This window comes from Hippoglossus hippoglossus, chromosome 23 (assembly GCF_009819705.1).
Source record: "Hippoglossus hippoglossus isolate fHipHip1 chromosome 23, fHipHip1.pri, whole genome shotgun sequence".
NCBI lineage: Eukaryota > Metazoa > Chordata > Actinopteri > Pleuronectiformes > Pleuronectidae > Hippoglossus > Hippoglossus hippoglossus.
This window is the reverse complement of record NC_047173.1, coordinates 4,410,076-4,986,791: the sequence shown is the minus strand read 5'-3', so window position 1 is coordinate 4,986,791 and position 576,716 is coordinate 4,410,076. Positions and strand designations below refer to the sequence as shown.

The following is a 576,716-nucleotide window of genomic DNA, read 5'->3' as shown; positions in this document are numbered from 1 at the left end:
TCACTATTGGCAAGTGTGCAATGCATCATTGAACACTACTGGCACTACTTCACACTGCAATTTTGCTTTTTTTTTTGTGTCATTTATATGGTCTAAGTCTTTCAGGTCTTTAAAGAACCTAAACGTGTGAGTATAGTTCGGTTTTCTCTCTGCTAAATGTGATTTCCTGCCTAGAGGGGGGTGGTGGTGATGGTGACTCACCAAGAGCTTAAGCTATCATTGCATTTACAAGACAGCTCTACATCTTCAGGGTAAAGCGGATGCTACAGTGATGCAAAAGTCATCGGAAAGTAACAAGTTTTGCCGGCCAGGTTTGGTTCGAATGCTAAATTTTGTAGAGCAAAACAAGAGTAAACATGGGTCTTGCTTTCCACTGCTGAAGACAGCTCTTGATTAGTAAAGTTGGCATTCACTGAAAGTTTTGAGCCTGTTTTTGACCTTAATTTCAGCTTTGTAATGCTTCATTTGTAATGCAGTGTACAGGGGGAAGCCAGGAGCAATCAGATGCTCCTGCCCGGCTGTTGGGTTCAGTCAGATGACTTTCTGACAACCGTCTTCAGGCACAATTGAGATATTGTCATGTGTCCCAAACTCAACACAGTGCCTCACATGGACAAAGAACATGGAGGCCAGGCTCCTCAAGCTTTGGCAACAACATATATGTACCTGCCTGTTCGATATTTCCTCCTCCTCCTTGTGGCAAAGCAAATCTGCAGCAGGACTTCAACTTAGGACTTGAACTGTGAACTTTGACTGGCAATGTCACAGCCATAACTGTGTTTTTTTTTTTAATAGTGAGCCAAGGTGGAGGAGACCCGGATATTACCTGTGTCGAACCAACCAGTACTTTGCGATGTGAGACTTGACATTTTTTGTAATTGCCCCACAACAGAGAGGCTGCCTGGCTGGCAGCGAGCTGGGAGACCGACAATGAACGCAAGTAAATGGAATGTGTTTCGATAACAACCACTACGATTAAGGACCACACAACCTATTTCTGTGTGCGTCAGATGCAGCACTGCCCACATTCAGCAAGCAATGTAAGTACGTAATTCACAGCGTCTGGCAATAATCAATTCCCTGCATTTGCATATGCGTGACTATCCCCTACGTCGTCAGCTTTGGCTTTCCATCGCAGTTGATTTTCTCATATCTTGCGAGACGGAATTTACCAACAGTTTTTATTATAAAAACCCAAAGAGTATTCACAGCTTAGGGGACGGAAAGTTCATTGCTTACATGTATCTCACGTAACACTGGCTATGTAGCAATAGGAAACATATATTCTGAAATATCTTCAAGTAGTGTATTGGAATATGAATGTCTGTAGCTCTTTTCTTTAAAAAGGCTCCCCTAAACAAGGCAAGGGGGAAGATTATAATGAGCACTGACACTATGACTGAGCAGACAAAAGAAAGGAATTTCAATTAATTCGGCTCACTGGACAATGAGTGTCACCTACAAACTTAAATTCGATAGAACACTAAAAGAGAAGCACCTGACTGCACTGCCTACACTGTGACTGACAGATGATCTCTGATACGTAGACGGTACAGAAACAGCACCTTGTAAATAAATTAAACCTTTGGATTAGACGGTAGCACACGTTCCACATGTCTTAAATTTCCCATTGTATCCATTCAGCTTTCTTTCTCATCTACAGAGGGCTATATAACATTTCCTTATCACCAGAGTACTGCAGGGAGACTAAATATTCCTCCGATCTTTTAGGTTAATGAAGTGGGGAAAGCACTTGTAAGAACTTAATGACTACAGATGAAAAAAGATTTTCTCCATTAGTGCTGCTCATGTCTTTGGATAAAAGTCTCTTCTGGCTACTGCTGTGTCTGTTTGGCAGATTTATGCCTGTGTGATGGCAGCTTCTCTGTATCGGATCTGGGTAACATTTCCCAGGGAATACTGCACAGCACGGGTCCTCCAGTCCAGCTCCAATTAAGAATAATAATTTTCTTACTCAAGCCTCGTGTCTAATTTAAATCAGTTCTTTTCCCTAAACGACAAAAAATAAATAAATTCAGGAGCTGACAATGACTTTGTTTCCTATGTGAGTTTATTTTGGCTTTATTCAGTAGGATTGGAAAAGGTTTAAAGTGCTTTTGAGCAGATTATTTCTGCGTATCCCAAAAAAAACAAAGCCTCCTGTCCTTTAATTTGAGTGAAACCATTTAAAGTACCAAACTGTATTTATGCACCAACAAGAAAAGCCTTTAAAAAATATCCCATCATAAGGATTAATTTACTCATTACTAATCAAATTTTCAATTACATTTGCTTCCGTTTTTCCCAAAAGAATTTGAACCTCTCTAGACACATCTCGTGGGGCAAGTTAAGCCATCAGTATCTACACCACTCTCACCACGATTCCTATAGTGGAGAAACGGCGCTCTCAGGTGGACACATGAGGTATTACTGCTCAGTCACAGCTCATTTTACTGTGTATTCATGCTGCATAAACATATCCTCATGTGTGGTTTCTCTTAATATACAAATTTAACCAGCAGTTTACTTTTTAATTCCAAGAAGAGTATCTGAACTTCCTGAATTCCCAAATCAAATTATTGCCTTGTTAAATTATTAGGAAATTACAGAAACATTTATACATTTAGCAAATCCCACTCATTTCCTTTTCTAATGAGAGTTCATTTAGAAGATTAAAACCATCCTCGTGTCTGACGAATAAATATGAAGCTACATCTGATAGCGGATTAGCATAAAGCATAAAGATTTGCAACAGGGGGAAATTAAAGCTAGCCTGATACCAATCATTCTCAACTGACTCAGATAACTGAGCAGTGAAGATCAAATTAAAATAAAAAACGAGTAAAGCTTTAGTTCTTTTATTAGTTTTTTGGCCCATTTTCAACACTGTGATCATTCTACGTAACAAAGCAATAAAAAACTTAAAACCAGTTTTAGTTTAACCAATTTTGGCAAAATTATTTAGCACAAACCAGTGAAATAACTGTTAAAGGTGGAGAAACTAATACATTAGATGAAATGTAAAACAAAAAGTATGATTAAGTGTACTAATGTTATTGCAAGGCCACGTGATAAAGAACGTGCTTTCAAGTGGCAGTAAATGTATGAAATCTGTTTAAACTTGAATACTGAGAAATCCTTCAACATGCACAGTGTTCCTGCATGTTTGCTCACCCTGCCTGGTATTGTGCAACAGTTTGAAACTTTTTTTCCGTGTGTCCTTGCACTGAGTACCTTTTTTAACCTCAACATCAGCATCTATTATCTACATGTATTATCTGTTTGATCAGCATATATGAGTAATAACTGTCTGGCTCATAGACATAGAATATTTACGAGATTGGCTCACTACTTTAAAGTAAAAACCTTTCAAACCTGCCTGAACCGGAATGTTTATTAAAAGACATAACTGTTACATGAACAAATTTAAAACATCAGAGGGAAATCACTTGTGTTGCAGAAGTAGATATATTCATTTGAGTTTTAAAAAATGTGTTACAGCAATTAAATAGAAGCGTCCTAGGTAGCAGCAGCAGTCAAGAGAAATACTGTGATCGCTCTGAGAACAGCAGCAAGATCAAACCTGGGCTTGATATAATCTTATATCCTGACAGGAAATAGTACTGCAGTAGTCAGAGTCAAACACTTCAGAGAGTAAATGCATTTGTGTGTAATTCAGTAGTGACAGCACATGCACTTCACTTGTGCCTGGAAGTGATTGAAGTGAAGAGTTTGACTGGTGTTTGACAAGTGTACTGAATTACTTTCAAATATTCTGAGAGGAGATCTTTTTTTTTTAATAAAACTTGATGTGTGATCGGTCTTCCCATGTTCACTCAGTGTAGCTACACTCGTTTTGTGTTGTTGTAGCTGTATGTTCTGTATACATAGGTGTGGGTTTTAAGCCTGTTTTTCAGGGGTCATTTTCCTTCTCAACCATGTTGACACACGTGTGCTCGCAGTGACAACTGTGGGAGGTGAAATGGTTGATCCATGTCATACATCATGCCATCATCACAATGTGAGCCTATGGACAACCCCCCCTTGAGAGACGCACACACACTTCCCTCTTTTAGCCTTTACCCAGCAGTCAAGAGGGAAAGGAGTAGCATACTGGAGGTTAGCGAATTCACATTCCAGGTTGATAACGCAAGCTTCTGTCCTTGAGAGAAATTCAAAGTTAAACTTTTTCAATTGTTTTAACAGATTTTACTTTAGATGTTTTTCTGCAAAATTGTTTCTTTATGAACTGCAGGTTTTTCCCCTATCGATTCCATTCAGTCAATAGGATTGCCTTCGCTTGTTGTCAGTTTTTAATGTCAAAGGGTCGAATCCAAAAATATAATGGCAACAGGAAAGTGGTGGGCCCCATGCGGGTGGCGGGCATGTGGCAGACAAAGCGTTGGCCTCACACCCAGCAGATCCTCCCTTACTCTTTAAGAAGCGTGTCATCTGCAGCTCCGCAAACAATAACATTCTCACTGAGGGACTTCACGTGGTCCCCTCAACCCCCCCTTGACCACACAGACAAAAGCCCAAGGAGAAGGAGGAGGGGGGGAAACAGATTACCCTTGATAAGGCACGGCGCTTAGAAACTTCCGAAGGCCCTGTCCATTTGTTCAGCTGCCTGATGGAAAAGTACAGAGCTTGGCACACCACCCACACGCTCGCCTGTGTGGTTGCATCTCATCCTCCTGAGCTGCGCAGCCCTGTGTGTAGAATTAGAGCAACTCAATTTGTGGAAACAACTGGCGCATGACGTTCCATCAGACCGATCCCTGTTTGTCCAAACAATCTCACAGGGGACATTCTCATCATGAGTAGTGACAAGAGAGGAAGGACACGGAAATATCACAGCAAAGAGACAAGTGACAGAGACAATTCAAGTGCTTTGAGAAATATTTTTTTCCCCAATCACATTTTATTTATAACTGATGAGAAATACATGCTAACACACAACCTTCTGTGAAAAGGTAGAAGTGTTGCAGGGTGGGTGGAACTGTCAAAGAATTCTGGTCAGACCACACCCACACAATCCAGATGAGTGGATTTTTCGAGTTTTTAACTTTTAAATCAAGTTTTCAGAGACTTTGAAAGATTAGTTCAGCACTTGGGAAATATTTCACTTTCTTGCCGAGAGTTAAAGTTTGGGTTGGTAAAAGCTAGCAAGGGCCGGGTAGATTTTGAATAAAATGCAACCGATACTTCCCACCCCCTCTCCCATTGGCCCTCTCGTCAAAGCTACACTCCCAGAACACATGAGCGTGCCCTGCCTGACAACAGAAGCAGAGTTTTCCGTGACTCGCCCGCTTACTTCTCACTATGTTCTCGGCTTCAGTGCTGTGTGTCTCTCCGGTTCACATGCAGGCAGGCATGTTAGTTAGTGACAGACAGGTATGCCAGGCACTGTAAAAAAAACATGACCAATAGTTTCACTCAGACCAAATTAAATGATTGGTCGTGTTTTGACAGTCCTGTGAGAGCCGGCATTTTTCCCAGACAATTATTGCTGGCTATTGGGACGTGAAGAGAGTTTCAGAAACAACTTACCAACCAATATGAAGTGGGCCAGCAGCTGATTAGCTTGGCATCGCATAACAACTGTGGTACACAACTAGCTCGTTCTGTCCAAAAGTAACTAAATCCACCAGCAACGATAAAGTTCACTGATTAACATGTTATATTTTGTGTGAATGTTAAAAAAGAGAACAGTTTGTTCTTTTAAGGTGTCGGAAAACTGTTATTGTCATTTGTACATTTTGTTGTATAGATTATAAAAAAGATATAGCATGGTAAGTAGGGGGCATCTAGAGGCACTAGTAGATATAGTTTGTGACTGTAACAGATCCAGGCTAGGTGTTTACAACTGTTTCTAGTCATTACTCTAAGCTAACACACAAGCATGGTAATAATCTTCTCATTCAAGCAAGTGCATAGCATTACCCAAAACCCTAACACTCAAACAATATCTTTAAAGCATAACAAACAACAAATTCACACCAACATTCCTTTCCATTCAGCAGCAGTGTCTCTCCATACCAAGTTTGATGGACAGGAAATGGCTGCATTGTGACAGCATATCTGGAGCCAGAGTGGCCTTGAATACTTTCTCACACAAAGGATTTGACGCATTTCTTTGTCTCCTTCCCAAACATGTGTCATTTTCAACAGACGCAGCGTTGAATCACTGAACTGATACTGCAAGAATTTATGCTGCCAGATCCTCTCATTAATGAAAGAAAAACACCCACACTGCTTATGTGTCTTTGAGGAAGATGTTGGTTCTGACCCCAGGAGAGGGGGAGACACCGCAGGTATATACATGGTTGGTGACTAATCATGTGACCATAAACAGCTATAGGCTAACTTTGTCAGTCACATGGGGACGAAGATGGCTACTGGTTATTTTGGGGTGTGCTTGTTGGGTCTGTGTCCGAGACTTGGATTGCAATATAGTATTTTTAAATATGAATGGTTATATTGAGGATGGTGTACTCTAAGGGTTATGTTAATGCAGGTGCTAAAGTATTATGGTTATTAGCTATTTGAGATTGGAAAAAACAGTATCAGGTTAGAAATGATCAGAGTTAAGTTACAGATTTTGCAGTTTAGATTTTCAGTAGGTTAAACTTGTATGGACAGTGAGATGGACGGCCACTGGGATTTTAGCTACATGACACTGATTACCTCTCATGTTGTCCCCCAGCTGCCCTGACCTCGAAAGGAAGGGGGGGGGGGGGGGTATAATGGGGATCGCCATATTTATCACAGGTTGGGAAAAGCAGATTAAGTTAATTTCCTTAAAGCAAACCCCAAAAGAGGTTTAGGAAAAGATGCAGTGACATGTGTAACTAGGCTAACAACTAAAAACACAAGCTGAGCCTCTCTCAACAGTGTGGCTCAATTCAAGTGCTTCGCTTAATGTTTATTTTCAATAAAACCTACATGTAGCGGCATACACACCATGGTTTGACACAATATAACTAACAATGAGCAAGTCAGGAGCTTGCAACTGATTCAGATGGGCCTGTAATAACATTACAGAGCTCCAGACTAAATGTTTACATTGGTTGTACCGGTGCACCTAACGTTTTCATTTAGGTGCATCAGCACATAATTTAGGTTCACCGACATTCTTTCCCTGTGCCTTTTGGCATCGCAATGATACACCAATATATATTTCTTAGGACTGGGTATCCCTTTCCCTCAGGATTAATAAAGTATGAATCTATCTATCGCCACTGATTTCCAAAATCGATTTGATTCCTATTCAGAAAGTCTAGATTTGATGCGATCTCCAATTTCATTCAATATTGATTAATTTAAGGATATTTCATGTAGAATGCCAATATTGCTCAGATATGAAAGACATTTTCAGAGGAATAAAGCTGTAAATTGTGAAAGAAAACCTCTAACTCTGCGCATTTCTAAAAATATTAAGGTAGGACTGTCACAATAACAAATCTTGTTGGACAATATTTTGTCCCAGAAATGATTGTGATAAACGACATTATTTTCATCATTGTGAAACCACTAGTATTATGATAATATTATAGCATAATCATGCAAGTACACCCCTTCAAAGAGCAACTAACTTAATTATAAAGAATATTCAGTCTGAGATTTTAATTAAAATTTAAAATATTCAAATTGCCTGAATAAAGAAACCATAAATAAAATAAAGCACACACAACCAAAACAATAGACAATATGGACTTTGTCTCTGTTAACAAAAATTGCCCTTGAATAAATATTAAACATTTGGCACAGAATACATGTAACCAGCTCAGTAAGCTGGATGAGATAGATATGATTTACATGAGCTTTTATGTCATAAACTCTGGAGCGAAGGTAAATCTCAGGACTGTTCAGGTCCTGATATCTTGCGATCAGCGTTGGTGTTTATTTTTAAAGTGTAGAGTCATCGCAGGTCAGCAGGAGTGTGGAGGGAGGACAGCAGCACAAATGACTCTTCCAGCTCCAACAACAGACAGATAGTTAGCAACTAGCTGGTGAACACAGAGGAGCATTTATCTGCTAAACAACCTGATACTTCCCCCAGGTGTTGTTGGAGAGCAAACCAAAGCAAACACAAAGAGTAAATGAGGAAGTTTTTTAAGTGAAGCAAATATATACTATATACTATGCAAACAGCAGCAGATTAGTTACAGAATCATGTTAGCTAGTGAAGACTGTTCAAAATTGGGCTAAAGAGCAAATCAAGTTGTTGTTGAGACCAAAACAGAGTAAAAAAGGAGAATATTGAGTAGTGTCAAAAAATAAAACTGTGTAACTTTATTTTGTAAATGGGCTATTGCTTGTTAATACAGTCACAGCACAATTAATTTAGGTTTAGAATACCTGTGGCATCTTCTGTTAAATGTTTCTAGAAATCAATCAAAGCAATAAAAACATATATAAAAACTTTGGTGTTTCAATTTTCCTCTTGGATTACTGTAACACTGTGAAGATGGCTGTGATCTGTTTCACGAAGGTAATCTTTCAAAGACAAAACAGACAAACAATGCAAATCCAGATTTGAAATATGTTTAACCAGATGGCATGAGAATCATTACTTTCTCTGCCTTTTGTAATGCACGCAACAACAAAGCAGATAATATTGAGAAACAGGATGTTCAAGCTGTGCAGTAACTGACAAACTGCACGTGTCCCCTGTTTTCTCCAAAACTTTAGGGACACGTGTGCATAGTCGCAGTGGTCCCTCCAACCCAGCCGACCGTTGGCTTGTTTGGGTTTGTCGCAGACGGACCCCAACAGCAGGAGAGGAGCAGGGGGGGCTCCTTTCATGCGCATGTGAATGTCAACAGCAGTCTCAGCCACGGAAAACCTGCCCCCAGACCCATTAGAGAGCAGGGTGCAGACAAATAGGGGCCAGCAAAACACATTGCATAATACCTTATACAACAAGCCTCAGAAATTAATAACTGGAGCAGAGAAGCAGAAGAATTGGGAAATTATGTTGAGGCCTTGCGGTATTGTGTTGTGGCCCTGGCATGAGGGGCACACAGGAGGGCTCAGAGGATTCACAAAGGAGAACGCCACGCACACTGACTGGACACTTTTGAGAAGAACATTGATGCAGAACTGAACAAATGTGTACAAATGAATGGATTTTTTTTAATGATATACGTCACAAGATAATGTTTGACTTCCTCCAAGGTTGTACTTTTTTAAGATAAAGCAGTAAAGATCACAAAAAATGTGTCTAATAGGTGAAATTACTTCAGCCCGAGTTAATAAATCAAAAATAAAGTAGTTGGAAAGCGCATAAAATACATTATACAAGGTCTTTTAGATATGAGATCTGTGTCTAGTGTTTGCAAACACATTTCAACTAGAGGAAAACTTCTTAGAGATAAGAAGGAACCTGTCAGTTTCTTCGCCTTGGTTTTCACAATGTTAAAGGGTAATGACATTTCTGCACTCTGAGGGACGTAAATGATAATTACTGATAACGAAGCTACAATTTCACTTTCATGTCGTGCAGCACGTGCATGCTCATGTGCGACAGCAACACAGTTATTTTATTAGTTTTGATATTTCGGGTCAACTCAAAGAGGAGTGCCTGCTGCTTTGGCAACAAAGAAAACCCAAACCCGAGAATCTTGACAATATGGTTGCAACTGCATCTACAAAATTTAATTTTAGTAAACTTCATCCAGGAGAGCGTTTCGGCTTTGTATCAGAAGTAATCTCGATTCATACTGACACACCTGTTACGTTTATCACATGACCATTCACGTGTACTTGGTATGTGCATGCCACTGACAGGAAGCGTATTGATTTATTTTTTTTAAATCAGAGAAATTATTGAGAAAATACTATGAACAAGGAACAGCGATAGTAAAGTCGAGAGCAGGGATTTCTTTCCCTGCACAGATGAAGAGGTGGAACGGCTACAGACAGTGTGTGTTAGCGAGGCTTGCATTGATTGTTGGTAGTTGAGTCGTGACTGATATGAGTCACTAAGTGAATACAGGAAACTCCATCATTGTTTCCAATTTTCAAACATCTCCCTTTCTTCCCCTCTATTCTACAGCGCAGTCCCAGTAGGTAAAAGAACCTGGCCCCATGAGCTGGCCCCGCTTTAGTTTTTGCAACGCAAGAATGATGAGTCATTTTTTTGGATCAAGCACAAAAGAAAAAAGTAAAAACTTCATCTTCTTTGTAAATTAAATTGATGACTGTGTATTTCAAAGCAAAGTTACTGGAACAACATAGACGTTAGATTAAAAAGACTCAAATTAAATTGCCTGACCATCTGACCTACATGGAGGGATATACCAAAGCTTTCCATCTCCATTTTCTTCCTTAAATTCCCTCATAAAATCTGCTGCACGGTGTTGCACAACCCGCTTCTCAATACTTAAATCACTAAAGACAGAAAAAAAACTTCAAGGATGTTTTAAAGATGTCAATCATGTTTGTGAAAGAATGCACGCTACAGGCTGGCACATTAAAATATATAAATTACAGCAAGTTTCAGCAATAATTTCTGATACTTAACATAACATACAGCTGTGGCTGATGGGAATGCAATTACTTTTGCACTAATTTGGTCATAAACTAAAGTACTGGACACATACAAAATTGGACCAGATGGTGGCCCAAGAGGAAAAGTTAGGGAATTACCAAAGATATTAAGATATCATCCTCTGGGAAATATGAATATCTGTATAAGATTTCAGCACGATCCACCCAAAAAGTGTGTAATTGTTTAAGTCTTAAACAAACATAGACCAACATTGTCACAGACACTCCTGCCATGACTAAAAAGGCAGTTTACCATTTTTTGCAACTCTGCATTATGAGGAAACATCCACTCTGTCACTATTCACTAACCAAAAGTACACAAGCCAACATGTAGAGTGTAAACTGCACAGTGAGTTAAGTATTTTATTTATGTACAGCAAAGCCTCACATGGAGCTACTCACTGGATCCACTTGTGACAAATAAAGTGCCTAGAGCTTTTGTTATTGAAATGATTAAACTTAATTTTGTCTTGAGGTAAATTCCTGCATTTATTAGTGTGTTAGGGACTTGAGACTATTCTTAGACTGTTATTGCTCTCATGGTCAAAATAACATCTGGACAAACATCCATTTCTTCGAGGTGAGGGGTCTTTGTCGGGGTCTGTGGTCTTTGCCTCTTACAGATGAGAACTTCTTTAATACGAAATCAGGCAGACAGATGTTGGAGTTCACAAAAACACGCTCACCGGGTCCGAGCATTTTCCTCTCTGTGTCTTTGTCCATCCAACTGCGATAAACACAGATGTGGATACTATCCAGGAAACAGTGGGCGATAACACCATGTTCTCCTCTCAGAGAATTAGTAGGACGCTGCCAGAGTTAGAGGTTTGAATGCCTTTGCAACTTTTACATTTCACTCTTGGTCCCCGTTTGTCACAGTTCAAATGCAGTACAGTTTAGTTGGTCCAGTCATCATTTTGACACTAGTAGTTTTTTGGCATTTCTGTGCCAGTTGCGTAACGAGCGCTTTTGTTTGACTGGTTTGCTCAATGGGAGTCACAGGTATGTTCCAGTCTGAGGTTTATGTAATGTCTGTTTGTCAGTATTATGCTCAAGTTCAAACTGTTGAGTTCAACAGTGTTTGAACAGAGTGGACAGGGTGGCTGCTGAGGGTTCAGTTGCACGCCGCTGTTCAAATTTACAGGGATTAAAGAAAGAAAAGGCAGATGGGGGTTGATTACACTATATACACTTATACTCACTGCTGCAGGCTACATTTGCATTACTCTAGAATGTGAACGCACATTAACTAACTTGGTTGTTGGTGACCTGTGAGTCCCAGAACGCAGCACAGACAGTCCATCGGCCCCCAAGGACACATCCAGGTTAGGTTACAGAGAAGTGTGGCACAACTGCTGCAAATACACACTGTCCAGCATTGCATTGTCCGCAACTATGACCCATGTTCAGCCCTAATAGATATTGTGCACAAATAAATGGCACTCAGTATACCTCCACCAAGGCCCAACAGTCCCTTTAAATTCAATCTCACTCAAAAAAATTATTTAGCCATAAAGATCCATGAATTATTCCCTGGAAAAGCAGTGAAAATGTAAACGAAAAAATCATCTCGCAAGATTAAAGAAAGTGAAAAAAAATGTGTCTTGATGTCTACATCTTGCCATGTCCCATCTTTCTACCAAGTTGCATCAAAATCGTCTCTACAAAAACACTGATAAGATTCCCAACATTCAGTTTCAGTGGCCTACTGCTTAACTAACCGGATCCTCAGCATATAGCAGACAGTGGACTCTTCTGGATCCATGTGCTTTGGGGTTACTCTTGTGCAGTCAGGTATTTTCAAGACCCACACCTGAGAACTGCCGAATTTAAAACATGCTCATCTCCTCTTTGACGGTGACTCACCTTTACCATCGGATATGAAACTAAGGATCAATTCAAATCCATAACTGTGATCATCAAATCTAGAGGCATTAAACAGTCACATGGCTGGAATCCATTGCTTCTCTTACCCCGTTGGTCAAATGTAATTTCAGTAAAGAGCTAATGTGAGTTGACGGATACCACTATCTTTATTGCAAGTGGTTAAAAGTTCCGAGAGTCAAGGATTCTTAAAGAAATGCACAGTCATGCACGTGAGGTCAGTCATATACTTCCTTTAGGTCATCAGGTTATTTTAGTGCAAAGGCAAACTGTATAATTTTTGTTAAAATTGATAATATTTCGCAATCCGTACTACTTTCTTTTGATCATTAGTAAAATTCTACAGATAATTTTGTAATACACCAATAAATATAAGTACAAATACTGTATATGTAACTATAGACTTATTTTTAATAAAAAATAAAACCATTTGGAGTGTGCTGAAAAAGAAAGAACCGACTGGTGCACTGAGCAACACACATCGAACAGGTCGGTCAATGACAACAGCAGCTGTTGATGACAGAAACAATGTGAAGACTGTGAAGAAAAACCCCAGAACAACTGCCAGTAACATCACCACCAACCTCCACAGGGCAGAGGGGAAAGTATCACAATCCACTGTTTAAAGAGCACAAATGTAGAGGCCAGACCACAACATGCAAACCTCTCATCAGCAGAAAGAATCTGAGGGCCAGGGTGGAATTTCCAAAAAGAACTACAGACATGAGCCATAAAAACTCTGGAACAAAGTTTTATGGAAAGAAAAGATCTGCTCGTGATCCAGCGGATACAAACTCATCTGTGAAGCAGGCAGGAGGTGGTGTTGTGGTTGGGGCCTTCATGGCCACTTCTGGAATGTTCTCAGTAATCTTCATTGATGATTTACCGGCAGCAGTAGAATTAATTCAGAAGTCTACAGGAATTTTTTGTCTGCAAGTTTACCAAGAAATAAATCCAAACTTCACCATGCAGCAAAACAATCAACCAAAACCCACCGCCAACACCAAACAGGACTTCATCAGGAGGGAAGGTTAAAGGCACTGGACTCGGCCGTGTGAGTGACTGGACATAAAACCTATAGAGCAGCACTTGGATGGATGAAAGATGACGTCAGTGGGTCAGAGGTGTGATGCAGTTATTGCAAGCAAGGGTTATGAAACCAAATATGAAAATGTATTAACACCTAAACCCTTCAATTCTTTACTGTTGCTCATCTAAAAACGGGAGCGGTAATGTTGTAGTCTCATATTCTTTTAATCTTAAACCCCAATGTCTAAATGTTTGATTTTGCTGTACACGTCAAAGTCAACCTGCACAGAACTCTCCATCGTAAAAACATCATCAGGGAGCAACATCTCTCACATTGAGCAATCATTTTGTGTATTAATATAAAAACATTGATTAGTAGAGGATTCCATAGCGTAAGTATTACATTTATCTCATTTCTAAACATCTAAACAAATGCCAAAGTACGTCATCATCATATAATTTACACTCAAACTTAAAATTCAACTTATTCATGTCGTGGAAATTTATCATGAGATTTGAAATAATGAGTTTCTCAGACCGGAGTTGTCTTTAGAGTTTTGATTATTAGCTCCGCAGAGGTTTACACAGTCAGCAACATGGCTCAGAGTGCAACCACAAGAGAATTAAAAAGGAGGGTTTTTATACAATGTGATGAATGGGATACAGAACAGACAGCAGACACAAACCGTCTGCTGTCTGGCACTGTTATAGAAAGAGGAATCAAATCCAGCACACAGTTGCACAAATATAGTTCAACAGCAGGTGGAAGACATTGATGTTGTATCAGCTAAGTGCACAGAAAATAGTCAAAACAGTAATAAGACATTGATCAGTGGAATTTTCCAATACATTCACTTCAGCTTTTCTACCCAATTTATTTGCGGAGTATCAGCATTTCCCCCCCTAGCCATAGCTCATCCTAAAAGCAATGACACTGAGCAACATATTGTGTAATACCACAGTGTCAGACACAACTTAAATACTCGCACCTCTTTTCAACCCCACAAGTGAAATGCACTTTCTATTTCCGTTAAATAGGTCAGCCCGGTTTTGTGAACCAGGTTTGTCACAGTTCGGACGAGATGTTCAGTATCTCAGTCTACAAATGCTCTGACCGACTCAGACTTGCCTCCTGCGTAAGCAGCTGTCGTGTAATAATAGTCTGCAATATTTATTTGTTGCTTGACAAGAACTGAACATACTGAACCTCTGATGACATCAAAAGAAAACAATGCCACATGGTCAGCTGATGTCATTACATAAAACATAATTGGTAGGAAAAGATGACCCGTCAGTATTATTGATTATTGATACACCTTCTCATGACCTTGAATGGTCTCAAGACCTAATTACTGTACCTGTGGATTGAAACTAAACCTGATTACTGTCGCCGTTGGAGTGTTTAATGACTGTCAGCTGAAGGAGACTCATGTGAGATGCTTTACTCAGTATCTGTGCTGTGATTCAGAACATGATTCAACTCATGTCACCAAGTATCAAAGCATGAGCTGCTGCAGAGACAGCAACCCTGTAATGTGCTACATGAGCATTTTGGTTTGTAATAATGCCATTTCATAATGACATCATCATGATGTCTTTTATACCATAAGATGACAGATGATTGGTTATTCTAAACAAGCTGTAGATACATGTAACTAATCTTATAGGAATAATGTTGACATTATTCCTACAATAAGATCATTCATTATTTTTTATCAATATTAGCTTTAGGCTTATAACTATATATGTAAATCCATTATTAAACAATGCATGTCATCATTTCTGCCTTCATTGAAACTTCTTCATGTCGTCACTATATATATATATATATATGCTTGGGAATCATTTTCAGAGATTTGGATTGGCTACTATTTGAGTAAATATCATGGAATATTTGATTTTATGACCATATTCTTGTTGACCTTTGAACAATCACCCACAAACGTCAATAATCTGGAGATACACTCCCAGGTAATATTCTCACCAAGTTTGTTGGAAATCTGTTAAGGCATTTTTAATATATTTTGCATGCGCACACACACACAAATAATACCATTCTTCTAACACAGGGTAACAAAACAACGTCAAAACTGCATAATACAATATTTAGGTTCTACTAGTAAAGGTGCTGCTAAGATCTAAATATGTGAAATAAGCATTCTCTTCCTATTAAAACAACAGACACTGTGTCCAATCAACAACGGGTACCTTCCTTTTCCGTTTTCTGTTTTGTTGTTAAATTTGGTTATTTCAAGTTATTTCACTTGAGTTAGAATCGGCTGGGGCTGACGCCTACAAGTTAGAAATCTTTGAGCGTGGAGTTAGAAAGAAGTGATCTTACAAGAACTCTGCAGCCTGCTCTTTACCACTGAGGGAGGCAGGAGGCTACATTAGCCACTACTAGCATACACACCTACATCTTCAAGCAAAAACTAAAAGCTTCAACAGGTGTAGCAGCGGTCACAGACAGGGGCGGGCTTAGCAAACTGTTAACCGATTTTCTATACAATGTCTTTTCAACTAAGTAATAAAATCCACATGAAGGTAGAGCAGTTATTTTCAGACACTGGTGGTGGTTAAGTGGGACCTTGTGAGATTAATTAGGAAACTGAAGGGACTGGAATAGCTTTCATGGGACCACTAGTGTTTCCCATCAATTACCCAGACTGTGGCTGCCTGCCACGGTCTAATTTGTCCAACCAGTTTTATAATGATCCAGAAAAATGTTTACTCATAATAAAATAACTTAGTATTTTTGAGCTGGCCCAACCACCCGAGACTCTAATTATTAGAGAAACACTGGGACCAAATAAAAGAAAAAGTCCCACAGTAAAAAACATGTCGATTTAGTGAAGTGAATGGTGAACAGAAGAAGGTGTGAATGTGCCTGTGACTGATTGTTGACCTGTGCCTTACCTCTCACCCAGTGCATGATGGGATGGGCTTCTTCTCCCCATGACCTGCATAAATAATGGGTGAATATATGGCAATTAAACATTGCATTGAGTACCATTAAATTTCATGTCCTAAAGGTAATTATTTCCATCTCAGGCTAATGTCTGCTGGCATTGAGAGACGTGAAAAGCTTCCTCTTTCCACCCTGGACACAGAGGGAGGAGGGAGCACAGAGTGTGAGATAAAAAGTAAGAATCTATTAGGCATGTATTAACTCACCGTATGTCAGTCTGGAAGAAAAAAAGATTATTGTGTTTTCTGTTGTCAGATAAAAACAACAATAGACTTTTTTTAAATGCTGAAAAAATAAAGACAAAGCTGACTCTTTACATATGAAATATTTAAGCCTGGAGAAAGCCTGCGATTGTTGCAAAATAAGTTTCAACTGCTGGTTTAAAGGTGTATGGATATAAAACTATCTTTCTTTGTGTTTTATATTCAAGTTTCTACTTGTGTTACTCAAAGATACAGTATACGGTTTGATCCAAACAGGGGTCTCAGTCTATTAGAAAACTGTATATTATTTTGATGCTTGACATACAGTGAAGTTTTATTTTTGTAAGGCACAAAATGAAGAATTGCTCCATTAATCGCTGTATTGCAAACAGAGTTTTCAAGGGCGAGGCAGCCATTGTGTGAGGGTTGTTAAGGTGGGACATGAGCATCAAACAAGTTCCAGACTCAATCCATAACATGCCAGATAATAATGCATGCCATGCATCTCTATCGTTTCTTCACCACCATATGCAAATAACTGAGTATTGAGTTCACAATGTACACGGCAGCACCACACCCTTCATTCCAAGATACTACAGTCATCAGCATTCACTTACCATTCATTGTATTGACAACTACAGACTTGTCTGAGGGCTCAGACTTTTCTCAGACTATAAAAATACAATTAGGTTTTTAAAAGTTCTGATGCTGCTCACCTGTGTAAGGTTATCTTCATCCTCCCTGATTGAGGTTGATGCCTGCAGCCATTTCCATTCCTAAACAAGCAGAACGAAACTTTACCCCCAAAAAATACAGCTTAAAATTATGTAAATGAACAACAACATAGCAATAACGCATTACACTCTTATAAAATTTATGAGAAATTGTATAGAAAAACTCAGGTGCCGTGTAACTTGTCATGTGGAAACATCACTCATCCACATCAACAAGGTGGAACCTCATGTAGAGTTATCCAAGTGCTAAACACAGGTCAAATGGACTTGGTTGAGTTTATTGAAGACGTTTCACCTCTCATCCAAGAGGCTTCTTCAGTTCTAACTGACTGATGGGAGTCGCAGGTATTTAACTTGCAGGGTCGTTAGGAGTCGTTGAGGTTACCTCCGCATTTTGGCCGGGGAAGACAGATGGTTTGAAAGAGGAGTGAAGGAAGCCATCTTTGTCAAACTAGATGCATAAGCTCTGAAGAGAGGAGGAGTATCCTATCATCCTACTATCAGCCACATACAATACAGTCTTGACTTCCATCCCCAGGAAGTTTCACTACAATTCACACCTTAAGACACGTGACTCACAGGGGGTCAACGACCCACAATGACTCCCAACGAAACCAACAGCACGGTGGGTCCAGCTTCTCAGGTAACCTCAGTTGACCTGTTTTTAGCACTTGGATATACCATGACCTGGAGTTATTGTGTGTAAAGTAAGCAAAGATGCTTTTACTGGATATGTTCAGCTTCCACACATCCTCACCTCATTTCTTGTTAAAATTGGCATTCATGATATGATAGGAAGTGGTGGTGGACGTTCCAGTTGACGAGCAGAGGCTCAGTATTCTGTGAATGAAGAAAGCCCAAACGCTCATCAGGGAAACAGTTCAGTTTATAATTTGTTTTTCAGTAGTTATTGTAGTGCAAGTGGTGTTATTTTCAGACAATACCATGACGACCTGTAATCAACAAATGATTTGTCTGAAAGGTGTGTGGTCAACATGACACACATGTGGAAGGCATAAGGCAAGGTAACAGTGGCTCGACTCAAAGACAACCTTAGACTATGGAGCTGATGTAACCCCCTGTGGTAGATATGCTTAATGTACATCTGGAACAGCAGGGGATACACACAGGTTAACTCACCTTAAAGGATGGCCTGTTAGTCCACTAATTTTCTTTTATCAAGAAGATGTCAAATCCTATGTTATTGCTTCGGTTATTTGATTCTTGCTTTAAGTTCATTATTTGTAAAATTAAAGTTTATGGCACGATGGAACAAACAATAATGTTTGAAGGCTTCTGTCATTTTGAAGCAAGTTTTGAGGGCCACAAATTTCATGTCAAATCTGGTACTGCAAACAAATACATAAACACAGCACCAGTTAGCAGGATAACCAATTAAAATGGAGTAACGCTGCTATCTATCAAGCAAATATTGGAAAAGAGCAAAGAGACATTATAGACATAAATTGTACGAGGTCACCTAATAAGACTTAAGCCTGTTATCTAGCTCTGGTAATGCTGTGTAGCTTATGTCAGCTAACATTGGCTTGTGTTGATGAGGAAGCTAGCTAACTCGCTAACTAGCTCATTTCACTTTATGTTCACTAGCTAAATGTTAGCTAACATGTCACACAACAAGACAAAGTGATAAAACATGTTTCTACATAACTAACATGTTAACTAACATGTTAAATGACAGTTTCATACCGTGTGGCTGTAGTGACATGTCAGCAGGTGAGTGTTCACGTGTCTTTAACGAACTGCAGCTGTTTACTTTATCCGGACCTGGTGGGCTGGTCAAATGGCTGCGATCGGCTGTGATTGGCTGAGTGACGCATCAATCAATCCGACTCGACCAATAGCCTTTCATGTGTACGGAAACGCAGCCCTGGAGTGACGACTGAACAGACAAAGAAAGAACCACCCACATGTTTGATTGGTGGGTAAAAGAGACAATTAGAAGAGACACAATTTGGATTTAGTTTTTAGTTATTGTGGTGATAATTGCCAGTTTCTAAAGCAATCATCACCAAGTCTTAGTATAGTTTACAGAAATAAATATAGTAAAAAACAAATTCCCCATATTAGTATTATATTACCATATAGGAAAATTACTGGGCCTGTTATCTTTCACTTCAAGTAATGATTATTTTATTATCAATGTGTCATTTACTTTTAATTTAGCTGATAAATGAATCAATAAAATGTCAAAAAAAACGTAGGCGAGGGTGCATCTGTCTGACCAACAGCAAAGCAGCCATCTTTAAATCATAGAAGCTGCACTAAAAAAATATTTTTCTACAACATGACTTGAATATCTCTTTGATTATTTAAACACTTGCAAAACTTCTCTCTTGATCCACTGATTGTAGCTCCTTAATAAACCAGTCAAATTCTGCCACTTAATACACTATAAAGTAGTTTATTCATCTTTGAAAATGGCAGCTTTTTAACTCATCACACGGTTTCTGGGTAATATAAAAATACAATCAATGCAGTTGAATATTTTTCTCTGGCAGTGGTGGACAGACCCTATTGGGAGCAGCGGGACATCTCCCCGAGTGTCCTTTGTTCCTGCACCGCCATGACATCACTCATACCTGGCACCAGGCGTGATGGTTGCCTCCACGAGCAGCTGCCCTGTCTTTCTACATTGAGTTTGCTTGTGATAATGGTCATCTATTATAATAAAAATCAACTGATGAGTGATGAGTGGTTGGAAAAGTGAACAGGAAGCAGTTACAGGATCTTTGTGTTCCCTCATTCAGAGAGAGAGAGAGAGAGAGAGAGAGATCGAATGTCACCTACGTTCATTTATTGACATAATCATATCCGACAGTGGCTCTCTGTAATGACTGTATTGTAAACATGTAGCCTCCTCTTTATGTTGTAATAATATTTAACTGCTAAATTGTTTTTTAAAATATAATTATAATGACCTCTGCCATGGATGTTGTGTTTTCACCCGAGTGTTTACTCGTCTGTTTGTTTGTTGGTTTTATTTGTTGGCAGAATTCTTAGAAAACTATTTAACAAATTTCCACCCAACTTGTTGAAGGGATGAGGCCTGGGCTTGGGACAAATATATTGAATTATGGTGAAAATGCAGATGTAGCTTCCATTTTTCTGGGGTAAAATAATACAACTGTTAAAATAGTTTTTTAAATCTATTTTATAATTACCTCCACCAGGGGAAGTCATGCTTAAACCTGTGTCTATTTGGGTTTTTTTACTTTCTTTACCTGTTTTTTAGAGAAATAAATATTTTAGGTTTTATTATCAGGCCATTTCTACTATAAGAACTACCACTTCCTTTTTCTTTTATATTTCTACCATGAGAACATCTGGGGGATTGTCGAGCCTTCTATTGAACGCAACATATTTTTTGATATCAACTGTTATATTGAGTGCTCGAGCACTTATACCCACCATACACATAAAAGACACTTTCCCTTTAATATCATCAGTGAATGGGGAGTGTGCGGCGCTGCTTTCCCACCAGATGTAAACAAAGCGTGTCCCGTCAGTAAACGCACCACACTCATTACACAAACCTTTCATTTAATCTCACTAAACCATTGCGCAAGCTCCACACTTGAGCCAGTACAAATATAGCCAGTATAAATATGCACGTTGATTGTCATATCTGGAGATAACAATGGGGCCGTGTGAGATGTGGGCTCAAGTGAGGGGATAAGTGAGGCTCGGGTCTTTTCACCTGGAAAGAAAGGAGACAGGAGGGGGGGAGGGATCTGGAGAGAGCAGTGAAGGAGCCCCCCAGCAGAGCGGTGTAACACGACGCCCCGAGAGTTGCCATCATCACATGGCAGATGGAAAATTCCACTCGGACTCCTCGCTTGTTAAATGGGAAGGGTCTCCAACTCCCGTTTTCACCAGTCCGCCTCCTCCTCCTCCTCCAGGCTGCACGCAGCTGTCTGTCCGCCGGAGCAGTAGGTAAGACCCCCCAACATTTACACATCCAGCCTTTACTTTTGTTTGCAGTAGTAGCAACCACTTATTATTATTACTCTTATCATTTAAATCCCCCTCCCCCCCCTGCATGTGGCTCGCTGGTTAATTTGGCCACCATGCTTGATGGGACTCGGGAGCGCGCATTTTAATTCTGATTATTTCTAAGGAGCGGCTGCAGCCAGAGGGTATACAAATAAAAGAGGGATTATTGGTGCATGGGTTTTACTGACTTTTCATAGTTTTGTTCTGTATACTTGCATCCGTGTTATGAATCAAACGCGTGCATTTAAGTTAAAGAGCAACAGTAGCTGTGTGTGTGTGTGAGTTTGTGTTGGTTTGTGTGCGTGTGTGTGTGTGTGTGTGGAGCTTCCTGCAGGGCGTCACTGGAAGCGCGAACCTTTGTTTTCTTTTTCTTACACCAACAACAGAATTCGCTTTTTACTCTTGGTTTCATAGACTTTTAAACTTCAGCCACTGCACGCACCAGTTCATCCTGTGGTCTTGAAGCTACATTTTGCATAGAAGCTGTTGCGAATTTGCCTGTTTGCTGTGCTCCCCCTTTCTTTTTTTCGCGTTTACTTCGGGACAAAAACACAATGGAGACTATTATTGTTCCCACTTTGTAACTTACAGCCTCCACTGCCAAACCAGAAGCTCGCATCTTATGGATATAAGTTGGAATGGTTATTATTGAAGGGGTTAATAATGTGTAATAAACAGGGGCTATGAACAAAGTAAAAAATATGGATCATGGCATTATGTAACAGCAGACAGTAGCATGCTGAGTGTGGCCTGCAGGGCTCACTGAGGACTAATACATATGTTATGACTGCGATCGCAGGCTCAGACTGTTGTCATGCTTATCTGAAAAATATTGTACAAAATTGCAGAGTTAATTTTAACTCGATTTGATCTCCAAAAACTTGGCAGCCAAGCCCACACGGCTCGGTTGTGATTCTCCGATCCCTGCAAACTGCAAAGGATCACCATAGATAATCCTATATAGTTGTCCATTTTTGTAAATAATTGACATTTACTGATGTTTGATTTAGGCCTTCCTCTCTTTTATTCTGTAAGTGCAATCTGATGCAGTTGACAATTTCATTCAGCTCTCAAGGTTTTTTTTCCCCTTGATGTGCCTTCTCTGGGGACCTTTTCAGACATGTGATCATTCTCACTTTCTCTCCTGTAGCCAATATGTTATGTTCGTGCATTTTAAGCCATAAGCATCTGCAGCGACGCACCACGACCTCAGAGTGGCAACTGGGAACAAAGACCAGACTCAGCCCGTCGAGAACATTTTAGCTGAGGTATGTTTAAGCAGTGAGTCTAGTTTCTGTCCCCTCTCAATGCTAAAAATACATGGTTGCCACACAGTGATTGTGCACGTTCACTCTCACACCCAGTCTGTTCTCTGTGCACCTTACTTACATAACAGGAAGAAGTGATCTAGTCATTTCTTCCCCTAATGGGGCCCCACTTGTCTCTTTGACAGATGGATTTTTAAGTGTTTCCAGTTGTTATAATATGCAACTGGTAGTGTTTTTTGGGCGATGTGGGGATTTTTAAGATTTCAGGTTCATACCCTGTGCTTCTAAGGTTTTAGTAAAGACTGCAAAGAAATTGGTTTGAATTGGAATGAAAAACGGGAAATAAGACATAGCACAAATGTGAGAAAACCTATCGTCCTGCTTGGCACCGACCTGCTGCTTAAAAAGTGTAAAAGATAGTACAAGCCCACCACTGCCACAGATGACATGACACAGCTGTCTACACAGGCTGAGGAGAAGGCCTAAAATCAATGTTGCACACTGGAACATTTTGTTCAAAACCCATCACAGTAACTCCTCAGGAACTATAGGTGCTGCAGGTTGAGGGTAGAAATAAAAGTGCAGGTTTGAACACCTGTCAGCCGGGTGACGCTTGGTCGTGGATCCTGGATGACACATGTAGGTCACGCCCCGACGCTGCGACTTGGGGGGTTGCAGCGCTGCTGGAGCCGGCTGATGTAACTTGTACCATGAATGAGCCTCAAACCTCCGACGCCGAGTCAGTTTCAAAAGGAGTGGTTATCGCCGACACAAAGACACAGCGAGGTATTGCCACAAAGCGGAGAATCATCTGGCACTTTTCCAAAACACGGTCAACACATTCAATGAAAACCTGTGAACATGGGGCACAATGCAAAGAGCTGTCTAATTTTTACCTGCAGGATTACAATTCAGTTCATCTGTAACTCAGAAACCTACAATGTGCAAGACGCCACATCACTGGAAGTGCCAGTTTGATTCATCTTAATCACTCAATAGTTGAAATCTTCCTAACATAAATCACTTTCTGCAGCAACTTTTGAAATTTGCCTTCTTGCCAAGAGTTACATAAAATAACACCATTGCTATTATCTGGTCTGCTTGATAAATATATATTTTTTTTTTTCTTCAGCCCGGTAGCTTAGCCTAAAGACTGGTGGCAGAGGGGGACAGCTACTCCGTTTACAAAACCGTAGCATATGTTTAGACTAACTCACCGGATGCAGATTGTGGGTAAAAGAGTTCTACTAGCTACGAATTTCACTTACATTCTCCTCGCCTTCCACTATCTGCATGCTACCATTTTGACAATCCTTTTTGCTACTGTCAACCACAACAACAACCTCCGAAACTAGCAACCTAGATACTGGAAATGGTTTTGGTTTGATTTGGGTGGTGCAGTAAGACAGGCTTGCTTTGTTCTTTCACTGAATAGTTGTTGTTGGATCGGTTAAATATAAGCAAACTAATTTTCTGTGGCTTTAATGCTTGCGGAAATTATGTTAAATCTTTTTTATTGGTTTAATTCATATCACAGCCGGCGTAAGTCTTTTATGAAGTTTCTTTTATTTGCTGTGAATTGGCTGTTTTATTGCTCTTTACCCTGTGTGCAAATATTCCACAAGAACAAGCTCCACCCCTGGTATTATCCTGAGTGTAGTGGCAAGATGATTGTGTTTGGTTTGAAGAAACACAAAACCTATAGCATAAGGATAACTGACCGGTGCTGTCTATAGATATAAGTCCTTTCTCTTACAAATAAAAGGCCTCGTGTTTCATTTGATATTACAACTGTACCTGCCAATATTGAGCCTGTATACTCACCATTGTGCTTCTGTTATGCTTTGTTTTAGCGTTCACAGTTATCCTGTAGTTCACGGTAAATTGTAGATAGTTTTTCTTTAAATAGCATTTTTAATGCCCCATGTGGATAGGATAGACCCATTGCTCCAGAAACAGCTAATGCTAGTGTTTCCAGTTGAACTTAAAATGTTTATTACAGGAAACATGAAACGTTTGCATGAGAAGACCAACAAATTACTTTTACAGCTTTTTACAGAGATAAAAATTAGCTAAAAATATAGCTCGTCTTTGCTTTTATTACATTTTCTCAAAATTCGGAACCAGAAATACGAGTGGATCAGTGCCAATAATAAATCAGAAATGATATCCTAGCAAGTGATCAGGGAGGGGGAGGTTGTCATTACAGTCTCAGTTTTCACTCTTCCAACCTGTTGGCATGTCAGACCTAACCAGAGCCCAGATGTCCCACAGCCGGCCTCTGAATAATCAGAGTACAGCAGGTTCATGGTTACTGATGCAGCAGAAAAGTCTCATACCCAGGGAAGAGGTCTGCCAAGGAACCCACAAAGAGAATGAAAAGGTGCCTTGTCTGACCCATGTTACACAATCAAGTTGACGTAAATTATACAATTACTCTTACACAACGTTAAAAGACACCTTTTCCTGGCACATGAATTGCTGTGACAAAGTTTGAGTTTTCTGTAACTCTTTAGGCTCAAAACTATATATGCTTTCATTACATTGTATTTTTTTTAAAAGAACTGGGGGGGACAGGGCTTACTGACAGTCATCTGATATCTTAAAAATAAACGGTGTGTTAGCCTTTTTGTGCTTCACTAATGAACTCGAAAATGTGCAATTTTCTGTACAGACTGTTTGTCATGGTCTGTTTGGGTTTGTCAGGGCTCAGCATGTCGCAAACCGGAGAAACAAGAAAATAAGCAGATTATTCTGGAGATGTGGTGTCCTGCTGAATGAGCCGTCTGTTCCCAATGTGTGGAGGCCAATGGCATCTTTGTACAGGTGACCTAAGGAGTTCAGATGTTCAGACACATGTTTGCCCTCATGCGCTCTCAAATTACACTTAGAGGGTGTTTTTGTAATGGAAAAATGGTGGAAAATACCACACACTTAACTTTCTTAGTCTCTTAGCTCTGTCGTCGTCAACCAGAAACTGAGGTTATCTAAATCAGTGCTTTTGGAACGACAGGAAAAAAATCCTCTTCGGACTAGTAGACTGTTTGGAGTCCTTCTCAAGGTCATACCCTTTAGCTTGTTGCACATTGTGGCAAAGCAAGATGCCAGCGTCACGATTTGCACATCAGCTAGAAGATCGATATCAACTGCTAACATGAACAGACCGAGTGTTTGCAATGGTGGATCACAAACAAAGTTGGGACGCACCAGGTTGATGCACAAGAGGTCAATATGATGTTTGCCAATGGTCAACTGACCTTTAATGGCACGACACACGTCAGCATTTTTTGTCAATATGTTTTTTTGTTTTTGGCAGTCTGGCGGCAGTGTAATTTGTTCGAGGTCAGTCGTAGTTTTCCAGCCGCTCTTTGAGCTGTCAGTGTCCATTGATTCGAAATTCAGACGATTTTCTGCCGGGTTTCTGAGTATTCCACAAAGACTTTGCCGCGTGCAAACATTCGTTGCAGTTTTCCACACACTGTAGTTTCAGTCAGTGGTGAGAAACAAAGATTAGTGTTGTTAGCCTGCACTTAGCTTCCTTTTTTTTATTGTACTTAAACCAGCCTGCTCTGCTGTTTCAGTTGATGCATGGCCCTTGATATGGAGGCGCCAACTACGATAGTGAGCAAATGCTTAGAACAGACAGATGGCACTTTCTCTGGAAATTCCGTGTTTGCACTAGCGTATTTCAAGAGGTCAGACGACAGATATGTGAGAGAAAAGAAAAAACTCTTGCAGGTCCAGCACAGCGGTTTCTCATGGGAACGTTACTTCTGCTCATATATCATATAACCATAAATTGTAGCTGTCTGTGCTCAGCCAGAAGGCATGTGCTGGAGTGTTGAGCTCCTTCTATGTTTCTCACACATAAGATATTGGTATCTTGCTGAAATCACCACAGTACCAGGTAGCGCTCTATCTGGTCAAGGAAAGAGCCCTCAGCCTGAGCGTAGGATAAAAAGAACACAAAGTGCAGTAAAAGCAGTGGTAAAACATTGGTAACGCACAACCACAGAGGAGGACAGATTCTTTACAGTTAAGCACCGGTTGTAAACCATGAAAGCCATGGAAGGGCAAGTGAAAGGCATGAATGTGTGTAAAGTGAGCGCACGGTCAGGTGCTGGTCCGACACACGCCTCCTGTACCTGTCTGGTGATAAATCATGATCCTGTCTGAAACACTTCCACACACACCACCTGTGCGGGGCCAAGTGATCACCTGGTGAATCAGACGTAACTCAATACTCCAGAGTATAACCGAGTGTTCAAGCGTTGGTATTTTTTATCATGGTTGTTTTCATCTTTGTTTTTAAGATAGCGTAGTCTTTTCTCAAAATCAAATCTGGTGTTTTTAGATATCAAGTTTAGAGTACTCTTTTCTTGGAGCCAAGGGTTGATAATGAGACGTAGCCTGCCCTGACTGTCCATCTGTCTCCAACATGTAGAATGTATGACCGCAGTGTGACAGGCGGACGAAGGGGGGGGGGGGGCAGGGAGTCGTTTCAACATGCCACATACAGAAGATAGATGAATTCCTCCTACATGGAAGCTCTTTCAGACAATGGGTGGAAGGCGTGAACTCAGTTCAACGCAGATGTCAGTCGCACACAACTCCGTATGTTGTGGTTGTTTTATTTTTATGAGACAACACAGTAGACTACTCTGACTGTATCCAGCATCTGTAAATCTGCCCTACATGACACGCTCAACTAGCTGTGATTTGTTGGGTTGAACCACTTACATCGGCCTTATCACACTCACACACTGCGAGCATTGTAATCTTTCGTGGTTCGTTTTTTATACTGTACTGTATATAGCTACAGGGAGGATTAGCACACTGTTCAGCTAAGTGGCTGTTTGCTATAGAGTCATTTTTAGCAGCTATAAGAAGCTGAACATCAAATTAGCTTATTTCCCAAAATGTTTAACTATTCGATTCAATTACAGTCAGACCAAATGCAATGAATAAATCTAAAGGTCCAGATATGACCCACAATGGACCACACGCAATTCGGTTTATACTACCCTGGGCGTGTGTATACGCTGACATGTTCACGCATTAGTTGGTGCGTAACATCTGAGCGATCCATGTGAGGATGTGGGCAGATGTAGTAACAGTGCGGATCCTCACAGCCACATAACTCACCCTTCAAAGTTCATGAGTCTAAATCTTCTTCCATGATAGATTTGGAGACAACTAGAATGTTCAGACCTCATATTAACACATGTCTCGAGAGATGTGATCACAAGTAGTTCACATCTGGCATTAGAATGTGTCCCCATATGTGTTGTCAGTGATCAGTTGTGTTGAGATCTCACTTCCCGGCTCTATATGCAAATAAAACATTCGTCATTTCTGTTTGTGACTAAAAGACGTTTTTTTGTACCCAGTGTTTACAGATTGGGTCAATGTGTTTAAGTTTGTGCGTGCATGTGTGTGTCTCGATGTGAGAAACATTGTGCTGCTGGCAGCTTTATAATGAAATAATAACAGTGTTAATATTGTGGTGGTGGCCACAAGTGATTCAGTGTATGTGAAACACTGAAAAGCATTAAAAAAACTTGGTTTACTAACTGTGGCAGGTCAGAGGTCAGCTGAGTCGGCGTTTCATCATATGTGGCCTTCGTGATCAGATGAGGACCAGCAGGGCCCTAGATGGAATCTGATGGCCCCTGAGGTGCCCCTGTACTGTCAGAACTACTCACTAACAATACAACACTTCTGTTATTTTCTTTATTAAAGCACACGATGTGCTTGAACAAGGAACCATTTTTACAATATATTCAATGATGTGTGGATTTGTTTAACGCTACAGAGCTAACAGTAAACAAGGAACTGGCTCCTTAATGAGGAATTGTGCATGGTCCTAGATCCAACACGCTTTGGATTGATGTTTATACCCGGTCTGAGCTGGGCCTCTAATGGAGGACAAATAAGCGTTAGACTTTTTTTTTACACGTTTCCAGTAATAATAATGACCTCAGTGTTACATCATGTATTATACAGCAGTCACCTACTTGAAAAAGGGTACATAGAGGTGATAGTTGGAGACGCAGGGGACAGAAATATCTCGCTTTGACCTTTGAATTTCTTAAAGAGGCCAAATCATTAGTTGACTACATGTGTCTTTAATATTATTCAAATAAAGACATACATGTATTAAGCTTTCACCACATAAAAGCCCTGTTAGCTCATCTGAGGGAAATTTGTGTTTCATTTGATATTTAGTCAGATGTTGGACGTCATCTGGCCAGTGATTTACCAGCAGTCTGTGGTATTTGCAGGCAGTCACATGGCATAAGGAGGTATAGGCTTTATTTATAGAGTCGCAATGATCCCTGAGTATGCTGCTGGGGCTGCGCAACAAACGTACACATTAGCATGGGTTCGGATACTGTGTGTCTGTGTGTTTGTCTGTGTTTGCTGAAATGATTCATCCAATCAGGGGCACACGTTATAGTGTCGTGTTAGACATGTTATGGTCAAATCTGGAGGTTAATGACCCATTAATCCATGACGGCAACATCCCCAGGGCCTCTTGTTTACAGATGTCTACACTGTGTATTATTCTCCGGCACGCTACAAAAATTTGTTTTTATGAGGTGTTATGCTCTGGAGTTTAATCAAATACATGCAGAGGTCAAAATTCTGCCGGGAAACCAGCGACTTCAAAGATCAGCAGCTGTGAAGTGAACGAGTGAAATACCTCAATTCTCATTTGAGCAATCCCTTTACAAGCCTGTGTCAAAACCTCCTCGTCACATAGACGATTTCCTTCCCCCCCGAAAGACAAGGTTTTGCCTCTTTTAAAAGTTTTACAAAACTCCAGGGCTGTGTTGTGGTCTGGACGGGCAGAAACAGAGATAATTGGAAACGATGCCATAGACACTCTCAAACGAGTGCAGATTTTTCGGTCAGGACGTAGCCTTCGCTGATTCGTCAAGCTCCTATCACATGATCCACCACCCGGAAGAAAACAAAACAGTACCGACGACTACCAGTGTAGAACGCAGCATAGATATCATCAGGGTTATTTTGTCACACAATGACATTATGCAACAGTCGTGCTCCTTGCATATCGCACGCTGGTCTTAACGGGTTAAACCAGTGGACCCTTTGTGTTTTCATGTGTTTGTGTGTGAGATTTTCTCGAGCTCAGTCACTTCTATAGTTGGCTGCTGCTGCTCTCTGAAGTTTGTGACCCCCAAGCTAACGCCATCCCTGTTTGGTATGTCACAGGATTGGTTCAGGGATTGCTTTCTAGTCATAGGTGATGGGCTGCGTGAGGCCCCCAACATAAACACTCCAAGGGGCCTTTTAAGGAATATCCCGGCAGCTATAGTGGATCATGTTGAGGAGTTCACTGTTTTTTAGGGATCTAGCTTCCATGTTGCTGTGTTGTTCTTTGTACTGAAGGTTTTATAAAATAATTTGGGGCTTACTTTTACTTATTTTCCTTAGATTCTGATGCTTGTTTGAAGAAATCCAAAGAAAAGCTCCATTTCTCCTTTGGGGGGATGGGCTGTAAGTCAGTCTGAGCAACCTACTCCTCCACACCGGCAACAGCCGTGGCTGGAGCCATCGTGTTTTTCGGGTTGTCCCCTATTCTACTGAATGAGATATGTGAGGAATGCCTCAAGGGAATTTCGACAAATTTGCCACAAATATTCACTTGGGTGAACTGATAAGTTTATGTTAAAGGTCAAGGTCACTGTGACATCATAACGCTCTGCAAAAACACTTTTCTGGCCAATATTTAACACTTTAACACAGGAACAGAAGCAGGTAATGACCACTTAACTGATTGGCTTAGGCGCACAGCAGTTAGATCTTGATCTTGAGTTATAGCTTAGGTGTTAACTTTTCCTCGCCTTAAAGAAAATGAAACGTCACACTCTTCTCTGAAAATGAAAAGTTGAAGCCCTCGCTCAGTTCAGTACAGTCCGTCCTTATCTTTTTCTGGTCTTTGTCTATTTTGTGTAACCCAGAGTAAATAGACGTTACTGAGAGATAGACATCACTTGGTGTTTTCACTCCTCTCCATTCGTGCCAATGTTACAGTAGGTTTTAGCTTATAATTGTGGATGTAAAAGTTACAAAGTCTCTCTGTTAGAGTCAATTACATGGAATTAACACACTTCTGAGCTTATTTCAACTTTCCAGCTTCCTAAACTGAAAACTTAATTGTTCTGCCTTTTAAAGATCATGTTGCTATTCTGTAGAAATCTTTCACATTTAAATATCACCTATAACCATATCTTAAATATTGTCACATAGGGCTGGGCACTAAAACAATATCAATAATTATGGCAGTATAGTTTTAATCAATAGAAATATAAGAAAAGTATTTATGGGGAAGGTATAACACATAATTGATCTACCTCAGTTAAGTGTTTGTCATTCTCTTTCCAGGAAGAGTTTAAAACCACAACCTTCACTCAAGAGAAAAAAATCTGTCTTTAAATGTGACATTTATCATGATAATTATCGTTATCAGCTGCGAGTGAAAGTGAGAACCCTTGTGACAAAAGTGCTACTTTTTGTTTTAACTGCTTACTCTACAAAATCTTTAATCAGCTAATTCGAAGAAAATCTTGCAGTTTGTTCCCCACGTGTGTGTGTGTGTGTGTGTGTGTGTGTGTGTTTGTTCCTTCATTTGAACTACGCTGTCCAACAAAGTGGACAAGAGATAAAAAACCCATCCCTGACACAAACATGGCCTTGGGCACAGTGACATGCCGACAACGATGTCTCCTGATTCCCTGATTGGCCGGTCGACAACACAGCCTACCCCCAAAATCCACCGATGATCGCCCACAGTGCCGCTGGATAACTGCGTGTGTGTGTGTGTGTGTGTGTGTGTGTGCGTGTGTGCAGCTGCATGTGCAAACAGTTTGTCTCGCTGTGCTCACAAGAGGCGGTGCAGTGACGACAGCATCAGTCGCTTTGAGCGTCGATCGTCGTCGTCGTCAGTTCACACAAGGTGTGGGCCAGTATAAAACTGTACTGACGGTCATGGTCATGTGATATGTCATGTGATTTAAGGTTGAAGCGACAGTGGGTATTTAACAGCGTTGGTGGGCCGCAGTATCTTCAGTCTGATGGCGGTTGATGTTCTCGCAATGTTCCATCTATCTATCTATCTATCTATAAATCTATCTATCTATCTATCTATCTATCTATCTATCTATCTATAAATCTATAAATCTATCTATCTATCTATCTATCTATCTATCTATCTATCTATCCATCTATCTATCTATAAATCTATCTCTCTATCTCTCGTTGGGGCCCCTGCTGTGGCCCTCTTGTTCTTCTCTGAGGAGGCAGACATGTTTATGTGCATGTGTGTATTGTGGGGGTTACGGCCGTGCTCAAAGGCGGGGCCTGTGTGAACAGTGTGTGTCCTCATTGGTCGACAGAGGCCCTCCCTCCTCCGTTTTAAAAGCCTGTATTTTCACCTGAGTTACAAAAGAGCTGCTGCTCCTCACCCATCCACTGTTGTCTATCTTTCTTCTTAAAAAACACATTTCTTATCGAAAAACAAGAAAAGGAACTCTCAGAACCTCATTAAGGAAACTTTCAGTGAGTGAGTATTTTTGCTTGAAAGTCTTGGTCTGTACTATGCATGAAAATAAGGCTATATAAACAAATCAGATAGATTTACCGAGCACCATGGTACAAGACTTGTTGTCAAGGAGTTTCTTCTGCAAACTGTTTCTTCTGCATGTTGGAGCAAAAAAACGTTTCTTTTTCTTCACCCTTTTTTCTTGATTTCTGTGGTATCCCTTGACCCTGCAGAGGCAATAGCCACCTCCTCAGAGCTAGTGGCTGATGCAAGAGTTTGTTTGGGTGGAGGATACATGAGATCGTTGCAGTGTTTTCACAGTGGAGACTTGAGGTTTTTAAATCATCTGTGGACACTTATTTCTTCCTAAATGTGTCGCAAAGAATTATTTTATTTTGAAAGTATGTGCAAAGGTTTTAAGAGTCGGTGTCTTTAGGATGTGAGGTTTTCTGTTTCAACGCTTGCTGCCCTTTAAGGTCTATGTTATTAGGTGAGACTGGTATCAGCAGGAAGTTTGACTACTGGTTTTTCTTGCATTTCTTTGTTTTCGAATTTCACCATGTGAGCATTTGCACGGATGTTAGCGTCTTTAAAACCAGTGACAAGACATTTGACCCGTATAACTTAAAAGTTTTCCTGTGAGACGAATGAAGAAAAGTAATCATGCAAAAGCTATAAAACAATATTGCTGTTTGTGTTTCTGTGCAGACAGCACGTGCATCTTTCCTCTCGTCTGTCTGTCACCATTGATTCCAGCTGTTTTAGTATCATGTCAGGCTTTTTATCCAGAATGCGAATGGCATCAGCGCTTGTTTTTCACATCTGTGTGGCCAAGTGCAAACGTGTTTCTTCTCTGTTTGGGCAGTTCGAATGAAAGCGCAAGCAGGGCAGCAAATTCCAGCAACAAGTGGTCACTCCTCGAGATGTATTTCACACATGTTATGTTAATGGAAGGTGGGGGGCTGCAGTCAGTCCAGCTATGCGAGGCTGATACTACACCAGAGACAGTGTGTCGCATGGCCAAACAAGTGATTCTTTAATGCTGTACCTGTAACAACAGTGGCATTAAATAGTGACATACAAAGTTAACCCAGTCGGACAGGTTAATCCTTTTTGGCAATAAGAAGTGTGAAACGTTCCCCCTTTCTCTCTCGCCACACAACAGAGAGCGACACTGAGAGATTGGGTGTACTGGCTTGTGTGATGCGGTTGTTAACGGTAATGTAGCCGCTTAATCTCTGTTGGCTCCCAGATATGGGCTGTTTTAAAGCGGCATACTTCCGAAGAGCAAGATCGCAGCGGGGACAAAAGCATGATTTGGAAGAATCCCGTAGGTCAAAACAGTTTCAGCCAGGTGGGGTCATGCTGGAGAGTCTGAACACCAATGACGTAATTTGCATAGCATGTCCTTTACAAGATGGAAAGTTTTCTGTGGAGGCATAGTGGCCTGTGTGCTGTAGACGCTTGGGTAATGCTTTGTGACGCAAAGATCCTGCTGCCCATCAACTTCCTTTCAGTGACTGTCGCTTAACAGAAAATCAAAAGGTACTTTGTTACAGATGATTTTTAAAGTACTGACCCCATGTGCATTTACTCAAATACAGTACTTACACGCACTTGTACTTTATTCATCTCCACCTATGCATGTTCTTTTCAATACTCCTGAAAGAAAGGACCTTTTTTACTTGTTTGTGTAATGACTCTGCCTCTGTGTGGAACTTTTTGGAAACATTTTGCAATTGGACCTTTATGGGAGACTTTGTGCAATCGTGACCTTAAGTCTCAAAACGTGAAAGCAGTATGAAGTACTAACTGGCTGTTTTTACATACATAAGTGTTTGCAAAGTGATAGATATAAAAAAATATATATTTAATTGCATGACTACCTACTACACCGACATGCTGCCAAATCCTGTCAAAATGTACTGTTATGAAATAGCATACGATTTTTAAGCGTAACTTTTATTTTTCAGTCCAATGTTGTGGTTCATTCTCAACACTGTATTATTTCCAACAAAAAGTGATGCAAAAATGAAAAAAACTAATTTGAAAAAGGATTTGTTGTGGTTGCGAACGCGTCTTGTGCAGGGAACCTCCCGCTGTGTTGTGCATGTGTGAAAGGCAAACCGCAGGTAAACTCTGCAGCCAATTCTCTGGATTTTACCCACAGGTCATGTCTGGAAACGGCTTAAAGCTGTTTTCAAACATGAACTAAGGAGAATATTTGCACAATTTGCTTGCAGTGAATCGTGTGGATGATCTCCTGCTGTGTTCTCACACGGGCTCATTCGGACAATATCCAGAGTTCTTACCAAGGGGACTGGCCAGAGAAAGTACGGAGCCTCTCACTTGGATATATTTGTTCTCATATGCAGCTCCTCCGGAGAATGTCAGGAGATTATCCTGAGTTCAATGCATGTCCGAAAGCAGGTTAGGTGTTGGCTAAAGCATGGAATTGTAACTTTGAGTTTGCACGTAACCATCAAATTGTGCCACAGGGCTGACACCAACTTATTATTGCGGCAAAAACAAAATAGAATTCAAAGAAACCAATTTCTCACGTGTTCTTCTTCGTAAGTAACACATCTCGGTTTGCAATTCTGTTTTGGTCGCCACGGTTAGTTGTTTGTCGTGTTGCCAATCCCAGTCGTTTGGTGAGTAACCCCCTTTTATTGAGCTCTTTGTGTGAGTTACCATAAATAATGTAGCTTTCAGTAGCATTCATGATCTCACAGGCATCATTCACTCACTAGTCTCTGTTCTATTCCTCACGTAGCGTAATAATGAAGGCTACTTTGTTTGCTCTTTTTTCAATGGTCATGGGTGATACTGAGTAAACTGGTTAATACATGAACAAGACGGTCTGTTGATGGTGGCCTCATGTACCCATTGTATCTTTAACCTGGTTTCAGGGTTTGTTGACTTAACACCAGCAAGCAATCTCCATGTACGTCAGCAATGGCTTGTCATTTCTTCCTTAAAGTTAGGATATACAGTGAGACACGACTTTGTATTTTTTCTTTAATGTATTTTATCTGACATTATAAACACAAGATACTTCTAATCAAGCAGTTTTTTAATGGATATAGCAATGAATCTAAAGGGATCTGTGTTGTTAAAGCTGTACATGGTTGCATCATACCGCAGCTTTCCTCCTCAAGGTAACATAACAAACAGCCTCTCACTTCCAGGAAATGAGATGGTGGTTTGCATGGTAGGGGGGCCCAAGTTCTTTATTGAGGCAGACAATAGTCCTGCGTGCAGGCCTGTAATCAGTCACAAATTGTTGTTCCTGTGGTGATATCTCCAGGATTCGTGGATTTTTTGCCTAAACAAAAATCAGAAATCTTCAAAAACATTTGAATCACTGACACCTCCCTCTCTTTATTTTTGTCCTTATAGGTATAAAAGTCTAGCAGAGATTGAGGAAGAAACCTATATCACACCCTTGTGAAGCCCTGAGATCTTGAAAACGGAACATTTCTCCACCCCCTCATCTCGCTCTGCGCCACTATGCCAGGAGTCGTAGATCGTATGGAGCTAAGGAAAGTCTCCACGGAGGCTGATGACGACAGCACCGACAGCCTGGACGACCGCTACACAGAGCCCATTGACTCGGAGAAGGCCACCATCGACAGGTGAGCAGCCACGATGTCAAGGTTTCTGTTTCCCTTCTTCCAAGTGAGCTGACACTGGAAAATGGCTTTATTTGACATTGCAGCTCCAGTAGTGACATGTTCATTTAGGCCTTCTGAACATTTCTTACTGTATAAACTACAAAATCATCTCTGTGTTTGGATCTTAATGGGAAATTCAATCAATCCAGTTTATTTTGTAATAAACTGGAGTCTGAACATCAAATTTAATTACTGACCTGGGTTTAACTGTAATCAGATTACTATATTAACACGTTCTCTGAGCTCCTTCCCTAAACTACGCCTCTTTCACACCTAAATAAGCAGTTAAACGCAAGTTAATCCGATGAAAAGGGCAAGTGACTCATTTTCAATTGCTATTACAGGAGCCGGCCTGTGTTTTCTTCCTCTTGTGCGTCATGTTCGATGTCACAAACGTACTGAAAACCGAGGTGTTCTCTCACCTCGCTGTGCTGCCAATGTAGCGCGTTCCCCCGGGGTGTAACTTTTCCATCGCTGCACAGAGGGTTCGGAGCCGATTTAAAACTTGTGTTTACTGCAGAGTCATTTGATTGAATCCATTCCCATTGCAGACAAAAGCCAGATGTCAGTGGGTGTTATTGGGTTTTTTGACCAGTGGAAAAGTGGCTCTCGTAACCTGCTGTTTTTTTTGTGGCTGTAAATTGTGCTTTTAAATGAATTAATCAATTAGTTTACTTCAGGTCAGAATCTCAGTCATTAATTAAGTTATTAAAGCTTGTACAAAACGAAGCTGGCAGCAGTTTTGAACTGTTTGAAGTGGTAAGCTGGAATGTTTCCCCCACGTTCTTAATTAATTAAAGGTCTTCCACACCCAGCTGACCTTGAATAACCAGCACAGACAGGTGACAGCCAATCATAATCTGTTACAATGTTTCTCAAGAACAACACAAAGATTACAGTTCATGGTGAGAGAACTGCTGGGATATTTTCATTTTTTGTCACATATTGTAACATAGACAGTTCGTATAAACTGTTAGTGCACGTGATAATGGTTTTTTTTTTGTTCCTTTTCTTGGTCCTTGCAGTCAGTTTATGGATGACAACGACGATGCAGAAAGCCAGAAGTTCCTGTCGAATGGGCTGATGAAGAAGAAGAAGTATGAAGAATACCATGAAGAATATGTAAGAGGATTCACAAGTCAAAATGTAGTCGGCCTGTGTCTGTGTTTCCTACCATCGAGTAAAATACAATTACTTTAAGGATGATTTGCTTTTAGAAGGACTACTGACAGTAGTCCTGACACTGTTTCTGCGCCTCTTGAAAAAAACATTTATCATTTTAGTCATATTCCATTTGGGTATATATTGTATGTTTCTTTTACACATGGAAGAATGGTCTAATCTCTGCAATGTGATGTCATGTTCATGTAATTCAAGCAGCTCCGTTTGAGTAAATAATCTGAGTGTGGCAGATTTTGGTGTCAGGATCTAAAGCCGGCTTTATGCTCTATCTGTTCTGGTAAATGTTGGCCGCTGCGAGCTGAATTAGTAGTGAGGGAGAAAAGGATCAGTCAGTAAATCTGAAAAACTACTGGAAATGTGCTAAATTATTGGTAAATAACATTGTAATAGAACACAAGGGTGTATTTTGCGTTGAATTGCATCTCTTAGGTGCTCATAGTTTTTAAGTCTTGTGTGGTTTTCTGCACACGCTCCTTATTCTTGTTGTCAACTGCACTTCTGAGTTATGTTTTAAATATGTAAGAGAGAGTTATTTCATTTCAAAGACCGACTTGATGTGTTTTTTTTAGCTCTGTTCCCCTGTTTTCCCTCATTAAGATTTCCCTTCTCTCTTTCTTTTGTGTCTGAGCAGCATCCTGGCCACACCTCCTTCGGGATGTCCGTCTTCAACCTGAGCAACGCCATCATGGGCAGCGGCATCCTGGGCCTGTCCTTCGCCATGGCAAACACTGGCATCATTCTCTTTATGTAAGTTGTGCAGCCGCAGATAAGTAAACACACAGCGTGCTTGGAAGGGTGTGTACAAGAAATGGTGCGACGGGTCACATGGGCAGTAAGAAAAACTATTATTTGATTAAATTGAAGAGGAAATGCTGATACAATAATGAAGCATTTCTGTGGTGTTCAAAAAATCGGAAAAGACCGGTTCCCACACAGGTTAAAGCACTGCGTTGGCACGTGGCCCCTTAAGTCAACACTTTGCAAAGTCTGTGAAAATGTTGACACGTGACTTATGGAGTTGTCAATGTCATATATACAAAAAATGGTGGACACATTTAAATGTTAGAAGCTATTGATTAATCTGCAAATTATAACAAATAATATTTAGAATATATATATATTTTTGCTAACATTACCTATAGTAGTTAACCTAGAGTAGTTACTTATTAGAATAAATAATTGATTAATAATATTAAATTAGGTAAAACTATATTTTACTGTTGTTTAAATGCTCGGGGCCACAAAAACAAATCTGTTAGCAGCAAGTATTTTTTTTCCACATTTCAACTTGGAGGAAGAACAATTCGTTGCACGTGATAGCAGCAAAAATTATTTCAACCTTGTTAAAATTATAATATTTTGTGTAGATCGCAATTCAGAAATAATCATTGTTAGGTTTGATTAGGTTTTGATAGTCACATTCTGACCTGGAAGACAAACTCCTGTACCCTGTGACCCTCTGCCACTCTGCCATCTTTTATCCTCATCTCAGTCTGTCCCGTGCATCTGCATTATCAGCATTCATGGGTGACATGCAACATTTGACACCCGCTGTCACCCTACACCCATAAATCCTACCCACTCTCTTGGCTATCCATGCCCCTGCTGCGTGGTCGCCTCACGGTGGGCGTTACATGGAATATTACAGCTAAAACATAGAGGGTGTCTCCTCTCTGAAACCCAGTCTGATTGGAGATTGGAAATATCGGTGTCGCCGCTGATAGCAGGAAGGGAATAATAATTTACTCGCATCATCTTCTGCCGGTTAAGATAGCATCTCTGCTAAAACGCCACCCGCACCAAAAGCTGCCCCGTCCTGTTTCTAAAAACCACCTGGTGAAGGCCATTAAAGTAAAGCTGACATACAGGACGCCCTCTGAAGAATGCAGCAGATGGACTTATTGACGTAGCATTGACATTACACTGCGCGGGTCATGCTAGAACCATGTTAAAGTTATGTTGAAGCCGCACGGCGTCACCTGAGACCTGCCCCGCACATCACCCGAACAACGAAACAACAAACACATCTGAGCAGCTGCAGTATGTCGCAGCTACTTTGATGTTTGACCTGTTCAAGGAGGACAAAAACGAAAACAGCGCCCACCTGCCAGGACTAAACCAAAGCAAATAAATCAGTTTTATAGACTTAAACCTTCTCTCCTGTCCTTCCTCTGCTCTTATTCACCTTTCGTTACTTAGATCGAAGATACAAAAGTTGAAGCCCACACACAGAACTCTTTGTCGTGTCACTGTCTTGCACCGACCTTCAATTTCCTTCTCTTTGCAGACTCCTCCTCTTCGCCGTGGCCATCCTCTCCTTGTATTCTGTTCACCTGCTCCTCATGACGGCAAAAGAAGGAGGTCGGTATTTCACCGTTCTCGCTCAGCTGTAGAATTTAAAACTGTGGTTCCCGACCTGAAGGTCAGGACCCGCACAAGTGGTCCGCCTGAGTAGAGAAGTAGAAAAAGTAGAGCTGAAGAAGCCTCTGGGATGAGAGGTGAAACCAGTACAACACCTCGAAACTCGGCTGCACAACATCATGTTTATTTTTCATCCCTTTCTCGAGTCTGAGCTTCTTGTTTGTGAAACACCAGGCACCACTTTTAGCTCGTCTAACTCTAAATAGTGTTCACATGTATACATCTAAGAAGGGAAAATGCCCTGTTGGCTGAATTTCTCACTATTCAAAGACATTCAACCATAAAGGGGTCAGAGGAAGATGTTTCTTCATAATAAAGAGTCGCTCATGAAACAAAAGGATGGGAACCACTGCTCCAGCACCGTTTACAGGTTCATCCACCAGGTTATTGATACGAGAAATATGGAAGAAATTAGAGATACACTGAAAAATAGAAAACTGTTAAAAACAACTTCAAAAATACTATGTTTGTTTAAATTAAAGTTAAGAAGTTATACTTGCACGATTGACCATTTTGATGTGAGAAAAATTGTGTGTTACCAATTGAAGTAGTTTCTTTAGACATATATCAGGAATAAAAGGTTATGTAAAAGTGGGTGCACATATAAAGGCTTTAATGGTTTAGTGTGTAGAATTGAGTGACATCTAGTGGTGAAGTTGCATTTTGCAGCTGAATACCCCTCACCTCACTCTCCCCTTTGAATCATGAAGGAGGACCTGTGGTAGCCTTCACTTGTGTTTGTAAAAAACATGCCGGCCTCCATAGAAAGGGGCCCACACCCAATTTAAATATTACGTTTTTTAATATAAAAGGGCCCAATTTCTGCCAATAGATCCCCTTCACCTAAATCTTACACACTGAACCTTGAGTTTAATTTCACACGCATCTTTTGGGGTATCATAAGAAAGGCAGAGAAACATGAAATGTTAATTTCTTTTCTTTAAACTCCTTCATTTTAACTATTCATTCCTTGTCTTAGCTTGTGCTGTGAAGCCTCGGTTGTTTTCCATGTCTAATTCTCCATCATCTTGTTTGTTCGGACAGGATCTCTCATCTATGAAAAGCTCGGGGAGAGAGCATTCGGTTGGCCCGGCAAAATAGCAGCATTTATATCGATAACTATGCAGAACATTGGAGGTAAATCAGTAAATCACTGGTCCTGTAAATACAGATGAAGGACAAATACAATTTATATTCTGAATTTATAAACAACACCTTACTAAGAAGCTTTACGTTGGGTTCTCCTTTCTGTTGTCATCCATTTATATTCAAGATTTTTAGAAGAAGAAATTGTAATAGTCATCAAAAGTGTACATGTCTGAATGTATGTAGAAAAGCACAGTGTTTCTAATCTCAGAGATATTTCCCTTGTCGTCCCCCTGCAGCCATGTCCAGCTACCTCTTTATCGTGAAGTATGAGCTGCCCGAGGTGATCCGAGCCTTCTTGGGCTTAGAAGAAATATCTGGGTAAGTGTGTGTGTGTGTGTGTGCGTGTGTGTGTGTGTGTGTGTGTGTGTGTGTGTGTGTGTGTGTGTGTGTTCAACTTACACTACTGTACATATGCCATTTCCTCAGATTTTAACCTGTGTGCCATATTTTCAGTGAATGGTACATGAATGGAAACTACCTGGTGGTGTTTGTGTCCATCGGAATCATTCTGCCTTTGTCTCTCCTGAAAAATCTGGGTAAGGACTTAATTAATGTGTGTGTGTACGTCTATTTATACACGGTATCACCATCAAACTGTATATTGTTCAGTTATTTCACTCCCTGCTCTGGGAGTATATCTTATATCTACGGTTCACTTCCTGCCAAGTGAAGCCAAACATCTCAGTGTGTCCGTGCCCTTGCAGCTGTCTGTGATCAGCTCCACAGAGCCACGAGTAACACTAGTCGAGTCCCTGAGTCAGCTCGGTGACAAATAGGAGTTACAGAAACGTAACACGGCCGGTAACCCTGGAGTCAGCGCCGTCGCTCCCATGTAATTTATGAACGGAATCCTCAGGTCGGTCTCCGCTCCGAGAGCTTCAACAGGCTGGGCCCCAACAATAAGATAATATGATCATCAAGACGACTGGACATACAAGTGAATAGCATGGAGGCTGTATGGCTGATCTGGTTTAACTTTAATAAAGTCGGCTCACAAGCATTCGATTTTGGGTCATATCTGATGTCTGCTGGTTAACTTTTGGATACGGGTGACAACCCAGAATGGGACGTGACCCCCCATTCTAAAATAGACGGCTGATTTGACAGCTACAGAGATAGAACAGAGCAGCGGAGGTGGAGAGTTCGAACTGTAAAAATATAGCATGACGTATGCATCTGCTGCAGTTGTCCTTACTGAGTTTTGTTCTCCTCTTTAGGATACCTGGGCTACACCAGTGGGTTTTCGCTCACCTGCATGGTCTTCTTCCTGTGCGTGGTAAGTTCAGCCTCTATAACACCATTGCATTATGAACCATAGAGATACGTTTAATGATGGAATCACACCAGCCGCTACACCAGCCGACTCAGTTATCAGTAATACTAGTTCAATATTAGCTTGGTGTTGCTGCCTCTTGCACTGTAGTGACGCTATGACAAGATCCCCAGGGAATTATCACCCAGTTATCACCTCTATGGAGTATATTAGCTTCTTTCAGCTTGTTGTCATAGTGGTACAACCCACAGCATATTGTTTCAGTTCACTCTCATACACCAGATATATAGGAAACAAAAAAATAAAAAGAGAAATTGCTAAATGTTAGGATTGGATAACTGCTAAACTGTCATTCAAGCAGGGAGTTTGGTTGTGAGATTTCCTAATTTGTTGCTCCCTTATGTCATTTATTGTTATCTTCATGTCATGAACATAACTTTATGTTGTTATTTCCCAGATGATCTACAAGAAGACCCAGCTGCCCTGCCCTCTTCCTTTCTTCTACCAGCAATCGGCCAACCTCAGCATGAACGCCTCGGACGCGTCGGGGCTGTTCTCGCTGCCGAACCGCTCGGTGCAAATGGATTTCTCTCGAGCCGACGTGTCGCCGGCGGTCCTGGGCAGCCACGACGCCCACCACTCCAGCGGAGTCCACGTTGAGCCCCACCCTGACGACGAGGAGATGTGCACGCCCAAGTACTTTGTGTTCAACTCGCAGGTACGGTGCGGTTGGTGGGGGTTTAAGAACAGTCGATTGGCTCTCAGTTGTGTGCAAACGTGTGTCAAGCTCGTAAAGTTCAGCATTATGTGTAAATATAACCTGGTTTCAAGGCAGACAGGTGAAGGTTGAAAGGGCGCAACACCTGAAAGTGCAGATCAACTAGTGGGTTTCGTGGAGGTGTGTCGCATACATTGGTTCACAAGATTGTAAAAACAATATTCATCCATGTGAATTAATTTACTCTTTTTGTTTGTACAAGACAATACAAGGCTTATACAGAGGAATGACTTCACAACAGGAGCAGAATATACAGAGTATGTGCAAAGACACGTTTGGTGAAGGTGGGGTTTTTTAGGGTGTGTTTTGGCTTTTGTGTGTCGCGAATCGCGATAACAATTTGACGCGCGGCTTTGTGTTAACACCCGGACACGGTCGAAGTGGAAAAGTTTTAGCTGAAGGTTCCGAAGTGAATGAAAAAAGTGAAGCATCTAAGGCGACACTGTGTAACACCTGCAGACACTGAGACACTGAATTCAGCCTCATTTGTTAACATATTTGAAGATCTGACATCAGGTCAGACAGGATTTTGTCGCCCTAGTCCATAAATCATAAATAAATCAAGTGTGAGTAAAGAGCAGAGTCTGTTGGGACATGTACGACAGTCCTAAAACCAACAAACCAGCAGTGGTGGAGCTGAACCTGTGGGTGATGGTAGACCAAGATGTCCCAACACGTTTCATTTTCAGCTCCAGTGTGAAAGGCTTTTCTGTCTCTTTATTTTAGAATAACATTACATCAATTTAATAAAATGATTTTTCGGGCGTTACATAATTACATGGCTTAGTAGAGTTTTATGTCGATTAATTGCACAGTGACTCTGTGTGAGTGAATTTTGTGCGTCTGTTCCCCTGGTTTCCCTCAGACGGCGTACACCGTGCCAATCCTGGCCTTCGCCTTCGTGTGCCACCCTGAGGTCCTGCCCATCTACAGTGAGCTGAAAGAGTAAGTGCACCGATGTCTGCTCCTGAGACCAACTCTGTCAGTTCAAATCTCACTATCAAGACGGTCTGCTGCAGTACGTAGTAGTTTGTAGTATTACTCAAATTACAGAAGAGTTACAGTTAAAAGGTCAGCAGCAGGGTTTATTTCCAGAGTCAATGTGCTGGTTCCCCCTTCACTCTTAATCAACGTTTCACTTCGTAATCTCATAACCAAGCCTATTAAAGTATCAGTGTGCAGTATTAAGGGGATATATTGGCAGACAATGTTTGCATTACTATATGATGTATAATACTATATAATAATAAAGATTCTTTAGGCTTGAAGCTTTTATTTGACAGGACATATCTAAGGGGAGGTTGGAACTGAACTTACGGCCACTGGGTCTAGAGAGGCGGTTTTAGGTTTTTATGTCACCTGAAGGCCACTGTAGGTTCTGCTACAAGTTTAGAAAGCCAGGGGTGATGGGAGGGGAACATTAAAATTCATTCGTTTCAGAAGAAATACCTCAATCTGCATTCATTTATCCAAATGCTGTAACTTGCGTGTGACCCTAACTGTTCTTAAAGTGAATATTTGTGTGTACGTGTTGTTTCTTCAGTCGCAGCCGGAAGAAGATGCAGAACGTTTCCAACCTGTCCATCTTGGCCATGCTCGTCATGTACATGTTATCGGCGCTGTTTGGCTACCTCACCTTCTACGGTAAGAAGCGAAGCCTATCGTTTAATTAGCCCCCTCCTGAGGGTCAAAAGATGAAAGTCTGAGCAGTGGAGAGATGATTAATGTGAGAGGAGAAGGGAAATCTTATTTGAGCCTAAAACAGTTCAGTAATTGAAACCTCCTGAAAACTAAATTGGAGATTATCTCACTGGTGGAACTGAAAAAAACATGTGACACGTAACAAGGGACCACAACGAAACAGTTTTTTGTTGATTACCTCCACCAAGGAGGAAGTAATTGGGTTGAAGGATGCGGTATGAGTCAGGGAAAAACCCATTTAGCGTCAGGGAGTGTTTTATTTGTACATTCTCACTGATTTCCCAGGGAATAATTATTGAATCTTGATTTAAAAAATCTGTTTGTAAATGTGTGTAATGTGGTGCAGCCATATTGAAATTTAAGGGAGAATGTGCTCTAATAGTGCAACTGGCTTTTTCCCCAGAATCCATGTATAGAAACCCAGTACAATACTGAGTACTCGAGTACAATACAATAGTTAATGTACTTAGTGAGTTTTTCACCTGGTCTGTTCTCCTTTGTCGGCCTCAGTGACGTTTTCATCGTTCTCCGTTTTTTTTTTTTTTGCTCCTCCATCACAGGGAACGTGGAGGCAGAGTTGCTCCACACCTTCACCAAGGTTTACAAGTTCGACACCATGTTGCTGCTGGTGCGCTTGGCCGTTCTCACCGCCGTCACCCTGACTGTGCCCATCGTGCTCTTCCCTGTAAGTACATCACACAAAAACACAGTCTTGTCTCTGTTGAATCCAGTGTTTTTCCCCCTCTCCTCCATGTGTAAGGAGGGGACACACGTAGTTGTTTCCTAAATATCTTTTACGCTGATGATCATTCAGGCGCTGTTGTCTATTTTCTACAGCATCATTAAATGGAATCTTATTTAAGCACGGATATAATTGGATTTACGTCAGAGCGCGCAAACACGTTCCTCAAGTCAACACAAACACACACCGCCCTTGTAATTTAGATTATCTGGCCGCTGCCTTTCACACACCGCCAACCAGCTGCTTGTAAAACCGTGTCCATTCATTCGTTGGAACACTGCGGCCCCTGCGTGTCGTTCTGCACACAGACTGGGTTTTGTGTTCGCTGCAGAGTCAGCTCTTTTTAGTGTCACTTTCTCGATGCAGCTGATTTTTTTTTTTCTTTCCTGGCGCTTTGGTGAAAGAGAACACGCTGTGTACTTTGTCCCTTTCCTTTCGTCGTCATCTCAAATCCTAAAGCACGCAGGCTGAGGGTGTAAACGGCCGCACCTCTTAATTACACACACACACACCAACACACACTCCTTTAGGTCTGAACGGTGACACCAGTCTTACTTTCTGTGTCTGTTTCCCCGTTTTCTCTCAAGATGGAGCCAAAGTCTTTGTTAGACTGTGTGTGTGTAGTGTCCATTCACCAAAACTAATCTTCTCACTGACATTCGTTCACACACTCTTCTCACTTCCCACACCTTATATGGACAAGGGCTAATTTTAGCATGGCCCTTATCTGACACCAGGGGAACAAAAATGGCTGGTGGCCGCCCACACACACACACACACACACACACACATGCACACACCATCTCACACTCTCACACGAACTTGGTTTAATGTGTAACCGCGAGCAGCTGCTAATTCTTGAGCTGTGTGTGAAGTGGTTGTAGTTACAGTAGGCTGCCACCAGAGAGAAGCAGTGTCTTGGTATTTAGTTACAGGACAATGCTGACAGACAATGATGCAGCAATGTCTGGACACCATGGTAACACCGATAGATATGGCGCACACACAAACACACACACACACATTTTACTGCCTTATCTGTATTTATATATATCCACTGACTCATATATGCACACATCATCACCACATATTAGCAATTCAGCTTATGCCTGCATCCTCATGCATCCTCAAACATAAAGCGAGAGCGAGAGAGAGAGAGAGAGAGAGAGAGAGAGAGAGAGAGAGAGAGAGAGAGAGAGAGACCCCATCCTTTAGCAGACGCTGCTGTTTTTTTTCTGGCGCAGGGAATGTGAGAGAGGATCCCCCTCTCTCTGCAGTGGAAGTTTACAGCCTCGGAGAGGACAGTGGAAAAACCCTCACCCTGACTGCCACCTTCAGGGAGACAGAGGGGCAGAGCCTGCCACAGAGGGAGGGGGAGACAGACACACAAACCTCTGCCAGGGGACACAGTCCTCTAAACGCGTTGTGTTAGTCATAGATTATGTTTAGAAATGTGCATCAGGATCTATCAAAGATAGAGAGAAGGAATCTCATGATTGGCTGATCTGGGCCATGAGAGAATACATGAATATATTAGGATTTTTGATAAGGTGTGCAACTCCATTTTAATTTTATTTCAGTCTGGTGGCTGCCACACTTATAGCAGGTTGCCAAAAGCCCAAATCGGTCAGTAGACGCTGGTGTTTTTTTTCCACATGATGCAGATTATGGAAAACCAGAGGACAAACTCGGACATCCTTGTGATTTGTGATCATGTGTGGTCGGGTTAACTGCAAACATGCAGTTACTGTGCGGTATATTCACGTGTGTGTGTGTGTGTGTGTGTGTGTGTATGTGTGTGTGTGTGTGTGAGTGTTTGTGTATATTTTCCTTCTTTGTTGTCTGGCACAAACCTGCATTTTTTTCTCCAATCGATATATAACCCTTAAACTGACTCTATCTGCAGCCCGTTGATTTTGAATGATACTCACATTAAACACATTTTAATAATAATAGAAATAGAGGAGGATAAGTGGAGTGAAAGTTAGAGAGAGAGAGAGAGAGAGAGGGAGGAGGACTTTGATAACGAAGGAGATAAAAATTTGATAAGGATTGAACACGAGCCTGAAATGTGATGCAGCAAAAAAAAAGCTGTAGTGAAGCGCAGCTTAGTGAAAAGAGCAAGGGAGAGTTTGGGGTTCAAATCCAAATGCAGCACAAACCTTTGTGCTCTTGGTCCTTTATTCAGTTTTGAAATATGTCAAGCTAATGCATGTTGTGTTAGAAACTGGTTGTGACCTGTATTTATCTGCATGGACACCCATGGGATGGTGTGAGTCATATCCTGTTTTACATCAGTCAGGTTTAGTGATAAGATCGGGATCCTGAGAGACGGCAGTTTGATTGAAATGGCGGAATTAGCTGGTGCTGTCCGGGGGAATTTGATTTGATCAGTGTAGGATTTTCGGTGCAGAGCCGGGAATGTTTCATTCAACCGACCATCGCAACCGGCCTTTCTCGAAAGATTGACGAACTTGGACACATGTGAGGCATCGGATGAAAAGAAATACTTAGTCCCACCGTCGTTCTGCCAAGTTTCCATTTGACATTTAAGAATCTTGCCTTGAAAATGCCGCCGACCTTCAGCCAGAGATTAACATTATAGCTTTGTCTGTGGCAGTCCTTGGCTCCGGGTGGGAAGTGCTACAAAAGAGACTGTGTGTGGGTGTAGTGTGCGTTTGGAGGGAGATACGTTTTTAGGTGTGGAAGTGTACATGAGTGTGTGTAGGGGTTGTGTGTGTGTGTGTGTGTGTGTGTGTGTGTGTGTGTGTGTGTGTGTGTGTGTGTGTGTGTGTGTGTGTGTGTGCGTGCAGTCACGTGAAGGATAGATGCTAACAGAGGGCTTTGGCTGGATCCAGTACATAATGAAAGGGCTTTATGTGCAGTCAAACCCCCAGTTCTCATGCTCGGGCTGGAGATTGTAACCATGGGAGAAGGGGCTGCAAAGGAGCTGATTATAACGGCTCCAACGTAACCTCTACATGCTACCGTCATGTAGTCAGATTTCAGTCTTAATCCCCAGCTTAGGTTTTGTGGTGCTACCTACGCTGCTCGTCTCGTACGGCTCGTAACAGAGTTTCTGTTTTGGTAAATTAGGCAAGGTAAAAACTTAACACCCATTTAACCAAACAAAGAGAAGCTTAGCAAGTATTAACCTCCACCAGGGAGGTTTTGTTTTAACCCCTGTCCATTTATTTGTTGGTTGGTTTGCATATTTTAGCTCTTTTACATTAAATCAGCGTGTTAATTCCTTTCCCATTGTTCAGGAATTTGTATGTTTTTCACCTGCTGATCATGTTCAATGTGACGAACACACAGACAACTGTAGCGCTCTCCTGCCTCTTTGTCTTTCCAAATTACTGCATTCATGTTTCCATCACTGCCCAATAATACCTGTGTCCACTGCACAGTCATTTGACACTGGAGCAAATGCTGATGAAATCCATTCCCATTGCATACATAATGGGTGTTGGTGGAGTTTTTTGACCAGTGGAAAACAGGCTTTTGTTTGTTTGTGTAACAAGATTACACAAAACACACTTTAACATATTTCCACAAAACTTGGTGGAAGGATGCTGTATGAATCGAGGACAGACCCATTCGATTTTGGTGGGAATCTGGATCAGGAATACTTTTTCAATCTTTAACAATGCGTTTTTCAACATTTTCACCATTTTCCCCAGTAAGAAATGCATTGATTTTGATGAAAGAAAAACCATGCACATTCAGGGAACTGATATCTATGACTCTCTGAAATTTGGTGCAGCTTGATAGTTTAAGGAGACTGTTGGGCATTTGCAGTGTGGTATGCTCTCTGGGTTTATCTCGTTTTACTTGAAATGGGACTTCCTGTGCTGCACGAAGCCTCAGTTCACACCATAGACTGTAAACGCTGTGCAGTCAGCAGCCGCGCAAATTCAAATGTGTGGCTGCCACCTCTGCACAAATGTTAGATATAGTTGCACTTTCATGTGTGCACAACACCTCGACTTAAAGAAAACACGACGATAGTTTGCAGTAACTGGGCTCAAGTGCACGAGGTTTGAATTCGTCTGTGTGTTTCTGTTTTGCAGGACTGTAACTCACATTGCGTAAATCCCAGATTGGCCTGCCTAAAACTAGTCTGTCCACATACTCTGCTTGTGTGTGCGTGTATAAGAAGTGTGCAAATATCACACAGTGAACTCCAAAGCCTTTGCGCTAGGTAACAGCCAAGTGTCGAATAGTTTGGAGCCTTGAAGAGAAATACCGCGTCCAGGCTCCAGTTTTCGGCCCTAATTATGCATCTGCTGTGGGTGGGGGGGGTTGGTGTGGTTGTATAGTTTCAGGAGGGAAGCACTAAAATTATTATTATCCCCCAAGTTTTTGGCGGCTGATATTAAAGGCCAGGCGTCATCCCGGTGCCTCCCGACAATCGTGATGGAGGCTACTCGGACAGCGCAGAAAATCCAGTTAATGTGATTTTTTTTTTCTTTCTCCGCTGTGCACCACCTTAACTGGATGTAAATCTTGTAGTCAAGTCAGATACAAAGAAGGAATGTGGTGGTCTACCAGCAGTGGCTCTCAAGAAGGGAAACATTGCACATGCCCTGTCCTTTTCAGGTGAACTAAATAAAGAGGTTACCTCCTCTGACTCTTGTATAAAAGATTGTTTAAAGTGTCTGCCACAGCTCTAATTAAATGTATCGCCATGGTGACTGGTGACCCTCATCTGTCTTAACGTAGTAAGTAAAAGAGAAGATGGCAGACAGGCTGGCAGAGGGGAGGAAAAAAAGGACGGTGCAAGTGATAATAGAAGAAAGACACACCTCCCCCCTGCCAGCAAGTCCTTCCTCCTCTCACTACCGGCTGATGCAATCCCATGGTTCCATTGCTCTGCGGGAGATAATCCCCTGCCTTTTTGAATGGGTGCCTCAAGCCCCGCCCCCTTCTAACCCTACCCCATGTGGCCAGGCAGCTCTCGGTGCCTCGGGTTTCACCTGATACCCACAACCTTTCACCCACTTGAGGCTTGAGCAGGCAGTCTGTGGCTCAGCAGCACCAGCCGTCTTAGCTGGGATCTACTGGTTCTTTCACATACACACAGGCAGTCAAACACACACACGCACACGCACACACACACACACACACACACACACACTCTCTAGCCTTGCAGCACTTGACACACTTCACTCAGTGGCCAAGTGTGGGAATCAGTCTCAGGCACAGGCCGGCAGACACGCAGACTAGACTGTTGTTGTCGCTGGTAATGATTTGTTTCTTCAACAGAGACAGACAGTGTGTGCAGAAAACACTGCCACGTGTTTCATGATACTGTGAAGTCAGTTGGACTCAGTGCTGGCTCTGAATGTAACTCTTCTATGCACTTACTAGTGCCCGTTCATGTCTATTAGGAGCTGGCTGTGAGTGCTCGGGAGCTACTTGATTGTTGCTTGTCCTTAGTGAGTGCTCCTCAAACAGTATGCTGGACATTGTGTACAGAGCCTTTTATAAACAGATTATGGTGCAAAGTGAAGTTAGAAATCTTTGTGTTCCTCCCACCTGGTTTATCTGTAGTAATCGACACACAGTCTTCAGTCACAACTTTTCAAAATAAAACCTCTGCAATGCATCCTATTTTAAAGCCTGACAGCAACAAAACAACTGATTACCAATCAGGAAGTGATTCAATGAATGTTGTTGTCATGACAGAGATCAGCTCCCGTGCATGTCTGTATCAGTCAGATATGTTGAAATAAAAATAATGAAATCGTCAAAATGATCTGGCGGGTTCACAAGATATTCATTCCACATTGTGGAATTAGTTCGTAGAATTTAACCAAATTTTGTGGTCAAGAGTTGTCAAAAGTTATTTTTGTGAATTTAATATACGACTTGACCAAGACTGTAATGTCCATTACTTTGTGTTTCTTCCCAGATCCGCTCCTCCATCACCACATTGTTATTCAGCGGCCGAGAGTTCAGCTGGATGCGGCACATGCTAATCGCCGCCGCAATTCTGGCCTTCAACAACGTGCTGGTGATCTTCGTCCCGACCATCAGAGACATCTTCGGCTTCATCGGTGAGTCCTGGCAAACACAGAACTCATAGTGTTGCTGATTTGGCTTACAGGGCATATAAATGCGGAACATGTAAAACACCTGTGTAAACATGAGAAACATGAGTTAATAAAACTGGGAGCGAGGCAGTCAGGATGTGATTAGCACCTTCAGTTCAGGGGTCCTTTTGTTGAGTAATGGAAATACAGAAGCTTAAAGTGCCGGCTTGTGTCAGCTGTGCAGTCGCGTGAGCTGTTTATGACCACTGGACCCACACACTCACAATCTGGACGACAACACACACAAAGACAGAAAGTGCTAATACATTTAGGGAGGTGGCCAGTCAAATAGTTCAGTTGCAGCCTGTCTGTGAAACTGCAACTCAGCAGGCGAAAACTGAAATGGATAATACAAAATATCTAAGTGCTGAATTTTCTCAAGGCCTTTTTCACGCCTGAAAGTCTGAAGCAAGGTTCATGTCTTTGCTACAATGTTTAGATTTGATCCAGTTATTTGTGATATATTATTTACATAAGCCAAACCACTGCACCGTGGGAAATACTGCAAATCTGGTCACAGCGCAGGTTTTCACTTGAATCAGGTGATGGTTCATCACTATCAGGTCTACTCTGTGGTTGAAAGTTAACAACCTCACACTCTATCCAAGCAGTAATTCGTTACCCTGTTGAAAGTGTAGGAAACAAGATAAATATTTTATGTTCAAATGGTTTCAAATGCTGTCATCTGATTGGTTGAATCCCCCGTCGCTTTTTGTTACAGGTTCTTCTGCAGCGACTATGCTCATCTTTATCCTACCTGCTGCCTTTTACATCCGCCTGGTAAAATCAGTGCCATTCCGCTCCCCGCAGAAGATCGGGGTAAGTGTGCAGGAACACACACACTCACACACACCAAGCAGCTTTCTCACTGTATCACTTTTCTCACTGCAGACCCCTGCTGTGCATCATCACACATTTAATCCCTCCTCTGCCTCCTCTCCTGTCTCTCTCTCTTCAGGCGACCGTCTTCCTGATCGTGGGAATCATCTTCATGATTGGCAGCTTGACACTCATCGTCCTCGACTGGATCCACAACCCCCCAGGCTCCAACAGCGGTCACTAAGCCCCTCTTCCTCCCTCCTCAGATCCACGTGTGCAGCAATGCCCCGAGCAGCACCACCACCACCACAACCCAAATGAAGTTCTCCCACAGCCTCAGCTGCTCCTACATCTGGGGATGGGGTTCTTGAGAGGTTCCCATTCATCAGATCTTTAACATCAATCTTAGAACCTCAACATAAAGACAAAGATTTGCTGCACTGGGTTAAGACATCTTCAGTTTTTGCTCCAGAGAATATCACTGGAGTGACGGTTTTTTTTTAGCTCGGTTTATTGTTTTTTGTCTTGTAGGTTTTTTTTTCTTTGTTGCTGTAAAGTTCTGGATGTGACACGATCAAGAGAATCAAAACTCGAGGGAGGGAGGAACAGACTGTATAATCATTAAGTAAGCCTGAAATCATCATCTTCATCATCATGACCATCATCATCATCATCATCATTACTTCCAGCTATGAAGAGACAGAACAAACACACATTGTGTAGCAATCACCTACAGATCTGTGAACTGCAATTTGCATGGCTGGAAAGACAATGCGAGTCCCTCAGTGCTCTGTGCACCTGAAGGTGAAGTGTGTTGTCCTCCATGAAACAAGGAGCACTTAGCGCTAGCATTACACTTCACTTCGTGTGTAGAGCTAACACACATTTGCGCACGCATATGCACATATGTAAACATATTGAAACACTACAGCTGTTATTCATGCAAAAAAAAAAAATCTCAAAGCAACGGTTAATCTGTGACTTCATTCAGTCATGTAGAACTTTTATTCTGCAAATCTTGGTTTAATTTGCTAACAATCAGAAGCTTTGCCAAAGTCTACATGCACATACAGCTTTAGTTGATCGGGCTCACACTAGAGTTTCCCGTCTCCACAGCTTCCTCGCCAGCTGTTGTCATCCCGGCTGCCCACACAAAGCGCGAGGAGGCTGTCGCTATTACTGTCACATCTGAACACGCTAAGTATGAATGTACATAAGTTAGGTTATCTACTGGAAATAAAATAGTGTTGTACATAATATCTTACTTGACCTCATACGGCTCTTTGCCTTTCACGTTTTATGAAGTTGAATTAGCCTTTTGAACTCACATACACACCCACTGGAATAATTTATGAGGCACTTGACAGTGCTGTACAAGTATATATATGTATAAAATCAATTTTAAAGTTTGCAGTTTAGATAAGTACAATTGGGGATTTAAAAAATGAATTAAAATCAACCAGCAGAGCCAAACTGGAAGGCTAATTTTAAAATCACATGTCAATTCAAGATGCCAAGACTGTCAGCGAAAGCGAAATATTTCAACTTGTGTCATACCATACTAGTCACATGCTAGTCACAAATGTCATTCAATAATATAATGTAAGGCCTTACTTTCTTTTGTAACGTCATTATGTGCCTATTAAGCTAAAAATATTTTAATATTTAGGAAAATGCAGTTATTGGTTTTTCTTCTTTACCAAAGTCAGAAGAGAAGACTGAGCACTCTCACTTCTGTAATCGAAATATCGAACAAAGCAATTAGCTTAGCATAAGAAATCGGTAGTGTGGGAAAATGTCAGTCTAACTACCAATAAAACCACAATTTTAACATTTCGGTTTTCATACAAATTAGATTCAAATTTCATCTTTCAATGTCTAAGCTCTAGAGGTCATGCTTGGTGGATTAACCGATCCATGCTGACTGCTTTCCCCGCGCTTTCACCCTTGATGCTAGGTTTAGCTCACTGTCTCCAAATTTCACATACAGACATGAGAGTGACTTAAATGTTCTTATCTACATCTTGTCAACAAGTTGAAAAAGTTTTCTATCCCCCGCACAATGTCCAAGTTTTCTTCCTAGGAGTCGTGACTTGGTCAACGATATCACACACTTCAAGACACTTGTTGTAACGGAGGCGCTAGCTACAGTACTGATACCTACTGTTCATGCAGAGGATGTGACCAATGTATGCAAGACAGTAAACCAAGCTCAAAACTATGCTTATTTTCTAACGTCGGACACAAATTATGAAATTTGTGTCTCTAACTGGTCGTGTTGCCCTTTATCAGGGAAAAGGTTTTTGTTAGTGTTACTGTTCCAGTAAAGTGAGACATGTTTTTGAGCACTTGAAGCAGAGCACACAGGTCACTTTGTCTGTCTTGTTCACAAGAAGGACGCTCAGTCATTAAGCTCATTGGAATGAAAATCAGGTAGTTGCATTATTTCAGTATTCACTCTGCCGTTGCACACATTTTTTAGATTAACTGACATATTTTATCAAAACTTTTAATCAGATTAAAGGATAATTCTCTTTTTATTTATCCATTTCTTTAACTGGGGCCTTTGGTAGAATCAATGACAGTGACATCAACAGCCCAGATTTGTTCATTTCACTTTTCCTCCTGTGCCGTTATGTGTCATGAACACATCCAGCCAAAGTGGACAACATTTATAGATCCTTTGCGGATCTATGTACATGAAACAAATAGATATTTCAAATGAAATAGTGTATTACGTGCATGTTTTTGGATTACAAACATGGTCTTTTTGGACAATTGTATATGCTCTGTAAATAATCTTTATTTTATGGTACACTTACACTCATTGTGAGTAGGTTGTTGGGGGATTCTGCCTTACAAGTCTTCTGCAATCCAGTGTTTTTTTTAGTATATATATAAATATATATAACTTGTATTAGATGTTTTTCTTGCTGTATAACTGTAGTTTTTTCCCCCCTTTTTTGAAGCTTGTATATTTGTAGAAAATTTTGGTCTCTCAATATATCCATTGTTATGTTTAAAGGTTAACTTGTCATATAAGGATGAATCGATCAATCAACCGCCGGCTTCATAACAGTTAATAACTTGGTTTTCTCAGAAATCTCGGAAACATGGCAACAAGTTTCTGTCGCTTACTGGCCCCTGCTAAGCACCAATGTGTTTGAAGCTAAGCCACAAGCAACAAGTGTTGATGTTTTGCCCACACGTCAGGAAGGTTCTTACTGTATACAACATTTTGAAGAGTTTAAGGTTTTTCTGTTATTTATCAAATGACACGTAATAGCATGCACGCTCATATGTAGTCATACACCGATGCTAACGTGTAGCTGTATATCATAGGGCGGAATAACAGAACTAACAAGAACCTTCTTTTTGCCAGCTCTGAAACTCAGTCGTAGTTCTTACATTACTGTGGCTTACAATCTTTATCACTACTGTTAAAAACATCCACTCTTGGTGAGGTGTTATTTATAACATCATATTTTGTGATGTTACCGGAACTGAATCGTTTCACGGAATCATAAAGTCCGCTTTCAGTATCTGCTATGAATGTTCAACAATGGATTGTACTCAGTTTGAAAGCCCAGTGTACTCGTTCTGATTTAATTTGACGAATGTTTGCCTGCGACTTCATTCACCTCCTGCTGTCAGTGGCTTATTCTGCTCGCCGGCAGTCTGTGTTGGAGATGTGTGTCTTCCTCAAGTTTGGGTTTCATCTTTTCAAAAGGCTGGAACTCTTGCAAAGAAAGAGAGGCAGCATGTTTTCAGCAGAATGCTCCCGGCACTACACCTCTACCCCCTTTAGTATCTCAGGTATTCAGTCTTGATGAATTCTTTCATCTTACTTTTGGATAGATTAAAGTCTCTTCACCTCTTTTGCATGATTGAGCCAATACGTACAATGCTGTTGTATATTGAGCTGGGCCGAGAAGAGAAGTTGTCATGTGGATTTGTAAATGTTAGACAAGTTCCCAGCTAATGTTGACAGCGTTTCGAGACGAGTTGTACAGAACCACCTGCCTTATTTTTCTATGGACCCTCAGCCGTGGACAAGCACTGGCTCATTGTTTCTGCTGTTGTGTGTCTGCTTCCTGTGGATCAGGCCCGAACATTCAGATGTGTAATTTTACCCAAACAAGGGGGGTGTTCGTTTTTTATCAGTGATGCTGTTTCATTATTGATGACCAATAAAAAAATGTGAAATGAAAAATATTTCTTTCTTGTTTTTTTACTTTCAAGTCCATTTAAACTAACCAATAGTAGAAATGCACCCATGAAATGCACTCAAATTTCACTAAAGATATACAAACAAAATAGAGTGCATGTACAACTTACAACAACAGTATAGGAGTTCTGCAAGTGTGACATGTTTACCACCTTTATGATTTTTGTAGCCTAAATACAACGGTTCAGTGTCAAAATTGTTTAGAAGCGCATGAGTATAAATACATTCTGTGAAGGCGGACTAGTGATTTTCATGTCTCACTTAGCCACTTGTTAGCAATTGATGCATTTTATGTCGTAGAATAAAATGCGGAAATGTCTTTTATTAATCCCATGAGAAGTGGAGCAGAGGTCTCGCCCTTATTGGCCACAACTGGTACTACATATTAAATGTATTAAAGACCATTTTGAATGTGTGTTTTCAAAATATTTTCCCTTTTGGTCACACCAGAGCTTACATAACCAGTCTAGACCAGCATCTACCAAAACCATCTGGCATAACGTTCAGATGATATTAGGCCTCTACAAATCAAATAGATCCTCCTGTTCTTGTCCAGCTAGCATCCAGTGCTGACATGTAACGCCAGCTTGCAATGTTCCCAGACTATTAAAAAAACGAGGGGTGGGTAAAAAAAGAATTCGGTAACCATCGCAACACTTTCCAAAAACATACGGTATCTTCAGGTCAAAAATCAACCTGGACGCGATAAGCTGTGGGAGAGTGTGTGTAAGTAGATCCTACATGTGGCTTTTTCATCTGCATTGAATTTGATTTATAAAATAAAATGTCCAACCTCTTCCCGCACCGAAAACCTTTTGATAGCCCAGAGAACACTTACAAAAATATAATAATCATTTAACAGAGCAGAAACTAAACCAGATTGATTAAACCCTGTAGATTAAGGAAAACTGATCAAAAAGAAAGACCATCCAAAGTTTAGAAAGAAGTTAAATCTTTCTTTCCCTTGTCCTGTTAGGGAAGTAAAATTGATCATTTTCCAACATCTTAAGGATGCGTGGTAGCTTCTTGCAGATTATAGCGAGTAATTCTATTAAAATCAATTTGTACAGCGTCAAATCACAACACGTCAACAACCTTCTCACATACAGTATGTTCCTGTACAACAGAGGTTAGAGGGATGTGCTTGTGTGGCGGAGGATGCAGGTGTGAGTGTGTTAATGATTTCTGTGTTGAATTAGAGAGGGACGTGGGGAGTCAGAGAGAGAGAGAGAGAGAGAGAGAGAGAGAGAGAGAGAGAGAGAGAGAGAGAGAGCGCTCAGCATCATCACATCATGACGAAGGTCACATTCCGCCACGTGGTTTTGTTGATAATCTGGTTACACAACACCTTGATCTTCAACCTCTGGATGATAACCTGCTGTATCCTGCCTTCACCTCTGTGTCGTAAGGGCTCTCCTCTGCGGTCCGAACATCTCCAGCACGTTTCCATTCAATACATTCAACCTTTGTTTTTCTGTCTCCTTTATTCAGCCTCACTACATGCACCTGTCTATCTGTGTGCATCTATGTGTATTTTCCATCTAAACATACATACAAATGAGATCCTCAGAGATCACGAGCTGTTCTAAATGCATATTTCTGTCATTTCCAAGGAATCTTATCCTGTTTGCAAAAAAAAATATAAAGCAAATATTAACACAGGACGTGTTATAATGTGCAACTCAGCTGTGACTCAGCTTAAACCAACAAAGAACGTACCGGAAGCATTATGAGTGCAGCTATTAAATTAATCATCAGTACACAAATAATAAAAGGCTTTCTTACACTGTGTCAGAGGTAGTAGAGCCGGTTTTGTGTTTCTGAATAATAATTAAAACTTATTCAGATGCAGATTGAATTCAATTATTTAAACTCGACTGGCAGGCAGCATACCACCGACAATCTCACCCTAATGCCTTAAAAAAACATTTAGAAAATTCAGGGTTTTCTTCCTTGAGTCATGTCCAACCCCTCCACAAAATCTCATGGAAATTGGTTGAGTAGTTTTTGTGTAATCTCACAAAATAACAAAACGTAGATGAAAACATAAAACTCCTGGGCGAATAATTAAGAAATTCACAACACATTCAACTAAGGCCCATTGCCTGTGTGAGTTTGGTTGAAAAAGACATGAATTGAATCTCCTCAACTTTCCTCTTTACCTCTAACTCTGCCCCCCCCCCACAACACCCACTCTCTCGCTTGTTCCCTAATCCCCGGTTCTCCCTGCGTTTTCAACCCTCTATCTTCTTTTTTCTATCAGGATTAACTGTGCTGCTCTGTAGATTGGGGTAAATTCCAGGAATATGGTCAGTTAATAACCTACTATCTGTGTGGGGGAAAAAGCTGCAGCAATCAAATCAGCTTTAGAGTCAGACTGCCACCACAGACAGTGTTGGTCAAAAAACCCTTAAAGTGGGCTTGGCTTAGTGTGATAAGAATTTTCAAACACACAGAGTTGACAAAAGGAGAAACAAAACACAAACCACCGGAACTCATTTCGGTGTTAGTTTGATAGGTAGCTAGTGTACAGTGGGTTAATCATTACCTTTTTTTTTGCTGTAAATAGCTGCCTGCTGCTGGAAACGCTGACGAGAGCTAAAGGACTGAATCAAAACATTAAAGCTGCAGGCGTTCGAAATAAAACAACCAGAAAAAATAATGCTGAAATGCTAAAGGACAACTGCAATGTTCAGTTTTACCCATTGTCAACTGCTTTAAAAATATTGATCGCAACATCCATGCAAAATTCCTGTTTCTATAATGTGCCCATTTAAGTCATTCCTTGTTTACTGTTAGTTCGTTAGCTTTAAGCAAAGACACACACATCTTTGAGTATATTTGGACAATTCTTCCTCTTTCAAGCGCATTGTGTACTTCCAAAAAGCTTAGCAAATACACAATCCTTAATAGATTGTCATACAGTATCTATTGTTAGCATTGTTGAAAGACTGTTGGCAGGACAGGGGCACTTCAGGGACCAGTGTCCCCTGGGCCCAACTCCTGGATCCGCACCTGGATATATTAAAAATACCTGCAGTATGAAGCATCTTTGAGTCATACTGATCTGGTGCCTGGCCGCCTTCAGTTGACTTCTGAGCTGCTTCCAAATATCTGATCTCTCCATCATGTCTCTAAGTCCAGGTACTAATTCAGCCGCTTGTGGTTTAGAACCTTCCTTTGGGCACTAACCAAACACAGATGACTGATCTGTCCTGCAGAAGGAACTCACACTCAAGATCTACAGGAAAAATAGACAAAAGGTGATAAAGCAGACACGTAATCCTGAGTTCAATAAATTGAATATTGTCTAGTGGATGTCCTTGTGAAAGTCATGACAGTGTAGGTGAAGAAGGACGTCCTTTCACATCGGTGGATTCCAGCACACACCACAGTGAATGTGTGTAGGTGTAGGACTGTGGTTGTGTAACAGAGATTCAATCTCCATTACAGCTGAGAGGAGTCAGAACCAGCCCTGCTCTCTGTGAATAAGAGCATCAGCTATAAATGACTATAACTGTCACTTCCACACAGGCTTAATTTGGATTTACAGTCTGTGTGTGTGTGTGTGTGTGTGTGTGTGTGTGTGTGTGTGTGTGTGTGTGTGTGTGTGTGTGTGTGTTTGAAATGTGTCTGCCTCAGCCTTACATAAGCTCAGGCTGCTGGTTGGAGAATACTGGGTCCACTGGGAACAGCATCCTGCATGCATTGACACAACAAAAGCATCACGTGTGGTGGACGTCAAATGTGCAGTCACACACGCCCATGAGGCACACCCTAACACAACTGCACACGCGTTCAGCGAACACAGACACATACAATACACACACTGTTGTCACGGTAAACACAGGTTCTCATGATCCCACAAGGACAGGGTGTGTGTGTGTGATGTTGTGAGCATGTGACTTCCAGGATTACATCATCTTTCCATCTACCAGCAATTTCTAGTTTGTTTTATAACCAACTGATTAGAATTTCTTTTCATTTTTATATCTATTTATTTGCCTTTAATTACATTTTTGTTTCAGTTATCTATGTTGTATACATCTTATATAGACATCCAAAATGATCTGAGTAAGCATATTACTTTTGATTGTGTTGCTTCTTTTATTTACTGATAAGGACCATGTGATGAACATTTTTACAATGTACACATTTGTCTCTTTGCCTTTTTATGCTGACACTGTTACTACCGTGATCAACATTTCTGTTGCCACCATGGTGAGTAGAACGTGGGATTGAGGTCACCTCCTCTCAGGTGAATAGCAGCTCCTGTGGCCCTCGGAGTGTCAGAGATCAGAGCTGGCTGTTTGATTTGGTGTGTTTTACTGGAAGGTGCTGCCTGACACACCAGCAGTGGCAAAGATGGCAACACGGTGATAGAAACCGCATTCTGGTGCGAGAGGGCTACAGTGGCAGCCTTAGAGGCACACAGAGAGGTCGGTCTTGGTTCTGACCTCTCAGTAGCCTTCGGGATAACTCAGCAGATGATATAAGAGTGTAATAGTGCAGCAGGTCAGAGACGTGTGAAACAAACCTACTACATTCCTTAGGTGCAGACTTGTATCTCAGAAGAAGCTCTGGCCAGGAATAGAAACATCCTCTATGGATAGAGGGGCATTGTAAAATGTTTTAGAAAGCAAACCAGATATATGCAGGAAAATAATATTTGGACAATGAATTTCCATTTTCTCTGAATGCTATAATGCTAACATTAACATAAGTGTTTGCACAATGAGGTAGATCTTTGTCTTATTCAGAGATGATGTTGCATTCAAGTCCCCCAGCCTGTGAATGTATGTGAAGCAGACAAACTGGGCCGGGTTCGAATCCAAACAAGGACCTTCTCTGCTTTCATCATATCTGTGTTCTCCCACTGTGTTAGAAAATAAATCATTTTAATTTGCAGGGGGGGGAAATGTGGGAAGAAAAATGGGAAAAAAAGTAGAAGGCAAAGCTGTGACACCGAACTTCATGTATCTCGTTGGACATCTCCCACTCACCTCGCTGCTCCTCACATCACACCCTTTCAAAGAAAATGCAGAACTTTTGCTATTTCTGCAAACACCGAGCTCCATCCCCCCCAGCTTCATATGTCCGTGTGAAACATACTGAACTTACAGTAAGGTGAGATTCGCTTTGTGTTCACAGGAACGAGCGGTAGTTATTTTGAAACCCTCGATGGTCTTGAAGATGAAAAGTAAACTGACAAATCCGTGTCAACAAAGTTTTAAAGTTATCTTTTTAAATGCATAAAGACAGTTAAAATAAGGTTTTTGAGCAGTTAGATATCCTGTCAAACTGGACGGCTTGATTTCTACATTAACAAACCCCACTTGAGGTGTACCTCAAGGGTTAATGTCGGGCTCAATTCTGTTCTCCAATCACATGCATTTCAGTGATCACATGTAATAAGTGAAATAATATATTTGTTTGTTTCTATGCGGATGATACATGATAATATTCAACTGTCAACCCCTTTATACAAGTTTGATTACTTACTATTACACATGAGTTTTCTCACAGTTCCTGTATGTTAAGTTGCTGTCAATAGCATTTGTGTATTTGCTTTTATGGTACCCAAACTATGGACTTAAGTACTGTTCACAGTCCAGTTCTCTTAAACATGAGCTAAAACCCCAATTTAAGCTGAATTTTTACAAATCAAATAGTCAGTTTGACTTTTTATTGTAATTAAATAGTATATTGTAATAATATACAGTAAATATTTTATATTGGCTTGCCATTTTCGGTGTTTATGTACCTTGTTGTTAAAGAACATAAAGCTTGTAATAAGTATTTCTACCACAAATAAGACCATTGCTGTGAAATAATTCCTTGTTGATTCAAGCCTGCACTATTACTGCCAACTCTGTACTTTTTTTTTGCAATGGTTTATTATAACATCCACTTCATGCAATACCAAACACACATGAAGCCTTTTTATGGTGCTGACTGTTACCTAAATGTTAGATGTTAGAATACTGGAATCACCATAATTACTTCCTCTGATAAGATAAGATCCCACATTGTCAAAATATTTGTGACTCACTGTGTTTGTGATAGAAACTTAACATTCCATGGGGACAGCCAAACAATGATAAGTCACCTTTGTTCTGGAAATGATCCCTGTTGGAACATATTGTCCAGTTCAAAGGTAACAGCTGGGGGAAATTTGACTTGCTCCAAATAATACGAGGAAATGCCAGAACTCATGTGCAGAAACGTAGTGAGATAAGTTGCCAACACTGAATTATACAGTTCTGAGTCATTGACACATCCTTTGTTTCGGTTAGTCTTTGACCAGATTCCAGCTTCGAGGTCCATTTCTGTCTTGATGTCCTTGAATAGATGTTTTTAAATCTTGCTTCTGTTATGAATGAACGCCAAAACACAGAATTTTGGAATGTACAAGAATACGATTTTCAGTAAAAACTCACAACTTTCCTGGCTGCAGGCCACCGACATGTAGAGACATGAAATACAGGATGAAGGGGAATGTGATCTGGTTCAAGTTTAATTTCCATGCTCTGTTTCAACTGTTTCTACCTGGGCAGTGTTTTTTTCAAGTCATGCAAGTCTTGCAAGTCATGCAATCTTTCAGTTTTCACAGATGTGTAGAAAGGTTGGAATTTAGCAGGTGCAGACAGTGTCTGGAACATTTCTAACATAATTCAAAGTCAGATTTCCCTTCCTGATTGGCTTTATTACTTAGTTCCTTTTATTTAATTCAATTATTTCTTAATTGTACAAACTTTGTAATGACAAGGATTTCTCTTTTACATTGTATAAAGAAAAGATTTTTCAAAGCCATAGTTCCCATGTACATATTTTTGTTATCACTTAAAAAAAGAATTTTTTTGATAACCGATATATTATCAGTATTGAGAAGTAGTTTAACTTAACTTGCTGCAGTGATGTCGACATTTACGTCATATGTGGTCAGAGGTGCAACACACAGAGTAATGTTAAATGTTATGTGTATGGCTGAAGTTATGTCATACAATTATTTCCTAAAATGTACATTTGCTCAAATGTATCACACAATAATAAACAGTCTGTAAACAGTAGAACAGAAAGTTCAAGTTTTTGGGGACACCATGTTTGGTTTAGGTATTAAAACATCCTGCAAATATTTACTTGATTTGCTTTTTAACTGAATCGCCCAAGTAATCTATTTGAGCCATGTTTGAGTTTATATGGTCTTATGAGACTCCTCCGGACATGGCTGGATAACTTTAAAATGTGCGGCGGCAGGACAACAGACCTTAAACCCTTTTGATGCAAAACCAATATCTTTGAAAATTCCAAAAAAGGAGGGGATTTTGCTAAGTTTGTCATTTAGAGAGGATTATGTCGTGTTATGTCGATGAAAGAAACGGTAACAGCCACGAGAAAATATCTTAGGTATTGTACAGTGGTCTCAGACAGTATGGAATTCCTAATGTAAATCCACACAGCGACCGACCCTCGGAGGATCCTTTATTAAAACAACAAGGACCCCTGGCACCACAAAGGGGTACACAGCTTATGTTCTGAATGACTGCAGAGTCAATAAAAGAGAATTGTGTAGTTGTGTTTGTTCAGCTGGAGCTGCTGTCTCCTCTGCTCTCACCCTCCATGTGCTTTTGGATGTTCCTGCTCAGGTGCTGTGTTTCCCTCAGGTGATTTAATCCTCTCGTAACCTGGCATGACTGAGCAGAATTTGCTGGAGCTGATGTGAGCGACTGTGTGAGAAAAGGATGACTGAACACATGAACCGGAGAACAATGGACAGTGCTGTATTCCTATTTTGTAATGCCTCCATAAGAAAAGAAAAAAACACACTTGTTTATTTTGGAGATACATTTGGAGCCAAGTGTGCTTTACTGTTTCTTTGCTGCACTTCCAAGAGATCACGTCTCAGTTGAACTGCCATGGTGGTCAGCTCATCTTCTGTTTATTCCAAAATATGGAACACGACACACGGCATGATACATCACTTCCTCCTCAGCAGAGGATTTTACCAGAAATGCATGCGACACAAAGTGCACGTTTTGCACGTGCACAGCTTTGGTTTAAAGGTAAACAGACGACAAAGAACAGAAAAGTCTTTCTTTGCCGGAAAAATGTTGAATCATCCGACTTTGCTATCAGAGGGTGACAAAAGCACAAAGCTTTTCTACATCTTTGCCTGTTGGTGGAATTCTGCTGCATCACCGTGCTTTATCAACCTACAGGGTTGTGCAATGTCAACATCCGGCGTGCGATAGTGGTGTAGAAATGAACACAAGCTGCCGCCATAAAATGTCACATGGCCACATTGTTTTTTTCCAGGTATTTGCATACTGATGGTCCCCAGCCGCTGCAGGTACATATTGAACTTGACGGAGAGCAGCGACTCAACCCGTAAAGGATGTAAAGGACCGACAGCACTCCACTGTGTGCTCATGACCTGACAAGATCTCACAGACAAACAGGCCACATGATGAGATGATACATGTTATATGTTATATGTGTGAGATGCAACATGCCATTAAAAATACATTTTTAAAAGAAGTGTTTGTTTTCTATATGTTAGCTTGTGCAACCTCTGTGTGGGGAAAACACGGTTTACTCCACTGTTGTCACTCATTCACTCAGGTGTAATCTTATCTAAACTGTACAATACAGTCGTTTGTGCAAACTCAAGATCTATCAATCTGGAATCGTGTTTACATTTTGGGTATTTTCGGGCTCAAATCTCCCACTAATGTCAGACATTGAGTTTTATTGACGACGTTCAATTCAGGGGCCACGTCCTTCGGAGGCTGCAACAAGACTGTGCAAATTCAAAGAATCCTGCAAATGCAGCCAACAAATGCGTCCTTCCACCCCTGAGCTACGCAGGCTCCACCAGGTGCATCCTCCCCGGCCCAACATGTCCCATGATTCATTGCGCTTCTTTGACAAACAGCTTTTCAAAGAGTGTGTTAGTGTGTTAGTAGTAGTAAATATTAGTATTGTTAGAAAGGGATCTCTTTGCAGAAATTGAATATAAAATAATACTAATGATGCTACTGATGTTCTCACCAGTGCTAAATCCTCTTAATTGTACAAACTGTTGTTTTCTATACCCTAGAATCTGCCCTAACCCTAACCCACTGTATTTCCTGAATATAGGACTGGCTTAATGGGGTGGCACAGTGGTGTGGTGATTAGCACTGCGATGAGAACATTGTTCGAATCCCGGTTCGGCCGAGGTCGCTCTGTGGGGAGTTTGCATGTTCTCCCTGTGTCTGTGTGTGTTTTTTTTAACTCCTGCTTCCTCCCAAAGTCCAAAAACATGCAGATTGAGGTTTGGTTAAACAGAGACTCTAAATTGACCAAAGGTGTGAATGTGAATGGTGGTTTCACTCTGTTTGTCTAGGGTGTTCCACGCCTTTGTCCAATGTCAATTAGGACTGGCTACCACCGCACCAGCATCTTCTGCAAGATTAAAACTAAAAGACAAGACATGGGTACAGAAGAGGAAGAAGAAGAAATAAACTTTATTCCCCCTGAGTCCGGCTGCTCTCCTTGGCTAAACCAGGACTCCCAAGTAATTAATCTGGGTCTAACCAGCTAAATGTGGGAGGCACGAGTGGCATTTGTTGGCCTCGCCTTGTTTGGTGTGGCTGTGCGCCAGCAATTTGCACTCAGACGGCACTATCCTCCACACTTTTAAACCGAATCAGATGGTTTTCTCAGACTTGTCTTGGAGTAAGAAAGAACTGTTTGGGTGCAAATAGTAGATTTCCGTACACTTTGTTCATTGTGCAAGTGGAGTTATATTCTCAGATGATCCATCAATAAAAAATAAAATGCTCCGATTAAAAAAACTGAAAACTTGTATTCTACGTGTGCTGCTCTTTTAGGTGCAATACATCAGGAAGTCAGGAGAGATTCATGACACCTCATATGTCTTCCAGGAAAAATAGTGTGTTTATATTTTCTCTGTGAGATTAATATACTGCGAGCTTAATCAGCAGTCAGCCTCACATTAGTGTTTTGCCAAAGCAAGGTCGTTCTAACTTGAACGCAATACAGATAATAGAGGACGTGGTTGGAGTTGAGTTGAAGTTGAAGACGAGTAAAGTCAATAAACGTATGTTTCAATCAGTTGGGGGACTAATTTGTCTCATATTTCGCTTCACTGTGTGACTGTAGATTACATAAACACGTACGGGACCAGACGGATTTACTGCTGCTGCCATGTGACTGTTGTCTGCACGTTGAAGAGAAGATTATAAAGCAACAAATCAGTCTCGAGGTGTAGAACGATGCAACATCTGGACCAAACTATCACTTCACATCAATAAGATTAAACCGACATTTGAGTCATTGCCGGCCTTCATCTTGTCTTTGCTAAACGTAACAACAATAAATCACTTAACACTTGAGCTTCTTCTTTGCACAGTTGTAAAAACTGAAAGCGCCACAATGTGCAGCTGAGTGAACTAAATGAAAATAACCAGGACGAAAGAAATATGTTGACTAATGACAATAATCCTAATGATATTAAACATATGTGGAAAGAATATGTACCGTCCAACCGTAATGCGTGATTAGTGGGCGTGGTCCAGTGCTGCCTGACAGACGCAGGAAGTGACGTGTTTATCCTTCCCGCGATGCACAAAACGCACGCAACACAGAGACGTTTCGCCCGGTCCAAGTTCACCCTTCCCCATGGTCGCATCAGGTCCTGAGATCGCAAGTGCTCGGGCCCGCACAGTGCTGGCCCTATTAAATATTTTGATTTCTATTAAATGCACAACCTATGTATTTCAGTTACTTTGTGTTAGATTCCCTATGACTTGGCCCTCCTGCACTGCATGTTGCATAACTGTGCCACAGACCGTAAAACTCCTCAGAGCCTGGTGCAGCGACTTTACTTTCTCACTTCCCCAGAGACTCAAATCCACACCTCCTCTCGTACAACCTCTTGAAACTTCACATTCCATTCAACAACAGAGAGAGTGAAGCTATGAGGAAGTCTGCAACAGGCAGTGTATTATTTTGTACAACACGGATGGAGAAGTTAATGTTACGGTAAAAGATCATGCAGGCTACACTTGCATGACCTATGAGATTTGCAGCAGGTGTTGGTAGTGATACCAGGTTGTGTTTTTTTTTTTTTTTTTCCACCATTGGAAAACAACTGCAGGGAAAACATTATAAAACACACAGTCACAATGACTCTGCCACACAGAGCACAATTATCAGCAGCTTTTGGCAACAGTTTGATATGTAGCACATCTGCTGTCACGCTGACAAAGCATTTATAACTTTGTCTAAGAAACGTCTCGGCTTGTGTGAATAGATTTTTAGTGTGGAAATACTTCAGTTTATGTTGGGATCAAGGATTGTACTTTCCTGTAATGACATTTAAGAAACGTTTTCACATCTCTTTTCTACTTTTTCACATCTCTTCACACATTATGCTTTTGAAACACACATCTGAGCACATCAGTGAACCACTACAACCACTGAAACACTTCCCATGTCGCCAAAAGGTGTCTCAAGCTGCTGTAAACAAGACTCTGTCACTCAGTGTACAATGAAACAAAAGATTCTTCCTCTTCCTCTTCCTCAATGTCTATCTCTTCCTCTTCCTCCTGCTGCATTCATCTTCCTCGCCAGAGCTAAAGGAGGCAAACGCCATCCAAACATGGCTCCTTTTGTACCTGTGGTATCGAGGCACAGACAGAAAACACCTGTGTAGGATGTTAGCTGAGATGACAGCCAGGTGTGTCAGCAGCTACACCTGTGAGAGTGAGAAAGTCTCAACTATATTTTCTCTATAAATATACACATATACACATTTCAATGCATATATGAAACCAGGTCAGATCAGATGAGTGAGGATGAACTGGAACCTCATGAAATGTATTTAAGAATTTGTGTAACTGCTGGTCTGAGTGACAACTGATTAGATATATAATAAATGGTCTGTATTTATATAGCACTTCTAGTCCTGAAGACCACTCAACGCACTTTACAGAACAGTTTTACATTCATTACATTCATCACATTCAAACAGTGCATCTATGTGCAGCACTTTTCTCTGTGAGAAGGGGCAGTTTTGGGGCTCAGTATCTTGCCCAAGGAGTTTGGCATGCGGAACACTGGGATCGAACCGACGACCTTCTGGTCAGAGGATGACCTGCTCAGCTTTCCCAGAGATCAGCCATCAGATATCATAACTGTGACAATATCGTCCTGAAATTTCATTTTTTTTCGGCGTGCAACAATATAACCTGCGATCAAACTGTTTGTGTGGCTGCGTTTACTGTGGGAACTCAAATACAGGGAATGTGTTCTTCCAATATGGAAAAAAACATGGACAGCGACATTTAAGTCTTTGTTTAGCTGTGAATGAGCAGCAGAGCTTGTAATTGCAGGTTCAAACAGCTAGCGTTCATTTGATCTGTATGCTAGTGGATTTATTCCGTCTTAAGAAGCATGTGATAAAAGTGATATTTGTTGTGGGGCTGAACATGTTCATTTGATGTCCCTAAAAAAAACTCTCCCAACCTCCCAAGTTGAATTCTTTGATACATTTTTTTTTCAGAGTATATTGGGGGGGAATCCCGACTTTGTCTCAACCCCGACTCTGGTCAACATAACAGGCCATTAGATGGAAGAGCACAGGTTAGCATACACACTAGAAATCAATCAGTCACATGTACTGTGTTGCACTGACCTGCTAAATACCTGCACTCACAGTAACACACATCCACAACAAAGTGTGGTGACTCACTGCAGTTAGAAAGTTATTTAAAAACCAAACTGATGTCTTTGTGGCGCAGTAACGTCTCGAGACATCATTCATCTGTTTTTAAACTGAATTCGTATGTTGGTCTGGTTCAGTCCAAACTGTCATGACTCTGGACTCTGACTCTTAAATGAAGAGTATTTTTTACTTTTCACTAAGTCATTATCTGGATTTGCCTCCTGATTAAGGAGAGTTCCAGTTTTGATTATAGATTCCTTGTTTGATTTCCTGTGTTTATGAATGTGTTTGGATTTATCTTTTCTCCCCGAGTTCTGTTTCCTGTTTTATTTTGTAGTTTTGGCTCCTTGTGTGTTTCTGCCTTTACTTCCTGTCTTTGTCCTGTTTCCCGCCCTTGTGATTGTCTGCGCTTGTTCCTCATGTGTTTCACAAGTGTCGGCCACCCCTGCCTCCCCGGTGTATATAATTCTCTGTGCTTCCCTTTGTCTTTTTAGTGCGTCGTCTTACGTGGTCCTTGCACCACCCACGGTCATTGTCGCCTTCACCATCCCTCGCCTGTGACTCTGCTCTTGTTGCCAGAGGTTTGATTTGCACCTTAGTGCTTTTACTTTGATGGACCTTTTCCTTTTTGACAGAATCTTGCCTAATTAAAAGGACACTTTTTGTTACACAATTGGTTCTGGATCTTTGTGTCCTCCTGCTTCCACTAAACATGACATAAACATTAAAAATTTATTTAGAAAATCTATAAAAATATATTAATTAATAATAAATTTGACACCAAAGCTCCACTGGCAACATCACAGTGACAGCTAGCACACGGGTAAGGTAGTTAGCTCCTCATAAAAAACACAAATTTTACATTTAACCAAACAAATGTGGTCATTATTGAGCTTTGGATCTTTAGGGAATGAAATGTGTTTCCTTTGGCCAGAGCTGTGATTTTCACGTGATCTTCTTGACAACACATAGACACTGTCCTCAGCTCCTATCACCACAAACTCTCTTGATGTCTTCGTCAGTGTCTTCTCCGTGTGTCACCGGGAAATATTTGTTTTCTTTTAGTTTTTTACATTTTTGCGTCTGTCGCGTGTTAGAAACATCATCAACCCCCCCACACACTCATTGTGCATTGTGAATCCCCCACTGTGCTCTCACATCGGATTCTCCTGCCTATACTAGGGGGCCGGGCGGAGGAAGTCCGCAGATAATCCGGAGGCTCTCACTTGGACATTTGCGCTCACACCTCCTCCAGAGAAAGTGTGGAGAATCTCAGGAGTTCAGTTCATGTCTGAAAACAGCTATAGAGATGCACAGACTTCAGAGTGGTACACACCTTCTCCTCTTGTTCTTTGCAAGAAGGTAAACCAGTGTATTTCCCAAATTATTGTTAAAACTGTTTAAACAAGTTTTACCATTGGTGTAAATCATGTTTTGGGTATTTTAGTGTAGCTTAGTCATTTTGTTCACTGAAGGACTTCTTCATGTTCATCTTCCTTCCCCTCTGCTCGCCTTTTGCACTCAACATCACAGGCCCCTCATGTTAAACCGCTGTCTCAATAACTCTTAATCATTGCATCATTATTTTTCTGTAAAGCTCTGGTATTTCTTGAAACTTTATGAGTGGTCTGTGGGAGTAGCATGTCTAATCCTGTTTATAGAAATGTTTCATCAACCTCTCTTGAAATTCCTCTCTAACATTCTTTTGGCTGCTTTTACAGGGACTGTGATTATCAAAGACCCAAAACAATCTGTATTATAAAAGCTGCCCAGACACTACCCTCAGTAAAAGAAAAACATCAGACAGCAGTAGTCCAAAAGTTAGAGTTTGCTATTTTAATTCCCACATTTGTTGAATTTGTTTTTTTTTGGTCACATTTTTATCTTTTACCTTTATATGGAGCTTCTGAACATTGTTTTCCTGTAGCTGACACTTGGCATCATGGGCGACACCGCTTACTGGCATCCGGGCCCTGTTTGTGTCTCCTCACTTACAGCTGCAGACAGGAAACCGTCACAGATGGAGTATTTCATAAAGCTTCCTGTTTGAAAGGACATTACCATACTGAGACAAGCAGAGACACACAGACCAGAGGGGAAATCAGAGGTTATGTATTCTTTACTCAACGGCTAATTTATGTCTAAATTATAACATTTTCATTTTAGGGCCAAAAAAATACACTTTGGACACTTAAATCTCTTCTTTCTCTCATCGACACTGACCTGCTTGAACCAGCATTTATGAAGATTTTTTTTTTATAATAATATGATAATTACAAAATCCATATTTCCATCTGCCACATTAGCTGAATTAACACTTGTTGGATTACATGTGGGTTACATCCTGGCATAACTGTGGACATATGAATGAAACTAAATGAAGGCTAACGGCAGTCACAAGTCTGTCAGGGTGTGTGTGTGTGTGTGTGTGTGTGTGTGTGTGTGTGTGTGTGTGTGTGTGTGTGTGTGTGTGTGTGCGTGCGTGCGTGTGTGCATGCGCTTAGATGGATGTCAATGCTACAGAATCTTGCTTTTCAGGAACAAACCTCACTCTAAAGAGAAGTTGTGTACTTTGTGTGTGTGTGTGTGGATAGCCTCCTAATCTGCTGCAGCACCACTAATTCCATTGCCCTAACTTTACCCTGCACTGTGAACCGAATTACCTGTATATGCCCTTTTTTCTTTTTTTCCTGCCCACTGGTAGCATGAGACATTCAGACTCAATTCATGTTTTAAGAGCTACACTATCATGTACAAATACACAAACACACTCATATCGCCCCACAAAGCAAACAGCTTGAGTCGTGTGAGCAGTGAAACTGAAATAACTATCCGCACAGTTTCACCTCTTTGGCCAAAAGCAGTCATTATGGAGAAGGAAAAAACTGAACAAAAAAATGTATAGTGTTACATCACTGACAACACAATGTGTGCTGGTTAAAAGCGAGCAGCATTTGTGGAAATTCATTTAAGAGAAAAGGAAACATTGGGAAATTTGGAAAAAAACCAAGAAATCATTCGATATATGACAAAAAATGTTAAATACTTGGCTACAGTGGAAAACTTGATGTGGTAGTAAATGCAAAATGTGACTAGGTGCAGTGGAAACAGACAGAGAGCATGACGTCTCAAACTTATACATCTAACTGCACACAACTGGAGAGTTTACATTTCATTGAGAATTTATCTCTGTGTGCATTATCTGAAGCATATGACACAAGTGTATTTCATGTGTCCAAATCCACTTTTAGTAGTTAAATGGTGGTAAAGCGGTTGCAGCTTCAAGCGCATGGTTCAAGAGTTTTGTAAGTCGTCAACTCGCCGGGTGCACTTGCAGTTTGGCGACCGCATCTCTGCAGAGGAAAAAGTTTCACTTGGCACATGAGCAAAACCTCTTTGCACCGGCCCATGTAGGTGCTCATTACTGCCTTGATAATAACAGTGAAATACTGTGCCACTGATTTCAGACTTAGTTCTTGTTGGTCAAAAGTGCAATCGCTTTCTATTGCCTCAAGATACGTGCCAACAATGTGCCGGACCACACAAAACGCCCATTGCCTTTTAAACAATGTGGACACTGAATGGGAAAATGACAACTGTGTCGGTCTAGCAAAGACAAAAGGCGCCCGGTGTACGATAGGAGCATAATATTGAATCTTCATAATAGCTGAAATTAACATTCAATCACATTTCTTTTTGCAGATTTTCAGAGTTCTTGTGTAAGTGAAGACGAGTGTAACTAATTTACTAACGAGTCTAAGTGATGATAATAACCACAAGTGACATGCTTCAATTCCAATAATGTGGAAATTGCATGAAACTGACAAACAGAGAAATAAGTCTGATAGTAAGAATTGTACTTGCATGACCTCCGACACATTTCTCCTGCCTTTGTCTGTGTTTCATTCTCACTGTGAGAAAGCGCACATCCCGCAGCAGCCCGGCAGAGGTGGTCAGGGAGTCAGCGGGTTCACAGGGCCGACCGAGGTCCATCCTGGGTGGAAAGTTTTTGGAGAGGGAGACCAGCGGTCTGCCCCCCCTCCTCCGGGGCCCCTAAGGCTAACGTGATCCCCCCATTTGTGCTCCTGTCATAAAGAATGCGCCCGCTAAACCACTTTCCCACCAGTAAGAGGATTACTAAGGTAATGCTGCCAAATCAAGAGATGCTCCAGCACATCTAGACATTGGAAAGCTGAATTTAATAACTCATGTAGAAAGCTGGAGAGAGATTCTACCCTGTGGATCAAACTGGGCACCCTACTCTGATATTTGGCGTGGAGATGCTAGCTCAGCATCAAGGCCAATTCTATTTAAAAGGAAGAGAGGTAAACATTTTACCTGAAATGCAGTTTTCCGGGACCTAACATTGATCTTTACTTTCTACAACCAACGCAGGATAGTTGTGGCATGAAGTCTTCAGTGCAGCAAAAAAGTGTTTTGCAGTTTTGCTCCTTTTATAAAAAAAGTTTCTCTTACTTTTACATTTTTGTCAACAATTATTTGAGCATTTGTCCGCTTTGTACTTCTCTTGTGTTGACTATTTGGTTAAACCCAAACTCTTCCATTAGCCAGCCAAAAAAAACAAGACACAAGGAAGTTAATTTTTCCATGTGACAGTCAACTCTTTTAACTTGCCAAGAATCCAACCAGGAAATGTTCTAGGTACTTTACATGAGTTCCCAAAGAATCTAGCTCTGCAGTGTCTGTGTCATAAGTACAATTTATCAGGCCGCAGTGACAAACAAGCAGGTAAACAGAGTTCTTCAGGTTCTTCAGAAGTTGTGAAAAGTGAAGTACAGACTTCCCCAAAGTCTGCCATGTTGAACCACTGTGTTTCTACAACAGACAAACATTGGCTCTGGAGAGGACCTTTCATTTTTCATTAAAAACATAAAAAGGGAGGGGTGAGCAGTGAGGGGAGGGGTATTCAGTCGGCTGAAATCCTCAAACTCACTGCTAGATGACACTAAAGTCAACACACTGGTCCTTTAAAACAGCAACGGTAAATGGGACCTCTAGTTCAGGACATAATTCTTGTCAAATGTTTGTCAGGATATTAAAATACTATGTGATTGCGCCAGTGTTGTTGAATTAAGTTTCTACATATAACAAGAGATGATGGTAAAATGTTGGCTATAAAAACTGAAGAGTAAAACCCTAACTTTTTTCTTCCCAGTGTGAATTATGCGCACTAATATCGACGCGAACATTTTGATGTGAGGGGATTCACATGGGAACCTGTAGGGAAAATCAAACTGTGATTTTGGCATTTAAGGCAAATCCACTGGAGCGCAGTCCGACCTGTGAAGACACTCCAGTGATGGTTGTTGGGTTCTGTGGGTTTTCCCACTGTGTTAGGAGGTCGTGTTTAGCTAAGGAGTGTTTACGTAGTGACCCTGATCCTGTCACAGGCCTCACGTCCGATCAGGATCAACCATGCATCTGTGTGAGTGTGCGTCTGTGTGTGAGCGACATGACAAGGTTTCCAAAAGATAACTCACTTCCTCTTTGGCGACTTGTTTGCTTTTCAGTCTGATGGCCACTAGCCTCTTTTGTATCACCAAAGTAAAATGGCGGCTGCATTCACGCACCCGATGCCTGTCAAACAAAAAGGCCACAACCACAACATGTATAAACATGAAATGATGTCTAAAAACCCTAACCCAGTGACCCCTCACACATTTGACCCCTGCAGATCTTTGCATTGACTTTTTGTTCACACCAAGAGCGGGTGGAGAAAAACCCAACAACCTTTATTTTCCGTATAAAGCATAACTGATCATGAGATCTCCTCCTGGGGGAAAAATGAAAGATAAAGTTGTCCGTCTTTATTGTAATACGGATCCTCCTTAGAGGTTAACTGTTCCAGGAATACGCACAGTGGGGACGGGGTGAGTAAGTTTGAGAAGCAAGAAAATCCATGGTCTAAAGTCAGGGAAAATGAAAAGTTAATAGGAATAGCCAGGAGTGGAGGGACTAGACACAGGAGGGGGGCTCAGTGGGAGACTGGCACAGTTAAACCTGATGTTCTGGGAGGTATTCAGTCGGCCAGTGGACAGTGGACTTACATAAGAAGTGGACAGGAGGTTGTAAAGTGTGGGGTCGTCAGATCCCATCCACGTCTACTCCCGTGAGAAAACTGGCACAGAGTTAATTTAAGTAAACTTCTCCTGCATCCACAAGAAGCCAGAAAGATGGAAAGTTTAAAATGTGGATAACATGAGGATAACAGTTGACTCTTTACATGTGTTAATCGTGTGTTTTGTGTATAGTTCAAAATTCCCTCAGCTTTTAGCTCTGGTTTGGCCTTCACCAAAACGCCAATTAAAGATGCCCTCACTGGTTGTTAGCTGGTAACCTTGATTGTTCTCTTAATGTTTGGTGCTTGGCAGGTTACTTACAGAGGGTTAGAGCCGTTTGGCTCGAATCAACTGGCAGCTCAAGAGGGAAAGGAGGTCTATGAGAGCATTGAGGCTGAACCCAACATTAAAGGTGTCAGAAGTAAAACGTAAATAAGGAGCTCAAAGCTGCTAAAGCTTTCCATAGAGCTGAGTTGAACAGCAGGATTGGAGGATTATTCTCTGGTCCTGCTCATACTTGGCTTCAGGGGCCTTGCAACGCGGTTGGCAAAGCAGACGTGGGGCCCCTGAGCACAGTGAAGACCAAGTGGTTGCGTTTGACCAATATTTTTTGAGAACCCCTTAAAATCTTATGATCGACTAACTGGAGACTTCAACGAAAGCAAAGTCTGAAACCCCCTAACGAAGCCATGTGCCACTAACTTTCTACCAAAAGATTCATAATTGTAGAGGTTTGGGTTGAAGACTAGAATGACTAAATATGTGTATGATAAACCTGGGATGGTAGTGGGGGGTTGCACTAAATTATTTAAATGTTACTCTTATTTGTGTCTACACAGTATGCACTGTTATAATTTAATAATAAAAGAATCTTTAAGGATTGTTATGATGTGGCTTGGTATCATGAGTTTATTTGAGGGGGTTGGGTTTACTTCTGGGCCCCCAAAGTCCCATTAAACACTCCTGCCTGGTATCAACATGTGATCTTTGGTGATCTTATCACAAGTTCCATCTACTGCTCTCATTAGCATTAGCATTCATCACTCAACTTGTTTTCTTTCACATGGGAAAACCTAAGGAAATCATTTCATGTATGTCAATCAGCCATAAGCACTAAAATGTCCATCTCTGGTAAAATGTCTTATCTCCTTCTTCCCCTTTGATATGTTTAAAAACACAAGTTAATGAAGATGTCGTAATAATTTAACAACAGTATCTAGAAGTAATGAAAGTGGTGTCCTCTAGACGATTAGACTTCTGCTCAGGTGGAATGAGGGCAGAGCTAAGAACTCCAAGTACCAATTCAAAACATGAAGGTGTAAGTAGTCCCACCTTCAAGGGTAAGAAGAGAGTGAAATGTCAATCAAGTACTGAATGGACACACACACACACACACACACACACACACACACACACACACACACACACACACACACACACACACACACACACACACACATCTAAAGGGAAACGCGAAACAACCTTTCATCCGAAAGCGCATAGAGAAAGCACCAGTGTCCGCATATGTGGGCCATGCCGTGCTCTACATAGGCAAAAATGGAAATAAGCAAAAAGTTCACCCCGTTTTTGGAACAGGCACGACTGGGCATTGTGGTTTATTCAAAATATAAGAAAGTAAATATAAAATGCAAATATAATATGAGGATAAATGTGTATGCAATTGCTGTATGACAGAGAATCATAGCCCCAACCAGGAAGTTTAAAAGAAGAGGATTTGTAAACAAACCAAGTCACTGATCAGGTCTAACCAGCCGGAGGTCACACGTATACATGTACATGTTGCTGATCCTGTTCTGGGATCCCAAACGTCTATCATGACACGGTCAATTCATCTATGACTTGTGAATTACAGGGTTCCACAGTAACACTACAGCCATAAGTACAGTTTGGTTTCTTTGGTTTGAAAACTGAGGGTAAATCAGAGTCAAATCGGACTTTATATTGTTTTACTAGTCTTTAAGTGAATACTTAAAGGAACTTAAGTACGTTTTTTGGGGGGAATGCTTTTATTTGAAATAATTAGATATGAGGATTGAAACCATTCTCATGTCTGTGCGCTGAGTGAAACAATAGAGCCAGCAGTTAATTAAGTAAAAGTTATTTTTGTGATGGATCTAATCTTCCTGTTTCTCATGAAAGCTGTGGTTTTCTTCAGTGGCAGTGGCCCAGGGTGGCTCTTATTTGCTGCATTTCCCCTAGTGATGACAAAACAGCTAGAATCTTCTTACAGCTACAAAGAAAACAAAAATACCGCAGAAAAGGTTCACACATTGACACTTTGACTATAACAGTGATCTCTCCATAGGTGAGTGCAGACACTTCCCCATTTTAAACCAAGCCTCGACACACACACAGACACGCACACACACCCAGACAAGTTTGCTGTGTGGCATTGTTGTGGGGCTGCAGACAGAGGCAGCTCATGTATGCGTTACACAGTACAGAGCCTCAGTGAAATCGCTTAGATCCAGACTCTGATACAGTGAACGCCTTGTTTCTTAAACTTCTCAGAATTGGCTCTCAGTGTGACAGCTGCCCCATGACAAAGTCAGCATTATTCAAGCAGCAGCAGTTGGAGTCGCGGTAGCAGTATTACTGCACCAGGGGTCAGCCGATATAGGAACAGCAGAGTTGTAATAACAGAAAGATTGTAATTATAATGGCCCTAATGGGAGGAGTAGTTTTGGTGTTAGCCAACTTCAGCTTCCTGTTTCCACCTGTGCACCTGTCTGACCACACCCTCACTTGCAGGTCTGGCCATGGACTGCCCCCTGGACCCGAGACCAGATCTTCCTCTCGTGGGTTCCCTCACAATATATACTACACAAATGTTGTATATATTGATTTTGTGTGTGTGTATTTGTGGATGGGGGGTAACGGGGCATCAGTGCTCACACCACGTCCCCTCTTGCACCATTTGCCCCCGCTCCAGTTTCCTGATCCGTCTTGGATCTGCTGGATCGAGCTAAAGCCCCAAACAAAGGCTCGTACATAGAGAGAGAGACACACAAACTACTCATGTGTGACTGAGGGCAGCGGAATGCACAATGTGTGTGTGTGTGTGTGTGTGTGTGTGTGTGTGTGTGTGTGTGTGTGTGTGTGTGTGTGTGTGTGTGTGTGTGTGTGTGTGTGTGTGTGTGTGTGTGTGTGTGTGTGTGTGACACAGAGATTATGAGGAACAGGAAGTGAGAAAATGAGCAAATTTGTGTTTATGAATGTGTCGCATTATTCATTTATCTAGGTGTGTGGTTATCTGTTTTTAATTTTACTTTTCGGTGACTGCCACCTTGCCCAATCAGATTAAAAAATTGAACGCAATGAAATGTTTGTGCATCTTTAAAGAACAAAGGGAAAGAAAATCGAAGTGCTGTGTTTGCTACATAGAATATGTATAAAACTCCCTTGGAGAAATCAGTTTTTCCTATTTTATTTAGTTTCTTCCTTAATGAATGAAAAGGAGGAATGAACTGTGTTTACAGTTAAAAGCCTGCATAGCATTACAAATATATTTTCTTCAATATAGTACAACAACAGTACAGGTTTATGGATCTGTCTATATCCTCAAAAATTTCCCCCGTCGTCATTGGAAAGCTGCTCGGCAGTGGAATGTGTGTAGTTGACACAATGTGTCACAAGATCACAAAGCCAAAATGAATGTGAGGCCAACATGTGGTGGGGCAGTTCAGGTTGTAAAGACATTACGATATTGCATAATGTGTCAGAGAAGAAAGATTCCTTTATTTTCAACCACCGACACTTCACATCCAGATTTCTCATTTCTCAGTAGAGAGAGAGAAAGTGAACATATAGAAACACCTTCCAGCGGGTATTGGTAGCTACAGGGAGTAGTGATAGTGGTGGTACTTGTGGTATTCGTAGGAAAATGTAGTTGTTGTAGTGCGATGGAGTACAGAGGATCAACAAAGAAGACTAAATGTAGTAGAAGTACTAGTAATGGTATTAGTGCTAGTACTAATAGTAGCAGTCTAGGGAACAGAAGTGGTATTAGTAGAAGCAGAGTTAGTAGAGTAACAGTAATACAGGTAAGAGAGGTGTAGTGCAAACAGTAGTAGTATAGTAATAGTCACAGTGGCCATTGTGGTTGTAAGATAGTGATAGTTATCATTATCAGGATTTTATAGTAGCAGTACTAAGTTGTAGTATTGGCAGCAGTTGCATCAGAAGGACAGTCTATGTACATATAAACTCTTTGAATTCAAAGGTTATAAACCAGTCAAATAATTAACAGAGATCACAGCCCTGAGTCTTCCCGGCATTAATAATAAACTGGAAACCTGAGCTGTGGAATATTTCCCTCCCACACACACACGCACACACGCACACACACCTGACCCAACGAGATGAGCCAACACTATGAATGAGGATCAGGATGGCCACTGTCACATGACAGCGTTTGTGCGTAATCTCCTTCAGACAAGGAGGTCTGCTTTGAAGCTGCGTTCCAACCCTGATCTGCACTGACAGGCGTCCAGGCCACTTTACGTCCACTTACCCGTCAAAGAAAATAACAAATCTCAGGCTGACCTGCAGAGTATCTGTGGAGCGAGGGAACCACTGACCTTTTTTCTACTCTAAAAAGTAAAGGGCAACGGCTGGAAACAAATAGGCCTACACATTACACAAATCTGTAAACTATTTAGCAAGCTGGCAAAATGTAGCAATTAGCCAAAGGTTTTTCATAAAAAATATTAAATATAAGAAATGGATATGCTATTGTAATAATTAACTAGAAATAAAGAATGTTGCTAAATGGTTCAAACAGATAGAGTGGTCGGTTGTACTTTTAAAGTACTGTAAAAACATTATGTTAGCTAAACGAAACGGATAAAGGTAAATAACAGTTAGGTTAAAGTAACTAAAATAGCTAAACATAGTGGTTAAATTGTTGAAACAATGAAAAAGTCTTGGGAAAACATATAGTTAGCTAATAGTAGGTGATAAATGCATGAAACGGTAGCAGTGAAACTGACCAGAATCTTGGTCACTTTACATAATTAATTAAAAAAGCATCCAGATTCAAACGAATTCAAACAGCCACTGTTTGGGACTTGATGGGCACCTGACCACATTGCACTCATCTGTGTTACATGGGACCAGCAGACCTTCACAACACAAAGGGCTGCTGGTGCTCTGCAGGGAGTTAATGTCAACATGCTGTAATAACTCTGTGGGATGAGTTGATATCTGAGGTATTCAGTGTGTGTGTGTGTGTGTGATGAGGCGATGACAGCCTCTAGTTCTCGGGGGATCTCTTAGGGTGAAATTGCAGCGGAGCACCTGTTGTAGAACGTACTACAGGATCCCAGTCTCTGGGTCACTGCTGTGTTTGTATACAAAACCACGGCTCCGAGGTGCGTAAGAGGAAAAAAAAAAAAAAAAAGGCCTCCTCCTCCGGATAACTCCTCCTCCTCCTCACCCACCCTATCCTTTCTCCCTCAGTCTGAGCTGATGCAATGCTCATCTTTAAAAAGGCTGAGTCCCCACCCCTCCTCCAGCAGAACACGGTCTTGTTTCTGAGCGCACCGCATCTCTGGGAATTTGGTTTGAACTCGAGTAAATAAATCTAAATCGTTTTGCCTTTTACGCGTCGGTCAGGTTTATTCTGAGACGCCCTTTTCGTTTATTACTTGAACCTGTCGTGTTTTGTTTCTTAATCAGACCCTGTCTGGTTACAGGCCTGTATCCATTCATTTGTGTTCTTATTTCGGTTCTCATTTAACACAAACACACACAAGGATCAGCAGGTTTTTTTAATTCTCTGAAGAAATCGTCCGGACATTGGCTGTCTCTGGTTCTTTTTCTCGCACTGGAAGGATTTCGCAGGCCTCCTGCCACATCTGAAAGGTAAGAATGCCGGTGTCTCTTCATCATGTACAGACGCTCAGTAATTACGGGGTGGACGCGGCACAGGCGCTGAAACACCAATGTGAGCTCCAGGAAGGAAGGATTTTAAATTTTACTTTATTATCCTCATCACCTCCCTTTGTTTTGTGTTGTGAATCTTACGAAATGAACAGAGATGCTGCTGATTGTTGTCTAGGCTGGTTAGTGAGCATTAAATCCATATGCTGACATGTTGGGTGTGTGGATTTTTTTTTTTTTTTTATAAACAGAAATAGTTTTTTGGCCTGAGGCGTTATTTCTAACCAGGTCAGTCCTGGTCCAGATTAATAAATAACGAGGTTGGTGTGACAGTGGTGCTGCAGTGCTGGACTCATGTCTGGAGGTGGCTGTCACTGTCACACTGACCGGCTGACAAAAGACATGACAAAGAAAAGGAGCATGTGGTTGTTTTTTTTTCATGTCTTGTCTGTGTGTGTGTGTTTTAATCTGAAATAATCTTAACCTGAGCATGGATCTGTGCGCTCTCAAGCCTCTGCGCAAAATGGAGAGAGCCATGCCCATAAAGACACAACACGTGCCATTGTTTCCATCGGAGCTGGCCATGGATATAATGTCGTTAAACTGATCCAGGTCTGCTCCTTTTGGGCTCTGTGTGGATGGACATGTGCGCAATTCACAGCCAAACACAAACTATTATTGTCATTACTATTATTGAATGTAAGATAACAATAAAACGTGCCACTTCATTCCCCTTCATTAAAAGAAGCTTAGGGGTGTTTTGTGTGAGGGGAAATAACATTTCATTTCACACATCCCCACTGGTTCCACTGGGAATCGCGCGCAAATTCTGCGGTACTTTACTGCGTCTTTTTGTCATTCCGCGTCTGGTGTGAGGCTGAGGTGGTGTCGGGTGGACGAGGATGCCGGTCTGGTATTTTTCCACTGCTGGTGCGTCACCCCCCTCCCCCCTCCTCCTTCCAAAAGAGAAGTCACATGACCCAAGGCGCGCGCATGCATGCTCGCCATAATATTGATTATTCTAAGGGGGAGCGTGAACGCGCACAGCCAGGCACAAGCGGGCTGGGGTGGGAGCGCACTGACGCACTGGAGCAGAAATGAGTAAAAGATGAATAATGAATAATAAATAAATATTGTGTTTTTGTTCCTTCTCTTCTGCTCTGATACTCACAGCATGAAAAACATCACTGCCAGAACTGAGATGGATTATCTGAACCATGAGGAGGACAACAGCAGCACCAACAGCACTGAGTGCACTTACCAGGACTGTTCCAAGAAGGTCCAACTGGGCAGGTGAGGGGCAGGCTGCAGAGAAACATCTGAAAAACAGAACGAAAAAAAGCTTTTCATTTACATTGTATTCATGTCTTTAAATCCTTTTCTATTTCCTTTCAAAGCCAATGCCCTGACTTAGACGCAGAGAGTCAAAAGTTCCTCCCTGAAATGAACACGGGGAAGAAGAAGTATGAGACTGAATATGTAAGAGCTCCTCTTATCCACTTAATTTTCTTTTTTAAACACCTTTTCACTTTTTTTAAGACTGTTAAATCTTAAATTTTTTTCCACAGCACCAGGGCAACGCCTCCTTCGGCATGTCCGTTTTCAACCTGGGCAATGCCATCATGGGCAGTGGCATCCTGGGTCTGTCCTACGCTATGGCCAACACTGGCATTGCTCTATTTGTGTAAGTTTTTATTCTATGATATATAAAGTGGTATTTGAGGTTTTTAAGGTATTTCTACATTTCAAAAACAGGGCTTTAGAGGCGAAAATAAAGAATTTAATTTAGAAAGCATAAAAAAATTCAGATCTTGTACTAATCATGCAGGTATAGAAATCTAACACTTTCCACGGATGCACTTTCGTTTCATAATAAACCTCAGTGGAGGCAAGCACAGGCAGGTTCTACCGGTCAGGGTTGTGGGTAACGATGTGCTATACGACAGGATGTGTTTTCCCGCCTGCAGCGTGTGTGTGTGTGTGTGCGTGTGTGTGTCTGTTCTGCAGCTGCTTAACCCTGAGCCGTAGATTAGATATTCGAAAAGGCTACAAATGATCACCTGCACAGTCTTAGAAGTCACTATCAGGTTTGTTGTACATAAAACTGTAGAGAGAGGATAATGGGAGACGTTTGCTACTGGGAAAATGCTGTGTTTTTATGAGAGCTCCCTCTATTGGTTGTCTATTGCAATTAGGGATCATAATTGTGCCAGTTCAAATTGTCTGGAGCCTAATATCATGGGGAAGAATACAACTTCTTCTTCAACCACACACACGCAATCTACAGTCGCCCTTGGTTTTACCACCACTCAGGCTGCTCCTCACAGCACTGATCCCCAATCAGCTTACTCTCTCTGACATCCAATCTGAAGCACTCAGGAGCCAGAGTTCAGCCTGAGAAACACCCCCAAAGAAACAGAAAAAATGACCAAAGAGTAGTAGACAAACAAGATACTTCCGGTGCCAACCAGATTGGCAGTAGTGTGTCAGTTAGTAAACAGGGGGTGGCAGGAGAAGCAGCTTAGCCGAGTTAATCCTGCTGCAGTCGGGCCAGAGTTACGTAAAGGGAGCTCTCACTTACGCTCGCAGGAGCTCATTAATGGAGCAGAGTCTGGTTCCCTGTCAGACAGCAGCTGACCAATCCGGGCCCAACATCCGCAGGAAGTGAGCGGATTACAAAAACCAAACAGCTACCACATTTCTAAATCCGATCCGTATAAAGCTTCGTCACAAGTAAAGAGAGAAAGTCGTCTGTTTGCATTTCGAAACAATGTTTGTTGCTCTTCGTATCTGCAATTACGTCTGCAAAAAAAACGGGCCTCTCGCAGAACAAACTCACTCCTGAGATAGGTCATCCAAAGTATATATTTGTGGAGTCGCAATGTATAAAGTGATAAGATATGAATGATCGTGAGGTCAGTGGCAGGCAGGTGGAGGCAAGCCGAGGGCTCCGAGCAGCTGGATGGTCTTATGCCGAGAGGAAGCGCTGTGTCTTTACCCCCCAGGTCTCAAATGACCTGGAGATTATTTTCACCTGGACTATTAATACCCCGGGGACACAGTGCTTGCGCTGCAGCATCCCAAGGGTGCTAAGAGGATCCCTTACCGGTAGACGTTTTGTCCTTTGCAACCCCGCCCACGATGCTCGTGACGGACAACGTGCAAAGCGGTGCTGCCCTCAAGGTCTTTGTTGATCAGGCCGATGAAATTAGACAAAGTTCCAGATTTCACCGTGGCGGATGACTTGCGAAATGATCTCCTCTTCATGGTAGATTCTTCCAAAAGAGATAAGATTTGAGTCATTACATGAGAAGATGGTATCAGACATCTTCTACAGCTGCAGCAGTAGGGTGCGACCTTCTCAACACATTGGCTAAATGTCAATGTGTTTGTTTACCGCAGTCAGGAAAATACATTTGTCTTCTAAATGGCCTTGTTCATTCTAAAGATTAGCACATTAAACAACGCAGCACTTCAGCATCGATCTGTTTCCTCATCGTTTGCATCTTCTCTGTTTACAGGATTCTCCTCGTGGCTGTGGCCATCTTCTCCTTGTATTCTGTCCACTTGCTGCTGAAGACGGCCAATGAAGGAGGTGCGTCTCTTTCCTGCGTATAATCGTCCCAATGGCTTCTTTAGGTTTTCAAAATGCTAAATCTCAATTTCTCTCCTCCTCAAAGGTGCACTTGTGTACGAGCAGCTAGGCTACAAAGCCTTCGGGTTGCCGGGGAAACTCGCCGCTTCCTTCTCCATCACCATGCAGAACATCGGAGGTGAGAGACAGCAAACACAGTTAGCAAGTGTTGTGTAACTCCATGAGTTTGTTCCACAAGCTAAACACAATGTCACTCTGTATCCAAACTGAGTGGGTGGAAGGATAGAGAGAGAAAAAAAGTTGGCTAGTGAAAACAAGCGTGTGTTTTTGGAATGTCGAGGAGCTTCCAGTTGAAACTTGAGTGGTTCTACGAGAATGTGTTAAACTTTTTTTCCTTTCCGTGGGAGAACTCTGCCCTTCAACAAAGACTATTTCTGTTGTGGAGTTCCCTAAACAGACATGAGGGATATATACTAACAGCAATTTTTGTCTTCACAGCCATGTCAAGCTACCTCTACATCGTCAAATACGAGCTGCCCATCGTCATTGAAACCTTTCTGGGAAAAGGCAATGGGTGAGTAACCAGATATATACAACTAGAAAACACATGTGATCACCTTCAGGTCTGGAAAAGCAGGAAACAAACTGCCTTGCTCACAGTTGCACTGGTCAAAGTGACTTGAGGGCTATGTGTCTTCAAAACAACAAACGTTGAGTTTACAAAACACTCATCCAAACATTGCTCCACAGCGCCACTAGTGGCCAAAAACACCAAAGGATGTCTTTAATTTCCCGTAGCTGAACAAGTTGCACAAATCAAAGAAACACTGTAGTAAATTCAATTCTCTCTTTGGTTTTCACTCCTCAAACAGTTTTGAGTTATTGTAAATGGCTCAAAAAAATAAAAGTATAAGCATGTTCCTGCGGAGAACATAAATAAAAAAACATATTTTCATTGACTTAAATTATTTTTAGATTATTTGTTTTGCAACAATGACTGTTTAACCAAATCTCAATACAAACTAGTGTACCCATGTGAAAGGGGCTATTTGTAGAGTCAGGACTCCAAATAGTCTGTGCTGTGGTGAGATTTGGAATGGTTTGGGTTTATATCCCAGCAGAACAAGAGAGTTTAACTGACAGAGGCACTCAAGGTGAAGCGGCGCATCAAGCAAAATGGCTTCCTTTTGTTTTTCAAGTGCTGCATGTTGGAGAAGGCGTCTTTGTCTTCCTGTTAGCAGAGGGTTGAAGGGTTGTGGTGGGGAGTCTGTACATTCTAAAAGGACGTTCATTGCTCAGTCTCTTCACGTGGCCCTTCAAAGAGCCCTTTTAGAAGACGCAGCCCGTGCCGCAGAGAGACAGAGCGTGGGATGAGCTCACCGCGGCCTCGCTGCGAGTTTGAAAAATTGATGTGGTCTGGGTCCTCAGTGCTGCTTTGTTGCATCAATTTCTGCGAGCGATGCAGTCATCCTGCTGCATGGGGCCAGTTTTCTTATTTTTTACAAATGGCGGTAAAGCTCAGAAGTGAGAACACGCGTCGGAGCAGCAGCCGAGAGGTTTGATCAGGGGACGTGAAGGGACGTTCTGACAGGGGAGGACACTAAAGGAGATATGTGCTGCACAGAGCTGTCGGATTTACTGCTGCTGCTGGTTGCACAGCCAATCGTAAATAAAGTATAAGCTGATATCTACCTAACATTAAATACACACAATGTAAATTGCATTATATAATATAGCAGGGTAAAAAAAACGATAGATTAAAAAAACATTATGGATTCAATATTTATGAGCTATTATTTGCGTAACGTAGTATTACATACATTTCAGAAGGGACTTTTATAAACTGAATCTAGAAAAAAGGTTGCTGAAGTAATGAAAGAACTGAATTTCAAATAGTCCGGCCCCCAAAACAATGGATCCAACATTTCACCAAAACACAAACATTTGTGACCACAGCCAAAGAAAAAAAGGTGACATCGGTTTTCAGAGGCTGACTTTGAGATCTCTCTGTGACAAGCAAACTGAAGTTCATGTGTAAAACCGGTGGTGTTACGTTAATGTTTACTCAACACAAGTTACCAAGCAACAGAGGTCCTCAGCTACATCAGGACCACTGTGACATATTAAGATATTTGAATAAAAGTACACAGAGAGAGTACACAGAGAGTTAGTTAATAAATGACTTATTATCACTGACGTGCTGTTCTTTGTTGCGTTCCAGGGAGTGGTACACTAACGGAGACTACCTGGTGCTAATAGTGACGGTCACCGTTATCCTGCCCCTCTCGCTGCTCAAGAATTTGGGTAAGCCGTGTGTGTGTGTGTGTGTGTTGAGAAAACAGATGCATTTTTTAAGTAGGGTTGGGATATGGGTCGGCGACGCACTTGCACGTGTGTCAGCAACTTCAAAAAAAGTCTTAAAATGTTCACGACTCAAAGTCAAGTGATAAAAGGGGGAAAAAAGGAGCATTCCACGGTTTTAAAATAGAAGCCTCTCATGAAAACAGAAGCTCATGTGTGTATGTGTGTGCTCCTCCCTTCCCCCCAGGTTACCTTGGTTACACCAGTGGTCTGTCCCTGCTCTGCATGGTGTTTTTTCTGATTGTGGTGAGTAAAACACAAACACTGGCACACACGTATTTCCTACACAGCCCATGAATCAGTCGGCTGTTGCAGATGAGTCAGAGAACACGGTTCAGTTTTTCCATAAAATGCATGGCTCCTCCCTACATGGAACAGTGGGGATCCATTTATGGGAAATGCAAAAAGTTTGTGTCCTAAAACTTCACAAAAAAATGTTCTGCACCTTTGGCACCTTATACAACTGGATTCGTCCTGACTGTTATCTAAACTGATTTCCCACAGTAGCCAGCTCTCAGTGGAGTTTTTGTTTAGCCATGATAAATGCGATTTCAGCCCAAAATCTTTGCCGCTTCAGTCGATTAAGACCTCTGATGGCTTGTCCTCCAGGTGATCATCAAGAAGTTCCAGATCCCGTGCCCTCTGCCTGATGACATCCACGGTCTGAACGAAAACTTGACCAAGTTGCTGAACACCACCTTGGCCCAGCTGAACACCACCGCTGTGGACTACAGCGAGGACGGCTGCACGCCTAAATACTTTGTCTTCAACTCACAGGTGAAGATCTTTGACACGCAAACATCTGGAGGGTTTGAATTTGAATTGAAAGTAGTAAAATCGTAACTAACATGTGTGCGTGTGTTTCCTCCCCCCCCAGACTGTCTACGCTGTTCCAATCCTGACCTTCGCCTTCGTGTGCCACCCGGCCATCCTGCCCATGTACGAGGAGCTGAAAGAGTGAGTGCTTCCAATCTACGATCCACAGCTGCTGTCTTATCAGCATGTTGCCAGTTTAAACACTCCTGAATGTATCTCTGAGATGATTGTGTTTTTGTGTCTAAATGAAACAACCCCTCTCTCCCAAACAGCCGTTCCCGTAGAAAGATGCAGGGCGTTGCCAACGTGTCCTTCCTGGCCATGTTCATTATGTATCTGCTCGCCGCCCTCTTCGGATATCTGACCTTCAACTGTAAGTTGAATTGTATATTACATATGCATTCATATTTAGCTGAACTGACACTAACACCGGTGTGAGTGTACAAGCAGTCGTTGTCCCCGAACGATAAATGTCAGAGCGGATCAATAATCCAAAGTTAAGCGAGCAAGCTTCCAGGTCCAAACTAAATACACAGTAAAAAAAAAAAAAAAAGGACAGGAGAGGACTGGAGGTCTGTTACGTAAGAGTGTGAAAAAACATATCTAATGCAGCTGAGCAGTGTGCCAGCGTGTTCCTGACATGTGAGCGTACGCAGAGAAACGTCCTGGAAGAACAAAACGGTTATACAAGAGCATGACGGGGCGCAATGAAAGGCCAACGGCCCTGCAAATAGTTTTGAACAAGAGATTGAGAAATCTCTGACGTGTGCCGCTAACCTGTTTGTCGGGAGGTGGCCGACAAAAGGTGCCAGAAAATGAAGCCGATCCCATACAAAGGCAATTAAAGTGATAGAAGCAACAGATCTAATGTAACTCAGGAAGCAATGATGTGCATATATGTCATGAACGGAGCTACATATTTCATATTTACAGGGACAAAAAAATGATGACAATGCTAAAACATTTAGCAGGTGTAATGTTTACCATAGCTTCCAACACTTTACCATGATAATGTCTGAAAATTAGAACACAATGACAATGCTAATATGTTAAGCAGGTGTAATATTTTTAAGCATCTTAAAAAGTCAGCTTGCGAACATTTGATGATTATCACTAAAAATAAACAATAAAAATGCTAGCATGTTTAGCAGGTCTATCATAGCATCTAACAGGTTAGCACGCTAACATTGACAATGAACATTAAACATAAAGGAAAAGATAAGAACTACTAACCTGTTTCCTCATTCAGACAAAGGCTATATTCAAAGAATGACAGTGTAGAACCACAACTGAGCTGTTTCACCTTGTGAAGTGCTTCCTCTCTAAACTTGTCTGTCCACACAGCCCACGTGGAGCCCGAGCTTCTGCACACCTACTCCAAGTTCTTCAAGTCCGACATCATCCTGCTGATCGTCCGTCTGGCTGTGCTGACCGCCGTCACCCTCACCGTCCCCGTGGTGCTCTTCCCTGTAAGTGTCAAAGATCTGAGAGTATCAGCCAGTGTTGGTGGAATGCGGTCGGCCATGTTAGATAACCTCTCCGCTTCTCCCTCTCCCTGTAGATTCGTACCTCCATCAACCAGCACCTGTCCAGCTCTAAGGAGTTCAGCTGGATCCGCCACACCATCATCACCATGGTCCTGCTGGCTGGCACCAACTGCCTGGTCATCTTTGTCCCCACCATCAGGGACATCTTCGGCTTCATCGGTGTGTGCATGTGTGATTATGCCATAAAAAAAAAAAAACACCTCACGTGTAAAAATGTTATGACTAAAATGCCAAATTTCTTTCTGCTCACAGGCGCCTCTGCTGCTGCCATGCTCATCTTCATCCTGCCGTCGGCTTTCTACCTCAAACTGGTCAAGAAGGAGTCCATGAAGTCTGTGCAGAAGATCGGGGTAAAGAGTTGTTTCTTACGTTAGAGAAAAAAGCCATTTGATTGTTGGCTTTGGTCGCTGTGGTTGGACACATAAGTTAAATGTGAACTTGTTTCCTCTCCCCAGGCAACCGCCTTCCTCATTTGCGGCCTCGTGGTCATGATCGGCAGCATGACCCTCATCATCCTGGACTGGATCCACAACGCCACAGCCAGCGCTGACACACAAGGCAACGGACACTAGAAACTCCACCTTTGCTGCCGCAGCCAGCCGGAGAAGAGGAGGACGCTGCCGCCGCTGGACTGCGGCGACCACGCAACCAATGAAGACCCTAGCGTAAAAGAAGAAAAACACAAGAACTCTACTTGATGCTCGGCTTTGACTTCCTGAGCAACAAACCATTGCCATTCCAAGAGGATGTATCCAAACTTTGTACAGTATGCTGTTATAGGCCACAAAGATGGTGTTCTTTATTTTCTCTTTTTTTATCGTAGCTTTTTTTCATTGTCGTTTTTGCTCGTTTTTACTCTTTAATGTTTTTTTGTTGTAGTTATCGGTACAGCTGAAAACAAATATTTGAAGGTGCCTCATGACAGAAACGACATCGTCAAAATGCAGCTCACACTCAGGTGCGGCGTTACGTGTGCGCACGAGTGCGGCTGTGACCTGAGCTCGGCAACAGCGTAGTCCTGCTGAGAGAAGTACATGAACCTCCCGAAGATCAACAAGAGGCTAGGGACTTGAACGCTTATCCTCCTCATGGACAATTAAGTTCCTTCCAACATTTGTTTCTTTTATTTCTTCCGTTCGCCAAAAACTGTATTTGTAAAGCATCTTTGTATATTGAAAAGCACTTACTGTTTAGCACACTTGTGGAAAACAAAAACAACAGATTTGTGAGTGTTTCCGGGCGAGGCCTCCTACACTGCCTGTTCAGTGTTTGGACCAAGGCTTTGTGACCTTTCTTGTAGTGTCAGCTTTCCTTGTAAAACATAGTGTAAGTCAACAAAACCTGCCTTTTCAAGCCCAACACTGGGAGCTGCAGAGTATCTCACACAGGGAACTCGTCTCAAACTGTATTTACTCTTTTCAAACCTGCTGAAGATCCTGTTGGGATGGCGTGTGCGGCGACACTACTGCTTCGAAAACCTGGAGGCTGCCGAGCCTTCAGTTCCTAACCCCCGCTCGGCTCCTGTTCAGGGGCCGGCAGGGGGAGGGAAACTGAAAATGTTTTTCTTTATGGGAGAATAGCTTGAATTTGACCACATGCAGTGGTTTTAATGTACCTGTTAAACTTGCAAAAAAAACAAACAAACAAAAAAACCCTAAAAACGTAGAAGTCACGTGTGCTCTTCAACACTGAGAACCAAACATGTAAAGAGACGGCGGAGGAGGGCGCCTGTCGCCATTTTTCCAGTGTTTTAGGTACGGTCGCACAGTTTTCTGCGGAGAAAAAACAATTCACACTGAAGAACTTGAAAGCTCGACGTGGGCCATCTTCCCGTCGAGTCGTGAGCCTCGTGTGCTTCCAACACTAACTTAACACATCACCAAACTGTTATTGTCCAGCATCTATTTATGGAAAAACAGTGAAATCAATGTAATTTAATCTATTTTACTATATTTATATAATATTGTATGTATATATATGTGTATATATATATATATGTCTACTGAGTTCAACTGTATATATGCTTTGTTTTTGTTTTTTTTGTTATAACTTTTTTTTTAAACAATAATGAATTCGAGCTGTAAAACAAAAAGTGCAAAGCACCCATAGCTGGTGAGATTTGCGATGTTTAATTTGCTTTGATGCAAACGAGCCCGTGCCGCTCGTCTCCATTAAGACTGACTGAATCATCCTGGATCATCCTTCTGTGTCGAGTCTGTGAAAACTGTTACATGTGGAAACCACAGGGAGAGAGGGCAGCAGCAGTCTGTTTCAGTTTCGGCCCTTTGAACAACAACCTGTATTAGCAAAACGCTCTGTGTGCCCGTGTTGGTTTGGAGAGAACGTGAGCCGTCTCTTGACCTCAGGAGCAAAGAGGGCTTTGCCCACCAGTGTTACACTCTTGTTTCAATGAAACACTATGTATATCCTGTAATTAATGTCCAATTAAAATCAAAGATAATCTATGGCATCGGCTGTTGGCGTTCTTTGTGTCGCTTTTTTCTTGAGCAGGCTTTGTGGATGTGGTTTATCGAGGACACTGAGCAGGTCCTCCATCATGCAGCTGAAGGGGAACTTCGAAGGTCCGGTCTATGGCAGCTTGCCTCATTTTCACCATATTTAACACAAACATAACACAAACTTTAAAAGTGTTTTTGAGGAGAATAAAGGAAAGATAAAAATAAATCTTTCCCATTTATTTAAAGCAGTTTAGATCTTGCTAAATAGCTTCTGCTTAAACACCCGAATGTCAGTGAGCAGATCGCCAACCTCTGCCAAGACCAACAGTCTCCTGAAATTCAATCAAGTTGCACCAAATTACACACACTCATAGAAATCCATCTCCTGAATATGCCTGATTTCTTTCATCAAGATCCGTGAATTTTCCCCTGAGAAATCAAGAAAGATGTCAATCTCCAAATGTTACAGAAAGTGGTTCAGGCAAAGTTCTTGTCTTACTCAGCTCGTGTTACATCCTTTGACCAAGTTACAATAAAACTGAGTCAGTAGTTTCCTGCTGAAAGACAGAAAGACACATGGTGATATAAAGATAAGATCCTTGGCAGAGGTAATTTAACCCTTCAGGTAGCCTTGTGCATCTTTAACTAAACTAATACGCTCATGCTTTAACCTCTATATTAAGACTTCCAGCATTAGGACTGTACATGAAGGTAGTCCAAGTATTAGGAAAACATCTCTGGATGTTTTTCTCCCTCTTTATTTTTCCACTGTGGCCTCGACCATGAACCAGGATCAGCCACCCTCTGACCACCGTCCAGTTAGACCAGACACAAACTAAAACATGGCCCCTGTCCACTTGTCTCTCTCTGGGCAGAGTGAACATGTGGTTTTTACAAACACCAAGTTAAAACTGACCTGGATGTTACTCAGTGGGTCTGTAGCAGATCATCAGGATGAGGAGTGGGACTTCAAAATGGACGTCAGGTGGACGTCAGACTTTAAGCCCACTACTACATCTCTGAGTGTATAACACAAATAGTTGTAGATATTTATATATATATAAATATTCATATATATATAGTCTGATGTTTACAGATAAAGACAGACCCTGTCATTACTGTTGGGTTTGTAACTGTTCGTACTAGGAATGAGGACAATCACTTTACCCTAGACAACACTGCCCCCTAGTGGTCACCAGGGGATCACCACATCTTCATTCATTCAACTTCCTTTTTACAATTTAAACATTTTATCTAATGTTTATCTAAGGCTGCTACTCACCATTACTGCGAATTAAGTGCCAGTTCTATACATTTTCAATAAAGTAATATCTGCTGTGTTCTCTCAGATGCCTGTGATTTATTCTACTTGCTTAATCAGCCCCAAAAATACTAGAATCATTGCATCACTATTATAAACAAAAAAATCCAAGGTTCACATTAGGTCTGAATATCAAACATTGTTGATTATACATAATAAATGTGAATAAATGCAGGGTCCGCTCACTTCGTATAAACACAAACCATAGACTGTGTAAAAAGTCTTTATGTGCATTCTATGGTACAAACCTCACGCTTACAAGATGTCATACCAGGGGATTTATATAAACTGGCGTAACTATTCTGCATTGCACAAGTTATTACACTCATCAGTCAGTGAGGACCAAGGCAAACACACATGCAGGACTTCACTCGAGCGGCTGATGGGACCGACACTCTGGACTGCGTGAAGAAGCTGTGGTCGGATCCCTGACCCTCGTTCATTCTGCCGCATTTGATTTCTCTTGCACGTCAGGCGTAAGTAACAATGTTCAACATGGCTGTGTTCCATTCAGCTGCTTCTGTTTCAGGCCCCTGGTGCTGCATGCTGGCTCTGCCACGGTTTACAGGGGGACTCAAACACCACCCAAGTGCCGTTAGTTTTACAGAGAATATCTGTGTTGTAGTGTCGGATGTGAAAGGTGTAAGTTCTGCACACACACAAAAAATAACGGTTCTTAAATTTATGACAGATTCAACAGATATGAATGAATATCAGAGGCCCAAGTTATTCAAACTTCCCCATAACTGAAAATAAGGTGAAGTGAAATACAGCCGGAAACGTTCTCTCTCAAACTACAGGCAGAGAAAGTCGTTATCTTAGTCTTTCACATAACCAAGCCCCGTTTGCTGAGATAAATTCTGACTGGGGTGTTTGTATTCATCACGTCCGTGTTGGCCAAATCATTTTAAAGCAAACAGAAGTAGCGTTAAACGAACATGAACATATTTAAGACCAACCTTAATGTGTTTGACCCCGTGCATAATATTTGAAGATATTTTTAAACCCTACAATTCAGATGATTACATTTTAAGACAAAGTAGGAACCGTGTATTAGTTCAGAGTCTGGTAACATCATGTTATCTTCCACACACAGGTCCACCCGCCGTCAGTCTGAGGAACTGAAATGACCCGTGTTCAGTGGAAAACAGTAGTCGGGCACATTTAGATGTAAAATATCGATACGATTAATACTCTGTACTGTAGCAGTGCTCTGACACACTGTGAATCTATTTCATGGAAGCTGTTCACTTCCTGTCTGGTAGTTGTTTCCTTGGATGATTTAGAGAGTCGTGGTGGTTTTAAACGGGCACAGAGACAAACCCTGTGCAGAAAACAAAAGTGACACATCACAGCAGTGGTTGTTGTTTGAGAGGCGATTGTTGGGAAATGCAGTTCACCAGATGCAAACGCTGCGGCTCAAAGACGGAGACAAAATGAGGACGCGCCCTCCGGTGACACGGAGGCGTTCTTGACAAACACACAGAGCATCAGGAAGCAGCTAATTTATTTCACTACTCTCTGGATACTTTGCACAGTTCATGTTCTCGCATTGACAGTTATTACACATTCAGGCAGGGTGCGGGGGTCAGTTTCACCTGGGTCGCCCCCCCCCCTCCGGGACCTGCACCTTCCGTTACACACTCGCTGCTGATTGGCCATCCCGCTCATCGACCAATCAGGGCCCTGATTACAATCACACTCATCAGATTCCTGCCCGTCACCGGGGCCACAGAGATTAATAAAGGCAATGCACTTTTTTTAAACTAGGCTTTCCTCTGAAATATTATATAATATTTAAAAAAGAACATTGACAATAATCAATAAGCTATGTGATCAGGATGCCGCGGAGGAGACGTAGATCGTACCAGCCGGCACCCTGGGAGAGGCTCTCCTCTACATGAGCTAACGTTGTTCACTGAGCGTTGCATCTTCAGTATCTACCGTCCCTCTCCCCGCCCCACGCTACCCTGCGCTCCTTACAGTAGTTCCCAAGTCACATGATCTATGCAAAATAAAGGGCTCTTGCATTACAATTTCTGATTGGGTCATTCTTTTTCTAACAAAATATGAAAATCTATAGAAAAAAATCTTCATTCAATAAAAGGTACAGATATCCAAAAAAATGAAAATGCTGGCGCTCCGTCCTCTTTCAGTTTGGAGGCCAAATTCCAGCTTGAGGAAATTGCACTTGAGCAGCTGAATGGGTCAGCGAGGGCATCGCCGCGCCAACAGCACGCCACAGATTCATTTCTTGCGGGCGTGTTTGTATTTGTCCACGTAGGCCTTCACTAGGTTGGCCACCTTGCTGGAGTTCACCTCACCACTCTTGCTGTGACACACCTGAAGAAGAAGAACACAGCAAAATGTCAAATAAACAATATGTCCTGACCTTATATCAGATATGATCCTCCAGTGACAGATATTCGACTAAAAATGAGCAGCCGCTTCTGTCTGAAATAAAAGGACCATTATTACAAAGAAAAATTAATTTCCAGAAGTGAAGAGAGAAGCGTTTACCTTCTCTACTGCTTTGCGGACGATCTCCTTGTACTCCTCCTTAGTGATTTCCTTCTTTTGGTAATAAGGTTTGATGGCGTTCTTCACTTCATTCACAGCTCTCTCTTGGATCTGCTGTTTCTGAAGAGGATGACAGGATGATTGGAGACAAACAAATAGAAACAAAACAGTCATGGAGAGACAGGTGGCTGCAACCTACCTTTTCCTTTTTGGAGCTGTCGGCATGAGCCCTGTTATGGCCGTACTGAGTGGTAGAGGATGGGAACATCTGGCTCTGTGCTAAGTGCATCTGGGTCACTGCGGCACCAGCTTTGGTAGGGGTGGGAAGCAGGGCAGGTTTCCCATAACCCATCATGGAACTCGACATCTAAGGCCACCCAGGAAATGACATACATTTGAATAAAGCCTGCATTAGGACAGCACACATGTATCTTATTTGCTTATTGAAGCTAGTTTTAATGCTAATAGAGATGCAGGATGTAGAACTTAATCTCTTCCCGTCTGTATCCCAGTTTTACATACCTGAGTCATGTGGCCATCAGGCTGAGCTGCTGCCGTCTGGCTGCCTTGCTGCATGGGTGGAGGCGGCGGAGGGGGAGGCGGGAGGCCCTGAGCGCCAACAGCGGGCACCTGAAGCAGCGGCACTGCAGGGTGGAGGTGCACGGGGACCTGAGGGGGCATGGCGTATGGTGCCGCAGGCTGCAAGCTGACGGGCAGGGCTCCTCGCGGCCCCTGCATGGGGTAGTGATGGTGAAGAACATTCAGCTGAGGAGGATTCGCGTTCATCACCGGCACCGGAGCGTTACCTGGGACAGCCGGGGCAGTAGGCTCGCCTTTAGAGAGATCTGGGGAGTAAAGAAAACAAAATGAAAACTGTCTGGAAGAAATGTATAAAAGATATAACGCCCAGATTTTGAAGCTGGTTTAGACTACTGTGTATTTATATAGGTACAAAATTTAATTAAAAAATGTGCACCTAACAGAGGTGTTTACACAGTCAGTCAGTGGCAGAATCATGCAGATGCTGAGCGAGTAATACAAGAGAGATTTTCATAGGAATAAATCAGGAGCCTGGAGGTTTTTTGGTCTGTTCACAGTTGCATCACAGCACTAAAATTATCTTCCTCTCCGAGCATCAAAGACACGACTTCTGCTTCTATTTTAGAAGGAGAGTTGGCTGATTCATGGCCTGCTTTTGGAAAAGTTTTCTCGAGCAGTTACAGGAGTGTTTTAGTGTTTTGGGAGTAATAACCAAGCAAAGACTGAGGAGGCCTCACCTGCTGCTGCTGCTGCTGGCTGCTCCTCCTCGGATCTGTTCCAGCCTCCTGCTCCTCCCCTCTCCCTCTTCGAGTAATAGTCCTGGACGTCGGCAGGAAGCGTTCTCCTGACAGCCCAGCTGGATGCTGATGACCATCCCGACCGATCGACCATAGAGTCGTTTGGATCCATGTCTTTCCTCCGGCCACCGCCACGGTTTTCGTTGAAGCGGCTGTATGCATCATTCCCTGAATTGTTGCCTGTACCTGAGAAGTTATTTCTGGGCCAGCGGTTATCGCCCGTTTCCTCCTGATTGTAAAAGCTACGGTTGCCACCGCCCCGCCCTGCACCTCGCCCCCGTTCAAACCCTCCCCGGCCCCCCCTGCCACGTGAATCCCCTCTGTTCCCACCACTGTTGCGTGGACCAATTTCCCGGCTCCTGGTCTCAGCATCCTCGCGAGTCTTTTCTGTAACCCAGTCAGGATTATCTGACCAGCCCTGGCGATCAGGGGAACCTTCAGTAGGCACACCATTTTCTGAGCGGCCAGCGCCTCCTTGATACCTCCGTCCCTCACTACCTGACCCACCACTCTGTCCTGACCTCCATCCGCCCTTGCGCTCCTTCTTCTGTGGAGACTGCTCTCTGGAGTTTGGCCATTCGGGGCTGGGCCCCCGTCTGTAAGACCTTGTTCTGGATCGAGACCTGGACCGAGAGCGGGACCTGGATTTAGAGCGACTCCTCGATCGCCGTCTCCTCCTCTCATGGCTACGCTCCCTCCTAGAATGGTCTCTCTCGCCATCCCGGTCCCTGTCTCTTTCTCTGCTGCGAGCCCGGGACGAGTGGCTGGAAGGCGGGCTGCCATCCCGCTCTCTAGACCTTGAGCGTGAGCGCCTAGATGATTCACGTTTGGACTCCCTTTTAGGTGACCAGGTGGAGGTCGGGGAGTGGAAGCGAGAGCGCCGCTGCCTGCCGTTCTTCCTCTCTGGGCTGTTTTCCCTCTCCTCTTGGTCCTTTTGGGTCTCGCCCTTGGTGACTTGGCTTTCAGAAGGAGGGGGTCCCGCAGCAGCTGGGTCAGCACTCTCCTTCGGCAGATCCAAAATGGCACCGTTACCATGGTCACTCATGGGTGAACTACAGTCCATGGGGATGACATTAGTATCATCCTTGGATGGACCGTCATCCTTGGTTTCTTCCCCAGAACTGTCACCGACTGACTGCTCTTCTGAAATAAGCTTTTTAGAGCCAGTGTCCTCAGAAGCTTTAGTTCCTGGATCAGCTACATTTTCCTCCGAGTCTCCAGCAGGGGGCGAGCCAGGTTCTGACAAGTTCTCCAACGATTCAGCCTTCGCATCCTTGGCTTCTTCGGACTCTGAAATCTCCATTTCATCATCCTGCTCTGTTTGCTCATCGCAGCATGGAGACGTCAGGTCTTCCAGCAGAGCGTTGTGAGAGTCAGAGGGTGAAGGAGTTTTCTCATAGTCCTTGTCTCCAGAGGAAGCTGGGCTGGGTGGCTCTTCCTCCTCCTTTTTGCTCTCGTCGCCCTCGGAGCATGAACTGGGGCTGTGAGCAGCCAAGTCAGAGGGAAAATATGGCTCATCATCGTCCTCATCTGGCTTCTCTTCTTGTTCTGGTTCATGTTCATGAGGTGGTTCCTGAGTTTCATCACTGTCCTGTGCCACGTCGTTACTCAGAGATTCTGCACGTACGTCAGCAGAGTTGACACCGTCCTGGTCTGCACTGAGGCTCCCTTCGGTATCAGAGTGCTGCTGCTGCTCTGATGTGTTTGTATCCTGCTCTTTATCACTTTTGTCTTCTTCTTCTTCCTCCTCCTTCTCCTTGTTGTCAACTCCGTCAGCCTCTTCCTCCTCCTCACTAGCGGCCAGACTGCTTATGGGTTCGGGAGAGCGCTTTTTTCTTGCCGTGGCTTTCCGCTTGCCGCTGGCCTTTCGGTTTGTCGCCTTCCTCTTGGCCGGTGCCTGAGAAGTCTTGGCCGGCTTGGCAGTCTGGTGGTTGTTAGACGAGTCAGAGTCTGATGAACTGGACTGAGGCGGCGATGAGGGGTCAGTCGCGGGAGTCTCTTCCTGGGTTTTACTGTTGCGTCCGGAACGTCTGGTCGGTAGAGACTCGGTCTCTTTGGTGGGCGCTTTGGAGGTTGAGGCTCGGCTGCCTCTCTTCTCTCCTCCTTTGGGACATGTGATGGCGCAGACAACACCCTCAAACACTGTGGGAAAGAAGTTATATGATCAAGAACCCTTTTCATTGGCAAATAAGAGCCACACAAACATTCAGATTCCCTTTTTTAGCTGATGCTGACTGGCACTTTCACAGAATCAGTTGGAATCGCTTGTGTCAGCTATTGCTAATTAAATGGTAATGTAGCTTGATGGTGACTCAACCAAAGAGCCTTTGTGAGGGAAGACGCTTCACTCTGCAACTTTTCTGTCGATCAAACAACTCCAACAAAGTGATCCATCTTCTCTCTGGCTGATCTTTTCATATCAACTTCAGGAGGTGAAACTCCCAAATGAATCTTTCATTCACGTCATATCAATTATTTAAACTGGCCAAATTATATTGAATCAAGCAGCTCATGTACGAGGTGTGCCGAGGTCAATAATCTACAGCAGCTATTTAAATGCACTAGATAAGGACATCATTTAATACCTTCTGCAGATATATCCGTATAAGTTTACTAATACAATTATTATTGGGTCCAGCTTTGGCAGATCAGGTTTGGTTCAAAAACACTAACAGCAACAAGGTTAGTTGAAATACTTCAGCATCTAGCACTGTAGTATAAAGGCTGAAAAAATTACCTAACTATTTAAATAATTTCGTATGCTCCAATGATAAATCTCAGAGGTTACCCCTCTATGATGCATTTCTCAAAACAAACCATGCACACTTATGGGGTGTGTGAAAGTGTGGGAGAGCTCCGGTGGCCAATTGGATACAGTGCATGCCATGTAACCACAGCACCCACGGTTAAATTCCAGCTGTGGACTTTGCTGCATGTCATATCCCCCCCCCCTCTCTCTCCCCTTGTTTCCTGTCTGTCTTTTCACAGTGGACTACTTTAGTAATCTTGTTTTTAACTGCTAATGACTCTCTTTTGAACTTTTTACATTATAATTTTATCTTGTGCGTCCTTTATTGCATCTTTCTCTCACGCTGTTTTTACTTTCTTTCTATCTTTACTTGTATTGTTTTTCCTTTGTCATGTTTGTATTTTAACATGCTATATAAATAAATCTGAATAGACATTTCGATCAAATTAAGGTTAAATTGGCAACAAAATGTTTCAAATAAATAAAAATACATTTCAGTATTAAAGTATCTTACTTTTAAAATGTCAACCAAAGCTCTCCAATGATCGTTCAAACAATCTTAAAATCTATTAGTCACATTTAACACAGTAAACTCCAATGATATTCACAATGTGTCAGACGTGACTCACCAAAATGTCCGGGGCTGAACAGTGAGCTGGAGGTCAAGGGAGATGAGCAGAGTCCAAATGGAAATGGGCTGTGGTTCCAACTTGCAGGATGGAAACTCCGCCTGTAAAACAGAGACGAGGGTAAAAGTAGTGCCAGAATTTTTCTATCTGTGGCTGAATATATGTAAACTTGGCCTTTGTTAATTTCCTATTATTTTATTATCATCCCTTCGTTATTAAGCTGATACTGTGCCTCCAAAGTCCTGATGCTGATTACTGATCACAGCAATGAGTAAAATGTCGGTCCCAAAGTATGTGAATGAAACGTGCTTCTCTGTACTGAATCAAGGAATCAGCTCTTCTCTGTGGTTTTCATCCAACTGCAATTTGTGTGACTCATTGTCAAACATTTGAATAACTGAACAGTGGAAAAGCAGGACAGAGACTTATTTTCTTGCGTCTATATTGCTGCCACAAAACTCGAACTGAAATTATTCTGCTCTGGACATTAAAGAGAAAACTGCTCCCAACTTGCTTGGAATTTGTGTGAGCAGTCCCCTGTACAGCTCTATAATGTATGCTGTGACTCCAGAGAGAGATGATGTGTCCTACTAGTGTTCAGGTGAGATTTCATTACCTTGAGGTGCCATTAACAGGGATGGGAGCAGCAGGAGACAGCCACGGACAGTCTTGCACTTGGGGTTTGCACGGTGTGAAACCAGCATCGTAAGGTATCTCCTCTGTCACCCAAACAGGCTCTGCACTGCAGGAACAAGACAGGAAGTTAGTTGGTTTTCACAAATGCTCCAGGTGTACCATTCATATTCTAGTAGAGGAGAATGTTTGTTGTTTGTTGAAATGTGCTGTAAATTTCAAAACTTACTGACACACAAGCTATAGTAATTTCACCATGTTTTATAATGATATAATATATACTATCAATAAAAATTATGATAGTATTTTCATATTTATCGAACGCCGGCATCTTGTTAGGTTAAGTGAAGACGTCAACCCCAAAGGTCAGAGTCGGGACACGATATCAGTGTTTGTTAAACGCATGCAATGTGGTGACAGTGGATGTTAGCATTTGCTAGCTATGTCCAAAGATCACTAACAGTTCTCCTGCTGTTACAGTGCCCACCCGCCTGCCGCTCCTTCCACCATGTTTTTAAAAACACACAACAAATGCAGCGCTTGCTGCTCCTGCATCTTGGAGACTTGCTGACTTTGGTTGATGCTGGACAGTATCAATGGTAGTGTTTCTTAGCAGCACCACTGCATCCAGGCGTATTACGCTGCACCAGTCAACAAGAGACTCTTTTCCAATTTAAAATAAATTCATATTTATGTTATGTACACAGTGCACCTGTGTATGGGATACCATTAGTCAATGTGGTTGATGCTGGACAAGGTTTTACCACGAGCATTACACTGTGGTAATCACCTGCGTTTATATGATCATTTAAATTTCAAGGTAAAACTATCCGATTGGAATTCAAATTGCAAATAGACCATTGCAGGCAATGTGTCTTGTATTCCAGCAGGGGGCCTGGTTAAAACGCACTGTTCTCCTGACCTATTGACCTCACTGAACACCAGGTTATTGTACTGTCTCACAACTAGACCACACTACAGGACCTTAGTCCAAACACACACAGCATTACTGTACTTGTCATAATTGATTATAATATATATTACATATACTATAATAATACATTCATTCAGGGAAGTGCAGCTTACATGTCCTGTGCTGATGTGGTGGTTAATGAGACACAGGGAGAAGGTGACCAAGTGCAGCACTCTGTTCCTCGCACCTTGAGAAAATACAAACATTTACATTCAAGTAAAAGTCAAGCAATGTGCATATAAGACAATGAAAAAGGAGCAAAAAAAAAAAAAAAAAAGAACCTACCTTTTTTCTGCTCAGAGACGAGGGATCTTCATCGTTACCTGGAACAGACATTTACAGACAGTTAGATCTTGCTGAAGAAATGTGAGTAGGACACATGTAAATGAAGGAAGAAGGGTTTCGACATACATTTCCTCACAAGTCCTTTTGTTATGGCATCTGCTGTCCTCTCTGCCTTTTGCCGTCTCAATCTTCTTGCAGGTTTACTTCTGAAAACAAAACAACACCTACATTGTTCAGGGACCCGTTTCCAAACTAAACTGCTTAAAAGTCAATCTAAATATCCTAAAATCAAGAGAGAAAAATTCTACTACATCACATTTCCTATTACACCTTATGATTCCATTTTAAAAAAGCTAATACTCACTTGAGACAGACTTTTTGTTCAGGGTTTCTACAGCAGCAAATTTCAGCTTCAAGTTGAGTTGTTCTCCTCCTCACAGGAACCTTTAAACAGCAAGGACAGAAGAAGATTGTGTTTTAGGGCTAAAATGTACAATAGTTTGACACAAAGGTTATTCAAAGCTCTGTGGTTAAATGACAGTTGGCATGGCTGGAGCACAGAGACACAATGAATCTTAATTGAGTAACTGCATCAAAACAATATAATTTGCAGTTTTTAAGTTGTTCAAAATGCTACTACGTGCAAAGTAGTCAGCTGACAAACAAAACGCTTTATGCAAAGACATTCTGTCCACAGAGGACAAGTGGGAGTCAGTGAGAACATTTTCCCCTGAAAACAGGCCAGGGAATATCTTCTTTACAGAGCAGGTAAACTCAATAATAAAGCCTCTTTGTCAAATTAAGTTGGATTACAGAAAAGACCAGCAGCCCTGGTATCTTAAGCTATGACAGAGAAAGTGCAGGTATAAATCAGACTGACCTGCACACAGCTCAGATTCCCGTCCCATCTGTAAACATTAGTGAAAGGTCTTCTGTCCACCGGACAGGAAGGAGCCATCTGCAACTTCAAAGTAAAACACATCCAAATCTTAACATGCTAATACAAGATTGCACACTGCTTAAAAAATAAACAATGATTTTGAGCTGTACAAAAAATTACATTTCACAAACGAGCTGATGCCTGCCTCTGTTTTGTAGAAATTCCACATTATGACAATTTTAAAAGCCAATGACGTGTGTTTGATTCTAATAAACAGTGGTAGAAACAAAATCACACCCATTACAATTATGCTTTTTGGTCAGTATTCAGCTCATGAGTACTGTACAGCTTCTTTACCTCTGCCCATGTGAGGAGGCATCTGAGGCAGAAGACGTGGCAGCAGCTGTCGGGCATGGCGAGCTCGCCTCCGGCCAGGACGCCCAGGCAGATAGGACACCTCTCTGCCTCCTCAGGATCCGTCCCATCAGGCGGACCCTGGCCGCCTAAAAATACAGGGGAGGAGACACCGAATAAGATGGGATATTTTCTAGGATGACACTTCAAACAATAGGAGCCTAAAATATTCACTCACTGCTTCCGGCTCCAGTCATGTCCGGTCCTGAGCTGTCCTGCTCACGCCTACAACACAGAGAGAAGGAGAGAAAATTAAGAAATTAAGAAGAAAGTATAGATACAAAAAGAGGAGTTCAGCTGATTATTGAAATTAAATGCATTATCACAGCAGCAAAACACACACACAATATTGCAAAAGTCCAAAGTGATCTGACATGAGTTTAGCTCCTCATCTGTCCACAGTTGAACAAACTGTCTATAAATGGAGATTAATTTGTTGTGTGGCTTTTCTCCCTACAACTTGGTTTCCTGCTTAGATGGCTCAAAGGCAGAAAGCAGAACAATCAGTGCGATAAATAGTAAATACAACCCCAGCGTAAAAGCTGCAGACTTACAGAAATCACTAGAGCTGATTAACATTAACAATGTTCCTATACTACGATTGGAAATGCCTCAACTGCTGATAGTGCCGGGTCGAGCATTGGTAAGTACGCAAATCTTTGTACAAATCCAATTTCACCTCTTTAAAGTATATTAGTTTCCCTCCCAGTAAACTTTCTTTTCCCATAAATCACTTAATCGCCACTCGAAAACAGCAGTTGGGCTGTACTGCCACTGACAAGCATGGTTATTCGAGTGGTGAAGAAGAAGTGATCTCCGGGAGAGTAGCCAGAGGTAGCTCACTTCAGCAATTTGGGATTATTTCACACTGGACGCTCTGACAAGTGAAACGGAGATGTGTGTCGTATGCATGATTTCAGTTTCGATGGGTGGCATTAGTGTTGCCAATTACACAATAGGCCATACAACAATGATAGCAATCAGCACTTCTACACAGAGTTAGTAACATAGAGCTGTTACAAAATGTGATACAAGTTTTTAACTGCACTGGTATTGGATCGATGCTCCGTATCAGCCAATGTGCAAAGTCCAAGTTTGCAAACCTTCGACATGCAAGTTTTTTTTTTTACATAATTGCATGTCGAAGGTTTGCCAAAGACGCATTCAAAAGACCAAAAGACAACGGACCAAAGGTTTTGTGGCTTAACAGAGGTTGAATTGTTTGGGAAGAACACACTGAAAAGGCTAAAAGATGTGCAAGATAACTTTTATGTAGCAGTAATGAATAAGAAATATCTTCTCTTCATTTCTTTTGGGCAGCACAGATAACATCAGAGCTAATCAATCATACAGTCTTTGACAATTTAGCCCTGACGCCACTTTAATACTGGGCTTCAGAGCCAATTCCAAGCTCCTCACACTATCAACAGCTGGACAATGTGAAAGGGGAGACGTAACCTTGCTACCTTGCGTAGCCTCATCCCGATGTGACCCCAATCTGAACTAAGCAGCAGAAAAGTTATGTTTGAATGGTATTTATTAACTGTCCAACTCCAACACCAGCAGTTTCTGCAAAACCCTGATTTCTGTGCCACATTCCCACATAGCAGAAATAACTTTCTACCTCACAGAAGCAGATGGACTGAGTGTGCTCATTTGCCTCAAACAGTCCAAGTACCGAGTGTGCGTTAGCTGTGAGCTAGCAAACGTAAATATGTGGGCGTGTGTGATGAGATGAGGAGGACATGACAATTGTATGAGCTTTTAATAGATAGCAACTACTGTTTCTTCATAAAGCATCTTCATCAGTGTAAGTGTAGCCTTTTCATTGACTTGGACAGTCGCACCACCTCTAAAGCAGGACTTGTTGAATTGATGCTTGACAGTTGGTGTGCACAACGCATGGTACTGGCATGATCATCATAACGACAACAATCTGAGTTTCATGCTCGGGACACAACATAGCCAGCTGCTAGACGTGTACAAAAAGAGATGAGCAGACACAATGTTCACTAGCTGCCTCCTCTTTAACGTTAAAGTGTTTGGATTGACTCGCACCTACTCCTGAGTATTTGATTAAACACAACTGCTTACATAGACCCCATACAGCAAGTAGTCTATGCAGACACTGACAAAAAAATGCTAAATGCATTATTTCCATTCCAACAACATGGTTTTATTGAAATAATTCCACCTGGCTAGGGACGCAGGGACCACGGACAGCTCCACAGCCTGGCCACAGCGCCACCTAGTCCGGGGCAGACACCCAGGGAGCCATGCACAGCTCCACTAATCCACTTACAGTGTTCATTTTGGGTCTTTTCATACATGTTTGGCCGTGAAACGTAATTTTTCACACTTTTTAGCAGCTCTGACAGTAATTTACTGCTCCTCTCTGTGTCTACATCATTCGCGCTGTGCACTGCGCCAACTGCGTCAAACCAAACCGAGCGTGCCGCCATCTCCTCCGGCTCTACATACATTGACTAAGCTTACAAAGTCTGTTGTTTTTACCCAGTCTGAGTTTACACGTGTGCCGATCAGACAATTGGTGTGTGTGTGTGAGAACGCGAGGGCGAGAGAGGGGAAGAGAACAAGCGGGACAGCTGATGAATGCGTGCGCTGCTCTGAAGAAAGATTTAATTAAGAAAAGTACCGATTATGTGATAATCAGTGTTGATATTGTGGCGACAATCTTGGCGTCATCTTTTAAACTGCAGTGAGTCAGCGATGTCAGCTGAGCTGGGCTATACAAATACAATTTGATTAGATTTGACATGGAACACCATTTATCACAGCTCAAGCAGTCTTTTGCAATACGTACATCGCGCATGTTGATATCACGATGAAGATGAATTTTCGATATATCGTGCAGCCCTATGATCCATAGTAATGGATTACATCTGTCAAGATCCAATGTTCAGTTTCACTTGACTTAAAATTACATTGTTAATAGTATTATTTGCAGTTTACATTCAAACAAAGTCATGTTTCTCAAGAGCAGAGGGGCACCTTAAACTCTGACCTCATGTCTCCCTCCAGTAATATGCCACTTATGCTGGGTTTAAAGTGCTACGTTAAGAGGAGCAGTCACAGAGTCTACACACAGTCATCCTAGCTACGCCGCAGGCTTGGCTCATGTGCACAACCTTAACATTTTTACTTCATATTGTGGCTACAAAGATACCACATGGATACCACAAGAACTGCGACTGGTCAGCATGGCCTGCTTGTGATGTTTACGTGTGGTTCTAACACTAAAAAAAGTTTTAAAAGACCTTGGTAGCCTTCTCATTTTCAGAAACGCTTCAAAGCATTTGCATCGATAACTTTCAATGCAAATCATGTGCACACCATGACTCTGTCAGTGAAGGAAAGAACAGCCACTGCACAGAGAAACAGTCTCCTGCTCAGTCATGGAACCAGAAGCTAACTGAATGTGAGGTGTACACTAAGCACATCACCATCACTTATCACAAAGTGAATGAGAGAATATTTAAACAGTCACTATCAGGACTATAATTACAGTCTGACTCAACCTGGTCACATACATTACATCGATCTAGTGTAGTACTGTTGCTAGAAACAAGTGAAATCCAACACTGAGCTATGAATTAAACCCTAAGAAATACGTATCCATCATTAAATTCCCATTTATCTTGTTCGTAAAGTACCAATCGATCCTTTTCCTTGTGTGTGTGAATACCGGATGTGTGTTAAGGTTGAACAGTTAATCAAAATATTATTGAAATTGGCCAAGTATTTTAAACGTTAAGGTTAAATTGTTACAAAATTCTGTTATAAATGAAGCATTCTGGTTTGTACAGAAATTCCCAGGTCTACAAATCACAGTGATGTGATTTTATAAACAAGCATGTTATGTTACATCTATAGATTATCGTTCAGTGCTTTTTTTCAGCCAAAATTATAATCTAAATTTGACACTGAAACTGTGACTCATATCACAATCACTGTACGAGTCAAAATATTCGCAATGACTTTTTTTCCCCCACAGAGTTCAGGCCTAATGTGTGTCCAAGATGTTGTGAAGTAAAAAAGGACAACAGTTGATTGACATAAAATTCCTCTACAATAATTCAATATTGATAGTTTAAAAATCCATAATCATCACATTGATTTAAAAAAAAAAAAAAAAAATGTTTGTGTAAAAACAAACATATTTGATAGGAGCCTTAACATTTGTTGTAAAAATGTGAACAAGATATATAGTGAGAGGGCAAATTTAGAGATGACAAAATAAACACCTTAGTCTTTCCTGGTGGACAAACTAACGCCATTGACACTTTTTCTAAAGTAACACGTATGTAATGCCTGCTTCATGTGTCTCATAAATTCTCAAGCGAATCAAACAAACAAATTAAACGCCAGTACTCTACAATACACGTCCTAATAACTTGTGATCAGTGATGGTGTTCATTGTTAAAGTAATTGTTGAGTCATTGTTGAGCGCAGGTCAGAGGGGGAGTGAGGAGGAGACAGACTCCGACAGAGACTCAGACACAGGACGACTGGTCCTTTAATCAGCTTCTGTCCTGATCCTGAAGCAGCGGTGGTTATAATAATTCAGCGGTGGACACCCGCTAAAACAATGAATGTAGTGGAAAACATTTATCGATTATGTTCTGTCACTGTGTCGATGCTGAGTCGTCCACCTCCATGCAGGAGCACAAACATTAACACGTGATCTACTGCTGCTCCTACACTCTGCGCTGTGGGGGTCAACCTAACCTGACGTGGCTGTAAATCAATTCCAGCCACATGATTGGTTCAGCGAGGTGCGATTGTCATTTTCATTGGCTGTTCGTGTTGTCTGTCAAAACATAAATTGGAACGAGTTCTATCGACCATGACTTAAATGTCTATCGAGGAAAAGTTATATCGCGATAATTGTGCTGTGCATGCAGTGTGTGAGTGCACATTAATTCAATGCATGTGTGTCTGACTGATCAAACTGTACTGTAATGTGTTTTTATCAAGACGAAACAAAATCTATATAAATATAGACCCTTTACACTATTACTTGTTCTAAACTTTGTTGAATGAACAGACACAAAATAGAAGGAAGGAAATGCATGAAGGTTATAGGCTCCAGATTTAAATCCTGGCCATCAAGTGGTATGTGTTATGGTATGAATTATCACGATGCCACGTCTTTGGTATTTCTGATTGCTGATACTATATATCTGTGAAAAGCTCATTGTAGTTGATCTTGGCCTTGTGGATTCATTGACCAGGCTGTGGTGATGGGGATTTTACAGTATGTACGAGCTTCATCATTTAAACTGTAAACTGGACGAGTAGAAAAACATATGACATATATAGATGATAATAAATCTATAAGTGCTGGTGGATGCAACCTTAATTTTGAACTTTTAAACTTTCTAATGATACAGTTTACTAGTTTAAGTTTACTATTGAATGGTCTTCATTAGGCAACAGTGTCTTTAACAGTCGCTAAACTGATAACACTTGTGTGAGAGCTGAGATCAGTTGGGATTTTAAGGATTGAACGTGCAGAAACGAGCCTGTTCCCCTCAGAGTCCCGGTGAAGTAACACAAGTCCCGCTCGCCATCACACCTCTGCAGCGGGCTCACGGCGAGCAGGGGTCCGGTGTCTGACACTTAAACCCTCTGATGGCTGATCCAGGCTTTGCTGCTCCCGCTTCGTTCGTGACGATCGAGTTATTAGTCAAAGTGAAACCGACACAACCGATTGGGAGCAGTGCCTCTGGAGGGAGGAAACCAGCGGCCCTCACTTCAGAAACACTTAAAATAGTCCCGGTCAACACGGGCCATCAGTCTCCAGCCTTGTGCTCAAACTGTCATCCCAACTATCCGCTGCCCATTCCACACACCCGGGTCACTTGTAAACCCGAAATCCTCCATCAATGTGTAGCCCGGGGTTATATTAACACCTCATGGTAACTTATATGAATAGGAGGAGGTTGTTGTGGTTAAAGAGCAGTTGGGCTGGCAGTTGGAAAGCGGTGAATGCCGGCTGCTGTTTCTGGCAAACACGGCCTGGCTCCTGGAGACGTAAAATTAGCACCAACTTGATCAACCAGTGCCAACACGACGGTGTCAACACGGTTGTTGTCGCTTAGCCAGGCAGCTATCGCTAGCTGAAACGCTACCTGCGAGCTAGCTGGCTGCTGTTAGCACGACAGCAAACACGGCTAAAAAAGCGTCTAATATTAGCTACGGCGATTGCAATGAAGGTCACAAGTTAGCTAGCCTGGCTAGCAGCAGCAGCGAAGTTAGCTCGGGGGGGCTAGCTGGCTAGCCGTTTTGAACAACAGCACCTGCCTACGTCGCTTTTAGCTTGCTAGCATATAGCTCCAGTTAGCTGGTGACAAGAGTCGCTACTCACCTGTGAGTGCACCTGCGGCTGGTTTGCAGCTCGTTGAGTGCTTCTAAGAGTCCAGAGCTCCGCTATGAAGCGACGATCACTCGCACTATCGCAGAAGTGTTTTGGGCTAAAAACGGAGCGAAGCTTTCAGAAAGTCTCAGCCACATGTCTCGCGGTCTGGCTGAGAGTCGCTGCGGGTGGCGACACCAACCGGCGCCGCCGAGAATTACAAGGAGAAGCGGGTTCTGTCCATCTGGTGGCGTTTACATTCGATCACAATACAACAGCAACAGGTGGAGGAGTCAAGAGAAGGGTTTTAGTTTAAGAACTGAGGACATGACTGACCTGCTGTGATTGTTGTCTCATATCTGCTTGTTTATATTGCAAACACATCAACAAACTAGATTTAAATGAACTGTTTGAACAGGAACAAAAGTGCATCTATACCTTTATGCATTTCCAGATGTTTTTCATCAAACCTGACTAATTCAATCTAAAAAAAAGTTTAATATCTGCAAGAGTTTCAGAAGATAGCTGAATGAACAATGTTAGCTGAGATGGTCCAAAGTCCTAGTCCCATCAGACACATCCATCCAGTCCCCATCAAAGACACATCCATCCATCCATCCATCCATCCATACTGCTTATCCTATCTTCAAGGGTTGCATGGGGGCTTGGGCAAATCCCACCTGACAATGGGTGAGAGGTGGGCTACATCCAGGTTGTCTGTCCATAGATCTAAAGACAAACAACCATTCATGCTCACATTCCCACCTACAGTCTGCATGTCTTTAAAACTGTGGGAGAAAGCTGGGGTACCCAGAGAGAAGCCACACAGAGAGGCCCCCTGGCTGGGATTCGAACCCTGAACAAGACAACATGAGAGAACATCTCCCAATGGGCACAAAGAAGAGTCCTACATTCAGCCAACACTAGACACCATAAGCTATTTTCATGTTTTTAGTACAGCAGAAAACAAAATTAAAGTGGGTCCACGGAGGAGTCATCTCATATAAAAGTGCACGTTGTTTGGTCTCCAGTGTTGACGTAATTTGAACGGACCTGCAACATATCAAATATACTTGTAATCAATAAAATGAGAAGTGATTGGCACACGACTGCAGAAATACCCCGAACACTGAGGAACATGCATGGAGGAAAAAATAAACCAACACTGAAATCTCAGATTTTGCTTCAAACACTTGTTGTGACCCCCAGCAGTCTGTCGCTTAAACACAGAAAGTTCTCTGACATGTAAAATGAAACACAAAATATGTTTCGGGAGCTGTGGGAAGTGGATCGCTCAGCAAAAGTCATAAAGATTCAATTATAATGATAGGAACAAGGAAAGTTTCCAGTGGTTAAAGAGAACAAAAGGCTGAGCTTTGCCTGTAAACGGAGCTTCATGAGGTCATAACAGACATGAGGGCTGTTTGAAGTCCTCACTACCAACCATGACAACTGAGCGATGAATATTAAAAACACTGGCATCTGTTCAGACGTCTCTGAGTCAGCTCAGAACACAGGAGCCCTGGTGAGGCCACTGAAAGTCTCGTCCTCTGTTGGTGTAAACTAAACTGAACATTATTAAAATCCATTATCTGTAGTGAAGTGGATGTTGCAACTGTTGAAATCAGTTTGGTAAGTGTGTATTTATACTACTACCAGTACAGGCAGTGGAATGTTTCAACCATAGTCTGTATATAAAGATGGACGACATGACTGCTCCTCAAAAAGTAAAACCAAAACGCCTCAACGGCCCCCTGGTGGCCGACCACAGCTCCATCCCTGATCACTATTTTGCTGAATACTTCTCAATGTGGAAGATGGCAGCATTCATCTCCAGGATATTTTGGCTTCATTTTTGGATAGTGGGACGCATTGTTGATCTAAATGTACCGTCTATGGTTTTAACTATCACAATGCATCAGCTACCTTCAGCTAGCTTCACTTTTTAAATATTTGTCTATTTCCACCATTTAGCCGCGTTTAGGTATTCCATTCATTTATCTTTGAATTTTAACTAAATATTCATCATAATCTTTGATTCCTTAGGTAACTTTTAACAAACTAATTCATCACTTCAGCCTTTATTTTAGCCATTATAACAATGGGGCTACTCATAGTAATCCTTTTTGACCAGTTAAATTCATCCATTACCTTTTGATCAGAAATTCATTAATTTGGCTACAGCCATTCATTTAAACCGCTTAACATGAGACATTACTTTGGCCACATTTTTAACCATTAGCTATATTTTGACTAATGTATACATTTATCAATACCCATATATTGAAACCAGGGTATTTTAGCCAAGTACCTCAACATGCATGCATTACCTTTAGTTATACTGTTATCCATTTGGTGACTTTTAGTGTATTTGAACCGTATAGCTTTAGGAATGACCTATTTCATCTATATATATATATATTACCTTTAGCAACATAAACATTTGGCAGATTGTAATTTAAACATGTTTTGACATACAAAGGCTGCTAATGAGGTTTTTTCAGCTCTTTCCACTTTCTAATTATGACCGTAGGCATTTAAGACCACTGTTCTCTTGCATCCAATCAAAACACATGGTATTTCAAATATTACAATCAGCTTCATATATCAATTTATTTTTAATCAAATCTCTAATACAGTTTTTCAAACAATCTGAACTACTCAGTCTTTTCCATGTCCCCCCCCCCCCCACCCCACCCACCCCAGGATCTGCACAAATAGAGCCTGGGGCACAAATACCCCTGATTTGGAATCTCTCTGAATGTGCTTTGATGAAAAGTCAGGAAAGTGGGATAAGCTTGTGGGGGTAAAAAATAAATAAATAAAAGGAAGAAGCAAGTGAAAAACCAAAGCAAAATGTTCAGTGTTTTATTTAAAAACTATAAACAGTCACCAAAGTAAATAAAGCCAATCTCTAACAGACTGTTAGGTCTATGTATAGTCACACATCCTACTGACACCGCAGAAATGAGGATGGTTGGGTCGCCCCGGTCAGATGCTAATACGACAGGCAGTCATAAATGTTACACAACACACGGTAGAGAGGACAGTCTGAGGACATGAGCCGGAATGTGGCATGGTATTAAGAATGAAAAAATAGTACAATAAAACTCCACACTATATTAAGATAGAAAAAAGTAGTGAAGAAAATATCATACCTGCACGTAAAGCAAAGAACACAGGAGAAAACCTGTATAAAAACTCCATGTATTTAAACCAATTTACAAATACAAAAGAATTTTGGTACGCGCACTGTGCCCGTACAATGACAAAACGCTTACAGTGGATATATGTCACTTGTGTGTGCGTGTTGAGGGGGAGGGTGTGTGAGGGAAGAGGAAGGAAAGAGAATACCTTCAATATTTTTTTTCTTCTACAAAATGACATGAGATATATTATTCCATACTCTTTCAGCCAGCAAAATGAGTTCTACAAGGTATTATAATACAAAAAATGTCACAGTTCCACAAAAAACTGTTTTCCCCCCTCCCTAAGCTTTACAGCATCAGTACCTTTGCAGAAGTATTTACAGGTTTTTAAGTACATTCATCCACTGCTGAGTATAGAATCACATTAGATACAAGTGACCAGGGATCATAAAAAAGCAAAAAAAACAAACAAACAAACAAACAAAAACAAAAGGAACATACTACTTTATTCAATCCTACCAAAGTAATGCTTCTATTACTCCACAGAGCAAGTTCTCCAGTGGCTGCATCGGCATGAAAGAGGATCTTCTTTATATATATTCACAACATATTTACAAGATTCTTTTCATTAATTGTAATGGTATTCATTTCAATAATAAATAAGTGAAAATATATTGACTCAAGTAAGAAAACCAAGCTACCAAGTTTCTAAAGAAAAAAAATCTCTGCGCCAGTTGCCTGCTGAGTCCTCCTCCACCAAACCCTGGGAGACGCCTACGATAGCCCCGCCCCCTCTCCGCCTCCCTGCCCACCCGTGCTCTTCAGTCGACAGCCACTCGCTCCAACGCACACATCAGTTCATGGGACGAAGAGAAAAAAAATTAAAACAACAAAAACCTTGAACAAAATGTGCTCGTGTTTGGGGTTTCGGCGGTAGAGTCCCTTGGGGAAGGAGTCGTAAAGAGCTCCCCCTGGTGGGCAGCTGGTGGAAGACCCCCGTGGCAGTTTTTGTGTGTGTGTGTTTGTGTGTGTGGATGGAGGGGCCGTTTGGAACACAGGTTGGCTAGGAGGGAGGTGAAGGGGGTTGAGGGGTGGCAGGGGTGGCAGGCGCGGCAGAAGGAGGGTCTTTGTTTTGCGGGTTTCCCACCCTCTGCTTCCCCTGTGGACCCGCCGTATCCCGCTACGGCTCACCGGTGGCTCCTCCCCCTCTCGTCTCAGGAGAGGCATGGGGTTGGTGGGTGAGGGGCTTGTGGAGGTTGTCCTTTTGGCGTTAAGCCTGGAGCGAGCGTGTCAGTTCATAAAGGCATTTGGCGAGCGTGGTGGAAACCTCCATGTTACTTAGCGCGAGCACAGAGAGGTGCGTCTCATGCCTCTTTACCAACCTGAGACAATGGGAGAGAGAAAAGCACAAACCTTAAGAAACAGTATTCAAGAAACTATGACATCTTCATTCAAACACCCAGGGATTAGCAAAATAAATATTAATGCAGTTCCGTATGTAACTGAAAATGATCAGAAGTTAACACAGGATGTAACATATACGTGCTTCTCCTTTTAGAACCTGATGATGTGTGTTCATCTCATGCACAATGTCATTGTTTATGTGACTGATGAAATATATCATGATTTGCTGGAACACTTGCAGGAAAAGTGAAATACATTATGAAAAGTAGTGTTTCGGACAATGGCTGACAATCTAAGTGACGGGAGGGATATTGAAGAAGATTAGAGCAGCTTCATCGACGAAAACAATGATGTAAACAACAATGAAGAAGATTCAGACGCAGACGATGTGACTGCTGACGAAGGCTCGCGACACATTTGAGGAAGAGGAGGATGAAGATGTGGGGGGATCTCTGAGTTCGCATGGCTTATTGCTTTAGGGGCCGAGAAATTAAAGGTTAGGTTGTTGTTTTCAAACAATGCTAAGGTTTTAGCGATTGTTTTTTAAGGCACCTTAGGTCTTAATGGGTTAATAACGTCTTGACACCCAAAACCGACGCAGTACACCAAGAAACCAGCAGGAAACTTACATGCGACCACAGTCAGAGTGCTTGGCGATGTTCTTTAACGTTAAGGCAGCAGTTAGTCGTATGTGTTTGGTCACTGGTCCCTCTTTCTCATCCTAGGACAAGGAAAAAACAATATATTCATGGGTTCCAGTTTTATAGAAGACAGTGGTTCAGTAGGTTTTACAGTTAACGACAGACACTTGTGGACACATGGACAAGTAAAACTAACATTTTTCTAATTGGGATAGTTACTCTACATGCTTATTATATAAAACAGTGGGTGAAGTAATTGTTTAATTGCACATACAGCCTAATGACCAATTGACAAAAACTTTATTCAAAGTTAGAGTCACAGATATGAATCCACTGAGGACCTGGAAATGACCAAAATCCCCCAAATACTTCCAGTCAATCCCGACCTGTGCTTGAACCAGAAGGTTATGCAAACAGTGGGATTTAAAATCTTCAGAGCAGCTTATATCCACCCCGACTAACCAACAGCTTAGTGAGTCATACACGAGGGTGAAGGCAGAAATGTGGTTGTGGTCAGCCCTGTTCGACTCACAGTGAAGTCCCTGAAGACCAGGTTTCGAGAGCCTCTGCGTAGGGCCATGAGAGCTGCGCTCGGATGATTGACGATTGCTTTCGGTGCTCGCTGTGCCGGAGGACTGCCTGCCACTGGTGGAGTCCTTCAAAACACAACACACACACGCACATTAGTGTGATTGGTCAAATATCACCATTAGTACATGTCTTCCACTTTGACTTGGTCTGTGCTAATTGGCTGTGGTTTCTAAAAAGGCAGATATTTCCTTTTAACTATTTTTTAAACTAGATTTTCTAGAACCAAATGTGAGTCAGTTAGCTGAAGTAACAAATAGTCAGACAGTCAGAGCGGCACAATGGCTTCTTATTTCCAGTAATGAAAAACCTACATAGACATTTAACCATCTAATATTTTATTGGTGACTCTCAGTAAGTTTCAAGTGTACAAGTCAGCATATAGTATAGTTTCAGGCATTAATCATGAATCAACATTGTATTTAAATTATTTAAAAACGTGTACGTACTGGGAAGAAGTCTGATTGGGACTTTGTGCCTGTTGCTCTTCTAATTTGAGTCCAGCCAACAGAGCCTCTCGAGAACAGTGCTTATCCTGGGGAACAAGGAGCAGAGCATTTTTCATTATCTTCTTGTTGGAATTTCATATTGATGTGGTATTATCAGATCTAAGTGTGATAACACAACTGGGAAAGTAGGGGTCTTACTTGTAGATGCGTGACAAAGGACAGTCTCTGTCGGGGAAAAGGTTCACATCCCTCCCAAAGACACTGGCCTCCATACACTTCCTTTCCACCGTGTGTCATTGCTGCGTGGTAAAACACCTGAGACGGCGTCTCAAACCACCTGGAGAACAAAAACAACAACATATCAGCACAAGCTTTAGTGACTCAGCACAGGCTGCAACTAACAAGTATTTGATAATTGATTATTCTGTCGATTTTTGTTTTTGATGTATGGGATATTTATGGCACATTTTATTAAAAAAGCAACTTCCTGGTCTTCTTGTAAGATGCTCTTTCTATATATATTAAAGATATCTGATACTTAATCATGACTATAATGTATAGTTCATAATTCAAGTTCAAGATACCTAACATTAAGTTTGAAGTGTAGTTATCTGAAAGTGTAATTAAAGATGGTAATAATTAAACTGAACTGTAGACATCTATAATGAGAAACACATGAATGGAAAAGGTTTTAAGTTTGAATCTTAATAGTCAAAATGTAATCAAAGATGTTGTAAAGTGGCGTTTTAACGAGTTAAAACTGAAACGAGGCAGAAGGATGAAAACTTCAGTTATAATATTACGATGTAAAACTAGTCGAAATGACGTTGATAAAAGTTAATTCTGCCATTGAATCATTAGGTGTTGCAGCCCTATAAGAAGCAATGGCCCATCTATGCGGCACGTACCGTTTACAGGACTGCCACAGACACTTGAAGTTCTGCCCTGGTTTCCTGCTTTGCTCAGGCGGTGCTGCAGAGGTTTGCTGTGCTGGGAGGCGAGGGTTGTGGTTACCTGGTGCAGGCTGGGATACAGGGGGCGGGGATTGGGTGACGGTCAGCTGTGGGGAAGAGACGCACCATTAGAACAAAGGGAATATAAATGACAATATTCACCATACATAACAGGCGGTAGTGGTCGACATAAGGATTAAATAACAGTTGCAGATAGAAACGGAATGTTCACTGAGGTCCAACTGATACATGCTACACCAGAAGTACTAAGTGGATTTATTTACCTTGTCCACAATAGTATTTATTATTTTAACGATAAGACCAGAAAGGTCTTGTTGACTGAGATGTAACCTCTGACTGTCTATTGACAGAAGTTGTTCACCCAGTAACTTCACTATAGGAGGTGGGTATCGGTGAGAGCCACATGGTCTTAACTGGCTTCACCTTCTTAACCTCCAAACAGCAGCTCATCGCACCCCCGACCTTCAAGCCACAAGTAGTGCTGCATCGTACATTTGTATCTGTTGTTGGGTTTAATTTTGGAGATTTGTTTTCACTCGTCTGCTCTTGCTTTTTGAATTGTGCTTTTTTTCGCAGACGTATGATTGATTTTGAAGCTTATCTGCTGGACTGCAGCCGCATCAACAGTCACAGGAACAAAAGGGGGAAATGAGATTCTTTACATTCAACCGACGATTATTTTCAGTTCAGCAAAAAATAGCAAACCATTTCCCAGAGCAACACCAACATGTCGCTTCCTTCCTTCTAACAGAAGCTCCGTTATGTAAATTAACTCTGTGGAACGGTTTTACATGCAGATGTATATTCACAACACAGGTCATCAGCTTTAGAGTTTCCATACAGCCTGTGTCATAACATGCATGTAGTAATAGTGTAGCATATATACCACTAATTTATAACTGTGCACATTGTCATAGCTTTAAAATATTGAAGCCACGGCAAACCAGTACATTGTTCTATTAACTCAACCAATCCATAAATGTGTGCCAGTGATCAGTCTCTCAGCGCACGCACACGCACACGCACCATTCTGACTAACAACATGACTCCAATCCACGAAGCAGCAGTAATACAGAGGACTATACAAAACGATTACTCTATATAGATGGAGCAACACTATAACAACAGTAAACATGGAGGGATTCAGATCCTGCTGCTTTTGAACAGAATCATACACAAAACACACAAACAGATTTTTACAAGTTATGGAGGAGACTGACTGGCTGAAACTAAATGGTTGAGTACTTGAAAATTTAACTCATTTAAGTAATAATGATTTTTTTGTTATGCAACCTAATCTCAGAATCAAACATGAACTGTATCAAAGGTACAGTGTTTCTCAGTTTCTGACCACCAGTGGCAGTGTAGAGCAACGTTCTGTGTTCTGGCAGTGGGTACACCGGGTCATGCAAGAAAGCCACAAGCTTCACGTAGGTCATGTGTGTTCAGTGCAATGTCTTACACATGAAGCTCAGCTTTAGCGTTACGCATTACAATGAGTGTAAATGTGAACGTCTCTCTGCCTTAATTTTGACTTGTTCTGCTCTACGTCAGCAGCGCATTAAGACAGAGGGAGGCACTGAACTAAGAAAGCCAAGATGTTTCTGCTCATCCTTGGTGAACAAATTTGAAGTTTGTTGTATCAAGTTATAATGTGCCCTGTATATAAAAGTGAGAGTCAAATTATGGCTGCATCTCCCCCAAAACCGCAGATCAAGACCATAAATTACAGTATCAAGATAAATTGGTCTAATTAATGAGACATTTAGCATTCAGCATTTTAGAGTTATGTGTGAAATATAAAATCAAAGAATTGTTAAAATGCACAGACACCAGGAGATGAGACGTTTTGCTTTATGGAAGAAAAAAATTAAAATGCTCAGCAGATGTTCTGCAACATGTCTGTGAGGATGTGAGGGGCACATGTTTAGGTGATTAACATTGAATGTAAATAAAACTGTTTCCTATTAAAATGCCACGGGAAACCTTTAAACTGAAAAGTGAAAAATTTGAATATTCACAGAAAACATACATGGCTTGTTAATACTCCCCCCTAGTGTGTCTGGGACAGATCAGTGACATACTGTGTATTGCGTGTCTGTCATCAGGTCACACTACCCTGCAGAGACTCACCGTTGAGCCAGCTGCCTCCGTCGCTGAGCAGTTCCTCTGCTGAGTGGCTTTCTCTATTGCTACTTTGGCTACTGTGCTTGGGTCTGTTCCTGCTGGCACCGCCACCATGGTGGCACTGCTGCCGGCGTTGTTGGGGTCAGTGATGGTGATGATCCGCACTCCCACTTTATTGGGGATCCCCGAGGAGGCTGCCGCTGCGCTGCGGTCCTCGCTCTCGGCTGGCCTCTTGAGGCCTCGAGCCTCAGAGGCCACTCCATTTGAGGGAGAGGCAGCGAGACTCTGGGAGGTAACAGTAACAGTGGGGGGGAGGGAGGAGTTGGGGTGCAGTTGCTGTCTTAGCACCGAGTGGCCGAGCATCAAAGGTCCATTGGTTAATTCCGAGGGAAGCCTATTGCCTACTGCCTGGGGTCCATTAGCCAGGCGCTCAGCCTGCTGCGCTTTGGCAGTGTCCTGCTGGGGGAGAGGAGGACTTGGGAGAGGAGGCTCAGAGCCACGACTCTTTTCAGAGGGGCCCACCTCCCCGTTCCCCAAGTACTGTTTGGAAGCGATGTGATTTGGAATGTTTTTGTTTAAGTTGCCAGCACTGTCAACCCGATCAAAGTCACACACTCCGTTGACAAGAGTCTTTTTGGGGTCGGTGTTACCCTCCAGAGGGCTGTTCAGGCCGGGGGAGAGGGCCTGCTTCCCATTCGCAGGGTGACTCTCCACTGCCGGGCCATTGAGCGACCCCTGGCTGTTCCCTGAGTGGTATGGAGGTAGATTAGACTCCATGCACTTCCGACCATTAAGCAGCTTCCCCCCTGCCGCAACATCGCCGTTACTGGTTTTGGAAGAGTCTCCTTCTGCCAAGGAGGAGTTCTCCATCACCTCTATCTTCCTTTCATGAATGTGAAGCCCCGTGGCATCCTTGGCCTCCTCCTCCTTTTGACAAATAATCTTATCTCCTCTGAGGGGAGCTGGCAGTGGCGGTGGGGTCGGGGGAGCTGCTGGGTTGTGGTGGGGCACAGTTCCAGTGGAGAATTGAGGAGGGGAAACGACGGGAGCCACAGCAGCGACAGCAGCAGAGGTGGTGAAGCCAGTGTTGGGGACCACGGTGAATGTGACTTGTCCAGCTGCCGTGGGGCCCTGGATGATGGTAGGCGCCCCCGGGCTACTCGTGGAAATTAGCTGGCCTGGCAAGAGCTGAACTGTCTGGAGGGCTGGAGCTCCTGTAGCAGGGAGCTGGCCCGGAACCAGCTGGACATTAAGCTGCTGAGGCTGAGGAGAGGGATTCTGGGTGCTGTAGCCTGTCTGGTAGATGACCTGTGGACTTGAGGCTATCGTGCTGTTGGGAGGGGGCACCTGCGGAGCCGGTAGGATGAGCTTTCCTCCCGGCGTAGAAGGCCCTCGCTTTGGAAGCAGCAGCTGTTTGATCAAGCTGGACTCAGTGGAGGTAGGTTGAGAGGGTGGAGCTTGGGAAATAATTTGGAGCGGTGGCTGTTGATGCCGTTTCATGGACAGTGCGTGGCTGACAGTTTGATTGGACTGGGTACTGGAGTGAGAGGAAATAGGGGGGCTGGAAGCAGCTCCGGGCTGCCCTGCTATCTGGATAGTCTGGGCAATGGGAATGGCGGAGGGGTTGGCAAGAACAATCTGGTGTATGGCGGGGGTGTAGCCAGGGCTCTGTTGGGGGTTGGGGCTGACTATTACTACACTCTGCGCCTGCTGCTGGTTGGGAGATGCTATCGTGGATGCATGTCCACCGGGCTGGTTTGGCGCTGGTTTGGGTGCGATATTCTGAAATGCGACACGCGACGCCTGTCCACCCCCCACCTGAATGGAAGAGGAGGGCGCCGATGCAGGCTCCATCTGGGAAGCTCCACCAAAGGGAGAGGTTTGTGGCAGGGGAGGATGCTGGGCAATTGGAGGGCACACATTTTGTACCCTGGTGGTGAGGATATGGCCCTGTGGTACCTGCTGAAATAACGTGACTGGCGTCCCGGTGGGGAGCATGGGGGAGTGTTGCTGTGTTTGCTGAGGACTGTGGTTCTGAGTGGCTGATACCGACATGGGAATCTGGACCACTGGACCAGGTCGGACCTGCTGTTGCACCATTGCCAGAGGATTTGGTGGTAACTGTGGAGACACCTGCGGGGAAACCAGGTGACGAGAAACAGTCGGGTGGCTTGAATGGGGAGGTTCCTGTGCGGTCAAGGCCATGGAGGGGGCGGCACCAGCAGGGCTGAGTTTGGGTCCTAGGGCCCGGACAAACGTCGGTCCAACAATGAGTCCGGGAGTTAAGCCTGGTTACACACACAGAGAGAGAGAGAGAGAGAAGTGTTCATGTCTGGTGGCAAAGTTTTCCTAATTTAAAAAACAGTCTTTTCCAACACGGACATCATTAGAATTTGGTGATTTTAGATTCTTGTTTCAGACTTGGTGGGTATGTTTTTGCCATGTGTATTGTGATTATGCAAAGGAATATACATTATGTGTCAATAGAGCTTCAATTAGTGAGTTACAGAAGAAGCCAATTACTAAAACTACCTTAACTGTGGCACATCATACATACACCAACATGAGAGGAAACGAAAAGCATCAGACTATGAAATATTTGGAAACTGAAAAAAAAAAACTAAATCTAGTTGAATATTTACTACTGCACCAGTGACTCTTAATTAAACGCAACCCTGTTCCCTAATCAGTACTAAGCAGGTCACATTTGTTGAGCTTGGTTGATTTTCTTGCTCAATTCAATTCAAGCTAAAATGACTGAGGGTCACATGATTCTCAATCCTGTGTACTTCAGCCACAATGATTATAGAACAGGACGACCTGGATCCTGCTGTATTCAATCGTCATATTTATTGTTTCTTTTTAAATTTGAGGTGCAGAAAAGTAAAACATAATTCCAACATATCTCCATTACTAAATGTCCTCCGTGTTCATTTCCATACGATACAGATATAGTTTTGCCTCAAGCCTTTCAATTTCCCTAGCAAGCTCCGCCAAGTAACTTCTTTCACTTTGATCATTTTCTCAGTGTGTTTGGCTTTGTAAATAGTTCAGCCATCTTGGTCCCAGTGGTACCAGCTCGGCTCCCTCTGTTACACTGCCAGCAGCCTTCTTCCACACCAACACTATTCTCAAGTGCTTTTTCCTCCCCCTAGCATTCAGCTCCTGACATTTGGCCCTGTCCGATTCACTAAATGTATTGTGAGTTTACCATTTCAAAACTGAGCCAGGAGAGAAGAGTCAGCATCTTGGATGATTGAACCCAACCTGATTACTTTGATTCACTTATAGTCTCTCTAGCCAGATCACTCTCTTACAGTCTGAATACATAATCACTTGGAAAAAACGAAATGAAATAACATAAACAGGATTAGTTCCCACTTGTTCTACCTGATGGTGGGGCCTGAGGGTCTCCAGGTGCTGGAGAAGCTGCTGCCGGATGCTGCTGCGGAGACTGCTGGTAGTACAGCTGGATGGGCAGGGGGATTGACCTTCGCCTCAGCCCTACCAGGAGGATGTGAACCTGGCCGTTGGCCTTGGACTCATCCTGCCGCCGCATCGTGTGGTTGGGGAACACAGTCCTGTGGTGGCGGAGGCAGTTAGAAGATTATCACAAAGGGGAAAAAAAGGATGAGTTTAAATGTTAAAAGGTGCAGCAACAGATCTGCACATTTACTGGCTCTGTCCCAACAATTTTGTTCACATTTGTCTTCTCACAATATGAAAATGTAGGTCTCAAATCTTCTGTTCTAACCAGAAGGTAGAGCATAGTGTCAAGGAGAAATATAGAAGGTGCTTTTATTGTAAAAAGGATAATTTCCTATAAATACATGTGTCTAGGGATCTGTGACTATGTCCATGATGTGGCACAGTCTCATCAGTTTATTCAGGCCATTCATTACTTCCTGTTCCATAATATGCACAAGTTTTAAGAACTGTGTATAAACACAAATAACAAGACCTGCTTTGCCTTCCTTTCATATTTGTTGGTGTCTTCCTGGAGGATGATTGTCATTATCTAAACTGAAAACAGCTATGCTTTGCTCAGGCTACTTAACAAAACCAAACGGCCGAACCTGCTGTTTAGCAAAGTGAGAGAATTAACTACTTGGGTCCGACGCACCAGACGAGGGAGGAAAGAGACTCACCGCAGACATTTGAGGAAGCCGGTGGAGTTCAAGATGTTGCTTCGTCCCATTTTACTGCACGTGGCCAGGTACTCCGAGTACATTTCTGACCGAGACACGGAGCCCTCAGAGTTTGTCTCGAAGTGTGCGTTTAGCCTGTTGGAGAAACATGAACAGAGGTTAATCATCCAAGCAAAAAAGAATCAGAAATCTAATCTGTCACAAATAAAAATGACATTTAAACTGTATTCTACTTCTACAGAAATCTATGTAAGAATGAATCTTACCACTGCAGTGTGAATTTCTCCCCGTCTAGTTCAACAATACCAGATGGTGTTTGAGTGGATTGAACTGGGACCCTCGTTACTGCAAAGACAACAACAAGATCAACACTCAAGGCTTCTGTATAATTGATTTACTGGTGAAACAAAGCACTGCAAAGCAAAAGAAAAACACTGTCTATTGATTCAATAGGTGTCAAGTTTGTGGTGCTCCCCCAGCTGTCCACTAGATGTCAGCACACTGACAGCTTAGTAGCCTTGCGATTACACGGACTGCACTGGAATGACACCTCCAAGATTAGGCAGGTTTAAATCCCACCTGGGGTCACCTGTTAATTCACACACTCCGGGTGCTGTGAGCCCTGTGGAGAGCTGCTTTAATACACCTGTCCACACACAGAGAAAACCCACAGCTGTGTATTTGAATGGTGTCTTTTCATCAGCGCCTACAAATAACTGCTTACTGCTCACATGTTGTTTTAGTTACTTTAAAGGATCGTCTGTATATCCTGTGTCATCAAAGACTGATCAGAAATGTGTGTATTATTGAGCTATATACAGACTACTACAGTACAAATATTCAAGCTTTTATACCAAAAGAATTCTGGCAACCAGTAGCACAATGGAATAATGTATGTTAATAACTATAGATGTAAATAATCAGCAGTCAGTTGAGCCAGGACTGGGCAACGAACATGACAGACTTGACTGACACAGAACAGGGCTTCATGTTGGAATACTGTGTGGCTCAGCAACAGGTGAGTTTATCAGTTGAAAGTGAAATATTGAAACCAGACAGTGATTCAACATTTGTTGACTACAGACTCTTTACAGTGCCTCTGGCCTGACGCGTATGACTGAACAACTTTTAGCCTCTGTTGGCCCAAAACACACAAAGAGTCAAACGCAAACAGTAGATTTATTGCTGCGTGTGGCCTTGTAGTCTGTTGCCTTATTTACATTGCCTTTTTAAATCTTATTTGCATAGACACACCTCTTCAGTTGTGCCGCCTGGGCTTTAGGAGAAGTCAGAATACCAAACAAAAAGTGTTCTCCTCTATAAATGCTAGATGTGGATTTCTACAAACTAAATTCCAGATGAAGTTTCACATTATTTAAAAATATAATATGCAAGTGATGGTTAGCGATCCATTGGTGTAGATGCAAGATACTAAACATTTCCAGTGGAACATAGTTTTTTAGAAAAACTAATTCAAAACTGTATTCATGCGTTCTGAGACACATGAAATTCCCTCAAAAATGCTAATTTAATGGATAAATTAATTAACAATACTCAACACTTGAGCTGGTCCGACCATAGTTTCACTCTACTCAAATCACAACAAAGTGTTCAATCTCTTCTTTAGACGAGATTAAAAAAAAAATCATTCACAATTCAATAATCAGGGGTAAAAGGTGTGACCCAACTCCTGACAGCAGCGTGAGAGATCGTGTGTGACTGACGTATGGAGTAGAAGTAAAGACACTCACCAGGTGCTGGTGCTCCCTGCACAGGGGCAGGTACCTGCTCTACCAGCTGCGGCCGAACCTCGGCTGCCTGGTCAGCGCTGGCCTGATGCTCGATCAGCCGCACCGCTGTTAGGGCGTCAGGTCCAAACGTGTGAAGGTCAACCGATACCAATCGCACTAACAGGTCTGACCGGAGAGAAAGAAACGCACAAGAATCAGCACAGAAGTTGAAACGCATAATCACATTTCAGGCATTAAGCAGAGAACTCAGGCCAAACCCAACAAGAGCAATTAATCAATAAAAGATTTCAAGGGTAGAAGGAAAGACAAAGTAAAAAAAGTCATACCTATGCTGTGGTCGACGCAGGCGATCTTGCTGCAGGGAATCTCTCCGAGCTGGGCCAGCAGGTACAGCACCTCCAAGGAGGCCATGAGGAGCATGAGGTCAGGCAGGGTGAGGAGCATGATTACCTCCCTGTACGAGTCCTGGTCCACATACTCGCAGATTAGCACCCCGTTGTCCTCGGCCTTGCTGAGGTTGCCCAGGATCTCCATGGCTGAGGACACATTCGTATTACGTTCCTTCACATACCATCCTTGACAAGTTAACCCACTGAATATTTATCTCATCGATCCCAGAGAGTGCCCAGCCTAACAAGTCACCACGGTGAGTCACCGGGGCACTCACCTCTCATTTTGAGGAACCGGTCCCTGGACATCAAGCATTTGGTGATGGTGTGAAAGATCAGGTGAGTCGTCCGAAAGTCAACGGGATCCAGCTGGAGCTACAGGAGGTCACACAAGGTTTATTTCAATGATCCCAGCATCTAGCAAGACAGCAGGCAACAGCTGCAACATTCTTTATAAATATTTTAGACACTGAGATTGTAGGTCGGCTGTGAAGGAAACACTGAACTTAAACCAAACACAACCATAAGAGAACATGGTTTGTTACTGTATTTAAAAACAGCAGTTTGAAGGCCAATGTCCAGCAATAGGTATTTTGACCGAGTATTACGATCCATTCATCTGTTCAACAAATCTTTGTGAACTGGGAGACCCCACGGTGGAGAATACCTGCTCAGACTGTGCACCAGACCGACCCCATAGCATGTGGGCCCATTGCCATTTCTGAAAATAAACCAGTAGAAAAGCTGTCGGCTGATGACCGAGGTTGGCCTGACCTGCTAATGAGGGTTGATTCATGTGATTCCCCACTGAACATGTTTGCAGTTTACTCACATACCAATCAGACTAAATGCCTGTCACAGCCGCAGGAATTTGTATATGATACTTTAATATTTACGGTTAATAGTTAACAATTGGTTAACGTGCGCTGATTATCGGTTAGAAACCCCCCCCCACAACATAATAAAATGTCTTCTTGGTCACAACATAAAAAGGGCCCCAGTAGGATTTATACTATCAGCATTAAGACGTGACACAAGGCTCTGCAGTATTGGATCTGTGTAATGTGCCCTACACCCAACCATCCAATTAATCACTTCAAAGACTGAACTGATTGTATCAGGGACCCAATGCATACAGTTTCTAAAAATAGATACAGGACTCATTTACATGTATTTCCTGCCAATAAATGAGACTCAAATTGAAGCGAACCCATGTGATACATTCACTTTGACTGAACAGCCGTCATATTATTTTAACGTTTTTCCTTTCTTAAAGGAAAAATCTTATTTTTAAAAAAAAAGCTGAACTTGAAGTAGGTGGGTCTGAGTTCAGTGTGTAACTGCTAATAAAACCCATTTCAGCAAAATGAATATGTGAAAACTAAAGAACTGCTTGTAAGTGACAGTCCTCGTTTCCTTGGAAGCTTCAGCTGCATTGATCTAATGTTGTAGTTAATGATATGCGCAGAGGCCTGGTCACATGTGCTAATCATTGCAATTGCTAAACAGACAGTATTTCTCTTACTACAGCCTAATGCAGGCTGCTTCAACAACTGGAGAAAATCCAGAGTTCGACCGACCTGCTACTGCTGCCTGGCTGTAGTTGTGTCACACAGGGGAGGGGCTTTAGCGAGTAATGGATAAAATCTGTGCACACCGCTGAAATGAATTAAATAATGTGCCGTTTGGGTTTTTTCCCCGTCAGAAGAGACAGATATCATACATCAAATGAAGTGACTCATCTCAGGCTCCAGTTCCGTCTGTTCTGGAGGAGGTGGTGGCTCAAGACAAGACACTTTAATGTGTCACACTAACCTACATTTGGATACAAATCTTCCTCAGGCAGTTTCACTTTTACTCCACAACTGAACTGACCCAGATCCAGAAGATCACTTATACCTGACAACATATTTTGAAGCATTGAACAACAGTTTTCACTATTCGACCCCAAAACGAATGAATGAACAGCAAACCCACCTCGGCAGCCACGTTGCCCAACGTGTCCAGTCCGAGCTGTCGGAGTGAGATGAGGTTACAGTGGGCACAGAGCAAAAGGAAGCGCAGGCACGTTCGGTTGGCCGCTAGCAGCTTGACGTTGGTCTCCTCGAAGGAGAGGTTTCGCAGGATAACGGCAATCTGTAGCACCCGCTGGGCCTCCATGTCGCTGATGCCCGCCCGCCGCGGCGGGTGGAAGAGGCTCTCCCAGCGCCCGACGCACGACGTACCATCTGCAGAGAAGAGTGGGGGGGATGACTATGAGCTCCGTGCCTGATGAGGGTGTGTGCACACATGTTGTAACAGGGACAAAACATTGTCCCTGTTAAATCCAACTTTTAGTATCACAGGCTAACAGAAAAAAACTAAAACAACTGTGGTTCTGAAATATGGTGCATTGCTTTGGGTTCTCATTAAGATGTCAAGTCGTTGTTAGAATGTGAAATACTCTGTATGCGAGGTTGTAAAACGTCAACAAAACAAATCCCACCTCACAATAGAGGTATAACACAATAATGTAAAAACAATCAACAGTAAAAAAAAAAACTCTACACTCTCAAACAGCCTTATAGCTGTCAATAAAATAACATGGAAACATTCAGAGATGTACTCTTATACACTTCTCTCTTATTTTACCACTGTGTGTGTTTACCTTGCGGTTGACTGCTCTTGTCCCAGATCAGCTCCCTGACTTCCCTGTCCTCCACCACCTCCTTCCAGAACTGCAGAGGGACAGAAGTTGTTAGCATTTAAACTCAGACTGAGAAAATGATTACAGCCAAAGAGAGAAACTTTAAAATTAGACCAATATACAACCTTCATGATAATCAAACAATTTGCTCACGGCTCAGTAAGTACATTTAAAACATAACAAAATAGTATGGCAAGTGATAATATAAAAATGTCTGCAACTCGAAATTATCTAACACGGTTACTTTTTCCTGAGCCCAAGAAATTCCTTGTCTTTGTCTGCTGTTTGTATTTCAAAACTCAAAAGGCCGAGAAAAATTGTTAGTGTTGCTCAGAAGATTTGTTGCCATTTACTTTTTTGTCAAATCAACTCACTGATAAACTGACAATTTAAACTCTAATCACACCATTTTATACTTTCAAGAACTTAAATACAACATTTTCCCACAACCAAGACAACCACATGTTATCAGCAGCCTGAGTAAGAACACCAGACTTCTTTGATAACCCACATTAAAGCCTCTTGCATTAGTCACACCGCAAGATGCCAAATTCCTACTGAACGTGACCTCTGACCTCACAGCCGAGAGGACAGCGCTGAGGGCCGAGGATAAAAGAAACAGCCCAATGCAGTATTTAAATTGCATTATTATTATTAAGTCATGACTTGACCACACATCTAAACTGGGCCGAATTCAAAGTGAATTGATCTTAACATTCTGTGTGAAGATGCCTGAGAGAAAATTGCTCTGTGAGGAGTGATTACCAATCTTCACAATGTACAAAGTGTGGTTTCTTAGTGAAAGCAGTATTTCATTTCTATCTGTAATAGTTAAATGAGACACATTCAACAGAAACTACTTACATAACACGCATAGATAGAAAAAAAACATTTAACTTTACCCTGATAAAGTCCCGGGAGGTTTTCTCCTTCCAGTCTATCCCGAATACCCCGGAAAAGCTGCCTAGCGCTACAGAGGGAGGTTTAGAGTAGAGGATTAGATTCACTTTTACTTGTATATATTCCTTGTTCTTCGATTCCCAGTTGACTTAATATATGGAGGTGGTGCTCAGTGCAGAGTGCCACTGATCCTAAAACAAAGAGGTGAGAAAAGGGGAGGGCAAACCCCAGAGGAATTGATCTTCTCTAGGGTTGTGCAATTCAAATGAAAAGTAGGTTTCCCCTCAAGAAAGTTAGGATTACAATGATTATGATTAACGTTGGACACGTGAACTCAAACAACCATTTGTATCATATCATAGAACACATGCTGAATTTTGCTGTAACACACTAAATGAAGAAAATAAGCCGAACATCTACATTTTATAAAAGGTATAAATATTATAAGGTTTCTTTCAGTGGTGAAGCCCAAATAAATTATTTAAATCCCTAAATAAAAATGACTCTGTCTCAAAAGCTCAATCTGAGGTGAGGAATTGGAAACGTACAGTCGTCGAAGACGCCGGCGTGGGCCAGCAGCAACGTGACCAGTTTGGGATCCTTGTCCAGCTGCATGGAGTGCTTGCTCTCGTTGGAAAGCAGAGTGCAAACGTTAACAGCAAAGTCCACTTCATTGGGTAGGCCCGAAAGGAGTGACAGCACCAGTTTGTTATAGTCACACGGTGGAACGAAGTCCGTAGACAGTCCATAGCTTTGGCGGAGATAGTCTGGAGACAAAGAAAAAAGAAAAAACCTCAGGGTTATTATACAAACGTATTTGACAATAAAATATCAGCTATAAACATGTTAAATTTAAGAATTTTTTAGGTTTGAAATTAAATTAACTTGTGATGTAAATACACAAAAAAAAAATGAAATTACCAAGTCTGAAATACTTTCATACATTTCCCCATGTTCATAAACTAGTTAGCAGGCTGGCTAGAAAAACACTAGTTCAACACATAAACAACAACAGACTAAAAACGCAGCACATATCAGAAGTGATCATTCTGCTTCAGTCTGGTTGTTAGTAGAGAAATGCACCTAAAAAAAATATAAGGCCCATAGAATTGCCCATTAGTTTAAAAACTGAATTTAAGACTTTTTAAAAAAGGACCTGCTGCCACCCTGATATACATATAAATATCAGTGTGATGAGTGAAATGTCAGACACCCACATGAACATTTATGGTCAAAACAGAGCTACTAAAAAAATTCAAACATGCAGTTAATACATTCAAGTTTGGTTAGGAAAAAAGAAATGAACCAAAATGAAATACTTTTGTAGAACAGGGCTTCTAAAATAGAACAGGCATGTGAATGGCAAAGGACAAAAAAGCAAAGAAAATAAACAGATAACCCCTGGATGTTAACGTCAAGATCCCCCATCAGATGGGTCACATTTTTAGGTCGGAATCCGGAAATGACAGATTTATCTGCAAGACCCACATCCGTGATTTATACAGTTCTTTTGTATTCAAAGCAGATAAAAGAAGCATCACAACACCATCTAGCAAAGCAGACGGAGGAGATACAGCAGGTCGAGACACTGCAGGTGAGTTTGGCATCAGCCACAGAACAGAGGTGCAGAAAAGGAGGGAAATCCCAGTTCTGTCATTCCTGCCTCTGCAGACCTTCAGCCACTTCAACTCAGATTTCTCCTTCAAGTGAGATTAAACCAAACAGGCTTTTGTCGGGTTAAAAATGATCTTTAGTTCCAATGAGTCTGATGAGCCAAGCCTCGTCTGACTGAGGGGACGTGAATGTTCGGGAACTTTTAATCGTGTTTGCCAGCGTCTCAGTCGTCCCCCCATGATTGGCTTTTTATAATTAAAAGACGCCTAATCCTAAATACCAAAGAGCTGTTTGTGTTATTATTCAGCAGCTCTAAGTGACAGATAATCCAGTCTGTGGAAGTGCAGTCATTGTGTCAACGATTACCCACAATACCTCGCTGTGCTACAGTTCGATTTGCTGCTATCAATCATTTTCTGTGCATAGGCGCCACTTTTCCGTACAGGGGACATTTCAATTTGGTGCAGGATTTTTGGAAACCGCTGCCTCTGGAAACCAATCATAAAAAAAGAGAGGAGTCCCACTGAGTGAATTTGATTTCCATGCTGAAAATGTAATTCAGCAGAGTTGGCTATTACAGCAGCAACTGCTCCAGTCAGAACCTGCACGTCTGTGCTCGTCCTGCAGCGAAACGCCAGCACTGAGAGGTGCAGAGGACAAACGTGCAACATGCCATGATACGACAGACCAGGCTTTATGAGCAGTGTAAGATTTCTAAAAGGTGGTTTCCAATATTCAAATAATTAGACATCACTGAACCTGCCAAGCCAACATTCGACCTTGCTCCCCCACTGTATTAGGGTTACATTTAAAATTACTACTGTACTGACAAGTTGTTAAAGTATAAGAATGTCACAATCACAATGCATCTTGGTCACAATTTTAATAGATATATATTCAGAATATGAATTAAGAGAATTTTTTTAATGTAAAAATATAAAATACTATCGACATTTTGTGTAATTTTTTAAAACTTTAAATGTTATTAACATCGGCCATGAAAATCCAGAATTGATCATAAGAATGAATCACTAAATCCTACTGATTATTATAGTTCTGCAAAACTCATCTGAATAAACTATTTTAAGTACTTCTGCTTATATTGCCATTTGGTTTTCAACCTACAGTAACTTTTTTGTCCACTTGGGGACAGTGAAAACCAGCTTTGAATACAACACTTATATGTTGTCATCTTTAAGTAAACAGTTGTGTATTTATAGCAGCAACATTAGTATTTATCTGAAGGTGTGTATCTGGTCCCCTGGTGAACACTGGTACAGAATTCAACCTTGATTAGCTGAACAACACAATTTATCAATTAGTGTTTCTATGACAGAGGAGGTAAGGCGGGTCGTGCATTGGTCACAAGGTTAGTGGTTCGATCCCAGGCTGCTCCATTATGTTTGCCGAAGTGTCCTTGGACAAGACACTGAACACCAAATTGCCCCCCCGACAGTAGTACCGACAGTGTGTGAGGATGTGTGAGAATGACAAAACTGTACTGTAACGTGCTTCGAGCTCATCAAGACTAGAAGTGCTGTAGAAATACAGACAAGCAACACCTGCCACATACAAGCTGCCGTGTGATCCACTGTTAATATTCATTAAAGCAGCTTTAATGTTTGCATGTCTGCAAAAACCCAAATGCCTGAATGGTGAAGGAGAAAAAACCCTTACAAGCCACAGACTAGATTCACCACTGTTTGTTGTGCGTCTGTTCCCACCGCGGACATGTGTCGGAGTCAAACAGCTCAGCAGGCAGCGGGCCGACTGCCAGAGAAACGAGCGTGCGACTGAAGGGCTGCAGGCTCGGATCTAAACTCAGGTGGAGGGGGGGAAAAAAAACAAGTGCTTCCTTCTTCCCTTCATCAATAACCGCTGTCAGGACAGTCAATTACCTCTGAGAGAAGCTCAGCGGTCAGCTCCACAACACTGTGAGGCTAATGGACACCTCGCGTTTACTGCGTGCGAGCACGATCCGACAACACAGACAAGAGGCTGGCCTTGGACCGCCGCACAAAATCATTTACTTTGAAATACGGCGTGGTTACTCGGAGGCTGCTCTTTCATCATGAAAGCAGGAGCACGTTAGGGTTTGGAGAAAAAAAATTATTCAGCAATGATTAGATGTGTGGAGGCAACTTGAAAGAGAGGGAAAAAAGGCCCCGACAATTACAGTATTCTTCATAGCCTTGGTTTAAAAAACGGCAAGGTGAGGACGGAGTTACATGAGTCACAGGAATAAAAGTGATAAATGTTCAATGCAATGAGGAGGCTCGTGAAGAGGACAAACAGCAGAGTTCAGCTGTAGCAAAGGGTCTCCTGCTTGGGTTGTGAAAGGAAAACAACAGAGTCGTTTTTTCCCTTGCCTCTAAACGTTGCGAGAATCATGTGAAAACCAAGCGTCACTGAAGCGGAGAGAATCGAAAGCCTCTTCGAGGCCGTTGGGATGTTCAGATGTTTGGTGTTGAAGTTCAAGCGTACCTGCGTCATGTTGTTATGACTAAAAAAAAAAGTCACCATGGAGATTGTGTGGCAAAAAACAGCAGGTGGAACATACAGCCAAGGACTTAGAAAACAAGTCGAGTAGAACAAATCAACTTTAGAGCACACCTGAAAGTACCCATGGTTAAATAAAGTAATCTCTTCTGAGGGGAGAGTCCACATCAAAATGCTTCATTTGGAGGTGACACAGTGGTCACGTGATCTACCTCAGCCCATTATTAACTGGCTAAAGGCTAGAGGAATAAATGGCATTTAGGGAAATATACCTAATCACTTTCTTGCTCAGTGAAGAGGAGAAAATTTACAATTAACATTTCACACACAACACGAGGCGTGACGCTCACAGCCAGGACATCAGGGTTAAAGTGAGCGGAACGATCTGGATTCATGATCCGACATCGTCGATTAATAACTAAATTAACGTGATCGTCAGTTTGTGTGGAGCGCGAAAGGGGCAAGGAGACACAAAACCAACGAGCACAACTCAAACCGGACAGGCACTCGACTCCGTTTGTAAGTGTCTGAACTTGACCCCTGCCTGATGCAGTTCATGTACGCTGCACTAAGAGTGAGCTATGGCCTGGTCCCACATTCGCACATGTATCAGTGACTTGAACCTTCGCCTTCCATTCACTTCAAATCTGTGAGAGCGAGCAGGTGAATAAAACATTAGCTTCCAGTGGCGTCGCAAATCGCAGCGCAACTCACATGGAATTGAACTTGGGCAAACTTTGATACGTGTGACCGAGCCTATCCACACTCCAGTGCAAAAGCAAATATTTCTCAAATCTAAGTTGGTACACTACGTCGAGCAAGGGTTGCAACTCTAGAGGGGATACGACAAATCAATCCAGCATGTTTCAAATGACACGCCAAAGGGAACATGTCAAGTGTTCCCTTTAAAACACTGCTCATCTGTATCTTAGGTCGCACAACACAAATAGTCATCACTGACAAGACAGCGTCAAGCAGTCGGGGGAGATACAAAATTATGATCAAAGACGCGAACAATAGAAAGTGACACGAGGAGACATGTTTTATCTGGATATGGAGCCATTCAAAGCTGTGGACAATGTGGAATTTAATACACTGATGCTCTGTATGATCCACTAGTGTCTTTAATTTAATTTAGCTTTTTTAAAATGGTGTAAATATCCCAGAGGCTGGTTGGAGTCAATGGTACAGACTGTGGGTCATGATTGTGTCAACAAGACTGATGTGATTTTTGGGAACATGGGCCCCTCATTTCTCTTTTTGTGTAAGCCTGACAGCAGTTGTTTGAGCTGGGTCTGCTTTAGTTGCGGGGAAGTTTCACATTGCGACACAGTTACTCAGACGGTTCTGAGTAAATGAACAAAGCACTTTCATCCTCTCCCTGCCGCTCAGTATAGCGCTGGCAGCCACTACCAAACAAATGCTTGCACTTTATCTGTCACTGAAGTAGTTAGCCACAAAGCTAACACATACAGCCCGCTTTCCTTCCTTAATTATACTCTTATGAAATAAATTCAACCAACAAAAAAAAAAAATCCTTGAAACAAAAAGCTGTTGTCAAGGCTCGTTTCTATGCATAAACTTGACCTGTGGGCTGACCGGTTTCCCATGAATCTAACACAGCTCTGATGAAGCGATGCTTTGCTGTAATCACATTTACTGAAGTGTCTGCGTTGGCCAAGGGGGCGGACAGAAAGAGACAGAGGGACAGGATGAACTTGTACATCTGAAACGGAGTGAGACAGAAAACAACAAACGAGTGAACCAGTTCCCGCACTGAGGGCGTCTCTGCCTACCTGATACAACGTGTTGCTGGTAGTTGTAAGAGTTGGGAATTGCACCGATTGGAAGAGAGGTTTTGGGATTCCCCGGCTGCGCTTCTTCATCGTCCTCGCCGAAGTGGTGGACTTTCTCATACTTCTCCAAGTATCTGTAAGGGGGGGGAAAAATAAAACAGACGATGAGCCAAAACTTGCTTGGAATGAATTTTGCTGTTGAATTTGTGCTCTACTTTCTTTCAAAGACTGGAGGGACTTATTGGGATTTGTTTCTTGAATGTATGCAGGCACATTTTATGATGAGCACAGGAGCCGAGGCAGCATTCTTCATCTCTATGATACTGTGTGCAAACAAAATGACTCACAACGGAAATTTAAGGAAACTGCTTTTGAATTAACAAGAATCCGGACTGGCAATTGTCCTCTATTAAATTAAAGCAGGCTGCTCATATTTAAGAAACACAGCTGATAATGTCATGCAACTCAAATCCATTAGAATTTGCAAAATATGAATTTTACACCCTTTTTTTATTCTAGGCTTGTGTTGCTTTTTGAGCCATTTCATGCTGCTGCAGTCATATTTGTAGTGTACACATCAGGTTAAAGTTCTATAATATCCCTTGAACTTATTCATGAATCTTGTTCTGTACTTGTACAGAAATGACTGCTTAACTTATAAAGGGATGAGGGAAAAAAAAAAACTGAAAATTCAGCAATAAAATGCAAAACTTGAGAAAACGAACATGAAAAAACATGAAAACTATAAAGAACTGAGAAATGACACAGTATGTGCATTTCCAACCGTTGTAATTTTACTCCTCCTTATACCTGCATTTCATCTCTTAACATCTACAATACCAAATTAAAATCAATAATATCATTTTATTTTAAAGTTTACCCACAGGATAATTACACAAGCTACCCTTAAAAGGCACATTCTCCATAAACTCCCCCTCTTCTAATTTATATAGACATTTTTTTAATGGTTATACAAAGCTGAACAAACGCCATGTAAAACAATGTTTGCTTTTCCCACCCAGATTGAGGAAAAACTATAACATGCTGTCGAGGTCACGCAGAGAAACATCGAACGAGAGTCGGAGCTCTCAGCTGTTCAGATAAAGAAAACGGGTGAAATCAATCACCCTTACTGCAGCATGTTGTTTCACAAAGGCCCCCACACCTGCACGTATTGTCAAGGAGACAACACGCTGAAACCACAAAACTCACTTTGGAGAGCGATCTGCTGTACGACAACACCCACGTGTCAAAGTTACAACCTTTTGTGGCCAATGATTCACAACATTAATCTGTGGAGCAACAGACACTGCTGGGGGGAAATCAGGCTAAAGAGAATGACGTTCAAGTCAAACTAGAAATCGGATGAACAAGTGAGTGTAAAGCAGGGGGGGGAGATTTAGCATGGCTGATCAGACAAAGAGCGGCGTCCAGACAATCAGAGGGAAAGGACTCTTCCATACAGTCCGACTGCTGAGAAGTGCAGAAACAACACAGCGACAAGCACTTAAGTGGAGGAATGACATGTCAACATTAATCTAAGATAAAATATGAATCCACTCGGGAACTCTGTGTACACAAGCGTAAAAGTCAATGGTGAGAGACCACCATTTTATTACTCTGTAAATTACACAGTTCAAGGGATTAGTTCTAAAATCGGAGCGCTACCAGAGCTTTCACCTGGCACTGCTGGTTTAGAATTTGTTTTATGGTTCGAGTCAGTGACAAGACTTTAGCCAAGCATACGTGGTTCTTTCAAAAACTCAACACTGTTCAGTTAAGCATGATCCAATGAAAATGAGAAATGAGACTTTGTATGAGGGAAGGCTGATGAGAGTCAGTGCAAATCACCATGGTAATTAAAATATTGAACATTGCATACATGGTATAATGTGCAACCGGAAACCATTTCATCACTAGTACTGACTGTGTGAGATGTGAAACACAAGTACAACCACGCATTTAAAAATAAGGTCGATTTTAAAGTTCTGCATTTTTTTTCAAATTTGAAAAATCTGTGTGGTTCATGCTGTGTTTATGTCATTGTGAAGGCATTACATAATCTTTATAGCAACAGCTTTCAAAGGATAAGTTGCCACAAAACTTAAACAAATCAATAAAAATCAGGTTGAATACCCCTTTTCGATTTTGGCTAACCAGGGAAGAGCAACAGGACCAAAAGTTGTTTCAAACTACTTTCACAAATATGGTTATTTGAATTACACCAGCAGGGTTGGAATGGCAGCCAGTCATTATTTTGAGTCAAGCATCATGATGATTCACTGTAAATCATATGGCAGTTTGGTAGACATCGCCCAACCCTAAACACCACCACCACCACCACTCATCTGAATAGTGGAAAGTGAAAACAAGTGAACTGGCTGCAACACGAACAGCTGTGTTCCCACATCAAACTCGCGATTCATCTTTAACTCAAACTCTGCTCATATTCTGGAGGCACTAGCATTGAACTTGGGGGAAAAGATCGTTCATCGGCATGCGACTGCCAACAGTCAGACTTACTTGGATTTGATTAGCACCCAATTGCGATGTGTGGAAAACTGCCAGACAAACAAAAACACACACACACACACACTTTCACACACGCACACACACTTTCACACACATGCAGCAAAATACCTCAGCAGTGAAAGTGTGTTGAACCCTGCATGTGTGGCCGTGAGTCACCGAGCGAGCGGCTGTTTCTGAATGAGGCCCCGCTTGTTCATCGCGGCCAAGGTAATCCCCGTCCGCTGGCTGCCGGGTGACACGCTGGACTATAAATACACTCAGCCTTCATTTGTAGAGTGAGGAGGAGAGTGAGAGCGCGGGAGAGATATGCCGCGGTCCCAACTGCAGCGTCATCAACCGCTGTCTGGGCACGAGCAAGAGAAAAAAAAGGGATCGGGTGGCGGTATGGGAGGGAGAGAGGGGGGTCTACTGCAGCACTTCCCCTTTTTCAGACATGCATGATGAGGGGAACATCAACCCCCTCCTCCTCGAGTAGCATCCGATTACCACCCAACAGAAACCACTGGGACTTCATCGTTTAACGGCATTTTGGGGGGAAACGTGTGCATCATCACTAATAGAGAGGCACGTCTTCCCTCTTAACGCTGCAAAGGGGTGGGAAACGAGCAAAGCATGAGAAGTGATAGATCGCCTGTTTGCAACTGCTTGTCTCTGTCATTAAATATTGTGTTATTTACAGTCATCTGGATCGCACCAGTGCAGACACTGGCTTCAGTTACTCTCAGCTGCCGGACTGCCCAAACGCCCTCAATGTGTCAGTGTGTGGGAGTCGATTGCCCCCTGCTGGACGTGGACGCAGACATGAACACACACACACACACCCACTGCCGATCTCTGGACAGACATGCTTCCTGGGATTTAATGTGAGAATGTCCAACACTGCAGGCTGTGGGTGGTTTGCTTTGTCAATAATAGAAGGTAAAGTTTATTCACAGCAGAGCCAATTGAGAAAATGCTGTTGTAGTTCATTTCATTTACAGCACAGAAAGCACACTTCAAGTGGCTGCATGGTAATTAAAAAAAAAAAAGAAGAGAGTAAGGTGACTGACATCGTATTTAGGAAACAAGGCTTGCAACCCTGAGTGACTGAAAATTATGCAAAGAGTAGAAAACCTACGTGAGTGTTTAAACATGTGTGTAAAAACAAATTGCATGATTGTTAACATCTCTATTTCAGTTATCAGGTTGGTCTGTCTCCATGGCACAGAAGTGGTTGTGAGCAATGTTTCGCATCAATTCAAATGTTTGCATCTCTCTGGAAGTGAATAGCGAGTGTTGGCCAAATGCTTTTGCTGAAAAACAAGCTTTTCTTTTGAAAGGGTTATGCAAAGCTGCTTTTTCAGTGTGAAAGTGCACCATTTCTTTGGAAATATTCCTGATGACCACTCAAGTGCATTCTACCTCGCTCTATGTGTTTTGTGTTATTGAATTCAGGAGAAGGCTCCACTTATTTTTTGGCTGCAAGCGTTGAATTTGCTTCCCTTTCACCCCAAACATTAATCCCGTCCCTCAGTGCTCCATTGAAATGTATGAGATGCTGATCCCATCCACCTGCAGCTGCTATTCATTTTGCGGATTTCGCCATTTCCCTTGCGTCAGGCCCACTACACGAGATTTTGGGCCGATTCCCAATTCACCCCCTCCGGACAGTAGGAAGAGAAATCTGGTCTGGGACCTTGGTCGGTGTTGATGTTCAGCCCAGATTATCTGGTAATGTGAGGGGTTTACAGATCCTCTCAATAATCGAGTCAGCAGGGCCGCCTCAATAATATCAAACGTGTTGGAAGCTGGATAACTGTGATTATGTCCGTGCTTTCAGACGAGTCTACAAGGAGACAGAGTCGAGGAGTGGCTGACACTGTCACCTGCCAAGCAACAGTAAACATTCTAGCCCATGACGCTAACAGCTAGCATGCAACTGTTGGCAGATATTAAAACGGACAGTTAAAGTCTCACCTCCAGACTTGGACGACCACCAGCATTAACCACATCTCCCCTGAACAGTCTCTCAGTCTCACTGTTTCAGCCTTCTGCTTATCGTGTTTCACACTGCATAGTATTACTAACATTAAAGTGGGTTACTGCACCAGTTATCTGGCTCAGGTTATCTCATAATGACTGAAGCTTTCGCTTCTATGAGACATACAATTATAAAATGTTCAATATGCATAATGACAGGCCTGCCAATTGTGCAGGTCTTTTATTTATTACAGTCGTAGAAAACAAGTTTTAATAGTGTTTTCATTTTACTACATTTAGCCTTATATTGTGAATTTAGATTTACTTACATTTTTCAAAATAATAAATGATATTAGGGACTGTGTGGAGAAAATGACACGCATCATACATGGTTCATTGCTGGTGATACCACAATAAACCCACGAGTGATTTTCTGCATCAAGTGTATACATTGCATATCAAATATACCCACAGGTTTCTCCTATCTCCACAGTGCTAGAAACATATGTATGTACGTGATATGAATAAAATGGTTCCATTTTTGTTTCCTCCCATGTTTTATTTGAAATACTGATATCCATTAGAAGATATGTGGTTTCCTCCCAAAGTCCAAAGACGTGCAGAATGGGGGTTAGGTTGATTGTAAACTAAATTGACCATAGATGTGAATGCAAGTGTGAAATGTTTGTCTCTGTATGTTAGCGACCTGTCCAGCATGAACCCCGCCTCTCACCCAATGTCAGCTGGGATTAGCTCCAGCTCCCCCCCACAACTGGATAAGAAGTGTTGATAGTGTATGGATGATATTTGTGATTTTACATAGCTGAACTATCTCAATATAGTTTTACGTCTCATCTCTCACACTTCTCTCTGGTACTCTAGCAAGAACATAGCATTTACTGTTGGTCCCTGAATCCCTGTAGAATTCTCTGTTGTCTGAGTGACGCACGGCCAGGTCAACCATAGCTAACAGATTGTGGTCTTGGTAAAACTCACCATCAAATGCTAATAGGGAAGGCCACCTCTGAGGGAAAAGTTAAGCAGTCGGCGCTGAAATCAGCCAAATTAACAAATTTTGACTAAAATGCTGCGAGAATTCAGAGACAAGTCATTATTATTACTATCTGTCTTGTAGCTTGCAAGCCTTAATTATGACACCACAACCTCATGGAAGTATTGACGGCTCATTTATGAACACAAGCTGGTTTAGCCTTTCAGCATCTAGACCTGCTTAAAAAGAAGAAAAGAAAAGAGGTGGAAAGCACTCTTATTATGCTGCATTGAAAAGCAGGAACAGACACTAGTCCACACACAGCCTTTTCTTTCTCCATAACTGAGCATCTCTAAGTCCAAGCAGCAGCCAGGACGAGGCGGGGGAATAATAACTCAGCTAATGCAAACCAGATCAAAGGCCACTTCATCCAGATGTTCCAGAGGAGCAGGAGAATCTATCGGCTCTCACAGGAAGTAGAACAGGACCAAAAAGCATGATGGTAACTGGCATAATGGCATAACTAGGTGTGAAAATTAACACTCTCCCAGCAGAAAAGCGTTGCGAAATGTGTGTGCACAATTCCCCCCCCCCCCGCTTTTTTGTAGAAATTGTAAAATTACAAGTCATCTTTCAATCAAAGACACCAAATCTGATGTTTTGACATTACATTCAGCTTTAACCACATTATCTTAATTCATGACATTAACACATGAATAGATATATTCAGAGGCAGTGGCTTTCAAGTACTTTTCAATACCTGTCATTTTTTTGGGGGTGTTCCAAACTTTGTCTAGGTCTTTATACAATTCTAAACAAGAGACATGCCTTTGCATCAGACATCCTCTTGATGGGTTCCCTGTGTGAGGCATTTCTATTGATTCTACAGCCTCAGTAGTTAACTCAAAGAGTTTCTCCAACCATTGGTTCAGAAACTCGTAGGGCATTGTTTGATAAGCAGAAAGGCTACCAGGAGATTTCTAGGGCAGAAATATTCTAATTATTCAATTTTTAGTAAGACTTAATTAATTCAATTTAAGTTTCAATGAAATATATCTTATATATAAGAAATGCCAACCATAACCCAGTTGTTAGGTGATAGGGTCAAGATCCCCTCATGCTTGGAGAAAAACATATGACATGGCCAAAGTCACACAACAACACAAAGTCTAATTGCTGGGGTCATGAGAATTTTGATCCTAGCAGTGGGGTCACAAGGCCGGTGGGAGAAACGTGGTTAACTAGTCCGGGGATAACAGACAATTAATATTGAAGTTGATTGATATCAACTGAAACAAGTGAATCTGTCAGTGGTTGCACCTGCTTCACACTGCAAACGGTAGTGGGAGTGTGGTATATCATTAAGCTGTTACGGCAGCAGAAGGTTAAACTCTAAAAAAGAAAGATTACTTGGCAGTGGTTGATTCAGCAGAAAGAGAAATTGTCAAAAGCTGGTTTCTTTATATTTAATCACTGTGGACGGTAAAAACTGTCCTTGCTAGTGGAGCTAAAAGGGTAACTTGCTCATAATATGGCAAGAAATCTGACGTACCTTTCAATATCTTCAATAGCTTCCACCTCTGCTCATCAATTCAAGTTTTGAGCATAAAAAAATGTCCTCAAATAGTATTTCTCACAAAAAATGGAAACATGACAAGGTTATCTCCGAACAACAGTCCCCCCATTTAAACTGTTTAACAAGGCAGAAGAACTTCTAATTTCTTCCATTTCACAATTCCAACCATGTGTAAAAACCTCATGGAGAAGAAAAACAATCGATGACTTGAGCATTTAAGCTAACACCGAAGCATTTAGTGGGCGGTTCCTAGATGACAGTGCCTCCTGGGCCTGATTTCCTCCCAATGGGGATGCAGAGCAGAGGGCAAACAAAGGTTGAACCAGGGTATCTGTCACCTGACTTGGCTTCTGTGTATAATACACTGTAGTCTGGAAAAAGAAGTCAAAGTCATGTCAGGCTGTAGCTACACCAGAGGCCTTATTTCAGAACAACTTTCATTAATTCTCAAATTACAGCAAGCGAGTGCCAAGATGAACTGGACTGTTTTCACTGAAAAAAAACCCCAAAAAACCTCTGTTGCCCCACAAGGCTTGAGAGTTTAATGCAAACCACCTCCAATTCACGTGAAATGGATGACGAAAACCAAGGAGATGGGAATTATTATTGACCGAGAAGCATCCAAATCGCTGTAGGCACAGGCAAACTGGAAGCAGCCTTTAGTAACGCTAACTCAACCCGGTGAAACAGACTGCAGCGTGCACAGATGTGGAACATAAATGTATGTCAAATTATGGAACTGTGCAAAAGGTTCTCCGCAGTCACAGGAATAGATCTGGGGCAAAAAGTTCAGCTTCAGATACACACCACGTGTACGCCATTAAAGATGTTAGTTGCTCTACTGTAATACTTGCAATATGATCAATGTTAGGTATTTTCCAAAACTCCTTAAAATGCTGTTAATATCAAACTGTTCCATGGTCTATGGAAGCCCTGCTTTTTCATAACACTTGTCCTTTTGTGTCTGTTGGACAAAATCTTACTGTACTGTATGTCCCACTGATCAATAATATCCTTCAACCTCATGAAGTCAACTGAAAACACAGCTTCATTTCTCGTGTGTCAGTGGGATTTGAGGCCATTGCTTTGATCCAGAGTGTGAAACCTTTCCGCCCCCAAAGCTGACATGAAGTCAGCACCACCGGCAGGAGCGATGTCAAAGCAGCGCTTCAACAAGTTGAAAACTTGCTTGAAAGAAAAAAACCTATCTGGTCGACATTGCTCACTTATTATAGAGTGACATTCAGATATCAAATAGACGGCAGCAGGATCTGGCACTGAACTCCAGTGCTGCTCATTACACTGCTCTGAGTGGGAAGTGCTGACCGGAGAGAGCCACATCGTGAACATCCTATTCATTCAGACAGGGGAAACCTGGTCAACAGACCATCCAGTGACCCAAGAGTCACAAGTGGGATCCCTGCAGCAGCTGAATGTCCTTCATTCCTACCTGCCAACTCATTTTGTTCACCCGAGTGAGAAAAGAGCATCAGGAATTATAATGACAACTTTAAGTTGAGCTTGTTTAAGGCCACGTTTACGACAAGATATTTCATCATTACCTACAACAGACCGCTAAAGATCATTGTAGTTGTCAGCACATTCATAATAAAGTCTTTAAAGTGTAAAGAGCTTTAAATGCCAAGCAGCCAGTGGTTAGAGATGGTCAGGATTAAAACCTGATATCAGCAAACTTCCATCCAGCTTAAGTGTCCTTGAGAGAGACAGTGAATACCAACTAACTCCAGAGTGAGTGCATATCTACTGTGTAACTGGCTGTGACCCCTGAACTTGCTGGATGAGGGCAAACTTGGTCAAACAAATGCCTCCCACGTCGCTTACATAGCTTGTCCAATTTTGCATGACAAAACTGGTCACAAGGAGAGGAAACAAAACACAAACAATTAATTTCTCTATCGCACACACTCATGCCAGCAAGAAGAAAAAAGAAAGCAGCAGCATGGAGGAGGCGAGAATAGCCTCTTGTTATCAGCCTTGTTCGAGGCAAGACCGCTGACATCCACTGCACCGAGCTGCCTTAGATAAACTTTTCACAGCAGCTCCAAAGGCTGCCGCGAGACAAGTGCGATATCCAGCATGTCAGACAGGAGGCTGACCCTCCTTCCCCAAATTTTTTTTATAAAAAAAAAAAAGGTAGCTGGTCTGTGAAACACGGGGATATTTAAAAAAGAAAACATCCCCAGCAGACATGACGTTAATGGCTCTACATGATTGTCTGCCTCATTTTGTCATCTGCACAACAAGGTATCAGCCTGCTGGTATTTATAAACTGCTGTCTTACACAAGATAATGGAAACATTAGTTGGCCTAATTGTGTCCTAAGAAAAAAATATTTTAGAAAATCAGTCGGTTGACTTTCTGCGACAAGTACATGATGCACTCAAAAACTAAGCAGGTTAAACAAAGACAGAAACACACCTCTGAATGTTCATGTTTCATAAATCAGTTCCTAGAAACCCAACACCTTTGTTCAATAGGTGCTAAAACCGCATTCACAAACCCTCCATCCTGGCAGATGCTTTCTAAAGTATGCAGTCATTCACACTAAATATAGTGTTTTCTGGTGTACTCAGACAACGCAAACCCAATAAGTTCATTACAACTGCACTGCAAGCACACATGTGCCTGAGGTGTTTCTCCACTGCCATCAGCACTGATGGTTAAATGTGAACTTTTGAGGAGCTACAGGTCTCGTGGGCTGTGCACGGTTAGTAATCAAATTGGCTGCTACGCTCGCAGCTTGCGACCGCCTACCTCCCATGAAGGGCAAGCTTGGTATAAATGCACAGATAATTAGGCTCTGCTTGTGTTATCAACCAGTGACCTGCAGTTGGCCCTCAACTATCCATGAGAGGCAACGAGCATTTCGCTGCTACAGAGGTGTAATCCCCTGCAGACAGGTGCTGCTGATGGGTGCAATCGTTGCACGAGGTGGCGCGGGAAGAAAAGGGGGAGTGTGGGGAGAGCAGCAACGGCGAAACCACAAATGCCAGCTGTTGAGGAGAGCTGCGTGTGCACCAGGCTCCCATCACTGGCAGCTGACTGCATTTACATTTGGAAGCTGCACAACCAAAAACACGTTTCAACACCCAGATCTCACTCATTAGAGCTATATCCAACCCAAATGCCCTGTGGCTGCAACACTTAGAGAGGAATAAACAGCCGTAGTTTATGGTTTAGAGCCATTACTGACAAAAGACACTCTTTGGCTGTGTTCTGCAAAACTATGTTGCAGATTTGAAAAAAAATAAATAAATACAGGAGCCATTTTTCCACATGGGTCTGTTAAAAAACAGACAAATCGCAGTGCTCTTCTGATGTGGCAGGGATAAGTGAGTTAATAGCTGCCAATCTGTGCATTGGCAGCCTTGCATTGCCTGCCACAATATTGTACTAGTGCAGCTTGGTAGCAGAAGAGAGCGAGAGGCTGGGTGCTGCTGCATCTTCACATTTGTAAACACTTCCCACATGGTACCTGAGAGGATGGGAGCTGCGTGGCCGCGCTACTTACCGAAGGTAGTACTGTTTTAAAGCGAATGCAGCGTTGGAGCAACTCCTGGGGAAGTTAAAGTCTTCTCCGAGTTCAATCCATTGGTTTTTGTCAGAGACCTGGAAGGAGGAAATGAGTGGGTTACAGGGCGAGTAGGAGAAAATAAAGAAAACACCGGCAACACAAGAAAAAGAGCGGTTACACTGCAACCATCTGTTCTGCTACAGGCTGTCCCCCCCTCTACGAGGCAATATCACAATCACCAATCAATAACTTTCCCAAACTGCTGGAAACATTTAAAAATGCCAAATGTGGCGAAATTACACAGCCACGCCGATTAGCGAAATAGCCTTTAATTAGCCGCTTGCGTGTTTATTAAGCGAACATATTTACATTGGACACATCGGTTGAGTACAACTGCCTTTAAGATACTATCGTTACAGTTGGGGCTAGTTAGCACCAAAGCTAACAAGCTAACTTCACTTTTTCATTTTGCCGTTAAATGCTAACGAGGCTAAACTCTTCACAAAGTGTGTCCGTGGGAAAAACGCTCGAGCTCGGGGCGAGCGCTCGGTTGGAGAGTGTGGTTTTGGTTGCCGTGTACTGTGTTCACTACACGGGCCTGTGAGGCCTACATTTTGAGATCAGCCATGAAGCCGAAGAAAGATGGCTATGGCGAGAAAGAAAAAGCCAAGCTTCCCCCCCCCTGGCTGCAAACTGCCGGCGAAAGCCCGGGGCGACGCGCCGTGTGCCGTGCGGTGTTTTCCGAGGCCGGGCTCCGTGCCGATAATCGATGTTAAACGTGCCCGCTAATTTCGAGTCGCTCCAACTGCACTCTGACTCCGAGGCGGTCGGGACTCTCGATTCAAACCGCACAACAACACAAGCCACCACATTGCATAGAGATACACGGCAAACTAGCACAAGGCCAACACCGAGCCACTAACGTGTTCCTTCCCGGAGGGCTCCACTTGCCCCGGGTTGCCCGCACGGAGTTGTGGAGCCGTCCGCCGAGGAGTCCACGGACGGCGGAGTGTGGAGAAAAAAAAACCCACTTTTAGTTCCCACTCACCTTAGCAAATCCACCTAAAGCGACGACTCTGACATAGAGAGCATTCAGGTCCAGCTCTTTCCCACCCACGATAGGAATCTTCTTGAACGGCGATCTGCGTGGAAAACACAAGAAATACCCGCACATATGTTGAAATAACAGCGTTGGCTCGCTCGCAGTGGCGGGCGATTGGGAATTGAAGTTATATTTGTGGGGAAGAAAGACAACCCCGATCTCACCCTCTGCTCTGGTGGAATTGCCGCAGCTCGTCCAGGAAAGCCTGTCCTTTCCTCCGCTGATCTAGTAGATTTTTCCCCGTCGAATTTGCCATTGTTTTTGCATGCAAAAACGGTTAAAGCCCACTTCAGTCGCTTCTTAAGACACCAAGGATCCCATACTCCGCCGGCGCTCAGTCATTCGCGAAGCTGAGTGTTTAAAAAGTTAAAGAAATAGCTGATAGCAAGAAGAGCGGCAGCTCGCTAATAAAGACTGATGCACACAGAGAGCCAGCCCGATTCAAGCCCGGACTAAGTTCCAGCGAGCAGTCGCAAATACGAGCGATTTACCGGCAGATGAGGAACGCCATGACGGACGGTGTTGAATTAATGCTTTCGGTCGCGGTGGTTTTCGTTCGGACTGGTTTGACAGTGTGTTGCGGACGCGGCTCCGAGGCTATCGCGCACACTGTGGAGCGGCGGAGGATCCAGTTCTCAGACAAAAAGATGTGGAGGCCGCGCAGCCCGGCCTGCCATGCGTGCAGCGCCCTCTGTGGCCACCGGCGGCACCGCAGCCGTCCAGAGCGCAGCGGGTGTTGGAACAATAGAGACTGTTTTCTTTTTTAGGGACCGTCTGACAACTCGCCTCTCTGTTTGGAAAACGGGTCAGGAGGTACTTGCTCAATGTCCCGTGGGGGGAGGGGATAACACTAATTAACATAGCCTTCTTGTTAACCCCCCCACCCCAAAAAAGGCCATGTAAAGTCTATTTAGTGGGGGGAAAAACATTATTTTTCAGGCTGACATGAACCCTGAGGATATTTATAGCTGCATTGGAAATTAGGCTCACTGATATTGACCACTAGTTCAATTAGGAAATAAAAACTATAGTGACTTTGTTAGAAGTTCATGATAAATTAAAAAAGATCACGGTAGCAGCCACCTTAAACTAACACTGCAGAAAGTAATACAGTCTTCTGACTGTATATATACATTTTAAATTCACAATCATACAAGATAAGTGCATCTGTCAATACGAGTAATTAGTGTGTACAGGTGGCCAAAGTGTTTACAGTTACTTTGGAAAACTAGGACCTTCATTCACATTTCTAAATAGAAATGTCTTATGTTGACGTCATATTACTTAACGTTTCATCCAAAATATATTTTACGCAGACTAATGTACCAAAGTGTTTGCAACTACATCTAAATTATTTCCTCATTAATGCACAGTTCTGAAATAATTGTCTTGAAATGAAGGCCATATGCCTCATGACTTTAATATTTTATATAAAATCTAGTGTCAGCAGACCAATCCACCAAAGTGGTCACAGCCACATTAAGTACATTTAGACATTCATTCACATTTCTGAGATAATCTGCTTTCACTGAAGGCCTTATGCATTGTAATTTCCATATTTTGCCAGAAAATGTATTTGTTGTGACTTATTTAAATAATTTCACATCTTTGTGTGTCATGTCAAACTGATCAACATTATATTAGGGTATATTAGTGTTCCCACCCTTGTACAACTCTAATGACACACTTGATTTGTCTCAATTTGACAGATGGGGGCTGCAATGTTGTTGATTTTGGTGGAATATCAATAAATATGCAATTCAAAATGCAATTCAAAATGCAGAATCTCACATTGGTGTAACTTTCCTTCAAAGAATCTATTTGTATCGATAGATGTCAGAGTGTTTGATTTTTTCCCCCACAGATGATCACTGCAGATTATTACATTTTATAGTGATTTGTCGGTGGGAACTTTTCCACTCGATGTCTCGCCGCCCCTGTCCCCTGCTGACCACCTCGGACCGACTCTAATCTCCCGGGAAGGTTGAAAATTACTCCAGGTCCCTTCTCCCTCCAACTGCCAGGCGGATATCTTCTTGATGGGGTTACATTCAACCATTACACGTACCCCTTTGCACAATGAAAAACCTGTCACAAAATGGCGGAGACGTACGTTAGCAGACCCCATTTTGAGGATTTGACTCGAGACAGCGGAAAAGTGCGCGTCCCTGCGTGTGGTTCCCCCTAAAGTGTGCCGATCGTCTGCAAACAAACTGCGGCACACCGGAGTTCACCTCACGCCTGTTCGGGCTCCGCACCCGTCAACCGAATTCTGGGCTAACGAGACGGCGGTGCGCTAGCTAGCTCTGTTAGCTTAGCAGGCGCAAGCTAACCGGGCTCCTAGCACTTTGTGTTAATCCACTTACCGGGAGACATCTCAGCGCTAGCGGGGACTTTTACCTACGGTTTAGCGCTGCTGACCGGCCACGCTAACCCGTATTTTGAGTTGTTTTCCCCGGGGTGGGAGCCCTGGACGCTAGCTTTACCCGAGGCGGGCGTTAGCGTGTCAGCTTTTTGTCCCGTATTAACACCGCTAACGATGCCAACTGGGTTACCTCTGGATTCCGAAGCAAATGCGATGTTTCACTTGTCAACATTCAGTTGAATGAATCAACAAACGGTTTAAAACCGCACGAGAGGGAACATATTTCAGTTGCTCTGGAAAACTAACGTTGTAGCTAGAAGGCTAGTTAGCCACCGTATGTATCTTCGATTAGCATCTCTAGCTAGTTGCTTTGTTTCCAATATTTAACAGCATTTAAACAATAGTGCGACTAATATCTAGTTAATGAACGAAGTTATTAACTTTGTGCTGATGATCCCCATGTTGGATTAAATAACTGATGTGCTGATGGTGGAACCTGTCTGTATCCTGTGGGCCAAAGGTGCTGATAAGTCATTAAATATAATAAGTTCTTAATCAACTTGATTTGTCCTTATTATTTAAAGATAAAGCTTCGTTATAACAATCGTTTCTGTGGCTGAATCACTGCGGACCAATGAGCCATTCATACATATGATCAATCTGATAGGAGGCAGCAGGGCCTCAGTCATCCTATAGATTGAATACAATGTATTTCTGGTTGTATACAATGGCGAATGCTTTGCTAGAAAATGAACAAATCTGTTGCTTATGTTGTGATGCTGCATAATCTACGTGCAGATCTAGAATCTCTATTATTTTGAAGTGTTCGATGACAGATTTGAAGTCAGAAGGTCTATAGTTATGAGTGCTTTTTATTGTCTTCCCATAAAAATAAATTGACATATTCTCGTCAGTAAATTTATGTTTGTTGGGGTTAATGGACAAATTCTTCGGGCTCCTGATGGGACCAACTGTAATTTCCACATGATAGATGGATGATGTGGCCTGCAGCAAAACATAAACCTGTAAATATAATGGATATTGTGTCAATGTCAGGCAGGAGAATCCTCGGTCAAAGATATGCAAAGGCTGTTACAATAATAATAAATCTTATTTCCCAGATAAGATTTCAAGCTGTTCCCTTGTGCCTCAACTCACAGCGATCTGAGCATTCACGAGGAGCTTTACAACAGAACATGCTTTAATGAACAGTATACAATCAACTTTAGTATAATGTAGGTGAAACTGTGAAAGACTAGATGCATTATTTGAGCTTTAGCAGATTATCATAATCTGCACCAGAGTCCCAAAGAATCCACTTGAGTTTGACATGCATTCATAATGTATTTATCATTAACAGAGCGTGCACGTCATATTACCATCACAACCTTTACATTATATTAGGAGTAAATGCTGAAACGGTACACATACAAACACAAAATCAGTTTTAAAAAACAGGTTGAGCTCTTCTTTTCTTATCCTCTTCGCAGCCACCATTTTTAATGTGCATATAAAAAGCCATGAATGGTGTGCATTGACTGTAAATGTGCACTTAGAGGCTGCACGGTCAGCTATGCCATCACACAGAGGTCCTCATCTGATGTGACAGCAAGGCCTCTCGTGGCATATGGCGCAAATGGGGCCAGTGAGCCCAAGCTGCCTCCAAGCACCCAGACAAAAGATCCCAGTGGGAGGCAAACTGCATGTAACGTCCTTACACCTCCCTGCAGCCTCCACGCCTGAGGTCGATGCCTCTGGAGCACTGAGGAGAAGGAGGAGGAGGAGGGGGGGAGGCTGGGGCCATTTGGTGGAAAATGGCTCCATCTTCTGGCGCTTGGGCCTCACATGTAAAATGATGGGATGGATCCACCCTCCGTCTGTTGGGAACATATTGTACTTGGAGGATCAGTTGAGAGAGTCTAAACTGGATTCAGTCACAGTTGGATTAAGATGCATGCTGGGAGATTAGAGGAGGGAGTTAGTGATCCTAATAGAGGCAAAAGTTATGTAATGCAGATGCACTTTTTGTATTTAAAGTTCTTTTTAGCATCTAGGACTACGTGTTCCTAAAATGAATGTGGACTTAACATAAATATACATATACAAATCAGATGCATATTAAATGTGTTTATTTAATGTTAACATTATAATGACATGTGACTGATGCCTTTAAGAAAGTTGTAAGTTAAGAGAGTAAAGTTGTGTTTCGCCTTCACAGACATTACACAAGGAGCTGAATGACCATTCATTGCATTGGCATTAATCCTGCCAAACAAATAATATTAGTATAGCCCATATTCACAAATCATAATTTACCTCATAGGTCTTAATCTGCAACTATAGTGAGGAAAAACTACCAAAAAACCCTTCAACAGGAAAAACAACATATAGAGCCACACGTGAGGGATCCCTCTAGAGACGGAAGTTCATGTCAACAAAATACGGTTTATCTCTCTCAGTTCTGCTTTTGTATATTTCGTTATCGTTGCTCGGTTGCTGAACAATCCAAGGTGATATGAATATAACCACATGGCACAAATACTGAACAATGTGATTGTGCCTCTGGTTCCCATATTGATTAATAAATAATTAAATAAAAAAATATATGAATTTGATCTCTGTATGGTCTCTAAAATGATATATGTTATGTATAGAAATCTGGTCTTTTACCCATGTCTTATGTAAAATAACACATTGCACTGTATTTATTCTATGCTGTGGTCAGATCAAAGTGCTGCTGCTGGTCCGATTGACCTAAAGGCTGATGTATTAACTCAACAGGGCAAAGCCTTAACATGTGACACGTCTATTAGTGTTGTTATTGGGGTCTATGAAGCAAATCATAACGAAGTTATTCAAACTCAGTTTTCCACATCAGTCATACTGTGAACTGTAACTGTTTGTGTCCAGTACATATCAGCCTGATCCAGAGTGTACAGGGTGTCAAGCTGAACATAATTTGCTGGCCCCATCCAGAGAACAGCTTTTAAGTAAATAGAACCAAGGGAAAAACAAGAAACTACTTACTGTTGCTGTGTATTTGTGGATAATAGTGATTATGTAGAAAAACCAACAATATTTGACAATTGTCACCATTCTAAACTCATTCATTATTCAAATTGATGTTGATCGCAACAATGTTTCTGTAAGAAGGTTTAGATTTCAAAGTTCTTAACTCAGGTGGTTAGGTGACTAAAAGTCACTCTGTGTGCTGGAGCTCTACAGATCCCACATCTTGCTCACCTGGTACCTGCTCCTTTGCTATTTTATTTCTTGATCAGCTATAGCAGAGCAAGTTCATTTGTGAATTTAATAATTGTTTTTTATAGATATGCATTCATTGAAATAGTAACTAATAATATATATATATAATTTGACAGCTAATATTTGATTGTTTTTTTTATTACATTACATGCCTGAGTGCTGATTGGGTATAGACCAGCTCCTCCATCATCGACATAGAGAATAACTTAATGTTCAGGTCCAAGTCCTGTGAGAGCCCAAGTCTTTATATTAGTGTTCTAACCAGATTTGAAAATATCAGTTTAGAAAGAACAGTGTTTCAGTTTCACCTTCCTATCACTAGGTGGCACTTGTGTTTAAAGAATGGGAGCTAGTCCCTTCAGCAGGACCTTATTGAGTCTTTATTAAATATCCAGTATTATTTAATTGACAGCGTTCTCATTTGTATTATATGATAACATGGCTTCATAGGTGCAGTTTGCACATGGATTTTGCCATTTTAATGTTATTGTGAATCTGTCTCTGGATCTTAAGCTACACAGAAAGTTCCCATGATTGGTCTATAAAAAACATTGGGCTTTTCCTGTGCTTTGTTCTCCATATGGAGCAGCTGTGCACATATGTATATATATGAAATGTAAGTGGGACAGAGCATATCACAGAAGATTAAACACGACTGTCTACATTCATAATGTCATCAGCTGCCACTGTGTCTCCATGCTTCAGCCCCTCTGTGTTAAAGGCCCCTGGTTATGTTTGTACTTTACCTCCTGTTTTTTATCCTGTGCTGCTTTGTTGATGCAAGTTATTGACAAGATCATTTTCAATTGCTCTGGTCCATTCAGAAAGGGCCTGAAACTGGCCCATAAATGGTGGAACACAGCCTTCATTAATGCCAGTTTGACCTGTGCTTTTAATATGATCCTACAAACATGTCCACACAGCTGCTGTATAGAAAGTAATGACTCAGGTTTTGTAAAAAGAGAAGAACTGGGTCTCGAGCACCGGCAGCATTAACCACCACAGTTGTATAGACTGACAAAACAAATGTCACATAGGAAAAGCAGGTGTAACTCAATGAATGAACGGTGGCTGAATTTATTTGAACACATTTAGTTACACCTGTACTATTCCAACTATGACAAGTGTATATGACAAATATCTGCTGGGCAAAAGGCCTGGATCCTATTAAAGACCTGTGGTTAGTAAGGTGGATGGATGGATGGATATATTGACAGATGGTGTTCTGCACCTATAAAGCACCAAGAGGGAGACATCGATTGACAGTGTTCTCTTCATCAAATGCGGCTCAATCTTTGCTCCAAACTCACCTGTAGTGAGTAAGAGCTCGACTTTAAATCCATCTGCCCACAGCAGGTCACCCAGATCTTGTCATGACCTCCACAGCTCCACTCCATTTCTTAATGACATTTAGAGAGTGCTTCCAGCTAGTACCACTTTGATTATCTATTACAGCCTAACCTGCTTTGAGAATATTATTTAGCTTCGTCTTCAGATCCTCTGTGACACAGCTGCTCAGAGGAGAGCCCCTGGCTGCTGAGTGTTGCCACAAGGTCTGAGGACTCGGAGAATTGATCCTCAGCTGACGAATCCTCATGACCTGCCTGAGTCCATTAAGCCCTAATGAGATAATGAAGGTCTGAGACTTTGAAGGTTGAATGATGTCTGAACTGTTGTAGTTCACATTCACTTTTATTTATTTATTTTCTATTCTTTTTAAGTTCCTGAAATAAAATGTAACGGTGCATTGACATTTAAAGGGATGGTAATTTTCATGTGTTTGCTGCAGGGGTGGACTTCTTGAATCACTGATTCAAAGAAGAATGCAGGATGTAGGAAGTAGGACTCAAATCTTTTTCACAAGTTGTCATTTTTTGTTTTTTCTATCTGCATTATCGGTTTGTTTTTGATGAAGAATCCATTCAATATCTGTTGTTTAAAAAAGTACCACTTACCTAACACACTGTTTATGGTTAGCAGCTTATGGCAGTAGAAAACCTACAAGCTCTCTAACCTCAGGCACACAAGCCAACAAGTTTAATTTGCACATTAACGCAATATGTACCATGCAGGAAAATGATTGCCCAAGGAAAATTATGATGTAAAGTTTATGTTTACATTCGTCTCAAATAAAAAGTCTCTGTCTATTGCCATCCACTGTAGTTGTGTGTGTTTACTTGCCAAGCGGCAGAACAATATCCAGTTTCAGGGAATTCAAGAGGCTCAGCTGGCAGGGAGGCAGGCTCAGCAGCTGGAAGACTGGCTGCTTCCTGTAGTATTTATAACAAAAAGAATAAGTTGTAGTAGAGGCTGCCATGGAGCCACTCCACAATAGCAAGGGTGCGGCTGAAACTCAACACAAACCTGTCCTCCCTCCCCCTCGCGATACAAACCATAAGCCCCTGAAGAGACTCATCCTCCTCACTGCATGAAACAGGCCAGGGTTCCTTTTGTCTACTTGATGGGTCGGTGATGTTTGTATGCGGAGACAGTGTGGAAGTCAACATCGTCATCTTTCTGTCAGCCAGGGGGCGTCATTTGTTGTTTTCAGGGGTCACCAGGGAACAAGGCCCCCCCCCACACACACACACACTATTTCATGCAACTTTAATGAAACATGAAAACATCACCAAAATGCAGCCTTGTCTTTCTCTCATTGACACTGAAAAACGGATGCATACTTTTATATCGAGCCTGCTTGACGCTCTGTGTGACGCTCTAATTTCTGGTAACACAAATTTATCATAAATCTTCAGCTGATTCAGATCTGTGTCCTGACACATCCCACCTGTTTTAAAGGCCTCTCATTGGTTGCCTGTGTTTAAAAGCACTTCATGGTCTTGCCCCAGTGTATTCGTGTCTCACATGCTCAGTGTATAATACACTGTGGCGCCTTAGGTCCTCTAGCATGAGTCAGTTAGTTGTTCCAAAATTCAGGACATGAGAGAAATCTTCAAACTTGAACTTGAAACCAAACTGTACAGCCTGGCTACTAATTAATGATATTTAGACAGGACTTCTTATTTTCATCTATGCTGTAAAGCGTACTCTGTTTTATTTCATCAGTTTGTTTATTATTATTAAACATATTATACTCTTTTATACTGTTAATAATTATTCCCTTACAAAATATATTAACCAGACTATGCTTTTATTATTATTTTTGCGATTATGACTTTTCAAATCTATATTGTCATTGGTCATTGTTGTATCTTTTTGGTCTCAACCTGTCTTAACAGGATGATCAGTCACTTGTGTAGCTCTAACCTGTATGAAAAGTTGAATTGATTGATTTGACAGCTATACCAACAATTTACAAAGTCATATTTTAACATGGGAAACATTTGAGGATATGAAAAGAATATGATGCCTCATTGAAGAAACAATAAATCAAACAGTTTAAAATTACTTCTTCTACCACAAAAACAAATAGAATCCCACTTAGTCTGTAAGTAGGACATGTTAGCATCAAATTGCATCAGCAATAATGATCCAATAATATGATTCAATAGAGTAACACACATTTCACCTTTCATGTATATTGAGTAATTTTACTTTTAACAGTTACATAGCAGAGCTTTCTGACATTGCTACTTCTAAAAAGATTCCTCCAGGACTTTATGGGATCATAAAAACAATGGATTATAAATACATTAATCAATAAAAAAGTATATTAGAGTGGGAGTGGTCTGAATTCAAGTAACATCAATACACTTGATGGAAGAAGACTGAATAATTCCAAAGAGAAAACAGGAAAACGTTTGAATACAATCACAGTTTTATTATTATTTGTCAACTCATCCCAATCACCAGTTACATAACATCCCCACGGTGACGTTTTAAAGCTTTATTCAAGCACTTTATTAGAAGTTTATTGTTTTTATTATGAATGGATTTTCATCATCCGGTAAAATGACACTCAGGTGAAAACCGCGACTCCGCCCACCCAGCGGAGGAAGCGTTGTGATTGGCTGGTTCGAACAGCGCTTCTCACAAACATCAGCGGAGAAGCGCATGAATTAAACCGATCAGGAGGAGCAGCTCAAGTTTTCCTCAAGGATACAGCGACACAAACTACCACAACACTTTCTGCCTGAAGACTTTTATACCTCCAACATTTCCGGTAAGTCACAAACCGATGGATTTCTTTATGTTCATCTTTAATTCAGAAGGGAAGAAACGGGGAAAGTTTGTCCGGGAGAGAGAGAGCGAGAGAGAGAGCGGATTCATTCTCCACTAAATCCATGAGGGAGCCTCGTGGAAGCTGGAAACATGGTTCCCAAAGAAAATACACCAAAAATAACAAAATCTGTGCTTAGAATAAATGTGACGACTGATTGAAAGTCCCATCAGATATTGAGAATAGTGAAGACAAGCTACTAGAAGTTTAAACAGAGTGCTGTGTTTAAAGTATGAGGAAGTTAAAAGTGATATATTAATTTTTTCTTCATACATCCATCTCCCTGCCTGTCTAAAGCTACTATCCAGCACCATTCACTGGTGTATGGTTTCATTGACTTGCTTATTTGTTTACTAAACGTTTCACACCTTTTCACTGGAGCCTCCAACGTGTGTCAAGGGTGCAGCTGCGGTTTAAACCAGTCAACAGTCCCATTACTGGGCAGATTTCACTGTTGCATAGTGACACTGTCGTTGACTTTGACGGGTATTAAGAGTGAAACAAAACAACAGCTCCCAGTCAGTTACCCTTGGTCAGCAGGTGAGAGTCAATGGGTAAGAGGATCAGTGGGTTACTGGTGCTGCACATATGAGCCTGGAGGCTGTGTCCGCTCAGGGGGATGCACGGTGGTAGTAATGTGAGGCTGTGGCAGAGGATGATGATGACATAGTGTTACGTGGATGTTTGTGTTTGACGTGGCTTTATTGGGAAGAGCAGAAGAGGTGAAGGTTGTGGGTGCAATTCCCCTGTTTTGGACAGGCATGTTTCCTGCTGCTGCCCCTATTGTGGCAGGACACCAACTCAGGAGGGGCACATTCTTATGAAGACCTCCTGTAAAGGGGAACATCCCTGGTTTCCTGTCGGAGGAAGAGAGATGAAGTAAAGGCTCAGCAGGTGCTTCCTGCAGAGAGGGATTTCACCAGGGAATCACCATCCCCACTCTGGTGTTGAGGATTTTTATTGTTTTGTTTTTACAATGGCCAGAATTTATCTCTTGACCTTTTGATTCGTGCCTGATAATCAGGAAGGATGCCCATTTCGTTTAACGTCATCCATCATATGCAAGATTGTGAACCAGGCTATATATAATCACGTTTATTTATAAAGCACATTTAAACCAGCCAGAGTTTCACAAAAACCCCTTAAGGCTAGTGTATAAGAAAACACTTAAAAGCTTGAGAAAACTTGTGAGTCCTCGTGGCTTGAACTTCTCTGATGATTTCTTGAGCTTATTGTCGCATGTTACCTTTCCAATGGGATGTGATTGTAACTCGTGACTTAAAGGAAAACATGTTTATCTTTCACCCTTCAGAGGCTGTTCATAATGAACAATCCTATCATTGTGTTGTCCCCCACACTCATTGCTTATAATCAACCTCGCATCCAGTAATTTCCAGCGTCTCTATCCTGGCCTGGAGGACAATTAGCTGATGGGTGGGCTGTGACCCCTCTGGCTTGAGCTGCTCCGGTCATTGAGAAATTGAGCTGCATCGTATTACATCACAGTTAGAGTCAGTGATCAGGTCAACGCACTTCTGGTATCATGGCAACCTTTCAGGTCCCTTGAAGCTGTATGTGAATAAAAAACCTTGTTGTGTTCGTGGTGCTACAACACTGAACAGTTCTGTTCCCGCTGTGAATTCTCTTACTCGCCCCCAAATGAAATCCTGTTAGTCTGAACTTTCTCTAATCTCAAAGTCACAACAAATCAGCGTAACCTGTTTCCTAACCAGCGCTAACTGCCCCCTGCGAAACAGATTCACCAGTGTTGGATTTTTATCCCTTCTAGTTTTTTTTAAGTCTACTGGTTTGATCTCAGACTGAACAGATTGGTAAATATGAGATACATCCACAGAGAATTATCATCGGTGACGATTGCTATCTTAGCCTTTTTATAAGATGATAGTGTCACGGTCGTGTTTACAGCTCGATGTGCTTCCCCCAAGTGGTCAAATATTTATTTACTGCAATTTAGTGTTCAAAACAAAAGCTGTATTTAAAAATGGACGTAGTGAAGTTGATGCGGAAGTGCCTGAAACCGGTATTCCCTTCAATGGCCGACTTCTCACTTGATTTATAATGTCAGTAAACGTTTTCCTAAGTTGATTTGGGTCTCTGTTGCTAGTTTCAAGTTTTCTGCAATACAGCTTGATGTCCATTTAGTAAATTATGGTTCCATTTAGAGTAAAATAGACGACGATGGTTGACAGCTATTATCTTCCAATGGGGGCATGTCACAGGTGGAGGTGGGCATGCAGTGTCTCTCACCTCTCAGTTAGGCTCAACCCCCACTCGTCCAAATATGGTGACCTCTGGACAAAATGCCAAACTCGAGGCTTCAAAGCGTCAGTTCACAAACCAATGGGTGACGTCACGGTGGGTTTCCACTTGGGTCAAACCGTCTAAACTGTTGCTAATTGTAGCTATTTAGAGCTACAGTGATTATTTACATAAAGCTAGTGTAGCTCTGTTTGGATATTTTTATTGGACCACATCACAAAAGCATTTGATCACACACAATAATCAATAGATGCAGTCGGTGCATTCAGCAGGTGGAAATGTCATGTTGATGTTATAGTGTTGTTTTCCAGTTGAGAATAATGGCCTTTAAACCGAGAAGTCTGTTACTGAGAGGGATTGCAGTTACTAAAGTCCTATCCAATTGCTGTTCCTGCTTATGAATCCCTGTGACTTTCTGTTGGAAAGGTTTTCCACCATGCTTCCGACAAACAACAAACTCAAGGTGCCAAGGACACCTCATCACTGACGGTACAGTGCGTCAGCGTGTGTCAGGCGAAGCTGTGTGTCACTGCCCTTAATGAGAGAGTGCACACATGAGTAGCAACCTCAATTTCGGCCATCTTCATAATCGCCATCTGCTTGATCTTTGGCATCAGGCCTGGCGTTTTCGGAGTGGCCAAGGACCCGAAAGAAGTTGAGACAGAGACACGCGCCCACACACACACACACACACGCACCACCCTGACCCCCCCTCTCATTCTGCTCCTGTAAGCTGCACCCTCAATAAATGAGGGCTAATCCAAGATTTCATTATCATCTCCATTGTGTCCACACACGCAGCATCACACGCCCATATGTCCCCACGTGCATTTTTAACTCATTAAGTCTTCTTTGTCTCATCTGCTGTTTAGTGCGTGTGTGGAGCTGTTATTGTTTAGGTGGATACATGTAGATCCTGTAAATAGTCACAATAGTGCTAACGTCATGCTTTATTCATATATTCATATTGTGGACACTATCAGGGAAAGAAATCATTATCTGCAATTAAATATTTAATGTTACCACAATGTAGAGTAGACTGCCAAATTAAATACTTAGTATTACTTACTAATCCGTCCCTTCTTGTTTGAGCTATCAGTCATTTAATGTAGTAGTATCCTAAATGTTAAAGTCTGATTGGTGAAACTTCTCTAGTTGTCCATTAAACCAGCTCTGGTCAAGCTGCTGGACTCAACGACATGTCGCACTCGCTGAACCAGTTGAACTCAACTTATCTCAGTCATGTGGACTGTTTCTGCAGACCAGCTCATGTCACAATTTTTTTTTTCTTAGGATTGGGTACAGTTTCCAGTAACTACAGAGTAGCCGTAGGTCTCGGTCTAGGATATATATATATATATATTTTTTCTAGCATCATCCAAGATGTAAGAGATAACTGAATAATGTTTTCTTGATAAAATAAGTTCTTTTATTAGTTAGAGTTATAGCAGCAAAGGGGATAGTGGAACTAGACACTCAGTAATAGCAATACATAAGTCAACATACAACATAAACACAAGAGAAAAAATATTAACAAAATGATATTGAATTTAAACTGCATTTTTCAGTGTAACAGAATTGCACAAATGATCTTGAGATTGTACAGATAGAAAATGGGTATTGCATATTTAAAAAAGTTAAACCTGAGTGAGAGGGCACGGTCACACATACGTGAATGTAAAGCGAATATCGCAGATCAAAGGTCACCAAAGTTGAACTCACAGTGCGATTTGCCTTTCAACTGGAAGCAATGTTGCAGGGGATGGGACTGGTCGTATTATCTATTCATCTATGAATGCACAAGTGTAAACATGTGAAAACTGCTTTATTCAAACATTGTAGAAATCAACTCCTCATGTGGAGGCTTGTTTATTAACAGTCTGATAGCAGGGACAGTAAAGACACAAGTGGTTTATATTCACTGATATTGTCACATCTTGTCAGCACAGCTCCAGCTCCGTGTTTATTGAACTCCTCTGTATTGTGACTTTATCAGTGTAGTGTCAAAACCATCCTGTAATCAGTCTCTTATGGAGCAATGAGTTTCTTTCTTTAGGGGCCCATATTTCTCCCACCATGTCTGAGCACTGCTGAGGCTGATTAAGGTGAAAGGTGCCCCACTTTTTAAATCCCACCCCCTGCCCCCTGCCCCCTCCCTATCACATACACAAATACACTAACCAGGGTTATTATGTGACAAAACAACCTGACTAATTAGGTTGAGCTCCCCGGCCCCTTGACCTTTCTCATCTCTTTGGCCCCTGAAGAGTGGGGAAGGGGCAAAGTGGCTGTTTGGGCCACACAGGCTTATCTGAACTGACCCTGAGAAAACCTGCTACGGGGCCACGCTGGGGTCGCGTGCTTGGAGATGGTTTACTTCGGTTTGTGGGTTAAAAAAAATCCTTCATTATTGGCAAAATCCTGTGAAACAACGTAAATACTTTATTTGACTGATACATTGTGAAGTTATTGTGGACTGACTGACTAAATGTCACACGCCACATGTCATCAGTAAAGAAAATAGGATTACATGATAAAGTTATATGTTGACTGTAAAGAAGAAGCTCAGCTATGCTTCACCTACTGTTTTTAAATTTACAGCAGTAGACGTTATGACACCCTGGAAGTTGGGAGTTTTGGCAGCCAGACAGATGGCACCTTGGAAACCAAAAGGTCTCTCTAACCGTCACTTTCCTCCTGTTATGCCTCATTCTGTCAACAGTTATTACGTCCCAGTTCATTAATGGAATGAATGAACACATGAAGTGATGCATTATGGGATGACCATCAGTTGCAAGGGCTTCTAAATTACAGCTGATGTAAGATCAACGGTCAAGTTGTCTTTGTGTGGTCACGTATTTCAAACGGCCAGTCTGTGTTGCGACTGAAGTAGTGATGTCATTGCAGTGAGTGTGTGTGTGTGTGTGAGTGTGTGAATGTTTGAGTGTGTGTGTGTGGGTGTGTGGGTGTGTGGGTGTGTGAGGTCAGCAGAAACATTGGGCATCATGCCAGACCTGCTGCCGCCTAAAGGATGCTGTGTGTGTTGGGCACCGCTGATTGACTCAGCCCGACTGGCTACTGACATCATGTAGAGTGGAAATTACAAAAATGGGGATGACGACTGTAAAAATGGGAAATACTTGCTTAAAGTGATGGATCAGGCTTCACAGACACTGCAGTGCCAAGATGGAATACTAGTATGAGAGAACTGGTTTGTTGCAGTTCGCGTAGTGACGTTATGTTTCGCGAGGATATGTTTCCACATGTAGGTCACTGGGACCCAGTAGACTCCAAACAGCTCATGTGATGAGTCACATGAGTACATTAAACAGTCCATTCATCCATGTCTAAACAGCTGATGTTGGAAGTGTGGTGAGGAAATGCTTGTCATCGAAAGATGGGATGATCAGAATCATCGTTCGGATATTCTTTTTTAAAAAGTATTTCTTATATAATTGTATCTGTAGATGTTGCGTTCAGTTAAACCTCCTGTAACATTGAACAGTGTGAGAAACCCTGAAGTTTTATACCCTATTTGTTTTAACTACCAGCGACGACTGGCTTTGTTTGCTTTATGAGAATAAACATGTTATCACAAGCATTTCATCTTAATTTCAATACAAAGACATTATTGTGTCTGACATACTTTGTTGGGCATAGTTTCCCATTCGAGTGGTTGTTTGTTCGTTCAATCGTCTGACCAGGTTCTCATTTGTCGGACCAACCACTGGTGTTACATTCATTAGGAGAAAGGCGCTAAATCAATAACCAGGATTAATCCATTCTTATTGACGGTGGGAGGGACAGGCCTGTGAAATGGGGGTGTTGCCCAAATAAACAGCCTATATTTTGTCAGGCTCGAAAAACGGTTGAGATAAAGGTGGGAAGTCATTGTGCCCAATGTGTTGTGGGTAAATACTAGGTTGATTGTATCTTCTGTTTGTTTGAAGTCTTGAATTGAAGGACGATCTCGTGTGGCATCTCACATGCGAGAGGTCTTTATCCGTAGACACCCATGGGCTCTTTTTACTGACCTGGAATCAGCCTCCATCGGTTCCTCTCTTCATCACGGTTATGGAAAGCAGGGGTGGGAGGCCTGATCCTGAGTCAGCACCGAGGGGCTTTCAAATCCCAGAGCTGACCTGGTGGCGTGTAGTGAGCCGTGGATTAGCATCAACAAATCAAAATGGGATTGGCAGGTGGGTCCCACCCATTCAAGCCTTTAAGATGGGCTTTACTCCCACTGTCTCACCTCTAAGGACAGACCGCTCCAACAAGGACAACCGGATGGAGGCCAAGAAATGTTTTAATCCTTTTTAAATGAGTGGTAGTCTTTTTTTTTTTTTACCATGGAAACCCTTGAGGAACAAGCTTGTACAGGCCCACAGCGGACTGAACTGCTTTAGAAAGTAAAGTTTTATTATCACGCGGAGCTCACTTGTTCAGCCGCCTATTGAAGTATATTTACTTTTTTCATTCTCCCACCACTGAATGAATTTCCCTCTCGGCACAGTGCAGCCAGGCCCCATCTGTAACAAAAAGGGGGAGGCCGGGCTCTAAATGAAACGCTCCTCCGACAGGGTAATTAAGACCAGACACAAAGGGCTCAGCAGGAAGGAGTTTAATAGAGGAGGAGTTGGTATTCCCTCGGGAGAGGCTGCGTCCAGCAGAACCGCTTTGGACCGCAGGGAGCTGGAAGGGCACAGGAGGTTCAATGGCCCTCGGAGCTGGCCCACGGCCACTTCACATCACGGGTACTGGGGGGACAAACACAAAAGATGTTACTCATCCATTTCTGCCTGCTCATGTTATCGAATTCAATCCCTAAAAATAGAGCCTTGCTCTTTTTTACATCAAAACACACATTTGGAGACCTTCAGGTGTAAAATATAATGTTTAAGAAGCAGTTAATCGTGGACCAGTATTGATCTGAACGGCCACATTAAAACATGGGTGGAAAAGCCTGCCATCATAGAGAGAGGGTGTGACACCTTTTAATGTAAGGTGATAATGGCACACTTCAAACAACTTCAATAAACCATTCATGGTTTTGTACAAATGAAAAGTGAAGGGAGTAGCTGAGGGTTAAAGAGAGAGAGAGAGAGAGAGAGCTTGAGAGCCAAGTTCTCTCTCATTTCCTTTAGTCGTCCAAAAAAGTGCCGGATTGTTTGTTTCAGGAGGCTTCACAAATTGCTGGACGCTGTTCTCCCCAGGCATCGCTTGATTATTCAATAAAAGCACTTCAACTGACACCTAAACGCACCGACATGTGCAGTTTAATTAACAGTGCAGCCAAATATTTTCCCTAATTGAAGTTGTTTGAGTGATAACATTGGGCTGAAGCAGAGCCCATGCAGGAGAACCACTGAAAGACATGTGCAGTAGAAACGTTGGTTGCACAACAGAGGAGGGAAAGCTGTGTGGGACACATGCTGTCTTTATCATGTGCTCCAGTTGCTCTAACCTTCAGGGAAATGAATAATGAAATAAAACAATTCTTCTGGAGATTCCCACAAATTAAAAAAAATGATGGAGCTCCCAAAAACTTAATTTATGCCGTTTACTCTGTTTCTATTCACTCAACATACATGTGCCATGTAGCGGAAAATCAAAGTGACATCACCGCTTGAACCTTCTACTTTTAACTCGTTACATAATGTGTTCTCATTTCATTTTTGCACTTATGCACGGGTGCTTGCATGTACTGCCGGAGCGCTGCAGGCTGCATGGGTGCACCACATGCACGGCAGTGTGTTGTGATGACGACTTGTTGTGGAGGTGGATGCACTCTGCTGTCTGGAATAGCCCTGATCCTCTTATATGATTACTGGCTGGGACGAGAGCGAGATGGAGAGAGAAGCGACCTGCAGGGGGAACACGCGGACAGATGTCTCACCCCCACCCTCAAAAAACAGCATCTATGTTTGGTCCGGACTACAGGGAAGTTCGGACTAGATCCCTTTCCTTTTTAATAGGGTAAAAGTTAATCATACACCTCATATGTGAATGGATAAAGGAAATTCCTCTCATTTGTTCGGCACCTTTTCCTGGCAGGAAGTAGATTATTTGTTATAATTATTATAGAGAAAAAAAGGAGCAAAGTTGAGTTAATTAGCTGTCACAGTTTGTTTATATCTATCCCTATGAGTAAGTAAAATGTTCTATTAAAAGATGTGTTTCAAAACTATATATCTTTGTGGCTACAGAAAGGCAAATCAACAGTCATCACATCATCACATCTCTGCCTGCACGTGGACCAGCGTCCCCACAGGCCAAACACCACATGTTTTTTATATTATTTTGAATTTCAGCTGCTACCACTGTCACACTCAGTGTTACACAACACACAACAAGGGGCCGGTTCAAAACTCCTAACACTGCGATGTTCCTTTTTTAAATATTGCACAGGAAATGCCATCTGATGTTAAAGTGATTGAGGCCACTGAGTCTGGAAATAGCAGTTCTCCCGAGGGGATATAACCCGAAACAAAGCCTTTATGTTACTCAGGACAAGAAATACAGGTTAGGTAACGCAAACATGAGCAGGGTCTTTTGTGTCCCGGGTTTCAGTGCCTCATTAGCTCAGTTAATCCGTATGGGGCTTTAGAAATATAGGAATGGCACACGTGCACCTGAGGAAAAGCTAATGCTTGGGCAATGTTGAGTTCTGGAATTATTATGAAAGTTCCACATTCGCAAACGACTCCGGTTGCAGAAATGCCCCAAAATAACGTTGTTCTCATCATGTACAATTTGTTCCTCAGGAGCTTCGACAATCGACGATGCAAGATGATCCGCAAAGAGGCTCAGCTGCATATTTGGCCCCTTAGAGCATAATCTCAAGTCTTCTGGGTGGAAATCAGATTTACTGAAAGAACGGAAGAAAATGCAAGTTACAGACGGACGACAGAATAGTGCCGGCATTGTTGGACATTTTTCCTGTCGGTGACCCATGGGGAATTTGCGTGGCCGCAGTGTCGAGCCGTGAACTTTCCAATAAACCACTCCCAAGTTCACAGCGATTGTGAAACATGTTTTGTCCTCGCCTCTCTGCTTTTGGCTGCGATTCTCTCCCCCCTCCTCCGTGTTTGACATTTGACTGTGTTTGAAAGCCTTTGGTCCCTGTGGGGAGTCTGTTCTCTCCAGGGTCTGCCGGGGCCCCAGATGCAACACAACTGGAGTCCAGAGCCAAAGATTTGCCCTTTTGTCCCGTGTTGCTGAGTGTGACCCTTGACGAACGCCTACATGCTGAAAAGAAACGGAGCCTTTCTGGATTGTTCCTCTCTTCTAAAACCCTAAATGTCCTCATTCTGTCAGCGACTCTGCTCTTTCAGCTTTGTAACCTTGAGGACTTTTCCCAACAATACTTGAAACAAACTACAATGACCCTTGAATTCCTTTCAGACTTGATCAAGACCAATCAAGCTTTGAGCTAGAAATTTTCTCGAGGTAATCCATCATCTGTCCTTTACAAATCAAGAGTTATTCTCCAGAATTTCAGATCCGATTCCCTAAAACTGACTGAAATTTCAACAAGAAGCATGTTGTGGTTTCATTGGTTTGAGTTTGAATAATTGCCTTCAACCAAACATCGGTCCAGTGAAGATTTCAGTCTAATTTCAGGGTTTTACTCCCTTTTGTCTTTCTCAGTCTTCAGTCTTGTGCACGAATCTGTGCCTCACAACACTTGTAATCGTATTTTACATTGTCTAATTCTGGAAACATACTTTGTAAGTGTTGAGTGATGATGATACTGGGGGTCAACTTGCCTTGTGTGAATAGCACATCTCAAACGACGCTGTAGTTCAGATAACAGAGGTGGTTGAAACAGCTGTGGAAAACCAACATCTGTGCATGTGGCTCAGCGGCATGACGTCATGTGTTCTGTTGTTTGTTACTTGGACTTTGCTCGCTCAAAGTAATTCCCTCTCTACGTGCACGCCCCGGGCCAAATCTTTCAGGACAAGCACAAGTTGACAACTTCAAAAACGCACCAACGTACGAAGCCGTTCTCTTTTGGTTTTCCTGCTTCCTACCCCTAAACATTCTGCTGAGTATTGGTTCAAGGGGTGTTGTGGTGAGCGTTGGAGGGGGGTGGGGGGGATGAAAAGGAAGTGGAGGTACCCCCAACCCTCAACCTCATCTCCTCTATCCATCCCGTCTCATTCCGTTTCATCGCATCCTGATTGGGGAGTTCCTGGTTTGGTTTCTGGATCTGGGGATGAGAAGAAGTGTGTGTGTCTGTGTGTGTGTGTGTGTGCGTGGTGGGGAGGGTGGCAAGCTAAAAAAAACAATGGAGGCTTTGTGAGAGGGTACCGCTGTGACAGAATTGTTGAGGGGGAAGCAGGAGGGGGGTCGGCAGAGCTTAGCGAAGCGTAGCCACTTCATTAGTCAGGACTCTCCTTTTGCACCTCCTCCTCCTCCTGCTCCCTCCCTCCCTCCCTCCCTCCTCCCTGTCATTCTCTCACTGCCTCTCCCTCCCCGCTCACTCGTGGAACCACAGAGGCAGGAGCCGCTCTGGCTGGACAGTGCTGAAGAGTAGCGTAAGTGGGGGGGGTTTTGGCTTAGCAGTGGCGAGGATGCGCTCTTGAGGCTGATCCGAGTTGTTTGGCGCCGTTCCCCCGCTCTGTACCGCACTGTTTGTGTTCCGAAGGTAAGTCGTGTTGTGTTGTCATCCTTCCCGCCCCTGTCCCATCCTTGGCCGCTGACTTGGCATCTTCTCCCATCACAGCTGCAGATCTGGTGTCGGATGACTGGACACAGCTCTCTGTGCCTTTTTGATGAGCAGCTGAGGATGTGATTTTTTTTTTTTTTTTTAGTGTGCGTGGTTCTGAGGGCAGTTGTGGATCAGAATGCTCCTCACTCTGTGCGTGTTGGCATCAGTGGAAACCACCAGAACATTTATACAGCAGTGCAGAAGTTTCACCAACCCATCGTGGCTGAGCATTGATGTTTGTGTTGAGGTGTGTCTGAGGGGGATTGGGGGCGGGGGGTCTCCAGCGGCAGAGTATTGCCTCAGCTGTGTTGAGCAAATGATCAGTGTTATTAGGATCTAGGCGCTTGTGATTACTTTCTCCCCCCCACCCGCCGCCTCTCTTTGTCAAACGCACACCCTCGGGGACAGTTGAGCGTCGGGGGTAATCCTTCACATCCTGTGTGGGAAAGGGCAGCGAGGAGCACTCAGACTAACCTCATCACTTCCTCGTGAGAAAGTCTGATTTGCTCAATCTCACTTTGTCCAGTAAAAACTAAATGCTCCCTTTTTCTTTTTACCCAGGAGGCTGTTTGATACATCCTGTGTGCCTGTTCGCAGCTTATATCCTGTTTAACAGGCCTTCATTCATTACATGGTATTCAAAACCCTGCAAAATTTGAATTCATACCTTGTAAATTTGATTACATGCTCATGACACAGTAGATTTGACAAAAAAACGGAAGTGACTGACTTTTCTCTGCTGGAATCGGAAGCTTTTTTTCCAGGAGAATCAGTGTGACAGTAATAAAAAAATTAATTCGATTTTGAATAGAAGAGACACATGCTTGAAATTCGTTTTAGAGACTGATGAGATAATCAGGGTTGAGTGAGGCTTAAAAGTCACTGTGTGGAACCAGTTAATCTTGCGGGTCCTTCTCAGGGCTTTGTCATGACCCGAGTCAGGAGGCTCCGCTGTTCGGCTGGACGGGGAACTGAATTGGTTGTATTTGAATTATTGATTATTTATTTTGCCAATTCTATCATTTTGGCTCTTACTAAATTACATGTTGAATCTGTCCATTTAATCTTATTGCAGCTGAGTTTTCACTCAATAAATTTGTCTGAATTTTGTATTGGGATGGTCTCTTTTCTTATTCTGGGGGGAGGTGCGTACCAGGTCTCTGCCTTAGCATTTGGTCAGAAGGCGATGTACATTATATATTCATCCACCTCACAAGGGATGCAGCCAATTAGGCAGCATTACTTACAGCATAATATACCACAATGGGGAATAAAAGAAAAGACAATGAAATGTGCTCTATGCGTGATATTCCCTGCGTTTGCTTTGTCTTACTTCCGCTGTCCAGTCTGCGTGTTGAGTAACAATCTAGACCTTTTTTAAAGTTTAATCTTAACTAGTCTGCTTCTGTCCAGGTTTAGAAATCTACCCACCAGCACCTAGAACGCTTGACAACTAAACTTGATCTAGTGGGTTGAGTCTTGTTTTGGTTCTAAAATGAGTCATGAAGTGTAACTATTTCCTGGCGAGCTGCAGTTTATTAGTTTGACCATTGTTTCTGTGGAGGTTGTCATTGGTATCTCCATGGTGATGATAAGACTCCGGGTAGAGTCCCCGGAGGGAAGAGATGCTTAAGGCCTGTAACTACTCTGGTAGCCCCCGCTGAGTCATTATGAGTTCCTTCCAAAGGACTCTGGAATTGATTATCACATGAACCGTATCTATTTGATCAAATTTCAACAAAGTGCCATAATCAGATATCATGTGTAACTCCTCTGTCGTCTCTCCACAGGATGAAGAAGTGAATCAGTCATCGCAGTCATGGCTGTCCAGACCGGCATCCAGGTGAGTTCATCACCGGCTACACTTCACGAGGTGCACCGTGATTGGTCAGGGAGGGAGATGCAGTCCGTCAGGTTGGAGATCAACATGGCCGAATCAGTGTTTGGTTCGCAGATGTTGTTTTTCATGAATCATGACACCGTTTGGATTTCATCACCCTTTGCACGTTCACATCCACGTTTTGGATTTGAAGCATGTGCAGCTGGATGTCATCACAGAGTTAGAAATCTCTACATCCCATAAGGGCTGAACCTGACTTCGAGTCCTCATTACAGCGCCCTCTTTGGGCCTGTCAGCACCATTCTCAGTGTGCAAGCAATAAATCACCTCAACTGTCTGTGTGCCAAATTGAAGAAAAACTTCCCCGACACTACCAGAGTTATTCAGATTAAATAAAGAACCAAAGACATCTGTCTCACGCTCGGCAACTGTGACGGGCCCACCTGTGTTTCAGGCCGCCCCCTCGTTGTTGTTGTGCATGTCTGACGTTCCACTGCCGAGACCCTGAGGAGTTCCCCCCTCTCCACATGTTTTTAGGGGGAGAGAGTGGAATGTGCAACACTCTCTTTCCTCCCCGTCCCCTCCCAGCAACGAAGTGCGAGCCATCCCCAACATCCAAAACAACACACGTATCGTGTTGCAGATTTGTCACATGGCAGCACTCCGGTGAGACATGCTTTTCCTCTGTCATCTGGTTTGGATTGATCCTGGCTCCCCCCACCCTGCAGGGAGACTGTGGATATGCAAAATATGCATCTCAGGGCCGTGCACGTAGCATGTGGCAGGAAACCTGTCAGGCTGATGGCGATGAGTCGTCGAGGCTGTGAAGAGACTCCACCGGAGTTGTTGATGGACTGTGAAACGTCAGACGCATCAGATTTGTCTGTGCTTTGTCTAAAATTTTACTTTTTATTCAATTTTAAAGTTTTCCCTGTCTTCTCTTATAAGTTTAGACGTGTTTTTATATAAGCGCAGCTCCTTAGCATTAAATAACAAATATTCAATACTTTAATTCAATCCATTTCTAATTAACATCTCTATAAACACGTCTAAGTGGAGAGCAAATGTACTAAAATAGTCCCACACATTTGGTTATGACACTGTGGAGTTGAGAGTAGAGCATGACCGATATGGATTTTTTTATGGAGTCTATATTACGGATATTGGGGAGTAAAGTATTTCTATTATCGTTTCATCAGTAGATGTATAAAGTTCTGTATTTAAAAATAATGGAAATGATTCCTGAATCACTATCAAACCCTTCTGTCGAAGAAATGTAATTGATGCTTGATAACCATAAACATTATTAGAAATTAAACTATGAATAAAAAGCAAATAAAACCAAATATATATTTGAATTAAGAAAATAAACATTTTTTTTAATTTAATATGTCAATATAAATTCACATCTTTTCTGCATTGTATATTCTGTAAAATAAACATTTTCATTTCAGCGAAAATAAATGCTTAAAGTCTCATTGGACGATTTTTATTAGCCAACCAATAAATCAGACTTGCTCTAATGCAGCCGTGATGTTTAACTAACTCATATTTATTTAAAGCGCAGACAACAAAAGACAAAATCTAGTTTGGTATTGCGTGTTATCGAGAGGCTCCCAGTGAGGATATTGATCCTGTAGATCTGAACTGTAGTGACGCTGCAGTCACTTCCACAGCTCCGCTCAGAGCTTCGCTGCCCATGTAGAGCACAGTCACATCCAATAAACTGGTCACACCCCCAACGCTCTGTTCAGCCATGTTGAAAACAAAGGCCCTCAGGGAAGTGTAAGTGGCATATGTGCACTTTTTTTTATTAATGCAACACAGCCATTGTGAAGCGTGATGTCGGATGGTTTCACGTTCCTTCAGATGTCTGAGCACATTTCAGAGATCTGCAGGTGCTCCAGATGCTGTGGAGTTAAAACCATGTGGCAACTGGTGGGATGTGAAACCTTTAGTTCACATATAGAAAGCCAAAAAACTGTGGTCTTATCAGGGTCGTGCAGGCTTAATGTAAGTCTGTTGAAAGTCTGGACCAAGGGTCATTTCTCTGTTACATGGTTTACATTTGATCTGGTTAGTTTTGATTTCACATTGTAATAGAGGGAGCGGGATAAAGGATTTTGTGTGAGACTTCAAGCGAAACTCGACAACTCTGTTTCTCTTCAGTGAGGCTTCTTTTTCTTTTTCTTTTTCTTCTTCTGTTTACGTCTCAACTTCCTGGAATTGGTCCAGAAGTCCCGAACTATCCAAAGAAATGTTTTCACACTGTTAACAAACCGAACCATGGTTCAGTTTGATCTGGACTGAGACCGCCTCTTTTGGTCGGACTAAATTTTGGCCCATTGGTCAGGGGCACATTTCACACCTGTTATTTTGGTCTAACCTGAAAAGTCTGAAGGTCTGGACCAAACCAACAAGGTAGGGGTGAAAGCGCCCGAGATGTGTGCAGGGGCTAGGGAGGCGTTGTTGCCTGCTTGTGGAGCATCTTCATGTTTAAGTAGCAACTTGCATATCACTGTGCAGAAGATATGTTCAGGGTCTCTTTTGCACTGAAGAGAAGAACTGGACAGAACGGAGCACAACCATGAAAACCTCCAGAGAGACCCACAGGAAGACAATAGCAATCTCACACTCACACACACACACACTTTGATTTATAAGTGATGTCTCGGAGGAGCAGTGCTCCCACCGTCCATCAGCACATTCTTCATTAATGCCAAGGCGACATGAGAATCACGGAGGAGCTCTGTTAGCCTTTGAATAGAGAGATGTGACCGTGTTAGTTCAGCCTGACCAGAACCAAACAGCCCCCGACTCAGTGATGATCCTCAAGGGCCAAAGATCAAGAGACAGAGCATGGGAAGGTTTAAACAAACTGGATTGGCTCAAGAAATTTGAAAGATGGTTCCTTTTTTAAAATGTAATGAAGAAGCCGTTTGGTAAAGCTTAAGATGTAACATTTGACAAAGCTTTTGTGTTTTTCCACTTGTCAGGCTTGTTTACAGGCTTCATATACATGAATCACTGACGTGGTGTGAAAAAAGGCTTCGTGACAATGGGAACAAATGATAGTCATGAGGAAAAGCTTACATAATGGGGGGAAATCTTGAAATAAGCAGTGGACATAATTGTCACAAGAAAAGGTGATGATAAGACAAGAAAAGGAAAATATAGATGAAAGTCTTTTTCCTTTTTTTAAATTTATTTGTGTGTATCCACTTCTCCCTGTGACCTTCCTGCCATTGACTATTGTTTCAGGGGACTTTGGCCTCCCTTCGCCATAAGTGGCTCGTGCTAAGAGCATCAGATCCAACTGCTTTAAAAATCTCCGTTTCTCCGCTGGATTACCTCTGGACATTCCTGCTCCCAGCGAGGACAGAGGTGGTGTAAGAGAAAGGGAGATTAGGTGAGAACGCCCCCTCTACTCGGGTCAATGCAGATTTTCGTTTACATCGTTAGCGTGCTGTGTCAAACACTGAACGCTCTCTGTGAACCTGTGTTCAGTCAGGTGACACAGTATGAGGTGGGATTATATACCCCCCCCCGCGCGCTCCGTCCTGGTCTCTAATCGCAACGGTGTCTTTTACGTAACTTGTGAACGTTGCACTACGCTGCCTTATTTTCTAATTTACCGGATAACGAGAAAGGCAACATATGTTGTGGCGCTCCTGAGCACTGCAGGCCGCCGCCCTTCTGAACCGGGTTATGTAATATACACTGGTGTGTTGTTGTTGGATCGTCTCTTTTGATGTGAGATGATCTTTTTTCAGTTCAGAAGATCAGGTGCTTTTTTTTAAACCACTGTTTACCACTTCTCTGTGTGTGTGTGTGTGTGTGTGTGTGTGTGTGTGTGTGTGTGTGTGTGTGTGTGTGTGTGTGTGTGTGTGTGTGTGTGTGTGTGTGTGTGTGTGTGTGTGTGTGTGTGTGTGTGTGTGTGCTCCCCAGTCTCACATCTGATGTGGTCAATTGTGGGACTTGTGCGAAACCGATGACGTCTTCTCTGATGTCTGCTCTAAGTGTTTGTTTGCGTTGACTCGACTGTAAGCGCTTGAGGGCTGCTGGTGTCACCAACAATGAATTTTGTTAAATCACAACAACAAGTCAAAGTTGCCTGAAAGTTGAGCGCTAAAGGGGCATTCCACCGAATACACACATGAAGTGTACTTTACTGATCGCAAGGAATTACTACTCTGAATGTCGTCTTTTGTGGTTGTGGAGGGAGGTTTTCCAAAGTGAACACAACTTAACAAAAGACGGAGTTTAGCTGCATGATGGGAAATGTAGGATCAAGTATTTTGGGAGCTTGACCCATATGAGGAATGAAAAATTGAGGATATCTGCATTGCTTTGAATATTAGGAGTAAAAAGTTCCAGGTACCGATGTATTGGTCGATTTTGAAGACGTCATCAAACCTTTGTCAGAATTAACATGATTGGGGTTTTACAGTTTAACCAAAAAACTTTATTAATTACTATGAGTAAAAAGAAAACACAAACTTCAATAGAGAAAATAAATGCACATCTTTTAAACACTGATCGTTGTAAACATCTAAAAAGAAATAATAATAATACTACACTACAGTTTATTATGGACAAACTACGTAATGACACCATTTCCAACTGCCAAAGCATTTTTTCGGCATTGTTGATTCTATACAATAAGTTTTCATATCCGCAAACATAAACACTGATACCAATAAGTCTGAGAGAGGCTCATCGGGCGATTTTTATCAGCTCAGCGATCAAGCTCAAAATGTTGTATGTGTCTTGTGAAAAACTACTTTTAAATTCTTTGACTCTTTGCTTAAAAGTATATATTTTCACATGTCACATTTTATTATTAGTTTTAATAGGAAATCTCTTTAAACTGGCAGGTTTTAGGTTGAAGGTTAAAAGTCACGGCCAAATAATCGGAATAGATTTAGACTCACTTGTGTAAATCGTCATAAACTCGTTTACTTAGCTTTTATTTGCTATAATTCCTTAACCCCAACACCAACACTGTGTGAGCATGGCCAAACAGTCCAATATCACATATCAAACACACACACACACACACACACACACACACACACACACACACACACACACACACACACACACACACACACACACACACACACACACACTGCTGTTGGGGCAGCCTGGAGCATCAGCATCAGTACATCACTGTATAAACGGCCCCTTTGTTGACTGTCTATGAGGTTTCCTGTTTGTACGCCGAAGCATTATGATGAATTTCCAGGCCTCTATGAGACTCAGCCTTGTCTAAAGCACAATACCCACAATGCCGCCCCTCAGCACAGCGGAAGCAGAGTCCTTTCATTTATCGCTCGATGACATGTGACGGACACAAAGATTAAAGCCTGTATCTTAAACAGATGTCAACAAACTGGAACGGGCGGAGGAGGAGGAGGGTCATAAGGGAGTTATGTAATGTCTGGACGAGTCGTCGTGCACATCTGCTGCTGGTTTCTAGATAACTCCTCCTGCTGTCTGAGAACAATTAGGAAAAAAAAAATTGAGAACACAACAAAGCCACCAGATGCTTATGTTTTTTTTCATTCTGTATCTATTAAGATGTTAGAGAGACACCAGTTTGGCTCACGTTAAATCCAGATTAAAATGCCTCACATTAATAGTTTGCCATTAATTTGTCATTTCCCCCCCTTAAAGTATATCTAACTTAATAATAATGTAATTTATGTACATTGTGGCTGTGAAAACCAAAAAACAGGGAAGCTACACTGGATTTTTATGTCTCTCCTCGAGCTAAAAGACTTGGTGAATAGTCGGTGTTAGAGGCAGTGCAGAGCTCTGAGAGAGAAGAGACAGGAAGGAAGTGTGTGTGACAGTAGAGATGGATATGATGGGACATCGTGGTCCAGAGCCAGGATCAGCGGCTCGCTCCAGGCACCGGGCCCCAACTGTGGAGCAGCGCTGGACACGTGAGCAGTCGAGTGCAACGGCGCTGAACTGACTCGATTTTCGTTGGATTTGAAAAGAAAACGTAGCAGTGCACATTGGGGACAGAGCTGAGTGTGTGTGTGTGGTATTGAAATGGAGTAAAGTACAGTGGTTACCTGGAAGTGGGTGAGCTCCAGCTGAGAGTAGAGGGGAAGTGTGCTACGACGGGAGACCTGATACTTCCTCTGTGCATGGATGGGTCGTAACTCCCGCAGTGTGAGGCTGAATGGGAACTAGAGTATGATAATGCTTGATGTGTTGGTCTATAGAGAGCGGGCTAAGGGGAAACTGCTAACCTATATTCAGGGGTTAGAGTAAATCCATAGTTTGCTCACTCTGAAATACATTCTATAGGTTTTTCCTCCCATGTAGTTAGAGTCCTCACACACAGAATCAGGCTGATCTCCCAACTCCTCACTTAAGGGATCATTTTTTCAACATGTTAGAAAAACAAAAGCAAACCCGAGTCCTAAAGCAACTTTTACAATCCTTAGCACTGTGAATGAGGGAGTCCCTTATCCAGTGGATCCCAAACTAGGGGTCGGGAACGTTGTTTATTTAAACATGGCGGGCATTTAATCCTTTCTCTTCCTCTCCTCTCCAGGTGTGGTTCGGCGAGAAGTTTGACGCCCCCTTGCTGAGCCCCCGGAGCCCTCGCAGCCCGTTGGCGCAGCGGCACGGCCCCGGCCTCGCGGACGTCTTCCAGTATGACCAGTGGCTGGCAGTGCGGCACGAGGCCAACCTGGTGCCCATGCAGGAGGATCTCGCCATCTGGCTCACCGGCATGCTGGGTAAGGGCTGCGTACCACCTGAGATCATTTCGGGGGTTGTTGGGTAAAATGTCCTTTTTTTTAAAGACACTTGTTGTACGTTACTCTTCTGTGGCTGTAATCACGCAAACATCATGGGATCCCAAACCTATGAATCCACACTAGACATCTGCATGCTAACAGTTTCCCCCTCGAGGCGAGGAAAATACCACAGCACAATTGACATTGGTCTCCCATGTAATTGGATTTGGATGCTGCTGTTTCCAGCCGGACGTCAGCGAACCACATAAACAGGAGGGGGAACGAAACCCCTCATTTCATCTGCCTCTGCCATTATACTGACATCTTTTGTCCCATGGGACACAATGGAGCAGTGAGGAAATCGAAGCTGACTCTATTGTCGACTTCTGAAACTGTTCTTGTAAAGAGCACGACATTTGGTTTTTTCCTCACGAGGAATGTGGGCAGGTACTGAAACGCTCAACGTGTGTAATTGGCCGTGACCGTGATGACCTGCATCCCACGTTCTGAGACGTTTTGACTGATCTGATTGTCGATCCTCTGCGTCCCGAGTGCTGCAGAAACAGGTGGCGCGCCGCGGATCGAGTTTCAGGCCTCGGGGCTCGGCCCGTTGTTGTGCGGGAAATTAACTTTTGTGGCGCGATCTCCGTCGCTTAGTGTTATGGCCGTTGTGGAATTTGTTCCCAGTGTGAATCAAGTCAGACCCAGTGGCCTTTGTTGAGTTTCTTATGGGCGGTGATTTACAATACGGGGTCGTGGGAGCGCCGTGAGTCCTTGAGGAGTTTGTAGCCTAGCGGAGTCTTTTACTCCCTCTAGTCCTACAACAAAAGACACTGTAGTATTTTTAAAAAACGGCTAAAAGAGTGAAGAAGAATGTTGTTTACCTCCCCCTAGGAGATTGTGTTTTCTTTGGCCTTTCTGTCTGTCTGTTATTTAGCAGTTTAACACTCAAACTACTGGACAGATTACCACGATGGTTGGTTGAAGCATGTGGTATGGGTCAGGGGAGAACCCATGGTGCCATTCCAGGACATCTTTTTGCCTTTTTCTTAAACATTGAGAGAGGTCATTTTTGAAGTTTTCAACAATTTCTCAGGAATTAATTCATGGATCTAGATGAGAGAAGCAGAGATATGCGCTCTTCTCTCTGCCGTTCTTGTTGCATTAATTTCATGTCATTTCAAACAGGACATATCTCCATTTTTATAAAGTGCGTTTCCAGTCGATGTTGTAAAACTTCCGCTGCGCTCTCGTCTGTTTTTCCAGGGGAGGAGGTGCGAGCAGAGTTTTTCATGGAGGAGCTGAACAACGGCGTGAAGCTGTGCCAGCTTATCGGCGTGCTGCAGACCAAGATCGCCCAGAGCTGCCCCTCCGCGCTCGGCAAGGTGAGTCAGACGGCAGCGACGAGAATAGCTCGGACACCTTGGTCCAAAGGGCAGCTTTCATGCTCGCACGTGGGGGGGGGGAAGAGAGAGAGAGAGAGAGAGAGAGAGAGAGAGAGAGAGAGAGAGAGAGAGAGAGAGAGAGAGAGAGAGAGAGAGAGAGAGAGAGAGAGAGAGAGAGAGAGAGAGAGAGAGAGAGAGAGAGAGAGAGAGAGAGAGATCAGAGTGTGGACGAATCCCTGCTTGAATTAAAGATTGAAGATGTTTTCTGTAAAATCACTGGTGTAAATTGTTCTAATAAGACTTGACAGCACTGCACACATCTGGCTTGACATCTGTCAGCAAAGGTGACTCATGGAAATCCAGACAGAAATGGTAGCTTGAAGCAGTGATCACCTGAAATTAGACGATCACTTAATGATAAATCCACTACTTTAGAGACTGTGTCTGAACGTTAACTCGGTTTAAGGACTAGAATTTTTATATTTTTTTATATTTTGTATGTATTTTTCTCCATTGTTTGAATCTTCTTTTATTGTTTTATTATAATTTTATCCGTTTTGTTACTCAGCATGATCTAGTTTTTCTATGATTTGCTAATTTTGCACTTATATGTTATTTAGTGAAACACTTAATAAAGGCACAATGGAAATAAAGTTTATTTCTCTCGCTCTTATTGTTACGACGGTAATTGTTCATGATGTGTGTGTTTCTCCCGACAGCTGTTCCCCACGAGGAAGGTGGCGTGTAAGCGCGACGCCTCCCCGGGTTCCTTCTTCGCCCGCGACAACACGGCCAACTTCCTGGCCTGGTGTCGACTTATCGGTGTGGAGGAGACGTACCTGTTCGAGTCGGAGGGCCTCGGTGAGCACGGCAGCATGAAGAGCTATATTTAAAAAAAATTTTAAATTAGAGTATCTTCCAAATATGATGTTCAAATCAAACACTTCTGTTACTGTCTCTTCTTCATGTGCATGTACAGCAGCTTTAAGCAACATTATGCAACTACTCCACCTTAAAATACCAGCTTCACGATCATTGTGACTTAGTCATTCCCGCTCCGTGCGCCTCACTTTTATGTAACTTTGGGGGGGTGCTCATAATACTCACCAAAAAAAAGCTATTTTAAACACGCGGCACGGTTAGTTTTTGACTGATGTGACATCACAGCTCTCTCGTGTTGCCATGAATCTCCGCTGCTCAAGAACAAGAACCAACAGAAACTTGTTAAAGCTCCACATCTGGTTAAGATTTTGTAACGATCCGACCTTTTAAATTACCAGATTAAGTTCAGTTTACTAGAGCAGGCAGAAATCAAACAGTCCCACTTTAATCGTCTGGTGAATCTTTCATTCCATGAATTAAAGTGCGGCCACGTGTCCAAATCGGTGTCTTGCACCTGTCGTGTCATGCTTTTGAATTCCCCCAAAAAATGGAAATGGAATCGTGATGAGTTTTCCTGCACTGGCCACTGTCACACCACTGAATACCTTTTTAGTACCAATAGGAAAAAACTCCTTTTTTTCCTCTTAAGCTTTTATTACTTTACCGAGCGTCAGTCAAAAATGTTTCAACCCAGTAAGTAAAAGTTGTGTCCAGTGCGCGGCTTAGCTCAAACTGAAGGAATGCTTAACATTTCTACAGGGTCGTGCCTGCAGGTCTGTACACAACACCCACAGCATATTTATCTGAACTGTAGGATGATCAGAGGGTGAGACAGACGAGACGTCGGCTCTAAGCTGCTAATATCTCAGCAGAGCTGAATCTGTAGATTAAGCCCGACTTGTTAATGGTTTAATAGGATCTGTTGTGGGTAGAATCCCCCTGAGTTCTCTGTATGGGGGATCACTTCATTACTGCTAATGGCTCGGCACAAAAAAAACAGACTTAGAAAAGAAAGCCCTACGTCTGTGGATTAGAGATCAGCACCAGTGCATGTACATAAGCAGAATGTCCTGTTCTTGTATATATTTGTTTAATGTATATAAGCTTAGTGGTTTTAAAGTTGCACTGCCTCCCCCACAGCTCTGTCCTATTCTGCGTGAATCATCCAAACTCTCCTCGGGGAATAATTAACTTTATCTTGTGTGCTCATAATGTCCGTGTTTTAAATTTTTTTTAATTTAACACATGTTCCACTTCATCTAAAAGCTGAATCTCTTTTCTGCCTCAGTGCTGCACAAGGAGCCTCGGCAGGTTTGTCTCTGTCTGCTGGAGATCGGCCGCATCGTCTCCAAGTAAGTCTGCGAACGCACAGGAAGTCGTTTGAAATAATAACAGCGACGGCTTTAGTGTCAACATTGCATTTAAACTCCGTGCTCCTCAGGTACGGCGTGGAGCCCCCGGTGCTCGTCAAGCTGGAGAAGGAGATCGAGCTGGAGGAGACGCTGCTGCGGACGGAGGAGCCCCCGCCGGCCGTCAAGACCTTCAGCGTGTGCTGCCAGCACGGCGGCCTCTACCAGCCCGGAGTGAGTTCTCACTGTGGACTTGAACTTGTGAACAGGAAATGAGCTCCAGCAGGTTTTCCTTAGCCGTGCATTTATTTAAGAGAAAACCGAATATGAAACCACCTGGAGGCAGGAAGTGAGCGCAGACACTTGTCATATTCATGCACGGTCTCAGTGTAGGTGATGCTGTTAGACCCCGTTTGTTTATTACCAGGTTTGAACACACGAAACAATGACCCCTCCCCCTCGCCATCACCTCGCATGCAAAGGCAGCTGATCACGCTAGCGTCACGTAGGTGCTGCATGTGTGACCCAGTTGAGGCCGAGCCAAGATGGCGGCAGCAGGCAGCGGTTCCTGCCGCTTCGCTGCTGCCCCAAAGGGTACGTGACGCACCGCAGCAGCCGACCACGTGACGCCGTGTGACTTGCTGCCGCACGTGACCTCCGGGCCGCAGATATGCCGCTCGTCACTCAGCCATAAGCGTGCGGCGCGGTGAACTGAGTCGAACGGAGCATCTCTGCGACTGGCTGTGGTTTGAACACTTTCTAAACTCAAACTGATGTGGTTAGGGGGGCTGGGGGGGGGGCGGGTATGTGGGTTATTCCCCTCGTCCTGCTCAGTGGGTAAAACGTGGCTCGCGCTCGGTCGGGGTTGGGGGTTTTATTCCCAGAGGAGACAGCTGGGCTAAAAATAACTGCCCTCGCTGAAGCGGAAGGCGGTTCGGGTAAAAGCAAACTCGTATATTTGTTCACAAACGTATTTGCACTTTAACACGTAAGCAGCTTATACAACAAATGCTGTTAATATCAGTTATTTTTAGTCCCGTGTGACCTCATCACCCTGTCAGTTGCGTTTCGTTTTCGGGAGAGAAAACGTGTCCGACTGCCTGACTCAGTGGGTGTAATTACATTAAAGCTCACATACACAACAGCAGGCGCTCTGTCCCCGAGTGCGGGGCCTTGTTTTCCAGTCATCTGAGGTGACTTACATAAAACGCTGGCGTCTTTAATTACGGTCGTGTGCAAAACGGAAAACAGCCAGAGGACGAAGATGACGGCTTTAAGATAATCAGATGCCCTATGTTCATGATCGTGAGCATTATGGCTGCCAGTGAGTTAATGAAAGAGCTCTGATGTGGAGTCCTTACGGGTTTCTGCTTGTGCATTGTAGGAGCACGGCATGGACGACCCGCCCTGCAACTGCTCCAACAGGGTTTCTATTGAGTACCTGTCTGAGGGACGCTACAGACTGGGGGACAAGACCATCTTTATCAGGGTGAGAGCTACACACACACACACACACACACACACACACACACACACACACACACACACACACACACACACGGACACACAAAAGTAAGTGGAAGTAAAAAGTACAAATAAATAGACCGAAATGTACGGTAGTTAAAATACCACATTCACTTTTCTACTAGAGTAAAAGTAATTAAACATTTGCTTTTAAATATACTCAAAGTATTAATAGTAAAAGTACAGAATGTAGTCTATTACCTTATGCGAAAAATCTACTGCATCATTATGGCCGAGTCTTGGCGGTGGCGTCTCTGCTGCTGCAGGCGTGCTTTGCTTTCATTGAAGGAGGCGGGTCTAATGTTACCTGCTCTCTCTGATTGGATGAGAAGACCAGTTCCCCTCTATCGATTACTTTCGTGTCACTTTTTTTTTTTGTAACGCAATGCTTTGTACAATGTAGGATGGAAAGTACAGAAATCTGCTGATATATGAAGAGTAGTAAAAGTGGAAAGTAAGCGGGAAAAAAATCAAGTCGTAACTTTGATGAGAGGGCTGATGGGAAGTGGTGGGATGTGTCAGTTTCATATTTTAATATATACATTTTTAGCCGTCTCTTGCTAACTTCTCCAGGATTACCAACCTCAGCTTTAAATGCAGTGACACTGTGAATGTGCTTCACTACATCCCACCACATTTTTTACCCTCATCTGATATTGAATTTTAATTTCTACTCAATATCTATTTTAAGAATAAGTCTCGAAATCAATGAAGAGGAAACACTGGAAATACAGAAATAGAAATAAGTCTGGAAAGTGCCAGAATGTTGTGATCGAATAAACTGAGATAGAAAAACCCTGAAGCGGCAAACAAAGTTCCAGGGACTGACCCTGCTGGATACTCTGCGGTTGCCTCTGACCTTTGACCTCGCTGCTGACGAGCAGAAAGGGAATCGCCCCGTGGTTGTCAAAGAAGACGCACAAATCCCAGAACTTGACAATTGCTCGACAAACTGTACTGAACCCATATTAAATTTAAAATCCACAGATAATGTTTAAAATACGGAAAACTTATACCATCAGTATCGTGGCGTCTGATGGATTTGGCAGTGGTACATGTACGAGTGTTGGTGCAGCGTAGTGTGTACGGCTATAAATACTGTTTATATCCTATTAAAGTGCGTAGTAGGAGTCTCACTGTCAACACAGGCTCCTGCCAGTGCGTGTGTGTGTGCGTGTGCGTGTCTCAGTGAGAGAGAAATCTGGCAGAGACGTCTTCATGACTTTACCCGCAGCTGTCATTGGACACATGTAAGCTTGTTACCCAATCGTGGCTCATGGATTCGGACGATTACATCATGATTAGTCGTCCGCTGGGCCCGGCCCCAGGAGAGGACGGGCTCGTTTGCAGCTCTGCACAGAAAATTTAGAGAGTGTCAAGGAATGTGTCACATAGATTTGACAAGACTTGCGGCAAACGTTCCCTCACTGGATGATGTGTTCTTCCTCCTCAGATGCTTCATGGTAAACATGTGATGGTGCGTGTCGGCGGCGGCTGGGACACGCTGCGGGGTTTCCTGACCAAGTACGACCCTCTGCGAGTGCTGCAGTTCACCACTCTGGAGCAGAAGATCCTGGCTTTTCAGAAAGGTCCCCCCGGACTGGGAGGTCACCACGGCAACGCAGCTCCCCCTCCTCCACCTCCAGACATGGACCCCCTCGCCGCCGTCAACGACCTCATCTCCTCCTCGTCCTCCTCCTCTTCCTCCTCCGCCTCCTCGTCTTCCTCGCTCTCTGGCTCGGCCTGTAAGCAGATGCCTGCGGGTCAGGTGGGTCGGCTCCACGCCGCCTCTCCGGCCTGCACGCCCACGCTGCCCAGGAAAGGTGCTATGGCGGCAGCCAAGAAGAACCTCCAGATGACGCCTTCCTCCCCGAGGAAGCCCACCCAGCTGCCCCTGCCCATCGTCTCCAAAGGCTCCTCCTCTTTGCCCTCAACGCCTGTGGGGAGCTCCTCCAAACTGTCTCCCAGTTCGGGGTGTCAGGGAGGGCACGTCTACCGCAGAGCTCTGACTCCAACATCAGCTCCATCATCTGTCGCCACTGATCCAACTCCCGCCTCCAAACTGAAGCTCAGACCGTCGCCACGCGGTACTGCCGCTCAGCCCAGGAGCCCCGTCTGCCCGGAGCCATCCTCCAAACTCCCCAAACCCTCCAGCCCCTGCGCCTCACCCACCTCCACTGTGCCTCGCCCCGTCACTGCACCAGCACGGGCACCCACCCCTAAAGATGCCCGCCCCCCAACGGGCGCCAGCCAGCGCTCTCGCCTTGCACAGCGCCGCCCCGGCTCCCCGGCCTCACGCCTCCGACTAGAGGCAGCCAGGCGAGCGCGGACAGCCACGCGAGCCACAGCTGCAACGAGCTCAAGAGCGGCGACGCCACAGTCCCTCACCCCCTCCTCCAGCTCACGGACAGCCTCCCCGGCGCCGCCAAAACCCACCAGCTCCTTGCCAAAGGGCAAAGAGGCCAAAGCCAAGGGGCCGGCCCCCACCAAGGCTGCCACCCCTCCACGAGGTACCGCTGCTGTCCCCGGGCGGGTCCCAGGGGGCGCCACCGGCCCCTCTTCCTCCAGCAAAGCCAATCAGAAAACACCAGCCACAGCTCAGACAGCTGGGCGAAAGCAAGCCGCCGCCACGACTAACCCCACCAACGCAAAGTCAACTCTAAAAGCCGAACCTCCTCCAGGACGAGCCGCGGCCCCGCCGAGATCCAGCCCCAACGTGAGGGTCGCCAAGGCCGAGCCCGGCGTCGGCACGAAGACCCCACAGTGCAAGGCCAAAAGGGAGGAGCCTTATTTTGAAATGAATAATAGGAGGTGGCAGAGGACGTAAGAGGGCGTCCTGGGAAAGACTTTGCCAAAACCACAAGGCTGGTGACACGGCTCCTCCTCTCAAACCAGCACTTGTTGGAGCTCGGACTCTTTCGAACAAACAAACAAATTAACGTTTGTCAGTAATTGTCGTTACAAAGCTTATCTCTTTAAACATTTTATTTTTTGTCTGCAAATTAATTTTTATCGGTTGATGATTTTTCTGTGTTATTTAATAGTCTTTTATTTTTCTAATCCAAAAGGGTCAAAGATGTCACGTGTTTGTTTTTGGTGACGAATTAACTGTCTTTCTTTCTTTCTTTTCTTTCTTTCTTTTCTTTTCCGATAAAACACGACAACTTGCACAATGTTTACATTTCCACCTGCGTTACACGTACAGCCGTTACATTTTATTTGTGTGACTTTTAAACAACAACAGACGTTTGTAGAATATTCACCTCCAGCGTTTTTTTATCCAGCAAGGCCACAGGACACAGCCATGGCGCACTTAGGTGAACTTTTTATTGCCGTGTTTTCTCCATGTTACCAAACTTGTTGTTTTTATTTGTGACACAACTGGAACACAAATCATTCTTTTCCCCTCCCCAGTGAGAACAGGCTTTCCACTGGTTGGGGGGGGGGGTCAGTTACACTTTTTTAAAAATTATGTTTGTTTAAATGACAATATCCTGGTGGTGACGTTTGTCTCGATGGCGCCGTGCGACGCGTCATCGGGAAGCGGTCCTCTCCCGTCGTGTGCCTTCATCAGAAACCCCCCTCTCTTGTTTCTGAGCGGCATTAGAATGTATTAGATGATGTTTTGGGGGTTGGGGGGGGGATTGGTGGTGGGTGGGCCGGGGTGTTTCATGGTTGTAAGTGATGAAAATTGCACAGTGCGTACGAGCACTCATGACTATACAGTTTCTCAGAAGCTTCAGATGAACTACTGATCAAACGCCTCTTCTTCTTTTCTTCTTTTAACCCTCACGCGGTCGTTCAGAGGCCAAACTCATTTAAAAGCAGAATCTACTCGGTGTAGACTTTTTATATGGTTTCTAAATGTGTGTGTGTGTGAGTTAAATAAATCTAGTTTTCTATGTGGTGTGTATGTATGTATGTATGTATATGTGTGTGTGTGTGTGTGTGTGTGTGTGTGTGTGTGTGTGTGTGTGTGTACAGTACATTATCAATGAGGCTTTGTTTTTTCTTATTTGGCACTTTACTCTGTGTTCTGTCACATTTTTGAATGTTGATTCTGTCGATTGTGTCTCTTGTTCCTTTCTGTCGTTTTGATTAATAAATGGACAAGTGTATTAAACAGGAAATCATCTCGGCTCCACTGACTTTGTCTCATGCATCACGTTCTTTTTTTGGTCCTGTTCCTGTTGCACGCTGCTCCAAATATTTTCGAGGATTTTTCTGCTCTAAAGCCTTAAAGACCGATCAAGGTCCTCAAAGTATTCTGTGAATTTCTAAAGTTTGACTGGTGACTGTTTACACACAGTTCAGACACACAACATCAGAGGACTTCACTCGGAGGCCTCGGTAAACAAGTGATTTTATTTATTTTTGGCTGCTTGGCCCTCGTTTCATGAGGCTTCATGTCAACACGTGCACACTGACTGATTTGGGCTGTTTGCACTTTCTAAAGTGGATTTAATTTTTAAATCTTACAAATCACTCTGCCATGCCGAAAGAAAAAACCAAAAGCACAAATTGAGCTAATGAAACAAAACCAGAAAGAATTCACATACATTAACACATAAATATAATGCTAATAAGTCTGCATTACATTTATTAAATAGGTGTAGAGGATGTCTGTTATAAAATATTGATGAGACAATATGTTTATACATAAATAAAAATGTTTTAAATTTATTAAAATTAATGTAACTGCTCCAAAAAAGTCGCCTCTTATCCTTTGCTGCCATCTAGTGGTTGGGGTTAAACATTGCACTAGTCTAAAAGTTTGGGCTGTGCAGTAAATTGGATTCTTAACACAAAGAAAAATGTTAATAATAATTTGAAGGTCAGTATTCTAACCACACCAGTCAGTGTCCTTGTGTCAAGAAATGCTTTAAAGTAATTGATCAATCCTTTAATACTCTCCTGTTTATGTAGAAGTTCTATTACAGTATTACTTTGCCTTTGTAATAAATAAAAAAAGTTGGTGCAAATATATTTCTCCATGTTTTATTTTAAAGTTTGTTTTATTGATTTTAAGAGTACAGTGGGCTAATGTGTTGATGATCTTTGTGTGTGTGTGTGTGTGTGTGTGTGTGTGTGTCCTGGGACTGCTGGTGATTCAAGTTGATGTGTAATCTGTGAACTGTGGGATGCTGAGAAGCAGCTGATTTGATTGTTGTGATTTGATTGTAGTTTAGCTCCTCAAATGTTACTGTAATTCTGTTTTATTTATTTGATTACTACTTTATTTCTACAGGAACATTTAGTTATTGATGCTGCTGTTTATTAGACACTAACTTTATTACTCAACAAAAGGTCTGGGTGCTTTTAATTATCCATTTTGCTAAGGAACTGTCCTGACTGGGTGAAATGACCTGACAATATTTCAGCAGCCGCATTAATAAGACCTGTCGGAATTCTCTTAATGATAAGGAAAGGAGCTTCAATGCTTCCTAACTTATCTCCTTAAGCATAGGAAATATCTGACCATCCTCTGACAGGAAAGGAGAAAATGCAGACCCATAATTCATTGCGGCACAACCTTGAAGTTGTACCTGGCAACCCACATAAATATAGAATAACATTTACAGCTGTTTAATCCTCCTGACACGATCCAGAGCTGAGTCCTCACATGATCGTCTGGTTTCTTCTCTGTCACATCCGTCCGGTCAGGAGGATTATTCCAACATTTCAGTCCGGTTTGTTTTCAATTAAATCTTCAATTAAACCTGTTTTGTTGTTATTTCCTGTGATGATTAAATGTTTCCTCTGTCTAAACTGAAAACATCTTTTCTCAGGACGTGTCGTTCGGTTTTGGACAGGAAACTTTATTATAACTTTATAAGCACAGAGTACTGTACATTTTGTGCGTATCCTCTGTTATTAATGAAGTTGATTTCTCTGCACCCTGGTTCTCCTTTCCTAACTCCTTACAGCTCCTCCTTCATACCTTTCCTTGACCCTGTGACATATTCCATTGGGGTCAAGGAACAGTGGTTAGGAAAGGAGGTTATTTGGACTTTCCCTATTTATTAAATTAGTTTATTACCTTTGTTTTAAGACCAAGTTAGATATTAGTTGAGTTGTTTTTTTATTGGATGTTTTCGTGCTTTCTTTCGGTCTGTGCTGTAGGTTCACTGTGTAAAATTAGACCTTTGATAACAAAGCATTTTATATGGTTCCCTTGTTAAAGACTTGTAGAAATGAATAGTTAATATTCATCCTGCATTGCTGTACCTGCTCTTTCTCTTACTGGCGTGTCGACCCTATTGTTATCGTCCCCTGTTCCAATGAATACACTGCTGCTTGTGCTTGTGTCTCGTTCTCTCTCTCTCTCTCCCCCTGTGTGTGTTTGGCAGTGGAGCAGCAGCTGGAAACCATGAGGGGACCTGATGAGAGAGGCGGAGACCAGAGCAGTGAAAAGGCCTCCACTGGCCCACAGTGTGGGACTCTGCCTCACTGGGAGCCACTGGCCCAGTCCTGACCTCTGATCAGTTCCCTTGTCTCTCAACATGTGCTCAGAGATTTGGGTTGTGATGGTTTAGTCTGTAGTCCTGTTTTCTTTGTTTAACAGATAAGATGTTTCCTCATAGGAAGTGCAGAGCTCCACTGTGTTCAGTATTTTCCTCTTCTGTTCTTGACTGAGATCTCCAACTCATTTAGTTTCTTGATTTACTTTTGATTAGAGCTGTTGTTCAGAGGAATGTAACTAGAGCATTTGTTTGTTTTAAGGAGGCTGCAACAGAGATGCAGCCTCTTTGAGCTAAATGCTTTGTTTCAGTCAGTTTAGCCACTAACTGGAGTCAGAGACATTTCCAACAGACGAGGAAGAAATAGACCGAATATTTATCTTCTGGAGTCCAGATCTGCATCTCCAAATAAATTGTACTGATATTCTGCTGGATGTGTAAATAGAAAACAGTTCTACTATTCATATTAAATATATATGTATTAATACAGTGTGAAGGAATATACACTGCTCAAAACAAATGAAGGGAACAGTTAATGGTCCCAGTATAACACCAAGTCAGTTAAACTTCAGGGATCAATTTGTCCATTTAGGAAGGAAAGTGATTGAGAATCACTGTCACCTGCTTTGGTGCAAATGAAAGTGACATCAGGTGCAAAGGAGGCAAAAGCAGGACACCCCCCCCACAAGGAGAATGGTTTCACATGTGGTGTCCACAGACAGCTGCTCTCTCTCTATCCTCCCTGACTGATTCCTCTCCAGTTCTGTGCTCTGCTTGTGTCCCTGTCACTTCTGGCAGCATCACATTTCAATTTCACAAGCAATAGTGTTTTGTTAAAACTGACACATTAACATCTTTTAGAGTTCTTTGTGTTTATATTGTATTTTTCATTTACTACTTTCACTGTGTATTTCTTTATTCCCTTTTTGCAAGTGTAACATAGTAAATGTCCTCATAGTGGGAATAATAAAGGACAATCTTATCTATACACACACATACAGAGGAAAGACCAACAGACACGTTTATACCTGTAGGCATTTATTAAATATCAAAACATGTTAAATTACAAATTACAGTTGACCTCACTGTTCAACACATTCTGTGTGTTTGTTTTGTCTTTTTCTAAAAAGTCACGAGACCAGACAGCTCAGCTCAGTCGCTGAATAAAATACTGACGGACCCGAACGTGCTGAACAATCGGGTCGAGGGTTTCAGTCGCCGTCTCAGTGCACCGTGGTCTAAAAGCCGAGTGGGAAACCCTGAGAAAAGTCACGGCACATTCACAGATCAACACAGTCAGTCAGTGCTGTTACCACCAAGGTAAAATTCAACATTACAATCGCGTGTGCCGAGTACCAGAGGACTGAAGAGTCCAATCACAAACACAGGAGGAGCATGAGTTCTGACAAAGTGGTCTTTCTTTTGTGTAAATGATCAAATATAAATTCTGTGTATTGCCGTATTTAATAACTTGTCCCCTACTTGACCTCGTGTCCTGCTGACAGATTGCATGGCACGTCCACAGCTTAGTCCAACACATGAACTCATCACGTAAACTCCATCCTTTAAATTTGTGCTTTAACTTCGGCTCCACTGTGTGTTTCTTTTTTATCAAAGTGTGTGAAGTAGTTTAAAGCCAAACTACGCAAACATGACAAGTCCAAAACAAAAAACAACGTAGGTGGTATTAATGCGACTCTCTGGAGATACAATGCCTCACGACTTAAATCATTAGTGACTTTCAGTGCAAACAGCAGAAGGATTAGAAGCGACAGACGACACGAAGCATCCACAGCGACATTTGTGTTAATAAACAAAACAACTTTTTATATTCTTCTCGTTCGGGCTAAAATGTCTTTGAAGTGTTTCATAAAACTGGCAGTAGCTGTCACAGACTTCGTTTTAAAACATTAGAATCGACCTGAAGAACGTCAGTGATATGATCCCTCTCTGTGTCAGCTGATGTGGGGTCAAATCCCGACACCGGTGACAGGGGAACAACACCAGCACCTCACTGGCGTCCATGTGGCAGGTCTGAGCCTCTGCTGGTCAACAACACATCACGGGGATATTGTTGACTCTACGCGCAACCTGGCTTCACCCAGACGACAATGGCGTCGGGGGTTCACAGGAGTAGAGGCGTGTGCTCTCCTGCGGGCTCCATGCGCCTGGTGAGCTGCCGCGCTCGGGCCAGCAGGCGGTTGGGCAGCGGGGCGAAGTGGTGGCTCGGGTCGAGGACGTTGGTCCGGCGGCGCTCCCGCTCCTGCAGCCACATGAGGTACGGGCTGGGCGGGAAGAACGGCCGCGAGCGCTCGCGGTAGAGCTGCAGGACGATGCCGCTGACGCCGAGCACCACCCACACGGTGATCATGATGTAGTCTGGTCGATGGGAGAAACACACACACACACAAGTAAAAAATGGTGCAAATTATTGTGAGAGCAATAATGTTTGTATTACAAAGTTTAAATCCCTTCGTTTGGTTTTGGCAGTGAACTCACCGATGGTTTGGAACGGCACGTCTGTGAACACGGCGCTGAAGATGTTGTTGTGCAGGCGTTTGAGGATGTTCAGCGTGATGTAGGAGAGGCTGGTGTAGATGTAGGCGTTGACGGCCAGAATCACAGCGTAACCCCCGACGACGCCACAGGTGATGATGTTGCCCTGAAACGATTTGATTGTTAAGCATCACGGCCGAAACGCATAAACAATTTATAGGAAAATATAAAAAAATGAGGCAATGGCTTGAGATTAGTTTTGGTGAGTTTTCTATTCATGGCTGCAACTCTTTCACAATAATTCACTAATGAAAACTTGTCAAATGGAAACTGAGGACAAAGAAGGTAGACTGCTACCAAATAATTAAGCAAATTTGACCTTTTTAAAAGAATAGTAAAACATTTTGAGAAATTTGCTAGTTCACTTTCTAACTGAAATTTCCACAAGAAAAATCCATTCCACTCTCACGTCTCATTTTGGGATCAGGGCGACGGAGCCTGGCTTCCTGAGCACCTGGAATCTGTTCCCTTAGAAATGTGAAAACGATCATTTACGCTTTAACGTGCTGTGACTATTTTCTCGGCCGCATGCTGGAGTCTTCTTAAACAAATGCAATGTAATTTGCCATGTGATGCATAAAATCCATGCATAAGATGTGTGCAAACAGAAATAGGCAAATTGCCAACCGCCAAAGCCCCGCCCCCTCTGATTTTCAGCCGGGTCACTGGAACGAACAAAAGTACGTGCTGCCTTAAAAGTCATCAGTAAAAGCTTAAAATCTAATCCAAAACAGAGTGGGAGTCAGTGTAAAGATTAGGATTAAGTCAAGCACAAAGGGCTGCTGCAATAAACCAGATGTGATGAAGGCCTGTAAAATGGTCTCTGTGTCTTTAAAAGTTAAGAACGATTGTAGTTTTGAAATATTTCTGAGTTTTCAGCTCAAAACCTAAACTGCTATCAAACCAGACGCCCACGCAGCAACTTCTAAATTATTTTGTTTGCTGGTGATCACGGTGTCCTTCTTCTTACTGCCACTACATGGCGCCGAACTGAAGTCATGAAATCCTTCGAATGCTTTGGTAAGTGGTTTCAAATGATGATGAGTTACCTCTCTGGGCCATCGCACAAAGAAGAGTGGAACAATGATCATGAAGCAGCAGAATGTCACCCAGAAAACCACATCCGAGTTCCTGAACACTTCGATGTCACCTGGAGAAACGTCACAACACACAGGATGTACAATTATTACACTTTTTACACAGCTTGGTCGTGTGGATCTGTTTGAGGGGACCACACAGCACTTTGTTCATACCCAGAGGAGTGAAGAGGACAGTGGAGGCGATGAGGAAACCCAGCATCAGGCCGACCACGACGACGCAGACCATGACAGAGCCGAAACGCCACCAGCTCATCACCAGGAGGACCCCGCCCACCACGCCGATCACCGCTGACAAGGCCAGACGGACTGTGTGGAGGGACGGAAACAGACAATACTCAAGAAGAGGGGTTTTATTTGGGGATGAAATGTAGTAGTGTAGTGCAGCAACTGTGTGTTGTTTGATTCAACTGTAGGGGGCACCAAAGCCCCATTATGACTTTAATCAAGTGAAGAGACAGAAGTTGGAAAAACTCACGGTCATAGGTCAGGTCCGTCGTCCTGGTGATCAACACGAAGAAGAAAAATGCAGCGAAGCTGAACCCCATACAAAACAACTCTGCGTGACAAAGAGGAAGAGGAGAAAAGAGGAAGCAGAGGAATGTTAAGATATGACAGGAGTAAGATTTTCTGCTGCAGGAGCTGGATGAAACCACATGGTCCGGAATAAGAGAGTGAGACACGCTGCATCGTGGCCCCTCACTCTGGCAGCCTCACAGTCACGGGTTTGGGTTTGGAACAAATACATTTCATCATCTCATGCGGGAGAGATCACATGAGAGGCCACCTACTGCTCCAGCCCGACAAGCCGAGTTTCTGAGGATAGCATTCATACTTAAATGCATCAAAGAAAGAAAACGCGTATGGGATCAAATGAAAGGGATCCACACGTCGTTTGTTAAACAGCATCCCATGTCAGAGCGTTGCTTCTGTCTGAGGCATGAGGAAGTTAGGACACAAGCAAGGTCTCTGACCCCACTGATGCAATCTGTTGGTCCTGAAGCCAACTGTGACTCAACTTAATTTGGTTTAGGGGAAATTTAACTGTTTCCCATTCTTTAACTTTGAAGAAAAACTCATAATGGACCAGAGTGTGTGGCCCTTAAATAATTATCAAATATATCAAATCCAAAAACTGTTCTCTATAGTTTCTCCTGCTGCCAGATTCTGTTAACATAATAGAACCAAAACACTTAAGCTGCTTCCAGACATGAACTGGACGGCCGACATTTTCCTGAATTTGACCGAGGAGCTGAATGTGAGAACAGAAAAGTCTGAGTCAGTCGCTCCAGACATTTTATGGAACTTTGTCTGAGCCCATGAATATGGCAGGAAAATGTCCGGAAATTAATCTGAAGGGGATTAATGATGTTTCTAACAAGCGACAGATGTGAAACTGGAAGAATACAAATATCTCGGGATGAAAATGAAGAGGAAGATGCCAATTTGGAAAGAAAATGAGAGCTGAGAGCTTTTGACGATAAGGGCTGACGCCGGTGTCAATGAGCTTCAAACTAAAATGTGATTTGTTCTTCTTATGAACGCGTCTTCCCCTGCGTCCAGACCCAATTTTTCCGCACATATTCATATTCATGATTGGAAACGGCTTTAGAAAAAACCCACCACAGACAAGCTAATAATAAAACATACATAATGATATCGTGATAATAATAGTCACATGAGGATCATCAGATTTCTCACCGCATTTGAAGAACCGATGCCCAAAGAAGCAGACAAACAGGCCCGCCAAGCCCGTGATGGTGAAAAACACTTTAGTGGATATTTTTCCTGAAAATAAATGTAAATCAATAACTGTATTAAAACCTACATCCCAACCTACTGTCAGCTTACATCTGGAACAGGCTTCCCGCCATTAATGACAGAATTTGTTAATTAAACAGACGAGTAAAAAACACAGTTTGCAATATCACAAGATTTTGTATTCTTAAATATGTTGTGTTTTTATTATCGAGTAATTCATTTACTTTTTACAGGGTTTTTACAAACTTGTTTTATTGCTGAGTGAATATGACACGTACAAGATTAAGTGATGCAATAATGAAACAGCACATTTCATTCAATGTGAATCACACAGGAACTTACCCAGAGTTTCACAGCTGTCCAGGGTGGAAGCGAAGCTGCAGGCGTAGGTGTGGACGGGGATGTAGGAGGCCGAGGTGTTCAACAGAGGGTCTCTGACGACGACCGAGTAGATGACGCCCTGGCCGGGGATGGAGTTGAACACTGCCATGCTCATATCTGTAGATAACAACGTCAGGACCTGCAGGGAGACGGCGCGGTGAAACATCAGCTCTTTTAATCATTAAAGCAGAGCTGTAAACACCCTAATCATTCTGTTTATGGTGCTTACCCATTTGCCGTTCTCCATCATGCCCTGGGTGTCAGCCATTGCCTGAATGCCACTGAACAGGCTGCTCTCTAACAGGTCATTCTCGGGCAGGAAGTACTGGTAGATGTCATAGTGCAGCCGCCAGCGCGTGGTGGGTTCTGTCGATTCGTCGCAGGGTGGAGGAGTGTCACCTCTGACAGAGAGCGGACACAGTCAGGACAAATCAAATCAATTTTAATGTCAGGCTCTTTTGTCGTGTGGGTTGCGGGGAGTGAGAGGATCCACTGTCCCGCTCGTGTGGACGCAACCCGGTGAACAGGGAGGGGTTTTAAACTCCTGTGAGTTGACAATGGAGTTCACCGCAGGCCAGAGACTGACCAGCTTTGGTAAACAAGAGTCTCTGTTAAACCCTAATGAGATAAGTGTGTTTGAATGTCATCTAATGGAAGAGAGAGAGAGAGAGAGAGAGAGAGAGAGAGAGAGAGAGAGAGAGAGCCTGAGAACCAGCAGAGGAGAGGAAGAGCGAGAGAGAGGACGAGTGGGAGGACACCAAAACCAAACCGTAACATCATTTGGTTCGTATGTGATGTCATTTTCTGTAATGTGGTGGTTTGTTGCCGCATGTGTGAATCCTGCACTCGACAGTCCCAGTGCACCAATACACCACACACACACACCTATGTACGTATCTAGAGGCAGAGAAGTGGAAACTTGCTCTGAGTTTGTGGACGTCACAAACTCTCATGTGACGTTCCTCTGAAGCGTTTGACCTCTTCCAGCCTGATGTGTCATTCTGTGGATTAGTCAGACTCACCGTGTCTCCTCTCCTGGGTGTTTTTAAAATGATACATACTTTTGGAGAGCAGATATATTAGTCGGGGGTTTTTCCTGTTGAAAGATCGTGTAGTGCCTGACCCCCTGAAACAATTCAGTCGTGTAGTATGAAGTCACAAACAACTGCAAGACTCCTGAATCACACAAGAGTAATAAACTTTGACGCATAAACAGTCAATGTTATACCGTTGGGACAGTTATATGTGGGGGCAATGTTTGTATTAAGTGCGACCAAATCAGAAGTAATGAGTGTAAAATGTTTGTCAGCTCAGAGGGCAGAATTAGCTGCAGTGATTTGGTCACAGCCACAGACTTTATGAGGCCGGTGGATGTTATGACACTGAAACTGCAGGAATTAACTGTGTACAGCTCAGTCAGCTGCTCCGTGTTTGACGTGTGTTTAATAAATATATCGCTATGGCTCCATATTGTGTGTATGTGGAGTTTCAGTGTGAAAAATCAGGACTCATCACCTGATACTAAAACATTAATGCAGTGAGCCATGTCAAACAAGTAGACTTTCACACTCTGCGTGCAAAGTGAAGTGAGCGGCAATCGAAGACAGTTAACAAAGACCCTAGTATTTTTCCACGCAGCTTTTGGTAATGAGCTGAAAACTAAATTGGCCACATTGCACGCATTGCTGTTTGGAATTTCTAAAAAAGTCCACAAAAATAAGTGTCCCACTGTTTGGACAGCTGATAACCCACCCAGCAGCCACAAAGACATAACCTCTACAGACACTGCGCTGAAGAGCTGAGAGGGGCAATTCAAATAAAACTAGATGAGTCTGTACAGCTTCACACTGGCAGGTACTGAAAAACAGGAAATGACTGAACAAGTAGAGGGGTCCTCTGGTTACTTGGCCCGAAGACAAAGGTGTTAATGCAAAAACAAAGTGAGTGTATCTGGCCACAGTAGAGGAGGCGGAGGTGGAGGCGGAGGCGGCGAGGATGTGAATGAGGGGCAGAGCGCTCTCGCCTCAAATGAACAGCATGACGGTTTAACAACAGGTTCGGTCTGATGTGATGTGTGGGTGCAGAGGTTTTGTTGCCCCCAGCTGAACAGGCTGCACAGGAAGTGGAGCGTTACCTCTCATATCCTAAGTTTGCAGGTGCAAAGCGGATCGTGGTCTCGTAGAGGTTGTAGTGAACGTAGACATTTGGGTCCATGTCCAGGTTGAACTCGATGTTACAAGCTCCAGGGACCGGGTCTAAAGCAGGGGGAGCGGACATGTTGATCAGTAAAGATTTCATGAGGCATGTAAGGACAAGACAAAAACAAAACACGGAAGGCTGAGCAGCATCCTGATTGTTTAAGACATGTGAGCAGCCATGCACAATTTAGGGCTTGTGCTTATAGAGATGTCCAATCCAGATACCAGCATCGGAAATGCCTCTGATACTGGAAAATGCAGGTCAGGCGTCTGTGAATCTATGTACTGAAAACTATCTGATATCAGATCTTTAAAGTATATTAGTTTCACCAAGATAAAACTGCAATTTTCTTATCCAGGAAATAACTTAATCTTCAATGCTCCAAACCAGCGGTTGGAAGTACTGTTTTTTAGAGAGGATATTTCCAGTAGTTAAGTGTTTACATTTATAAGGACACCAACATTCCAAGACGAACCCGATTAAGACCATAATGGGAATAAGACGCTGCCATGTAAACAGCATTTTCTGATTACATTAACCTGAATAAGGTCATATTGGGACTTAAAGGTTCAGTGTGTAGAATTTAGAGACATCTAGTGGTGAAGTTGCATGTTGCAGCTGAATAACCCCCACCTCACCCAAACTGTTGCAGAAACAGCTTTCATGAACAGCATGCAACTTCCCTGTTATGCAATTAGAGCGGGAGAATGGCCTCACATTAACATCCAGAGACGGGTTTCAAAACATACCGGCACCGGAGAAGGGGAGGATGACCCCAGTGCCCGCCACAGTGTCGCTGTCAAGAGTGGACAGGAACAGTGAGAGGGACGTCACGCCTGGCTGGAGAGTCGACAGGAGCCCAGAATCCACAGCAGTCACAGAGAGACCCAGGCCTGGCAACTGAAGACCACACACACACACACACACACACACACACACACACACACACACACACACACACACACACACACACACACACACACACACACACACACACACACACACACACACACACACACACACACACACACACACACACACACACACACATCAGTTTGTCAGCAGATGCACAAATAATATACAAAACCATTACAGTGACTACAATCACGTTAAAACAGTAAGAAAATGATAAAGAAATACTGCACAGCTGTGCTTTGAGCTGACTGGCTAACATGGCAACATGCTCATAATGACAAAGCTCATGTGCTGATGTTCAGCAGGTTTAATGTTTATCGTGTTTATAGAACAGCTGAGGCTGATATGAATGCTAGTACTACTGGAGGTCTTTAACTAAACAACTAAGCAGATTCACGTTTTCACCAGACCCAGTGCTTGAGGAAAAAGTAAAGAATCTCTTCAGATCACACAGATGTGACTGAGAACAATATTTTCTCCACCATCCCAGCACACTCGGCTCTTTGTTCCGTGGATTACTGGGTTACTGACCCGCAGAGCACGTCACCTGCTGAGGATTATCATACATTGCAGTCGACCCTCTGGAGACAGATATTTCTGAACGGCTTACATGAAGGAAAAAGCCGGTTAAACTGAGGCGACCGAAGGGTCAACAAAATGCTTGTGTGTTTGTACTGTGACCTGAGTCTGTCAATAGAAACTACTTTTAATAATCAATCTTCAATCTCATTATAACAAATTCTATTAGTTACTAAACAACCCATGCAATGAAAGTAAATTCACTCTTTTCATTGGCAGCACAGCTGACAATTTCAGAGCCAAAGGTTCAGCCAAGGCTCAACTTAAACCTTAAAAGAGTTGTTATTGTCATCAAATCCCATAAAAATAACAAAGCCAACAATGAACTGTTCAAACTAACAAAATAATAATCAATATATGCAAACCCTGATACATCAGCTCTACTTTGAAACAGTTGTTCATGAGCCACATTATCGCACCAGCTTTCATGTCCCTCCACTATCATGAACCGTAGACATTCTTGTTGTTCTGGGTTTGTACCCTCATGGTCGAATGGTCTTATTGTAAGCTCCTTTGGATAAAAGGATCTGCTAAATGAAATGTAATATAATAGACTGTGTGGGTTGTTCTTTAAGGACCAGCGAGCTTGGGGCTGAGAGCTCCACACAAAGTGGGGAGGTTGTATACGTTTGAGATGAACCAAACCAACTTTCTTTTCATCGAAATTTGATGATATGACAATGGAGAAGTGGAGTTTTCTTCGCATGAAAGAGTTGAAAGTCAAACTTCATTCATGCCTGGTATTTAACCAAACATGTTCTTGCTCGTGTCTGTGACAGAACAATGAGTCAATCACTGAAGTGTGTCAATCAGTCCACCACATCCTGAACTGCTAAAGTCCCAGTCCACGTGAACTAGTTGGCTAACTCAAATAGGATGTGTGTATACTCTAACACTATAAAGTCTGACAGATGCTACATCACCACTAGGTCAACAGAGCCTAATGAGGACCAAGTGGGTTGACATTACAGAGGCAGATTTGTTTTTAATCTTGTCTACTTCCTCACTTGCTACAATAGAGCATCTGTTTTGATATCAATACTTTATTGTGTATTTTGGTTTCCAAGTTAATACTTCTCTAAATACTGCAGATACTTCCCTAATCTGGCACAGTCCTGTGTGCAAATGTTGTGGTCTGTCCCATGCACGTTCATATTAAATTACCACATGTAACGTATATTTCAATGTGAGATTATGATGTATTTTATATTAATAGTTATTCACCTTTATTTGCTTTCTATTTTTTTTTGTATTCCTGTATTGTATCTTTGAGCATAAAAACAACATACTTATAAAATGTATTATCATTATTATCTGGTGGAGGAAATGTTGGAGGTAGATGACAAGGGTTTAAACACAAGTTTAGATTCAATAACTATGAGCTTATATTCATTACCAAATACGTCATTAAACATGTTTTCTAACATCTTTAATTGATGTGAACACCAAGCAGCAGCTGCCACATTTGTACAGGACTTTAGAATCCATCGTGTGCGCTGCCTTTTTGATACGACTGGGTTTATAAACACGTCGACATTCCACTAAGATCAGGTAACAGCAGACGGCAGGAAATCATTCTCAGGGGACATTTCTAGTCGCCCTATAACTATGACTCTCAGTCTTCATACAATAACTCTGTTGCATTCCACTAGTCTTATTCTGTGAGCAGTGACACTCCACTCGCTGTGGTCTCTACTGAATTCATCCAATACGCCACGGAGCTACAGCAACTTCACACTCTCACAAATCAGACGTGTAACGGTGGTTCACAGCTTGGATGACACATTAGTCACCGACAGGAAACAGGTACAACAGCGATTCAACACCACTAGTCATAGCTTTCTGGTTTACATTCTTCACACACTGTTGTTTATCTGGTACAGTAAAATCCCATGGTGCACAAAAATAAAATGGTTGTATTGAAACAACACTGTCTGGTTTGTAGAAAAAAGCAGAAGAGGAAATGTAAAGTCAGCGCAGACAGCTATAACCACGATGGCTGATAAAATAAATAACAAACATATGAAAAGGACTTGTGGTTCACCGCTTTGAGAGAGTGATGAAAAATAAAAGAGGAAATTAGTCAAAGAAAATAAAGAAGATAAAGGAAACTGCAGTGCTTTGTGTGCATGTTTAAAAAAAACAACACTTCCTTTCTACCTTTCTGAATTTCCTTTTTAGATTTGGATGTGTTTTGGTGATAGTGATCTGCTCCAGGTCTGAAACTGAGACTCATTTGCATCAACAGGGTCTTTTTTTTTTTTCAGGCAGGGACATTTTCTACCACAGAGAAAAGTCTTCAATCACATGAATTTGTTTTCTTTTCTCTTCTTTGCTGCTTTTTCCATCACAAGGGGAAAATAAACTGAATTAGGCGATGTGCCATTCTGGGCTGCGCCGACCCAAACCGAAGCCAGAGGTTTTTCCCCCTCAGGGTCGCTGCTCATGACCAGTAGACTGTAGATCAGCTGACTGCCACTGCTCCCAGTGGGTCAGACGACCTTACTCACAAAGCCTCATTCATTAAACACAAGTAAGTCCATGTCCACACACAATGTACTTTCAATTTCATAGTTTCTTTTCCGATTTAACTGAAAAACTATACATCACGACCTTTCAACATCCACAAGCCGACTTTACTGCCTCTACCCCACATGTTCAGAAGCTTTTCATTTTTGAAATGTCGTACTCGGTGCAGCCGATGCCGAGCATGTGTGCGCTTCGAGAGCTTTGGCAGCAGATACACAGACGCGAAGGAAACGGAGACAGCTCGGCTGTTGATATCATCAGTCTCATCGCAGTTCAGCAGAACTTTATCTGTAAACCATTCAGTTCTCTGTGGCAATACATCAGCCCTGCCAGACCAACAAACATTTACCTAATCCGAGGAGAAACGTGTCCAATACTCCAAAGTACCTTAACTTCGTTAGTGACATATTTACTCCGGTGATTTCTGCAAATATATAACCAGACTAAATGTGAAATTTGTCATGGATTATACCAAATATATTCATGAAGGAAAGTAGGAAGTAGGAAATGTGCCTGTATAAAACATGTACTGAAATATCATTTGAACCTTGTTATGTCTTTGTTTAAATACAGCTATAGTATTCATGTTAGGGAGAGTTTAGATTTTATAGTGAGCTTAAAGGGACAGTTTTGAGAAAGAGTAAGGTGAGAAAATGATCAGTTTAATGCTGTGGCAGTTATACTTTCTCACCCTGGTGTAGGAGAGGGTGACGTTGCGGTGCTGCGTGTGAAACTGCAGAGTGATGAACGCGGCCTCGGGGGAGATCCGGGATACCACGGCCTGCACCGTCTCATTCCGGGAGACGCTCACGTTCTGGAATGTTCCCGGCAGGAAAATCACACGGTCTGTGGCAGAGAGGGGGGGAAAAGTTCTCATTTAGTTCAGCAGCTTGATTGCAGCATGTGGCATTTCAACCACTCACCTACACCATCATCATGTACCCTCCGCTCGACATACTCTGTGCAATGCTTGTTAATTAAACAGAATAAATGACACGCAAATTTGTCCATGTGTATTTGTAACCAGACACAATAAATGAACTATTTTCTCTAATAAACAATAAACTAAACCTATACAACAAAATATTATTGTAAAATAGGTCGGGGCAAGAAAATCTTTCAGACAAGTCAGTTTATCAGATCATCAGTAGTTTGTTGTCTTAAATATCTCTATTCAAACTGACTGACCTTTAACCAACATGTCAACTTTTCATTAAAGATGCTTCCAGTTAGTTTTATTCTCCTTGACATTTTATTTAAATTAGAACAACGATTGAAACCTTCAGTGAGATGATCTGTCAGTCAGATTCTTTTATACTAAAACCAGCAGCTGTTATCTAATGATCTTTGCTCTGGCCAATAACATTGAAGCCAATCTTCCACTGACCTTCTGCCTATACTTTGTTTTTCCTCTTGTGTTCTTTTCTATGTCAAATCAAACAGCGATGATTAATTAACTACAGATGTATTAACTCTTGCATGACCACTAACTGTCCATCGGTGGAATGTGTGCATAAGCAGTGACATTTGATCGGTTGTGTAACACCATGACCGCCCCAAGTAAACTACAGTTTATCTGTCTGGAAAGCTTGACTAATAAATAAACACGGGATATTTTCCCATATGTAGCATATTTATCATTTGGCCCCTCAACCCTATCAGGGGCCTATCCTACAGCTCCAGTCGACACTGTAAGACTGAACTTTCACCGCTGTTTATCTTGAGCTGATCGCTCGGATTTATTTCAGTGGTTGTCGTCTTTAGTAGCCATGTGTACAGCGCATAACTTGCACAACATGACTTACGGCCATTTTAAAATACCTGCGACCATTTTATCACATTTGCCACTGTAACCTGTAACAAACCAACTTTGATCATGTGCATGCTCTTTTTGAATGATGTTTTTGAGACGTGCGTTTGTCTCTCGTACAAAGAGCGAGGATGTCAAGTATTAGAGCTAAAGCACTGAAGCGCAAGCAGGAGATTTGTTGCTGGTTACACGTGCTGCCTGATCCATACACTTTTCTGTTTGCTGGCCAGACTCGGTTTGTCTCCCACCTTAATGAGTGGAGAATATCTTTGTATTGTATACCTGTGTCAATTTTGAGGTAATTATAGATAAACACCGGCAGAGTATTGATTAGATATCAACCACTCAGTGATGGTGAGATGGGAGCTCCTCTGTGACCATGACAACAGAAAAGCAGCTAAATCTTACTCTTTGAATGGTTGTGACGGTGTCTTTAAGAGCTTCTAAACACTAAAATGATTTCTTTAGTCTCAGTTTCAGAGTGGAGTGTCCGCATGATGTTCTCTGTGCTGTTTCAGAGGCTTCTACATTCTGACAACAAGAACATGTGGAGTGAAAACACTGACTACTTAATATTAATCTAAACAACTTCAACAACAGCATAGATCCGTGGTTACTTATGTCTTGTTCTCCAACTGCAGCAGAGATGGTGGAGTATTTATCACCTCAGGTGACTGGGGCTGGTTCTCAGTTATCTTTATTACCTTTATTAATCTGGATCTCAGGTATCCAGGGGCACGTCGGCCCTGTCACTGTCCCAGTTTCCTTACTACACACACTGTTTGTTTACCTTCACGTGATTCAAAAACTCATGGTGCTAGACGAACTTTGCTTTTTGACTCTCCCCACATAAACCGCAATATTTTATGAATACCACCTCTGTTGTCAGACTGATGCAGCTGTTAAATGCATGTGGAGTGCGTTGAGCTCTCTCGGCCACCGTAGGGAATATAGGATTGTTGACATACATAAAGCTACGCCTAAATACATATGTATACATACATAGTTAGAGAAACATACTGACATATATATATTCAACACAGACACAGCTAGCTAGCTTAAAGTAGAATATGATATTTCGCTAGCTACACAACAATAAGGCTAATGACACTTCAGTGACAGACAGAACACATAATCTAGGAATGTCAAAGGAACCGCTTCCCTTCCTTTCTTCACACAGTGACCATGTGTTGAGATAAAAAGAAAAGTGAAAGCGTATAAAAATCGTTAGCTTTAGCAACTCACTTTCCACTTGAGCTTGAACTTCGCGCATCGAGGGCAGAAGAAGAAGAAGCAGCAGCAGCAGCGGCGGGGACCGAACCCAGACAGTCATGTTCCCCCCCCGCTTCGTGTCTTCCACTCTTCAACCGTGTCCTTTCAGTCAGACCGCTGGGGACCCCGCTGTCTCCGGTGTTTGGGTAGAAGTCCCCGCAGAGAGAAGAGCGACATGCTGGGCCGGACAGACAGGTCCCGCGGCCACAGGAGCCAGGAGCACCGCCTCACCGACTGCCGCTCTGACTGCTGGACCCGCGAGAATCCCGCCCTCTGTCCCGCGATAACTCCTCCTCCTCCTAACCATAACCCCTAACCCTCCAAAATATGATTGTATAAAAAGGATAGTTCACCAAAAATGAAAACCCACTCATTCTCTACTCACCACTATGCCGATGGAGGTGTGGGTGAAGAGTCCAGACACCACTTTTCAGGGGTAAACAGTGTTGCAGCCAAATCCAACACAATTGAAGTAACTTGTGAATCCTTCTTCAGACGTAAAAAACAACAACAACATAACCTTCCTCCATGCTGCTCCTGTGGTGTCATCCAAGGACTTTTAGGCTAAAAACGTCGAATTTGAACGTCGGCACTTGCGGATAGTTGGATGACACCACACGAGCAGTTTAGAGACATTTTATGTTTTTTCTGATGTTTTTTTTTACGTTTCAAGTAGTGGTCACAATTTACTTCAATTGTATTGGATTTGGCTGCAACACTGTTTACCACTAAAAACTCTGGATGTGTTTTGTGGACTGAAACACTTCACCCACCCCTAGGGTTGCAAAATTCCGGGAATATTCAAAGTTGGAAACTTTCCATGGGAATTAACGGGAATATACGGGAATTAACGGGAATAAACTGGACATTTTGTGGGTAATTTATACTAACTGTATTTACCTTGTCATATACAGACATAAATATAAACATTTTGTTTTGTCATAAGCTGATTTGAGCCCTGAGGAAACTTTGGGCACTTGACTATATGCTTCTGCATCTTTGTGGCATTCTTAACATAGGTCTTTGCACAGTATTTGCAAATGTACACAGCCTTTCCTTCTACATTGGCTGGGGTGAAATGTCTCCACACATGAGATAGTGCACGTGGCATTCTTCTGTAGAATAAGATGAGAAAAAAGCTTGTAAAAAAACACTAATGCAATGCCAGGGATATAAATAGTTAGCTAAACAATTGGAATCGTCTTTAAAAATATTTTACAATTGATGGATAAATGAATAGAAATAGGCTAGATGAACAGATGAACAATCCTCAATCAGCATGCTTATATATTTCCCCCAGTAATATCATCAAAACTTACCTGACTAGTCCTTGGGCTAATGCAGTAGTGTGGCCTCAATAGCCCTGCTGTAGTGTGCAGGATGCTGGGAATTATCTGTGCATGTGATGGAGAAATGCACAGTGCAGGGTTGAAATTCAACGTGCAGCGTGTGCTGCATTCCATACATCTTTAAAATAGAGTTTTGAATGACGTTTTTATTGCTCAGCGTTTAATTTGCGGAAACATTTTTTTTTCAAAATTCCCCAAATTCCCAAGCTTAACTTCCCATGGAAAGTTTCCGGAAATTTACCGGAAATTCTCCGCCCCTTTGCAACCCTACCCACCCCTCCATCGGCATAGTTGTGAGTAGACAGTGATTGAATTTCCATTTTTCTGTGAACTATCCCTTTAAGACATTTCCTATCAGCCCCTTGCTTCCTAAATATTTGTTTTTTTAGCATGAATAGCAGATGGACTGCCACTTACAGCCAACACACTGTGGCCAACTTTGTGGTTCTCGGAAAAAGTGGCAGACATCAGCTCTCAGACCATAACATCAAAGTCACGAGTTATTTCAAAGCAGTAAAAACACAGTTTGCCTTTATTTGTTCCATTTAAAGAAATGTTTTTGAGCTATTAAAATAAATACCATAATGTGCAACAGAAGAAGGGGGTTAGGGTTAGGGTTAAAAAAAAGATTTGGCTCGAGTTTGAAGAAGAATGTTGGTTTCCACCCGCCAATAAACTGAATAAAGAAGCAGAAGAAGAAGTTGCGGAAGGGGCAGTTTGATTTTACACCACAATCTGTGTCAGACGCAGTTTCTATTCCTGCTTTGATGTTGACAGTGTGGAACAATAACACAAGTAGTGAAAGGGAGAAGTGGGGTACTTGCACAGGGAGCCCAAACAGAAGACATGTGTCACACAACGTCCATAACAGCAGAGACAATTTCATGTTTTAAAGGTTTATTTTAACTCAAGCCCTTCTTTTACTCATTCACACTTTCAAACCTCGCAGGCACCACAGGTCCATGCATGCTGATGAGCAAACATAACATAACACAAGTACCAACGATTAAAAAAAGAAAGAAAAGAAAGATGTGTGCACACTGCTAGTGTCTGAATCACCAGACGGGGATGCAACTCCGTAGCACTATGCCGTAAATACAGCCGCAGAACGAGGAGGATGATTGTTAAGAGTCTTTAGGGTAAAAGGTGAAGTGGTTTGTGGCAACGGACTGTACATACTATACACAATAGTGGCAGCAGTTGGAGGGGGCCGGGGTCGGGCTCTAACTTTTTCGTAAGCTGACGTCAGCACTGGTCAGCAGCGGCGACAGCGACGTGCTCTCTGATGCGTCTTCTCGCTTCAGAAGGAGGAAAGCCTCGCGACTGATCCCCAGCAGCTCTCGAAGTCCATTGTTCTCCAGCTGAAACGCAGACACGGGGAAAGCACAGCCATAAGTTCAGATGGAACAGGACAACAGCAAACATCTCTTACATCCAATGTTGCATATCGGTGGTTGAAAGTAAGTTGCATTGACGAATATACCACAAACTTTGCACTTCCGAATGGCCCTAATATACTCATCATACGAAGTGACTTCTCTGTGATGGAAATAGCTTGGACTCAATATCACTGCTGTCATTACATTTTTTCTGAACTCTCCAGTCACACTGGGTCCTTTAGTTTCTGTAACTTTCTTCAAGTCACGGCAGCATCATCTACTAACTGCAGTTGATAAGATCTAATGGCTTCAATTAACCTTTGATCAAATGACTGTGTGCAAAGAGAACTGTGTGGCTCGTAGTGTCGACTCACAAAGAATGATCTCTCAGCTCTACGGAGCATTTTGGCCTCTCTCAGCTCACTTTTGAGATTTGGGGACTTTTTACTTTACGGTTCTGATTCACTCTGACCGATCTCATCAGTGTTGTTTCCAGTTTTCAGTGAAAAGTCTCTGTTACCCATTGTTCACTGCTGGCCATCCACCGCATTGTAGACAAACAAAGTTAGAAAGTAGCTGGTAAAAAAAAAAAATCTTGCATGTCAAAGTAATGATAAAGCTCAAAATTGGTCTGTTTTGATGTTGTGCTTCCAAATTATGGGTGTAAGAAAGCCACAGTGTCACAAAACATAGGTCACACCTTTCAAAGAGGAACATGCATAGTGACTTTGATTCTTCAAGTGCATCTGAAAATTAATGGAAGTAACCCGTGCAACAGGTTTGGCAGGATTTGCTTTTACCTCGAGCTGTTTAATCCTCTCCTCATCTTCACATATCTGCCCTTCATCGACCTCTATCGCCTTCCTCATCACAGAGGCCATCTCATTGATCTTGTCTATGTGTGCTTGCATTTCCTACAACAAAAGAAAGGTCAACGTAAATTCATCATCTTGTCAGTTCACAATCAACTGAGAAAATTGAGAAAAGGTTAACTGAGATTTACAATATTACTGGTCACTTACAGCCATAACTAGCTGTTACTAACCGTGGTGTGCTGCTCCTTCAGCTGGGTCACGATGGCAGGGTCGTCCCTCTTGCTGGCCATGAGGAGCCTGAACACTTGCTCCCTGTATTTGGTCATGATGAGCTCTAACGCAGACTGGTGTTCCTCCAACGATGACCGCAGCTCTGCAGGAAGAGAGAGGAGAAAATACTAGAAAAAAAAGACTCCTACAAGAAAATCAGTCCACTCTTTGTGATTAACAACCACACCTCTGGCTTTTGCACACATGATGTAACAACGACAAACAGCCATCGAGTCTTTTTATATCTTATGGCAATTCCAAAATAAAGAATCCCACTGTGTGTCTTTGTATTTTTGTCCTATATCCTCTGTGTTCTTCATGAACACAAAACTCCACATACCAACCTTTATTTTCCTGCTGTAGCTCCCTGATCTGACGGTTCTCCTGCTGGATTCCAAGGACCAGACTTGAACGAGGCCGATGTCGTGCGACCTGGTTCAATGAGTCAATCTCCTCCTGATACTGCCAAAAAGAAACAAACAAACCAACTTTAAATCAACAACTGAAAGGCGGCAGTCTAAATTGCTAGATATAAAGATTCTAAAAGGAAAATAGTGCTTGACCAGACTCATTTTATATATTTATTTTGTTGGTTTAAAAAAAAAAAAGGAAGAACGTTATTAACCTGCCATATATCACTCTATCCATGGTCATTTTGTATTAAAGCATCTATAAAATGAACTCAGGTCTAATCGGCACCAGGCTACATGTGACACCCTACCTGTTTCATGGCGTCCACTCGCTTGTTGAGGGATGTTGTTTGCTCGATTAACATCTCAGCTGCGTTGTCGTGGTTTCGGAGCCTTTCCACTAAGGACTTGGCGTCTGCCAAGACCTTCTCCAAGGTACAGTTCATGCCTGAGAAAATGAAAGTCATCATTAGAAGGAACTATGACAGTTTACCGAGAGCAGCATTGTTGCTTCGAGTTTGAAAAGGAAGAGTGGGTTCCTCACTTTGTAACTGGATAATGTTGCCATTGTTGATCAGAGATATGTCAGTGTAATAAATACCAAAGTAGCCTGAACACCAATCAATTGAATGCATAATAAATGATCAATGATAAATGATGTCATAAAGCGAGGGTAGCGTTCTCTTTTCTGCTGTCTCACTATGTCTCTGTTGATAACTTGTGCATGTAAACAAATGCAGAGCATACACAGTGTTATTTCATATCATCCATCTTGCCTATCAATTGCTATTTGAACTTTAGCTCACTTTCTGACCTCATGTAAAGACACCAATCGAAACTGAAGCTCCCCATGTGTAAATCTCAACACTGGGCCCAGTAAGCCAGTGAAGTGAATGAAACTAACATTGATTGATCTGAAAAAGACCAAAACTAAGAAAATAGACGTAATTTAGCAGAGAACTGACTCAATGCATGCTACTTAGCTGGTTAGCTAACCTCGTCCCACCTTGGATGACAGCTGCTGTGTCAGCTAACTCACTCGAGCTTACATCACTGAGTTGTAAGTGATATATTTAGTAGGTTTGTCTCCACTGTGGAAAAGACAATTACACACTCTCGTTATTCTACTTCAAGTAACAGACTGAAAGTAGCACTGCTACACAAACCTGAGTCTTTGCTAACTTATTAGCTGATAATAAACCACGCTAAAGCTGTCATAACAATTCGCGTGAGGCTCATCTTCTAAACATGCTGGTACAACTGTCATGTCTGACACTTAGACCGATTGGAAATGAATTCAGGAATAAACTGCTGTACCTGGAGAGCTCACAGTGCAAGACATTGGAATTTAGCTTAGCCGCTGCTTCCTGTTGATGTTTGGTAGCTAACATTAGCTACAGGCTATCATCGGTCCCCATCAAGATTGGCGATGCAGCTCTGTTATCTCTTGTAGCACACGGAGATTTAAACGGAGGGGTTTCGCTGGACGCTCCTCTCGGTGGCTGTAAACAGCCTGGAGCTGCTACAAGTAGCCGCAGCTAATCCGAACGAAAATAGTCAACGATAGTAACGTCAAGTCCTGCGAGATCTTACACTCCCGTGACACTCTCGCGAGATGTGGTCAAATCACAGGAAACATGGCGGACAGGCTAACGCAGCTTCAAGACGCTGTCAACTCGGTAAGACCAATTTTGGAGTTTTTTAGAGTGAAACCGCAGCGAAATAGGCGGCGATGCAATTTAAAGTAAACTTTACTTGTTAAATAATGTGATGGCGGTGAATAATGTGAAGTATTATGCGCAGTATCTCGGATTATTGACCCGTTAACATTGCTACATCACCGGGTAGCTAACGACCAGGGGGCCGCAGCGTGAGACCAGTGCACTCTCAGATTATATTTGTCAGTGTTACGCAGAATGACACCGTCGCAAACACGTGTCTCCGTGTGAAGCTCCCTCCAGTGACGGTGTGTTGTTCTGTGTGTGCAGCTTGCGGACCAGTTCTGTAACGCCATCGGGGTCCTGCAGCAATGTGCGCCTCCTGCCTCCTTCAGCAACATCCAGACGGCCATCAACAAGGACCAGCCCGCAAACCCCACCGAAGGTGATTCTATCTGCTCGACTTGTGATGCAAATCTTCTCATTACTCTCTCTCCTTCACATGAGAAACCACTAAGTCTATACCGTCACAAAATATACTTTCCCCACCTCAGTCTGTGATGTTGTGAATTTGCAGGAACAATATTTAGAAATATCGTTCAAAAAGTACAGGCGTATGGACGTTGTTGCTATTGGTTAGGAAATGAAGTTACAGGTTTCTGACCCAGTTCTGACCTGGTGTTAACATCCGTCCTGTGTGATCCATTCATCCGACAGCACTAAGTTCAGGTCCTTAAATCCGATCACTGCAGCCACATTTATAGGTTGTTTAACGATGTGGCCACATTCTTTACACGGTGTTCACGTTAATATGTCCTGGGCCTCATGTGACGGACCGCCTACTCAGCTGATGTCCTCTGACCTGCTACAGTTTGTCAATGAGTCAGTGACCATACATTTATTTGCTTGTGGCCGCCGCCACAATATCACTGGCAACCACAAAATGTATGGTACCTCTCTCTCTCTCTCTCGTGAGAGATGCACCGAATACAAGACAAATATTTAATTTTCATTACACATATGTTGTTTATCTGTATCCGGTTTTGCAAATTGAGATAGGAGTAACCACGATGTAGCTCTGCGCCCCTCAGTTGTGTTTAACCTTATACCTTGTATTGTATTCATTATCTTTTTCCTCTGTCCAGAATATGCCCAGCTGTTTGCAGCTCTGATAGCCAGAACAGCCAAAGATGTGGACGTACTAATCGACTCACTCCCCAGTGAGGAGTCCACAGCAGCTCTGCAGGTCAGCACATACACAAGCATCTTTGAATGTCATTATCTGCAATTTTCTCAATGGCAGTCTTAACTCAGTAGGATCTACTAACCTGTTCATCCTACACCCACCTTCTCTGCATGTTGACATCGTCCATGTTTGAACTAAGTTACTATGGAACATTTACCTCAGGGAGACTTTGGTTTAAATGTGCAAACGCCATTACTTCAACAGAGGGAACACACGAAAGTTCAGCTGGTATTTCTAGCTTTCGGCCTGTAGAGGGAGCCAGGTGATCGCTCAGACAGCTGCTTCCTGCACTGACAGCTCTGGCTCTGACAGGCAGAGTGATGCCTGCTCATGGGTATTAAATGAACAACCACATGATTGTTGTCTCTTTCCAGGCTGCTCTTCTGGTCAATTATTTGTAGAATCCTAGAGGCTGCTAACACACACAAGGATTCAAGTTTTCAGTCATAATCAGTTTATGGTTTACTGTATATTTATGTTATTGTCCTGTATCTTATTCAAACTCTTACAGAATAGTTGTCTTTACTATATTTTAGGGTTTGAAAAATACAGATTTTTTAAAACAGGGTTAGTGTGTTTGCTCTGAGAAAATAGAGCAAACACATTGGGTCAAACTAAAGTCATCCCTCTGCATTAACTGGATAAAAATAATGCCAGTGACACTGATCTTCAAGAAAAGTGAGGATGTATCTTAAGACGGGAAAAGGTACTGCTACAGTGTTGGTTCCATACCAGAGCAAAAACAAATTTTAATTTATGTAGACAAAGATTCACTGAGGTACATGATTTTATTTTTAGCTCCAAGGGTACACCCCCAGGGACTCTGTGCACAACTCTGAATAACTTCCTTTAAAGCAGAAAACCCATAAAGTGGCATCTGTCATTTCAAATTAAGAAGCAGCTTTCATCAAGTCACACTGTGAATTTCTTGACCGACGTACTGAGTCAGCTGTTGATCAGTGGATGAGACCAATAAATATACAGCCATAAACATGCAGCCATAAACGAGAGTCATAAGTGAGGGATCCCTCTCCTAGGATGGATAGAAGCGCTGCGTGCAACAGACCACATCAATAAAATAAAAGTATTTAAAGCATTCTCCCATTCACAGTTTGCGGATTCTAGTTTATTGACTTTAATAGTGATAAGAAGTCAATACAACCCCCGTAGCATTGTGACGTGCAAATGTCTGGGCATCCTTCTACTTTTAAAAGTCTCAGAACTTAATGCACTCATTATAATTTAATTGGTTCATTAGGACTTGAAAGACCAGTCGGGGTCGATCACACAGGTCAGGATCCACATTCCCTGACTCTTCAAAGCTTCTGGTAACACTTAACAACCACAGACTCTCCTCTAAACAACTGACTGAGCATCTGAGAATTAAGCTAATTGATGCCCATGGTGCAGGTCAGGCTATAAAAAGATATCAGAGTCCTTCCAGCCTGATGTTTCCACCGTTTTAAATGTCAGTTAAGGGGAACTGTGCATCTGCTGAGCAGGAAGGTAAAGCACAACCTGAGGGATGCAGTGATTGTCACATCAACATCATCAGAAAATGTTGCAACCTCCTGACATGATTAAGGTTTTAGGACAGAGGGGTGCAGCCTTGGTTTATTTGTTTCAGGGTTGAAGCTCAGTCCTTATTTGCACACCAACTTTCTAGAAAACGAAAGGAAATGGCATCAGTCATAGTACTAACAATAAAACCTCATAAACCTTCTGTATAAACTATTGGACAGATTACCATGAAACCTGATGGAAGGATGTGGTATGGGTCAGGAAAGAACCAATAACATTTTTGTGCAGATCCAGTAGTTTAATTTTCACTTTCTTTAACATTTCGAGATGGGGCATTTTTTGACATAGTCACCAATTTCCCAAGAGGAAAATTCACAGACCTCGTTGAAAGAAATCAGGCATTTTTAGAGAACTGATATCTATGAGTATGTACTATTTGTTACAACTTTAAGGGGACTGTTAGGCGTTGGTAGAGGTATTCTCTCTTTTGAGTGCTGTTCTAGTTATAAATACATCTCACCTGCTGTGACCTCCCATCAGGCGGCCAGTCTGCGGCAGCTGGAGGAGGAGAACCACGATGCAGCAGCTCGTCTGGAGGACGTGGTTTTCCGTGGCGATATGCTGCTGGAGAAGATCCAGAGCGCTCTGGCTGACATAGCCCAGTCTCAGCTCCGCACCCGCAATGGAGCCCCAAGCCAGCCTTCACCATCCGAATCCTGACCCACAACACATGGATTACACCTTTGGACAATTTCACTCATGTTTTGACTCTTTATATTTACCTTCAGAGGCCAAACTGTAAAGATGAAAGCCTCACACACAGGCTGGATGTGTCTAAACGCCCATCAGAGTGGTGTGGAGGATATTCTCTCACAGGTCTGGATATTTACAGAATATATTGATCTCCAAATGAGCTTTTCTTCTGCCCTTAATGTTAATTGGCTGAGAAAGATTTACAAATGCCGACTTCTTGGCCTGAAAACCAACAGGAGAGGGCCAAAAGAAGACATCTTCACATACACATGTGGAAAACTACTTCCTCGTGGTGAGAAAAGAGTTTAAAAGGTTTTGTATGTTTTATGTACAGTATATGTTGAGTTGCATCTCGATGAACTTTTGTAGATATTTATGAATAAAATCATAATTCTCATTTTGCTGCTCTCAATATGATATCACTTGTTTTCTGTAGCTGTCTGTTTTTTCCTTATTCTTTTTTAAAAAATAAAGCTTCAACAAACTGTGGATTTCACTATTTGAAACAATTATAGGTAAACTAGTGTCACACTTTTCAGTATGAATTCTGTACAGTGCAACTTTGTTTCTTTTCCCCAAATTTCCTCAATAATACAAACTTCAGAACTGATGTTTCATCCTCATTCAGTTTCAGTGGGTAACTTTCTTCTGTCATTGTTCACTTGATAATCTTCTAAACAATTGAAAGCTAACACGTAGATACAACACGAGAATGACAGTGTAACGCCTACAGCTTCAAAATGTTGACTTTTTAAAGATCCGAGTTCTGGTCTTTAAATATTTTGTGACATTTCCAAGGGTTGCATAAGAAAGATAAAAATAGTGCCGGGGGGGTAAAATAGGGAAGAGATCTGCTGATGTTTTAAAAATATACATGATGGGAAACTTAGGCATTTTAAGTTCCCGTATGTGAAATCTGAAAAATTGGCACCTAAATTACATAATCTACAGAAATGTGTTTATTCTAAATTATATCAAAAGTTCTTAGAACATTTTGATGAAGTTTCTAAAGAGAAATTCTTATTTTATGTGAATATTTTCTAAAGCCAAGGCAACCTGAGAAGACCCCTGATGATTTATAGAAGAGGAAAAAACACTAACTGAATGTTATTATAAAGGTTTTCATAAGCGAGATAAAAAAATGAGTGCTGAAAGCAATAGGGAAGAGATCTGCTGATGATTTAAAAATATACCGAATATACCTGAATTCTATATAAAATATATAGAATTCAGACAACTGCAGTAGGTAGAAACGCTGGCATCTAAAAGTGTCATCAACATAAATGTATTTAAAAGACTTAAAAAGCTCTTATGTATTCTCCAAAGATATATATTTATATTTGCATATTTTCTAAAGCCCAAGCAACCGTGAGATTCATAGAAGAGGAAATAAACTGATAATTTTGTAATTTTGTCGTGATCCCACACATTGAAAGTCATGTGGGGCTCTGAAGTCTTGATTTTTATTCAAAATGTGTCTCGGTGGTCTGATGGGCTTCAGAGTGAACTTTGCAAAGCATGGGCTGTGGGCCAGAGCGTTTATAGAACCAAGTCTAAATATAGTTGCTGTGTCACAGCTTAGTGGGGCCCATTGATGTGAGAAATGTGAGAAATATAGAAACAGCCTTGTCTGCTACAGACACCACACCCAGAAGTGTTAGCAGACTAGACCCCACTTTCTGTGCATGTTGACATCATGGCCTCAACAGTAAAAGCACTCAACCCGTCCAAATATGGCGACTGGTGACAGGAGAGACTTCACCCACCGGCCTGTGCTGATTCTCACTGTGTTTTGTTCAGAAAGACATTGTTCTTGGTGTTCCAGCTTTGTAGTCTACATTATTAAGTAGTAATTGAGTAATTTATTCGCTGCATCCTGCTCCTCTCAGTTTACAAGGAAATGCCAGATAAGGTGGATGCATTTCTAAGAAGCTTTGCTGGGATGATTGGAGGAAACAAGTCATTATTATTGTTTTTTTTATTGTGAAAACGTGATCTGACGTTTCCACATTTTATGTATTTTGGGCCAAAACTAGTCATCCTTACACCACAGGCTTCAGATCTTGCCTTCAAAGCATGTAGAATACAGCCGTGGCCTGTCTGGGTCCTTATCATGCTTTTATTGTTATATTATCACATTGTACACTGGTTTAAATCTATTATATTGCCACTAGGCTCAAGTAGTCCAATAAAAATCTCCATGGTGTAAAGATACAGGACAATAGGTCTGTACATTTACACATCAAAGACATTTTAATATAAAAATAATTTAGGTCTCTGCACATCAATAAAAACCTACAATTTGTATTTTCAATGTGACCTTTGATTGACCTCAGATACCCTCTTGTAGTTCATATATCATTATTCTATGGTAATGTTTATTTAATATAATTCTATTAAAAATATCAGAATAGCACATTAAGTGTTTTCTGTAAGAATAATCAAAACAATGACGCAATAATCCTTTTAATTCCCGTAGCTGTTTTATTCTCTCATAGCTGGGAGGGATTATCGGCTGCTACCCAAATCAACGCAACTCCCCCGGGGTGACGTAAAACATTGTGATTGGCTGACACACCTGTCAATCCCGTGTCTATCCCTTAAATGATTGGCTAGCGGGAAGCAGCGGTCCACTTGCTCGCCGATGATTGGCCCGCGCGAACGTCACTCAAGCGCTGAAGCCGCTGCGTTTGCCCAGAACGTGGACGAGGCCAGCGGTCCCCAGGAAGCAGCTCCTGCCTCACACGGGTGTTTTGTGTCCCTGTAGACGGAGGCAGCGTCCAGTCCGGAGGTCAGAGGTTACTAACGGAGGCTTGAGGGTATTTTTAAACAATGTCTGGTTAGCTTGTCGTTAGCCTCGGGGGGGGCTCGTGCTATGATTGGCGCGAGCTGTTTATCCTGGTAGCTCGGTGTTGACGAGCGGAGAACTGGAGCCTGTAGCCGCACACCACAAAACCCACCGGATAACATCTTTTATTTCTTCACCTGTGTGGCCGGCGGCGAGCCCATCTTCGACTCTGGAGCAGGACACGGAGGTGGGTGCAAATATGTCTCTCCCAAAACCTCTTTACTTTTTTTTTTATACTCTCGGGTTTTGAATCTATTGTGGGGATGGAACCTGCCAGACAGACGCGTAGCGCACAAAACAGCTATGCTAACTCGACCCCGCGGCAGACTGAGCCAGTGTTTACAATGTCCGGAGAGATGTCAGAGTGTGAAAACCGTTATCTCCCGTCACGTCTGAGGCAGCAGTGGCGGAGCTACAGTGGCACCTGGCAGGGGCTCTGACAGGCGGAGGTGTGAGGTGTCCGCTTAAAGGGAGAGTTCACCGGAAAATGAGAATTCACTCGTTATCCACTCACCACTATGCCGATGGAGGGTGGGTGAAGGGTTTGAGTCTGTAAAACACTTAAGGAGTTTCAGGCGTAAAGAATTGGCGGCTAAATCCAATTGAAGTAACTGGGGGACCGATCCATCAAACATAAAAAAAAAAAAAAAAACATAAAATGCCTCCGTACTCTCGACTCTGGTGTCATCCAAGTGTCCGTAAGCCCCGATATTCAAATCAGACTTGAAACGGCGTCATTTACACCATCTTTTCAGTCTAAATGTCCGCTACCGGAAGCAGCGATGCTTGGGCGGGAGCTTGTGCGGCTCCAGAGGACATTTAGGATGAAAACACGGTGTAAATGAAAATTTTAAATACACAATGGTGGCACTGACCTTGAAGGAGCAAATGTTTCTAAGTATTACCACCAGTCTATGATTTCCACTTAAAACATTTTTTATAGCTATGGATACGGACATATTTCAGCAGAAAAAAAATCTGCGTAATGATCAAAGTATTAAGGAATCATTACTGAATCAATTTAGTGGTTGTTTTATGCAATTTTATGTCAATATTATAAGTTGTCAGATTTTGTATGTGTGTGTGTGTGTGTGTGTGTGTGCGTGCCCCATTCCCCTGTTCAGAGTCATGACTGAGTCCTTTCATTCAGGACGGAAAGGGTTTCCTGTCCAGTCACTTACAGTATTTAAAGGGTGGAGTGTGTCTCTGGGTTTCCAGACACATACGTAAACCGCACCAAACTGAGAAACCCACCATGTGGGGAAATAGTTACACTCTGAATCCTCTGCCCACTTTAAATTCATATTCATGCCCAATAGATAATAGTATTGACCACATGTGAGGCATTATGAGTCTGACTCTTTAGGTAATTTTCTAATGTTCAATTATAATTTCCACTCGATCTGCATATGTCTTTAAAATCTGAAATAGCACTGATATAAGAATGGTTGAAGCTGTAAAATAAGAAAAAATCCTTAAAAATTTTCAACAAAGTTTGAATAATTGGTGACTATTGATAGATCTTAGTTTCAATTGTCAGATGTTACCCATAGCTCTAAGGCTGCATGCTTTACTCTCTTAATATTGAGCTTGCTTTCAAACTTTCTTCCTTATAAGTGTCGTGAAGTAGCCGTGTTTGTTTAGCTGTGGGGTGGATCTGGTTAACGTCGAGCCAAACTGGATCCTTTCAGTCTGAGCTAAAGGCCCAGCTGACTCCGCTGTGACGCAAATGTTTCTAACTGTTTAAATGATGCTTCATTTTCCACTTCGGTGGAAAAACCACCACAAACGTTTTTTTTCCAGGATTACGGCTCAAGTGTGTACATCAATAGGTCTTTTACACGGAAGACATAGTGAAATGTCACAGTCGGTAAAGCACAGTTATAAGTAACGAAATTAATAATAGTTGAATTCCACTGAGCTGTGCATATTCACTGATACAGTATAGACCACAACATTCAAAATGACCAAATTCCATTTAGGTAAACAAGCTGCAGGGTCCTGGTATTTAACATGCAGGCCCACTGGTGCTGCTGGGACACTTGATGGAACTGAGCCATCGTTAATGAAATTAGTTTCGTTCAGTTCATTTAGTTTCCAGTGCTTACTGTGACAAGTGGAAGGAGTCAGCTGTGCATGCTGACTCTCTCAAGTGGGGGGGGGGGGCTCACCAACTGAACCATTGTTAACCTTATCACATGATACTTGTAATGTGCAGGGAAGAACTTCATAGACGAGTATTTAGTGTCACCTTTCATTTATGACCTATTTATTTACAATCTTAACCTTTTGGGGAATGGGGACAAACAATAATGGAGAGTCTCTTTGTGCATGTCCATAGCTTAGCTTTATCTTTATTTCTGTATTTAGCAAATGGTCTATATTTATGTAATGCATTTCTAGTCCTAATGACCACTCAAAGCTCTTAGCAGTACAGTTTTGCCAGTCAGCCATTCACACATTCATATAGTGCCTATGCGCAGGACTTTCTCTATCGAACATCACTCACACACTGTCGGCACAGCTCTCAGGGGCAATTCGGGGTTCGTGTTTTGCCCAAGGATACTTAGTCATGTGGGATAGAAGTGCCAGGGATTAAACCATTCACCTCCTGAGCCACAGCTGCACAAACTCTGGCCCCATTGATATTATAGATAGAGGCTCCCCTCAAGAATTAAGAGGAAAGTGAGTCTGCCTGTGCTGCTTTGTGTTTGAGTTAGTGACAATGAAATGGGGTGTTTTGATTTAAGCTGAGCTTCCTTGGGGTCAAATCTGGTCAGATCTGCTACTGTGGCTCAGGAGGTAGAAACCAGAAGGCTGGTGGTTCGATCTCCATCTCTTTGTTCTGCCTTCAGAAGTGTCCATGGGCAAGATACTGCCGGCTGTGCCGACAGTGTATGAATGGTGTGTGATAGAAAAAGGGCTGCGTATAAGTTCGGTATGTACTTTATGTCCGTGTGAATGGATGAATGTGACTTGTACTGTAAAGCACTTGGAGTGGTCGAAAAGACTGGAAACGTGCTGTATAAATACAGACCTTTTACCATCTCAGTTTAATCCTCCCACACCGAGCAGCCTCCAGAAGTGATTCAGAGGGTTTTTCCTCAGAAGTCAGGAAGTGTCTGGTTGTTGTGCGATTGCTGAGGCCGGGACGGGAAAGGAGCCAGTGACTAGACGAAACATGAGCCCTCTCTGTGGGCTGCAGGGCATTTTTATCCCTGTTTGAGCTAATCAAGCCAATTCGTACCATTTCTAATGCTCAAATGTTTGGACAATATACACATCCACCCTGTACCTCTTTCCCTCTATTACATAAGATGCTCATAATCTGATCATGTTAATATGCCATTAATGTAAGTAGAAGAAAATCAAAGTTTATTTAGTAGTGCATAGTTTTACCTTCTCTCTTTCACATTATCATTCATGCTCATTTATCCCACTACTGCTTGGGCCGTACACCTCACAAGCCTGTGAGTATGATACTTCTGCTCACTGTGGTTTCCTTTCTACCCACACAAGTGCTAGAAGATGTCCGTGTTTGTGTTTTTGCCAGGGAGAGAACAATCGTTTCATAGGAGTGAGTGCAGAAATAATAGATCTCTATTTGTCTGCTTAGAACTGAAGTGCTCTGACGTGATGCATTGTTCTTGCAAATGAATGATGGCGTCTGGTTTTTTCTCACCAGCATAATCAACATCGGATGTTCTCTCGGGTTTCAAGTAATTTTTCTTGGATCTTTTTCTGTCCTCCATAGATTTTTTTTTCTTTCTAGTTTGATATGATCCAAATCTGTGAAGAATTCACAGGAATGCATTCTGAGTAATAGCGATTAGTTCCAGGAGTGAAACCATGAGCCAACCACAGCACGGTTCCCTGTCCATGTTCCGGGGGCACAAGAATATTTTCGTACCAAGGATCTGACGTTGGCACATCTCAGTCTGTGGTTAGGGGATCTGCTGCAGAGCTGCACTCACTGAAATGTAGAAGTGGATACCTCCCTTTCACTCACCTTTCCCCTGCTTGGCTGCTCAGTGACAATTTAAATTTAAACACACTTTTACATCATGAAGTTTATCTGAACGTCTACCAGGACAACCTGCAACATGAGGCCATGCCAGTGATCGTATCTTCAGTTTGGTGTCAACATGACGACTCAATTCAAAGCAGTTGAACTAGTGTTAGTGTCTCCTGCTTTCTCTGGAAGTAGCACTGCTTACTGCTGTCATTATTTTTTATTTGACTCTTAGATTTTATTGCACTGCTTCATGAATTCATGAGTCTGCAGCATCTTTATCAGTGGTGACGACTTAGAGCTTCTTCCCTGGTTGTTTTCATGCTGTGCTTATCAGTTTGGGACATTACTTCTCTGGTAACATTTCGTTTTTCATATCTGTCAAGTAATAAACCCATTCAGTTTATTTTCTGAGTACTACTCAGCCTATAAAAAAAAGTGGTAATAATGTTTCTGGAGGGAACTATTCTGTAAAGTAAAATAACCCTGTTCATGTCATCAATCTTGACTATTCTTTTTTTGATTCTTTTATTTGCAAGTCCTCAAATGTACAAACATGGGTTATTGACTTCTCAGCCACCAAATTAAGCCCATAACTCTCTGTGTGTCTCTTAAAGCAAGTTTGCTGAACGCTCATCATTGTGACCCAAAGGGATGATTGCAGGATAAAGGACCGGTCACGCCAGAAAGTGTCATAGCGATGTTTATCAGCACGTTCCTGTGTACAAGGCAGTGTTAGTTGTTTTGTTGGGAGAAGGAGCAAATGTTTTCTGACGTAGCCACAGTGCCAGTTGTCAGGTGATTAAATTGTTCTCAACATTTTCGCTGTTTAAAATGCTGGTTTAAAAGCTTTAATGATGAATGCTAAGACGTAGCACCACACTAGCCCGGGGAAAGAGGAGTGGAAGTCAGTGAACAGATGCACAATAATGTCGAGCTGACGTTTGTGAACATTAGGTAACAACAACCACTATAAGCTTCTGGTCATATCACAGCAAGTGTGGCTGCAGCAACACAACATTGTGAGTGTATTCAATTGAGGGAGGGTGTGTTTTATTAGGAATTAACTGCACTTTGGTAACGAAACAGTATTGTAGAAGACTGAATCCTGAGTCCAATATTCCCCTCACACTATTGGAGGCACCAACTGGACTGATATGTTGGTGTGTTTTTCACAGGAAAGTGTGGCCATGACGGGAGGGACGGCAGCGACCCTTCCCATGAGCAACCACACCCGAGAGAGGGTGACCGTGGCCAAGCTGACGCTGGAAAACTTCTACAGCACTCTGCTCACCCAGCATGAGGAGCGTGAGATGAGGTAAAACCACGGACTGTATATGAAACGGACGTAGACTCCAGGTCCTGAAAGTGAAGCCAATACAGAAGTGCCTGAAACCTGCATTCTCTCCAATGAACAGCAGAGGGCGTCTCCACTGGTTGCAATAAGATGTTTAGTTTCTATAGAAAATGATTGTACTTCTCACTCGATTTATAACGTAGCTAAACATTTTCATACATAGTTTATATATATCAAATAGAAGTTGCCTTGGGGGGATGATACCATGTGATTGACAGCTAGCATCATCTAATGGGTGCAGGTTGTAGGAGCTCTCATTTAGGCTCACCCCTCCCCACTCCTCCAAATACGGTTTCTTCTGATTTTAAACAACCAAGTTTGGACAAATTGCCAAACTTGAGGCTTCAAGACGGCAGTTCACAGACCAATATTTGTCTATTTTACTACAAAAACAAATGATTTATTGTACTTCCTGGATACTTAACCTTTAACTCTGTTCCAGACCTTTATACGACAGAGCAGCCAGTGACTGCAGTTGCCCCGCATGTAAATGAAGCTGTGATGTTGTTTAAAGCATCAAATGTCACTCGCTCCGCCACTGCTAAAGGAAACAATGCAGAGGTGTTTTATCGCAGGTGTGAACACAACGAAAGGGCGCCTTCTAATCTGCCTCTCGTGTTCTCACGTTACCTGAGAGTTGAGCTCTGGTCCAGGTAACATGGCTCAGTGTGTCTCAGCTCACTCACTCTTCACTGCATAAACTGAGAGGGGATTCATTTTCAAGATCTGATAGGCTTTAGGTCACCTGATCCCTCCTTGTTTGTTTCAACTCTGAAATATCTCACTCTTATATTGTAAATTAACTTGCTTGCTCATTTTTATACTTTGCACGCTATGTATTTTTTAACCGTAGGCAGAAAAAGTTGGAGAAGGCAATGGAAGATGAAGGTTTACCAGACGAGGAGGTACAGTATGTTTATTTTAGTCTCACTCACGATTCTCAATTAGTTTTTTTCCTCTTAAATGTTGTCTTTTTTTTGTTCGATTCACTGAGAGTCTCTTTGTGTCTTGCAGAAAGTAATGCGGCGCTCTCAGCACGCTCGTAAGGAGACCGAGTTTTTGCGACTGAAGAGGACGCGACTGGGCTTGGACGACTTTGAGTCTCTTAAAGTCATCGGACGAGGTGCTTTTGGAGAGGTATGTATAAAAAAGAGAAATAAAAATAAGGGTGGATAAGTTGATGGTGAACCTTTGACTTCCTCAAGTCAAGTAAGGGTCATCAGGAGAGTGTGTAGTTTCAGTGGTTCTTACCTCGACATTGACACCCGTCTGGTCACTTTCACCACAGTGTTCCCACAGTGTTCATTTCATTTCCTGTGTGTTTTACTTTTGATACCGTAAATCTGCTGCTACTGTCTTCAGGCAAAGCACTGACACACTTGAATGAATCAAGGGTGATGGTGCAAACTCAATCGATCAAAATCTCTATTCAGAAAATAAATTGGATTTTTGCTTCTGGAACCAGGCTTTTGAGTTTGACAGTTAAACCGAGGAACTCAGACCTGAAATATTATGTGTGTTTTTAAACGATCTCTCAAAACTCAGTCTTACTGAATGCCTTTTATGTAAATGTTCTCATCTATTACTTGTGTGTTTCTTTTATCCTTTTTTTTTTTTTAACCTTTCACTTTTAACTGTTGTTGTCTTCTTTAAATTCTATATAATTTGGGTTTGTTTCCTTTTTTTTTTTTATTTGTCCTTTGTGAAGCACTTTGTCACAGTTGTTGAGTTGAAACGTGCCATATAAATGAAGTTGTGTTCATTCATATTGCTTGTGTCTTAAAATGTGATGTCGTCTCCTCCAGGTGCGTTTGGTGCAGAAAAAGGACACGGGCCACATCTACGCCATGAAGATTCTGAGAAAAGCAGACATGCTGGAGAAGGAACAGGTAAAGCATTTAGTCAACACCACAGTTCTCAGGGGACGTTAGGCAGCTTGTTAAAGGTTCCACCCTCTCCCTGCAGGTTGCTCATATCCGAGCAGAGAGGGACATTCTCGTGGAGGCAGACGGCGCCTGGGTGGTCAAGATGTTCTACAGCTTCCAGGACAAGAGGAACCTCTACCTCATCATGGAGTTCCTGCCTGGAGGTTTGCACTTTATATAACTGCTTTCAGACCCGCTCTAAACTAAAGATATTTGCATTCTCACATACAGCTCTTTCTCCGGAGTTCAGTGCATGTCTGAAAGTTGATTATTTTATTCACATCAAACCAACAGGAAACTGACAATAGGTTGAGTGTTTCTGAACTTTGGCATAAATCAGTGTCCACCATGAACAAGTCACATATTGGTAGAAAATGATCATTTTTCAAAAGCTCTAACTTGTGAGCTTGTTGCCAGGCGACATGATGACCCTGCTGATGAAGAAGGACACTCTGTCAGAAGAAGCCACGCAGTTCTATATCGCAGAGACGGTTTTAGCCATCGACTCCATCCACCAGCTGGGCTTCATCCACCGAGACATCAAACCTGACAACCTGCTGCTGGACTCCAGGGTGAGACCACACCCACCAGAAATCTCGTCTGTTTGCATGATGACTCTGTGCAGATGATTGATCAGATGTCTCTCTGCTCACAGGGACACGTGAAGCTGTCAGATTTCGGCCTGTGTACGGGACTGAAAAAAGCTCATCGCACAGAGTTTTACAGGAACCTGACCCACAACCCACCCAGTGATTTCTGTGAGTTCAAAAATCTAGCATCCACAATAAACGTCAATTACTAATGTAACCAGATCCAAATGCAGAGGTTTATTCATGTGCTATATAATACCATTTCAGAGAGATTCTGCTTTGGTCTCTTTTAAAAATATATACTGTAACAATTGCGACTTTTCCTGTGTATCCTTCCCTGTAGCCTTTCAAAATATGAACTCCAAGAGGAAAGCAGAAACATGGAAGAAGAACCGCAGGCAGCTGGTAAGACTTTATCATTTTACTGGTGCTGGTATTCCAGAGAAACATTGTCTTGACCAAGTACAGGCATGGTGGCTTGGAAGGGCTTGAATTGCAAGACTTTTTAAAGCAGTATAATACTGACAAGTTGGACATTAACCAACTTCTGTTATTGTTTTTGTTATTTTTTTTATTCTACCAAAACTTTTCACGTGTGACTTTCAGGCTTATTCCACTGTGGGAACGCCGGACTACATTGCTCCTGAAGTCTTCCTGCAGACGGGATACAACAAGCTGTGTGACTGGTGGTCTCTGGGTGTCATCATGTACGAAATGCTCATTGGTAAGCATGCATTTGTCTGTATAGCTGTTCTCAGACATGAAAAAGAGGTGTCATACACAAAGAAGACACAGACGAACATGTCAACTAGGAAAAGACAAGATCCGAGATCTTTTCGTGATGAGGGCAGATGCTGGTGTAAACAAAAACATGTTATTTCCCCAGTGGAATTTGAATGTCATGTCGTGACAGACTCTACCCAGACGCCACCACTCGCCTGAATGCTCCGGACATTTTCCTGTTGTTGTGAACGATCCCGACTTGGACAATCTCCTGTTGTGTTCTTCACATGTGAAAGGAAAATAATGAAAAATTGTAGATGGCACAAATCAGTCAGACTTTATGTTGATTGTACAAAGGAACAGTACAGCCAAGGCCCTTTGCCTTCATCAAATCGATCAAATGAGAAAAATAAGGTTTTATTATTAAGTACCTCCAGCTTTTCCTAAAATCCTCATTGGCTGTGTTCAGGTTATCCACCCTTCTGCTCGGAGACGCCGCAGGAGACGTACAGGAAGGTGATGAACTGGAAGGAAACACTCGTCTTCCCACCTGAAGTCCCCATCTCAGAGAGGGCCAAAGACTTGATATTAAGGTTTGTAAAAAAGCCTTTTTAAGACCAACTCTATGGCAAACTCACCTCAAAGCCATAGCTTGTATGTTAAGGTTTATCGGGCAGTTGTATGATCAGTCTGCTGTGTGTTTGTGTGTGTTTCAGGTATTGCACTGACAATGAGAACAGGGTTGGAGCTGTGAGTGTGGAAGAGATCAAGAGTCATCAGTTCTTTGAGTCAGTGGACTGGGAGCACATCAGGTACAGGAAGCGTTTTGTTTTTCCACCTTCTTTTGGAAAACCACTGCTCTCTGAGTTTGTCCCTCCTCCTCACTGCGTACATGATTCCCTCTGTACCCACACAGGGAGCGGCCGGCAGCCATCTCGATCGAAATCAAGAGTATTGATGACACCTCCAACTTCGATGAATTCCCTGAATCAGACATCCTTCAGCCAGGTTTGTAGAAAGTATTCTTCTAGCCGCACTGCAGGAAAATGCTTTTTAGAACATTAATCCTGGGTAGTAATAGATTCTTGACAAAAGGGAACTTATTGAGCCACTGAACTTATTAAGGCTGTCACTTTTCCGAACGTCTAAAGTTTGAATGATTTAGACGTGACACACAATGCGTTCAAATATATTAGCCTCTTAGGTGCTGTGGTGTCATGATTGTCTGCTCAGGACGGCTGTGTTTGCGAGCATCCTCCATTTTCATAGCAAAACCCTTTTGTAAGACATTACTGTCTCTACTGATAACTCAAGAGGGCGTTTGATGAGTGAAGCTCACGGTGATCGCCCTCTGCTGGATCAGGAGACAAACTACTTCAGACAGTTTGATGCGCTTTTAGACTGAATATTTTGAATTACAGGTCGATCTTTTCTCCCATGTTCAAATGAATGTTTGAATTCAGGTATAAAAAGCTACAGCCCTATATCCCGGCCTCTTAATATGATCATGGCTACAAATACTTGGCTCCTCATTTTCAAGTGAAAATTACAATAAAAATCTTCTCCTTTTTCTTATTTCTGTGTTTGTGAACAGCCAATTCGACTGAGCCAGACTTCAAGTCCAAGGACTGGGTGTTCCTCAACTACACGTACAAGCGCTTCGAGGGCCTGACTCAGCGAGGCACCATCCCCACATACATGAAGGCAGGGAAGGCCTGATGCGCTCAAACAGGGAGAGGCCGTCGTGGAGGAAATAACAACAAAAACACAAAAACAGACGTTTACGGACACAGGGTCGGGCCCTGGAGCCCCGCTGGTGCTGAAGGCTTCGCTGACAGCCTCTCAGTCTAAATTTAACCATCACAATTTATTTAGGTCTGCTCAGCCGCCGCAAGAACTCCTAAAAGCATTACCGCATTACCTCGGTTGTTTATACTGTATACCTGTGCTGTCTCTAGCCATAGCTCTCAGGCCACCTCACCAACTAGGACACTAAATCAGCATATCTGCATGTTCAGCGGCACATTGCTTCTGGAGAGATTTGGTTCACTGCCTAAAAGCATTAAAACGGCGGCGCTGGGGGTGAGGCTCGAATGCAAATCACTGCTTCGACATCTTTGCATCGATAAGCACTGATGGCTAAATTGGCTCTGATGCAAAGATTTCTTGATGCTGAGAACACGCTCTATACACTGTAGTCAAACTCTGGATTATTGATAACAACAGGAACCCCTCACTCGTCCTCACCCTGACTCTGTTCATGGAGCTGATGGAAAGTTCCAGCATGATTTCTGGTGTTTTTATTTCTGCTTCAGTTCACAAAAGCTTAAGTTTCTTTTTAGCCCAGAGAAATGTCTTGTTTTGGTTTTACCTGGTGGCTTGACTAGTTCTACATCTATACTACTAAGGGAATGGTTAAGGTTAGTTAGGGTTAGGGATAGTAAAGGTTTGGGATGGTTAGGGTGGGGGGCAGCGGACCACCTATGTTGAAAATTCCAGGTGACAAAATTCATATTATACTTATGAAGACTGTCCACAATGTACTAGGTGATGCCTTGGATTAGAGCCACAGACTCTTATGTTGTGAGCTGAGTCTGAGCAGGGTGGTGAAAGATCGGTGAGGAAAAAGAAAAAGACAATTCCACTTGGAGCTCCTTGTGCATAACCCTTCATGGCCTGTTTTTAAAAAAAATGGGGCGGGGAGAAACAATTATTAGGTTATGGAACATCTTAAATTTCTAAAGCCATTAAGGCGGTAGGGTTAGGGTTAGGCATTTAGTTAGGGTAAGGGGCTAGGGAATGTATTATGTCAATGAGTGTCCTCACTAAGATAGGAGTACAAACATGTGTGTGTAAACCTAACCTTGATAAAGGTTTATGGCGGTGATGTTGGTTGCCACCTGCCAATAAACAATAAAGACGAAGGTTAGTGGTAAGATGTGAATTGTGGTTAGGTTAAGGTTAGGATCAGGCATGAATTGGTCATGGTCAAGGTTAGTGGGCAGGTTTTGCTTAGGCCGTGGGGTTAGGGTTAGGGTTAGGGATGCTCAAACCTCTGTGTGTCATCATTGCAATATGGGGTCCTAGAGACACCTATTTTAACAGGAGCCATCACTGAGGTGGTTGTGTGTGCTCTGGCAGCTGTTTGCACGTGGGTCTCTTCTGTGGACAGGTTTTGCTACCATGACTAAGCAAGTTATATAAAACCTAGCATGTGTGTGGTTAAGATCAGAAGGCCGAGTCGGACCACAGGCGTGGTTCTACCCATGTGAGGAGCGTTCTCATGCTGTAATGCTGTAATGACGACAGGTCCGAACGTCAACATGTTGACAAGCTAGGCAGCTGGTGTGACTCCATTACACAATGTCTCTAGTTAAGTTATACAAAGGTGTAATAATACAGAGGAGGTTATGTTTTCGTCTGCGTTCGTAAGTCTGTCTGTCTGTGAGTTAGCAGGACTACGCAAAAACTACTGAATTACCGCAGAAGTTGATGGAAGAATCCATCGAAAGAATCCGTTAAATTTTGGTGCAAATTCATTTCTTTTTCACTTTCTTTCACATTGTGAGATTGGGTGTTTTGCAGCCCTTGCGCTAATTTCTCACACAAGAACTCATGGATCCTGATGGGAAAAACAGTCAGGTATATTTAGGGGACTGATATCTATGAGTTTGTGCCACTTCTTCACAGTGTTGGATGAGGTTGAGATTAAAGCGTCGGTGCTGTTTGTACCAACTGAAAGCTTTTATAAACATGATTGGAAAGGCTATAAGATATAAAACAAACAAGTGAAAAGTCAAATCATGCTGGAATCGTCCTGTAACCCTCACGGTGGTGGCACATGGCAACTCCTCCTGTGCTGCAGCTTTGCTCACACAGAGGAACAACTTGTGGCCAAGAAATATCTGAGTGCAGTTTACCCTGCGCTCCACGTCCGTTCCGGTGAAGTGTTGCCCCTGACACGGTGCCAAACAAACTGCGCTCGAGTGTCTCTTCCCTTCAGAGCCCATTGTTTGGTTCAGATTAGTGCTACAGTAATAAATATCTCCCCTGTTTGGGATTCCAATGAGTCCGACAGCCAATCGCTTCCTTCTTAGACGGACAAAACATGCAAAGTGCCTTTAGATATTTAACCAGATCTGTTAGAGGTTTTATCCGAAATTATTCAGAAGGACGTTAATAACAATTAAGAATTAGTTATAAAGGTCAATGAGGGAGAGAAATATCATAAGGAAAAGAATAGAAACACAGGGAAATTAATCTCAGTGTGCTCATTCAGCTTTTTAAATGTGCGTGTGAGAAAGGATTATTTGAGTGATAAAACAAAGGCAGTTTAGAAAAAGCTTGGTTTTATAAGTTAGATAGGGGATCGTAAAAAATGTATTGCGTCAAAGCAAACACGCAGAACAAAGTGTCTTTGTTTGGCGAGTAAGGAGAAATATAATAAGAACAGATTAATGTCATAGAAATCTACACATGCATTTTTCTTCCGTTGAGGTTTAATTTTCATAGTTGATAATGAATTAAGTTTCCATTTGCTGTATTTAATTTGTTTTTCTTTCCCTTTAGAAAAAAAGCCTCAATAACATCAAACGCAAGGCCTCGCTTTGTCAACGATAACAAATCATCCTCACGTCTGCTAAACGTAGTAACCAAAGAACTGTGATCGCCACACGTCGTGATCTGAACACACGAGTTCAGATGTAGCTGTCGCTTGCTGCACTTAACTTCAAACTACCTTTTTAGACAAACGAGAAAAAAGAAAATCGCTTTCTTCCCAGAGAGCTAACCCAATTGGGTCCTGGAATAATTTGCCATTTAGGTTCCGACACTTGTCAGAAAGTGAGTGTGCGGAGACGGGACGTTTCTCAGTCACGTCTGTTCAGTGTCAAGAAAAGTGTGTACACGCAGGGACAGGAAGTTCGCTGAAGACTTAACCACGTTGAACTAAGCTGTAGCCATCACAAGAATCCCACATTGACAGTCTGTGGTGGGATTTTTAGAGGAATTGAAGGAACTAAGTGGTTCATCAGTTGGAAATGTAAGTGTTGTGTTATATGACACCTACACCAGCCTCCGTCTTTTTACATTTTAATCTGTTTAACCTTCATCCAGGAAGTCCTGATGAAAACCTGTTGGCTACGAATGCACCAACAAAATTGACCAATAGCATTCAAAGTATGGTCGACTGACGGCCGATACATGTATATTTTTGCATTATTTATTATTTTTCATGAGATTTTGTGCTAACATTCAGTGAATTTTAAATTGGATGATTGTTAATGTTTGGGTTCTCTGGAATTTAAAGGGATACTCCAGCAATTTAGCACTTTTATAAAGTTGAAAAAGATTAGATAATACTACAAATAATAAAATAATATTGACCAGAATTGATGCAGCAGAGGCCAAGGTCTCCCATGATTCCAACCCTCTATAACTAGAATATGTGTCTTCCATACTCAAGTTATACTCCCTATGAGGAGTAAACTGATCTTAATTTATAAAATCTGTGGAGAGCCCCTTTAATTACTGGATCATATCAGATTCACATCTCTGATCTGGCAGTGTTTTATCCCATTATAAACATCCCAACGTCTGGGTTTTACTCAAACAGAAATGTCATGAAAGCTGAAAGCAGTACAGCAGCAGGGACTGATGCACAATGGGGGATTTTGCTGATGGCTACCGCTGCAGATTTCCCGGCTGTGTCTAATCACTGGAACATACAGACAATACTTTGAAAAGGGTCAAACCGCTGAATCCAGATAGATCTCGTCTCCCGGACGAGATGGTCCATGAAAAACTAATGTGCGAGTGTAATTGTGTGATGCAGCTAAAGTGACAAAAAAAAGGCCATTTTCATGAAGTGGTAGAATAATCTGTGATTTGTGTTGTTGTGAGGTGACATGTCACCTTGTTCTATGTCAAACTCTTCTGTGCTGTAATAGAGACATGATTCATCTTTTATTTTCAAGTACATGCACAGAAAAAAAAAGTAAGAGGAGAGTAAATACCGTATTTGGGATCCACACAATTCTATATATGTATATAAAAGAGGACTTGAATTCCATTGCTGTGCCAATTTATCTGAGAGGAGCTAAATTATGGTGGGAAATAGGGATTTTGTTACTGAGTTAAGCCAGATAATTCATTTCTGAAGGACCCAACATCACACAATCTGTCATGACTGGATGTTTAGAGAACACATTTTCCCAACTCAGATTAAGGAAAATGTATATATCCCAAAATGTAAGGCAGTGACACAAAACTAAAATGTAACTCATTCACATCTAGTGTCTAGATTTAGATTGAAGTAGTCCACTTACTTCTCTGCCTCAGAAACCTCAGAGCGCAGCAATTTAGCTCATAATGTGTAATCCCCCCCCCCCCCCCTTGTAAAAGCAAGAATCCAGGCTCCCCATAACCAAGGCTTTAAAAGCCCTCCGCAGGCCATGTGTTTTAGGTGTAATGATGTACATATTGTTGTAGACACTTGAAGGAAGCTTTCTGTGGAGTGAAGGAGGGATGGTTCATTAATATATCCATTCACACTGGTGAGTTTTTATGTAGATAAAATGCTTAAAATAATAAAAAATTAAACACTAAAAGGTTTTGAGTTTTATTTTATTGAGGGTGTGAGGCAGGCGGGTCTTAAAAGTGGTCCACTAAATTGAGAGCACGTTTCCCATAAACACATGGGGTGTGGAGGCCTGAGAAAAGGTCTAAGGAAACATTTTGAGAGTGTTACTGAAACAACGTATTACTTCCTCCACCAAGGTGGTTATGTTTTGTTTGTTTACTTGTTTGGTAGCAAGATCACACGAAACTGAATGAACAGATTTCCCACAGAACTTAAACTGATATCTTTGAGTGTGTACAAGTTGGTGTCTGATTCCCAGTGGGAAGTTATTCCATAGTGGTGGAGCCTAAGCTCTGCCACCCTCTGTTTCATGCCTTACCTTGGGAACCGAGAGCAACAGTTGGTTCTGCAGATCTGAGAGTACGAGCAGGTGTGGACGGGATTAAAAGGTCAGCAATATAAGAGGGAGCAAGGCCAGAGCTTTAAAAGCTTGTAATAAAACGTGTAAATCAATTCTAGCCAGTGCAATAGGGCGAGAATGGGGGTTTTATGTTCATATTCTTGTAGGAACTCTAGCCGCTGTATTTTGAACAAGTTGGAGGCGGTTGATGCATTTCTGTGGCAGTTCTGCAAATAATGAGTCACAATAATCCATATGACTGGAGACCAAAGCATGAATATCAGTTTGTGATATCACTTTCTCTCACTGAATGAGAGAAAGGATCTGGGCAATAATTCAGATTTGACCAATAGCTGATTTGATGATATTGCTCAAATGTTTTGTGAAGTCCAGGTCTGAATAAAACCTTTATATTGAACCTCTACCAGGCAAATGAGATATACTTTTTATTAGATCTCCCCCTATTAAATCTCTTAACATATCAAAAAAAACAAAAAAACATCAGTAAAGATTTGCCTCCCCTCAGTGCAACAATGTGTCAGTTTTGTCCCTGCAAGCGCCAACTGTGCCGCTAGGGGGAGCTCTTAAAACGCACCAAAGCAGTTTCCAGCTGATCAGGGATGGGCACCTCTGGCTCACGTGCTGTTATTGTCTGATTGGTCATTTCTGTTTTAAATGCTTCTATCTGCACAAATTAATTGTTACAGATAAATGCAAAAATGATCCTGTTTCTTGTCAATCCACAAATGTGATGCAGTCACAAAGGTGCTAATTGGCCTGATTTGTTATAAAAATATTTTTTGGGACACTACAGTGTTTGTAGATAATCAAAGTTTAACTTAATATCTAATTGTGCAGTGATTATAGTGGAAACCCGAGATCAGTCTACATACACATGATCATATTAACTCCTAAACAATACATATTAAATTGCTTATTATTGTAGTGATTAATAATATGAAGTTAGCGGTTGATGTTTTCGTGGTCAGATCTGTTTGCTGCACCTGTAGAAAACTATTAACAACTTGTGTTAACAGGGAACTGCTTTGATTTGAATGCAGCACAAACAAGGAGGACACCCACATGTCCACATGATTGACATCTATCTTTTCACGTGGAGCTGCAGCCTCCTTACAAACAGGGTTACGTGGTCGAGTGGTCAAGAATTCTTCTTTCTCCATTCAGTTAACCGGGTTTCCTTAATGGCCTATTCTGATTCAGGAAACCAGGTTTGTGGTTTACATCAAAGAAATCAGGTTACTGCAGAAAGCCAACAACAAGTTACTGAAGTGGTTGTGAATGCTCCTGAGCAAAGTCTCTGACCTGATGTTCATGTCATGACCCCGTTACTGTCAAACAACACTGCACCGCCCACTGACTGCATATCAACCCAAAGCTATAGTTCATTAAGCTATACTTTTTACAGGCAGTTTTATTTATAGAGCAACTATCATACACTGAGGCAGATTCAAGGTACAGGCACATTGGAAAAAAAACACAAAGGCTAAATCAAAATATATCCATTTAAAAATAAAAATCACAGTTTGAAACAATTTTAAGCAAAATAAGAGGTCAAAAAAACAAAAAGGATACATCTTTATTAAAGAAAATTACAAATATGTTAAGGAGTAAAATAATACAAATAAAATAGACATATGTAACAAATAAAATAAAATAATGCTGTGACCCTCTATACATCTGCATACAAATTAAAAATCCAGTAAGGAGTAAAATGATACTTATAAATACAGGAACATATAAAAAATAATGAAATCAAATTTAGCTTTAAAAGCTTCAATGGATGGAACATTCCTTAAAGACCCTCGGGCAGTTGGTCCCTTACTGTGCTGCGTAAAGCTTTTGTGTATTTTCCATTTCATTCATCAACTGATGCTCCACAAAGAAAGTAGAGATGTGTTGAAGTTTTTTCCAGCTTTTTAAATGCCCCATCTCAGTCTCATGTCTCTGCCCTTCCTGTTTATGTGAAGCTGATGTGAAAGTTCTGCTGCAGACCCAGGGAGAGAGAGAGAGAGAGAGAGAGAGAGAGAGAGAGAGAGAGAGAGAGAGAGAGAGAGAGAGAGAGAGAGAGAGAGCTTTGTTTGTGAGTCAGGAAAAGAAGAGCCATGGTGGAGCTTGGTGACACACAGAGGTCACGAACCGGACAAGATCACCAGCCAAGACCCCCAAGACACAAATCTGTTCATTCTTCTTATTGTTTAGAATGTGAAAAAGCCTGTAAAGGCAAATAAAAAAATGACACTATTTTTTGTACAGAAGTGAACACCATGGCATAATGTAATATATAAATCTATTTCAATGTAAAATAGTTTAACGGTGTAATAGTGTTTAGTGTAATAGAATTTGACACTGAATAAAAACATGGTCACTCATGTGTAGGACCCTTAGCAAAATAATAATAATCATGTATGTGTGAATTTATGGGAGTTTTTCAGGCAATGCTATAATTCCACCATCATAATAACTTTTTGTGAAGTACTATATAGATAAAGATATATATTTTTTCATCCTTTATTTCAAACCATGGAGGCGATGACAGAGATAAATACATACTTTATTTGTACTGCACTTTGTAACTTTGTTTTGTGAAGTACTACATAGATAAAGATACTATTTTAAATTTTTTTCATCCTATATTTCAAACCGTGGAGGCGATGACAGAGAAAAACACATACAGGTGAATCATTGACAGAAAATAAACAGAAAAAGAGAATATAAAGGAAGTTAACCCAACATGAAATGCACAAGCAGAGAATAAGTAAATGCAGTAAAAAAGAAAAGTCACATAAAGACATAAACAATATTGCATGTATTCATAGTTTTACTGCTTTTTTTTGTTTTTTGAGGAAGAAGTTGTACTTCTCAATTTCCTTTATAAACGTTATATCCTTTATAAAATCAAAAGAGTTTGAAGCCAGATCAAAAACCAACTTTATTCCCATCGCCTCTCTGTCCTCTACGTGCGTGTGTCCCGTCCATTCTGATACCGTTTCCGGGCCGGTGGACGTGCACGCGTGACGCCACTTTCTCCGCGGACGCTCCTTAAATGGGTTAACGATGCAACCCACGCCACGTGACCGCTAAGTTTTGTAATATATAGGTCAACACGTTTCTCCGTGGCACGTGCGGTCTCCTCTCTTACATAAAGTCTCGTGCTGAAGTCTCGAGTTACACTATGTAGGTGAGGGCCAAAGATCGTCCGCGCTCGAGAGGATGTATCACTACGAGCAGTTTTTTATTGTTGTTGTTTCAAAGGAGGACACCCTTAGAATAAAGTAGTTTGGAAGTAGTTGGTGAGGCCTAGATATGTTCGCCCCACATTATAGTTCATGAAATTCAACGCTGTAGCATCAATATGTGTGAAGTTTATTCACGAAAAACACACGCAATCTTTTTCTAAGTGGAAATAGTTTGGTTTGAAAGTGCAAACCAGAATTGGTTCTGATTCTGAAGCAAAGTCCCTTTTTCTTTGTGTTGTTTCCCTTTGATGCTTTACCTTCACTGTGCAGATTATACAAGGCGAACAGGGTGTGAGATTTTAATAAGATAAGAGACATTTTATTGATCCCACGCGGGGAAAATTCCTGGGTTACAGCAGCAGGCAATAAATATAAATCGAGATATAATATACATCTTTTACTGCAGGTGATAATTTGTAGAGAAATCTACTTGAGTAAAGTGCAGTAGCACTGGATGCTTGCACGAGGATGGAAACTGTATTTGTGCAATATATATGAAATACTGAAATAGATGCATACAAACAGTATGTATATAGTTATTAGCTGCTACTATTGTTGTTTTTCATGCTTTTATTTCTCTATATTTTTGCACTTTTATGTCTATATCCTGGCTGGATGTCATAAGAGGATGCTTGAATATTTTAATCATATACATATAGACTGTTAAAGGTATATATGCAGGTATGGTATAGAATAAGAATTTGAGTATAAAAATGGTATGTGATATTTCACCATAGTATACTAAGTAGCAGAATACTATAAATAAATAACTATATATGAATGTGTGTGTGTGTGTGTATAAACACAATCACACATAAATGATCATTCAAGGCAAATTGAATTTATATATTTGAAAATATGAGAATATGTAATCTGAATCTATAGACACTGCATACATGTAAATATTGAATATATTTGAGGGATCCCATCATGTTCACGTGATCTGTTTAGTGCTGATGATAGTAGCGAGACGCTGATTCCCGAGTGGGACGAGGTGAATGGGAGGCAGCTGCCATCACGGGCATGAATGAACCGTGTACAGGGCACGAGGAAGGAGACAAGTGTGCACTCTACCTCCTTGTTCTCCTCCGTCCTAAAGGGTGTGCATGGAACCCTTCCCCCCACATACACACACACACAGACACCCCCCTCCCCTCCCCTCCCCCTCCCTTTGTAAGAACACACACACGGGAGGAGGAGAGTGACGAGGGGGGGGAAAAAATGAAGTCAATTATACAACACACCGGCGGCTTGTCCCTCCTCTTCCCCATCCCCACTACTACAGCTGGGGGCTCCACATGCGCCGCGGCGCTCCGAAGCCTGCAGCGGGCACAGCGGCTCCAGTCCGTCGGCATGTCGGCCGGCGACTCCGAGGGGACGGCGGGCAGGCCAGAAGGTAGGAAGACGACAACAACAACCGCTACCGGGCAGGGTGTCTCCGCTGCTTCATTTGTCATCACCGCGTCCATTTAAATCACGTGTCCAGTACTTGGCTGGAAAATCAAAGCAGAGGAGACGCTACTTGAGAGAAAGTAGTTCTGAAGTTATTCAGCCTCTTCACACGCGCACTGGGCTCAGACTTCCAACGCGGGCATTACAGAGGAACGCGGTTTATTGAGTCGTTTGTTTGTTTTGTTTGTACAACTTTATTCAATGGCGGTGACATCGCTAACGGCTGCTGCTGTGACGCCGCCGCCTGGTTAGCATCGCGGAGGCACTGATGGTTAGCATCCCGGCTAATGCGGCGCGGGGCTCCCTGCGGCACCTGTCCGGTAACCCGCCGCCGAGGAGACACCGACTGGCAGCCGGCGAGCGGCCGCGGCGCGTGTACCGGTGTCCATTCATCTTTCTGTGCTACGTGCTCGTCTCCGGCGGGACGTGCGCGGAGGGGGTAGCCTCGCTCAGTGTCGGTGCCGCGGGACGAGGAGGAGGGAGGGAGGGAGTGCAAGTGACTGTCACCATGACAACTACTCTCTTTCCCCCCCCTCCCTGGCCCGAACTAAATATTTGTGTCACATTAACCATTAAATGTCATTTGTCAGTGTTGTTGTTCTGAAGGACGCTTCGTTTCTATTGGTCCATCCTTCACCGAACTGCCCTCTGGGAGCTGTAGTTTAGACCCGTTCAGCTCCGTTCAAAACTAGGTCAGTAGAACAGTAGAGCAGCGCTGCCTTCACCGAGCGGCAGGGGGCGCTGGTCCACCCATAGGGCCTGCAAGTACCGTCTAGGAACCTGTGAAGCCACATTAGCTTCACACTTATACACAACTATAATAAATACAGTTTGGGTTTAAATACGAGCAGAATGTCGTCTGGTTAATAGGCTGCTACCAGTTTGTGTTAAAAGATCCTATTCCACCATTGTAATCAAATCCAATTTTTATTTAATCAACCCATACTTAGCTTCTCTTCACCGGCTTCCAGCAACATTTAGAATATGTTTTACATAAGATTTTAGGGATAATTTTTAGGACCCATTCTGGACTTGTAGCGAAGAACATTACATATCTTTTTAACGCCATATGTACTAAACTTAACCGGATCTCAACCTGAGGTCGTCAGTGGAGGCCCTGCTCTCCATTCCATGGTGCTGGCTGAGCACCGGGGCTGGTCGGGCCATTTCTGTCAGAGCTCCTTCTCTCTGGAGCGATCCGATCTTACCTATTCATTTTACAATGTTTTTTTCTTGTTTTTAAACACCTGGTGACCTCAGGAACATCACTGACAAAGTGTCCCAGCGCTTCCTAGGATGTATCTTTGAACCTAGTGTTATATTTTTTAAACTGTTCCCCATGATTTGCCTTAAATATTAAATGTTTAACTTGTAAAGCAAGTCAGTAAAGAATAGAATAACACCAGGATGTAGGAATACACAATAAATATAAGCAAATAAACATATTGATAAACTGGCAAGAGAAAGGAAAATAAAAATGCAATTCATTCAAACACAACAATGTGTTTGGTGCAACAGAAGCCAGTTTGAATAAATGGGTTATTAGTCATTTATCTAAGGCTTTAATAAACATTGCAAACTGTGAATCAATAGGGAGCCACGACTTTGAAAGCATGGTCACCTTGTTAATCAGGTACGTGACCTGGTCAGAGCACAAGGTGACCTACTCCGGCAGGAAGTTACAAATCAATATGAGGCGTATGTGAATTTTAAATGGATATTACTTGCTAATATATCCCCCTGATAGTCTATTAAAACATAAACTACTAACAAGTGCGTGAGACTCTATACAGTCATTGTTAAACATTACTCGTACAGGAAACTCCCACTCCTACAACAGCTTATGTTGACATTTTTAATACCAGGTTTATTTGTGTTCAGGGAAGATTTGAAGACGCTTAAGTCCCTCACTGAAGTCTCAACATTTTATTTTAAATTCTGCTGTTCAAGTTAAGCCTACAAGTCTGGTAGCTGCCAGTTAACTCTCACTGAGTGGAAATATTTAGATGGAGTTATTTCAGAAATGTTTTAAACCAGCGCCTTCTCCATGACAATGGATCACAGACTCTTGAATACACGCTTTCTACTAAAGCCTCTTGCATAGTGTGACTATTGTTGACAAGTGCTGGCATAAAACCTGCTACTATTGCCTGATTTCCCATACCCTTTTTCATATTCCTGCACTCTAGCATATATGCAGCTCCCTGCCTGTAAACATCATTTAAAATACATGTATTTATTGTAATACAATGTGTGAAACATCCTGCACACACTCACTTAAGGAGTTAGAGGTAGAAGACTCTTCAGGTGGATCAACTCTCTGAGGGGAAAAGTCATTTTATGTCTCTTCTGTCTTCTCTGGCTTGTTATGTATATCTGTATTAATTTTTGTGTCATTTTGCATCTCTATGAAGCTGTTTTGCATCTCAGTAGTCGGTTTGTGGCGTCTATAGTTATTTTATCCCTGTTTGCAGTCATTTAGCATCTTTTTGTGGTTGTTTTGCATCTCTCTCTTTTTGGATTTATACTATGTGTCTGATTCCAGCTTTATGAAGTTGATGGGCAGTTAATCAACCAAATAATGATGAATCCTCAAAATAATATCAAATTTAATCAAAAAATAATAAGAAGGTTTATTCCTGATCACAGTATTTTTTTATCACAATTCCAGGAAACTTGCATGAGAGAGAGCCCCGTCAGTGTTTACAGACATGGAGCACTAGTGTTTCCATGAAACTGTGCCTGGTTCTGTTGATAGATTTCCAAACTGTGGCCTTGGAACAGTCAACTCTGTTTTATATCCACCAAAGGAAGTGCTGTTGTACGCCTGAGTCTGAAGGTTGTGCACAACAGCTTTACAGACTCTCCAGCCTTTGAAAAATGTAGTGCGGAGGTTTAATGCTAAAGGGCTTTAAATCCTCTTCGCGTTTATTCAGAGTGTTTGGTTGTATAGATAAATGATCTTGGAGCATATATGTATTATTTAGGAGTAAACAACAACAAAAAGCCATAAAGAAGTGCATGTAGGTCATTTCATGCATAGTTTGTGTGTGTCAGTAATATGCACGTCATGTGCTGCCCTGCAGGCTTGGCCTCTCGTCCACACTCGCGTGACTCATGTATCTGACTGTCCATACGTGCTCTGCACAGAGCTGACATCACTGTGGCCTCCCAGACGGCACGTTTCAGCCGCTCAGCTGGCACAGGGATCCGGTGAAAAAATACTGACTAGGAAACAGTGTGACGTTGGAGGTGGTGTGCAGTGCAGAGCTTGTGGTGGGTGGAATGGAGGGCCAGCATGAAGCGCTCACTCCGACATTCCAGTTTTGCGTCAGAGATGACCCACTAAACTCCTTGGGAGGGATTCAAATATAATAAAGTCCACTACTGATGGAACTGTAAAACGTTTTCCTTTGGCTAAAAGCTTCATGTGAATACTTTGAAGTAGTTTGTGTTTTGTACCCGTGGAAAGATTCAGTCAGGTTTTCCTCACAGATTTACATCTTGGTTTCCTTAAAAATAAAGTGATATTTATACCTACGTGCAAAAGTTGAGGACAATCATTGAAATCAACTGTAAAGCTTTAAATGTACATTATTTTATTCAGTGTCCAAGTTAATATTGTAAAACTGGCAGATACAATCTGATCTTTACCATTATCTCTAGTTCTATGCTTTCTTGTACTTTTTCTTTAGTTTTTTTTTACTTACTTAACTTCTTTTTCTAAATAATGGTGTCTTGTAAGCCTGCTTTAGGCTGTGTACATAATGTGCATGACACAGTAGTAAAGATCAGTCAAACTCTCTTACTTTTCAAGAAAAAGAAAGGAGCATGTGGGATAGTCATGGTCAACAGTGAAAAGCTTTTTCCACTTTTATCATCACTTTCTTTCCCCAGATGAAAGTCACTATACAGAGTATGGGAGTCCTAAAAGAGAAGTAGGTCATTGTTACAGCATTATATAAACCTTAGGTAAGATGATAGCCCAAACCCCATTGACACTCACGTGCCTATTCAAGTGACAAACAGCAAGTACAGCTGGAGGTTTGGCGCCGTGCAATGGCAGACTTGAGAAAGTGCAGTGAGGGTTCGCCTAGAAACAGATGACAACTGAGCCCAAGCATTTGAAGTATGTGTGTGTGTGTGTGGGGAGATGGGATAATGCAGGTTTGGCGTGAGACGAAGTAGAAAAACCCTTTAAACAATATATAGAAATGCATACTATCATTAGTTTTCATGAATCCTATTCTCATTAATCTTTCATTAATCCAATATTTCATGAGAGATATTTTTTCTCTGTCAGCCAAGTTGAAGGTTTTAGTTAAAAATGACCAAAACTTCAAAATAAACAAAACACTACTGAGTATAATTCTCTGGTGTTAAGCTGCAAAATCAAGGACACACACATGTAGCTCACACCCTCATGACATGTCTTCCACCAGTTTGCTGGAGTTTCCTTTTTGTTTTCGAATTTCGAAGAATTCTGCCACTCCTGCACTCAGAAATGCGTTGGAATCTGTAAATGATCACCACTGTACATCACTGCCAGTGGTTCAAAGATGAGAGGTGACATTTGGATGTTGCCAGTAATTAGCTGAATATATGGCATCTTAGTAACCTTAAGGTGCATTGATGCAACTTATCAAAATAATACTCAGTTTTTTACTTGGTTGGAGGCTTTTGCACGAGAGTCAAAGTCAGCTTCCCTCTTCCTGATGAATTTTCTCATCCGCTGCTGAATATGTGCTACGAACGTGTCAAACCCTCCTGGCAGAGCGAGTCTCATTCATTAATTCATGGTGAATTATTAATGGAGCATCTGACAGCAGATCTCAAGGTTGATATATTTATTTTCCCCCGTGTCTCATGTCACTGTGATGTTTTTTTTTTTTTCCTGCATCCGATCCTGCTGCAGAGGAGGAAGGGCCGAGGCAAGCGGGCCCGTCGCTGCCAGCTGTCGAGCTGCCAAGGAAACGAAAGGGAGATGTGGAGGAGAGGTCAGACGACCATGTACAGTAAGAGCAGCGCTATGTTGTTTCATTGTGTCGGTCATGAAAATCAGTGTCATTTTACTTCATTTTCTCAGACAAATACACCTTGATCACCATCCATTATTCTCATTGTACAATACATACATACACACATGCATGTACGTACATACACGTGTCCCATCTGATCCTACAGGCAAAGCCTTGACTTCGAGATGGAAGATGACCTCAGCAGGTACACTTCCTTCTTTTCTTTACTCAACACACACACTGTGTTATGAGAGAACGACAAATCTGATTTTTTAAAAATCTCTTTGTCTTTAGATCTGAAGGAGAGGATCAGCAAGTCAAAATGAAATGCTTCAGGTGATTACACTGCATTTTTTTATATTCTATATTTCATTACCCAAAAACCTTGGTGGTTCTGATTGGTCTTACTAGTGTAGTGTCTGTTCTAAAGCTGCCTGTTGGCTTAGTCCATGTTAATGCTCTGGAGCTACTTCAGAATTATTCCTTGTCAATAGTGAGTGCTCCTTAAACAGTTCTACCACATACTGTCACTCTTTATTGTTTGCATACTGGATGTTGTGCGCAGAGCTTTTTAAAAACAGTCTATGGTGCGGAGTGAAGTCAGAAAATGTGTTGTGTTCATCCTACCTGGTTTATCTGCAGTGCTTTTACTATGCAGAAAACCTGTTAACGAGAAAGGCATTCTATGAATGTTGCTGCCATGACGGAGATCAGCACCTGTGTGTCTGCGTCCGTCTAATATGGGGAAATAAAAATAATGTACTTATCAGAATGATCTTCATGATAATGATTGAACATGTCACATCTCCCAAACCTGGCACTGCACTTCCCATGACCATTTACAGTACACATGCCACGGTTGGTAGATTTAATGTGTGACGTCAGTAGCTATTTTAATACCATAACAGCTTTCACCATTTTTAAATACCTGCATTATTAAAATAAGGTTATAGTTTTTTTTTCGGCCCATAGCAGACACAGCAGGTAGGATTTTGAACACGTACGCTTTATTTTAAATTATGCAGCACAGACCGTCTTAATAGCTGACTCCATTTATTATATTTGCATATTATCCACAGGGAGCCTCACCGGCAGATCGAGAAGCGGCGAAGGGATAAAATGAACAACCTCATTGACGAGCTGTCGGCCATGATCCCCGCCTGTCAGCCCTTGACTCGAAGACTGGACAAGCTCACTGTGCTGAGGAAGGCTGTCCACCACCTGAAAGGCCTCAAAGGTATCTCCGAACCCGCCTGGGGATTTGAACTGTCGGCAACGTCTCTTTTCTGTTCAGTCCGAAACCTGCTCTTTACTGTTTTTTCTTTTCCAGTTGGGTCGAGCGGCGCCTTCACAGACACCAACCACAAGCCTTCCATCCTGCATCAAGATGACCTCAGGCACCTTCTGCTCAGCGTACGTGCTCATGTGGGACCCCAACAAGTCCCGTTCGATATATATACATTCATCTGTCTGTCTATTAATATGTAATTATATGTCCACCCATCTACCTTCCAGGCTGCAGACGGTTTCCTGTTAGTTGTAAGTTGTGACCGGGCAAAAATCCTCTTCCTCTCCGAGTCCGTCTCCAAGATCCTCAACTTTAGCCAGGTTTGTTACACCTATGCTGCATTATACTATATATAATAATTCTCCTTTTTTTTATTATTACGACTTTTTTCTCGTAAAATGACTACTACATATAATTATTATAATACTATTAAGTCTTTAATCTCGTAACTTTACGACATTATTCTCCCCCAAAAATATTCTTGTCAAATTCCCACTTTATTCTCATAATGTTATGGGTATTTTCTCATTAAAATAAACAGAATAATAAACACACTTGCTCTATATTCTTGACCACATTTTGCAGCATGTTAAGCCTTAAGCACTAAATGACTGACGAGTATACATGCTGCAGCAATTCTTCTGGTTGCATCCACGCTGCTCAGTTACACATTTACTGTCTGCGGAGCTGATGTGTACAAGGGGAGGTATCTCCATATCTTCCAAATCAAGTTTTGATACAGTGAGAATGAATATGAAACTGAGTAAACAGCACATCATGTAGGAAAATGGTGGAAGAATCAAAGCAAATCTGCTCGTGTGACGTAAATAAAGACGGTTAAGTAAAACCGATATGATTGCAAGGTGAGTTAATATATGTGTCATTGGATTCACAGTTGGAGCTGACTGGGCAGAGCCTGTTCGACTTCATCCACCCCAAAGACATCAACAAGGTGAAGGAACAGCTGTCGTCTGCAGAGCTGCACCCTCGCCAACGCCTCATTGATGCAACAAGTAAGTCTCTTCACCATGTCTGTTTGGAAGAGTTGAAGATAACTAATCAAAATTGGTGCTGAAAGAAATGGAGTTGAGACGAGCTGAGAATGAGCACTGTGTCGTAATCCTAACTATTGTCTGCGTCTGTGTGTGCAGCTGGATCTCAGGTCCAGGCCGACAGCCCCGTCAGGGCGTCCCACTTGTCCACTGGGGCTCGGCGAGCCTTCTTCTGTCGCATGAAGCACAGTCGGCTGGCAGGCAACCACGAAGACAAACGCCCCATGCCCAGCTCTTTCAAAAAGAAAGGTGGGCTCAGACAACAACAGTAACATCTCTTGGAGAAATTTAGGTTTTAGCGTCCAACTTGGTTCAGTCTGAGACGCCTGAAGGTGTGCTCCTCCATCAGTCCAATTGGTTGATCCGACTACATGTGTTCATGTGATTACGCACAGAGGAGCGGCCTGATTCAAACTGTCAGTCAGTCAGTCAACAACAGCAGTGCTGCGGCTACTGTAGTGCGAGCTTCTGTGGGTGGAGCCTGTTCATCTATCGTGACTTAGAGTCTTCAAGATAACTTTAATCTTCTTCTGTTTACTCAGAAAAACAACACTGCACGTTGCCAGAAATGAACTCTTTGACTCAAAAGGATGAGGAGGAGGAGGAGGATGGAGGATATGTGTTCAAAGATTAGAAGATATTTAAACAGGTTTGAGGTCAATGAGTTCACTGCTCATGCAGGTTGTGAAAAGCAAACAAACATAGTGGAAGATTTGTGGCCTGCCTGGATTGCCCAGTAGAGAACAAAGAAATGAACTGATAAGGATCTGGTGGAGAAGCGGACGAGGGCGTGGATGGGTTGCGCCCGCCTCGTCCCCTCTCCCCACCTAGTTTGCTGGGGTTGAATTTAAGTAGGTGAACCTAACCTATATTCCTATGACCTCAGCTTCAATAGAAATAATGAAGAAATACTACTTTCATATCTCTGCAGCTGCTAATTATTACAGTATTAACCACAGCAACTACTGATTTTTGTTTCCCCCATCCATGTCTCACACTTCACAGGCAGAATTTAAACATCTTCATCCCAAACAAATGAACTATCACATTGATAGTTAGTTAAATGTTGTAAAGAATTACATATGTTGTCACTGTCTGTGGATAAAATACAAAAATATTAGTATTTACTTAACTTTTCTCAATGTGGGTCAGTTTTACTGAGTGTTGTCCTCATGGAAAGAATTCAAGTGTCTATTTAGACAGTTTTTTTTTCCTGCCCCAAAGTGATGCCACAATTTAAAACATATTTTCCTGCACAGGAAGGAGGTCAGTGTAACAGCATTGTATAATCACAAAGTACCAAGATGGTGCACACCCCACTTACTGTAAACCTAACTGTGGTGCCTGCAGAAACAGGAGGTGTGGGGCCACTCGGTGGCAAACCTCAGCAACTGCACTGTAGTGTGTCAGGAAGGAAAGTGATGGATTTTAAACTGCAAGGTCTAAATGTCTAAATGTCTAAAACTGCTTGTAGACCAGGATGGATTGTTGACATTACAAAAGCAGTAGATCCGATTTGGTTTTGTTCTGTCATGCAGGACGACTAACGCCAATTTACAAATTTTATTTCCACCGTGCTCCTGATGCGACAGAGTATTAGAGCCAGTGAAAGCGCAAACAAATCGGAGATTTTGAGAATTAAGGTGTAATATTATGTGAAAAAGTCCTAATAACGGTTTCTCAAGCAACAAACAGATTGATAATCAAGATTTTGGATGCAGAACGAATAGAACTCGTAATATTATGACTTTATTCTGGAAATCTCTGATCTCTTTTTTCTAATATGGCCCTAGTACTGGTATCCTGATATAATTACTCATTACTTATCAGAATCAGTTGATCATGAATGCAAGTATAGAAACAGTTAAATTGTCCCGATCCTGTGTGTGAGCAGTGATTTGTGACTTTCTCCTCGAATGACAGACTCTTACAGATACTGCACCCTCCACTGCACTGGATACATGCGGAGTTGGCCGAGCAGCCAGATGGACCCGGAGGGAGAGGCCGAGAAAGAAACCTCGTATCTGTCCTGCCTGGTGATGGTGTGCCGCCTCCACCCCCACGTGTCCCACCACCCACCCAAAGACATCACCGTCAAGCCCACCGAGTTCGTCACCCGCTGTGCGATCGACGGCAAGTTCACTTTTGTAGACCAACAGTGAGTTACCCCACTTCTAACTACCCGCATCTGCACCATCTATCTCTCTGTCTTGAGGCATGAGTTTGTTCTAAGTGCACGGCTCTGGTAAGAAAGGAATGGCCGGGGGGGGGCGCGTTGAGACGAGGAGGCCTCTCGGCGTACAGCATGAGGTGGTTTTTTGGGCAGTGGAGATAATCCTGTCTGTCTTTGCCATTGTTTCTCAGAGGGAGATGTGCATCTTGATGGCATCACATGAAAATCTCTTCTCATTTTTGAGGAAGTAATTTCACACCACAAATATGGTGAATCATTTGATCAAATACCCCATATGTGTGACTGATGAAGTGTTAACATGTGGAGAGGCTCATTTATACAGCATCCGCTTTTCATTCCACCGTCACTTGTTTTTTGAGCAGCACTAACCTGAGCGACGGCGAGAGGGACGGAGAGGGCAAAAGTAATGAAACCTTCCATCCCCTCTTCCCCGCAGAGCCACGACTGTCATCGGTTATCTGCCGCAGGAAGTTCTCGGCACGTCGTGTTACGAGTACTTCCACCAGGACGACCTGCAGTACCTCGCAGAGACACACAGGCAAGGTGAAGGAGCAAAGACAGCACGCCTTACAAATCCATATCAGACTCAATTATTGACTCGATAGTCGTAGCTCCACACAAGATGTTTATGATGCTTGAAAATGCAGCACATGCTTACAAACACATTTTCTACAGAATGTGACCTTTTCTCGTATCAACAGTAACTTATTTTTTGTGATCTTTCTCTGTGCCTTGTGTTGACACCCGTGTCCGGTCTCTCGGCAGTTCTTCGAAGCAAAGAGAAGATTGAGACACAGCGCTACAAGTTCAAAACAAAACATGGCTCCTATGTCTCGCTTCAGAGTCAGTGGTTTAGTTTCACAAATCCATGGACCAAAGAAGTTGAGTTTATCGTGTCTTCAAACAGGGTCATCTCGTAAGTATTGCGTCATCCACGAGGGTGTGGTTACGTCCTTCTTGTGTCACAACAACACCTCAGATACAGGATCATTAGAGAGTGAAATAGTGGCTGTCCACATTTAGAACGGTTCCGGTTCAGGAAGTAAATTTCCCATTCATTTTCTCCAGTGGCATTTCAGAAAATCTGTTAAGAGTGAAGAAACTACACATCCCATAAAGCATTGCGAAATTACCCCTTTCCAAAGACTTCCAGGGCTTCTTCTTGAGTTTGATGATGTTGTTGTTGGGATTTTTCTCTTTGGACCTCGTCTCTAAAAAATGTCAGAAAGGGAAATCATGGTTCCTCTCTGGTAACATAATGTAACACTGAACCATCCGATCGTAGCCGACATGATTTTAGTGGTTGTGGTTTTAACATTTCCATGGTAACAGCATCTCCACCTGTGTAGTGTAATACGTCTCCTTGACATCGTGAATTAAAATGCATATTTCTTAAAACACAGTTGAAAACACAATCTGGTAGCTTGTGGTGAGTCAACCCTGGATGGTAACAATATTAGGGCTGATATTTAAAATCTCTATTCAGAAAAGTAAATGGGATTTTTACTTCTGGAACCAAGCTGTTGAGCTCCATGGGAAGAAGGGAATTTCACATGCTTGTACTCATATTTTACAGCTTTAATAACTGATAATATCTAGTTAACCGTGGGAAAAATGTTTTAATATTGACCTTGTCCACATCCTGCTTCATATTACCATACATTACATTATATTCATGGGTAAAGTAGTGTGTACTCCTTTTCACCAGCAGGGGGCCCGGTCACACAAAAGATGAGGAGGAGGCCATCGGCTCAAAAGTACTTCAAGGTAAAAAACAAATACAGATTGTTTATTCGTACAGGCATTTATCTGTTGTGTATGTATTTTTTTTACATTATGCAAACAATGATTTTACTTTCTCCTTTTCTTCACAGAAGACACTAAGCAAATACCCATAATTCCCGGCCTTTCCAGTGGTTTGGGCACAATGATCTACGCAGGCAGTATCGGGACCCAAATCGCCAATGAGCTCATCGACACCTACAGGTGCATTGAGTGTATATAATATAATAACAATTTCTCCATTAAAAATGATGTCATTATCTCAATTTAGAGTTGGATCTTTGAAAAATGTACATGGATTTCAGAGTATCTTAGTTTTTGGTACGTTCCCCTGGAGTTGAGACTCCACAAGTTAAGCTCTGAGTTGTGTTGGGCTCATTGTCCTGCTGCTGCAGAATGAATCCTCCTTCACAGAGATGCAAACCAGCAAGGACAGGAGAAGTAGGTGTGCTGATGGGGCTGCAGCACCTCCTGCTGGCAAGTTTCTGTAACTGCAAGGCTAAAAAAAAGTTGTCAAAACAAATCAATAAAAATACCTTAATTTCATTTTCTGGAGGAGCATCTGACACATCACTGCCTTTCCGAGTTCCGACTTGACACATTAGTCACTTGAATTTTCTCAGTAGGGAACACATTTTTCAGATTATTCCAGCCCCATGTGAACGCACTGTTACTTTAACAAGCCTCTGATGAGCGGAGTGTCGTCAAAACACAGGCTTCAATGGAAGACACTAAACTGACTGAGGGAATCTGACCTTTTGTACAAACCCCCAAATTTGTTCAAATGGGATTACTGACCTAGAGATTGTGCAGAATCGTATTTTTCTCCTTCTTAATTTGATAAAACCTCCTGTTTTACATGTTTCTCCATCCTCAAACTTTGATTATTTCCACATTAACATAAAAACATGAGAGATTTTCAATGTGGTTTCAGATGTCAGGACCTCGCTGTAGACTTGTATAAATATAGAAGAGTGATTTTTGTATTTGCCGCTGTGTTTTTGAGCAGGATGAACTCTTCTCCATCAAGCGGAGCTTCCAGTCCGTTTGGCTCGGCCCAGGAGAAATGTCCACTGGTTTCCCCTCAAACCAGCAGGAGTGTGAGTGACTGACATTTCTTTATATCCTCCAAATACATGGCTTGCTACTTTATACGTCCTGTGATATTCAGGTAGAGTTTTTATACAGAATTACTGAACAGTGACATACAGTGTTGTGCTAATTTAGGTCTGTGTGCTGTTAATATGAAAGTGAAAGCTAGTCTCTTTTCACATTTACAAGCAAGTTAATGGTGAGTTAGTTTCTTCTAACAACCTCATGTTACAATAATATGAAGTTCTGTTTCTAGTAAAATAGCTATACATTAATCCTGAATGAAATTAAGCATTAAATGATTATAGTTTATGTCTGAGCTGTATTTCCAGTCTGTGTTCTGTAAACCTGACAGTTTTATTCACATGTAAGAGAAAATGTGTGCAAGAAATGAATAAGGGGTAAACTTCTTGTACAACCTGTAATCTTGGGTTTAAATACACAGTTCAGAAAAAGGTGAAACCTTGGTTTCTGTGTAAAATGTCTTTATTTCTCCAGGCATCCAGCAGAGAGGACACAGCAGGCAGTTCGTCCCTGTCCCAGTCTGACTCGAGGACGGCAGCGGGCACGAGCAGTGGAACGTCTGAAAGCACAGGTACTGACCGCAAGTTAATCATAAATCAAGTTTTATTTACTTCTCTTCAAATAATAATCAGAAAATGAGCTGTGATCCCAGAACAAGGCCAAAGGCTTCAAAATGCCCGACCTCAGTCAAGCTCTCGTTATATTGTTGACCAATGATTTCACAAATGCAGGCTTTTCATCAGGTGATCCAGTTTAATGACAAGAAAAACAACATTTGTACAGATGCAGTTTGGTTTGACATGATGTAAATAACACTAAACCTTCAAAGTTAATGCAAAGCACATGCATTCATTGTTATGTGAAAATGTACTACAAGTGCTTGTATGAATTTTTACAAACATCACAGTAAGCCAAATATATCGCCAAATAAAGCTTTGTCTTTTCTCTTCACACTTTTATATTGACTTAAATAAACTCAAGATGCCTGACTGTAATGTGCAGGTGATGTTAGCCTGCTGGAGCAGCTAGCACTTAACTCATTAATAAAGACTTAATGATTAAGACTTTCTGCGACTTCACTTTTGTATAATTGTATAATTACAGAAAATATTTGCAGCTCATCTTAATGTCTGTACGGGAATCTTGAAGTTGAGCTAACGGATTGGTTTCATCTGGCTTCATTGATTCACCGGCTTGGTTCCTTTTTAATGCCAATTAAATGTTCCAGTCTGTGTAATAGGATGTGATGGTCAGAGGTATCAAGTGCAGCACTAAGATCTAATGAGACAAGTACTCTGTCCGATGCACTTACAAGGTCACGTGGAACTTTAAGCACTGTTGTCTACATCCTGAATGAAAGTCCTCAAATAAACTGTTGTGAAGAAAGACACAAAACTGCTTGGTGACTGCTGTCAGAAGGATCTTAAAAGAGAGGGAAGGTCTTTGAGTGGCTAAATCAACTCGACCAAGAGTCGGTCTTTTAAAAGGCGGCTTAATTGCAGCCACGTTAAACGTCATACAGTCATATCAAGTAAAGAAGTGCTAACTAAGAGTAAAATGTCCTTCAGCAGCCTAACTGAGATGAGAGCTGCCTTTCATCTGATAAGACATGTTGAAATGGAGCATTTCTTCACTCGCTGCACAGTGGGGCGCAGAAACTGCCCAGGTATACGTCATCAAAAAGCACACGAGGAAGTGAATGTTTCTAGGCAACAGCAACTGTCAGTTTATCTTGTTTTTTTAAATCTGTTTATGGTTACAAAGTTAATCTTTCCTCCATCAAGTCTCCTCTGCCCACTACATAACAGCTGTTATCTCATCCGTTGCACTTCAGCGGCCGCCATGGACAAAGTTGAAATAATTTTACCTTGGAGCTCAGCACTTGGTGGCAATTTTGAGGTGGTTCGCTACGCCAGGGGTAGTGTTCACACTGGTTTGGCGCCACCACTCCTCACACTGGAAAACAACGGTTATACCTCTGATCATGTGTTGGTGGCTTTACTTAGACTTTAGGAAACACCCTAAAAGATACAGAAGGTCTCAGACAGGTGATATTCAACAGTATCTGTTTCTAAAGGAGGATTTTTGCAGAAATGTTGTTTTCTCTCTCACGCAGGCGAACCGTCCCAGCTAGACTTGGACAACATGGTGGTGCCGGGCCTGAGCAGCTTCAGCAACGATGAGGCAGCCATGGCGGTCATCCTGAGCCTGCTGGAGACGGATATAAGCATGGGTCAGTCGGGTCAGTTTGAGGACTTGCACTGGCCTTTCTAGCGGTCACTGACTGTCCGCCCCTCTACGTGCTCTTGTGCCGTTTTCTTGCCGTTTGCCATGAACGTGGGCGATCCGTCGTTACATTTTGCCACCGACTGATCTGATGTCTCACAACTGAACCCACTGGTGTCAAGAGAGGCTGGCTGCAGACACAAGATGGCAGACCTCCACCATTGAGGACATGTGACTTCAGTGTGGATGATGCTAGTGCATCGTATGTTACTTGTTACAGAGTATAAACTAGACTAGATGTTCAAATGGTAAACGAGGAGACGTTATATTCTCAGTTTGGGTCAATGAAGATTATTTGGTGAGACATTTTATTTCAGATAAAACAAAGCTTGAATATATCCTCACCTGAATAAATGTTAAGATCACAAAATTGAGTAAATTTCCACTTCAAGTCAACAACTACAAAAGTAAACAACCAATGTCACAGACTACAACACTGAAAGCTCCAGTAATGAAAGAACTGGCAAAATACCATATTCCTAAATGTAAATTTATACATTTAAAATCTTGTATTGTCATTACATAGAAGTGAAACTACATTGAAAACTCCTTAATGTGTCATAGAAGCAATTGCATCTGCTGTGAGTGTCACACGTCCTGCATGGGTCAGGTCCACCATCTTGTGTCGAGAGTGCCTTCTTCAGTGACACTTCTGTATCTTCATGGGGGAATTCCCCCCCCCCCCCCCCCCCCCACCACCACCACCACCACCACCACCACCACCACTCCCTAATGAGTCACCACGGTCTGGAGAAGAATCCAGCTCCCACCAAACGCTGTGCTGCTAGAAACACTCTTTGTGGAAAGTTTGTGGAAGCTTTGGTACCCAGCGATGACGCACATGTGGTCTGATGGTTCCATTTTCCATCTCTTGTTAAAGATCCCACATTTTAGAGTCTCAAAATGTTTTGGTTTTGTCTCATACAGTATTCAGTTAGTGCTTTGCAAAAAAATCTACCCCTCCTGAGTTGAAAATCCCAAACTTTGGGAAACTACACTCGCTCAGAGTAAGTGTCTAAGGAAATATAAGCCCAGCTAAGTCTTAACAACATTGAGTCTGCAAAGTCGGAGCTGATCATTGCAGAATTATTAAGAACTATTTTAAAATCACTGTTTGCCCAAATTTTTCACACGTAAATTAAAGCAGAGCACCAGTAGCACACAGTTGGATTTGACCAGCTAGCTACAGCTAAAAGCAGTGTGTGCTAAGCAGGCCCCCCTGAAGTCAGAGTCGAGGGTGCTGTGAAAAAGTCTATTTAATTATGATGAATAAAAAAATCAAATGAGGAGCAGTAGTGCAACATTAGTGGTTTTAGTATTAATTTAAAGGTAGGGTTGGTGAGTTGTTTCTGAAAATCTTTGTATTGTATTTGTTGAAATCCTCTTCACGTCCCGACAACCATCAATAAGAAAAGAAGCCAGTGTCCGCGGCCCTTTCCAGGCTGTAATACGTCAGCGTGCGGATCTGCCGGCCGGTCTTCACAGGCCAGAGAGATGTACACTGCTGAAGCACAGACGATAGACAGGTGTCACGGAAAAGTCGGCTTCTATGAGTTGTCCGTGCAGGTTCATGTGTTTTGGGGGCCGTAGCTGGGATGTGTCTGTTGCATTTTTTCAAAGTGTAGCCTGCTCTATATAGCCTTTCCAGGATGACCAACCCTAGCTTTAAGTGACCAACAACATGTTAGATAGATAGATAAAATGTACTTTAACATTAGTTTTAGAACCGGTTTTATGTTGCGTGTCGAAGCTGCACAGTTCCACATTCAGCTGTGGACACTGATTTCTGGTGTGTTCATCAGAAGCCGCACATACGATTATCTATGTCACGTTCTACCCCTGTGCATCAGGTAGGCTACACAGACAATACACCAAATGTACTCAAAAACAAGTATTATGTAAATGCTTCTATGCTACACTTAAAATGTTACTCTAGAAAATGAAATGAGCTTTTCTTAAGTAATTTATTTTTGCCTTGCAGTTGCATCCCCTGCCAGTAGGGGGCAGTGCAGCCCCCTTAGCTCCCTACGTCCCCCAACCTTGGTACAAAGACCATCAAAACCGACCAAGGGAACCTGGTTCAGGGAGTCGCTTTGTGATGGGACTGTTTCTGTTTTGTAATAGAATACATACTTGAATATTAACTTGGTTTACAATTTTGGCTCCACAAGGGCCGATCTTTAGCAAAACAAGAAACCTTCCCATTTTTTTTTAACAGAGGAATGTGAGAAGCGGCTGCTCGGCGAAAGCAATGTCTGTCAAAAGTTTAAAATACAAGTATCCACAGAGAAAACTAAGCAGTGGGTAGAAATGGAGCATTTCTCTGTAAAGTTTTTAAATATCGTATGTGCACTAAAGGACCGAGCCCTACGATGCCTATGCTGTGCTCGCATATCACACACTTGCTGTACTCTAGACGGTTCTGTGAAGGACATCTACTGTACCCTGAACTCGTGGGAAAGGGGGGGGCGCACCGTGCATGGGAGTATGTTTTCCAGTGTTAACAATGGACAAGCCAGTATTTTACAAGACAGACTTTAGTGTCATATCCTCGCTCCTTCCCCACCCTGTTGCTCTAAAAAGTATTTGCCTTCGACTGCACAGAAAAAAAAAAAAGCCATTGTATATATATTGCTGGGGAGGCAGTTATGTCGCTGTGTATCTAATGTTGAATATCCCATTGCCACGCAAGCTTCTCACCTTGAAGCATCACACTTTTTCTATTCTGGGTCTAATGGGTGGAGAAGCAGAGCTGAGAAATCAGTTCTCCCACCAGCACTGCAGCCACAAGGCAGGTTGAGGGTCTGATTGAAGGGTACAGCCTCAGACGTGAATGATTATACTACACAGCTATTTATTTCCTTATGACCTTATTTCAAAATCACTTGGGTAACAGTGCCGGTGGTCTGGGTCTGACAAGCTGAGGAAAGGGACTTTACCAAAAAAGAAGTAATTTGACCCCAACGTGACCCCTGAACTGTTCACTACACTGACATCGACAGTGTCAGAGTGTGTGATGGTGGATTCTAAACCCGGTGACTGGCCTTCATATGTAAACTCTGGTTTTATCACTGGTTCCTCTAGTCTTGAAAGCATAATGTGATTTGTGTTGCCTTGAACACACATGCTGTTTGGAGGCTGGATTGTGAAAGGGCCGCTCTTTGTCTTGAAAAGCAAAACAGTGGGTACTGGACAATATTTGCAGTCGCCACCGGTGCCATACGAAATGGACACTAAAGCATTTTGAAGCTGCCCTGCTAAGAGACAAAACGTCTGATATGTGTATGTGCAAACTGTTGTTGATGTATCTGCTGTAACATGGAAGGGAGGTTGAAGTTTTTGAAAGTAAAATGTTTTTTTAATAATGGTCTGAGTTCTGTTGTCTTTGTCACAATTGTAATTTTGTTATCGTAGTAATATTTCATTATTTGTATTAGAGGCAGGACTCCCCACATAATCAGTGACTTTGTTATTATTACATACAAAAATTAACTTATTTTGAAGAAATATGGTTATGCATCCATATTGGTATCACTTGTAGATTACATCCTGAAATAAATACGAAGATACGTTATCCATATGCTTTTTAATATAATAATACAATCTCATAACATGAAGGCATCAAAACAAGATTGACAATAGAACACACAAACTTTTTAAGCACGATGTTATCTTGCAGGATGACCCACAACGTTACCTTTCCACTGAGATGACAAATTATCTCATGTCAAGCATTATATTATTTCAACAAGGGGGTAATATCCGTCTATTTTCTGGTAATAAATAGATTAATCCAAATTAAGAGTGAAATGATTTTGGAAATCGTCACATGTGTAGACATGAAGTTTGACACAAGACATTTAACACAAATGTGCTGCTTCCACTCGCACTTATGGAAAATAAATATAGTTTTCAATTAAGTTATATTACCTTTTACATTAACATAAATCCTTTAATGTTAAATGTTAAAAAAGACTTGAAAAACTGTGGTAAGGCAGCGAAAACTGAGGAAATCTAACTAAAAAGACAAAGTCGAGGATTATCCATATTTTACTACTAAAAACGTAATTTCTAGTCAACAGCAAATTAGTATCACAGTGATCCAGCAGCTTTGAATGTGAACACATAGTAACACTGATTTGAAAGATGATCATGTACAATGTAAGTTACTGACAAAGTTTTTCTGGTTTATGGAGAGTGGTGCTGATATCAGAATTCTAATATCAGCACTATGGCTCATTCATTCAGTATCGTTAGTGATATTTGACGATATGCTGACGATATTATGCAATTTTCCTCCGAATTCAAAGGCTCTACTTTGTATTAAAAAACATTGAATAATTTCTAGGAATAAATTGGTTCATTCTAATTTACTCTTCTTCTCCTAAAGGTCAAAAGCAATAGTATTAACAACAATTGTGTTGCTTTGAGTGCAAATGCACAGAAACACCAAATTCTACTTCTTTAATGATTGTTTACAATAAAACTGGTTACAAAGGGATAAATCCATGAAGTTCTATCGTCATGTTTACAGACAGTGGTGCTGATGTCAGATTTCTAATATTAGCACTACGTAGCTGTGTCTCAATTCGGGGAACGCGTCCTTCAGAGCACCTGATCTCGGCTGCATCCTTCGTCTGCAGCGTAGACTACGTCAGCTGAACCCAAATGAGACGGTCCGGTCTCCTCATTGCATCACCAGCTTGTCCAGCCCTAACAGCCGTCGCCTAGCAACAGAGCTACAGACGAAAAAGTTCTTCAGTTGATTCCAAACATTGAAAAGTTGCTGTTCGTTTGAGCGTTTACATTTAAAAAGGAATTATACTGATGTTTTTTCGCCTCGCTTGCAGCACTATGAATCATGGGATATGTTGGCCCGGGAAGGATCCATCTGGTGGAGCTGCATTTGGAGGACAAACTGGGACAAGTTCAAATTGTCTAGTCGCGCTGCAGTGATGCAATCGATCTTGATATGCAGAACTCTGAAGAATGCGGCCCCCGGATTGAGACACAGCCTAGGTGTCTGGTTCATTACGTTTGTTTTCGTGTTCCCTTCAGGCAGCACATTTGTCTTGCCTTGGAGAAGTAGAACAGAGGGCCTATGAACACACCGAGCCTGGGGAATAGAAAAGATAACTCAAAGACATTACACAGTCCCTTATCAAAACTGTAATCGTTGTAGTTTATGAGCAAGACCAGGGGAGACATCATCAGGACTGGGAGGTATGACATCACCGCCGGCACCACCACGATCAACACGTTACGCGCCGCCTGTTTCTTTAGCGTCGACTCGGTGCAGCGTTGTTTTCCATGCGTGCTGAGGGCGGGGCTTTGCCGCCGCAGCGACCAGATCACACTGCCGAGGCAGAGGAGCATTAAGATGAAGAGGCAGGAGATGATGATGGAGACAGGGGCCAAAATGATGGCTTCATCGGGCACACAAACTGGGAAAGTCCAACAAAATGATAAATTAATTTAACTCTGGAGGAAAGCTGCTGCTTACCTACACACATGAAAATAAAGAGTGTACTTATTTACAATTCAGTTGGAAACGTCCTTAGTGTAAATAGATTACATTGTTAATATTATCTGTATGTAAGATGAAGAGTAATCTGTGTTGTCCTCAGTTATATATGCTGTATTATTGTGTATACTGTACTTTTAACTATTCTTATTCAGCTTCTTTTAATATATTTGTACAATAATGCACATATTCTTTTACAAAGGTTTTATTTTTATTTTGTACTCTGTTTCTCAGAATCACAAATACTTAATCCCCATGGGGACGTTTTGTCACGCAGTCAGCCATTTTGTGCCTTGACTCTGAACTTTAATTCATTATTTCCAAACAGAAAATTCAGCCACAGAGTTCCTACGCTGAACGCGGCTCTTACTTGTAGCCACAACGAAGACCAGGGTGATCGCCCACACCGCAGCACTGACGGCCACCCGGTACTCCCACCTCCTCACTCGCAGGTACAGCACCGGCCTCATCACTGCCAGGTAGCGCTCCACACACATGCAGGTCAGCAGCAGGGGGCAGCCCATCAGGTTGAACATGCTGCAGACATTTGTCGCCTTTTCCAATCGGTTGAGACTGACAGAGACTGAGAAGTGTGGTGGATAAACAGTTACAGGGGTTTTGCTTTGAAGTGGAATTTTAATTCATTCATTCAATTAAGTATTGGCTGACAAATTAAACTTCAAAAGCAAAAGAAAACCCCCTTTATACAGAGATACTGCTGTAGGAGACCCCTCATTAAAGATACAATGATGATCGCATTTGTACGATATTTTTGCCTTCTGTATGATCAATAATATAGGTACGACAATTTCATCAGTTAATGACAGTATTAGGAGTTATAGTAATAAGAGTCGGAAAATATGGATCCTTCGTCATAACATGTTGCGATGATGAACGTGAAAATGGAACACGCATCTGTTTTTTTTACGCATCTCTTCTCACCTGACGTCTTTCCAGCCAATCACGGAGGATTTAGAGGTGTAGCTTGAACTTTCTCTCTCAGGTAAACCCAAGTTTATTTACGTCAGCATATTTTGTCATGTGGCAAAATTTGTAGGCAGTGCCAAATACTCATTGATTTAAGCTTTGGCCATTTGTTGATAATTATCCTCAAAACACGATAATTTTAAGACAGCATGTGTTACCTGGCAAAGCTAAGCTAACTGTGTCATTCTACCTGGCTCACAACAAACTACAATTAGCTTGCATAGTGGCCCATGGCTGTTGTGGCCTGGCTATCTCTACACTTATAATTTATATTCGGGCAGTGCAGGGTCGTACGTGTGCTGACTGTGCAACACAGCTTAAAAACTCTCAGGGTCTCCATTCGATCAAAAGTCGGTGCCAACAAGAGGATTTACCCTTGCGGGTCTAACAAGGTCCTTGCGGTTATAGTGACATAGGAATTGGAAACGTTTGGTGGCCAACCTCCAACCAATCTCCTTACCTGACCGGTTTTGTATGACTGATGGATCCATCTGTCTATTTATGAAGCTCACAGGCACCGTGCACAGGAAGATGAGATCCATCACAACAAGATTCAAACCCAGAACCTGAAAGACAAAGGTTCTAGGTTTCAGAGGTGAATTCTTTGTTACATGTTTTGCTTTTAGTTTGTTTTCAGTGCTCGCAGAACAGCACGCAATATTGTTCTATATTAGCTGTATTAGCTTCACATTCAAAGGGACACACAAGCCCAGATCAACTCATTGGACTACAATCCAATTTTCCGTTACTGAATCATGAAAAGTTAAGATTGAGTTAGGATTGACTTCAAATTTTGTTTTAAAAAATTCTGTTAGATCAAGATTGGAGTTTTCTTAACACTCAATTAACAGTGTGGTTCCAAGAAGTGAAAATCCAATTCATTTAAGAATAGTGATTTAGATTAAAAGCCATAATAATTTAACCATCCAAGGTAGACTCCCCACAAGTCCGTAAGATATCAACTCAAAATCTTTTATTTTTATAGTATTTTATAGTTGAAAAAAAGTTGAAAAGTTTCTTCACTCTTAAAATAATTATGTGCACAGTCCTAACTTTCGTTATGTGAAGACACTCTTTTAAAACTAGAAAATGAATGGGAAATGTACTTCCTGAACCAGAGCCATTCTAAATGCGGGCGCTACCTGTTCTGCTTGATATGCATTTGACCTGAGCTCCAACTCCGATGGATCCCAGCAGAAACTACCTGTTCCATAAAATCATATAACAATATCCGAGCCGGATACATGGCACCACTGTACCTTCGAGGCAGACAGGGATTTCCTCTCCATCAGAAACAGCCAGAGCAGGGCGGCGTTCGCCACCACCCCTGTGATCACGAGGACCATATCGAGGACATACCAGATGTTATCCCAGCCCTGTGAGTCACAGGACTGATCGTCGGCTTTAGATTTGGACCACGACGCGATCATGTCGCTGAGGAGCTCAGGAGGCGATGCTGCAAATCTCCGATACAATGTCAGTCTTAGACAAAACCTGCCAAGTCAAAGAGAGGGATTATCAACACTTGACTTCATCCTCCGTTAAATCATAGATATATTACTTATGACCACTGCAACTGTATCTAAATACAAAGGTGGAAATGTCCTGAGAACCTACTCAGATTCTTGTTTCTATTTCCTTCTGTTTTGCATTAAGTTATTTTTGGAGGTGGCTTCGTGCGCGCTGAGTCAACACCGTGGAGAATCCCTGCTGATTCAACAAAACGGGGTCACAGCTTCTCAAAAGTACGTCACATTGGAAAAGTGCCAAAACCCAGAACGTGGGCAGAGGCTCCTCAATATTCTGAAATCTGGACACATTCCCCACGCCACAGGAAGGAGATTTTTGTCATTCACCCTTTTAAATGATTCATTAAACACTTTGTAATGCAACCAAAACACATGAATAAATGAAAAGGTAGTTATAGAGTTGCAAAATTACAGCATTGCCTCACTTTAGATAACCTGTATTCTATTCATATAAGATAAAAGAAAACTCCCCAGTACCTGTTTGTACGTCCTCCTATCCACTCCCACAGCCTTTACTCATCCCAGTGTTCCCCTCTCTGCTACTCCAGCTTGTTCCCTCAGAGCCGACACAGAAACAAATGAGCAGGTGTCGAGTGGTGATTTTCCACCACTTCATGCAAAGAAGTATGTTGTACGGAAAGTATGTTGTGCATGTTTATCTCAGGTGATTTCCATTGCACGCATTCTGTTTACTGCCTGATTTTACTACCACAACTTTCTTTCCTTGCTCCTTTTTTTCTTTCCTTGCGTTTTTTCCCTGCTCCTCCTCAACTCCTCAAACGCCACCTGTTCACTAAGGCCTTTGTCCTCCATTGGTGCTGTTTATTTCTATCCTGTTTGACTTTCTTTTCTTTTCTCTTTTGTCCCCACGGACATATGTAAAGCGTCCTCTGGTCTCTTGAAAGCCGCTATATAAATTCAAGCTATTATTATTTCTTTCTTTCTTTCTCTCTGTCTTATCTCCTTCCACCTTTTCTTCCTTTCTTCGTTTGCTTCCTTTCTTTGCTTCTTTCCTTGCTTTTTTATCCCTTTCTTGGCTTCTGACTTTCTTTCCTTGCTTATTTGCTTGCTTCTTTCTTTCTTTCTCTCTTTCTTTCTTTCTTTTTCTTTCTCTTTCTTTCTTTCTACTGTCCTTCCATTCTTCCTTCCATTTATCCACCAATCCTTCCTTCCTTCCATCCATTCATTCATTCTACTGTACAAGCCTTCCTCCTTTCTTTCTTTCTTTCTTCTATCCTGCCCTCCTTCCATCATTCCTTCCTTCATTCTATATGTATTTACTGTTGCTGTACAATAGTTAATACAAAATATGATCAGATCCTTTTTGTCATTTTCTTCTTCTTCTTCCCAGTAACCTAAAGCCTGCATCATTCACACAAACAACCCTGTAGCACACCAATCCTCCAGCCTACACATGTAGCATGAAAGCCTCTGAGATCTGCACGGCCTCCATCACCATCTAAATCTCTGCCCCGTCACTCAAACCCGGCGTCCGCAGACGAACCACTCCGTCTTCGTCACGCGTCAGTGTCGCTCTGCAGGCAAATGAAGCTGTCTCCTCATTTTCAACAGCCGGGACACAATGATGAATTAGGTCGAGCCTCTGGTACATTTTCCCCATCCATCCCTCCTTCCTTCCTCTGCTTTTTCTCTTCCTTCATCTTTTATTCTCTCTCTTCCGTCGGAGGCAGCACGCACTGGAAGCACAACACGAAGCGTGAACTGTTGAACTAAACTATAATCTCTTTATTGAGCTTTTTATGGCAGTCTCGTTATTATACAACAAACAGTACAAGAATTATCTAGGACTGTCCATTCCAAGACGTTCAAACACCGCCCCCTTCAAAAAGATACATGTATAAAGTGCTGATTTGTTAGTGTCTCTACTCGAGTCCTTCTGTTAAATATAAAAAGCCCCAGTGTAAACTAAAGCAACAGTAAAGGGGCCTCACACAGTTTTAAATGCTCAAGATTTAGATTAAAAAAAAAGTTAAATTAAGACGAAAATCTGAAGTTTAGATTTCAGGTTATTTTATAGGTCGACATGTCTCTCATGGTTCGTCCTGCTCAAACTTAACATATCAGTGCTTTTATCTGCACAAAGCTTTCGTCCCACAGCCTCCGACAAATCTATATTTTCAAAATGTTCTAAGTAAATTGAAAATCCGTTACTTTCTGTGGAAAAAATATCTGACATTATCTGAATATATCCTGGGCTCAAACCAGACATAACTGATTCAATGTGTGACAATCATTTGCAGGTATCATTCAGCCCGGTGTTGATTTCAAGTCAGAATTTGAGTCTTATATTTTCATCATGTTCCTAAACCCATTTGAGACTATGCCAAAATCTATATTATATTGTAACTGCCGACCATGAGACGTGTTTTTGTTATAAATAATAATGTGACAGAATGAGTTAAGCTCATAGCAGCCAACGGAGGCATTTCACATTTCCCATTTCACAGTGCTGCCCAGAAATCCAGATCGTCAATCTAGTACAACTGATCAGAAAAGTGACCCAGAACCTTTTTATTACATCACACATGCTCTGTTCAAAGTCTCTATCTTTAAATCAAAATATGTTATATAGATATTTAAGTTGTTTTATTGAGGTCGGCATTAAATACCTCAGGTAGGGTGATAGGGATCCAATCACACAATAAATATAAACTATTTCAAAAGTCAACATGTCCGAGAGCTGCCCAAACAGTGGCGGCCATCGATTTGAAGTCCTCCTCCTCTGTGGGTTATTTTCTCTTGAGCGTCAAAAGGTTAAACTAAATTAGTACAACTAGTCATGTCCCTTTTGTCAACAGGCTACATGAAGCAGTCATCTCTGACGGCTGGAAGAAAGCGGGACTTCTTTGGAAGAGCTCCTCTTGCAGGGTGCAGCAGCCGTAGTAGTTCAGAAAGAATTAAGGACAAAGAAAAACCTTCAGTGTTCAGTTGCTTGTGATCCAGTCCAAACTGCAAGCATGCGGCAAAACAGAGAGGCTTTCTACGACTGGCTGCGTGTCCATGTCTGCACTTTCCCGCCATGTCTGCTTTGGAGAGTTGCATTTGCAGCCTTCAGAGTGAGAGAACGGGGATGGAGGAAGATGGAAAGACTTCATGTGCCTCCAGAACATGCCTGCGATGCTCTCTTCCTGTGTTTTCCTTCCGCGCTGTGCACAGGAATGTCACAGGGCTATGTCAATGTGGCGGCTACTGCCACCGCCGCTGTGGTACCGGGTTGGGGTGGGGGTAGATGGGCGCCGGTGCTGGGTGGGGGTAGGGGGGCACAGCTGTGTTGGGGTTCGGTGGGTACGTCGGGGTCGGGTACTGCGCCATCATGTGAGGCTGGCTGCCCGGGCCTGTGTGGGCCGGTGAGGAGGCGGCGGAGGAGGAGGCGGCGGCGAGGTGGAGGTAGAGAGGGGCGGACGGCGCCGACGGGGCGGAGGGCGCCGTCGGCGTGGGGACCCTCTGCAGGACCACGTGCGGGTACAGCTGGGACTCGGAGCGGTAGAGTCCGGGCAGGGAGGCCTTCAGCAAACTCTCCTGACTCCTGAAAGAGAGAGAGGCAAGACATTTCAGCATCAACTGAAATTTAAATAACTGACAAGGTGATAACTCGAGTTTGGTTCTGGATTAACTTTGGCCACACCTTTGTCTCAATGTGACTTTTCTATAAGGAGTTGGTTTTGAAGCACATCAGCCTCTGGAATCAGCATTAAGTAATACCACCCACTGAACCCCAACATCTGCCCGACCACCCCCACCCTGCACCAGCCTATCTACCCAAACCCCAACACGCTACCATGAGCGGTAGCCGCCATATATACAGAGCTCTGTTCCTTATTGGTGGATGATGTTGAAGGAACACACGGGAGGAAAGCGTCGCAGACACCTCCTGTCTCCGGTCTTTTTTTAAGGCTTGAAAAGGCATGCAAAGACCACCGATGTCTTTGTCCATCTTTCACTACCTCCTGCCTTTGGCTCTTTATCTGAGCCCCATGTGCAGTCAGCTTACCAAAGACAAACATCTGGAAAATACTGTAGATAAGGCAGCATGGTGTTCCAGTGCTTAGCAGGTTACGAACTTGACAACCGACCAGGGACTTTCTGTGTGGGTTTGCATGTTTTCCTTGTGTTTGCCTTGGGGACTGTAGGAGTGAATGTGAGTGTGAATGCTTGTTTGTCTCTTTGTCAGCTCTGTGATGGACTGGTGACCTGTCCAGGGTGCAGCCCACCTCTCACCCTGGACAGCTGGGATTGGCTCAAGCCCCCCGGGACCCCCAAATGATAAACGATAAAGATAATGGAAGAATACGGTCTAGACAGATTTTTGGGAAAGGCTAATTTCCATAGACAACTGCACAAAGTGGTGTTTTAGCAAATGTTAATCAAACACATGGACAAAGATGTCAACTTGGAAAGACACAGAGATTTGAGAGCTGTTGGCGATAAGGGCTGGTGAAAGAAAAACACGTGGTCTCTGCAGCAGAATATAAAACATCATGTCCTGCACGCTTTACCCAGACGCCCCCCCCCCCCCCCCTCGCCTGAATGTTCCAGACCTTTTCCTGTTGTTGTGCGTCTGATGTGACATGTGAAAGACAAACTCCAGAGCATGTCTGGACCCAATTCTCTGGACATTTTCCTAATGTCTGAAAATGTTCTAAAGCGAGACAAGTGACTTGGCTCCAAATTGGTTTCCTCCAGATGTGAGTGCTGATGTGCTACCTCTGGTATCCTCTGTTCTCGTATCCACCGAGGCCTCCGGTGAGGTAGAGGGGGCTGTCTGGAGCCAGGCGGGGGTTCATCCTCTGCGACAGGTGGAAGATCTTGGGAGGAGGGAAGGCCTCCCACTCACCCTCCTCCCTCTCCAGCCAACACTCGCTGCGGCGGGATGAGTTCTTCTCCCTGCGCCTGTGGGGGGGTGGGGGGGTGGGGGGGGTGGGGGGGGGGGTGGGGGGGGTGGGGGGGGGGAGACCTTTATCAGTCTGAGAACAAAGCCTGGGTGTGACGGAGACGTTCAGCTGCAGGGGTTCTATCGAGGGGACGTCTTTCAGCTTCTCTCTCCACCCCCTACCTGCTCCGGCCCTCCTTCTTGGCTCGGTCCCGGCCCGAGCGCTCTTGCAGACAGCAGATGAGGAAGGACAGGGACATGGCGAGGATGACGATGCCGCTCACCACTGACGCCAACACGGCCACTCTCAGACCTCGGTCCTCTGGCCTGGGGATCGCTGATGAGTGGAAAAAAAAGACTGTGTGTCAATGTATCCTGCAACAGATCCCAGGAAAATGACTATTATATAATGATATATATTATAACACATTCGTTAACAGTTAATGGTTAATGGTCTGTATTTATATGGAGCTTTTCTAGTCTTGATGACCACTCTTTACAATACAGATCTGCCATCAACCCATTCACACACACATTCATACAGTGCATCTATGGGCAGCACTTTGTTCTATGAGGGGCCATTCGGGGTTCAGTATCTTGCCCAAGGACACTTCGGCATGCAGATGGGGAAGACTGGGATCAAGCCGCCGACCTTCTGGTTAGAGGACGACCGCTCTACCCCTCAGCCACAGCCACATAACATCACATTATCCTTTTCCTTTCTGGCTGCATGTCTTTGTCTTTGTCAGATGATCTGACGTCACATTTCCAACACCTACAAGTGATGTTTCTAGCGCCTCTTGTAGTTTTCTAACGTTCTCTGGCATTTTTCAGCTTTGATTCTCCGCATGCAGCTTGATGCTGATTTCACACGACATGTTTGCATGTCGAGAGGAAATGTTACAAATGTTCTCCGAGCACAACAAGGTCTTTACAAGAGACCTGCAACCTGACTTCATGCATAACCAGATGTGAGAAATGAGAAGTACAGACATAGCAGTGGAGTAACCCTTCGTACTGAATACAGGAGAAAACGGCAACTTTCAAAAAAAGGCTTTCGTATTATTAAGTCCCACTTTGCGTGACCCTGCTTATACCTTCGCAGACAGGCAGGTAGTTGCTCCACTGGGGTTTTCCATTCCTGACGTTGCAGTAGATCTTGTCGCTGCCGACCAGCTGGTATCCCTCTCTGCACCAGAAGGCCAGCACGCTGCCGACAGACACGCCTGTGCCACTTTCCACGTAGAAGGAGCCCCGACGCGGAGGCATGACGGGGATACAGGACAGACCTGAGGAGAAACAACAAAATGGTGACCTCTCAGATCGACACAGAGCTGAAGACATCACTGAGGAGAAACTGGGGATCTCGTACACAGTCCTTTATCCCCCAGTTATATTTGAATGATATTTGTGCAACACCTGATGTCTCTGTGTTGTAGAATTAATTTAGCTGAAGCCCCGAAGTATACATCTTTTGGAATGGCCTATAAATATAGACCCTTGTAGCTGTAATATTTAGATTCCATTTAAGTTATTCATTGTGGTCAAAATGTGCATAATAATCATGCTGTCAATTTGAACTCTGCAGTTGGGATTTCTGAGTTCAGTTGAGCAGCTGTGTACCAGGTGGTGGAGCGGGTTGTCCCCTGATCACAGGGATGGGTGGTTAGACCTCCTGCGGCTCATTTTCATGTGCCCGTGACACTGAACCCAAACTTGTCCTCCCCTGTACGTCACTTGTGAAAAAAGCATCTGCCAAATAAATCGAATGTAAGCAATACTAAATAGAAAACAGCAATATATTATGTGTATATGTATATTATTATCACAAAGAAAATAATTTGACCTCAAACCCTTTTGTGTAAGTGTTTATAATTGAAAAGAGAGCTGTCGATGCCCCCTCCTCTTCCAAGAGCTTCCACATGTTCGATCCCCCTAAACCAGGGCGGGTTAGGGTTAGGGGTCACACATTTATTTGTGTTGAAGAATTGTTTTTGATTCTCATAATATAAAAACTTTAGTAAAGAAAACGAGTAAACTTTGAAAGTGAAGTTAAGATGAAGTTACCATCTGGAACGGCCTAGTGGAAGATATGTTGCTCATTTATTCATCGACATTTACAGAAACAGCAAAAAGGACTTTCCATCGATAAAAAGCTGCCTGAGTTAAATTTGGCTTTTCTATAAAAGACGTCTCTGTCTATCATTGTCAATGGTCGGTGGATAAAACCTCTTTGATTCTGAGATTTACAGCTGTCAGACTCTGAATATCTGGCTGTGACGTCTCACTGCAAACAATGTAGAGGATTTAAACTCGCCCATTACCTCTGTCTAACCCCTTCTCCTTTGTCTCTGTCTACTTCTCCATCCCGCTCGTCCCTCTCTTTCTTTCTTCTCTTCCGCTGTCTTCTCAGACCCACACTCAGCATGGAGCGTCTGTTCTGAGATTATAAGTAACACTGGATCGCCTTCAAAGAGAGGCAGAGACAGAAAGCCCTATTTTTATCCTCCTTATGCTACAATGAGCCATTTCCTCCGAGAGGTCTCGTGATACAGCAGCTGCTGTTGTCGAGCTGCGAGGATGTTTGAGGCTCTCAAGAAAATCTCACGTACACAAACCCTCAGCATCGCTAACTGCACCAAACGTCCCATGTTTACCCAAATATACTGTTAGTGAGGTATATTTCTGCACTATCGCAAAAAAAGGATCCTATAATATCTGCAGGGGTTTGACAGGGTTATTTTTTTAATACTGATGACTCAGCGATTTCTCAGTCAGCTGCTGGGATTTCTGGTTTTCACTTGACTGAGTCATTGTTAAGTAAGATGCAAACCACAGTGTCATAAACACAATGTCAAAATTCCCAAAACATGGGAGTGGGACTATCGAGTTGTGTGATAATGTCACTACGAGAGACACTTTGCATATTCTACAAAGTGATTTATTAAATGTTTATAAATATAAAAATCATGAGTGCAGCTTTAAAATAAATGTTGCTTTAAAAAATTATCGGATAAATAAAATTACAGCACGGCGTTAGGTCTGCTAATATGTTTGAATGAGTAATGGAAAGGGAAGGGCCTTGCTGTGTCAGTATTAGTGTAATCTGTGAGTCAGCGAGTGTGTGTGTGTGTCTGTGTGTGTGTGTGTGTTAGAGAGAGAGAGAGATGTCATCCCAGTATAAAACCCTGTGAACATGCAAGCTGCTCTGTGCTGATTAGGAGCGACAGATGGGAGGATTTCTGCAGAGAGGGAGAGGATCCCGTGATCCTGTGTGAAGATGACTGCATCCCCTCCCTCACACACACACACATACATACACACGCTCACACATATATATATATATACACTGAGGCACACACAGCAGACACGTGCGTAACAGGCACGGTGCATGGACACAAGGACGAGCTTTTCAGAGGAGAAAGTAAAAGCCATTCTGTTTCCCACCAGGAAAGCTCGATACCCATTCTATCACACTGTGATCAGCACCTTAGCTACAAGCTGAAGAGAACACTGAAGCATTTAGAGATGCAGTTGTTCCAGCGGCTGAAATATAAAAAAAAATATCAGCATTTTCCCCCCAAGTTATAGCTTTAAATAACTTCTCTCTACGTATATGACATATTAGTTAACGTAGAAATCCCCTTTCTTCTGTTTTTAGCACTGATCACCGGGGAGGTTTTGTGTCAGGAACATAGAACAGCCAGATTCATAAAACTGTGACCAAACTGATTTTGTGCTTGTCGAGTGTCCCAGCACGCACAATATGTAAAGCTGCAATAAGGATGGGCATTTAGTTTTAAATAATTCATATGTGCTGCTTCTCAGTCGGGCTACAGTCAAATCCAGCACATGTTGTCCTGACAGACATCAGGTGACGTTCAATGAGGACTGGACACTCCGGCACGAGTCTGTGCATTCGTCTTTGTCTTCTCTGAAACAACACTGTTTGAAAAATAGTATATGAAATACAACAGTTTGTGCTGTTCTACCAGAACAATGAGCTACAAGAGGCTAACATGTCCAGGAGAGCTGGGGGATTGCAGAGTTTGGTTATAAAACTCTTATTTTCTTACTCTCATCAATGTTTTAATCTTTACCAAGGGCATTTGAAGGGACTTTGGGGGCCCCAGGCAAAAGGCTCCTGGGGGTCGAAGCTCTTGGCAGGAAGGCTACTGGTAGAGGGCCTTGTTAGGGGGGTTTCCGACTGTGGTGATGTTACAGTCTCCTCAACATAGATGATCTTTGCTGTGGATCAGATGTTCTCAGGGGGCCCTGACAATTGCCTGCTTTGCTTTAGTACGCCCCCTGGTGTTTACTGTATGTCAGCTTGTGATCTAGCAAACAAATGAGGTATTAAATGAACTGTGCTGGAACAACCACACACACACACTCCCACACAACACACATGCGCTCACACACACTGCCACTGCCTGCCAAAGAAAAAGCCTTTCGCTCTATTTAAGGCAGATGAAATATTGAACATATTACGTGCGAGTGTGTGTTTTAAGACTCGTGCTTGTTTTTATTTTTGCTCGCTGTTGCCACGCCGCAACAGGAAACTCGTCCCCATTCTTACAAAACCTGCTGAGGTAACACCACGTCCCCGTAGTAAAAAGAAAACTAAACAAAGACACCAGTGTGGCGCAAACAAACAGAGCACCCTCAGAGGAGAGACAGAGATTACACGTGTGTGTTAGTGTTCGGTGTGTTGTTGACTTAACTATAGTTCAGTTCAGCTGGGGATTGATTGTATGTGCACACTTATTTAACAGCAGGAGATCGACACAGAAGTCTGTGTAAGTGCATGTTGACCCTGTGCTCTATTTGCTCAGTCCTGTTGATTCGCCCGCATTCAGAAAGCCTCTCTGTCACTGTGGAAGCTGCGGGTTGCCACTCAGCGAGTTCAGCCGGCAACAGGGCGCGAAAAAACACCTCTGGACAAGCCGACCTGGCAACCCGACACCGCCGTCCAAACATCCCCTCTTGCTGTATTCTTCTGTGAAACCCTCTCCACTCGTCTCTTGTCAGGGGAGCACTCGGAATAGTTTGTGATTAAATAAAGATTAGGCTCTTTGCATTAAAGATTCAAACACACACACACACACACAATGGATGTACCCATGCCCTGCACACATATACAAAAGTGTATAGATCTTGTGTGACATAATGCACACCCACGCCCCCAAAATCTGAACTCTTCAGCTTCATGAGGCTTCAAGTTCAATACCCTCCCTAACTCAACACTACACAAACACACACTACACAAACACTCCCATCCACCAAACAATGTCAGGAAGTGAGTTACAACCAAGTCCGACTCCATTAATTGCCACCAAGACGGAGAATGTTCAAAATCAGTGCGTAAGGTAGAGACAGGTTTGTATATCTAATATTCAACATTTCCCAGAATGCAACTCAGTTTCGTTGGACTGCTGCTGCTTGCTTAACACCTTTTGTCTTTTGGATTCCATGCCCACTTTGTAGAAATGTGTGCAGAACAAGTAAAATGAGCTTGATATTAAAGTCTGTGTGGAGTCCCTAACGTCAAATGAGTCTCAAACTTCCACATGCGGGTGTGAGCTGATCTGTGCACAGTCAGTAAAGAGACACAAAGGATGTCACAAATATTGTTTGGACATTTGTGCAGGCAGGGATATTTGAAAGTTTCACACAAATCATTGTGTGCATTCGTGAATCTCGTTTTTCTCTCGTAGATCACGTAGTACACATTTGTGGCCATTTTGAGTCGATTTTCTCTACATTTTATTTGCGGAGCGGCTTATGTTTTATGTCTCCCTTGATCTGTTTAATGCGTCCATCAGCACTTTTTCACTAAAAGCTGATGTGAGCTGTGAGCAGGGCTGAGAGTGAACAGTAGAAGCTGTGGGTCGTGAAACCAAAACAATGAGCTGTACAGTTGAGGGGAAATGCACATGTCACGTGGTCTTTCTCTGTAGCCCCTTTTTCAAAAAACCCTGTCACACCCACCTGGCTATTGTCTGGGATGGGAATGGAAACATTCAGCAGATACCCACTGATTTTGGTCTGATAGAGGTATATTGCAGTCACCTTTCATATAACACTTCATATTTCAGTAGAAATATTGAAATATTCAATAGAAATATTGAGTGGTGCATTTTTTATCCTCTCATCCTCAGAAAATATGCTGAATAAGACAATTGAAGCAGCCGGTGTGTGTTTGTCTGTGAGTGAAACACATCCAGCCTTAACGTCAACCTCTTATTTCCATGTGGAAGAAGTGGATTACTTGTTTTGCTTTGATAAAAAGGCGAAGCCACCAAGAAATGATGAATTTGATGAAAAAACTAAAACCAGCCCTGCAGTTCAGAGTTAGATGTGAGCTGAACACACTAAAGGAAAGACTGCCTCTCCTCTGTGCTCGGCCACTTTCCCCTGGACAAGCAGTGGTTGAAAATAAACTTCATCTTGACCAGGCAGGAAGAGTCTGAGTTGAAGGTGATGAAAGATGACTTGGCTGGCTTCATCTCATTCATCTTTGTGTTCTTCTACTTCTTCTTGAGTATAATATTTTCTCAGTCCCCTCCAGCTGTTCTTTGTGTGATCTGAAGTCAATCCCACATCGTGGCCTGCCAGCACCTCTTACGCTCACTAAGGCCCAGTACACGCCTGGTATTAACATTTGGTTTTTGTGATCCCATCACAAGTTGACAGCTTTGAGTGTGTGTGTGTGTGTTCACACCTGGAATTAAAGTGTGACCCCATCTCATCTTGTGATCAGATCTGTGATCAGATCTCACCTCCCCGCTCTATACACACACACACACACACACACACACATCCCTTATTTCTGTGTGTGTGTGTGTGTGTGTCTGTGTCGGCACGAGCGAGCAAAAGAGAGGTAGAGAGACAAGTCAGGAGAGTGAAAAAGATTTGACCAATTTAAGGAAAGTGTATATATATATATGTATATATATGTATGTATATATACATACATATATATATAGAGAGAGAAAAAACATGTTCGATTCATAAAAACACAACTGTTAAAATGTGTCTCCATTGGTTGGTCTCATGTTTTTCTCCTGGAGGGGCTTTTAGAGGGATTTCACCTTGTAGCAGAGCCAGACCAGTGTTTTCTCCATGCTCAGCCTTTTTTTTTTACCAAAGCCGGCTCGAGCTACACTTTTACCGAACATGAGAAAAGCGTCAGTCTCCTCATTTAACATCCAGAAATCTCAGTCTGTCTGTCTGTGGCTCGCATATCTCAACAACTGTTCATCATATCACACTTGGCATGCGTATTGTCAAGGAGCCAAGGAATTGCAGTGTCGAATTTGATGCAATTTGGACACCGTATGTTCAATATTGATAAACTGAATGAACACATTCTACCATTACTGACAGCGCCTCTCGTTTCATCTGTCTCTACTGCTCCCTTCATCTCTGTCGGACATTTTCTTATGTACAAATACTTTATATACATCTCTCCATTTATGTTAGATGCTGTCTTTTCTCATCAATGTTGTAAATAATATTATTTTGTTGACATGCTCTGCTGCTCGCGGCATCTATTGCACTTCTGTCCGTGCTGGGAGAGGGATCCCTCACATGTGGCTCTCTCTCTCTCTCTGAGGTTTCTAGGTTGTTTTTACTGGGAGTTTCTCCTCTCTCTTGCTGAGGGTTGAGGACAGAGGACGTCGCACCTTGTTGAGCACTATGAGGCAAATTGGGATTTGTGAACATACAAATTATACAAATACATTTTGATTGATTGAGGTCCCTTGACGCGGCTTCATTACTGCAGGTCACTTCCACAATTCCAGAAAGAAAGCTGCAACCAGCATCGCCACAGGCCACAGCCCATTTCAAACAGGCACTGCACCAGTACTATAAATGCTTCGTTTGTGGTTTTGCATGGCACAATGCGCCAACCAACCATTTGGATGACTTTTTTTTTTAGAGGCGTGTTTATCTCCTGCAGGCTGGTTACTCTCATTCCTTTTGCCCTTTAGCTGTTGCCACCCTGCTTCAACCACCAGGGCAGAGGGAGGGCTCATTTCAGCCTGTCCCTCGGCGTCTTTGTTCAGTTTGTGGGGCTAGCTTTAAGCCGTGGGAAGGTAATAATGAAGTTGAGCCACTGCCAGCAGCCATATTGGATTGACAGGCAGGAGACAGAGGCAACTCTTTGTCTGAAGCTCACCGAGTCCGCAGGGCCCAGGGGTGACGATAGCGTGTCGTGGACAGAAATACTCTTGGCTTTGTATGTGTGAGTGCGGCATCCCCGCAGAAACTCCTCTTCTGGGACATCTGTGTTTATTAAACTTTAATAAACGCTGCTGTGTTTCTTTAAAATGTATTCAAAGAAATGACTTAAACTTGAAATATTCTTAAATAGTTCTTCTTTAGATTATAATAGTATCAAACTGCCTCCTGCTCTTATAAGGAATGATGAGGAGTATAGATTTCCTTTAAAGCCTCCAATGATTCCAATGAAAACAAACTCAGACCTCAAAATACACTGGACTCCACCTGCTACCGCCAACGTGTGCATCTGTATTCCCCGTGTGCTAGCATGTCATCAACAGGATTTCTTGCACTAGAAATAGCCGGGAATAGGCAAAGGTAATTGGCTTTGCTCGTCAGTTAATCAGATTACTGGCATTGTAACGTTATACATTCACGTTTTGGGCTTTTGACTGACGATCTTATCCAGAGAGAATCAGTGTGAGGAATAAGCCGCTTATCGTCATCATGAAGTAGATGCTGTATTTAATACTGAACATTGGTGTTTGTTTTTCTAACAAGTAGAATAAGGAATATTGGAATATTTAGCCGCTGGGAACAACAAGGACTTTGGTTGTAGTTGTTGACCACATGCCCCGTTTTATTCTCCTGTGTTTTCCTTTGGAGGGAACATAAGAACATAACAGTCCCTTTGCATCAGGTAAAATGAGCCTGTTCTGAGTCGGAAGTGTTTGTGGACAAAAGAGTAAAAAGATAAAGTAGTTGTACAGAAACAAAACACGTCTATAAACAGGATTCAACTGTAAACTCTTGTTTGGTTAGATTAATCTTAACAGGCAGACTGCCTGCTAAGTAACTGATATATAGGCCTTATTTAGAGATTAACACTAACATTAACTCTCACACACCCTGTCGAGGTTAATAGGTTGTGCTACTGTGTTAATGGCTTTGCTAAAGCTGAAATAACTGCTGCCCATCAGCAGCTTTCCAGCACCTTAACAGGTTAACTGTTACCCACTGATGAACAAACATTCACTTAATATTTATATACTAATTGTGAAGGTGGACTGATTTAGATTTTTCCATCTTGATCCAGTTTTTATTCCCATAATGTTTTATTTGTCTGAGATTGTCAAAACACTATAGGAGTCAGTTTGTTGCATCTTTTCCTTTCTTCGTCTCTACTTCTGTTGTCATGATAAATAATAGATACGATAGTTTTGAGTGTAATAGTTTTGGTTTGGTGAACACTGTTGACATTGTACCTGCCTAATATCTGCATACTAGCCTGTTGTTGTAAGCATGTTAGTGTTAGTGTAACAGACGACCTGTTGTTTCATGCCTTGTTCTGTGTCTGAGGTTCCATGTCCCTTAAGAGTTGCTGTAAGTTGGCCACAAAGCTGTTGTTATTAACGGAGTTCTGTTTTGTACATTCGTACATGTGCGAATAATCAAAAGAAGCAGTTGCTGATTGGCCTTTAATACGTCTTGCCCCGTTTATAGCATGGTTACATTAGCACTCTAGTCATGGAAGTACAACCTCACAGAGCTGTAAGTGTAGACTCTCTTGTAGATTGAGTTTTTATTTAAAGTATTACAGTGACTTCTGGGTACACACTGTGCATACTGTGTGTGTGTACTGTTGGATATATTGATATACTGTAATGATATTGTTGTGAAAGCTGTATGGAAGTTGATACTTTAAATGGACTCAACTGGTTTGAGTTTAAACCTGGTGGTGGTATTCAGGTGTAAGATGAGGAGCAAAGAGCAGAAAATACGGAATTTTCCTGGAAATCAAACAGTTGAGGGTTCATATTAGATTAGATGAACCTACAGCGCGAGTGACAAGTGTGTGTGAATCCAGTCTGAGGTCAAATGAGGAGCACCTGAAAGTGAATGAATCAATAGCAGATCCCTGATCAGATTACTTCCAGGAACGGTCTGCAGCACAGAATTCCTGGACGAGCTGCATAATACATCAGGGCTCGTATTGACAGTGTGAAGCCCTCCGAGGGTCTGAACCTTCACACATCTGCTTCAGCGGTTTTATCGATTTGAAAAGTGCGCATTCAGAAAACAGGTGTTGGGTAAAAGGTAACAATAGGCCCAATGAATTTACTGTTTAAATAGTCCGATAAAATGATTGGACACGAGCTACAAGTAACCAGTAAAGAAATGAAATACAACTGGAGTTGACCAATGGAGGATGGAATAGTTGCTATGGATAAAATACAGTTTAAATAGATGCTAAATGTATCAGATAAAGCTGAATGAAATCTAGCCTCTGCACTGATAGTAAGCTTTATGCAAATTCAACCAAACCAACCTAATATGGAAAGTTCAGTTGTATGAACAAAATATTGTAACAATAAATAGTTAATGACGACACATTTGAACTTGACAGGTGATACTGACAAACGGGTTATAGGCCGATAACAGAAAAACGGGTTAGAAACCACTTCCACGACCAAACCACATTTGTCTTCATTCGCCGGCTTTAACTTGACTGCTTTATAAATCTTCCCTGTTCAGAAGCTCAGCGCGCACAAAAGCCTTCTATATTTAACTGGATTTATTTAGATTTTTTTTGTCCTATAAATGTCAACTGAGACTGTTCTCGAGAAGCTGAAAGTGAGACGTCCAATACACAAACACGGTGCTGCTGCTGTAATCCAGACCTGAAGGAAAGAGAGAGGGAAACAGGCCGGAAATATGGTGGGAGAGAAATAAACCTTAAGCTTTTATCTGCTCATACGTCTGGAAATAAATAGTTTGTGATGTCACACACACACGCACGCACACACACTTTGCTTTTGGGTAAGTTGATGTTAATCACACCTCCTGGATTTTTGAATTGCGAAAGCTCTCTCACATAAACACTCTGCTCTGGTGTAATTCATGCATGTGGGGCAATGTGGCAAGCCAGCTGATCACCTGTGTGTGTGTGTGTGTGTGTGTGTGTGTGTGTGTGTGTGTGTGTGTTATTAAAGTATAAAGTGCTTAGTCCTGCCCTGTCAGACTCACAGCTGCCCTTATGAAACAAGCAACTGTGTTGTTTATTCTCTAAACCTTTAAGAAGATTGTTGTCGTTTGGGCCGAATGCATTTCTGATTGTGTGTGTGCATGCGTGCGTGTGTGTGTGAGGCATGTGAGGCTGGCATTTTGTCCCCTGCTTTAGGCTATTTATGCATGCACGTGAGGATATGTGCTCTGTGAGTGAGAGGGCGGGCGAGGGACATAAGAGTGAATGCTGGAAAAAGAGAGAGAAACAGTGGCAGGAGATAAAGGAAGAAACGAGAAGTGACGGACAGAGAGAGAAGAAAAAGGAAGAGAAAAAGCAAAGTGTGTAGACACAAAGGGACAGGGGAAGAAGAAAGCAATTAGCGACAAAAGAGAGAGAGATGAGATAGAGGCTGACGAAAATAAACACAGAGGAGTGAGAGAGCGACATATAGACAGAGAGGAGGAGAGAAATAAAGAGAGAGAGAAAATGGACAGAGGGAACGGAGGAGAAGAGAAAGGCAGCTCATGCGTCAGCGGAGGTGAAGTCATGCGAGCGGCGCTGCAGCTTTCTCTTCAGGCTGAGCAGCTCCGGCCTGGACATAACAAAGTGTCTCAAACTGCATCACCTGCCACCACAGCCATATGCCCACCATGAGTAAAACACACAACAGAGCTCAAACTCTAAAACAGAGACTCAGACCCTTGGTCAGTCTTTTGAAAAAGTAAAAACCAGTCCAGCAAATTAATTTGTACAAAAAAGAGCACCCGCACATTCTGCACACTGGGAAGCATGCATGTGTATGTTGCACTGCACAAGCACACACACAAACACACAGATTCCCTTTTAACCCGAAGCAAAGCGGAGTGGATGCATGAGCTGTTGCATGCACACACGCCAAGTGACTTCCCAGGCCGACACTCACGTGCTGCAGAGAGCAGCAGCCAGACTGAAACAGATGTTTACTTGCACAAAATCAGACTCCGTCACTTGAAATAACAACTTTCTCATGGTGTGTGGATTCAAAACAGAATGGGTCCATCAAAACACTTTCAGCAACGGGCTTAAGATATGTTCTGGTGGCAATGTGAAATTGGGGCAACTCGAGGCTTCTTAGCGGCTTTAAAGTTTTGCCAAATACGTTTGGAAATCCCGGTCTTGTGACAAACGTCTTGGAATCGCGTTCACTGCTGCGCCGCTTTCCACGATCGGAGTTATAGTTAGGTTTGGGGACGAAGGGGAGGTCAAGGTTGAGGTTCGCATGAGACGCTGGAGGTAAAGGTCGGGTTCGGGTTAAGCTAAAGGGGAAACGCAAGTCGACGGAGGAAACAGACTTTGACCCAGCAGATACTTATCACGTTGCAATTGCTCTGGTTTGTATGCCTATAAGAAGACGTGTCGTAGCAATAATGCAGTTAAAAATATTTAAATATCTGCATTTGGATGTTGGAACAGTTTAGTCCATGATGAAGAGAAAAAATCAGATGAGGTCAGAAAGTTGAAACGGTCAGAGAGCAATTTATAACACGAGCAGTTCTTGATTTCACCCGACTCACTGGAGTTTAATCTGGTGTCCAGCAGTCTGCGTGTGTCGTGGGCAGTTACAGAAAACATCCCCCGAACACTTTGTTGAATGTGAAATGAGGAAATTCAAAGGAAAAGCTTTGTTAAAAAGATAAAAGCTTAGACCCAAGAGTCGATTCATTTGACATAAGCCCTTAATAGCTTAATTAATCTACACAGACTATGCTGTTAGTCAATAAGTCGAACCAATAGAAGATTAATCGGTTTAAAAAATATATTTTGAAACATTATTAAAATGTATTTATTTATTAAAACGCATATTTTTCAGTTTTGGACCATTGGCCATGATGATAAATGGTGATGGACATTTTTCACATTTCTAATAGATGAAACAATTTCTTGATTATTCACTCAAATAGTCGGCTGAATCTTTGATTATGAAAATAGCTGTTAGTCTCCCTGGCTCAAAATCTGTCAGCTTGTACAAAATATTTCTTGCAACGTTACAACTTTGTGTGTACAGTAAAATAAAAATAAAAAAGGGAAGGAACAGCGGGTGATTGACAGATTCACTAACCTGTGTAATTGCTGGTGATGCTCTGAGTCTGCATCTCTGTCACAGCCTCTGTCGTTGCCTCCATCTGTGCCTCCGTCTGTGCCTCCGTCTGTGCCTCCGTCTGTGCTCCTGCCTGCGTCTCGGCTTCAGTCTGCAGGTCCGGCTGCAGCTGCACAGTCGTGCCGGTCCAGTCCTCCGGCAGCGACATGGCACCGGTGCCCCGCAGGTCCTCTGTGCTGAGCGAGGTGCCCTCAGCCAGGACCAGTGCACAGAGCAGGGGCCACAGCAGCATCCAGAGGTGGGTGCTGGGGCTCCGACCTGTGGGACCTACTTTGGGAGCCATGGGGTTAGATGATGAAGAAGAGGCGTTCTGGGAGAGGAAGAGGAATTCACAGCCTCATGGTCAAAATAAGGGGGGAAATATCCTTTAGGGGAAAGTTTTCTGCGTCCTTCTTCTTCTTCTTCCTGTCCCTCCTCCTCTCTCTTCTTTCTCCTTCTCACCTGTCCTCCTCTTCTGTCCTTCTTTTTCCCCCTCACTCCCTCGGTGGAGAGAGGAAACCCCCCCTGGCGGTGCTGCTCATGATGCTGCACGGGAGAGACAGAGATGAAGTGAGGGAGCGTGCATGTGTGCGCGCTCGCATGTGCATGTGTGCGTATAAATGTGGAGGATCCAGCTGTAATCTGCTCGCTCTCTGCTCACTTGCTGTCGAGCCTCCTCCTCGCTCGCGCTCTCCCTGCTCTCTCTCTCTCTCTCCCTCCCCCCCCCTCTCTCTGATCCCCAGCTGGGCTGACTGAGCTCTTGCATAACACTAACTCATTCGCTGAGCTGTGCTGAGCTGTAACTCATGCAGCCTTAAGTCCTGATATTCCTGGTCGCAGCCCTTTTCCCCCTCACTGCCCCTCTCGCCCAGTGTTTCAGTGCAGTGTATAGACAGTCGAAGGCCTCACTCCCATTCATCGATATTTACTATTGACCCACTGCCTCATGGGAGGTCACACACATGAGAGAACAACTGTACGGGCGCCAGGCTACGAGGAGGTTAGGAGAGATCGTGGTCGCCTGAACTGAACTCCCAGCAGAACAGGAGGGAATCAGAAGTGACAGAACGGAGCTGCTGTTTCAGTCGAACCAGCTCAAAGTGCTGCCGCTGTGCTCACATGTTTCTGTCGCTGTGAGGCCTGAGTGGACATTGTTAGACATTGTGCAAGCACCCACCTCCTGGAACGTCTTCCAGGCAGACAGTGGTCGAACAGCGAGGACAGCCGGCCTGGATGGAGGAAAGAAAACAGGACGTGTAAATATATATTCATATTTTTATGATATAGCTGTGTACGTCTACAAAGGTGTCCTGGAACTGACTCACACCTTTAAAAAATTGCACTAATATGGTATGGTGGCCACAAAACACATAGTAGAATGGTAGTGTAACTTAGGGCTGGAGGATATGGGAAAACATCATCATTTTCATCTAACATCAAGATGCAATTGTCATGTCAGTTAATATTGATAAATATCACAATATATTTCACATGGTTTGTGAATTTGGCAAGAAACCCCCCCGGCAAACTCCTCTACTGGCAATGGGAGTCCATCACAGTTTCTTAGTGGGTTTATGAGCATTGAAATAATCTGCATATATCCACTAAGTTTCCGGAAGGTAAACAAACCTGCCGCCAGTAGCTACTGGATTCTAATGGTCTGCTGCCTCGTGTCTTATCTCCTCAAGTCTGGAGAAGGATCTCAATGGTAAATCTCAACAGTGGACCTGCACGTTAAGGAAGCTGGTTGGTTGATTATTCGGCTCCTGTCGGGAGGTTGCTTCAAAACTGAGGCCAGAACAAATATCAACATTTTACAATAAAAGAATCTATCTAGCAGCCGCCATGTAAATGCAGTTGTTCACCTCCACACTGAAGTATAAATCGAGGCTTACTCCCGCAGGGCTGTGGGTCTCAGGCTCAGTTTAACATGCTAAGAGAAGGATAAGAAGGTCAGTTGAGGTCAACTCTCCATGACAGGTATATCCTCAGTAGCCTGTGGCTGCTCTGTAAACTCAGAACACACAGACCAAGAGTTAATTTCAAGTCCCACTGAAACAATTTGCTTTTATTCCAGCCAAAAAATCCCTCATTTGTTATCCCCACTCATGTTTTACCTTGTGGACCCTTTTTCTACTGGTGTAATGTAACAACACGGCACAGAAATAACCAGCGTTTTCAGAGAGTCATCACATTACGCTCGTTTTCACAGTCCGTGTGAAAATAAACGTGTTATCCCCTGAAACCTTCTGTTTAAAATACCTATCCTCGCATGTTGTCGGAGCCTGGTGAAGCTCTACCCAGGCCACAGATTTGTGCTGTGGTCAGTGCCGTCAGGGAAACGAGCCAAGCGTCCAGCCACAGAGCTGAGCTGATTCTCTGTAAATATTCTCAACCTTTGTACCCTGGCGCTGCAAACTGAGCTCACAGGATGGGCGCTCGCTCTGCAGGGCCAACAGCACTGGCCGAGAATAAAGTCACACCACAACGCAACTACTCCTTAATTTCATACTTTCTCTTATTACTCGCATTCATCAAGCTCAATACTCTTCAGTCCAATAAATCACCTGTATCTTACATTTTTTACAAAGTGGTAATTGTTCTACAAGCTGGAGGTAGTGATTGCTGCAGCACACCCTTTTGGTGAGGGGTTGTAACTGCAAGGCAAAAAGTTTACAAATCAAATAGAAATATTGATTTAATTAAATTTTCTATGGAAAATTTTTGAGAGAAGAATCCTAGTAAGTGTAATGCTCACTATTTTAATGTTTTTTTTGTAAAATTTGACTTTATCGTGAAACATTCTGTGCATTTCCTGCGTAGCTTCTCTGATTAACAAAAGTTACGTGCGACGTTGGCCGAAAGAGCTCAACGCACTGCAAATAGAAGAAATAGGTGCAAATTAAGAAAACAACTTCATCAATTTGACGACACGAGTGCTGCAAAAAGTCCCAACACATGCAAATACAGAAACGTGCTGCAAATAGCGAAAACGACCCCAGAAATGTTTCCAGGGGACCCAAAGAAGTGATGAACCTGGCTGTAGTTCAATTCTTTGTGAAGTTATTGAAGTCTGCTACTCGCCAGTGGTGATGGAACTTCACAAAGCATTGAACTACAGCCTGGTTCATTATGTTTTCGCAGTTTGCAGCGTATTTACTTGTGTTGTGACTTTTTGCAGCGCTCGTGTCGTCAAACTGATGAAGTTGTTTTCGCAGTTTGCGGTGCATTGAACTCTCTCGGCCACCGTATGCATTCCATGTGTATCACAGGAGGAACAGCAAGTCGTCCACAAGCCAGAAGGTCAGCAGTTCGATCCCAGCCTCCCACACCCTGAGTGCTGAAGTGTCCTTGTATAAGATACTGCACCCAAAATTGCTCTGGATGGCTGTGCCAACAGTGTGTGACAGAGAAAGTGCTGCACATAGATGCACTGTCGCTGGAGCTAATGCTGACCAGAAAAAACTCTATATAAATACATTTATCATTTACCATTACATGCTGAAAGTTTGTTTTCAAGTTTGCTGTCCGTTGTAGTGTAAATGTTGGCCATTCAAATTAATACAAAGATCCCATAGTGCTGTACTACATCTGATATGATGTCACTACATAAAGTTTCTCTTAGCACCCCCCCATCTCTCACTGACTTCCAGCGTCCCTGTCTGCGGTTGAACTGAAACTGTGTGCAGAGCTTTGTGGTGCAATGGTAGAGCATCGGACTGGAGATTTGGGTTAGAGTTGTATTTGTAAATCCCGTCAAAGTCATGTGTTTCTGTGCACATAGTTTAATAGTTCGTAATTTACTGACAAACATTTCACATCTCTCAACACTGCTGTTTCTGAATCTGCTTTGTTTTTTTGTTTACACTCATCCATGTGGTGAAAAACGTGACTCCAGTACCTGCCTGCCTCCCCCCTGCATCTCTGAGTGTGTGCACGATCCCATTTGTGTTGCAGCTGTGTGTGTGTGTGTGTGTGTGTGTGTGTGTGTGTGTGCACATGCATGTATCCTCATGTGGGACTGGATATGTCACAGGTGGATGCTCAGGTGTAACACCATGACCCGGGCAGCTCTTGTTGATAGCCCTTGTTTTCAAGAAAAGTCCATGCAGAGTCGTGAATAATTGATGCATGTGGGACCAGAAATAGGAGAGAGAAATGGGGAGAGAAAAGAAAAGAGGTAGAGCTGGAGAACGACTGAATAGTGGGAGAGAGGAGCAGAGTGAGCGATTGCAGGAGAGCAGCAGGGAACTGATCGGAGACGGGGAATTGGGAAAGAAAGACCGATTGACACTTTGAGCCTGAGAAAACTTCGATTTATTAAATGTTGGGCCTCTAAATGGGGACGCGGTGGGCTCAGAGGCCGCAAACTACATTATTTACAGACACAGCTTTGCCAAAGTGGACACAGGAAAGGCTTCAAAGGACTGATCCAAGATTTTATTTTGAGACATCAAATTGTAGCTGCACTCTGTAACGTTTTTCTAGTAAAAATACACCCATCCTATCAGAGGGAATCAGAAAATGGGGCTGGGACTGAGAAAGCTAGTTCCAGATGTTAGGGTTGAGCTGATTCTGGGAAATGATCTCAGGAAATATTGGAGCAAAATTCAAAAGAGGGATGAGATAGCACTCGGTCCTCAAAATGTAAACTTTTAATTCTAAAGCTGCACTGTTCAGTATTTAATGTGCAATGTGAAAAGTTTAGTGACAAACACACGGGTTCATCTCTGCAGAAACGGTCAAACCTAAAGATCTTAATATGCACCTGCTAAGCATCACAACTGGAATGTTGAGCAACAAAACATCTGGATATTTTCACACTGGTGGAGGGTAAAAAAGAGATAAAAGAAGCGTGAATATTAGAATTATATTCAACACAAACATGGATCTAAATGAATACTAATGCTGCTCTGTAAATGATGAATGTGTAAATAAGAAACAGTGAAACCTGAAGAGGGAAACAGCCGGAGTCTGTCCAACTCTCTCTAAGGACGCAGACAAAAGCATTCCCCCCCCAAAATTGCCAAACTGTTCCTTTAATTTTGAAAAGCACCATAAAACATGGATGTTGAGCGACATTTCCTTCTGCTCTTATTCTGCTTTAAGTGATATTTCATGTTTTTATTCTTTTTTATAAAATCATTTTTATCTGTGAACTACTTTGACACTGTGACTGCACACGCTAAGTATTATGTAAAGGCCATAACAGGCACGAGGGCGCTGTTGCTGTTGTTATGATGGTGATGTGACACGGTGTTATGTTGTTACATGGGACTTTATACAGTTTGTACATGTACAGTACACCTTAAGTCAATTGGGGTCAAAAATATACACCTGGCTTTTAGTGGTGTCAGTTTCTTTTCTCTATAAATGTGATAAAACTGAAATGACAGTGAACTGCCTGAATACAAGCAGAATCAGATTTAGTGAAATATAAATATAAAAATTACATATAACAATATAATTAACTTCATTACTTACTTACTTGCTTACACTAGCTGTTTTCACTATGTCCCTTGTATCAGTATACATTAGTATTTCATTTTTATTTATTTATTTTTTATTTTATTGTCCCATCTGCTATGATTCACGTTGCACCACAGTCAGACAGTGATAATCAGGGGCTTATGTACACAGCAGAATCAATAATACATGGTGTCTTTAATATGCTATCAGCTGCATTTCTATCATCAATAAATCATTTGCCACTTTAATTATAAAACACACTATAGGCATAACGGGTGCAAACAACTGGGAACGTTGCTGAGCTCACCATCAGCCTCTACTCTGCAGTTTGCATTGTGGGAACAGAGATTAGAAGTTCAGATGTTTGACAGAGTTGGACGTCAGACATTTGAAGTAGGTGGTGCTGTCCTGCTGACATATGTTTATAACATGTTCGCACTTTTATTCAAAGCGACTTCCAATTAGTGCATTCAGCGTCTATGATGGGCCATTCAGGATTCAGCATCTTTCCCAATGACACTTCCGCACGGGGCTGGGATTCAATCCGCCGACCTTCTGGTTGGAGGATGACCACTTCACCCCCTCAGCCGCAGCCGCCCACTCGTGAGAGGGATTATGGGGATTAAAGAAGTAGCCGGGCAGATGTGGGTGAAATTCACATTTGTGCACATCGCTCTCAGTTCTTTGGCCAACTGCCACGTGACACTGCTGCTTACTGTTGGAATCAGTAAGTGGTGATAAAATAGAAGATGTTAGCGCGACACTGAACTGAGACACTGCAGCAATGGTAGAATCTATCTATATGTAAAAATGTAGCTGATGTAAACAGTCCCCCATCAACACATGCTGACAGATATAAGCAACATCTATATTCATGTGGAGTCGCGTCTCTGGTCAAGTAACAAACGAAAGTTCCATGTTTACTCTCTTTTGAGCTCAGTTTTGTTCTCCACCAACACAGAGCATAGTATCAGGCTGTTTAGCAGCTCAACTGTGCTCACCAAAATCCTGGGTCTTATTCTACAGGTCCGTTTTCAAATGACTTCCATTCAATCTCTCGAGACGCTTCCTTGAAAGAATCATATAGTTTTACAATTACAGGTCAAATGGAAAGTGATCAGTTCGACTGTATATGAAGATGGACAACATGACTGGTCAGACCCCTTTAGACAGCTACATGCACATATACCACGATTCTTTGGAAAGCTTAAACCTCTCAGCTCCACCAGCAGAGTCTGACAGGATTCGTATTCCCTGTTTGAAAAGTAAGATGATCGTCTCAGGCAGAGGCGCTACTGTGTCGGCTTGTCAGTACGAGAGACCTCTCTCACAACACTACGCAGTCATTTGACCCATTGTTCATATCTTAATATCGACTGCAGCTTCAAGGAAGAAGCCTTAAAAGTAGGCCAAGGCAAACATAGTGCGTTTAACCCTTTTCATGTTTTCACTTGTACAGCTGCTTTAACCGGGAAGCTCAGTGTTTGGAACAACGTGCAACATCACTTCATGACAATGTGTTTCCTCCTCAGCCACACAGAGGAAACACCGGCTCCTTCTATGTTCCCATGAGCAATACAGCTGCATGTGCATGTGCAGTGTATTTAGTATGAGGGGTATTAAACGTTAGACGTCTTGTCTGTCACGGTACACACACACACACACACACACACACACACACACACACACACACACACACACACACATGCACAAACACTGAAGAGCCTTTGTCACTATCAGCCTAATCCCTAATGCGACATCTTAGAGCGCATTAAATACTGTTATATAATAGAAAAACACAGCACAGTGGCACACACACACACCTTGCACTTTTTGTCTGTATCGCTCTTTGCTGTACTCATGCACACCTATGTGTGCTAGATGTGTGGGTGTGTGTGTGTGTATTTGTACTTGTCATGCTGTATAATACTGTCCCTGTGCATATTCACCCTGTGTATGAGTTTCTATATCTATACCTATCTACATTATGCATCTGCAGCATTGCAGCGTATAAAGCCGATAAGCAGAGCTAAGTGTGAGAGCACGGGGTCACACAGGAGCGAAGGGACTTTCCTCTAACGGGAGGTTAACAGAGGACAAGACAGCGCTGCTCACCGGGGTTCAGCTAATCTGTGGCAGCAGCTCAGATGACTGAGATCTGGAGAAATTCTTATGAGGAATCAGGCGATAATGAGGGCGGGCCGAAGCCAAAGGCAGCTCTGATTGGACCCTGGGTGTTTGGAACAGGATTCACTGCAGCGCCTGGAAAGCCCCGGCTCTGACACTTTGAGTATAAACACCCAGTCTTTGATGAGTTTAAAGCTGTTCATGCAAATACAACAAACACCCAACTGTGTCATGAATGAGCAGAGCTGTATGTGAACGTAGCACAATATCTCTAACTGGACGAATAAACATTAGCTGGTGGTGGAAATCCCAAACTGAGATTGTCATCCCAGTGAAAGGAAGTCGTTGTTCCAGATGTTATGAACACGAAACAGAAAACCTGACCTCATGTTACCTTACAGACAAAGGTAGTTAAACATCTGTTGATCAAACTCTTTGCATACCACTGGTCTTCCAAAGCTTATACATTTATACATTCTATACTTATTGTTTTTTTTACAGTTAGAATCGGTTGCTCACTTGCAGCTGGGCTCACACCTCTTCCCTCTACACACATGTTTGCTCTCAGTACAAGTCCACCAATTTATTTCAGAACGTCTGCAGTGCATATAACTCGGCGTTCACCGCCACTACTACATCATCACCGACAGTAAACAGCCCTCAGCACAGTGTGGTACTGCAGACTGAAGGATCCTAACTGATTGGACTCATTCACTTCTTAATGTGAGAATTTTATTTAACTCCAACAATGACTCCAAACCTTCCTCAACCCTGATAAGATCATCGACCGCACCAAATCCACAGTCCCCGTCACACCCCTCCTCGTCCAGCTTCACTGGCTCCTGGTCCAACAAAGATCCTAAGATCCTAATGCTCACCTGTAAAGCCCTTCATAACCTGGCTCCTCCTCCTCCTCCTCCTCCATCCCTACACCCCCCCTCGTGCCCTGCACTCCTCCTCGGCTGCTCTCTGTCCCCACATTTACACTCTATGGGTACGAGAGTCTTCAGCTGCTCTGCACCACGACCCTGGAACATCTCCACCTCACGTCTGCAAGCTGGACTGGACTGTTCACATCAAGACTCAAAACACATCTGTTTAGATCAGTTTACACTAAGTAGCATCTAATATTATCGTCTATAATTAGCCCTGATGCACAACATGTTTGTTTTGGTCTTGAGCACGTTTTTATGCATTGAAGTTTAATATTTTTTAACTGACAATGACTACTTGCACTGCCTCCGTACATGCCTTTTACTCTCTCTCTCTCTCTCTCTCTCTCTCTCTCTCTCTCTCTCTCTCTCTCTCTCTCTCTCTGTTTTCTGCTGTGGAAAAACCCCATCGGACTCCAGAGAAGAGAAGCAGGGGTCAAAGGAGACGAGCGGGATTTGAAGGGCAGGTACGTCAGACCAGGAGTGAAAGGCCACTGGTTTCAAATCCCTGGACCAGCTGGAGAATAATCCTCCATCAGGAAATCATTGCATGCTTGTCCTTGTGGCGTCCTTGAGCACCTTCAAGTAGTTTGTTTGAAACACTTGTTGTTTTGGTTCGTTTTGGATGAATAATGTCTTTTTTGCAGTTGATGGCAGATTTCTAAGGAAAAAAAGGCACGTCTACATTGTCTGGTCGAATAGGAGATGATGAGAATTTGAGTGTAGCCTCAGAATACCTCAATCTTTTTAAAAGTAAGTATGAAAGATAAGTTTAGATGAAGTTATCGACCTGGGCCATCACATCCGTGCAAGATGGTGATACATGAACAAAATACAAAAAAGAAAGAAGGTGAAAGCAGGGAAAACTAAAGTTTGAATTTGAACCAAGTGTAATCAGGGTTTACACACACACACGTCGATCACTCCTCGAGTGTCAACACAGACACACTGAGCTGGTTGTAAGTCTGTACGCGGAGCTTTGGGTGACCCCCCGCAGCGTTGACGTTAATTTGGGAGGCGAGCAGCAGTGGCAGATTAGAAATAAGCAGGTAGACTGATAAACACGGGAACATGGAGCGACACTCGGCGAGACTGGGACCCCTGTAGCTCGTCTGATCTTCCACTCAATAACCACTAAGACAGTGATGAGCTGGTGTTGTTCCCAGAGAGGTCGGTGAGAGGACGGCCTCTCGATGACTATACAATGTAAATGTGTGGAGAAGGATTTGTGTCACAGCTTGTTTCATCTCCAACTGCAAATGTGAACTACTGTACATGTTAAAATAAAGGAATGGATTCACAAAGCATTAAATTAAATCCTTATAAAAAAGATGTGTTTTTTATTTAAATACCCTAACCCTAACCCTAACCCAACTTGAAAATAATGAAAAATAACAAAATAAAAGACAAAACGAACAATTTGAACAGGAAAAATGACATATTAGAAATAAAAATTGATGAAATCCCAATTGAATTATTTGATTTAAAAGGTTAAAGTGCTGTAAAGCATAAGAAATAAATGGATTTAGATTTGATTCCCAAACCAAAGTGTGTTTGTGTCTGCTTGTGGCTATGAGTGTGTGTGTGTGTGTGTGTGTGTGTGTGTGCGTGTGTGTGTGTGTGTGTGTGTGTGTGTGTGTGTGTGTGTGTGTGTGTGTGTGTGTGTGTGTGTGTGTGTGTGTTGGTCTTCTGCATTTTGGATGTGATTCCTAATCTGAGGTTAGAGTTTACTGCAATCTGGCACCACGGTTCTATTTACATTATAGATCTTTCACTAAACTCTAATCCAGAGAGGATGGCTCCCTCTCCTCCATCAGCAACAACCAACAGAGTGCTGAAGAGCCAACATTAAAAAGCTCACAGATGATACAAAAAAAAAACATGTCTGACCTCGAAAAGGGAAAGTACCCTAAGGAAAATAAATAAACTTACTTAAAGTACCAACTTGTTTATATTTAAAGTTTCTAAGACCACACTTAATGATATAATTGACTTTACAATCCTATTTCAGTTCTATGAAATAGCTAAAAACAACAACACTGTCTTAACTTTAACATCCTAGGGAGGGATAAAGAGCCATCTTGTGGTTGCCAGATGTTACTGCAATTTAACCTTCATTCAATTTGCCTTACTGTGACTCATTAATTAATTACCTCCACTTATATTATATTATATTATATTATATAATGTTGTATCCCTGTCTATGTTTATCTTAAAAACCCTTGAAACACTGGTTTGACTCCCAACCACCCATGAACTCTAACTGGCTCTCCTGGGATATTGTATTAGAGGAATTGTCTTTGTGTTAAAGATGTCTGTATTTTGGTTTATGATTGCATACATATATTGCTAACATTTGAGATTGTCGTTGGTTTAAATGTGAGTGTGAATGGTTTGTCTCTGTATGTCCGCCCTGCAATACACTGGGAACCTGTCCAGGGTTTACCCCCCCCCCCCCCCCCTCTTAGCTGGGATTGGCTCCATGCCCCCCAGCGGCCTCAGAGGATAAGCGGTATAGATAATGGATGGATATTATCGCTATGATGCTCAAACCTTAAACACACTATCATAATACACAAATCAACACTTGCGTCATTACCTTTGCTATGACTTTGTTAGTAAAAGTAGCATAAACTGTAAACTTTGCCCCAAAACACATTTAGACTTTGACTTTTGCTAAAATGCAGATGCTTGACAAACCTGTAGTCAAGCAAACTGTATGAGTTGAACTAATGAGCCAAGGGAAACACAATGCTGCCAGTAAACAGTGTTCAGCACCACTGTTGGCTGGACAGCTCCTCCTCAGGGTCTACGACAGTATCCAACATGGAGGCACAGGTTTGATGTTTAAAATGAAGCTGCACCACAAATCAAATCCACCTAAAACTAGAGGGAGGAGCTAGAGAATGAATATACACCTCTTGAATGATGGAATCACTAACTTCACCGAATGAGACGCTCTGCAGGCAGCTGTCAGTCAGAGGGAAGGCAAGCACTGTCAGTGGGTGTGGCCACAGGTAGAAGAAAGTTTAAGGAAGAAACCCTTAAGTATTAACCCTGACACAAGCCTTTAAAAAATGTCCTCACTTTCCAAAAATGTCCTCATTCCGTGAGGTTTATGCTCAAAATGTTCCTCACAAATATATAGTACACAGAGAGAGAGAGAGAGAGAGAGAGAGAGAGAGAGAGAGAGAGAAATAACAACTTGTGTGAAGTGTGAAACCGTTGACAAAGTTTTTACACATTTTAAGAGGATTAGAGAGAATTAGCTAAAAAGAGTTTGGGTTACACAAGGTCCAAAGAAGAATAGACACACACACACACACACACACACACACACACACACACACACACACACACACACACACACACACACACACACACACACACACACACACGTAGATTTAACTTTCGGACTAACACCCTGTAAATTATAGCCACATATCCATATATTTGTGTGACTTGCGAATTTCGCAAGTTTGTTTTCATACTTTAGCTTTAAATAGTACATTTCCTTGACTCACGTATAATTTCAATAAGTCTCATTTGCTCTTATCCCTTTTCACACATTACAGCAGATTGAGCGGATAATCCCTGCAAACGTCTCCTTGCTTTCAGCAGGCAGCCAGGATTTTAGTTTGCTTGACGAGATGCAAAGAATTAATCCTCATTACACAATGGAGGGAAAAGCTGTGTGGTTGTTTGTTGAGTTGAAAAGATAGATTTGAGAAATTTGTCATGTAACAACCCACCACAACGTTTTAAATACACTTCTTTCATGTAACGTCCCGTGTTTTGCACCTTCTGAATGAAATCTGTTCCCTGGTGTTAAAAATATGTTTTAATAATTTGTGCAATTTCACAGTTCAGAAATGTAGATAAATGCAGCATCAAAAATTTAACAAATGCTAAAATGCTGGTATGCTAAAAACAAACCAGACAAGAATAGGATATGAACTGAGCCCCAAACCTCCAGGGTCCCCATAAACCAAAGTTGTTAGTTGGCACCGTTATGCAACACAAATACACACTTTAAAGAGAATTTATCGGGGCCTGAAAGAAACACCTGCATTACTACTTAATCTTGATGCCCAATTTCATCAAGTGTCCCTGAGATAAAAAGTTTGCATAAACGTTTAGCTTTTCCTGACCTCTACTGGTTTAAGTTATCGTGTTGCTGCAGGTGTATTCCAGGTGTCGGTTCACCATGACATCACTCGCAGAGTTGGGCCCTCCAAAAGAATTTACTTTATTTCTAATTCTCATATTCATCCTAGTAAACATGAACTTGTTTTATCTGGAGCTTAAAAGAGGCCCCGCATATTGTGTGTTCTCCTGTGTCGGAGCACTTAAACAGCGCACAGTGCAGAAATCAAGTCTGATGAACTGTCTGAAAACATCCCAGATATGAACGCTGTCTTCTTACATCTTACGTCATTTAGAGCTGCAATACTGATCGTGGTGTGGAGCCGCAGTGTCGGGGTCCTGCCAATACACAAGCTCAACCAATCGTGAGTCCGTTTCAGCTGCCATGACCTTTGACCCCATTTTTAGATAATCAAATAACTAATTAACTGCAGCCAGCCACTAGGGAGTAATCAAGATATTTTTTGGCTTCACTTTTGGGATCAATGATCCATCTCTATGGTTCAAAAACAGATTAAATGCCTCAGATTCAGCTTGTTTTTTCTTTTTCTTTAAATGCAACAGAGAACATGAACTCCTCTATATGTATGAGTCACTTTTTTACTCCTGCAAAACCTCATGTAATTCTACTGGGCCTTGATTACTAATGAGAAAAAACTTCAAGACTTAGAAACTGTCCTAAAACTGACGTTCATAAAATCCAATTCCTTCTTAACTGACTAAAGACAAATGAACATGCACGATATTGGCTCTCCAATGCTGAAACAAAGACAAGGCCCATGGTTGAATTTTTATTGTTGACCCCACCTCTGGGGGCTCGACAACCAAAGTAATAAAACTATGGTTATAAATTCTAAATTCCCTACCTCTTTAAGAACAGATCAGCACTGACTAATTAAATCCACTAGGAGGCAGTGTGTGGCTGCAGCTTCAACTCATGAGCTAACTTCGTCATAGAAAACCATTATTTTATAATAACATTAAAATAGTTTTATGCACACACACTTCATAGCAACAACCTGTAATATTTAAGTGTTTGTCAAGTTTCTTTTTTTACTTTACAATATATTTTTAACTAATATATATTGTTAAAATCTAGAATTTCTCATACTGTGAAAATGTTTTTAAAAACGGAACATTATTTCCACCTTATCTGGATAATATTCCTTTAGAGAGCAACATGCACACACCCACGCCCTGTGCAAAACTTTACTCACCCCTGATTGGTGGAGCAGCAGCCAGTGAGGCTGGCGCACAGCAGTGGTTAATTAGCATATCCAGCCATGGTAATAAAGGTACCGGCGGCCTCACCTGATGTTACTGAAGGCATCACACACACACACACACACACACACACACACACGGGTGGGGAGGAGAGCTGGACCCGGTGGAAGCCACAGCTCAGTGTGGAAAAATAAGTTCAGGCAAATTAACCCACCTCACACACACACACACACACACACACAGGTCCGGCCAGCGTCCGCAGCCTGTGCGTAAAAGCGCACAGGCAAGTCAGGACCTCTTAGAGACGGCCTCACCTTCCTCCCTCACTCCCACCTCCAGCTCTCCAGGGCCGGTGGTGCCTGGACGCTGCCCCCGCGCCTGTGACTCCTCACGCCCGGTTCTGCTGCTGAGTTGTGGCCGCTCCGATCCAGAGACCCGGGTCACCCATGAGGCTGGAGGCCGCCGCCAGGATGGATCTGTTCAGGAAGCTGTGGAGGGCGAGGAAGCTGATCCTGGTGGTGTTCATCCCGCTGTCCCTGCTCCCGCTGCCGCTCATCCACCCCACCAGCGTGAGTACAGCAAACTGAGAAAACATGGACTCTCTGTTATCATTTAAATGTTATTATAGGCACACAAACAGAACAGGAACTTCTTAACTTCTTCCAGAAAAAGCATAGGCCTCATTTTAAAACATAAAAACAATTTGAACACCATTTAATTCACTAAAGAGGAAATGCTTTACTATTCTACTGAAAAGCAAGAACATGTGTTGGATCATAGAAACATCTAGGACGATTTCAAAGATATAGGATATATAAAGGAAGAATTATTTTTGAAACACTGAAACATATTCCAGAAAGGCAGAAAAGATACTATCGTGATATGACACATACCAAAAGAGGTATACATTGCAGACAACTACACAATACAGTACACTTACTGTTGCCTTTTAATTGAAACGCTAAATTAGATTATTAAGTAATTAAGTTAGTCTTTATAAATACAGTTTAAGTCAAATAAATACCTAGAAAACAATCCGATACAGCTGTAAACAAAACCTCCAGCTGATGTGTTGATGTCTCCCCTGGTTGCTGCTAATGGCTGCAGTGTCCTGATGGGATTGTGTCATTGTGTGTGTGCCTGTGTTTGTGTGCGTGTGTTTGTGAGTGAGAGACAGAGAGAGAGAGAATCAGTCAAAAGGCACACTGTCTCTTGTTTAGATGAATGCTTGTTCTCAAGCCCTTCCAATCATCAGATGAGCTAAGTGTGTGTGTGTGTGTGTGTGTGTGTGTGTGTGTGTGTGTGTGTCCGTGCGCTTGGAGAGGAGATGTCACGACATGTTGATGAGATGGAGATGAGTGCTCTGCTCAAAAGGACAGAAAGTTAAAAGTTGTGTGTTGTAGTAGCTCGGGTTTGCTTCTGGAAGGTTTCCACAGACAGATGAATCAGCTCAGAAAACAATAGGATTATCTCAGTCTGCACAAACCCAATCTGTGGATCAGGCATTCACCTTTTTTTTAAATGAAACGTGATGCACAGTGTTTTCAAGACACAGGGCTGCTGCCTCAGTCTGTGAGGACAAATCTCCTGTTGAGGAACATGTTGTCATGGAGTTGGTTCCGGTTCGGGGGTGGTGGTGTTGACAGGATTTTGAAACAGGTCACAGGATCATTTTTAGTGGCTCTTCAGGCCTGCGTTGTGATTTGTCTGATTTGCAATCGGCCTCCTCCTCCTAATTTCCTCCTGAGACAAACTTTACCAGGGATATGTTTTCTGGCAGCATGAGAAGCAACCCCCCCCCCCCCCCCAAAAAACGTCTTTTTCAGGATGTTGTTCTCCAAAGTCCGTAGTCCACAGTTTGTGCCTTTCATGAATTACAATTACATTCAAGTCACAACCAGGCATCTGTCTCTCTGAGAGAACAAACACCAGACAAGCATTGAAAAACGCAGAGGGGGCGATTACCACTGCTCTCATGTTATTTCCCGAAAAACCTCAACGACCCCTTAAACCACCTGGAAGAAGAAATATTCCATCTGAAAAAGATGTTTTTCCAAATACATTTCTTTTGAAAATACCTTCAGAACAATGATGCATGCTCTGAAATGTGTCCTGTAAAACTGGCCCACATCAGCTGCGTGACTTTATTCATGAGCAACACAAACTGGGCGCTCGGTGCCCGCTCTCCCATCACAGATGCTAAATAAGGAGATCCAGGAATTTATATATCTTATATATCTACATCTAAATCAATGTGTCTTGTGCTCACTACTTTAAAACACTTCAGACTCCACCAGTGAAGCAGAACAAAGATAATCACCAAATCATCTCTTTCCCAGTTGTTGTGAATTAAATAGATTAACACATACATGGTTTATGTTTTGGATATATTTGGTTAATAATGCAGTCACGTGACCTAAAGCACACATTTATATTAGCACTGTTGTAGCTAAACCACTTGTAACAATGGTATTAGTGGTGACAGGCGTGTGATGATGTTTTATATGAGTCGTAGGTGTTTGTGTTTCTCATAACATCATTAATTCTAAGCAAGCGTCGTGTGCTCGCTAGTTGTCCGCCGGCCAATCAGCAGTGTCGTCCAGAAGCCTTGCTGTTATGTCAGGACTGGTGGATGTTTGGCAGGAGTAGGCGGCACAGGATGGGGCCAAGGGGGAAAAAAAACAGCCAAAGAACAAAAGCTTCACTACAAAGAAAAAGAAAGAAACAATCCAAGCAATTAAGTTATATAATCAACCCACCGCCATGCTGGATTTTGGCCCCACGTGGCGATCTTACGACACCAGGGACCCCAGACGGTGTCAGGAATGTGACAGGGGTTCAGAGTGACACTGCGCTTGTGTGTGTGTGTGTGTGTGTGTACTGTGTGTACTGTGTGTACTGTGTGTGTGTGTGTGTGGAGTGGTACTGTGTCCAGCTGCAGGAGGACAGAACATCTGCTGGGTGCAGTCAGGCCAGGTCATAGACGAGTAAGGACCAATGATAGATAATGCTGAATGGATTTGACTCCATAACTCCACAACTATTGGACGGATTGTCATGATCTTTGGCGCAGACATTCGTGTCCCCCTCACGATGAGTTTTAGTAACTTACCTGATCACTTAAACTTTTTACCTAGCACCCTCCTTGGTTAAAACTTTCCGTGTATACAGTACTTTGGCGTTAAAGCCCTGCAAAACTCATGGCATCCACATCAACCTCAGCTGTACTTAGTGTGTAGTACTCATCGACAAATGTTAGCAGGCTAACCTGCCAAACATGGTTATCATCAGTTCTCAATGTTGTATAAGAGGGCAACGGTGTATGGGGTGAAGAGAGAATGGTACATGGCGGTGCCCTGTGGAACTCCAGGACTGTTCACCACTGTGTCTGACATGCTGAAGATGACTGCTGAGATGGTCCATGATCTAGGACACCAGCGAAGCATCAGTCATGCTCTTCCCCAGCAGGGCAGACTGAATGATGTTCAAGGCGCTGGAGGAATCGAAGAACATGACTCACTGGCCTGTCCGGGTGAGTGAAGGCCCCGCGGGGCAGGGAGTCGATGGAGCCGTCCACTTTAACATCCATTTGGAAGTGGATCTGGAGAGGGTCCAATGAATGCTTGACCAATGACTCGAAGGAATTTGACATGTTTATGAAGTATTTTAAGGAAACAAAGTATGGAACTAAGATTGATGTAGCTGTCTACAACACATATTGTGTGTGTGTGTGTGTGTGTGTGTGTGTGTGTGTGTGTGTGTGTACCACGCTGAGGTAATTATAGATTGACTGGGATGTTATCTGACAGTTTAAAAAGTTACTTACTTCTCTGCTGATTGTTCTGTATTGATCTGTTATTTGACCTAATTTGCCTATCAGGAGTTTTCAAACCACTGTGTGTTTTCTTCTAAACACCAATCATCTCCATATCCTAAGCTGACCACAGATAACAGGGAGCTGATGAGACAATCAATGGGCTCCTGTTGCACGCTGACACAGAAACTGGCCTGTCAGCAAAGAAAAAGTGTCAAAGAAAGGTTCCCCCTCAGCTGAGTGAGCTGGACCCTGGACACAAATCCATCACACTGGAAAACTGAAGGATTCTCATTCAGTTAACATTGTCGAATATTTGGCAGCCGAGCTCACGACAGAGACACTGATGCTGATGAGATTATGTAAACACACTTTATAGTTAGCTGAGCAGATGCTAAATCAGCTCAGATCATGGACTCATAGATTGCTAAATTTCATTGTACACTGTGCAATGACAATAAAAGGATTCTATTCTATTCTATATTAAAATGGACAACATGACAGCTCCCCAAAAGTGAAGCAAAAGCGCCTTGATTGCCACCTGGTGGCTGATAGTACTATAGGTCTTAAACCCTGCCTCCTCCATGTTAGTGGATGGGAAGTGGACATAAAAAAAAAAAGCCCTACACGACTAGCGTACGAGCATAAAACAGTAGCTTTGTAGACAGTCGCATTACTGCAGAACGCTAATGCTGTTAGGTCAGAGCTGTGTGTGTGTCTGAAAATAATGCACCTGGTCATGGTTTTATATAGGGTCATCCACTTACTCATAAAGGACATCAGTACCAACATGTAAAGTCATGTAGTGTCCAATGTGATATTTAGATCCATTGACACATTCAGTCTCTGCAGCAGCACATTCCTCTGCAGCCTTTAGAAAGTCAAGTGAACTTTTACCTACATTTAACAAAAAAAAAATCCTCCAATTTCATGCTTGTCACAGCAACTGTTTCCTCTCGGCCCTGCACTGTTTGGCCTCAAAATGTCATTGACTTCAACAGTGATCTGCGGTTACACCTTTGTTTCTCTCACGTCAAAATGAATAATGATCAACTCTGGAAGAGAAAAACTCTCAAAGAGGACAAAAAGTTGTTAGAAATACTGGTTAGGTCACACGTTTCCCTGCCTCTCTGTTTCCATGAGAGGACCAGCATGTATCGACGTCCGCCCCCTGACACGACAAGTTATCAGAGAGGTTGCATCAGTGACTCAGTGATACCTGCCTCTCTGCTCACTCAGCAGTTTGAACTAAAGACAGAAAGAGAAGCACAGATCAATGTTTAAGGATCTTAGTGTGTGTGGTAACTGTCTTCTGATAGACAGAGACCAATAATCAATGATCACTGACTACTGAATCAGATCATCTTTGCTGGTGCGTCTTTGTCCCTATGTGTTTATTTATTCATCCATGTTTGTCTCCATTAATCTGTCTATTTGGTCTTTCTTCCCTGATTCCACCTCTCTCTTCCTCTTTCCATTCTTCTCTGTCTCAATGACTGATCAATAATCAAACGCCTATCTGTGTGTTAATCCCGTTATCATGCAGCGTCCTCGGTGACCTCATGTTTCCTGAACGTGGAGGAGATACAGACAGATTGAAACTCTTGTTAACCAAATGGAAGGAGACAAAGGAAGGCCGGCAGCTGTCGGGCAAAAACATACATACATACATTTCTCTTTATAAAGTTGTTTGTTGTGACGGGATTTAAATTACATTTTCCTTGGCGACATCCTCTTTGATTTTAAACCCAAACACCTTGTTCTGTTCTCAGTCTAATCCAGCAGTGCTTAATGCTGGGAAACGCCACGTCCCTCTTGCCAAGTGAAATCCACAGGTTGTGGCTTCAGGGGTATAAAGCCTGTACCATTAAAGCCAAACTAGTGCCAAGTGATCAGTTTTCATCAAAGTGTCATGTATTATACTTTTTCTAAATTCTGCTTTCTTCTTCTATCTCTGTAGTTTCAGTTGGTGTTCATGCGTCACAGACTGTACATTTGCTTCAGAGTTCAGCTGGTATCTTGCTATTTAAGATGTGAGATGACAATGAAGTCGCACCATAGCTAAGCTAATAAATGCTAACATCCACTGGCGATATCGCGTGCATTCAACAAATGCTGATATTTTGTCCTGACTCTGACATTAACAATACCGTCATTATACATTATACTGTCTTAATTCTGTTCTCTATAATCGTGATACAACATTTCCACACCGTTTTATCTCGACATGCGATCGATACTGACCTTCATGCCTTCTGTGGTCTTTCAGGTATAGATTGTCTATAAGTCTATAATGTGGACGTGGTGGTCAGCACTGTCTTATTTATAGAAAGAGGTTTTCCCAATTCCATCCCTGGTTCGGTCTTGTTATCATAGTGTCAATCACATGTGAAGCACTTTGAACTGCACTAACCCGCATGAAAGGTTTGATTGATTGATTTATTGATAAATTACCACATGCCTAGTTTGGCAATTCTTTCCTGAACTTTTGTGTTTCTTATGAATACAACAACACCTATATCTGCAATAAGCTGATAACAGTCTTGGTCTATCTCCGCCTTATATGCTTTTAAATAGTGGGTTTTTTAGAGGGAAAGGTCATATTTGAAATTTCATTTTATTTGTTGAATAATTACCCACAAAAACATCCAACATGTAACAAAATTCAAAATTCAAACTGCAAAGATGCAATATATTTATCAAGGTCATGGCTTGAATTGCTCTGAACAGGCCTGGACACGTTTTGTGCTGTAACCCTGCAGCTTATCCCCCCCCTCTGGGTTTATTAATTTCAGATTAACTGACCTGTTACTGCAAGATATTAAACAGAATTTTTGATCTTGTGTAAAAGCGCTGCAAGATCACACAGCATGCATGAACTGCTTGTTTTACGTTAAAGTGGGCAGACAATAGGAAACCAATAACAGGCTGTGATAAAGCCTTGGTGGAAAACAGGGCACGGGGGACACATTTTGGGCTTTACTCCCCAAATGTTGGCTTGGAATTGAAATTGTGTGTGAGGTGCTGGAGACGTGTGGAGTCGCTGGAAGAGGCTTGATTCGGGGGCTTTTATTGTTGTAATGATTAATGAAAGTCTTGGTAATTTTCATGAGGTCTTAACCAATGTCACGAGATTGTTTTTTAAAGTTGGGGAGCCTGTCACTAAGCCCGCTGGTGTTGCAAAAGGGCGGCATGAGCGACTGGTATGTTGATATTACATAACCATAACCAGATTAATAGCAACATCAGTGTTTGTGCTTGTGTACGTGTGTGTTAGAGAGAGTGTGTGTATGTGTTTGTGTGTGTGTGCTTGTGTAGCCAAGCTCTGCTGTGTTGTGGAAGTGTGATAAAGAAGCATGAGCCTGTGTCTTCTCTGACCTTACAATGTTCATGTCCCCGCCTGCAGGAGGCCTGCTGCGCGTACGTGCTGATGGTGACGGCGGTCTACTGGGTGTCCGAGGCCGTTCCCTTGGGCGCTGCCGCTCTGGTCCCAGCCTTCCTCTACCCGCTGTTCGGGGTACTGAAGTCCAGCGAGGTGAGTTGTAGTCATCTGTCTTTGGTTCTTCATGAGAACTTCACTCACAGACAACAGGTACAAAAACAGACAGGTCTAGTACAACTAGATAATTAGCAGCACCTTTCTCTAACCTAATAAGTGTTTATTAAACTTTCAGAAACATTAACAAAATAAACATGACCTATTCCCCAGAAGGCAAAGTTGAATTGATTTATAAGAGGTAGCCACTGATAACTGTTACTCAGTGACTCAGTCTGATTTAAAGTCGACCATGTAAACAACACATTCTGATTGCTTCAACCCAAATTCAGGAATAATCTGGATAAAGTCAAATCATTTTACTTTTAGTGTCATTCGTGTGTATTTGTCAACAATAATAAAGTCTGCTGGCCTTAATCTGAATAAACGTCTGATGAAATCTATCTGTTTACATGCACTTCTAGAACTGCTCCACTGAAATGCTGCAGAGCTATTTTGATACCTGAGGAAACCTGTTCCCCACAAACAGTTTTTTTTTTACAGGAGCTTAGTTTTTCTCTAATTGTAAAACCAGCCCGACTGTAAATATTACCGTGTGTCCCTGTGATGGGGGAAGAGTGAGAGAAACACTTGTGTTATTTATGGCAAGCGATTATCTGTGTCGGGCTTAACGGCGATTGCCGGCTGCCGTTGAATGCCGGGATATTACAATGTGTTACTGTGTTGTTAGTACGAGTCAGCTGATCAGATCTGGTGTATATGTGGATGTAGAGTAATTCCAGATCAGAAGGAATTATGGGTAAAAGGCCTTCTAGTGTTTTGAACTCCAGTGAGTCAAGATCCACATGCATGTTTCTGTGGGCTTTTAAAGGGGCAGGGTGTGCATAATGATGCATTTATACTCCAACCAGATAGGGGCAGCCTTTAACTACAAAGTTGGGGTGTAGCTTACTCACAGTTACGACTTCTGACTGGGCTCTACAGAAACTCACCATTGCCCAATTGGGTCCAGTTGATACACACACACTCGACTCATGAGTCGGTCTCAGCTGTTTTTATAGTACTGACTTTATAGTTTGGTCCAAGTCCCTTTCATTAACATGGAGGAGGCGGGATTTATGAAATATACTGCAGCCAGCCACCAGGTGGCAATTGACACTTATCATCATTACCATCATCAATCAGTGTTCTTATTCTCGTGTTTCTGCATTCACACGTGCCGACACCCAGCCACTCACACTTTTTCCAACCAATCACCACTGCCCGGCGCTGTCGGATGCTCCGCCCCTGTGAGATTTGATTGGTTTGACACAGTCTCAGTTTCCTCTCAATTAAACTAACAGCCCCCCCGTCGTCTTCACCACTCTCATCAGCGTTACATAAAAAAAGTGAGTTGTGCGCCTCATGTGACCAAATCGCATTGACAAGCAGTGACAAAGCAGCCTGTGAACGCTGCTGTTAAGCCTCTTGTGATGGTGGTCCGCAAATATGCCAGTAGAGAGCTTTATGCAACATTTCCAGTCTGTTATGGTGCTTTCCAGTCTCCCCTAATACCCCCCACTTCAACCCACTAGTGGCCACTGGCAGGATGCCTGTTTGGAGCATTACTACGTACAGTATACACAACCACAGTCCTCGACTTACTTCATTATTCAACACTTACTTCTCCTGGCTGCTTAATACTGATGACTCACAGTGAAGATTTATTCAGCTGTCACTCATGTGTTCACTGCAAGTGCTGATGGCAGCAAGCATCACTTTAAACTCAGGCTAACTCATTTTACACAGGGGGGGGGGCAATTATATGTCCTATATCCATGCAGACTTCCTCATTCAGTAAGATGCATATTTAAGTCATTCCTTGTTGACTGTTGGCTCTACAGCTCACAGATCACTGGATACATTTTGAAAATGGTTCTTTGCTCTTTGTATTTAGTTATTTTACATGCAGAGATTCCACCGATGATACTAGAGGATCTTCTTCCTTCGTTTGTCATATCAGATCATATATTGATTATCCTTATTAGCAGCAGTTCTGTTGAATTCAAATTTTTATGTCATTGGTTCAGGGATAATTGTGAGATTTAGATTTCACCATTAATCAAGAGAATAACTGTTACTTGCAGCCATATGAATATCATTAAAATCTCTTTCAAATCATCTCAGAGAAGACATTTTAATGGCTGATTACCAAGACTTGCTGTTTGATTTACAGCAATTTTCTGAAGCATCAAGTCTCTGAAGTTTCTCTAATAACCAAAGACTTGAATATAAATGAGAAGTGATTAACTGGCTCTTCTGGCTAATGTCTCACCTCTAAAGCTCACATTAGTAAACAGTGAGCGAGCGATCAACTGTTTCATACATTTTTTCTTGTCTAATTCTTCTATCTAGTGGAATAACGGCAAATATTCTCATCGCAAAGCAGCTCTTAGAACTTTGAAACAGTTCATCCTGTCTAATTTCAATTATGAAATGTATGGAGCAGTTGGTTATATGAGTCAATAAAATAAAATGTTTTCTTATTAATTCTTTAAAGAGGTTCTGGGCACTATGGCCTTGGGCTGAATCGAACCTGCGGCCGCTACAGAAGACTCAATCCTCACTGCGTTAATATAAATAAGCAGAAGTACCACGTATTTCCTACTTTCAGCTTCTTACATGTACATCATAAAAATCACATTTAAATTATCCAAGGGATGATATTTAACAGCTCAGTGTCAGAACTAGCTACTTCTTATACTGTACTTCTTTCTGTGGCGTTTCTGTGGAGTAACACAAGGAGGAGAAGGTGCAGCAGAGTTTTAGGTGAGAGGTGAGGAGACGCAGGCTTACACAATGCTTTGAGGCTGTGAACCCTGCGGGTGGGAAGTAGAGCAGATTAAAAAGAACAACTGGCAAACTGTGTTGATCCAGACCAAGGAGGGGGTGAAGTAGGGAAGTGGGTGAAGAGTCTCCTTAGATCCTTTTTTCCCATCGACAGTTTTTAACTGTTTTATATTTTGAAAAGGCAGATTTTTATTGTGAAATTAAAAGATTTGAATCTGTGCGTGTGTGTGTGTGTTCAGGTGGCAGCCGAGTACTGCAAAGACACCACCCTGCTGCTGATGGGAGTCATTTGCCTGGCAGCCTCCATCGAGAAGTGGAACCTGCACAAACGCATCGCTCTGCGCATGGTGATGATCGCAGGGGCCAAGCCTGGCATGTGAGCAGCTCACACACTTTTCATGCGCTCAGTACAGCGGGCAATTTCACATATACACCTGTTCCTGTCGTAAGATTTAGGTCGAAGAAGTGAGGACTGACCAACGTGCCCTTACTCCCTAAAGCTAAGACTGGCTCTGGAAATGGTCCAAACACACACACACACTCACACACACTCACACACACTCACACACCCGTTAACGTCCCTCTTTCTTCTCTCCTCCAGGTTGGTGCTGGGCTTCATGTGCTGCACAGTGTTTCTGTCCATGTGGCTCAGCAACACGTCCACCACAGCCATGGTGATGCCCATAGCTGAGGCCGTCCTGCAGCAGCTCATCTGCACCGGTCTGGCCGACAGCCACGAGGACTCCGAAACCGTCGACGCCCGCGAGGATGACGGCGGTACGTTGGGTTTTAAATACAAGTCTTTAATCACATGAATCTAGAATCACCTGCAACCACATGAACTTGATACTGTTTATATTTGATCATCGCACTCAAAGAGAAAAAACTGAGATGTGTTAACAGACTGTGGATCCACAAATATTCTGTGAAAACCTTTTTAAATTCAGTGTTACACCAACTGTTCCCCTGTTACACTGTTAATAATAATAAATGTGGTCGACAGCTGTTTCAGACAAACAAGAGAACCTGGATAAGAACCAGTTGGAGCTGCTCTACCGCAGCGACAGGTACGTGTTGTGTTTGTATATTTGTGTGGACAATCTATGATTTCTGATTTGTCAACTGTGGCTTATGAGATACTCAAGCTTGTTAATTCATACAACCATTATTTGTCCTCTCTCCAGCAGTGAATGCACCAAACGGGAGCTTTCTACACTAACTGAGGTGAGACTTGTACTCAATTACCCCAGTCATCTTTTCCTGCATCATGGCCTGTTAAAAAAAGTTTTATATAACATATAACAACAGTTTTTATATGCCAATACCCATATATCTGTGATCGGCCAATGTCAAAACTGATCAAATGATGAATGATCAGCCGATGTAGCGGTCGGGCTTCAGATTTGTTTGTGCTAAGTAGAAATCATTTCAATAATTAGCATTAGAACAGTAACATCCATGAGCTATATGTAAATCCTCTCGTTCTCAGGTACAGACTGGGGAGGTAAATGGTTTGGGTCTGATGCCAGTCTCCAGCCAGGAGTTCATCCAACACAACAATGGACACCTGCCGCAGGTGAGGAACATTTTCTTGGAGGTTGAAGAGGCAGATGTGTGATTGTAGAGCAGCTGGAAACAAGAAACGAGAAACTCTCCTTCGCTTGCTGTTTACGACCGATCTCACCTCTGTCTTAGGTTGCGATCGAAATCCCAAACGTGAAGCGGGTGAAGACCAGGAGAGACTCCCAGTATCCCACCAAGAGGGATCACATGATCTGTAAATGCCTGTCGCTCAGCATCACCTACGCCGCGACCATCGGTGGACTCATCACCATCACCGGCACGTCCACCAACCTCATCTTCGCCGAGCAGTTTAACACGTAGGTACATGTGCACACACGCACAAATGAGCACACACTCACACACACTCACACACTCACACAGACACAAACACACACACACTCAAGTTGTGAAATAAGAAGATAAAGTAGCTTTAACAACTGTTCTGGGATTGGGAAGATATTTTTGGTCCTGTATCAGCTCAGGGAAGCTCAGAGATACCATAAGTTTTCAAGCATATTTACATTGTGAGTGATTTCTAGGCTGCTGCGCACTTCATGTTGGTGGAGTGTGTGTGTGTGTGTGTGTGTGTGTGTGTGGCGGGGTGTTTGGCGCATGGGGTCCGAGATCAAACTAATCAGCCTCTACAGGGCTAATGGAGCAGATTTCCTCCGGGCCGCTGCTCTAAGCCTGGCAGAATGGCCTCCTTCATGTCGCAGCTTGTTGGACAAAGGTCATGATTTGATTCAGTGTGCATGTGGAGCTTTGTCTCTCTGTGTGTGTCTGTGTGTGTGTGTGTGTGTGTGTGTGTGTGTGTGTGTGTGTGTGTGTGTGTGTGTGTGTGTGTGTGTGTGTGTGTGTGTGTGTGTGTATATATATATTCAGGCCAGCCGGTCCAAGTCCTTGTCTACAGCAGGTCTTACTGAGTCTTAGTACTGAACCTGACCCCAGCAACACACACACAGACACAGACACCTTTTGACCTGGAATATCTTCATACATGTTGCAGGCAGCATCAGCTTTTTTCTCTCTTGCCTTTTCAGCTCCCCCCTTTCTAGTTGCTTGGGCAATGCCATTATTAACTGCTTGTAAAGAGGAATTTTTCTCAACTTCTACCGCAAGCGAAGAAACGGCACCACAATTCAGCTTTGCTTCCACAGGACATCAGCCCAGAATGAGAACACCCCTACGTACTGCTACTGTACATTGGGGGGGGTGGGCTGGTGCATAATTAAAGCAGGCGATGCATCTATGGGCTGCTCAAGTTAAAAAAAAGAAAAGGCTGCACAAGCGGTCCACAGAGCGACCGGCTACTGTACCGCAATTCAGTCCTGCATGACATCAGCCCATTCACAGGGAATGAAATGCATCACCATACAGTATGTGGGTTGGTGCATAATCAAAGTGGGCTCACAATGCATCTATGGGCTGCTCAAGCTAAAGGGAAAAAAAAAGGATGCTCAAGTTTGTCTCACAGAGCGACCAGCCCACTGAGATTCTTCCTGGTGGTCCCTGTTATTCTTCATTTCATTCCCCTTCTACACTATATGTGGTGCTACTGTGCTCCAGCTCAGTTAATATCAGCAGAGCCCAGCTAGAGAATTCAGGTTTTAATATTGAGGATATTGGCCTATTTACATCTCATTATAAAATCCAACCCTTTACATATTTCATCCATTTTTGGGATTGTTTTATTTCTTAACCTGTGGATGATAATGAGGGTTGGTGCGCCACTTTAGTTAAGACATATGACATATCTCAACACCTCTTTGAGGAAGTCACATGGAATTTGACCCACTGTTATGGTGCATAGATTAGAGGACTAACTTTCATCATCTCCTGACTTTTTCTCTTTGTGCCCCTGTGAGATTTATAGTTTTGACTTGTATCTCCAAAGCCATGAAATTTGATAAAGTTACATTTAAAGTTATAGAGCGTCCTTTGACCCAAACTTTGGTCTTCTCTTTTGAGAAGGGTATGATTTTCTTCAGTCGCTGCTGACACGAGAAACTAAAGTTGACCAATTCCCTGAGCAAAAACATTGATTCTGTGCAAGAAGACAGACTCAGTGATATTTACAGAGGTTGTGGCCTCTCTGAAATTGAAATGTTGCTCCTTCGCCCACTTGTTCATCGAACTTCAGGCCCCTTCGTTCTTCAAGGCCAGAGAAACAGAAGAAAGAATTTTTTAAATCCCGTCGGCTTTTGCTCTATGTAACATACCAGCATGACCTTTAGCACTGGAGGCAGGTCCCTAAGTGTTGAAAGCATTGTTGTAAGTGGATTTGTAATCTGATTTGCAGTTGTCAGACAGGAGTTAATGGTAAATACAGTCTTTCCCCGCCTGTTTAAACTGATTGTCTGGTTAACTAACCAGCGCATAATCAGTTGGGACATTTCTATGAATAATATAGCTTTTCTTATTCAGCTTTCTGTCCTTGTCATTCTTTCATAATGCTTTTTAAAAATTGGTAATATTAAGCAAGGTTATTTAGACTTTTTAAAAAAGCCTAATACAAGTGTGACCTGATATCAGAATAAGTCGCAGAATTCAAAATTGCAAAGAATGTCCCAGATTACCTGAATTCTTTATCCAGTGCATGATCAGTAGACGGCAAATAAACTCCGACTAAGGTGTGAACGACGCCTGAAGGGACGGCAGAGTTGTTTCTGCTGCTCTTATCGACCTCACCATCATAATCTCTGGATGTCACCTCTCCCCTGATTTGTGTCCGTACAGCACAAGGCTCAGTGAAGCACGTCTGAGCAAACACACTTTACACAGCTCTGAAAACTGAGGGCTCTGTTAGAGCTTAAAGTGCATTGAAGATGAATGTCCACTGGTACACAATGTGCAATATGTGTCATTTGGGGTTGTGATTTGCTGCAGTATATACTGTTCTGTTTATATGTGGTTTGGTGATTATTTGTTTTCTATTACTATGGACTCGGTCACAAATTTCCCTGTGGGGACAATAATGTGTATCATATGGTATGATATCACATGGCATCACATCCTATCGTCTCATCTCATATCTCATTTTGGGCGGCTGTGGCTCAGAAGGTAAAGCAGGTCGTCCTGTAACCAGAAGGTCGGCGGTTCGACCTTCACGATCCGGATTCATGATCCGACATCATCGATCAATAACTAAATAAATGTGATCGTCAGTTTGTGTGAAGGGCGAGAGGGCAAGGAAATACACACACACACACACACACACACACACACACACACAGATATCCTAAACTAAACTAACTGTCTCTGTGTCTCCAGTCGTTATCCAGATGCAAAGGTGATCAACTTCGGAACATGGTTCATCTTCAGCTTCCCCATCGCCATCATCATGCTGGTCCTCACCTGGCTGTGGTTGCACTTCCTCTTCCTTGGCTGCAAGTGAGTGTGTTTTTAATGTGTGTTAAACAGACTGTATCCTGTGATGTAAGTTGTTCAGCTAAGTGATTATTGTGTGTGTGTCTGACTTGTCCACTTCTTACCATCGTATCATTATTGCCTCACGTTAATCCCTCCGTCTGTACAATGGTGAACCAGGAGACTGGTTTGAACCAGGAGACTGGTTTGTTGTCCTGTGGCTGCAGGTTGCACTTTGGTTGATTTTCTTGTTGTTGTTGTGTGTTCAGCTTCAGAGAAACATGCTCGCTGAGTAAGAAACGCAAAACCAGGAGAGAGATGCTGTCGGAGAAGAGGATTCAAGAGGAGTACACGAAACTGGGACCCATCAGGTGTGTGCGAGTGTTTCTCTCTGTGTTTGTGTGTGCGTCCTATGTTTTAAATTGTTATTGCATTCGGGTCATTTTCAGCCAAGCTGCAGTGGAAACCAAACTGAGAACCAGCTACAGAAATTCTGGGAGAAATTCAAGATATAAAAAGACATTTTGTGTAAAATAAAGCCCCAAAGATGTTTTAAGGCCCAATAAGCTACTTTGTCGTTTCCATTTCAGTTTATAAATATAACATTGTGCACATGGCAATGCACTGCTAGGACATTGGCTGGTTCTCACTCATTTAAAGGACCGTTTGAAAGTAAAGACTTGGTCCTCACAAGCGTAGAAAGACCAACAGTATGTGTGTATATCTTACTCACGCACCCAGACGTTATCATTCATGTAATTGCTGCTCACAGTCTTTTTGTGGTTTCTGTGTGTGTGTGTGTGTGTGTGTGTGTGTGTGTGTGTGTGTGTCTCTCAGCTACCCGGAGGTGGTGACTGGTGTTTTCTTCATCCTGATGACTCTGCTGTGGTTCACCAGAGAACCAGGTTTCGTGCCTGGCTGGACGTCTCTCTTTGAGAAGTGAGTGGCCATAATGTTGGGACACACACCACCGCGATGTTGTCTTGTTATCACTTACACGTGTTAGTTCCCAGTCAGTGATCAGTGGTCCAGTTTGTTAGTAACAAATAGGTAAACACACACTGTCACACAGACAGAAATGCACGTAGACATGTCATTATCTTGATGACTGCACGCCGCAGGATAAAAACACATCTCTTTGGTATTCGATGTCATTATGGCACTCATAACTTGCTCAAATTCAGGTTTATGAAACGCTTTACATCCTCTAATGGTCAGAACACATTCCTCCTACAGTCCATTGCTCCTCTCTTCAGCCTCGGTGTGAAATACTTGGTTTTTAGCTCCTGTCTTTTTCAGGCCCCCCACATAAACACTGGCAAAAGCATCTTATGTCTCATTAAGATGTTTTACTTTTAATTACATGCCTGCAGCCTGGGCCTGTTTATTTTGATTGAGAAGCCTATTTGGAGCATTTTCATTCTGTGTGGGCTTCTAAGCAAATATAATCAGAGTATTAGGCTTCGTGTAAACGCACCTATTCAAACTGTGAAAGACAATAATTTCACTTTAATTTGTGCTTCTCTCTCTCTCTCAGGAAAGGCTACAGGACCGATGCCACAGTGTCTGTCCTTCTTGGCTTCCTGCTCTTCCTCATCCCTGCCAGGCGACCCTTCTCCTCCTCCTCCTCCTCCTCTTCCTCCACCTCCTGCTGTAGAAACACAGGTCAGCACCATTCACTCATGCATTTGGCAGTTTTTGATTTACCTGCACTATGTTTGTCTTATCTCAGGCAGGTGGACGTGCTGTTTGTCGTGATATCCTATGTTTGGGGTGAATAGAAAAACTTTATGTTGTGATCATGTATTTTTGGGCTTTATGAAAAATGAATAGCCAGTAGCCCTGACTCCCAACAGGCCCCTCTTTGTGTTCCACTGTTGTGCAACAGGTTGAAAACCACTGGAAAACTTTTGTTGTATTTCAAAATTGAAAGCTTAACACTTAAAAGCAATTTGAAGATCAGAGAATATTAGAACACAAATACAAAAATTAAAAGCGTTACAGATGAGAAAAGAGTAAAAACAAAAAACTAAATAAAACATTGCAAAATGATAAAAATAGTCGGTAAGATCACAACTAGGACACTGACATTTCTACTGTGTGTGTGTGTGTGTGTGTGTGTGTGTGTGTGTGTGTGTGTGTGCGTGTGTGTGTGTGGTTTCACCAATCAGTGGATGATTCAGATTCTGACCCTCTGGCTCCCATGATCACCTGGAAGGACTTTCAGAGACTGATGCCATGGGAGATCGTCATCCTGGTGGGAGGAGGCTATGCACTGGCCGCTGGTTGTAAGGTACTGGGTTTCTGTTTGTGCGTTTGTCGTTGTGTTACAGTACTGGGTGATTAAATTGGGCTAATGGTTAAGTTGAGGTTTTCTTGTGAAGGTCGAGGAAGCTTCGAGATGAAAAACTTAGATTCAGGTCTAAATTATTTGGTTTAATTGCATATAATATATATATATGGAATGTGCATCATATCTGTATGTCATGCTCCAGTTTTCCAATTAGATTTAAAAAATGGTGCAATGTTAAAACTGAGATTATAATGAAGAAATAACAAAACTGCAGAATATTTGTGAACACTGTAGACGTCAGAGAAATTTCACATATAATTTCACATATAATAATAACAGATAATTTGATAACCGGAGACTTGATCTGATCTGTTACTGTCTCTCAGACAATGCTGCTTAAGGGTATGAGAGCGGCTGTAGCCTTTGAGAGTGCTCACAAGTGTTTTTTGTGTGTGTGTGTGTGTGTGTGCAGGTGTCGGGCCTGTCGGTGTGGATCGGCAGACAGCTGGAGCCCATGAGTGGCCTTCCTCCCTGGGCCGTCACCCTGCTGGCCTGCCTGCTGGTGTCGGCGGTCACTGAGTTTGCCTCCAACCCGGCAACTCTCACCGTCTTCCTGCCCATCCTGTCCGCGCTGGTAAGACACACACTCCTTCACACGCACAAGGACCGGCCATAGTTCACGGGCATGACAAAATATCAGGTTGAGGAAAAGTACGAGTGCTATGGCAGAAAAGAACAAACAATCACACAGCATTCATACACTATCGGCACAGCCATCAGGTGCCATTTAGGGTTCAGTATCTTGCCCGAGGACACTTCTGAATGCAGACTGGAGGAGCCAGGGATCGAACAACCCTTCAGTTTTGGTGATTTCACACCAGTATTTAGTATTTGTCTGTGCTTTTCTAGCTAGTTTGAAGTATGGTTCACTCAGAAAGAGGGCGGTGCCACATATATGTGCACCAAACAGAGCTAGGGCACGGATGTGAATCGAATACTGCAGGTCAAAGTTCACCAAAGTTCAACTCCATGCCTCGCCACTGGAGGCAAATGTTCAAATCGCCTCCTCACTCTCATGGATTGGAAGTGAACCAGAGTGGAAGGTTCACCACTGATATATACACATGTGTGTGAACAGGCCCTTTAGCAACATTCAAATGAAAATATAATTACAATTGCGGGGTTGTGACACAAGGCCAGTGTAAATTATGAATGAATAACATGCATATCATTGTTTGCTAACTTTAACCTTGATTGTTGAGCATTTAGAAATAATATGTTATTTTTTACCTGAGATTTACATATGAGTTGGAACTGCAGGCTTTTGGCCGCCATGCTCTTTTCAAAGTGTTGTAGCATTTCCTCTGGGTCATTATCAAAATAACAGCATCACTGATAACTTTGCTTCCCCCTTGTGGATCACTGCTGAGCTAATGTCAAGTGCACGTGTTCCCTTCTCTTTATAAGAATTCATTTTTTTATCTCTCCTTTCTTTTCTCCTCTCATCTCTCTTATTCATTTATTGTCTCTTTCTCCTCCCCCCCCCCTTTGTTCTCCCTCACCCCCTTCCCTCGTACCAGTCGGAGACTCTGCGCATCAACCCGCTGCACACTTTGATCCCGTCCACCATGTGCGTGTCATTCGGGGTCATGCTTCCAGTCGGGAACCCCCCCAACGCCATCGTCTTCAGTTACGGCCACGTGAAGATCAGCGACATGGTACGACACGCGCACACGTGCACACACACACACACACACACACACACACACACACACACACACACACACATTACACACACAAAGTCACATGCTCTCTGTGCACCTGCAGCATCAAAAGGCTCAAGGGTACAGTGAGTCAAAGTCGCTTTACGTAACCACAAGGTCGAAGGATTCTTTAATTTCTTAACTCTTTGCAAACTGAAACATACTTTTTAAAGCTGACAGTTTGTAGAGTATTTCTATTTGGTTTGTATTTGTCTTTACATCTTTTTTTCCCCCTTTTTCTCCTCCAGGTGAAAGCAGGCTTCGGGGTGAACCTGATCGGCGTGGCGGTGGTAATGTTGGCCATAAGCACGTGGGGTGCTCCCCTCTTTAACCTGAACGAGTTCCCAGCCTGGGCAGAGGCCAGGAACGTCACCGGGATCTTATAACCACCGGTGTGAGGATGGGGCCCACGTGGGAAGAAGAGGGGGATGAATCAGTGAGAGACAGAAAGAGAGAAAGAGAGAAAGAGATGGATGGATTTGACAAGCGAATGGCACATGTTGTGCCGAGAGGATGGTCTCACTCAGAGCTTAGCCCTTTCTTAGACCGATTAGACCGGGTATGGGTGGAGGGAAGGAGGGGAGGAAAGGGAGAGAGAGAAAACACTATGCTATTCTTAGATTTAAAAATTAGAAATACATTTTTATCCATGAGCTGGTGTCACAAGGAATGCAGGGCGTGAAACTGGCCACTAGGTGGAGCTCTGACCTCCAGGGAAAAACTTTTTCTTTTACCCTCCATTAATCTTTGAGGGCAATCCTGCTCTCACCGAATCACTGAGGAGATCCATAAAAACTACAGAGCTGATCAAGAAGTGTTATTTGTAACTGATTTATCGATTTATGTTAGGCAAATGATAAGTGATATTTCTAGCTGCCTGGAAAGTGTTCTAGAGCCACTTCATGCCTTCCTCTGTGGAGCCGTTTTGGTAGAAATGAGCCAAACGGCCACGGACATGCTTCTTTTCTTGATTTTCACTGAGGTTACAGTGTTAAAGAAGAGCCGAGTGCTGTGCTGAAAGAAGATAAATGCATGAGAAGGGGCTTTTAATGTGGCTGCTATTATACTCTCTCCAGTATCTTTTCATTAGAGTCTATATGATTTGTATCTATAGAGATAAAAACGTGTGTATATTCAGCTACAAACTGAAAGCAACTGAACACATACAGTCCATAGATGTCTGTAGCTGCTATCTCCATTTTTATTTGGAAATCTGTCTCCTAATATCAGACCGATGTCTTTACCAAAGCAGATTTTTCTTCCCTGTCATACTTTGAACATACACATGCTCCACAGCTTGTGCCGTTACCAGATGCCTGTAATACATTGCAACATGAATGTCTCCTGTGGGAATTCAACCTCTCACTGTGTTAGTGCCTTGCTGTGAACGCGGAGCAGTGCAAGAACCAAGGAATGGTTCACTACCATCCTCCTTAAATCGTGGAAAGCAATACATGCTTTTTATTCCTCAACTATATTGCCGTCTGGGGTTGGTTGCCTTATGACAACCAACATTTTATATTGACTGGATTTCGGAGCTTTCCTCTGCCCGTGCAGCATATTCTTTTTCTTATGTTTCGGTTTGGAAGGCTGAAGAGGTTAGAGGCACTCCTGTCATTATTATGTGTATTCAGCAGGGTTTGACTCCTCCTGCTTTTCATATTAGTCACATCTGGAAAGATCAGAAAGAGATGATAAGGTCATGAAATCTGAGAAACTGCTACTCACTGATCTCCTGAGTTATGCCAATGTAATGATCTTTATCAATGAAAATTAATTTGTGCATTTGCCATTAGCAGAAAACACTTTAACTCACATTTTATCAAGCATCAATAGCTTGAGTAATTGTCATAAAAACATATATTTTTATGAAATGCAGGACGAACATGTCTGGTTCTTTTCCCCCGTGGAAGTGTTACTATTCCTCAGGCAGATTTGGGAACCTGCAGAGTCTTTGCAAGTTCCGAGTTGTATTGAATGCAGCGTCCAAAGTCTTTCGAGCGAGTGAGCGCAGGGTTGTGTGGTGCAGACGTTTCTCCAATCAGCCATTAAATCACACTGTGGTCTGTCAATGAAAAGGTTTGCACAGAACATTTGCTGTAATGTGCAAAAGAAAATGTCAAAGAAATGCTTGATACTGTATTTTTACACAAATTTTAAATGTAATTTGTGGCTTTTTTTTATATCACTACATTATAACTGTAGGCAGAATCAGAAGCGTACATTTGTCTTTTGTAATTTATTCAGTACTGCTGAAGGTTTCGTACATCTCGGTGGTGTTGCAGCGGTGACCTTTGACCCAGCGCCCACACTTCTTTGTAAATACATACAGATTTGTAATATAAAGATAACGTGCCTCTGACTGTTTCTAAATGAGATGTTATATTCCTAAATTATGTGTTAAACCTCGATGTCTCGTTTGTATCCATCTCAGAGACTCCATTTAGGACGATAAAACACTATGCATGTACAACGACAATAAAACAAAAATCGCATCAAACAATGAGTTTCTTTTTATTTATTCACAAAAAAACACATCCGATTTTGAGATTTTGCCACATGCGGCACTGTCCTGGAGAAAAAACCTTGATCACTAATTATTAAGGCTAAGTATGTATTTGACTGCACAAAAACGTCAACCCAAACAACAGAACAACACTCTCCTCTGGAGACATTTTGGTTTCAATCACAGAAAAATCATGTTCTGTATTAGGATGAGTGCTGACACAGATCCAGTATGAGTGTGTACTGTACATCTAGATATATTTAAGGCATGCATTTATCAGAAGTATTACTTTCCCTAATTTAAAATTTTAAGTATGTCCACCCAGACAAAATAACAAATCATTTTCAGATTAATTCTCAGAATTAATTGTGGATCTTTTCCCTCTTCCTTTCCTGTGGTTTCCTTTCATACAAAATATCTCAGTGACAGTGATGCCACACGTCACTTTCATTTAGAGTTATTTTTCTGTATGCTGTCCCGCTGCACCTTATTTCTCTATACAAATAAATAACAAAACTGCTCCCCAGTCCTGAACGTGTGTGAATGAGGCTAAAAGCCATTCAGTCTGCAGATTTTCACCGTCTGCTCTCCAGTTGTTAGGAGGGCTGTCGGGGGCCTTGGGCAGGTGTGAAGCCTTCCTTTTGCATCTTATCCTTGTATTTCAAGTAGTCTCTCCTCTTTGAGAAATATTTCACCTGCAGCGAAAAACAGAGAAGATGAGTCCAGCGATAAACGTGAAGCTCAGTTTTAGGTGGTGTCTGCTCTTCAATCAAACAGATTTCTAGGTGTTTGAGGGACTGCTCTCAACACCGCTCTCAACACCAACGTCTAAATGTAAACCCCAGGATTTTACAGTTCATAGAGGGCAAAAGAGACGGGGGATCATTTACCCACTGAGCGGGGCATTTCGCCTCAAATTCGCTCTGGAAGTTCTGGCAGGCTGCAGCTTTGTCGTCCTTGTCATCCAGACATTTCCACAGCAGGTCCCTGGCATCCCAGCAGGCCTTTCTCTCTGATGAACTCGGAGCCGGCATCTCTACCGGAGTCTTGGAGGGAGTTCACACACATGACAGGGCAGGATGAGTCAATACAGGAGCTGAAGTAACTGCTGCCAAAACACCATTATGAACAAGCAGGTGCTGGACAAAGTAACACACAATGCAAGAGGGAACACAGGTCCTTCACTCCCACTGCTCTACTCACACTATTTCTAACATAAAATAACTTTTTGCACATTTGGGTCACCTGCACATCCCAATATGTCCTTATGTTTATGCACAAAAGGTTTTCATACCTGCTCGTGCAATCATCCTTTACCACTGCACTTTACTTCATAACATTTCTACACAAACCGTGAACGGTGTATATAATGTACATACTATTTTATTCTATTGCCTTTTTCTATATATATCTATATATCTTCTCTTGTCTGCCTGCTGCTGGAACAACTGAATTTCCCCGGTGTGTGGATCAATAAAGTTTTATCTTAGTGTACACTGACCTGTGCTATGCTAACCAGTACAGTCACTTCATTATTTTTAAACCTGCTGCTACTTTATACTCTGGGTTTACTCCTTGTTTCTGCTCGTTCATGGTGTTGTTACGTCCTCGCCTCAGCCACAACACACCAACATCTTCATTTAATCTACTTGGCATCTCTGTGTCAGGTTCAGCTCGACATTAAGCTGCAAATAATTAGCTTAGCTCATCATGAACAGAGAGTAAACCGATGGCGGTGAGGTGACTCGGGCTGAACGCACTCACCGAGTGACAGGTCGAAGCCTCTCGGGGTGGATCTCCGCTGCTGTTTGCTCCTGTCACTCCATAAAACCAGAGGGAAGCACAGAAACTCCGTTGCTGCTGCTGCTACAACAACAACAACAAGACTCCCTGCAGCACCGGGCGCACTGAAGGACGCGCGACGCCACTTCCTGGTTGTCGCTGCGTGATGGCGTCACGCGCGACTGACAGCACACGCCAGGTGATGACGCACGGGGGTTCATTAGCGAAGTGATGGAGAAACGACAAAGTGAGTAAAACTTCCTCCAGACGTTTGAACACAATGTAGCAGCATTTTAAGATAGCGTCCATATTTCTCTCCATTTTAACATAGCTACAGTGTGAAGCCCACTGTGTGAAGTGTGTTTCAAAGGTTTGGCTCCGGTTCAAATGTCGTCTTCACCATGTATACAATAGTCCGCTCTTTTATACAGTGGCCGAGAGAGCTCATAGCATTGTAAATTAAGAAAACACAGGTAAATACAGCACAAAGCAAAACGACACTGGAAATGTTTCAATGGGACCCAACAAAAGTGATGGACCTGATTGTAGTTCAATGCTTTTCTGAACTGGAAACATTTCCGGTGTCGTTTTGCCATTCGCAGCCGCAGCGCGTTTCTGTAATTGCACGTGTTGTGACTTTTTGCAGCGCACGTGTCTCAAATTGATGAAGTTGTTGTAATCTTAATTTTCTTTAAGACTTAACTTCTTTTTATTAGCTTTAACTTTAAATAAGGATTCATGTATCCTGGTAACAACACTAGTCTGATCCCACCCCGTCCATGGTCACACAAATACAAAAATAGGAATAACAAAGAAGGTAATCAATCAATAAATCAATTAAGCTCAACCTTTGTATCTTTGCATCTGAGCATCTTAAATATAATATGTTGAATCTAAATAAACATACATGTACATCACATTTAACCATAATAAACCATGTCTCTCTATCCAGTAACCCCAGTGAAGTGTAACAGTAGCTTTAACTAATGTACACAAGTTAAATTTGTGTGTTTGTTTGTTTAATCAAAGAAAAATGTATTGTATATATTTTCCTTCTGAGGAAGCCTCTATTCACACAACACCCAATTTCAACAACCACCGATTGACAATATGTGTGTGTGTGTGTGTGTGTGTGTGTGTGTGTGTGTGTGTGTGTGTGTGTGTGAGAAACGCAGCATGAAAATGTCTGCTGTTGATCAACTCTCTCTCTCCCTCCCTTTCTTTTTCTTCTTTCCCTCAGCCACAGTGACGGAGAATAGCCCCACTGGTTGCCATGGTGCCCAGCACAAATCCATCTCAGTTTGTGTGCCTGTGCAGACTGAAGGGAATTAAAAACACAAGCACTCTGATGCAGGGGTGAGGTGCAAGCCCTGTTCTTAGCTGTGTGTGTGTGTGAGACTTGAGTGTGTCTCTCTTGCTGCTTCAAAGACACAGCTTCATTCACTATTTATGTCACACACCATTTACCTATTGACCCGACTGCCAAGTTTGTTTCCTCTGCTGTCAGACTTTTTTTTTCTGTGCTCCAATATGGAGATTTAGGACCAAAGCACTAGAGTGTTTTCAAAACTCTTGTCCCTACACATGACTGCACAAATTCACAAAATATCTACAAGGAAAGTGTAAAAACATGAAAAGAACAATCATTAAAACAAGTAACAAGAAAATTGTAGATGAGGCTGAGTGGGTTAGGTAAGGTAGGAGTCGCTAGGGGTGTTGATCAGACACGGAGGTGGTAGAACTTGTTTATTGCTGAGCATGAGATCAATAAGTATGTGAGTGGTCTGCAGGAAAAAAAATATGCACACAGAGAAAAATGTGCTAATGCGGATCCATATTGTTATTATTATCATAACATTACATGCATTAACCACGGAAATATGACTTAATTGGAGAAGATAAAAACTCTAAACAGTACGTTAACAAACAGAACAGTCCTTAATAACCTTAATGAGCTCTGTGGGAGTAGTTGTCTAACACAGCAATGTCCTGCAGGCATGGATACAACTTGAATAGTTAAATATGCACGCAATTTCCCTAATTCATGCAAACAGGTGATCCACAGGAAACTAACAACATTGTAAACTGGTAACTTGTCCTGCTGTAACTGTATCTTCCTCCACTTTACAGAAATCCTTCACTTGCTAATTACTTAACAAAAGAACTTGAGTCACTCTATGATCAGAGAGAAGGGGGGGCGGAGTCTCTTGAACAAAAATAATCAAGTCAAGTCATAGTTTATTCATACAGCATGTTTAAAACAACAAGGTTCACCAAAATAATGAACAGGCTTAAAATACAAACATTTTAAATTATATATATTTAAAAAGAAACGGAATAAATAGAAAAACATTAAACATCATAATGATGGCATTATTACACAATATCAGATGAAATCAAGGTCTCAAACTCAAATGAAATTGAAAGGCAGTGAGGCGAAGTGGGTGTTTAGCAATGATTTAAACATTTCTATGGTCTGAGGGGTTCTGATGTGGACAGGTGAGCTGTTCTGAGATTAGTGGCAGCCACTGCAGGGGCCACATCCACACGCTGTGTTGTTGTTTCTTTTGTCGATTTTGTCTTTTTTTTCATTGATCTGTCTCCACGAGAATTCATTCAACTCTATAAATAAGTAACGTAGGAACTGAGACTTATTATATATTATATAATCCTAATACAATAAAATATATTCAGTCTATTCTGAGTCCGCTCACTCAATTTTTCTATCCCTCGCTCTCTGACACGCAGACTCACACGGACTTTGACTCATCTGACGTGTCTGACCCGCCACAGTTTAAACGTAGTTTTAAATTCTCAGTGTTCAGTGTCAGTGTCTTCAGTGCTGCACACAGCAGATCAATCCCAGTCTACCCCATTCCACATACTGAAGTGTCCTTGGACAAGATACTGAACCCCAATTCTGTTGCGACGGGCTTAGGGTTAGGGTTTCACTGCATACATCGTTATTACCAGTTCAGTTGACATCTCCCAGCCCTAGTAGCTACCCTGCATACAGAGGCTGACACATAAAGAGTATGGATTTCCTCCATGTCTCCTGTACTGCATTCGACAAACTTCAGTTGACCATATCAACTTACTGATTACATAACATAGAGGGTTGTCATCAAGAAAGAATCCAGTGAAAAAGATGGAGATTAAACAGAAACAAACACAGACTAAGGATTATCATGTCATCATCCTATTCTAAGATCAACTAGAATGCAGGATTTAACACGACTTTGTCTCCTCTTCCTCTCCTTTTTTCTCGTCCTCTTCCTCTCCTCTCTTTCCCCTTGTCAGAATGTCAACTTGTTCTGTTGAGGTTTAGCAGGTTCTTTGACAGTTCAGTTATTTGTGTACTTTTTCCATATTCAACATAGCATCAGTGGGATTTGAAGCTTAATGCTGGCAGTGACGGAGGCTCAACCTGTTGGATAGTGCCGGCTCTCTCCACCCCTCAGCTCTCATTCAGTACTATTCTTTATATAGCGTGTACGAGAGGCTTTCATTAGACTCTGATAGCTCCTGATGTTATTGCCTCATTCTGTTTAAAGCTCCTACTTTCTGGGGCTTTTTAGGTAAACTTGTGAGGTAGCTGATCCCCTGTGTCGTTTTGAGGCTATTAAAAGAACTAAAGCATTTCCTTGTTCTCCCTCTGTAATATTGATAAGAGCAGCCATACAAGCTCGCACTAGACTGTTTGTGGAGAGCACTAAAAGCATAAAGTATTATGTACCATGCATTTACAGTCATCATGATTATTGTTACTAATGGTAAGACAGCAGGAGAAAGACTTTGGCTTTTGAGATGAGCTACGGCTGCTAGTAGCCAGAACTTTAGTGAATTGATTTGGGTTGCGTTTGTGGTGTTTGAATTAATCATCTTAATTCACAGACCACAAAAGCAACCAGGCAACCCAAATGGAAATTTGTAAAAAATAAATATAGGAGGATCTTCTGTAGATGAGCTGGCTGTCACCTGTCGGTCACTGTCATTTCAGATAAGATGCCAGCAGGAGAGTGACAGTACTTGACACAACATAGGTATAGTTGCGAGGGGTTGACAGGCACAGTCTGAATCCTCGCAGAGGCTCAGATGGCAAGGTACATTTACTGACTGTCGCTTAGGTTTGACCAAGTTCTTATGACATTATTGACCTCACTTTGGTTGCAGTCTTTGTTTTTTTATTGTTGTCACTTGGACAAATGTCAAGGCCACGGTGACCTTATATGAGTCTGGAAGACAAAAATGTATCTAGACTGAAACTGCACTTGTTGGCAGAGGAATACAACCACAGGGGGGTAATTCCAGTTGTATCTTGAAACAAACAAAAAACCCCTACAGTCAAAAATGATTTCTGTGCATTCAGCTTTATTCTCTTTTTGACATGCAAAACATTCAATAATTGCTTAATTGCCTTTCGAGTTCTGTTTGCATGTTTTACACTTCCTTAGCTGGGGAGCTCTTAGCTCAGTGGAAAAGGGAAAATCTTAGAATCCCCTAATATAATAAGTATTAACCTGTGATTTAACATTATAACGTGTGCTTCTTGGATTTTGAACTGACCTGTGTGCTCTCATTTGTGCTCTGAAAATATCCTGCATCATTCTCAAGTCTTAAATTATGTGATGTTTTGTGCATGTATTTGAAACTATAGCTAGTTTTCATTATATTGAATTCTTCCTCATGTAACCGAGAGGAACTATTATCTATCCTAAGTTCCGCCTTTTGTCTGTCCTGAAGGAGAAGCGCGTGATGGCATCCAACACGATCATCAAAAAAGGAGCACCAGCCCAAAGTCATCGTCTGCAAGCAGGGTCCCAACCCCCTTACCACACTCAGCGACCAGCAGCTGGAGGAATACCGCAGGGACATGGAGCAGAAACAGAAAGGGTCTGAAGGTAAAGATGACGAGTGGAGCAGAGAGATGAAACAAACTCGTTATGATGTGAACACAAATATATACTTTCCACACCTCCTCTACTTCTTTGTAATGACATTGTTTACACCTTACAACTTATTACCATTTCATTCCATTTTACATTACTCATTTCCAGCCACTGTATGTTGACGAATAGAAATAGAAACCTGTAACTACCTCCACTGTGTAGCTGAGGAACATAATTTGGCTGTGGCTATAAGGCTTATTTGAATGTAATGTAATGGAACGGTTTGGGCATTTCCACTTGACCTGTTCCAAGAAAAGAAAATGACATTGTTTTTCACACTGTCATTTTCTTAGATAAATCTCCAGCGGAACCGACGGTACAAGAGACATCTCACATGTGTGTGAGGTCTCTACAAGTTGATTTAGATACTGAACTTGATGAATAACTATAGACAGGGACCAGGATTAGATTGAAGTTGTCATTTTATTTAAAAAATACATATAGGTGGACTGAAGGTGAAGAATAATCCCAGCTGAAGGTCTTGAGATGATTCTGGAGAGTTCAAGAATCAGGTTCTCCAGTCTCAGCCGGACCCTTCCTCCTTATCCTCTTCCTCTTCCTGCCCTGTAAACAAACCCAAACATGTCAGACTCTCCATCTGACAGCAGCTGCAGTGACCTTGTTGCATAATGTGGCTGTAAAATGATGTGAACATGTATGAGTTGTCTGTGAGCATAGTGTACAGTACTTACATAATTATCGGCCGCTGTCCACTCAGGGAAGAGATAATTGTGGAGCTGCATCTCCTTCTCAGCTTCATCGTAATATTTGATCTGCTCGTTGTTGGACAGCGACTTCCACTGTGGACACAGGACAACACACACACACACACACACACACACACACACACACACACACACACACACACACACACACACACACACACACACACACGCATTAATACACAGAGATCCACATTAACTGGTGCAGGTCCTGTGTTGAAACCTCCCACAGTGTATTTGTGACATAAAATGCTGGAAATCCTCTTTTCCAATTTAGATTTGTTCACTGGTCACGTGACAGTAAATACAAATCATTCCCAAGAACAAAACTTAGTGAGTCACAATTTCAAGGGTTACAGAGGAACATTTTAGAAGTGCTGTCTCAGACACTGCTCGATAGATGACGGCACAACGCTTGTGAATCTTTAATCAAACTGTGGTGAGGTTTGTATGATACTGACTTAAACATACAGAATAAAGACACCTACTCTCTGTCCAATGATTTTGTTGACAGCCGCACAGTCGGAGTTTCCAAGCTCGGCCACAACTCTTGGCCTCTGTTCCTTGAGGAAAATCATGAAGGCGTTTGGTGGCTTCTTAACATACGCCATTTTCTCGGGGTTCGGCTGTCGGTGAAACCTTCTCTTTCTATGGGAAAACAGAAAAAAAAAGAGGCAGAGATGAATTTCTGTGTGTGAAACTGTGAGCAAGGAAACAAACAATAAAGTTGACGAGGATCTTGGAACATAAATAAGAAATAAATATATGAAATATAAGGTGAGTGTGATTTGATTTTGAGTCTGGCTTTGTTGTGGTCAGACACAGATGATCAACCAGTCAGGTGGACTTACACTGGAGGGGGGCGGTTCACTGGAGGATTATAAGGAGCCATCACAGGAGCTGTACTGGCGGGATAATGGTAAATCACCTGTCCATTCCTACGTAGACACAATCAGGGGGACACATTAGCTGAGTGAACAAGTGGGTTGGAAGATACAAACAGAGGCTCACAGTTGTGTGTTTGTTTGCATTTCTGTGTGTGATACTTACACAAATCCAATAGGAACCAGGTTGTTCCCCAGGTCCTGAGGGAGACTCACAACTGGGACATTGTTGAACTAGAGACGTGAACAGACACAAAGTTTCAGTTACTGCCTGAAAGAGCTGCAGTGGAGTAAAAACACAGCCTGTACACGTTATACCAAACCAGCCCTTTGTATAATGTATAGCAGTGTTGTGCATATGTTGTTCATATTTTTCGTGAACGATGAACTGAATGAACCTTTTTTTATATGATGAACGTGAGTACGCCACTTACGTTCACGTGCATTTTTAAAAAAATCATTGTATCAGGCCGTCATGTGAAATGCCAGGAGCGAGAGAAAAATGTTGTGTGTGTGTGTGCATGTGCCCCCAGACAGGCCCCGGGGACCCGCCCCCACTCGTTCGCTCACAGCGACACACGCAGTGAGGTCAGAGCTCGTTCACGTGAAGCAGCCGGTCAGTGACTTCGTAGAAGATCAGTGGAAACAGTGAAAACACAGAGTTTCTCTGGTCTCAGCTGCTCAGTGATCAGAGCAGAAGCTGCAGGTGGTTTGTACCGAGCTGGAGTTTCTGTGTCCTCCTCCACTCTGACCTGCTCTCACTGGAACTGATAAACACTCCTCACTAGTTATCAGGACCTGATCAGCACATGAAGTCACTGAGTGTTTGTTTGATTCGCTCCAGAGTTTATGAGGCTGCATTCAAACATCATGAAAAATGACTCGTCAGCATGTTGTGCTCAGTACAACACGAGACGCTCACAGTGTTAAAGTGAGCGGAGCGACACGCAGACATGATCCGACACCATCGATTCATAACAAAACACACGATCGTAAGTTTGTCACCTAAATCATCCCAATCCACTGATGTGTAGTAGTTGATACCCTACCTGTTGTTGGCTGCAAGGAGCTGCCTGGTTGTACCAGAGGCCTGGCGGCATGACAATTGGAGGCGGGTACCTGGAAGGACCCGGTGCAGCATCAAGTCCAGGTGCAGGCAGGAATGGCTGCTGCAGGCTGGCAGGTGCTGCACCCTGGGGCATGGGGGGGTCTGGTTGAGGCTGCTGGAGGCACAACACTTCCTCCGCTGGGGCATCACCAAGAAGAGGAGAATCAGTCGTCTCCACAAACCGTTCATTCTTCACGGCGGGGTCCATGACGATGTCGCCCCTTCTTTCCAGCTCCTCTATCAGTGCGTTTAGGTCCATTCTTTTTGCAGATGATAATATTTATACTCTGACTGTGAAAGCAAAATGAGGTTAAAATGTAGAGGTTCACTCTCCAGGTGTCTCTGAGGTCAAGTGAAGCAATGATGTGCTGCATTTGCATCGTTTCAACGGTCTGTGCGTTAAATATCGTCACCTTCCTAAAATAATGGCCTAAGTCATTTTTTGACAAAAATGATTATTTTTGCCTAAATCATCTTCTCATGATCGCCTTCATCCTCAGTTGAACAGATCATGCAATTCTACCTCTGTAGAATAATGGCCTTTGTCAAGAGTGTGACTTAGGCCGTTTTATTTTGCCTAAGTCAAAAGACAATGTGACTTAGGCAATTTTACAAGCTTTTCAAGATGGCGGCTGCATCAAGAAGAACGGAAATCTACCTAACCGCTGAAGTTATTTCCATGATTCAGGGCTCGTCCCCTATTGGTAATTGATGAGGTTTACTATAATATAGGCTAGGCTATAAATATTGCATAGTTATTTTGTCTTTTTATTCAGTCTTTTTAGTCAGCAAAATAGCTAGGTCCATGAATCTAGCATTTAGCAAAGAGTGGAATGGCTCCAGAATCTGTGGCTGTTACAAGTTAGAGGCTTTCTGTTAACAATATTTCATCTACAGTTAGTTTTTGTCTAATTTTTTCCACATTACATGATCTAATTAAGAAAGATTTGAATACCGTAAGATTTGTAATCTAACAGCTAGAAATTGTGTATAACTAAAATATTACAAAGGATCCTCTTTACAACAGCTTGTGCACCCCTTTAGGGATCCCTGATGTAGCTTAATACAAGTGACCACGAGGCAATGAATGTTTTTCAGAATGATCACACATTTTTGACTGTACACCTCAAGGGGTTGAAATGTTTTTCCTTTATGGTAGGAGATGCACTTGACAATTCTGACACCAATCAGGCCTCATCCACTGAAAATGACAATGAGTTGAAGAGATGAAGCAGCATGTACCAGGCCAAGACTCTGTTTCAGATGCAGCAGACAATACCTTAAACACTCCCGTTGATGTTGTTGAAGACGCCAAGCAGACACATCCACACCATGAAGAGGAAATATCTGATGATGATATAAGCGATCCAGACAATACCCCATCCTGTGATGAGTCCTTTGAAGGTGTGATCAAAGACCATCCAGAACTCAAAGAGATCAAAGTCAAACACAGAAATACCTTGTTGCAGGGCACACACAAATGGAGTGTGACAGCATGCATAGTACTATTGAACGCAAAATAGTTAAGGATAACTTCACCCCGAGAGACTACGTCATCGTACTCCAGACTGCAAGAATCAAAAACACACTAAACACTAAAAACACACCTCTTCCGACTATACCTTGAATACAATTTTAAAACTAACAATTTAGTAGCACTTAAATGGCACTTACTTATAGCACTTTGTAGTTTTGCTTTTTTGAAGAAATTGTACTTTCTTGATTCTTGTTGTTCTGGGTTTGTACCCTCATGGTTGAATGCACTAAGTAACTAAGTCGCTTTGGATAAAAGCGTCAGCTAAATGAAATGTAATGTAAAAGAATCAGCCCATCATCTTACCATGTGAAGGTGCTCAAGCATGATGAGCTCCTGAAAATGAATGGATCTTATTTCATTAGCATCAGACCAGGCAAAAAAGCTGGAGATCCGACTGTGCATCACTTGCGGGCTCTTCAGTTTAGCAGTGAATGCGAGGTCCATTTCAAGCTGTCCTTCTCGGAGGACTCTGCGTGGGAAGCACTGCCACAAAGGGTATAGGTGCCAAATGAGCCGATAGCATGGATACGAATGTTTCCATGTGCTCTGCCAATCAAGGAGAGAAAGTTCTAGGACCTCCAGTCAATGAAACACGTCATGCCCGTTGAGTGTCATCACTTCTTTGACAATTTGCCACATTAATAGGTATCAGTCAAGAACCCAGCAAAGAAGAGCTGGAGGGAGAAGTGAGGAGGTGCACATGCCTCCTCAGCATTATGTTTAGTTAGTTTGTTAGTTATGCTTTGTTGTTGACAGAGTTGAAGGTTTAAAATTGCTTAAGTCACAAAGGAATGTTCAAAAATTTGCCTAAGTCATTTATTCCTCTTATGTTACATAATTGACAGACATTGTTATAAGTATGTCAATAGTCATCTATTGTCATAACCTTTTTGAGTGAAATTATTAATAAATGTCATATATTCAATATTTGGTAATTTTTTTTGTGTTTTCTGAAAAACCTGAAAAAATGACTTGGGCCATTAGTTTAAGAGGGTGACAATATTAGAAATGCAGGAACGTTCTGATTTGGTTGGTTAGGACGCGGATGCAACAGACACCGTTTAGTTGTTCATATTTGTTGAGATTGTTTATATGTGTAATGTAGTTATAAATTAGGAAAAAAATAAGAAAAGGGGAAACTCAAACTACATCTTATTTATTTTTTTATAAAATGTATCCTATCAATGTATTATTTTATTATTAGAGTTCCCTCCAGTTCAGTGTGAAAATTAAATAATCATTCAAGTACATTCAAGTTAAGCAGTCTATCAAAAAATAATTAAAATGTCACGACAAACTTACGGTCGTGTGTTTTGTTATGAATCGATGGTGTCGGGTCATGTCTGCGTGTCGCTCCGCTCACTTTAACACTGTGAGCGTCTCGTGTTGTACTGAGCACAACATGCTGACGAGTCATTTTTCCTGAATTATTAAAAATGCAGCCTCATAAACTCTGGAGCGAATCAAACAAACACTCAGTGACTTCATGTGCTGATCAGGTCCTGATAACTAGTGAGGAGTGTTTATCAGTTCCAGTGAGAGCAGGTCAGAGTGGAGGAGGACACAGAAACTCCAGCTCGGTACAAACCACCTGCAGCTTCTGCTCTGATCACTGAGCAGCTGAGACCAGAGGAACTCTGTGTTTTCACTGTTTCCACTGTTCTTCTACGAAATCACTGACCGGCTGCTTCACGTGAACGAGCTCTGACCTCACTGCATGTGTCGCTGTGAGCGAGTGAGTGAGTGGGGGCGGGTCCCCGGGGCCTGTGTGTGTGCTCGCTGTCTGGGGGCACATGCACACACACACTCAAACATTTTCTCTCGCTCCTGGCATTTCACATGACGGCCTGATACGATGATGATTTAAAAAAAAAATGGGTTAGGGTTAGGTTCACAAGCGTTGTGCCGTCATCTATCGAGCAGTGTCTGAGACAGCACTTCTAAATTGTTCCTCTGTAACTCTTGACATTGTGACTCACTAAGTTTTGTTCTTGAATGATTTGTATTTACTGTCACGTGACCAGTGAACCAATCTAAATTGGAAATGATGATTTCCAGCATTTCATGTCACAAATACACTGTGGGAGGTTTCAACACAGGACCTGCACCAGTTAATGTGGATCTCTCTCTGTGTGTTTGTGTGTGTGTGTGTGTGTGTGTGTGTGTGTGCGTGCGTGCGTGCGTGCGTGCGTGCGTGCGTGCGTGCGTGCGTGCGTGCGTGCGTGCGTGTGTGTGTGCGTGTGTGTGTGTGTGTGTGTGCGCGCGCACAGTGGAAGTCGCTGTCCAACAAGGAGCAGGCGAAATATTACAATGAAGCTGAGAGGGAGATGCAGCTCCACCTTCATCTCTTCCCTGAGTGGTCAGCGGGTGATAATTATGTAAGTACTGTACACTATGCTCACAGACAACTCATACATGTTCACATCCTTTTACAGCCACATTATGCAACAAGGTCACTGCAGCTGCTGTCAGATGGAGAGTCTGACATGTTTGTGTTTGTTTACAGGGCAAAAAGAGGAAGAGGATAAGGAGGAAGGGTCCGGCTGTGACTGGAGAAACTGATTCTTGAACTCTCCAGAATCATCTCAAGACCTTCAGCTGGGATTGTTCTCTACTTTGTAGAGTGTCTCAAGTGTGAGGTGAGTCATATGACTTGAAGATCTGTGGTGGAACCTAGACCCCATACAGGAAATGGTCTCTGCAGACACTGTAAGAAAATCTAAAGCATTATATTCTTTCCAACAACATGGTTTTTATCACAGGGACCATGGATAGCTCACAGCACCTAGTCTGGGGCAAACACCCAGGGAGCCATGCACTGCTCCACTAAGTCCACTTACGGTGTTGCTGTGAAGAAAGATTGAACTCGTTAAGAAAAGTATCGATCATTATGCGATGATCAATGTTGGTATTGTGGCGTCATTTCAATCAAATCAACATTTAAACTGTAGTGAGCGAGAGACGTCAGCAGAGAGGGAGAGCAGCGGAGTCAGTGCACTTTCCCCTCAGGTTCTAGGATCATAAATACGCTACGCAATTCTTTTATATAATCAACCACTAATAGTGATGAATTCAACCCAGGACAAACATGATCACTGGAACTTTCCACTGTAGAATTTAATCAGGAGCACGATTTGTCGGAGCCGCCTCGCAATTCTCTGTTCTCTCTCTATTTTCTTCCTCCGACAATGATTTATTGACGGAAAACCTGTCAATGATCTGAATATCTTTAATTCATTATCTAGGGCAGCAGGGATCCATCTGATTGGCCAAATATATTGACACACGCGTGAATGCATAACACATGGAACTACATCTACCGCAGTTCAAGCAGTCTTTTGCGATGTGTATATCGCACATGTTGATATCGGTGATATCAGGATACATTTTCAATACATTGTGGAGCACACACACAGAGCTGCATTGCTCCACAGCAGGCATTGAGCACTGACAGCATCTGTCACATGTGCATACACACACACACACACATCGAGCGGTATTTGTCAGCCCAGTGTCGTCCAGGATACTGACCTCCAGTTGCCACCGCTGGAAGTCAATATCACTGTCGACTCAGGATCAGCATCCACTGTCATGGCAACAGGGGTTCAGACACACACAAACACTGTCAAACACACAAAAACAAATGCTCCTAAACAAATTATGAGATAGATGTGATGATCAAAAGAGAACATTTTAAAGGAAAACTGCAGGCTTTGTGCATCTTTGACTTTTCCTTGCTCTGATAACTGTTGTAATGTATGTTTAGTGATAACCTTTTTCAGCAAACACTTCACTGGAGGAAGTCTCAGCCTGTATCTTATTGTATCCAGAGTAGTGTTTCGTGGTCTATTCTTGTGTGTGCTTTTCAGTTTTTTAACTCTGTAAGGAGTGGGTTCTGTAGAGATGATCAGGCCGGTCGATTGCCATTAAATCTGGTGTTCATTTGCCCAGATGAGTAACCTTAACATAATATTGGTAATAGTAATCTGAGGTTGGTTTGGACTTTTTACACATTTAGGACAGGTTTAACATCTCTCAGATATTTTGCTTTGTCAAACTCAAAATTTAGAAAGGCCTGGTTTACTCTGCATGTTCAAGAGAGGAATGTTTGTGACACAGAACAACCAGTGTAACTGTAAAAATGATAGCACGCAGCAGGGGTGTGCGTCTTTTCCCAAAGCTCTCTGTGCCCTTTAAGATATTTTGTGCGATGGACAGAGCTGATTTGCGTGAGCTGACAGTGGTTGACCTAAATGAAAGTCCAAGTTGGGATGTTGACGTAGCTCCACTCTCAGTATGAATGCACAGTCAGAGAGAGGAAGGAGGCAGCCAGCACGTAATCCATAATCCATAGCTGCCAGAGTGCAGTGAAAACAGAATCAGCTTTACACAGTGACAGGATCTACAGAAAAGAAAAAAAGCTCACGATATTTTGCAGGAGGCTGGTGCTGTGACGGGTCACCACACAGCTCGTGTCTTTCCACCTGTCGCAGAACACAGTCGCGCTCTGTGTGTGAACATGTAGGTTTCGTTGAGGTGGTGTTTCGTTGAGGTGGATGCTTTAGTTATTACACTTTTGTGTTTTTGCTAATTTTTCATGATTCAGTTGATTTCACTCATGCAGTGTGAGTAATGTTCTTGTTTCGCCTATAACGGGTATCTTCATTTGAGTAAACAGGACTGAAGTGAATGAGAGCTCAGTAGTGCACATGTGCAGGAACCATCCAGTGTGGTGTTGGAGCGTGTTGGGGTTTGATGGGCGGAGCCTCCCTGAAGCTCTGGGACGGGGTTGTAGACATAAATTAAGTTGTGTTCTAAGAGATTATAGATGTTTGAAACATGCCAGTAGTATTTAGTTCTTTTATCATGTCAGGTGCAGTTGCTGTTGTAAAAGATGCATTTTGCAACCATGAGTTAATCTATGTGCACGGTTAAGGTGAGTAAAACAACCACAGTGGTTGCTATTGATAAAATGAAGCACTTCCCACAAGAACACGGTATCAGCTTGAGTTCTTACCTTTGCAAAATCCTAGTCCTTCACTCAGTCCTTCTCTTGAAGATTTCTAGATTTGTTTTAGGCCGAGTAAACACAACTGTCTCGTTGACATGACCTGCAGAGACTGTAACCGGAGTTTGCCTTTCACATATGAACAACGTAGGATGTAATGTATAGATTCCGCTCCGGATATCGTGTGTTTTTCTTTATAGAACCTCGACCCCAGCATCGGGGCTTATCACCACAAACTCTCATGACATCTGTGTCATGTATGGCTCGGTTTTGCATCGGTCACGTGTTAGAAACGTCATCGACACTCACTTGTGGTGAATCCTGCCGAGGATCTCCTGCTGTGTTCTCATTAGCTCACTCCAACATTATCCTGAGTTTATACTAAGGGGGGCCGGCAGGAGAAACTCTCTCAGCCTCTCACTCTGACGTTTGTATTCTCACATACGGCTCCTCCGGAGATTGTCAGGAAATGATCCAGAGTTCATTGCATGTTTGAAAGCAGCTAGACTGAATTGTCTTATTTAAACTGAAAAAAACTTATTGCACCTGTCATTTCAATTTGAAACAACATAAGAAAATGTATGAAGTACAACCAAGCTTTAAGTAGATATACTTAACACTAACTGGTTTATTTACTCAGCTTTTTCAGGGTAACTTGTTTTCCAAGATTGATATTTTTTTTTAAGATTGAATTTTACAGTTAATTTTTTTATTGTATTTTACTAAATGAGCATTTTATCCCCATTTTCCCCCCGTTTCTATTATTATCTTTTTACATTATTAATTCTATTTTGGTTTGTAATTACACGAGAGATACAATGTACATGTTGGTATTCCAAAAGCCCCACTGCACTCTCCCACACACACGCACACACAAACAGATACACAGGCTTATATCCTGGTAGCGCAGGGGCCAGGGAGGATATTGTAACAAGCATCCGAAAAAATGTTGGTGCAACAATTGAGACAAGCCTCCCGCCTGAATTAAAGAGGATTATCTCCTCTTAATTTATGCTAATGAATGCACACACACTAACTAGAGCAGCATGTTGTTGTGGAGCCAAAGCCTGTGGCACACACACACACACACACACACACACACACACACACACACACACACACACACACACACACACACACACACACACACACACACACACACACACACACACACACACACACACACTCTCTCTCTCACAGACATTTAGAAGCTTCCACAACTGTTTGTTATTGCACCATTGAAGCCTGTTGCTTGTGGAGCTGCACTCACAAGGCACATGCGCACACACTCAGTATTATGCCTTTGTGTACCTCATGGGAATCTTAAAGTCCAACTGCTGCCAAATCTCACCACCACCATCACACACACACACACACACACACACACACACACACACACACACACACACACACACACACACACACACACACACACACACACACACACACACACACTGATTCCACCGTGGGACAGCCCTGGCTTGCTTGAATCTACATTCTTGTTCTGTTGTGTGACGCTTCTTCAGTTCAGTGGACCAAAGCTCTTTCAGTGCCTCACATGAAATCGGGAAACACACACTGTGAGCTCTCTTCCTGATTCTCCTTCAAGCTCTCCAAGTCACTCAAATGCATTCTCCTATTTAAGCCATCATTATATCATAAGATATAGATGTTGAGGTTTAAGGCCAGAGGATGTCGCACCATGTCAAGCCCTATGAGACAAATTCAATCTGAATTTGTTAACCGCAATTATTGAGGTTTTGTTTTGAGAACAGGATTCATTCATTTCACAGTCAGATTTTGTAACGCTTTCAATCACACCCCCAATCACTCAATTGTCGGAATTGCAATTATTCACAATGAAAGCCAAGTGTTTAAACTATCAATTGTTTTTATTTCATGTATCTGCTTCAAACTGCAAATGCATTATTTCTGGCCTTCTTGACGCCCGACCAAAATGGATGCGGGCCTTAAGTTGCCCACTTGTAAAATAACAAATATGGCCCAAATAGTCCAAAAACAAATGTGGGCCTTTTTTTGGCAACCATGCGACACGCAAACACGGCTGCAGACGAGGATAACAGAGGACATTTAGGCCTAAAACATTGTGTAAATGACACAGATTCGAGTTGAATTTGAATGCCGGGGCTTCCGGACACTTGGATGACACCACAGGAGCAGCACCCACCCCTCCATCGGCATAGTGGTGAGCAGATAATGAGAGAATTTTCATTTATCGGTTAACTATTCCTTTAATTGTGCATGAATGTTGGATGTAAAATTGGCCCCCTCTGTGAAAATTGTGGCCCCTTTATGGCCCATGGGTTAGAAAAATCGTAGATCCGCCTCTGCTACAAATCTCTACTATAGGATATGAATCACACTGGTGCTGTGGCACAGATAACTGTGTCCCTGTAACATCATGACAACGTTACAGGAGCTGTAATCCTTTCCACTGAGGGGCAGTGGGCGGCGCGCACTCAACGCGCCCCTTATTGCGAGGCATATACATGTGAGGGAGCGCGTCCCCCCAAATCCTTCCAGCCAGCCCGGGAGGAACCCACTCTTTAAACCCAGACCGAGCCAAGCTGGGCCGAACCGAGCCGAGCCAATCCGAGCGTACAGAGGCAGCGGAGGAGCCGCGATGAGCTGGTAGCGCATCTTTTACGCACACCAACCGACCGCTCCGCCGCCCGCCCGCACGGCCGTCCCTTATAAACTGCACCGTCTGCCGCTCCACGTTCAGTTCTCACGCCGACACCATGGAGACGACACTGGCCAGGAGCGACGCGATCGTTTCCCAGCTGCTGCTTTTCTGCCACATCGGTAAGAAAGTGAGGAGGGGGAGGAGGAGGAGAGGAAGGAGAGAAAAGGCGTTCATTGTGACTGTGGTGGTGGCTGACATGTGATGCTGTGTTCGCTGCATTGAGCCCGTGCGTCCGTTTGATTCCCCCGGATTGTCTGCTCACTTCCCTCCGTCTTCCTCTATCTGCAAAAAGATGCATTTCGCACGTCGGTTGTATGTTTCTTAAATGCATGCCTTTCCCTCCGTGGAAACGTGTTCTCCACCGCTAAATGTCCCCTTTGCGCTCAGATTTTGTTTTCCCCCGTCTCCTCTGCAGTACGTGCACGGATTTCAATTCCGGTGATTCAAACATGTTGAGCCATTTTTGGCCAAACACAAGTTGAAGTATGAATGAAATGTACCGTCGGGCGGTGTGATGATGCTCTGGTCTTTTAGTGGATAGCGGACCCGAGGAGATGTGCTCCAACTTTGAGTTCCTGCAACCGAACCCATCTAATATGTGTATATATCACATATTTGTTTGTGTCACGTTGTCCTGTATTTAAAGACCTGTGTCATGAGGGAGTCATTGCTCTAATATCCTGGCAATATGCATCAGTGGTGGATCTAAGTTTTTCACAATTTACAATTTTCTTTTTTTTACTCATTGTCGTATTGTTAGTAGGTAAATATTTTATAATTTTTTTTAGATGACTGACAGTACAGGGACACTTAAGGGGCCAAACATATTTCAGCCCCCCTGGCCCCTAATATACAAATATATTCAAAGGGAAGGTTTGTGAATGCAAGTCCAGAAATGTTTCGACATGTTGTTCACAGTATGTCTATGTCGACTGCTTTCACTGGAAAAATAATAATTAGTCCAAGAGTCAGTGGAGCAGATGTCAAATTTCAGATCCTCCTGAAGACATTCAAGAGAGGGGGCTTGGTTCTAATTTGAGCAATTGGATCACAGATGGGGAAGTAAAAAGCATCATTTCTGTATACAGTTTGTTTACGAATTAAAAAAAAAGGAAAATAAGTAAGACATGCATTGCCCTTCAGTCAGTAGCTTAACAAGATGAATCATCGCTCAAACTAGAACAGTGGAGCAGTTTCACTCTCTGAGCATCATGTCCTTATTTGTCCTGCCAACATTTGACCAGTGGCATCTGCAATATCACATTTGATTTTTTTTTTAAAGTTAGATTTAGTCGTTGCTTCCTGCAGGAACCTTTATTTGAGGTTATGTTAGTGGAAAATCTTTGGAGCTCACTTAAGCTCTTTGGGGGAAAACGTATACATTTCTGCCAAATCAAATAGAGGCACAGGAGAGTTTGGCTGTTATATCATCAGGGACAATATATTGGACAATTTAAGCAGCTTTACTGGTCTAGTCAGTTAATTTATAAAAATACATTCCTGGCAGAAAAAAACGGATATATGAAAGGTTTGAAACAGTCCTGCTATTAAATGGTTTTCCCTCCAGAGGGCGCTGAAAATTACTTTTTGCCATGTATAAAATGCCCCACTCATTTACCTGTAAATCGTGGTCACAACGCTTTAAAATATAAGATAATCTCATTGTGTTTGTTAAGACTATTGGCTGACATATTGTTATGGTTGTAATTGGCTTCAAAAGTGAAAAAGTAAAAAAGTCTGACTTCATGGATGACCCCCCTGAACCCTCTGACAGACCCCTGTTAGTCTGCATCCACCCGGCCTCGGTACAGCTGTGGTTGACATTTCAATTTGACCTTTGAGAAATCAAATAGCTTAAACGTTCAACATCGATTCTTAACAAGGTTATCATACCGTTCAAATGAGGCACAGGAGATGAATCTCATGACTTTCATTTGAAGAGGGAAGAGATCTGAGGTCCTGAGCTCAAACCTGCATCTTCCATGTTTGACGAGATTTAGTGTGATCGGATTGAACCAGAAGATCCAATGAGGCGTTTTTTTTTTTTTAATTTATGATTCTGTAACTTGATAAAGACACAAATGGTGCTAGATATGGTGGGTGGGCTTTGTTATTCTTTACATTTGAGCTTGCATTTGAGTTGTTGTTTCTATCTGTCACAGTGTTACTATTGCCTTTTTATTATGAGTTAATTTCTCACTTTCCATTTCCAGCCCACTACTTGTTGACTCCTTCCTTCACCTGTCATCACAGCAAAAAACAACAAACTGTAACATGGGGGAGGTTATGATAATGTTCCACTCAAGAAAGAGGCTAAATTGGCCACATTGTAAACAGGCGCCATCATATTCTTACCAACTCTTTCCCCAAAAAGTTCCGCCGTTGTTGAAACCGCTTGGTCGTCTCGCTTGAACTATTAGCTCCACTGCCCCCCCCCATGATTTCGGTGGCACTGCTCTGTTTGGCCTAGTTTCATCTGTATCCGCAAGATTTGAAAAGACGTGCACAAAAACGGATAGGGGGACGGAAGGGTCTGTGAAAAACAATGAAAAACATCAGATAACAAAGATTTCAAACTACCAAGAGGAACCTAAAACTTCAGCAGCAGGGCAGATTGCTCTTCATTCCATTTAAAAGGTGCATACCTGATTATAGCATTTCTGACAACATTTGTGCCAGCGCAGGTGATATGCAAGGTGATGTAGTTACTAGAAGGTGTAATATAGTGAGAGGAGAAGTGGCGTCGTTTGGAAGATTTACCAGTAGAGCTTGAATATTAGATGACTGTTTCTTCTTGACTGTAAAGATGTCCATCCAACCGAGTGACACAGAGAACAGTGATAAGTCTTTTGATACACAGGGTTTAACTGCTGAAGTGCTGATGACCACACAGAATGTCTCTGTAGTCATGAATCCGGTTCATTTCCCTTCAAATGTTTATGTCAGAGATGCTGTTTCTATCGTCGTTGAGAGGAAAAGGAAATGGAGCATCCTCCAGCCATCTGTCCCACAATACGCCTGCTCGCCTCTCAGAATCACACGCTCACACATTTTCTTGCTCGGCCCTTTCAGTCACACTCATCCGTGCAAAAGCACACACACAAATCGCCATTGTGACTGCTCTTGTTGTGGCTTTTGCAGCTCAATGGACTCAAGTGTTCTAGCTGGAGTCCTTCACGTTGCCATATGCTTAGTAACAGCATGGTTCTCTCTCATAATATACACCATGCATGTGACTCCACGGTGGTTCCACACCTGCTCCCTGTCATTCCATACACACTGTTGTGCAGTAAAGGGGGGGGGGGGATGATGTGAGAATGTGTTCCTGTGTTGATGCATCAAGTATCCTGACATGTGATATATTGTGATTCTGCAGGTTAGACATTTCAAAGTAAGCGGCTCAGCGTGATGGTTGTATCTGGGATTTTGTTCTCTGGTGTTCGGAACACTTGACACCACACGGAGCTCAGACTCCAGCGTTCCAAACGGGACATATTGAATCTGAAGCCTCCTGCCAGTGATTGCCTGCGTTTGCCGGTTGTTTCCAGTCGTTAGCATTCACTCGCCCTAGCAGACTGCATTAGATGAGTCACTGTTATATTTGCAGGGGTTGCTCACAAGACATGGGCCTCGACGCATTGTCCATTGTCTTGTTACAGTCATATATTTGAACATATATTTTAGTGGGCTGTTAAGCCACAGTGATTGAATTGGAAGGGGTTGCCAATGCACTGTGGAATTAATAGATTGGTGGTGCATGGTGATTGGTTAGCTGGAGGGACACAGCCTGCATGCCAACAGGATCTATACTGAGTGCACTGCCACCATTCATTCAGCGTTTGTGTGTTTATATGAGAGAGGAATACTTGTGTGAGTGTGTTTTTATTAAGGTGGCCGAGATGACTCACAGGAGCTCATTAATGCCAAAGTGACAACACAACAGCAAATAAGGCACACAGCGGAAACACAATCACAATGAAATTGACCGACGACAGATGTTGACGATGAAACGAGCAGAGTTACTTACTGCGCTCAAGTGAGCTGTTGTCCGTGGCTTTTGTAGTTGTGCTGTGGATTTTGCATTTATGTTGTGGCTTCTGTAGTCAAGTTGTGGCTTTTGCAGTGTTGCTGTGTCTTTAATGTGCTTGTGTGTTATGCGTAATGTTAAACAAGAAATCTTGAAACCACAAAGAATCTAATCCAGCCAACGTGCCACCACGCACAGTGTCACAGCTCATGTGTAATGTTTAATGTGAGTTCAGTGATCATATGTTCTCCCTGTGAGATACCATCTGGCCAACCAGTGCACTCGCAGCGTTCGAACCATAGGGGTTGCATCCGGTGGCATAAGGGGATGCCTGATGGTGTCATACTAATTGCCTACAAAACACTGGCACACACCTTCTGGTACTCTTGGCATTCTGAATGTGTAAATCCATGAATTATATGAAGAGAACAGTGATGAGATACTGAGACACCTCGTAAATCACAAGACGGATGAAAGCAGTATTGACCAGATTTGTAAGGACAAGACAAAAATATTTACTTATTAGCCTCTAGAGTCGTGGAATAAGTATATTTCAAAAGTGAATGTCTCTATTCTGCCATCAAGTTAGCAATAATATGTAACTTCTCACACATTTATGCAAAATGTTCCAGTCCATAAACTCAGGCTACTTCCATTCTACTTCGCTCACTACAATCTCTGTACACATGAGCGTTTTATCTCCCTATCAGATTTATTCCCCGTCCATACTAGCACGCCTGAAAACGCATATCAAGTAACAGCTCACGTACACTGGGCACGCACGTACCTGTGTAAACGGGAAGCATTTGGTTGTTGGTTGCAGAAAGGTCCCAGATGGCTAATCTCCTACACTTGTAAACATTTGTATCTTTGTAAAAGGCAGAATTTAGCTACAGAACAGCTGTTTGCAAAGACAACAGGGTCAGCATCGCTTGTAATTGATTGTCCATGTTGCTTGATGTTACGCTGACTGTACAGACTACAACGCCGCCCTGGATTTTTCAAACTTCTCTGTTGTAGCGGCTCTAAATCTCCAGAGCAGTGTGGATCCCGGGCGTATACTTAGCAGAGTTGATGCATTTTCAAGTTGTTGTAGTGTTGATGTTTCCTGGTACTGAGAACTGATGTGATACTGTTGTTTCCCAATCAATAAATTACCCAATCTTCCCAATCGTGATCAATAAGACAGCTACACCAGCTAACCTGAATGAAAGAATAGAAGTGAATACAAGAAATAGTTTAATTATGGGCTCATTTGACCAATACACCACCTGTTTAATAAGCTCAACATGGTGCCATACACCACAATGCCTCCCTCACTTCCACATTCAGTTATAATGAATGAAATACCACATTTATAAGGATGCTGCTGACTGTCACTTTAAAACTGCATTGTTTTCATTTATTTTGGAAGAATTGGCAAATTGTGAACAGTTAATGATCTTGAAATCCTCTGATTTGACACGGTGAGAGACTGGTCTGTTAACTTAGGGAACACTGGCACTAATATCCCACTGTCCATGCCAGAGCATATATCCCACTTCCGTTTATTTTTAATCCATCTATTTTCATCTCCTCTTTTATGTGACTGTATATAGTACAGTATACACTTCAGTATAGGGCAGTGAGATATAATTGCGTGTCTCCCTCCTTCTAGCTTTAACCCTGCTTAAAATGAGATTATGTGTGTGTGCACCAACTTATACTCATGCACACTTACACACATGCACACACACTCGCAGCATGCTCGAGTCAAGCTCTGTAAACCAGCCAAATAAAAATCTTCACTGAGGGAAATCTTGTTAGCACGATTTCCCAAAGCCTTCTTAACTGTCTGGTTTTAGCGGGAAAAAAATATATAATCAGATTTCTGTTTTTGGCATTCAAATTGGAGGGAAGGAGAAACTGAGGTAAAAAGTTTCATTCAGATTGTTAAATCCTCAGAATGAGAGAAAAATGATTTGTTTTTGAAGTTTGTAGAGTTTCAGTTCTGTGCTAACATTTCCACCACTTTGTCAAAAAGTCCTTTAAATCGTTTTAATGACAACCCTTTTAAAAATAAAAACTTACCAACTCAAAATGATGTGTTAATGTCTCATTGCTGTTGCAATGACAGAAATGCCATTCTCCTCATTGTAAGTTTGTGTCCCATTAAATGGTGTGATGCTGTTATTTTAAGGTATAAAAACGACATAGTGTTGCTTTAATATCTCAATATAATGACTTATTAACTTGAAATAATGACTCACTATCTCATCATTTCGATTTAGCATTCAGAAATGGTCTGATGTACTATGCAGACTTCATATCTCTTCTCTTAATTTGAAAACCAAACTTGAAATATTTTCTGACTGTAGTGATAGAAGTGGGTTATCGTCACCACAGATGTTGCATTGAATAATTGATTGGCTGCTCTCTGCTGTAATATTTTGTCTCCCCCCCCCCCCCTCCTCTCACTGTCTCTACTGGCCTCTCCATCTAAAGCATTTTATTCACAAGTGCTCTTATTCTCAAATCCACTTAGCTGCAGTCTGCTCTCATTGTGGCTGCAGCGTACGGTCATGGTTATTTTGGAGCCAGTCTGTGCCATGAGGACAGCTGGATCTCTTTGATGCAGAGCAGCCTGGACAAGGAACTCAGCTCAGTGAAACACTTGTGTCACTCAAAAGTTTGTTCACTAGTTACTGTGGTTGCAATCCTGAGCAGCGATTGTTAGATATTGAAAGTCTTAAAGATGAAAGTGGAACACAGTGGTTAGTAGGTTCTCTTGTAGAGCTCAACAGAGCAGACACAGATGTGAGGAGGGCTGGAATCATCATTGACTCCAATATGATTTGCTGCATAGATGAATTGTTACTATTCTTTGTGGGTCATTGACAATGACCCTGCCATTCCTTCTTCCTTCCTCCGCCTCTTCACTTCATCCCGTCTGCCCGTGAAAGGTTTACAACCTGCTTTCATGGAGATCAGCAACATTAGTTGTCAGGTTTCCAATGCCGACCTCGAGTCATGTGGCTAAAATAGAAACTTCCCAAACAGCCTCTGCAGCATCATCCACTTCTTAACCGGTAAATCACTATATCAAACAAATGCTCGTAGAGCTCCTGAGTTATGAAGAGGCGAGGGGGCAAAGTGTATTTAGCTGTGAGAGACAACATAAAAAGGGAGAAGTTAGTAATGCTGCAGGAGTTGTTTGAGAATTTCCTCTCCATCATAATCCATTTTAAGACTGCACACTGAGGCCAAGGTAACTGCAGCGGCTGTTCCATACAAAGCACCAAGCTAAAAACGTCCCAGAGCTGTTTTTGAAGGAAATAAAGGAAGTTAATATTTGGGACTATAGTTCCACAGTAGCTCCAAGTAGCTCCTCAAAATGAACTTGTACATAATACTTGTAGTATGACCTAGGAGTTAGGCAAATGTGTTAATAGCTGTTTTGAATGACCCCCTCGTGAAGAGCCAGCTGTCATTAAGAGTGAGGAAGCAATATTCTTTTATTCAGAATCACCCTAATACTCCATTGAAATCCTTGTGACTGAGTTTTACAACAAAGTTCAAATCCTGCGCACTCCCTCAACCCTGCACATCTGGGTGTGACCATTGGATTGTGATTTCAGAGAGTTACAGACATTTTCAGCACCCACTGGTTCTGAAGCTGTAAAGCTGCGAGGTGATGGCGTTTCAGATGCTGATCGACCATCTGACTAGCTTCCCTTTTATTAATGACTGCTTTCCCAATGAGAACTCAGCATGACCTTCAAGTTCCTCCTGCCTGAGGAGTCATTCACAATGTTGTGCTTTGTAATTAATGTATAAAATAATGATTTGTGTTTTACATCCTTCTCTGTAATTCTCTAATAATATGATTCTAAAGGAGGAGGTGAAGTTGGAGTCACTAGAGGAAGGATATCAATTCAACATTTTTGGGCAGGGGAAGTGGGGATAACTAGCAGAGGAGTTTGAAGTAGTAGAAAGGGAGGATGAAGGCCGCATCACAGAGAACAAAAAGGTGAAAAGGAGAGGAAGAGTGAAACCAAGTCGCTGAAACCACAGAATGCCAGCGCTCTCTCTGCAGTCTCTCCAGCCCGAAGAGGTCTGTCTGAAGTTACAGCCGCTGACAATGGCCGTCTGTCTCTGTCGGTGCCCACGTACAAAAGCCACCGTTGTGTTTTTAAAAGGCTGGCACCGAGGACCAAGGCTACCGGAGAGCCTTAGTCCTCAGAGAACCTCGCTGCCACTCGGCGGGCCAGCAAATGGAAGTACGAGACTTTGTCATGTACAAACATAGACACACACATGGCCACACTTCAGCGTTCAGGGCTATTCTAAACTCGTTGTGTACGTGTTAAGTTGGAGAAGTGATAACCAGACTATTGACCTATAAGAGCTGGATCCATCTGGTTCCATTGGCTGCTTGTAGAACTATTTCATTCACGTGTGTGCTCTGGAGCAGAGCTTAATTGATGACTGAGCATGTTCCTTCCACAGTGCGTCACAACCACAGGTTTCTCTGTTGTAAAGTATTGTTCTTTCTGTCATGGGGTTCCTGTGATTGACCCGTGTGACCATTCAAAGCCTTTGTTTAACATCTATGGACCACCATCAGAGGTCAGACAGATCAGGGCAGAGCTCAGCCCACCGCACTGCTCTGGTGACTTTCTCTGCATGATGTTGCTAAAGGCGTGAACTGGAATTAGTTTGATTATTTTATTTCCATTGTAGAATATCAACAGTGGAACAATGCCCAAACGTTATGTCTTAATTTGAAAAATACCAGCTTTTTTGTTGTATGGGATGCAGTAGAGCTTAGATCTGCACAGTTAGTTGATTTGTCAACTAATGACTGAAATGAAATAAATGGCTGTAATTTTGAAGCAAAACCACCAAACATGTGCAAGTTCCACTTTCTCAAATGTCAGGAATATTGTTCTTGTTCTCAGTCAGCCTTCATTTCTTATTACAATCCTAGACCATGGCGGCCCACCATATTCTAATTTGTCCGGACACAGTTTTATAATGGACCATAATATGTAACATAAGAGATTTCTTACTTGGTGTTTTGCTCTGTTTCTGCATTGTATAGATGTGTGCAGCGCTTTTTGCTGCATGCTTGCTCACACTGTTGTCCATAAAGTTTTTACCTTCCTCACAGACAGACATCGTAGTTTCAGATGCAGTTGTGCGCTCACCCGCAAGAAGCATGCAATGGTGTTATCTGTCATGCAAGAACTTCTCTTCACTATTTAGTCTGTGTACCTGTCACTCTGTTGAACGTGAGAGCGACGTTTGTCCTGGGTTTGCTCATTTATTAAGAAATGGGTTCTTTCCTGACCCATAACATCCTTAGACCAAGTTTTTTTGTGTAATACGGCATAACCTTCTTGGCAAAGGCAACACAGACATATTTACAGTATGATCAGAGTGTCCCTTCCCAGTTTCAACTCCAATTTGAATAAATCTGAATTGATAAGGTGACATTAAACCAAGTTTGTGAGCCGGAGAGATAGAAAACAGCTGCACGTGTAAACATTGTGAAAAACATTATGAAAGTCACAGAGGAAGATGAATAGCAAATTATCTTGTCGATGACCTTTTTATTATTCAGAGAATGGCTGACTTCAAAGAGAGAAACAAAGACTGAAATTACAACTGAAAGTCAGCAGTTTTTTTGTTTTTTTTTCTTCATATAAATTTGGCATTTTGCTGCGTTGCTTTCGTCTCATGGGCTGCAGCGATGGAGTGAATGGGAACCAGCTAGTCTGATGAAAGTTAATAGAGGCTCCTCGATTGCTTTGTCAAGAGTGGAATTCAGAGACGAGCATAGTGGAAGTGAACTCAATCCAGCGCTGGGCCGACTTTATTTTTCCCAGTGAGAAAGTTCATGAGGGGGCTGCAACTGTGACCAATTGGTGGGTTGAAGTTGATTAACCCCCACCCCCCACCAGCCGACCGCCCACTGTTGTCACTTACACACACACACACACACACACACACACACACACACACACACACACACACACACACACACACACACACACACACACACACATTTCAATGGAGATCTTTGGGAGGACACACATGCACACACACACACACACACATTATAAGAATCATTGAGTGAATATATGAAAAGAGATGTCCCTGACTCCTATGACATATTACGTGTATATTAAGAACTCTTTTTGAGTCAGGTAGCCTGTGTAGGAAGTGAACACTTAACGCAGAGAAACAGACACTAAGACAAACTGGCCACTCTAAAGTGCAAAAAGTCAAATAAACGTGTGCATGTTTTTTTTAGTGTAAGGGTTATGTTTGCAAGCCTAAGGCTGCATATGTGTCCAAATACGTGTCTTTGTGCTATTATCCCAGTGTGTTTGTGTTTGCTAGCGCATGTCTGCTGCCTGCCAGACAAGTGAGGAATTGGGGGCGTGACCCCGCACTGAAGGATAGAGAGGCGAGGGGATGGTTTTGTATCCATGGCGATGGAGAGAGTCGGAGCAGCAAGCCGACAGGAAGTCAGGGTGTTCCGCACGCCATCGGGGGGCCCCTCTGTTGTCATGACGCTGTGAACTGTTGTCATGGAGATTTAGCTGATTGAGTCTGAATGCTGATGGAAAACATGTTGACTGGATTCTTTAGTAGATCATCCACAGCCTCGACACTTGTTGATTAGCAGCTGAGTTTTTAAAGTTAGATGAATTCAACTAAATGAGGTCTCTCTTCTTGGTTAGTATCCAAACTTTTAATATTAAAAGAAAACCAAATAATATCTTACAACCCTTTACAAAGCCAGATGTCCTTATTTTTCATTGTTTTTTTAAGTGTTCTTCTTCCACTGATTTAAAACAGGAGCGGACTTCAGGCTCCGCTCTTCACATTAACCACTGATCAGAGCTTTCAGATACCAGAACATCTTAAAGATCTTCACCAGAAGCTGCTGTGTTAGTTTGCAGCTGCGCTCCACTGAACTCCTACGGGATTACTGTTCACATACTGTACACACACACACACACACACACACACACACACACACACACACACACACACACACACACACACACACACACACTCACACACACACACACACACCCTGTGCAGTCTTTTCTCAATTTGTACCAAGCAGATGGAAATGGTGCATCTGACTGCTCTAACTAAGGCAGATTAGTGACTCACACACACACACACTCACACAACTGAGGTGGACATGCGCAATCATAAAAGCTTAGTGGATTAAGCAGAACTTGCTGCCTGGATGCACAGAAAACACATGGATGAAAAACTGGGATACCAGGTCTATATGCATTGGTATTTAAATAGGTTATGGTCGTCTAGTGGGTGTCCATAAACTTTGTAGTAATATTAAGATGCATAAATCAAATAGCTGTCATTTCTTTTAAAATAACCTTAGAATAAAACCCACAAAATACTATGTTGCTAGGCAGTGCAGTAGATATTGATGCTCTCCTCTCTACAGTGACATACAACAATCAGCCATTTGTACATTTAATCCGTTTGAACCAAAGGTCTGAACATCACTCAACATCCTCCACAATCTGCTCTAAATCCAACTTTTCAGCTCACTCAAAAAATAAATCCACATAACATTTGAGTGAAGAATATTTCAATTTAATTAATACTGAGGTTACTGATGTACACATAAAAACACTTTGCTACAGTAACAAGGGTAAATGTGCCTCGATACTTTCACCCCTGGATAGATGGTCTGTGTTTGCCCATGTCTGGATCACTGCATGTCTTTGTGTGTGTGTGTGTGTGTGTGTGTGTGTGTGTGTGTGTGTGTGTGTGTGTGTGTGTGTGTGTGTGTGTGTGTGTGTGTGTGTGTGTGTGTGTGTGTGTGTGTGTGTGTGTGTGTGTGTGCGCGCACGTCTTTTATTCATAGGTTTTTTGATAAGATATGTGCTGCCTGCCTGGTTTTGATTTCCAGTTGGAAGCAGAGATTTGAGGTCAGTCCCCTGCAGGGCCTGCACCACTCACAGATCATCAGAAATATCTCAGCTCCAGGGTAAACTGTGGAGGAAACACGCTCATCCATTCCCTTTACATTTGGCTTTAACCCAAGCTTGGGGGTGATTGGAGTGTAATTGGGCAGCTCAGAAAAAAAGAGGGGGGAAAAAAGTCAAACTGTAACAGCGAAATGCGCTGAGGAGGAAACACCATTTGACTGGATTAGAAACATTCAAATTTAGGCCAGAGAAAAAGTGAGGAAGGGAGCTCTGGCTGTTTGCTTGAGCAGGTACAGTGCAGGTATGAAGCCTTGGATGATAAGTGACCATCTGTCATCAGGCAAAACGTGAATCCACTGGAAGTCATTTGTAAATATACAGACTTTCATTGTGATCCAAGTCCTTTGGTAATACATTGCAATACTGAGTATTCTTTATATCTCTTTAGTGTTAGGGTTAGGGCTAACCCTTATCAAAATTAATTTTCCAAAAGCAACATTCATTTTGTCATTTAATCGTGATAAAGTGACAGATTTATTGCTAATGAAAGGAAATGCTAGGGTAGCTGCATATTAACCATTGGCTGCATTATTAACAAAATAAGGAGTTATTCAGAAAGGTTTTACAGCTGAATAGCCTCAGATTAAGGAAGCCTAAATCTCAGCTGTCATTTAGTTGCTGAATATTTAATTATCAGAGCCTCTTTTCATTACATCCGTGCTAGGCGGTAGCAGCCTGGTGTATAATTAGTGGTGTCTGTCTGTGTATCTGTCTGTCACAGCCATTACTCGGCCAGTTTTAATCCAATTTGGATTAAACTTGGAAAATTGCTTGGGAGTACAGACAGGACCTGCACTATTGATTTTTTTCTTTTCTTTTTTCAAATCCGTCAAAGGGCAATGGCACAGCATGGGATCATGGGAAGTTTCAGCTTTATGCGGATGCCTGGGAAATGCACTGAAAGCACATACAGGCATCATGAGTTTCAGACATGGTTTTTAATTCTGTTACAAATTGTATTCATACATATTTATACAGGTTCAATTGATGTAATATATAACTAGTAACAGTCAGGTTACATAGACAATGTTGTGCCACCATAGAATCTCCCTGGGTTCAAATTAATTACATATAAGGTTTTCTTTACATACCAACTGCAGTTGAAATAGTGGATGGAAAAGATACTTATTTAACCCCAAAGCAGCTCATGTATCACGTACTGACCTGTGCTGTCACTGTGGGTATTATTCATTTAAAATACTGCCAGATTCTTCTGTCTGCAGTTTAATGTGAGTTCGGAAACTGTGCCAGTGTGATCACAGAACACAGAGCACATTACAGAGTCATTTTACATTTGTCGCACTGGAGCGTTATGCAAAGGATCAGAAATTTGTCCGGCTTCATGCTGTACATGTGATACCAAAAACAAAAACCAGATCTACGAGCTCAGCCCATGACGACTGAGGCCGCCCCCAGCTGTCCACCTCCAATTACCTTAAATCATTCTGAACCTTTTGTCCTTTTGAGACCCGACAGAAACCTGCGCAGAAATCACTGTCCAGTTGTCCCCAGTGTGTGTTTTTGGTCGAGGCCGAGTTTTAAATATCAGAACAGTTTGGTTTTAATAGACGTTTGTGGAGCCACAGGTCTGCAAAGAGAGTCTGTGATACCCCATCAGACTGGACATAGAGGGGTGTTACCTGACACTGTATGTGTGTGTGTGCGCATGCATGTGTGTGAGCGTGTGTGTGCACATGTGTGCTTTTTAACCCCGGCAGCTGTTCGGCTGTATTACCACCTCCAACACGGGGCCCCAAATTCTCACGGTCACCTACACACACCACACACACACACACACACACACACACACACACACACACACACACACACACACACACGCACACAGATTCCAGTGATTGGCTTGTCTGATAAGGTTTTATATTGCAGCTTTAATACCGTCCAGTCCCTGTGGAACAATGCTGGGTTTGTTTAATGCTCAGAAACAATATCCTGCATTTAATATGGCGCCTAATCTCGTTAACTCATAACCTGCGCTGCTGGACCTCACCGTGAGGTCGGTTCAGTCAGGCGGACATGAGATGACCGGGGGACGTCTTTCTCATGCTGCAGCGTTAGCGTCAGGACACAGACGGACCATGAAGGATCCCAAAATGTCTGAGATCATACAAACATGCATACAATTGAGCTTTTAAGTTTATACATACATATATTTTCTATATGAAGGATTGGGATTCAGTTTTGTGGTTGATATTGTCTCAGAAATTTAGTTTTTAAGTAAATTATGATGGTGTGTGCTCTCCTACCAATATTTCAGTGTATGGTCACTACTTGGATATTACAGCGCCTCTCTCACTTGTCTGTGTGTAACCGTGCTGTTAATGGTCCTGTGCGTAGTTTCTAATGTGACACGCAGAGTAAAACGTGGTAACGGAAACAGTGAGACAGTGAATGAGGGAGAAGTCGAGCGTTATAATTTAACCAGCTGACACTCAACGCAGCTGAATGCTATATAAGTTATAGCTTGGCCTCTGGCGGTATGTATGTGTGTATCTGTGTGTATGTGTGTGTGTGTATGTGTGACGCTGAGGTCAACAGGTGTCACGTTTCCTGTGTTCATGTATGATCAGTTATGGCAGTTGTCATCTGCGACTCCTTTCACTTAGCAGAAGATATTTACAAGTCGTTAGTTTTACTTGTACTCGAGGAATTCTGTAGCATGTAGTTGAGAGCAGCCAAATTCTGAGATTCCCCACCAGGCTTTTTCAGTTATATATATATAAAATGTGTGTGTATATTTGTGTGTGTCTCTTACAAGGTTATTTTAACTTCAGTTTGAGTAGGATAGACTAAAGAATAAAATATCAGTTTATTCCATATGCTTTTATTATGTAATGTCACCGTTAGCATTGCTGTCAGTTACAGTTAATCATGTATTTGCCTCCATAGTGGCATATTGTACGTTTAAATGTTTTTCTATTGTGCATTTTCATTGCATTGTGCAAAGTGTGAGTTAAAAAAAATCAGTAGTAGTAGAAACAGACTTTGTGTACATGAAGCAGATGTTACTTAAACTTCCACTGAAGCTGTGATGCACCAAAGACATGAGAAATAGTGGCAGATGATGAGGAGACTGTAACTCTCCTCACGTTAATCCCTGAGACAAACTCAAATTCCATATTTCTATATCATTTTCCATCTGGTTACCTCTTGTTAGGGGTTTGATTGGCACCTTATTTAATTAAGTCATCACATTTCTCCTCTTGTTTAATGGCCCGGGGCCAATCTCTGTTATAATATTGGCACAACAGCAGTGGGTGCATTTTCTTTTGCAAATTATCTTAATGTTGAATAAAAATCTCACTAATGTTTGAATTGTGTCAGTCCAGGACTTAAGATAAGGAGCAATGCATTGGATCAGATATCACTTTTTGGGGGAAATACCTCAAATACGTGGTTTAACCTCCACCTGACTGGCTCAACATGTTTCCAACATATTTTTACTTCCACATCCTTACTCTTTAATGGGTACTAGGAACAATGCACCTGCTTTAGCACTGACTGTAAACATGTCATTTTAAGATAAATGAATAAATGACAAATGCCATCATCTTCCCAGAAGAAGGCAGTTACTAGTATGAGCCTTCAGATTAAAAGCTAAATCCACAGAACCATTTTCCTCTTGAGGGTTGAGGCTTCCTGTCCCTGATGAAGTCAGAGCTTCATTTAACAGGACAACATTCATCACATCTCTTGTTAAAAAAAAAAAAAAATCAGATTGTTGTTGTGTAAAGGCAGCTGATGAATGATTCCCTGATCTGAGGGATTCGGGCTCAATCACCCTCAGGGGTCCTGTAGTCCAACACTGTGCTATTCATCAGTATTCAGCTGGGACTGTCTCACTTCTCCCAACACTAATAACACAGAGCCGACTGCAGCAAAAAAACATCTCAGGCTGTTGCTGCATGAAATTCAAAAACCCAGACTAGTTTCCATTAGACTTTAATTTGATGCGTTTAAAGCACAGGCAGAGTTTTAGGTACCGTGTGATCCAATAAATGCCTGAGGGTTCACAAACTCAACTAGAGCAGCTACTGTATCAGCAGAAGTTTTTCGCTCAGGCGTCCTCATTTAATGGAAAGTTCATGCCCTGTCTCTGGGGTCATTGAGAGGCCTTCTAGGAAACGTAATGAAATATATAAGTAACTGAAGAAGTGTAACGGCCAAGGGGCGAGAGGCTCCACCATAACGATACATTTCAGCACTCCATCAAAAATCTCTCCTGGAATGAGGGGGAACGTGACGGATCGATGAAAGTGGATCTGAGGAGACACATTAAACTGTTTGAGAGAGCGAGAGTAGAAAGGCTGTAGAATTATCACCTTCACTTTTAAGAACCTGGTCCAGATTTTTTTGTGCGAGTCTCAAACTAATCATTATTTCTTCAAAAAGCAAAACCTGACATGAGAGAGTTGTTTACCTGACCGAGAGATAGATAAAAGCAAAAAAAAGTATACAACTGTTTTGTATCTGACCCCTTTCTGCTCTCCTTTTTCATGTCTTTTTTCTTTTTTGGTTTAAATCCCTTGCTCTCCAGTTCTTAGTTGGTTCCTCGTTTATATGCTTTATTGTATTATACAATATTGTTATCGCTAGCTTTGTGGATTGAATTTTTTTGTTTTTTCCTTGACAGTCTTGATGAAGCTTATTAATTAATGTTTAATGACGAGAAGTTGTGAGGTGTAACAATAAAAATAGAATGGGACAAATGTATAGAAGCAGATTTGGCATGTGATGCACCAAAGACATGACAAACTAACTCTCCTCACGTTAATCCGAGAGACAATTTTCCGACCTGGTTTCCTCTTGTTCGAGGTTTGATTGGCACTTTATTTTGAAGAAGTCATGGTATAATGGCACGGTCCTATCCCTAATATTGATATAACAGTGGATGCAGATTTGCAGATGATCCGAACATTTTATTAAAATGTGTGCAACATTTGAATTGAACTTGAAAATCTCACTTTTGTTTGCATTGGGTCAGTCAAGGACTTAAAATAAGCAGCAATACATGAGATCAGATGTCATTTTATCAGGAAATGCCTCAAATACTAAAATAACATTTTGCTATGATACGTCTTTTAACATCCACCTGACTGACAGGTGAGAAGTGATGCTCTTCACTGATCACTGGCCCCCTGTGTTTTCACCACATTACATGTTTATGAGTAGAGCTCTTGTAGAGAATTATGCTCAGTGACTGACACTTCAGTATGAGGGTATCAGGTGTCTGGCAGACACACATACTCATTTCACTTTGCCTCATTATTCTCTCCCTCACAGCCCTGGACTCATCCTCTCTCTCTCTTGTTAAAATGTAGGACACAGTTGAGGCTGAAGCATATTTTTATTACAGATTCACAACTGTAAACCAGTACTCCACTCCATCGTGTTTAGGTCTGAGCCTGATTCATCAGAGATGCAGCAGGAGTGTGAACGAGCGAGGCGGAAGCTGAAACATTGTTGGAATGCAAACCTGCATGAACGTTGACCGTTCCCTGGATGAGTAAAACTCCTTCCACGGAAAACGTCTCGTCGCTGCAGCAGCAGTCACCTAAACCTTGAGTGTCAGGCCTCCGAAGCCCCCTGGGAGATCCGGTAAAGCGGATTGAGTGCAGATGGGTGGAATAACACAGTGATTCAGCTGTGAGCTTCATGCATGGTCAGCCTGCGGCAATGAAGTCCGCTGTGCTCTTAGAGCTGAGCACCGGTGTCTCTTTTGCTGCTGGCTGTCGGCCCGTGCAGTTCTGGCTCATCACCTCGTTCCTCTTTTATATGCAGACAGCTACTGTATGTGTCTCTGAGCTCTTACCATGAGGTCACCACACAGCTGAACTATGTGGGACATACATTACCTCAATTAAGAAACACAATGGTCAAAAGGTCTGATTCTTTTGTTGGACTCATTATGTTTATTGACTTGGACCTTGTTGTGTTTGTTTTTTTGGATTTATATCTTTGTTTGTACTTTTAGGTCTTTATTTCCTGTTTCACTTTGAAGCTTTTATTTCCTTGTGTAAATCACTTCCTGTCGTTGTCTGCCTTCCAGCCTTTTGCATCGCTCTTATTGGGTTCACCTGCGCTTGTTTGCTCGTGTATTTAAGTTGTGTGTTTCCCTGAGCTCATGGCCAGTTTGTCTCTCTCGTTTCTCAGCGTTCTCAGTGTTTCCTTTATACACGAGCTACCTGACTGTTAAAACATACCTGACATGCCCACTTGAATCAAAATTACTTCTCAATATACACGTAATATGTCATATGATTCAGGGACATCTCCTATCATCGTAAAAACAGCGTATATCAACCTTTATAATGAATTCAAAACATTCTGAATTACCCTTATATATCCATTGTCTTGTTATTTAGTTATCATACATTGAAGTACACTTAAAGTCCATTCCAATTGTACAGCTATTCAGTTTTATGTCAAATGTTTCCTTTTCAAATAAAAAATATATTCACACATAGAAGCACTCACTTATAGTGTGAGTGAGTGTGTGTGTCGCACTGAGTAGCCAAGGGCAAATTAGATTAAAATCCCTCACAGTGTGATGTTAATGAAGCCATTATTGACGCCACAATCCCACAGTCAACTCCATTCTTGGCTCCTTCTCCCTTTTCCCCGCTCTCATTCATTTCTCTCATCAGTCTCTGCTGCTTTGTGCCCACATGAATGTAATCATCAGATACACTGGAGTTATATAGAGAGCAGTGTGAAGGATGCTGGAGCTTCACAGTACGCTCTGATATCTACCTTTCATTCATCTTTTCTTTAAGTCTTTCTTTTCTTAACACGATCCACTTATATCACAAAGACATTTAGGTCCATCTCTCATCACTTTATATTTAGGTATTGGTCTGGTGTATGTCACAGTGATTATGTGTCCGAGACTTATTATACAATTTCTCAGGAGACTTATCCAAAACATCCACATTCCAATTCATAAAAAAAAAAAAAAGAAAAAGATTTCTGTATTCAATTTTTTATTTTTTGAACTTCCATGCTATTAACCATGATTTGGATTAATCTTTTTAGGCCTAAGAATCGAGTCACCGCTCAGATTTTTCAAGAGAGTATTTATGTACGTTTTTGTTTTAAATGCATCAACTCTTCTACGGATACACCTGGCATCCACACTACTCCTGAGTTTTAGAGCTGCTAAAACAGAGAGTTTGGAAACCTTGCTGTCCCCGTCTTAGTTTAAAAACTCCGGGGCTTCGTTTTGGTCGGAAACACAGATGTTTGAAAACGATGACGTAGACACTCATCTACTTGCTGATTGGGTCTTTTTGGTCACGATGTAGCCTTCGCTGATTCGTCTGGTTTCTGTCACATGACCCCCTTACGGGAGAAATCAACCAGCACAGGTCTCAGCTACCAGTGTAGAACACATCATGGATAATCACAGCTAGAAGTTAAATTCTTATGCTTGTGTGGATAGAGATCCTCTTAGTTTAAAAAACGTAATTTTCAAATGAAATTGTCGCAGTATGGATGTAGAGACCCATGGGACGTTTGTTTTTAGCTCCTCATGAGGTCCATGCAACCTCCAAAAATCCACCAAAAAGAAAATATTTATTACTGGTAGCATCAGTCTCCAATGGAAAAAGAAGAGGAGCCAAAATGAGTTGAACGAGTGTGAGATTCAACATTAAAATCCCCTTGTGGCTGCATCAGTGTCAAGGTTTGTTGAATATTCATTGATGCAGAAGATTTTACAGATGTCACGGGAGGAATGGGGGGGGGGTGCACTGCATCGCATGTCTTCAGTGGCTCAGCAGCACACGGTTTGTTAAAAAGTGTAAGCTGTTGCGTATGTGCAGTAATTTACCGAGTGTTTTCTTTTTTATTATTATCCGGCTTTATCCTGCTGCCCCTGTTTTTATATGCGGAGTTCATCTGTGCTGCATGGACAGACTTAATGTTGTGCATATGATGATAGCTGTCCGTGACCTAAATCTGACTCGACACGGGGCTTTCATCTTCTTACAGGACAGGTTTTTGATACGTCTGTGTGCTGCAAAAGATCAAAAATGAAGGGATGTGTTGTGGTTTTTATTCCCTTTACCCACTTCTATCCATCTATTTATATCTATTTATATATTTCTTTCTTCCTCACTACACACTAATCACACAACATTAAAATCTGTTGGTATAATCGGGGGGGGTAGCTCAGCAACAGGCCTCATTACATTGTTTCCTGATTCCATGAAAAACATCAGATTTGCCATCTGTTTGTGTGTTAAGTGCTTTACAGGATCATTGTAATGCACATGCACACATTAGAGCGGCTGCGGCTCAGGAGGTGGAGCTTTTGCTTAACAGAAGGTCGGTGGTTCCATCCCTGGCTCCCTCAATCCACATACCGTGGTGTCCTTGGGCCCATACCATTTTTTTCCCTCTGCTATTCTGATACCTTGACTTTGTGCTTTCAATGCCAAGTAAAGATCCAATACCAGTGCATTTAAAAAAAACAATAACATATAAAACATATTTCTAAGTCTAACCCTGTATGGAAGTGATGATGTCTCCGCCCATGTTAAATCCTTTGACCTTGAAGTGTTGCATATGGTGCATATGGCATTATACTTGTGGGACTTTCCAGTGTGAAAATGTTGCCAAATTGCACTTTAGCTTATAAGCTGACATTTTGGCTTCTGTGAATTTAGCTAGCTGGCTCCGGCCATCTTCTTCGCTGTCCTAGAAACAAAACTTGCCAGTGGCAGTACAGCACAACGTCTGTTCTGAAGCAGCAAAGAAGAAGTGATTTCAGGGGGAAAAAGGAAAATCGCACTTTTATGTGGTTAAAACTCATGCAATTTGAAGACGTGATGTATCGGATTGGTGCGTCAATTTGCACACTCGTCGATGCCTGGCTCTGCATTTTCAGCAGTAATGGTGACATATTGATGTTAGTATCAGAACATCTCGACTAAATTGCCCCCCGACAGCTGTGGGTGTGAAGGATGTGTGATCGACCAAGTGATTTGTGTGAATGTGTGTGCGGGTGGGTGAGTGTGACTTGTGCTGTAAAGAATTTTAAGTGGTCAAAAAAACCCAGAAAAGGGCTACAGTCCAACTACCATTTAACTGCATTTGACTGAGAAAACTCAAAATTAAAATAATGAGGATGAAGTTTGTCGCTCTCAACCACAATTGTGTTAATGTCGAGTTTTGAATGCATGTCTTTCTCAGTATAGGCCATAACACTTGATAATGTTGCTTACATTATTCAGATGCCATTAACTCACTCTGCTACAGATCTAATGGTTTAAAGGGTTGGCACAGCGGTCGTGCCGGACCAACTGTGTGGCCTATTATATAGACAACATAAATTCTCTGTAATCACTTTATTTATTGACCATTACATGCACCATTGACTGTTACGAGATTAGCAGGAAGATATAAAGATATAAATGTATAAAGAAAGTGAAAATGGGGAGATAGACTTAAGTAGTTACTGAGGAAGAGTGTGTGTGTGTGTCAAGGAGCAAGAGGAGAGGGACACCGAGCTTTTAGCGAATGTTCAGCTTGTTCAGCCCTGAGGCAAATAGCACTCACACAAATTCACACATCCAGTCCTCCACCTGTGACTTCATACATCATTGTATCCTCCACTGTCCCGGAGTGAAAATTACTACGACGGGAGAGAAAGGTGTGTGTGTGTGTGTGTGTGTTTTTGAAAAAAACCCTAATGGCTTGCACCCTTGTACAGTGTAGTGATAACAGATGATTTTGGAGGTGTGTGTGTGTGTGTGTGTGTGTGTGTGTGTGTGTGTGTGTGTGTGTGTGTGTGTGTGTGTGTGTGTGTGTGTGTGTGTGTGTGTGTGTGTGTGTGTTGGCAAGACCACAGGTTAGTGTTTTGTTTCCACTACAACTCAGAAACATCATAAATCATTTAGACCTTTATTGACATTAACAGTGTTCAGTGGCAGCTGAACAAATTCAAATGAAACTTATGACCCATGAACACAACATTAGTCTTTGGTCTGTTGTAAATGTAGCTGAACATTATGGATATATTTATCCTCTTTCAGTCAGAGAGGAAAAGTGAGAGTAAAAAATGACTGGATATGAGACATATCCCCTGAAGCTTGTCATGTATATGCCACTGCCACACAGCATCTGGTCAGGTCATGGTTGCATTGGTCAGTTGGTTTTGAAAATACAGAACAACTCTCTTAATATTTGTGTGTCTGTCTCTCTCTCTTTCTCCTGTAGTTGTGGCAGTGGAGCCACTGGTCCGAGGCCTGAAGAAACTCCCAGAAGATATTGACTGGTCGTACTCAGGTCTGTGCGAGTCCATTTTTAACCTTTTCCATTTCCTGTCCTTACAATTGTAAAACCGGTTGTCATGTAACTCTTACGCATGCGTTGCACAGCTGACAGATTCACAGTGTTTTCAGTGGTAGGTGGTATTTGACAGGAAGGTGGATTGTTGAGAGTATACCTGTGCAGAGAACTTGTAAAAAGGCAGCAACAGCTCTGTGCAGTGAATAAAAGAATAAATGCAAAGTGAAATACATTGATCAATACATAACAGTACTAAAGCTACAAAGAAATATACAACTTGTTACAGATTGTGCTTTGTGGGTGGTGTTAGTGTCTTGAAGTCATCCATTACAGTCACATAGTGTATCTGACAGCTCTATGGGGATTTAATCAGCCAAGCACATCTAAGGCACAAGATACATTTCACAAATACAAATGTATTTCTTTTTTCAGTGTGACAAGCATACCAGCATTTTTCATGAGCAGTCTTTTGTTCCCAACCAGGAGAGTGAATGTGTCCCCATGGGCCTGCCTAGAGAGAAAGCGCTGCACCCAGCATGTTTTTACAGGGCGGTCTACCTCTTTTTTTTGCGTGGCTAGTCCAAATACTTCTTGTTGAAAATCTCTGGATTTCAGAAAGGTGCTGATGTCCTCACTGTAGCTTCTTTTTATGTAACCAGTCAGATGACGCAGGACTCGTCACCTTGTTACCCAAGAATATAGAAGCTTGTGCTGGCCGCGTCACAGCAAAGACATTACAGCCTGTTTGAGGGAGTTGATCGGCCTGACACTGAATGCTGCTGTTGGGTGTTGGGCTTTTTTCATCAGTAAGAGTGTTATTATTTGTGGAGTCATCACAGCACGACTCCTTACTCTGACAGGTTCAACAATACAAAATACAAGCCCAAATGTCCTCCAATTGGTGCTTGATGTGAAAAATGAACAATGCTAGTCTACCATGAAACGGCTGCGATGATGCGGTGATACAAATAATAATGACGATGATAACAACAACGAACGCTAAGGCCGCTTTACAAACCAAGGACTGAAAATAATAGTGAAAATGGTGGCTGAAGGACAAAAGTAGTTTTTTTTTTTTTAAAGGTGTCCAGATATGGGGCATTGTGGATCTCTGCTGGGAAAGAGTTCAAATGGTCGGGGCTGCTACACTGAATGTCCTGCCTCTGTAGACTTTCAGGCTTGTACAGGGGATAGTGAGCAGAGCGTTATTTGAGGACCGTAGGTTCCGTGATGGAGTGGGGCGGAGAAGGTCAGACAGATACTTAGGGGCCATTTATCGGTGAGGAGGAGGATTTTGTGTATGATGCAGGAGGGCTTGATTCGGGTGACAACAATGGCAGCTGAGTTCAGCTCATACTGCAGCCTGTCCAGGTGCTTGCTGGGTACCCCCGTACAGAAGGTGATGAAGGCGTGGTGAGGGTCTCTGATTGCTGTTCTTTTTCGATTTGAACTGTACATGCAACACATGGAACACAAAACTGTTTCTCTAAATGACTCCAATTGGCCTCTTCAACCATCAATCATATAGGAAGCTAAAGGTGGGTTGTTCGGGTTGCCCTCTGCGAAGAAAGCCCAAGAGACTGTCCCATCGGCCCCAACAGTCTAATTATCACATAAACTGAAGAAATAATCTATTAACATCTCCCGAGGGAGCTCGAGCCCAGATCTGCCTCGGAGCATATGGTTAGATGACATCAGCTAACCCGGCACGGAGCCCCTGCCGCGCTAAGCTGCGGTCGGACAGAAGCAAAGAAGGTAATGGTCCCAGAGGGAGAGATTAGCTTCTTAGTGGCCAGGGGGAACGAGGATGAGCGATCTGGCTCAACAAGTCGTCAGTGGGCTAAACACAAAGCTATTAAACTTATTAACCTGCACCCCAAATGGATTGCTGGGGACAATAGACACGAGTGACTGAAATTGTTGTTCCCTCGACACCCAAACTGAACTTGACAACCACTCTGTAAGAGATTCAATCCAATTCTAATGAGTTGGGCCTGAGGATGGGAGTTAATCTGTGTGTGTGCGCCTGCCATAACATGACATGCAGTGACATTTTGAGCAGCCAGTCACAGTGTTTCTTGGCAAATGCTGTTGTCCAGTAAACTACATCCAGTATTTGGCTCTGTTCTCTCAGCTGCTCGAAGGGGAAGCTTGCCTAGAAAGACACACAGTGACATTACAGTGTCATGGAAACAATCCATGTCGTCCATCTTTTGATACACACTATGGTTCTGTGTGGAACAGAGCCAGAGTGGAAGTGAAGCAACTGTGCTTATATGAACTTGTTAATTGAACATCCATTTAAAACGAACTTGGCGCACAGCGTTTGTGTGAAACCTGTTCATGAGCCAGTGCAGTGACTCAGGCCAGATTCACCCACATGCACCCAGGGATGCCATTAGATTTTGTTTATGTGACTTGTTCCCACTCATATTTGACGAAGCAGCAGGAATATCAATAAATCCAGTTTTGCAGCTTTTTTCCCTCTCTGTCAATCTTTACAACCAAGTTTGAGACACACACACACACACACACACACACACACACACACACACACACACACACACACACACACACACACACACACACACACACACACACACACACACACACACACACTCACACACACACTCACACACACACACACACTGTTTGTCCAAGTGTAATTGAATTTTTTGGTATGAAAGATGAAAAACCTATCTGCTATAGAAATTGAGATTTTTCCATCATTGGCTCCCTCGCATTTCCTTCTTTCTCTCTTCCATCTCTCTCCCTTTCTTTCTTTCTCTCTATCTTTCTACATGATATTCAGAACGTCTCAATTTTCCCTGTGTTGCAGTTCATCACACCTGAAGGCCTCTCAGTGGCAGTTCAGTTGGATTCACTGTAACTTCAGCCATTCTGCTGTGTGTGTGTGTGTGTGTGTCAGTGTTGTGTGTGTGTGTGTGTGTCAGTGTTGAGTGTGTGTGTGTGTGTGTGTGTCAGTGTTGAGTGTGTGCATGTGTTCACAATCTTGTTTTTCTGACCAGCTCTGTTACGTGCCCTGCGTTGTGCACTGAGCCGTGAGTAAAAGCATTAACATTTGAAAGAGGCGCACTTCATTGTGAGGCACCGTGCACAGCTTTTTAGTTAGGTCAGAAGTAGAGGGGGACAAAAGGAAAATAAAGGCAAATAAAAGAAAGAGGGGGCCAGGAGAGTGAGAGGGTGAGTGATGGAGAGACGGAGAGTTGAATTTGAAAAAAAGAGCCCCACAGTGAAAGGACGAGAGAGGTTTTAAAGTGGGCTAAATCAAAACCTTTTCAAATTGCTTTTATTTAACAAACTGGTTGTACGATTACATTTTTTAATAAAGGTTAAAACTCATAATTCAGAAAAAACACAATCACATATAAAAGCTATTTCACATCTGTACCATACATATAGTTCACAACAAGCCAATCAATCATCATCATGCAGGATAAAGAGTTAATTATAGATCAGCAGTGAATGGTGGGGGGAAGGCACATGTAGCAACAAAGTCCTTTTGTGCGATATACAATCTAAACTGTGTGGAGCTAATGAATTGATCCGGCTCCGATCTGAGAGACAGTTTTCTTTTTTTCTTTTGCTAACTTGTTACAATTCGCCATATTTAAAGTCTTAGGAGAAAGGCTCAAACTCAAAAATTAAGATGCAGGAAATGCAGTTAGATGTCTGGTTCGTTTTCTTCTTTTTTTTTCTAACTTGAGTGTGTGGATGCCTCTTTCCATCGCAGCCTGACTAAATGGCTGAAAGCAACAAAACAGACAGAAAATCTCCGTCTTCCCATCACTATAATTTCAGAGCGCACATACAAATCATAGGTCATAGTACTGCTAAATTTGGGTGTATTGAAAACCGGAAGTTATCTTAAAAGAGCCGAAACTCCCATAACTATAATGAACAAAATCTGAGAAATAAAAAGCTCACAGCTCTTCCAATCATCATTCGGATTTCATACTGTCATGCCTATAGTCTGTATCTTTAGGCAGCTTATTTATTTCTCGAGCAGTTCATGATCTAATATCTCTTACACAAGCCAAGAAGACTCTGTAGTGTTGGTGTTTGCCACACAGTTGAGCATATCACTGTGAGCATGAAGTCCTTAAAGTTATTATCTTTGGGATTTCTGTTTGGCAGTACTCTGGTAATCGTGGTAAATACCACATGTGCCAGAATTCTGGAGGTAAGAAAAACTCTTTGAGCATCTTTTTGTGAAGCAACTAGTGTGTCTGTTCTAAAGTGCAGCCAAACAAACTCACATATTTGAATGAAGAATTTGTTCAGTGATTGCCACGACGACGCGGCCTCATGCTGCGCAATGTTTTTGCAGTTGTAGTTTTAAAGCTGGAGGTTTGTTGTTGCCCGAAGCTCTTCATCAAACATCTCACCGTGTCTGTGCTGCAATATGTAAAACTATGAAACTGACAATTGAATGCAGTCACATGATCAGTTCTTGTTCGGTAGATGGACTAGTCACACTCAGCCCTGAACTCTGTGACAAACAGTAAACCACCCTGTGCTTTGTCCGTCATGGTTTTAAAGGGAAGTGCTTTAGCATGAGCTGTTACTTAATCCAGCTGTGATTACATTACATTAGTGAGCCTGTATCAGTGAGATACAAAGTTCCAGACCAACACTATATGCATTGTTTCCTTTTAATCCCGTGTGCACACTGAGGCCATTTGAATCCTGTGCAGGAATGACCACTAACGATGGAAACAACTATCATTTTATTTTAGAATATAGGACCAGATGGTGAATATCCCTTGTATGTTTGCAGGTCTTCTGCACAATTTAAGTTACCAACTACCAGTACATGTTTTCAGGTGTTAGCGTCCACCAGCGGATGTTAGGGACATAACTTCAGTTGTGCACCTTAGCGTGATCAAGTGTTTTGGCCTCGTAATCAAGGATACAGGCCGAACGTGAGGGTACGCTGAGGCTAGAGGTAAATCAGACTAGCTACTGGCTTGTATGGCAATACTATGAATATAAATTATGATTGTGAATATATTGAAATTTAAGATTCATAAAAATGTTTAAGAATGTCTCTGTAAAACTGCCTTTTAGTTGGATTGAGTTATTAAATTTGCTACGGGTACAGATTTGATCTTTTTTTCGCATTGCAGATTTCACAATTATATTACTTATATCCACACCAGCATCCACTTTGTAGTACTAACTGTACATTTACTACAGTACAATGAACAGTGCAGTAATAACTGTACATTTTGTACTTGTGTTTATGCATGAAACATTCCCTCCTCCTCCTCCTCCTCCTCCTCCATCTCCATGTTGTCCTCATCATTCCTCTGCTTTGTCTCTGAGGGGTTCCTGGGATCCTTCTGCCTGGAAGACACCCCCCAGGTCCCCATCTGTTGTGTGTGTCTGTGTGTGTGTGTCTGCGTGCGCGGGCGTGTGTGTGTGTGTGTGTGTGTGTGCTTCTAGCTAAATGCAATGAGATGGGATATATTTTTCAAAGCATAGTGTTCAAACGCCACAGCAGAACTACACATACTCACTGGACTTGTACTGAGATTTTTTACCACCACTGCTTCTTCTTATACCTTCGTTCTCCACCTCTGTATCTGTGTCTCTCTTTCTCTCTCTCTCTCTCCTCTCTCTGTCTCCTCTCTCCTCTTGATCCAACTAAGACATAGCCGGGGGCCATTCAGGCTTCAATACTCCCCGAGCGCTTTATCTGGAGAACACACACACACAAACACACACACACACACACACACACACACAAACACAAACACACACACACACACACACAGAGACATGTACAGATTTTAAATAAATGAATACTGCCTGTTCACATAAGTTGGTAAAACCCCGCCGGTGAACCGTTTCCTGATGCTCTTAATTATGGGATTGGAGAGAAAAGTGGACTGTGACAGACGCCAAACGCTTTATATGTTCACATTTCGAATCAGATCACAGCCTCGATTAAACGGTGCCGTAGTTTCCAAGAAAAGACGTGTCTCTGCAGCATTAGTACCAGCAGCTTCTCCTCGCCGCTCCGTCATCAGGATTAGGCTGATATGAATAACAGGAGAGGCTGTGTGATGGCTGCGTCTTCCCAAACCCCGGCAGAATTCTTTATGTAAAATTCATGTTCACCACGGAAATGCAAATCTGGGTCATTGTGCGTGTATGAGCAGTTTACATTCGTAGACTCACTTTGCATGTATGCATTCCGTGTACATGTCACTCTGTTTTAGATAAAGGGAAGATAACAGCGGCCGTTTCCAAGATGCTGTAGCTGCAGTGGTTGTGTTCAGACTCACATGAGTAGTGAATGAAAGAAAGCACATAGCTCATACATGTCAGCTGGCGTTAAAATGCATTTGGGGTCATAAGATAGAGCTTGACCTCACAAAAGTACAGGTGTGAATCAAAGTGTATATACCTGGGTCGGGTTTGGTCACGTTGGCTGGGCCTGTACTCAGAGAAAAACATGGGGCTTGGGTCGGATTCAGACACACAAAACGAAATGTCTGTTGGATTCGGGTTGTGCGCCGCAATTCTTTTCTCGTGCATGGTCCAGGCAGCCCGAGCGAGTGAATGCACCCAAGAGTGAATGCACCCAAGATGTATTGTGGAGGGAATTTGATCCGATTGGCCGAACCAGCTCTGAAGGTGGTCAGGGACTCGTAATGCAATTGTGTTGTCAATCAACATACAATTATGTGGAGAAAACACAAAGCATACCTCACATTATTTAGGAAAGCTGTGGATGGAGTAAAGATGAGACCAATGAAGCAGTCACAATATCACAGCTTCACAGATCATCCATCCATCACCCTCTATTCTTCTTTTTTTCTTTGAACCTCAACATATGAAAGGAGGATGAGACAAGATCTAAGTCTCATGTGGACACTGGTTGTCTCCCCTACTTTCTCAGAAAATGTGAGACAAAGTTGGCAACAAGCTGGTAAACACGCTGTCGTAGCTTTAGCTGAAGAGGACACAGATATTTTCTGCGAGTAAAGCGAGGATTTTTTTTTGTTGATTAGGGTGGTAAGAAACTCAACCACGAACGAATATTGTTATGTTTCTGCAGTGTGTAGGAATAAAGGCTGTCACCTTTTTTTCATAAATCAAGTTTGAACGACTTTGACATGTTCAAAAGTCGACAAACAGCCTCACTTTTGTTCATTAATTAGCCGAGAAATTAAACTTTCTCAAGCCACTTCTCTGATGCTTTGGTTTCATGTTCGTCTGCTCAGGATTGTTTTGCCTGCCCGTGACCTCAAAACAATATAACATTATACTGACTTACTTTACTGATAGGTCAATAGGTCAAGCTGATAGTGATCGCCCTCTGCTGGATCAGCGGCGGCAAAGATCTTGGCGTGACGGGCTGCCACGCAGTATTGTTACCAGCGGAAACTGTGCTAGGATCCTGTTAGCCAGATAACGTAAAAATACTGGCACTGCTGATTCCAAATTAATGTCACAAATGATACAGACGCATTCTCTTTTCAAATTATGAGTGAATCAGCCAGGGAATAAAGCTGCTGATGACTAATTGGTTGATCATAATACTCACCACGTCGCTAATCATTCGTGATTACCTCACACACACGACATCAGCGCCCTTGTAAGTAATTTAAAAGTCGAATCAGCCACTCTACATCATCCCATGGGTTATGTTTTGATGCATATTCATTGTGGTATTGATCTGTCTTTCTGCTGGAAGCCTTTGATTACTCTTTGTCATTTTTTTACTGTCATATTATTAATTGGAGGGTTTCAGTGTCTCATAGCTCTTTGTAGAGGCTTTTACACCATGACTTTGATCCCAGTTATCTGAGTGTCTCCCAGTCAGCTGTCTGTTTGATTGTGTCCCCCCCCACCCTCCTCCTCTGTCAGCTCATGTGTCTGCTGTTTCCTTTTCTGTGGATATTCGTGCGCTCACCCCACAATAACCGCTCTCTCTCTTAGTCACCAAATACTTTAGGCTGGCTGCTCTTCTGCTCCAGTTGTTGCTCAATCTGTGCGGCTGCTCCCAGAGCCTTGTAATGATGCAGAGGTGTGTATGTGTGTGTGTGGGGGTTTCTGTACACAAATACACACTCTGTGCTTCCCATTTTCTGTCCTTGTTTTTCGCTTGCACCAGTGGGTAATGAGTTCAGTGGCTGTAGTTTCTGCATGCTGTCGGCCCTCCTCTGACCATGAGAGGAAAGTGTGTGAACAATGAGTACCTCAATATTTAGGGAAGTCTCCATTGCACGCTCATGTTCACTAACATGGCCTGTTTAAGAGCTCTACAAACATGGGCAGTAATCCGTAAACCTAAGTGTACATAGCTCTGAGCATAACTCAGCCCTTTGATAGTCTTGAACAAATGCTAAAAACTGAAGAGGGTACAGAGGGGGTAAAGGGGGGCGAGGGAGGCCGGGCTGGATGTTGAGTGAGAGTGTCATTGTCGTGACATTCTCAGGCCATTAAAAAATGGAGAGTGACACACATTCTCAAGGCACCTCTTCCTCAGAGGGATCTTTAGAAGTGCAGGACCTTTCCCCTTCAGAAGTGGGCCTGGAGTGGCCATCAGGCTACATCCACACCACTATGTCTTCCTTCAGTATGGCATCCACTCTGCTATGTATACATCCGGCATAACCCACAGTGCTCTGGAGTCCTAGAGCGGCTAAAACTTGGAAATGCTGTGTAGCAGACATGATGTGTAGGTTACATTAGATCAGATTCAACTTTATTGTCATTTCACTTAGTAAAAGTACAACGAATTGTAGATCAAGGTGCTGATGAGGCAACATTTACAGGTGAAAGTTTGTGTCATATGTTGTAAATAAACATGAAAAAAACACAGATATAAAAGAGCAGCAAGGAGAAGTATTTACAGATATGGCATATATGAGTATGTACAGATGCAGTGAGAAGAGAATCTTATCTAATATAAGATAATATATGAGACAAATTGCTTTGTAAGATTGCTAAATAACAGATAACAGACGTGTAGGAGAGCTTTTATTCAAGCAATCTGTTGTAAATCGACTTAATTAACTTGCCCACATTTGATTAGAGGTCGTTAACTTTAACATCAATTTTATGACCTAGACACATCCAAAAAGGTTGACTGTGTATCGGCATCATCCTTTGAAACACTTGCCGAAATGCCGAATTTTTTTATATTGGGTAAGCAATGGGAAATTAAAGTCATTAATATGTTTCATCGCAGTAACCCTAACCCTACAGTGATATTATTTAGTGTACAGCTCATAAATGTAAGTGAGCAGCATCTCTTCAAAGAAGGAGGGCCATCGCAACAGGGTAGACGAGGCAGGCAATTTACATCCACAACAATGAGAAATATATCTGTGAACCACTTCTAAATTCTATGATCGGCTGCAGGAGACGGCAACAACACCATGGTCTGAAACCTCCTAATGAGGCCCCATGCCATTAGCTTCCTGCCAAAAGCTTCATCATTTTAGAGCTTGGTTGAAGAGAGAGGGGGTTTTGTTTAATGTAGGGTCCCCTAGGATCCCCTCATTCCCTGGTCCTTTGAAAATCTCCTGTACAGAAGCACACTTTTTTGTGCAAGTAAGTTTTATTTCGTTTCTTAACCTTCATTCTGTACATTTAGACGTTAAATCGGTGTCGAGAGGCAGTCTGCCGTTGTTTGATATTGAACTGAGAAGCTGCAGTCTGGTCTCGGTCATGTCTCACTCCAGAGAGTTCCCCATGTTCTCGCGTCTAGACGGAGCCATCAGAGATCACAGGAAGAGCATACTGGGGGCATACGGGTTTTTTCTTTTTTTTTTTCTTTCTGAATAATCTGACAGGTCTGATTGTCAGATATGGTGGCTGCTGACAGGCCGTCATTACCATAGAGTAGATCTCACTGAGCGGCTGATGTGAGAGAGTGTGTGTGTAGTCCTTTCTCTGCCATACATAATAGATTCATTTAGTAGCTCAGATCTTATCCGCTTCAGGCTCACTCCATTATGTCAGTCATTGTGTGTGTGTGTGTGTGTGTGTGTGTGTGTGTGTGTGTGTGTGTGTGTGTGTGTGTGTGTGTGTGTGTGTGTGTGTGTGTGTGTGTGTGTGTGTGTGTGAGCGCGCCCCCATGAATGCAGAGATGCTGCAGACTAAAAGTGACTGAAGTCTTCTTTCACACATGAGGAACATTTCTTATTCCTGAGCTCATTCGTCTGCTGTGTTGAAGATTTCCTGCAAACACAAACTGATTGAAACACACATGACAGCAGCTGTGGCAGAGCAGTGCCTCTTTAATTGGTAAAAGTCTACATTGAATATTAATGTGTCAGAGAATTGGATGATTAAAACATTTTTTGGGCCTCTACTGTACACAGTGGATGTAGTGCAATGTCGAGATTATCATTTGAAGTGGTTAAGCAGACATATGCAATATATGCAGTATATTTATCAAACCAGAATGTCACATAGGAGGGTGCATACCCCCTTCCAGGCCATCAAGATCCATTAATTCTTGTCTGAAAAATCAAGGAAAATGTCAAATTAAAAAAACAATTTTGGATCTGCCCCCTGATCCGGATCCACATCAAAATTCAAAGGATTTTCCCCTGTGTCATGCCCCACCCCTCCACTCTCCAAATTTAATGGAAATCGGTGTAGTTATTTCTACATAATCCTGCTAACTAACAAATATACAAATGCAGATGAAAACATATCTTCCTTGCTGGAGGTAACAACGATTATTTGCCATCAGACAGTTCCAGAAGATTTTTTTGTTTTGTTCAATCCTCTGCTTTCATGAATCATGTTTAATCACCAAACTCAGTTTCATTCCATAAAACATTTCAGCTACTGGGAGACTCTTGACAGGATGAGGCTCAAAGGAATAACCAGGGTAACTAAACTGGAGTTACCTCTAGCAATCAAAGCTGCTCTGCTCTCTCTCTCTTTCAACAATGGACGCATTTTTTAAATCAGACTGGGTAAAAACAACATCATTTAATCTCAATTTGCATATGGAGCGGGTAACTGAGATCTGGTCACAAGTGGCCACAGAGGCTCACTCTAAACACAATTCAATACGAGGTGTGAACACACAAACACAACACTGTCCACTTGTGATTGGATATCTCAGGACGGATGTCAATGCCAGGTCTGAAGAGGGTCGATGTCAGCTCTGTTGTTTTGATAGTGTTTATGTAAAAATGCTACAATAGGCGAGTTTCAGTAGGAAGCAGTTGAAAGTTGTTTACAGAAATTCAACTAATTCCCTTGTGATGAACTGATTCCTGATTTTTTACGAAAAAACGCAAAATCATTTGGTACTGTTTCTTTTTTTTATATCATTATAAATTCATTATCTTTGGCTTCTGGGCGTCTGTAGGGATATTTTTCTCGGTATGATTGGATGGGTTTTAAAACCAATCTTTAGTCATCTATATTTATACACTGCAGCATCTGGAACATTTAGGAAATAGAGAGCTCTCTGTGCATGAAATGAGGTTAAACTGTTCAACTGCTTCTGTCTCCTCCTGCCAGCCAAACAATAATGCAGATTCCGAGGCACCGCCCCTGAGTTAAGCTAAACCAAGAAACATTTTTTTGCTTTTAATATTTGATACATATTCAGCTATTTTTACCGACAGTGATGCAGACAGGAGCAGACAGTCCTCAAAAAAGTGAAGCCCTCCATTATTCAATTTAATAAACCAGCGTGTTTTCTGAACGGTTAGCTCGCTCAGCAGTGCAGAACCTTCTCGCAGAGGGTGAAATCAGCCCTGTGTGTGTTTGAGAGAGAGAGAGAGAGAGAGAGAGATGAAAGAGTGTGTGTGCGCACGCACTGATGTATCGTGCAGCTGTGTTTCATGCTGAGAAAGTGCTCATTGAGAAACACAACTGTGTACATACTATCTGCCTCTCTCCTCCTGCCTAATCTTACACCAGGTCAGCTCCCTTGAATGTCTCTCTCGCTCTCTCTCTCTCTCACACACACTTTTCCTTTCCTTTTTTCCCTCTTCTTTCCTGTCTTTGTCTTCTGCTCCCCTCCACCCTCATGTCTCATACACTTCATATTTTGTGATGTCCATGTCTTCTCCTGTGTCCTCTCTCCTCCCTCTTGCGCTCTAACCTTTTTGTCCCCTGTTGCTCCATCTCTGTTCTCCTCTTGTACTCAACGCAGTCTCCTCCTCTGTGGTCTCACCTCTCCTCCTCTCTCCTCTCACCTCTCCTCCCTCGGGGAGTCAGGGCTAAGCTGAAATGAAAGGGGTACTGGGGTAAACGGAGCAGTGGGATCAGGTGTAAATGGTTTGTGTCTTGATCTTGACTCCTTTGACAACTGGTTGCTCTGTTGGCTGCAGCAGAGACATTTAGGATTATTCCAGACAGCTTTACTATTTTACTATATTGTACAGCTTTTAATCATTGTGAACTAAAATTACATTTAAACAAATCATCATGTCAGAAAGGGTTCTTATTATCTTGACCACTTTACCAACTAGAACGGCAATCAGGGGGAATACCTTCACAAGGACCAACAGTCCCCTTAAATTGAGTCGCTCATAGAATCAGTTCCCTAAACATGTCTGATATTTTCATAAAGATCCAAGAATTATTCCCTGGGAAAGATGTGTAAATGTCAAACACCCTATTTTGCGATCGTGGCTATTTCCCATTAGACAAATCTTCCCCAATAATGAATGGGTTCTACCTTGGCCCATATCCTTCCACCAAATTTCAATAACATGCGTTTTGGAGCTTGTAATAGAAAAACAAACAGCAATGAAAACGTACCCTCCTTGATGTAGGATAAATAAATGCAGATTTTGCATTACTGTCTTTCTATTCTTACTATAGAACCTCAAATCTGTATTTTATTGATTGTGACCCCATCTATTGAATTTGATTTATAATGGTTTTAAAATGCAGAAGCAGAGAGGGACAGAGGGCAAAACTAAGAAAAAAAATAGTATAATACTGATAACATTTCTTATTCAAAAAAGCAGACTCTGCTTTAAACGTTCCCCACATGAATTTCAACAACAATAGGTCTGACGTCCTCACACTGGCTGCATCAGCGGGCTTTATTCTGGAACTCCTGTGAAAAAGCAAGTGGAAGTCAGAGATATGAAATGTAATTTCCATATTTAATCATCCAAATTTTACTCCTTGACTAAATGTGAGTTGGTGTCCGTGTGTTTGTGGATTTGAATGAAGACGGGGAAAGTCGAGCTTCAGGGGATTTTTTATTCCTTTCTCCAACCTGTCAGCTACTTGTTGCCATGGTAGCATTATGTCAGAGGAGCAACTTAGCGAGTGCGTTTATGTTATGATGCTGACGGATGAGGCTGAAGTGGCCAGACGACAGACCCCGTCATTTCAGCCACACACACACACACACACACACACACACACACACACACACACACACACACACACACACACACACACACACACACACACACACACACACAGTGTATTAGCAACGTCATATAAAATGTAGATGAAGATGGAAATGTGGAACCGAACGTACGGATACCACTCAAATTGAAATAATGAACTGTGCCACAAAAACACAGCTTTGTGAACAATACATTACTATTTGACTGTTTATATGTATGTTTTGATCTATAATTTATATCGGGAAATGTATAGTATTGAGGTGATAGATTGTATCTCTGGCTCAAAACCAAAAGGAATAAGAGCCTTCGCCAAGGCTATTGGCCACTTTATCATCACATTGGTAATGATAATGACCACTCAAAGTGCTTTACAGAACTTTACAGTTTGCCATTCACCCATTCACACACATATTCATACAGTGCATCAATTGGCAGCACTTTTTTCTATGAGGGGCCATTCAGCATCTTGTCCAAGGACACTTCAGGATCATTATCAGGATCTGCACCACATTTCACCTGTTCATAGATATTATCAAAGTTCAACTAAGCTAACTCAGCACTCAAAACCCTGACTGGAGAATCAGTTGGATTTTTCCGTTGTCGTGAACACGCTGTTGTTTTTCATTGACAATGTCATTGTCTAAAGAGTGCCTGTTTACTCAGTTTATCCAATTTATTGATATTTAAAGTATTGCTTTTCATTGGGCCCTAAACAATACACATACCAGGTGTGAAGCTGATAAGGTGAATGGTTCTCGAGATATGCAGGCCATGAACACACAGACTGGACGGTTTCTGGAATTATTTTATAGATGTTAAAACACTGCAATGTTAAAGAAACCAGAAAAAATCCTGGATCCTCATCCTGAGTCAAATCCGCACCAACAGTTAATGTTAATATTCAGGGTTTTTTCACTCGGTTGTAACTTTGTGGTATGTGTTTTTTGTCCATGACAATAGTGTTGGTTGTTATGCTGCCTCTTGTATGTCTGGTGTTGTTGGGTTTCCATTGGGTTATGACCAAAAGAAGTCTTGTTACTTTATGCACCTTTCAGACTGTAAACCAGGACTTATGCAGGTTGTAGGTTGTTGTTGTTGTTGGAAAATTGCTCCTGTAAACAAATCACTGCTGGATGTTGCTGAACCCGTGAACTTACAGAACATTTTGACCTCAGTCATTTGGATAAGTTGGATATTTGTGAACTGTAGCGGTCAAACTGGCAGCAGTGCAACAGAGAGGACATTGATTTCGCTGAACTTGGGTCACACACCCACACATAAGCAGGAATGTAAAGCCAATACCTGTTAAGTCATGTGTGACCAGTTACAGTTAAACCATCTGCTCTGACCTCATTAGACCCATTGTCTTTATTGTTGTACTGTAAAACACACACACACTGGGGGGGTGACACTCAATGGCATATTACATACCCCTTATATTCATTTCTATAAACAGATTCTCCGTGTGTATATACAGAATCTGTAGGCAAGTGACAAGGTTTGGGGGATTTTAGTCCAATCACGTTAGAGCAGGCTTGGTTTCCCGCAGGTTAACAGCCCATGTGGAGAGCATAAGTGGCCAAACACATTGACGTAAATGCATCGTTTTTTTTATTTATCTGCATTCATATGAAGCTGACGGGTTCTACGATTGACCTTACTCTGACCTTAACCACCACAACTAACCCTTACCCCAACCCTAACCCTTACCATAACTTAAACCTAATTCTAACCCTAAAACCAGGTCTTAACCCTCTAACAGCCCTTTTAAAAAGTGAGGACTGGACATAATGAGGAATAAAATCAAACCTAGAGCTGAATTATTTAATTAAGTTGTGTATCACAGTAAAACATTACTTATAATCTTTTTGAAAATTACTATTTTTTATTACTGTCAGTTTTCCATCATGATACACTGTAACTTTACCTCTGAAACATAAGTCAGCAAGATGAATGTAGTTCAGTGGGTTTACTCAGAGACTCCGCCTGGAGGAAACAGCAGATGAATGGCTGCTCAGTGAATTAACACATTCACTCATGCAAAGACGATGACTATTCATGCTTACACGCAACTAGCAACAGTGGTCCAGTTTACACTAGTACAGTATACATGTAGCTTGTACCTATGAGAAGGTGCTGTGTGTGTGTGTGTGTGTGTGCACATTCACAAAGTGTAACAAATAAAAGCACACACAGATGGGTATGTCAGTGGATGGAGACGGTATCATGAATAGATTCATACGTGTGCACATACACTGCATGTCTTGGCATTTAAACAACGTTGGTGTATGCAGACATACACTCATAAATAATTAATTCAGTCTCACACACACATTCTGAGGCAGAGCTGGTGATATTTAGTCGAACATTTGTGCAAACTGAATGTGCTACGAGCACGAAATTAGGAAAATGCCATTTTTACTTTTTCTTTTATGCCTCTTTGATTGGATTTATTGTGATGCGTGTTTAACTGCGAAATGTTCTTCAGATGCTGCTCATATTCTCTTACATTATTCATGTGAAAAGCACAGCCTTGTTCCGACACACACACACACACACACACACACACACACACACACACACACACACACACACACACACGCATGCATGCATATAAACACCCACGCCGCATGAGTACGTTTAAACTGAATTCACGCTGTGCACTCCACACAACAATTCAGAAACACACATTCACACATACACAGGACATCAATAAATGTACACAGAATGTGAGACGTGTACTCATGTGTTAACAATACACACAAACACACGGACTCAGAGGTTGCAGCAGTGTGACCTGAGGCCAACCAGTCATGTTTGACCGATAGTTTGACCATCTGCTCTCATTAGAGCTGGACCCATTTAACAGCCAGTATACAGTTTGTGAACTGCAACACACATTTGAGATACAGATAGAGCAAAGAGTGAAAAGTGAAGGGTGTCAGCATCCGAAAATATCTTAGTATCAACTCAGATTTTGTACAATAAAAGAGAAAAATCGGCTTGATTGTTTTTTGTCACAAAATAGCACACAGGCTGTTTTCCCAACACAAACACAGCTGAGCCTCCAGATTTTCTGGTGACGCAGATGCAAGAGAAAAACTTTTTTCAGGGAGTTTGACATTTTCAGATCAGTCGTCCTTGAACAATCTGTATCTCTTTATTTATCTGGCACACATCTCTCTTATGCAGGTACCCTGAACCAGCACAGCTGGGGTAAGAAGTACCCGTCCTGCAACAGCGGGCGGCAGTCTCCTGTGGACATCGATGAAACCTTCACCCAGGTCAGGCTGCAGTACCAGAACCTACAGCTCGAGGGCTGGGACCAACTGACGGCAGAGTCCAGCACCATCCACAACAATGGGAAGACTGGTATGGAAATGTTTTCACAATCTCCTCAAATGTAACTTCGCCTCTAAGGTTTGGGTGAAGTGAAATTCTACAAATGCCATTCGAACGCAGTGATGGGAGGCGTGGCTAAGACACGCCTACCTACGCCCCACACGCCCATCTCTCTCTATCCCCCACACATACATACCAATTAGCTTGTTATCTAGGTTATCTAGTTATTAGCAACAACTCCAGTAGCATCACGCACACCTGGAGTTTCCTGACATCAAGCTGAGACACCTGACTGTGCTGGCGGTTCAAAGAGCTGTGGTGTGTTTGTGAGACAGTCAGGGCTGAAGCAGTCGTGTATGAGGACATGGAGGGACAGGAGAGGATGGGAGACGTCTCTGAATGGCAGACGATGTGGTGGTTTATCTGTTTCGTCTCAGCATAGATTTGAAAATGAGTGCGGCTTTCCAGATTCCCCCTCATGGGCGGTCTTTGGTGGCGCCCACCCTTGATTAGAGGGTATTAACCTTTTCAAATATATATAAATGTCATGATATAAAGACGTCCCAAATGGTTATAACACCAGGTGATGGTGATGTTAAAACCAGCATTGATGTATTTCATCAAAGAACGTTCATAATTTAATTTACAGCTAAAAAAAACACACGTGTACTGTATCACTTTAATACCTTTAGTACCTTACCCACACTGTCTGCTCTTTTCCATTATGAGAAGTGAGTGTTAACAGTCTAACCTTCACGTACTGTTTTCTTTGTTCATAATCAACCCCCCAGGCTTAATCAAGAAGGGGTTTTAGCTCGGCCGCGTTCAAGCTGCTGAAGCCATGTTAACAATGATGTCCTGCAGGAAATCAAACTGTTTCATTTCACTTCTTTTTTTTATTTTCAACCCCAGAGGGGAGCCTGTTAAAGCAGCAAGCAGAGGAGGAAAATGCAGCATGTGGTAGATCCTATGGAAATGATTTTGACGTGTTTCTGTTGGTGCAAAACACGTCTTAATCGCTGGATGTGGAAAGAAGCTTAACTTTTCAGATGCTGAAAACCACACGTATATATTTCACAACCTGTAGGTTAATGAAGAAGAGAAGCAGCCAGGATTTAAAGGGGAAGAAGTCAGATAATGAAAGAAACTGAGAGCAGCAGAGCCAGTGAGACAGCAGCGCAGAGATCATGCGGAGAGAGGGGAGGAAGATCGATGTCGAGAGGCAGACGAGATGAAACCGAGCAACAGAGAAGAGGCAACAAAGGAGCAAGAGAAAGAAATGTATATGTTAAAAGACGATGTGAAGAGACAGCGAGAGGAAAGGCAGAGTGTGCAGTGACGTTTGGACTGAAGAACAAATGAAAGCTGTCTGAGATAGCATCACCGTCTTCCAATACTGCCTTGTGTGTGTGTGTGTGTGTGTGTGCGTGTGCGTGTGTGTGTGTGTGTTAGTTTACCCTCTGCATGTTAATGGTCCTAAAACCCATCTCCTTTTCTCTCTGTGAAATCAAACAGGAAATTGCATATTTTAACAGATGTTGAACAGCTGGCTTAATATTATGGGAGAAATGTGTGACCTGCTCTGTGTCACTGCACTGATCGTCATCTTAAAAGACAAACTGAGCATCAGAACATTTTGTAAGCATTTGCAAAATGTCCACATGTGCCTCATATTAGAATATCACCATTAAACCTTCATTGAGAGGACATATAGCAAATGTGCAGCAACATCTCATAGTCATGACATGCCACATAAATCAAATGACCAGGGTGTCCACATTTAAGCTGCAGCTGCCAGGCTCCTACATGTCATTTCCTGTGGAGAGAAACATGGATGTTGTGTCCGGGACACCACTGCAGCAATGATTGAAGTTGTTGTTCCCGTCTTATCACTTGTTTAGAGGAGTATTATTGAAGCTGATTTGGCCACCATGGTACTGTACTGACAGACCATAGACTGCGAGAAGTCTTCCTACCACTATCTAGAAATGAAATTAACACTTGAACAAACATCAGTGTGATAAGAACTACCGAAAATGACAGAAACCATACTTGAGAAAAATGTATTTGATGTGCACTTATTCCATTTCTCCCTTCTCCCGTCTACTAACATGGAGGAAGTGGGCTTTATGACCTATACTGGAATAAATAAACATTTATATAGCATTTTACAAATCAGCTCATCATCTGAATTTAATTGGTAGCCAACATTCTTTGCAATTTTATATTTCAACAGGTTGGTTTACAGAAAGGTAAAATCAAAGTTTATGTGTGTGTCTTAGTGGCCATTGATGTGGAGGGGGAGTTCTTTGTGAGCGGAGGAGGGTTGAACTCCAGGCTTCGTGTCAGTAGAATCACGTTCCACTGGGGGCGCTGCAACACAACGTCAGATGGGTCTGAACACAGCCTGAATGGGATGAAATACCCTCTGGAGGTAAACGACGTGTTTGTTCGTCTGCTACATCATAACACATTGAACGATCGTACATTGGTCTGAGTCCACCTAACCTACTTGTTTCCTACTCTCATCCAGATGCAGATCTACTGTTACGATCCAGATGACTTTCTAAGTCTGGATGATGCTATAAGGGAAGGAGGGAGGGTCTCTGCTTTGGCTGTGCTCTTTGAGGTAAGTCCACCAGTTGGTTTGTGACCCAGATCATCAGAATCCTGCACGGGTCCATTTTTTGCAAACCTGCACCCGCAGAGCTCCGTAACGTTACCCACAATTATCTCCAAGTCAAACCCACACCCGCCTGCAACCATTAACATATGTTGATCCAACCCGTCACCCATAATTAAACACACATCAACTGGGTAATGGCCTCCTCGTCCTGGTGGTTGCTCCTGCATCTGTCAGTGTGTTTCCTCTGTGATGGCGTAACCAGCTTGTGGCTATCAAAGCAAAGCCACTGACATATTCACCACCGGCTGTTTTTGTTTTACTGGGATCCACTTTGGTTTACTAACTAGTTCAGTGTGGGTAGAGACAGTTATTTGATCGGAAGTAAACGGGTCAAAGGTGGTGTCATAGGCTTTCAAATTAAAATGAATCTTTACGGCTGACTGGGCTTCACAGCCTTTTTCATTTCTGATTGCTCCTAAGAAATTATATACTTTAGTTCTCACCTGCTCCCTGCCCCCATTTAGTTCATTCTGTTGTTTTTATATTGATATACCTTTTTGCAGGTTACCATTGGGTACCCACCTGATTCGGTGCAGGTCTCTGTCTGTTCCTCTTGAAAATGCTGCCTGTCTATGAAACCCTCAGTAGAATATTGTGTTTTCTCATCCACAGATCAGCCTGGAAGACAATGAGAACTTCAATCCTGTGATAGATGCCATCAACACTGTCAGCAGGTTTGGTAGGTCACCACTCTGCGTCATTACACTGGGTGCAAATTGTAAAATAACAAGCCCTTAAATTGTATTAATCTCCCCTGTCGTTGCGCTTATGCGCCTCACACTGAGCACTGCACAAATTGATTTTGCCCAAGAGGGAAAAACACTGAAGTAAATTAAATTGTACTTTTCACCAGATAAAATTATAGGAGGTGTTCTGGAGAATAATTTATTTAATCAACAGAGAAAGCAGCAGAATGATAGGGTTCAGCGAAGCAAGCAACCACTAGTTAAATCAAGGTATTTCACAAAGTCATTCAGAGTCACTGTATTTCCATGTCATTGCAATAAAGTTTCAACACAACTGGTTTGAAGATATCCTTGCATCAAAAATGTGAGTCAAAGCAGTGGGATCATAGAGAAATGCCACAAATATAATGAGATGCGTCTCTCTCCTAAATGATAAATCACGAATGTCACCGACTTGACAGTCTGATACTTTAAAATGCTTTATTCAAGGTAGGTCCATCAGCTTTGGGAATGTTTGTTGTGACATTTTGCTACTGAGGGGACTTTATTCCTTTTTTCTTTTTCTTAAAACCAGGTAAAAGCGGCTCGTTGGAAGCCTTCACCCTGCGCTCCCTAATGCCTAATAACACCGATAAATATTACATCTACAACGGCTCCCTGACTGCTCCTCCCTGCTCTGAGATGGTGGAATGGGTTGTGTTCAAACAGACTGTGGCCATATCGGAAAAACAGGTCAGGACACACACACACACACACACACACACACACACACACACACACACACACACACACACACACACACACACACACACACACACACACACACTGTTACTGACCAGCATGCTGCACTTTTACAAGGAAGAAAAAAGCCTTATGTGCTTTATATCGGAGTTTTGCGTTCATCACTTAATCTAGTGATAAGCACTACTACCTTGCACCTCAAAATAAAAGCATTTCCTGTTAACACTGTCCTCATGATTTAAAGAAAAGGTTGGTAATTGTTTCTGAAACACATTTATCTTATTTGTTGAAATCCTCTTCACGTCCCGATAGCCATCAATAAATAAAGTTGTTCAATCGTTTCACATGGACTGAATGAAATGATTGGCGGGTGTGCCTGTCCGTCACTAACCGACCCGCTCAACCTGCCGCGCTCTCTCTGCACATGACTTCACAAGCTCGAGAGACGATAACCAGAGGCTAGCGAGTGAGTCACAGAAAAGTTGTCTCCTAGCAGTTGTCACTCGGTGCATGTTCATGTGTTTTGCGGCATGGCTTTGACGAGGGGGGGGCGATGGGAGGCGGTGGGATGTATCAACTGCATATTTTCAAAGTATAGCCTGCTCCTACTAGCTTTTACAGGATTGCATTTGCTTTGTTTTGTACATGCACATCCTAGTCAATGTTTTTATTGTGTGTATTTTGCGTTGAGGCAGCAATTCCCTGTATCCAAAACAACTCTCTCCCGAGGGAGACAAATACAGTTACCTAAACATTGAACCTTACCAACCCTAGCTTTAAGTGAGTTTAACTGAGTTATCATGAGGGTAACAGACTGTATTTTCTTCCACATTTACTGTATTCTATTATTTATTTATTCCAAACCAAAGTATTTCACAACACTTTCTGAATAATGATTTCACTGGCCTGAATAAAGAAACGTCAGCTCGACTAATTCTGGTTCTCATTCACTTACAACCAACAGTCATGAAAAGCTTCTTTTAAAATCGATGACAGCAATGTCTGGTGCGAGCCTGCGAGCTTTATGATGCAAATTCTCATTTCTTCATGTTAGACGCTCCCAGTCACACTCATGTAGTGCTTTGAAATCATGAAACAAAAAGTCATATGGGTTCTTGCTGCAGTGATGTAAAAATCGTTAAAAAAAACATCAGTCGCCCCGACTTTAGTGTTCCGTTTAAAAGGAAAACTCCTCTTCTCCTCCGTCTCCTTCGTCTCTCGCTGCCGCCTGTAGTTGTTGTGTCTGGTTGCAGTTTGTGGCTTGTGACATTGCAGTAATGCAATGTGACGACCTGAGTCAAAATGTGAATTTATAGAAAAAGGGGTTTTGCAGTGGAATAATCCAGTGAAATCAAAATAAACGGTCCTGTCAAGCAGCAGCAACACGAGCTGGCACTGTGGTGTCACTGCAGTTTGATTCCAGGCTGGAGACTTTTCAGGACCTCCGAGGAACAGCGGCTAGGACTGAGATCATCCGTGTGATAATCCTCTGTTATGTAGAAGAATATTGGAGAGTGAACGAGGACATGCCAGTGTGTGTCTGTGTGTTTGTCAGGGTTTGCATGATTGAAATAAGGGTGGCAAGGCGTAGAGTGGGCACATCCAAGCTAACCAAAAATAAAGCAGTACTATCTCTCTGGCTCTGACTGGCACCGACACAAGCCTCTTACACACACACACACACACACACACACACACACACACACACACACACAGACACACACACACACACACACAAAGACACACTTGTCTCCATGTTTTAAGAGAATTTTATATTGACTTACATTGATTTCCAGGAGATTTAACCTAACCTTAACCATAGTTACTACTTGACTAACCTAAACCTAACATTAAACCTAACCTACTTTACATCCCTCTGTGTCTCTGTGTCCCTCTGTGTCCTTCAGTTGGAGATGTTTTGCGAGGTGATGACCATGGAGCAGGCCGGATACGTGATGCTGACCGATTACCTGCAGAACAACTTCAGAGAGCAGCAGCAGCAGTTCATGGGTCAGGTGTTCGCCTCGTACACCGGAGTGGAGGACGTGCTCACACCCAGTACGTCACCAAGCACTCAACTGAAAGAAGTTCAAGCTGCTTGTTTGTTCCATTTTCTGCATTTCACTTCCCATTGAGTCACCTCATGCTTATACAAAACTTTTTAATCACAGGAAGACGCGCTGAACATGTAAATCTGTCAAATCAATCATACACAGTGGCAGAGAGTAACTAGATTTACTAATGTTCTGTACTTTACTAAAGTATTAACTTAATTATATTTATTTTATTTTTATGTACGTGCCTCCAAATTTCCCTCTACATTATGTATTTCATATTTATTAGCAGATTCAATTCATTCAACTAACTAGAAGACAAATTTTCTGCAATATGAAAATCTTGTATAAATTAAACTCCCCATCAGAGATAAGTACATTGTAATTTCATATTTTTCTCCATGTATTATCCTTCTTTGCCTGCAGCTGTAACGCTGTCCTCCAAGGTCATCCTCGTTATGATCATCAAAAGATATAATTCACGACGCTCTCCATCTTCATAAAGTCGCCCCCTCAAGTAAAGTGGGTCTAAAGTGAGTTTCCTAGGAGCTCGACTTTGTACTTCAGCGCCCCCTGCTCCTCTCCGAGCTGGCAATTTATTTTTGCTGCTCTTTTTGAAATTGAAATAAAGTATTCAGAAATTCAGAGAGGGGTCTTTTTGCCTGCAACCTCTTCATGATCACACACTCGCACACGCACGCGCCTCCCACTCATTGCCACATTCACCTCCGAAGTTGTTCTGTTTTAAATGTATTCCTTCCCTTTTCGAGTACAGTCAAACATTCAGCAACACTGACGTGAGACATTGCACCGTTTTTCAGATGTTTAGATCCAGCTGTCCCATTGTGACTCTTCTCCTCATGTTCCTTCATTTGTTTTGTTCAGTTTTCTTGCATCTCATCCAAGCAAAGAAATAATTTAGCTGGTTTTATTTTCTAACCGATCTTACTTCTGTCTCCAGCCTGCAGCTTAGAGCCGGAGAACATCCAGGCCGATGCTCAGAACGACACCACCATCGTGGTGACGTGGGAGCGCCCCCGCGTGGTTTACGACACGACCATCGACTGGTACACCGTCACGTACCAGAGGCTGCAGGGCCGAGACCAAAACAAGCAGGAGTACAGGACAGACGGGGACCAGGATGTGGTGCGAAAAGATTTCTCTACATCTTTCCAAATCACGAACAAAAAAATCCATATGAATACATGTAATTTTAAAGATCCTGTGAAACGCAGGTTAGAGCTGTATTTGATTCCTCATATATGAATGTGTTGGGTAAAAACAGGAAGCTGTGGAGGGAAATGTTGCAGGTATTGATTAACATTCACAGTATTCAACAGCATTGAATGTGACAGCCTGCTCTCTGTTGTCTAGGAATTGCCACCACCTTCGCTTACACCTGCATATTTTAACCAATAAATTTGAAAGCTTAGGTCTTTGTGCATTATTAGGCAACTGGCAGAATTTATATTCACATGGAGGAGTTCAAGAAACTCTGTGGGGAAGGAGTTAAATTTTTTGAGGAAGTTCATATTTTTTTCAATAATATAAAAAATTTAAAAGAAAGCGTTATAACTGGATGCAAAATGAGAAAACCTGCATGATAAATGAGCAAAAAACATAACAGGAAGAGAAAAGATGAATATTTTGATAGGTTTTTGACATGTTGATAAATTAAGCATTAAGACAGGAGCATAGAATTCACATTTTGAAATGTATTTTTCATTTCATAGGTCCTTTAAGTAGTTTATAAGCTGTTATCTACAGTCACCACAGGTAGATTATTTACACAGGACTTACAAAAACATAATAAGTGACAGTCATGTTGTTAGATTCACCCGTCTACTCTCACGCTCATCTGTTACTGTCATCAACGTGATCAACTGATCGATAGCAACGATCAATCCTGCCCTCTTAACGGGTCACTTAGCGTCCTTTAATTTGACCAGTAATATGTGAATGTATTTAAATCTATATCTCTGTTTGTGTGTGTTTGTGTGTGTGCTCTTGCATGTGTGAAGACTTAGTCATCAATAGTTTGTTTACATATTGTGGATGTGCATGTGCATAATTAGTTATTGCATTTACGTTGTTTTCAATTCTTTATTTTTCATTGTAGGTTTTTTTGTGATATAGTTGTTATTTAAAGATTCTTTATATTAATGATGGACAACAATATTATCATATATATATTTATAGCTTATGTTTTGCAATTCATGATAAATCCAATTTCAGATTTCGAGTTTGACATATCACAATTATTTATACATAGTAGTTATTTAGTTATGAGGTAATTGCAGCAGCAGCATCTGGAGTGTTGGAGGGACATTTGAACCCCAAAGGCTAAATATTCGAATGAAAGCACACTAAGAGGAAACCATAATGTCCAGAACTTGTTATATAATTTGAACATTTGTATTTAAAATAGAAAGACTTTTTACAGGCACATGTACAAGTCTGTGATTGTGAATAGGATAGATGTACCACAGTAGGGAGGAAGATTACAAGTTTGAAGAGTAGATCTTTTTTTAAACGTTAATTTAAAAAATAGGAACATCCTCATTATTGAATTGTGGAGCAAAATAATCATACAAATATGATTACAAATGGCTATGATGGTAAATCTTTAGTATATTGATTTAGAGAACAAGAGTGCAAGAAAACTGGTGAGCAAGTCAAACAGAGAAATGGACATAGACACTTGAATAGTGTTAAATAACAACCAGATCAAAATCGATTCAAATTGAACACGAGGGTGGTGATGAAGGAGTGTGTGAGCTCGTCTGTTTCTGTTGTGGTTTGGAGAATATAAAACTGTCTTATGTGACTTCACAGGGCGCCATCATCTCAAGCCTGCTGGCCAACAGCAGCTATGTGGTACAGGTGGTGGCTGTTTGCACCAATGGACTCAGAGGACGATGGAGCGACCAGATCATCGTGGACATGCCTTTAGAAGACCCCGGTACATGCACACGCACACACACACACACACACACACGCACACGCACACACACACACACACACACCGCATGTGTATAAACTGTTTCATTCACCACAATAGTATTTAATTTTTTTTGTTCCTCTCTGTAGAAACTGATTCGGACCCTGACACTGTCACTAAAGATGTGGGAGTCAACAAGGAGGTAGGACAATCTGTGTGTGTGTGTGTGTGTGTGTGTGTGGGTGTGTATTTTTGTGGTTTCACCTGACACCACTCAGCATGTTGGCATTCATTTAGCGAAATTATTTTGTTTGCCCCGTATTCAATCCTGTCAGTGAGTCTAATTACTATGCAAATGATTGTAATTATGTCAGCGGAGGCTTGTTGTTACGTGCTCAGAGAGCTGTACCAGAGTTCGCTCCCTCACTCTGCATTAATGAAGATGACTTTATAATTCGCCAGCAGCGCCACCACAAGATGAATATTTATATTCACTAATTTAAGGAAGAAGTAGTGAAAGTATCCTTTACTTTTCTTCTCCCATAATCACATACAATTAAAAATAAAAGTAGGGAAAAAGGATTTAAAAAGAGAATTAAAAGAAGTCACTGAATCTGCCAGCCTCATCTCCTCAGGCAGGTCGCTCCAAAACCGGGGGGACCCTCACCTTTAAACCACTGTCACCTTTAAACCTAAGTCTTGACTTTGGAAGAAGCACATTACATGACCACTTGTGTACTCTGGGCACGAGTGTGTAAACAGATTGCTGAAACAACAGCTTGTCTCCTACACATGTAAACAGTCGTGTCATTGTAAAACCGCACAACAGCTGTTAGCAAAGACAACAGGGTCAGCCACACTCGTAATTGATTATTCATGTTGGGTTCTACACTGGTATCCGATGCTAATGCCGGTTGTTTTCTTGTGGAAGTGGATGAAACGAGCCTGACGAATCAGCGAAAGGCTACGTTTAGACAGAAAAGACCCAATCAGCAACTGACATCTCCGTTTCTGCCCAAGCAGACAAAAACACCGCCCTGGAGTTTTCAAACTAACTCCAAACTCCAAAATTCCAGAGTAGTGTGTACGCCAGGCGTATCTGTACCAGAGTATGCATTTCATAAATTAAAACCTAGAGTGTGGATGTTTCCTAAGGCTCCGAGTTGGCTCATATGGGGTCAACATTTCTTCTATGTAGTTTGAGCTTAAAGGTTGGTCAGTAACCCTAACCCATGCTCTCTACAAAACATGGATCCAAACAGCTTGTGCTTCTCACAGCCGTGCTCTCTTCCTCCTGGTAGGTCTCATCTAAAGCCAAGTGGGGGAAACCTGAGAACCAAAACCAGGTGGATTTGCCCCTAGAGGACCACAGCCCTGTGGAGGAGGTCCCAGCGGAGCAGACCAGAGTTTACCAGAACCATCCCACACGCCTCCAGGACCAGCCGACAGACCAAACCCAAGCAAACCAGAACGTCGCGGTGCAGGTCAACCCACGCCCAACCCCCAAGACTCCCTCTGATTCTGTGGTTCTGCAGAAAACTCGACTGAACCAGAGTGCGAAAAAGAAACCGGATCAAAACAGGTCTACACCGGATGATATGGATCAGAACTGGATCGACGAGGACACCATGACTCCAACACAGCGGACTTTCACTAATGCAGGTTTTGACGGCAACGGTGCAATCTGGATAACCGAGGCAACGGAGCAGCCTGGCTTCCTGTTTCCAGTTGCTCGGATAACGACGCTGCCGACGATCCACCGACAAATCACAGAAGAGGCTTCACTGTCAGTTGTCCCAAATCAGGTACTCCCTTTGGATCTTCTTGGTGAAAAAATGATGGGAATTTTCTCCTTTAAAAGCTAATCAGCCTTAAAGGAGACACATTAGGCTTCTTCAGATTCTTTTCTAAAGTGCATTATATTGGTTTTTATGCCATTAGCCGGAGGCATTAGGTTTTCGGGTGGTCTGTCCCATTCTTGTGAACATGTTATCTCATTTCTTCAAATTCAATACAAATGTTCAGTTGTACTCAAGAAAAAACTCCACAGAAAACACTTCTGCTGTAGCTCCTGAAACACCTTATTAGTCATCTGGACGATACCTTTTTTATTTGCATAATGCGACTTATTGGCTCGTCTGGCACGGCCGCCCCTTAATCACAACAGAGGGCCAATCAGAGCAGACTGGGCTTTATCAGGAGGTGGGCCTTAACGAGACATAAGCTAAAAAGTGTTTCAGACAGTGGCTGACAAGAGGAGCTGCAGGAATGGACAGTATGAGGGAAGTTTTCTGAACATTAGAGCATGTAAACCTTTTCAAGTAATAACACAAGTTGAAGCTATGAACCTGAATATGAGTATAATGTATAAAGTATGTAGAATAATTTAATTTATACAGCAACAAACAATTATGACACAAGATATAATGCAGTGTTCCTTGTTGTAAATTCCAAATGTCAGATCAGTTTGTTTAAATGAAACCTTCACAGATTTTTACTGTGGTCTTGTACATTTATTCATCCAGGGAACCGGTTTAAAGCCAGTGTTTATGTTTTCGACTTTGTGTTCCACTTGCAGTCAAAGGATCAGGCTCCACCAGAACAAGCTGGCGAAAGTGAGCTCCCTTCTCCGCAGTCGGACCTCTACACCCCTCCTGTGGAGGAAATCCAAGTCACAGATGTCTTCTATGAAGACACAGTCAACAACTTTCCCCTGGAAAGCTCCGCCTCCGCTGCAACAGAGTCCTCTGCTGCTGCTGCGGTGCCAGGTCAGACTTTACAAGAAGAGATTTATTCTGTTTTTTTTGTCAGTCTAGTTTACACAAAAACATCTTGGATTGGTGCTGCTGCTGCAGCAGCTCTTGGTCCAGTGCCGGGGGGGAATTTAAACTCATAAATGTTTAAATAGGGACCAGCTGAAGGTTTTGTTCTGCTGGATGCTGCGGAGTCCTACGAGGAGAGTCAGTAGTCGTTCTACTCAATATTTACAGCAGCACCGATAGTCACAATTCAATAGATTGTAACAATAATTAACATAATACATTTTATTTGTTTAGTGCTTTTAACAATGATCAGACACTTTTTTCAGACAAGGATTACAAATAAAACAGTGATCAGATAAAATGCACATCATGATCAGACATTGAAATATAAGATACACATAAGAATCAAACATTAAAGGTGTTTTATATACTATATAGTGTTTTAAAGGAGGACAGTTCAGTGCAGTTTCTGATTTGTCTGGGAAAGGGGTTCCAGAGGGAGGGGGCATTTGGGGTTCAGTGTCTTGCTCAGGGACACCTAAGTACTCGGACTGGAGGAGCCAGGAATCGAACTTTACCAAAATGTGAACACTGAATTCACATGAATCCTGTGATGTGATATACCATGACATCCCTTCACCTGTCATCCCATATTAAGGTACATCACGGCATGTCCAATCATCAGAGATATGAGGTCGTACAACCTCGGTCACCCATCATGTTGTGACATCAAAGCCACGGCTCATTATGGCACATCACATCAGGCCCAGTAGATTCATGCACCTAAAGGCCACATCCAGTCATAACAGGAGGAATCTGATCATGTTAGGCCACATCATCATGTGGCACAACACGCGTCACATCATATCACGTTCCCTTTCTCCCACAGGTATTAAAGTGGACGGAGTCTCCCCAGTGTTCTCCGCTGAGGACAGCGACGCTCCCGTGAACAAACCACTCCTGGAAACCGTCACTTCTGCCTCCTCTTCCTCCCCGTCCTCCCCCTGGATCACGGCAAGGACGGCGACCGGCAGCAACACCCTCGCCGACTCAGTCTACAAATCACTCACCACCTCCTCTCTGCTCAGGGTGCTGATGCATACGACCCAGCCCATGTTCAACGGTAGGGTACAACACCTGAGAGCGCCATCTCTCGAAACATATCTCGAATACCTCAGTCATGTCCCCTTTAATACTAGATATCAGTCCCTGAGACATGGATTCCAGATTCTTTCCTGTCTCTAAATGTTAAAGAAAGTGGAATAGAAATTCTTAGATCCGCCCCCTGATTCGGATCAGCACCAAAATGGAATGGGTTCTTCCCTGACCCATACTGATCATATCCTTCCAACATAGTCCTCCGTTGAGTAGTTTTTGTGTAATGCTGCTAAATAATAGAAAAACAAGGTCCCGAATGAAAGCACATTTAAATTCACCAGATCCAGATATTTATTTGGATCTGCACCACATTGCACACTCTCATGAGTACAAGTCCCTTAAAAGCACCTGTTTTTTTTGCATCAAGATCCATGAATTACTCTTGAGAAATTGCTCAGGATTGTCTCACAATGTTAAAGAAAGTGGTATAAAAAAAGAATGTGTAATGCCACCTTCCACTTCTTATGTAAAGCGTCAACATGAGGGATTCACTGAAATGAAAATGTTGTAAAAACATGTTTTCTGGTGGTGGGTAGAGAGTTGCACTTAACTGCAGTGGACAATTGTCTTTCCCTCTAACAACCTGCTGTTGAACTAATCACTGCTGTGCTCTGTGATCATGGTGGCATATTGTAGAGAGGCATGATGCTGATAATGGCAGTGGTGATGGCTGATGATTGTGATGATGATGATGATGGTCCTAAAGAGAATGTGGCTGATGTTGATGATGATTACAGCGATAATCCACATCTTCCTCTCTCTCTGAGCTCGTTCAGAATTCAACTCTTCTTCAAATCCTTCAGTTTCCACATGAGGAGATGTTTTTCTTGGTTTAGTTTAATCGACTTGAATCCACTCAAGCTTGATGATCAGTGTCTATTTCTTGGACTTGTCTCTCTTCATTCTGGGTCTGAATTATTTTTCTGTGGCTGAAGGGCGCACTCTGGTGGCTGCTTTCTTCCTCTGTCTCTAAAGAATGAAGGGCTCATTTGATCAAATCATCCTCAACAAGCTGATTTATCTCATCCTCTGATTCAGAATCCCAATGAATATTAAGTTGACCAGATACTCTTCCTCTGACTCTACCTCTGTCTTTCATGTCCACCATATCTGGGAATCGACTTCTTACCTTTCTCCTTTGTCTTCCCTGGCCTGAATAAGACTTTGAATCAAGACATTTCAATGCATTGGTGTCCTTGAAAAGTTTTTCCTTTCAGACTTTGACTTTTCTTGCAGCGAACACACCAACGTCCAGGTCTGAGGACTCAACCGTTGACCACTCCTCAATCTTTCCTAACACTTCTAGTGGAGCAATCGTCCACACTGCAAACCCTGTGATCTCTCTCCTGGAGGAAGCGCTCTCTTCCAAAGACGACTTAATCAGATCAACACCTCCACCACTCGACCCCTTCAATGAAGACGCCATCAGTTTCCGTCCTTCTCCTGCCCTCCCTGAAGACAATACAAGCGGTGAAGATAAGTCCTCTGAGGAGCACGATATTCTCCGTCTAGAAATGGATTCAGAGGACGCTCAGATTTCTACCACTTTGAGTTCACAAGATCTCTCAAGCGCTGCGTACTTTTCTCTTCAGCCTGATTTTGATTTGAGTGCCCTCGACTTATCAAACACAAACGCCATTGAAGGAAGTACCCCAAAAACGTCCCCTTTTGTGAGTGACGTGAAGATTCAAGATGGTCTAAATACCCTGCCACACCCCAGCAATGAGGAGGAAGCCAGGACAGCTCAATATAAAGACAACTTTTCTTTCTATGATTCGAAACGTTTTGATTTGTCGGACAGGCCAGCAGAGGGCAGTGGATCAGGCTCTGGCTTTGATGGCAACAGACTCAAACAGGACTCTGATGAAGTCGCTACAATCAGCACGGACCTGTCTACTCTTCCAAGCTCAACCATTACCACAAAGGTGGATCATATCGGGGAAAAGGGTAGATCAACTTCACCAAAGACAGACGCAGCTCGAGAAATAACCGAGAATGGAGATGAGGTGGAAGAAAAGATGGGAGGAGAAGAAATAAGTGAGACTGGAGTGAGGGAAGTAGATGGAGACCCAGAGGAGAGAGTCAGGCAGCTCAATCGCACAGCAGGCTGTGACACGCTGAAGGAAACTGAAGGTGAACCTGCTGCAGGAAAGACGACGTACACCAAGAGCGGGAGCGGGGCTGAAGCTGAGTCCAGTTTTAGCTGGTCTGAGGATGTCAGTGGTTCTGGAGATGGTGGTGGAGACGGTGAAGGAAAGAAAGAGGACAATAAAGAGGATAAGGCTGTAGCTGAAAAGGAAGGTGACGGTATAGATGCAGGAAAAGAAGCTGCGTTTGAAAGAAGGGATGATCTGCAGCTGCCTGTCATAGGAAATACGGCTAAAGTGGAGTTCCCACTGTTTGACAGCAGTGAGGAAATGAACAATGGTGGTAGTGATGGACCTGATGAAGAGGATCAAAACATGACTTTTTACAGGTCTTTCAATGGGGGCAACTTAACTCCTGAGAACATCTGGGAGGGAGACGGTGATGGTAAAATAACCGTTGGTATCGAGAGTGAAGGAGGTGGTATAGTGGACAGTGATGCAGGTGTCATTGGTGAGAGTTTGCAGCAGTTCTCGGGTGTGGACGAGTTGTTTGATGCTGCAGGGAGCTCAGTGTTGGGGCCTCTGATCAGAGTGACCGACGCCAGCGAGGCCATGGACGAGCCAAAGGAAGGTAAATGTTATACAGTGTGCAGCTTTTTCCTCACCACTGCCCCTCTGTGATGTAATGAGGCATTGCACTTGTTTAAACTAATGTTTATTAAATTTACATTTACAACTCAAAGGAAGGCTAATGTTGTTCAATGTCAATGTCATGACAATAATTGAGGGGACGATTGAGAAAAGACTGTTCTCACAATTACCAACAACATTGGCTATTTTTCCTTTCTTATCCTTTTTCTACCCTCTGGTAAACACACTTTAACTATTATTTTGAAAGGGCTACACATGATCCCTGTTTCTCCTGCTCCTCTCACTGACTCTCCCACACTCTACCCTTCTTCTCCCCCTGTCCCTCACCCACCACACCCCCCATCTTTCTCGTCTCTGTCTCTCATCAGAGGGCAGCAACAGCAGCCATGAGTCTCGGGTGGGGCTGGTCGGAGGTGTGGAGAGGGAGAAGAGGACAGTCGTTCCTCTCGCTGTCGTCTCCACTCTCACCATCATCTGTCTGATGGTCCTGGTGGGCATACTCATCTACTGGAGGTACACACACACACACACACACACACACAAGGTCAATATCTGTCTGCATTCATTGTACCTGTGTAGTTGAGTTAAATTCTGATCTGTTTACGTCACAGAAACTGTTTCCAGGCAGCGAACTTCTACCCAGACGACAGCGCCTCACCTAAAGTCATATCCGCTCCGTCTACCCCCCTGCTGCTGGCTACAGGTAACACACACGCTCACATTATTCAATGATCATTGCAATATCCAATATGGCTTTATGTGGTGTATTGCAGACGGTCATGAGCCGCTGACGGTGAAGCAGTTTGTGAAGCATGTCATGGAGCTCCACACCAACAACACCTTCTTCAAGGAGTTTGAGGTATGTCAACTGTATAGTACTGCACAGTATTTGGGTTCAGTGGAATGTCTGTGGACGAGGGAAAGCAAGATAAACTAAATATTTATAAAATGATCCTCCATTTAGAGACAGTAGATGGGTGCTCTTTTGGGAGACTGTTTTTGAAGAGGACAACCTATCAGGAGATAACATCTCATTTGCCATAGTCCCTTAATGCTCCTCCATATGTCTATTAACATCACGCTCTACAGGAGTATCATTTAGCCCAGTGTTGATGTGTAACTTCCATGTGCAATATATTAGGCAACAGTCAACATGTTATGAGGCGTGCTTGGTACGAATCATGGCAATGCTGATTGGTCCTCATTATAGTCTCTAAATTCAAATAGACAAAAATCATTCACAACTTCAAATTTGAGTGGCAGGTTTGCACAAATCTGTACCATGGACCGTAAACAAAGATGGACGACGTGTCTGATCCCCCAAACTGAAGCCACAGCATCTCGTTCACCACGTGGTGGCTGGCTGCAGTATAGGTCATAAATCCCATCTCCCCCTTGTTAGCGGAGGGGGCGTGGACCAGACTCAAACAACACCTCAAATCATTTTTTCTCAAAGATGTGTATCTGCGTGACCAAGATTTCTACTGTGCAGACTCTGGCTCCAAATGTGTAAAATGGCAGCGATGTATCCAGGATACTTTGGCTTCATTTCTAGATGTAGTGGGAGGAAGTGGAGACGTGTCGTCCATCCTCATATACAGTTTATGATCTGTACAGATGAATAAATATCTGTCACATGTTTTCAGCCTTTTAAAACTTCCATCTCTTTTGTGTTTTAAATGTGAAACAAGTTTTTTATCAATGTGTTATGTGTAGAATTGGAATCTGAATCTGTTGATAGAGAACAGTGTGTGGGTTAATTTCTACCAACAGGTGCATCTGCATGGCATTAGTCACCTGTGTCTCCGAGCATGACCCTCTTGAGAAACACACACACACACACACACAGAGATAGGATCAATTAATGTAATATACTACTGTGTAATTGCCAGTGTGTTGTATGTGTTTCCCCCATTTCGTTACAGTGTTTTTACCTTTTCTACAATCCTACATTTACATGGAGATTGATTTGTTTTACAAAACAAAAGTCTAAATTGAAGGAGCGTGTGGTCAGATCGCAAATTTGATTTAAGTCTTTTATATATTTGGACCAAATGATGCTTTAATAGTAGAATCAAAGTCTTACAGATCAGGTGGGAGCATCAGTGTTTCCCACCGGGCACAGCCTCTCTGTGTGTATCAGAACCCCATATTCCTGGACCTGCACTGACTCCTTGTCTGTCTGTCTGTCTGTCTGTCATCTTGTCCCCTTTCCCGCTCTCCTTTCACCACCTCCACCACCATCGTCGTGCTTTCTGCATCCTCACCACCCTCCATTAGATTGTCAAAGAATCCTACGAGGTAAGACGCCGGCAGTATCACCCCTCCTCACCTGCGGAGGTGCTGTTTCCTTTTTGTTGGAAGACTCGAGCTTTGTTTGAAATCAAATCTCCAGCATCTGATCCTCTGTTGACCCTCTGCATCTTTTCAGACGTGATATTAAATGTAAACTCTGTGTTGTCGGGCAAAAATGGAGGTGGAGCTGCTGATCTCTTCATCTCTGGCTCTTAGTCTACGTTGGAAGCTGATTCACAGGCATATGTTGTCAGTCATGGAGCCTTTAAAGCAACACTATGCACTGACTTGGAATAGAGAGAATTCTGCCTGTTCTTGTGCTTAATCAGCATATTGTATTGTTAGTTTTGTTTAGTTTCCTCTGAGTGATTAAACCAAGTCCTGTATGTGTTGTACTGTATGTTGTGTTGTTGTGTTTCAGGAGGTACAAGCCTGCACAGTGGACATGGGCATCACCACCGACAGCTCCAACCACCCCGACAACAAAAGCAAGAACCGATACATCAACATTCTGGCCTGTACGTCACTGGGCTCTGTGGTCGGTGCTCAGCATTTATCATGTTATCATGCAAACTGACGATAAAGTTGATTTGTGTTTGTCCTCTCGCAGATGACCACAGCAGAGTGAAGCTGTCCAACAGTTTGGACAAAGACGGGAAATGCGGGGACTACATCAACGCTAACTTTGTTGATGTAGGTGCACTTTTCTTTAATGTTCCTCTACTTTTACTGAATGTATTCACACTGTCCAGTTCTTGCAGTAAACAGTGGTTTTTTCCTCTGCAGGGTTACGAGCGAACGAGAGCGTACGTGGCAGCGCAGGGGCCCCTCAGAGCGGGCAGGGAAGACTTCTGGAGGATGATCTGGCAGCAGAATATCGGAGTGATTGTCATGATCACCAACCTCAAGGAGAAAGGACGGGTACGAGGTCGCCACTGACACAAACACCGGTCTGACCCCAACAGCAGCTTACACACAGATCATCGGATCTAATACACACACATCATCTGATCTTTAGAGTTGTTTCATCCGTCCGTCCCATTCCTGTGAGCCCGATATCTCAATTTCTTCAAAATGTGGTATAAACATTCACTTGGACTCAAAGGTGAATGAAGGTCGAATGTCAAAGCTCAAGATCACAGATGATTTGATTCAATTTGGATGGTCAAAGGTCACATGGCCTCACAAACCATATTTAACATATATCTGACAAAACTAGACAAGCTGATCCCCTTTCCTCAATTTAAATCAAGCGTAGGACGACAGCATTCGTTGGGGATATTTTCTCATTTCTGGATCGGGGGTGGAAGTGGAAATGTGACGTCCATCTTTATACACAGTTTATGAGCATTGTTTGATTGCTGCCACCCTAGGTGTGACATGTGTACCAACAGACTCACAAGTCTCCACTGGTCACGTGCTCATGTTTTATCGTCACTGTCCTTCTACAGACAAAATGTGACCAGTATTGGCCGGACGAGAACCAGGAGGAGTACGGTCCGTACCAGGTGACCTTGAAAAGCAGCAAGACCCTGGCGTACTACACACTGCGGACCTTCACCGTCAGGGATACCGCAAATAAGGTGCAGCACCACACAAACACCATCTCACGACAGGAGCTGCAGTGTTCATCCACAGATAATTTGAGATTCAGGTTGAAAACTTGACACATAACAACCCCACCTCTGGTCCTCCAGGCGTCCCAGAGAGTCGAACACACAGTCATGCACTACCACTACACCCAGTGGCCAGACATGGGCGTCCCAGAATACACTCTGCCTGTCCTGTCCTTCATCAGAGCATCGTCCCGGGCCCGCACGCAAGAGATGGGCCCTGTTCTGGTGCACTGCAGGTAGGGACAGGTTCTTCTTCTGCCCGTGCCATGTGGTGACTATACTCAGTGTGTTGACATGTAATGTGTGCACATCACAGTGCCGGTGTAGGAAGAACAGGAACCTACATTGTGATAGACGGCATGCTGCAGCAGATCCAGGATCAGGGGACAGTGAACGTTCTTGGTTTCCTGAAGCATGTGCGGACTCAGAGGAACTTCCTGGTTCAGACAGAGGTAAGTGAACCAACACACACACACACACACACACACACACTGTTCTGAGTGTCTATTCAGTCAGTCCTCATCGAGAACATGTGTCTCTGTCCTTTAGGAGCAGTATGTATTTATCCATGATGCCCTGGTGGAGGCCATCTTGAGCCGGGACACCTCAGTGACGTCAGACCTCCTCCACACCTACGTGTCTGACCTCCTGACCCCTGGGCTGTCAGGCAGGACGCGCATGGACAAACAGTTCAAAGTAGAGCAAATTGTTTTTTTCCCTACCCCACACTGTAACGTAAACTTGTCCTGTACATTTCAGGAATTTAGCCAACACTTGGGTTTTCAATCATTTGTATTCTTGTGTAACTGTGCACAGTGAACGTGACGAGTGTTTTCTTTGTGTTCCAGTTGATCAGTCAGCGTCAGGCGAAGCACGCAGACTACAGCACTGCCCTGAAAGATGGCAACGCTGAGAAGAACAGAGCCAGAGCTCTGATGCCTGGTAAGCAGAGCTGGATGATTAACTGTCCCAAACATAGAGGATCTTTAGAGTAACTTTTAGAATTTGTGAATATGCACCAGCACAATATCACCTGACATGTTGAGAGCCTCGAGGTGGGTCACACACATTACCAAATGAATTTGTGTTTTATCAGTTTGTAACGAATACTGTTCACCAGACTGTGTTTAGGGTTCTTTAGAGTTCGTATATTTGAAACGTTTCCTGGCTGAATGTTGGATATAAACGCTGTTTTTTTTAATGACTTCTAAGTATTTTTAACTGACCTATGTTCAGCATTACTCCTGAACTTTCTTGACCTGATTCTGACCATTTAACCTGCGACTGTCAGCCAGTTGCTAACTTCTCACAGGAGTTGTATAGTGTTACTTTAAGTCAGTGGTGGACTGAGGTGTAAGATCACATGATGACACTTATTGTGACTTAGTGTAGTAAACGTGAACAAGAGGATCATAAACAACGCCGGGTTTCACATTTTCAGATGTTTAATAGAAAACTCTTACATGTTTGTGTTTTTGTACAGTGGAGAGATCAAGAGTGTGTCTGACTGCCTCCGAAACAAACACCACCGGCTTCATCAACGCCTCCTACGTCATGGTAACAAAACTGGCCTCTGTGCATTCATCACAATCTGATTTAAAGAGTTGTTGCTGTTTTTTTATTCATTTTGCACATCAGTAAAAGTGAAGCTGCTCACGTTCCCACAGGGACATCACCACAGTAAAGAGTTCATAGTGAGCCAGACTCCTCTGAGCAGCACGGTGGCGGATTTCTGGAGAATGATCTGGGAACACAACACACACACTGTTGTTCGCCTGCCGGACGCACACTGTCAGGTACAACACACACACACTGATGTTTAGTTTAAATTTAAAAAACATTGTCAGCCTACGTCGGTGACTGTAAACAAACACACATCCTGCTGTTTTCTTGTTTATGTCAGAGTCAAGAGGGGGGGGGCTGTGTCTACTGGCCCGGCAAAGACCAACCAATGAGCTTTGAGGGTTTCATTGTTTCGCAATCGGGGGAGGAGCATGTCTCTCTGTCCAATGATGAGAGACTTTTGATGCAAGATTTCATGTTGGAGTCTACACAGGTAACACACACACACAAACACACACACACACACACACACACACACACACACACTGACAGCATATTGTACATGTACATGTTGAGACAGTTATTAAGACACTGGACTGTCTCGCTCTAACACATCTTGAATCCTTCTTCTCGGTTTCTCTCTGCATCCATTCAGAACAATTATGTGCTCGAGGTGCGACAGTACAGCGCCCCCTGCTGGCCGAACCCAGACAGTCCCATCAGGAACAGTTTTGATCTGGTCAACGCGGTCAGGGAGCACAGCCGACACACTGACAGGCCCACCGTCATACATGATCCGTGAGTACACCGGGACGGGATCGCTCAGTCATTTGACACCAGGACCACCACGGTTTGCTGTATTTTATTTTGATTGTGTGTGTGTGTTTGTGTGTGTGTGCGTGTGTGTGTGTGTGTGTGTGTGTGCGTGTGTGTGTGTGTGTGTGTGTGCGTGTGCGTGTGCGTGCAGGTTGGGAGGTGCTACATCAGGGCTGTTCTGTGCTCTCAGCACCCTGTCCAGTCAGCTGGAGGAGGAGGGAGCTGTAGACGTCTACCAGGTGGCACGGATGACCAATCTCATGAGGCCTGGGGTATTCAATGATGTAGTAAGTACAAATGTACAACACACACATATACACACCATATTTATGAACTTTAAAATAATAAAAACCTGATAATGAAGTTATTTTACAGCCATATTTACTTGCTTTTGGGGTTTGGGGGAAATCCCTCATCTTGGTAAGAAGTAGCTGTTGATGTGTATTTTGATATAAGTATGTGGCAGGTGCAGTCTCAGAAGGTGTGTGCATGTGTGTGTGTGTGTGTGTGTCCCCCCCACAGGAGCAGTACCAGTATCTGTACCATGCGGTGCTGAGTCTGGTGAGCAGCCAAGAGGACCAGAGAGCCCTGCAGAGTCCAGAGACCAACGGATCTGTACCACTGGGACAGACCAACATCGCAGAGAGCCTGGAGTCACTCATGTAGACACACACACACACACATACACACACACACACAGAAACACACACACACACAGAAACGCACACTCCAGTGATGTGGTGACCGAGGTTTGGCTTGTGATGAGAGAACGAACATTGTGGTTCATAGCTGGGTCCATGCTGATGCCTGACTGCACAGTATGTTCTGTAACCAGAGATCATTATTAAATAATAAAACCTAACGATCCAGTTTAATCCAGTAAAGCCTTAAGTCATCTAAAACACTGCAAACTGTGGAACAAAATCATAGCAGTACCAGGATCTCCATGTGGTGACTTCATTTAGTCTCTGAGCTCAGTCAACACGTCAGGCAGGTGGAGACAGATCATCATTACAGGTGACTTGTCTTTACATAGGACGCTGTCAGACCCCGTTCACACCTGGTTCTAACATCTGGTTCTAACATCTGTCCTGATGTGTCTCCTGTGACAAACAAACACAACTGTAACTTGTGCTGTTTTTACCCCATGTGAGTTTTCAGATGTGTCTGATAACAGCTTTGTGAGAGCGAGTGAGCGAGTGAGTGAACGAGTGAGTGAACGAATGAATTCATGCAGCTGCGAAAAAAAATGTGACCAAAAAGAGTATAAACCATGATGTGTTGATCAGTGTTGATATTGGGTTGTTGGCTACAAACAAATCAACATGTGATCATTGAGAAGAATAAATGTGATATAAAATACATTTGATTGATTGTGAAACTGTGGGGGGGGGGGTCCGGGGATGTCAGCTGGGGGGTCCTTCACATGTGGCCCAGGGTGCAATTAGGCTCACATGCGTGCCAGACCCCCTCTGGATGTGGTTTCAGGGATCGGATGTGGACTTATTGAGGACGCATGTTAATACCAGGTCTGAACGGGGTCTCCGTGTTAGAAGGCTACATTACAGAATTTACCAGAGACACATTACTGGTGTTAACCGTGGTATCGTCGTAGCAGCAACCTTTACACAGGGGTTTATAAGTTAACTAATGGCATTACATATGGTTAATAGATCCTGTTCTTATGTTTTTATAGATCAGTACATAAACAGTGTTCGGATTATCGCAGGCTGTGAAACCTCCACCTGATTGGAGCATTACAAACTTCTACATAAAAAAAAAAAAAGGGCTGCAGATTAAAAGTTGATGATCTAAGCACATGTATTATTAAAAATGTGATGGTTTATGAAACAAAGTGGAACAATCCCATGTTGAAAAGTGTGGAACCAAAAAAGCTTCACTGCCTTTCCAGCGGAAAACTGTGACTGTTCAGTGTGAAGCTTCGTGCAGCAGAGGTTCAGTGCTTTCTGAGAAACGGCCAAAAGTCTGTTAAAAACAAGTGAATATAGAGTAAATACATATTTTTGAAAAAGTGAAAACGAAATTCTAATTTCATTATTTCGTTGTATATTATTGTTTTTTTAATCACAGTAAAGATCCGTCTTTAAAATACTTCCCTCTATTTTAATCTTTCTTTAAATTGTATTTTTTATTTGTAGTTCTATTGTTTCTCCTCCGTTGTTATTTTTTAAGCTTTTGCTTTCGTCTTTCCTTTAAAATGAATACTAATAAAAGTACAAATCAGTATAAAGAACCATGTGATTGATGATAATATTTCCTGCAAAATATTTGATTCCCTGCACAATAATTGGCAGAATTTCTAGAAACGTTTTAATAACCAAAACCTTGAAGGCCTCACTCGTGACAGTGAAATGACCGCCGGTGTTTACTGCTGTTGAATTCTCCTGCTTCTGTCTCGTTGCCACTGCCACATGGTCTCTGGTGCCTTTTTGTAACTCATGCTATTGTACTTAAAAACCTGTTTTGATACAACTGTGGGAATAATATGCCAAAATAATAAGACTGATGTGTGGTCTGTATCTATTTTCTTAAAGGGGATGAGTGTCTCAGTGTTGTAAAGGTCGGAGGGGAGGTGTTGAAGTGATATTCCATCAAACTCGGTGTGTAGCTGTGGTCGGTTTAAATCGAAATCAATCTGGATTCTGGTGTTTTGATGGTGAGCAGAAAACATCACGACCTCTCAGATGAGTCTTGTTGCGGAATAATCAATGGGTGGAATCCGCCAGAGGAAAATCACGACATCGTTTATCTTCTGTTGCTGCAAACAACTCAGATTTCAGACAATGAGCTGAGGGGGTGGGAAACTGAAATGCTGTGACTCCCTCTGCGTCCCTGTGCCACTTTTTATGACTGTTTCCATTTCTTGAGTAAAGCCCAAATGTGTCCGTAGCGTCCGACTGAATCAATCGACCTCTGAGTCGCTCTCACGCCTCGCTGCAGCTTCAGTCTGCGCCCGCTTTGCGTCCCTCATCGTCTCGGGATGCAAAATCGCACAGACACAGCTGCGGTGAAGCCTGAGAGGGACTCGAAGCAGATCCCACTGTTTGTGTGTAAATATCCCTGAACACATTGAAAGGCCAAATTACCGTATGTTTATATTGTACCTCTATATATTTTCTATTTTACTATAAAAGGTGATTTTCTAGCCATTTACACACACATATATATATATATATATATATATATATATATATAAAAAAATAACTGTGTGGATTCTATTTGATAATTTTAGCCTGGAAATATTGATCATGTTTATAGTTTTAATGGAATGTTGTCTCTTTTTATTCTCTTTATGATTACGTAGCAGCTTAATGTCTATACCTTTATCTCCAGATATATACTGGTGCAGTTTGTATATAGCAACAGGCTGAAGCAGCACAATTAAAGATTTGTTTCAAACTGTGTTTGTTTTAAACTCTGTTTTTTCTGGTAGGGGAAAAAAGTATTTTTTAAAAATGGTCTTAAACAAGAAAATACAGGCAGGACAAAAAAGGAAATAAATTTCTCATGCTTTTATTTATACTATAATACAATATATTGCATTGTCTCCCCTGATGGACCTGTACACGACACGATCACAACGACATACAAAAGTCAAATAATCAAAGCACAACCATGAAAGCGTAACAAAGATTAAGTCAGAACCAAAAAATATATATATTTCTGTATAGTCATATTAATATTTGTCATGACACGTGATACTGTAGCAGTCACAAAAGATAAAGTGTATATAGTGCATTAAGAATAAACCTCGTTATGCAGTGAGAGTGAGCGCTGGAAATATTCTGGAAATATTCTTTTTTTTCTGTAAAAACAATTTTTTTTTCAAGCATTGAAATCAGACTGTGAATAAAGATGGACGTCAAACATCTAGGATACGGATGCTGCCATTTTGTGCTTCTGATGTCATTCAAAGCCAGTTTCACCCTGTTTTTATAGCATCAATTAACTGATGAAAACCAAAATGAACAAACATCAGTGTGATAACTAAAAATGACAGAAACCATCTTTGACTTTTTAGTTTGCCTCATGTCCCCTCCACTAACATGGAGGAGGCATGATTTAAGACCTACTGCAGCCAGCCACCAGGGGGCAATCCAGACACTTTGGCTTCACTTTTGGGGAGCCATCATGTCGTCCATCTTTATAAACAGTCTACGATTGAAACCCAAAGCAGATTCCTGCCTTCACACATGAACACACAGATTCATACAGTCACACCATGTTGCTAAAGCCTCACACACCTGGTTTGAGAGTATCGACTCAGTATTTGAGGTACATGTACTATCACTTTAACGACGCTGGGTTTTTATGAAAGGAAACATTTTACTCAACGTGTTTTCGCTTTCTTAGTCCTGGGTCTTACTTTTCAGGCATTTAGACAGATCTTCAGACAGAGAGTCGGTGGTCAGAAGCCTAATATCCAGTAAGTCCTCGAGGGCCCAGGGCTGTCTCGTCGTATTATCGTCTAATTACTCTAACAGCTCCTCAACTGTGTCTGTTTTTAAAAACTCTTTGTGTGCAACAGTTTGTTTCAAGCTCAAAATAAGTCCCAACTCCTCAGAGCTCTGAGAGCAACACTCCCCTCCATCTTTTCAACCAAAGGGGGGGGGGGGGTTTGTGACAAATTGAAATGCTGAGTTTTAAAGAGATGAGAATGACTGTCTGTTGCTTTTCTGACCTTAAAAAATCCAAAACACCAAAACACCTCGATTCAAATACACACAAAAAATAGATTTCTTTTTAAATATGACAAATACATAAACAGCTTCGACAAATTTGTTTCCACATCATTTATCTAATCAGCTCTGTCTGTTCAGAACTGAAAAGTGCTACAACTGGTTTTAAATTATCTTGTACTATTTTGACACTGAAAGTCAAAGTTGTTTTCCTGACCAGTCTGACGCTGGTAGATGATATTTCTCTGAACACTTCTTAAATAAAGCTTTTTATGAAGCTGTGAGAAACATGAACCCTCTCCTGCATTCATGTTTCTTTGATTATACACAAACAAGCTTTGACAGAACACATTAAAAACATGTTATTATGGCACAAAGGCAGTAACATGGAGCTAACGATTTGGCTAACGACCATTTGGAGGGAAATGATGTTAATAGTACCTGTACTACAATGGCGATTGCGGTACTTTTGGCATTATCAGCATTTCCACAACAGCCACTTTCTCATTACACTGCATTTCACACAGGAAACTCCTTTTTCAAAATAAAAGCCTTCTAAAGGTAAGTAAAGGCATTCTGAATCCTGATCCGCTAGAAAGGCTTTCAATGTTAAAAATTCAAAACAGATCAGAGCTAGATGGAGATTTTTTTTTTTACAAAAGCATTTAAACTGATTAAACTGTCTATATTTTAAGGCCTGATTATTTGTGAAGTTGAGGTAAATACAGCCCGTAAGCCAGTCGAGGATTTGTGATGTACTCGTGTTACCTTCGCCAAGGAGGTTATGATTTCACCACTGTCCATTTGTTTGTAGGTTTGTGAGCAAGATTACACAAAACTACTGAACTGATGTCAGTTTGGAGGAAGAGTAGGAAATGGGCCGAGAGAGAACCAATTAAATGTTGGTGCAGATCTGGACAAAGGGATGGATCCGGGATTTTTATTTAAACCAATTCTCCAGGGAATCATTCATGGATCTTGATGAAAATAACCCGGCATCAGGTGACGGATATCTCAAGAGTTTGCTGAATTTGGCGCAGATCCAATAAAAAAATCCCAACCTAGGGGATTCACATGTGGTTTCATAGGTTGTAGTTTTGGTGCAGAATTTTATTTTTGTTATATTTTGTTTGGCCTTGGCGGAGGTATGAGCTTTACTGAGTGTCATTCTAATTTAATTATTACATTTTTCAGGATGAATTACATGAAAACAAAGTTAAAATGTTAACTCTTGTGAAATACACCAATTGCAAGTAAAAAAAGCGGTAAATATTTTGTATATTTCTTTGTATATAAAGTACAATTTGGGGAAAATTGCTACATTTTCGACTTAAATGCTACAGCACCACAACGCCCACCCAAGCATGAGAGACTTAAAATCATCAGACTTGTTTAATTTAATATTCTTGTCACATTCCTGTAATCATTTGTGGAGTTCCAGTTGTAGCAAGAACCCTGATGATCTGCGTCTTCATCTAGTTTGGTAAAGTGTCCTGACTGAAGATGGAGTCACCTTGTTTTCATTCACCGTAAGAATATAATGTACATTCTAAAAGCAAGTGAGAGGAAGGGGACATTTTTTGAAAGCAGACACTGCCTCTCGTTTTGACCGAGACAAGGTTTGTGAGAATCTTTTTTAAAAAGCGGAAGTAAATCCTCGCTTTGGGAGATCAAGGCCAGTCTGTTAATCAAATCTTATATCAAAGCAAAGTATTAGGTTGAGCACGGTTTTTCTTTTCTTTGTCACTTTGTCATATTTGTCCTATATGTGTCCTCTTTTCATCTCCGTGGCCTTAATTTCCCTGACAACCCTGTTAGGCAAAGAGGAGGAATTGAATTAAAATGCAGCACAAAACAAACTGTGTGTGTGTGTCTGTTAGTGTGTGTGTGTCTGTGTGTCCTTACAGAGTTGGTTCGTTTGCGTTTCCAGCAGTCCGGGTTGAGTCTTTTCTGTTCGTCTGCGAGGGCTTTGGCCTGTACTGTGAACGCCCGCCGCTCCTCACTTCGCATTTTCTTCCAGTGCTCGCCAAGAAGGACACTGATCGCTCTACCACACACACACACACACACTCACACATTAACATTAAACACACATGTATCCACCTGGCGGCTTCACCACACACATCCCAGAGCACGCCTACCTGTTGTCCTTTCCCGGGTACATCTGCGTGTACTCCACCCTGAACTTCTGGGCGAACAGCATGAAGGCGTTCATTGGCCGCTTGCACTTAACAGGCGGGGCATTACTTCCTCCCTGTGCACCGGCAGACTGGCCCCTGATTGGCTTTTGATGAGGAGAGCGGGAGTGGCTGGGACTTTGGGCTTCTGTAGGATTCAAACAGATTCACATAAGACAAAGGTATTGTTAAAAATCCCTTTTAAACCCTGAGCTGACAATCACCACTTACTACATTCTCTTTTCTTTCTCATTAACTTTATCCTCAACAGGGCTCCAGTGCTTTTATATCTTACTATTTGTGTATATTTTATATGTACTTAATGTCTCTGCTTATTCACACAGTACCTCCACCATGTGGCGCGTCTCTGTCTGGAGAAACGGCTCCTGCGCTGGACTGGGAGGCTCGCCGCCGTCTGGCCATGCTGCTCAGCACGTAAACCGCAGAGGAGTCCAGAGGAGTGAAGTCGTGACTGAGAAAGATTCACACACAAACACAGATCTTTAAACACACAATTATCAATCTAGTGAGGGCATTGGGCCTTTATTTTGCTTTCTGGGGTTTTGAAAAGCAAACAACACTGAATCATTTTCAGTAAAAAGACTAGAAAGGGTATTTTTTACCTCCTAAAGGCGTCGAAGACCAGTGAGTCGTCCGTGTGTTTGGCATCTCTGTGTCCTGGAGGCAGGCAAACGTCTCCTACCTCCATTTCATAACATGGTATCCCATAATGCACCACAGTCAAACTCGGGTAGAAGGATGACCATCCTGATGGACAGAAGGACGGACAACGTGTAAAGAAGTCATTTTAGCGAAGCAGATGTAGTGTTTATGTCGGCATCACTCCTACCTTTGTTTTTCACATAGAAGGGGTGGTCGAGTTGGCACCTGGCGGTCATAGGCACATGTCCAAATGCACCGGGGTCAAAGGTCAGCTGTAGGACGGCGTGACCAGACAACACCGCCTCCGAGCGCTCCACCAGCTGCAGACCCTCAGAGCCGTAACTCTGTGAAAGAAGGAGCAGTGGTTTTTACACAGCCAATATATACATACAGCTTTACAACTAAGTTTTTCTTCTGCCCAAATTACATCGAACGCTGGAGATGCTTTTCTAAAGTGATATATGTGAGACTTAAAACATCAATATAGGATACATATTTTGTAAAGATGTAGTCAGTAATGGCGTCCTGAGCAGAGAATTAAGAAGAAATGCAGCCATCGTGTGAGCCTGCTCGGCAGCTAGCTGGATTTCTCTACTGTACACAGGGTAACTTTATATTGTTGTGCTTCTGGTTGTGTGTTTCAGGACTGCTTTGCACAACCTCTTACTAAGAACACAAAGATCTGTTATATTTAAATGTATAACAGATGACAGGCGGGACTCCGTTGTTTGGACATTCTCTGGAGTATCCGTCTGAAAACAGCTCAAGTGTGGTCCACAGACTTGTTGCATAATGTACCTTCAGAGATCTGGACTGCTGCTTATTGGAAGAGTCTTTCTCAGCAGAATCCAAATCCTCAGCTTCCTGCCACTCCACGTTACGGCCACTGTGGAAACGCAGATGAGTGCCTGTTGGCAGAAAAGAGCAGTCACTCATTCAGTATATGACACAGATGATATAATACCATACAGCGATGTTCTTGTACATATTTTTCCAGTGTATACATGTGTGTTTGTGTGTGTGTTTACCTTTGAGAAAACAGTGCCAGGCGGTGGGGGGCCAGGAGAAGCTCCAGCCCATGTCTTCGTCATCGGAGAGAGAGGATCGGGTTGACACGGCAGAGCCACATTCACTGCTCGTCTGTGGAAACAGGAAAGAGAAGCATTGTCAACACAGAACTGCCTCCGAGCCGAAAAGAACCATGTGTTTAAACCTCTGAAGATAATTACAGGTGGAAGGAGTGGTGCTCCACAGATATTGTATAAAGTGGCAGTGAGTGGGGATGAAACAAACAAACAAAAGGAAGCAGGCAAACATGAGCTCTACCCTGCTGTGTCGACGCTCCCTCCCGTGGCCTCGAGGGGGCGACAGGGAGCTGCTGGGGAGAGGAGGAGGAGGAGGAGGCCGGGCGTAGGAATGTAGATCACTGCTGATCCTGGAGATGCAGACCAGAGAGGAGCTGCAAATGACACAGACTTGTAAATTGGAAGGTCAGAAGGAGCCTGGGGTTGCACGGTGGAAGTTTGGACTCTTGACCCCAGTTGTCTAAAATCCTGGCTAAAGCCGTGCTATTTTTGTTCTTAAAGACCTGTGGAGGGGGAGACGCGATACAAGTACTTAGTGGTAAAACAAAGGGATAGTATAATAAAAATGGCAAAATTAGTCAGGAATATTTAGAAAAAAAACAGTACCAAAATGTTTAAAGCAAAAATAGGTTTTGAGCTAAAAGTCATTTTGAAGGTATGAAGTAACATCAATACTTTTTCTCCATAGAACTCAAATTGTAGCACAAAGTGCATGTACCTGCTGTGAGGAGACCCCTGCAGCAGAGGGCTCTGGGGCCCGGTGGCGATGTGAGCCAGCTGCGTGAGCCAGCGTGTGTCAGGAGGCTGTGGGCTGTGTGCCATTGCGTGTGGGACACACTGGTGGGACACACCCACCTCCACCTGGTAAACAGGTGGCGCGGTTGGCTCCGCCTCCTCCCGAACCTCCTGTAAATCTGGAAGGTCATCTGGCGAGAGAAAGCAAACACCCGGTGAAAAGTTTGCTTCACTAACTATTCCAGAATTGAGAAACACGCGAGCCCACATTCATCTTAATATTATTTCACCTGCTGTGTGAAACCTAGTGTTTGCTGCTGTGTTATGTACCATATTCCATGTGGCTGTCACTGGTGGGGCCGCCAGGTGAGGAGGGGAAGTGCTCGTCACAGCGGAGCAGCTCATGTGACTGGTCTCCTTCTACATCCGTCATCACTACTGAAAGTGAGAACAGAGAAACAGGAGTTAGCTCACATGATCGGAGACTTTTACACGTTGAATTTGTGTTTTAACTGTGGTTAGCCTTTAAATACAAATTTTGATTCACTGACTAGAATAGCAAGGTTTCAGTATTATAATAAGGAAAAGTAATATTAAAACACACTGAATAATAGAAGAACAAGCGGCAAAACATGAAAAACTTTCTAAAACTTATTATTATATTATTAATACGAATTATTTGTTAAGTTATTATTGATAATTCAGAACAATAGGCTTGCAAACAAGAGTTTTTTCTATTTTACAAGATTAGAAGTCAAAGGGGAAACTCGACCTGTTTTACAATGTTTACTTTACTGTTTGTTTTCTGTAACTCTGGAGAAGCTTTCATAGTTAAGGGGTGGAGAAAAGACTAATTATGTATCAGTGTTATGACCGTGAAAGTCAGATGTAGCCAGGGAGGGTCTATCAAAAGATGCTACTGAGAAGTGTAGGATCCTACCTCACACTTTGGTTTGGTCTGAATATCTCAGCTTCTGCTACTTCGATTTGAACCACTCTCTTGTTTTTCTCTGTCTCTTGTGAGTCACCAAACTTTATAAAAGTGCAACTCTGACTTACTGAAGTACATCATCAATAGATTTATGTCCTGAATGATGCAGTGCAGATGTTTTACCCGTGTGTTCAGCCTGAAGCTCTGGCTCCCGGACCTTGTGGTTTTTGGGGTTGCGGGACAGCACAGCTGGGGTCACCACCTCCCACACCATGATGTCACTGAAACACGCAGAGAGCTGGATTATACACTACCCTGCTTTTAGATGTAAATTAATATTTTGGAATACTTTAGAGCACTTGATCTGCTGGGAAGGTGAATCTACACATTAGTGACACATTAAAATCCTCACATAAACTTCCCACACCCACACAGACGAGGGGGGACATGATCCTGTGGGAGCTGTATATGGTTTTGGGGTGACGCGGGGACACAGGGTCACAGTGGGCCGGCTGCCATCTAAGTTTAGACACATTCACAAAGATCCATGGCGTTCATCGATCCGGGGGGTGTGGACTTCAGGTAAACACCGCCGTTTGAAACAGTCGCGTTTCAAACGGCGACGGGAGCGTGTTGATCTATTTCGCAATGTGTCGTCATGTGACTCCCTCTTGTTTATAAACTTTCAGATTCCGTGCGCACGCGCAGACGAAGCTCATTCATTCAACGCGGACGGGCAAGCGACGATACGTGTGAAGTCAGCGGATGCGAACGAGTCAAACACGCGCCACATTAACCACAGAGAACAACATGTCTGCTGTGACGTGATACACTGATAACAAGAGATAGCTGTCGCCACGTTTCTGCACTTTGTCAAACTTCAAAACAAAGCAAGCGAGAAAACAAAAAAAGTGCTGCTGAAAGCTGAAGTTTCGTCGACGACAACCAGCACAAACCCTTTTATTGAATGTAACAGACGAGTCACCGACATGTCTGCGGTTGCGAGCGTGGGGGGGGAAACACGAGCGAACACTTTTTTAAAAAACAGACGAGCCATCTTGTCGCGCAGAGCCAGTTAGCACGAAACCAGCAGCTAACAACAATGAAGCTGCGCGACGAGGAGCGAGGACGTGTTTACGACCCAAACCACACGTTGACAGCTTCCGCTCATCGTCCCCGGGTCGAGTTTAAACACTAATCTGTCATCTGCGGCGAACACTCGTCACATTCAACGCGTTTAAAGCCACAAACGATTTCAATGAACTTTCCTCAACTCACCAAAACAGTCGCCTTGTACGGGGAAGGGGGCGGGTGTAAACACAACTCCCCCGGCGATCCCATTGGCCGCACCTGATGCCGGTCAACGGTGGCCCTCGCCCTCATTGGCCAGTTCGGCGCAGGCTTGCTCTCTTCATCACAACAATAAAACACAGGGTGGGTTCAAGCGATGGAAGCAAAACAGAAAGTAGCTCACAGGAAAAAACAAACATGTAGAAACAATATATAAGGCAGGGACAGTTTGTTTGCGTAGCACATTTCAACAACAAGGCAACAAAGGGTTTTAGATGAAATGTAAAAAGGCATCATGACAAATTGTAAAAGACAACATAAGAGGCAGCAGGGTATGAGAGGCATTTCAAAAGAAAGTTTTGCATGGAGAATAAGTAATACACGAAATAAGAAATAAGGGTGACGGTAACAGTGCAGTGAAAGAAATGTGTAATTATTTGATGAAGTGTTCGGCATCGATTCAAAGGAAGGGCTTTAAGATCTGCAGCGGACCTGCAGTTATCTGGGAGAGAGAGAGAGACTGACCGCTGCCTCTCCATGTTTAGTTCGGACTCTGGGGACAGAAAGCAGACTTGTTCCAGATGACAGCTCTTTAAAGAGCTAATGTGACACGGTACATATTCAAGACAGAAAGCAAACAGAGCATGCAAGTGTTTAGTGTGGTGATAACAGAGGCATTGCAAAAACAATAAGGCAATAAACTCAGGGGATGCATGCGTGAGAAAAAGGGGAAATGCAGGTATGCATATTGCTGATATCTGCAGCAGCAGCCAAATAGCCTTTAGCTGTGTGGCCATGTGTCCAGTGTAACTAGTAAAACAGGTAGTTGTAGCTAGATAACCTGGTTAATAACACTTCTCCGTGACTCACACTCATAACCACTGTATAAATTAAATATAGAGGTGATGAGTAAACAACAGCCTCTGCTTTTTTCAGTGGTGGGTAAAAGGTTTTGTTATAATAACAAGCAGTCAGGTCGAAGCAATTACAGTAATCACATGAGCAAAAAGAGTCAAAGTATCAACTGACAAAAGGGAGATATGACATTGATACATACACTTTATCTCACCTGATAATTCAGTGCACTGAAGTTAATAAAATCTATTAGGGTTTAAGTAACACTAAAAGTTGCTTGGTGTGGAACAGATGGTTCCCATTTGAGAGGCCCTGTCCCCAGTCACATGATGACAGTGGAATCAGTCTATAATCTTTAAGGGTTATCTAAAGATCGAGTCCACCGCCCTCTGGTGGCCAAAGGGAGGAGCTGCAACACTACATACGCACTACTGTATACCAGCTGATATTTTGTGCTGTTTTAAGTCAATATTGAGAATTTCATACATGTAACACTCATCTGGATTACATGTCAGTCACACTCTCAGCACGTCAACACTAGATAACGACACTTAAATCAAAGTGTGATAAGAAAACATGTGTTTTAGCTCAGGCTTTATTTGACTGACGCAGTTTGGAAGTTTTCGACATTTTAACGCCAATGAAGTCTGACTATTGACTGATCAGACCAATCACAAGATAAAAATAAGATAAGATAAGATAAGATAAAATGAGATAATCCTTTATTAGTCCCACAATGGGAACATTTGCGATATTACAGCAGCAAGAGTCAAAATAGGCATCAACAAGTAATAAGTAACATGCAATACTTAGGTGTTAGGATAATAAGACTTAAGTGTAAAGAGTATAGAAACATATGAATGGAATTAAGACTGGTAAATATAGTGTAAAAACATATAAATATATGAGTCTAATAAATCATGGATGAGTCTAAACATTCACGAACAAAAGGGTCATTTATCATCATGAATAAACACCGACAAACGAGATGATATAGTAAATAACCAGCACGTTGCCATAGTGATGATCCCGTCTGGTGGCGGCTTTCCGCGGGTGGCTGTGCGCGCTCCCGCGAGGTGCAGGCACTTCTAGGCGGGCGGACGGAACTCGACACTACACCGGTGAAGTGGAAGCCGCTGAGTTTCCTGAAGTCGGACTGAGACTTCCAAACTTGTCCTCTGTGCTCCGGGTCTCTTCATGTAGCACCAATGCCGACACTCGGGCTCACTCGTCGGGGTTTCTTCGGCCTCTGTGTCCGCCTTCATTGGTGAGTCATAAAGTGAATGTAGTTAAAGCGACGCCTTATTATGGCAGATACCGTTACACAGTCCCACAGGCTCACCGGGGTTTAAAGTGTATTTGCTCCTGTCAGTGTTGTGTCAGTGTTGTTTTACCAGCAGACACGGACACAGGTTTACAGACACGGTGTTTCAAACCACAGTCTGTAGTTCAGGCTGTAGTTTCCACTCACATCCAGGCTGCGTCGAGTTTTGCTTCCTGCTTGTCTAAACTTCCTCTGGTTGAAGAAAGAAGCCAAACTCCAGTCATGAATCCTCCTGTGATCAGAGGGGAAAAGTCACTTTTAACGATGCTGTCAGTGCTATTGTTGATCATGTAATGTTCCTGATTAGTTAAAATATATATCTATAATTATACATACAATTGTACTGTTAAAAATAGATGAATAATCTGTTCAATCAATATTGGATGTATGGGATTTGAATTGTTGGCCAGACCAATTATGATGGTTATAATTTAACGATTATTGGAGAAAATAATCAGCTGATTGATCAATAATGGAAATAACAGCCGTGTTGTAAATAGTTTGAATCACTATTTATATCCCACCTCAGCTTCCTGTTTCAGCAGTAAGACTTAAGAGAGCAGAAACAGACGCTGCTTCAATCAGATTCTTTGTCCGGGCACTCACACTCTCATGAATACAGTTTATTTCTGTTCGTCCATATCCTGAAAGCCGGGTTAACAGACTCTGACTCTGACTGTGAACTCTGACATCCTCCAGATCAGCTGATCTGAGTCAGCTCCATCAACTTCACTCGGAGTTAAGCACATGTATGATGAAGGGGGAAAAAATGGATAGCGTTTTAATCCTGCTATTCCCAATGGCTACTGGTAAATAAAGATAATTTGTTTGTTAATACAATATGATAGGAAGATGCCATCAGTGTGACCATGAGAAATGATTTTAAATCTATGAATGGATCTATTAATTATTGTTTCAGTGCAGGGGAACTGACGGACGACCTGACAGATGTTCTAATGTCTCACATTGTTATAAAGGCCGTGTAGATTTTATTTTTAGGATGAAGCCATGATGTGGACGTTTTGAATGTAAGAGGTCGTTGTCTCTGTGCCTACACTCATGATTGATTGATCATAAAAGAGGTAACATTGGGTTGCAAGCCCCAGTGTTGAGGTCCTGCTGATACACGCACTCGACAAATAGCGAGTCAGTCTCAGCTCTCTATCGTGACGTTTCACCCCATATATACCATCAAATAACACTGAGTTCAGTCCATGTCCCATCTGTTACCATAGAGGAGGCAGGGTGTTGAAGAAGTTTTAATTTTACTTTGAAGGGGCTGTCCTGTCAATCATCTTTCAGTTGCTGGAACAGAAAACCCAGAGTTTCCCTCGTCTCAGGGTTAACAAACTCTGATTATTCAGTAAACCTGCTCTCTGAAACAGAGGCCAGAAGGTCAGAGGTCCCAGATCGGATTACGTCATCATCTTCTTTACTCTTCTTATTTTGATCCGTCTCGTATTTTTACACGTGATGGACACAGGGTCACAGGTTAATGGTAAACAGCATAAGAGTGTCTCATTTTGTTTCTGCTGTCTCTTGTCCCCCTGAAGCTAGGCGATGGACGAGCAGCAGACCCAGGTGAGCGACGAAGAGCCTATAGACCCGCGAGAAGACATCCCGAGGAGGAGGAGAAAGAAGGCCATCTCGTCATCCTCCACTGCCTCCATGGACCAGATCTCCATCGAGTTCGTCCTGCCCACGGTGGCGTGGGCCGGAATCAGCCCTGACAGTCTGCAGCTGGAGGTCGCTGGGAACTGGACAGTGGAACAGGTCTGCCACTTCGCCGATTCAATACTGATGATCATGTGTTTATGGATGTTACAGAGATGATCGTAGTGGCTTTAAACGCCTTCTCTATTTGCACGTTTCCTGACTCCCAGGTGAAAGCTCAGGTTTGGCTGAAGGCGGTGACTTCAAACATCAGCCCTGACTTCTACCAGCGGTTTTCTCCCGACCACTGCATCTTGCTCTACCAGAAGAAAGGCAACGTGTGTGAGATCTACGACAAGCACCAGGTTTTCCAGACGCTCGACTGCATTCGCTACTGGAGAGGTACTGACCAGTGACGTTGATGTTTTCACTCCTGCACAGTGAGCCTGTAACTGTACTGCTGTGAACGTGTGTCTGTTGTGTTTGTAAAGCCCTGAAGAAAGACGTGGGGCGGATCCAGCTGGTGCCCCGTCCCCAGCCCTCGGATGAGGCCATGCAGTACCAGCGCTACCTGAACTACTTGATTGGCTACGACGTGACTGATGTCAGCAACGTACACGACGACGAGCTGGAGTTCACCCGCAGAAAGCTGCTGACGCCGCGCCGCATCGAGCTGTCCAACCGTGAAGCGCAACTCTACTCCATGGACCCCTGGGTGACCCGCAAACCCCTGCCCGAGCATCTGCTCAGCAAAGTATGTGTGGTTTTCTTATTTGAATAAACAATTTATGAAAAACCTCTGGAATATAGTGCAGTTGTTCCCAAATATGTTTTTAGTCATGGCACATGTAGAATTAATTTTGTTCTATTTTCTAAAATTAATTCAAAGCTGGAATATGTGTCGATATGTAACATATTACAAAAAAGAAATTACAGCATGTGATCCATCATTTTAAACTCCAATATCCTTTAATAGGAATGAAACTGATTTATCAACCGACTATTTCCTCACATTTTTCTTTGTTTATTGAATTTTTACTTTCTATACTTTGTTTCTGTGTCCAGGCTTTTCATTATTTGTTACTTTGTTCCGTTGTTTTTTTCCACTCCTCAGGTCAGTAACAGTCACATCCTGGTGGTGATCCACATCACCACAGCCAGCCAGACCATCAAGGTCTCCATCGACGACACACCGGCACAGGTAGACAGATGTAGTGATGCACTCTGCTCATGTGTTTACCGCTCTCTTTTCTTAAACCTGTTTTCTTTGCTCCATCTTTCATCAGGTGTTGTCGAGCTTTTTCGTCAAGTTGGCAAATAAAAGACCTCTGCTGGGCATCCCTGAAGACGTGTGTGAAGCAGACTATGTGCTACGTGTGTGTGGCAGGTATGTGAGATGCTAAAACATCTGGAATCACACCTGAGCTGCTTCGGTGCAGCTAATCAGTTTTTGCTCTGAAAGTGAAACAGTGATTGATTTGATTATCCTGATGGTAGTTCTATTTTTATTTTACTTTTCAACTTTGAAAGTAACATGTCCAGCATCTGCTTACACAGGGAGGAGTATCTGTACGGGGACAAACCACTGCAGAGCTTCAACTGGATCCGTCAGTGTCTGAAGAATGGCGAGGAGATCCACCTGGTTCTGGAGACGCAGCCTGATCCTGATCTGGATCTGGTCCACAAGGAGGACTGGGCCCAGGTGGATGACTGCACCGGTGTCGCAGGTAACAACTCGAACACACAAATACTGAGTTATTTGTGTGTGATATTCAGTATCTCTTATTTCCATTTAGTGATATATGACCAAACTCCTAAACTTTTCTTCTAACTTTTCCTTCATCAGGTACCCACGAGCAGCTGACCATCGATGAGAAGGACCATGAGCGAGTGTTCACCATCTCCATGTGGGACTGTAACAGGAAGTTCAGAGTGAAGGTGCTGGGCATCGACATCCCATCACTGCCCAAGATCCCAGAGTTAATTGTCTTCATAGAGGCCAGCATCTTCCACGGCCAGCAGCTTTTAGCCCAGGTAAACAAAACAGAAAGTACATGTATGGCATTTTAAGGAACTTCGAAGCACACAAAAGAGAAGAAAAAACACAAAAAGATCAGCAACAACACTGTGGCAGCTCCTTCCTGTTTCATTGTATTCCCTTTTAATATTTAAAAGGGATCTGATGTAAAAAAGAAAAGACAAGATCTCTTACGTAGGTGTAACCATGGTGAACAATACATTTTGTTTCCTTGAATCCATCAAAAATCTAAACTCTAGATCCGGCTAATTACATCTGTCTTAGATCTATGTTAGTTTTATAACTATCTATTTCATGAAGCACTGACTGTGTTGTTTTTGTACTGTACCGCTTTAAAACCCATTCAGAGCTTTGTTTGGACGGCAGAGAGTTTAACCCTGAATTTATTCTTTCAGGAGAGGACATCCTCCAAAACCTTCAATGAAGAGGTGCTGTGGAACTGCTGGCTGGAGTTCAACATTAAAATCAAAGACCTGCCTAAAGGGGCGCGCCTCAACCTCCAGGTCAGACATCTAGTTCAGAGCTGGTGTTTGGAACCACTGTAGAAACTAGTGTCTTTATGCTGTGATGTGAGGGAGATCGATGAATGACTTGAATCGTTAATCTTTCTGTCCTCTGCTGTACAATGATCGTGCTCTACATTCTTCTTCTCATCCAGGTGGTTTGTGGGAAACAACCTCAGACACCGAACTCCAAGGGAAACTCTTACCAGGACAATACAGGAGGAGGAGGAGGAGGAGGCAACCATGATGGTGAGGTTTCCTCGTGTGAAGCAGGCTCTCATGCTCATAGTTTACAGAATGAGACTTATCCCTGTCTCTCTGTCCGTCTTTCAGCAAAGACCAAGAGTCGTCTCCTGTACTATGTAAACCTGCTCCTCATCGACCACCGCTCGCTGCTCCGCCAGGGCGAGTTCATCCTCCACATGTGGAAAATGGCAGAGAAGAGCGAGGATAGCAGCAGCAGCAGCATCAACGCGGACAAGCTCACCTCGGCAACCAACCCGGACAAGGCCTCTTCCATGGCCATCGCCATCTTACTGGACAAGTACTGCTACCCTGTGGTGCTGCCCAAGGGCCGGGACGTGAGCCGGGACGCGGTTGCGGGGGGCGAGGAGGCCGAGGCAGGGGAGCGGGGTCACAGGGAGATGCCGAACCATCTGAAGAAGCAGTTTGAGGCTATTGTGGCGACCGACCCCCTGCATCCGCTCAGTCCTGAGGACAAAGAGCTGCTCTGGCACTTCAGGCACGAGTGTATGCGCGACCCCAGGTACTTCTTTTAGTTTACACGAAAGAAATCTGACTTTAAATTTTATATTATTAGTGTTTTTTTCCTGAAAATAATCTCTCCCTGTCCTCAGGGCGTACCCTAAGCTGCTGGGCTCAGTCAGATGGGGGAAGCAGGAGGATGTGTTGGCGACACACCGTCTGTTGGAGCGCAGCAGTGCTTGGGACAGCAGGTAACAGGGTTCTTCATACTGCCTCCATGTTTGTGTTTGTGTCCTCAGTCGGTGCAGACTCCCATAACCCGTGGTTTGTGTTGTTCCCCTGCAGCGGTCTGGATGTTGGTCTGGCCATGCAGCTGCTCGACTGTCATTACTCTGACGCCCAGGTTCGCTCCATGGCCGTCAGGAAGCTGGAGACGCTGGAGGACGACGATGTGCTCAGATACCTTCTGCAGCTTGTACAGGTGAAGCTTTTTTCTGATGCTTGGGCGACAGCCACACGTCTACATTTTCATTTAAAAACACATCAACTCTACTAAAGATAAGCATCACATTACTCTGGAGTTTGGAAACGCTGCTGGCCCCAATTTACTTTGAAAACTCTGCAGGCTGTTTTAATCTGGATGGGCAGCGCTGATTCGCCAGGCTCCTATCACATGACGCCCATCCGGAAGAAAACAACACTGACAGTGCACGCCTCTGCAAAACAAGTTCCACCCTGACACTATTTTGTAGCAGCACAGTCTCTACATCCTGGGCTTAGTACCACACAATTTTGATTGGTTTAAATAAATCCAAACAAGGCAGAGAGTTTGTTTTCACCTGTGGCAGGAAGTAGGTGCAACCAGACCAATCACCAGTGCTAACACGGCACCATTTGAGACTTCCTTGAGCAAATTCTAGTTTGGGTCCTCTCATCTGAGCTGCTGTTATACCAAGTCGTTGTTTATTTTTTCACACCACATACTGATGACAGGTTTGGCTTACAGGACAGTGCAAAATGCACCTATGATATGATGGAGCATTACGTCCAGTAAATATCCTGCTCAATGTTTGTCTTCTGACGCGTTTCCATATTTGACTCTGTGGTCAACTTTGCATGAGCAGTGTGAATTGTCCGCTGAGACAAACAGTGGGGCCTTTTGGTCTGATAGGAAAATTACTCTTACCCGCAACATACTGATGTCATTGTGTCCTCTGCACGTCAGCCACACATGGAGGTTTTCCTTCCAGTACATGTGCAGAGAGGGACATAAATAACTACTGACTCAGAGCAGGTATGATATGTGTAACTCTGTCTGTTATTGCTCCGCACCCAGCGACAGCCAGTGGACAGAGGCGTTACGTTTTAGGGTTGCTGTTCTTCCGTCTGTCCGTCCAAGTCTTGTGGGCGCAATATCGCAAGAACGCCTTGAGGGAATTTCTTCAAACTTGGGACAAACATTCACTCGGACTCGAAGATGAACTAAATTAGATGAACTGATTAGAAGAGCACAACCGACAGTAGCCTGGATTACCGGTGTAGAACGCAACATGGATAATCAATTACAAGCATTGCTCACCCTGTTGTCTTTGCTAACAGCTGTTGTGCAGTTAAATGCTGCCGTACGTGAGTGGTCATGTGATATGCGTGTTCAGGAGTGTTAGTATGGACAGGGATTACAACTTCTATGGAGGCAAAATGCTCGTGTGGACAGAGATGTAGACGTAGTAGTATGGATGCAGCCTCAGACTGGATTTGATGAAAGACTCTTCCTTCCCATCTGGTGACAAATCCTCTTTAATATTCTCCTCACTGCTTCCAAACCTAGTACCAGAGCTGAGCACCGCTGGGTGGCCTACAGCTTATCTATCCATCCATCCATCCATCTATCCATCTATCCATCTATCCATCTATCCATCTATCCATCTATCCATCTATCCATCTATCCATCTATCCATCCATCCATCCATCTATCCATCTAAAAGTACTCATCCTGTCATTAATGACTTATTTGCTTAATCGTTAAGTTAAGAATTCTGACGTGGTACAGAGAAACAAATTTTGTGTGCACCAGCCTCATTATACCACTGGGTCGCAACTTTAAAGGTTTGCAACACTGGTTAAGACAAATTACTTTCATTATATTAATTTGTGTGTGTGTGTGTGTTTTTTTTGTCTCTTGCAGGCGGTGAAGTTCGAGCCTTACCATGACAGTGCCCTGGTGAGGTTCCTGCTGAAGAGAGCTCTGAGGGTAGGCAGGCCCAGCATCTGTCTGTCTGTCTGTCTGTCTGTCTGTCTGGTTTTACATTGTGTCACACTCTTTGTAGTGTGTGTGTGTGTGTGTGTTTCTCTGTGGTGTCTATATTTGATCCTGGTTCACCTCAGCCTCTCTGTTGTCCTCCCTGTGTTTTGGCTTTCTCTCCACAGAGTAAGCGTATTGGTCATTTTCTCTTCTGGTTCCTGCGCAGTGAGATCGCTCAGTCCATGCACTACCAGCAGAGGTATGCTGTCCTGCTGGAGGCCTACCTCAGAGGCTGCGGGGAGGCCATGCTGAGGGACTACAGGGAACAGGTCAGTCAGACTTTTTACATGACTCCTTAAGTTCAGTTTGGGTTTAATTCAGCAACTCACAATATGAACTGACGCTCTCCAAGGTGGAGATTACGGAGGCTCTGCAGAAAGTCACCCGAGAGATGAAGGCCATGTCTGCTGACAAATATGACGTCACTGCACAAGGTAAGAAGTTCAACTTTCTTGAGCTCTGTGAGCTGAGCCAAGCAATATGAACTAGAGTGGATATTTTCACTCCTACTTTATAATGTGCTTGAGTTACTGGCTGAAATGTTGCAATGAAAACTAAAGAAAGGGAAAATATTGAAGTTCAGTAGCAGAAGTATCTGTCTTGTTTTAAAGATTTATGTAGAGGAATAACCTTCGGGAAGTGAAACTAACGTGTGTGTGTGTGTGTGGGAATGTTGGGTTGTGTGTGTGTGTTTGTGTGTGTGTCAGTGGTGTTTCAGTTGCGTCAGAAACTGGAGATTCTGCAGTCGTCTGGTCTGCCAGAGAGTTTCAGGGTCCCATATGATCCTGGACTGAGAGCTGGAGCCCTGTTGGTGAGAGCCAAATACACACACATACTGGTATTAGATAAAACACACACACACACAAATAAACACACACATGCATTCTTATATATATATATGTTTCTTAACATTTCTTTTCAAATTCTTAAGATCCCTGTGATGCCTGTTTGGAATCACATATAAAAACACTTTAGGGAAAATGAGAAATAACCACTGAAATTAAAACAAGTGGCTACAGTCCAGTGTAGCTAAGAAGACTAAACTGATTTCACATTAGGAACGTCATATCCTAGAGTATAGTACTGACTCTCAGAATAAATGCTGTATACGTGCACACAGATTGAGCAGTGCAAAGTGATGGCGTCTAAGAAGAAGCCGCTGTGGCTGCAGTTTAAAAGGGCCGACCCCACCACTCTGTCCAAAGACCCCATCGGCATCATCTTCAAAGACGGAGACGACCTCCGACAGGATATGCTCATCCTGCAGGTGAGTGGCGACTTGGTCTCAGACAAAGACCCTTACTCTTTGCACATTCATTCACACATGTTGTCCCTGCAGATTCTGCTGATCATGGAGTCAATCTGGGAGACTGAATCACTGGATCTCTGCCTGTTACCGTACGGCTGCATCTCCACTGGAAACAGAATAGGTCGGTTATACTCCCAGGGTTGGGTGTGGTTTGGGTTTTTTCCGATACCGGATAAAAGTTGATACTTTTAAAACCCTTCCGGTGCCTAAACAGTGCTAGAACTGATATTTATTTTGCATAGAAAAGCACAAAATGATGTGACAAAAACCTCTTTGTCTTTGTCTTTGTAGGTATGATTGAGATCGTAAAGGATGCCAACACCATTGCCAACATCCAGCAGAGTGTCGTTGGGAGCACCGGTGCTTTTAAGGATGAAATCCTCAATCAGTGGCTGCGGGACAAGTGTGTCAGTGAGGACAAGGTACAACACACGCTCAGGCTTCAGTTTCAGCAAATCAGACAAACACGTCAATTATTATTGGGTTGATATTGTATACAAAAGAACTTCAGGATTCTTTGACTAGAAACACAAATGCTGGCTTTCCAATGCTTCCATCCATTCAGTTACTCATCATCTCAAGTAGAAGTAAATCTGTGTGTATTCCTTTCCGAGGTTAGGTGTTATAATCATATCATCAAGGTTTCTGAGGGGTCTTAAAATGTCTCAAATTTAATCATTTAAATTAAATCACTTGAATATTAGGCCTACAAATGTCTTAGATATGTTCAAATATTACATCCTAGGTCTTAATTATGTTAATCTTCTTTTAAGGCTTACTCCCTCGCGCTTTCAAATTATTCTCGGTGGCCCACGTAATTTATAATGTCTCCATTTGTTGCAGTTCTTTCTCAATGATACAGATATAAGCACGCTGTAATACAACTACAAACATACACCTCTTGTTTACTCTAGTTGTGGTTTTCTGTAAACAGTTCTATGTTCCTTTGTATCTGTCGTACTTGACATAGATGTTAAATTTCATTCATTAGGGTCTTAAAAAAAAAGTTTACCTTGTAAACTCTGCAGAAACCTTCTATAGTATATAATGGTTTAAATGTGCTGATGGAGCAGTTTTGAAAGTTTATCAGACGTAAGAGGAAGTAGCAGTGTGACTCACAGGAAGGAAACAACCCACGGTTTTTCGCCTTCACCATAACACACACACACACACACACACACACACACACACACACACACACACACACACACACACACACACACACACACACACACACACACACACACACACACACACACACACACACACACACACACAACATACATGACACCTGCACCTTTTGTGTCTGTATCTCATTTGTTCTTTGTTGTTCTAGCTCTGTTCCACTGTATTTTGCAAGTTTGCAAGGCGTCTCCACTCTGTGCTTCAGTAGGTTCTTCTGTCTATTATATCACAGCACAGTTCTTTTATAACGAGCACATTGAGGGTTCTAAAGGAAGAGGGTGGTTCTTTTCATTGTTGCACTAGTTCACACATTTGCCCAGCTGCGAGCTGTCGAGCACCACAGCACAAAGACACCGTTTCCTCTTCTTACTCATAGACACGGTAAATACGCTAAAAAGGGAGTTTCCTGTGCGTCAAAACCTTTTTTTTTTTTCTCTCCTTCTCTGTAGTTTCAGGAGGCTGTGGAGAAGTTTCTGTATTCCTGTGGTGGCTACTGTGTGGCCACATATGTTCTGGGCATTGGGGATCGCCACAATGACAACATCATGATCACTGAATCTGGTAATGAGGCTGTTTGTGTTTTCTTCTCACTGTGACGCAAACTGAAGTAACAGTGACGACTTCTGTTATTGTTAAAATCTTACCCCTAATTCAAAAAATGTCTATAATATGAGTCTTAAAGGGATATACACATTCCTTATGGTCTCATACGCACTGTGTTTAATGCATTAATTCAACATGGAGCTCTAAAGGTCTAAAGGAAGTCCTGAAAACTAGTTTCCTTTGTGTTCCTGCAGGGAATCTCTTCCACATCGACTTCGGTCACATCCTGGGGAATTATAAGAGCTTCATGGGAATCAATAAGGAGTGGGTTCCCTTCGTGCTCACACCAGACTTCCTGTACGTCATGGGAACGTCAGGAAAGAAAAGTAGCCCCCACTTCCAGAAGTTCCAGGTGAAAAATATAGGATTTTATTTTTATTTTTTTCATGTGAATAAGTTGCGCATCATCCACACACACAGATATATTCACACATGCACCAACATGCATCCACCATTGTTTCTAATCTGTCAGAGAAAGGCCTTCATAGGTCATCTATAATGAATGTGGTTTTCACTCTTCCTGGAGCTGGTGGTTGGTGGTGATGGTCCTGACCTTCAGCCATCGTTGCATAACATGTAATATATACATAATAATGCTTCTAGAAATAGAAGCAAAATAACAGTGGTGTTGCTTTCCACTGCTGGCGACTAAGTAAAGGGACTAAGTTTGATGCTGATGTTTCTGCTACACTGATAAATGGGGAAAATGCTAACGTTAGTCTCCTAGCAGTTGCAAAACGTATAGGTAGCTCCTTTTTAAGAAACCAAATCAGCTAGCTACTGTTGTCCTCAAAGATGGACGACTTATCTCCACTTCCTCCCACTACCCAGAAATGAAGCTAGAATATCCTGGATATCAATGCCAGCATCTTGCACATTTGGCGCCACAGTCTGCACAGGAGTGATCAGGAAATTGAGCTGCGGTGCAAGACAATCACAGCTGTCAATCATGGCGTATATGTATATAATAATATCATGACCTATGCTGCAGCCAGCCACCAGGTGGCGATCAAGACCCTAAGCCAGGCATCATTTCTGGTGATCAGTCATGTCGTCCGTCTTTATTTACAGTGGTCTGTATGTACAGGATATATCTATTATAATTACACATTTCCGGTCTCTGCCACAGGACGTGTGTGTGAAGGCTTACCTCGCCCTTCGGCATCACACCGACCTGCTCATCATCCTCTTCTCCATGATGCTGATGACTGGTAAGACCCCCTTCCTCATAAAGCCCATGTTTTGTGTGTGTGACCCTTTACAGCTGAACAACACTAATTTGTTACAGCGAGAGCACTGTCGATGTTTCTGAACTGGATCACAAATAGTTGTAGTTGAAAATGTGTAGATTTCGATGAAGGTTTTTTATCACAATTTTTGTTTATAGACACTTTTTGTTTTTGACTGAAACGGAACAAATACATGTAATAATAACCTGATGTATTTTTCAGCCATTAAATAATAAACCAATAGATAGATACTGTCTGGAAATGGAATCTAATAACTCTTGTGTATTAACAGGCATGCCCCAGCTGACTAGCAAGGAGGACATCGAGTACATCCGAGAGGCATTGACTGTCGGCCGCAACGAGGACGAAGCTCAGCGCCACCTGCTGGACCAGATAGAGATTTGCAGGGAGAAGGGCTGGATGGTTCAGATCAACTGGTTTGTTCACCTGGTGCTGGGGATCAAGCAGGGTGTGGACAAACGATCCACTTAGTTCAAGTTGGGAACGTTTTCAGGTTGTTCCCTTTTCATATTTCAAACCATGTGTACCAATCTGAACAAATCCCAACCAAATAATTTGAACTCTGAATAAAGAATTTCAATTTAGAACCAAAACTGCATCAGTCTGACATACTGACCGGAAAAATAGAAAAACTGTAAGCGATAGACTCAAAAGGATTTTGACCCGTCAGATGGCTCCCCCTTGTGGCAATGAGATTACACATGTCCTCACTACACATCTCTTTCTGTTTTTTACACGGTAGTCTTTCCCTTGAACGCCAAGCAAACTGTTCTTGTGTGCTTCTGAGGTTGGGTGTTTGTTGGGTGCTTCCAAGGCTTTTCTCCCATTGGTTCCTCCCATGGTTGTGCCCCTTTTCCTGTCTGAGTGACCAATCATTGCTGGTTGATGTAAAATGCATCACTACCATATATATATATGTATCAGACAGTCACACGTATTTAAAAGTCCTGTAATCCAGCCTTACTTCTATTCAGTGGTGAAGTTAACCAGAGCAGAACATAAACACCACAGGAGAGAAAGTTTTCATTGCACTGCTTAGACCAAGTCCAACATCCACACCAAGCTCACACAATAGTATCTTTTATTGTCTTTTGCTCAGAATCTTAAATCTTAAACCTGCTGCCCAAGTTTCCTTTAGTCTCGTTTCCAAAGTCTTACAATATCTATAAAATGAGTGCGAAATGTTTACTGATGAAACACAACACTTCCCCCAAATGTCCTTTTAAAAAACGTGGTAGGTGTTAATTGAATTGTCACTGAAGTCGCGCTGCACTGTCCTGTTGTCCCAGGGAGAACTGTTAGGACACTGTCACTGTTGAACTCCATGGGAAGCCACGCTGCTACTTGCCTCGCCATAGGAAGCAAAGGTTTTACTCGCCTCCTCGCTCGCACACATTGGAAGTGAACGGGAGGCAAAGGTTCACCACTGATATATTATGTGTGACCGGGTCAGATTGAAGGTTAAAGGGTCAGTCTGTTCAATAAAAAATAAAAAATAGTAAATAGTAAAAGCACTTGGTTAAAGTGAATAAAATGCTAATAATTGTTAAATTAGTTGGATGCCCTGTGCAGATATTGAAGGTAATGGAATATTAATGAAGTGTTTTTGGTTCTAATGTTTTTTAATTTTTATTTATACATCAATTCATCTTTTTTATTTGCACTGACCGTCAACAGGGATTCTTTTATGTACTTAAAAACTTGGTGCTCGTGGCATTTTGATTCCAAAAACACATCAACAGTCAAATCTAATCATGTTAATTTATAACTAGTGTGGAAGACAGTAGAGGCACAGTCATGTGACAGTGGCTTGTGACATCGAGCACGTGCTGGTCAGTGCTGTAGTGACTTCCAATAAGATTATGGAATATATTGCTTAAACTTAAACTTAAGTTAAACTTAAACCCTTAAAGCTTTCAGAGGTTTTTTGTGTAAAACCACAGCTGAGCAGAGACTGACACAAGTAAAGAGACAAACGTGATGACCCATAATTTAAGTCTGGAAAAGTATTGATCATCATAGGTTATGGATGAATTTTCAGAGAATCAGATTATTTTTCTCAGTTGTAGATAAAAGCTATAATAAATATCAGAAAACCTTTTTTTTTTATGTTGATGAGTCGCAGGGATCGAATGTTTTTTAATGAAGCCTTTTGTGCCTGTAAATATTTTCCAATCGATTCTGCAAAGTGAAATAATTGGAACTTGTTAGCTTTTCGTGTTATCAGAAAATTAAAGTCATGTGCTCTGAATTCTTGTATTTTTTTCTTTCAGAAGAAACTGAGTGATTGTCAGCGTTTTATAGTGAAGTTCGAACAATGCACGTCCCCTCTCTCATCCTCTAGCTCCTATCTTCACATGAGTACCATTCTGACCCTTCTATCAACTGTGATACTCAACTTTGACCAGAAGATGGGGCCACACTGCAACCCCTCACTCACAGCAACACGTTTTTTAGGACTGACACCCCATCACCATCTCATCTTCCCCTCCTCTCCAACCCTCCTCTTCCTCCTCTGCCACCCATTCCCTTATGTTACACTCACAAGTCTTTCTTTGTTTAAATCTGTCTCATTCAACAGAAAAGTGTGAGTGGGCGTGAAGTGTAGTCTCTTCTATGTGAGTTTGCTTAATGGCGATGAACTGATGTATATGTTTTGATGAACAGGGCATTGAGAGTCTAAATGGATTAGACAATAATCCTCTTCATTCCCCACAGGCCTCTCTCTACTGTTACTGTAGAAACAATGGGAGCTTTTTATCATACCTACTGTAGAAGCTTATCTGACAAGTGACGAGCGTGCTCACCCAATAGACAAGAAAACAGATTGCTGCGCCTTTCTCCTTTAACATTCATATTGTTGGATATGAATTTGTTTATGTCCTTATGCATTATAGATGTGAGATCAAAGTGAACATAAATAAAATCATCTATCTTGAATCAAAAAAGACAAAACAAAAAACAAAGCAAGTCAGGCAGCTTTGTTTTCTAGCAAGCCACAAATCTACTGAGGAAATTATATGGATTATATGGATCTATAAAAAAAACAATTATTAGTCTTTAAAAGTGTAACTTAATAGAAAAACAGAAAATCCAAAGTGAATATGAGTGGGGACTATTCAGTTAATATAATTAATATTATGCAATGGTGTCAGTAGCTATAACAACGACCCATCCCTCGCCGTTCTCTAGACACGTATAAACACAAGTGCGACCGATCCCTCAGCAAGTTAGAGAAAGTCCTTTTTCCTATGAAGCCTGTATTTTACTGGAAGTTATCCATTTGCAGTTAGTGATAATCAGATGTATATCACCCAGCTAAAGTTAACTTAAAGCTACTATGTGGTATTAGGCCACAGGTGGGGCTAAAGAGTAATGTTTTTACTATCAGTGGGTCCATGTTTTGTTTTAACGTGCAACTTGATGCATAGTCCTGCTGCCTGATGCTATTTTTGAGAGTAAAATATTAAAAAAACATAGTGAGAGATTACATTTTTTTGTGGATTTGCACAAATCTATTCAACACAGAGCAGTGTGTAATAAAAAGTGAAGGGGTCTGAATACTCTAGTCTATTTGGTATGGTATGTAGTATAATACTGTAATAGACCATATGCAAACCCAGAAAATCCAACGTTTTCCATAAAAGTGCTGCTGGTACAGTACAGAAGCACCAGCTACAGCCGAATGTGTTGTGACTAAGGATGAGACTCACTCTAGAGGCTTTGCAGGACATACAGTATCTCTATGTGACTGGCTGATATTCCAGAAGCAACATTTGTTTTCTTCCAAATGAAATGTGCACTGTAGATTTGATGGAATAACCTCCTCGGCTGTGACAGGTGTGTGTGTGAGGCAGGTGTGGGAGGAAACTGGAAGAAACTGGAGTGAACTGGAGCATCGAGAATCGATTCACTGGCTCTCTCTATTATCTCTGGTTCCTTTCCAGGAAGACATGAACCAGATCAGACGACGGGGGAAATCACTGTGTGTGTGTGTGTGTGTGTGTGTGTGTGTGTGTGTGTGTGTGTGTGTGTGTGTGTGTGTGTGTGTGTGTGTGTGTGTGTGTGTGTGTGTGTGTGTGTGTGTGTGTGCTGATATAGACTGCATGTGTGAATCACTCTGTTCCAGTACTTCTGTTGCAGGAAGGAATTATTTGAGTTTTATGTCTTCAGGGTGAGGGCATCTGGCCTGTGTCACCCCCCCCCCCCCCCCCCCCCCCCCCCCATGGGGTTATTTTAGGGTCAGAACTTGGGTCACTTGAGTTAATTAGTACATATTAAGCTAATTAAGCGATGGATTCAGATGATTTGTTGAGCTAAATGTCAAGAGGACAAGAAGTGAGAGTCCTCACAAGTACGTTTGTACATGCCCATGTGCACAAACTGTATGCACTCCAGTTGTGTGCATGCATGTGATTGTGATGTGTGGGTGTGATGCACTTGGGTCTATTTATGGCGGCTGCTTTTAAGTGGCTTGAAGAGTATAAATACAGATTTAATGCTTCCCTTTAAATTCACGGTGCGAGTGTGAACTGTAGTAGGGGGCTGTCGAGGATGTCTCCATTCATGCATCTATTTTGCATCCTCCTCGTTAGCATAGCGTAACATTTTTCTTTAATGCTGGCAAGGAAATGCAATTAAGGTTTTGCAAAAGACCCACAGTGCTAGTTGCTGCACCTCAGTATAAGTCAGTCGTAGGAGAAACTCTGTGGGCCCAACTGGGAAGAGGGTTTTCATGTAGAAAGTGAAGATGAGTGACTTTTTGTTTGGCCCATGTCCCATCCACTAACATGGAGGAGATTATGATATATACCGCAGCTAGCCACCAGGGGGCAACCGAGATGATTCGGCTCCACTTTGGTGGAGCTGTAGTGTCGTCCACATTCATATCCAGTCCATGCAGGCGACTCGAGCATGGGAACATTTGAGAAGTGCTGCAGGAGAAGATATAACATGATGGTCGACCACATGACCACGGCACAGCCCGTGGTCTGAACTTGACCTTTTAGCGGTTTCCTCGATTACAACACCTCGCCGTTAGTATTACAGCCTTTAATATTTAACAGTCCGAACATATCTGCACCAGCTGTAACTGGAGACTGAGCGTGGAGGTGTGTGTGTGTGTGTGTGTGTGTGGGTGTGGGTTGGCGCTGCTGGTCTGTGTGCCACATCAGATACCCTTACTGACAGAATATGAGGGTGCATGGGAGTGTGTGTCGGTGTGTTTGTGTGTAAGTGTGTGTGTGTGTGTGCACAACACAACGCTGCCTCTCACACTTTATCTGTATTTAGCATCAGTTAGCATCAGGTATACCAATTAGTCACTGAGGAGGTTGGCCAAGCAATTAGATGGGACAATCATAGAAATGGCAACACAGAACTAAGCAGGGAATCTGATCATGTATTTCTTTAATTACTTTCCTTTGAGTGGATGAAATACAAGAAGTTCTGTTTGTTTCCAGTCAGATTCACTTTGGTCACACTTCAACACTTCTCAGGTGTACGTCCCAAGGCCCCATGTCAATCCGACTAAAGAAACGCCATTATATGTACATGTAGTATAGATGTAGTGTAGTATATGTACTATATATATCTACATATATATATATACAGCCAATTCCAAACAGGCAGGATTAGAACGAACACTGTACTAGTTTCTTCGAATTGGCCATAGCTGTGAAGAGGGAGCAGCCTTGTCTTGTGGGGCACTTATGACGGATGAGAGCTAAAGATCATGTCATGGAGAAAAACGATTTTACCCTCGGCAGATTACATCAGCCCTCTTTGGATTTCTGGCTCTATTTTGGGTGAATTCAGCAACTATCTTGCCAACTTTGGTCGGCCGGCCTCTTCTCCTCAGCATCAGCAGCCAAGGCCTGTGGGTACTGCAGTATTTAGAGCTGTCCTGCAATTCAAAAGCATGATTTCTCACTTACAACAATTATAACATTAGAACTGGGAGAGATACAAGATGGTTACATCTACCAGGAGTAAAATTAAGGACATTGTTAAAGGAGCTTTGCCTGGCTAGCTACAAGCTACGGAGTTGTTCAAACCCCACTTTGCTAGTTTGATGCATGAACCATGTGACGTGGGTGCACTCAGCATTCCTTTGTTTGTTACAGAACATCCTTTTATTTGCTTAGTTGTGAAAAAAGTCCATTTCCACCAAGATTCCTAACAGTGAACATTGTTTAAACACAGTTTTGTGCTGCAGCGGTCAAAACCGTTGTCCGTACCGGGGTCATAACACCCAATGACAACACACAGGCTGCGTTCGGAAAAGTCCAAATAACCTCCTTTCCTAACCACTAATCCTTGACGTCACAGCGTCAAGGAGAGATGAGAAGGAGAAGCTGTAAGAAGTTAGGAAAGGAGTGCAGAGAAAATCTGACTCCACTTACACTTTTTTGTAAAAGAGACAAACAGAGTACAGTACATTTTGTGAGTACAGAGTACAGCACAAAATGTACTGTACTCTGTTTGTTTTCAGTTTATACAGAGTAAACATTGAATCATCACTTGCTCACAGGAAATAACAACAAAACGGGTTTAATGGAAAATGAAAATAAAACAAACATGACTGAAATGTTGGAATAATATAATAATTTGAGGAATTTACGAGAAAACCTTATATAAGTGGAGAATTTTTTTTTTATTTAGTCCAATCCAGTCAGGGGATTGAAACTTTACTTCTGATGACGAAGTTGTGACAGAGAAGAAATCAGACCAGATCATGTGAGGACTCAGCTCTGGATCGTGTCAGGAGGATAAAACAGCTGTTCTGCTTTGTTTGTTATATTTACGTGGGTGTGCTGCAAAGAATTGTGGGTCTGCATTTTTTCTTTTCCTTTCATAGAGGATGGTCCAATGTTTCCTATGCTAAAGGAGATTAGATAGGAAGCATTGAAGGTCCTTTCATAATCCTTCAGAGAATTCAAACAGCGCTTATTGTGGCGCCCGCTGAAATATTGTCGGGTCATTTCACCCAGTCAGGGCGGTTCCTTGAGCAAAATGGACTATTCGATCGCGCTCACAGTCACCTACCCTGATACCTGCGCTGCATGCACCACAGCGCCACCCAGTGATCGCACCACAGAATTGCAGTTTCACCTCAACACCCGTATTTGACTCCTACAGATATCGTTCATAGAAAAATATGAAATGGGAAATCAGGAAAACCTTTTATAGTCATCCAACGTCCTGACAAAAAAGACATGGGCTAATTTCCCCTATATGTGCATTCTCCATTGTCCTGATGAGGCTGTTGAACACGCTGCACTTCAACCTGCCTCTTCAAAGGACCCATGTGACTTGTCATTAACTAACCCTAACCCTTTCTTGGACGGAACATCACATTGTGTAACTTTCATTTGCACTGAGGTGTCTCCTCCCTGGTGTTAAGCTCCATAAAGCGGACCCATCAGATCCCCCAGGTTTTACCTCAACAGAAGGCGCAGTAATTAGAGGGCCCAATAATCTCTGCCTGTCTCTGTGTGGCTGTAATTCCCCCGGCCAAACACCCAATCAGCCGGCCAGCCTGTTACCCACGAGCCCGGTGTGCGGTGCATTAAGCGAGGCTACACAATAAGCTGAGCCGTGGAGTTTTCGGCTCCCCCGAGCCGGCCAGTTGGAGAGGAGTATTATCCCAGCAGAGCTAAGCTTCCACTGAGCTGAGGATTGCACAACTGAGTCAGAGTGTTGTCGTGCTTCCCCTCACCTGCTGCTGACAGCAGGGCAGCGTGGCTGACTGACTGACGGGAAACCCGGAGGAAACAGGTCCTGTCTCTCAGAGTTGAGGTGAAATGGCTCTCCGCAGATCCCCCCCCTCTACATGTGCAGGTGAGTGCCACAGCAACCCATAGGAAACCCTCCTCTCTCCCTCCTTTTGTGTGGCCTGTCCTGCCTGTCCCTCCTGTATCCTCACCCAACAAAAAGGACACACTAGACTGGACCACCGTAGAGTAACCCGCCTATTGTTCCCTCCCCTGTTCCCCTAGTGTGCGTGAGTGTGTGTCAGCAGACTGTGTGTGGGGCAGCCGTCACCAGGCAGCCCTTTACAGCATGCAGGGTATACTGTTGCATGTGAGGCTGCTGAAGTTTAACTCGGATGATTCATTCAGACCCCTCTATGCTATTATAGTCACGTTGTTCTCCCTCTTGTCTCGTGGAGGAACTGTCTTTGCCTCATCGCAACAGGAGTAATCCGTTTTTAAAGATGAATTTATCTCAGACATGTGCTCCCTCGCAGTGTAAGCCGGGGGCGGGGCACTAATCCGGGTTAGTTTACAGGCCTGACTGCTGCTCTGCTTTACTGTAAGTGAGTTGAGGAAGGCGTGAGAGATGAAATGAAATGATCCCCGTGGCTAAGTGGGGCAGCAGGACACTGCTAAGCTAACATACTCATAATAAACCCTGAGAGATGTCGGCTGAACGAAGCATCATCCGGTTAGAAACCACCTGCAGCTGAGAAGCTGAGCTCAGAGGATGGGATGTTGTGATGGGAGCGTTTTACTGGGCAAACAGGTACAAACAGGCCTTGTTGACTGGAGCAGATTAATAATGAGGTGTTTCTGGAATGCAAAGGAGTCACTATTGTGCCCCCTGGAGGTTTCATGTTCCAAAGTCAGTATAAAACTGTAGCTTTGATGATCAGAGATGACCGATAGATAACCAATGACGTTCAAGCCTCTACGTAGTTTGTTTTCTCAAAATGTCTAAAGTTCCATCAGAGCTGTAGGACATACTTGTTGGAAGACAAGACAAGAAAAACAACCTAAATTAACTTATGCTTTAAAAAAAAAAAAAAAAAGCTATATTTCCTCATTAATGTACTACATCTAATTTTGCTCTGTAAAAACCTCCAAAATGTCTGAATATGAAAACGATAGAGTTTCTCCTCGTTCACTGAAAAGTCCATTGAACCAGAGGCTTCACGTTCCCACATCACAAACACACTTTTGGTGTTTTAACCCAAACCATTTTCTACCCTGACCAGAATCAAGTTTGGTTTTCGTACCTAAACTCAATATGTTCAACCCAAACGACATAGGAAGGGTTGGCATATGCTCTGCTCACAATTCAACGTTTAAAGATGTGGACCCAAATTTAGGACTACAAATGAGGAGAGTTGAATTCACAGTGTTTAATCAGATTTATGAGTTGGGTGAACAGGTGTGCAGTCAGAACAGCAAAAGCCGAGGTCAGTAAACGTAGCATGGCAGAAATACACTCTCACTGCTGGTACGCTCAGACAATACAGAGGAGACGAACTGGCACTGAACAGAATGAAAACACACAGACTGAATACACAGAGTTAAGTAGACACGGGTGAGGCAGACAAAGACGGGAGGGGGAGTGCTCAGAGACAAGAAACGCAGGTAAATACAAATGACAACAGGAAGTAATAAAGTCAAAGTACAAATAACTGATGTGTCCGAAATCACCCACTCGTTGACGACCCCCTACTCACTATATACTATATAGTATATAAGGACCATTATATCAACAGCTATATTGTGAGCTCATCGCCGAAAGAAAAAAAAACTTTGGGACACATCTCGGGTCATCCTCTCATTTTCTCAATAATTTGCCAGTGGAAAATCCCACAATCAATTTGAAATGGTTATTTTAAACTTAAGTATGAACACTTTTAGGGTATAAAGTACGTGAAATGGCCATGTTAAAATGCTGAAATTAAGTTTTTACATAATTTACCACCACAACTCACAGATTTGTCTCGTGTCGGTCATGGAAATATAAACTACATCATTGGAAATATTAGGTACGTAGGCTAAAACAGATCGTTCTTTGAAAATGCCGGCAGATATAAAACTCTCTCTTGATTTTTTTGATAAGAATAAGGAGTAGAATCCCCAGAAAGAGAGAGCTGAGATATGCTACCATGTCTCCTCTCGTCCTGCCGTCATTTTTCTTGTGCAGGGCATCATGGTATATACTTCTCCGGTAGTGAACGTCAGTTGTACACTACTTTTCATTATGCCCTGTGGGATACAGGGTCCACAGATAAATCAAAAAGTCCACAAGGGCAGAATCCTGACAATATTCTGCTCAGATTCATGAGACCTTGTTGCGTATGTACGTGCCTCAAAATAAGATGTTCGATTAAAGATGGAGAAACGGTTCTTTTTAGTAGATCAATGTGAAGAACTTATTTTGTCCAAATCTTTTGGCTAATTTCAACACACTGACGTGCATCTTGAAAGCTTTTGAAGACACTTAATCGAGCTCTCACTTTGAAAGTGCTGAAAACCTTTATTGCCGTCCTACATTAGTTTTTTTTTATTTCTCATCAACGTGGTTAATAACATGAAACCGAATGAGAGTGGGTTAAAAATGTATTCAGCTGCGCCCTGGCAGCGGCTTCCATACAATCAGTGAGCCGGAGCTGAGACAACGTGTGATAAAAGCATCAGCTCAAAGTCTTTGTGCTGTGATGCTGCACATTAGCTGTTCCCTGAACGATGCCCTTTGTCTCTGCTGTTAGAAATTAGTGTCCTGAAGAACGAGCTGGGAGAAATTTCTTCTGACATAAAGCAGAAATTTGAAGAACCTAGGGAACCCCTCCATTTGTACTGGATGAGACTTTTTCACTTGGATAAAACACATTTGACAAATGTATTTTATACGATATTTTCAAATGGAGACGTTCAACAGAAGCCTGTTTTGTTTTCTTGCGGTGCTCTGCTTTATATATACACAAGAGGGATTTTCTCATTCATTCCCACTCCTACTAAATTCACACTGGCGACCTTCCAGTTACAGGCCTGCCTCTCTCACCTCCAGGCTACTGTGCTGCTGTCAAGTCCACTGTACGGCACAGAAACACAACTGTTGCCATGAAACGTCTTTTCTCTTAGCTTGAAAATTCTGGAAAAGGAACATAATCAGAACACCCCCCCACAAACACACACACACACACACACACACACACACACACACACACACACACACACACACACACACACACACTTGACCTGGATGACAGATCTCACGTTATATATAATGTTTAAGTGTTCTACATCTTTGCGTGTGCGGATGAGAGGGAGCGAAACATGTAGCTTGTCTATGGTAGTGAAATGAGAGCACAGCACGTGGCCTGGTGCGTTACTATGGCTACAGCTGTCTGTATCCCTAAAATAACCATGCACACACTCACACACACACACACACACACACACACACACACACACACACACACACACACACACACTGTAACCTTATTACAAAAAATGGCAATCTGTTGCGGCTTGTGGCACCACGGCAGTCAGACTGGTAAAGATGGAGGGATGTCTGCGAAGTCGAAGTGTTTGTCCAAATCCCAGCTCGCTGAGCAACAAGTCGTCCTCCTGCTGGCGTCTTTGTCTCGCCCGCACGTGCACACTCTTGTGTCCTTGCGTTTCCATGGCGTTCCTTGCGTTCCGAGGCTGACTGTTGAGGGCGCGTCTCGATGTGGGCTTGTCCTCTGTAACGAGCTTTCAGACAGTTTGAGTGACGCTCGTACCAATTTGCACAGTTTGAGACAAAGCCTGCTTTGCATATTTCGTGCCTCCTAGTAACTGAAAATGTTGCTCTTTGAAACTCAGAAATTGTGAGGCTGCACTGTAACCATACAGCCCCAGTTTTGGGTTAGAGCGGATGGGAATATGACACATGAAATCCCCACCCTGACTCGGTAAATGCACGTGGGAAACGTGGATGAGTAATGCTCTTCACTTTCTTAATGACAGACGATGTGCATCTGAGCAAGGTATTGAACCCCCGGGTATTACACTACAACTGGAAATACAAGTCTGTGATGATACTGTGCTGCTTCGAAGTGCAAATGTATGGAGATGAAAAATTCTGCTGCTGTGAAGGTGTAAAAATTGACAAACATGACGATGCATAATATGATGAGTGCAGAAGATGTGAGATATCTGTCGCTGCGCCACAGAGGATTTTATATATTTTGTTTACGTGAGAAGCATTTTCCTTCACTTGTGAAGCTCTTTGCACCTCTTTCAGTCACTGGTGGTTCATTGTGTGTGTGTGTGTGTGTGTGTGTGTGTGTGTGTGTGTGTGTGTGTGTGTGTGTGTGTGTGTGTGGGGGACATTTCTTTTATTTTTTGTAATTGTGTGATTCATTTTTTAGACCAGTTTGATGTGCATGAAACAAGTTCTGGAACATTAAGTGTGGCTCTGCAGCTTCAGTCGAGGAAAAGGTCGTCAGATCCATCACAACAACAAAATTCACCCTCTGCTCTTAATATGTCAATAATGTCATCTGTCATATGTTTTATTGTTTTTTTAGTTCAATGCCTTTATTGTAATTGCACAGTGCACAATGAAATCAAGTGTCTCAGTGGTACAGATAACAACATAGTAGACACAGTCTAATAAATACATGTAAAATAAATAGAATAAGACATATTAAAATAGATGAGTATATGTCATCAGTTATATTGCACATAGTAGCCCTTGTTATGTTCTGTTTATATGATCACTTTTAAATTCATACAGTGTCTTTGAATATCCAGCAAAGCTCATTATGAATAATGTTTCATTGAAAATCTTTTAAGTGAAAATATCAAGTAAATAGTTACATATGCAAAAGTGTGAGTATTATTATTTAAAATATAAAGAAAAACTGCTCCTTTCAGTCTTTAACAATAGAGACTGTATACTCTATTCTATTCTATCTTTACTGAAGTATTTGTGTGTAAGGATTTTACTGTTGTGGACAAGGTGGAGCCATGTATTGTACTGCTGGTGTAACACTGCATCATATTTTACTAAGTTGTTCATTTGTTGTTGTTTATTAATGTAACATCTTTATTTTTAAGGTAGATTATAATTACAGTCAACAAATAAATGTAGTAACTAAGCAAATATACTTGTTGTTTACTATGTTACTTATCATTTGATTCCACCACTGGTTGACTTTGCCTGGATGAGTAAAAGAAAGCTGCACAGGACAAAATGTGAAAATACACTTTGAGTCAATACGAGTGAATCATCCAAGAAGCTGTGGATTCAGATTTGTGTTTGGCCCCTGGTGGGAAGTATTTTCCCAGAGTAAAGTGAAGTCAGAGTAAACAGTGGCTGGACCTCTGTAGCGCCTCCAGCTCCGAGAAACAGAGCTTTAGTGAAACTCTCATCACAGGGCGTCATCGCTTAATTTTCAAACTAAATGTCTTTCAGAGTCATGGACCAACGGTGCCGCCCGAGTTTCCACGGCGCTCAGCGAGTCCTCCTCCATCCACAGCGACGCCCTGTACCACCTGACCCGGGACATGTCCTTCAGCATCCTGCGACCTCAGCCTGAAAAAGCAGAAGTCTGGGCTGAGGAGTCACAAAGTCTGCTGACTAAAGAAGAAAGGAGCGAAAGGGTGGGTTTAATAAAAAAAACAAAATAAAAAGTTAAGACTTACATTGTTTTAAAAAAAAAGAGCAACTTGTTATACTAAGCTAACCATCTAATATTTCCTGTGTGTGTGATGTGTTTCACTGCGTTGCATCACTTTGCAAGTTAGCATGAAAAGAACATCTCATTAATATACTGTAATTTCAGAGAATAAGATACTTTACTCTAGTCCTCTTTCAAAATAAAAGTTGGAACACATGTACAGGGATGAATTGAATGGACTTCACACTGACATGAAGTGAAACGTATCAATTCAGGGTTAATCTTTGTAGAGAGAAATGACTTCAGTTCAGGATTAAGGATGATTAGAAATAGGTTAATGGCAAAGCTGGGGGTTAAAGCCTGGGGTGAGTGTGTGTCTGTTTGTGTATGTATATATATATATTTATATATATTTATATTGAGCCCTGGAAGACCCAAGGAATCGACCCCTTTGCCCACAACACCCTACCCCTCACCCCCTAACCCATGAAGTCTAACCCACCTCACGGACCCTGTACCCACGGTATCTACATCGATGCTACTTTAACCGGTGGCGTCTAGCGATGTCTGCGTTGGATTTATTTGATGGAAAGACCATGAATGTCTTCGAAGGCGATCTCTGTTTATTCTGATAAACCAAGCGAATGAAAACTAACCCTTCGGTCAGTTTTTACATATGTGGACGTCACAAAGTAAACATCAGAAGTATAGTGTTAGCATATGATACCATAACTTTCAAAGAAATGTGTAAACCCAATAAAAGATAACATAGAAGAAGGGGGAGTAGAGGTGATACAGGACATTACCAAATGTTCCACATTGACAATACAGGGCTCAGGTATTACCTATGTAAAAAGATTGTATGCTTTATAAGAATAAAATAAAATTAGATAAATTACATGCCATAGCAACTGCACGTTGCTTCTTTAAACGGGTCAAACTAAGTTTTCAAACACTGGGGTGGCAGACAGAGACATAACATGTGTTGGGACAAAAGCAAGTGCTCCATTATGATTTATAGATAGTGTCTGTGATTATGATGTAGCCAGTGAGAAGGAAGAAAACCCCTGTCTCTCTCCGAGCTACATCAGTGCGCTATTTAATCAAAGAGGCTGCGTCCTCTCGCTCCACACTGCAAAAAATATCCTGTCGTTTACACGGACATTATAAACTTCTTTTTACAAGGTTTTTCCAATGAGCAAAACACACAAATCTTGAATTAAAGATACAAGTGTTCTTTAATTCCATGGGTTACAAATCCAAAAATCGTGGTACCTTAGAAGACAGCAATAGAAACAAATATCCAAATACACATATTTACATACAGATTTGATGAAATATATAAGTGAGAAATGCATATTAAAGAATGGACTTATTATACTAATGATAGTTATAATAAACAAGCTCTACCTCCAGAGTAATGCAGCAGCCTAGCATTTCCTGTTTTAACTTTTAACTTCCTGTTACATCACAATTCAAATATGTTGCTCATAGTCAAAACAAATGTACATTTCTGGTGACTTATTTGTATTCCCTTTAAATAGATTATAAGGCGCTGAAAACCTGCAGGAGCCAGAACAATGAGCGTGATCAATTTCAGTCCAAACGAATAAAATGTATTCCAGCAACAAATTAATTCATGTTTAAATATTTTAAATTAAAACCCCACTGTAAAATGATTTGACTCTCAAGTTGGCAAGAAGTGCTTCGGTCGCAGGAGAGTAGAGTGTCTTCAGTAGAAGTGTTTTTTTAGAGTGTTGTGCATTCAAACCTACATTTTTTACAGTGTGGCACGCTTCGTGCCAAACGCGCCGGCGGTGCGCAGGCAGCCTCCAGATCACACAGTGGGATAGATGGGTATCACCAGCGTGTGATCGGGCTGCTGGACTCTACACACGCACACGCACACACACGCACACACACTCCTGTATAACATAATAATAACAATGCAGCGTGGCTCCGAGCAGCCGTCTCTCCTCCCGGACTCTGGACTAACGGGACTGACCTCAGGTGTCATGTGGGCACGATGTGGATGAAGGTGGTGATGGTGAACGCGTCTGTTTCTCTCTGAGAGGAAATCCAACTTTCACTCCTTCCTCTTCTTCCTCTTCTTCCTCTTCTTCTTCTTCTACTTCTGTGTGTCTCTCCAGCGCAACAGCATGCAGACGTCCACGAGTGAAGACAAGATCCCGGTGAGTACAGCACCGTCCTCCCGCTGCCACCCTGTCTCATGTTAGATGTCACCTTCACCAGGGACCAATCTGTGTCAATCCCTATTCTACTACCCACTCTTCTAGTTGTATTACCAGTTTACATAGTGACATTACAAAGATATATCACATCTGGTATTGTTGTTTCTTATTAACAATAATAAATGTACTATATATTTATTGCTATTATATTTTTCCAATCGGACACTGTAAGAACCACATAATCTGGTCACTGCCATTATTTGACCGGTGAGGCTAAACCTGATAAGAAGCTTATAAATAATGTTTCTGCAGAAAAATCCTTAATGACAGTTCCAGGAGTTTGGAAGTGGCAACCACTGTGTGTACTGTTGAATGTATGTACAGTGTACAGCTGTGGAACAGCCCGCCTCCAAAACCTCCAGAGGATATTAGCATTTTTCACTTGATAGTAGACTTTGAATTGGGTTTAAATTGAATGATGCTGAGAATTACAAAGTCTCCCACCACTGATTCCAAGCCTCATCGTGGTTTTACTATGAATCAAGTCACTAGAGCCTCTGAAAACACTGACATGAGCTACACAAGATTCATTTGTGACAGTTCTGCTTGTGACACTTTGCTTGAAAATAGAAATATATGGAACACTAGCGTTTCTGAAGAAATGAAACATTTAAGCCGTTAGAAACAGTATAATATTACAGTTTATGTGGATGTACAGTTTATTGTTTGAAGAATACTCTCCCACACGAATGCTGATTACAAGCCAATTATTGGTGGAGCCACGCTGGGAATCACATGAGATCATCAAACTCTGTTGCTCTTTCTGAAATTGCTCACGGCCGTACTAATTTCTCCATGTTTAATTTGTTTTATTTCACATTGCAAAGTCAGACGCCTAAATAAAAAAGTTACAAAGTAAATATAATGAACACTAGGGGGGGGGAGTTTGGACTCAGTCTGGTCTTTTGAGTGATAGAGGAGTTAGTTGCTCCACCCAGCAGTCGTACAGGAAACGTCAGTCAAACACAGTCTGTAGAATAGGCCTCATTAGTATAAAGTGAAACCACTTGTGTGGGAGAACCATGGACGTTTATGGGCTCTTTAATATTTTAGCTAATGTGGAACTAACAAAGCATGTGGCCAGATTTCCTTGAAATCCAAGCTAATCCTCACGATTGGCCGACAGCCAAGACCCGTTGAGTCCCCGAGATACGTATCATGATGTTTCCGATATGTATACCAAGTCTGTGGTCACAAAGAGGACGGTGAAGGGTTTGAGTCCACAAAACACTTTCGGAGTTTTAGGGGTAAACAGCGTTGCAGCCGAGTATATGTGGACCACTTCTACAAACGTTAAAAAAAACGACAGAAAATAAACATAAAATGCCTCCATACTGCTCCTGTGGTGTCATCCAAGTGTCTGTAAGCCCCGACATTCAAATTCGCCTCGAAACGGTGTCATTTACGACACGTTTTTTAGCCTAAATGTCCTCCTAGCCCGGAGCCGCGTTCGCACGCACAAGCACACTTACCCCTGAAACTCCAAAAGTGGTTTGTGGACTCAAACACTTCACCCATCCCTCCATCGGCACAGTGGTGAGTAGATAATGTGTGCATTTCCCTTTTTGGGTGAACTATCCCTTTAAGGTAGCGAGTTAGCTAGATGAAGGTCGAGTTCAGAGAAAACAAAATTGAACTGTCTGGCTACTGGGAAAAGGAGCATGAAGCAAATCTAGGTCAAAACCGACTTTACAGCTGGACTGTGTAGTTTCAATGTTAAAAACTGAGGATGTAAAACTCTCGTGATACTTAATAATGTTACAGAAAAGCTAAGACGTGGAATTTTCCCTGACCAGAATGTTGCGCCCCCCTCCTGTGGAGCACTACAGCAGAAGGGGAGACTTAATGGTGGAAGCCACTCTTTAAAGCAGGGACCCCACAAAAGTGAACTGGTTGAAAATCTTGATTCGGGACGCTAGCTAGCTTATTTAGCCATAAAGCGTTCTTTCCATCTATTGGCATTTTTAGCCTATTTTGCTTGTTCTTGTTTTTTAATGAAGTGTTGAGGCCCAGACGACAGCACAGCTGTTCATGTGATTTGGACTGAGAGGATGTTTATTATTAGAGTATAGTTATAAAATCACAGACACACATTTAGCTGAAGTTACGACAGTCAATTAATTAGTTTAACTCCAACAAACAAGTTAAATCTAAAATGCAGCACTTTCATGATTCCACACACACACACACAAACACACACACACACACACACAGCGATAACATATTTTAGAAACCTGTCCTTATGATAAGTAAGAAACCTGATTCCCTGAAGTTTAAAAAACCTTCCCCTCATACCTACCCAGAGCCTATTGAGCTTTCCCTCTTGTGTCCTCCATGTTTAGTCTCCCCCTCTGCTCTCTCTTTGTCTAAATAAAGAATAAAACTGCCAGAGGTGAGCTAACTGCCCACTCTGCTGCTGGAGGTTCTCACTTCAGTGTTTTTGAGAACCTGCCAAAAGCCACTTATGTTTGCGTGTGCTGACACCGCACTAGATGTTTAAGTTCATTCAAACAGTTATTACGTAACTCCGCTGATGCTTGAGGATGCTCTGTGTGGTACACGATTTTGATTTGTTAAAGTGAGTGAGATACCTTTATATGATCACAACTAATGAGAGTATATTTCCTCTACGTCACAGCAGATACTGCTCCTGTGTTTGGTGATGCTTACTCAGAGTTTAACTTTGGCTTTGATTCCTCTTGCATCCCTGCAGGTCGTGGGTCCAACGTCAAGCCCCCAGAGCAACAGGGAAGGCCTTTACTTCTCTGATGGCCGACGGAAAGTTGACTATGTCCTGGTCTACCATCAGCGACGGCCCAGCTCCATACGGCAGAGCTTCTCACGATCTCGCGCCAGCATATCAGTGTCACATGACAGATTATCTATCGTTTCCAATGGCAACTTTCGGCAGTCGGTGGGCTCGCGCTCAGCGGCAGGATTAGGAGGGGACGCGCAGGAAGGAGAGGCCGTGAACATCGACGAGGTGTTCATGGAACTTGGATTTGCAGGAGGGAACGAGCTGACGGAGCCGGCCGACCACGAGATGCGCTTGATCAGACAGGAGTTTGAGGCCAACCTGCTGGAGGCCGGCCTGGAGATAGAGAGAGACAGAGAGGTGAGTGCGTGGTCCTACTAACTGAGCATTCACGATGTGTCGCTGAACTGCTCGACATTGGGTGTGCCAGATTAGATGAACACAGGTTTCCCCTTTCTTACCAACACCAATATTGACATCTGATGTTGCCTGTTTTGCACCAATTTGATTGGCTGGTGCCTGCTCTGCCGCCCAACTTCTACCGCACACAGCGCAAGCAGAGCCAATCAATGGAACCACGACGCAATCCTGCAATGCATGAGGTCACCCTATTCAAAGTCAATGAGCAATGTATATTCATTATACCATAACTATAACATAAAGGGCTTGAACCAATGCACCTGGCACATCAACAATTTTTTTCAGCAGTTAAAATAGTGGAAATGGATTTGGACTGAACCAAAATGTGCTTGCACCATGTGCTTCAGAGCATATTGTTAAAATAGAGCCTTTACGCTATAGATTTATAGGGTTTTTTAAGATAAACCTGCACACAGCATCTGATGTAACTCTGTCTTGAGCTATTTAAGGTGTGCGCCTACATAGGACCGTGGCTCGGATGGTAGAGGGAAGTGGTGGGTGAAATTCAGATTGTCTTTTAGGATATAAGTTGTCTATTACACCAGCAAGAGTTTTTTTTTGCCTTCCTGGCTGCTGTTGAACAAATTATAGCAACGTTATATAAAAGAGAAAGTAAGACACAACCCAAAGGAGTCATTAAGTTAATACTGGTGATCAGTATGTGTCAGCTTTAGAGCAGGTGCAATCACAGCCAAAGGTGCATTAAGATATCCACCTATGTCCTGTGCACCAACAGTGCAGAGTGTAGTTTCACTGATAAAATTAACAGATTTAGGAGGTAGACACATTCAGTTGAAGCATGTGAAAAAAATTTTTTTCTCAACCACTAATAAGAGAGAAAAGATAATTTTTTCTATTGTCTTCCACAATATGATCAAACTCCTATTACTGGGTCAATTAACTCCCAGCGGATATAGTGGAATTCAGCCAACAACTGAAGTTATCCCTGTGTAAACCTAGGAAGCGGGAGTCTGCACCTGTTTTCACCATTCTATGTGAAGGAAGTTTAAAAATGTTTGACTTTATGACAGTTACTTGGGCAATGCAAGATTTTAGCATCTTACAGAAAACCTAAAGGCCATGGACACTCACACTCTCATTATGGCAGTTTGTTTTCCAGAAACATTTATTTAGGGTCTGGTAGTGACATGAATTTAAGACCTTTCAGTGTTTCACTTCAGAGGCTCCGGTTTAGATTCCTGACACATGGGCACCTGCGGCTAGGGGTCTTACCTTATCTTAAATAAAGTTAGGATAAGTTAGGAAATTAAGGATGAATAACCGCAGCATGTAATGTCAGGTACGGACAAACTGTGCGAGCAAAGAAAAACACTGGATGAGACCAGTTAAGAGTTTCCCAAACAACCAAATCTTCTTCAACATGTGACCACGGAAGAGCTCAATAAAACTCCCCTGGAGCGCAGTCTTAGTAGAACATTCTTCACACAGTGGGGTTTGAAGAACGGCAGAGTTGTGTGTCAGAACCAGCTTGTATCTAAGGGCAACACACAATTTGCAAACCCAAGAAACAGAGAAAAAAAATCAAATGCGATGAGTCATTCAGCCTTGTTCCTTCATCCACAAACGCTTGAAGAAAAACAAAGGAAACCTTCAGTCAACAATTGTTACAACTGCCATGGATGGATCTGTACCGATGTCACACTGTAACGACTGGTGCTTGTCGTTCATCATCAGAATAGAGCCACGTTTAGAGTGTTCCTACAGCTGAGCAAATAAAAAGTGGCTTTCAGTAAAACACTTCCCCTAGCACCATCTACTACAAGCAACGTTTAATTCTAATAGTGAGTCAGAGTATTGGGATGTGATGTATTTCTCACAGGATATAATTACTTGCTCTCACTTGTGCTGCTCTGAATATTGACAATCAAAGTACTAATCTTCTGCTGATAGGCTGTCCACTGAGTATGGATCACCTTTGCTGCTGTTTTCTAATTATGACTTAGTGCGCTCTCACAGCTTCCTTGTTTGGTCCGGACCATCAGAGTTTTCAGTTTAGCCCAAACTGAAATAACGGTTTGCCTTGGGGGGGGGACCAAGTCTCAGTCCGGATCAAACTAAACCATGGTTCGGGTCGTCTGCAGTGTGAAAACAAATTTTTGGACAGTTTGGACCAATTGCAGGAAGTTGAGACAGCAATAAACCATAGAAGAGGAAGACGCCTCAGTGGTCTCTCCAGAATCGGAGTAGTCCAGACTTGTAGGATTGAGAGACAGAAATAATGTTAATTTGGTGCATTCAAACTTGTGTAGAAAACTGCGCTAGGTTGGTGATACTGGTAGTTAAACCAAAATGATATTACAGTGACAACTAAATTAACAGTTTAATTATTTCTTCTCCATTCAAACAGAAAAATTTGTTTTTTAAATTTGTTTTATCAAAAAAAAGTTAGCGAATACAAATAGCGGAATTTGCCAGCGCGCTACATCTACGAACCAACCCTTGTCAAGTATCGGCAGACAAAGCCCACGTAGATTATGACAGGATGTTCCTACGTGACACAGTAGTCTTTAAATTATGTGAAACCAAAACTAACCAGATCAAATGTAAACAATGTAACAAAGACGTGAACCTCGGTTTGGATCACGGTTCGAGACTTTCAGCTCCTATTTCCCTGTGATGTTTCTGTTTCCTTGTGTTTAACTCTGGGATGTTGTTCGTGTCGGATTCGCCATCCGCTCACGACGGTTGAGGTCACATCTGAGCTGGTGGACTCTAATTCTAAGTTGCTGAAGCCAACACAGCTGCTGGCCTCTTTGTGTTGATTCACTAATTTAGCCTTACATGGGTAATTTTATTTTGACATGTACCAATCGCTTTCGCTGTGATTGTGTGTTACGTAGCAACCAGTGTGAGAGTGTGTAGTTCTGTCCCGCTTTGGTTTAATTGTGTGTGTGTGTGTGTGTGTGTGTGTGTGTGTGTGTGTGTGTGTGTGTGTGTGTGTGTGTGTGTGTGTGTGTGTGTGTGTGTGTGTGTGTGTGTGTGTGTGTGTGTGTGTGTGTGTGTGTGGGGTGGGTGCTTGGCAGTATACACAGACTGTGATCTCCGCAGGCTCACTGCCACAGAGTTGTACAAACTTAGTTATTGTTAAAATTCCACTTGTTACCAAATGAACTGCTGCAGTTTGGCTCCAACAACAAGAAGAAGAATTTGGCAAATTTAAGTGTTGCTGACTTCAGCTGTTGGGTGTGATGATGAGGGAAGAAATGTCTGCAGCTCAAATGAAAGATGATTGTGTTGTACTGATGTGCAGACTCAGGCTCTGGCATGTATGTGGCTGTGTGTGTGTGTGCGTGTGCGTGTGTGTGTGTGTGTGTGTGTGTCTATAGTTATTAGGGCGAGTTTTGGTTCAACACCATCATTGTGAGGACATTTTGAAGTTCTGAGGACATTTTGACTGGTCTTCACAAATTCAAAGGGCCGTTTGAGGTTTATGACTTGGTTTTAGAGTTAGGGTTAGCATTAGGTTAGGGTAAGGCATTTAGTTGTGAGGGTTAAGGTTAGGGTAAGGGGCCAGGCAATGCATTATGTCAATGAGTGTCCTCACAACAAGAGACAAGTGTGTGTGTGTGGGTCTGTGTGTGTGTGTGTGCTGGCTATCATCCAGTTGGCAGTGCGCATCCCGCAGGCTAGTATTAATCAGATTGCTGACAGTGTGGCCATGAAGCCTAAACCAGGATGAGATTAGCTGAGTGACTGATAGCTCCTTATCTCATCTCGTGGATTGAGAAGTAGATTGAATCTGCAGCCAGTATGAAGAGGAAGCCTTGCATTACCATATCCTTTGTTTGAATATATGTGTGACAGGTACTCTGACAGAATGATTGACAAATCCATCGGTGCGGAGCTAGATGTGGTTGTAGAAGCTCCTGGTGAGGTGGAGGAACATTGTCTTTATTTTTGCCTCTGATACAGACAAACTCGGATGGAAAGACATAAAAAAGGAATAAGTTAGATAATAAAGTTTGTAGCAAAGGTGTGTGATGATTATGTTATTATGAAGTTTAAACAGTACCAGCCTCATAAGCATAATTATCTGTGTACAAAAAATATTCTCTAATTTAAAATAAATGAATTCATGTCACAGGGACATTTCAGCAGTTGGATTATCAGTGAAGGGGTTACGGTGAATCTATTGTCTCATATGATCAACCTCAGAAATGTATGTCGCACATTTGAATGTGACTGCTCCCATTTTGAAAGATGAATATATGGAAACTGAATAAGTAATGAATGAGTTTATCACTGAACAAACTAAGTGACAGCTTGGTTAGAGTTGTTATTCCCATCCACTGCAGGCCCAATGATCACACACAGACATACACACACACATGTGCACACAGACACACACACACACACACACCTGAATGTGGACAAAAAGTGTTTTCTTACATAATTACTTTAATAATATAATAGTAATTAGAATTATAATAATAATTTCTACAGCACATTTCTAAACACAGTTACATAGATCTTCACATTGTTGAAACAGGATTATAATATTATAACTGAGGGAAATAAGAGGATATGGACAATCATTCCTTAAATGTTGATCACATTAACAAAACATTACATAGGTTATACAAAGTGTAGATTAAAAACAAACCCACAACAATATCTTTCTTTCTTTCTGAATTGGGACGTTGTACTGAGCTAAATTCTCCTGTTCATGTCCAACCTGTTTGACTTCAGATTAATTGGATGTTGCGGGGGTGGGGGGGTGGGGGGGGGAGCCTGGCTTGAATGTCAAACTTGTTGACTGTGCCTGAGGATTATTGAGCTGACCTTCGATCTCTTAGGGACGTCCTCTTACAGACCACTTTTAATTAAATCACAGGGAGATGTTAATTCAAGAAGTGGAGCTACGACCTGTGAGGAGCTCGGTCTGTGGGGGCTTGAGAAACAGAGCGAGCAGGATTAAGTGTTTCGCTAACACTTACCTTTGCTCGAGACTGAGTCCGTCTCTGTCCACACAAATTGCTTGTGTGTCCCATTGCTCATGCATATTGGATTTTTTCATGCTGGCCCTGCCTATCACATCCTGCTTGTAGCATATACTTAACACTGTGATGGGCCTCCACACAGAGAATTAGCCTAAGCTCTTGACAAATATATAGCCTCTATGAAATAAAAAGTCACAACACAAAGATTAAAACATTTTGCATTCAGAGGTGTCTTTTCAACTGATTTAGAGACATATTGTTTTATTATAGTGGTCATGACCACAGCAAAGCATCACACTAACATACAGTATTTTCCCATTCTCGTCTTATAATCTGAATATTCTGTGTTAAAAGAGATGTATTGAAATTCTTTTGTTGTATAGATCGTGGACTGCGTTGATATATAGCGCTTTCCAACCACTCAAAGTTCCTTACAGAACAAGTTGCGTTCACCCATTCATACAGGGCTTCTATGCACAGCATTCACTGTTTGGCGCAGCCATCGGGCTAATTCAGGGTTCAGTGTCTTGCCCAAGGACACTTCAGCACGTAGACTGGAGGAGCTGGGGGTCAAACCACCTAAATTCTTCACTTCTTGTTGTCAGTGAATGATTTACTAAATTGAATAGAATGTGTATTTGTGTGTTTCAGCCGGTAGCCTGTGCCGACTATAAGAGCAATGCTAACTGTCAGTACAGTATATCCAGGCTGATCCATACATCTGACCACCTGCAGGTCTGTGGGAGACCCTCTAATGTCAGCCCCCCCATTGTCTTTCAGCAACTTCCACTAATAACAACTAACAGCTTTTTCATGCTGTTTTTCCTCATTGTATTAAAGGGATAGTTCACAGAAAAATGAAAATTCACTCACAAACTACTCACCACTGTGCCAATGGAGGGGTGGGTGCAGTGTTTGAGTCCACAAAACACTTTCAGAGATAAACAGCATTGCGGACAAATCCAATACAATTGAAGTGAAGGTTGACCACGTCTTCGAATTTGAATGTCGAGGCATATAGACACTTCACCCACCGCTCCATCGGCACAGTGGTGAGTAGATAATGAGTGGATTTTCATTTTTCAGTGAACCATCCCTTTAATACCGATCCCTTTTGTCTCGCTCTCACTCTGTCACTGTCCCTCTCTGTCTCCTTACACTCTCAGCTTTTCACCACTTCGCTCTCTACCTGGACATCCCATCACCCAACCATTCACCCTCTCATACTCAGTACCCCAACTACCCACCCCAAGACGCCCCCGGCTGCGTCCTAGTTACCCTCCCACTCACCACCCCCGATAGAGATAAAGAGATAATTGGAAATCCCGCCACTAATTAACCTTCCCCAGGCTGAAAGGTATTTATATCCTCTGCTTTTTGATGGAGCACTAAGGGGAAGGGAGGGTGAGGAGGAGGAAGGAGAAGGGGGCGACTGAGCTGGTGGGTAAAATATACTGGATGGTGGCAGCAGGTGGAGATGAGAAAGGATGCCTCAGGCTGATTGTCAGGCTACAATCCCAATACATTAGTGAGTTTACCACACAAGCCACAAGTTTGTCCCATGATCTTATAAAAAAAGAGTCAATATTAAAGTGGGCGGGTTAGAGTTCAGGTGGCGTTCCGCTCCACTGTGTCCCCCGGTGAAGGACAAAGGGCAGCGTGGATGTGCGAGTGGGGGAAGATAATGAAATATAAGAGGAGTCCGAGTGACAGATAGTGAGTCAGCCAGTCAGTCAATCAGTCAGTGAAACAGTGGCTAGCGGGTGGCAGAAGGTACAGTAATGTATGTGAGGAGGGGGGGAGTGAAAGATCTCAGGAGAGTAGGAGTCGAGAGAGGAGAAAGAGACTCGTTTCAGGTTTCCGTGGGTTGCCGGTGCCACCTTTATCTTTCCACCCCCCTCCCCTCTCTTACAGAAGCTGGTGGGGGTCTGAGGAGGGTAAGGTTACCTGGCTGTTGCCTCCCGCTGCCTCTTCTCTCTTTCATTTCTGCTCACAATCACACTCACAGTGCAGGCCGACCCTGTAATGGCTGCTGCTGCTGTGTAGATTTTCACTGCTGCACAATTCCTGTTGATTAATTTATCCATATACAGTCGCAGAGGGACAGGCGAGGGTTTGTCGGTGCACTAAAATCCAGAATTCAATCACATTCCTCTCGGTGATATGCGAAACTGCCAATTATCAAATTTCGCAAATGCATCGTAACATTAAATAATAATTACTGCGTGGGCGCTGGACCTTGATTCATTAGCAGAACGAGCTGGATGACTCAGAATTTGATGTTACATATAGTAAATACATTTGAACAGAAAAAGGGACCCAAACGTGTCGGGAACAGGCTGCAGCAACAAAAGCAGTGAGGAAAACAGCCCGGGGCTTCGCCGTCAGACCAAAGGCTGCATCCATCTTTAATAACGACCAGAGTGATGCTGCTGGCGAGTCTGGTTAGCCAATCTGATTCACCGGGTCAGGACAGTGGCGGGGAGCGGCTGTGCCTGGCTCGGAATGAAAGCATGACTCGCAGAGCTGAGTAATCTGAAATGTGGAGTTGCAGCTCCCAGAGGCCGACACTGAGATGTGGGGGTAAAAGCAGCAGAGAAGCGGTTGACTGCGGTGAAGTGTAGCTCACACACAGGTCCCTCCTGCTACAACAGAGTGTGTCAGTTATATTGAATTGCAAAGCAGCACCAGCAGATGGTCTGGTAGGATGGTTTTATACAGCAGGTAGTTTCAGCCAAGCAATCTGCCAAGATAATTCCCAAAACATTAAATTTACTGTCATCACTTTTTAAGTAGAAAACTTTCTCCCACAAACTCTACAGTACACGAACATAGGGAATAGAGAAACATAATGAGTAAAATGTACATTGTGAACGCTGTCAGCCATACTTAAGGAAGGGATGTAACTGAGTGTCTTGTGTCTTATTGTGGGTCAAGAAGTAAGGATGCACCACTTGCAGTGCGACCCACCAAATCTGAGCACATGTCTGGGTAGACCTGCTCTTTTCTGTTCGGGTCCTTAACATGAAGTTTTGTTTCTTTTTCAGTTTAAGGCCCACGGCCCCAGCTTCACTCGTCTCCATGCACCCTGGCCAGTGCTCTGTCGAGAGGCCGAGTTTCTCAAGATTAAGGTCCCCACTAAAACGGTAAAATCAATACCCATCAGTATCAGTCTAGATTATGTCATTGAGTTTTTAGGTCCATGTGCAGTAATGGTTTTTCGTATATTCTGCAGCGACAGTAGAATTTGATTTGAGGGAAATCATTAAGGGAGACATATTATGGGTTTTCAGCTTTTCTCTCCTTGAGTGTATTATATAGGTTTTTTTGTGTCAGACTTCTGCAAATTAAAAAGAAAAACAAAGTCTGCTGTGAAGGGAGCTCCTGTTCTCAACAGAAAACAATAAATCTCCTGAAACGCCTCCTTAGAGGTCCGATTGATACTTCCACGACATTGTGAAGTCATGTGACATCATTATGGACGCCTAGTCGCTAGTCAGACATGTACCCTAACAAAGCTATAGCGAGAGCGGAGGTTAACAATTCCTACGTCCTCTGGAAGCAGCTAACCAATCACAACAGAACAGGCCAGCTAGCCAATCAGAGCAGACTGCGCTTTATTTGGTGGGGGGGCCTTAAAGAGACAGGAGCTAAAACTAGCGTTTCATACAGAGGCTGAAAAGAGGAGCAGCAATGGACATATGAGGAAAGAGTTGTCTTTTCTGAACAACTTTTCAACTAATTACAATTAATAAGTATAATATGTCTCCTTTAAGAAGAAGAGTGGGACTTCTTCATAGAACTGCCAATTTCAATCAAAAAAAAGAAATTAAGCAAAGAAGAGACAGAAAAATCAACATTTTTGGAGAACAATGAGGTCAAAATAAGTGCTTATAACCTGTGTAATAAGTTGACCTATTGTGTTGTTATTGACTTGTACACTGTGTGTTTCACCAGAGTTACGAACTTAAAGAGGAAAGTGGTTTTGGGTCCAGTATGAGCAACGTGTGGAGGAAACTGAATCAACCTTTTCAGCCCAAAGTCCCAAATCCAGACAACGGACGCACCAAATTTCTCTCGCACTGCTTCTCCAGGGACAAACTCAACCTGTGAGAGACACACACACACACACACACACACAGACACACACACACACACACACACACACACACACATGCAGATTTTAGTGTTAGCGTAGTGCTCGCACTTAACAGCTCTGTCGGTTGTGTTTCTTTCAGGTACAACATCACATCTAAAGACACATTCTTTGACAATGCAACGAGGGGCCGAGTTGTAAGTGTGCATTTATATTTTCATCTGCTTCTCCAATGTGATAGAATGGTTCAGAATTGGTTTATATCTCACATCTTCCTCAGGTGTACGAGATCCTGAGACGAACAGTGTGTGTACGAACCTGTCAAACCATAGGTGAGGACAACTAACAGTCCATAGACATTGTGTGTGTGGGAGGATGATACATTATTTCCCAGCCCTTTATTCTTCACATTCATCTGAACACTTTGAGCTTGGACATTACTAAATCAGGGATATTTGTTGGACTTGTCCTGGCCGTAATATGTGTCCCACAGGCATAAACATTTGAGAGAGGTCAATGATCTTTCCATTATGTTTTTAAAAATAGTGATAATCAATGGCTTCAGTCATGACTTGAGACAGCGACAAATCCTTCTCTGAACCCTCCCATCCCCTTGAAGTGGGGCTGACTGTAACTGCTGTGTAAAAATAGCAGGGGTCAAGAAGAATCGACTGAAGAAGTCTTGAATAGCGGCATTAAAACGCTTGTTGGCAGTCGGTTGTTTTGGTCTAATAAAAGGCTTCATGAGCCTTTTGTAGTGGATGTGTCATGAACCTTGATTGCTTTGGCTGTTTCCAAAACATGTTAGAAAATTAGAATCCCAGTAACAGGGTGGGTCATAGTTGATTCACTGAGAATAAACATGTTGTGGTGATTCCCTGCTGTGCCATTGTACAAATCTTAGTTATTGCCCTTTAAGGATGAGATCACAAAGTAAAAGTGAATGTAGTGGTGAGCTTGAGTCACATCTTTTCTGAAAGTGCCGTCCAAAGCACATCAGTTGCAGTTGAAAAATGTCAAATAAAACTAGAAATTCACTCAGTAGAGTTCATACCTCCACCGAGGCCCAACAGTCGTCTCACGAAACCACATTTAAGTTTACTAGATCCAGATTTTTATTTGGATCTGCACCAAATTGCTCACACTCATAAATACCAGTCCCCTAAACATACCAGATTTCTGGGTCATAGTAGTTTTTTTGGGTTGAGTAGTTTTTGCGTAATCCTGCTAACTTCAAAAAAACAAACGAGCACATACAAAATCCTAACTTCCTTGGCGGAGGTAATTTATTCTGGGTGGACTACTGCAGGTGAGCTGGCAGACGATATTGACACCTGCTGTGAGTTCAGTGGTGGAGGTGAAATGTAGTAAAGTGGAGTTCAGCTGGTGACCCGAACAAGGAGAGCAGTGATCAGATAATTGGATGAGGCCAGCACCTTTTTTAACCCCAATTTGTTTGGTAACCTTGTTCCCATTTGGCGGATCCCGTAAATTAACACTAACTCGACGTCCATTGGGACGATTAAAACCATGTCCTCAGTAGTGGTGTCAGTTGTTTAAGACGTTAAACAAACATAAACAGTTTCTTCTGGAGGTCTGCGACAGACCAGTGAACTTCCTTTGGGGGGTTTTTCTAAATGAACTTCAAGTCATCCAGCCGACTGTGCAGGAAAATGAAGTCAGGCTTTGTCTTATAGCGTTTATAAATCTGTACATTTTTATGACGCACCACAGCTGCTTCTGCTTTGATGACGCCCATCGGCCGCATATAGAAACGAGCTGACACCCAGTTCACTTCTAGAGTCCACCATATGTCTAGTTGGCTCACCAATCCCAGCAGAAGGTCTCAGCCAGCGGGTACCGATGGAGCTGCAGGGGAGGCAGGCGACACAAGATAGAGATGCATCTCTTTAACCTCTATTTTCTTGTCCCTCCTTACATTTGCTGTCTCTCTCTAACTGACACGCACACACACGCACACACACACAGACAAAACACACACACACACACACACACACATGCACGTCTCTCTATAGTTGTGAGGAAACTCATTGACATAATGCATTCCCTAGCCCCTTACCCTAACCTTAACCACACAGCTAAATGCCTAACCCTAGTTACCCTAACCCTAACCTGACCCTAATTCTAACCCTAAAACAAAGTCCTAACCTTCAAACAGCCCATTGAATTTTTGAGGACCAACGAAAATGTCCTCCCAAAGTCAAAACGTCCTCACAATGATGGTATTGAACCAAAATTGGCCCTCTTAATTATAGAAAGACACGCACACACACACCCACACACACACACGAACACACACACACACACAGAGTCTGGATTCCTTGTGTCTCCGCTGCTCGCCTCCGCCTCCCGTACAAGTGGGTCACACTTCCTGGGTCAGGCTGAGACTGAAGCCTCTGAGAGTTGTGGTTGTTTCTAGCTGGCCGAGTGAGCGTCCGTGCACTGGCATGTGCGTGTGTGAGTCTGAGTTCATTAATAGCACAGCAAGTCACTGCAGAGTTCCCAATGAATTAATTGATTCTTTACTTTGATGAAAGAGCCAGTTGTGTGTGCCAGGTCATCTGATGTGTCGATGTCTGCGCTGCCCTTCACAGGTCAGGACACCACTTCCCACATGACATTTTCCAAAGACTAAAAGTGGCACCTGAACTGGTCCCAGTCTTCCTGACACTGAATTTAAACAGTACAAGCTGCAGGATGCTTCACACATACAGTACATGTATGGCTGATGTGCAAATACCAGTCTATAGGCTTTCTGAAATGTATCCTCCATGACCTGTTTGAATATAATCATCCTCACTAAGAATCACATTCAAATCCACTCAGCTGAAATGTCTTTGAGAGAAGACATTTAATCTGATCTCTAAAGGATCTCCTCTAAAAGTCGATAAAACGTGACAACAGAAGTCCAGTAGACGTAAGATAACAACCAGATATTGCCATTCTTTTAAAATCTCATCTTAAAGGAATTTGGTGTCATCTCATTCCTGAGTTGTGTAGTTGTGTAGCCTGAGTTAATGGTTTAAAACTCTATACTCAAATTAGACTTTCAACACAGAATACAGGTGAAAATGAAAACTGCCAGAGGGGCGATGCATACCCTGCACACGCTGTATCAGGCCATGCCAACCTTTTCATAATATTGTCATTTCATAATGATGTCATTTATACTGCACGGTTACGAATGATTAGTTCATCTGTATAAATTCTAGATTATGTCTCTAATCTTATTGGTTTCAAAGGTTACTGCATAACCAAACGACGCCATTGTCCGACTTCATATTGCTGTCATGATGACATCATTCCTATGAGCATACATTTTTGTTGAACTATAAAAGCTTTAGATCATAACTGTACTTGTAATATGATCATGATATCTTTGTTCTGGGTTTGTTCCCTCGTGGTTGAATGCACTTCTTGTAAGTCGCTTTGGATAAAAGCGTCAGCTAAATGAAATGTAATGTAATATCTGAAGTAATCATTTTCTGTTTATGCACCACGTTTTTTTTTGTCGACCTTGTCCATCAGCTCCATTAGTTAATCATCCCATCTAGGTTAAAACACTGGCACTTTTCATACAGCATACTCTCTCTCTTTCTCTCACACACACAAACACACACACACACACACGGGCAAAAACAATATCCGGCTCAGGCGCAGGGTAAATATCTGCATATCTTCTTCCCAGAGGAAATGGTTCATGATCCACATATATGGCACATTAGAGATTTGTTGATTGCTTGGAAGACGGAGCAGGAGGAGAAAAACACCTCAGAGGGAAGTTCTAATGCTCTCCGGGTGTTTTCTTACGACTCTGCACTCTCTCTCTTTTTCCAGGCATCAGCACATTGATAGCGAAAGGCGTGTATGATGCTGCCTTCCCTCTTCACGACGTAAGTGCGAGCTCTGGGATTCCCACGAGATGCCAGTTGGTTTTAGTTTCTGTCACTTTCCTAGGGATAGTCCAAACTTTCTTCGAGCATTTTTAAATCACTTTTCAGTTCCCTCTTTCAAATGTGGTTTTGAGTTTGCGCAGGCTCCTCTGAAATAAACTGAAACCAACGAAAGTTGGAAATTCATCGTAGGAAAGTTTGTCTTCAGGACATTTTTTTAGTACATTTGATTTGTCACACATCCTCTGTAACTGTGCTGCATGTCTGTTGGAGGATTTGTAGTTTAATGAAAGTTTGTGTTTCCTCAGGGTGACTACACGGTCGTCGAACACATGGAGGAGAGGAATGACAGACAGGTACATCGCCTCCTCTGTCTTTTCTGTCCCTTCTTCTTCCTTGCTCCTCCTCACCATTCATCTTTTTTAAAGAAAAACTATTAACCAACTGGAACTTTAGAGTGACACTTTGTTCTGATAATGTGAAACAGTGCTAGAGCCACTCTTGGTGCTTAAAGCGAACAATATCTGCTATCTTATCTGAGACTTTTAAATGTCCAAAAGCAGAAAAAAGGGAACCTCCACCTTTTTTAATCATCTTCATCTCCTTCCTCTACTTTCTTTTTTTTCCTTTCTCAGACTGTTCCTCCTTCCCATCTGCCTAAGCAAGTCACAGCTTGAGGATTAAGTTGAATAAACATGACTCTGAGGCAGATCTGCTGCTCTGAGGCCGGAAGACATTGCCTGTGTGGCTCTGATTTTGGAGAAAAACTAATCTAAACAAAGACATCTGGTCAAAATGTGAATAATAAATTTGAAACAGCAACTTCTTCTTTATCCATTCAGTCATTATAATTGCAATAGTGTTTTGGACTGTAAATATTTTATTGTGGCTGCATCATATTCTTTCAGCATCAGCAGTGCCAAGGAAAAGCGGGTGTATTTAAAAAAGCATCATTCAGACACAAGTGTTTCACAGAGGCGTGGAATCAAATATACACACTATACTTTATAATATTTGATCTGGCTTTAGGGTTTAACTCGACCGATCTGCCTCCACATCGGCTCTGCCCCTGAGGATCGATGGTTCATTTTCAGCTTTTCTAAAACTGGTAAACGTGCAACACGACACCACACTGACTCAGTCTGTGTCTTCTGTCTGTTGCCAGGTCCTGCATGAGGAGTGGGCCAGATACTCAGCCTTCTACAAGTACCAGCCCATTGATCTTGTCAGGTAACTATGAAATATGGAATATGGGGCGCTCTCGTATCTGATCGGCAACGGCATGCTAGAGTTACAGTGGTTTCTGTTGCTCACTCACATGTGCGACATTACCCACATATCAATAACCAGCTCAGGGCACCACATCCAGACATTTGTATTGATTCAAAACTAATTCCACATTTTGGCACAACTTGTATATATCGAGTCTAGATTTCAGCCGAAGCTAAAATGAGGACTCAATCAAATCAAGTCAACATTTAAGTTGGTAAGATTTTTAGGGCATTCGCCATAACTTTTAACATATGGTCATGGAAGAATATGTCTTTAACATCCACTTCTTCATTCACCTTATGTTTGGTAGCCTGCCGCTTAATTTTAGAGTCCATGTTTGGGGCTCAGGTCTGGTGATAGTAGGACAGGAGGCAGACATGTGCATACACTTGGGTTAGGGGTTAGAGGAAGACCTAAAGACAATTAATTAATCTCTAGATAAAGCATCAGCAGTGTTCTGACTCTATTCTAGGATCAAATAGAGCATAAGGATTCTCACACCTGCGTTACGTGTTGTTTAATACTTTACAGTCTGCTCTGCCATGACCTGGAGTGGCCCTGTCACTTTCACTAATCCTCGACCTCTGACCCCCACAGGAAGTACTTCGGGGAGAAGATCGGACTCTACTTCGCGTGGCTCGGCGTTTACACTCAGCTGCTCATACCAGCCTCCATAGTGGGGATCATTGTGTTTGGTTACGGGGTGGCGACGGTGGATACTAACATACCCAGGTCTGTGCCCTTTGTACACACACACACACACACACACACACACACACACACACACACACGCTTTAAATCCACTAAGTTTTATTGCAAACTGTAGTGCAGCTTCAGTCGTGGAAGAAAATCCACAATTCACTTGAAATAATTAATTGTTATACTGGAATAAAAAGCAAGACATTTTCCCCTGATTTGAATTTTGAGAGATCCCAAGTGATAAAGGCAAAAATACCAACACTAGAAGGACGTTTCTTCCCACCACCATGTTAATGTATGCACACACGCCCATGCACACACTAAACAGGGATTGCCCAGATACCTGCTGTATCTGGCTTTAGTCAGAGATGTGTGGGAGGAACACAGAAGGTACAGCTGGCAGCGTGTGTGTGTGTGTGTGTCTGTGTGTGTGTGTCCTGAAGATAATTTAGCCCACAGTTGCTGTGAATACTATGAGGGATGCATAGTGGTTATGTTTTAAAGTTCCATTCATTTCTAATGGTAAAATCTAACAGACACAAGGATCTTTGGGTCTTTTTACATTTCACATACCGTCGTCAGTTCTTAACTACCATGGTATTAAAGGGGGTTACTTCCAGGTGCTCTGTGACTAAAGATGTTTCCCCCCCCCCCCTTCAGCCTGGAGATGTGTGACGAGCGTCTCAATTTCACCATGTGTCCTCTGTGTGATGGAGCCTGTGACTTCTGGCAGCTGAGCACCGCCTGCGGCACTGCCCGAGCGTCGCACCTCTTCGACAACCCCGCCACCGTCTTCTTCGCCATCTTCATGTCTCTGTGGGGTGAGGGTTTGTATTTGTGTGTGTGTGTGTGTGTGTGGGTTGCTCATTAATACCTGATTACCTCCATAACATAAAGAGCAAGTTATGCTGAGAGCAACAGGCTGAAACAACAGGAATTTGAAGTTAAGGCAGAAAATACATCAAAATAAGGAATAACATTCTTTTTGCATGTTTCACGCATGGAGATTTATGTTTTTATAAATTGGCCAGAGCTGCATCTCATTGGAGGAGGAAACAACCTGCCTCAAATATGTTATTGTGTTATAACTATTTTCCTCCTTTAAAAAATTAGATTTTTAAATGAAAGGTAGGCAATTAAATCAGCAAGTATTGAAACTGTGGTGGAGTGGATTTGTAAAAAGTGTGTTTCTTATCGTTACTCCAGAACAGTGTATGTGCAGGATGGCTTGACATTTGAAATCACTCTACCTCTGTTCTTCCCTTAAATCTAAAATTGGGTAAAGACGCATGTGTGTGTGTGTGTGTGTAACATCATAACTAATATAAAGCCGGTCCTCATACTCAATGTGCACAAGTGTGATATGGAAAGTTAAAGCCTCCAGTGCACAACCAATGAGCCTTCTCATCAAAGCAGACATTTTGTGTTATGTGGAAAAGAAACTTTCCATGCAGTGATGTACATGCTCTCAGAACATGAATGGGGTCTGTATCTAAAGATAATACTAATCCTACAAACAACTATTTTATACTTGTTTGTGTGTGTGTGTTTGTTTAGCTGTGTTGTTCCTGGAGCACTGGAAGCGTCGTCAGATCAGTTTGAGCTTCAGCTGGGATCTGACAGGCATCGAGGAGGAGGAGGCATGTTCTGTACAAATGCACACATACACACACACGTGACGTTCACATTAATATGCACACATGAACACTATTCATACATTTATCTCCTCCTCTGGTTTCCCATCAGGAACATCCCAGGCCAAAATACGAGACCATCCTTCTTCAGAAGAGACAGAGGAAGCAGAAAAACAAGAAACAGAAGAAAAAGAGTGAGGTAGGGAAGCTCAACAACCTCCGTCATTCAAGTGCCAAGGACTACATTTCCCATAAAACCCATTAACTGATGGATTTTGGCAAAGTAAATCCCACAGTTTGTGTCATAAAATATGAAGGAAATATGGATCTATTCCCACGAGCTCGACCTGGCTGTCAACAGTATTGATGGAGAGTTGTTACACAGCAGTGCACATATCATTTCATGATAGCAAATCATCACACTTGAACAACATCAGGTCATGAAATACATACAATTCATTCCCATGATGTCTCATTATTACATAAGTGTGCGCTAATTGAAATTACCCCTACACTGTACTATGTAAAAAAAAAATGTCATCGGTTGATGATGAAGCCTTTTCCCTGAGTCTTCACTGTTGATTCCCATTGATCCTGATCACAGTTTTTGGTGACAGAAATAGGCAGACGTTAACAGGCATTAGTGTGATAATCTAAGGACTGGGAATGATCTAGATCCCTGCTGTAAATTGGGTCAATCACATTGAGTCCTGTTGGCCCACATACACTTTGCTGTGGTGACAGATGGCTGCCTGCCACAGCCCTGGTGAGAGAACCAACTCACGTGGTTCAGGACCAGTGCTGCAGCATCTGAAAACCTGATGTGGGTTTAAAAACTGACGGATCCTACAGGTGCTTTTATTTAAGTTGTGGGGAACATCGGTTCTCCCACAGGGGGATTTAAAAAGTTGATATACACGATATACAGTTATGACAGAGCCACTGAGAATCATCTCGTCTGATTTGATTTGCGTTGGCTGCTTCTTCCTCCTCCTCCAGTTGTTACAGTCAGAGAATGTGAAATATGTTGGGTGAACAGCTCAGACATGTTGAAATGTTCATAGAATGAAGAGTGGGCTGTTGTGGTCGACTGCAGTCAATCAGTAAGGTTTGCTTTTTTATATTTAAAAAATGTCAAATATGCTTGTTTTATATACAAGGTTGTGCATGGGCTTACCCCACCTTCCTTTAAATGAATTCATTAGACAGGAGGTTGGGAGTGGTATTGGCACCAGGGCCACCACTAGGGGGGGGCTGTGAGGGGCCATATACAGTAGGCGCACCACATTTGGACAGACTGTGCTTATAGTAAAGGGGAGTAAATATTGGAATGATTTACCACTTGCAATAAGGGAGTGCTCTACATATCTCACCTTTAAGATCCATCTTAAACGATGGCTTAAGGCAAACCACAACTGTGATCACTTCTAACTGGATGCAGGCTGTGTTTTGTCTTGTTACCTGTTTGGGGGCTGCAGATGTAAATTAGCATTCTCACTAGGATCTGGCATGTAAACATTTAGTGTTTTTATCCTGATGCTCATTAACATGGTCTGTCCCCAACAAATAAATAAATTAACATAATAATTTGCTTTCTTTTAGCTTTAAAAGGCAGCTGCATTTTACGGCTCTTCATGCCTGCCTTGTTTGGTCCGCACTCTTGGCTGCGTCAGTTTAACCAAAATAACAGGTGTGAAAGGTGCCTTGAACCATGGTCCAGACCTATGAACAAAATGTTGTCTGACTTAAAGAGGTGGTCTCAGTCCAGGTTGTTTGCAGTGAGATAACACCTCTTTGGAAAGTTCCGAACTTTCGGACCAATTCCATGAAGTTGAGACAGCATAAAACAGTAGAAGAAGTTGCCCAGACTCAAAGGGCTGCTTTCAGGTTTCCCCTCTGGTGACGTTTGAATGATGAGGACATTCATTGAAACTTGTGTTAAGTAATGTGCCTCCAGTTGGTGATTCTGTTAGTAATACCTTGATAATGTTACAGTGGCAGGGAAATGTTACAAACATGAACCTTGGCTCAGACTTTTGGGTTTGAAAACACCCATAGTGAAAAATATAGTGATGAATCCATAACATGAGTACATAACATAGTTCATAGTTTATGTTTGTGTGTGTGTGTGTGTGTGTGTGTGTGTGTGTGTGTGTGTGTGTGTGTGTGTGTGTGTGTGTGTGTGTGTGTGTGTGTGTGTGTGTGTGTGTGTGTGTGTGTGTGTGTGTGTGTGTGTGTGTGTGTGTGTGTGTATATATAATGTGTCCCTCTGTCTTGCAGCCAGACAAGCAGGAGGACGGGACAGTGACAGGGAAGGACAGATGGAGACAAAAACTACTGTCTACCATGGCTGCAGGAATACCGGTAACCCCTCCTCTCCTCTCCTCCTCCTCTTCTTCTCCTCCTTGTCTCGACTCCCTCTTCTCCCTCTTTTCATCTTCCTTTTCTTTCCCCTCTTCCTCTTTCTCTTCCTGTTTCCTGTTTTCCACTCCTGCAGGCTGCTGTATATCTGTCCTTCTCTTGCTGTCCCATCCTCTGGCTGCTACAGTCTCAGCTCCTCAGGTATCTGTGCAACTTTCTCTGCATTTTGTTTAATGTAGCTCCAGGTATCTGCCTTAGTCGTCTGTATAAGGGATTAAAAGCCTGATTGATCAAAATGCATTTCACTGCCCATACTTTCTTCTTCTGCGTGAACCTGTGTGAGCAGGAATCAGTATCATGTCTATTTTGGGAAGGTTTTACTTTCCTGAAGGCAGCATTTCAAGAAGCCAATCGCTCATTTATACTTTAGGAATGTCTTTATTACCGTAACTCACTATGATACTTTTGTGACACTTGATCTTTGGAAAAAAAACTTTAAAAAAAAAGTAATTGTTCTCGTCTTCTCAAGCTATTTATAGGCGATAAATTGTCCTAATACACACTAATGTTGCTTGTTTAGTTCAGAAATATATTTTGGTGACGTATTGACTCTTGAGAGATAAAGTGGATGGATGGATGGATGGATGGATGGATGGATGGATGGATGGATGGATGGATGGATGGATATACTTGGTATATCCATCTCAACCAGGTGAAGATGTATTTAATCCAAAGCTGAAGGAAAAGGTACAGTCTTGTTGGACAGACCTCAAGACACAGGACTGATGCTAATGTGGAATTACCACTGTCTGGGGTCCAGTCTAAACACTGGATATATATATATATATATATATATATATATACAAAGAGAGGAAGCTTGTGGAAAAACTAGAAGGATAAAGGATTCAGAAAAGATTAAAGATTAGAAAATGTCTTCAATGACGTGTGGCTTAAAGCTATAGAGCCAACAGCAAACAGGCAATGACTTAAATGTGCACCTCACTGAATTAGGAATTTTACATGGATGTTGGATATGTAATTGGCCCCTCTGTGTTAATTGTGGCCCTTTTCCCTGATTTAGAAAAATCCTACAGCCAGTGACTATATTGTGTACACTGTGTACACATTGCACATGTGTGAGACACAGCAGTTTTTTTAAATTGAAAAGACAAAGCCCGAGCCTCTTGGATCATTTACTGAAGTACCGTGTAACTTGCACTGTGGGCTTTTTGATTCATCAAACGCTGGTGTAATTACATTGATAACGACTTTGCTATGACTAATGCTTTGCTGACTCACTGCTGGGGCCCATTAGAAATCCTAAAAATGGAGCAGAATCTTCATTCATTAATGTCATTAGTTACATATGTGCTTTTTCTGCAATGACGACTCAATATATCCGCTGTGAAATGCCAAATGCATTTTCTGCAGCTTTGGCAAACATTTAGCCCTGAACGGCCTTCACCCCAATCGGCAGTGGAAGGATAGAAAAAAAAAGACAGAGAGTGTTAGACATCAAAATGAGACAAAAAGAAAAAAAGACAGCGAGAGACGGACCTGCTGCAAATGAACAGAGAGACTTGGAAATGAAGAGAGGGAGCGAAGCAAAGGGAGGGCGGCTGAGTGGGAGTGATGCATGCTGGGCAGGAAGCCAGGGGTAAGATTAGTGACCGTCACTATGGCGACACAGAACTCTCTGACACACACACACACACACACACACAAACACTTGAACCATTTGATTTGTTACCTGAGACAGTGAAATGTTCTGCAGGATCAGAGAGAGATTATGTTTCAAAGGTACAATTGAAGTGGTTCATTGTATTTATTGATTTAATCAATCAGTAAATGAATGGGGACACTTGTACAGTAAATTGAGTTGAACAACCTTTAATTATTTATGTGCAAACTTTACATCTGACACAGTGAAACAAGCTGTATAAACGTTTATCAATTGAGATTTACTATATATAAGCCTGTTTTACTTATAGTGCAACACAGTTTGCTGACCAGCACAAAGACACAGCACAGAACGAGGGAACTAGACTTTAAAACATCAATATCAACAAAGTCAACATGGAGAAAAAAAAGCAAAGATAATAGAAAAGGAAAAGGGGTCATAATGTTTGGCTTAGATTATTTTATTGTTGTGGGTGTTTAGGTGTGCACGAGTGCGTGCGTGCATTTGTGTGGATGAGCGTAAGGGTTTTAGTGTAGGTGTAAAGGGTAGAGAGCAGAACAGCGGAGACAGCATGTCAATATTTGATAGAGGGAGGAAGAAAAGAAGAAAAGAGAAAAGAGAAAAATAAATACAACGCTTCTAGAGGGCTTCGCTGGTGGGGCACGGATGATGGAGGGGAGCCGTGGTGGATGTGGAGGTGAGCGAGAAGGAGATAAACATGAACCTGTGAGACAGGCGCAGTCCTTCCACCGCTCTCTATATAGGAGACACACAGGTATTTAATCGATAGTGAACAATAGGTTGATAAAGTCGATCCCTGTCCGACAGACGTCAGCGATGATGCAGGAGTCGCTATGAGGGAACATATTGCATAGATGGATTGTTCAGTATGGAAATGGTGTTCATGCCATGAGGGGGGATTTCAGATGAACATAATATACACAACGTAATGATGTCAGACTCTTTTGTGATACCCAGTTGTCATTGTGTGTCACTGTTTGACTCATTTCTATTAGGACTCCGGCTGAACCCGAGAACAAGCCAAATATAACACCTGACCCATTTTACTACTGTTCTTCTCGCCGAAGTCTGTCCTCACTTCTAACACACACACACACACACACACACACACACACACACACACACACACACACACACACACACACACACACACCCACACACACCCACACCCACACACACCCTTTCACTCTGGAGGTCTCTTTGTCCTTCACTAACTCAGCCCCTCAGGTTCCTCAACTTTTTGTGTGTGTGTGAAAATAAATAGTCTCCTTGACATACATTTTTCTGTACGGGTCCACGCAGACCCCTTAGTGGGTCCAGCCCAGAATGACTGACCATGTGGTCGAACTGCACCACATGTGTGCTGACTGTGTATATATGACGGAGAAGCATGTTTCGTGCACTATATTCCACATCCTTGATCCAGGTTTTTAATGTTGTTCGGCCAAATGCAACTAAAAAGGAGCAGTTGGTCTTGCTCTCAGGAAGTCAGCATCACGTTGCATGTGTCAAACATTTCTGTATAGAAACGTGCCGTCCGCATGCAACTTCACAGTGATGCATGTCCTCTTATTTGCTGAGGTATATACTTAAGGTGGGAGGTAGCAGAACGCAAGTCTAGACAAGTTCTTTAGCATTTTGCCTGAGAATAAAGATTCGGCCCACAAACCTGTTCTTAGTATACAGTGCCTCATGTAGACATTATACAGAAGAAGCTGGACATATACTGTAAAGTGCTTGTTCATTAATAGGATACATTTAATAATTGTATTCAAAAGATTCATTTATTTCACTCAGCTGGATTGAGAGGTACAGTTGTGGATCCAGATCATACCAAGATACCACAGTGATGAATGTAGATAATGGGCTTCCTTTGCAAAAATAGAAACGTATTTGTGTAATTAGCTTTGAACTTTTTGAACTTTTATTTATTTAAAAGAGACAGTGTACATTAATTAATATAAGTAGGAGTTAGTCTCTGAGACTAATTTTAATCTGCAGTCCCAGGCAGGTTGATTTTAAAAAGAGAACAGACAAACAAAGAAACAGCGAACAAACAACAGACAAACAGACAACAAACTTACATATATATATAAAACTTACATGCTGAGGCAAAATCCACGATATACAACAGTTAGTAAGAGTTAGACAATTAAAATGAGACGGAGACAATGATGTAGGAGTTTAAACACTTTAAAGAGTGTTTCTTCGGGGGTGCAGGAATGATCGTGGATGTTCAATATGGAGAAAGAGACAGTTTTCTTACAACTGATATCTGTGAAAAAAATAGGATGTTTGTTTTACAGGTTGCACTGTGCCAGTGTATTCACTAGGTGGCGCCATTGTCTTGGCTATCAGTCCATTATCTGTTCGAATGTGAACGTGTGTGTGCGCGCGTGTGTGGGTGGGTGGGTGGGTGTGTGTGTGTGTGTGAAATTCCTCCTCCTCTGCCTGAGCCTGCCCATGTAAGTATATGTGAGTGTGTGTGCCTGTAATCACGCTGCTTGGGGGAGAGGGGTCACATTCCTGAGGATGGGGATGCAGCAGCATTTGACTGAGCAGAGATCAAACCAGAGACAGGCCAGAGAAACAGCTTTTCTCTTTCTGACCCAAGTGGGTCACGTGCTCCCACCGGACCTCAGGGCAGACAGGCATGTCGTACACCTTACACATCTCAGTGATTGCCAAGCGTCAGTGATTGGGTCTCTGTGAATAACAATATAAAAAGGATGGTCTAAACCTCTGTTGTGAGTTGGTGCCTTTACTGACACTAGGACAGTAATGTGATGAGAGTGGACATGCAGCAGAGGATCAGAACCAAACCTGCGGCGGCTGCAGGAGGCTCGGGCCTCCACGTGTGGGGCATTCTTCCTCATTTCTTGTCAGCAGACCATGCAAAACTTTCATAATTGAGGGCAGCCTGGACTTTGTGTTGTGCTGCTCTTTTCCTGCCTGTCCACAAATCCTCAGAACAGAGTGGATTCACCGCTCTCAGGGTGGTGATTAGTTTATTTTTGCACTCTGAAGAGTTGAATGTGGACAGTGTATATATTGTTTGTCTTTAAGAGAACTCCTCAGTTTTCTTGCTCAGAGTTTCCTATGAAACTTGCTCTTTGGCCTCTCCTCCACGTGGAGATGGGGGCTATAGGGAGTTGTGTCCTGGACTATTTATTGGCTGGATTTATTACCCTTGTGGCGTTTTGTCATCACACAAGTTTGCCTGAGAACAGTCAGTCTGGCGGCAGAGACTCCCGGGAATCGCGGAATTCTATCAGTAGTCCACCACATGACCCCCGATTAAACCACAACCTTGAACAGACAAAATCAACAACAAATAATTCATTCATTAGTGAGATAAGGAGATGGTGGTAGGGTAATTCTTTTAGCTTCAGATTTGGTGTATATATGTGTACTACTCACGGAGAAAGTGAGTAGTAATAGTTTTCCAGGCATAAAAGTTTGTCCATATCAAATATTTCATTTTCACCAAAGAATTTACTAACATAAAAGTACAAATAAATAGACAAAATTGTACTTAAGTAAAAGTATCACATTAACTTTTGACTGTAAAATTTAATGCAAGTACTTACTATATAATTTATATTCTTTAATCTTCCAGTCTGTTCCATCATTATGGCTGAGAGTTGGTGCTGTCCTCTTCTGAAGCCATTTCAGGTGTTTTGCTCCTGTTGAAGGAGGCGGGGTCTAATCTTACCGGCCCGCTCTGATTGGATCAGTGGAACAGTTCCTCTCTCTTAAAAATAATATAAAAAACAATGTGAACATGTAACGCAGTGCTTTGGAGAAATCTTCCACAGTAAAATACGGATATTAGAAAAATGTGCTTTGTTAGATCCCACCACAGATTCTCACATGTGGATTAAAGTTGATCCATTTCTTCTTATGAGTTAGTCTGCAGCAGCAGTGAAAGGGTATTTTCTCATTTCAATACAAAAACAAGTTTTACAAACATTTTCCCACGTTAGTTTCCTGGGAAAATGTCTGAATCACTTTAACTGAGATTCCGTGGAATGTAAACCTTTGTGCGAGGCTGTCGAATTCCGGATGCCGACTGTAAAACTGGTCATTGTGCTCCTTTATTCCTCTCTGTTGAGATGCAGTAATATTTCCTGTGGAGGCAGTGACACACCGCTGCTGCTTTAACTCTCTGTCCTTTTACACACTGAGGAGAACCACGACGCTGCTCTCTGCATCAGGAGATTTATGTTTCTTCTCTTTTCGGCTCTGTGCTCTGCAGATCTGCCGATAGAAGGATTGTCCAATGCATCACTCTCTCTCTCACTCTCTCTCTTTCCCTCCCCTGCTCTCCCCTCTCGACAGACTGCCATAGACAAGTTGACCTGGAAAGACCGTCTCCCTGGATACCTCATCAACGTTTCCTCCATCCTCTTTATGGTTAGTTTATTTAAATAAAACAAGTAATTCATACATTTTCTTTGTATCGTACATTTTCGAAATGTGCATGGAAACACTTAAAATGGAAAAATAACCAGGTAAACTACAGATTCAAAGGGTCGTACGCTGACCTACATCAATGTTTTCCTTGAAATATTAATCCCTGCCACTGCACTTTGACTATCAGACAAATATGGTGCAGTGATGACTAATTTATTGTCCTTTTTTTCTTCTTTTTCACTCCTCCAGTTTGGGCTGACGTTTTCTGCAGTTTTCGGGGTCATCGTCTACCGCATCGCTGTGTCGGCGCTAATGGCCATGAGCCCCGACCCGGAGACCAAGTCCAACGTTAGGGTGACGGTGACGGCCACCGCAGTCATCATCAACTTGGTGGTTATTCTGATCCTTGATGAAATCTACGGAGCCGTGGCAGTGTGGCTCACTGAGCTAGGTACAGAAACAAGCTGTTCGCAATGCACATGTTAGAATTCCTGCAAGAAGATTTGAGGTTAGTTGTTACCGCTGCTTTCAGTGGTTGAGCAAAGCCCCTTCAGAGCCGGGCATCATTTCATGAGCAGTAGGTCAGGACAAAGGCCCATGACACTTTGGTAAATGGTTTGTATTTATATCGCGCCTTTCTAGTCTTGACAGCACAGTTTTGCAATCCACCCGTTCACACACACACTCTTACACTGCCGACACAGCTGTCAGGGGCAATTTGGGGCACATGGAATGGGGGGGACGGGGATCGAACTGCCGAACTTCTGATTAGAGGAGGATTCGCTCTATCTCCTGAGCCCCAGTAGGTGTCCTGCGTCATGAGGGACACAAACCATTTTCTCCAGATTCTACCCTCCTGGGTGGCATCTCCACCTCCCCAGGTACTCAAGCAAACGGCCCAGGGCATCATTCATTGCAGAGGCCCACCGCCATGTGAGCAAGGCTCCACAGGACAATCCTGTGCTACTTCGAGAGCTTGGCACATGAAACAGAAACACTGACTCTTAAATGCCATGTGAGCTATTTGATTTATTCAGTTGTTTATTATAACCTTGGGTGTTTAGAGCAACACAACTGAACAGCTCTTTCATGGTGTTTTATTACGAGATGGGATGGGATGTTTTTCAGTGCATGTCTAGTTGTTTAGATGTCTTCACTTGCCCTAAACCAAATTACCTTCAGGATTAATGAAGTTCTAGTGTGTATTGTAAAGCCAGAGATAAACATGTCCTGACTCTATCTTGATCTAGAGGTTGTCAGAGTATATTAATGATCTCATCATGCAACTCTTGGCAAGAGAGCTGATAAGAGTTTTTCCCCAAAAATGTTGAACTGTTCCTTTAAACTTTACAGTTATGTCCAATATGTCACCACTTTCAATTCACCCCCTCAAAACAAACAGCAGTTTAGAAATGTTCCATAAATTGAAGCGTATCCTCAGAACATGTTCTTAATGTACTCTGATTCTATCTTCACCAATCCACTTGTGTTTTTCATATCCACGACATATTTCCGTAATACTGAGGGGGAAAATACTGCCTTTAGCAATTCAGATAAAAGAAAAAAGGAAAGATTGGCATCATCCTGTATGGGCGAGTGGGAGAGGAAGAAAAAGTGTTTCTGCCTCTTGCCGGACAGTTTGATGAAACTTTGATGTTTTCACGCTCCAGCTGTCCCATCAGTCATCCCACGAGCTTTTAACCGCAATTACATTCATATTCAAAACCTCAGGAATAGAAGAAAAAGAATGGCAAGGAGATGTGTGAGAAAGGGGGAAAATGTGTGTGTGTGTGTGTGTGTATTGCTCGTCGTGCATGACCTGAATTCAACATATTATTATAAGAAAAGCAAGTCCCCATAACTCATTATGGGGTAAATCATTACATCTTTAAGATGAACATGTCTTTTAAGGTCTGGTTAAAGTTAGGTTTGTATTTAGAATAGGGTGGTGACATGATTGTGTGTGTATGTGGGTGTGTGTGTGTTGTGATGTGTCACATTATGTGGACTTGTCTTCCTAATGGGGAACGAAAATACGCCTCATTTTATGATGAAGACATGTCTTAAGCTTTAGGTTAGGGTTAGGTAAGTAGGAGGAAAACAATGTCAGTCAAAGTAAAGTCCTTTGAAGTCGTGGAGAAACGACTGTATATGTGTGTGTGTATCACAGAGAGAGAGAGAAATAGAGAGAATGAGACAGAGTGTGTGCCATGTGAAAAGAGCCAGTATTTTAACCTACTTCCACCACAGTGATCATGTTATAACTTCAATTGACAGACTGACAGAATCACTACTTTTCTCAGAACAGACCCAGAAAAACATTAATTTCTATAGTTCAGCAATATACATATGTCTCAACATCTTCCTGTCAGCCAAACCTGATATTCTGTACATACAAATTCTCTGTTATTTAACGTGCTCTTTCTTCTCTCTACCCCTTTTTATCTTTTCAGAGATTCCCAAAACAGAAACCAACTTTGAGGAGCGTCTGATCCTGAAAGCCTTCTTACTCAAATTCATGAACGCGTACGCACCCATCTTTTATGTGGCTTTCTTCAAGGGAAGGTAAGTCCTGCCTCTGTGTGTGTAGAGGAGTGTGTGTGTGTGTGTGTGTGTGTATGTGCATATCTGTCCTGTAATAATCTTGTAAATGTACCGTGCACATATATAACTAGAATGGCCCAACAGCCCCCTTAAATTCAATCAGGCTGCAGAATTTTTTTTACACACTCATATTAATCAGTCCCTTAACTGTGCCTGATGTTTTTCTTTAAGACCCCTGAATAATTCCCTGGGAAATCATCTTATTTCACAATGTTAAATAAAGAATCCGGCCCCTGATGAGGATCCACACCAAGTCCGCCTGAGTCTGAATGTTGCATTGTGTTTCCACAGGTTCGCAGGTCGACCTGGAAATTACGTGTATGTCTTTAACGATTATCGGATGGAAGAGGTTTGTCATCAGTCTTTTTTTATTTTTTATCTGACACTCTTTGCATTTGTCTGAATATGTAAAACAGGAGCACAAGAGTACAAATACCAAGTGGTCATGTCTCCCTCAGTGTGCTCCAGGAGGCTGCCTCATCGAGCTGTGCATCCAGCTCAGCATCATCATGCTCGGGAAGCAGCTGATCCAGAACAACATCTTTGAAATCGGCATCCCGTAAGTACACCCCGGAGGAGGAAGTAACACAGTGAACAGACAATAAGATCAGTCGTGGAATATACCACTTGGACGGTGACACCTGTCATACACATAAATAGACAGTGATGATAACCCAAATGATCCGCCAAATTTTTATTTTATTCATGGTTTGTATTAATTCCCATACCATATCAAATTATAGTTTTAATAATAATAATAATAAACGTTATTTATGTAGCACCTTTCAAAACCATAATAAGTCCAAAGTAAGTAAATCATACAAACGCCAGATCATACTTAGCGATTCAATCGAAGAAGACAGATCAATGAACAACAATAAAACTATTTTAAAAAACAACGTTAAAACAATATAATTTAAAAAAAAACTATAAAAACTGTGTCTGAGGAGCGTGGTGCTCCCGAGCCACCTTTGATTAGAGGGTGTTCATAAAAAATTTTTTTTAGATTAATGTCATGACATACAGTCGTCTCAATCTGTTCAATCCAAAAATGTAATTTTTAAAAATATGTTTGTTAATAAATGTGATATTAAAACCAGCAAAGATTATATTTGAGTCAACATCTCAAAAAACACTGATATATTCTGTATCTCTTTGACAAGCTCTGTTAAAAGGCTACAACAGACTTGCTCGCAGGTCCCTGCAACACTCCCGCACCTCTTTTTGTTCCCAAAAACATTCCTCCCATGTCTTTACAATGGCAACGGCTCAGCCTTTAAATGCAAATCCCAAAGGTCAGAGGTCGGCTCTGTCTATAACAACTGTCACACAACAGAGGTGCCTCTTGGCTGCCGGGCTGCCGGCTGCACTGTTACTGTGGCTGTGAGCGCAGCCTGACCTCCCGACCCCTTTGGATGAGTCCCATCAGACTCTGTGGTTTCTCCAGGACGTCCAGCGAGCTGCGGCACATACCATCATACCATCTAAATACCACCTCCACATCTGTTTCACATTCATCCATCGCAAAAAGTTTTACACCTGGGAGGCGACCAGGAACGCCACTGTCTTTATACTGTGGGCCAGCACGCCGGGTTTCATAGCGAATCTCAGGAGTCGTTGAGTGAAGGCAGAGACATTAGAGACATTTTACAGGTCTGCAAAAATGCACCTGACCCTAAAAGCTTCTGTCTAAAGATATAACAGATGGACCGGTGCGTTTATAAATAAAAAAAAAGCAGAACACAAACAAACCAAGAGAACCCGGACATGAGGCTGAGCCCCAACCACCCAGAGGAGAAAACACATGTCAGCTGTTTGTATTCACAGACTCGTTCTTTCAGTCACTACCCAGAGCTCACAAACATGGGTGACGACCGGTTAACCGTGGTGAGTGTCGGAGAGGTGCAAGTGTCTCCAAACAGCTCGTGACTTCGAAGAAATCCCATTAAATTCAAAACTATCTTTTTCACCTTTCTAAACTCAATGTGAAGCTGTGCTGGATGGTACGTCTCTCACATTCAAATCAAAATACTGCAAAACTAAAGTATTTTTCAAATTAAACATTTTGTGATTTCATATTTATTATCCTGCTTAAAGTCTGGTTATTGTTTCTGATCACTTTCATTGACCAGTGAGTGTGTAACTTGAGTGTGTGTGTGTGTTTAGGACCACCTCCTTACCGTGTAAACTGTAATAATTGTGTTTGTGTGAAACCCATATAAATATAGCAGTTAAGCATTTAGCTGCTTTAATTGGAGTTTTTACAAGGAGGACACACATTCACATGCTCAACCACATGCATGCACTGATTTGTGTATGTTCACACATTATATTGTATGTAAGTTTACACTAATAAGAGCTACTATACATGAACACACTAATACTGTACTTGCCCCCGCTCATCTCTCTGTACCTGGCTCTCTCTTAGCATCACTCAGCTTCATGAGCATCGCTGCCAGTCTCTGTGAAAGTGTTTATATTAGTGGATTGTCCTCCCCCTCGCCTCACCTGCCCTGGGTGAGGCGAGGGGGAGGACAATCCATGGTGGCCTCCTGGGGACATTAAAGCATGAAAGGTCCTCTTCGGTGCAAGGATTAGATGTGTCCATTCCGGGCTTGTGTAGACACATGGCAGTGACACATAGTGGACTTTGTGGAAGAGGACCCACTGCTGATGTAAATAAAGGGGCCATTCTAATATAACGTGAACATGATTTAAATTATTCTTAGTTTTGGGTGATTGTATACTAATGAAAACATCATAATAACCATTACAGTCTGTTTCTGTCCTACACACTGGACCTTTAAAGGTCGTTGAAAGGAATCTATCACCAGAAATTGAATATAACATAGTCCTAGTGATGTTTCACTAGTGTGTGATAATCTAAATTGTACGAATTGTTATTTCTTCTTTAGAATAAGCCCTTTATATTTAAATACTTTATATTAACATCGTGAGCGGGTCGTCTCTACGGAGGCCGCCATGTTTTTCACAGTAGCCCAAACTGGACAAACTAAACACCTTTTGAGTTTTTATGACAACCAAAGGCTGCCACAGCTTCTTGTGTTTGGAAGGGGAGGCTGAGGTGATGGGTATTTAGCTGCAACATGCAACTTCACCACTAGATGTCACTAAATCCTACACAGTGGACCTTTAAAACCAGTCACTGTTCCACAAGGTTAAATATGATGTGACATTAAATTCACTGGCACCTCCCAGTGATAACATCAAAAAAAGACTTTCTCTTCGGTTTTTATTATGACTGTCTTGTTTTTTAGTCACAGTAACATTACATTCTTTTAATTAAAATAACCTCCATATTACCTGGTGTTCTCGTTTTATAGTTAATCATTCTATCCATCTCTCTCTGTCTGTCGTGGCAGGAAGCTGAAGAAGTTGGTCCGAGCGCTGAAGAATAAAGGATCAGCAGAAGAGGAGAGGGAGGAGGAGAGGCCTCCACAGCAGTGGAACCTGGACCACGCTCTGGCTCCTTTTGAAGGCCTCACGCCCGAATACATGGAGATGAGTGAGTCTGCACACACATACACACACACACACACACACACAGTGAGTGAGAATAATAGCCTCAGGGACAAAAAGCAGCTATTCGGGCACCTGCATACTTTTAAACTGAGTATTCTGCTAATCCCTGGGAGGTGTTATGTAATCTGTATCTGTGAGGAACAACAAGACCCTGCTCAGCTAAACTTGCACATCTTGAATGAAGAATTTAAGGATCCGTGATTACCTCATTCAGTGTGCAGGACTTGTTACATTCATCCACATGCAAACAAGTGTACATTCGGTTGTAATGAGGATTTGTTTACGCGCATGTCTGTCACAATCCCCATCCACAGAAATTCTTTAAATAAAGTCACAGATGAATAATCTTTTCCTCCTTCATGTGTAGTCAGCCTCAGATGCTTTACCTTTCCCCTATTCGTGCCTGTCAGTCAGGGTGTGCGTGAGATGGAGCTACCAAAAGTTTTAACCCTCCCCGACCTCTTCTGCTTTTATTCTTACCCTGTGCCTGAGCAGGAAGGCCCAGCGCTGCGTGGCTTGGTTTCAGCCACTTTGTTTGTTTCCCATTAACAAAGCCTGCGAACTGTGATGCAAAATGAGGAGGGGAACAGTGATGGAAATCTCTAAAGTTTGAACATCTGGGTCACTGTGCAAATGATGTAAATATGATTTTTTTAAACAATAACTTTGAAAAAGCTGGCAGTGTCACTGCTGCTAAGCACCACTCGGCCCGTTCAACTTTCCTTGGCACAAGTAAAAAAGTTAAAAAAAAACAATAAATCCCAAAAATGTAATTATCATGTAATAATATCCAGAGAATCGTTAAAATGCATCGTGAGGAAGACCAGGAGGCAGAGAAACAACTGAAATAACCCACGATGTTAGTTCCAGGTTAAGATTGGAAAACTGCAATCACATAACAATGAGATGAAGTCAACAAAGAGAAAAAATGTGATCAGGATGATAGTAAAATGAAATCAAGAGTATTGATAGTTTTCATAAATGTTTGTCGGGAGTATGTCAGTCTGCCAAATGTCATCACACAGAACGTTCACTGGTTCAAAGAGAAACAGTTATGTGCTCGTAAAAGTTGACTGATTCACTGGCTGTGAAGGGGAGATTTATATGGAGCTGGTTAAGAGCTGCAGGTGTTGAGTTGTTATGTGTGCTGGTATATAAATACAAACACATGCTCACTCACATGCACAGAACCACAAACACACGTAGCTCTTAGCGTATATCACGTTTTTTTTTTAAGGATAAAGTGAAGTCTTACGATTTGATGAAGAAGTTACTGACAAATGCACAATGACAAATGTAGTATTTATTTGAAATTGAAACTTAGCAGTTACGATTAAATGTAAGTGTTTTGGTTACAATTGTGATCAGCAGATGTATCCCATAAATAACAGTTTTTATTGGTTATATCACAGTTTAACACAATTATCTCCACCTTGATTTATCGGTCGGTTTATTGGTTTGTTGGTAGCTTGGTTGATCTGTTGGTTGGTTGGTCGATCGTGCGGTCGGTTGATTGGTTGGTTGGTTAGATTGGCGGTTGGTTAGTTGGCCCGTTGGTTGATTGGTTGATTAATTGATTGTATGAGAGAAATACAAGAGTCTTCATTGAATGCAGTTCCTTCTCTGAATGTGGAAAATCATTGACAACCCTTTTTTTTTTTTTTAAATGGGAGTTTGAAATGCAGCTGAGACTGACTCACGATTGGTCGAGTGCATGTATGGGCGGATAGTGGGAGGACGTGGAGATGCGTCATCCATCTTTATTAACAGTCCATGCTCCTCACAGATTGATATCTCAGAGCGTTTCCTGGTTGACAAATTGCAGCAGCAGTTCAGTAAACATGCAACAACATTATTTTATAAAGTGCCAACATTTGTTCTTGGAAACTGAAACAGTAAAACTGGCCATATTATGCTATATCCATAGAATGAAAAGAAAATTAGATAAGTTTTGGTGGTAAAAATGTTTCCCGTGTTCTACATGAGACATGTTCTTGTACATGTGGAGTACGACACAAGCTTATAAGGAGTTAGGAATATACTGTGTGTACTAACACAACAATTGAATCTTTTAACACAGAAGCAGGTTGTTATATTTGGAAAAATTCACTGGCATTTATAATAGCAGCTACCAGTATTTTTATGTGGAGGTTCATTTTTTTGTCTTTGGAGATGTTTTAGTTTTGACTTGCAATGGTGCCCCCACCCAGACCGCAAGGAACCTGGGTGTGACACTCCACAATCAACTCTCCCTTATCGCCAACATAGCTGCAACAACCCGCTCGTGTAGATACATGCTACACAACATCAGGAGAATACGCCCCCTTCTCACTCAGAAGCCCGCATCCTCTTCAAGACACTAATACTTGCGTACCGTGCTGTGTCTACATCCAGGACATGGTTAAGCCTCACACCCCAGCCTGTCCACTCTTGCTGCTCCCTCACTGAGAGCTAGCCACTCAACAAAATCACGACTGTTTGCTGTCCTGGCTCCCAAATGGTGGAACCAGCTCCCAACTGACATCAGGACAGCAGGCAGTCTACACATCTTCTGCCGCAGGCTAAAGACACATCTCTTCCAGCTACACTTTGGTTAAGAAGATGACAGTCTAATAACCATCATCAGTTCTCAAAAAACAATTTGTTTAAGTTTAGTTGCACTTATTATTGCACTTACATGTAGCACTTTGTAGTTTATTTATATTTTTTAACTTTCATGATTCTTGCTGTTCTGGGTTTGTACCCTCACGGTTGATTGCACTTATTGTAAGTCGCTTTGGATAAAATCATGTGTAATGGAGCTGTGATATGATAATGAGGAGATTTCATGTGCTAAAGACACCAGAGGGAGGTGGGAGGTAGAGAAACTGACAGAAAAGGTCTGACACAGTGTGGAATGTCAGAATGTCTGAGCTCCACATGCAAACACACACTCACACGTAGTTGTCAGCTTGTGAATGGGTTGTCCTGGGCTTGTGTTACAACTCTGTTTTGTATTCGTCTATGTATCCATGAGCCCCTCTGCTTATGTTGAGGTGTGTGTGTGTTTCTTTGTGTTTGCACAGTACATGTGTGTGTGTGTGTGTGTGTGCCTGGGCCAGCCCCCGAACCCGTCAACCTCGTCTCAGGTAGATAACGAGGTGGTTCTAAGCTTGCCCTCCAGCGCTCGCTGCCCCGCTGCTGTATTTTCTTCCTCGCCACTCTTTGTCTGTGCGTGGCGTCCCGAGGTCGAAGCCGTCAGTCTCCCGCTCGCTGGAAATCCCCGTTCCCACACTGCTGAAGTTCCACTGCTCCGATCAGTGCATCAGGGAAACTGCCTCATGTTTACTTTCCCTACTTTTTAGGAAGCAGGTGGATGTTGTTCTGACCATTTATTGATCTTTATGTATCGGTTTATAAAGATGTCTCTTTTGCTATTTGCCTGGACTCAGCCAGGGTGTTATTCGACTGCAAATTCCAGTGTTTGGTGTAATTTGGTATGCCCTGTCCAATAAATTCCCATCACGCTTAGTTTAAATATAAGTCATGCATGATGTGTCCGTGGGTTATCTAACAGAGTGCATAACATACAGTAAAGATTTACACACATAGTTCCACACACTGCTTAATCATGAGAAGTCCCTGTTTAACTGTTGCGGCGTTTAGTGTTTAACCTTAAAAGGCATCATCTGATCCGCGGCACAGACAGTGTGACTCCTGACCGGACCAGCGTCATTCACGGCCGTCGATCTCGAAATGTTTCTGTTGATTTCGTTCCCACGTGCCAACCTCGCTCTTCCTGTCACGTGGTAGAAATGGCTGCTCGAGTCACTGGGAATAAGTTCATATCACACACAGCATTTGAAGATTTAGTACGACCTCTCAGTTTCACAGAGCAAAACAACATGCACTGCAGTTTGTCTTTCGGCCATTTAACTCAGATGTTTTCCAATCCTACAGGGTCTTTAATAGATTTATGCCTCCTCCAAATGGGAGCACAATTACAGTAATATGATTACAGTAGATGTCAGTGCAGCCAACGTTAACCAAGCTCATGTCTCCAGCAAGTTAAGGAAACACATCGAAAGCAATCTTTCTGGAAACACGACGTAAATCATCCTGTGTCTGTGCACATCCCTAATGAACTGTGCTTTACCTTGTTAGCACATTACTACAAATGAGTAGCATCTCATATTACTATTTTTCATTAGATATCAGGGAAGCCAGCAAATTAAATACTTTGAAAAGGAACCGTAACTTTAGCATTGAATAATACCTCAATGGTAAATGCCCTGCAGCATTTTTCTTTTTTTTTTTCTTTTATAATGTTGTATTTAACTTTTCTTTATGTGCTGTTTTTAAATTAACTAACCTCAATTTACTTCTCTTATTTAGTGGCCTCGTTCTCCAGACCCACATTCTGCTAACTCACATTTTACCTGCAGGGAACTTCATTTCATTTTCTGCAACTGTTTTTATAGTAATTGTATGTTTTCATGTCTTTATGTACATTAATTGTTGTTAAGCACTTGTTGTTGTTGTTTATTTTATTGTATTTTTTTCATTATAACATACATAATGTAAATCACTTTGAGCTATGTTTTATGTATACAAGGAATTATTAAAGTTGTATTTTTTCATAAAATTTTTATTGCAAAATTGCTCCTTTAAATACATGTACTAAACCCGGAGCCCCAAGCTCTGCCACTGCCGCGATGACTGTGGCAGATTTGTAGTATTTTACATGTTGTGACACTCACGATACTACTGTGTTGTAAACTTGAACCTGACAAGCATCTGGTTGTGTTTACTGCAAACTGTGGTGGGATGTCACCAGCACTGTTACAATAGGAACTGTTATGAAGGCTGAAACAGGATTGACATTTGACAAGGACATTCATTGTTGGTTCTGTGTGTACATATGTTACTGTTTTAACGTAATCCCGCAGCGGCAGCAGCTGGATGATGGGAAATGTGTCCGTCTTTGACTAAGTGTACGATTTCAATTCATGACTGGCCCGTTATGAATATTTTATTGTTCCAAATGAACAAAACAGAAATGACTATTATCAACCCTTCACCTACTGTGGCCTGTTTAATAATCTCCTCTCTCTCCCTCTCTTTCTCTCTCTCGCCTGCTGCAGTCATCCAGTTCGGTTTTGTCTCTCTGTTCGTGGCGTCCTTCCCGCTCGCTCCGCTCTTCGCCCTGCTCAACAACGTCATCGAGATCAGACTGGACGCCAAGAAGTTTATTACAGAGCTACGCAGGCCGGTGGCCATACGCGCTAAGGACATCGGTAAGGTGCTCCGACAAATATATAACACAATTCACCGAAAATCCCCAAAATCCCTCATAATAAGTGTTGAATTTCCCATAAATCCCAGTTATTTAGGGTGGTACGGCTTGTGAATCCCCATTTCAGACATCTCTCAACTGAAACTACACTGATTGCATTTTTCCAGAGCTTGACAAACAGACGCCTTTTAGCAGTTTCGTATAGCCATGTTGTTGCTGTTGGCTAAAACCCAAATAACTCTTAAATCAGCTTGACTGCTGCATTGTGGAGTTTAACCATAGGCTTTTATGAGATGCCATCATCCTGTGAGTCAGCAGATGTTCCTGTTGTTCAGGACATTTTCTCACATCATGTTCTGTGGGACAACAGTGTCCTTTCAAGTAAAGTGTGTGAGGGTTTCCCCACATTGTGCCTTGACAGAAATAAAGGATGTAACATTCTGTGCACAAAGATGTCTTAGTAAAAATAGTTGAAATATAATAATGAACAGATTTTACCAGCAGTTCTCACAATCTAATGAACTCACGCCTGCTCCTCTTTCCGTAGGTATATGGTACAACATACTGAGTGGAATGGGAAAGTTCTCCGTCATTATAAATGTAAGTATTAATGCCGGATCTGTTTATTGAATTAGTGATGAAGGCAGATGCATGTACAATAGATGTGTGGAGATAGAACTGTATGTGCTGTACACACTGTAGCCTAAATTATGAATATTACAGTTGTGAGTAAATTACCAATGGGCAGTATTGTTATGACATGGCCAAAATGTTGCATAGAAGAACATTACTCATAATAAGTGTTTTAATAACGTAAAAAAAGTTATTTCATAGTGATAGTTCTGGAGACTCGAGATTAGATTGTACATTTTCAACAAAACAATTTGAATGAAAATGAAATCGACAGCTCAGTACTGTGGGCGAGGGTGGATTTGTAGAGACAGAGGTCACAACACAACACAGTGCTTTGCTTCTAACTTCTCCGCAGAAACCTTTCTATATGTAATCCAGCTCTCATCACGTCTGCCATGTGCGTGTCCTGCGCAGACCTTAAGTTGTCTGCTGCCTACCCTGATGCTAGTTGATGTCAAATCCAAATTTAGACCTGTGTGTTTGCCCGAGATAATCCCGGTGATGACCTTCTGAGAACTAGGACCAAAAAGACCCATAAATGCTGATCTGCGGAGGTCAAGGTGTGTGTATTTGTACGAGGTCAGGGAAGTTCTGCTCGGGATTTGTCTCTGGCCGGCTAACTAAATGCTATTCCGTTTACTTTTAATACTAAACAGATTTGTGGAGGATTTGGAAAAACAGGCAGCAGGAGTTTTTATTTATCCTAGAGCTATGGGGCACTGGACTCACATACAGACTTAAGCTGCCCTGGGAGCTTCAAGGCGATGGAAAACTGGAAGCAGAATTCCCCTTTTTGTGAACATGTCTTGCATCTCCCAGTTCTGCAGACTCCATTTGATGTTGCTGCTGCCTGTGCTATTCAACATCTGAAAAAAAGACACTTTGACCCCTGAACCTCTTTCGCTAAAAACCGAGGGAGAAGACTTGGCAAATCGCAACTTTTACAGGCTAAACCAATTTTCTCATGCTGTGATTTTGAGCAGTGCTGACAGACAAAATATTTCTCTGCCCCATGTGTGTCTCCGTCTCGCTCCTTCCCTCTGGAGGCCTTCGTGATCTCCTTCACGTCAGACTTCATCCCTCGGCTCGTCTACCAGTACATGTACAGTCAGAGTGGCACCATGCACGGCTTCATTGACCACACACTCTCCTACTTCAACGTGTCCAGCCTCAAACCCGGCACGGCCCCGCAGAACTCTGGAGACATCACCGTCTGCCGGTAAATACGCACGCACGCACGCACACACACACACACACACACACACACACACACACACACACACACACACACACACACACACACACTTACATACCTGGTTCAATATAGTAAAACAGATACCTATTTATTCACGTCTTCATTCACATCAATTTGCACACACCCGTCACTTTGTTGTGTCGATTTTTCCTTTTGTACTTGGTTTTTAATAAAAAAACAGTCACGTCAACTCTATAAATCTTTGACACAATAAATCTATTTGAAGGGTTTAGTCCGGGGGATTTTTGTCTTCGTGGATTAAACAGCGTTAGCCTGTCTTGTAATAACTTATAACTTTGACCTTATCTAATACATAAACACCGCCCTTGGAACTCTGTCTCAACAACAGTTAACTTTCCTAATCATGCTCGTGTCAAGGCTTGCATCTATTTAATCTGACAGACGGATGTCTCTGTCTCTCCTTTGGTTTATGGAGTGGGAGTTGATCGGTTTATGGAGTGGGAGTCGATCTCCAACTGGATCCTGTATTTTCCTTTCAAAATTCAATTCAATTCAATATGTGTATCTAGAAATTCTTAGGTATCAGACTGATTACTGATGTGCCCTTTCTTATATTTACACTCGAAGCCATGCAAAACATTCACTGCCCTTTACCTGTCGGCCTGTGTTGTCAACAGCAACTGTGCAAGTCTTCTTTCTGTTTTGTGCCATAAAGGAAAACAGGATATTCTGTTTTTGTGATCTATGTATATCTTTTGCCTCTATGTGGTTGCTATAGAATTCCGTATTTTTGCTATATACAATAAGTTATTATTAAATTAAAACATCAAATTGCCGCAGGTAATCCCATTCTTGGCCATCAAAGGCCTTTTGCATCTATCTTTTGCAACTGCACAAGTTTGCTTCTGAGATAGAGTGGAACAAATAAGATGTTCTTGAATCAAATTGGGATAACTTAGACAATATCCCTTGATGAAAATTTCTCCAACCAACCTGGTCCCAACCACAGTTATCAAATCAATCCCCTGATCCGCACCGAAATGTAACGGGTGCTTCTTTTGGCCACGGCCCACCCCTCCAGAACATTTCATGGAAATCAGCCTAATCCTGCTAAATAACAAACAAACACAGATGAAAACATAACATCCTTGGCGGAGGAAATAAAAACAACATGAACAATCTAATAGTTGGAGCAGTTTTGGTTTGAGATGCCGACACACACCTTCCCGCGTTGTCGCATTTTGATTCCTTAGCTAATGACAACGGATATGACAGATGATGTCACAAGGCCAGTGAAGCTCCTTCGGCGCATAGCTACAGACAGTGCACCATTGTATCTTCTGTACATTTTCACGAGTGCCAGGGGCAAACGTCTCTTTCATAACACCAATATAAATCGCTGCGGAGGAGAAGGTCATGGATGCCGGTGGCCACAGATAGCTGGGGCTGACCTGCTGTTGCATACGAGAGCGAAGAATTGCAGTGCCTGAATCGAGTCTTTGTGTCAGTGCGGTGCGGTATGTCCCGTCCGAAACACGACAAGATACTCTACGTCCTGAGCGATTATTAGGCGTGAAATTGGCTGGTGGATGTTCCAAGAAGGGCACATGTGTCTGCGGGGTGTGTGCTGTGTATGTACAGACTGTATCCAGGCAGCGCGGACAACGCCTCTGGGCTCAAAGCAAATGATTCAGCGCAGTATGTAATTCAAAGTATGTCAGATGCTCCAGACAGTTCACAACCTTCTTTTTCTTTTTTTTCTCTCTTTCCTTTTGACCCGGTTAATTTGGGGGTGTCTTGCATGAATGCATACATGCAGAGGGTTGGGGCGGTAGGAGAGAGGTCACGAGCGGATGACTGAATGGAGGATGGTGTCCAACAGGGGATAGAGAGATGAAATGGGAAGATATCATTGAGGAAGATGATCAGATGAGATGATAAGATGCAAAGATCCAGACAAGGGAGGAACAGTAAGGGAGAGGGGAAGCGTGGACGCATGTGGAAATAATGCAAAGGAGAAAGGCAGGGGCGGTGGGGATGGGTGAATGGTGAATAGACGGGTGGTGTGATCGAGGCCAACCCCTGAGGTTTTTCAATCTTTAATGGCGTTTAAAAACAGCCATGTGAGGAGCTTGAAGACAGCTTCTGCCTCAGTGGGCCGAGCATGCCTCCGCATCTCTGCAGTCCTGTTCTCTCCACTATACTCCCAGTGTTGAAGTGCGAAATAGAAATTGTGGGTAAACTATGAATTCGGCACGGTGGTTACGATTTTAGAGCTGTCACCAGTGTCTGCAAACACAAGTTACGGTCTATTTACAGGGAATCACTTTTTTCGGAGGCCTTTTGTAGATACCAAGTTATTCTGCTCCATTTTGTGTTTTCTGGCTATTTATCTTCGGGTTGCAGTAGCGTATGTTACTTAAACTTAGCAATGTAAAGAAGATGTAGAACGCATAAACATAATCCGGTCAGGTTCCCTTTTGTTTGTCTCGCTTTCTCTCCAAGTTTCGACACAATCCATATGTGCTAAAAATAGACCTTGTGTACGTCGGGCGGCTTCGTGGTTTGTGGTCAAGCCTTGAACCATAATGTCCATGGTTGAGCTCCCGGTGAGGGGGCCTTGGTTTCATGTCGTATCTCTGTCTCTGCTTTTGTTCACTGTCCCCTTTGTAGAGATTTAAATAAAGGCAAAATGCCAAAAAAGGAAGTCTATTTATATACTTTTAAATGAAACAGAGGTAATTTGCAACAGAACTATTTCCATCAGATAGTACATTAGGTAATTTAACAAAAACAGCCGCTGGTTATTCTGTGCGAGGCCAATCTGTGTGACAGCCGACAAATGCATAACTTTATTGGCCTATTTACACACAAAAAAAACTTTTTACAGTGGGAAAAATTACTTGGTGAATAATGGATAAGACGGGCGTCTCGGTGGTAGAGTGGATTGTGCTGTCGTTTCATAGCAGGAAGGTTCTTGGTTTGTGTCCCGCTTTAGTCAAGTCTCTTTCTGTGTGAAGTTTTGCATGTTCCTCCCTGTGTCTCTGTGGGTTTTTCCCGGGAACTCCAGCTTCCTCCCACGGTCTCCCGTGCAGATCGGGGTTATATTGACTGGAGACTCTAAACTCTAAATTGGCCGTAGGTGTGAATGTGAGAGTGAATGGTTGTTTGTCTCAAATCCATGAAGTTGTTTCGTTGTCAGTTTCCTGCTCTCTGTCACATTGTCTCATTTTAAACTTAAATAGAATGAAGCCATTGTTAATCGTTGTTATTAGCAGCTCCTCAGTTTTTTTTTTATGGAAACCCTGAAGGCAAGTGGCAGGCAATTTTGGTGATGTTAAAAATTATTATGACAAATTAAGTTATTCTTCACCTCAGGGCTTCTGAGGTCAGTTTTTCTGACCATGGCAAATTAAAATGTCTGTTCCAGCTTCACATTAAGTCACCTGTCATCCCTTTTTGGTCTCTTATCCGCTGTTCTCTTGCCTTTTCCACAAACTTAGTCTTACTTTTTCAATTCACCACAAATAGCTCCTTAAATGAAGTCGACGTGCTTGTGGCATTTAATGCAGCGATCAGGTCGACAGCTGGAAGGAATCTGCCCTCTCTGTTCTTACTGGGTGGCTTCGGGCTGGTCATTACACTAACTTGTTGGAAAATCACCAGCAGAGCCAGAGAAAAGATTCTTGCAGTGCATTCATTTTGACTTTGCCAACACATACGACATATTTGTGATCATTATAGTGGTTGTTATTGATTTAACTTCAAAATTAGAGAGTCGCATTAAAAAGTGGTGCTTTGTGGGTGATCGAGGTCAAAGCTTCTGCTGATGTTGAGAGAATCACGACCTCCAGCCTGTACTGATCTTCAGCTGACCTCTGACCTTTGTGTGGAGGGGGGCAAGAGAAAAGCAAGTTTGACTCCAGGGATATTTGTATTTGTTTGTTCTGAATCTGCATTCGTGACCTCTGCTGACAGGAGTCAGGTTTAAATCAAATTATATTTAGTCAAAGAACTTCACACTGACAGCAAACAATACGTGCACAGCGTAAGCCGATAAATCAAACCATAATAAAATCAAGAAGGAGGGAGATTTAACCACAAATCCTCAGTTTTTGTATGTGGGAAATGATTTTCTCTCAGGAGAAGATTTTAAAATGTATGATGACGGTGGTACGTTTAGGCGTAGACCCTGCTTCATGTCAAGACAGTGCTTGTTCCCTGAGCAGACAGGAAGTTGGCTGGTACCACTCTTGTTACCCGGAGGTCTTAATTCAGTGTACTTGGTTCAGAAAGAGGCTCCATGAATAAAATATAGCATTCAAGACTTCTCCAGGGTGTACTCACTTATATGCTTTGCTTTGAGCTATAGTTACCTTTTGTCTCATTGCTAACATAAAAGTGTTGAGCTACAGCATTAGCTTTTTATTCATTTAAATCATTGGAGTGGGGTCTGAGCGGTACACGCAAAACATGAATGACTGAGCAAATATCACAATATACCCTCATCACCACTCAGTTTGTGTACAAAATACAGTTTTGGGTAATGTTTTTAAGAATTTTGACTAAGTGAGCGTAGCCCCCTCGCTGAAAAAACTGAGGATCACCATAAATAATACATTCATCCTGAGGAATATGTTGACATGCCAAAATTCAAGGCAATCCATCAGGTAGAGCTGCCAAGGTATTTACCTAGAGACAAGTATGAACATCAGTGACTGCGTGCACATGCCCACTATTATCATGGTCAGGTTTTTGAAGTATCCTGTTTTCAGTGTCCTGGATAAGCTCTTATCTGGGTTTTCTAAAAACAGATTTAACAAGTTGGAGTATTCTGTAATTTACCAGGGTACTGGTGCCTGGATACATCTTATCCCTGTTCCTGAAAACTGAACTCCATCATGACGACTCGATCCCAACAGTCACGCCTGAATATCTATATTTGCTCTCATCTCCCATTGCTGCATGGCAATAAGTTGGGATAAGCCAAATCTGCAATGCGATGGTGGGATTTAACAAGCCAAAGTGACCTCCTTTTCAATTGCCACCCATCACAAACGGTCATTTGCCATGAATACAGGGGTAGGAATAACCTAATTTCTCAATGTTCCATGTAAACACCATATCCTGATTATGATAAAAACCGGCATACGAGTGTGCATGTAAAAGCAGCCATTGTGGTGCTAGAGGAGGACACCCCAGTCAGTGGGATTCATCACTCAGGGGCCACGGATTTATGAAAATAACCCTTTGAGATATTTCAGCTTGGACCAACTTGGTGGACAGAACTACAGACGCTACCAATCGTAAAGCAACACGCCAAGGCTGCAGGATGCCAGACGCTGTCCCTGTTCTCAGCTCGTAACCGTTCCATGGACAGAGAGGGTGACAGAGAGATACGAATGACATGGGAACAAAAATCTGAATTTAAAAAGCAGTGTTAAAAGCAGACGCACATGTTCTCTCACGCAGCAGAAAAGGAGAGATGCTGTTTTCCGGTTTTGGTCTCCCTCCCGCATCACCTGACAGCGGCCATATTTGGTAATGCGGGTCTGTGTGTGTTTGTGTGTTTTGTGAGGTTGGGAATGCTCTGACCCTTGTTTGTTTACAGATTTACTCCTGGATCTCATGCAGGAGGCACTGTGTTGACTAAAGAATTGGCGCTGTGATGGTTTGCGTGAGGGTGGCCTGGGATGAAGTCAAATTTCCGGACTGGATTACCATTTCAGTCCGCCCCTGCGGCTGATACTGGTGCAGCTGGAACAAACTAGCAATGAGTTCTGTTCTGAAATAATTATTTAATATAGATATTTATTTTATATTATAACAGATAACACACACTCTCTCTGTCCCTCTGACAGGCTGTCACAATTGCCATGTTTACGCCTGCCTATAATACTCCGCTTCACCATGTTTTAGTTTGAAAAGCGAGGGTATTGATGGGTAGAAACAGAGATGTTTGAGAACGATGACAGGGTCACCAACATTCACTAGAAGAGGAGCCAGGGATCAAACCTCCAACTTACTGGTCAGCGGACTACACACTATACCGCCTGAGCAACAGCCGCCCAGAGGTTTACTGTCAATAACAGTCTCACCTCATTATCGAATTAAAGAAATCCCTCCTCTTTCTTTTCACCACTGTTGTTTTTTATTCGTAGTATTTTGTGCAGAGCAACAAACTGCAGAGTAGAAATTCTGCTTCCTGTTCACACCGCACATGCCCCGAGAAATGGTCAGGTGATATGTGTTTTCAGGTGAGTTACTATGGACTGGGATTATTACTGATGCAGTGCTAAAGCACTCGTGTGGACAGAGATCATTTTCATTTTAAAGTGTCGTTTTAAAACAAAAACGTATTGGTATGGATGTGAGAGATGTGAAAAGCTTTGAAAGATGTCGACAGTATTAATCAAATACGACCCCGTAATGTTACTGAGTTTACAGATTTACAGTAGGTCCCCGCAACACAAGGAACACCTGGACCACACACACACACACACACACACACACACACACACACACACACACACACACACACACACGTTCTCAGGTCCCTCACAAAACTAATCATATCTCATTGAGCAGTCTTATGATAGAATATTGAGTTAGATGCTCCAGTTGCTGCTGGGCTGCACTATTATATCCAAACATGGAGAGTCCAGAACACACACACACCTACACACCTACACACACACAGACACACACACACACACACACATAAAGAGAGAGATAATTGCTCTTTGATAATAACATTTTGCTTTTAATTCCTCCCAGGTGAGTTGAGTTAAAGTGTCAGGACGTGGATTCGTGTTCAGCAGCTTTGTTCACACAGGAAGTTTATCTGAGACGTAACGATGTGAATTATTGGTGAGCGAAAGAGGGAAAGATGAACAGATCAAAGAAAAGAGAGAGAGAGAGAGAGAGAAGAGTTGCCTCTCACAGGCAGCATTCCTCACACATGACTGTATAAGGAGAAAGAATCAGACACCATAAGACCTCGCTAAAACACACAGAGACACATTTCTGCCGGCCCCTCTGTTATTTCTATACTGCTAGTCAAGTGCTTAGTGAGACAGCTCAATCGGGCCTTTCCATCTATTTTAGCTGCAGAGGAATTTGTTTCATGACAGAGTGTGTGGATGTGAGAGACCTATTATGTCGTGTCAGCGTTAAACTTCATTCTTGATGTGTTGAACGACTCATCGCAGTTTCCTGCATTCCTTTCCTGATTGTTTTAAGCTTTGACAGCACAGGGAGATAATTCATGATTGAAACAAAGTATGTATGTATGTATGAAAAACTTGATTCTCTCCATCCATCAGCTATACCGCTTACTGTTGAAGGCTGCTCGAGCATAGACTGTATATGAAAACTATTCCTGAGTGACCAGCAGAGGGCGACTCCACGGGTTGCAACCAGAAGTCACATTATCAGAAAATGACTGTAATTCTCACTTGCTTTATAATATCAGTAAACATTTTTATAAATTAAATCTGAATTGTCATTGTAAGCATTGTATACATTGAAATGAAATAACACCTAATATAATAAATAATATAAAATATATATAATACTAAAGTCAGTGTATGTGGTCACAATCGTTAGTTTTCAGCTCATTATAGAAAGATGTTCATTGTGTTTATTATGGTACAATTTAGCGTCAAATAGATAATGAGGCGTGGACACAGTGTGATTGACAGCTACCGCCCAGGTCTCAGGTGTAGGTATGCAGTATCCTCGAGTATCAGGCTCCACCCCCCCCCCCCCCCCCCCCCCCCCCCCGCTGCTCCTAATATGGTTACTTCTGATTACATAAAACCAAGATGGCACTCGAAAAGATCCCAAACTCTAGGATTCAAAGCGGCAATTCACAACCCAATAATAATAATGATAAACTTTATTTGTACAGCACTTATGCAGTGCTTTACAAATGGAATCAGTAAAAACAAAATTCAAATCAAATAACAAACCCAACAATAATTTACGATTTATGGTAAAAAATTAAACAGAGGGGACATATTAAAAAAACAACGTTGAGCCGGATTTGATAAAAAGGGATTTAAGAAATGCCACTGAATCTGGAAGCCTCAAATCCTCAGGCTGGGAGTTTCCAGAGCTGAGGGGCCCTGACTGCCAAAATCCCGGTCACCTTTAGTCTTGAGCTGCCAGACAGCCAGCGGGCCCCCGTCTGAGGATCTGAGGCTCGAGCAGCCGTTACGGTGGGTTGCCACTTGGGCCGGAGCCAGTGGACAAAGGGCAAGAGGCGGGGGAACACCCAGGACAGGTTATCAGTCTATCACAGGGCCGTCATGCACAGACACAAACACACCATGCTGCGTGAAAATCAAACTCACCAGATGAGAATAAAGTTGACAAGCAAAACGTATAAAGTTACAGCCTGATGTTAAAGTTTTATAGCCTGACAATTTAGCTGTGTTCAAGTATGAATTCAGACAGAGAGTGCGGAGAGGGGCAGGAAATGTGTGTGTGTGTGGGGGGGAAATGTACTCTGGCTGGGAGTCAAACTGTGGATGTTGCATTTATCTTTCCACCTCACCTGTGCCTCACTTCTAAGTTGACACCTGCTTTGTTACATTGTGTTATGTTGCCCTGACAGTAGAGCACACTTACCTCTGCTGAGGATCAACAGTCCCCTTAAATTCAATCAAGCTGCACACTTATAATATATAATATATACAAAATTCAGTCCTCAATAAATGCCAGATTTTTTTTTAAAAATTGTATAAATTATTGCCTTGGAAAAAAGTGAAAATATATTTAAAAAAAAGCAATGTTAAAGAAAGTGATAAAACGTTTTGGGGGATCTGGAGCCTGATCTGGATCTTCGCCAAAAAGTTAATGGGTTCTTCTCTGATGCATACCACTAAGTTTAGTAGTAATCAATAATTTGTTTCTGTATACTTGCTTAAACAAACAAACTAACTCATGTTTTCACCAAGTAATGTTTACCAACGCAGTATCTGCCTTGGCCCCTTTCATTCATTGGTTAGTCGTGAGCTACAGGGACATTAATCTGCAGTAAACATGCAGTGATTCAATTATATCTTCAATTACATTTGACACCTAACTTTTCATCTTGATGTCCTCGATTTTCTTTCTATTAGTTCGGCCATGTGGTTCGATGAGTGATCTGTGACAGTCTAATGTCTTTACTTGACTCTGTCTGGTGTCTGTCTTAATGTCCCCAATCTGACTGGCTCTGTCTGTAGCTATGGCTCCACATAATCCAGACATTTGTCAGTAAATCACTTAAGTGTCTTTTATCTCCTCTGTGCATTCAGTGATCTGAGAGGATGGATTTGTTCCTGAAGATATTAAGATTAACAAAGAGGGGGACTGTCTCCTGGTGCTGACTCACTCCCCCGTCCCTCCACTGTACACTCCCCTCTTAGATAAATATGGAAGCCTGTTACTGGACCATCTTTATAGAGAGTCGGTCGACGGCAGTATCCTGCTGCTGAAAACCTTCTGGTGTGTTCGGACTCTGAATATTTCACCTGATAACCATCTTTCTGTTTTGTGCTTGAAACAATCTCACATTGCTGCATGTGCTGATGTACTGCATGCCACCATGATTCAAGTATAACGAAAAGTGTTTCCTATTGATTATTTAGACTGTGGTGGCCAGCCATATTTAAAATTTGTCCTGCCGCAGTTTCATAATGAACCAAAATATATTTACACATATTTGCAACAAAATAAGAGATCTCTAACTTGGTATGTGCAGTGCTATTTGCCAAGTTCTTTCTCCCGCTAATGCAAGCAACCGCATGCTCCCACCACTGTCCATAATGTTTTTACCGTCCACGCGGATAGTCGGACCTCATAGTTTCTGCTGCAATGTTGTGCTTACTCTCCTGAGAGAACATCTAAGGTACTTCTGTCTGTCCTGGGAGAAGGATCCCTCACATGTGGCTCCCTGAGGCTTCTACATACTTATTCCCCTGTTAATAGGGTTTATTTGGGTTATTTTTCCTTACTCTTGATGAGGGTTAAGGACTGAAGATGTCGCACATTGTTAATTGAGATAAACTGTGATTTGTGAATATGGGCTATACAAATCTTTTTTTAGAATACCATAGGTACCGAACAATACCGAGCCGCCACTGCAGCATGCAGTATTTGTAATCCTGCTGACAAACGAACAAATGGGGAAAATGTCACCTCTTTGTTGGAGTATAGAAATTCAAGAAGCAGTAAAGTCATAGTGCTTCACCAGGAGACCCTGAGCTGTTTACTCCCCCTGATCTCATTCCATTTGAAAGCAGTCAGCTCATGTAATTATGTAATATGTAATAATTGTTGTGTTAATGTTGTTAAAGCGACTGACAGGAAATGACTATTGATGACAAAAACAACACCAGTACTCTGACTCCAAACCACAAAACTATTTAAGTAGACAACATTTCAATCACAGATGAATCTCTGTCGTTCTTTCCGTCTCCATCTAATCAGGATGTAATTACCACTTGTCACCGCAGTGGCTGGTGTTACATAACGTCGCTCTAAGAAACCAGTGTGAGGAAGACATTCACGCTGACGACTGTCGGTCCTCTGGTCCATATTCAGAAAGTTTAACTAAACACTGGAAAGTCAAACTTTCATTTGTTGTTGTTTGCACTGATAAATGTGCTTTTGTGCGGCAGGTGTTTTAGCACTAACGCTCACACTGTCAGCTCAGCTGGCTGTTCTGCTTGAGAGCAGACTCAGGTTTCCATAAAATGAAAGACTGACTGCATCCAAACACTTACATTATAAATAAACCCTACAGTGGAACACAGGGTGAGACCCTATTTACGTTATATAGGAGTGATTGCATCCACATGGATACAGCTTGTCTTTGTACCACTAACTCCTGAACATACGTTCTCGAGTATGGGATGAATATCATGCCATATTCAAAAACTCAAAAAAACGCTTTGAAAGGTGGAAACTTGTGGTTTGAAAGCTGGAAATCCAGTGAAAAGATTTTGCAACATTTTGCCCTGCCTCGCAAATTGTTTTGATCGTCTAAAATAATTTTCTCTCTGCAAATATTATTTTGTATTTGAGTTTTCAACACATTTTCAGAGTTTAAAATTTGTCACTGTTCTCCAAGTGCATCCATTTGTTTTCCAGGTTTTGTAAACGTAAACAGTGTAAATGGTGATTTGAAAACTGGTGCACGTACATTGGATAAAAAGCTCTGAAACGTTAAAACTTGAGTTTTAAAAGGGGAAATCTCGGTTTTTTAAAAACTTTGCAGACACACACCTACATTTCTATTGCATTTGTTTGTTTCTAAGTCGAGCCCACATATTTTGCGAGCTCACGAATCACGCGATCTTTCGCAGCATTGTCCCCCAGCTCTGATCAGAAACACAGAAAGTCGGGATCCTTGTGGCAGGGGCATTTGACCGATTGTTTGCTCTTTGCTGAAGGTACAGTCCAATCGCACGCTATATACCAAATTATTAGGTATAGACGTGGACATTTTTTGTCTTTTTTTTTGTTTCAGAATATGGCACGATACTTATCCCATACATAAGACGTGGTCTCATCTGAACTATCAGTGTTTGCATGTTGTTGAAACCAGATGTTTGTCCATACATGCCGATCCACTAGATTCATCTTTTATTCCATGTCTGGCCCCGTCGTAACTGCAGATTAACAGAAAGAAAGCATCAAAGGTTGTTTTCTTCATACTCCAGATTTTCTTTTATATTGTGCTCCTCTGACTGATGGGACACTGACACGCTGCCCTGTGGTTTCTTAAGATGTTCTGAGTCATGAGGCTTTAACTTTATCACTTAACTTTGCCTTTTGATCCTGGAACCAACAGATTCAGAATATCTGGCCCCTGAATCGTTTGGCCGCCACAGAGTTTACATTACTGCACCAATTTTCTTTTTGTCATTTCAACGGCCTTCAACACAGTCTGTGCACTTAATATCAAGTATTACACCCAACAGTCATCGGGCCTGGTTCAAACCAGCAGCGTGTCAGTGACTAATAAGGACAATTTTTGTCAGTGTTTAACTTTTTCGGAGATAACAAAGTGTAACCAAAAATGGGACCTAATTTTATATATATAGAGTCAAAGTTTGGCTCAGGAGTATGTTTGCATTTTCATGTGTTAGAGCCTTCACTCCATCAGGCCACAACAGATAAGAGTGTGTGTGTGTGTGTGTGACAGTTGACAGTGTCCTTCTGCCTCTCTCCTCTTCCCTCCTCTCGTCTCCCTCTCTTCCCTCTCTCCTCTTCACCGTGAGCACGCCGGCCTTTACGGCTCCACATGTGGTTCGAGTTTTCAGCCTGTTTTGCCAGCACAATAAAGAGTGTTTACTACAAAGAAAACAAAGGAAAGGAGTCCTAATAAAGTTTATTGCACTTTGTGTCAGGTCCCAGGCCGAGGGAGGGAGTCACGTGTGGTAATGAGACTTTGCCTCAGCCTGGTAAAGATAAATCAGGATGCAAATAAAAGTGGACTGAGACAGACTTGAAGCAGTTCCCAGCGATCACCTGTCGAACAATGCGCTCATTGGATTATGCTTCGACTGGGTCTGTTGTTGTGTAGGTGGTCCGTCTTCGTTTTGCTGCTCATGTGAACCACCTGCTCGATTCCAACCAATACATTTTTCTATTTATTTCCCGTCAAGTATGAAACGATAAAACAGAAAGGAATTTGAGTTACCTCTTCTTTCCAGCATCCATCATGTTTTAATGTGTGCTTTTGTTCTAGGTACAAAGACTACAGGGAGCCCCCTTGGTCTCCAGACGCGTACCAGTTCTCCAAACACTACTGGTGTGTCCTGGCTGCACGACTGGCTTTTGTCATATTGTTCCAAGTATGCTATCTCATTGTTTATTTTCTGTTTTTGATCTGATGCTTATTACAGCTGACACAGAATAATAAGCATATTACAAATAGGAATCGGTGCGAGTGCATACATGGTTATGGGTTTTCAGTAGGCTACATAAGTTGCACTGCGGTGTAGTAAAAAGCACCGCATAGATTTTGTGTGTGTTGTCCCATTGCCCATTTTATGCAGCTCAGTTGTATGGAAGTGATTTGTACATTAAAAAGACATAGAAAGTAATTGTGTGTGCATGCGGTTGTGGACCACTCAGTTCTAATTCGGTGGATCATGCCGTAGTGACTTTATGGTCGCAGACACGACCAGATGCCGCAGTCACTTTCCCACCGGCTCCTTTCATAAACAACTCGTTCCGCTTTCAACCCGTCACCGACATGTGTCTCCCAAATGTCCTTCAGCAGCAGAGCTGTCCGAGACGTCTTCTTTTCAAAGCCCTGTGAACTGTATTATATGTATCAAATTAAAGCATGGTTGTCCCCAAAATAAAGTAAGACTGAAAGAAACAATAATATTCATAGGTACTATTTAATTATTTGATATTATTAAGGCTCAGAATTTCCCATCAACATAAATGCATTTGTGTTGAAGAAACCTGAGCACATACACATTATAGATTCCTTGTAACTTCCACAGAAACATATTTTAGACCGCCTGTCATTTTTCAAAAACATTCATCTCTGCATCCATCCCCCTCTCTCCCTCTCTGCTCCAGAACCTTGTGATGTTCCTCAGCCTCGTGGTCGCCTGGGTGATCCCTGACGTCCCCAAAACCATCGTGGAGCAGCTCAAGCGGGAGAAGAAGCTCCTGGTGGACGTCTTCTTGAGGGAAGAGAAGGAGAAATTCCAGCTCATCCAGAGCCTCTTCGCCAAGGACACCACGCTGCAGCCAGGCAGCAACGTGCTCCACCCGGGACCGGGCTTCTCCATCCCAGGCCGCTACAGCACTCTCCCCCCAGGCCCCACGCAGACCCCGGCCGGAGACGGAGCAGGGCCGAGGGCGAGGTGTCGGGCCGCCAGCTTCAGCCAGTTCAGCAGGAAGATTCCACCGTTGAATGAAAATGAGAATTCCAAACACACAGCGGTGTGACACACACCTGCGGGGCTGTAGCTCAGGACTGTGTTGCTCGGGCGATTCGGTCTGTACACATCTCTGACTGTGTCTCTTGTGTCCGGGTGTGGTCGACACAGTAGCGCTGTGATTAAAGACGTCACAGCCTAATTCTGAACATGACATTTGATTAATTGGTCTCAAGTTTGGCTGAATGTGCACACTGGTTGAGTGGGTGTGTATGTTGTTCCTATTCGCAGCGACTGTTCACCTGATAGTGTTATCATTTTTACTTTTTGGTAAAAATAAGTGACTTAGTGAGCAACACTAGCTTCATAGCGTAGACAAGCAATAATTACTGTATTAACAATGTAATATTACAGGGACGAAGAGACTGGAGATAAAGACAGATCTATGAACTAATGGACAGGTTCACTGCTTCAACGTAAACTGATTGATGGACATTGTGGCTTACTACTAGAGCTGGGGACGGTCAGAAGTTGCCTGCTTTTCGTGCTTACGCTCTTTACGTCATTTTTTTGTTTTTAACTGAATCTGTAGCAGCTCCGACATTCCGCATTTCCCACACTTTCCGCTGCATGGCACCGAGAGCACACACGCCTCCTAGAAGAGCTAATCATTTTCTCTTTTTTCTACACCAGTCATTGTGTTCAAGTTCATTTTTCTTCATAGAATTCAGGAATCTCTTTGAATCATTTTCAGACTTTACTAAGATTGTTAGTCACGCTACATCTGCTGCTCGTTGTCTCTCACTTCCCTGTACGTACTGATGGATGGATGCACATGCCAATGTGGCATATTGTTGTGTGCCACTATTAGTCCAAGCTACAGTTTTAGAATTAGATGAATTGTGAAGCATTTTTCCTGTTAGCCATATGGACGTTTACAGCTGTCGGTAGAATTACCTGATGACTACACTTTGTTAAAACTTTGCAAAACTGTGAATAGCTAGAAATGGTCTATGTGTTTATTGTCATGGAAACCAATACTTCATAAGCATTCCTTCATTATAAAATACCAGACTATACACTGACGTTCATGCAGGTAAGTAATACATCTGGATATCTACTACTCAAACAGAAGAGCTCTCATCGGAGAAGTTAGTGGTGTCATGCAAGTTCTGATTGGCAGCCATATTGGAGGTTTGTTGAGAAACACAGACGGTACACAGATTCGAACAGGACCATCTGTTTCTGACTGAATCAGTCTTTCCAGTACTCAGATACATCTGATAGATTATATGTTTAGACAACTTCAGCTTGTTGGCTAACACTTGTGCCCTCATTTTCTAAGGGCAAAAACACAATGGAGTGAAAGAAATGGAGTCCATGGCATGTGAGCTGCTCTCTGCCGACAATCCCACAATACAACGCTGCACATTTTATAGATTGTGTGACTCAATAACTGACAGTAATGATGTAAAATAATAAAGATAAGTAAGTGTCTAAAATCTCTACGACTCAATACCATAGACTGTAGATAAAGATTGGACATCTTGAATCGTCTTGCTGCCACCTGGTGGCTGGCTGCAGTATAGGTCGTCAACCCTGCCTCCTCCATGTTAGTGGATGACATGGATTAAACTAAAAAGTCAAAGTGCATGTTATTTCTTTTTTGTAGTTCGGTTCTTCAATCGTTCATTCATCAGATATGTTTGGTTTTAATTGGTAATTTGATGCTATAAAAACCCGGTGGAATGTTTTGATTGACAGCTGAGATCGACTCATGATTGGTCGAGTGCATGCATTGGCAGTGAGCCTGATACTGCAGTGTCCGTGGTTTAGTTTTTGTACAACAGGAATAAGCGACGTCCATCTTTATATACAGTCTATGCTCACTACTCAAACTACCGAGAGTTCACTAGAGAGGACAGTAAGAAGTTCTCCACTTGCTTAACAAGATAGCGCTGCTGAAATCATTTTCATGCCCCTTAACAACATTCAATATTTGGGAGGATCCTTTGTGATATGTTTGTATATGGAAATCAGCGAGCTAAACTGACGAGCATTTTGCTCAGACGGTGGAAGCTAATCAACCCCGCTAATGTTAGCGATAAAACCTGCTCCATGTTAATTTTTGTTTGTGTTATTTCAACACCGGCTGAGCCTTTGACACCCTCTGCAGACTCAGTGCTGTTTGTTCCGTATTATTCAAAATGTAGCTGCTTCTTTTCCATAGATCCAATCGTGTTGAGAACAAATGGCCAGATATTGCAACTCCCAAACAAAAATTCATTTTCCTTTGATGATGCAAATTAGGAGAGCTCTAATTGGAATGACTGGGCGCCATCTTGGAACACCATATCCAGTTCTTGTGACATCACCAATGGAGACATGTGGCCCTCAGTGCTGTTTAAGAGGCCTTTTGTGTATTTCTGTCTCAGTTAGGACTCAGTGACAGACTGTTCACTTTAAATGTGTTCACATGGGTTTTAGGACAAGGACATAATTAGGAGTGTTGTACTGGATTTTGTCATCCAAGAAAATGTGATCCTTACCTTAAGCTGGTGTAGAAGTTCCTTAATACGTGATTTGTTGATGGATTATGAAATGATTTTTATATGTTGTGTGATCTGTTTGCTTTTTTCTCATTGGCCTTTTTCTTTTCTTTTCTATTTTATTGTTTGGCCTTTTTATGAAGCCGTATAGTCCTAGTGAGATTTCCTGGCCAGAAGAAAATATTAAAGCTACAAGGCTGAAGTTTCTCTGCTTGCTAGAATGTGGCAATGCAACCACACAGTAAATTGTATTTAGATGACCCCACAAGGAAATGCATTTAAAATTACATAATACTGATAATTATCTCAGGTACCCATTTGGTCTTGTAGACTTTTCCACTGTGGAGATGTGGAGAGGGTCTGGGGTTGATTGGTCTTGCGGGAAGTTTATGTGGCAACCAGTTGATCAGGTGGCTGAACATGGCAGCTGGTCAAGAAATGACTCCTGATAAAATGTTCCCTTGTTTCCCCCTGCCTTCTTCCATCTTAGCTTTCCTACGGGTTGTCCCTCCACTGAAAATAATACAAAAGAAAGGGCTCTGCTCACTTTATGTTCAAATACAAAATTAACAAAATGCATTTTAGTAAAATGATTTCCAATGAAGCCAAGAAACACTATTGAACAAGCTTTTTGTAACTTATGAAGACCCATATATTGTTCTCATGAATTGGGAAGACCAAAACAGAAATAAAACGAGAAAAAAGTGAGTGATTACCTAACTTGCATTTGTAAAGCTATTGGGATGATGATAATGGTTTCTGAACATTTCTGAATATATTTCTGTCACTTGGTGGACGTTGTAGTTCTTGTTACATTACATATGTGACACTGTTGCTTAGAATAAGACCTCAGGGGGGTTAAGGTAACTCTTCAGTTACGTTTTAAATTAACACATAATTAATTGATTTGTCTTCTCTATGGCATTTGCAGCTTTAAACAGGTAGTCAGCATTATTGCACATTAATATTAATATTAATATCTACACTAAATTGTAGAATTGCATTTTCATTTTCAGTTGTTATAACCAGTAGTGGGGCAGCAGCAATGCTTAGTCGAGTGTTCTGTTGTTTCTCTAGTTTTTCCTGGTGGTTTTATCCTGACTGAGTATATGGATATGAATGAAAACAGTATTTATTTTTAGTGCTCTGGAAAGAAACCCGTCAACTAAAGAAGAAGGGACTGAAAGCCCTTTATATAGTTTTAGATATAATAGCAGCGGGTACATATAATGTCGGCAAAAGCAATAAACATTGGACATTTGTTTGTGTCACCTGATTTACTGTGAAGATCCATCTCTTTAAGTAAATTAGTGTATGTAATGTTGATTGTGCAACAGTCTGAACAAATAACCATTCTCAGACATTCTTTTTTCTGACTTTCCCTGAAGGCAACACTGACATCACTTCCTGTCTGTGGATTTAAATGGGGGAGCTTGTCCCTTGGTCTTTTGCAGGTGAAAACATTTGTAGTAAATTGGAAAATTCATCAAAAGTTTTGGTTTTTCATGGATTACAGCTCAGCCCCTTCATTCTGAGAAGGATCTGCAGCAACGTGTTCAGGTATGTGTGAGTGTTTGCTGATCTGTAAATGTTTGAATCATTTTGAGTCATCTTCATGCATATAACAAACAGTAATTGATGATAATGCACATAAACACGTTTTCTTGTTTAACTGTAAGTAAAAAAACAGAAGAATCCCGACAGTTTTCAAACCAAAGTCGGAAATTAACGAGAAAATAGTTGTGATGTGTGTTGCTCATGTGTACACCACAATTGGAGTGATGTATGGGTCGTGTGGGTGTTCATTTACATGTTGTAACAGAAGATCAGGTACTTTTCCTTTTTGTAGTTTTGGAGCCAAATTGGCATGAAACCACAACTAAGCTAAACCTCACTGCAGAAGAATGAGCTGCAGTTACCACACGCAGTGAGGGTAGGTGTGTGTGTGTGTGTGTGTGTGTGTGTGTGTGTGTGTGTGTGTGTGTGTGTGTGTGTGTGTGTGTGTGTGTGTGTGTGTGTGTGTGTGTGTGTGTGTGTGTGTGTGTGTGTGTGTGTGTGTGTGTGAGAGAGAATCTAAAAACCTCTCTTCGCAAACTTCTTCTTCCAGTAAACCGTCTTCTGGTACGTGCCCATCCTACCAGGAAACGTGTTTGGTTACTTTGCTGAACCAGGTATTAGAACTGGATTAAAGCTATGGAGTCAGTCATCATGGAAAACCTCGCAAAAGCAGGCCACAGTTACGAAATAATGCAACTAATACATCTAGTCAAAGCTACGCCCCCAAAACACATGAACTGACTGACAACTGGTAGAAGCCGACTTTTCCGTGACTCATCTGCAGTGGAAGCGTGGGCAGGGAGGTCGGTTAGTGACTGACAGGTAACGCAAGCCAATCCTTCCATTCGGTCCAAATGAAATGATTGGTCGTTTTTATTCCACTCGTGCGAGGGCCGCAGCCACCGACTTTTTTTTCTTTATCTTTTCCAGACGACCTTATTTATTAGGCCTGTCGCTTTTAATTCAAAATTTAAACATTAATTTCAAGTTCATATTTGACCTGTAATGACCCATTCAAGTTAAAAATATACAGTTTAGAAGTGCATTAGACCATCTAAGGTAGTTTGCCTTATAATCCAGCAGAGGGCGATCACTGTCAGCTTGACCTATTGCATGCCCTCTTGACCTATCAGTAATGTGAGCCGGCGATGTTGTGTTGGTTTGCCACGAAAATGGAGGATGCTAGTGAGCAAAGCCCTCCTGAGAGGACAATCATGGCAACAGAACAGAGAAACGCGGAAATTGTATAAAAAGTGATTCGGAAACAAATAACCAACCCAACCTCTGAAGGGCTAGAATCCAAATTAAGAGTTTTTCAAGATGTTTTTCTTTCCACCTTTCATCCTTTTTGTACCACGTTGCGATGTCAGTGTCACGCGGGCTTCTTAAGACCACACTAACTCTGTCATCGACACCAACACAACATAAGATCAGCTTTATTTGTCACGTACACAAATATGGAAACCACAGCGACTGTGTCTTCTCCCAAACTGCCTACGTGCTGGCAACATTAAGATGATGATCAACACCAGCTGTTCGGTTGTGGGTTTGTGGCTTAAATATCATGCAATCAGCATCCTGGAAGTAATATTATGGGATACACATTCCCGACGTTTATCTGGGAATGACTTAACAGCTCTGCCAGCCGCTGTTTTTTTTTTTGCTGAGCTGTGTTCGCCTAAACGCTGAGTGGAACCACAAAACAGCCTGTTTGTGGAAGCATTTGAGCAATAAATGCTTCTCAAGAACCAATGAACCCAGTTAACTGAAACCTTTAGTTCAGACACTTTCAGTTCTGCTCTCTAGGAAACAAAATGCCTCGGCTGTGATCGCGTAAAAGCCCCAGAAATGTTGAGGGCACATTTGCAGCCAATTGTAAATTCGGCAATCAGATGTGCTGACTAGGTGCGTTTCCAGACATGATTACATAGGCTGATCGCTCACTATGGTCAGTGTATATTAAAGCCTATGGGTTCATTTGAGCCCTGCTCTCAGGAACCGTTAATATTTGGGTTTCTAGTGTCTTGAGCTTCAGCGTGAAACTGATGGCTGACCACATTGCAGGGGAATTACACAAACCTGTGACGAGCCCTCATGCTAGCATTAAAGACAATATGCAGCAATAGGGAATAGATGGGGTGAGGCTACAAGTAGAAACAGATGGTATAAAGAGATGATAGCTAAAATGCTGTATTTTAAGGATCAGACATCTGAGTATGATGTAAAGCCTGTGTTTTTACAGTCCCACAGGTTTTCCACCTAACTCGGATAGACTGACAAAAGCTGTGAAAGGGGAAGAAAAGTTGTACAAATTAATTAGAATATAAATTTTATTTATGGGGGGGGAGAAGGCCAATAGGGAGACAGAGCGAGGGCTATATTTTATTTATATACTTTTACATTTCTAATTTTCCATTCACTGTAAACAGGCTGTAAACGGTGGGAAACAGTTAGGAATAATAGTGGAGTTTCGCAAAGTTCTGTTATCATGTTTTAGATTTTGGAAAATGTTTATAGAAAATAGACGCATCGTCGTAATGATACTAGAGATGAAATAATATTTGGGGGGGGATTTGTGAGTCAATCCAGGATCACAGAAGATAAGAATAGTGCAGAAGAGCTGAAAGGAAAGTTTCTTTTTTTTTTCAATCTGTGAACAGGTAATGAAAATGTTTTCTTTTAAAACGTGTTAGCCCTCAGAGGCAAGTGGAAAAGATATTTCCCTAGGTTAATTTTTCTTACTTTTCTCATACCTATAAATCAAGTTAAGAAAATAACCCTCTGCTGCAACAGACGAGTGATCTGTTAGTGTTTTGGTTTTGTAAACTTATGAACACAAGAGACTGACCGGCAGCATCTCGATAGGGCTGTGAAAAGGTCATGTTTCCTTCCATGGTGGTTTTTCATTTCTCCTTGGACTCTAAGGCTGCAAAGCCTGGAAAACAACGAGAATAGAGATTTCCTCGCTTAGAAGAAAGATCATGATTCTTGTACATAATCAGCCGGTGTTTCTTCTGGAATCCTTTTTGTTTTTTTGTATTTGTCCTGAACTCAAACTTTCCTCCATTTTTCTCTCACAAGCTCCATTTCACTGCTGGTTCTTTCCCTGCGTCATGTGGGTTAACGCCACTTTATAACTCATTGATGGAGAAAGCCAAGATTATCCACCGTTATGTTTTACAATCTTAAGGAGAAGGTGGTTTTGATGCAGCCTAATTAAATTGCTGAAGAATTGTTGTCAGATAGAAATTAGATTGCGTATAGATCACAATTTTCGTACGATTAATCATGCTTTTCTAACGTAGTGTAAACTTTCGTAACTGCAGGTTATGTAACATTACCGTCATGGGGAAGGCTAGTGAAGGCTAGTCACCTCGCGTGACATCAGATGCATTTGATGCCCAACAGTTGATGGATGTCTGTTTTTCAACAGGCTGTGGCCTGCGATCATTGCTGACATGTGAACTTGTTTATGCACAAGGTTTCTTAGGAACTCTTCAACAACTCGCTGTCACTCCCACATTGTCACGCATCAAATCACACCTGATTATGAAAGTGCTCTCCTACTGCCAATATGGATTAATTAACCATAAATCTCACACTGCATTCTGAATATTATCATTATTTTAACCCAAATTTATAGAACACAGAAGAAAAAGCGTCAAGTTCTTTACTTGTTTTACACATATTTAAGTGTTGATCTCTAAAAGACACGAGTAAAAGCAAATTCATAGTTTCCACATGTCAGTATGCGTATGTTCCTTTTGACATACTGTAAATGTCATCATCCAACCATGTCCGCTAGGGTGCGCACAGACCCGTATGCAGACGATCTGCATGTAGCCCAAAATGTGTGACCTCGCTGACTGCACCTGCTCCACGTAAAATATAACCAGCCAGGCCCCAGACCCACAAGGACCCTCATGTTAGTATTCAGGGGGGTGTGTGTGTGTGTGTGTGTGTGTGTGTGTGTGTGTGTGTGTGTGTGTGTGTGTGTGTGTGTGTGTGTGTGTGTGTGTGTGTGTGTGTGTGTGTGTGTGTGTGTGTGTGTGTGTGTGTGTGTGTGTGTGGAACAAGCGTGCAACTCTCAGCAGACATGGACCGTGGAAAGCTCTGCTCAGCTCACCAAGCTACATTTTACCCCGTCCCAGCAGTTTGTTGGAAAAGCAACTTCATCTTCTTGTACAACGCTGTTTTGATTATAATTCCAGTTTCAAGAATCTAAAATTGGAATTCTATGCCTCGACAGAATTAAACTGAAGACATCTGAAACTGGAATTAAATATTATAATATAATGATTCGACTGAATTGCAGATATCTATAATGAGAAAACACACCGGAGGAGTTTTGAGTAGTTAAAACATAAGTAATGATATTGTTTTGACAAGTTGGGTTCAAAATAATAAAAATGTCTTCTAGTTAACAGGGAGAGTAGATTAGTCAAACTGGCATCGCTGACATCTATAAATTAATTAATTGTGGATAAGCACACTAATGCTGAACGAGCCTGAGACAGAGGGCAAAGATGTTTTTGTGATTTAGAACATAAACGCTATCAAAACAATCATTCATTTATGTTAAGTGTCGTGCTTTGTCTTCAGTATCAGCGCTCTTTCTCTTCTCTCCATTCATCATATAGGTCTCTCGACCACCGCTGCTCTCTCTCTCTCTCCTCGTTAAGTCAGGGAAGTGACAGACATCAAAAGCCTGAACATTTTACATTAAAGCCTCAAATAAAACCTGACCTGTTTGCAGCCAACGGTCTGCAAAAGCTTAAATGTAAAGTGTTGTCGTGTGATCTACACAAGGCACGGGATTGGCTGGTTTACTGCCCCCGCCTCAGGAGACACTTCCACAGTGTGTGACGTGCAACCGTCTAATCGATTACTAAATTAGTTGCCAATGCCAACTATGTTTATAATCGATTAGTTGTTGCAGCCGTAAATGAAACCGTCTGCATGGTTTGTACGCGACCACAGTTTGACCGGGAAAAGCCAAACCCCGTGGTAAAGAACTGTGGGTGTGTACGAGCTGTAACTGGTTCATGAAACAACAAGTACAAAACACACACACACTGACTTTCAGCTGATTCAGTCACTTCTGTACATGAATAACAAGCTCAGTGTTATTTGACAAGCAAACAATAAAGAAAATAGTTTAGTTTGTCACAACTAAACTATTGTCACATTTCGGCATTAACACAGTCTCTGGTGGTTGAAACTCTGTGGGCTCTCATGGGAAGAGGAAGAGAATGGTGCACATGCAGTGGGAAAGAGCGAGGAGAGTTCACCCTCCTGTACGTCTGTGTCCTCAGGCACAACTACACTTTGCATTAGAAGTCAAATACTTCTCCTTTTTCTCCTTTTTGTTCTTTCTCTTTGCCACTCTGGAAACACCTGTTCCTCCTCATCTCACCTTCCTCTCCTCCTCCTCCTCCCCCTCTTCTCTCCATCTCTGTCAACTGCTTTAGTTTTTTCCCCCTTTAATGAAAAGAGAATGAAAGAGTTCTATGGAACTCTGATATGAATACTTTCTGAATGCTTTCATGTGTCGCTCTGGAAAATGCCACAGGCCACACCTTGTACACACATGCACACACACACACACACAGGCACACACGCCTCCATGCACTCACAACCTGTATGAACTAACAAACACTACACTGCATGCATGCTTGTTCTGCATACAATAAATATTGTAAATGCTTGTGCACATATGCACTCATGCTTTTTCATACAGAGCCATGCACACGCATTACATGCGCACACACAAACATACATAAAGGTTACAGCAAAAACATACACGATTCTCTGTCTATCTGCGTAAATAAGAAAAGTAGTAGTTCATCCTCCTCCATTTCATTATTTTCTCCTTCACTTTTTCCCAGTAAGAAAATGGCATAAGATATTTGGAAATTATAGGAACTATCCGATATAAAATGATCTTCATATGCTAATGTCTAACATTTTTGTTATATATATACATATGTGTATATATATATATATATGCATGTATGTATGTATGTATGTATGTATGTATGTATATGTGTGTGTGTGTGTGTGTGTCAGAACCTACATGCACTTGACCAGCCATGAGTCAGTCTCAGCTGTAGGTTCTGACATTGAACCTCATTTTTATAGCATCTAAAAACGGATGAAACCAAAATGATCAGCAACATGTTTGTGTGTGTGTGTGTGTGTGTGTGTATTTATGACATCTTAAAGATGTCCTCGTTTGTTATTGTCTAATGATGTTGAGTGTTTGCTAGTGTTTGTTTCATAGGATATGATAAAAACTAACTAACATTCAAATGCAATCCTTTGTTTACAAGTATAAACCTGTGTCCAGGACACTACTCGACCGTCTCTGGCCTTTTGTTTTGTGTCTACCAGACTCAGACTTCACATTTATTAATTTCACTGTCTATTTTCTGCTGGTGTCTTCTTCAGCCCCCTCATTTACCATAAAAGGCCACAGTGAGCCGAATACTCAGAATTTCCTGAATCTTGTTCCTGCAGACAGATGAATATCCACATGCAGTGACAAGGATGCAAGGACAAATACACAACAACCACAAAATACATACACACATTCATATTAAGACAAACATTACATTTACTGGAATGCATCAACAAATGCAACAATACACACATTCACACATGCCGTATTATTTACAAAAAAGCTCACAATTTTATTAGCCCGAGTTTGAAATCGCGTCTAAACTTAGACGTTATGGCACACAAGATGAGGATTATCTTCTCCCTTTCATCAAGAGTTATTCTTAAAAAGCAGAGCCACCTGGTAAACACGATGTCACCACGGGCAGATTGCGGTCTCAGATGACTATCAACTGAAGAAGAGTTATACAAGAGCGTCATTTTTTCCACCAATGAAGGCTTTAACAACCCTCGCCTTGTTTTGGTTCATGCATCACTACGTTTATTTTCTGTCATACTTTCGGAATTAAGCGGTGTGAACAAAATAAACTGTTTTACTTGTGAAGCAAAGATTAACCTTTATTTGCTGCGGTTATATAACTTCAGTCGGCTAATTGAAGAATGCAGAGATTTTTTTATTTCATTTTTAGCAGAATACACAAGAGTTGAGTTTTCAATGTTCTTCCTATTAAACAAATTCATTTTGGAAATACGTTTATTTACTGACAAAGCGGAAGTGGTGAAGGCCACAGGGAGTTTTCCCGCGCATCAACCTCAAGGGGCAACTGCCAATAACTTGTGGTTTTTGTTTCAGACAGGTTTTTCAGGCCGAGATTCTGTTTTCCATTCGCACTGTATACACCGTTTACAGTCAGACTAGTAACTAGAACTACAGATCATAAACAGGGAATACTTTTGTAGGAGTTTTCGGTCCAGATGAAATTTTGACAACAAGCCTATGGGCCATAGGTCAGTGTGCGGGTAACCAATGCCTGCTCAAACCGGATTGGTCAAACTAGAAACGGAAACCAGACGACTTTCGGCCCCAAAACCTGGTCCTGATCATCCCACTCATCCAGCAACTCTTTATTCCCCCGAGCTCCCCCAGAAATCGATCAACCTCCTTTAACCAATTTAAAACACAGCTGCACGGGTTCTTACAAGAACTGGAAAATATGAGCACGTCGCACCCATTTTCGCCTCATTGTACTGGTGATCTGTCATTATTAGAATTGATTTGAAAATTTGATTTCTTGTTATTAAATCCTTGAATGGCCTGGCACCGCCTTACCTAGCTCACCTCCTCATCCCTGATACCCCTGGCCCGTACTCTGACATCTAAAAAGTAGCTGTTGCTCTCAGTACCGAGGGTGAGACTTGAGAGAGGGTGGAAGGACGTTCAGTTCAGGGGCTTCACAACTGTGGAATAATGTTGTATCCATTGTCTCGTTTGAATTTGTAATTGCGCTGTAATGTTTTTTTATGTCTGAAGCACTTTGTAAACTGTTTTTTTCAAACATTCCAGTTAATTTGTTCATCGGTCGGTTAGTTTGTTTGATTGTGAGCAAGATTACACAAAAACAACCAAACGGATGTCGACCAAACTTTGTGGGAGGATGCGTTATGTGTCGGGAAATAACCCATTCAATTTTAGTGCAGATCCAGGGTTTTATTTTTCAATTTTTCTTTTACAGTTTCACAGTTTTCTCAGGGACTAATTCATGGAGTCAGATGGAATTAGTTACCTTAGCATAGACTGGAAGCTGAGAAAAAGCGAGTGTGGCTCACTCTGAAGCGCACTTGCACTTCATCTGTATCACACTTTCAAAATGGCAAAGTTGTGGTTTTATGGAGAACTACATGCTGGAACCATTTCTACTGCACATGTGACTTTCTTGGCCGCTAATCTGTCACTTCCTGGCATTACTGGTCCATAATTAATGCACAAATATGAACATGGTATCCATCATCTCATTTAACTCTCTCCAAGGACACTGTTGCTTTAAGGAATTCATCGAGGATCAAAGGGGACATGTTCTCCATTAGTGGGCCTAAACGCACAATTTGATCATAAAAGTAATGATGTGGAATAAATCTTGTGTCTATCAAACGTGTTTTTGCTGCTCTTGAAGGTTTTTGGTGCTTTAGAACTAAAGTGGAAATCCCAGTCATGAGCAAAGGTGATGCAGTGGAAGTGTGGCAGCAGGGATACGAGTGTACAGGGACAGTGCAGCATCTGTCAGTACTTGCTGAAATCTATTCTAAAATCCTGTCTTCTATAATCATGTCATTCAGTCACACTGACTGTATTAATGTCTCATTGGACACACTGATGATTTATTCATGTTAAAGAGCAACACAGGACACACATATCGTGAGTGACTCCCTCTTATGGTGAATCTACATCCTGGTGGGAAGTTGGTTGACTGTGGTTGCCCCGACCTCCGTCCCCGACTCCTCTACCAGCACCTTCCTCTGAAACTCCTGCAGGAGGAGAGAAGTGTCAGGAAAGAAAGAGGAAAAGAAAGACTTAAAGACTGACCAGTTTTTCCTTTTTAACTAGTCTCCTATAATCCTTATTGTATATGATGACGTGTCTCCACTTCCTCTTGTTGAAAAAATGAAGCCAAAATATACCGGACATGGGGCATCTTCCTTTTTTGACTCCGCTCAACTTACTGGGGACAGAAAACACATGGGCATAGGTTTAAGACCTGTAATGCAGCCAGCCACCAGGGGGCAGTCAAGATGATTTGGCTTAACGTTTAGAAGCTGTAATGTCGTCCATCTCTATATACAGTCTATGCTGAGGGATCGAGGGGCCTTTGGCCAAATAGCAAGAAGATTGTTGAAGGGCCAATAAAAGCAAAGAAAAAAAGTAATTTTAGCCTCACCCAGAATATTTGATGAACAGGTTGTCTCTTTTAAGTCCAGGAAATGATTACTTGGCACTGGTCTGACACGCAGCAACGGCTAACTCCATGATGACAGCTCCTCACCCTTCAATCTACCAAAGCTGCTCCCTGAACTTCAAAGCATGCATTCATTTTAGAGCCTCTGACATGTCTCATTAACAGATGCCTGATCTGTGACCTTGAACTCTGACCGCAGTGTAACTCGATGATGACAAAAAGCTTCTTCTCTTCTCCAGGAGCTTTGAAACACTAGACGCCTTGTGTCTGCTGTGGGGTTGAATCTCAGATTGCTAGCGTGTCAGACATGTCAGACAGCAGCTGGTCGATTCGTCAGCTGTGTGTTTGACATCGACACTTGTTTCTGCAGCTAAGGTTCAGATCATGATGCGTCTGTCTGTCATCATCACCCTGAATCTTCTGAGTCGTGCCAGTCGGTCGGGCAGAGTCTTCTCCTGGCTGGAGGTCAGCTCTGCTACATGAGTCTGCCACTGCTGCTCTTTCTCCTGAAACACAGAGTTATAGGCAACTTTATTCCACAATAATACATATTAATAGGAAGTTTTTCATTGCAGTAAAGGGTCAAATGAGCCTTTTGGCCTCTTTTGGTTCGGGATTAGAGTGTGAGCTTTCAGTAGTTTAAGACCCAGATATTTTAATATTGGACTCAGACCAGAAACTGTTCGCCAAATGAAGGCTAATGCTGATATATATGTGCCACATGTGCAACGATTTGCTAACACATTTGCCATAATGTTCTTATAAAATCATAAGACGAATGATAAAAGTGCAATAAGTCCATTTGGCTCATAAAATGTGGACAAACGTGGTGTATCTGAGGTCCAGGGAAGGAATGACTCAAATGGTTATCAATTATTGTAAAATAACTTCAACTTCAATACTTGCCCTGTGCTGAAAAACGAGGAGTTCTGTGATATTTCAACTCACTTTTTCATATTTCTATGATCATTTTTAAGAATATGAACACTGTACAGACACATTAAGAGTTAAACCAGTTCCAGAGCTCTGACCAAATAGATTGCATTTGAACCACAATGTATCCTGCATGCGTTTACATGCCGGATGAGGCTTAAAACAACACTCGATAAAACCAATTTAGGAAAAGAAACAAACTAAATGAATCCAGCAAATAAAACTTTTTATAATTGTTAGTAATATTTTGTGTATTTGATTTACCCTTTTATAGTTTCTGTTAGTCAGACTATATGTTATATTTATGTGTGCTTTTTTGGAACGTGGATTACAGATGTATAAATTGCCTCATTTAATAAACTTATTTATTGACATAAACTTGTCATTGGCTTTAACAATATAGTGGACACACCTCATATAGCACAGATACATTATACTTCCTGTGTACAAAGAGAAACTGTTTGATTTCACAGCTGCAAACCAGCTATGGGCAGAAAAGAACACCCACAGCCCTTCACAGTAAATCTTCTCTAATCTCTTAAAGCACAATAAGATGAATTCGAAGGTTACAAGGTTCCCCTGATACAATAATAGTGCATATTGCACCACCGAGCCCTGTGTGTGTGTGTGTGTGTGTGTTTGTGTGTGAGTTATGCACCGGCTCATTTATCACAAGTGTGTGTTTGAGAGAAATCTTTGTGTATGGACAACAGACAGAGATACATGTGAGATGGGCGAGGCGCGTTGATCTCAGTGGACAACGCCTGCCATCGATTAACATTTCTGTCACTGAGTGTGTGTGTGTGTCTGTCAGGGGAGCAGTAATGTGTGGAGGAAATTGATGTGAGCGAGGGAGGCATTTAGTTTAATGCCGGCCAGTTTGAAGAGGAAGCCTTGCTGACACATATGGCGTGAAGGTGAAAGCAGTTACAGCGTCAACAATCAGGACATTCTTTCCAAAAAGGCCTTGAGTTGAAAATGAGCATTTGGCCATTTGAATGATTACTTCACTCATGCTCCATCCACACGTCCTATGTCTTCATGCTGCGTGAGGAGGAAGCAGCACACGTTAAACAAATTGCCTTTAAATTGGTGATCGCTGCCAAATTGATGAATTGTGTTAACACTTGCCTTCTGTCTGTGATCCAATCATGTTGGCAATTAGCCATCTGGCCGGCTGTGGGGGTTGTGTAGTTGTGCGTCAGGGTATAGAGCGATCTGAGGGTCCGAGGGTCGAGACCATAAACTGTCTGCACAGATGGGAAAATGTCCCAAAAGTGTGGGGGGGGGGGAGGCGTAGTGGACATTTTTAAACTTTGAAAAGACTTTGGGGCATATTTACATGCCTACAAAGTTTTTGATATATCAGGTTATTTATAAGCAGCTAAATAAGATAAGACACATCGGCAGGCGAAAGCAAATCTGAAACTTGGAATACTCTTTGCAGCTTAAATCATGCATTTAACCCCAATAGAGAGAAAACATCCTGTTTTAACAACCCAACCACCCCCCCTCTATTCTGCAGCACTTAACTTGCTCCTCTCATAATTACTGTGACTGTAAGTGGTCGCGTTACAATAAAACCTAACTGCGGGTCATAATGGGCTGCTTGCGCACGCAGACAGGAGGAGAGTCTCATTTCTGGTGTCTGGTGTAGAAGTCAGGATACCCACAAGGCTTTGAGCAGTCTTTGTGCCACTTTACGCACGTCTCGCCACTCAGCAGCCATCATGGCAGGCAACAACCCCCCCCCAGGCTGTTGTTTCAGGAGAATAAGACCAGGCTCTAAATAAAGCCTCAACCCACCATTGAGATGCACCAGCGATCCATTTTTACAAGTCGGTTATGCAACGAGGAGCCATTTTCACCGGGTTTTGCAACACCTTGCAGAGCACACAAAGAGATTGTGGTCGGCGGAGTGTGCGTGGTGAAGTGTTTGTTTTGGACCGAGATGCTGGTGCGGAAACAACTCTGAACACACAAAGTCAAAGCATGAAATACACTTTTGTTTTGATAACCTCCTCTTCCGTGTTTATTCAAGTCCTCGTGCACCTGCTGCCAGCATCAGTTGAAACTGCTGAGATGTAATTAGAGGTAACGTTCATTATCTGCTCAGGATGCCATTCATCCACTGTATTTTTTACATAGAAAGTAGATTTTGGCCATATTTTATCCTATATTACATGTTCAAAACGTATTGCATGTCATACTAACCCGTCTAAAGCAATAGCTAGAACTTCTGCTCTTCATCTAAAAGCATTTGTCCTTGTAACTCATCCAGTTTTGCAACATGTTTTTTCCTTTTTTACTTCAAACAATTGCGAGTCCATTTCTATTTGAAAGCGCAACACACTGCATCTGCTTTTCCTGGCAGTCGCCATGACACCTGTTAGCAATGATACCCATAGGACCAAGCTAGTCAACCGTCTTTATTTGATTTGATTTCAGAAAAAAATAAAGCTTTGGTTTTTGATTTGTATTTAGAATTTGCTTAAATTAAGCCCATTTATGAATGACCTTGCAGGCCTGATCAAATTGTTTCACTGCCCGAGAGCCAGTGGTCCCCGCCCCTGTTATGTTGTTTGTGTGTGTGTCTGGGGTTAAGTTTGGGTTCAGTGGAAAGTACATTCCATATTGAGGTGAGAGTAACAGTCGTCTCTATCAGGGTAAATGTTGTCATCCACTTCCTGCCATTTTGTGCATCTGTGTGTACGTGTTTGTGTGTGCACACAGCGGAAACACTGACAACAACAACAGAACATGTCCCTTGTTGACCTCACACACTCTTGTCAGAAACGGGGCAGCTGCTCAAAGCACCGGCCGTTGTTTTGTGTGCGCATGCGTGTGCATTCCATGTCAATGAGGATGTCCATCTGTTTTGGCAACTGTGTGTTTGCGAATGAATCTTGGGCATGAACTCACAACTCCTTTCTTTTTGGAAATGTGAAATGTTTTTTTTCTGCTCCAGCGTGTGTGTGTTTATTTGTGTGTGTGTCAATGTTTAGCAGCGTGAAGTGTGTGTGAGTGTCTGATGAGCCCAGCAGCCCTTGACAGAGGGTCAGAGTTGCCTTCCACAGCCGGTCTTTTCAATGGAAATGAATCTGATTTTGCCAGGAGCAACGAAGTGAACCTTGATGGGGAATTAACACTCATCGATCCCGGGCATCACAGCACCGCCTGTCTCCATGATCGGTTCAGCCCACTCTTTCCATTAGGCTGATTATTGCAGCCTGGTCTCACCCAATGTGAAGCACAGCGTCTTAAATTGTGAATAATGAGCTCCATTCACAGGAGTGATAAGGCAAAGGAAACATGAGCGTAAGTCGACTGCCATGTGCTAATTGCTAATGGTCAAACAAGGCGACTGATTTCATACCCATTCTTTGGTTCAAATGAGGACTGTCACTTTTGGGGGAGCTAAAGTTTGCACGGATTTGACATGGCGCGCTGTTTGTCGTTGACTGAGCACTCAACGTTGCTCCGCTCCTCTCTGATGCCTCCTCCACTTCCTCACTTGGACACAGATTTGTAGTCGTCGAAGAGTAAGGCAGTTGCATGGTACAAAGTCGACAAGCAGCCTCACCTTTCGTGCGTTACTGCGCCTTCCACTCAAAACACTTCCACACGCCGCTTCTCAGATGCTTTGGTCACTATACAGTGGTGGGATGCAGCACAGCGCATTCACTTTGTTACTGTACTTAAATAAGTTTTTATTTCAATAAATATCATCTACTCAATTACATTTGGTCAAGAGGTTATGCAATAGATGAAGCTGATAGTGAGCGCCCTCTGCTGGATCCCGAGGCAAACTACCTCAGTATATTTGGAATTTGAAGCGGTCATTACTGTTTGAATATGAATTTTTTTTTTTTCCTAAAAAGTGACAATCCTAGATTAAGTCTGGTTCGAGACTCGGAGAGACAACGTAAAACAATAATATGACGAAAGGATTTAGAAATAGTCCGAGTTTGAAAAACCTTTATCTAATGAAACCAAAATAGTCACAAAACTTATGAACACTAAAATCCAAAATCTCAGGTATTTCCCCGCCCCCCCCGGAGCAGGAACGATCTGTCATCACGCTGATCAGTTCCAGTTACTACCACTTAGCTTCCGGGTGCAACCTGTGTGTCTGCACTGTGTGTACTGTGGTTCCAGACTTTTGTTTGGGTTTCAGAGAAGATCTGCATGTGTTGGCAAGAGTGCGTCCTCAAGAGAAAACAAACACCAGCAACCGAGGCCGGGCTGGTGTCCCGACATTTCATCCTGTGCCAGAGACTGAAAGCAAAGAGGCTTTTTGGTTTCACAGTTGTACAGACATGTGTATTATCAAAAAGAAAGTGTGTGTGTGTGTGTGTGTGTGTGTGTGTGTGTGTGTGTGTGTGTGTGTGTGTGTGTGTGTGTGTGTGTGTGTTTACCTTCTTACTCTCCTCTATCGCTCTGAGTCTCTCTTTTTCCTGCTCTGCTCTCTCCAGTCGCCGGCGGACCTGGGACACACGCACAAACACGCTCTCTCTTTCAAAAATAGTTTTTTAAATAAATCGAGTGTTGAGTTTTGTGGGTTTGTTTAATTTTAGAGTCTTATCTCTCACCCTGTCTTCCTTTGGGTCCCTCCTGTCGTCCTGCAGAGCTCCGGTTCCTTCGGCCGTCTCTTCCGCTGATTTTTGAGACGTTCCCAGAAACGCATAGTCCTCCTCTTTACACAGACCTCTCAATGACTGGAACCAGAGAAACGACCATTCATCAGAGTGATACTTGTTTGGAGTCTAATTGCCTTGGGCCCTCGTCGCTTCTGCACAAATCCTGAATAAACCTTCCTTTTATGTAGAATGACCTGTTTCTATTCAAACTCAAGCACCTGAGAGAAATTATTTACACTTGTTTTATGACGTCAAATTAATTCAATTTCAAAGAAAACACATGTCTGTAAATGAAAAATAATTGCTGTTAATTTCCGGTCAGGTTTCCGTGTAATCGTTATTAACAGATTCTGCACGAGAATATGTCGAATCTGTCGGTGAGGAACGAAGCCTTTTAGTTTCTACTTTTGACCAATCGGGTTATAGCAGGCTTTTGGTTGCCCGCAGGTAAACAGTGCGTGTGGAGAGCTTGGACTTTTCTAGTTGCAAAAGTTGCAACTAGAAAATGTAACATTAAAAACAAAATGAAGAAAAAAGGCCTGTTGCTGTGCTGCGAGTTTACGTCGCAAGCTTCATGGACGCCAGGATTTATTTGTCCGTTTGTTTATTTGATGTCCGTTTTCATTGCACTTCATCACATTGGTTGACATCAGATTTCCCAACTTTTGAACATGTCATGATATTTTTGGGGATTTGTCGTGTTCCTCCACGTGCAGATTGACATCACACATGAGGTGAATGAAAGCCAGCCTGGCATCTCACGATAAGGACGACTTTCCAGAGTTGTGCGACCAAATTTTGTCCATCGGACTACATGCGCTGTTTGACTACACTGCACATCGTGGATTTATCATCATGGATTCCCGTCGTCGTGGCAGGATTAGACCCAAATGGCTTCAAATCAATATCGTTTAATTCCTTAGGTGTCAGAGTCCAGACTCAGTCGAACTGAACCAAATATGTTTCCCACACAACCAGACAGAGTTTAAGCAAAGAAGAATGTGCACAAGCACTTGGAAGAGGTGTGTGAAGATTTTATCGTTTATCTTTTTGAATAATTTAGGTCACAATGTGGAGATCTGTTTTCACTTTCACATCAAACGGTATCTTGTTATCGATCGCTCCATAAAAACACCCACATGGCTTTGATCCAGTGTTCAAAAAAACAACGAATCATGAAAGCATAACAGCAGGGTGAACACTTTTATAGCTATGCTTCTCTGCATCAAAAAAATACATGAATATGAATCAACTGTGTATATTTAATAGGAAATACAGACAGATGACAAAATTGTTGATGATGAGTTTGGTCTGTGTTAAGATGACAATGCCTACATCCGCAGGGCAGATGAATAATTTCAGCTTGAAAATGATGGGAATCATATGCCGCGGCCTTCTGCAGTCCCCATATCTTAAATCCAAATGATCAACTGCAGATGTGGCACAAATCCCCAGTGTAAATGGCCGCTTATTACTTCTGTTTACTGCTTCTCTTAGATTGACTCTTCTCGGAAAAGACACTCTGGTGCCACTGATTGATCTTCAGGGAGTGATCGTCCTTGCCAGGTGAAAAAAACAACAAAAAAAACACATGAAGAAACTTGCAACTTCTCAAGCGAAGGTATGCTCCTGTGGTTTTTAACCGCAGCCCTATTCCTGTGTACTGTCATCACAGAGCACTCCTCATTCAAGCAGCGTGTTAACGTACCTTCGACATGGGGATTCCTTGAAACCGCTTCACATGAGCCATGTTCATCCAGGACAGGTCTGTGGCTCCTCGCACACCGGATGTTCAGAGTTTGATTTATGTTTACCCGGTGACAGCTCTCTGAAATAATGCGGTGAAATATGTGATATGCTGAGGAATAATCAGCTCTGTTGAGGTCAAATTATAACCAACATATGAAAACCTTTTAAAAGTGAGTCAATTACTCACCTAAAGGTCAACAGCGAGTGCGTCTCCTGATCAAATACCTGGATCCTTCTTCGTTTCTCTCAGGAACCACAGATGCGTCCTCTGTCCTAACCCGGCGGAGACTCCCAACACATGGATTCAGACCGGAGTTATAGAGGTGCTTGGACAATGACGGCACGACATGCTCGTCATTTCCACAGCACTGTGACAGAAATGCCACTGCCCCACTAATAAAAAGTCAAGAGGCCACAACAGTATAATGGATGGTTCTGAATTGGTTTCTAATGAGATCTGTAGGAGATGTCGTCGACCTCAACCTTTGCCAATGTCAAAAGGCCAGAAAACGTTTTGTGTGTGTTTCACCTATCGAGCTGCAATAGGTGCAATTTAGTGGTTGGGGGTTTTAGTCTTGTTGTATCATGTTATACTGTAGAATGTGAAGTTACAACTATGGCTGACCTTTAGTTTAGTTTAGCTTAGCTCTGGCTGCTAAAGTGGAGCAATGGCGAGCCAGGATCTGTCTCGAGGTCACATCATCCTACCACCACTTTTAATGCTTACTTAATAACATTTCATATTTTATTTGTTTAATTTATCAAAAAAAAATTACTTTTAAAAAAAAAACTTTTTGTGCACTCATGTGCTTGTTAATTATGAATTAACCTGTTTATTATGGTAAATGGTTTGTATTTATATACACTTCTCTAGGTTTGATCTATGTGCAGCACTTTAGGGGTAAAGCCATCAGGGGTTCAGTGTCTTGCCCAAGGACACTTGAATGTAGCAGCCGGAGATCGAACCATTGACCTCGTGGTTAGTGGAGACCTGCTGTGTCCCTGCTCAGCCACAGTCTTTATGTCCTTAGCTCTTACTTCACAAAACCAGTGACACCAGACACATCTATAAACTCAGCCTGGGTAAAAATAACATCATTTGGCGTTAAACACAGAGGACTTAGATAAGTTTTGTATATAGAGCAGGGAAGTGAAATCTGATCACAGGAGACACATTCTGGAAGCTTTTCAAGCTGTGACGACACAAACTGAACACTGATCTCTCTATGGATTTTAAGACCGGGTCTGAACAGGCTTTTGCTGTAGGCCGAGTCAGTTCCCAGTCTGTATGGTAATTTAGGATAACTGCTAATATATTCCTATTGTGTGTGAGGTCATGTAATTTGTTCATTAGTCTTTAATCAATAATTCTTTCTTATTAAAGTAGGAAAACAAGGGAAAGAATAAATATAACTTTCATCAATCCTTGTTCGTAGTGTATCTCCAGTTCCAGCCTGCTCTCTGCTGCTGCTGTGTTTCCACACTGGGAACAGAGAAGTTCACCGTGTCCTCTTATCCTGATTGATAGTTCTTTCAGGAGGCTGCTACCAAGGAGCATGACATCCTCATCAGCTGCTGTAAAAATGTGTTTCCAGTGAACTCACTCAGTCATATCATTGACACAGTTATGAAAACGAGGCGTCACGGTGCTGCTGTGACAGAGCACACGAGCAGGCCTGACCGAGAGGAGTCAATCCAGAGCAGTTTGCTTTCTGTTTAGTTTCAGACTCCACAGTGTCACAGCACAATCCCTAAGGGAGGCAGATTCGATTCTGTCATAAATCCAGACGTATGCATTGAAGAATAGTGCGTGGAAACACAAAGTCCATTTGACACGGCAGGTTTGAACTTACACAAAATACATAGTGTGTTTATGAACCACAATGTGTGTGTGTGTGTGTGTGTGTGTGTGTGTGTGCGTGTGCGCGTGATGGACAGATAAGCAATTAAATGCCCCACAAAACAACCCAATACTGGCCTTATTCCATATTGTTTAGATACTATTTTTTAAATATCATATACTTGATAAAAGAAGCACAAAAGGGAGTGGATGTTGTATAAAGTGATTTATTTTTACTACCTGTAGTAAAAGACAGTTTTTCACAAAAACAAATAAATGAATAAATACTGGCATGTCTGTGTTTGTAGGCAACCTGCTGATACGAAACATGAAAATGAGTAAATTCATGAGCCATTATTTTTCAGGAGAATCAGCTCCAGACCCGGTGTGTTGGTTAATGACCATGTGAGGGAAGTGGAAACAGAAAGTGAATAAGACATGTGAAGTAATGATTTGTGCAAAGAAAAGAGAAGGAAAGTGCATTTTATGTGCAGTGATCTTTCTTTATGGAGCGCAACATTTTCACCCCCCCCCCCCCACTCAGGAGTAATGTATGTTAACATGTCTTTAGCTTTAAATAGGTTTTATAGGTTGTTAACCCCGGAACAAACTCGCAGAAACATCCCAGGACTTTAGCAGGCCTGGAGGGCACATAAATAAGGTCCTCTTTATTGTGAGTGTGAGTGTGGTCCCTGGATGCCTAAATTAATGCCATACAGCTGCATTTAAAACACAAAACTTGCAGTAAATAAAATGCATAATGATGTTGCAGCACTATAACTGTCAAACATGCCCCGATGATCTGAATTGGATTGGACAGATCGTTACGTAGAAATCTGCAAACAGTTTCCCCCCCAACAGTCTAACAAAGATTCATCAGGGCATTAGGATGCAATAAGCAGGATATAAAAAAAATCAATCAAACCACAAAGAGAACATGGGCACTCACGGTGTGGTGTGTACAAATACGCAGACAGGAGACACACACACACACACACACACACACACACACACGTTCATCTATCCCTGATCACCCAGTCTGTGTACATGCAGCACCCTGTAAAGAGCAACCAGCTGTGACCTTTGACCTTTTGATCTCTGAACACCCCCCCGAAGCCCTGGTGTCATTCATCGCTTTGCTCATAACAGGAAACGGCTTCAAATGTCGCCCCGGTGAGAAATATATGAAACGACCCTATAGCAACCTGTAAACATTCATTATACAACTGTGTGTGATTGTACACATCAGATATGATGCAGCTCATTCACAGCGATTAATGAGCATTTGTTTGTGTTTCATTGTATTCCAGATACATCTTGTCACATTGCACAGAGTATGGGCTTTAGTTCCATTTATGGCCTCCGTCGTTACTGTCTCCGTTTTAATAACGCAACTCTTCACATGGTCTTCTTTGGGCATGTGGGACAAAATGCAGGGAACAGCCATACTTCTCTTTTGGCTTCGTCCCTTCACGTCTGCAGCGTCTATAAACGTCTGGGAACTTTAACTTCATGCTACAGAGTGTTTGTTGAGTTCACTCACATGTGATTCACATCTGAGTGAACCCAGAGTGAAACGTTCTAATTGAGCTCGATACTTATAAGTACCTTCAGAGTCGTACGATTATTTATGTTCCTTTTTATAAGGGAAATTACTTTAGGTCCAAATCAGAGTTTAAGAGTCCCAGTGGGATTGATTTGTAGTTTCCTTATATGACTGTCCATGTTTCAGTAGCAGCAGGATGAGCAGACATCCTTCTTCTCAGTCACATCCTCCCACTTGTCCTGGGGGAGCGCAACACATAGAGACTGTCCTTCTAATAAAAACTGAGTCATTTTGTTTCCTGTTAAGAGACACTCCTCTCTTTTGTTAGCGTTGGGAGGATGGATGAGTCGACAAAACGACAAACTTTGATACAGGAGTCTGTTCTCTGATCATTTACAACCATCGGTGAACGTTTCCTTGTGGTTGTTAATGGAGCCATGATGCCAAAGCTAACCTAAGCTCAAAGTGAGGGGTTGTCAATCCTGGAAAAGCAAGCAAGGGCAGGCTACACTAAAAATACAACCAATACACCCCACCCACTCCCATAAAGCCCTCTCATCAACGCTACATCCTCAAAACATGTGAAAACACACTTTTCTTGCTTTGTTTTGCAGTGGACATCATTGTCTGTAGCGATAGAGGGAAGTTTGACTGATCTTTCTCTGCTTTTTTTTTTTTTATGACTCACACTCTAACTTCTGGCTATCGTCTCCGCTTAAGTGGTTTGTGTGTCCACGGCTTGTGAAGACGACGGCCAATGCGCAGTGAGAGCACGCCCACCAGCCAATAATTTCAACTGTACCTTTTTAACAACTTGCTCTATTTAATCCAAATCCCAATTTGGGGAGCAGCCCTGAACGCAGCCAAATCATTTTTGTGTCCAAACATTACCCACAGCATTATCACATCATAGAACATTTCTATTTCTATTGAAGTTCACAACGGTTTTGAGAGGCACAGATGAACACTGCTGTCTGGCTGATGGAGGGGTCGGATCAGAAAGAGCATCTGCTGTTCTATGGGCAAGCTAAAAATGACATATTTGGTTGTTGAATCGAGGACAGGATGTGTCTGGAAAGACTCTAAAGACATCCTGGAGACATCCTAACCAGATGCGTCCAAAGGCAAATCTGCGACAGAGCCACATCGACAAAGCTTGCAACCAATCTCTTTATCGAACCCCGATCTGACCCGTTGATATAAATCCCCAGAACCAAACCATACCCTTAACTAAACACCCATTTAAAACTCAATTTTCACAGGGCTTGCATGATGGCTTCTTCAAAGTTGTCTGCGGTTCTGTGTGCATTGTGGAAGGCACAGCTGGAGAAAGAGAAACTTCTTAAACACCGTAAACCGTGCTCACACTTAAAGGTCCCTCAGTTCCTGCACACAGCTGCAGACAGACATTGACAGCTGTGTTATAGATCAGATAAAGAGCATTTCAAAGCCTCACTAAGAGCAGAGTTCAATTAAGTGACACGAGCACAAAGTGCAACACATCAGTGCTGCGATGCCTGCGTGACATCATTTCCTCCCCCTTTTTTCATTCTAAAGATCCGAGCTGGTGTGTGGTGACCCGGCGTGACTCTGTGAAAGCTGCTGTCATGAAGGATTCCTAACACGTCTTGTGTCTTAACGCCTGATCCCTTGGCCACTAAGTGGTGCGCTGCAAGAGGCTTAACTTCCCCTCAGTAGCCATTGTTCCGCACGGCTGAGCGGCCTCAGGATACTCATTGTAGAGCATTTGTTTGTGTGTATGAGCCCACAGGTGGGGACTGTAGGTGTCTGGGACTTTCTTCTATTGCATTTTTTTTTTTCTGTAAATGTGTGTATCCTGTTGTGATCCAAGGCAGAGTAGGGTTGTGACTGTAGGAGATGGTTTTTTGGCAATGAAACTGTTTGGACAATCCCTTGACCTCAATCTGTTGTAGGGCAGGACTGTGGACGCGTATTTGGATGAATCTGAATGTATGCTGGCTGCACAAATCTGTGTCAGACATCATCCCCAGAAACCCTGGCGTTGCATCAAACATGCAGGTGTGTGTGTGTGGGCCTACTTATTTGTTTGAGATTGTTAAAATTGGGCTCAAATTACTCTTATTACTGCACAACCTAAATCAAATACTCATCATCAAGTATGAGGTGGAATATGGGACTAAACATATCTAAACACATTCTAAACACAACTTTTGTACTGAATCACTGTCCAGAAAAAGCCCAAAATGTTGTTGCATGGGTCCCCCCCCCTCGGCTCTTCTTTAAATGCAAATAAAGTGCATCACTACTGGTGTGTCGATGCAGAACGACACCAGATTTAAAAGATCCAGTATACAGCACAATGCAGGGAGATTTACCTGGTGCTAATCGGCTTAATCAGCGGACTCCGTCTGGCAAGGGCTTGAATGGAACGGCGAGTGTTGGGTAAAGCTACTTGGAACATGCAGTGAGATAAGCTACCGGTTACTCTACATTAAATAATGCTGCGCTGCACTGAAGCTGAACCCTCAGGGAGAAGTGGCGAGCTGAGCAACAACAGCATGGCGTGGTTAACTAGTGATCAGTACTACTACTACTCCAAAACCAGTTTGATAACAAGTGCTTGTGTGGCTTCACATAGGCTGGACGGTAAATGGTCTATGTAGCATTTCTTATTATTTGGCATTCTCACAGGAACTAATGGTATAGGACAATTTTAACTCCTGACCTGAGAGTGCTAAAATAAAAGTCAGCGGATCTGTCAATTTATTACAGAAAATCACAAGGGGCACATGAATGGCTGAATACAATTTCATGGAAAATCAATTATTGTTAAAATATTCACTTGACACCACAAAAGTCCATCCCTTGGTAGCGCTAAAAGAAAACTCAGAAGACCATCAAAGTCAGTCAAATTCAGGGCAACAGATGTCGAAACCAAATCTCACAGCAGTCTGTCCTTTGTTCAGGGAAATGTATTTTAGTCTGGACCAAAGTCAATTGTCTGATCATGGCTACAAACTTAACAGCAACATCTTCCTCCACAAACAGTAACCTGGTTACTCTCAATAATCTGACTTTCTCCCAAAGAAAGTCTCCCCAATTGCGATGGGTTCCTTCCCTCCAGCATTGTGCTGCTGAGATGAAGCTCAACCAGTGTTATTTACTACTTCCAAGAAAATTGTTTGACCAAACCATAACTCTCCCACTCGGTGCATGTGAGAGGAATCACGTTTTAGTCAAATTTGTCTGGTTGCCAGATTTCATGATTAATCACAACATCCCTTCGTGAACCAGTATCAAATTAATGATATTTCTCGTGTAGATCTGTCGGCCTGAGAGACTGACATTTTTTTTTGTTGACTCAAGATAAACATGAGGTTTTATGACCAAAACTGGGGCCCTAAAACCATGAGAGAATCAGACAAGGTATTATTTAGAGTGACCGGGTTATGACTCTACTTGAACAGGGACTAAAATAACATTATGTCAGAGAGTTATGGGAACAGGAGTGCTATGGAGAGGATCTCTGTCGCTCTGTGGAAGCCGGGCGCTCACATTTCCAACCTTGCGCCGCGAGAGCGTGTGATGAGACGTGGATAAAAAAGACTAGAACATTACACACGGCAAAAAACACACCTCCGTGTTTATCTCTTTTTCAAATCCTGTTCCTAAGCTGTTAAGATTTTAAAACAATAAGCGCACAAAGGAATGATTCCACAGAGGGTCAAAAACATCATAACAAGCTTAAGACATGGAGGAAAGAGCCCTGTCAAAATATTTTACAGTATGTAATGTAATTTTTTCAAGGCAATCTCAGATATTGGATGACTCCGTGCTCTGGCTTTTTTTGCGATATTGTGAAAATATGAGTGATAACCATCGAATTCCCCATTTGACATAAAGTAGCAACCTTTACTAATGAAACGTAAAGTCATTAGTGTTGCACACAGCTGGCTTCCACCACATTTCACAGCGAGGTAACTTGCATGCTTTAAAACCATTTTCCCTTTTTGGAAACATGGCACAAACTTGTTTTTGGTTGGTTGGTCGGTCCGCGACCCAGACTGAAATATGAACGTCTTTTGGATGGACTGCCTTTCAGTTGACTGCAGATATCCAAGGCACTTAGAGGATGACTCATTTGGGGATTGGTCCCCTGACAGTTCTGTAGTTCCCCCAGCAGGTCAAAGTGTTTACACGTCCACTGCAATATCATTTAATGTACTTGATGGATTGGCACAAAGTTTGGTGCAGATGTTTATGGTCCCTAAAGGATGTATCCTAATGACTTGAAATGCAGTCCCTTAACAATCAATTTAACTCCCTGTGGCCAATAACGGACTAACTCTACTTTGCACAATCCAGTCTCTGGTGCTTAGTATTTTTTATATTTAATTTAGTTTCCTATTTTTATATTTATACTTGCCCAAATACACCACAGCAAATTCTTTGTGTAAACCTGCTTGGCAATAAAACCCGATTCTGATCACTGGATGGATTTCTATGAAATTTGCTTCAAATATGAATGTTACCCGTGGGATCAATTGAAAACAAATCTTGTGTCATCATCAGGTCAATAATTCCATCTCTCCACAAGCCTGCAAGATAATCACATTCCCATCGCACTCCGCTGTATCTTTGTACCGATCCAATACCATGTCTTTCACCCTGATTAAATGTCATAGTTGCGCTGTACTGCCACTGGCAAGCACAGTTTTTAGAGCGGCAAGGAAGATATTTATATACGGAAATGTAAGGTTAGCCTAAAAATGTCCCCTATTTAGCAATAAGTACATTTGACAAAGATAAAACGCTGACACGTACCGTATGCTACATCTCAGTTTCAACGGGTGGCACTGGTGTTGCAAATTAGGAAACTAGCAATCTCAGGAGGTTTTTCTTTTTCAAAGGGTTTAACCTAAACCAGGCAATACAAGAGTAATAGCAACCATCACTTCCATACAGGGTTACTGACATACTGCTCTTAGAAAACTTTTTATGAGTTGTTTTTAATACATTGGTAATAGATTGATAATCAGAATTGACTGGTCGGAATCGGTATCAGAAAGAGAAAAATTGTATCAGAACATCTCTGGTACTGAAGGTTGGCATATTAAGACCCAAAACACAGGCATAGTACATTCTAAACTTAGTACCTGGTTTATCAGCATGTTAGCACTGTCAGTGACATCCATTGAAGGAAACCATGATGCCCAGGTTTGCTAGGTGAACTTCTGAACCCTCCGTCAGGACAATGTCTTCAGGCTTCGGAGAAAGGATTTTTATCTGATCGGTCATGGCCCTTTTGTAACACATTGCAAGGGCTGCAGCGCTGAGGGCAGGTGGCCAAGCACACTTCTGCTGATTTAGTCTGCGCGTGGAGTTGATAGTTGTTCTATGTGTACTTTTTATTGGTATGTATTATTGCTATGATAATTTTTTCTAGATGTATGTGGTGGACATAAAATGCTGCTCCTGTGGTGTCATCCATGTGTCTGTCAGTAAGTTACTGCTGCAGTTCTCGCAGATCTCGTGAGTAAAGACACTTTTTTTACGTTTGAAGAAGTGTTTCCTGGACTCAAACACTTCACCCGCCCCTCCATCGGCATAGTGGTGACTAGATAATGACTGAGGTTTCATTTGCGGGTGACTTATCCCTTAGAGGTTGTGTTTAACCAATAAAGATGGCTGCGGCATTCTTGCGTTCAGAATTGGGAATTTGATGACAGGCATTCCTTCTGTCGTTCCCCACCTCTGTGGAGTTTAGCACATTAGATCTAATCAACTTTCAGAAGCTCTGCCATGCATACACATACTCAATCAGACATGGGTCACTTTACATTTTTTCAAATGCGGATGCAAACACTTTTTTCTTATCCCCATCCGACTCAGCGACTGAGCCCACCTTGAACTGTTTGCCAGATAGAAACAAAAGTGTTCATTTTGTATGCTCCGAGGATTTGAAAGCATAATATGACCCCGGCTATTCGACACATGTGAGATTGTGCATGGTCGTGAAACGCCAGCTGACAAGACAACTCAAATGGACACGGGTCAGCTTTTCTTAACAACAAACACGGCGCACACACAAACACCCGTTACTAAAATAGAAAGCTGTCACATTAATTTTATCCCCAGGAAGCTCTTAATGGCTCAGGGGAGGTGAGAGACGGGTGAAGAGGGGAACAAACTATGGCTCCTTTGTTTTTGACTCATTCCTTTTTGATTTGAACGCTTTCAGTAACACATTCGGCTGGATGTGCCCGTAGACATCCATTCACTGCACTGGAGTCAGATCCAGTGGCATAACTGATCACTGGGTTTTAGAAGGACAACAAGGGGTTATCAGATTAATGGCGACCTTGGTGAACTGCTGCAGTAACCTGACATTCATTAGACTGAGATGTGAGGATGATTTGAAAGCCAGTGGGTGGGTTCCGGCGACACGATGTAGGGACCTGACAGGTTGGAAACAGCTGCAAATTCACAGGAGGACGCAAAAATGGATGTGAGGACATATGGACAAGTTGAAATGTAGCAACAGAACCTGAAGGAAAATTACAGAGCAGACTGAAGTTACAGGTGAATTCCCGAAAACAGCTGTTTCTCATTGTACAGTCCGACTAACTGTTTTTAACATTATCTACTTCACTATTAATATTATGCAATAGATTTAAATTTGATTTAGGATCTACTGCACAAGAATGTGCGATACGGCCCAAAAACTGTCAAGACAGAACTCTTCATGAGTTGATATTGAGAATTATCACATGAAATGTCACATTTTCTTTTAAGTCTAAAGCTTGTGAATGGAGGTTGTGGTTTTAAACTCTTCTTTATGAGCAGAGACAAACACTCTCACTCTCTAACTGCAAAGCATTTTACAAATCTGAGGTCGATCAATTATGTGCTATTCCTCCTCACTGTGCTCAATGTGTCAGCATTATCAGTATATGTTGGACTTGTATTATATCACTATCAATTTAAAAAAACATTACGAAAATGAATTGCCAAACTCTATATCTGCAATATTAATGTTTCATTTACAGAAGAGAAAATCCTATTTAACACACTATACTTTTATCTCACACTCAACCTTTCAAAACTAAGTTGTGTTATAGTTGTAATGTAAATATGTGCATATTGCCACCAGCAGGACAAATAATATCTACTCTAAAAGCTTTCACTATAATAATATAAACCATATATAGTATAACACCATTATTAATAATAATACTATCATATTATCAACACTAGATTAGTAAAGAATATCCCCAAAAAATTGGTTCATTAAATGTTTGTGTTTTGACAATCTCAAATAACCTGGTTGCATGTACTTGCCCCTTTCAAAACTCAGCCCAGAACTTCTTTCCAATGTACGTTCATATAAATTAATGTTTGCATAGATTTAAAATGTTTTTCAGCTGATCAAAACATTATGCAAAGCTTCAAAACTTAACGCAAACCGTTTTTTATTAGATTTCAACCTTTCAAAGCCTATTATTTTCAGTTTTTTACCCCAATCTCTTTGGAAACCCATCCAACCTGACATCACAACGATTTGTCTTTTCCTCCTTCACCTCTTCTGTGCAAAAGAATAATAATATTCGGTCATTGTCGAGTCCTGTTATTTTAGTGTCGAGCTGTTGATTGCGGCTCTGTCCATTTGAATTGGACTTGACATTTCACAAGTGCAGCACAAAGGCAGATTATGTGGTCTTCATGTGTGTGTCGGCACCGCTCCTCCAATGAGAAACGGTTGCAGAGGAAATGACGTGACTTATGGATTCTGTGTGTTTTTTGTTTTCGCCCACTTGATCTCTGTCTCTCGCACATACGTTGCCCCAGTGGGTGGCCAGAGCAGCGTTTAACTCCAGATGTTCTCGCTACAGGCCCGGCTCAGAGATGACCCCCACACCTCGGGAAATTTCACCTGCCAATCATCGCGGAGGAAAGCACTTTCTCATTTCCTCCTCTTCCTCTTTTCTTATTCCCTGATGAATTTGACTTGGGCTCAACCTCTGCCATGTACACAGGCCTCTCATTGTTGCCCAATTAAAGGTCTGCATGTGGGACGGCTTCTCTCAACCGCTGCCAATGTCAATACCGAATGTTACTGTAGCTCCAAAATCCCTTAAGTCTTGCAGCATTTGTTTCTCTCTGTTGATGAATCATTTGGCTACGCCTCTGTTTTTCTTTTACCTTCAAATGTCAGAGACGTCTGCCAGGACTAACACTCTGTGACATGCTGGAAGAGCTGAAAACACATTAGAGGTAAAATACGCTTCACCGTCGGAAACGTTTTTATAAGTTTTATTGCAGGCTGTGAGTTTTGACGTGTGGTCGCTTCTGTTTTCTGATTCTGGCACAGCTTCAGATATTGAACATTCACTCTTAAAAGCTTACAGTAATGACACTTGTATGAACCCTTAATATGCTCAGGAGCAAATTCGTTGTTTTTTTTTGCCGTTCGGCCTTGTAAACTTAATTTGTACATTTTTATTGTTTCCCTGAATTTCAATGTGTACATGTCTGCAGCCTCTGATTGACCTGAAAGCAAATTTAATACGCTTATTATCTGTTTTGCAGAACACTGGCTGCTTTGTCCCACTAATCACGAGCATTCAAAGCGTGGCTTGGCATACATATATTTAAAAACATCATTGCAGAACGTACCTATTTTTGGAATACCAGGACTCCCTAGGACCATATTAGGACCTGTATCTTGATGCTGAGAGTTTTAAAAATGTGGATCCTTCAAAGCTGTTTTTTTTTATGTGGAATGTCTGATGCTGAACCGAGCACTGGGTCGGTCCTGGCCCCACAAACTGCTGCTTAATCCTTGGAAAGTCCGCTTTTGGCACGAGAGCCGGGATCAAATATATGTTTGGCACGACTCCCACACACCACGAAGACGCCTGGATGTTTGTAGGTTTTTAGAAATTTCATTACAAGAGTTTGAAGATGAATAGATCTTCCTGCATATTTCTATTGTTGGTATTAATAATTTAATGCTCAAATCCTTGCATTTAAAAAAAAAAAACTGCTGATGCTGCTTGTTGTTATTTTCGTTAATGATTCTGGATCAAAATACAGCCAATTTATTTCAGATGATATTGAGCTTCAGAGTTGCACATTTTCAATAATACATTGACAATTCAGTGCAGTAACGAATAAGAATATGAAAGTGCAGCATCTTCAAAATGCCCTTTACACGCAGAGCTGCTCCGTGGTTAGATATTTTTTGTCACCGGCCTTCGCCCGTTTGTCACATCGGTAATTTGACTTTCAGATTAAATAATACAACATTCACACTTGACTGGCAGCAATTCTCACCAGCACTGAACGCAGCCCTTCACTGCCCCGCCAGCAAGGAAAATATGTCGAATATGTTGAAAATGGCCAAACCCCAGTCAGAAGAAGAATGAGTGCCATCGACAGGTGCCAGATCTCGACGCCGCCTCTGATCCACGTTGTGATCCTGCCATCTGTAAACACTCCTGACCTGTGACCTTCAGACTCCCAGCAGGCTTTCTGACTGTATGAAAACCCTCCCCAAATAGATTTCAGTGCCTTAGTTCAAGACAGGGGGTGGGGGCTCTCACGCACCGCTTGGCACGAACATTGCTGTGTCTAGGATACAGCAAATCCCCCCCCCCCCCCCCCAGTGTTGTCCAACACTGAAAGAATCCTATTCCCCCATATAATCCACCGTCTTGTCTTACTTGTCAAGCATGCAACAGGGATAGAAGTCGAGACTCTAACACCCTGGCCAAGCAGCTATACCAGTAAGCACATTCATAATGGTTGGGGTGGGAAGTGCCAAAGCGTGGAATTTACTAGCAACAGATCTTTTCCATTTCCTTTTCTGGTAACATAGCTGACAGACGTGGGAATGTAAGATAAAGGTAGTGGATGTTAATTCTTTTAGCAGCCAATAAAAAAAAAAAAAACGTTACTGTACAAAAATGTCTGGGATGTTTATTTGAGATTTTCAGCTCCCCCTCTGTTTGCACACATGCAATCAGGCCTGGCTGCTCCCACAGTCACCTTTGCCATGTTCACCTCCTAATGCTGTCTGGAGCTGTGTGTTGTGTGACATCACAGATTAGACACGGTGCCGATGTCTGCACTTTCAGCTCTGGCTGTAGGAGGGACGGCAAAAGAGCCGAAGGGAGACAGGAGGGCATGTGCAGGAAGACACGCAGCCATGCCAATTTTGTCTTTATTAAATTAAGACTAAATTCTATTACACCCCCATGAAGCATTGGCTCGTGTGCATAGTTTAAACTAATGGACGTAGGCAAAAGGACAAAAGTTAAAAACTCCAGCTACTTTCTTTCAGTTCCAGTCCGCCCGGGGGTTTCATTTCTTTCATTCACTGAAATTTGCCTAAATCACTTTAAATGTAAGCACACATTGGGGCAGTGTTGCTGATCTGCTCTCCTCTGCAGCCTGACAAGTGGTAAGCTCCTCTTAGAACAGGAGATTACTGCCTCAAATCCCAGCTCTGCATGTATGTACATCTCCTTAAGTCCGGTTTACCTCTGTGTAAAACCCCTGGGTCATTAGAGACGCCACATTCTGCTGCTCCCTCCAACCACTTCCCTCAGCTGCCTTTTTATATTAATAACAAATCAAACACCGCCCTGTACCTGCGTGTGTGAAACGGCTTAAGAAGCGGTGTTTCGTCCCATCCCACCTCCAGGCCGGAGGAAACGATCTGGAGAGGAGTCTCTCGCCTGAGGATGATGGGGTTACTTGGAGGCAGAGAGGGGTGATGGCTAATCATGCCAGGTCTAATTGATGCTGTCACATTTTGTGACAAGCTTTGGGGGGAGATAATCAGCTGTTAACAACCTCATGACTTGAGCTGGAGTTTGAAGGGTGCCCTGACTTGGCTCAGATCCCTGCACGGCTTTGTGCCTGTCATTGTTCAAAAGCAATGAAATGTGCCGAGGTTAAAAAACGTCAGAAAGCATTGAACGTATGAATAGAACAGTTTCATCCACATAAATCAGTAACCCAAGGCAGCAAAGTATAAAAGTGTTTTCTTTTTCGTACACTTTTTACCGATGCAGGTTGTGATGGGTTGTGTGTAATATGTTTGTTATCCCTGTGTTATTGCACTGTAGCACAACAAAGACCACACGTTTGTCTGAAAACCATTCTACTGCCAGTTTTTTTCCACACACTTTTTGAACTCCCATTCAGTTTGGAGCTCCTAGGCTGTGTCAAAAAATCTGTCATCAAAAAACATACAACGCCATCAGAAACATGAGGGCGACTTTTAAAATCCGTCTGTGAAAATGTCTGTGTTTATCCTCACAATAATTCAGATGTGATAAGAATAAAGGGGAGATTCACCAGACAGAGAAGGCTGGACCTGTCCCTCCACCTTTTTCTTACTGTCAACGTAGCGAGCGCAATGCATGATGGTACATATTGCTCAGTTAGCGACCATTGGTTGGACACTACTTTTCAATGCGTTGACTGTACGCGTTATAAGAAGCCTCACTAAACATTCAGAAGCCATTACAAAATGGTGATTTCACTACGTAGTAATTAGTGAGGGATTTCGGACACAGCCTTAAACTTCAGTTGTCTCAAAAGTACCTATTGTTACAATACAGTGACTAATTGGGATCGGAATAGACTTTAAACCCACAAAAAACATTGTATTTCCGAAGTATTGAGCGAAAGTTTAAACTTGGTTGAAATACACTCAACAACATTCAAGCTGTGTGCCAGTTCTCCAGTTTGCAAACTCAGGTCTCCTGCTTTGAACCCACCCGTCAATCGGAACTCTTTCCCACCTAAATGTCACACTACTTCCTGTTCCATGTGTTTATTGTGTTACATTTGAGTTGGAACAACGATGACAATGGATGCAATGAGTAGTTTATTGTAGTCGTGTGTTATTTTGGGGATTGGTCAGTGTCTGAGGCTTTGGATCGTCTGTAGTTACCAGGAGTCTCCCTTGTCATTGTGTTTTATTATTTTGATTAAGGTCCTCCCTATGTGGTTGCTGATCCTTGAGGCTCTCATAGCTTTAGCATTAGGTTAACGTTTTGTTTTGTTGACACAAAATCAGAGGCCCGCACTACGAGACAGGATTGATGGTTATTGAGATAACTTCAGGTTTACCTCTGTGTTTTCAGTCCTACGTGATTGGTTCACTTCTTGCCGAGATTAATCACCATGGCAACCTACGTGGAACCGCTTACCTGTGAAGGTTGAGTTCGTGATAACGGATCAAAATCTGTCAATGACTCAACTACTCACCAATCAGATCGCCGGAAAACCAGAGTCGTGGATTTACAGGATCCTGATGGGGACAAAAGACTTTACAATAAATTTAGGGATCGCAAAGAGCAGCAGATGTTTTTTTTAATATTTGAGTGGAATCGTTTTGCTGCTCCAGGCTTTCCATGTGTCCACTCTGGTTTTAGAACCGAGCCTCTGATAAATGGAGATAGATTGTCACACTCCATAAACACATAATAAATATTACCGCTTCCTTTTTTTTTTCCTGCTTTCTCCGTCTCGTTCTCTCGCTGCAGCTCAGAACATGAGGAGATGATAAACGAACTAAAACTAAACTGATGTCGTTTATAAGAAAAATTATCCACATACTGCTCAATATTTCCATTGATTATAAATAAACAGTTTCTGGTTGATCTCAGCAGACATTCATTATTTCTCTCTGTTGGGCAGCAGAAAGAGTCTGACATTGCTTAACTTTGACAAAAAGCTAAAATGCTCAGTAGTAAACCTGATAATTCCTGTGCTTATTTACTGTTTATCCTTTGCCTGGCTTCAAATGCCAAAACATGTTTCGCGTTTTTATTTTCTATTGTACTTATGTGACCAGATTGTTTAAATTTCACTTTTGCTGAATGTCACTTGTCTGCAGCTGTATTTATCTGCAGGTTTCAGCTTTTCTGAACCCACAGTTAACTGAGAAAGTAGACAAGCAGCCATGGTGTCACACCTAACCACATAGAGATGTATGTTAATTATTATAATGCTTATTATTATTATATTATGTTAATATATTATAGGGAATATAATAATTATTTTTAAATATCTATATTTTTGTATTCTATTCTTTTTAAATGGTGATAGGAACAGTGTTATATCACATCAAATCATATTTGTTTATTATTACTATTATAATGGTGTTGATATAACATCATATATTTATTATAAGTTTAGTTTTAACCCCACATCTTTTCCTCTCTCTCTGCTCCACACTCCCTATCTCCCTATAATTTGTCCAAGACCACTAAAGATGGACACCCGGTACCAAGGAGTTATGCAGACATCACACATATGCACTCGCACACACACACACACTTACATGCACACACACGTACTTCATCTCTAACCCTTATTACATGTGTTTTTCCACATGTAATCTCATTATATATGTATTTATCTGTCTTATGTATCTTGTGTATCCCTCTTCTTGTCACTATTTTCACCCCAAAAACAAAAGTTTACCCAGGACGGTCAGTGATTGGTTCAGTGAAGCCTGATAAGGAAACGTATCCAGGATATGTCAGACTTGGTTGCGACAGGCCCCCTGGAGACGTCTGGACTTGATGTCCCATGTTTGTCTGATGACCAATGATGAAGAATGAACGTAAACACACAACAAACGTTGTCTCTAGAGCACACAGGCGGCTAGGTTAGCAGCAGGCCTCTTGTTAGTGTTCAAAGGCAGATTTTATCTTTAATATCAGTTGACGAAAACAAATACTTACCAGTCCTCCCCTTCATAAAGGTTTGAAAATACCCAAAACACATGTGCAGCATCCTTTTTTTGTCCTTTAGCCATTTTACTGACACTGGGATGTCTTTATTCCTTAAGATCAGTCCATTTTAAACAACACAGTGGAATCTGTTTTAAAAAGTGTTCTCCTTTGCTTTGTCGGTTCCTCGAAATGACGCATACCCCGTGGTAACCCGGGACACGTGTTGCGGTCATGCAAGCGGTCCTCTGTTATGTATCACTCCTCCAACTGAGACATTCTTCTCGCCGTTTCCTGGTTGGCAGAGTCTTTCCTTACACACACACACACACACACACATGCACGTCTCTGTGCTTTGCAGTAACCGCTGAATGACCAATTCATACCTTTTGTCAATCACAGCGCACGCGGTCAGTCTCTATCTCACTGTGTTCTCTGGAATTCGCTTAATTTGATTGTTCAATTGTTCAATCAGTTTTTCTGTCTGTTGTGTCTCCCTGCATACTCTTCATGTATTTCTGTTCTCAGATGGTTTTCACCACAGATATGAAGGTTTTTTATGAATTAAATAAAATATATCTCTGAGCTTTTCAAAGTGTTAACTGCCCTATTTTTTTTTTTTACAGTTTTTCAATGTTCTTTTTCCTATTTCAGGTCTGATTGGATCCTTTTCTTATGAATCGGTAGATGAACAGTACAAATATGATGACATGTGGCCTTTCTGGATTTTCAAAACTCAAATACTCTTTCTATATCAGATAATATAAGTACTAACTATTGTGACAACTTTACAATAAGTAAGCCTTTGAGTTCATCCTGTATTTATCCTGCATTAGTGCTGCACACAGTGGGAGCCATTGTAGAAGTGCCTAGATACTTCCTGCATCCGTTCTACGTTAGTCCTACACGTAATAGATTTTTTTCCATCTATTTGCAACAAAACTTTGTGCAATTTGAGTGAAAGGATGTGAGGCAGCCGGAAGCTTGAAGTCTGCAGGGCCGTAAAGCAACACACACACACACATTTCTCTCCACTTTTTACAATTCACATTGTCCAACCCACAACTGTTGACTACTGACCCCAGTTTAATAAAGATTTAGCCTCTTATCACTCTGTGCATCAACTTACGAGCTAACTGAAGTGTAAAACAACCGATCAGATAGCAGAATAAATTACTATTGAGCTGTGTGTGTGTGTGTGTGTGTGTGTGTGTGTGTGTGTGTGTGTGTGTGTGTGTGTGTGTGTGTGTGTGTGTGTGTGTGTGTGTGTGTGTGTGTGTGTGTGTGTGTGTGTGTGTGTGTGTGTGTGTGTGTGTGTGTGTGTGTGTCCTCATAGAGCAGAACCAGCAGTGTGCAGTAGGCGGTTGGTCACAACATATCTTAAAGGAATGGTATCACCAGCATAATCTTTTTTTTTTTCCTTCTTTAGAAATTTAAATTGGCATTTGTTCATGAAATGTGTCCAACGTTAAGAAATATAGGTTTTTATTAATAGGAAGACACACAAACAGCTCATGATACCAGTTGAGATTAAAATGTGACGAACAGCATCAAGGTGGCCTGAGGAAAACCAAACAGAAGGATTTTCTTGAATCTCTCAGCAGATTCCGCAGGAGCGATTTCTGCTTTTATTTTGTCAAAGTGTCCCAGAGTTGAATGAATGAATGAATGAATGAATGAATGAATATAAGGTGTATTACAGCAGAACAGTATGGTCAATTGTGATCACAGGGTACATGTTTTATGTTTTGGTCACAAATCCCATTGGTCACAGTATTCCTTGTACGTAATGATATTGTCATCTGTCTCGTTGAGTGGTAATGCTAAGCATTTGGGCCCCACGTTGGACTGCAGGACAGAACAGGTCCCTGCAGCTCGGTTCACCCCTAAACAAACACTCTGTCTGTGAGTAACAACGTCCTATCTCTCTGCTCTGCAGTCACACCGGTCAAGGCACATGTAAAGTCTTACTGTGAAGCACCTTTGCAGCCCAGCTCTGTATTATAGTCTCAGAATGAGTTCATAGCTTGTTTCATTTCTTTTTTAGACATTTTTGTTGCCTTTTGAAGAAGAATTCTTTCAATAAATAACACAAATATATTCATACATCATATATAGATAGATTAACATGTATAAACTACATGCATTTCATATAACTTAAATAATTTATATGTACAGTTCTCCCCCACACACACGCCTTCCTTCCATACCGCTCTCAAACGAGTTAACAGCAGCGCTGCACAGGTTTGTGGATTTGCAGCACATAAAAGTGAAATATCATTTAAACGGACCCAAGGTTTCTTCTGTTGAAGTCTCACTTTATAGCAGAATGTTGCTCTTCACCAGCCCAACACATAATCCTGTGGTGGCGCGCATTGAACCAAAATCCTTTCTGGGCAGTAAAATTCCAAACAGGTAGTCCACTGGCGAGTTTGTGTTGTTTTGTTTACGTCCGACGACGTTTCCTCGACAATGCGCAGACACAGGAAGTGTCTATGCGTATCCACCTCCAGCCCACTGAATTTTCAATCTGTGTTAGCGCCCGAACATACGTCTGCGTCGTCTTACACTGCGAGTTCCAGTTCTTGTCGTCGATGCCCCTGCAGCCACCCCTTAAGGACCTGGGGGTCTGACAACGTGTCTCATAAAAGAACTGCTTAATTTCTTGCGTGGCAGTGGTTTTGATTTTAGCCAGAACAGTTACGTGGGCACCCCTGGTGTCCACTGCTTGGGTCTTATCCGTAACCCACTGGCTCTCGCTGTCACACACAGAATATTCCCCACGGTAGCTTTTGTGCTCAGCATAGCGCTTCTTACGTGTCTTGTTTCCCACCGCCCCGCCCTCTGGTCCACTGCTGACAAAGTCGTCGGAGAGGTACAGCGGCGGCGGCTGCAGTGGCGGCCGGTCGCTCAGCAGCACCCGAGGTGAGTTGTACCGCTTGTGCTGCCTGAGTAGGTCCGAGTTCAACAGCATCACCTGCTGGTCCATCGTGCCTTCACTGCTCCCACCACTGCGACTCCATGTCCCCCACTTCTCCGCATCACCCTGGTCCTCTAAAGGAAAGTTTGCACTGAGGAGAGGAGGCGGCGCGTCCCGGGGCTCCGTGTCCCTGCTTTTCCCCTGCTGGCTCTGGTTCGCCCTGGTCTTCCCCCTCGTCAGGTCAGCCTGAAGCAGCTGGATGATGAGCGAGTTTAAAGTGTCGGGACTCGGCTGCTGTTGTTGCCCTTGGTGGCCGCTATCCATGTTGGTTGCCTGGATACCATAGAGGTACACGAGGACCATCACATACAGCAGGATGGACATCACTAGATTCACCTGTAAGATCTGAAAAGACAGAGGGAGACAAATAGTTAAGACCTATTTAATCCTTCTGGTTAAACTCATTTTCCTTCCTTCTTCCTTAATGGTCCACCTATTGGTGACCTGGGGCCTGTATTTAAAATAACCACAGTTAAAGACTGCAACACAGCACCACAGCTGCTGTCCCCGCATAGCAAAATAGTTTGGTCCCAGATTCGGCCCACAAACCACAGGAATTGATGGCACTTGGGCGGTCTGCTCCTGTTTGCCAGATCTGGACCACCAAGTCAGCCATAGCAACACCACATGTCAACCAACGGGGGCCTGAATTTGTTTTGTGCTGATTGGGCCATATTCACCATATACCACATGGGACGCTTTAGGTTCATATCAATATTACACCTTGCCTAGAGCACCGCATGTTTGCCAAAAAAAGGGCGAAATTTATTATTTGATAGTTTACAAGTGGGCAGCTTTAGGCTCACATCCATTTTGTCTCGGCCACAGGAAGGCCAGAAGTCTTCATACTATACAGTTTCATTTTAAGGAAAGCTTCCACATACTAGTCTCCTACCAGCCAGCAGCTAAGTTGTTGGAAGTGTTTTAATGGTCATTCTGACTAAAGTCACTCATCTCTGTGCTTTTATATGAATCTGCTTTAATTCCCCTTTGGTGTTTGTGAACCATTTGGTTTGACATTAACTTCACCAGCAGCACAAGATGGACGAAGAGTTGTACACATAAATTGTAAATTGGCTTCTCTGCTGCACTTTTCATTGCAAAAATCCTTCATCCGCCACCAATAGACATTTTCGAAGTCTCATTAGCCGTCGATTCTTAGAACTCAACTGTCTTACTTGCACAGTTCCACTGTTGGCAGAAATGGGCCACCTCTGCTAAACCATATCCCACGAACAACAGGTTTTGTTTATTGACTGACTGACTGAAGGAAAACCCACTGGAACTGCGGGATTTATTTAATGTAGACAGCTAAACTTTAATCAATAGCCCATGTTGTGAATGTGTCTGTAAATATGAGGTGGAAATAATTCTGGTCCAGTCTAATAATAGTTTCCTTCAAGAAAAATGCTAAAGTCAAACATCAACATGAGCTAGCAGCATACTTTCCCTCTGTGTCACCCAGTGTAATTATGGTACCTCGACAGATAAGCAGGTGGTGATGGGTATCTCATGGAAGAATGGGAAGTTATTATTTATGTCGCAATCCAGCGCACACACGCATCTCCTGTAAAAGTTCCAACCAAGTAAAGGTTTAAATGCCTTTCAGAGAGAGAAGGAGAAAAAGGGTGAAGGGCAACAGACGGCTGCGAACAAAAAGACACGACTTGTTCCCATCGGCAGTGTTATGGCTGAATGATACAGCTGCTGATGGAGGGAGGGGCATCTGTTCAGTGGCAATGTCACCTTACCATCGGTGGCTCAGAAAAGACGCACACACACTTACAAGTGTACACGCATGCACGCACGCACACACACACACACACGTATTCCCTATTGGACAAGATGTTTTGCTCTTTCCAACAAACCGTATCTATGAAAGGATAATTGTTTCTTAAGTCCGACTTGGGATATGACAATATTTATTGAAATGTTTAATGGTTTCACAATATGCTGTGGTAAACTTCCCGACAGTTAGATGGGCCGTTTCAGTACCTCTACTGTCCAGCATCAACCACCCATGAGCAAGTCTCCAAGACACGGGTGCAGCAAGCAACAGGCATTTGTTTTGTGACGTAAAAACGAGTTCATTCATTTCCCAACGCGGTTGTCAGAGGCGTGTCAGAAGTGCTCCAGAGGTGGAGTGGTGGTGTTATTTGGTGCCTCATTAATTTAATTTCCGATAATTCTATTATTTAATTTGCGTTTTGAACGTATTCAGCATATTTTAACAATATTGATAACCGTGATAATTACACTTTCATCTGTACCTGCATCTAGACAAGTTGTCTTTCATGTGTTCTTCCTGTGCTGCCCCACTGTTACGTTCTGTGGATGAATATGAGTACAAAAAGAAATATGAAGCATCCAGAATACAACCCTCCCATCAATTTCTTCTTCTACTTAGTCTTATCGTCTTTATTATTATAGTGATAGTCAATCTTTATGCTATGCAATAATAGTAATGGCATATTCATTTTAATGTAGCCTATAAGTTTTCATCAACAGAAAGCAAAAAGCACCGCAAGCCACCCTCAACCAGTTTCACCTTTCAAAATAAAAAGTAGCTGAAGCTCCAGAAAGTTCAATGTGGCAACACTGGAAACACATTCCAAGACGTCAATGTTGTGACTGAAGCTGCTTTGAAAAATGATCTTAATTGCAATGATAATGTTGGTCCACCTCCCCTTTTTGAATGGGACAAACCGGTTTGTAAAATAATCCAAAGTGCTTCATGTCAAACTGTCTGAGTGTCATGAAGCACTTACTGTGACACTGACACAACCTTTGAGTTTTCACTCAACTTCTTCCCCTTCGCTTTGGTTATTAGATCCGAGCGCAAGAACAAGGATGTCTTTGTAAATCAGGCGCCTGGCCCGTGAAGCTGCATCTAGTCAGACAAATTAATTTCCCCTCCCGCTGCCATAATCACTGTCATAAAAGCTCTCACTGCAGTTTATGATGTTGACATACAGGCTGGCAGACGTGGGGGGGTGAACGATAATCTGCTCAGTGGGCAGAGTGATAACGAGACAATATGCGTTTGTGGTTTTGTCGTTTCTGTGCTCGATTGCAGGATCAACTCTCCACACAAGGAGACGCCTCCCCAGGCAGGACGCTCACCCATCCTCATGTCTACAAGTTAGGACGAGGATTTGTGTTTAGGGTTAGGTGTTGTTTACACTGAGGATTTGGAGTTGTGTGTGTGTGTGTGTGTGTGTGTGTGTGTGTGTGTGTGTGTGTGTGTGTGTGTGTGTGTGTGTGTGTGTGTGTGTGTGTGTGTGTGTGTGTGTGTGTGTGTGTGTGTGTGTGTGTGTGTGTGTGTGTGTGTGTGAAGAATAGGAAAAAAAGGTTGACAGATGTTAATGCTTCTGAACGATAATGTGCAATATAATATATTAGTGTGCAGCAACAGATTGTCAGGATATCATTCCACCAGTTTAAAGACATCAAGGTGACTCTATTCTCAGACGCACAGTGGGTTTGTGTGTCTGATTGTGCAACAACTCGGACGGATGATTGATTCACAAAGCATCTGAAAATACAGCTTTGCTTGACTATTCTTTCTTGAAAGTTTTACCTTGAATTTAAATTTGAAATCATTCAAGAGCAATAACAAAAGTCACATGATGAAGATGTGATTAACTGTGTAAGAACACAACAATGGAAAAGAGTCAAATCGGCAGCAGAGATGAAGCCGCTGATTTGATGCACCGCCCAGCTACCATGTCAAGTGCACCGAATCTAACACACCTGCCACGGTGCATGCATGACTGGTTAAATGCAAAATATTACAATACAGATGGTGGATAGCTGACCTATATTTTAAATGTTCTTTATGCATTGAAATACCAAAGTATATCGGCCTGATATCAATCATAGGTCAATATACAGAAACTAAATTAACTTTATTCAAAATACTTTGTTGAGGCGCAACACAACCTTGCAGTTTTTAATGTTGTTTAGCCAAACACAGCTGTCAGGAAGTAGACATTATGTTTCCTAGCACACATGAACACATGCCTCTGTCTCTCTCTCTCTGTGTGTGTGTGTGTGTGTGTGTGTGTGTGTGTGTGTGTGTGTGTGTGTGTGTGTGTGTGTGTGTGTGTGTGTGTGTGTGTGTGTGTGTGTGGTTGACTCTGCTGTTGGCTGAGGGTTGGCAGATGAGGTTGCAACCAAGTCGCCAAACTTGTTTCTCCAAAATGTCAAATTTCCTGGAAGTGCTGGACGCAGCGTTATCTTGATTTTTTTCGGGGATTTAAAACATTCCATTAGCAGAGAAGAAAGCCGAGGCAGAGCCAGCAATCCTTCGCAACAATGATCATCGAAACATAGACTTCGTTGAATGTGACTCGGGGCTTGTCTGTTACCTACGGGAGTAAATGCAGTGTACATACTGTGAATTACTAAAGCAGCAGGTCTGGGCAAGAAGAAACATTTAAATCATCAAGGGAACTGCAATAGGATTCTTCACATTCATGTCCGGGATGACAGCAAGTCTGTGCAGTTGTGTTCCAGGCATGAAATACATTATCTTTACCTTTTACCAGCCTGTTGTTTTAGAGGGAAAGATAACTATCAGCATCTTTTTTGTGCAATTTATTTTAAAACCCACTTTCCCCCAGTTCGAGCAAGAGGGGATCGGACACGGCAGTTTGCATGTTGGCAAGAAATTCACCGTGTGCCTCTGAGCCCTGTGCTTCACACTTAAATGGATAATTGCTCAAGGAAAATATATTTTTCATGTGACATTCAGATGGTACTGTGGCCTGAAAATAGTCACAGAACTGGGTGAAAGTGGATGAAAGAGTTTTGGGGCTTTGTCGTCTCCCCACCACCACCACCACACTCCATGTGACTCCCATTAATTCAACATGAATATTGGCGAATAGTTTTCTGGCAATTTCTGGTGCCAATGGTCCAGACCGGTTATATTAAATGCTTGTCCCAGGGCAACTCTGCAGTCAAAGAGCTGCAATCATGCACAGACTGCCTCATATGCTCGCACAACAAACAGAACCTTGAGTTTGGTGCTGATTTTTAATCATTAAAATAATTTCAAAGGGAGGCTTTGTGTTCAAAAGCTTTCATACTAGAAGTGTTCAATTCATATTCAACTAAAAATATGACCTCGTGGTCGCGCGCCTCCGCCAACCAGTCAGGTTGGCGGAAACACAAAGACAATCTGCTCTTCTGTTTTTGAGTAATGGCGTCGAACATTGGCCAGTGAAGGGTTTTGGTAGAACATTCTAATGATGTTACAGTGAAGTTGAACTTTTTTGAACATGAAAATGTCACCACTTTGTCATTTTTATCCAATTTGATATCTGTTTGAAAATCCGATGACCTTTCACCGACAAAATCCAGTCCTTGACTCCAAGAAGTGAACGACTGTGCCAAATTTGAAGAAGCTAGCTCGAGGCGTTCCTGAGAAATCGTATTCAAGAGAACGGGACGAAACATCAAAAACACATCACCTCTGGCCACAGCTGCTGTTGTCATGGAGGCATTGAAATAAAGACTCTAACTGACCCACCCAAACATCACATACAGCCCATGTCCCTGTCATTTAAACATCAGATGAGTTGTATCTGAAAACATATTTCGAGAGTGAAGTTGTAATATTTAATTTGACTGTAATTATGAAGATAGTCATCATTTTAGGCTGAATGTCATGTCAGAAGGGAAATCTCAGAGGATCAGTCTGATGCCTGTGTTGAAATGAGGAATGTGGAGCATTTTGTTAAGTTATTCTTTAATTAAGTCTTCATAAAAAACTAAATACTTCATCTTTTGTCACACAAGCTCCACACTAACTTATTAAGAAAGAATCGCACAGACGTTGCCGTTGGTTACATCTGTGTGATACTGGTTCACGTGTGAAATGGGTTCATGATTTTGGATCCAGAACGAGTGGAGCTACGGCGATGGATTCTCCTCACTGGTTGCTTCCTTTATCCTCGTATTATTATGACTTTTTCTCATGAAATTACGACCTTACACTCATAATATTACAACTTTAATCTTTTAATGACTTGATTATCGTAAAAAATAAGACATTATTCTCTAAATCTCACCATTTTTTTTCTTCATATAGCCCCAGTACTTTTTCCTATGTTTTCATATGACTAAATAATAATAATCTAACCCCAGGCTAGTTCAAAGTAAATACAGCACCAAACATATATGACTTTTCTTTCCTTCCTCCGCTGGATGTTTCTGTGGCAAAGTTTTGTAGAATTTAATAACACAGAATTTGGATTTGTTATTTTTTGCATGTCTGATTGAACCAGAGCTAAAATAAAAACCTAAACAACATTATCCAGCTAAATCAACTCAGAAGAACTCACAGGGACATGTGGTCCTGACACAATCTGTCACCTAATCTCAATTGTCCCCCGGGCAGACTTTTAAAACACAAAATGTCGTCCCTGTACCTAAGGCCTGGTGCGCACTGAAAAAAAACTGCCATGAAATTCGGTCGACACATAAACTGCTCGGCAGGGTCGTGTTGGCTCACGTAGATCCACGTGAAGTAAATTTCATTATCTTAAAGTCACATCCTTGTTAACCGGTCACATGCACATACAGTTTTTTTATGTTGTTCAGCCAAACACAACAAATCAACAAAACCCTGTTGTCAGGAGGTCACCGCCATGCTTTCAAGCACTCATGTATAACACACACATGCACACAGGTTGTCGTACATATGGGGGTGCCTCTGTGAGTGAAGTGTCACCAGCATAAGATAAAATAAGATTAGATCAAATAAGATAATCCTTTATTTGTCCCAGAGGTGGGGAAATTTGCAACATTACAGAACCAAGAGGGCAGTAAAGTAATAATAAGTAGCCTTCAAAATACTTATAAATGTTGGAGATATAAAACAAATATATAAGCAATTGTAAACAGAATATGTACCGTGTTAATATATGTACAGTGAAAAGAAACGACCTGCGATACCTTTCCTTCAGACACTTGGGGTGAATCAGTCTGTCGCTAAAGGAGCTGCCCAGTGCTGGGATGGTGTCCTGTGATGGTGGGACTGGTTGAGAAGACAGCTTCACCATCATCCTCCTCCGTCCCACCACCTCCACTGAGTCAAGCGCTTGTCCTAGGACCGAGCTGGCCCTCCTAATCCTAATCAATTTATCCAGTCTCGCTTATTAATATTGAATTCTCCAAATTTGACACTGCACTTCCTTGGACCCTTAACAACACACATGCACGAGTATGAAGTCGATAAGATGAACAGTTCTCAAGATATGTGAGTCACAGACAGGTAGAGATTTTTGGAATTATTAAATTACACTCAATTTGTACTTAATAACACTATTCTAGCAAAAGTGTAAACACTGGTTTCTCACTTGGCTCAGAAGCATAAAAAAACAAAAAAACATTACAATACACACAATTGGTTGTGAGTTCCCTGGCCCCTAAACCAGTATTGTAAAAGGTAAAAACCAGTGCCTGTTAAAACATTCTGTCCACATGTATTGTTCTTTAATACTTCATTAATTATAAGTCTGGGACCGGGTAGGACAGCGTCTGGGTCTGGATCCAGACTGTGGTACACCGATTAGGGATCTTGTGTAAATACCCATATAGCCAATGTTTAATTGTCAGTACTGGTTCTCTTTGAATCTTTGGAATGAACGTCGTGCTCGCACTTTATAACAAACTTCAGTCTAAAGGAGAAAAAAAGAAACGCGCCTGGCCGCATTCCAGACAATCAGTGAGTAAACATGGAGCTCAGCTTCTTCGAATTCATCACATTTCACAGCAGGTTCCTCATACAGTAACAACAGTGATGTCAAACAATCCAATAACACAGAGACGGATATTGTGTCAGACACCCTGCGAGGGAGACTCTTCTTATTGCGCTCCAGAGTTCATGACCATATATGAGCATAGACTGACCGGTAAATTGAAAGATCAGAACCTCTGACTCAGCTTCCCCTTCAGCAAAACGGTCACCCTGTCCATCACAGACTGCTGACCCTCAGCACACCACCACATCATCAGAGTGCAGCAGCGATGAAATCCTGAGAGCTGTTGTCATTATTGCTTAGGTGATGGTAGCACACTGGCCACTAGTTGACTGAGGCTGATGGGTTTTCTGCACCGTGGTTCACTGACGCTCAGTAAAAAAGATCTGAGGACTGGTTGGAGCTTGATGAGACATTTCTCAAGCTGCGGTTCTGCTGCTACTGTGATGTCAACTTGGCGCCTTTTCGCTTTCACACTGGAGCCTGAGGTGCGAGTGACTCGGTGCCGTCTTCTCCGACACCACAGCCAGGAAGAGGAAAGGAAGAAAGGAACAGCACAGTTTTTGGCACTGGCTTGTTTCCTCAAGGTGCACCGCTTTGGGCTTGTGCACACTTCTTTGACTTCTTCTAGATATATACAGTAGATACAATTTAGTTACTTCATACAATAGTTGCTTGGATAAAAAAAACGATACAATCTTAGTTTAACCACTCCTGTCCAACTCCTTATCACTACAGATTAAGTCTTTGTTGAAATTGAACTAAAATCACATTCACTTAAAACCAACTTACACTCTGTCAATATAAAAAATTGCAGCCTGGACAAAAGGCTCTTTTTTTCCCACGTGTGCTGAACATTTCCTCTCTCCGATATATATTTTCCTGTATTTCTCATGAGAATATCCTTGTTACAAGTCTTGTTTTAAATAATCTTGATAAAGAAACGGTCCATTTTTTCAGATAATCCAACAAACAATGATGCAGCTGCGCCCCGACCCACCATCACATGACCTGCGTGGTCCTCTCAATGGTCACAGGAGGCATCTGTATGGACGCGGTGCCACAATTCCTCATCAACTTAGTGATGGCACTTTTACACCTTTTGCTGCCTTCACAGCCACAGCTCAGGGGGCTCAAGAGCCATTAGGTCTGTGTCTGACCTGCCTCCCCCTCCCTCTCACCCTATCTCTCCTTCATCCGCTCATCATCTCACCGTCCTATCTGCTCCCATTCATACTCACTTCAATCCTTTCTCCTCCTTCTCCTTCCTCCATCCACTCGTCCTTTCATTTGTCTCTTAATACTGAAGGTTCTGTATTTATTTATCCCTTTTTAGCCTTGATGACCACTCAAAGCACTTCACAGTACAGTTGCCATTCACACACACATTCGTACAGTGCAATTTGTGGGGAGGAAGACGGCAAATGCTGCAGTTAAACCAAAATATTCCAGTTTTACTTTGTCAAGTCTATCAAGCACAGGAGGAATAATCTCACCTTCTGATACACATCATTGAGTTCAAAGAGTGAAAAGAGTTCAGTCCCATGAAGCAGAGCTCATGGAGGCACATGTGGGCATGTAGCTAACTTTATTTTGTATCTCCCTGTGGGCCGAAAGACCTATACGCTAAACCTTGCTTACAAAACGGACCTGGTTAGATCCTCCGCTCTGCGCTCACTGAAGCTGTTAATCTGGTACAAGCCTGTGTTGAAGCTCCGAGCTGCCTGCGCACAGAAATGTTCACGAATGCATATGTAACCTGCTCAAATGTGAGTGGAGCGATAGGTATATGGGATGGAAGAACTGCCCCCGAGGTTAGAGTAGCAAAAAAGTGCCTCTTGCACGCAGTCTTCGAGAGCCCAGGGTAAAAGCTGCTGTCTCATGCCTCATTCTGATCTTTTAACACCTGAGAGATTTATTCAGATAATCGGCCTCAGTGTGGCAGCGTCTTAGGAGAGGTTTTGTCTGCAGTCACATACTGTACTGACTGTGTCACTCTGTTGTGATGGGCGACTATTAGTCTGTCATAAATGTGACGTTTTTGAGTTTTGCATTTTCACGTCCACGTCAAGCACCTGAAGTGTTGTAATGATCCATTCCCAGGGATGTGATTCATACCACCAGACAAGTAGAGCGTATGTTTCTGAGTCACGCAGATTCAACCTGCTCATTACAATTTCAACAGCTTCCCAATTTCAAAGTTAAAGCACGTCAATTAAAATCCCAATTATTATTTGTGGAATATGAGACGTGCAAGTTATTTGGTGTTCCAAGCCAGCAGGATTTAACCTATTGGTTCGTGGACTGCCATTTTGAAGCCTTTGCGTGTGGCATTTTTGGCCGGCGCCATCTTGATTGTTTTCATGTAACCACAGCTGGGAGGTGAGGCTGACTTGAGAGCTCGAGAACGCTGATTAAGTGACGCTGCACTCAGCCTCAGCAGCCACTTATCCACCGTGAAGCTTTGGTGTCAACAAAGCCTTGTTGCACATAAATGCCAGACTGGTAAAGTGTTTTTACACAGTTTTTTCGATGACGAATATAATGTGAGCCAAATCACCAAGTGTTACTATCAAGAGTCCAAAGCTCAAAATGCATCCTGAAGCTCTAACTCAATCAGTAAACGAGGGTGCACCACAACAGAGGCAGGTCCGTCTCTGACACCCCTCAGTCCAAACCTTGATGATGTCAGATTTTGAGGGTAAGAAAATGATCTCTTTTTTTTTTGTGTGTATAACGACCACCAGCTTTAAATGATTATTACCACTGACACGCCAAAATGCGAACGTGCCAATGTGTTGGTCTCCTTTGAAACCTGGGGCAGTGTAAGTCAGATCATGTCTACGTTTGTGTGTTTTCCATCAGGATGTGTGTGTGTGTGAGAGAGAGAGAGAGAGAGAGAGAGAGAGTGCTTTTGAGTGATGTGGCCAACTAAGAGGAATGTAAACCTATAGTAACTGGTATGGAACAGCCTGCAGAAAAGTGTGTGTGTGTGTGTGTGTGTGTGAGATTATTTTATGTATGCCTTCATTAGGGAGTACATGCACCACCTCCACTATATCTCAGCTAAATGTTTATCACTGCTGGTGCCATGTTACCCTCAGACTAAATTGTGTGCGCGTGCGTGCGTGTGCGTGTGCGTGCGTGACCTCTCTATGAGCCTCAAAAAATGCCTGTCAATGTATCTGCTTTATTTTTGTTTGTTTTTGTGTGTGTGAGTGCATGTGCGTGTCAGTGGTTGCCTGTGTGTGCACGGTGGATTATGAAAGACATAGACAGCACAGAGCTGCAGGCCAGTTCAAATAAACATGAAACCACAACAGCTGCCTCATCGCTTCAAGGCAAACACACATTTCATACATCTGCAGTCAGACGCATCATATTCAACAATATTCTGAAATGTAGATATTTGGAGTTTCACATGCTGATACCAGGGACGTTTACTAACATGGTGTGATGAACTCTCCTTTATTTGAAATACTTCGAACCATCAATATAATTCCAATTGGTTTTCAGAGTAACAACCTTTTTTTGGGGGGGGGAAATATCATGCAAGACATCACGTTAGAGTCAGAATAGAATCCTACGTGTCCGTGTGTGACTGACGGAGATCACAGTGCAGGTGTAACGTGGGATCATCAGGGTGTGGTGGTGATAGAAACAAAAAAGCTGTCATAAGTAATTGCACAGACTCCATCCAGGTGATTGTAAAGGCCATGAAAAAAAAAAAGAAAAGTGCTGTTTACTGGCAGCGGCGTGTCGGAGCAAGACAAACACCGAGCAGACGTCTGTCTGTCTGTCTGTCTGTCTGTCTGTCTGTCTGTCTGTCTTGTCTGTCTGTCTGTCTGTCTGTCTGTCTGTCTGTATGTCTGACTAACGCAGAGTAATGACAGAGGCCACCTCACTGGACGTCTGGCAGTGAGGTCGAGAGGTGGACCATGGGAATGCGTCTGAATGGGCAACAGAACTCTTCTTCAGTTGAAATGTACATTTTTGTAGCGTCAGGATTTCCTCCCCAACCTCCATGAGCTTTGGAGGAAGGTCGGACATCGCAGTTGACAATGCAGTTGTTCATAATTTGTGTAGTAAAGAGTGCGGAAGATTGGGAAGAAAAGGAGTGACACAACAAAAATTGCCATTTGCCAGGAGAGGAAAACTTGGTCAGCGGACTGATCCTCTGTACTGATTGTTGGACGCCAACCTGGTCATTAATTGGCTGTAAAGCTTAATAGGGCAATACAAATAAATAATGCCAAAGGGAAAATGAATCAGGCACTCGCACCTTTGACCCAGTATTAAACCCACATTGAAGAAGATAAGTACAAAGAACTGTGAACACTGTGAATGGGCAACAAATCCCTGTTTTGTGATTAAACTCAGCAAGAATGAGCAGCATCTTGAAGACAATGGTTCATATGTTGCATTTTACCTTCAATGAGTCTGAGTAGTAGCTGCTGACCCTGGCTCTAAGGCCAAGTGATTAAACTTTTGCTTTCTGTGCCAGGCTAAAAATGTCAGGACACCAGCTCTAAGCCATTTAGAGATGCACTGTTGCATGTGGAGCACGAGGAGAACAGGACTGGCGTGCCCTAACCGCTGCCGCCTCCAAAACTCTCCGTCTCTCCTGAGTCATCCCAACCCGAAGACACATGAGAGCGGTGGAGCGTAAATTTTAAATGCCGCCGCTAACAGCTCTGAGATCTCCCAAATCCCAGCAGTGAAAACAAACATGCTACTTCAATTCCAAAGTCTTAAAGGGGCTACATGGGAGTTTTTGCTGTCAATACATAGCTAACGTTAGCCGCTGTTTGATTGCCAGTCTAGAGGAAACATTGTGAGTTTGAAACCAAACTTTGCGTATCGTCCAGTACTGAAAACAATCCTATACCAGTGCGTTTTAAAATAACAACACTGTATAAAACACATTTTAACAGCTGCATGTTACTAAGCCAGCACGGAAGTGTGGCATTCATTCAGGTTAAACCCTTGAATGAATGCCATTGAACTTCTTTTTTTTATCTAGCTTGATAGTCATAATTGAAAGAAAACACTTAGAGAGAATAATCACCCTTTTAAATTAGCCTATTTAAGTAGTGCCACCCCTCGAAACTGCAGTTTTGCATACGACACACATCGGCATTTTACTTGAAGGACTTTCCAGCGTGAAATATTGTCAAATTGATGACATTTGAGCTCGCTCTGGCTAATGCTACAAATACAGCAAGTGTCTTCTTATCCTCTCTAAAAACAGATCTTGCCAGTGGCAACACAACTGCTGTTTCGGAGCTGTCAAGAAGAAGTGACTTGCAGGCAGAGAAATTTGCCGTTTTATCTGGGTGAAATCCCTGTACTTTACAGATGTACTACATAGATTTGTGTACTCGCTGTACTGCTATTGATGCTGCTATCGGGACATCTTTGATTATAGCCTCATGTAAAACCTTTAAGTGAATTTAAGTTACATTTTTCTTCTTATACTTGCATACAAACCTCACAGGCCTTTTTTTCTAATGTTTCACATGGAACTGTCCGATTAACACGTTCGGGCGCTCTACTAACTTAGTTACACAACTGACACTTTGAACAAAGCAATCCGATTAGTGACCCAGGTTCCCACTGTGCTGTAACAAAGCTATATATGTTTCATGTGGTAAATAGAAGTTGCTAGTAAGCATTTCTTTTGTTTTATACATGCTGTGCTCGAAAGTAATCTTTTAGGCCGTATAAGGACCCCCTCCCCATCCCCATGCCCCTGGAATTGCTGGCAGGCCTTTGCTTGTAACACAAATTTAAGCAGTTTTCAGACATACAACAACCAGAGATTTGCCTCACACTCCTTAAGCCTTTTCAGAACTAGAAATATCTTTGTTCATCCCATGGGTTCATCAATCCTGGCAGCACAATTTGACCACCAACAATGTAACATTGGGGTGTGTTTATGCTCGTGGCAGCCAATGTAGCCTGGAGGCGTCTCGCCATAAACACAAATGAGGGGTAGGCTAAAGAGGTCTGGCAAACCCTGAACAAATTCCTCAACATAATTTAAGGACATTTACCGCACTTTACACAGATGTCTCCGGTAGAACAGCATGTTTAGAAAAAGTTCACATAAAAGTTACACAGCGAGAATCAGTGACTTAGGTGTAAATGTGACAAAACAGTATACAAGTGGAGAAAACTACAAAGTGTTATTTGCCACCATTAGGCCTTCAGGGATATTGAACGCCAACGTGAATTCTGGAGTATGTGTTGCTTTATTGAAGAGCTATTCACACTGCCAAGGAATGACTGTGTGCTACGAAGTGTTTGGGGGTTTTTTTGCACAGAAAATAAGACTTGCGCAAAAACACAAAGTTTAAGATCTCAACAGCAGCCAAACAATATCAACAATGGCGATAGTGTAATTGAGGCAGACTGCAGGATTCCTGACTGCCTATAATGCAGAGCTAACGGCCGAGATGGTGTTTGAGGCAGCAAAGCGAAGGATTATTGATGATGGAATGTTTGATAGTATAAAAACTTTTATGAGGTATTATTAAAATTCTTAATGCAATGAAAGTTTTCCAAAAATAATACAGCCCCTACAATATACGCACATAGAGGAGACAGTCAGGATAGAAGCAACAATGCAACAATAACAAGGGTTTGTGAAGCTGATAATTTACATTAGTGATAGTATATAATACAGAGTTAGATCTGTAATTGCATACAGAATTGTTAAAATGTTTATATTTTTAATACAATTATCAGATTTTAGGATAGATAAGAGAATAAAGTCAGAAACATGTTTAAACGTCATAAACCACAAGTGACCGGTTTCCCTGAGTCACTGTGAACTGCTGGATTCTAAACTCTGCTTGACTTTTAGCACAGAGGTGAGAGTATAGTACAGCGGAGGTCAAACCCTGATTCAGTACGAGCGGCACTCCTGATCCTCATGAAGCCGAATTAATACATCTACAATAAAAAAAAACAGCCATGACCTGCTTGAACTTATTTTGTCCTTGTGGTTCAAAGCAGAGACCTGCTGGTTCAGGAAGCTATATTCATTTGAGAACACTGGTGTGAACGGCGTGCAAGGTAGTTTCCGTGGAGACCCCGGTGATGATGCAGTCAGGGCGCTTAGCGATGGGGCTTAACGGCGCAGTGTGCCAAACCAACAAATCCTCCACAGGGATTTTGACCCGGCAAAGTCTGAGCCCTAATACTGTCCAATTGACTCCAGATGTTACAGCACAGAGGCGGAGAGAGAAAATGAAATATAGAGTTTCCCGTGTGTCGCTCAGATTCCAGCCAAAATTATAATTAACACAAGAAAGTGAAGAAAGGATAAATAAAGATGAGGAGAATGTCTGTAGGGGGCAAAGGGGAGGATTCGGTGAGAGTGTCAACATAAACAGAAAAAGTGAGGTCAACCCTGGTGTGGTGTAATGGGTACAGTTATGTTCTGGATCAAAGGTATGAGTGTCTCCACTTGATTACACAGCTATTTACAAGTGGTTCCTGTGGTCCCTAGACTACTGCAAAATAGAAAGCCAATGCATTTTTATGTGGGTCAGTGAAGCCAAATAGAAAGAGACAAAAAGTAAATAATTGATGACATAAAATAGATTTTCTCTGCTCGGTTTGGGAATGTAGAGTGAGGGGAAAAAACTGGAAAGGTTTTCCCACTGATCAGGGAACTTTGAAATGCGGGAATCCACACGGGTGCACTTGACGTGCAAGTAGGAGATTATCGAGGAATATAAAAAGCGGGAATGTCGTTTAGCCGCTTGCGTTGCATTTTCGATGCATTAGAGGCCTGACTGGAAAACTGGTTTGATATATAGAAACATAAGGAGTGCCGAGGTCACGGTGAGGATTATTTTGGAGGCGTGAATAAACACACACTTTCTGATTTAAACTGTCACTCCTGCTTTGAGCTGTAATTTTAAGAGATGGAAAAGGAAGATTATTGATCTTCTTATCCGACATTTATATTTATAATTCACTCATCTGTGCAATTTGTCACTTTCTGCAGGAAACGAAGCAAGTGTCACACCACATATTACCGGAGCAAATACAATAAACCTGAGGCCCCACATTGAGCTGCTCATCCTCCTCGTCTTCCTCCACCTCCCACCGAGCTCTCTTTTCACCCCCCGGCCCTTTCAGGTAAGTGCAGGGAAGGGCAGAATTCCTATCATAACAACGCGTTGAATGTTTGGCTGCCTCCAGCCAGGTGAGTCATCTGCGTTTGTGGTGATTATCTCCTGGAGAAAACTAGTTTGTGCACGAGTGTGGATGCAATAGCGAGTGGCTTTGGTGTGGTGTGTGTTTGTTTTCACGAGTGAGAGTGATGATAAAGTGCGCTGGTGCGAGCTGGCGTGGAGACAGGCAACGTTTATATGCGTGTTGGGGGTCAAAGTGTTGTGTGAAATGAGAAAAGCGCGAGTGGAAGTGGTTGCACAGAGCACATGTGCATATGTACACACAGCTACAGGTACACATTCCTTCAGCCTACAGTAACAACAGATGAGGACACACACCTTGCAGGGAGTCTCAATGCATACACCACAGCGAGGTTAGCCCTCTTGTCTCTCTAAATCTCTGACTGTCTGGACTACTACTACTTCACCTAATGCCCTTCTGTAAGTGACACAAAGTGACTTAGTTATATTATAAAGGCAACTACAATAAACGTTAAAAAGTTGTTTTTGTCACCACCATTTGATCCTGTGACATCCAATGTGACTTGGTACAGAAATGGCCATTGTATGGAGAAAGTGTAGCAAAGGAAACGTACGATAAGTCATTGTTTTTTACTTGACTTTACACGGAGTAATAGTGAACACAGCAGAAGTCCTGGCAGGACACTGGACCTCAATGGTTCCTGTCTGTCAGCGAGTCCATCCATCTATTGAATCATTCCAGAAATCTCTGTCGGTCTCTCTGTGGAACGCGTCCAGGGAGAACCACTTGTGTGCTGTGAGGAGCCCAAGGAAGTGCAGTGTTGAATTTGAAAATGTGATACATTCAATATTAATAAAAAAAATCGAATAAACAGGCTCCGTTGCAGCGGCGACAACATAAGTGACTAATCATTAAGGACAACGGTGCATTCACAACAACGGGAACTACAACCGGTTCTCCAGTTTGGGGTTCTGTGTACTGACTCAACTGACCTTTGAATGAACAGGTGAACAGCTCTTTGTGCAGCAGCGGTGGTGCAGCTTCAGGGCTCTGTGGACTGAGTCCTGCAGCAGGTCTTCACTTGCTGCCACTCAATTACCGCAGGTCACTTTGACAGTTTCAGAAACAAAGGCCATTCGGAAACGGACTCTGCACTAGTTAGCTAAAAACAAACTTCTTAAACTTTTTCTTCAGGACTGTGCAAGGCCATTTTTCTTTAGCCACAACCGGTCTGATCGAGGTTAAATAAAAGCAGAAAGTAAAATGGAATTCTTCCACCTCAGAAAGTGGGGAGCATGATATGTTAGTTGCTACAAACTGCCGTGAGTGGCCACTGAGAAATAAGTAATAAGTAAATAAGTAATGCCGTAGAACACTGTTTTTACAAGTTACTTCTTGTTTGCATACACGCAATCGTGCACATTCACAACGCAACACACATTCCTGCCGATGCTTTCACACCATTGCTTGAACAAATGGCTGCAGGCGAGTAAACACGGAAGTAAACAATGCAGGATTTATAGTAAAGGCGTACAATTGTCACCCAAAGGTGATATTTATTAAAACATAAATTCAAATTTGCACTGTAAATGTTTCATGACAAAGGCAGTTGATTCAGCCTGTTTGGCCTCGAGGACAATACCGTACCCAAGAAAAGTTTGTTTTATATAAAACAAATACTTCACTACTTAAGTATCCACTCCATACAGTTGGGAAATTTGTGAAAGATGGTTTAAATATGAATATTGGTAAGAGGAAATATATGTTTTAGTACCAAATATTGTCCTGCATTTCACATAATGCAACTCCTCTGTCAGGTGAATACACAACTTTTTCAGACTCTACAACTTTTGAATGCATGTTCTTTGATGGGGCATTGAATCAGTCTTCCCGTGGTTGTATGCCTCTGCCAAACAGGGCAGTCTCAGTCCACACACATTGTTTTTCCAGTCTCATATGAGGTAACCGTGACCTTTGACCACGGAAATCTAATCAGTTTATTTTTGAGTCCAAGTGACAACCTATCACAATTTGAAGAAATCCCCTAAAGGCAGACTTAAGATACCATGTTTAGGGGCCAAAAACATCACACCCCCATGACCTTGACCTTCAACCATTAAAATATAACCAGTATATCTTTGGCTTCAAGTGAACATTTGTACCAAATGAAGAAAAAAATTCCTCAATGTGTTTGTTAGATGTGTGTCGGATGTGCGGAAGTAGGAACAGATAACCAGAAACCACAATGTCTCCAGCCTCTGGCACGGGGGCAGAATAAAAATAAATATCCAAACCAATGTGAGGTTCAAGTTCAAAGCGTTTATTGTCGTTTATACAGTCCTGTACAATGAAATTCTTTCTTTGCCTTGCATGAGTCGCTTGACTCGACAAAGCTCCTTCACAGGAGGATCTTATACAACGGTTGTAAAGTGGGACTTTGACGTGTAAAATCGATGAACCGTCCTTTTAGGGTCAGTGTTAAATTCCATTCACTCACAGAGGAAGCACAGAACTCACAGCAGCAGGTGACCGCAGTGTGAGAGCATCATCACAGCCAGCCTCCGCGCCTCAACCACTTGTGAACTAATGAGTGAAAGCAGCTTCTGAAGTGTTTGGGCAGCAAAACGCCGACCCGGCGGCCTCGGCTCCTGACCGCCGGTGGCGCATGTTTCTCCCTCCCTGGTCGAGCGGGTACACCAGTGACGCCGTGTTGACTCATGGCTGTTGAATCCCTGTGTGTCAGAGAGATGAAGGAACAGAACAAGACGTCCTCTGTCCATCTCCTTACACAACAGGCCAGACAAACAAAACAGGGCTGGCCCCAGTGTTGGATGTCTGCGGTTTCATCAATGAGTGCGGGGAAAAGAATCCTCTATTACTTTGATGTGGTTTCCATTATGCCCTACATCTGACAAGGTCCACTCCGACTGTGTCTACACACACACACACACGTACACGCCGCACAGCGGTTCGTGCTTTTACTTCCACTTGCCCTCCTTTATTTAATCAGTTTTCTGCTCCTTACCCACCACTCTGTGACACATTTGTTTGTTACATGCACTCTAAAGTTACATTTAAGTGGCGTTGACTTGATATCACACCAGCACTTAAAGCCGCGGCTTGTTCACAGACCTGAAACAGTGTCTCCGGCGGGCCACGAAACGATGACTGAACACAGGAGCAGGTTGACAACTGAGAACTGTGTGATCTGAATAAGTCCGAGGCAGTAATGGGTTATAATAACCAACCCAAATCAGCCGCAGAGATCAGGGGAAGCTAATCCAGTGTCAATCCTAATAGAATCACAGACACAGGAATAGACTGTAGGGCTCAGCAGTGGCTTTGACCTTGCTTCAGTGTGTGTGTGTGTATTATGGTAGTATTTCCTGGATTAATGGTCCAGATTACCAACCTGGCACAGTGGGATCCCAGAACTCAAACAGCCCCCAAAAAACTCACTGTGTGCGTTCACATTTCAGGGCAAGTGCAGATTGTTAGCAATTGTCATAGTTGCTTTGCCGCTCAAGGCACAGGACATTTTTTTTTTACCGTGACCATTATCATGTGGACGTGAAGGTGCACAAACTACACCGAACAAGCTGTATTGGTTATGAAATTATACTCACTAGAGTGCACGATCTGAGCAGTCGAAAATCATGCCCAGTTTGTTTGCAGCAAGTGATTGAGCTTGACGAGGGCCCGAGTTTAGCGAACCTCTCCCTCAAATATGCGTCCACGCAATCTGGTGAATGCTCGTCCCGTCTTCGCCCTCATTGTAGCTTTAGAGTCTTTGTCTCCGATTGTCTGCTTCCTGGTTCACAGCTCTGCGTTTCCTTCTGTCCTTTCTAACCATCACAGATGTGTCTCCAAAGTGCCCCGGCTACAAGTGCATGAAATCAGATATACTATATTTGATGGACCCATCATGACATGCTGATTTCATATGGATACTGTCTCAGATCAAAGAAATATGTCTTGGACAGGCGATATGCTCTTTTTTGAGTATATCGTAGAGAACAGTACTTAAACCAGGAGACAGAATGAGGCCCAACACAACGTCTTGAGAATAATTCTGACACAGACAGATTCTCCGGACCAAGGTCAGAGGCTGGAACAGATCTTGACGCTGTGCATTGCAGGAGGGTGTCTCATCCTGTCCAAGCATACAAACCTAATTTAAACACCACTTAAAGGCCATTTCAGGACTGGACTCATCCTCCTCATTGCCTCGAGTTGGTGCACAATTGGTTCCAAATAATGTCAGGTGCTTGGACCCCAGTATACCTGCTTGTCGGTCGATAATAATTGTTGCAATTCCTTCATGCTGTCACTGTGCAAGACTGGAGTTTTTCTGGCTGGAGAGACGTACAGAGACAATTGCGTTCATGTGATTTGCGGGCGTAGCTTTGATGCGAGAGCCGATTGGGGGGGTGGGGGGGTGTATCGGTTCCATTTTTTCAAAGTATAGCCTGCTCTTACTAGTTCTTCGAAGGTTACCAGCCCTAGCTTGAATGGACATGTTTAATCAAATCAACACACAGGTCGTATTCAATCATTGAATCATTTTTTATCCTACGGTGCCTCAGGAGGTTCATATGGCCATGAAACAAAAACATACAAAACGACTGTGGTTTATGAACTCTGATGAACTATAAATCTTTCAAATTGTATTTGTTGTTGACTTCAGTGGGGGGGGGGGGGGGTAACCAAAATTCCAAATGCACATCTCCTTGTAATTACCAATAATTAGCTCTAAAACCATGGTAGCTGAGATAAGGGGCAAACGGGTCATTAGGAGGATGTGTCACATGCAGTGCACATGATCAGACATCCCCTGAGTGATAAGAGAAGTGCAATAAATTTGACCGAGCTTGTCAACAGCAACATCAGGCAATTACTGAGCTGCTGGAACAGGTCATGATGAGCTCCATCACAATGGGATCTGCTCAGCTGCTTTGTCCTCCCAGGCGCTGTTGGTCATCTGACAGTCATCCGAATATGGGTCTGTGTGCCAATTGTTTCCAGGAGAGATGCCGAAAATCATAGTCGGATCAAATATAATGCTACAAACTTCGCCTTTTTTATTCTTTAAATTGGACTATACCTGCTTTCGGACAATTTCAGGAGATCATCAATAGTTGGGGCCGAATGTTAGAAATGTCAAGAGTCAGCTGCTGCTAGCCCCCTCGTTAAAAACTGTGGATAATCAGTGAGCCCAACAGTGAGCCCATGTGAGGAAACCGCAGGCAATTCTTTGCAAGCAAGTGGCCGTGTTGATGGCGTTATATGCTGAGCCATCCCTCACCAGAAAGTCCAATGTGGAGACATTTCCCAGAGTTGTGAGACAGACACTGAACAGAGTGGACGCATAGAGGGAAATGTTCTTCTCACACATGGGGCAGTACTGGAGACTGTCCTCTAGGGGAAAAAGCTACGGCTTGACCAAAAAGCTTTTTCGGAAAAAGAAGACACCAAAGGTCTGGAAACTGTTCACGCCAGTAAAAGGGAATCGGCCAATGGGGAAAACCCAAACGTTAAGTTGGCCAATCAATGGTGTTGCTGTGTAATGAACCCAGCTCCACCATTCACTCAATCCCAGATCTTTGTGGATGTAGAAATACAAAGAGGGGGGGCCCCTCTTACAAGTGAAACGTTGAATTAAGACACTTCCAGTTCGCCGACTTGTTGACTCCTCATTTATCCTGCTGCAACACTATGTTTTTAGTTTTGTCCTCACTACACCCGGCAGTCTATTGTTTGGGGAATCTTGACAGACTTGTTGCCAAAAGAAAATGAGCAGAGGAGAAATCCGATAGCAGCGTGAGTTCGAGGAGAAGGTGTGTTCTAAAAAACACCTGCAACATTTGTACTGTGAAGCTCTGTGGATTAAAGCATCCCTCAACCTAATAAAACTGTCTGTAACTTGCCTCTGCACATGTGCATTTTTTCCAACCTGAAGTTCATCAATCTCAAGTTTCTGGTTCTCAAAACAACAGTCACAACAACAGCTACATTTGGTTTCAACTACTTTAGATCAGACGCATCAGATGTGTTCCTGTTTGCACGAACTAGACTAGATTTTTTATTTTTGTGGCTTTAAAAAAAAGAATTCTCCACACAGTAGTTGAGAAGTTTAAACCTGCAAACAAGGAAGAAAGTGTTTAAGACGCTGACACTTAGCACTTGGCTGGAAACCTGAATCTCACACCTTTGATCGTTACAGAATCAGCCATCTGATTTATGAAACGAACAAATTCTGTTTCTTTTGGCGTGATCTTTTACAGCTGACTACATCAGATGTTGGATGATTAATGACCTGTACAAATATTTGGCACTATTCTGGCAAATCGAGTGACTCTTTGTTGGGCTTTGCAACATCCCTCAAGTGCCGGGTGTTGACGAGGCATTGTTTAAAGATATGAAGGGTGGTCGACCACAACCACATTACAGTAAATTCACAATATGCCAAAACACGTTTTCAATGTAAAAAAAAAAACACAATTCTCAAACAAGCCTCCTTTTCATTTATAAGTGGAACATCTTTTCTTCTTCTTCTTCTTTTCTTCAATGTTTCACGTCCAAACCAGAACTTCATCACTAGCATCAAAGCAAACAAATGGTCTGACTGTACTCATCTGGTCATCCCAGGACAAGTAATGGCTCCAGTCACACCAGGATGCGTAATTGCAAAATATTACAAAGAAAAACACTGAGCGATTGTGACAAGGAATTAACATCCATTCATATTTCAAACCATTTTGCGCATGATTCAGTGAGAGTCCGTCCAAGAACCAATCTCGCCGCTGTTTGTCTTTCTCTTCGCTGCTCGGCCTTCTCTCCTTTGCCAGCTGTCGTCAACCAAGCGGCCAAAAACTGTGATTAATCTGCTCGGTTGAATTTAGAATTAAACTGTCAAATTTGGAAGTTATTGTGAAAAGGTGTCAAGTTCAGTTTATCTGACTTTAGAAACTGAACTCTGAGTCACATGCAACGCAGCGAGAAAGCAGCCAAAGTCTGATGTGATGTCATGTGCAAAGCCTCTTTAGCCTTGCAATTGCATAGCTCTATAGATGGCGATGTCAGCGGGTCTGTTTGTTGTCCTGCCAGTCTGTTGGTCCGTCTGACTTCAACGATCTTGACAACTTTGGGTTGCAGTAGAATTTTGAGATTCATTGTCCCCAGGGGCTAAATCCCAATGACTAATGGTGATCCTCAGACTTTTATTTAATGCCGACTTGAGCTTAGCATTTGTTATTTAGAGTCAACTGTCCTGACAATCGTTGGATAACCATTAAGGTTCCTAACAATATATAATACATTCTGATGACTTTTGCGATCCCTTGACTTTACCTCTAGCACAGGGTGTTTGAGACCCATTTTTAAACCTAGATTTTTTTTACAATCCAGCAAATGGACACCATCAAACATGAGCAGTATTAGCTATTTTGCATTTTCTGTTGGCAGTGGGCACTAATGCAGATAAAGAGAAAAATAGAGGCATGACATCATATTTAGGAATTAGTGCCACAGGGTGAGTGTACACATTTCGAGAACCCAGAAACAAAGTCAAAATCTCAGACATTAAAGTCTTGCTGCACTGGAGGATCGGTTCTTCTGTCCCACTTACCACTGGTTTACTTACACTTCTGAAGTATAACACCTAGTACTCTGGGGTTATCACATTTCATGCAAACAATATAGAGATGGGTGGACAGGTATGCATGCGTGCCACGTCCTAACTGTTCTCCCTGTCAGTGCATGTACAGTGGTAATGATGCAGGTTGAAGTGAAATAAGTGAGAACTGCCAATCAGTGTTGAGCTTGGAATTTCATCAGAGTGGAACGAATTAGCTCCGATCATTTCTCCTGTTGAGGAGCGGCATGTAACGTCCTGTATCACCATTTCCCAAAACACATCCTTCCACCAATTTTCATGGTACTCCATCAAATCCTTATTTGCATGATCAACAAACAGACTAAACAGTGCACAGGCAGTGCACAAAGGGAAAAGCTGTTGATACTGGATTCAACCCAACTTGATGTAACCCGGGGGTTTAGCAGGATTGTGAGCTTTGTTCTTAAGGACTTTGAGTGTAACTACTCTACCTCTGCTGCTTGACCTTTACTCCCCCACACGCATGAGACTTAGGTGTCACAGTCTGCAAGCAGCATTGTCACACACCACAGAGGCTCTCTCGTGCATTACCAGCCAAAATGTATTTTAAGTCCCCCTCCACTGGAGAATCAGCTCGAACTCTTTCCATCCTACACTTGTTTTAGAAGTGCACGTTACAAGAAAATGTGTTTTTTTTATATGTATCTGCCGAAGCAGAAACGTTTCTCTGAGCCCGACTTAAATCCTCATGCAGACAGGATTAACATGACAGGAGTAATCCTTGGTAATTTAACTCATTGTTCAAGACTGCACTTTAACAGGATGCACTCTGAACATGGACTGACCCACAAGTGAAATCCCCAAAACCTCAGCAGGTGGGTTAGAGTTAGATACTGTGTGAGGTGAATCTGAATTACGGGTGTTTGTTTTTACTACTGTTGATTTCATACCTGTTTTATTTGCCTGTTATTGTATATTGTTTTATTGATGCCTTGATATATTTTACAGTTTTTTTGCTGTAAGGTGTCCTTAATGCACCCATCAATATAATGCATTATTAATTGTTATTGACAAGTAGTGAAAATCTGATATGTTCATGTTGTGAACTGAGTCATAAATCGATCTCCGTCTTGGAGTCATGACTTAGTCACGTGTTAAAACACATGTTGATGTCATTGAGCATGACTATCGCTTCCTGAGGTTTCATTATCTGTGATGTCTGACGTAAATTAACTTCTTTTTATCCACTTTAAAATCACAAGAGAAGAAAACGCCTCAGAAAAGCACTGGGAATCAACAGGTTTTTAAAGTTTTGTTTTAAGTCAAAGTAATCCAGTGATAGTTGTCTGTATATCCATGGGTACATGACAAACAGGGCCTGTTTATAGCTAACTCAGCATTAGTTCAATGCTGCTCATTGGTCGAAAAGCAAACGAACATGTAGGTTATAAAAAGGGCCGACATTTCAACAGCATGTTTAATTAGGATTAATTGGGTTGTGGGACGGTTTGTTTACGTCAACAAAGATTTCATAAAAGTTCTAACATGTTGTAACACTGTGTCAGATGAGCTGCAGTATTTCACACTGTGTGGAAACATGGTGACTTAAAACATTGATATGCATGCAAGCATTGCAGTGCGTGAATGAGTCTTTCAACAGCCGAGTCAAGGGTTAGGATTTTTGGCTTCGGGAGTCAAGATTAGTCTCATGTTAGGGTTGGAGGTGAATCAAATGAGCGGACAAGTAGCGACTGGGTTTGTGCCGCTGAGACACCAGGCGGCAGATTTCGCCCTCAGGCCGTTGAAACATCTGTCAGCTCTCATATCAAAGACACATCAGTCCACTGAGATGTCACCCATAGGCGTCTCTTTCTATAAGGAGAGATTGAACATGGCCGCCCCCGAGTATTTGAGCTGCGATTATACAGCGTGCGGTTTCTGCTGGATTGTCCTCGGCACACCGGAGCTGTGTCCTTTCATTCCAGCGAGGCATTAAAAGCATCAATCCACGTTGACCTTCCCGCGCTCCCCAGTCTGTATCCACTGCACTGTGCTACTTTAAACACCGCCTGTGTGTCATTACCGTGGAGTGATCATCTACGTAGAACAAGAAAGAAACTCCGCAGTCCTCCGACAAAAAGCAGGTTTTTCCACCGTTTTTCGTGACGGCGACGTGGCAAAAATAAACTGTCCATGCCATTTCAGAACAAATTATACAACAGGGTTTTTTTTTTTTTTGAGAAGATTAACAAGAAGCCACTCAGTTGGTGTTAATCTCTGCTCTCATTTTGAAAATAGATTTGACTTTGGCTGTAGTTTCATGGTTATAGGTGGGGAACATTAATCGTCTTAATGAAAAAAAAGACCTGAGATCTTAATCTGATATAACTACTGACTGCAGTATAACGCAACCGCAAATTAGATAAGGAGGGCTCTTCCACCAGATGTAATGAAGGTGATTGCTTTAGACAGCCAGCTGACGATCAGACTGACTAACCAGAGCATGTGAATAATGGAAATAAATATGACATTGATCGGGAGCGGAAACTAATTTAGTGCATTTCCACCTTTACGCTGCTATTTCTACATAAAATCTATCTAAAAGCTGTTGGATAAAAAATAAAATTAACGAGATTTGATGATGTGCAATGCATCGTAAAAGATTAAGCAACGGTTACCAAACTGTTTTCTTTTCTGACGCCTCCTGTTACAGATTTATGAGCAATTACACAGACAGTGATTCCTCTTAATGACTTTTCGGGTAGCTTCATTTTTAGTAAGGTTAAAAATAATAATAGTAACTTGTTTCTGGAAGCGCTAAACATCACCAAAGTTTTTCCACACTGGGGTAAAACTTTAATTTAAACCTGTGTAAAGGAACAGAATGTTTTTTTCCCACCGCAGCAAACGCATCGACAACTTTGCAGCATCTCTTAACATGTGCATTGGCAGCCTGGTTAGAATTAGAGGCACTTCAGTGGAAGCATTGACTTTACATAAAGATGGACGACATGATGGCTCCTTGAAAGTGAAGCCAAAGTGTCTTGATTGCCACCTGGTGGCTGGCTGCAGTATAGGTCATAAATCCTTTCTCCTCCAGGTTAACAGATGGGACATATGGGCCAAACTAAAAAGCCATAGCACACGTCAAATCAATTTTTCTCAAAGATGCTACATGTGATTTTAGCTAGTTCTTATCACGGTGACGCTAAAGTGTTATTGTAGGTGCGCGTTGTATCGATAAATACTTTAAATCTCAGTTTGCTTTTCTGAAAATGACAGAAACATCTTAACTGGAAGTTGACCTCTGGAAGGTGCATGGTTTTCACGGGACAGTGACGCAAACAAATAGCTCAGTTTTAATCTGCGTTAAATTGTCACAATCAATTCCTCAGAGGCATATGAGTAAGTGAAAGATAAAAAGAAAAACATGCTTGAATGGGAATCTGTCCCGGTCGACTCTATCAGTGGCCGTTTGTATCAGGATGAGGAGGGTATCAGGAGGTCATCGAGTCTACTTTTTAATGTGGAAACACGAGAGTGGAAAGAAAAACAGGCTGGGAGGGAGACTCCGAAATGGAGAGGAGGATGTAAAGAGGGAGAGAGAGGGGGAGAGAGAGGGGGAAACTGGGGGACATAAAGATCCAGACAGTGGATGTGAGGGAGATAAAGAAAATCGTTGAGACAGAGAGGCAGATTACCGGGTCAGAACGGACGGAGGCTGAACTGTCATATGACTGAGCTGCTGGGAAGCTCGGGCCTCACCTTGAAACCACATGATCTCTATCTGCTCCGCCTGCCTATCAGGGAAATGTGGGGAAGACAATAAAACAGACGGGCAGAGAAAGTTCTGCACGGTTTGGACGACGGTTGGATTTCAGTTTAGATTTAGAACTGTTTACATCACGGTGAGAGTCGAGGTTACAGGTTAAATGGATGAATTTGTCTAATGAATATCCTGACGCGTGTGTGTGTGCTTGAGAGTGCACTGTGCCGTCGACAGAGCGGAGAGAGACGCCTGTGTCCTATCCAAAATCCTTACAGCGTGTTTTGCTCTAACCAGCCATAAGAATGTGCGGCGTATAAACACTCGGCTAAATGTGTAAACCATCTCGGGGCAGGCGGGGATGTGGAACTGCGACCGTATAGAACGAGAAGTGCATCTTGCTCCAGCCGGCAGAGCGAGTGCGGAGGAAGAAAAAGAAGAATCTAGACTTTTTTTCTAAACACATGCTAACGTCTTTTCCATCTCATCCTCCCTTTCAACAGCTTCACTCGTCTGGAGAGCGTCGTAGAAACATTTCAGACGCTTGACCCCGAAAGGCTGACAAACACCACCTTTTGACTCAGATCTGTTAGGAAAGTACTTGAGCCACTTGACTTAAATCACAAAAACCCTTTAACGGTTTGAAAGGCCGAAACAATCTACGAGTGACATCAAGTGCTTTTAGAGGTGTAGAGTGATGGCTGGGACATCCAGAAGTTACTGTTGGTGCCTCTGAAGGTAACATGGTGCTGAACGCAAGATATTTATGCCTATGGGTGAACCACTGTCCGCAATTCAGCTTGTTACAACGCGAACAAGAAAAATGTGGACCCGAAAAACGCCCTGTCCACACTAATGCAGATAATTTTCCTCTGTGATCGGGGCCTCTCCTCTACATGCAAACGGAATTTTAAGTCACTGAAATGTAGATTTTTACAAATGCCTTCCAAAGTGCAGATTTTCAAAAACTCTGGTTTCTGCGTATCCATGTGTTTCCATTATTGCCACCTGCTGGCCCAGCATGCTTGTTTGAGCCTTTGTAGATATGCTGTCTCGTGATTTTGTGCTTCCCATCTTTCCCGTGTTTAAACCCTCTCTGCTGTGTCGTTGCTGCACTCTGCCTGGACATCTCCACCTCTCTGCACTCCTTCCTGGCTGAGGAAGGATGAGAATTATTCCTTCGGTGAATATTTCAAATGTGCAGCATGGAAGGGAAAACTTAAAAAAAAAATCCATACAATGGCCATCTTCAAACTAAGTGTCAATCACACACTTCAATGACGATGGGGAATCCTGTCATCTTGTGCTGTCTGAAATTAATCAAAGTGACTGCAGATCTAAAAAACAGAATCCTGCACCTTCGTCGATCTATAACAAGGACACGGCCATGCCTACAAAAATATAAATTATTATTACAGTCACACTAGCTTCCAGAGACGATAGCCAGCAGCGCCCACAAGAGGGCAGTAAATCAAAAGATGCATGCAAAGGGGCAAAATCAAATCCTTTATGGGACGGGGTGCTGATCTTAGATGCATCTGAGGAGCATTGTTCTAATTGATGTCTCCTTTAGCTTTAACTGCTCCAGCACTACTTGCCTTGCATCGCTTGACGGCACAAACAAATGTTAACTTGTATTTCTTTGGCCAATTTTCTGGAAGCTTTGTTTAAAATGTCCGCAACTGAGACGAAAACTTGCACACTGCCGCGTTAATAATATTAGTAACATCAGTGCTTTTCCCACTTTGACAAGTCAAAAGGTCTGCTGTGACAAAGGCTGATTATACAGAACAGCTGTGATCCAGAAATGTCACAATACAAGAGTTGTACTCAGTCTCATCTATTCCCTATTTTTATCACAATAACTATAATTGCCTGTAACCGTTTGACCTGATGATTCTTTAAGGGTCCGGGATTAAGGACTTTCATAAAGACTCAAATGCAGCAGCGACAACGTCAGAAGATAAAAGTGTCCATGAATTTCCACCTGGATTAGCAACTAAATTAAATGATCCTTGAGCCACAGGTGGAATTGTGAACAAACAATTCAACTCGTCCAGAACTTTACGTCTCTTGTGGTTTGAGTCCTGACAACTGAGCACATTCATGCAGGGCCAGAGCAACCAGTTAGGAGGCCCTGGGCTGAGTTCTGCAATTAGGCCCCGATACTGACCTCCCTGCTGTACCACCCATTGTGCAGTAAAGATCGACTCTGACACGTCCAAGTCCCCATCAAGCTGTTTTTACAAATAGATTTTGAGCAGACAAAACACGTTCAGACTAATTCTGCAGGTTTCACTGAGAAACGGACCGCTCATCTGTCAACCCCTACTTTCTCTTGTGAGAGAAAAACACGTCATGCTTTCATTGAAGCAGGTGTAACTACTTGTGGAAATCTGGGGAAGCTATCAACTATAAAATGATCAACATGCAACAACAGCACGGACAGAGGGGAAGAGATGTGAAACATCAGGTGTTGAGTGAACGGATCACCAGAGCAAATAGCCCGTCTGTGATGGGATAACACCAGCGATCCACCTTGTTCCTCTGGCTGCCGCTCTGATCCTGTGAGGACTTTATCAGTGAACTATACAGTTTAAACAGCATGAAGGGGGGGATTTAATCCCATCATTTCAACAGTTTTCTTTATTTAAACCTCTAATTAGGAATTGAAGTTAAGTAAGCGCACTTTTCCATAATCCAAACTTGACATGGACTTTTAAAGGTTCAGTGTGTAGAATTTAGTGACATCTAGTGGTGAAGTTGCATGTTGCAGCTGAATACCCCTCACCCTCCCCTTGTCATTCAAAATCAAAAGGGTGTTTTGCTTAAAACATGGCAGCCTCCGTAGAGAGGACCCACTCCCGATGTAAATATTAAGTATTTAAACATAAAGGGCTCATTCAAGTGCAAAGAAAACCACAATTCCGACAATTTAGATGAAACACACTAGTGAAAGCATCACTAGGATTTTTTTTCTATTCAAATTCTGCCAGTAGATTCCCTTCACAGAAATCTTACACACTGAACCTTTTTAAGCGTTTACATCTGCGAGCTTCAAAACACTACTGCAGAGGAGTATTGTGCAACAGTGAGAACTATGGCAGTAAATTGCCACAGGGAGCGAAAGTTAATCTCGTGCCTTATGAGACACTTGTTCTTCTTCCCGGGTTTAATGGTATTATTTTGTGTTCAAACTTCAGTCTTGATCTTTGACTGTTTTTTGGCTTCCCTCCCTGCTCACCGCGGCTTTGTTATTTACTCACTAGTAATGTTAAGACACGCCTCAGTTTGTCCAGGGATTTAAACCAGCAAAGTGATGTTCAAAGTGCTACCTGAGGCTTGACGCTATAAGACGAATGTGGTGTATTTCTATCAGCAGGTGCTGCTGGACAGATCCGGCAGCAGGGATGAAAAGAAAGTGGCGCAAACCAGGTAGACTGAAGCAGAATGAGAGGGGAGGGCGAAAAGACACAAAAAGGCTGGAATGCAGGGCCAAAAAAGGAATAACAGGAACGCTCCATAGTTACACTAAACCACCTGGGAGCTATTGCGGGGCCTTTTTATCCTTATCTTCTTTATGTTCTTTCCATGAGGCCACCCCCTAATCTGTTCACACCCCTTACTCCTTCTTTTTCTCTTTTCTCCTGCAGTAAAACACAAAATGAGCCTTGTTAAACTGAGTCGTTGCAGCTGCACTGCACCCAGAGCTCCAACATGCACGCAACAACCCAGCTGTAGTAGTGGGCTTCTCTCTCAGGCCGCCTGGGAGGCCATTTTTGACTCGAGCGCGCATAACGCGGAGTAACAATTGGAACTGGCCCCTCGCCTCCTTCGCTGCGTCCTGCTGTGTGCCGGCATGTCAGGAGTAGCCCTTCGTCAGATCCGCAGCTGCAACAGCTGCTTCAGCGGCCTCTGCACATGCACACGCATATAGACACACACGCACGCACGCGCTGACAGCAGCAGCAGCAGGAAAAATGCATCCAGCGAAGGCTCAAGACCCCCACTGATGCGCGCCATTACGCAAAGCTACCCAGGCCACATGTCATGTCAGACATACCCAGCTGCACCGCAGCTCCGGCAAAGGGCCATTACGCAGAGTTATGTATCCATGTTATTTCATCACACTGGACACGCGCACAGGCACACTCGCAGGGTACAGGAGTAGTTTTGGGGTCGTTGAACTCTTTGGCTCAATCCCCATCACCAGCTCCCAACATTTGAAGTCCGGGGTTTGAGTGCGAGTTTCCTATTAGTGAAGAAAGTTTTTTTTTTTTTACCATATATACATTTTACTCTAACTTTCACAGTTTTTAATATATTTGTTTACTGGCACATGAAACATTTAGTTGACACCCACTCTCTTACAAACATGAAACATTATTTAGATGCTTTCATCAAAAAGTGATCCCTATGAGTCCGCAGAAGACTTTTAAAGAGGACCTCCGCGCGCAAAGACGCAGTTCGCAGTCTCCAACTCGTGCGCACCGTATATTCTATATACGTAAACAAACGTGCACACGTTGCAAGGAGCGCGTAAGGAGGAAATAAGGTTTTGCCTTTGAGTTGGCAGTCGTCTCTGACATGTCCTCCAACAGCGAGTCGAGGCACAATCTGCGCGTCGGGAAATCCAAAACACACGAGCCTGTGTCACATCTGAGCGGGGTTCCCGTGCGCGTCGAGCCAGTTCCGCTCCCTGTTACACACACACACGCGTCTCTAAGAGGAGCGAGTGCAACTGCAAACAGCAGGAGCCTGTAATGTTTGTGTGCATTAGCAAGCAGTGAAAAGATCAGCCCTTCTGTCTGTCTACCTGTAGGCGCGCACACACACACACACACGTACACACACAGAGGGAGAGACGGGTGGAAGAGGATGTCCTCTCTGCTTCTCAGTGGCGCGACGCGTCTCACAATTGTTAAACTTGCCAAAAGTCAAGCAGAGGGGGGGGGGGGATAAGTTCCTGAACCCACCACCCGTGTTACACGGAAATCAAAGATTTAATCCACTACACCTAAAACCTGTTTATACACAACTGTGGTGCGTAAATTCACTTTCCCAGAACTTTTCCTGCAAGCTGCAACTCCAGCCACTCCAAACGTATTGCTCTCATATAATCAGAGGCACTTCAAATACAACTCTGTGACTTGTTTGTCAGTGCAAAACCTAGTCAAGTGTCATTCGCTTTTTATTTGGTGCCAGAGTCCCCAAAAGAACAGTTTCTCAACGAGGGGAAACAAAATAGTGTTAAACGAAGCAGCAAATAAGAAAAAGTAAATCAGTTCCTACCGTAATAAAGGTAACCATAGCATCGGCGGGTTAGTATCCAACAGATTCGACATGAAGGTGATTAATTTTTCTGACAGAATGGCGAAAACTTCCCACTTTCTGAGGGCTGCCGCCTGGTCTGTGCGCCACACTGGTTCTGTGTGGAAAAAAGGATCAGCGTGTGCGTAATGCTCCCTCTCTCTCTCTCTCTCTCTCTCTCTCTCTCTCTCTCTCTCTCCCGCCCTCTCTCTCTCTCTCTCTCTCTCTCTTTCTCCCCCCCCCCCCCCCCCCCCCCCCCCTCCCCCCCCTCTCTCTGGACACCATAATCTACGGCGCTCTTTCAGTTACAGGACAGATGGCTCTTGGCGCATGTGGCCGCAAAGACCTTCATGCATGCTGCCACTCTGTCAGCGCAACAAGCCTGCTGACATGAATTAGGACACCGAATTAGGAGCGTGTGTGTGTGTGTGTGTGTGTGTGTGCATGTGTGTGTGATTAATGAAGCCTGCAAGTTAAGTTCCCCAAGACTGAAAGTTTATATCAAGTATAGGGGTCTGTTGGCCCAAGAAAATCCCCCAAGAATCAAGTCAACTGAAAAGGACATTTGTGATCAAATATAATAACAGAGAATATAATAATGATAAAGCTCAGAGACCTGCTTCCAGATGATTTATAACATGAAAATGCTCTGCTTTCCTTGTTTTTTTTCTCCACTAAACAAGTCCAAGTATGCTTTTTCATTAAAATCCATTCTACTCTCAATCTACAGCTCAATTAGACTTGTAATTGATTATCCATGTGGTTTTCTACAATGTTAGCCGAGGGTAATGTCGGTGGGCCAGTGGGTTTTTTTTTTTCCATGAGGGGGTCATGTGATAAGAGCCCGACGAGTCAGCGATGACAACATCGTGACCGAAAAAAACAAGCAGCAAGTGGTTGTCGTTTCCAAATGTTCGTGTACCTGCCCATCCAGACTAACACCTCCTGTGAGTTTTCAAACAAAAACAGGGACAGCAGCGTTTCCAATTTTCTCCCTTTTTAGTGGCTCTAAAACTTGAGAGTACTGTGGACAACAGGCATATCCACAGCAGAGTTCATTCGTTTTCAAACAAAAATGAATGTAGCCTGAGTATCCGGGTTCAACACAACAAAACAGCGGTTAAAGGGCATGAAAACGTTCCCGTCCTGTCCTCACTGAAGCTCCGTTGCTATGCGACAGCAATAAGGGCGGGACAAGCTGGTGACGCCAATCAGAGAAAGCCTTCTCAGTCTACAACTTCAATAAGAAATCCAATCTCAGACTACATTTACTTGTTAAAATCGCATGTCCGACCAGGTTTATACTTAATCTAAAAGTGTGAAATCACTTTTTAGTGTAACCAACATTTAACTTTTTTCTTTTTGGTACATGAGGACTAATCACTTGGTTCCTCCTCCCACATCCTCAGGCAGCCACAGGTCTTATCGGGGGGCTCTATGAAAAATCTGTGATGTTTCTGACTGGGAGCTGATTATTTCATCACAGACTCAAAATCCAACAAAGTGCGTGTCTTGACACAACAGTTCACACTCCGACCAGGAAACAAAGCTGGTTTATTTAATCACGGCCGTAGCCTTTAACCGAGGCGAAACCATACAGATGGCAGATAAGAAGACACACATTTTGTTTGGAAGCAGACGACAAAGCCCTATTTTGATATTAAGGTGGGAGGAGTGTGTTCTGCATATCATCCCTACCAAATGACTTGGCGGATCAGTAAACACTCATATGACTCGCTTTGGAAGTTTAAAAAAAAAAAAGTGTTGTTGTTTGGATATGAGGATCGCTGCAGTAACCCATCTGACTGCGTTTGATACATATCAGGACCCTGTTTACGTGATGTCACTGTGCTGCTGTGAACCCAGATGATTCTCCTCAACATCCCTGCACATCTTGTGTGTGTGTGTGTGTGTGTGTGTGTGTGTGTGTGTGTGTGTGTGTGTGTGTGTGTGTGTGTGTGTGTGTGTGTGTGTGTGTGTGTGTGTGTGTGTGTGTGTGTGTGTGTGTGTGTGTGTGTGTGTGTGTGTGTGTGCGCACGTCCGCACGCACACATGGTTTAGGTATGTTTGTGTATTCAGCTTATGCGTGCATATGGACACACTCTTGTTCTGTTTCTGCGTCCGAGCTGATTTCACAACCCGACACATCAAACTGGATTTGGCAGCACCCCGCACATCTGGCCTCGCCTATCCATCTCATGTCGGCCTCCACAGCACATGTGGAAAGATATGGATGCTTTGGCCAGTGTACACAGGCAAGACCTGGCCCGGACAGGTGGGTGGGCCAGATTAAGCTACAGTTTAATTTAGTCTAGTTTAGTTTAGTTTGCTTATTCGGGCTCGGGTTGCGGAGGTAGCTGGTTGAGTAGGGTTTCCCATAAGTCCCTCTCCGCAGCCACACCTTCCAGCTCTACCTCGGGGATCCAGTTGCGTTCCCAGGTCAGATGGGAAATGCCGTCCCTCCAGTGAGTTTTGGGTTCTACCCTGGGGTCTTCTCCTAACTTTTAATGACTGACTGCAAAATTAAATTGTCCTGTATCGGTTTCTAAGTAAAAGCAGTGAAGGATTTCTATTGACTTCTGAAGATGCACGGCTTCATGATGTATAGTCCTGGCATTTAGTGCATTGGGTGCATAAGCCAAATTTTATTTGATTATATACAGTAGTCATACCAGAAACCTCTAGCCGCAGCTCGCCTGTGAGGGGGCGAATTACTCTCGCTTCCTGTGGAGCAGCGAATTCACCGCCTGGCTTTGTGTGGCGTGTAACCTCGGTGCACTTTGACCTGCGATGTTTGCTTCACATTCTCGTATGTGTGGCCGTGCCTAAAGGCTCAACCCAGCCCCCCCGACGGGGTTTAATTTAGTCTTAAGTTGGAATCACCACCATGTTGACCCTCTGACAGACGCTTTACCTGAAAGGCCTAACCCAGGGCAACAAGTCTCATTTCCAAAATGTTAGAGACTTTTGGAGGTCTTAATTTTGTTTGTATCGTGAGGTCACACACATGAATACATGCTATGCACACTCACAGGCTTAAAGGGGTGGAGGCACAAACACATTCCTGCCGATGCATCAGAGCGAAACTTCCTGTGAAATGTAACATCTGGGAAAAGCAGGTGTAAAAGCTTAAGCCCGGTTTTATTGGACATATTTGGAGAATGTGAAAGAAAAAACAGTAAATGAGTGATTGAGAGGAAGGAATACAAATCGATCAATGCATCATAAAGTTATTTACAAGAGTTCTCGACTCAGCAACACAAGAGCGCAGCAAAGCTTAAATCTGTTCTCACTTGACTTTACTGGTCGGCCTCCTCCTGCTTATTGCTCCTGATTTACAGCTCGAGCTCCTCCAGTCCAGTGTGACATGCTTCCAGGAAAAACTCTTTTCCTTCACAGCTGGACTTGTTACTTGATTCATAAAAGCTCCACTAAATTATCAAATTTTGGTCAAGAGAACTTTTTAAAAATTGCTTGGGCATGTGTGTGTGTGTGTGTGTGTGTGTGTGTGTGTGTGTGTGTGTGTGTGTGTGTGTGTGTGTGTGTGTGTGTGTGTGTGTGTGTGTGTGTGTGTGTGTGTGTGTGTGTGTGTGTGTGTGTGTGTGGCGTTCCGAGGGTACGTGAACGCTCCTCCTCCGAGGCTATCAGGGGACATTTAGGCCAAAAACATGGTGTAAATCAAATCAATAATGTGAGAGAGGAGGCAGAGTCAGCTGGTGAACCCGGTGTGTGATCACCTGGTTGTGGATTTTATTTCCACGTGTACGTCTCTTAAACGTTGCTTCGACAGCTAGCATGTCTCGAGCATGAAGCTGTGATTGCTGTTGTTAGGAAAATTACTTTGTTAATGCAGATCATACCTGGGAGTCCAGTGATAAAGTTCAATCAGCCTTTTAATATGATCACACCCTTAAGGCCGCATTACAAAATTCACCCAGTTTGTCATCACATCTCTGTATCTGTCACTCTGACACACACCCAAAAAAATGACTAATTTTACTGATGATACACCAGTGGTGTGACTGACTTCCTGTAAGGATGACGCAGCTCAGAGAAATGAGGTCTCGCAAACATGAGGGAACTTGCGTAAAAGTCAGGGACAGTGACTCTCACTGGTCATCCAACAACCACGTGGTAGAGAGAGCGGATTCTTTCACATTCAAAACGGGACGGCATAGTTGCGTCCATGTGATGCAACCGTTTTTTTAAACGCAGCCTCCCAAGGAGCACAGTTCAGTGCAGTATATTCCATTAATAAAGAATAGTTTACACAATGTTTGCATTGTAACAAAATGAGGAATATAGTGTGCACAGTTTGTATTATTTTCACCTCAATGACTAAGCGTTTAGTCATACATCGTAAGAGGTCCCTCAACACCAGCCTTTTGTTCACCATCACTTTGAAGGATGTGTTGAATTTTTTATCAGCGCAACGGCAAACCCACATCTCCTGCAGCTTACCCTGGGCTCGCCATGTGACGTGACAACTGTGTAATTATTACCCCGGACCGCAGCGTATTCATCAAATATGTAAGAAAGAGCGAGGGAGAGGGTGGGGGGGTTTAGAGGAGAGAGAGAGAGAGAGAGAGAGAGAGAGAGAGAGAGAGAGAGAGAGAGAGAGAGGAGGATGGAGAGTCCTGGGACGAGAAATGAAAAGAGGAGGGGAGGGTGACGACCAAGAGGAGAGGACAGGAAAGATGAGGGTGGTGTGATTCAGAAGTAAAGATGATGAATGTACGAAAGACAGAGGTAAAAATATATGAAGTTAGCCTCTTTGGATAAGCAGTAAAACATTTGACTTTAAGGGTTGCAGTAGGGCTGGAGCCAATCCCAGCTGACACTGGCGGGGTCTCACAGGGACAAACATACAGAGACAAACAACCATTCACCCTCACAATCACACGTATGGTCAATGTAGAGTCTCAAATTAACCTACTCTCGATCTGCATGTGTTTGGACTATTGGAGGAAGCTGGAGAAAACCCAGACAGTTGCACCATACAAACTTTTTCTTAAGGAAATAAAATGTGACAGACTACGCTCACTGGATTTTTAATTATGGATCCTGTCACCTGACTTTGTACAACAAGCGGATCACAACAGTGCAATTTTAACTGGTCTACGTGTTTGTATTGCTCTAAGTTATGTTGCCACTGGCTTGATGCAGATGTTGACAGCCAAACAACTGTCAGTAGAGCTATTACGGGAGTGGCTCTCAAACTAGAAAGACACATTGGTAACTTTGTCCGATTGCCAAAAGCACAAAATGTTTCTGAGGTGGATGGATTCCCCGATGTGTTGGAATGCACTGATGGCACCAACTTCAAAATCCATGGCCCCAGCAGCCACAAGACTTAATATGTAAATAGAAAGAGAAACCACCCGACTCGGACAATAGATGGTGTAACTCCAATCGCAACGCATGTCATTGCAAGACCAAATCATCATTATTTCCTTCTTACTTTAGAGTTTATTGTGTTGATGATGAGTACTTTTAATGACTGACTGACTGCAAAAGGAAACCATTGAATAGATTAAACAGTGTGGAGAAATCCTTACACCGTCCTACATCATATAATCCTATATATGTAATGACAGAATAAATTCCTAAAGGTCCGATTAAGAGGTAAAACACATGATTAACATAAAATAATATTGTGGCATTAGACTAATTTAGGGTGTAAAAAGAGACACTGTGGTGGCTGTGGCTCAGGGGTTAGAGCAGGCCATCTTCTAGGTTGTTGGTTCAATCCCAGTCTTCCCCTTTCCGCTTCCTTGGGCAAGTCAAATTATCGTTCTCATAGAAAATAGTGCTCATAGATGCACTGAATGTGTGTGTGAATGGTTGAATGACAAAACTTTACTGTAAAGTGCTTTTGGTGGTCAAATAAAGACCATTTACTGTTTGGCTCTTGCTTGCCAGTTGCTGTCCAAGGTCCTGAATTAAGAGAGTTCAAACCGATTACCAAGGAACCAAATGCAGTGTTTACACTAACACGCTCATTAAATGCACATTGTATGAGCAGCAGAAAGATGTCACTGTTCTTATCAATGGAAAAATTTCATTCGGTAACAACAACAGAACCTGACATGTTGGCAGCTGAAGCAGTAACATGTGGTGTGTTATTCGAAAGCTCCTTTTGAGAAGACGAGGGACACAGCTAGGGCAACTCCTCAAGTATACATCATAAACACACATTTTGCATAAAGGTGGGGGAAAAAGAATGCAAATAATGATAATAGAGGAAACAAACATGTTACAGGATAGTTTCAGTTCCATTTACTCACTGCAACACATATAGTGCACCACTGGATTATGATGTTGGAGTAAAACTGCTTTTCACATTCCACATTCCACTCACATTTTATCGTAACTTCTCAGTGTTTGGTTTCATCCCTCTGTGGGCTGACAATGTCAGAGTTTAAATTTAAATGATAAATTCTGCACATATTGTACGGTGGCTAACTGACCACAAAGATTTACTGCAATTAATTTTTATAATACTTTTAACAACTTTAACCAGAAATATAAAATACACATAATTAGATGGGTTTTAAAGGTGAGGTGAGAACTTTTATCACAGTTATGATCGAGTTTTTTTTTTTGGAATAAAATCCTGGTTTTAGAAACCTGGATTAGGCTTTATTCCGGTTTTGAGATATCTTGGATATACTGGCTGGAGAACTCTGAAAGAAACCAAGATACTGTGGCATGTAAACCCAGATTTATCCAGGATCTGAAAGATCTTCAAAAACCATAATGGCAGAGATGCTGAGAAATCAAGACATGAATTGCACACAGTTGATCAGAAACCGGGATACTGTTAAAATCATTCCTGCAGCGATGGATAAGCAGGATCCTCATGTTCCAAGTTAACAGCGTATCCTGAATATGATCATATTAAGAATCAAAACCAGGATCACAGCCAATGTAAATATATAATGAGAGTTTCTCCGTGGGAATTACGCTTCTCTTCCTGCTGTTTCTGCATTTATTTTGTCTTCTGTCCCTTTATTTTTGTTTTGTCTGTCCCTATTTTTGTTTAATCTTCCGCATAAATGAATATGAGATATAAGCAGTGGAGTTGCCTCTTAGAGGATGAAATAGGATGCTGATTACATGAGGCAGATTAGAGTTGTTTGCACAGTAAATTCCACGTCTTTTATTCTGACATCACCCAACCTGACACTTATAGTCGTCAGGGAACAATCCCAGCCACCAACAGCAAACACTAATGTTGAAAATATCAACAGCAAGTATTGATGGGACAATGACTTTGTCACGGGACCATGTGTTACACACTGTTCTCTGCTCCGTGGAAAATTAAACTGCAGTGATGATGACGGATACGCACATATCAACAAGAGCTGAATGCAGCACATGTTTGCTGTTTCAAACAGCAATAAGAAGATAAACACAAACACACACACACCTTAATAATTAGTTGGGAGAGACATGAACTGGCATGAAAAACAAACACACCCGAGGGAGGAAGTCAAATGAATGAGTGAGGATGAGGGGAAGGGAAGGAAGGGATGACAGGAAGGAGTTGATGAGGAAGGACATGAAAGAAGGAGTGGAAAAAAGTAAATGAAAAGGGGAAACAAAGGAGCAAAGGTGAGAGCTCTGAGGAAAGTGGACAAAGAGAGGAGGCCATGAAGGAAATAGATGAGGAGGGAAAAAAAACAGGCAGGAAGGAGATGGTTGCCCCTGTGCTCTACTGCCTCCCATACATTTAGACAAATAAACAGAGGAAGAAGAGAGTGAAGGTTATGGGGTTACACGCACGCACGCACAGACACACACAGAGGGCAGCACATGCGTGTGAGCCTATGTACTAACAATCATGCAACCTGTGGCTTTGACAGAGTGCAAGCCTCCTACACACACACACACACACACACACACACACACACACACACACACACACACACACACACACACACACACACACACACACACACACACACACACACACACACACACACACACACACACACACACACACACACACACACACACACACACACATAAGCAGACCTCACAGGGAGCGAGCGTGTTTGTGTTTAGGGATGTAGTCGTTACAGAAGAAGTTTGAGAAGTTATGTTTGGAGATCCTTTATAAGAATTTGTATTTGTACTTCATGAAATTATGTAGGGATACTAATACATACAGTATATGTGTGTAGTTACAGTGTGTGTAAATCCAGTATAAAATCTGTATGATATATATATATATATATACACCAATACCGCACAAATAGTGTGATGTACAGACACTGTGTATAGAGATGGATGACTTCCTCCCTCACACACTACCTCAAATGACAGAAAACAACTCTGAGAATGTGTATTTTTGACTTTTGTGATGGGCTCGTGTCCCATTTGTTTACATGGAGGAGGCGGGGCTTGTGTCCTATATTGCAGCCAGCCACCAGGGGGCAATCAAGACGCTTTGGCTTCACTTTTGGGAGCTGTCTTTATATAAATCATCTTTTTATACAGTCTTATATATACGTATACCGACTATATCTCAAAATAGAGCAAAACTGTATGTTCCAGTGTTTTTTGAAAATATATTTACATCCGAGCTGCTACACCACTTCTCCCCTTTGGCAGCTGTAGACTCACCTGCTGAAATAGTGTCATATTTATTATTCATAAATCCAAAATTCATGAGTTTGTCTTTAAGAGTTTTATGACACACTCATCATTTGACCTTCATCTTAGAAAATATATAATTTCTAAAATCAAACCTGCCTCCTTTGCCTTACACACGTTTGTGTTTGTCGTGGCCAGAAAGAGGAAGAAATATAGAAATGTTTCACTAACTATCAGAGGAAAGACCAGGGATGATGATGATGATGATGATGATGATGATGATGATGATTACCAGAGCAGAAGGCTGCATTATTCATCCCGGTCACTGGAGAGAGAGAGAGAGAGAGAGAGAGAGAGAGAGAGAGAGAGAGAGAGAGAGACGGAGGCAAAAGTGATGGAGTGAGGGAACGTGAAAAAGTAGGTGAGGGAAGGAATGAGCAAAAACCACAAAGAGATGAAAGAGAGCGCGAAGAGGAAAAGGGAGAAAGGGAAGAGTGAGTAAAGGAGGAAGTGTTGTATGTACTCAAAGAAACAGGAAATGTTGTTAACATCCTGTTTCTCACAGTCAATGTTGGTTTCTGTGTTTCTCTAATCCCAAACACATGGTTCTCTGTGTCTAAACTCAACCGAACCATCACCAGAGCAGTGTCAAACCCTAGAATCACCTTATCAGGAAGATGTTTCACTGAAATGTTCATCACTTGACTGAAGCTAACTGTGTAGGGTCTGGAACTGAACTTCCAGAATAGAACATGCATGCTTCGACAAACGAGCCAAAAAAAGACGGATGATGTACAACAAACGACTGAAGGTCACTGTTTTATTATGTTAAGTTCTTCAGTTTTGGAACAAAATGTGAAATAATTAAATGAATTTAAAGATTGCAATGATGAAGAATTGTCCCTGGTGATGAATTATAAATTTTGGTTATGATTCCAGGAATTGAACATTATTTATATAGCTACTTTTTTAATGTTTAAATTAAATTAATTGTGCCCAGAGGCAAGGACCCCATGCTACTGCTTCAAACCAAAGCTTCATCCTCTGATTGAGTTTGTTGAGTTGAAGTAAACTAACAAGTTTTTCAAGAACTAATCACGAGTGTGTTTGTACGTCTTCATGTTCACTTTGACGCACAGATGAACTGATTAGATTTCCTTGGTCAGGGGTCAAAGTCAGAGGCCTCACAAAACATGTGTTTGGCCCCTTGAACATGATATCTCAAGTCTGCCTTCAGGGAATTTCTTCATATTATGACCAGTTGTCACTTGGGCTCAAAAAAGAGCTGGTTCAGTGGCCAAAGGTCAAAGGTCACCGTGACCTCATATTATTGTGAATGAAATATGTCAGGAACACCTAAAGGGACTGAAACTGCACTGGCTGGTGGAGTTATACAACCAAAGGGCGGTACTTACTTTTTTCTTGATTTTCAATACTTGTCTTTTACTGTGACATGTACCGGCTTCATTTCTTTTATGAAGATTAAAACAAATGATCAATTGAATTAAGTTAGCCTCTGCAAATGTTGAATTTGTGGATATTTCTAAATCCGTGCAGACTCTCCCTAGGCCTCCTCAGCAACACTCGAATCCTGAACCCAATATCAAGGCCTGCTTCGGTCAATGATCACATAAAACCACGCTCAGATTTCCTTCTAAGTTACACACTATTGTGAAATCCCTGAAATGATCTCATGGCTCTCTTACCACTTCACCTGATTTGCATACAAGGCCACAGCCTGTTTGTTTAAGTGTGTGATGACACATGTGGAAAAAAAAGCAGAAGACGTCACAGATAAGAAATGTCCCCCGACCGTGAAGAGAAGTAACGCTTTGACACTACTCATGTGTATTAATGTTACATAAGGAAAACTCCTTGTGATCTAACACGGTTGTGTGTGTGGAGGATAATGAATAATGAAGGGGAATCTTGAGGGAATATTTAAATAGGACTGTATTTGTGAATACAATCTCTTGATTCTTCTTAAACTTTTATGAATTCTGTTTTGTTCAAGGTTTTATTAGAAATTTGGCTGGTGACATAAATGCTGCAGCCCAAAAAAGGCCCTGTAATAGTAACTTTATTTGTATAGCACTTATCTAAACAAGGTTACAAAGTGCTTCACGCAAGAAAAATCCATGGCAATGTGTGCAGACATGCACCGGTGAATAATGAACTAGCCGAGTTAAATGAATAATAAATCGTTGTCTCTCCTCCTACTGTGTGAATTGCATCTTTGAGTTTTGTCTCTTGTGCGTACGTGTAGTCAAATTCAAATTTTGTTCGTCTCATACGCAACCTCTTTGTCGCCTCCTGTGACCAGGCCTCGAGTCACCACAACTGGTTTGATGACTGACTGGAGAAGAAATATTCAGCAAATATCCAGGTTACACAAATATGGTGCTACTGGGTGACACGCACGAGAGAAAGGGAACCCTGACACGCCGAAATGTTCTCCAACAAACGTGAGTGACTAATGCTAATCCCTTGAACAATAGGAGACGCGGCTCCGCACGCTGCAAAATGTGGACATACTGGGCTGCCTGTGTGTTTGAATGAGGAATGGGGCGTTGGTAGAGGAGCATTTGCGCTGAACAAACCTTCCTGAGTAAATACAGGTTCATTTAATTTAATATAGACTCACACACAGTGTACACATAGGGTGAACCAGAGATCAAAAGAAAGATGTTCCCTATAAAAATACACGTGCTGAAATCCACATTGAATGATTGGCTCTACCACAATATTAAACATCCTCTGGTGACTTCACAGTGACGTCTGATATCATTCCTACCATGTGATCATTGATCGTTTTTCAATCTATTTAAGCTTTCTGCCGTGTCTTTACTTCTATATGCCAAGAAAAAGGCATTTTGTAACCATGCATAACGACTTCTTTCATGAATCCACTCACTCCCATGACATCATATGATGGGGAATGCTTTTCTGATCAATATAAAATTTAGATTGGGTTTTTAGTTCTATTATTTTTGGATATATCTTGGTAAATGTGTTTTTTTTCGTGTCATGTTTTTGTGACCTTGATCTTTGACCTCTGACAGATCAGCTCCAAACATCCCAAATAATATCCCCTCCGAGGTCGCTGACAATGCGGGCATGTGTTTATGAATTGTCTTGTACACACACATACACACACACACACACACACACACACACACACACACAGAGTGGAAAACCCCTGCTTCCAGCTATGCACAGGTTAGGTAAAGGCCCAGCATCACACAGTAAGAGCCTATATTTAAGAGAAAGACAAGTGTTTCAATCATTATCTAAAAACTCAAATGATAAGATAGGATGTGTTTAATCCGCTGGGTTGGATTAGACAGATCAACATTGTGCTCTCAGCTCAAAGCAGTCCATTGAAACGATACAGAAAAACTGAAAAGCTTGAGTTTTATAACGGGGGGAAAATATCCTGAAAGAAAAGTTCAACCAACAGAGTCAAAGTTACTTTCGTGAAGTTGCTGCACCTCCACCAGCAACAGATTTTTTATTGTTAATCTGGATTAAACCTCGTTTTTCCTGTGATTACAGAAAATGTTTAAATGTGTGTCTCAGGTGGAGCAGCTTTTTTCAACAACCTGATGGATTTTTTCAGTTTGTGATTTTAGCAGAAAATCTTCCAAAAAACATCCAACTCAAAACAAGGAAATCGTGAGAAGCCAGTTCTCAGGAACAAACTTCTTCCCCTTTTCCCTCTAACTGTGAGTTTAAAGCTCTAAAAAATAAAGTTGAAGTCACCATTGCAAATTGCAGAATCCCTGGAGTGAGACTTTACAAAAGTGTTGTCCGAGTGATTAAGAGGGAAATCCACAACAGGCTTTCTGTTGTTGTTCCTTTTAAAATTATATTTTATTCAAGTTCTAATGTCTGCTGCTATTTTAGCTCTAAATCCACCTCACTACATGTGTTTCTCTCCCATGCTGCTGCATTTCTGTCACAGTGACCCTTCACTGTCCGAGGTCTCTGTCATGCATTTGTTCTTATACATTTACAACAGAATACAGACAATAACCTGGTTACTTCGTTGCATTTAGACACAACTAATTGAAAGTGCGACATTGGGATTTCAGATCTCCTCAACCAGGCAGGTGTTTCCTCTGTGTACCACCTGTACAGTGTCTGAGAGGATTTCAATCCATGAATGTGTAGCAGATCTGTTACGAATCAACAATCAGGCCACTATGGGAAACTGAAATTGCTCTGGATTAATTTAGATGGAAGCTACCTGCAGCAGCCTTATAGTCTGTCCCGACAGCAGATCTTTTTCTTAGGTAAAGTAGAATGTAAGTTCTAGTTTTATGCATATTTCTTAACACAAATTACAAATATTCTATTCAATTCTGTACTGTTCTATTCTGTTCAAATTTATTCTGTACCTAATGAGCTGTAATGATACCAGAGGAGGATATAAGGAGCAATAAAGCAGACATGGCGATCTGCAGCACAAACAGTGGCAAACCAAATGTTCCGTACATGCTGTGTCATCTGGTCAGCATCTATAAGAAGGGTTGTCATCACCAATCATTCATACGGAACAGCCAACCACAATTTACAACTTTCATCCAGCAGCTGTCAGATTGAATCAAATCTGTCTGAAACGACACAGTCTGAAATATGCAATGTTCAAAATCCAGAAACACATTTGAACGTGGCAGACTCTGACTCGAACTCCAAACTTTACACTGTACAGTGTCATTCTCCTCTGATCGTCCCCGCAAACCTTTGTGCCACGTTGTTCTTAAAGACGACGACATCCCTCTCCATGGATAGCAAGGTCACTTTTGTGAGTCTGGCCTTCTTCGTGCAAGCTCAGCCAAACAGATGGGTGACAGGTTAAAGGAAAAACCCACGTGAAGTATCGTAGCAAGGTGTTAGATCAACAGGAATCACCCGAACAGCTTCAATGTATTTGAAGTCTACTGGAGGGATGAATACCGGTCTTCAAAATGCTATTATACCCAGTGGCCCTTTGTGGAGGCATCTACATTCGCAATGTTGTTAAACTAATTTCTCAATTTGTTTCCATTAATTCTTCTCCCGAATTTATTCCTTAATTAAACGGTGTTCCGCATTTGCAACAGATGTGACGAGAGGCCACGAGGTCCACAGCCAGCCCTGTGAGTAACCAGTCCAAAATATTTGCCACGACATGCAGGAGTTTTGCTGTGCCACCAGCCCTCGTTGGGAATATTACTTAAGAGCTGCTTGAGGGAAAATAAACGAAAATCTCGTTATGGTTGTAAAACAGCCTCAGTTACATGTGGAAGAAACTGGCCAGTCAGAGATCCTCTCCCTTTGACTTTGACTCAGTTTTTTGTTGCACTGTGCTGCTGATAATAAAGAGTTAGAGTAATAATAATAATCCTGCCAGTAGATATCATTTGCTTCTCATAGAAGTGTCGTCCTAGAAGCTTTGTTTTCTCACTAAACACCCGCTGAGCCCTGCAATTACAAAGATGGTGTGGGAGTCAATGACAAGATAACAAACTCAGATGATCCAGCTATTTATCCAATGGTTTTAAATCTCATCCAGAATAAGGCTTGTCAAAACATCCTTTCTAATTTTCTTAACGACCTGGCTGTTTGGATTTGATTTACCCAACATCAGTGTGTGTGTGTGTGTGTGTGTGTGCGCCTGCAGTTTTGTGTTGTTATCATCAGCCACTGTGTGTTCTGTGCTCGGCCCGACCTGGCTTTAGCATTTGTGTAGGTGTTTTCCGTCTCAGGCTTTGGATAATGTTCCCTGACGCTGCGTGTCAGTCGGTCCGGCATCTGCAGCCAATTTATACGGCTAAAAGAGGCCACATTAGATGGATAGATTGTTGTCCGCTGGGTCTTATTGGAATTTTATTTTGTTTTCGGAGCCCACGAATAGAAGAAAGAAAAAGATTACAATCTGGGACTGGATTACAAACTCAAGATGGTGTTGTTGTCATTGCTCCAATGCGTCCCCCGCGCTAAACATGTCATTTGTTACCGCCACCCGAATCATCCACGTGAATCTGATCCGGTGACCCTAACCAGTAGGATGTATCTCAGTGCTTTTCCCACCTGTTGTAGAAATGATTCCATTTTCTGACAAATCTTCTCTATGGCTGATGTTTGGTTACATTTTTGCAACTGGAACTACTTGGCAAAGGTCAAGGAAAGGTTGCGGTCATGGTTGAAAGAAGCACATCAGCACAAAGAGGTCTTTTGTTATCGGACGTAATTTTTCTGATCCTGCCAAAACCATTACTATACATATGAATTACCACTTTATTAAGGTTAAGGCAGGACAAATGTAATTGTTTGGCATGTAGCCCTGACCACCTAGCAGGGAAACTACAAGGGTCCAATGAATTAAATTCACAACCACAAACCCCACATTTGATTCAATAAACTTATTAAATCTTGTTTCTTTCACCTAAGAGATATAGCAACCACCCTTAGTTTCTAAGTCCAGGCTGGT

General features: G+C 42.4%; 19 protein-coding genes and 4 long non-coding RNA genes across 51 annotated transcripts; 12 read left to right on the top strand and 11 right to left on the bottom strand.

Moving 5' to 3' along the window:
• The first annotated feature begins 21,140 nt into the window (after positions 1-21,140).
• On the top strand, positions 21,141-53,771 carry slc38a4 (solute carrier family 38 member 4). Of its 5 annotated transcripts, XM_034577860.1 has the most exons (17): positions 32,118-32,243; positions 35,625-35,860; positions 36,925-37,021; positions 37,713-37,828; positions 39,369-39,442; positions 40,547-40,639; positions 40,888-40,969; positions 41,105-41,187; positions 41,869-41,927; positions 42,382-42,642; positions 43,568-43,647; positions 44,246-44,346; positions 44,964-45,088; positions 51,063-51,207; positions 51,965-52,062; positions 52,202-52,334; positions 52,594-53,771. In XM_034577860.1, exons 2-16 carry the CDS (start codon positions 35,736-35,738, stop codon positions 52,304-52,306), a joined length of 1,644 nt encoding a protein of 547 aa, XP_034433751.1. In that variant the 5' UTR covers positions 32,118-32,243; positions 35,625-35,735; the 3' UTR covers positions 52,307-52,334; positions 52,594-53,771. The 5 variants fall into 5 exon arrangements, with proteins under 5 accessions (XP_034433749.1, XP_034433752.1, XP_034433751.1 ...); XM_034577858.1 differs by lacking the exon at positions 32,118-32,243 and adding an exon at positions 21,141-21,326 and having other exon boundaries at positions 52,202-53,771; XM_034577857.1 differs by having other exon boundaries at positions 32,119-32,243; positions 52,202-53,771.
• A 26,816-nt stretch (positions 53,772-80,587) lies between these two features.
• Positions 80,588-91,794, top strand: slc38a2 (solute carrier family 38 member 2). The gene is made up of 16 exons (XM_034577862.1): positions 80,588-80,989; positions 82,181-82,300; positions 82,405-82,486; positions 82,576-82,691; positions 84,529-84,602; positions 84,688-84,780; positions 85,101-85,176; positions 86,824-86,906; positions 87,151-87,209; positions 87,573-87,740; positions 87,841-87,920; positions 88,052-88,152; positions 89,124-89,248; positions 89,341-89,485; positions 89,579-89,676; positions 89,782-91,794. The coding sequence occupies exons 2-16, from the start codon at positions 82,182-82,184 to the stop codon at positions 89,896-89,898; spliced, it is 1,536 nt and encodes a 511-aa protein (XP_034433753.1). The 5' UTR covers positions 80,588-80,989; position 82,181; the 3' UTR covers positions 89,899-91,794.
• On the bottom strand, positions 84,531-85,061 carry LOC117757104. Its single transcript, XR_004613036.1, has 2 exons — positions 84,694-85,061; positions 84,531-84,608 (listed from the first exon to the last, which is right to left on the bottom strand). It is a non-coding gene; the product is annotated as an uncharacterized LOC117757104 (long non-coding RNA).
• A 2,802-nt stretch (positions 91,795-94,596) lies between the features above and the next one.
• On the bottom strand, positions 94,597-110,151 carry scaf11 (SR-related CTD-associated factor 11). 3 transcript variants are annotated; one of them, XM_034577830.1, is made up of 15 exons: positions 109,918-110,151; positions 103,705-103,751; positions 103,470-103,615; positions 103,113-103,196; positions 102,597-102,676; positions 102,359-102,438; positions 102,233-102,270; positions 102,061-102,134; positions 100,958-101,083; positions 100,342-100,442; positions 96,904-99,105; positions 96,149-96,471; positions 95,826-95,993; positions 95,627-95,746; positions 94,597-95,449 (listed from the first exon to the last, which is right to left on the bottom strand). In XM_034577830.1, the coding sequence occupies exons 2-15, from the start codon at positions 103,721-103,723 to the stop codon at positions 95,354-95,356; spliced, it is 3,657 nt and encodes a 1,218-aa protein (XP_034433721.1). In that variant the 5' UTR covers positions 103,724-103,751; positions 109,918-110,151; the 3' UTR covers positions 94,597-95,353. The 3 variants fall into 3 exon arrangements, with proteins under 3 accessions (XP_034433721.1, XP_034433723.1, XP_034433722.1); XM_034577832.1 differs by having other exon boundaries at positions 95,627-95,740; positions 109,918-110,102; XM_034577831.1 differs by having other exon boundaries at positions 96,149-96,474; positions 96,910-99,105; positions 109,918-110,102.
• A 2,606-nt stretch (positions 110,152-112,757) lies between these two features.
• Positions 112,758-147,590, bottom strand: arid2 (AT rich interactive domain 2 (ARID, RFX-like)). The gene is made up of 21 exons (XM_034577824.1): positions 146,880-147,590; positions 146,662-146,755; positions 145,611-145,708; positions 135,021-135,154; positions 129,660-129,878; positions 129,114-129,181; positions 128,173-128,242; positions 127,503-127,753; positions 125,804-125,900; positions 125,463-125,672; positions 125,137-125,301; positions 123,652-123,730; positions 123,386-123,520; positions 122,628-122,818; positions 119,244-121,525; positions 117,045-117,196; positions 116,335-116,473; positions 116,137-116,222; positions 115,632-115,755; positions 115,088-115,179; positions 112,758-114,436 (listed from the first exon to the last, which is right to left on the bottom strand). The coding sequence occupies exons 1-21, from the start codon at positions 146,969-146,971 to the stop codon at positions 114,325-114,327; spliced, it is 4,890 nt and encodes a 1,629-aa protein (XP_034433715.1). The 5' UTR covers positions 146,972-147,590; the 3' UTR covers positions 112,758-114,324.
• Positions 147,591-156,334: 8,744 nt separating this feature from the next.
• gas2l3 (growth arrest-specific 2 like 3) lies at positions 156,335-184,213 on the top strand. 3 transcript variants are annotated; one of them, XM_034577839.1, is made up of 9 exons: positions 156,335-156,467; positions 169,311-169,363; positions 175,935-176,121; positions 177,388-177,506; positions 178,226-178,367; positions 179,677-179,740; positions 179,830-179,971; positions 181,122-181,226; positions 182,715-184,213. In XM_034577839.1, exons 2-9 carry the CDS (start codon positions 169,340-169,342, stop codon positions 184,086-184,088), a joined length of 2,157 nt encoding a protein of 718 aa, XP_034433730.1. In that variant the 5' UTR covers positions 156,335-156,467; positions 169,311-169,339; the 3' UTR covers positions 184,089-184,213. The 3 variants fall into 3 exon arrangements, with proteins under 3 accessions (XP_034433730.1, XP_034433732.1, XP_034433731.1); XM_034577841.1 differs by lacking the exon at positions 156,335-156,467 and adding an exon at positions 166,911-167,454 and having other exon boundaries at positions 169,309-169,363; XM_034577840.1 differs by lacking the exon at positions 156,335-156,467 and adding an exon at positions 166,911-167,457.
• Positions 184,214-188,739: 4,526 nt separating this feature from the next.
• tm7sf3 (transmembrane 7 superfamily member 3) lies at positions 188,740-203,084 on the bottom strand. Of its 2 annotated transcripts, XM_034577856.1 has the most exons (13): positions 202,795-203,084; positions 200,431-200,585; positions 196,466-196,616; positions 195,652-195,772; positions 193,747-193,918; positions 193,479-193,656; positions 193,077-193,163; positions 191,854-191,934; positions 191,532-191,684; positions 191,328-191,428; positions 190,222-190,384; positions 189,843-190,101; positions 188,740-189,799 (listed from the first exon to the last, which is right to left on the bottom strand). In XM_034577856.1, exons 1-12 carry the CDS (start codon positions 202,880-202,882, stop codon positions 189,848-189,850), a joined length of 1,704 nt encoding a protein of 567 aa, XP_034433747.1. In that variant the 5' UTR covers positions 202,883-203,084; the 3' UTR covers positions 188,740-189,799; positions 189,843-189,847. The 2 variants fall into 2 exon arrangements, with proteins under 2 accessions (XP_034433747.1, XP_034433746.1); XM_034577855.1 differs by having other exon boundaries at positions 188,740-190,101.
• A 1,966-nt stretch (positions 203,085-205,050) lies between these two features.
• On the bottom strand, positions 205,051-208,570 carry fgfr1op2 (FGFR1 oncogene partner 2). Its single transcript, XM_034577875.1, has 6 exons — positions 208,362-208,570; positions 207,356-207,492; positions 206,979-207,096; positions 206,595-206,737; positions 206,350-206,463; positions 205,051-205,531 (listed from the first exon to the last, which is right to left on the bottom strand). Exons 1-6 carry the CDS (start codon positions 208,384-208,386, stop codon positions 205,394-205,396), a joined length of 675 nt encoding a protein of 224 aa, XP_034433766.1. The 5' UTR covers positions 208,387-208,570; the 3' UTR covers positions 205,051-205,393.
• Positions 208,571-208,600: 30 nt separating this feature from the next.
• Positions 208,601-212,707, top strand: med21 (mediator complex subunit 21). Of its 2 annotated transcripts, XR_004613034.1 has the most exons (5): positions 208,601-208,723; positions 209,033-209,147; positions 209,848-209,948; positions 212,010-212,270; positions 212,362-212,707. XR_004613034.1 is itself a non-coding variant. In XM_034577876.1 (4 exons), exons 1-4 carry the CDS (start codon positions 208,682-208,684, stop codon positions 212,187-212,189), a joined length of 438 nt encoding a protein of 145 aa, XP_034433767.1. In that variant the 5' UTR covers positions 208,601-208,681; the 3' UTR covers positions 212,190-212,707. The 2 variants fall into 2 exon arrangements, 1 of the variants encoding a protein (XP_034433767.1); XM_034577876.1 differs by having other exon boundaries at positions 212,010-212,707.
• A 2,014-nt stretch (positions 212,708-214,721) lies between these two features.
• Positions 214,722-225,768, top strand: LOC117757095 (serine/threonine-protein kinase 38-like). Its single transcript, XM_034577864.1, has 14 exons — positions 214,722-215,257; positions 220,261-220,400; positions 221,293-221,344; positions 221,454-221,576; positions 222,245-222,328; positions 222,405-222,528; positions 222,782-222,936; positions 223,020-223,122; positions 223,298-223,359; positions 223,561-223,678; positions 224,147-224,270; positions 224,394-224,489; positions 224,594-224,685; positions 225,272-225,768. Exons 2-14 carry the CDS (start codon positions 220,273-220,275, stop codon positions 225,394-225,396), a joined length of 1,386 nt encoding a protein of 461 aa, XP_034433755.1. The 5' UTR covers positions 214,722-215,257; positions 220,261-220,272; the 3' UTR covers positions 225,397-225,768.
• A 9,320-nt stretch (positions 225,769-235,088) lies between these two features.
• On the top strand, positions 235,089-250,502 carry LOC117757087 (aryl hydrocarbon receptor nuclear translocator-like protein 2). 3 transcript variants are annotated; one of them, XM_034577843.1, is made up of 17 exons: positions 235,089-235,310; positions 240,282-240,381; positions 240,551-240,589; positions 240,679-240,720; positions 241,464-241,621; positions 241,715-241,797; positions 241,900-241,992; positions 242,568-242,685; positions 242,824-242,973; positions 244,648-244,882; positions 245,355-245,461; positions 245,684-245,834; positions 246,630-246,685; positions 246,793-246,904; positions 247,710-247,800; positions 248,291-248,387; positions 249,933-250,502. In XM_034577843.1, the coding sequence occupies exons 1-17, from the start codon at positions 235,136-235,138 to the stop codon at positions 250,088-250,090; spliced, it is 1,965 nt and encodes a 654-aa protein (XP_034433734.1). In that variant the 5' UTR covers positions 235,089-235,135; the 3' UTR covers positions 250,091-250,502. The 3 variants fall into 3 exon arrangements, with proteins under 3 accessions (XP_034433734.1, XP_034433736.1, XP_034433733.1); XM_034577842.1 differs by having other exon boundaries at positions 235,090-235,310; positions 246,627-246,685; XM_034577845.1 differs by lacking the exons at positions 240,551-240,589; positions 240,679-240,720 and having other exon boundaries at positions 246,627-246,685.
• Positions 250,503-254,883: 4,381 nt separating this feature from the next.
• Positions 254,884-258,224, bottom strand: LOC117757097 (G-protein coupled receptor 15-like). The gene is made up of 4 exons (XM_034577872.1): positions 257,873-258,224; positions 257,074-257,179; positions 255,997-256,209; positions 254,884-255,546 (listed from the first exon to the last, which is right to left on the bottom strand). The coding sequence occupies exons 1-4, from the start codon at positions 258,041-258,043 to the stop codon at positions 255,134-255,136; spliced, it is 903 nt and encodes a 300-aa protein (XP_034433763.1). The 5' UTR covers positions 258,044-258,224; the 3' UTR covers positions 254,884-255,133.
• A 341-nt stretch (positions 258,225-258,565) lies between these two features.
• On the top strand, positions 258,566-260,121 carry LOC117757108. Its single transcript, XR_004613039.1, has 2 exons — positions 258,566-258,782; positions 259,494-260,121. It is a non-coding gene; the product is annotated as an uncharacterized LOC117757108 (long non-coding RNA).
• Positions 259,866-290,736, bottom strand: zgc:162331 (uncharacterized protein LOC793007 homolog). 6 transcript variants are annotated; one of them, XM_034577868.1, is made up of 8 exons: positions 290,598-290,736; positions 278,281-278,399; positions 277,563-277,614; positions 276,368-276,931; positions 264,131-264,322; positions 263,217-263,370; positions 262,868-263,053; positions 259,866-261,689 (listed from the first exon to the last, which is right to left on the bottom strand). In XM_034577868.1, the coding sequence occupies exons 4-8, from the start codon at positions 276,687-276,689 to the stop codon at positions 261,350-261,352; spliced, it is 1,194 nt and encodes a 397-aa protein (XP_034433759.1). In that variant the 5' UTR covers positions 276,690-276,931; positions 277,563-277,614; positions 278,281-278,399; positions 290,598-290,736; the 3' UTR covers positions 259,866-261,349. The 6 variants fall into 6 exon arrangements, with proteins under 6 accessions (XP_034433759.1, XP_034433756.1, XP_034433757.1 ...); XM_034577865.1 differs by lacking the exon at positions 278,281-278,399; XM_034577866.1 differs by lacking the exons at positions 278,281-278,399; positions 290,598-290,736 and adding an exon at positions 290,371-290,390.
• LOC117757107 lies at positions 271,097-271,746 on the top strand. The gene is made up of 2 exons (XR_004613038.1): positions 271,097-271,356; positions 271,414-271,746. It is a non-coding gene; the product is annotated as an uncharacterized LOC117757107 (long non-coding RNA).
• slc13a4 (solute carrier family 13 member 4) lies at positions 290,700-311,282 on the top strand. Of its 2 annotated transcripts, none has more exons than XM_034577847.1 (16): positions 290,700-290,852; positions 297,504-297,632; positions 300,662-300,798; positions 301,024-301,199; positions 301,426-301,489; positions 301,610-301,646; positions 301,912-301,998; positions 302,118-302,302; positions 305,256-305,375; positions 305,621-305,722; positions 306,189-306,290; positions 306,889-307,016; positions 307,523-307,644; positions 308,117-308,278; positions 309,225-309,362; positions 309,656-310,004. In XM_034577847.1, exons 1-16 carry the CDS (start codon positions 290,730-290,732, stop codon positions 309,791-309,793), a joined length of 1,950 nt encoding a protein of 649 aa, XP_034433738.1. In that variant the 5' UTR covers positions 290,700-290,729; the 3' UTR covers positions 309,794-310,004. The 2 variants fall into 2 exon arrangements, with proteins under 2 accessions (XP_034433738.1, XP_034433737.1); XM_034577846.1 differs by having other exon boundaries at positions 290,730-290,852; positions 301,607-301,646; positions 309,656-311,282.
• An 803-nt stretch (positions 311,283-312,085) lies between these two features.
• LOC117757103 (cytochrome c oxidase assembly factor 6 homolog) lies at positions 312,086-322,823 on the bottom strand. Of its 2 annotated transcripts, none has more exons than XM_034577879.1 (3): positions 322,818-322,823; positions 312,804-312,959; positions 312,086-312,608 (listed from the first exon to the last, which is right to left on the bottom strand). In XM_034577879.1, exons 2-3 carry the CDS (start codon positions 312,945-312,947, stop codon positions 312,510-312,512), a joined length of 243 nt encoding a protein of 80 aa, XP_034433770.1. In that variant the 5' UTR covers positions 312,948-312,959; positions 322,818-322,823; the 3' UTR covers positions 312,086-312,509. The 2 variants fall into 2 exon arrangements, with proteins under 2 accessions (XP_034433770.1, XP_034433769.1); XM_034577878.1 differs by lacking the exon at positions 322,818-322,823 and adding an exon at positions 313,678-313,856.
• A 7,403-nt stretch (positions 322,824-330,226) lies between these two features.
• Positions 330,227-395,182, top strand: ptprz1b (protein tyrosine phosphatase receptor type Z1b). Of its 3 annotated transcripts, none has more exons than XM_034577826.1 (33): positions 330,227-330,729; positions 352,901-352,969; positions 369,553-369,732; positions 371,985-372,136; positions 372,236-372,331; positions 373,001-373,067; positions 373,649-373,806; positions 375,723-375,873; positions 376,831-377,015; positions 378,705-378,831; positions 378,960-379,012; positions 380,112-380,615; positions 381,389-381,578; positions 382,462-382,695; positions 385,837-385,981; positions 386,080-386,171; positions 386,242-386,327; positions 387,749-387,769; positions 388,185-388,281; positions 388,374-388,456; positions 388,550-388,684; positions 389,215-389,346; positions 389,461-389,615; positions 389,696-389,831; positions 389,929-390,075; positions 390,228-390,321; positions 390,863-390,936; positions 391,047-391,175; positions 391,283-391,435; positions 391,598-391,740; positions 391,910-392,045; positions 392,281-392,424; positions 392,463-395,182. In XM_034577826.1, the coding sequence occupies exons 1-32, from the start codon at positions 330,666-330,668 to the stop codon at positions 392,422-392,424; spliced, it is 4,332 nt and encodes a 1,443-aa protein (XP_034433717.1). In that variant the 5' UTR covers positions 330,227-330,665; the 3' UTR covers positions 392,463-395,182. The 3 variants fall into 3 exon arrangements, with proteins under 3 accessions (XP_034433717.1, XP_034433716.1, XP_034433718.1); XM_034577825.1 differs by having other exon boundaries at positions 330,228-330,729; positions 392,281-392,440; positions 392,473-395,181; XM_034577827.1 differs by lacking the exon at positions 387,749-387,769 and having other exon boundaries at positions 330,228-330,729; positions 392,281-395,181.
• A 97-nt stretch (positions 395,183-395,279) lies between these two features.
• On the bottom strand, positions 395,280-403,475 carry LOC117757089 (HMG box-containing protein 1-like). Of its 6 annotated transcripts, none has more exons than XM_034577851.1 (13): positions 403,328-403,475; positions 402,233-402,330; positions 401,449-401,556; positions 401,102-401,309; positions 400,625-400,757; positions 400,327-400,438; positions 400,097-400,206; positions 399,486-399,642; positions 399,259-399,403; positions 398,983-399,107; positions 398,600-398,783; positions 398,364-398,505; positions 395,280-397,955 (listed from the first exon to the last, which is right to left on the bottom strand). In XM_034577851.1, the coding sequence occupies exons 2-13, from the start codon at positions 402,321-402,323 to the stop codon at positions 397,851-397,853; spliced, it is 1,620 nt and encodes a 539-aa protein (XP_034433742.1). In that variant the 5' UTR covers positions 402,324-402,330; positions 403,328-403,475; the 3' UTR covers positions 395,280-397,850. The 6 variants fall into 6 exon arrangements, with proteins under 6 accessions (XP_034433742.1, XP_034433743.1, XP_034433744.1 ...); XM_034577852.1 differs by having other exon boundaries at positions 401,449-401,553; positions 402,230-402,330; positions 403,328-403,458; XM_034577853.1 differs by having other exon boundaries at positions 401,449-401,553; positions 403,328-403,458.
• Positions 403,476-405,022: 1,547 nt separating this feature from the next.
• On the top strand, positions 405,023-417,559 carry pik3cg (phosphatidylinositol-4,5-bisphosphate 3-kinase, catalytic subunit gamma). Of its 2 annotated transcripts, XM_034577838.1 has the most exons (25): positions 405,023-405,461; positions 406,218-406,327; positions 407,072-407,291; positions 407,402-407,573; positions 407,663-407,925; positions 408,286-408,372; positions 408,458-408,558; positions 408,729-408,898; positions 409,018-409,205; positions 409,605-409,712; positions 409,868-409,961; positions 410,046-410,478; positions 410,570-410,668; positions 410,763-410,898; positions 412,603-412,668; positions 412,845-412,988; positions 413,072-413,153; positions 413,427-413,530; positions 413,840-413,986; positions 414,059-414,149; positions 414,320-414,450; positions 415,663-415,774; positions 416,011-416,168; positions 416,946-417,027; positions 417,338-417,559. In XM_034577838.1, exons 3-25 carry the CDS (start codon positions 407,079-407,081, stop codon positions 417,535-417,537), a joined length of 3,381 nt encoding a protein of 1,126 aa, XP_034433729.1. In that variant the 5' UTR covers positions 405,023-405,461; positions 406,218-406,327; positions 407,072-407,078; the 3' UTR covers positions 417,538-417,559. The 2 variants fall into 2 exon arrangements, with proteins under 2 accessions (XP_034433729.1, XP_034433728.1); XM_034577837.1 differs by lacking the exon at positions 406,218-406,327 and having other exon boundaries at positions 405,026-405,461.
• Positions 417,560-432,633: 15,074 nt separating this feature from the next.
• ano2b (anoctamin 2b) lies at positions 432,634-491,359 on the top strand. Of its 2 annotated transcripts, XM_034578719.1 has the most exons (25): positions 432,634-432,666; positions 435,440-435,841; positions 443,910-444,008; positions 444,820-444,971; positions 445,101-445,155; positions 445,239-445,290; positions 448,817-448,872; positions 449,181-449,228; positions 450,038-450,102; positions 450,742-450,876; positions 451,504-451,664; positions 452,401-452,483; positions 452,590-452,676; positions 454,758-454,841; positions 460,882-460,956; positions 461,206-461,407; positions 463,410-463,521; positions 463,852-463,909; positions 464,019-464,119; positions 466,944-467,086; positions 472,227-472,379; positions 472,926-472,978; positions 474,058-474,230; positions 486,973-487,078; positions 487,821-491,359. In XM_034578719.1, exons 1-25 carry the CDS (start codon positions 432,634-432,636, stop codon positions 488,193-488,195), a joined length of 3,063 nt encoding a protein of 1,020 aa, XP_034434610.1. In that variant the 3' UTR covers positions 488,196-491,359. The 2 variants fall into 2 exon arrangements, with proteins under 2 accessions (XP_034434610.1, XP_034434611.1); XM_034578720.1 differs by lacking the exon at positions 454,758-454,841 and having other exon boundaries at positions 487,821-488,195.
• Positions 491,360-500,939: 9,580 nt separating this feature from the next.
• Positions 500,940-507,239, bottom strand: LOC117757383. The gene is made up of 4 exons (XR_004613105.1): positions 507,107-507,239; positions 506,933-507,001; positions 501,992-502,087; positions 500,940-501,153 (listed from the first exon to the last, which is right to left on the bottom strand). It is a non-coding gene; the product is annotated as an uncharacterized LOC117757383 (long non-coding RNA).
• A 20,276-nt stretch (positions 507,240-527,515) lies between these two features.
• On the bottom strand, positions 527,516-561,745 carry ntf3 (neurotrophin 3). Its single transcript, XM_034578989.1, has 2 exons — positions 561,623-561,745; positions 527,516-529,353 (listed from the first exon to the last, which is right to left on the bottom strand). Exons 1-2 carry the CDS (start codon positions 561,638-561,640, stop codon positions 528,475-528,477), a joined length of 897 nt encoding a protein of 298 aa, XP_034434880.1. The 5' UTR covers positions 561,641-561,745; the 3' UTR covers positions 527,516-528,474.
• Between the last annotated feature and the right edge of the window lie 14,971 nt (positions 561,746-576,716).

Coding starts and splice junctions, on each gene's coding strand:
- LOC117757089 (XM_034577848.1), bottom strand. CDS start 402,498: ATGTCCCCCCTCGTCTGTGTGGGTGTGGGAAGTTTATGTGAGGATT. Junction 401,310..401,448: donor TGACAGCCACATGGAATATG/GTACATAACACA, acceptor TTCTCTCGCCAG/ATGACCTTCCAGATTTACAG. Junction 400,439..400,624: donor GGGAGCGTCGACACAGCAGG/GTAGAGCTCATG, acceptor CTGTTTCCACAG/ACGAGCAGTGAATGTGGCTC.
- slc13a4 (XM_034577846.1), top strand. CDS start 290,730: ATGAGGCTGGAGGCCGCCGCCAGGATGGATCTGTTCAGGAAGCTGTGG. Junction 300,799..301,023: donor GCAGGGGCCAAGCCTGGCAT/GTGAGCAGCTCA, acceptor TCTCTCCTCCAG/GTTGGTGCTGGGCTTCATGT. Junction 301,647..301,911: donor AGCTTTCTACACTAACTGAG/GTGAGACTTGTA, acceptor TCTCGTTCTCAG/GTACAGACTGGGGAGGTAAA.
- arid2 (XM_034577824.1), bottom strand. CDS start 146,971: ATGGCAAATTCGACGGGGAAAAATCTACTAGATCAGCGGAGGAAAGGA. Junction 121,526..122,627: donor CCCTCAGGCCCCACCATCAG/GTAGAACAAGTG, acceptor GTGTGTAACCAG/GCTTAACTCCCGGACTCATT. Junction 115,756..116,136: donor CCCAATCAGACTTCTTCCCA/GTACGTACACGT, acceptor TGTGTTTTGAAG/GACTCCACCAGTGGCAGGCA.
- pik3cg (XM_034577838.1), top strand. CDS start 407,079: ATGGACGAGCAGCAGACCCAGGTGAGCGACGAAGAGCCTATAGACCCG. Junction 407,292..407,401: donor GGAACTGGACAGTGGAACAG/GTCTGCCACTTC, acceptor CCTGACTCCCAG/GTGAAAGCTCAGGTTTGGCT. Junction 407,926..408,285: donor CCGAGCATCTGCTCAGCAAA/GTATGTGTGGTT, acceptor TCCACTCCTCAG/GTCAGTAACAGTCACATCCT.
- LOC117757097 (XM_034577872.1), bottom strand. CDS start 258,043: ATGATCGCGTCGTGGTCCAAATCTAAAGCCGACGATCAGTCCTGTGAC. Junction 256,210..257,073: donor AGTCATACAAAACCGGTCAG/GTAAGGAGATTG, acceptor CACACTTCTCAG/TCTCTGTCAGTCTCAACCGA. Junction 255,547..255,996: donor GGTCTTCGTTGTGGCTACAA/GTAAGAGCCGCG, acceptor GGACTTTCCCAG/TTTGTGTGCCCGATGAAGCC.
- ano2b (XM_034578719.1), top strand. CDS start 432,634: ATGCAGACGTCCACGAGTGAAGACAAGATCCCG. Junction 463,522..463,851: donor GTGGCTTTCTTCAAGGGAAG/GTAAGTCCTGCC, acceptor GTGTTTCCACAG/GTTCGCAGGTCGACCTGGAA. Junction 487,079..487,820: donor CTTTTGTCATATTGTTCCAA/GTATGCTATCTC, acceptor TCTCTGCTCCAG/AACCTTGTGATGTTCCTCAG.
- gas2l3 (XM_034577839.1), top strand. CDS start 169,340: ATGGCTGTCCAGACCGGCATCCAG. Junction 176,122..177,387: donor CTGGCTCACCGGCATGCTGG/GTAAGGGCTGCG, acceptor CTGTTTTTCCAG/GGGAGGAGGTGCGAGCAGAG. Junction 178,368..179,676: donor GTTCGAGTCGGAGGGCCTCG/GTGAGCACGGCA, acceptor TTTCTGCCTCAG/TGCTGCACAAGGAGCCTCGG.
- LOC117757087 (XM_034577842.1), top strand. CDS start 235,136: ATGAAGTCAATTATACAACACACCGGCGGCTTGTCCCTCCTCTTCCCC. Junction 240,382..240,550: donor AGGTCAGACGACCATGTACA/GTAAGAGCAGCG, acceptor CTGATCCTACAG/GCAAAGCCTTGACTTCGAGA. Junction 245,462..245,683: donor CGCAGAGACACACAGGCAAG/GTGAAGGAGCAA, acceptor GTCTCTCGGCAG/TTCTTCGAAGCAAAGAGAAG.
- LOC117757095 (XM_034577864.1), top strand. CDS start 220,273: ATGACGGGAGGGACGGCAGCGACCCTTCCCATGAGCAACCACACCCGA. Junction 222,329..222,404: donor ACATGCTGGAGAAGGAACAG/GTAAAGCATTTA, acceptor CTCTCCCTGCAG/GTTGCTCATATCCGAGCAGA. Junction 223,123..223,297: donor CAACCCACCCAGTGATTTCT/GTGAGTTCAAAA, acceptor CCTTCCCTGTAG/CCTTTCAAAATATGAACTCC.
- zgc:162331 (XM_034577868.1), bottom strand. CDS start 276,689: ATGGCTCCCAAAGTAGGTCCCACAGGTCGGAGCCCCAGCACCCACCTC. Junction 263,371..264,130: donor CTACCTGCCTGTCTGCGAAG/GTATAAGCAGGG, acceptor TCCACTCATCAG/CGATCCCCAGGCCAGAGGAC. Junction 261,690..262,867: donor GAGAACAGAGGATACCAGAG/GTAGCACATCAG, acceptor TCTCTCTTTCAG/GAGTCAGGAGAGTTTGCTGA.
- slc38a4 (XM_034577858.1), top strand. CDS start 35,736: ATGCCAGGAGTCGTAGATCGTATGGAGCTAAGGAAAGTCTCCACGGAG. Junction 39,443..40,546: donor CATGACGGCAAAAGAAGGAG/GTCGGTATTTCA, acceptor TTGTTCGGACAG/GATCTCTCATCTATGAAAAG. Junction 40,970..41,104: donor GGCTTAGAAGAAATATCTGG/GTAAGTGTGTGT, acceptor CCATATTTTCAG/TGAATGGTACATGAATGGAA.
- LOC117757103 (XM_034577879.1), bottom strand. CDS start 312,947: ATGCCGGCTCCGAGTTCATCAGAGAGAAAGGCCTGCTGGGATGCCAGG. Junction 312,609..312,803: donor CGAAATGCCCCGCTCAGTGG/GTAAATGATCCC, acceptor TTTTCGCTGCAG/GTGAAATATTTCTCAAAGAG.
- tm7sf3 (XM_034577855.1), bottom strand. CDS start 202,882: ATGACTGTCTGGGTTCGGTCCCCGCCGCTGCTGCTGCTGCTTCTTCTT. Junction 196,617..200,430: donor TCACCCTCTCCTACACCAGG/GTGAGAAAGTAT, acceptor TGTGGTCTTCAG/TTGCCAGGCCTGGGTCTCTC. Junction 191,935..193,076: donor GCATCGGTTCTTCAAATGCG/GTGAGAAATCTG, acceptor TTTGTCACGCAG/AGTTGTTTTGTATGGGGTTC.
- scaf11 (XM_034577830.1), bottom strand. Junction 96,472..96,903: donor GCCAGCAGCAGCAGCAGCAG/GTGAGGCCTCCT, acceptor TTTACTCCCCAG/ATCTCTCTAAAGGCGAGCCT. Junction 95,450..95,626: donor TCCGCAAAGCAGTAGAGAAG/GTAAACGCTTCT, acceptor CTTCTTCTTCAG/GTGTGTCACAGCAAGAGTGG.
- med21 (XM_034577876.1), top strand. CDS start 208,682: ATGGCGGACAGGCTAACGCAGCTTCAAGACGCTGTCAACTCG. Junction 208,724..209,032: donor TTCAAGACGCTGTCAACTCG/GTAAGACCAATT, acceptor CTGTGTGTGCAG/CTTGCGGACCAGTTCTGTAA. Junction 209,148..209,847: donor GCCCGCAAACCCCACCGAAG/GTGATTCTATCT, acceptor TCCTCTGTCCAG/AATATGCCCAGCTGTTTGCA.
- slc38a2 (XM_034577862.1), top strand. CDS start 82,182: ATGAAAAACATCACTGCCAGAACTGAGATGGATTATCTGAACCATGAG. Junction 84,603..84,687: donor GAAGACGGCCAATGAAGGAG/GTGCGTCTCTTT, acceptor TCCTCCTCAAAG/GTGCACTTGTGTACGAGCAG. Junction 89,486..89,578: donor GGACATCTTCGGCTTCATCG/GTGTGTGCATGT, acceptor TTCTGCTCACAG/GCGCCTCTGCTGCTGCCATG.
- fgfr1op2 (XM_034577875.1), bottom strand. CDS start 208,386: ATGTCTTGCACTGTGAGCTCTCCAG. Junction 207,097..207,355: donor GAGTGGACGCCATGAAACAG/GTAGGGTGTCAC, acceptor TCTTTTTGGCAG/TATCAGGAGGAGATTGACTC. Junction 206,738..206,978: donor GCTACAGCAGGAAAATAAAG/GTTGGTATGTGG, acceptor CTCTTCCTGCAG/AGCTGCGGTCATCGTTGGAG.
- ptprz1b (XM_034577826.1), top strand. CDS start 330,666: ATGGAGACGACACTGGCCAGGAGCGACGCGATCGTTTCCCAGCTGCTG. Junction 330,730..352,900: donor GCTGCTTTTCTGCCACATCG/GTAAGAAAGTGA, acceptor TTTCTCCTGTAG/TTGTGGCAGTGGAGCCACTG. Junction 382,696..385,836: donor GACCCAGCCCATGTTCAACG/GTAGGGTACAAC, acceptor GTCTCTCATCAG/AGGGCAGCAACAGCAGCCAT.